This window comes from Chionomys nivalis, chromosome 3, assembly GCF_950005125.1.
Source record: "Chionomys nivalis chromosome 3, mChiNiv1.1, whole genome shotgun sequence".
Taxonomy (NCBI): domain Eukaryota; kingdom Metazoa; phylum Chordata; class Mammalia; order Rodentia; family Cricetidae; genus Chionomys; species Chionomys nivalis.
In genome coordinates this window covers 121020428-121591328 of record NC_080088.1, presented here as the reverse complement: position 1 = coordinate 121591328, position 570901 = coordinate 121020428, and the positions used below count along the sequence as shown (strand labels likewise).

The window sequence follows — 570901 nt, the reverse complement described above, 5'->3', positions numbered from 1 at the left end:
GTATTTTCTCATTTTCCTGCAAGTGTGAGTGGTTGGCTATCATACGGGAAAAGAATCCCATAAAGTCACGGTCCCTAGCCCAGTGTCGCCCCTTGACAGCAAAGGTTTGGAGCGGTGGCTCTCAACTGCAGGTGCCTTGCTCCCTCCTTCCCCCAAGCGACAGCCTGTGATATTTAGAGACATTTTGGTTGCAGCAGGCAGAAGAGTGGAGCTGGATTCTGGAGCACAGAGCCAGGAATGCTGTTAAACAGTCTACAGTGTGGAGGACTGTCCCACAAAGAAGTGTTCGGCCCCAAACATTGAGAAACCCTGGCCATTCAGATGTATGGAACCTTACTGGGTCTTACTGGAAAAGGAACTTTGAAGAAAAAAAGCACCAACTGTGCTTAAGCGTGGGGGTCTGCTATGCCTACTGTACAGACCAGAAAACAGAGGCTTCCAGTGTGGACAGGACTTGAGAACACATAGTTGCTCTATTTTGTGCAACAGAGGGTCACACAGCAGAGCTGACAGGATGCCTCAGCAAACAGAAGTGTTTGCACACAGGCCTGAGGACCCGAGTTCTATCCCCAGATCTCCAAGTTGGCAAGAGAGAACCGAGTTCCACCAATGCTCTGTGGCATGGATGAGCCTATACTTACATACAAGCAATATTAAAGAATTAATTTTAAAAGGAAGTGTTGCCAGGCATGGTGGTACATGACTTGAACCCTAGCACTTGGGAAGAAGACACAGGGTTTTTGTTGTTGTTGTTGTTGTTGTTGTTTTTTTTTTTTTTGGTTTTTCTTTTCTTTTTTTTTTTTTTTTTTTTGGTTTTTCGAGACAGGGTTTCTCTGTGGTTTTGGAGCCTGTCCTGGAACTAGCTCTTGTAGACCAGGCTGGTCTCGAACTCACAGAGATCCGCCTGCCTCTGCCTCCCAAGTGCTGGGATTAAAGGTGTGCGCCACCACCGCCCGGCTGTTGTTTTTTTTTTAAACAAAATCTCAATCATTTGATTTTACCAATAAAGACTTGGAGCCAGATGCTGTGGTGAAAACCAGCTAGCTCAGAGAGGCAGAGAAAGCACCGAGTCAACCTTCCTCTTCAGTGGACAGCCCAGAAAGAAAGCTTTCTCCTACACTGTCTCAAACAAAACTCAAGCTGAATGTCCCTCCCTCCTACTTCCTGTGAGTGTCTCTCCATCCTCCTGACTCCCTCTCGCTCTCTACTGTTTTTTTCCTGTCAACTGGTTGCTAGGTCCACTTCTTGACCTATGGTTGACTTTATTTAGTCCTTTTTACAATATTCAAGCAGAAAGCTCTTGTATTAAAGGTGTGTGCTAGGGCTGAGCCACACAAGGAAACAGATTTTCCTAGTAAATAGCATAACCTCAGGGTTCATCAGGTGATCAACTACCCTGCAACACAGGTAGATCTCTATGAGTTCAAGGTTAACCTGGACTACATCGAGAGGACCAAGTCAACTAGGGTTATGCAGTAAGGCTGGTTTAAAATGTGAAGCTGGACAGTAGTGGCTCATGCCCTTAATTCCAGCTCTTGGGAGGCAGAGGTAGGCAGATCTCTGAGTTCTAGGTCAGCCTGGTCTACAGAGAAAATTCCAGGACAGCCAGGACTACACAGAGAAAACTTGTCTTAAAAAACAAAAACAAAACATGAGTATGACAATTTCAGGACCAGGCTGGGCTACACAGGGAGATCTTATGTCAAAAAATTTGTATTTCTGATATTAGAGCCCAAATTCTTCCCCTCCCCAGGGCCCAGTTGCTGAGTTGATACTATACTGTTATTTCTGTGGAAACTTTTCAGCACAAATAAAAGGAAAGAGTCCAATGACCAAGCTCGCCATGGTCACTGCTGCTCAGCTGCTGGATGGCAGTGGGAACAGCAGCTGGGGTCACTGAGCAACAAGGTGATCATAATGGTTCTAGGCCCTCTGGAAATGTGGTTTGGAAAGCTCCCTGTTCTGTCAGGGCTTGCTTCTAGCCACACGCACCAAAGATTCAGATGTGAGATTATCTGTTTCCTATTCAAGTGAAGTGTCAGTTGGCTTTGCAAAAGGTGAGAAAATGGCTTTCCCCAAGAAAGCTGCTGTGGGAGCATACACACTTGGAATCATGTATTTTCTTGTCACCAACAGTGTTAGTATCAGGAAGGGATGACCTGCTTTCTCGTCCTGTCTACAAGTGCACACAAATTCCCTTAAAGGAAGTAGTCATATCTTTCCTTCACAAAATTGATCTCTAGTTTCCATCTATGCCAGGTTCTACTGAGCCCAACTCCACATTATAAATGACAAAGCAAATCAACAAAACCCAGCGGGCTGGCGTCTCTCACATACGCCAGGCTTTTCTCGTGCATTAGGAGATCCCTGGCCTTGCAACCCAGGCAGAGGTCCTACTGACTCCTACTCATGCTAGAAATGGTCTACAAGGGCTGGAAAGCTGCAGAAGGGCTAGTCATGGATGTGGGCTAGTCATGGATGTGGGCTAGTCATGGATGTGGGTTAGTCATGGATGTGGGCTAGTCATGGATGTGGGCTAGTCATGGATGTGGGTTAGTCATGGATGTGGGCTAGTCATGGATGTGGGTTAGTCATGGATGTGGCTTGGTGGAGTCAAGCAGGCTGCTCTGGCCTCAAAGTTCTAGCTCTCCCACAAATTGTCTGTGTGATTCTGGGCACACTGTGGGATTTCGATCCATTCAGTCAATGACTTTGGGGGCAGCAAGCCCTAGAGCATGGTCTTGTCTGCATACAACACAGTTTAAAAGCAGAGGGAAAGGGTGGCATGCTCTCTCTTGCTCTCGCGCTCTCTTGGATGGTCAGAGTGGAGCAGATGGCAGAGAGACAGCTTGTGGTTGGCACTCTTTACCCCCGGGCAGAGTGGCTGGACAGAGAAAGCTGGATCAGGGGCAGCATCTGATTTGTTCTGTATCTGTGAGTTTGTCTTTTCACTGCGCCCCTTAACAATTTGGTTATTAAACTTTTGTGGGTTCTCGCATCATCTGGCACCCCATGTTGGACACCATTTGTAACTGGAGGTTTCTCTCCCACCTGTCAATTCCAGAATAACCACTCTGCGGCTTAATATTAAACACAAACTGTTTGGCCTATTAGGTCAGGCTTATTATTAAGTAGCTTTTACAACTTAAATTAACCCATTTCTATTCTATGTCTTACCACGAGGCTCATGGCTTGTCACCTCACATCTTTCTTCCCCAGCAGCTGCTGGCCTTTCCCCAACTCCACCTTCTTTCTCCCTGTATTCAGCTTGACTTTCCCACCTACCTATATTCTGCCCTGCCATACACCAAAGCAGCTTCCTTATTAGTCAATGGCAATAAAACATAATCTCCAGCTTGGTGAGATGGGCTGGAGAGATGGCTCATCAGTTAAGAGCACTGCCTACTCTTCCAAAGGTCCTGAGTTGAATTCCCAACAACCACATGGTAACTCACAACCATCTGTAATGAGATCTGGTGTCCTCTTGAAGAAGAGACCTGGTCAGTCGTCCTCATCAACTTAGATCATGAAACCCAATAGGGACAAGTTCAACAGGACTGCTTTATATGGGCTGCCCATGCATGCTTCAGCATTGCCAGGGCATAAATTTTATTTTATTTTCATAATAAAACATATTCACGTAGCCAGGCAGTGGTGGCACATGCCTTTAATCCCAGCACTGTGATTTCAAGGCCAGCCTGGTCTACAGAATGAGTTCCAGAACAGAGTTAATAAAAATATCTACACAGAAAAACTCTGTTTCAATAAACAGACAACAACAAGACAAACAAAAAGCCCCACCATATTCACAGCACACAGAGGGCATCCCACATCATCATGTAGCAAGTTTGAGACTCTGCTATGAATCAGAATATTTGCTATTTTATTCTGAAATGTATATGCATAGTTCGTGTTGTAGAGGATCAAACCCAGGGTCTTATGTGAGCTAGGCAAATGTTCTGCCACTGAGCAGCACCCCCAATTCTGGCTATTGATTTTTTTTGTTTTTCTTTGTTTTTCAAGACAGAATTTCTCTGTGTAGTTCTGGCTGTACTAGAACTTGCTTTGTAGACCAGGCTGGCCCTGAACTCACAGAGATTTGCCTGTCTCTGCCTTCTGAGTGCGGGGATTAAAGGCGTGTGCCATCACCGCCTGGCTTTAGCTATTATTATTTATTTTTTTAAGATTTATTTATTTATTAAGCGTACAATATACTGCTGGCAAGAAAGGCACCAGGTCTCATTACATTACAGATGGTTGTGAGCCACCATGTGGTTGCTGGGAATTGAAAACTCGGGACCTCTGGAAGAGCAACTAGTGCCCTTAGCCTCTGAGCCATCTCTCCAGCCCTCTTTAGCTATTATTTTTATTTCTCTTTCAAATCCTGTAATTTTTCATTTGTTCTTTTCAATACTTCTGCTGAGGACATTATAGTAGATTACAAGAATGGTCATATATTCTTTTTTTGTTTTGTTCTGTTTTTTGTTTTTCAAGACAGGATTTCTTTGTAGTTTTGGAGTCTGTCCTGGAACAAGCTCTTGTAGATCAGGCTGGCCCTAAACTCACAGCGATCTGCCTACCTCTGCGTCTGCCTTCCGAGTGCTGGGATTAAAGGCTGGATGTTGACCTTTCTAAGAGCTTGTTCCATGAATGACAAAGTACTACGTTTGAGTGAAACCTATGCGAATAGCAAGAATACCCTGCAAGCTCTCTTCCCGAGCATGCCCCATGCTGCAGACCCTGCAGCCAGCGTTCTACACACCTGTCATCATAGAATACCGCAGAAGTAAAAGTCAACAGCTCTGGCTGAGAGTTCAGACTACATGCATGGGTATAAATCCTCACAGCCATTCACTCTCCAGTGACCCATCTTACCTACTGGTGCCTCACCATCCTCATCTGTAAATAGGGACATAATCCCACTTACTGCATGGGGTTCTCAGAGCTGTCTGGTAGATTTCAGGTATCCATAGAGATTTGGTGCAGGGGATCCCAGGTGCAGGATGATCTGAAGACTCTGACGGCTGCAGACACCCACATCCAGGAGCACGCTCACACATGCACACATGCAGCACACAATTAAAAGTAAAATAAAGTCATATAAAATCATAAGGGGCTGGAGAGATGGTTCAGCAGTTAGGAGAGTGGTCTGCTCTTCCAGAAGGGGTGAAATCGGTTATCAGAAGCCATGACAAGTGGCTCACAGCTGTGACCATAGTCCCAGGAGATCTAAAGCCTCTGGTCTCTTTAAGCACCTGCAGGAGAATCTCTGAGTCTGAGGGCAGCCTGGTCTACATAGCAAGATCCAGATCATCCAAGGCGATATAGTGAGACCGTACATAAATGAAATCCTTTAAAAAGAGAAAGAAACTGAAACAAGTCCCAGTTGTTGGTCCCCATCAGGAACGCTGTCGTGCACACGAGGGACCTGGGCCTGCAGGAGGAGGCTTCTTCAGACATTAGTTTTATTTCACCATGTCAGTGCTGAGGTGGAGTTCTAGACACTTCTGTAACAGACAGTCACAGCCTCGTCCCTTCTAGAAGTTCCCAGATAATCTTCCTCCCACCCGGGGAGATTCCTGCTCTGCAGTCAGATGAAGATGAGCTGTTTAAGGTCCCATGTACCCACGGGGATGGCAGCCTGTCTTGTTAGAAGTCAACACTCAGACCTCACAAAGCCACGTGGAAGACCCTTGCCAAGGCTGGGTGCCAATGATCCCTGGATACTCTCCCAACAAAGAAATAGTTGTCTGCACTGTGGGCCTCCTGCATGCTCAGCACTACCTGCATCAATTGCTTCTTTTATCTGCATGATGATCCAACAAAGTACCTTACAGTGGGCCTATTCTACAGATCAAGAAACTGAGGCTGAGTGGTGAAGGCATTTGATTCATATCGCACAGCTGGAATCAAAGATTGAGTCTGGCATAGCCTCACCAAGTTACCATTGGATTGTCTAGTAATAAATAATTGTATGGTAACTGGGCAAGTGTTAACATCACTCTAGGTGGGGTTCTAATGTATATATCTTACTTAAGATATATTAAACAAACACAGGCAGTGGTGGAACATGCCTTTAATCCCAGCACTCGGGAGGCAGACAGATCTCTGTGAGTTCAAGGCCAGCCAAGATTCCACAGAGAGACCGACTTGAAAAATATATGTATATATCTTAAACAGACAAAAATCACAATTACTGTTTCCTTTTAGAAGAGGAGGCTCAAAGAGGTCCAAAGACCTACCCAGGGACACACGTCTTGTAGGCTGTATGGCTGGAATTTGAATCTGGTTCCAACTGCAGCATCTGTGGGTGTTTTACTCCACCTGCTGCTTCTGTAAAAAAGTTAGACACCACTGTGATTTCTACTCCTCCAGTGTCTGAGAGCTGAATAAATATTCCTGGAACATCGGAGGCAGAGACTGCTGTTTCTTTCCTGCCTTCCCAGCCCCGAATAATCATACAGAAACTATACTAACTACATCATTGTTTGGCCGATGACTACGGCATATTTCTAGCTAACTCTTACATCCTGAATTAACCCGTTTATATTAATCTGTGTATTACGAGGCTACAGCCTACCAGTAAGATTCCGGTAGGTCTTTCTCCTTCAGCAGCTACGTGGTGTCTTCCTGACTCCACCTATTCTCTCAATATCTCTTCCAGCCTAGCTATATTCTGCCCTGCCATCAGTCAAAACAGCTTTATTCATTAACCAATAACAGCAACACATATACAGAAGGACATCTCGAATCAGAGCATACTGATGAAACACAATGAGGCCCTGTTTTATCTCTGAATGCCTGGGTCTGTTCATCACGTGGGGCAGTCTTCAGATAGGATAGGCGAAGAAGTGGAAGGCTATTTCCTCTCTGTCACGCTTATTCCAGTGGTGTGGCCACTGAGGAAGCCAGATGTTTTTGCTTACTCTGCTCTGGAGAACACAGAGAACAGCAGAATTAACTTATAACAGGCTGGGCTTGCTTGCTGCCCAGCATGGTCTATTAGATGGTTTAGCTGGGCACGGGTAACAAGCTGTGAACATCTTCTTGTGGACACACTCATAGCCACAAATCAAAACCCAATCTCTGAGAGGGAGCAGAGCAGAAAAGGCAAGTGGCTGTAGCTGTGGCGTCCAAACATACCCCGTGACACAGGAACTCCTTCCTGGCTGCAGATGTGACGTCCAAACATACCCCGTGACACAGGAACTCCTTCCTGGCTGTAGCTGTGACGTCCAAACATACCCCGTGACACAGGAACTCCTTCCTGGCTGTAGCTGTGACGTCCAAACATACCCCGTGACACAGGAACTCCTTCCTGGCTGTAGCTGTGGCGTCCAAACATACCCCGTGACACAGGAACTCCTTCCTGGCTGCAGATGTGACGTCCAAATACACCCCGTGACACAGGAACTCCTTCCTGGCTGCAGATGTGATGTCCAAGCACACCCTGTGACACAGGAACTCCTTCCTGGCTGCAGATGTGATGTCCAAGCACACCCTGTGAACAGGAACTCCTTCCTGGCTGCAGATGTGATGTCCAAGCACACCCGTGAACAGGAACTCCTTCCTGGCTGCAGATGTGATGTCCAAGCACACCCTGTGACACAGGAACTCCTATCAGAAAGCTATGCAAAGTCCCGTGACAAAACAGGAAGCAGCAATCTGGTGACTGAAGGGGGAAGACTATGGAATGCTGGGCCACATGGGCCACAAATCTTCAAGGCACTTCAGTCTTTGACCCATTATCTATTGTTGTAAAAGGTATCGCCGGAACCATCTAGGCAGAAAACAGCGTGCTGATGTTCCATTTCTGTGGCTGGGAATCCAAAGTATCTACTACACGGGTTTGGCTCTGGTAAGGTCTTTTTTTTTTTTTTTTTTGGAGTGCAAGGTTTATTGCGGCATGCAGGAGAGAAGGGGAAAAAGAGCCTGGTAAGGTCTTTCTTGAGGTTATCAGCTTGGTGGAGTCCATGACTTCTCCCACATGGCTCGCTCACCCAGGCTGACTGAGAGATGCAGAAGACCGAGGGAGATGGGCGTAATGACCTGACCTAAGGTCAGCACTGTCGTTCTGCCAGTTCTGTCCTGCACTCAGACCAGACTCAAGTCAACTTGGAAGGTGACACATGGGACCGTGTCTTAGCTGGAGCTGCTAATGGGACACTCCGGGAGGGTGGCTTGGACACTGAGCCCAGACGCCACCAGAGTCAATTCTTGCTGAGGGCATGCCCCTGCCTTACAGTTTTACCTTCCCACCGAATCCTCACACAGAAGAGTCAGAGAGTACTCTGGTCTCTCCATTTTCTTACAGGGACAGTAATCCCATCACAGGGCCTTAACCATCAGGACCCTGTCCAAACTACTTTGCAAAAGTCCCATCTAAGTCCATCACACTGGGCTGGGACTTTAACTCGTGGACTTCTGGGAGACACAACATTCAGTACATCACAGAAGTGAATGTTGGCAGGCATGGCCCACTGAGGTCAGAACTTTGAAAAGTAGGCTGTCATTTCTGAGACCATAGTCTAGAAAAGGTGACAGGCGGGGTGGGATGTGGTTCAACCTATTCAGCACACATGAAGCCTTGGGTTTGATTCCCAGTACCACAGAAACCAGGCATGGCAGTCAATCTCTGCCATCCTAGCACTCAGGAAGTAGAGGCAAGAGGATTAGAACCTCTAGGTCAGCCTTGGCTGCATAGGGAGTTCAAGGCTAGCCTGGGCTACTTGAAACCCTGTCTCAAAAACAAAACAAACACACAAAAAAGAAAAAGGAAAGAAAGGAGAGAACAGAAAAAGAACAGAGATGAGATGGCAGGAGTTCGTACTGTTTTAGGCAATATGATGTTCACAGTGGCTTTATTTACAATAGGAAGCATTAGGAGGTGTCTTAGGCAGGTCACTATTGCTGCAATGAAAACACCATGACGAAAAGCAAGTTGGTGAGGAAGGGGTTTATCTGGCTTATGCTTCCACATCACTGTTCATCAGGGAAAGATTCCAGGACAGGAACTCAAGCAGGGCAGGAGCCTGGAGGCCAGAGCTGATGCAGAGGCAGTGGAGGGTGCTGCTTACTGCCTTGTTCCCCATGGCTTGCTCAACCTGCTTTCTTATAGAACCCAGGACCACCAGCCCAGGGATGGCCCCACCCACTATGAGCTGCGCCCTTCCCCATCATTACCAAATAAGAAAATGCCCTGCAGGCTCCCCTGAAGCCTGATTTTATGGAGGCTGACACTCCCTCTTCTCTAATGACCCCAGCTTGTTCCAAGTCGACCTAAAACTAGCCAGCACAACAGAGGCCACTGTGAATCCGTCTTACATCCCTAGCTAAGCTAGTTCTACCACTCCACATAACAGAATAAGATTATTCAGCATGGAGATATCAAGAGGAAAAGAAAGGTGCTGTCTCTATGCTTTGGGCAATGGTGATTTCCTCAGATGGGTGTGTGTTGTGTAGTGAGTAGATTCTGAGCTTCCGGCCCAGAGTAGGCCCAAAGGAGAGACTGAGGATTGGGGAGCCCCAGGGCAGGTCCAAAGGAGAGACTGAGGATTGGGGAGCCCCAGGGCAGGTCCAAAGGAGAGACTGAGGATTGGGGAGCCCCAGGGCAAACCCAAAGGAGAGACTGAGGATGGGGAGCCCCAGGGCAGGCCCAAAGGAGAGACTGAGGATTGGGGAGCCCCAGGGCAGGTCCAAAGGAGAGACTGAGGATTGGGGAGCCCCAAGGCAAGCCCAAAGGAGAGACTGAGGATGGGGAGCTCCAGGGCAGGTCCAAACGAGAGACTGAGGATGGGGAGCCTGTCTTCCCACACTGCTTTCTCCTCAGCCTCCCACCCCCAAAGTTGGCTTCTGAGTGGCCTCCCATTTCTGAACCTGGCTGTCTTTTCTAACTGGAGGCTCAGCAGCCACCTGCTGGTTTGCCCCTGAACAGCTGACTGGCCATCTGGTTCTAGGGATGGTCTTTAATCCAGCTCTCTAATTCTCTCTGTCACCCACAGCCATGAGAACCCTGAACACCCAGGGCTGGGAAAGGCCAGGGGTCCTCCTTGACCCTGGGTTACTGGCAGACGGTCATCATCTGTTCCCATCCTTCCCCCAGGCCAGTGGGAGACACCAGCCACGTTCTTGACCCCTAACACATTAATTATCCAGGGACTGCAAAGAAAATGAGCTCTTTCTGGAAGAAATCTCCAGCCCCATCTGGTTCTATATTCCCTCAGGCAACCAGGCCTCAGAAAGCTTTTGTGGCTACAAACACAGGTTTCTTCCAGGAAAAACTGCTGCAACCTAACCAGCGTCATCACGTGAGAGAGTCAGCCGTGACCTAGCCCAGCCCACCCCGTCAGTCAGCAAGCTAAATGCGACATAGACAAAGGGCATGGTTTTCTGCTGTGGCTGTAGCCCTCATGGAGGCAGCTGTGGACGAGCCCAGCTGTGGTGCCAGAATGCATGTCTCTGGCAATGACGTGTCTTGGGAAAGCCATTTCACCTCTGTGGGTCCATTTCCTATCTTTGACAAAAACAGGGCCTGCCTCTCATTTGATGAGATAGCATTTAAATTCTAAGCCAAGTGTAGGGCACATTAAGAGCATTAAAAGCGACTGCTACAATTAGGTCACTGTGCTGTCGAAGGGAAGGGGCCGGGAAAACACAACTGCGGTAAATTCACGAATACCCACAGTTTCCCAAGTCCTTGCTCATCCTCAATAACTTATCCTCACTTGGTAATTTGGGGTGCTTCTTTAAAACTGTGTCATGTTTTGACAAGGAAGCAAAAAATATCAAATGGAAAAAGGAAAGCATATTTAACAAGTGGTGCTGGCATAACTGGATATCAACATGTAGAAGAATGAAAATAGAGCCATATCTATCACCATGCACAAAACTCAAGTCCAAATGGATCAAAGACCTAAACATAAAGCCAACCACACTGAACCTTATAGAAGAGAAAGTGGGAAGTACACTTGAACACACTGGCACAGGGAACCACTTCCTAAATATAACCCTAGCAGCACAAACAGTGAGACAAACAATTAATAAATGAGACCTCCTGAAACTGAAAAGCTTCTGTAAAGCAAATGACACGATCAACAAGACAAAACGACAGCCTACCGAATGGGAAAAGATCTTCACTAAACCCACATCAGACAGAGGTCTGATCTCCAAAATATACAAAGAACTCAAGAAATTGGACACCAAAAGAACACATAATCCAATTTAAAAAATGGAGTACAGACCTAAACAGAGAACTCTCAACAGAGGAATCTAAAATGGCTGAAAGACACTTAAGGAAATGTTCAACATCCTTAGTCATCAGAGAAACGCAAATCAAAACAACTCTGAGATTCCATCTTACACCTGTAAGAATGGCCAAAATCAAAAACACTGATGACAACTTATGCTGGAGAGGTTGTGGGGAAAAGGGAACACTTCTGCATTGCTGGTGGGAATGCAAGCTGGTACAACCCCTTTGGATGTCAGTGTGGCGATTTCTCAGAAAATTAGGAAACAACCTTCCTCAAGACCCAGTAATACCACTTTTGGGTATATATCCAAAGGATGCTCAATCGTGCCACAAGGACATGTGCTCAACTATGTTCATAGCAGCTTTGTTTGTCATAGCCAGAACCTGGAAACAACCTAAATGCCCCTCTACTGAAGAATGGATAAGGAAAATGTGGTACATTTACATAATGGAATAATACACAGCAGAAAAAAAAATGACAGCTTGAATTTTGCAGGAAAATGGATAGAGCTAGAAAACATTATTTTGAGTGAGGTAACCCAGACACAGAAAGACAATTATCACATGTAATCACTCATAGGTGGTTTTTAAACATAAAGCAAAGAAAGCCAGCCTAAAAACCACAATCTCTGAGAATTTAGACTACAATGAGGACAATAAGAGAGACTTACATAGATCTAATCTACATGGGAAGTAGAAAGTAGGAAAAGACAAGATCTCCTGAGTAAATTGGGAGCATGGGGATGTTGGGGAAGGGATGAAGGGGAAGGGGAGAGGCAGGGAAGGGAGCAGAGAAAAATGCAGAGCTCAATAAATACCAATAAAATGTAAAAAAAAATTATTTTAAATTGTGTCATGGCTTGTTTATAGAGAAAGGAGAAGTGTGGAAGACAGTCTGGGTCAGAGCCCACCGAAGGGTTCAGTACTCAGGGTAGCTGGCCCTTTGTCCTGGAAGAAGGTGCTGTGTCTGTGGGGAAACTGAGGCACTCTAAATATCAGTGTCTTCATCTCTACATCTCACAGCTGACGTTAAAAGAGTCAACTATGAGACTGGAACATGTTTTAAACACATAACAAATACTGTTTTACTCAGCTGTAGTACGTACACACACACACACACACACACAGACCAATACTGCCGGCTAACCTGTCAACAAATATTTTTCATCTCAAAGAAGAAAAAGGTGCAGACTTTTTTCCCTTTATCAGAATCTTCTCTTTCTAGTATCTTGGAGTCCCAGATCTGGATGCAGGGTCCTACCTGTACACTGCCCTGGGCTCTGACACTTAAGTACTGTCCTCCTGTCCCTTCCTTCTAGTCCCTTCTCTCTGTCCCTGTTCCCTTTCTTCTATTACTTGCCTGAATGAGCCAGCCTACCATGGGTTTAAAGATGGCCTTGCCTCAGCCTGAAATGACACTGAACTCTGTCCCTTGACATGAGAGGGCTGTGAGGTGAGAACCAATGAATGAACCGTGAGAACGAATGCAGTGTTCACAAAGACCCCAGAGCCGTGGTTTAAAGTCAAGTAAGGTCACTGTCTTAGTTTTTATTATTATTATTATTATTGCTTGAAAAGACACCATGACCACAACAACTCTTACAAAGAAAATATTTAATTGAGGTGATGGCTTACAGTTTCGGAAGTTAAGTCCATTATTATCATGACTAGGGAGCATGACAGCATGGAGGCAGACGTGATGCTTGGTTACATCTTGACCAGAAGGCAGCAAAAAGTCAACTAACAGTCACATGGAGTGAAGCAGGAGAAAAGAGACCTCAAAGCCCACCCCCACAGTGACACACTTCCTCCAACAAGTGCTGTGGGACAATGGTCTTCTATTGTTTTAATAAAGCACTGATTGGCCAGAAGCCAGGCAGGAAGTATAGGCGGAGCAACCAGAACAGGAGAATTCTGGGAAGAGGAAAGGCTGAGTCTGCAGTCGTCACCCAGACACAGAAGAAGCAAGATGTGATTGCCTCGCTGATAAAAGGTACCAAGCCATGTGGCTAATACAGACAAGAATTATGGGGTAATGTAAGTTATAAGAGTTAATAAGAAGCCTGAGCCACTAGGTCAACCAGTTTATAATTAATGTAGTCCTCTGTGTGTCTCTTTGGGACTGAAAGGCTGTGGGACAGGGTGGGACAGAAACCTCTGGTAATAAATGGTGCCAACATGGACAATTAAATCCACTTAAAACCTGAAATAGTTTGGGAAGTAATTATAGGCACACAAGAATAGAGTTAAGTACAGCTTCTTGGTAGCACCATCTTCTCGGGTGGGCTCTTTTTGCTAGAGGCAAGTGCATCTCATTTAAGAGAGGCTTCCTGACTCAGCTTTAGCTACAAAAACCTTGCAGCTCTTTTAAGAGGCCCCACCACAAAACACTTAAATGGTGTTGATGAACAGCCAACAACATGCTTTTTGGTGGTGACAGGGACCTTGAAATTCCATAGAGTTCTGATAATAAACATGGCTCCAGGGTGCTGGAGAGATGGCTCAGTGGCTAAGAGCATTGCCTGCCCTTCCAAAGGTCCTGAGTTCAATTCCCAGCAACCACACAGTGGCTCACAACCATCTGTAATGAGGTCTGGTGTCCTCTTCTGGCCTGCAAGCATACACACAGACAGACTATTGTATACATAATAAATAAATAAATATTTAAAAAAATAAATAAATAAACATGGCTCCAGCCAGTCCCTACGCCATGAAGCTAGACTCTCAGAAAGCCAAGGAATGAGGTGGATCCAGCCATCAAAATCATGGCTTTAATCCTAGCCAATATGGCTTAGCAAATTAAAGAATCGTGTGGTCAGAAAAAGAGAGATACATGGTAAAGATAGATTCAAATAAAAATAGCTCTAAATGGTTTATAATGTATTTAAAAATATATGTAGGCTTGGGATAGAAAAGAAAAAGGATAAAATACTTTAAAAAAAAGAAAAAAAGAAGTTGGGTGTGGTGACACACATCTTTAATCCTAGAACTTGGGAGGAAGAGGCAGACAGATCTCTGTGAATTCAAAGACCCTGTCTCAAAAAACCAAAAATTAAAAATAAAAGAAATAGAAATTAAAATAAGGCCACATAAAGTTAGAAAATATAGAGTGTGGATACTGTATGTTATTGTGTTGCCTTTGAATTGTCTGAGTGCTGAGGAAGGAGCAAAAGCTGCTAAAGGACACTTGATTACCAATGCTGCTGGATTAATCAAACATTTATATTTTGAAAATGCCTTGACTTCAAAATTTAAGTCAAAAGATATGTTACTTTGGAGAAGAGGTTCTGCTTTTGTTTCCACAGGAAATGAGAGGCTTTGGATTCATTCTGGGTTAAGAAAACTCAGGTTTGATCACGGAAGATCCCCTGAGAAATCTCCAATAGGAGCAGATGGCCCAGATGTCTGAGTTCTATGAACTCAGTTCCAGAACAGTTTCAAGACAGCTGGCTGAGATAATCAAGCCTCACAGAATACTCCAATCAGGACTTGATCATAATTCTAAATCTTCTTTAGGTCCCCATAAGATTATCAGTGCCCCCAATCAGCAGGAAGCAGCCTGGAAAACTATGCCCACATTCTGATAAAATGAAATATGGATACTTATGTTTGTTTATAGTGTTGGTTACAAATTGTTATGGATAATGATCTGGAAAAACAGCTGAACAAAGGACATTACATTCAGAGTTCTGGTTGTGAAAAAAAGGGGGAGATCGCTGTAGGACAATGGTCTTCTATTGTTTTAATAAAGCACTGATTGGCCAGTAGCCAGGCAGGAAGGCAGGGAACCCAGAACAGGAGACTTCTGGGAAAAGGAGAGGCTGAGTCTGCAGTCATCATCCAGACACAGAGGAAGCAAGATGAGAATGCCTCGCTGATAAAAGGTACCAAGCCCCATGGCTAACACAGATAAGAATCATGGGCTAAGGTAAGTTATAGAAGTTAATAAAAAGCCTGGGCTAATATGTTTCTTTGGGACTGAAAGGCTCGGGACCAGGCAGGACAGACACCCGAGTCAACATGACTTCTCCAGTTTGCCTCTGGAAGTGAGCTCACAGTCACCTCTTGTCTCCATCTTGCTATCTTTCTCACACACAGGTGATCAGTTGTCCATCCAGTGGTCTTTTGTTGGGCACTGACTGAGGGCCAGGCCTGGCCACCAGCAATCTCACCGGGTCACTGGAGCCCATCTGCACTGGCTTCCTTCTCTCTCCAAACCAAACCTTGAGTGCTGTCTCTAGCACGGTGTGACACTTTCTGTGTTGGTGCCAGTGTCCCATGTGTGTGCTGTCCTCTACAGCAGACACACGTGTAGCTGATGAGTTTCGGTGGCTGAGGAACTGAACTGGAGTTTACGTTTTGTGAAGTGTGACACACGGACCTGGGGGAACGTGCTGACCCCACAGAGTTTCGAGCCCCTCCATGCTCCAGTGCCCTAATGCTCAGGTCCAGTTCCGTGATAATGACCTGCAGCACTCAGCATGGGCTGGGCTCCTCCCATCTCCCGTCCTGGCCTCTGTCTGTTCCATTGGTTTGCTTAGAGTCTGTGGAAACCAGAACACCAGCTTCCTCCTCCACCCAGAACATTCTTCCCCACACAACCCCCACATTTTTATCTCACTGTCTGATTTCCAAAGCAGGGTTCCTTCTGGCTTCTGTGAGTGGAACTTAGATGTGTGTGGAAAGTTTGTGTCATTGTAAGGGGCTGCACCGCTGCCAGGCTATCCTTATTGGCTGCCCGTCCACCACAGATGTTCTGTAGAGATTCCTCATGGTAATGCAGAAAGGGGCTTTACAGGAAGAGGAATGGTGGGCAGCAGGAAGGGCGGGGCACGTGCCCATTTCCTTTAGCAATCAGCATTGCAAGGAAGGCCAGGGAAATGGTGAACAGCCTTTGATGAGACAACAGGTGCTGTCAGGGACAGAGAGGCAGCTGGTTAGGGGCATGCCCGTGTCCCCAGTTCTCATCCACTCAGATCCCCTGTGGATACAATGTAGCACCGGCACCTGGCAGGACTCTTGTAAGACAAACTAAACATGGTGCCCACGCTTTAATCTCCCCTCTCCACAGGAGGCAGAGGCAGGAGGATCTCTTCCATTTTCATGTTAGCCTGGGCTACAGAGTGGGCCCTTGTCTCAAAACACAAACCAAAAGAGAACCAGACACTGTGGCAGCAGAAGGAGCTGTGGCTCTATGATGGAGGAAGGTCTGTGTGGACCAAGTGAGTCTAAACCTCCTGACCAAGAAAGATCAGCTCCCGCGTTGATTCTCTAGCGTGTTCTGCATTTCGGCACTCAACAAGTACTTTTTTTTTTAAATTTATTTATTTATTTGTATTTTGTCTGAGCACTCTGCATGTACACTTACACACCAGCAGAGGGCATCATGGGGAGGATGGGGTGAATTTAGCCTACACTTCCACATTACAGTTCCTCAATGATAGAAGTCAGGGCAGGAACTCAAACAGGACAGGAACCTGGAGGCAGGAGCTGATGCAGAGGCCACAGAGGGGTGCTGTTGCTGGCTTGCTCAACCAGCTTCCTTCCTTCCTTCCTTCCTTCCTTCCTTCCTTCCTTCCTTCCTTCCTTCCTTCCTTCCTCCCTCCCTCCCTCCCTCCCTCCCTCTCTCTCTCTCTCCTCTCTCTTTCTGTCTTTTCTTTCCTTTCTTTCTTCCTTCCTTTCTTTTTCTATCTTTTTTTTGTGTGTGTGGGTTTCTTTGAGACAGGGTTTTCTTTGGTAACAACCCTGGATGTCTTGGAATTAGCTCGTATAGCCCAGGCTGGCCTTGAACACAGAGGGATCCACCTGCCTCTGCTTCCTGAGTGCTGGGATTAAAGGCATGAGCCACCACTGTCTAACCTGAGCCTGCTTTCTTATGGGACTCAGGACTCCCAGCCCAGAGACAGCACCATCCACAATGGGCTGGGCCCTCCCCCATCAATCACTAATTAAGAAAATGCCCTATAGCTGGATCTTATGGAGGTATTTTTCTCAATGGCAGTTCCCTCTTTTTTCCTTCTGTGTCAAGTTGACGTGAAACTAGCCAGTGCACACTTCACAGGCTTAGAGGATACACAGCGTAGGCACGAGATCCTCTAACCCAGAGAGACACAGAGCCCAACAGATGGCGTGGATTTGGTAAACAGAGGGTAGCTACCACCCCAACTCACCTATGGCTTCTCAGATGAGGTTCAGGATTCCTGAGGGTGCCACGAGGGACTTCTGGTACCTAGTAAAACAACAAAGGGATGGAGCAGGGGCATCCTGGACCATATGTAGCTCAGTGGCCCAGGCTGTAAATCCCAACGCAATGGGGAGGCTAAGGCTGGATGATTGTACCAGACAACAAAAGCAAAACAATCAGCAAAGGCATCCAGGGGTCTGGAGAGATGGTTCAACTGTTCAGATACAAGCTGCCCTTCCAGGGGCCCTGAGTGTGATGCCCAGCAGGCACATGGAGGCTCATGACTGTCTAACTCCAGCTCCAGGGGATCTGATGCTGGCTTCTGGCCTTTAAGGCATCTAGGTACACATAGACATACACACAGAACTCATACACATAATAATAGTAATAATAATAGCAATAAACAAAAACAAAGGTGGCCAGGCACGGTGGCACAGGACCTGCAACTTAGCACTGGGGAGGTGGAGGCAGGAGGATCACTTCAAGGTCATCCTCAACTACTAGCAGGATCTAGGCCAGCTTAGTTACAGGAGACCTCTCAAAACACAAAACCAAACCAAACTCAAAGGAGGCATTAAAGAAAAATAGCAAGTAAGTAAACATAAAAATCCCAAAACAAAACCAAAAATAGAAAACCGAGAATTCTTTAGGAAGCTTGCACAGGCTAGATATTCAGATAGTCTTGCCTCCCAGATAAGAGTGTGTACGTGTGTGTGTGTGTGTGTGTGTGTGTGTGTGTGTGCAGGGGAGATCGGGGAAGTTTCCCTAATCCCTGCCCAGATGCAGGCCTTGCTAGGTCTGGTGCCCAGCCCACCCAAGCCCTTACTTGGGCCAGAGCTCCAGAGCTGCGCTGCCAGGCGCCACCCCAGCCTTGTGTTGTGGCAGATGTTTTCAGATATACCATGGCAACCGCAGAACAGGATGTGCCTCTGCCTCTAGATTGCAGCAGGGACAAGCCCACACTCTCAGACTGCCCTGTTCTGGGAAAAACTGCCCAGGCCCTGGTGTTGGTTCTAGAGATCCTATACTTTGGATGGGGTCCATGGGGGAGGATGTGTGCATATCCCTGCTGAAGGTTGTTTCTCTAGTGATTCTTCATTTGTGCCCCTTCGCCCTTAAAGAGGTACCAATGAGGCAGGAAGCAGAGGCTCTGGTCAGTGAACGGGCCACCCAATGTCTTTGTGGACATTACTGTCCTTGAAGGATGACTTATGTCACAGCCTGGACCAACTTTATACAAGACCATAGTTCCAGAGGGTTTACTGTGTGCTCATTACACACACACACACACACACACACACACACACACACACACAAACACACATATATAGTTTTGAGACAGGGTTTTTCTGTGTAGCCCTGGTTGTCCTGGAACTATGTAGACCAGGCTGTCCTGGGACTCAGAGATCTCCCTGCCTCCCTAGTGCTAGAATTAAAGGACTATGCCACCACACAAGGCTAGTGATGTATTTTGTTTAAAATAGAATCTCCCTATGTGGCCCAGGCTGGTTTCAAACTCCTAATTCTCCTGCCTCAGCCCTCCCAGTTGCTGGATTACAGCTATGTGCCACTGTACTTGACTTCTCTAGTAATTTTTTGGAACTCCACGATAAGGTTATTTCTATTTTCCCTTTTTTGCTGTTGTTTGGTTGCTTTTGTTTTGTTTTTGAGACAGGGTCTTATGCAGCTCAGGCTGGCCTTAAATTCCCTTGAGCCTTTGCAGATTTGAGTACCTATGGAACAACTGTGTGCCCTCCCCTCCTATGACATGTCTGCTATGACAGCAGCCATGCAGCAGGAAGCGTGTGCCTGTGCAGAGATGTTTTACTTGCATCAGTAGTAGCGTCAGCAGACATGGGTGGCCCCACTGGTAGCACTGTCTTCCCTGCATTTATGCACACAGCTGTTCTGCTTTTGAAACAGGGTCTTAGTATGTAGACCAGGCTAGCTTTGAATTTGGGATCTTCCTATCAGTCTCCCCAGTGCCAGGTTGCATGTGTATGTGCCTATGCTGACCTCTGGTTCTACTTTGATATCCACTATCAGGAAGCATAGGGAGCCTGGCTCTGATTCTCTCTCCTTTTCTTCTCTGTTTTTAGAACAGCATCTATATGGCCTTAGTTGGCCTGGAACTCATTCTATAGCCCTGGCTGACCTCAAACTCATAGACATCCACTTGCTTCTGTCTCCTGAGTACTGGTGTCCACCACCAGAGTCTCATGTAGCCCAGGCTAGCCTGAAGCTATGGTTCCTGGTCTCCCAAGTTGGAGTAAAAGGTGTGCACCACCACTTTCTGGATGTCAAGTCTCTCCTGCCCTGAAGTCCCCAGTTGTCAGGCCCTGTCACTTGACCGTGAATCTCCTCATCACGCTCAATAGCTCTCAGGACTGAATTGTGCCACTGGCTTTCTGTCACCTCCAAGGTGGGCAGTGGAGCGGAGGGTTTCTTGGCCTTCGGGACAAGGCAAGAATGCTCTGGAAACATGACCTCTTGTAGCTCAGGCTAACCTTGAGCTCACTCTGTAGCCAATGGTGACCTTGAATTTCTGATCCTCTGCCTCCACCTCCTCAGTGCTAGGGTTACAAATATGAAACACCACATACAAGTTATTGTCTTTTTTCTTTCCTTTCTCTTTTCTTCTTTTTCTTTCTGGTGTTAGTATTGAAATTCAGCCTTGCACACATTCTAGGAAAATAGTCTACCCCTGAGCCACATCCCAACCTTGAGCATCAGCCTTTCAGTGTTAATTAGACGTGGGTACATCCTCCTCTGGTTTGGGAGCTAATAAATGAAACATTTTATTTGCTGGAACAGTTTATCAAAAAAGGAATTTCAGGCTGAAGCTGGGCTCTTACATGTTTGAAGGTGACTAGTATATGGAAGTCACCTCGTGGAGCCCAGCAGTATGGAGCATGAAATGGTACCGATTTCTACAGGGTTGTTAGACCTGAAGGGACATCGGGGCTGCAGAGCGGCTAAGAGCACTTGGCTGTTTTTCCAGCAGACCTGAGTTCTATCTAGTCCCAGCAAGTGCACAGCAGCTCACAGCCATCTGTAACTCTAGTTCCCGGAGACCTGACACCCCCTTCTGGCCTCCTTGGGCACCAAGCACAGACATACATGTGCACTCATATGCATGGGCAGAACACTCAAGACAGAAAAACGCAGCGTCCTTAGATTGGTGCGAACCCTTCTGAAATCCCAAGCCTTCTAGAGAGTCTGCCAATCTCTCACCACAAAAAGGCATCCTCAGCTTAAGTAAACACTGGTGCCTCCCTAGCAAAACCATTCACACTGAAGGTGTGATCTGGGATTGTACCCAACCTTGGCGCGGTTAGAGGGCCATGCTCCGAGGGCCTGCAGCTCACAGGTAGGTATCTGGGGTCTGAAGAACACCCAAGCTGTTGGGTGTGTATGGGGGGTGTTGTCTCAAAGTATGTATAAAATGTGGTTGTACCTAGCAAAGTGTAAGCCTACATCACATTCTTATTCCAGCGGTTTCTAAATATGGCTACCAGGATCTCTGGAGTATGATGGTAAACATGCACATTGCTGGGACCTGCCCCTAGACCAGTGAGTGGTTCTCCGCCTTCCTAACGCTGCCCTTTAACACAGTTCCTCATGGTACGGTGACCCCCCAACCATGGTTATTAATTATAATGTAAATATCTGATAAGCAGGATATATGCTAAGCAAGCCTGTGAAAGGATTGTTTAGACTGAGAACACTGCTCTAGACTGCCTTGTGGGCGGAGCCCAGAGAGGTGTGGGCCACACTTGTATCATAGCTGCATCTGTTTAAAAGACCTCTGAGCAGGAACTGAGGATGGCTCAGCAGTTTGGGGTTAGACTCCAGCACCCACATGGTGCCTCATTAATTTCAGTACCAGGAGATACAATGTCCTCTTCTGGTCTACGTAAACACCAGGCATGAATGAGCGTGGTGCACAAACATGTGAGCAAAGCACATAAACACACGACATAAAATCTAAAAATCTTCAACCAACCAACTGACCGCATTTTGCAGTGGGCAGTGTGCTACAACTTGACTTAGATTTGTCCTCTGACCACTCCCCCTTCTTTTTCTCCATCCACCTTCTTTCCGGTCGGGGGGAATTAAGGGCCCTGTATACGTGGAAGTCAGCACTCTGCCACTGAGTTCCATGCCTGGCCATAACGTTATCTTTCGGAGATGAGTTTCACATTGTAGTTCAGGGTGGCCTGAATCTCAGAATGTTCCTCCTTCCTCAGCCTCCCCAGTGCTGGTCCCACAAGGACTCACGAAGCCCAAGCTGGCTTCAAACTTACTAAGTAGCCAAGGATAACGTTCAACTTCTGGTCCTGGGGTTATAGGCAAGTACCACCATGCTGGACTAATCTTTTAATTTCACATTAGATTATTCCCAGGCAATTTTGACTCATGAGTTTATCTGGGGCTGTTAATCTGGCTGTTTTACTGCAGTGAGTTAACACACTTACACCTCGGTTTACTCTTCAGTCTCTTGAGCTGTGACAGCAAACTGAGATGAATTGGAACATACTTCAGCATCTGGGCAGAGTGGACTTACTGTCCCGTCCATGTACCTGCCAAATTCTGTATGACTGGCTTACCTAGCCATGGGGCTGGGAGAGCGGGACCAAAAATCTCCCTCTCCAGTAGGGTCGCAGTCAATATGGGGAACAGGAGTTACCTTGGCTCTTCCCAACTGCAGAGTTAGGACAGGCAGTTTTAAGACATGGCAGCCTGACTTCCTCGGTATCCAGGTGTTGTGTTTGGGACCTTAAACGTGTCCCAAAGGCCATTGCAGTTAAGGGTGTTGCTGCTGATGGAATTAGCTTGAGGTGAGGTCTAGGAGAACACTGGATCACTGGCGTTGCGCCCTTCAAGTGGATACTGGGGACCACTCCGGTCCCTTCCTGCATCAAGTTCCAGTAAGTAGCTTTACTTTGTGATATATTGCCTTGCCATGGGCCCCTAAAGTAAGGGACCCGCATAACCCAGGACAGAAACCTTTGCAACCATGAACTAAGGACTTGTTTTTTCCCTGCCCCTCAAGATGCTTTATAAAAATTTGGTTTGGCCAGGTGGTGGTGGCATACTTTTTGTTTTGTTTTTAGAGACAGTTTCTCTATAGCTTTGGAGCCTGTCCTAGACTTGCTCTGTAGACCAGGCTGGCCTTGAACTCACAAAGATCCACCTGTCTCTGCCTCCCAAGGGCTGGGATTAAAGGTGGATGGTGCACATCTTTCCAGCATTTGGGAGACACAGAGGCAGGCAGATCTCAGAGTTTGAAGCAAGTTTGATTTACAAAGTGAGTTCTAGGACAACCAGGGTTACACAGAGAAACTGTGTCTCAAAACAAAAACCCAAACATCTCAAGAAACTTTTTTTTTTCTTTTTTTTTGGTAGAGGATGTCACTCTGCAGCAGTCTGGCATGGAAGTCACTGTGTAGACCAGGCTGGCCTTGGACTCAGAAATCGTCTTGCTTCTGCTTTCCAAGTGCCAGGATTAAAGGTGTGTGTCACCAGGGTCTGGCTTGTACTCTAATGGCCCAACCCCAGCCACAGGTGACCCGACTGGGAGGGAGAGCTCTGGGGTAACGCTAGCGCGGCTCGTCTTTCAAGAAGAGACTTAGGAGGTGCAATAAATCTAAAAAAATAAAAGAATGCCAAGGATGACGGGGAAGAGCATAACGGAGGTCTTGGCAAGGGCTAGCGGCAGGGCCTCTGGCACACAGGGCACTTGCAAGACATTTATAAAGGAAGTGTTTATTTCATCACAAGAAGCACGCAGACTATATACAGTACACACCAACAGAAGTAAAAAAAAGTGCACTATGCTTCTACTGCAAATTCACAGTACAAAAGATACTGCCTCTTAAATATATAAAAACAATAGAAAAATCAAAGTTGTGATGTGACGCATGGGGCCGGTGGCAGCCTCTGACGGTGAAGGACGTGGTCTGGTGTGGCTCCTCTGGAGTGAGCTGCACCCACAATCTGCTGCAAGGAGCTGAGGATATGGACAGGAGAACAGGGGTGTGAAGGGGACTAGGGATTACAAACTTCTACAATCCAGAGCTCAACTGTGAGGGGTTAGGGGGAGGTACCAGGCTGTGGGTCAGGGATGCAGGGCCTGCACCACCTCCCAGATGCCTGGTAAACCAAATCACACCTTCATTGGCTACCATGGGCTGTGGTGTTTGCTGATGCCAACCTGGCCTGCAGGAGCTCAACAGTGCCGTTTCTGGCAGGCTCTGTAGTCACAAACCACAAATGTCAACTGCACAGCAGAATAAACATAACGGGGAGAGAAACTCAAGTCCTAATCTCAACCACCAGGACAAGACAGAGTACCCAGCCACAACAGATGAGAGCTGAACAGTTGCGCATAAATACACAGTATTTGTAAACGATTATTAAGGCACTCGATTGTAAAACAATAATTACAGTGTAGAGGAGGCAGCTATCTTCTCATAGCCAACAGCCAGGGCAGCAGAGGCTGCACAGTTAGGACTCCTGCCAAAGACAGGGACTGGAGGGACGGTGGTGTCTACTGTAAAAGGGAAAGACAAGGTGGTCACCCTTCTCCAGATGGCCCCTGATGGCATCACTGCAGGTGAGTCTAGGGTGACTTACTGCATAGCTAGAGGACACAGTATGTGATGAGAGAAATGCCACACACTGGGTTTGATCGGGTACACACACACACACACACACACAAACACACAACGAATATACAAGGTATACACACAAAAACTTATGTACATACATGCATGCAGAGTGGACTCTCACACCCAACAATAACAAAACAAGGGGCTTTGGACAGGGAAACATCAACGACCTTCATTGGTCTTTATCATCAGCAGGAACTCGGGATGGGAACCAGGTCAGGTGATTCTGTGCCATGCCACAGGTAATGTATTTACCCTGATGGGGTTGTATGTGCCAAACTTGGCTCCATCCTGCAGCACCCTCTGGGCTTCTATGGGACAGAAGGAAGGGCTTTAGATTAGCAGGGCTGGATATTCTGCTAGAGCAGCGCAGCTCTCCAGGTACCTGTGAGTACCTGCATGGCTGAGCCACAGGGACGTGCTGTGTGTGATTGGCAGGGGTCTCTATACTGAGGACAACAGGGTTGGGGATGCAGAGGACACCTTGCTCTTAGCTCATGTAATCAGGCACCTCGACTGCCCACCTCCTCTTCTATCTAGTATCCATCTCCCTTACACTTCAAGAAGCCTTCTGGGTTGAGGAAAGGCGAGGCCACCACAAGGTTCAAGCTGTTGGGAGGCTATGCAGGTGAGCAGAAACAAGGAGAGTAGCTGAGAACCTAGGGCATCCAGCTAGGGGGAAAGCTCTTCATTCAATGAAGACAATTCAATTCAGCAGTGGCTTACGCAGCACAAATCCCTCTGCTTGCCCCATGTGCCTTTTTTGTGTGTACATAATTTGCTAAGATTATACACAGAGCATTAGCCAGGCATGGATGAGTAGCTCACAAAGCAAACGTTTTTGGTCAGGGTCTATGTAGCCCTGGACTCAGTAATCCACCTGCCTCTGCAGAGGTTAAAGGTGTGTGCCACCAAGCCTGGCTGGAACAAACTTTTCATAAGACAAGTGCAGTTGTCACTGCTGAGGTGAGCCTGGTTTGGCAGGATAATTCCACAGAACCCTTTAGATTAGATGCCAAACCAACGTGACAACAGATAGCTCGGACCCTCCACCAAAGCAAAAGTCATCAAGCCAGGGTCTCATTCTGGTGACTTGGGGAGGAGGATGACACAGGGCGGCTGCGCCCTGCTGGCTGATATGCCTGTGCTTCTAAAAGAGATCGGTTTGCCTGAAGTCAAAGGCCCATTTGAGTTGATCATCCTCCTGTTCTCACTCTTTGAACAGAAAAGGACAAATTGTGGTTTTCCAAATCCTGCCACCCTTACAGACGGGGTTAGAGATCCGGTGGAAATCTATCGTTACCAAAGCTAAGGAATTACGCTGACATAAAAATTGATCCACCACGTGAAATTAAACTTTGGCGACATCTGTTAAAGTTGGTCTTTTTCAAAGTTTGCTTTTGTTGGCTGGAGGAGTGTGGAGAAGCCTACAGGGTCTCAGGAATAAGTAGTGGATAATCACTTTTTAAGGTGCTTACCATTGGCATTGGTAGGAAAACAAATACCTATAAAACAACATACATGCCTTTTTTTTTTTTTTAGATTCTGCCAGGGAGAATCTCTGAGATAGAGGTTCACGAAGACCCTGCACTGATGAGGAGAGGACTAGCCTGATGGGCGTTTTGGGAGCCGCACTAACTCCAATCCATCCACTTTCGGGGCATGGGCAGTCCTTGAAGGCTTTGTGGTCTTGCTTAGCTGGCTGGCTGAACCAACCAACTGTAGGACAGAGCTGTGGTCATGGCCACAGGGACTCCATCTGCACAAGTTGTAACGGGAAAGGCTGGCATAGTTTGGGGCATGAGGAGGAAGTATCTGGTCTGTGACATCCAAGAAGCAAAGGAAGCCTTCCAATATGTCTCCCCGCAGTACCACACGTAGTCCTGAGGAATCACATGACCAGCCAGCGAGCTGGAGGGCCTGAGGAGATGCCTGCGTCAGGTGATATCGTTCCTGTCGGAGCTACTATTTTTGAGGTAGGGTCACTTTGTGGTCCAGGTTGGCCTTTCACTCATGAAGGACCTGCCTCAGTCTCCTGATGCAAGATCACAAGTCCATGCCACTGCCACCAGCTTCATCTGTCTCTTGACAAACACTTCAAAATGTAAAAACCAAACCTGGGGAGGGATGGGATCAGACCTGTAATCTTGGCATTTTGGAGTCTGAGGCCAGTTTGGGTTGCACAATTGGATTCTACCAAAAAAAAAAAAAAAAAAAAAAAAAAAGATAAACTCGAGAGGCAGAGGCAGGAGAGCTTTGCTGAGTTTGAGACTTACAGTCTACATAGCAAGTTCCAAAGTGCCATGACAGCCAAATCTACATAGTAAAATCTTATCTGAAATTTAAAAAATTAAAAAAAAAAAAAAAAGCTAGCCAGGTGATGGTGGTGCGCGTCTTTAACCCTAGGAGGGGCACTCTGGGAGGCAGAGGTGGGTGGATCTCTGTAAGTTATAGGTGAACCTGGTCTGCAGAGTGAGTTCCAGGACACCGAGGGGTACGCAGAAAAAAAATCTCAAAAAACCCAAACCCCCAATAAACCATTTCCACAGCAGAAACAAATAAATCAGAGGAGAAGTCATGCTCAGCTCACAGGGCGGCACATCCTAGTCTGCCAATCACCAAACCAGGCCCCTCCTCCCTCCTGGCATTCTGCCGTCACTGTCTTCTTTACGGGCACCAGTTAAAGTGCCTGGTTTGAACCCAGAGCCCTGGTCTTGTGCTGCATTGAGCTATCCTGTGCTAACACCTGTGTTGTGGCACATATGGGAGAGCTGGAGAAGAGGGAGCAGTATTTTATGGACAGGAGGGAGTACTCGCCCTGCAGGAAGGGATGCGTGCAAACATCTGTGAGGCTTTGTCAACAGACCCACTACTCCAACATGGCTCCTGGAGAGGGCCCCCGAGGGTATCCCAATACTGACATGACCTTCCTCTCACCGGATGGAGAGACAGCACCTAACAAGCCTGGAGTGAGAGGGCGGGGGATGGTCACAGTGTCTCAGTAGAACGATCCACACCCCAAACCCCAGACCCACAACCTCATGGACATGAGCTCGTCCCAATCCCAAACATAACAATGTCTTGTTAGCAGCAGACGTGGCTCAGCGATGCCTGGAGTCCTTCCTCATGACAGAGTGATGGAAGCTCGATGCTAGAAGCTGACTGAGGGCCCCACATCCCCACCGTAGGTGCCAGGATGGAGGGTCACACAGACTACTGCCACTCGGTGCTTTCCTCTGATGATGTCACACAACTGTACCTGGAATGGTCAGGTTCAAAGTCTTGACACTTTGGGGGGACCTCACCCTCCAACCCCCCCACGATTCTCTTGTTAAAACCCTTTTCAGACACAGCACTGTTCCTCAGAACGAGCCTTGGTCATTACTATCTTAAAAACAAAACACACAGTGAGAACAGAGGTAGAACTTGTGTTGTTATCTGAGAATTCTCCCTCGAGGGCAGGAATGAGCTGGGGACATGGGCTGCAGCAACATTACCATGGCTCTTCTCTCACAGGCTGCACATTAAAATATTTTGTATGTACAGACTTATCTTCTCTCCACCAGGCTGGTCTAAAACTCACTACATAGCTGAGAATGACTTCAAACTTCCAAACGCCTCCAACTGCAGTAATGGGATTATAGGGGTGTCCTACCATGCCTGGTTTCATGGGGTGCTGGGGATGAAACCTAGGGCATGGTGCATGGTGGGCAAGACTCTAACAACCAAGACACAGCCCCAGCCTGTGTATCCATATCTTCCCACAGACAGGGCTTAAGGGTCAGTGCTGTCTCCTGGCTGAGTCTCCAGGTCGCCTAAGCCCGTTCTGGGTCTCCTTCATGTGTGCGATGTTACTTTGTCCCCTCTGCTCTTTGGCAAGAGTGAGGAAAGCCTGGATGCCTGAAGCTAACACAAATCAAGACGAGTGTGACGTGTGTGACCAGGACACCGTGAGAACCTCAGCCCGCATGGCGGAATGCTGCTCAGCTTCTCAAGTTTTCTGGGACGGATTTCCCTGATGGTTTACAGGCTGCAGTGGGGTCCCTCGGAGTGGCCTGCGGTTCGTGCAAGAAGGAAGAGTGACCGTACTTGGCATCCTGCGAGTCGGCGATGGTGGACGTGTCAGCCTCACTGGACAGGTCCTCCGTGGAGAAGTTGAGACTTCCCAGCTTGGCGAGGGAGTGGGAACGTTTCAGTGGGGATGACACAGTGAGACCCGCCAGCCGGAGTCGCGTCTCGATCTCCTGCGCCCGCTGCTTCACCAGGCCTGGCTTTCCTCGGATACTGTGGATGCTGTCGCTGCTGGAGCTCCGGGTCAGGTTGGAACTCATGGAGGAGGAGGTGGGGGTGTAGCACACGGTCTTCAGGAAGTCTTTTGAGAAGTTACTGGTGTGATCTAGGCGGAGGAGGGTAGGAGTCGGGCTCTTCACCAAGGCTCCTTCTGGAGGTTTCTCGTCAGCCCCCGCTTGGCTGCACAGGGCTAGGTGTCCAGGCTCCTGGCCCTCCTCAGGGATGCTAGCCTCCAGCCTGCTGGTGGCACTGTCCCTGCAGGTAGACGGTAGGTCTGAAGGCAGGCTCTTCAACCTCTCTAGTTCTTTGGTGTGCTTTCGAACCAGGCCCGCCTTCTGCAGCTGGATGATGGACTCCTGATGCTGCATCAGGTAACTATTGGTGCTCGGCTTCTCTGCCTCATTACTGAACAGAAGCCTCAGGTCCTTAGCTGGCTTCGTTTCTTTCTTAGTTGACAATTCTTCCTTCATTGCTTCCATGTAGGCGGTGTTCTTATCACAGTGAGAATTCTTCAACAGGAGGGACTTTGGAAGGACTTTTGAGGTTTCTCTGGAAGGCTCTAGAAGGCTTGCTGGTGGTTCTGGGGAAGCCCCAGTACCAGAGCCACTGATGTCTGGCTTCCTTGAGCCTGCTGGTAGTAGGAATGGAGGAGCATTGGCTGGACCAGAGGCCAGCCTCTCTGGAGCTTGGGACCTGCAGCTCGTGTGGGCCATCGGGGAAGATGCGCCATGGGGCAGGAAGGCTGGCTGGGTGCAGATGGCGGGAGCACTGGGGTCTTCGTGCCGTTCTGTGGAGGCCTCAGGAGCCCCGCCAGCAGGGTACATGCAGTCAGCACAGGATGTGTAGGAAGGCTTCACTTTACTGAGGATTCCAAACACAGCATCGTGCTGCAAGCAACAAGAGCACCATGAGCAAGCGTAATCCCGAGCCAGAGACCAAAAGGACAAAGTGGGCCACTGTGGCAGGGATGCATAGGGATGGCCGGCCCTGTGTGTATGTATGTGTATGTTGGGGGCAGGGTTAGTGCTTTCATTTGTTCAGGATTCAAGACTGTGTGGAACACACCAGTCATGAAGAACAGAGGTCCTATAGGCCTAAGGGATGTTGATCTTGACTTTCCACAAGTCAAAATGATGACCTGGGTGAACCTTAAGCCCCGGGGCTGGGACAGAGCCTAGGACCTCCCTTTTCAGTCTGTCTCTGCCATCAGCCAGGGGGACCGTTCCCTGGCCATGGTCTGTTCTGGAAAGCAGGGGGCACTGGAGAAGAGAGTGACAGGGCTGGAGAGCCGACTAATGCTCTTTCAGGGGACCCGAGTTCAGTCCCCAGCAGCCACGTCAGACAGCGCACAGCCTAACTCCAGGGCAAGGTAGCCAATGCCTCTGGCTCCCCAAAATGCTGGCATGCATGCATATAAACCCACACACCAACACATAATTTGGAACAAAATTTAAAAACCAAACAACTAGAATTTAAAAAGCAAACAACCGACAACAAAGCAGCATAGAAAGGAGGTTCTCTCTGGCAGAGGTGACTGCGCCCGGGCTGACTGCACCCTAAATACAGAGTCCTTCCTCGGGGACCATCAACCTGCCATGGTCATTATAATCTGGGGACTGGCAGAAACGGCTCTTGGACTGCCTCCAACTCAAACACATGTAACTACGCGTTACACCATCTCCCAAGGACATCCATCACTTGCCTTTCGGTCACTGGGGCCTCAGTGAATGGGACAAGGACTTCTCTTTGCCTTCCCTGCCAGGACAACCCTGTACCAGCTCAAAGGCCAGTCAATGATGATGAAGGTGAAAAGCATGAGGGTGGCTTTCCCAGCTGCCTGACTGGGAGAGCCGATAGATGGCAGAAAGAAGCCTTTCAGGTGACGGCTGTGGAGTCTCAATTCTACCACAATTCCAAGAGGTTAACACCATTCTCTGTCGCCAAGTCGTCTCAGGCCTACAGGCTCTGCTGCCACCTATACCTCTTCTGAAGGAGTCCCCTGTGCTTCCCTGTGTCACCAACGTGCCAGAGAGGCCTCAGCCGCTCCCGTCCGCATCTGTCACTGCTGCCGCACCACATGCAGCTCCTGCCCTGCACCACATGCAGCTCCTGCCCCTCACATACCGAATTCTCTACCCAGATCCTGCCTCAGTACAGCATTGCTTCTCAGCCTGGCCCTAGCAAGCTGCCCTCTTCCACCCCCCTCTGAGTCAAGCTCTGTTCTGCTGTGCCCTCAAGTGTGCCTTCCCTTCACCCCATACAAAACAGAAACTCATGCCAGCCCGGCACACCAGTTAACAAAAGGAGTCAGGCATTCAAATGGCTGTTTGTCTCCAGGTTCAGTCCTGGTGGGTCCTGGTGCTGAGTCCACTGAGCCTTTACCCTACCCTCCTGGGTCACCATCCAGTGACTCACAGTCAGGCTGCTGGGGCTAACCACAGCACCACTGGCCCAGACAAAAGCATTTTATATCATCTGTGCTCTCTAAGGGAAGTGGTGGGCAGTGGGGGAGGCATGTAGTTCCTTTCTGGTCTGGAACATATTTCATTACTTAGAGGCCAGCAAACAGATGAACCGCCCAGGGTGGTTAGGTGCTTTTTTTGTTTTGTTTTTGCTTAGCATTGGAGCTGAATGTTAATTACAAACTAACTTTCTACTTCAGTGTCTCCCTGAGAGTCTCCATTGCAGTCATGGCAAAGGGACAGAAAGTTCCTGGCCCCAAGCCTTTGGTGAATACTGGAGGGGCAGACATATCCCCCCGCCCCAGGTCATGACTGGATGCTGGAACAGGGAAGATATATAGGGTGTGGGACCAGACACTTTCTGAGCATCCTGAGGGTGGAGTGAAGGCTCCCCAGACATCATCTCCCAAGGCTGGCAGCTTTAAGGGACACAAGGAGCAAAGCACTAACGTGAGCTGAAGATGAACAGCACTGTTCTTCTGTCACATAACGGAGCATCAGGAAGGGAATGCTACCTCTGGGATTTGTTTCAAAGCCATCCAAGGAGAGAGAGCTGGGGGCTGTGGCAGGTGCAGAGATGAATCAGGGATGAACTGGGGTGATGAAACGAGTCGGAAGCCCCACCGTGGACGAGGGGGTATCACAAGATTTAGGTATCCCTTACACATGGCCTATCCACTAGCGAGGCACATGCTATACAGTCAGGTGGTAACAGTCTCCTCCTGAAATAAACCCTGTGGGATGAAGTGAGAGCTCTGTGGGGTGGGGTAGAAGTGGCATGGCATACTGCTACCACAATGATCCCCGCCTACCTCGAAGTCATCGGGGCAGCTCCTCTTGCTGTTGTTATTGTTTAGGTTTTCCTGGTCGAGCTGGGTGGAGGCCCGCCTCCACCTCCCAGCTCTCTGGTCACACTTCTTCTCCATCTCCCCCGCCTGTGGCAAGGAGCCACCACGGGCTTTGGGGCTCCCGAAGTCTAGCTTCCTCTTTACGTCCTTCTCACAGTGCCTGGCTCCTTCTTGGGAATGCTGGACCAGTTTGTGCACCTCCACCGGCTGAGCGGCGTCCTCCAGCAGAGCATCCCGCTCCAGATCCTCTAGGTGGACCAGGCTGCCCGCGGCATCGTGGTGAGGGAGGAGGAGGGGATCTGAGAGTCTTCGGAAACAACAAGGGAGAGAGGGTCCTCCTGGGGCCTGGCTTCCTGCAAGCCCGGGCTGGGTGGTGTCATCCAAGCACGGCAGCCGGGTGTCCAGGGCATCATCCAGGGTCTCTGGCAAGAGCTCGCTGGGCTCTGCTGCAGGGTCATCTGCAGGCTGCTGGCGCCACAGCTTGTTGTGCCGCTGCTTACTGTGGGGAGAAAGAGCAGGCAGTGAGCTGAGGGGACAACAGCAGCAGGTCCTAGCAGGAAGGCTAGGAGAACAAGTGCAGACAGCCTACATCAGACGGGTGCCGTAGGCAGAGCTCCCCTTCGTCCATTCTCCAGGGCGCACAGGGATGACAGCACCCTCAGTCACCATGGCCGACAGGAGAAGCTTTCGGTTTCCCCTTTGCTGTGTGGGGACAACGGTGGTAGATGCAGTGGGAGCTTGGCCTGGAGGTCCTTTGTCTGTCTTACCGTGGGAATCTGGTCAAGTCGCTGATGGTTCTCACTCGGTGTCTGTGACCCACGAGAGTAACCATCATGTGAGAAAACTCAGGGGTCACAGCAGAGACAGCGTCACGTTCTCTGCATACTAGTGAATTGAGGTGAACATGACCATACCGGGGGAGATTTCAGAAAACTTCTAAGTATTTGTTTCAGGCAGAAACTAGAGGCCCATTTTTAACAATTTCTTGTTCTTTCTTTCTTTCTTTCTTTCTTTCTTTCTTTCTTTCTTTCTCCTTTTTTTTTTTTGTTTAAGAATCAGGATCTATTTAGCTCAGGCTAGCTCCAAACTTATGATGTAGCCAAGGCTACCTAAGTTCTACCTCTTCCTTCTAATTGCTGGAACTATATCCTGGCTTGAAAGAATTCGTCTTATGTTTCTATTATTACTTTTCATATGGAGATGGGCGGATATGTAAGCACTTTATCACTGGGCTGCATACCTAGTCTATGGCATTAAAAAGACAGTTATTTTTTACAGAATTTTGAGAATTTCATACCATATATTTGATCATATTCGCCCCAGCTTCCACTGCCCCCAGACTGTCTTTGTGGTTTTTTGTTTTTGTTTTTTTTTTGATTTTTGATTTTTTGAGATGGAGTTTCTCTGTGTAGCCCTGGCTGTCCTAGAAATCACTTTGTAAACCTTGAACTCAGAGATCCACCTGCCTCTGCCTCCCAAGTGCTGGGATTAAAGGCGTGCGCCACCACCACCAAGCCTGGTGTGTATTTTTTTTTTTTAAAACAGGCTTCTAAGCCCATTTGTGTTGCCATTACTCATGGGTGTAGGGCATCTACGAGAACATGGGTGACCCAGGCGTCTACCCCAGAACAGTTGCTAAGTTAGGGGCAGGGGCTAGCACTGTTTTTATAACACATTTGATGGTACGAGCCAAGAATAAAAGAGAGAAAAAAACTTTGCAGTGACAGAGGTGATCAACTAAGGTCACCTCCACCTCCCAAGGACTTGGGAGTAAAATCTGCACTGCGGGGGTGCGAGGGTGAGCTGTGGGGGTGCGAGGGTGAGCAGCCACACCCACTGAAGAAGCTGCTCTTCGGTCACTGTCCCTTTCCCCGTGGGCTCCACACCGTGAAGTAGCGTGTACTGCTGTGGGCCCACAGGAGACCTCAGCGAGGCTGTGGCTGGGAAGGCGTCAGGTGACCCGAGAGGCCAAAGGAGAGCAGGCGTTTCTCTCCCTCTTTCTCCTCCGGTTGCCTAGGGACCTGACAGAGTCTCCGAATGACATCAAACAATCCAGAGGTGGCTGCGGTGGTTCTCCGAGCCTGTTCATCCCTGCTGGAGCAGTCCTTCCCTAAACCTGTCCCAGGAACTCAAGGATTCAGTCTCTGGATTCCCAGCACCAGTCAGAAATAATCTAAACAGACTGGATATGGAGCAGGGAGAAAGCGAGTCCTCAGATACTGGGATCTGCCCCAGCAGCCTGAGGTGCTGGGGAACCCTCACCGCCCTGACAGGGGCCCCAGCAACAACTGCTCTCTCCTGCGGTAGCCAAAACATGTAGGTGTAAATCTCTCTTGGCACCCAGAAGCCAACTGTGACAGGAGACAAGTTGCCCTTTCAGCGCTGGCCCCTTCTCACTTGTGAATGAGAAATCAAAACTTACTTAGAGGTGGGAGACAGATTCAGCAGCGACATTTATTGACTTGTCAAGGACCTGTGGTGACTGCTCGTGCAATCTCAGAGCCCTGCCACTTTGAAAACTGCACTAAGCTGTCCATCTTGACTTTTACACACTCACAACAGCACACTACGATCCGTCTCCATAACTGTTCACAGCACACAATAAGCACTACCGGCCATCACAGCTCAACTGTCACCTCTCCAGCCTTTGGTCACCGACACCACGTTCTCCATCTCTAGGGACCTCATATAAGCATGGGGCCACGGTTTTTCCTGATGGCCCCGAAATTTGTTCAGGGTGTACCACACATGTCAGAATTTCCCTTTCCTTCCTGATGGGGCGGGAAGGAGATGGGATCTTGATATGTGGCAGAGACTATTAGCTTTGAAGTTCTGGGGCAGGTAGTCTTCTAGCTTTAGCTCCCCGAGCAGTGTGGCCTACGAGCTTTTTCATCTGACTCTAACTGCCTTCCTTTGGTAGGCAGAGGGAAGATTCCTATACACACTCCCTGCTTGCTTATCCACCCATCCACCAAGAGACTCATGGACAGCCTTCCCCTTTGGGCCACTGTAAATTACACTGCCATCGACACAACTCTCTGAGTCCCCAGATTTCCAGGCTCCTGGATATATACAGCGAAGCGGAGTTTTTGGATCATGCAATGGTCTTCCTTTTAGGTTTCTGAGGGACCGCGAGCATCAGATACCTGGGTGTCAAATCCTTAATTCAGAAGAGGGGACTGGGCTTGGGGAGGGTTGCCAGGCTCGGCTGTGGTGAACCAGGCCTCTTCAGTCCCCGAGTTTGGCATAAAGCAGGTGCTGAGGAAAAAGATATGCTCAGGCCCACACCACACACCAGGATGTACCCTGGATGGGCATGTAGGTACCTTCTCTTGCCCACGCCACACACCAGGACATGCCCTGGATGGGCATGTAGGCACCTTCCCTTGCCCAGCAAGAGAGTTTCTACGAGTGCCAACAAAATCAAAACGGATCCCTCCTGGAAACCACTAATCACAACCCCAACAATAGCTGCTCTTTTTCCACGCCAGCTCCCGAGAGGCTGGTTTCCAGTTGTGGAAGCTCCTGCCAGGCTGACAGGAGAAGAGCGGAATGCCCAAGCTGGCCTGGCCAGCGTGGTGTGCCAGTCTGTCTCTAAGTACATACTCACCTTGCATCCAGGATGCCTTCATACTCAGACAGCTGCCTCATAAAGCCTGCGTTGGGCCGCGTGATGCTACGCTTCTCCTTCACATAGTTATACGCTTTCTCCAGGGGCCACCCAAATTCCTTCATCGCATAGGCTATGACCGTGGATGCAGACCGGCTAACGCCCATTTTGCAATGGACCAGGCACTTGGAATGATTTCTTCTGCAGGGATTTGGGGTGGGGGGTTAAGAGCAAGGATTAAGAGCTGTCCCTGACTTACCACTCGGGTTTTATTAACCAATTTCATCTTTAAAGTTATCACATAGTTCCAATCCTTCTCTGCCCTAATGTTTATGGAACAGATCTCACACACCCTCTAAAGGAAATAACTTTGCTGTGAAATCAATTAGCACACAATGGGAGAACAGATGAATCCGCATGGCCTGGCCCAACTTTACAGGGCCTGCTTCCAAACAGTCTCCCCCGTTGCTGGGATAAGTGAAGCCACCTACAGTAGCTTCCAGGGCCGCACCCGGACAGTCCAGCTGCTACAGCAGTTGGAGGCCCTGAATGAGCTACTGTAGAAAATGGGGTCGGCGAGGCAAAAACGCTGCACCCTGGGGAAAGACTGAGCTCCTGGAGGGAGTGCAAGGATGACAGCGACCTGGTCAGAGAAACACCGAGCCAGGGGAGGACGGAGCCAGTGATCCGGCTACTTGTAAGAAGGCAGTGCTGGCCTGGGCACAGCTGATTTACCAGATACACAAGGGACAATGGTGAAGACACACCAGGCTGGCAGAGGCTGCACCTGGGAAGCTGAGGTGGGGTGAGCAGGCTCCAGTTTCCTACACTAGGGTTTCAAACCCATCCCCACAACACTGCTCCTCCTGCCTTCTACATTCACAAGCAAGGAGTTTGGAGTCTGTGCCCTGGGAAAGCAAGAGAAGTGGCATTTGGTAAGGACACCTTGTAGCTCTGACTGGGAGGCTCCAACAGAAGAGGGTTCTTCTCCAGAGCACGGGCGGGGGCGGTAGGGGGAATCTTTGCTTTGGACTTCAATAGAACAGTTGCTCCAAAGGAGAATAAGAAGGGGGCTGGGCTCAAGGGTGTGGAGATGGTCTCATCTTAGGACTGCCCATGCCCATCTAGGTACACAGGAACATGGAACCCCCCCGTACTCTTTGGGGGAGCTGTCCAAGAGTTCTACGCCCAGCATGCACTAGCCCTTTCCAGGATGCCCCAGAGAGCTACCTAGTGGTACTTGGTATTGGACGTTGGCCTGGAATCAGAGTTAATTGGGCTCAACATCACAATCATGGGCCCTTGGGGGAGAATATGAAGGCACACTGTGGACAAGGCTAATCCTTGCCTGTTTGCTTTGGTGCCTGGTGTCCTGTTGCTAAAACCAAAGGCCCACCAGACAGCAAAGCCTCTCCCAGCATTGGGCATCTGTATCCACGACCACCTACCCCAAGAGCAGGGCTGCCTACTTCCACGTCATCTAGCCCGCCACTCGTTTCTGCCCACCTGTTCCTCCTAAGACCAATCTCCCAAACTTACTTCGCTTTGTTTATAAAATGATAGGCTTCGTTCCAGTGGGCGAGGAGGTCCGTGGTCTCCTCATCATAGACTCGGATGTTATGGTATGCAAATAAGCCAGGGAAAAAATTGTCTATTTCTCTAGTGACATTTAAAATGTAGTCAACCCTGCAGAGAAAAGAAGCAAAGAGCCTACAGAATCAGAATGGGGAGCAAGGAAAACAAGTCACGAAAAACTGGCAGAGAAAGTCAATTTCTATACACACACTACAGGGCGTATGTTCCTAATGAAACTGGTTTTAGTTAACAGTCATTTCCATGTGTTTCCTCCACATGACAAGAATGCATTATTTTTTTAAAATACCATACTAAAACCCCTTTACAAAAAAAAAAAAGCCTCCACTCTCTTTTGCTAAAAGGCAGAATACGGCCTTCTATTATTCATGCCCTAGATGAGAGCATCCACTAACTCAAACCCCACAGCCCCTCACCCTTAACCAGTACATTCATTTCGGCCCCTCACCCTTAACCAGTACAGTCATTTCTAGAACACCAAAACGATTTTGGTAACTGGAAACGTCTCAAATAGGTTTCACCATAAATGACAACAAATCACGATTTACTCCCAGTAAGATGGAACCATAAAGTCTAGCCTCTCACTGACGGCCGCTCTGCTGACTGGAGGGCCTAAGGATGTATTTTAAGCTCTGTTTAGTCTCGGTTTTCAGCTGTAGTAAGTTCCAGAAGGCCAGCAGGCACATCAGGTCGACCACAGAATGGTGATTTTGTGGCTGTCACTCCTGCTGCTGAGCATTGCTCAGAGACAGCGGGGAGTGTCAGTCACAAGATTCCATCAGGCACCAAGTATTGCCAGGAGTGCTCCAGTTTTCAGAGTTGCTGATGGACCAAAAGATCAACAGAGACATGTGTCCACACTCGGGTTCTAAGCAATTCTGCTGGGGAGTGAGGCTGTGGGAGCGAGCTCAGAGCCTGCCCAGGGCCAGGCTGTCCTCCAGTCCACAGTGTGATTAAGCTGCTCCTGGATCTCCCCCCGCCCAGTCACCTAAGACTCCAGGAAAAATCTAGAGCCCAGGGCTGAAGAGATGGCTCAGCGGTTAAGAGCACTGACTGCTCTTCCAGAGGACCAGGGTTCAATTCCCAGCACCCACATGGCAGCTCACAACTGTCTGAAAATGCAGTTCCACGAGATCTGACACTTTCACACCAATGCACATAAAATAAAGTTAAATAAATCATTAAAAAAAAATAAAAAATAATCTAGAGCCCATGGATCCCTCTGGGTAGCATTCTGAAGCACATGAGATGCTCCAGCCACTGCAGAGACCAGGTTGAGGCACTCAGGGTGGGCAGGCAGTGTCTGTAGCCTCCACAGAGTAGCGATGCCTAAGCTGCCTAGAGAGATGGGGAAGAGGGGAGTAGACTCACCCTGAGCCCTGCAGCTCTTCCAGATTGGATGCATTCCACTCGGAACCCTGGGGGACAGATCACACAAACCCCTGTGAGTGTCACAGAGATGCTTGTGGGATGCACAGGGGCTCTGACAGTGGAGCCTCAGCCTCAGAGCAGAAAGAAGGATCAGAAAGAAGCAGGAGAGGCAGGAGTCTAAGAGGAAGGTGGTCTTCTTCCCCCCATTTCATGTAGGCCTGCTTGACATCCCCCAGTCTTCTTAGGCAGCATGGGTACAGCCACCACATGCAGTGACCTGAAACCTCACCATCAGCTACAGGGGGTGGGGGTGGGGGACAGACCCCTCTCCCTTTCCTGGCAGGTATTTTGGTATTAATTTTAAAAGTCCCCACGCTCTGATCCTGAGGGGATGGCTGGGGCTCACACAGACTTAGGAACATGGGCATTTAGGGTTATTCACAGGAAAACAACAGGGACCCAAAGGTCTAATAGGATGGAACCAATAAGATAAATGGCAATAGATCCTTAGGAAGGGCATTTCAAAAGAAACCATGCCAGTTCCAAGTAGCAGAGGCAGGAGGATTGCCATGAATTTGAAACTGAAGGCCAATCAGGGATATACAGTGAGACCTTTTCTCAAAACAAAACAAGCCAGCGGATGGTAGTGAAGGCCTTTAATTCTAGCACTTGTGAGGCAGAGGCAGGTGGATCTCTAGGTTCGGGGCCAGGCTGGTCTACACAGTGAGTTCCAGTATAGCCGGGGCTACACAGAGAAACCCTGTTTCAAAAACCAAAAACCAATCCGGAAATAAAATAAATAAATCATCACGTTAGTGTAAGGAATAAGCCAAGAGGAACATGACCTATGAACCCGAGCACAAAGGGCACTGTCTCTCTTTCTACACAGGCATCAGAGAAACGCAGTGTTCAGGGCCTGGGTTCTAATTCTAATACCACAAGAAAACTGAAAAATGGAAAAATCAACACATCAAAATGCTACGAGTGACTGGCTCCCTCAGCGTGGGAGACTGGGAATAGCTTTACTCTTCCCAACAGTCTACAGAATGCATAACTGGATACTTATATACTTTTACAAACTGTATCATTAAAAACTCCTCTATTCCTGATCTTTCAAGGAACACAGAAGAGAAACATGAAGAAGCGATCGCTACTCTGGAAATGCAGAGGTCTGCAGTCCTGGCAAACATGGCCTGCTATCTCCATCTCCTGCCGACTTTGTCTCCTGGGAAGCTCAATAGATATCTCAATGGATAAAGCATGAAATTTGTTCATGCAGGAAGACTCAAATATAAACAAGAACATAAAGATGCATTCAACACTCAGGAGGCTGAAGCAGAAGATCACAAAGTCTGGGCTAGCCTGAGCTACATACGGAGCTAGCTCCTATCTCAAAAGCCCACATATACATATGTGTGTGCGTGTTTATGTGTTTATGGAGACCGAAGCTGTTTCCCTCAGTGGCCGAAGCCACTTCCTTCAGCTCCTGCCAAGAGACATTCCTTTAACCATAGTCTCTATCCGTACTCAAAACCAGGCCTACAGAAACTACACTTGTCACCTCCAGAATGTGTCTTATTTAACCATCACAATCACCCCATGAAGGGCAGTGACAAGATGACTCACCATGGGCCACAGGGCAGGTGAGGTGGAGGGGGACCTTGGCCTTGCTAGGTCTGACCTTCAATTGGACTTCATGATCTCCTGGCTAGTTTTAACAACCTGCTTGCCTTTGAAAACTAGTCAGTTGCCTTCTATAGATTTATGGCATGAAGACACTGAGCTGGAGGTGCACAGGTGACACCATGGGGTGGATCCTTTGGTGGGCTCTGGGAACATGGCTCAGAGGGGAACAGCTCAGCCACTTGTTTTTCAGATAGATGCCAAGTCTATCTTGGGGCTTCGTAAGCATGTATCTGTGAGCATGGTTTCCAAACCAGATGGACCAGGGGCAGTGACTCTTACAAGATAAAGATGGTCGAAGATAAGGGAAGGCTTGTCCATCTGGCCCAAGATGAGCAACATCTCATTATCGATGAACTCCTTGAATTCTTTCAGGTTGCAGTTCATTTGCTTCTCCAGCTCATTGCGGATCTGTGGGCGGGACAGAGCAGAGGTGATGCTGGGGCGGAACCTATTAAGAGTGATCTGTTCAAAGAACTGTGCACCTCTGTGCAGTGCTGGTTACAAAAAGGGTGAATGTGACTTCTTTCTTTTGTCCAGGATAATGTGTTCAGACACAGGATCACATCTGTGTGGTGGTGGGCACTGTGTCCTGGATGATGTGTTCAGACACAGGATCACATCTGTGTGGTGGCGGGCACTGTGTTCAGGATAATGTGTTCAGACACAGGATCACATCTGTGTGGTGGCGGGCACTGTGTCCTGGATGATGTGTTTGGACACAGGATCACATCTGTGTGGTGGCGGGCACTCACACTTCATCTCCAACCTAACCCAACAGGAGGAAGACCAGTATTTTCAACAAGGAAATCTTACTTTTTTCCTAAAATTTTTTCTACTGTGTTTAAAACTTTCACTCTCACAGGTACCAAAACTGCTGCAGTGAGAAGGTAAAGCCACTTTCCTGTTGAAGGTATCACACATGGCTGTTCAAAGTACTCATCAATTACAGATGAGGACTAATGTGAGGCGGGAAGACTGAGGTCAAGGCGCGCCTAGGGGATGCATGGTGAGTTCAGGCCAGCCAGACTCACAAACACCAAAATAATAAATAAATAAATAATAAATTACACTTTAAACTTCCTGTAATTTGTTGCAGTCTTCAAATAAAAACAAAGGACAGGACCATCAGGACGGCTCAGCAAGTAGAAGAGCCAGGAATGAAACCCAACTGCCTGAGTTCAAGCCCCAGGATCCACATAATGGAAGAACCCCAACTCCTGCAAGCTGTTTTTTCTCCCACACATGTGCTGTCCACCCCACTTCCACCATCCCCAATTAAATATATAAGTAAATACAACAGCTTAAAACATTTTAAAGATTTTTATTTCATGAGACAGGGTCTCACTATGTAGTCCTGGCTGGCCTGGAACTCATTATGTAGACCAGGCTGGCCTTGAAGTCACAGAGAATTTCTGTCTGAGTGCTAGGATTAATGGTGTGTTCCCCCGCCCCCAACAGCCTCTAGATTTGTTGGAGGGTTCTGCCTGTAGGTATGTCTGTGCACCGCCTGCATGCAGTACCTGTAGAGGCCAGCTGAGGGCGTCAGATCTCCTGGAGATGGAGTTACAGATGGCTGTGAGCTACCATAAGGGACAGCACTAATGCTCTTGACCAAGGAGCCATCTCTTTAATGCCCACAGCATCTCCCTCTCCCAAGCAAGGGACAAAAGAAAAACTGATCAAGGAGGGCTTAAAAGGTAGAGGGAGCAGTCTGAGGTGGCACAGGCCGGGGGTGGGGGGCACACAAAAGCAGGAAAGGGCATGGAAGGCTGAGGTTCCCTGGATGAACCCAGGACCTTCTACAACCCCTCCCAGGGCTCAGAGAGGGCCGACAGTCTGCTCATGATCTCTGGAGTCGGACTGAAGACTAACTCTAAGCCTGGGTCCTCCACAGCCCTAGTGCCACTACAGGGCAAAATGCAGGGATGCGTGCCAACACCGGAAGGTACCGGGCGGGCCTCTGCTGGGAACCTGGCAAGACAAACATGCGTAAGGGGCTTGGGCCTGCTATGGGCAGGGGGTGGGGGGTGTCTTACTTCCTTAGAAGTCACATTTTCAAGGTCCTGGCTCATCATGATGCTCCGGAGCTTGGCTTTAATGAGACGCTCAGTTCTTTCCCCTTCAGTTGGCCTAGGAAGAAAACGTACAGAAAGCTGCAGAACTCTGAGAAAGAAATCTCAGACGGACATCAGACCCTCACAGGTCTAACCTCGGCTATTGTGGGTGTGTGTACAGTGTTTGGAGAAGTACCCCACAAGAGCCCAGCATGGAAAGAGAGCAGGCCAGTGGGCAGAGGACTGGCTCCTCACACAGGCCACATGCTGTAACTGCCTACATCCCTACAACGTTGGGCCATCTCCACCTGCTATTCCTATCTGGGGCACTGCTGCATGAGTCATCACGTGAAATCCAAGTCTGTGAATCCTCACAACGTCTGCATGCCAGCCCTGTTAATTTACTCCTAGGGTCATGGGGACTGGGACAGTCCTCCCCCCAATGACTTCAAAAGTCTCAAACGGCCATCATTTCATCTCAAGAATTCTTGGTGGCGTCTGGCAGTCTGAGCAACTCTTCTCTTCAAACTAGTCTCCCAGCCGACACCTCCTTCCTGAGGGAGTGGGACCCTGACCCCTGAGAAGCCAGAGAATGTGGCCTTAGTCACTTTCTCTGTTGAGGAAGTTGTGAAGGCTCAAAAGAGCGGGCTGAATTTGCTACTACCAACCCGTGGGGTCACGTTCTGAGCACAGAGCACAAGCAGAAGGAGGGGCATCCAGGGTGGGGCATCTCTGTGGTGATCTGACTGAAACGCAAGATCACGCCTCACAAATGCACTCATCAAATCCACTGCTGTAAAGGGCGAATGTGCATGCGAGGGAGAGGAAACACGCATGAACCCTTCTTTTAGAGAAGCATTTCTCAACCTGTGGGGGTGGGGAGACCCCTTTAGGAGACCACTGGAAAACACAAACATTTGCATCATGATTCGTAACAGTGGCAAAACTACAGTTATGAAGTAGCAACGAAATAATGTTATGGTCGGGGTGACCACAACATGAGGAACTGTGTTAAGGTTGCAGTGTCAAGAAGGTTGAGAATCATAGGCTCAGGTAAGAAGTTCTACCTGAAAACCTGTTCTAAGAAGGGGCTGCGGGGAAGCACGACCTTGAGAGGGCCCGGTGTTGAGCGGTATGACCCTGAGAGGACCCGGTGTTGAGCAGTGTGACCCTGAGAGGACCACGTGTTGAGCGGTGTGACCCTGAGAGGACCGGTGTTGAGCAGTGTGACCCTGAGAGGACCCAGTGTTGAGCAGTGTGACCCTGAGAGGACCACGTGTTGGGCGGTGTGACCCTGAGAGGACATGGTGGTGAGCGGTGTAACACTGAGAGGACCCAGTATTGAGTGGTGTGACCCTGAGAGGACCCAGTGTTGAGCGGTGTGACCCTGAGAGGACCCAGTGTTGAGCAGTGGGGGAGGCAGCCCCGGTACATACTTGTCCACAAACAGGGCTGGGGAGTCGGGTCTCGTGGACTCCAGATCCTGCATGGCGTTCCACTCATTGATGCAGCTCTGCTCAGAGCCGATGCAGCTCTCATAGTAGGTGGCCCAGATGAGCGCCACCCCACCAGGGAAGTAGTTGTGCCTCCGTGCCACTTCACAGGCCTTGTGAAGCACTTGGAGGGCAGACCTGGGGGAGGAGAGAGACGCTCAGGACCAGGAACTTGGGTTCTGCAATTTGCAAAGGGTGCTCATTTCATGGCAGTGGGATGGGCACCCGGAAGGGACTCCCTGCCCACACGGCAGTCAGGCACAACTATTAGCTCCCAGAGGCTGTGTCAACTAAACTCACAGCGGACAGGATATCCCTCATCCTTTCCAAAGAAGTAAATAAACACCAGCAGCAGGCACACCGCAATCTCTAACTCTTCCAAGCTGGCTGGGTCACATTCCAGCAACCAACTCCAAGATGCCAGATCTGCTTCTGAAGTCACAGCAACCTGGAACCCAGGCAGGACTGCACTCCAGGCATCTACTGGTGGGGGGGAAAAGGTCTCTAAAGAACAACAGAAACTCCTGAGCCCATCTGTGGACATCCCCCCCACCCCAGTGTGTAATATCTCAGGGCCTCAGGGCATAAAAATGTGTGTTTTATTTAATCAGCATCTTTTGGGAAAAAAAACAGGCTGAAAATTTCTCAATGAAGAGGCTGCCAAGGGAGGGGAGTGTTGGCCACGGCAGAAGCAGCCCCTGAAGGGAGGGCATCACCAGGTGAGGGTTTCTATGATGGCGCATGCACACTGAAAGGAGCCTCATTTTTCATGATTTTATCCATCCTACCGTCTAGGCTGCTTGAGGGAATAAACTTGGAACCAATGTTTACTAAATTAAATAATGATAATGATGATGGTGACAACAATATCTTGGCTGGAGAGAAAAGAGGCAGCCAGCATTTACAAAATAACACTTGGGGCGTTTGCTGGCTTGTTCATCCTCTGAACACTGACTTTGTTGCCCTCATCTACCTCAGAGGACCCTGGACTGAGATGGAGGGGATGGACACAGCTCTAGGAGCGGCCCATGAGAGGGCGCCTTGGGAGTCTCCTGCGCTGGAAAAGCAGAGTCACTGGGAAATGCTATCGGCTGTTCCTCGAGCTCGTAGCTTTTCCTCATTTATCCCAACTATTCTGTTGCGCAGTTACAAGAACTGCTCAGCTCACACCAGTACCCAGCTTTTAGAAACTGCAGTGTGACACTGTCTGCTACAAACCTGCTGAGCCACACCCACAGTGAGCATGTGGCATAGTCACCTCCATTCAAGATGCTTTAAACCCCAAGAGGTGACTCCCGTTTACATTGTGACCCCCCCCACCCCCCCAGCTACTCGCTGCTCCAGCAGAGCAGAGCTCTTGTCCCTTTGCCGCACAGACAGAGCACCTACTGAGTGCCAGGGGAAGGAATAAGTAAGTGCATGCCAGGATGGTATGGTATTGACCAGGTCAACAGGTAAAGCTACATCTTCAACCTTAATACACTTTTTAAATGAGTAAAGAACTTAAATAGAACATTTCTCAACAAACACACACAAATATAAAATGCATACAAAAAAATTAGGAAACTTAACTCATGGGCCTGTCTCTGTCTCTCTCTCTCTCTCTCTCTCTCTCTCTCTCTCTCACACACACACACACACACAAAGGGTCTCCTGCACCCATGTCTCCAGTTCCCAACTCCAGGGGGTCCTACACCCTCTTCTGATCTCCATGCACTCCTGTATTCCCTCATGCGTGTACACACACACACACACACACACACACACCATTGAGAATAAAAACCACACACTGAGATACTATTTGACAGGTCACTAAGACGGCAATCGACAAATAAAACAGAATAATGTATTTTTTTATTTTTTAATTTTTATTTTTTGGTTTTTTGAGACAGGGTTTCTCTGTGGTTTTGGAGCCTGTCCTGGAACTAGCTCTTGTAGACCAGGCTGGTCTCGAACTCACAGAGATCTGTCTGCTTCTGCCTCCCAAGTGCTGGGATTAAAGGCGTGCGCCACCACCGCCCGGCAAAACAGAATAATGTAGACAGAACTCTGCAGAGACCAGAGCTTGGCTGGGGGACTTGGGTAGCTGCTGCAGACAACACGTGGTGGCTCTCCAGAAGGTTAACACAGAATTACCACAGGACTGGGGGATCTGATGGCACACACCTTGAATCCCAGAACTGGGAAGCGACGGTAGGTTGAGTTCTGTGAATTCGAGACTAGCCTGGTTTACACAGTGATTCCCAGGACAGCCTTGGACCAAGTCTCAAACAAAAAGAATTCTCCACAGGATCTAGCAATTTCCCTTGTAGAGGTAGAGACCCCAAAAGAACTGAAAGCAGAGCCTCGAACCAATTAAGCATCCAGGAATAGTCCGAGTGGCAGCATCTACAGTAACAACCAAAGGTAGAAACAAGCATGCAGGGACGGCAGGGTAGACACAAGGCTGGCAGGCGCTCTTCAGTTTTGTGAAGAGAGGAGACTGACTCATGCCACAACATGAACGAACATGAACACCCAATCAGGGGGAAGAGCGACACAGGGAAGGCAAGTAACCCAGTGTGTTCATGCAGATGTTCCAAGAACAGGGCAGTTCACAGCTACAGAACGTACAGAATCTTCTGGGGCCGGGGAGCTGAGGGGGAGGCTTCCTCTGGGACGATGAGTGTGTTCTGTTAGTGGATGGGGGTGTTGGCGCCCAACATGCACCAAATACCTCCAACAGCTACAGGGGTTATTTATGCTACAAATGATTTGCTTCAAAACACACAGACACATACACACAGATACAGAAACACACACACACAGAGACACACACATACACAGACACACACTCCCGACCAGAAGTGACTTTTCTATCCATGCTGTCGGGTTGGAACTATTTCTAAGGACTTCCAAGTCCCCCGAAGCACACTCACCACATGGCCTGGACAGACACGGGCTTGAAGACGTGCATCCTGCCGGCTGTGCTCACACTGAACCCGCTGAGGAGGGAAAACGGGAAAGAAGTGAGCATTCAGTCCAGTCACTTCCAGACTCTGGGTGCAGCCCCACCCCAGATCTGGGACCAGTGTGCCTCCTGCTGTCCGACAAGGGACGGCAGATATGCCACATTAGACAGGCAAAAGGAGAGAAGACTCCTGCTGATCGGGGCTTGTTTCCAAGCTGAGTGTGAGCAGGGTAGCTTCCAGCATTACTTAGCACCACACACTCACCTGTTTTTCTTTCACATAAAAATAAACTAATGAAAAAAACTTTTTTTTAAAGAGGTGCTGAGATCAAAAGTACCCTATCACTGAGCCGCACCCCGCTTAACAACACCCCACGATCCCAGCACTTCCACTGAGCAGATCTTTATTCGGCCAGAGTCCACTGCCAAGAGCAGCTTCGGTCTCACTTTTTTCCTCGTGCACTGCACTTCCCGGGAGTAAGTGCAGGTGGTACCCTGCGGCTCCCAACCTGCCCAGGCTGGGTGGCAATGCTTCCGCTGCAGCCACAGAGCGGCACCTGGAACTCTGCTGCATCTTTGGCACCCCAAATGTGAGTTACCCTGCAGTGTCTCGCTCACCTGTGCACTTCTGGGTCATAGCCCTGGGAGGGCCCAGAATGATTTACACAATACAGCAAACACACTCCACTGCAACAGACCTGGTGGGACGTGCCTGCAGAGGCATCTCCTGAGCTAAATCCCTACATCGACCCGAGGAGAATGCAACACCTCTGAGGTCATCAACGTAATGCACGAGGCTATCCACAGACCTGGTGGGACGCACCTGCAGAGGCATCTCCTGAGCTAAATCCCTACATCGACCCGAGGAGAATGCAACACCTCTGAGGTCATCAACGTAATGCACGAGGCTATCCACAGACCTGGTGGGACGCGCCTGCAGGGGTGTCTCCTGAGCTAAATCCCTACATCGACCTGAGGAGAATGGAACACCTCTGAGGTGATCACTTAATGCACAAGGCTATCCATAGACCACAGACCTGGGCTCTGCTGGTGCTTTGGTGTACAGGGAAATAACGAAGTTCACAAAATGTTTGTCTATGTGTGACTGCATACACACATGTCTGTGCTTCAAGTGCATGCCTGCTGCACACGGAGGCCCAAAGAGGGTCTAGGATCCCTCTGAAACTTAAGATACAGGTGGTTGTGAGATGCCACATGGGTGCTGGGAATCAAACCCAGGTCTTCTGTAAGCACAGCCAGTGCTCTGAAGCCCTGAGCCATCTCTCCAGCCCCCAGAAAAGTATCTTTTAAAGGTGTTTCCGTACCCATCCCCATCAAGGTGGATCTTGGTGTCGCTCCACAGCCGAAGAACCATCCCAATGGTGCAGCTTTTGCTACATGGAAAGAGAAGACATCGGAGTCAGTGTCTGCCCGTGGACATGCGGTTTTCCCTCAGTCTTTCTGCCGAGCAGCTCCAGGCTACAACTGCCTGGCACAGAGGGGTTCCCAGGCTGTGTCCACTCACGGATGGATTCTAGAAGACACAGGCCTAGAGCATCCCCTCTAGAGGGAGCGAGAAAGCACCTAAACTGTAGCCCCTCCCAGGCTTCTGTCCTGGGTGACAGGAGATGGGAGGTCCCCACACCGTGCTCATACTCAGGCTTCTGTTTGCCGGCCTTTTGTGTTGTTGCCACTTTACAAACTAGTTCAAGCCGGTTCTGTTTTGCCCATCCTAGCAGTGAAATGATACTCACCAACTTTAGAGACGGCGCCACTGATAAACAGAGGAGGGTTTATCAGGGGCTCCTCAGACTGTGATGAAAACTCTTCAGGCATTTAAAGAGCTGGCTTCCGAGAGACTGCTGCAGCCGTGCCAGGGCAGCCCCACGGGCCTCAGTAAATCCAAGAGTCTATCTATCTCTCCAGGGCTACGGCTCTGGGAGCGGGTGGTGGTGAGGGAAGAGTATGGGGTGGGATGTGGGGGTGGTGTTATTCCCTCCTGGGGCTCAGGGAGTCGACCCTTACTCCATAGCTCTGCCTACCTCGCGCCATCCTGCCTTTCAGTACCTGTGGGGAGGAAGTTTCAAGGCTTCCAGATTAAACTAGACTAAACATCCAGGTTGGCAAATTCCTGCTGTCCCTCTCGCAGTCCTGCCCATCCATCAGCACTGGGGGCTGCGAAATGAGACACGTGATGAGCCCCACAGGGCTCTGAAGATTACACAACTGTGTCAAGGCCAAGAGAGCATCCTTTAGATGCCCCAAAATGACAGAGACTGCTTGGGTACATACCCTGGGATGTGTTAGCAGATCTGGAACCTTCCAGGGGAAGAGAGGCTGAAACTGTCCATGAAACAGTTCCATCAATCAGAAGAAGCGGTGACTGGCCGGCACACCAGTGGACAGATGCCCCTGGAGGACTGGGGCCCAGCGCACTACGTGACTATGGCAATGACGGCAACGGTTCCATGCATTCAGGAACGTCGCCACGGCCGTCATTACCGTGACTCTCCGGCATTGCCGTGCAACTCCCGACAGAGCAGGGCAGTGACGGTGGCTCTGGCGTGACACGCACAGGAAGCGAGGCAGGGACTAGTTAGGGAAACTGCATCTTCACTACTGTCACAAGTGACAGACGGCCCTGAAGGAGGAAGTAGGTGGGAGCGACTGCGGGAGAAGGGAGCAGGTTGCAGGTCCCTGTGGGTCAAGAACAAAGCAGCTAGTTGGACCTGAGCCAGCCCAGAGGTGCAGGGAGGAGTCAGGCTTGAGCAGAGAGCCTGAAGCTCTCTACAGATGCAGGGGAAAGTGGACAGAGGGTGCCACACCAGCCCATGGTACTCAAAGGGTCCCTGAACTGGAAGCAGAAGTTGACTCAGTCCTGAGAAGGCCTAAGGAGGGGCCTGCAGCCACCACAGCTCCAACATAGCCTTTTTACACAGTTCTAGTAGGTTCTCTCACTGGAACTCATGAGAACGCACTCTCTCAGGGGTTCACACTTTCTGCACCCCCAAAAAACAAATCTCATGGCAAGAATTCAGGAAGAGAATCATTGTGCTGGTGGGGCAGGTTGCTGGGGAGGCCCAGGGAGACTAGAAGTCTGGTACACAGGGCTACAGAAGAAGCTGAGAAGGCCAGACCTGTCCTAACCCACCCCCTCCCTAATGATATACCCGGACACAGAGAACATGTGTCCCTGTTCCTCTGTCCCCTGTGCGGAAAAGGCTTCAGTTTCTTACTGGTCTCTTGACCCCTTTCTATTTTTCTTAATTATTTTAATTATTTACTTATCTTCCATGTATGGGTGTTTTGTCTGTATGCCAGTAGAGGGCATCAGATCTCATGGGACAATAGTTAAAGCAGTTGTGAGCAGTAATGTGGGTGCTGGGAACTGAACTCAGGACCTCTGGGAGAGCAACCAGTGCTCTTCACTCCAGATCTGTGGAGACCTCTAACTGCCCTGGGGTTGACCCTGTGCCCAGGCTGGAGCTCTAACTCAGGGTCTAGCTAGGGAGACACTGGACACACAGCACAGGCAAGACGACCACAGGGAGAGAGGGACTCATGAGAACCAAAGCTAGAATGCCGGGAGGTGGCAAGGAAGGACAGGCACACAGAATGGGCAGGAATGAGGGTAGGAGCCCCCAGACTGCAGCTGGAGGCTAACAACCTTCCATGACCCTGAACTGCACTCCCAGCACGTGAGAAGGGCTAACAAGTACACACCCGAATAAGTGAATGCACAAGGCATGCACTGGTTTCTGCAAACATCAGGAGAGACACGGTGCTGGACAGCGCTGTCCCCCCCCCCCCCCCCCCCCCCGCCGTCACAAGCTGCCACTCTCAGACTCTGCCCCTGTACTTCAGCAACCAGAATAGAACCCTGCAGTGGTAGCCAAGTCTTCAGCAACAGGAACTGTCTGGGGAGGACCAGGAGACTGGCACCGGGGATTCTTCCTGTCGTGCCCCTTCCACACATGAACTTGGGAGATGCCAGACTCTACAAAGAAGACGATGGCTGACTGAAAGCAGCCTACACGATGTAGAGTCCACAAGGTCACTATGCATGACGAGGGGGACTTTGAGGTGATGTACACATCCCCTCACCAGGGCTCTGTGGGAAAGCCCACTAAACTCACTGGTCTCGGCAAATTGGATTTTGGTGAAGTCACCCTTATGTCTGTCACTGGTGTCCGTCTGGGATGACTGGACATTCCTGTGCATCCCCTGAGGAAAAGTTAACGCAAATGGGGTATGCTGAGCCTGAGTCCTGTCCAGCTACATCCTGAGTGACCCTGGTGCATTCAACTCAGCTTCTCAGAGCCCTTGAAGCGTAAGGACCAGGCCCTTACCCACGGGGTGCACGGGATGAGCCAGGTGACAGCACCGTGCTCTGCTACAGGATCAGCAAAGATGACCAGGATAGTGGACTCCCGTGAGGCTTCCGTAATAAGGACCGAAATGGGGGTGTTGGGGATATCTGTATACTGCATGAAGGTGTATTGCTATGACTGGTGTAATAAAAAGCCAAATAGCCAACAGCTAGGCAGGAGGTATAGGGGGGCTTCGAGGTAGAGAGAGGATGGAATCTAAGCATGCCAGAGATGGGAGAAGACACGGAGGAAGCAGGATGGGCAGCACGTGACAGAAGCAGATTAATAAAACCACATTAATTTAAGTTACAAGAGCTAGCGAGACAAGACTAATCTAAAGCTGAGCTTTCATAATTAATAATAAGTCCCTGTGTTATTATTAGTGGGTTGGCTGTCTGACAAGAAACTACTGCTACATGGGGGTAGAGGCTACAGGAGACAGCCCCCCCCCCCCCCGTTCAGTACTGGAGGAGGTTACCAGCATGGAAAAATTACTGTCCCTGGAAGATTCCTACAGGGCTAGGACATCAACTGAAAAACCGTAACTTTGACACTGCCACACACTAATGCTCGAGTCTGGAAAGCTGAAGTAGGAGGATCACGAGTTCTCTCTCTCTCTCTCTCTCTCTCTCTCTCTCTCTCTCTCTCTCTCTCTCTCTCTCACACACACACACACACACACAGCTCCCACACTGCTCTCCCAATGACTAGCACACTGGCTGGTCTTCAGAGCATCCCTCAGCACGCGAGGCCACCGACGCAGCTCCTCCCTGCCTTGTGCTGCAGCAAACTCCCTCCCAGTGCTAGGAGGCATGGGAAGAAAAGCCATGAGACGCATTTATCCCCTCTTGTTTTCATTCACATGTAGTAAGCAGGGCAGTCTTGGTCACCAGCCTATGACACAGGGCTTAGCCACAAGACGACCCAACTATGGTCATATGACCCCTGGAACTCTTCTTGCTGCTGACCCAGCCTGAACAACAATTCGGGTCCACCTGCTGCTCTACACATCTGACCTCACCACACTGCCTACTGGACCCTAAATCCCACTTTGGCACCGGTCACCTACTTGGGCTCTCACAAAGCTGGCACCGTGTCATTGCTAAATCTCTTGCATTCCTGGTGGTGACATGGTCTTCTGTGCTAAGCTCAATGTGTGCTGTGATGTCTCGGCAGACCTGGGGCCCAGCCTGTGGCCTCCTACACAGGGTAGGACAAAAACCCATCCACTTAGCAATGAGCAGGGTAAGACCTAGGGTTTGCAATGCCCTCCTACACACGTGTTATTTCATGCCACGCTAGGGTCACAATGGAATTTACTTGGCCTCCAGTCCTGGGGAACCTCAAGCCTTAATGCTTTCACCCAAGGACCTGCCAAAAATAAACACTGATCTACGGCAGATCAGACAGGGCACTTCATACAAGGCCCACCGACACACCCCTATGCAGGCCGTCTGTCTGGGCGGCACCCCCGGCTGACTCCAGCTTGTCCTTTGATGTTCACTGCCGTTCTCACACCTTCAGGAAACATCCCTGTGTAGGACACCTCTCTACAAGTTTGGGGACTCCCCCCAAATATCTACCTCTGTAGAAATGGGGTCCCCAAATCTGCAGCACTGAGGAGACGGCACATTTGCGAGCTGAGACCTGGTGGAAATGGCACTTGGTTCCACCCTCAGAAGGGATTAATGCTGGCTTTGCCTATCTCCCCCTACAGCTGAGACCTGGTGGAAATGGCACTGGGTTCCACCCTCAGAAGGAATTAATGCTGGCTTTGCCTATCTCCCCCTACAGCTTCCTGTCTCGCCATCTGATCTCTTCTGCGCATGCTCCCACTACTGTGATGTCAACCCCATGGCCAAAGAGAGGCCTCCCATTAGACTTGCAGTCTCTGAAACGGCAAACCAGACAAACACCACCCAGGTAAATACAGAGTAACAGAGAGCAGTCCCACGCCTCCTCTCCTGCTGCTCTGAGCTGCGTGCATTCTCCAGAGGGACCATAGCGGCAGAGGAGTGAGAGCTAGAAAAGCACAGCCTGTTCCCAGAGTCTGGTGGCCCCAGTCTTGGTGGTCCCCCATCTTCCAGAGAGACTCATCCCAGCACACCAGGAAAGTCCTTTGCCAACAGGGACCCATCTCCTGCTCTAATGGGAAATGCTATCCTGAGACTCACCTCTCCTTACTGGAAAAGTCAACTCCCAGCAAAATGTTCTCCTCAGTGTCCTGGCGCCCGCTGGTGTACACCACAACCATGTAGCGGACACGGTCGGTCCAGACGCTCTCAAGGCGCACGGCCTGTGGACAAGGGGTCACCTCGATGGTTTGCTCCCTTCCTCTGTCCCCCAAACCAAGACCAAGGGCTTTAGTTCTTGGCCCCCACCCACAAATCAGGGAAGAAATGAAGACCAAGTGCTTGTGAGTAGGACCAGAGAGAGCGTGTGCCTGGCACAGGGAACAGCCAACTGCGTGCAGTGGGGACACAGTTGAAATGTACAAGTTACATTCATGTTTAGCATAGATCCATAGATGCCATGGACATCTGAAGTCTCTCCTGGCCCCTCTGGGGTGCTGGGCATAGAACCAGAGCATCACACACCCAGTGATGCCCCTATCACTGAATGGTACTCCAGCACCCTGGTTGTTGGGCAACAGTGTGAGAGAAAGAGGAACCACGATTGAGGGGGGCTCGAGCTGCATTTGAAGACCACCCTCAGCTCTTACCAGCTTGATTCTGTCTTCACAGCGTAGGAGGTTGATCATCACTTGAAGGTGCTGAGGCAGATCACCTGTGAGGCCAACAAGGACAGCTTTAAATGGGAGATCGATTCCAAGGGCTGGGACAACACAGTGGTCAACAGCATTTTCAACAAAGACTTTGGAAAACATACATGGACCCTCAGGAGAATGTTATCACATCCAGGCAAATATTCCCTAGCAAGGAGGCAGAAACCACAGCCATAGCTGCAGAGGCGTCTGCCCAGGGCTGAGCTGTAAGGAAAAAAACTGAGTGTCACGTGTCCTCTTCAAACTCTTGGGCATTTTTCACATAAGCCAGATGTTACTTCTGTACCTGGTGGACAGGGAGCATGCTGGGTGTCCAGAGAAATTATTTGAGGGAAAACAATCTATCATTCTCTTTTCATAAAAAAGAAATCATTAACGTGTTCTTTGTTCTTCATTGGTAAGAGAAGTAAAGAGACAGTCATCTAAAGCAGCAAATTTCCTGCCTCAGCCTCCCGGGATCTGGGACTGTGGGTACACACCACCATTTCCAGCCAGAGAAAATGGTTCTATCTTTTAAAGACTTTAAAAAAAAATGTGTACACGGAGTGGGATTATGTGTGTGTCTACATGCAGATGCCTGCAGAGTCCAAAAGAGGCCACTGGATCCTTTGGAACTAGAATTACAGGCGGCTGTGTGCTACCCAACAAGAATGCTGAACACTGAACTTGGGTCCTCTGCAAAGGCAACATGCGCCCTTAACCACCAAGCTCTCTCCCTTCCCAGACCTGCTCTATTCCCTTTTATTGGACAAAGTCTACATAGTCTAGTCTGGCCTCAAACTCACAATCCTCTTAGGGTGGGAAGTGAGCTTCAGTGGGCAGTACCCCGGGGTTGGGGTCTGGAGAGTGTGCAGGGCCAGGCAGCAAGCTCACTGAGGGATGGGTGGGTGTTCCAGGGGTGTGGCTGCTGGGGCGGGATGCAGCGTTGCTAAAGTAGATGTAGGATCCCTGTCCTGCCTTTCCTGGCCTTGACGCCTGGGTGCCCTCATCTGGATGAAGGTGAGAGAAATAACTCAGTAAAATCATCCTTTCCAATTGTGTGCAGAGCGCCAAAGAAACCCAATTACAGTTTTTGTTTGTTTTAATTCTACTCTAGGGAGCTGAGGGTACAGCTCCATGGCATAGCACTTGCCTAATATGTGCCCAGCACTGCAAAAACCAGAGACAAAGTGAAGCAGCAACACTGTGAAACACTCTCCACGCTGGGAACCCTGGAAGGACAGCACTGCTTATATAATAAGCAAAGGCCCCAGAAAGCCACGGCCACCATGCCTGCTGCAATAGTGTGCTGTCCTTTTAAGGATGGACGTGTGATGTCTAAACAGTACTTCCCCTCTGTGAGAAAACTAGAATTTTAGAAACCTGCCCCTCGGTCGGGAGGGCACAGCTCATGCTAAGTGTTCTTCCCACAATAAATAAGATCAGCAAAAGACAGAAAAAAAGCCACAATGCCTCCTATCTGATCCTCCCAGCAACAGGACTCAACAGCTGCTCTGAGATACCAGCTCACACTGGGCGTTCCCTGCTCTGCTTTCTCTAAGAGCTGACACAGCCACCAAGGGCTGGTTCTTTGCCTGGATCCGCCCACCATCCACCCCAAGTCACAGAGATGAAAGTAACCCACTCCCATGTCCGAGAAATGTCCAAATGAGAGAGGCATTTCACACATAATTAAACTGCTGACATCCCAGCCTGACATCACATACAGATCAGAGGGCAGAAGCCTGGAGTGTGAGACCCTACACCAACTGGCCGACTGAACTTGACCTAACCCCACAGAATTAACCCTTTGATTACTCTCCATGGTGGTCAGAGAGGCAACAGGGAGAGGGAACATAGCAAAGCCATTTGCTGGCCAACCCAGGCCAGCCAGTGGTTTGTCTTCCCAAGCTCACCACTCGGAGAAGACCCAATCAGACAGTGACTGTCTTCCTGCCTGCGGGCATTCAAGGGACACTCAGAGGAGCTTTCTCAGGGTCTGATACAAAATGGCTTTATCCTTCCTGTCCAAGCTCACTCACAGTAGGGACACATTCCACACTTGAACAAAGCCTGATCTTCGAGTTGCTGTATAACATGCCACAGATACCAGCAGACGTGGAAATGAGGGCTACTTGGAGCTTGCTCACAATTGCCACCCACTGGAAAAGTCGGTGCGTGCTGTGCACTACACATCTGTGTGTCCGTGGAGCCCAGAGGACATCTTGGCTCGCCAGGAGTTTTCTCACCTTCTGTACAAGCCAGGATCTGTCACCAGAACATCATCAGCCATGTTAGCCAGTCAATGGCCGGCGAGGGCTCAGGACCCACCTGTCTCCACCACTCATCTCTCCATCACCTGATTACAAACATACACCACCACACCCGGGTTCCTGGGATCTGAACCAGGTCCTACTCTTGAAGCAAGGGTTTTACCAGCTGTGCCATCTCCCCAGTGCCTTGAGAACGTTTTGTTCTTTTGGTTTGGGTTTGCTTTTTGAAGCAGGTTCTTGCTGTGTAGCTTAGGCTGTCCTTGAAGTCATAATTTTCCAGTCTAACTTCCTAGATTACAGGTGTGGGCCACTGGGTCTGGCCACCTGCATAATTAGTGACTTCCACATTATCCGAGGCATTGAATGCCTGTTAGGAAGATTAGAAAGCCGAAGCTCAGAAGTACACCCTGCCTGTTCAGGAAATCATAAAACAAGGTTTTACAGAAGCCAGGTCTGTCTGGCTCTAAAGCATGGTGGTTTGTGGTTTGTTTTTTTTTTTCTTTCGAGATAGGGTTTCTTTGTGTAGCCCTGGCTGTCCTGAAACTCGGTCTGTAGACCAAACTGGTCGTGAACTCAGGATTCTGCTTGCCTCTGTGTCCTGAGTGCTGGGATTAAAGGCCTGTTTGTTTGTCTATTTTTAACAGAATGGTTTCACTAAGTGACTTAGGTATCCTAAAATACACTATGTAGCCTAGGCTGGCCTTGAACTCATGATCCTCCTGCTTCTACTCTACCCTCTAGTGTTGGGCTCACAGGCTGACTGCCAGAATGCTCCAAATGAAACATCGTTCCCACACACCACACTGCCTCCTCGTACGGGACACTTATTTTCTTAAATGACAGCAGACCTAAATCTTGGTTGACAGGATCAGTATGTTAAAACACAGGCTGAGCTCCAGCATTTGACATAAGACGCTGGGTAAGTAGAGGCCAAGCAAACGAAGTGAACCCAGGGGTGAGGCAATGTCCAGCTGTCCAGTCTCATCCCAGCTCTCCTGAAAGACAGAGCGGCCTCCTACCATGTAAACACTCAGACCCTGGAAGCCTCCCTCAGAAGGACTCCAGACCAATGACTGTCACAAGGATCCCTTGTGTACATCTTGCATTCCACCTTCAGTTTGGCTTCATTTCTACAGTCACGTAGTCTAAGAAATCCAACCTTGGGCCTCGACAGGCATTTTTACTCATCTGTTTTTGGACCTACATTATCATTCAGTCTGTCCCCAACTCTATTACTTCTGTCCTTTCCAAAAGGCAGCTATTATAGGATAAAGGCACCCTGTCACATGAACATTCAAGGCAGTCAAAGGCTCTTACATGGCCTCCTCGAGGGATTTTCGAATGTTCGGGTGAGCTATGAAGAACCTCGGAGGCTGTCTTCAAGGGACAGCTTACAGCTGGGACGCGTGCTGGTCTGTTTGTCCAAGCCTCACTATTCGAGCTGAGATGTTAACTGACAGAGAACACCCAGGGAATCTTTGCATCCCAGCAACTAGGCTGGCCATTACAAACCCATGATGCTCTGCTTCCCTGGCTGCGAGGGAAGACAACTCCCCTCCCCGCTGTGGAAGGTTCTCCTGCGGCACAGAAAGGATCCCAATGTAAGAGCTTGAGTCACCTGCATGCTTGTGAGGATGCTGAAGACTCCGCTGGCCCTGAGCGCTGTTCCCCTGCTGCAGGAAGAGCGCCGCTCCTTTCACCATGAAAAAGCTCTCGCTCAAGCTAGAAGAACAAAGCAGGGCCCAGTTAGTGATCTTGAGAGAGACAGGCAAGATGCGCTACCGAGAGGACACTGAGGGTGGACAGGCTGCATGTGACACGCAATGGGATGACGGCAGCCACAGTTCTCAGGGGCAAATGATGCTTTGGTGGCGCACGCCTTTAATCCCAGCACTCGGAAGGCAGAGGCAGGTGGATCTCTGTGAGTCTGAGACCAATTTGGGCTACAGAGCAAGTTCCAGGACAGTTAGACTACACAGAGAAACCTGTCTGGGGGGCGGGGAGGAAATAAAACAACAAAAACATCAAAATGAGGGTCAGGCCTACGATTCCTACTGCTGAAAAGACCAGCCTGGGCAAATAGAAAGCTGGGGATTGATAGCTCAGTGATAGAGCACTTGTCTTACAAAAGACCCTAGGATTAATCCCTAGTGACACCCACACTCACACACCCCTCTCTGTCGCTCTCTGATACATACACACCCCTCACATATACACCTCTCTCACACATGCCTCACACACACACCTCACCACACACTTCACATACACACGCCTTACACACACTTGCCTCACACACACATACACCTCACACACACACACCTCACACACACGTCTCTCACACACACACCCCTCACGCAGTAAGACTAGGATGCACAAAAGGGCAGAGAAGAAACCAAACAACAAAACACATTCTTGCAACTTTCACTTATAATTCGGTTAATGATTTTCTTCTTTCAGAGCCTGGAGGTGGCTCAGTGGTTAAGAGCCCTGGCTGCTCTTCCAGAGGACCAGGGTTCAATTCCCAGCACCCAAATGGCAGCTCACAACTGTCTGCAACTCCAGTTCTAGAGAGTCTGACACCATTATACCAATGCACATAAAATAGTCAAATAAATTATTTAAAAGTCAGGAATGTGAATTCAAGCCAGTCTAGCTATCAAGACGCTACCTCAAAGCAAGCTAAATCTAGCATGCCATCCTAAATGCTAAGAAAACACCATTTAAACTTGCATACAGGCCAGCAGCTTCTGAGATAACTTGACCTCTATGACAGCAGATTCATAATAAAATCTGAACTTTTTCCCATTAAGTTCCCATGGTAAGGGGCTGGAGAGATGGCGCATTGGTTAAGAGCACTGGCCGCACTTCCAGAGGAGCAGGGTTCAATTCCCAACACCCATATAGCAGCTCACAACTGCCTGCAACTCCAGTTCTGGGGGATCCGACACTCTTACACATGCACACATGCAGTCAAAGCACCATGCACATTCTAACGTAAGTTAAAAAGAAGTCAGTCAAAACAGAAATCGAGAAAACATCTCACGGTAAAAAGAGACTGTTCAACTATGAATGAATGCAGCTCAGCTCGGCTCTCAAGTACAGACCTTTGAACCCTGACAACCTGGCGACAGGCCACGTGACACCCAGTGTCACAGACCCACACAGGAGGATCATCTTCACAATATTTGCACACGCACACACCTTCCTGTGCACAGCTGTTGCCTGCACCTAGGAAGGAGGAATACAGACAGACGTCTCTGCATTCTTACTCCCGGAAAGAAGGACGTTCTTAGCAGACACCCTGCAAGCACCCTGTGTCTCCTCCTGTCCGCTGCAGATTCCCATGTGCACATCTTTCCTACTCAGTTTTACAATGGAGTTTTCAGATATTCAGATCCCCATTACACCTGTCCAAGAATCACCAAGAGCTGAGCCCAGGAAACTTAAAACAATCGCCAGTTGATCAAAGCAGCTGCGGGAGTTGATTTTCAAAGCCAACATCAACTCTTTTTGTTCACTAATTTGAAAAACAAACAAACAAAAAACCCAACAAAACAAAAAACAATCAAAAAACCAACACCTCAGATTGAGCAGAAACCAGAGCAAGCTGGAAACAGCCAACCATGAACAGTGACCTTTGCCTTGGAAACCAAGAGCCAAAATTCCCCTTGGTTTCCCTTGTATTTCCTTTGGAAAAAAAAGGGGACAATGATAAAGAGCAGACTGCGCGCGCCCTGTGACCTACTCTGAAGTTAGCTGTTCCTCTGTTCTGATAAGAAGGGGCCTTCCCCTCCACCCATGGGGTTCATTAGGGCCCTGGCACCACCTCAGTTACCGTCAACAGCCAGCCTGAACGCTGCAGGGAGCCCCATTGCTTTGAGGGCTGCAAGGTCCCGTGTCCTGGAAATATACAGGAAATAGCAGAACGCCAGTGGCCAAGATGACCCTCAGGCTGAGTCCAGGATGCTGTGGAAAGGATGGGAGACCACAGACAAGATGAAGCTTCTAGGCTTCATAAAGCTCCACTGCCTGGCTTCTAGGCTGTGTACTGGGCCACTGCTGGCACAGAGTCTGGTGTTCAGAGTTGGCTGAAGAGCACTGCCCAAAACAGACAGCTGGCTCCTGGTTTTCTATGTTGAGTTCCTGATACCAAGAAGCTCAAGACCCTGTGACCTGTGACCCTGTGACCTGAGACCCCAGGGCCCCTCCAGGGAATCCTCTCAGACATCAATGTCAGTAACATCACACACTTTTCTGTGGGTACCCAGGGCAAGAAAGCATGCCATCCCAGATAGTAGACAAAATAAATAAATAAACACCCCCCAAAACCCCACCAAATCCTTCTTACAAGAGATTTTTGAGTCCCAAGAGACACAGACAGAGGCAGCGCCCTCTTCCTCCTCCACTGCCCTGGGAAGTCTCAAGCCTGTCCCACAGCCTTGCTCCAGGCTTTCGTCTCGGCAGCACAAGTCGGTCAGCAGACACTGCCTGCTACCCCGGGGAAGACTGTGCAGTGAGGAAAATATGACCTTCAATTCCCAAGTCCCGCCTCTCTCTCACACACAGACTGTCATCCGAAACAGCTCCCAGGGAGAACACGAGTCGGCTGCGGCTTACGTACTAATGCGGACTGGACACCTCTGAACGGCAGAGGTACTGGGTTGGCCGAAGGAAGACACAGAAGTCGGAAAGATAAAGTTCCATGGTAGCGGCATTCACGTCTGTAGTAATCCTGCTCAAACAGACGGTGCCTGAAGAGGCCCCGCTGTCCACAAGTACAGGCCAGCCCGGTAAGAGGCAGTGGGGCTTTCCAGGGCAACACTGGAGTTCTCCTTGGATGATGGTCCCACCCAAAGAGCAAGTGGCTCTTGTGGCCCTCGCCTTTTTCTGATATTTTGGCTTAAAAAGGCCCTTGTCCCAGCATTTCCTGATGAAAAGGGTCCATTCAGAAGAAGGGAAGCAGCTGAGGGTTCTGCAGTCATGACACGCCCACGGGCTTTACTGCAGGCCTTGGAACAAGCAATTGGTGAGCACTAGGAACCAGGAGGGAAAACAGCTGGCCACCAAGAACCAAAACCCAATGAAAGGACCCCATCCTGGGTCAAAACCACATATAGGAGGAGGTCGCAGGGCATAGCTTTCTTTCAAATCCCCACCCATCTCACCAGGCAGGGTTGTGGGCGGCTGCCACGGGTAGTTAACAAGGCATTTTCAAAAGCAGCTTAACATCCAAAAAAAAAAAAGCTTGACTCACATTTATGGCTACTTGAGGTGCCTGGTGACCCTCAGCTTGGGCCACTGCAGATGGAGGGACTCACATGTACTTATGTGAGCATCTGTGAGAGGTACAAGGTGTCCCAGCAGGCCAAGCTGCAAAGCCAAAGCAAATCTCTGACCCGGGAGGGCTGGAGATGCTGAAAGCCTTAATTTACAGGTTAAGGACAGGACCCTGGCAGGGTGTGACACAGGAAGAGCTGGAGACCCGGGTCAGTGTCCCTGAGGGAGGAAGCGCTGAGCAGGAGCCCCTGGAAGGGCTTGTCCGGAAGCTTCTCCCAGCTCCAGTGGTCACTTAGTCCTCACTGGAGGAGTGACTGAATCACACACTTCTTACTCAGTTCATCCAGGAACACACGTCTTTACCACTGGGACTCACTCCCATCCACGTGCCCCACACCGACTGTCTCAACTCAGTGGGGGTTTCCAGATGCTGGCACAGCTGCAGCCCCTGCACACACCTGCTCTGGGAGCCCACGCAGTATCACCAAGAAGCCAGGACACACATTGTGTCGCACTCCCTTCCAAGCGTCCAGATGCAGAAGGCACAGCAAAGACCAAGGAATGGCTTGCAGAGACACCTCCAGGCTAGGAAGGCTTGGCTACAGAGTGCTTCCATGTGCCCAGGGAGTCACATCATCTGCCCACTGCCACCACCACCAAGGCTGTGGGACAGGAGACATCATTCTGTCCTTCTTCACTGAGCAGGGATGGAGAGACACTGCGGGAGCAGCAAGGACAGGCTGATCAAGTGTTCAAGGTAGGCTTCTTGTGTTTCTGAGACCTTGACCACTAAGTAGACACATACACTCGAGCTCGAAAATGTGGAAGGCCTTGAAGCAAACTCCTGGTTTGCGGTGCAGTCATTAATCTGCTAGCATAAGAAGCTCTCGGCATCCCAGAGTGACCATGAAGGGTGCTTTACAGTCTAGAGAGCTCACACTCCATTGCTACACCTAATTCTTGCAATGCCATTCTGCTGACAAAAGATCCATGCTGGGAGAATGAACTGTTGGAGGTTGTAGAGCCAACAGCAGGAGGGGCTGGAGACGCCCCCAACATCTCAGTGCCCTACCTGCCCCATCCCCAGGACAGCGGTACTGCCTATCCTGAAGTTAAGGTGCACCTTAACATTTAGATGGATTCACAGCTCCAGAAGTTGAGGCTGTGAAGAAGGATGGAGACTATTGAGAGACAGATCAGGAAAAGGCTGCAGATGGGATGGAAAGTTCTTTCCAGCTTCTCCATGGCATCCTTCTGTGGCTCAGTGTCACAGAGAACCCTTGCTGCCCTAGACATCTATTCTCTGCCTTCAAGCACCTGGCCTGGTTCCAAACACCTTCAGAAGTACAAGAAAACACATATTCAACTCGTGCCCCAAATGGGTACCTGTGTGTAGGAGGCGGGACGACACTGGGGTTCTCTGGAGGACACGGTGGCTTGGAAAGGGGTTATGGAAGAAAAATGCTGGCAGGGCCAATTGCTAATGTCTTTGCTACTGGGCCATGCATTGTCTGGCTGGAGGCGTAGGCTTCCCCTCAGAGACAAGGAATGTCCAGAGGCATTGTAGACAGCCAGAGACATTTTCTGAGAGCCACATAGCCCTCCTTCATACCCAGCTGGCAGGAGCTGGCAGCTCAGACTATCAGAGAGCTCACAAGAGCAAGACTTTTGTTTCTGCTTAGGTAAGATACTCAGTGAGTCTGAACACAGCTCTGCAGACCTTAAGATGTCCATCCATGGCCCTCAAGAGCCCTCAGGCCTGAATACAGCGCCCCTGCTGTGTGTCTTTCCTCACTGGGCTTGCTGGGCCCTAAGCCTCCTTACCAAGGGCTGAGGTATAAAGGGGGCATTGTATGCAAACTTTATGGCAGCAGAAGTAACCCAGCCAGCCAGAATCAACAGGAATGTGAAGACAATATTTTTTAAACAACTCAGAAATTCCAAAATTGGGATGCTCTCAGTTGTCCCAGGTGCTCATGGCTTTCCGTGACGTGAAGCCCACCCGGCATTCATTGCTCGGTGTGGCACAATCTTTCCGGAAGCTCTACCTTCCTCGGTTTCCAGGACCATCTGCCTCAGGCCTTCTTTATCCCTGAGGGCAAATTGCTAGCATAAGAATCTACTGCACAATTCAAATACGGCCCGTGTGCCCAGTGAACTGAACTGGTATTTCATTAACACGCGGTATGTAGTGAGCCTTTAGTCCCAGCACTTGGGCGGCAAACAGGAGGGTCTCCTGAGTTTGAGGCCAGTCTGGTCTACACAATTCCAGTCCAGCAATGGCTACAAGGACAAAGAAAACTCGTAAGAGGAGACAGCGGTAGGATGCCTGTTGTACACTCTCGAGCCCGAGTGCAGCCCCCAGCACTCCACCCTCCGCGAGACTAGCTGCGGCAACATAGCAGAATAGCAGGGCGCGCTCTGCCCATCTCTGGCCGTCCGCCCAGCTGCACAGCTCCCAGTCGCTGTCGTCAACATTCCTCCTCAGTCCCAGAGCTTTCAGTCATGTGTCACCATCTAGAATTAAAACGTGTGCTAACAACCTGCCTGGAGTAGCCACAATTAGCCTGTACACATACCAACCAAGCACTCATCTGACTTTGGAGTCTAGCGAGCGCTCACTTACATCTCCCACATCCCACAGTGCATCCTCTGCCCTTCTCCCGTGGTCTTCAGAAGCCTGTCTACTCCAGGTCTCTGCGCAAGCCTACCCTCCCCCCCCCTACTTCCCCACGAGGCCAAGAGAGAAAGCAACCCACAGCTCTACTAGGTACCAATCCTTTATTCAAGGTCAAAGTCCAGGGCTTGTTTTCCACCTCCATCCGGGACCACTGGTTGTAAATCTGCCCTGCCAGTGTCTTTTAACTTGATGATTGGATGCAGTGGCCAAGAAACATCCACTTTCCCAGTCAGTAACATAGTTCCCAGATTTGAAACCACTGAATGAAACAGAAAACCCCAAGTACAGATATTTAACAAATACATTGCTACTTAAATGCTTTTTACTATTTTGTTACAATGTCTATGTTTCATTGCCTGTATGTGTGTGAGTGCATGTGAACACAGGGCACAACTTTCATGAAGCAGTCAGAGGACAACATGAAGGAGTTCTTATTGTCTACCATGTGGGTCCCAGGGATTGAACTCGGGTCAGTGAGCTCGACAGCAGGTGCCTTTACCCCTTGAACCATCTTTCTGGCCCTTAATGTGAGCAGGCTGCCCCATGCTCCTACTGCCACACAGCTGCCCACAGCTATGCCTTCTCCACCATGGCGGAACTGTTGGCCTCCAAACTGAGGTAAAATCAACCCTTCCCCCGTTGTGTTGCTCTGTCAAGTAATTTGTCTCATCAGCAAGGAGGGTAACTGATGCCCGTGCCGTCAGAACAGCACAGTGAGGACAAATGCTGCTTCAAGCCCACTGCCCACACCCAGGCTCCAAGTAAGCACAGGATTGCTTCTGCATGGTTTGCCCTGGTTACCCCATGAGGAGAGGGCTACATCATGTTTGATTTAGGTAGAACCTAGAATTGTGTCCTCCTTCCAAGACTTCTGCAGAGATGAAATGAGATACTGAATATAAAGTCAGCAGCAGGATGGAGTGTGACCTAAGCATCCCCTTCCACTGTGCCTTTCTCTTAGCGAGTGTGACACACCATTACTGGACTTGTTTATCTTCTTCCTTGTCTTGTCTCCCAATGCCTTTTGAGGCAGATCCATCTTGCCCATGGCTATAATCCCAGCTGCCAGAACAAAACCAGGCACACAGTAGTTGCTCAGGAGGTGTTTGTTAACAAGAAGATCCTAAGCAGACTGGCACAGAGTTATACAGAGATTGACCTACAGGTGCAGACTGGAACACAGGTGTACAGAGATTGATCTACAGGTGCAGACTGGGACACAGGTGTACGGAGATTGACCTACAGGTGCAGACTGGGACACAGGTGTACGGAGATTGACCTACAGGTGCAGACTGGGACACAGGTGTACAGAGATTGACCTACAGGTGCAGACTGGGACACAGGTGTACAGAGACTGACCTACAGGTGCAGACTGGGACACAGATGCAGACTGGGGCACAGGTGTACAGAGATTGACCTACAGGTGCAGACTGGGACACAGATGCAGACTGGGACACAGGTGTACAGAGACTGACTTACAGGTGCAGACTGGGACACAGGTGTACAGAGATTGACCTACAGGTGCAGACTGGGACACAGGTGTACAGAGATTGACCTACAGGTGCAGACTGGGACACAGGTGCAGACTGGGACACAGATGTACAGAGACTGACCTACAGGTGCAGACTGGGACACAGGTGTACAGAGATTGACCTACAGGTGCAGACTGGGACACAGGTGCAGATTGGGACACAGGTGTACAGAGACTGGGACACAGGTGTACAGAGACTGACAAACAGACTGTCACCAAACTGTAGAGGGAAATGTCAGAAGAAACTGTTGTTCCTGGGTAGCTCAAGATCATAGCTCATAAGACAGAAAGTCTGACCTGTAAGACTCCACAGGCCACCCAGAAGCACACCAGGCACTAAGGCTATGCACAGTCAGTCAGGAGAGGCCTTCAAGGATCTCCAACCCTGCTGAGCAAGGCTGATTTCTCACACAACCACAAACTGCTACCGCCAAGCAACAAACGTATAGTTCCCAGCGAGTCAGCTGTTAAGTCTCTAGCAAGCTGCTCCTCAGCAGCAGGTGACTGACACACTGCCCAAGCCATCTCCCTCACAGAGCACACAGGGGATATTCCACACTCAGAGGACTTCACCCGGCAGAGTGTCAACAGAGGCTGGAAAACCCTCTGAAACAAACCCTCGAACAAAGCGGAGGAGGACCAAAGTGTGGGCAGGCCACAAGCAGTGTTTTCAAATGGCAGCCAGCAAAACGGTCTGCAGAGCAGGACATGTTGGTCCAATCTGATACTGCAGGGCGGGGACAGAGAGCAGCCTCGCGCCCAGCAGCTCCAGAGTGGAGTCTCCTGGGGAACTCCAAGTCAAGGCCACCAGGTGACGGAGTGTGTGACAAGAGAGGAAAGCGGGATAAGGGAGCTTATGGATTACCTCCAAAACCAAAAGGAACCCAGATGGTCAAGCTTGCTGCTTTGACCCAGACATCCACGGGGCAGGTTGACAGGAACAAAAGAAAATGGACATGTCTGTGGCCCTGAAACACTAAAGAAGAGAGCCCACTTGTGATCCTCACTCACTTCCCCAGTGTCCCACCTGGCACACAACCATGGTGCCTCATGCCAGCCTGAGGGGCTCCCAGGACAGTGAGGGAGCCAGGAGACACTGTCAGCAGGGCCACATGCTCACTGACACCATGGTCTTAACCACACTGCTTCCAGAAGAGGCCAGCAGCCAGGTGCATATACAGAAGGCCAGGGGGTCACTACGGGGTTGGGGGACCACCACAAGGAACCATCTTCCTTGTCTCAATGCCTGATGACCTTCCAAAGGTACTCAGAGAAACTGCCAAAGTCAGACCCCAGATGCCCCAGCATCCCACAGGAAATGTAGCCAGGACACCTTGGCGACCTTCTCATACAGATCCACTCATTTTCCTGTGCCCGCAGTCACATCTGATAAAGATACTAAGGTTACACATAACCAACAAGCACACATCTGATCTCACATAGGAACTCTCCACCAGCTACTAACCAGCCCCAGGAAGCTGTTTTCCAGTCCACACGTGAGCCCCACAGAAGCAAAGGCCAGGACTTCTCAGGGTAAAGAGCTTGGTACAGTGGGGGGGCTGGGATCTACACAGACGCTCATCACCCACAACCCGCTACCTCACACGTTTATAATAACTACAGAGCCCAATCTTCATCCCCTTCAACTACGCAAAGACCATGTGTGGGAAGAGAACTCATCCATATCAGTAAGAAGGGCACTGGTGGCAAGAGATGTGACAAAAATCACAGAGAGCTGCAACAGGAGTGGTAGGGGGGCAGCGTCCATCACGGAGAGACAAGAGCTACCTGCTCTCTCTGGGACCAGGGAAGTCACATGTGAGATGCAGGAACTGAGAAATGTAACCTACTGTCAAAGACACAGCTTAGGGGATCAGCTCAGGGACCCAAAATACAGGATGTGGGCAGTGTGAGGAAAGAAAGGCAGAACACAGTGATGTGGGGGACTGGGAGAGAGAATGGCACTACCCAAGAGACATGGGAAGGAGGAGTCAGGGAGACCCAGAAGACTGACTGGGTTTCAGTAATGCAAATAGACAAGCCAATCTAATCTCTTACATGACCTTGAAGCGCACACCACCACAGCTGCCCCTCGTTATCTATAGGGATGGGGGAGTCCTCCCGTGAAAACAAAATGCAGGTGTGCACACTCTGTACCTATAGGATGGGGGGAGTCCTCCTGTGAAAACAAGCATGCAGGTGTGCACACTCTGTATCTATAGGGATGGGGGATTCCTCCTGTGAAAACATAAAGGAGTGCACACTCTGTACCTATAGGATGGGGGGAGTCCTCCTGTGAAAACAAGCATGCAGGTGTGCACACTGTATCTATAGGATGGAGGAAGTCCTCCTGTGAAAACAAGCATGCAGGTGTGCACACTCTGTACCTATAGGATGAGGGGAGTCCTCCTGTGAAAACAAGCATGCAGGTGTGCACACTGTATCTATAGGATGGGGGGATTCCTCCTGTGAAAACAAGCATGCAGGTGTGCACACTCTGGCAATCTGTACTACAATGTAAATAAGGGTAAACAGTTGCTACACTGGATTGCCTAGTGAATGAGTCAAATGAGTTTAAAAACAAAACAAAACAAAACTGCACCCTGGTAAGGCTTTAGGACTAAGTACATGCCAGCAACATTGTAACATTTAAACCTTCAATCCATTGTTATTGACACTGGTATACAGAACCCAAGGGTACAGAGGTCCAACTGTAACCAAAGACAGAAGAGAGCTAAGGGAGCACGCCCACCCTACATGGCAGGCTTCAGTCTTTCCCTGAACCTTGCACAGTGAATAATGGCTGTTTACCATTCTGGGCCAATACAAAGCAAAGAGAAATCTCTCCTCCACTCTTCTGCCTCAAACAAAACCACCTGGCCGCTCCACCATTCCACGTTTGTTTTGTTTTCTAGGAGACAGAGAGGAGATCTGAAACGGGAGTGAGCAGTGTCTGAAAGAACAGCTGTCAAAGGTCAAACCTAGACACAGAACTTCCTTGTTAGAAAGCAGGATGGTGTCCTTTGCCTGAAAAGTGGGGGTAAACTATCAAGGCGAGTCAAGAAGACGAAAAGGAAGGTTAAGGACACACCCCTCTCCTTCATGAAAACCCAGGACCTCACTCCAGTTTGAGGCTCTCCCTGGGGCCACAGTGGCTTTGGAATCCTGTTGTGCAAAGGGCCCAGCTCTGCCTGGATGGGCGACATTCCAGGAGCTGGAATGAAGCCAAGGGGAGTTCTGGGTTCTGGTTCTGGAGCTGCCTTGAGTTCTTCAGTCAGTTCCTTCACCTGTGGGTCCAAAAGAACTGGCTCATCTGGACAGCCAGAGGGCCTCGGGTGCCTGTGTGTGCGTGCACGCGTGCGTGTCTTTGTTTCTAAGCCGGTCTTGTGATGCAACCCTGGCTTCCCCTGAACTCTGCAGGCACCAGAGATCTTCCTGCCGCAGCCTCTAGAGAACTGGGGTGACAGGCTTGCACAGCCATGCCACAGACACCTGACTCTGCAGAATATTTCAAGCACAGAACTTGAGCTTGGGATCCATCACTTGGAATACAGAGATGTCACTGTCCACTAAGACACCAACTCCATCTCCTGTCAGGTTCCCGAAGGCTCCACGTCAAGCAGTTTCCCTTTTATTAGTAAGAAAGGACCACAGACGCAGCTTCTTATCACGGCTCTTTCTAAGTTCTTGGCTACAAACATCTTCAAGCACTATGCATTCTGTTAATTAAGGGCAATTAAAGACAAAGCTAGTTCAATGTTCTCTCTGGCTCAATGCCCAGAGAGGAAGGGATGGGTGGAGGGTAGAAGGAATTCTGACCCAAGGGAAGAGTTGCAGGAAGGCACAGGAAGCTGCAGAGGCTCTGGGGCCCCACCACCCTCAAGGAGCTCTCCTCCCAGTTCCGGGCCTGCACCCAACATCCAGATTCCACAGGCCCTCCTACACACAGATACTATGTAGCAAAAAGCAGCCCATTACTGCCCCCAGTAGTCAGCGTCTCCAGCCTTGGAAGTTTTAAAACCAAGGGTGGAAGAGTCAATTTGTCCTACATCCAGCACAGCATGGCCAACAAGGCTCTGGCAACTGCTGTAGCTATCGCGATGACTCCTGCAGAACAGGGTTCCCACATGTGTCACGCTCACAAATAACACAGGCCTGGTCAGAGGAGAAGACGTCCTCCCTTCACTCAAACTTAAGAAGACCAAAGACAGACGGGATGTACTTCTAGCGCTTCTGTAAGAGTGTAAGCAGAGCACCGGAGCACAGTACCCAACAGCACCGAGTACCATTTCAGACCCTTCCTTCCTTTACAATTACTGATCTTGATTCTCCCACAATAAAACAGACTTTTCTTTGAAAAGAATATCCCTGAGGGGCTGGCTCAGTCATTGAGAGCATCTGTTGCCCCTGAGGATGACCCCAGGTTCAGTTCCCAGCACCCACATAGTGGCTCACAACACAGGCATGAATGTGGTATATATACGTGCACACAAAACACTCATACACATAAAATAAAGAAATCTTTAAATTAATAAAAGTTTGTAAAAAAAAGAAAATACCTGAAAGTTTGTGTGCTGCATTTACATATTTATATTCAGCAATTGTTCAGACTTCAGGTGGACAAAGAGAAGGGACCCAGCAGTTCTGGCAAAGAAAAGTAAGGTGACTTTGGTGTCCCTGAGTGAATACAGTAACTGATGACTACATCTTAAGGGAATATTATTTATTTATTTGAGACATGGTTTCTCAGTAACTATGGAGCCAGTCCTGAACTTGCTCTGTAGATCAGGCTGACCTCGACCTCACAGAGATCTGCCTGCCTCTGCCTTCCGAGTGCGGGGATTAAAGATATGAGCCACCACCACCCAGTTAATTTTTTTTTAATGTATTATTATTTTATGTGTCTGGGAATTTTGCCTGCATGTATCCCTAAGCACCCATGCATGCCTGGTGCCCAAGGCCAGAGAGGGAGTCAGATCCCCTGGAACTGGAGTTACAAGTGGCTGTGAATGTCCACGTTGGTCCTGGGAACCAAACTCAGGTACTCTGCAAGAGCAACCAGTGCTCTTAACCGCTGAGCCTTCTCCAGTTCTCAGGAACACTCTAAGTGAGCACGGTTATAGGTGGGTCACAATCTCACAGAACAAGCCCACCTCACGTGAACTGACGGAGTAAGTTGAGCATCTACTTCCAAGAAACCATGCTGTGACTTCAAAAGTAGCAGCTTGTCGAAAGCAGGATGAAAAGCAGAGGGCATTGTGTAGTGATTATCAAACACAAACAGGAACTTCTGCAAGAAAATCTATCAGGGGCTGAAGGGGGCGGGGCAGCAAATGTGCTTGCTGCCAAGCCTGAGGGCCTGAATTCTAACCCTGGGACCCACAGGGAGGAGAAAACTGATTGTTGCAAGTTGTTCTCTCTCTCTTTCTTTCTCTCTCTCTCGCTCTCGCTCTCTCACACACACACACACTCACTCACACACACACACACACACACAAAACATCAACAACAAAAAGAAAATGAAGTAGAACACAGAAAAAGGAGCTATTTGCCTATTTGCCTTCTTTTCCAAAGGATAAGTTAAGCAGTTACGGGGCGGGAGCGTCGTTTAGCAGCAGAGAATTTGCTTAGCGTGCTTGGGGCCCTGTGTTTCATCACTAGCACTTCCTCCCACCTGAAGCAGTGAGCAGCTGAACACGTATGTTTTCTTACTTAACTTTTTCATTTATTGCAGTGCTGCGGATGGACCCACGGCCTTGTGAACAATAGGCGAGGGCTTTGTCGCTGAGCCACAGCCACAGCTTTTTATTTTTTTAAAGATAGGGGTCTTACTATGTAAGTCCAAGCTGCTTCCCTTCTTTCTTTCGTTTTTTTTTTTGTTTGTTTGTTTTTTCAGGCAAGTTCTCACTATGCAGCCCAAGCTGACCTTCAACCTGCAAACCTCCTGTTCATCAACTGCTGGAATTCGAGGTGTGCACTACAAGCAGTAACTCATATAGTAGTAGCTCACCTTGTAGCCTTGGCTAGCCTCGAACTCAGAGATGCACATCCCTCCCAAGGGGTGACATTACAAGCATGCAGCACCATTGCCCAGCACCGTTCCCGGCTTCCATTAGGACACTTTCACACAGGTAAAGCATCAGATTTTTCAAGCGCAGCAACACTGCTCCTTACCTGTCTGCGAGACCTAAGAACAAACACAAGTGGGCTCACCTGAGGTTCAACTTCCGTTCCTCATCACTGCCAGCCTCCAACTGCGGAGAGAAAGAGAATGTAACCCTACAGACGCTGCTATCAGCCCTGACAGCAGGCTCCCCCGGGTGCCGGGAAAAGATAAAGGCATCCAGGAAGGAGGCTGACGTGTTCGTCACACCCCTGCCCTCTCCTTGCCAACCTGATGTGTAGCTCGAGTCATTCCCACCACGTTTGCAGGTTCCTGAATGCTTAGCCCCATTCTCTGAATGCTTACCGCCATTCTCCGAATGCTTACCCCAATTCTTGTCACAGTCCCCTGACTGAATCTGAGGCTCTGCCACCCAACACATGCTTTCAGCCCTCAGCTCTCAGACACACTTGCCTCTGAGTCTTATTTTGGTTTTGCTCTTAAGGGAAACAGGGCAATGTTTTAAGGAAGTCTATTTCTCTGTCAAGCCAGAGTAAGTCCAGCTTAAAAATCCATTCCAAAGCGGGGCCACACACCTGTCATCCTAGCTACTAAACAGGCTGAGGCAGGGGCACTGCTTGAGCTGGGAATTTAAGAGCAGCTCAGACAACCTAGCAGTCAGGCCTGTCCAAAAAAGGCTATTCTACAGAAGGTGGCCAGGCACTGAACTCTAAATTCATCCCCTAACCCCATCACTACTTCTTTTTGGGAGAAAACATAAAACAGGAAGAAAACACAAGGCTGCCCCAGAGGGACTTGTGTTCGTCAGGAATCCACTGAGTGAAAAAGAACCTGGGAGCTAGTGATGGTCAGGACTGACAGAAGGCTGACCGCGGACGATCCAGCCGGCAGCCAAGGACAACAGGAATCGGGTCTAGAGCTAAGGTAGGAAGGAAAATGGGCATCCAGGATATACAGCAAGAGGCGGCAACTTCAACCAAGAATGAGTATATCATAAGGCCCCAGCATTTGCCTTATATGAAGATTCTGTGTATGACTTTACAGAGACACACACTGGGAATGGACCACATTCGCTCCTGGGCTGTAAGGGAGGAGAAGAAACGAGGGAAGGCTCACACACCACAGGGACAGAGGGAAGCAAATGAGCAGCAAACAGCACATATAAGCATTTGTTCATCAGGGGCCACCGAGGCATTTTTGGAGGGTGCTACTGGCATCTAGTGGGGGGAACACAGGATGCTGCGAAATGAGAAGGCTCTGGCCCTGAGTGTCAGTGTCAGCGTGGAGGCTGAGAAACTCTGGCCCAGCCCAAGAGTCTGGAGGCCTGCCTACGCCTGGGGGGGGAGAAAAGAGGAACCCTGCACATTTGTCAAAAGCACTCCAGGAAGGCTGCTGCAGCCATTCCTCGGCTCGGCTCGCCTTGTTCTCACAAAGGAGTTCAGATAAGGTTAACAGGGAAACTACAAGCGTGAGATAATTAAAGACCCAGAAGGAAGGAACAGTGGGGAAAGACAAAATGAGAGGACAGGATTGCTGTAAAGCCAAGGGCTGTGATTTCTCTTGGTTTCCCAGGCTTCACGGCTAGCCTTGCTGTGTCAGGAAACTATGTCCCTGACTCATAAGTGGCATTCTGATAAGTGGTGGCGATGGGGGGGGGGGGGGTAAGAGGATCCACAGCCATTTATTTCTCAGTTACCCTCTGAGGTTTTCCACTGGAAGGTGATATAAGGTCAGGAATGCCAGAGAAGAGCCGGCGAAGACCATGATCCTTAAGATGCAATCCAGGCCTCTCAGACGAGCTGACTGAGACAGAAGGAGCCAAGTGGAGGATGGGCAGGCCAGAAGCACAGCCAATCTGGACCCAGGTCTCCCAACTCACAGCTCACCTGCTACCTCCCTGCCTTGCTTCCAGCTTCTGCACATCTGGAAGGGAGCCTTGCCACCCAGGAACAACCCAGCCTCTTCTACATCACAGGAGACAAATGCATCACACACTAAAGTTAACAAAAAGCCGTCTGGGACTTTAGGGTTTGTTTGGATCATCTTGTGCTTGTATGTGTGTGTACTTGTGTGTGTGAGTGGTATGCATTCACGTGTGTGTGCGTGCAATGTATGTGTGTATACAGGTAGGTATGTGTACTGTGTGTAGATGCTGGAAACTATGTTGGTGTCTTCCATATTGAGTCAGGGTCTTCTCACTGAACGGATTCTTAATCTCACTAGCCTGGCCATGTAGCCTGTTCTGGGGGTTTCCTGTCTCTACCTTTCACATCCCTGGGGTGCGCTGGCTCTGGACATCTGGACTCTTTCTCACATTTTCAGCATTTGACATTCCCCAGCCCTTTGGCTGAGCTTTGTTAACTGGTCATCGGAACTTGGTTTTAAAAAGTTGCCCTATATAGTTGGGCAGTGGTAGCAGACAACTTTAATCCCAGCACTCGGGAGGCAGAGGCAGGTGGATCTCTGTGAGTTCGAGGCCAGCCTGGTCTACAGAGCTAGTTTCAGGACAGAGAGGCATACAAAGAGAAGCTCTGCAATAACTTAATTTGTAGGCTGAGACAGAGCTGCAAACAGCTCAGCAGTTAAAAGAGGACCTGCTCTTCTAGAGGACCTAAAATCAGATGCTAGCAGCCCCATCAATAACTGTAGATTGTAGTAGAGACTCTTCCTGGATGAGGGGCAAAGGCACCTACAGGTGGTGACCCAGGAGGGTGGGTGCTAACAGCTTCAGGACTTAAGAGGTAATGGGGCATGATCTTGTATCTACTAAAACAGAATTAGGTAATTACAGTTCACAAACCCCTGTAGCCCAAGCTCCACAGGATCCAAATACCTCTTCTGGTCTCTGTGGGCATCTGCACTCAGGTGCACATAAAGACAGACACAGACACACACACAATTTAAAATAAAACAATTTTTTTTTAAAACAAAACATAGTCTGAGGATGTAGTACAGCAGCTGGAACACACAATAATAATGTGCTAATAAATTTCCAGAAAAACTTTTCCCTTCGTGTAATGGATTGTTCACTCATGAAATGATATACGAACACATGACACAATCTGAATAAACCCTGAAACCACTGTGCTGAGAGAGAAAGGCCAGACAAAGGCAACACTCTATACACCAAACAGGCAAAGGTAGAGAAAGTAGATGAGGGAGGGGCTTCCTGGAGTGGGGGTGCTGACCCAGGAAGGTGGGGTGCTGATAGCTTCTGAACTTAGCGGTGATGGGGCATGGTCTGAGTCAACTAAACTGAATTTACTTCCCAAAAGTAAATTCATGATCTGCGAATTACATCTCAACTTAAAAAAAAAAAAAAAGATTTAAAATCTAAAAACGTGTCTATGGCAGTAACAGGAAATGATCAGGTGTTAAGTTACCAAAAACAATATGGAAGTTGGTCAGAAATCCAGGCTGAAAGCCAAGTGTGGAGGGCACATCTAAAATGCCAGCAGCTGGGCGGCAAAGGCAGGCGGCCAATGCCAAGTTTGGGTCCAGGTTTGTCTATATAGTACCAGGCCAACCAGAGCTCCGTGGTGAGACAGGAGGGAGAGAGAAAAAAAGAGAAATTTAGACTGCAAAGGCCTGTACAGTCCTCTGGAGCCACACTCTTCCCTATGTTCCTGAAGTTCTGTAGGAAGAACATGAGTACTCTGTAAACTGATGTAGGAGAACTGAGCTGTGTGGGAAGAGTCTCTACTACAATCTAACTTCTCAGTTGCCCTGCCTAATTGTGTGCAAAAAAAAAAAGAAAAGAAAGAAAGAAAAGAAAAGAGGCAACCAGAACCTTCAGCCTGTAGATAAAACTCAAGAGCCTCAGACAGAAGGGACCCGGGAGGCTTAACCTCACAGTCGCCCAGCAAATGTGCCTGCCAGTCCCGGCAAGACGAGACCAAACCGCAACACCACAGGGACACAGGGTTGTTGAGCCAGAGGTTCATGCAAGCACACACAACCAGGGGACAGGGCCCAGATTCCAGAGGCAACTTCCTGGGCCTGGATGGCTAGTCCAAGCACAGCGGGCCGTCCCTTGCAGCACTCTGGGTCTTCAGGGGCTTACTCAGAGGCCTTAGGCTCATGGCGGGGTGGAGGGAAAGGGCTGGGGCAGTGCACTCTAGGGCAGGCCGTCCTGGGGACCGGGGCGCGACGGTCTCCATCCACCCCGACTCTCAGCAGCATAGAACCCAGGCCTGGAGCCCACCTTGGGACCGCGAACCCAGAGCCCTTCCCGGTGCCTGGCGCGCTAGCAGCATCCGCCGCCCTCCCGCCCCCCGCGCGACCCCGACCGCGCGCATGCTCAGTCACCGGGATCCGAGACGCCCGCACCCCAAGGGCGGACGCGCCTCCGCTTCACACCTTGCGGGAGGGCGCGGCCGGACTCACCTCGCTGTTGCTGGCGGAGGACGATGCGGCGCTGGGCGTGGGAGAGCGCTGCAGGGTCACCAGGGCCATCGCGGCGCGGGCCCGGCCCCGGGCCTCCAGCAGCCGGCCGGGCAGCCGCGCCGGGCCCGCCCCTCCTCCAGCCTCCCTCCCGCGTCCGCCCCCGCCCCCGCGTCCGCCCGGCCCGCAGCACGCTGGCAGTGATGCGCATGCGCCGGTGGCCGGCCTGGGGCGGGCCCCTCCGCGCGGTCACGTCCGCCCGCGCGCGCCCCCGCGAAGGCTGCAGCAGTCCAGCCCTGGCCACACATCCGAGGCCCGGCTCGCCCACAACGTGGGGAAACTGAGGCCCGGGAGGCTCGCAGAACCAAGGCTTTGTAAAACCGCACCCGTTTATTCTTTCAGAAAAGTTATTCCGCTGCTACTAAGTGCGAGGCGTCGAGGATCCAGAAGCCAATTAGCGTGTCCTCCGGGACTGTTAAATCCGTTTGCAGACTTACTTTGCATGGGCTTGGGGTGTAGCCCAGTAGGAGGGTGCCCAGCTCACTCAAGGTCCCGGATTCCAGCCCCAGCAGCTCCAGGGGCTGATCTAATCTATGAATTCCTTCTGGTGTCTAGAAACCCAGCGAGCCGGTGGGGTGAGAAAAGGCTTCTCTCTATGAAGTAGTACTTGCTGGAAGGCAGGGATTAACCGAGGAAGATAGACGCCATCGGGCAGGAAACTGTGGCCCACCAGAGGCCCGTTCAGGAAGGGCACATTGAATTGGGTTTGGAAAGGTCGCCAGTGGACCTGTGGAACCATGAGATTAGAGAATGAGGGGTTGAAGGACTCCAGCAAGGTGGTACTGGGCGAATTGGTAGCAACTTCTCTTACATACAGCCTCCACCCCTATCCTGGACCTCTGGTGCCCAGACCTTACTGATCATAGGACTCCAATCCCACTCCTCCACCTGGGGTTTAATAGACAGGTCCACCTTCCTCCTCAATGCCCAAGCTGAAACCTGGGGGTATTAACAGTCCCGGACCTTTAAAAGGGCTGTCTTTCTTCTTAAATTTTTATTTATCATTATCATCATTTTGTGTGTGTGTGTGTGTGCTCACGCGCTATGCGTGTGAACAAGGGCATGCCACGGCTTTCTGTAAAAGTCAGAAGACAGCTCTGTGAAGCCAGTCACCTTTATTTGGGTTCCAGGAATCAAATTCAGGTAGTCAGCCTGGGTGAGCAGGCTCCTTTACTCCGCCCCCCACAACTGTCTAAGGAGCTCTCAGTGGACTGAAGTAGGGGTCACACTGCAGTGTAAGGAAGTCTCTCCAGTTGCTCACTCCTAAAAGTCACCTGTTATGTTTATAAAGACCCAAGAGTGGCCCCAGTGTCTACCTGCTCTGTCAACACCAAGTGTCCTCTGAGGTTTCAGAATGCAGCTATACCACAACAGAGGGCAGTGCATACTTTTTGCCTGGGAACTTGACCCACAGGTTTTTTTAGCATTAAGTGAAATAGGTTTTAATGGTAACACCTCTCAGCCGGGCTTGCCTGTTTGGAGCTGTGCTTTGACTGATGGCCATGCATGCTCTCGGAGGTGATCCAGTAAACAAGGGATATCTTCTCAGCCATGAGTGAGACTCAGCCACAGGCTCCTGAGACTACCCAGTGTCCACGCTTCTACATCTGCAGCGGGTATGCTTTCCTTACGATTATTCTGTGTTCTCAAAATTCAAATATTTGGGGATTCCCCAGAGAAGACAGAGCCTAGGCTGCCTTAGAGGTGGTGTGCTAGCTAGCTGGTTATGTCAACTTGACATGAACTAAAGTCATCTGAGCAGAGGGAACCTCAACTGAGAAAAATATGTCTCCGAAAGGTTTGACTGTACAAAAGCCAGTAGAGCATTTTCTTAAGCAGTGTTGGGTGTGGGAAAGCCCAGCCCATTGTGGGTGGTGCCATCCCCGGGCTATTGGTTCTGGGTTCCAAAAAAAAAAAAAAAAAAACACGCAGAGCAAGCTATGGGGAACAAGCCAGTAAGCAGCACCCTCCATGAACAGTGATGTGGAAGCGTAAGCTAATCCTCCCCAACTTGCTCTCGTTCATGGTGTTTCATCACAACAACAGAAACCTTGACAAAAAGGGGTATCTGGAATTTTTTCAGTCCCTTCCCAGGGCCAGTGCTGATGCTCTTTACCACTGTACATATACCACTGCCACTGGTCCCCACACCCATTCCCGTCTATGGGACTAAAATCCTTGTCCAGTTGCCCCAGTCTTGCTACCTCATCCTACCACAGAACCCCTCTCAAGTTCAACCCCACCCCTTCTCACTTCCTCCCTTCAGCTAAAAGGTTCCTGTCCCACAGTTAGGCACCACCTTCCCAGAGCCTGCCCTGCCCCCAGTGTCCTTTCCAGGATGACACAGCCCTGCTCCACCCCCACCCCTGCCTCTGCCCCAGCCGGCATTGCCATTACATCAGTATCCATCACCCTGTACCTCAGGCCACTGAACCAGCAACATCCATAAAAAGACCATAAAAAAGGTCTCTGGGAGGAAGCTGGAATTGGGCTGGAGGGCAGTGAGGGGCTACCAAATACTTAAGGACATATTCCCACAAATCCAGTGACAGTTACTATTGTGCTTTGTCGTTATTGTCATTGGCGTGTGTGTGTGTGTGTGTTTGCGCGCGTGTGTGTGTGTGTGCGCGTGCGCGCGCGCATGCATGTAGGTGCTCAGAAGAGGGCATCACATACTCTGGAGCTGGAGTTACAGGCAGTTGCTAGCTGCCCAGCTCTGGTCCTCTGCAAGAGCAGCAATCAGTCTTAATGGCTGAGCCATCTCCCCAGCCCTGAGATTGCATTCTAGGATAGCAACATTAATATATAGATCTGCAAGGAACAAAATAGCAAAACTTAAAAACACAGGATCAACACCAAGTTTGTGATTTTTTTTTCCACCCCAGGCTCCTCTATGCTCAGCAAGGCACTTTATTGATTTGATTCTGTTTTGAATTAAAAGTTTTAGTCTTGGGGCAAAGAAATGACTCAGTGGTTAAGAGCACTGGCAGCTCATGCAGAAGACCCGGGTTCAATTGCCAGCACCTACATGGCAGTTCTCAACCATCTATAACTCCAATTCCAGGGATCTGATGCCCTCTTCTGATCTCCTCAGGCATGAAGTGTTCATGTAGTATACATACAGATGCCCATGCAAACAAAACACCTATACACATAAAATAAAATGAAATAAAAAATATTTAATGATTGAATTTTTTTAGTGTGAACATAGGTTTATTAAGGAAAAGGAGAACGAACCCCCAGGAGTGGGAGAGGCTTCCAGGAGAAATACTCTAAACTCTAAAGGTTTGGTTCTCGTAACCTCTTCCATGGGCACAGCACGTGGCTTGGCTGAGATACCACAGCTTCCCCCAGCACGCTTCACAGCTCTGTCCGTGCAATTCCCAGGAACCCAGAGCACACCATGCAGCAGGAGCGACTCCAGGGGCTCCCTGTATCATGCAGATTTTCTTCCTGTAATTATTTTTTATATTAGAACTTGTTTAGTCATGTTTGACCTCAGCAAATTTCACTAAATGACCCAGTCTAGCCTTGAACTCATGATCTTACTGCTTCTACTACCAAAATTCTGGGATTACAGGCATGAGCCATCATGCCTAACAAGCTTTATGACTACTGAAAACAGTGCTGGGAGCTAGGGAGATAACTCAGTCTGTAATATGCCTACTGTGCAAGCATGAGAACCTGGGGTCTGTAACATGCTTAGTGTGTAAGCATGAGAACCTGGGGTCTGTAACATGCTTAGTGTGTAAGCATGAGGGCCTGGGGTCTGTAACATGCCTACTGTGTAAGCATGAGGACCTGGGGTCTGTAACATGCTTAGTGTGTAAGCATGAGGACCTGGGGTCTGTAACATGCTTAGTGTGTAAGCATGAGGACCTGGGGTCTGTAACATGCCTACCGTGTAAGCATGAGGACCTGGGGTCTGTAACATGCCTACTGTGTAAGCATGAGGACCTGGGGTCTGTAACATGCTTAGTGTGTAAGCATGAGGACCTGGGGTCTGTAACATGCTTAGTGTGTAAGCATGAGGACCTGGGGTCTGTAACATGCCTAGTGTAAGCATGAGAACCTGGGGTCTGTAACATGCTTAGTGTGTAAGCATGAGGGCCTGGGGTCTGTAACATGCCTACTGTGTAAGCATGAGGACCTGGGGTCTGTAACATGCTTAGTGTGTAAGCATGAGGACCTGGGGTCTGTAACATGCTTAGTGTGTAAGCATGAGGACCTGGGGTCTGTAACATGCCTACCGTGTAAGCATGAGGACCTGGGGTCTGTAACATGCCTACTGTGTAAGCATGAGGACCTGGGGTCTGTAACATGCTTAGTGTGTAAGCATGAGGACCTGGGGTCTGTAACATGCCTACTGTGTAAGCATGAGGACCTGGGGTCTGTAACATGCCTAGTGTAAGCATGAGAACCTGGGGTCTGTAACATGCTTAGTGTGTAAGCATGAGAACCTGGGGTCTGTAACATGCCTACTGTGTAAGCATGAGGACCTGGGGTCTGTAACATGCCTATCGTGTAAGCCTGAGGACCTGGGGTCTGTAACATGCCTAGTGTGTAAGCATGAGGACCTGGGGTCTGTAACATGCCTACTGTGTAAGCATGAGGACCTGGGGTCTGTAATATGCTTAGTGTGTAAGTATGAGGACCTGGGTTTGGATCCCAGCATCCACATAAAAACTTAGTGTAGAAACACGTGTCTGTAGCCCCAGACTCAGGGTTGAAGGCGTAGACAATAGAATCCATGGAGTTCATTAGTCTAACAGAACTCTGTGAGAGACCCTTTCTCAGAAAACAAAGTGGCAAGGGATCGAGGAAGACCTATGACCTCTGATCGCCACTATGTGCAGACATACCTGCACATGTGTGTGCCCCAACACAATGCTACTGAGGGGTGGGTGAGCTGTCACTCACCTAGGCCTTGCATAAAGCATTGCTTGGTTCATGTGTTAGAGATGCAGTTTGACAACAGGTAATTTCTTTCTTTCTTTCTTTCTTTCTTTTGATTTTTCAAGACAGGGTTTCTCTGTGTAACATCCCTGGCTGTCCTGGAACTAGCTCTTTTAGACCAGACTGGCCTCGAACTCACAAAGCACCGCCTGCCTCTGCCTCCCAAGTGCTGGGATTCAAGGTGTGCAACCACCACAGTCTGGCTAACAAGTAATTTCACCATTGCCACAGATCCCAGCTTCTGCCACCCCTTCCTCCAGGAGGCCTTTCGTGGCCTCTCTCTGGGTCTGGTGGCCATAGTGTTTGGGTCCTGCCCTGTGTATGCTCTGGTTCTTTGTTTTGTTTTGTGTTTTTGACACAGGGTCTCACTGTGTATCCCCGGCTGTCCCGGAACTCACTTTGTAGACCAGGCTGGCCTCAAACTCACAGACATCTGCCAGCCTCTGCCTCCCTAATGTTGGGACTAAAGTCCTACACCATCAGGTCTGGCAGGAGACATTGGTTCTTGTCACACTGCTGTGAAACTCATTTCATAAATGAGGAAGTAGCTATGCTGAGTAGTTAAGCTGCTTTCTAAAGGTCACAGTACCAGGAAGGGTTGAAGCCCTGGGACTCTGTTTCAGAATTCAAACAATGACCATTCCCTCAGGACAACTTAGGAAGGGAAAGGCATGAAAACTCTACTGATAGATATACATTTTAGTAGAAGATTGTTTGTCCACCTACAGTTAACCTCATAGAAGAGAAAGTGGGAAGTACACTTGAACACATTGGCACGGGAGACCACTTCCTAAATATAACCCCAGTAGCACAGACACTGAGAAAAACAATTAATAAATGGGACCCCCGGAAACTGAGAAGCTTCTGTAAAGCAAAGGACACAGTCAACAAGACAAAACGACAGCCTACAGAATGGGAAAAGATCTTCACCAACCACACATCAGACAGAGGTCTGATCTCCAAAATGTACAAAGAACTCAAGAAATTGGTCATCAAAACAACAAATAATCCAATAAAAAATGGAGTACAGACCTAAACAGAGAACTCTCAACAGAGGAATCTAAAATGGCTGAAAAACACTTAAGAAAATGTTCAATATCCTTGGCCATCAGAGAAATGCAAATCAAAACAACACTGAGATTCCATCTTACACCTGTAAGAATGGTCAAGATCAAAAACACTGATGACAACTTATGCTGGAGAGAATGTAGGGTAAAGGGGACACTCCTGCATTGCTGGTGGGAGTACATAGTTGGATATCAGTATGATGATTTCTTAGAAAAATAGGAAACAGCTGACCTCAAGATCCAGTAATACCACTTTTGGGTATATATCCAAAGGATGCTCAATCATATCACAAGGACATGTGCTCAACTATGTTCATATCAGCATTGTTTGTCATAGCCAGAACCTGGAAACAACCTAAATGTCCCTCGATCGAAGAATGGATAAGAAAAATGTGGTACATTTACACAATGGAGTACTACACAGTAGAAAAAAATAACGACAGCTCGAATTTTGCAGGAAAATGGATGGAGCTAGCAAACATCACATTAGTGAGGTAACCCAAACCTAGAAAGACAAATATCATATGTACTCACTCATAAGTGGCTTTTAGACATAAAGCAAAGAACCAGCCTACAATTCACAATCCCAGAGAACCTAGACAACAATGAGGACCCTAAAAGAGATATACATGGATCTACCTGCGAAGTAGAAAAGGTAAAGATCTCTTGAGTAAACTGGGAGCGTGGGGACCATGGGAGAGAGTAGAAAGCGAGGGGAGAAGAAAGGAGGGGAGAGAAGAAAAATACATAGCTCAATAAAAACAATTAAAAAAAGAAAATGGTTTGTAATTTCCCCTTTAACTATTTGCTTAGAAATAAAATTCCAAGTTAATCACAGTCCATAAAAATGTCCATATCCCAGCTGGGCAGTGGTGGCACACGCCTTTAATCCCAGCACTCGGGAGGCAGAGGCAGGCGGATCTCTGTGAGTTCGAGGCCAGCCTGGTCTACAAGAGCTAGTTCCAGGACAGACTTCCAAGCTACATTTTTTCTGTCTTAGGAAAGAAAAATGTCCTTATCCCAGTCCCCAGAACATGTCACCGTTTGGAGTCAGCAGCACACAGTGTGTTCAATGTTGAGTAAGTGTAGATGTGCCCATCTCACAGAGAAAGGGCACTGCCAAGGCAGTGGCGATAGGGGGTTTGGATGGGGTTTGAGAGGGCGGCCCCACAGCTCATTCTGTGATGTTCCCTAAATCTGTGAGGATAGGGGTGGGAAGTTTATAGAATAGTCTCCTTTAAGACTGAAGACTCAGTATTCTCTTAGTGATAATCTCTTATTCTCAGCACTTTGGCCAGGTAGGAGTCTCTACATTAAATGTTGGGAAATCACTAATCTATGGATATAAGCATAAATATTTGGAAGGTAGTTTGTCAGTAGTAGGTTCCTCCCTATGGCCTGCTGAGCCTTGGGCTTTGGACCAGGTTTACAGCACAAAGTCTGAAATCTTTCCCATGACAGGCTCAAATCCAATGTAAACGCAGTTGGTTACCCCAAAACCCCTGTACCACTATCACACAGTGAACACATGTCACCTGGCGGATCCGTAGTGTAGGGTGCAAAAATCTTTGCTGTCTTTTCTTGGCCCACAACCTGCATAGCACTTTCCGATACAATGAGAACTATCCACCTGGGAGGGAGTTTTCAGGTAAATTTCAATTTGATTGCTCCGTGTCCTACAACCAGAGTGTGCTGTATCTTTGCAACTGATTTTACCATCTAGTTCTGGTGGGGCAGCCAAGAGCAGTGGTAGCCTGTGTAGATTTGAAAGCATGAATAATAAAAATCCAGACACAGATATTGGGGTTCAACCCAAAAACCAGAAAAGCAAAGCAGCCAAGTCACTAGAGAAATCTTACCTCTACCAAGGCTGGGCGACCACAGACTATGTAGACTAAACAGACAGAGCCTCTCTCTCCTCCCATTTTATATTCCCTCTAGTGCTCACATTTTATATTCCCTCTAGTGCTGGGATTAAAGGTGTATGACTCCCTTGTACTGGGATTAAAGGTGTGAATAGTCACCACCTGGATTTGTTTCTGTATTGATCATGTGTAGCCCAGGGTGACCTTGAACTCACAGAGATCCACTTGCCTGTCTCCCAAATCCTGAGATTAAAGGTGTGTGTCATCACTGCCTGACCTCTAGTGGCTTAGCTTTGCTCTTCTGATCTTTAGGCAATCTTTATTCATTAAAACATAAATAAAATATCATTATATTTCCCCTTTTTGTCTAAAATAAAAAAGGACGCTATAACTAATATAATAAAATACAATAACTATATATAATATATACAGGCAATAAATACATCAACAATGTCTAGTCTATTTGCATTTGACAAATACAGAGAAAATACGTCATATCTATCCTATCTTGGTGAGTCCAAAGCCTTATACCTAATTTACTTTCTATCATAACTTCCTTTCTGTGTCTGGTAAACAAGAAAAACTATAACTGTCTAGTTTTCAACTCCCTCAGAGACCCAAGAAGGAAATAATATTATCTAAGTAAGCAGGAAATGTGAGCAAGCAACTTCCAAAAAAAAAAAAAATGTGAGAAATGACAGAAACAGTTGGTTACCTGAACAGTAACCCAAAGTTCCTCTGCAATGCTGGGGAATCCGTCTCCAGCCTACAAGCCTAGCATATCCAACAGACTTTTCTGTGAAGCAGGACATTCTGAAGGGCTGTCCCTTCTTGTGTTGACAATGTTTGACAGTCACTTTCTTTTGTGTCCTGCTTGTCCCATTAGGGCAGCATTCAAGTCAAGGGCATTTTCATGCCCAGTGGCTTACTTTTCTCACAAAGAAAATAAACTTCATGTGGAGTTTCTTTGATGCCCATTATCTTCTCTGAAGTAGATTAGTGCTGCCAGGAGTAGACATATCTCATTGTCAAAAAAAGAAGAACCTAGGTTTAACATCTTAAATGCCATATTCTGTTGGTCTTTCAAATATTTAAAGAGACCTGTCTATCTAAAATATATCTTTGTTTGACCTTGAAAACATATGACTACAAATTCGATTATAAGAGGTGATTAGTTACTAACCTGCATTTCCTTATAATCCTAAACAGTTGGCAATAATAATTTTCAAGGACTAGAAATCTGTATTATATTGTTAAATGAGTCACATAGGTACGATACTTTGAACAATAATAGAAATGTATGTATAGTATATTCTATTTTTTTATATTTATTTATTTATTATGTATACAATATTCTGTCTGTGTGTATGTATGCAGGCCAGAAGAGGGCACCAGACCTCATTACAGATGGTTGTGAGCCACCATGTGGTTGCTGGGAATTGAACTCAGGACCTTTGGAAGAGCGGGCAATGCTCTTAACCACTGAGCCATCTCTCCAGCCCTGTATAGTATATTCTAACAAAATTAATCTTAATTTACAAAATTTGTATACAATATACAAAAGTTCAATCCAATGTAAAATGTTTAAAACCAGTAGTTCCTTTTTAAAAGTAGACTTAATAATCTACCTTTTTATCTTATCATATTTTCATCCCCCCTTTTCTTTTCAAAACAAAAACCTTGAATCTAATTTCCTTTGCTTAGCTTTTTTTCCTGACCATTACCAATAACAACTTGTAACCTATCCCCCTAAACAATGACAAATATCATTTTTTGTCCAGTCTCTGCATAATGGGAAAGTGCAGGGCTTGTCTCAAGTCCTGGTCAGAGTAGTTTGTCAAGCTGGACCATCTCAGCGAGCCACCTCAAAATTATTCTGAGCAGTTTGTAGTACAAAGCCAATCCTTAGGTGGCGTTTTTCAGCCTAGTGGTGTTTTCATGGTTATGAAGATATCATCCTTGTGGGGGCCCCATCCTCCTTCTGAAGACTTTCAAAGGTCACTGTTAGGTGTGTTTATGGTTGACTGCTGAAATCTCAAACCTAAAATCATGTATAGGAAGGTAGATGAAATCTTTTTTTATAATTAGTACTCTATATGACCATTAATATCATGACAAAAAGTTTAATATATACATATATATATATAATTCTTACAAATTTTATGCTTTAAAGAAAAGTTGTCAAAGGACCAACATAAAACCAAAGGATTATGAGATTAGTAGCGATAAAATAGTCCTCAAATATTTGTTTTTCTTTTGTCCCATATCAGGTGGCTCTTCTGACATGAGACAGATTTGGGATTTCACTTTAATAAGCGTGCTTGGGGTTTAGAGAAGGAGAGAACCACACTCCAACTCCAAAACCAGCTTTAATCTTTAATTGGATGAGGACTACAAAAATACCGTTTGTATTATGTGTCTGTAGAGAACAGCAGAAAACAAACATTTGGGAAGATTGATGAAATTTTATCCTGTCGGAAATGTGATATACTAATAGGCCAATTTACTCTTTTTCTTGAGACGTTTTTTCTGGATGATTTGGCCCTTTTCTTCAGATGTCTCATTTGTCTGGTGGTCTTTAGAGTCCTTAGCTGGATACCTTTATTCTCCTGAAATGACAGAAACAAAACCCTTCCCCAACCATAATTTTAGGGAGATTCTCTTTTGGCAAGTTATATCAGATCAAATGAAAAGCATTTGTTAGTTTTATAGGTTAGTTCAGATTAAAGATCATGATGTTGATGAACTATCATCTCTTCTAATTAATAGGTGTCTCTAGTTTAAATAAAATCTTTATCAAGTTTGAGGGTCTCCATAGTTTTTCTTCTGTGGAAACAGAAGCAAAACCCATTTACCAATGTAAGTCATGTCCTGGTTTCCATTCTGAGGTCAGTACATCTTTAAAGTATATTGGCTGATTTAATTCTATATTTTTTTTCTACTATCCAATGTCTCTCCACAGTTGTTGTTCCTTTCTCATTAGCAGTTAGAAAATTCAAAGTTAATAAAGCATTATTCATTCTATCTGAGGGTACTCATCTCTTTCTGTTTATTTAACATATCCGTTAGAGTTCGATTTCATCTTCCTATAACTGTCTGCCCTGTAGGATTGTGTGGTATGGCTGTAATATATTTTATATTATAATAAACAAAAATCTGTTTCATTTTCTTACAGACATATGATGAAACATTGTCTGTCTTTATTGGTGCAGGTATACCCATGATGGCAATAATTTCTAGCAAATGTGTAATTACTGAATCAGCCTTTTCTGAACTCAAAGCAGTTGCCCATTGAAAACCTGAAAAGATATCAACGGTATGGTGTACATATTTTAGTTTTCCAAATTCTACAAAATGGAACACATCCATTTGCCAGATTTCACTCTTCTGAGTACCCTTTGGATTACTTCCTGCAGGTCATGGTGTTTAGTTGCATAAAGAACATATAGGACATCTCCTTGGCTTGTTGCCATGTAAGGAAAAGTCCTTTTTTAAACTTTTGCTATTGACGTGATGTTTTTGTGAAAGGCCTTCAGCACATTTCCAACCAATAATTGATCAATTTCTGCATTACCTTGTACTAGACGACCTGGCAGACTCATATGGGGTCAAATGTGTGTTATGTACATGGGATGATGAATATTCTTGATCATATCTTGTACCTGAATAAACAATAAAGTCAATTCTGTATTATCTGGTATAAATTCAGTGGTTTCAACATGCAAAACAGCCTTTTCTGCATATTGTGAATTGGTAACTATGTTGAGAGTTTCTTTAAAAATCCCTTAGTACCATGAGAATAGCATATAATTCTGATTTTTGGACAGAATCATAAGGGCTTTGTTCCACTTTACTTAAATTTTCTGGTTTGTAACCTGCCTTTCCTGATTTATTTGCATCAGGATAGAACACACAGGCTCCAGTAATTGGTGTGTCCCTACAGTGTGAGGAAGGATCCAGTTAGTTCTCCTTACAAGTCAAATTCTCTCGCTTTTGGGATAGTTGTTAATCTCCCATCCCCCAAATTGCTACAAGTTCTTTGCCAGGGTTAACTTTATTCCCATAATTTTTTAATTTCATCATTATTAAAAGGTACTATAATTTTTGCTGGGTCTATACCTGCTATTGACAAAGTCTTAATTTTCTTTTTAGAATTAATTGAGACCTTTTCCACATAAGTTTTTATTTATTTATTACTCAGTTTAAGTGGTAAATAGATCCATTCTAACAAAATAACTTCCCTCTGCATTAAAATTCCTGTAGGGGATGTTTGGAAAGTAATATAACCAGAGTGCAGTTAAGATTGGATCCATACAATCCACATGTGCCTCCTGTAATTTCTCTTTAATCAAAGTCAATTCTCTCTCAGCTTCAGCTGATAATTCCTTGGGACCATTTAAGCCTTTGTTTAAGTGAATCAGTCCATCAGGTTTTTATCACAATAGTGGACTATAGCTGAGAAAATGTCTCCTAGCAATCTTTGGAAGTCATTAAGAGTCTGCAATTGATCTCTCCTAATTTGCACCTTTGGGATCTAAGTTTTTGTAAACCTATTTTATAGCCTAAATAATTAACAGAGTCTCCTCTTTGTATTTTTTAGGAGCAATTTGTAATCCCCAACAAGGCAAAATTTTCTTTACTTCTTCAAACATTCTTTCTAAAGTATCTACATTTGAATCAGATAGTAAAACATCATTCATGTAATGGTAAATTATAGATTTAGGAAATTGCTTATGTATCATTTTCAATTGCTGACTTACAAAATATTGACAGAGGATGGGGACTATGTAACATTCCCTGTGGAAGAATCTTCCATTGATGTCTTTTAGCAGACTGTGGGCACTGTGAAGGCAAATTTTTCTCTGTTTTTTTTTCTTGTAAAGGTATAGTGAAGAAACAATTTTTTAAATCAATATCCACAGCAGTATGGTTCTCTATAATAGGCATTAGGTTCTTTAATTGCTCTGGGAAGGAGCTTCCTCTATGACGGCAGTAGACGACCCAGCCGGATTTGACACAGAGGCCTGCAAGAGGCCCCTCAAGGAGTTTCCCAACAGCAAAGGAGCAGCGTGAATATTCCTTGTTGACCTACATTCATTAGTTCAATGCCTGCCTTTGCTATACCTTCCACATAATTCTGAATGGATTATTCTTAGAAAAAACACTTTTTCTATGAACACCTGACTACAATCCCTTTTAAAGTGACCTTGTTTGCCGCAATTATAACATTTGACATTCTGGTTTTTCCTCAAACCTCTGGAAATCACCTCTCCTATCCATGCATCATCATGTTCATGAGATTCAATATTAATTGTATCTCAGATCCATTCCTTAAAAGGTTCTAACCTTGCCTTTAATGGCCTAATGATCCTTTTGCATAGAGAATAGGCATTTTCAAAAGCCAGAGATTCAATTATTTTTTGTCTTGTTTCTGAATTTGGTATCATCCCATTTACTGCTGAAGTCAATCTTTATGAGAAATACATAAAGGCTTCCTTTGGGTCCTATATAACTTTAGTAAATGACTCAATTTTTTTTCCTATTTCTCCAATTCTGTCCCAAGCATTCAAAGCTGCTGTGTGGCATAAACCCAGGGTGTGGTCATCACATACAGACTGCCTTTCTATAGAAGCATAGTCTCCTCCAAGAATTTGATCTTGGAGGGCTGGAGAGATGGCTCAGTGGTTAAGACCGTTGCCTGCTCTTCCAAAGGTCCTGAGTTCAATTCCCAGCAACCACATGGTGGCTCACAACCATCTGTAATGAGGTTGGATGCCCTCTTCTGGCCTGCAGGCATACACACAGACAGAATATTGTATGCATAATAAATAAATAAATATTTAAAAAAAGAATTTGATCTTGGGAGTTTTCTCTACCTCTCGCTTTACTCCATTGTTCAACAGTCTTAGCCCCTTCTCTGAACTGGATAACTCCATGGTAATTGTGGATCAGGCTCTAAAACAGATTTAACCAAATCAATCCAGTCTTTAGTAGGGATAATTCTATTACAAACTGGCAGAGTTTAACATTTGCTTCACAAAGGGTGAATGCATGCCACGAGACTAACTGCTTCCTTGAATCTCTTTAAGTCTAACAATGGCACAGGAGTCCAGTCAGCTGTAGCAGAGCCTCTGCCATATGCCTATTCTGTAAGGTCACTGGCTATATCAAGGTTGGTTGTCTGGAAACCTTAGGCTGTCCCCCTCTATTATAATGCAATGCTGAAATTGGCTCTTCACTAAACTCTTCTGTCTGGGTTTAAATCTCTCTGTGATCTGTCTTACTAGATAGTCTAATAACACCCAGGTTAATCAACTTGTTTAGTGAGAGGACAAAAATGATAATGCTGACAATGTTTACAATTGGCATCACATAAATCCCATCTACATTAGACATCCTCTCATTTTCTCACTCCATATTCAGACTGTCAGCATATTATCATACAGAGACCCAAATCCCTCCATTATTATGGTTTTCCCCTTTTTTTTAATGTGGGAAAAACTCTCTTTTTTTAACTAATTCCTTCCTTTAAGAATTCTTAATTGTGCCGGGCGTTGGTGGCGCACGCCTTTAATCCCAGCACTCGGGAGGCAGAGGCAGGCGAATCTCTGTGAGTTCAAGTCCAGCCTGGTCTACAAGAGCTAGTTCCAGGACAGGCTCCAAAACCACAGAGAAACCCTGTCTCAAAAAACCAAAAAAAAAAAAAAAAAAAAAAAAAAAAAAAAAAAAAAGAATTCTTAATTGTCTTAACAAATCTACCAAGGATGTTGATGAAGATATAAGACTGATTGCTGCTGCGCAGAACAGAAAGCTCCTGAGGAGATTTCAAGGCAGCTACCTAAATTGGAAACACCCCGAGAAGGGGCTTCAGGGAGAGCCTGCAACCCACAGTGGAGAGAGAGAGAAAAAAAAAAAAAGAAGAAAAAGAGAAGGACTAGCCGGGTGGGGCTGGAGTCCCACGTGCAGTCCCAACCTGTGTTGGTGGCTAAAAAGCCTCAGGCAAATGACTTTTTCATGACTTCATACCCCAAACATTGGGTGCCAAATGTACCATGAATAATAAAAACCCAGGGACAGATAATGGGGTTCAACCCGAAAACCAGAAAAGCAAAGCATCTAAGCCACCTATACCAAGACTGGGCGACCACAGACTAAGTAGACTAAACAGACAGAGCCTCTCTCTCCTCCCATTTTATATTCCCTCTAGTGCTGGGATTAAAGAGACACCACCATTTGAATTTGTTCCTGCATTGATCTTATGTAGCCCAAGGTGACCTTGAACTCACAGAGAGCCACCTGCCTCTTTCTCCCAGATCCTGGGATTAAAGGTATGTGCCACCACTGCCTGACCTCTAGTGGTTTAGTTTTGCTCTTATCTTTAGGCAAGCTTTATTTATTTAAACATAAATAAAATATCACCAGAAGAAGCTTTGACTGAAAACTCACTGAGATCTTCATATAATAACTCATGTCTTCGAGGGAAGCATAACCCATCCATTCAGGGTCCCTGTGCTCAAAGCCTGTCTATTAAAAAAGCTATAATAATAAGTTTTAAGAAAATCTATATAATGACATCGCACATAGAAGGACATTGCAGGGCGAGTTTCTCATAAGGAATTAACAGAATTTATAAAGAAAATAAGGCATATTAAACAAAATTATTTTGAGGACGGATCTCTCTATGAAGTCCAGGATAGCCCCAAATGCACAATCTTCCTTGTCTTAGTTTTCTAAGTGTTATGTTATAGGTCTAAGCTACTATGCCACCTTAAGTAGACTTAAGTAAAAGCATATAGCTATAAATATAGCTGTGAGGGTGGCACATGCCTATAATCTAGCATCTCAAGGCTGAGGTAGGAGAGTCAGGAGTTCAAGGCTATTCTCAGCTACATAGCAAGTTCAAGACCAGCTTGAGCTATGTAATGATATTTTCTCTCAAAACTAAAAGCAAATAGAATTTAAGTCTTTGATTGTTAAGTAACATTTACAATAAGAGATAACATCTATAAATATAGAAAGAGTGCCCTCAAGTCAACAAGAAAAATAATTGACATGCCTCATTATAAAAATGAAGGACAAAGAGGAGGCATGTAATTGCAAAGGCCAACACACATGAAACGGGCTGGGACGAGAATGGGGCCGAAGAGGACGGTGTAAAATCCAAGGAGGCTCCAACCGCCTGGGTGGGACGAGAACAGGTGGATTCTGAGGTGAATACCCCTCTACATTTGTAAATAGAGAGAGCTCTCCTGAAGGGCACAGCGGTCCATATTTCACATGTACAAAGTCTTCAGCACGGTGGCTGCATTTTTAGGAGTTTATCCTAGAGCAGTAATTAAACAAATATGCCAGAAAAGACACCCAGAACAACTCTCCAGATTCAGGAATAACAAAGGAAGCCAGGCGCTGGGGTTCACACCTGCAGTTCCAGCCCTCAGGAGGCTGAGGCAGGAGCATGGAGGGTTCCAGGCCTATCTGGACTAATCAGTGAGAGCTTGTCTCAAAACAAACAAAAGACAAACTAAACAATTAAAACAGAGATGTCCATGTGTTAGCATGGTTGCCTAGCCTGCAGGAAGCCCTGGGTTTGATCCCCAGCACTACCAACCAGCACAGACCAGCATACCTGTAATGCTGGCACTTGCTGGCACTTGGGAGGCAAAGGCAGGAGGGTCAGCTCTTTAGGGTCGTCCTTGGCCCAGCAGCAAGCTAAAGGCCAATCTGGGTGACGTGACTTGTTTTCTAACCTCGACTCCTCCTTCTCACCCTGGCTTCTGATTTGAGATTCTCTCGGGTTCTGCCCTGGCCTGGGTGTATTAGTGGATGACAAGGGAATAATGTTGTTCACCAACCAGGCATGGATAGAAGGATCCTTCCACTCCTGTAACTCTGGCCAAATAAACAAAAATTGCTTCCATAGCTCTGGGGCCTCTGATTTCAATGATTATCAGTTTAAGCCACTTCTGGGATACCTAGGGAGATAATTTTTCACTAAAAGAATGGAGGGGGAAACAGAGAGACAGAGAAACAGAGAGAGAGAGAGAGAGACAAAAAGAGAGCAGGAGGGAGGGAGAGTGAACTGTAATTTGTCTAATTTTTCGGTTTCTAGTTTGGGGCTAAGGGCATTCTCATACAAGCTTTTTGATTGGGTGCATCTTAATCTCCAGTGTGCATATGCCATAGAGTCGGGCCCTTGCTGGGTCTTCGGCAGACATGTACTTGACTTTCAAGGGTACTGGACCCCAGCTCTGATATGGGAGTAGTGAAGAACAGCATATACCTTAAAGGGCTGGACCAGCTGAAGGCGCAGAACTGGTCCTATCAGATCAGTCAGACGCAGAGCACTGGAGGATGGGAATAGGAAATGACCACAACACGATTCACTCCTGCAAACGTCCAAGTGCGGGGTGGTGAATCAGAGTCCCGAGGAACTTTGCTGGGGTAGCAAGGTATGAGAGACATGGGACTATTCCAAGATCGAGATAGGACGCTCAGTGAAAAGAGGGCTTTGCCGTGCGCTCTTATGAAAGAGCAGGCTGTGGCTATACAGAGGCAGGGTGCCTGACTGACGTGCATGTGGCCCTGGGATCCTGTCTGTGTCATTCCTGCTTCCTTCTCAGTGGATGTCACTGAGCTCGAGGCTGGGAGTAGAGGCTGGACCATCGCAGTTCCCCTCCCCTCTTGGGGCCAGATGAGTTTTTTTTCTCCCTCTCCAGGCTGGAGGTCTAGCCTTGGCAGAGGAAGGACTAGAGCCCGGCTGCTTTTGTCTCTGGGACATCCTCGCTGCCCAGACAGGCACCCCTTCTCAGTCTCATCTGTCCTGTGTCCCAGAACAGCAGTGAGCTAGTTGACTGACCTGGAAGTCCCTGTCTTCTGCCTTTGGTCCACAATGGCCCAGGGACCAATCCTCCCCTCCGCTGAGTGGCAGCAAGAGGGAGGGAAGAGGCTCATCTCCAGCTGGCCAGGGAGATAGGTCTTCTTGTGCCCACGAACCCCTCCTCCCCACGGGCCCGTCCACAGGGGCTTGGGATCAGTCAGAAAGTCAGGCAGCTCACTAGAGCCAGGGGACATGAAGTTCCTTTGCCAGACTAAGTTCTGTCCCCGGGAGCTGCACAGTGTCTAGCCCCACCCCTTGCTCTGTGCCCCCCCCCCCTCCACTGCCGGAGACTTTGACCTTGTGTTCCAGTCCTAGCTGATGGGCTGAGGGCTGAAGTCAACACACCCCAGAATCTGGAACATTCCTGCCGGAAACAGGAACCTGCAACCACACACCTTTTTCCTCCAGACACCTGGACGAGCGGTAAGTGGCAGATGAATGTATGAGCTGGGGCAGAGGACAGAGCAACATGGCGACTTCCCCGGGCCAACAGCTGTGCTTGGGATTGGTGACAAAAAAAGAAAGAAAGACAGTCAAGAAAACATCCTTCAGAGAGATGGCACCATGCCCCATGGAGTCAGATGGGAACAGCGGGTTAATAGCCTCAGTTTCCCTCACAGAATCTTTTGCTTTCTTGTTTGTTTTCTGAGGCAGGGTTTCTCTGTGTAGCCCTGGCTGGCCTTGAACTCAGAGATCCACCTACCTCTGCCTCCCTAGTCCTGGGATTAAAGGCATACACCACCATGCCCAACTCAGAACACAGAGTCTTTGATCAAATGTCTTTATTATATTATTGTTTAATTGATTTGGTATGGGGATGACTCACGCTTGCCACATTCTACATGGGGAGGCCAAAAGAAAACTTCTGGGACTAACTTCTCTCTTTCCATCGTGTGGGTCTCAGTGAAACACAGGCTGTCAGGTGTAGTGACAGGGACCTTCACCAGCCAGCCAAGCTGTCTTGAAGGCTCTGGGATGTGGGATCTTGACTCATCTTACAGGGTGAATTTGAGAATTAGAAGGCAGATGGATATAAAATGCCTAGTAAGTGATAAAAAGGGTCTTTACCATTCCACTGGGGAGGGGCCTGGTCCTCAGTCTCTTATAACTGTTGTCCCAATTTAAAGGTGAGCTGGAAATAACACCTGTACAAGATATAGTCACTTGGTGTAGCCTGGCTGAGCTGGCTTTTTAGTTTTACAAGTCCTTCATGTTCTATTAAGAGCACGTGACAAAGGCACACGATGCTTCCTCCGATTGCTTTCTAGGGGACAAAGGTTATAATCAGAGACACAAAAAGAAAAGTCGGGGTCAGCTGATCTCTGTCTCCGCTTAAATATTTCTAGAGTGCAGCGAGATTCACTCAGGCCGAACTAGATGAGATCTGAGTGTGTCCCACACAGGCGGTAGGTGGGACTGTCAGCTGGTCCTCTTCTCCTTCAGCTTCTGTCCCTGGTTTCGGATGACAATAAAGGACATTTCTCCTAGAGCACTTGACTGTAGGATGAAGGTGTTGGGCTGTCTGCATTGCGTCTTGTGCCGTTACTGATGGTGGGGTCCAAATAGGCTCTCCTGTGCCATGTTTATGTGGACTTTATTGTCTCTCTCGGGCTCTCTCTTTCTGATCAATGTAATAACTCCACTGGGTCATCTTTGAGGATACACCTTCCAAGCACCTGTGTTATAGCAACTGGCCATAAAACAGGAGCATCGCATCACTAGCGTAAAAAACGGCAGCAACCACAAGGAAACAGTTGACTTGATTCCAGAGCTAAGCATTTGCAGGCCCATTCATGACTGCATGCATGGATGATCTTACCTGGGGCTGGTCCACGGCTTCAGCAGTCTGGCTCCTGTTCCTAATTAGGACTGCACGCCTTCCCATTGCACTCCACGAAGAGCTACCCATGTTGGGTCAGATGTGATCATTGATAGCACACGCTCTCCTCTTCTGGGCAGGCTGGAAGCTGCTCTCCCTTACCAGTCAGGTCCAGTGACTTGGTCAGGCTCACACAATCAGTGCCTGTCAGAGCTAGGCTGAGCTGAGCATGTCTGACCTGCTAATCCCTCAGACTATAGTTTCTGTGTACTGCATGCTGTGTGCTGTGTACTGAGTACTGAGTACTGTGTGCTGTGTACTGAGTACTGTGTGCTGTGTACTGAGTACTGTGTGCTGTGTACTGAGTAATGTGTGCTGTGTACTGTGTGTTATGTACTGACTACTGTGTATTGTGTACTGCATGCTGTGTACTGAGTACTGCATGCTGAGTACTGTTTACTGTGTACTGCGTGCTGTGTACTGTGTACTGTGTGTTGTGTGCCGTGTACTGTGTGCTGAGTATTGTGTATTGTGTACTGTGTACTGCGTGCTGTGTACTGAATACTGTGTGCTGTGTACTGTGTGCTGTGTACTGAGTACTGCGTGCTGTGTACTGAGTACTGTGTGTTGTGTACTGCGTGCTGTGTACTGAGTACTGCGTGCTGTGTACTGAGTACTGTGTGCTGTGTACTGAGTAATGTGTGCTGTGTACTGAGTAATGTGTACTGTGTACTGAGTACTGTGTACTGTGTACTGCGTGCTGTGTACTGAGTACTGCGTACTGAGTACTGTGTGCTGAGTACTGTGTGCTGTGTACTGTGTATTGTGAGCTGTGTACTGAGTACTGTGTGCTGAGTACTGTGTACTGTGAGCTGTGTACTGAGTACTGTGTGCTGTGTACTGTGTGCTGCGTGCTGTGTATTGTGTGCTGTGTACTGTGTACTGTGTGCTGTGTACTGAGTATCGAGTACTGTGCTGTATATTGAGTACTGACTGTTGTATACTAAGTACTGCGTACCGAGTACTGTGTGCTGTGTACTGAGCACTTGTACTGGCTACTGGGTACTATGTACTGAAGGCCGACCAGGCACCATAACAGAAACCACTGCAGAGCCCGGCATTGATTCTTCAAGACAGCTGATGAGATTGGAGTTGCTCCTGTTTTACTGATGAAGTGGTCTTGTCCTGCGGGTGAGGGTGCAGAGGGAGAATAGGGGGCTCTGCTTCCTAAACCCCAACACCCAAGTGCAGACTTAAAGCTGCCACCCTCTGTTTGTGGGCTCAGTCCCCAGTTTGGCGTCGTAAACCCCAGCAGAGTCCAGCCTTCATGGCCTGCAGCCATTCCCCTTTGCAAAACTAGGCCATATTGAGAATGTTCCGCTGTTCAGGGCCTCAGGCTGGCGTTGCCAGGAGCCAGGGTCTGTGGGAGGCCAGCTGAGTGCAGAGGAGGAGAAGTTGAGCTTGGCTCTTCCGGACACACACAATCCCTTTGTTACGCCTCACAGGAGTTGGCTGGAAGGCCCAAGGTCAAAAGCTACTAGGCCTGAACATCCGAAGGTGCAGCCAGCTCAGCACCCCAAGCAGGCCTAGTCCTCTGCCAGAAGAGGCGGGTCCTGAGGGCAAACCATGCATGGGGGATGCTACCAGCAGCCTGGCGCATAGTAGGGGTACAGCAACTGTGCACTGCGTTTACTTGAATTCCAGTTAAATTCCAACACAACCATTTGGTGGCTGTGTGTGTGAGACACTCCACCCTCTGAGCCTCAGTTTCCTTATCTGTAGAGTGGGACTAAAAGCAGCAGCCTGACCTCAGAAGGACACAGGAGGCTTAGGTATGAGAATGAGTGAAGCTGTAGTTCACGGCACATGGTAGGTGGTCCCTGAGGGTGGGAGCCCCTCCTCCACACTGGAGCTGCTTTGCCTTTATTGTCTCCCCGTCCACCCCCCCCACTCCTCATCCCCCCCCTAACCCTCCCCCCCCCCCCCCCCCCCGGCCCCGCCCCAGGCTTGTCTTGCTAAATTGCAACTTAGTAGCTTGCCCAGGGTTGACAGCCCACGGGACTAACCTGCAATACCGGTGGCTGGGACCAACCACAATTATCAGATCATCATTGCTTTTGTTTTGTTTTGTTTTTCGTCTGTTTTGGTTTTTCGAGACAGGGTTTCTCTGTAGCTTTGAAGCAGATCACTATTTCTTACTGATTTATTCTTCTTTCCTTATTTATTTACTTTTATCAGGCACAGCCCAGGGTTTCTACTTGAAAACAGAATCTTGAGGATGGAAAGATGGCCAAGAGTTAAGAGCGTGCACTGCTCTTCCAGAGGCCTGAAGTTCAGGTCAGGGGTCTCACAACCCCCTGTAAGCCCGGCGCCAGGAGATCTGATACCCTCTTTGCCTCCTTGGTGTCTTGCACTCAGGTTACACATGCATACATGTGCACACACATGCACATATAGATACATAAAAAATAAGACAAACCTTTTTCAAAAATTGGGAGACTACCCCTTACATTCTAGAATTTTGGACTCGTGGTCATCACCAATGGAAGGGACTGGGCAGCGTGCTTGGTGCTTTCTAAGTCGTCAGGAGCCCACCCTGATGGCGGTGGTGACAGTGACCCTCAACCCACTCTCTCCTCTCGCAGGCTGGTGTGATGCGTGTGGTCGTGATTGGAGCGGGAGTCATTGGACTGTCCACAGCGCTCTGCATTCACGAGCGTTTCCACCCAGCGCAGCCACTGCACTTGAAGGTCTACGCAGACCGCTTCACACCGTTCACCACCAGCGACGTGGCTGCGGGCTTATGGCAGCCCTATCTCTCGGACTCCAGCAACCCACAGGAAGCGTGAGTAGAGGTCCCATGTGGCAGTACTGGGACTCAGAAAGCTGGGTCCACAGAGGAAGCCTTTCATCACAATTCTTATCACCAAGGACAAATCCCTTATGGAAGCTCCAGCCTGTGTCCCCGCGCTTGGGGGAAGAGGGGAATGGCCTATAAGCTTGAGGTCATCAAGGGCAGCACAACAAGACTTAGATTAAAGCATAAACAACCAGGTGACGCCGGGCGGTGGTGGCGCACGCCTTTAATCCCAGCACTCGGGAGGCAGAGGCAGGCGGATCTCTGTGAGTTCGAGACCAGCCTGGTCTACAAGAGCTAGTTCCAGGACAGGCTCCAAAACCACAGAGAAACCCTGTCTCAAAAAAAAAAAAAAAAAAAAAAAAAAAAAAAAAAAAAACAACCAGGTGACTGCACCTACCCATCATCCTGTAACTCAGGAAGCAGAGGAACGAACGTAGAGTCCCTGCAAGCTGGAGACCAGCCTGATCTAAAGTCCTGGGCTAGTCAAGAGTACACAGGGAGACTCTGTTTTTAAAAGAGTTAGTAAATAAGGAAAGAAGAATAAAGCAGTAGGAAATAATGATCTGCTCCAAAGCTACAGAGAAACCCTGTCTCGAAAAACCAAAACAAACAAACAAAAAACAAAACAAAATAAATGGTGATCTGGGACAGCAGATGCAGCTGTGGTCCCCGATTCTAGGAACGTCATCCTGGGCATTGTTGATCCCATCTAGTCAAAACTAAGACCACTACCACAGTTTCTGAGCCAAATCTAAAGCAAACATTTTTTTTTTCCCTCTGAGACAGAGTTTCTCTGTGTAACAGCCCAACTGTCCTGGAACTCACTCTGTAGACCAGGATGGCCTCGAACTCACAGATTCGCGTACCTCTGCCTCCCAAGTGCTGGGATTAAAGATGTGTGCCACCCCCCCACACACACCTGAAACAAGCATTATTAAATACTGGCCAGGATGATGGACACTGGCCAGGTCCATACCTGGGATTGCTAGGGAATGGCCTCAGATACCCGACGTACTTCCTGCCTATGTGTGACCCAGCACATCCTGTGCAGTTGGGACAACCAACCTTGTTTACAGAAGTGAAAAATGTGGGTTGTTAACTTACATGAACAACAAAAGTTGTCTGTCCTTGGGCAAGTGGAGCTAACAGGTTAGAGGCATTTCTGCATGCTAGGTATCTTAAGCACAATAATTTAAACTTAAAGTATAACTTCAGCTCTCAAAGCCATCACCACGGGCTTGTCTCTGAAACTGGAACAGAGTGGCGAGGGAGAGGCTCAGAATGTAACGCCTTTGCCACTCAAGTCTGACCACGTGGGTCAAGATCCCCAGAATCCACTTCGAAGCTGCATGTAGTTCCTCGCATTGGTAATCCCAGGCTATCCTTGTTAGGGCGACTTCAGGAGGACATCAGAGAATCGCCCAAAACTCACAGCCCAGCTAGCCCAGAGCGCACACAGCAAACAGCAAACAAACACAGTGGAGATGGGGGCAGCACCCAAAGCCATCCTCCGACCTTCCCATGAGGACCACAGCAGGTGCGTGTGTGAGTACACACACGGGAAATAAACAAATGTGGAGGCCCATCCTGTGAGGAGCTCCAAGCGCTGGGACCTTCGCAGCACTGGGTGGCTCGCAACTCCACAGCAATGATGCATGCATAGATTGCCAAAGCTAAGGTAGTTGACTGAAGAAGACACAAAATGCCATGATGTGTGTTTAGTAGCTGACAGGTGTCAACACGAACCCTCAGTGGGTGACATCACACAGACCCTAATGCTCACTCCTGTCAAGAATCTCGGAAACTGTGTTTCCGTCCTTGGTGTTGCTTCCATGTTGTGTCTTCATCCTCAAACACAGCTCCCAAGGTCACTTACAAGGTTGCTTCCAATCTTGCTTTTTTTTTTGAGCCAGAGTCTCACCATGTAGCTCTGGAAACCCACTACGTAGATCAGGCTGACCTCAAACTCATAGAGATCTGCCTGTCTCTGCCTCCTTCTAGGATTTTAAAGGTGTGTGGTCCTACATGTGACCTTGATGTTAGGTTCTTGAGGACAATGGACTAGGCACAGAGTCTTTAGCCAGCAAGCACTGGCCCACCCTGGCTAGAATGGAGCCAGCTCTGTGCCCAAGAAGAGGGACAAGCCAGTATCTGTGTGCTGTCCCCTGTACTCACAGTGGGGGTGCTCAGCTCCAGGCTGTATTGTGTGGTTCCCAGTTCTCAAAGCCTTCCCAGTGTGAGCCCAGACTCCAGGCATGTTCCTGGGGTGTACTATGGAATGTTTTTTTTCTTGGTTTCCATCTGGGAAGCTGGGTGTGGGAGAGCTGTTTGGATCACTGAAGGAGGGAGCCCTGTGGATGTCTGGGTTTTGCACTACACAGGCTGACCTGAACAGTTCTGCCTGGAGTGCTGAGTGACCAAGACCCTGATGCCAATTTGATTATGAATAAGTTTGGGGTCACAAAGAAAGAAAACAATATTCCAAGTGAAGTATCTGGACAAGGCAACTCTTATTTGATCAAGAGGGTGTGCCCAGAAGACCAAACACGCGAAGACAAGAAGTGTATTCAAGCTTTATTCCAACCCAAATGGTGGCTGTGTCCCTGTGTCCTTTCTCCATTGACTGGGGTTCAACCACTCATATTTTCTCTCTCTCTCTCTCTCTCTCTCTCTCTCTCTCTCTGTGTGTGTGTGTGTGTGTGTGTGTGTGTGTGTGAGTGTGGTTTTCCCTGAGACAGGGCTTCTCTGAGTAGCCCTTACTGTCCTGGAACTTGCTCTGTAGACCAGGCTGGCCTCAAACTCACAGAGATCCACCTGCCTCTGCCTCCCAAGTGCTGGAATCAGATTATTAGGTAGTCTAAAAAGAATTTGTGCATAGGAAAAAAAGGGGGGAGGGGAGAGGGACCTCAGCTCTAGGTTGTCAAATTCCTTAAGGTCTCACAAGGTAGGGACTAAAAAGATTTTCATTTCTTGACCTAAACTCAGGTTTTACAGTAACTAGCAGAAAAGACTCACATGTGATATTTCTTACGTTTCCAGGGAGTGGGGTCAGCAAACCTTCGACTACCTGCTGAGCCACATCCATTCTCAAGATGCTGAAAAAATGGGCTTGTCCCTAATCTCAGGCTACAATCTCTTCCAACACGAAGTTCCGGTGAGCCAAGAGTCCTTGACCGTGAGGGCAACACTCAAGGGTGCAGAGAAACTACAGAGCTAGACCACTCTGTGGGCAAAGCAAAAGGATTGGGAACCAAATTGCCAAAGTCATCTCTTGGGGTGTATCAGAGAGACAGAAAGAAGAGCAAAATGGGAGAAAAGCCAGCAGATTTTATGTCCGCGGGGTGTGGATCTGACTGATACAGGCTATAGAGTGGGAAATAGGTGTCCTTACCCAAGGTAGCTGACCTTTGAGGGAAGGAAGGTTAAAGGAGGTTCCAGGAGGATTAGGGGTGTTCCCTGTCCTGCTTTTCTGGTGAACACAAACCCAGAAACCCACCTTTATGTTTGTTTACCCAATAACAATCTGTTGTGGTAGAAGCTTCACCTCAGCCCCTGGCATCCATATACCCAAAGAATCTGGAATGTTTGGGTGGAAGCTCCAACCCAAGCCCCCTCCCCCATCTCTCTCCAAACCCTGCCACATCTCAGAAAGCCCACCAAATGATGACGCCTCCCCCAGAGATGCTCAAGACCACTCCCACGGGGTATTTAAATTGCTCCTCAGAAAACAGACATGTTTTCCAGTCTCTCTTTCCTGTCTCTTCTATGGGGAAAGTCATTCGGGAACATTTTACTCATTAAACCTGGGCTTTTTCTAATTCGGTTTGATTTAGTCTGATGTGGATTGCTGTGTTGACGGAGAGGCTTATCGGGCGCAGGAACTTTTCACAATTCATCTGCCTATCCCGCCAAAATTCTGTTTAGGACAACATCACCAGCATTGCCATTGGGGGGGGGGGATTTGGACCTAACAGGGCACAGATGGGGCTGGGGTTCTGAGCTGGGGGAGTACTCAGAGGTCACAGACTTGCATTCAAATTAGATTTATTTATTTGTTTGTTTATTTTTATTTTGGTGGAGGTGAGGATCAAGTGTCTTGTCCCTGAGCTACACCCCCAGCCTCAGGTATACTGGGATTCTCTGTCTCTCCCCACCACTTACTTGATGCTAAGCAGAGTGAGCATAGACTTGAGCCTAATTGTGTGAGTTCACATCTCAGCTCTACCTCTTCTCTGTGTGACTTCAGACAAGACTTGACCTCTCTAAGGTCATTTGGTCTGTCTGTAAGGATGCTCACTGCATCCACCCCAATGGCAGGTTGTGGAGACCCAACAACAGAGCCATATAAGTAAATGCTGCCTAATAGGCTTTCTGTAACCAGATAATAGGTTTCTTGACCGACGCAGTAAGCTAAATCAAGTCAAATTTTAAAAGCAAAGAAACAGGTATATTTGAGCAAAGCAACTCCCAGTGAGCCCTCTAGCCCCAGAGATTGGGCCAGAGAAGCTACATGGCTGAACTAAAGCATGGAACATATATGTATATATACCATGTAGACGAGGGTTGACGATGAATCCCCCACAAACTGAGTTTGTGCCCAAGAATGGCCAAAGATGACCATTTTAGTGGGGTCTTGGGTTATTGGCAGCTTCGGGGGAGGAGCTGCCACAGCCACCAAGAACGTAGAACTAGTCTTTTGGCACCTTTTTTTTGTTGGAGATTCCCTGAGAGGATGTGGTTTTGGGGAAAGAGGGATGGGGCTTTCTGGATGCAGCAGGAGTGAGCTGGAGGTCCAGCCGGACACTGCCGACTGTCCGTCATCCAGCAAGCATTCTGTGAGTTTCTGTTATCCTGATGATCAAGTCCACCTATCCCTGTGAGTCTGTCTCTGCTTTCTCCTCAGGACCCTTCCTGGAGAAACACAGTTCTGGGATTTCGGAGGCTGACCCCCAGAGAGATGGACATATTCCCTGAGTACAGGTAAGACCCTGTCACAGGCAAAGACACTGGGCATGACAATTCAGACAGAACTGTCTAGAAAGCAGCCAGAAACAGAAGCACCAACTTACCATCCCATCTCAATCCTAGAGGCCCTGGTACCCTCTACTTCTGAAGTCCAGCCCCTTCCTGGCTTTGGGCTGAAATGTCAATCAACTTTATATCCATATGATGAAATACTAGATACAACTTACCTTTGCAAAAAGGCTTGTTTTAGTTCATGAGGGTGCTTGTCAGAGCTGCTTGTATCCCAAGCTAGGAAGCAAAGACAGGGGATGATGAAGTCCCACAGTGGCCTTTGAAGGAAGCATCTGATGACTGCGGCTCCTTCCCTAGCCCTAACCTTCCAACCTCATCCCCTCTCAGTACTACCACCTCAGAGACCAATCCTGTGCACGGAACCTTTGAGGACATTCAGCATTGAAACCCTAGCACTCCACTTTGTCAAACCACTCTCTCAAATGAGGAAACAGAACCTCAGAAAGGCTAAAGGACTTCCCAGGGCCACACAGCCACGTGACCACACTCAGAATCTCGCCCAGCCTGTGTGCTTCCACACTCCTGGCCTCTGGTCCTCTCTTCACCTGACCCCATCCCCCAAAACATCCAGACTCTATTTACATTTCCCAGAATGCCATGGTTTGATGCATTAAGCTGAACCCCTACCTTCACCCCACAAGCGACACCTGGTGGTTCAGCTCTAGCCACTGGGGACTAGTAGAAGAATACAAAGCAACTCTCAAACCTCAGATTCTGACCTCTTTGCCCCCTCTGACTCTAGCTATGGCTGGTTCAACACAAGCCTGTCTTTGGAGGGGAAGAGGTACCTGCCGTGGCTGACTGAGAGGTAAGAGCGGAAGCATCCTCTGAGAAGGACAGGTGGCAGGGGCCAGGCTGTAGAAGAGTAGTCATGTTGCCAAACTCCAAGGCTGAGGAGAATCCCAGGGTGCCGTGTGGGAGCTGTCCCTGGTCCTGACCTTCATTCTCTGTGTGCGGAGGCGATGGTCCCCGCACCGACTTTCATTTGCTGTGCTTCTTAGCGATGTCACTCAAGCCCTCATGCTCATATATAGTGGTTTAAAATGGATTTAAATGTTTTTCTAGATATAGTTACATAGCTTGCATAAATTAGCTTTTAAAGCATTTTTCTCTCTTTCATTTTCTTCTCTAATTGCTCTTGCAAGTATCCCTAGGACGATGTTAAGTGTATAGTCAAGGGCAGATGCTCTGTCTTGCTACTCATGTTTTTACATGAATCATGTAGTGTTCTATGTTAGCAAACATTAGTTTGGGGGATCACATGCATTCATATTAAAGGAGACTTGATATATTTCCTATAATTTATTAAGATTTTGAAAAACTCTGAAATAAATGGAGACCTTTGTGATCTGGGAAGACCTTTTAAAATATGGATTTCAGGAGCCTACTCCACACCCACTGAGTTAGAGGCCCTGGGGCAATGGTTCAGAATTTTGGTTTTCATCTTTGTCCTTTAACCCATCAGGGTCTCACTATAGTGTAGCTCTGGCTGGCATGGTCTCTGTGTAGACCGGGTTGACCAGGAACTCGCAGAGATCTGCCTATTTCTACTTCCCAAGTGCTGGGATTAATGGAGAGTCTCATGCCTAGTAGTCCAGAATTTTTGTATATCAATAAGTTCCCTGGGTGAGTGTAGCTATCAGCCAAACTTGGGAACCATGTCATGTGAGCGTTTTCCTGAGAAGCCACAACACACACACACACACACGTGATTACTCACCCCAGATAGGGAACCCACAACAGACTAAAGTAATTATTACATCAAAGTCCAACTTGGTAAAACCAATGAGGGTATTGAGTTAGTAACAGGAATATGGGTGAGGGGTCACTTACAGGAGTAGAATGACTCAAAGACACCATGTCATCAGAAAGCACAGCCTAACACGGGTGAAAACTGTGACCCTGGTGATCTCTGCTCATCTCAGAGGCAGCTGCATGTCTGGGAGAATCTCCCCTGGGCTGCTCAGCTGGCCTGAGTCTCCTCCCTTAGCCAGTCATTGCTGGTGTGATCTTGGGGAGGGGCCTCATGAATCTTGGGTTTCATCTTCCCAGTCATGGGGAGTTCATTAACTTCATGTGTCTCAAGAGCCCCCCCCCCCTTCCAGGATGGGTGTTACAGATCTGAGGGAATTGCACCACAACAAACCACTGGGCTGGCAACACTACTCTTGTCCTTGGGACATTGTGACCCCTGACCAGACTCTTCCCAGGTGTCCATCATTAAGAAATTAGGTAGTTAGAATTCCTTCTGGGGAAACCCTTTGGATAGTTATGGTTTCTAACTCTTTTGATGGGTTTTCAGTGCCGAGTTCAAACCCAAGGCCTCGCATAGTCTGGGCAGACATGCCACCACTGAGCGCTTCTCTGGGACATTTAAAGAGAGAGAAGGGTGTCCCCAGGCCCACTGTCTCTGGTGTTATTCTCTAACAAAGGTGCATTTGACACTGGTCCAACTCTGCCTCTTCTCCCCCCACCCCTAAAGTTTGTCCCTTTTGATATAAAGCAATCTGATGACAGCAGAATGTAGTGAAAGAGAGGGTGGGGTGTGTGTTCCAATCTCAGTGTACAGCTCGTTCTGTGACTTTCATTGAGGGACAGGGCTTCCAAGAGGACCTTGTTTTCAGAAGGATGCTTTTCAGGCCACTGGTCCAGTTGGGTGCCCGTGAACTAAATGGCTACATTGGGACACATGGGGCTATGTCCACTAGAATGATCCCTGTGCTGCCCTCTAGGAGGGATGTGGCAGAGAAGAGAATTTGGGGCTGCTTTGATGTGTCTCTTCATTCCAGGTTGACGGAGAGGGGCGTGAAGCTCTTTCATCGGAAGGTGGAGTCTTTTGAAGAGGTGAGAGGCAGGGGTGTGAGGGAGGAAGGTAAGCTGTTTCCTGCTGCTGTATGGGAGACCCCTTCTTAGACTCCCGGGGCTCCTGCAGGCCTGACCCAGGCTCTAAGCCTGGTCTCAACCCCAGGAGGCCTTGGGCATTCTCGCTGTTGGTGGTAAGAAGGAAACAATGGAATCCCAGAGGCTGGAGGGACCGGGTCTGTTTTAGAGTCAGCTCTAGTCCACGGTGCAGTTCAGGCTCTCCCATGCTTCCCACTACCATCTGGGTTGACATTTCTGCAATGACCAGGCACTTGACTACGGCCACAGGTTCACCGTCAGCATTGACAGTGATGAGGTCAGGGCCACCACGTCTTATCAGCCCAGCTGTGTGTCTTCATTTAGTCCCAGAATGCAAAATAATGCTTGGCACAGGCAAAAGGTCAGCATGTCCAGCTGCTGGTGCTGAACTCATGGGAGTCAGGCCTGGCCCTGATCGACACGTGGGCTCTGCGGTTGACTCTATCACAGCTCCCTTCCCCATAGCTCTAAGACAGAACACACTTGACAGTTTATATGCCCATGATAGCTTTGTGAGGGAGTCACCAGGGATGGACTGGGAGCATAGGGTGCTTACTGTGTCTGAGTTGACAAGCGTTCTGGGCATAGGCAGAGCCGAAGCCAGCATCCTGGCAGAGAGAAGGCAAGAGGATGGGCTCCAAAGGGGTCTAATGGAGGTTGGAGTCATCTTGGCTTAATGTGAACATTCATTCATTCATTCATTCATTCATTCATTCGTTTGTTTTTTTTAAGACAGGGTTTCTCTCTGTAGCTTTGGAGCCTGTCCTGAGACTCACTCTGTAAACCAGGCTGGCCTCAAACTCACAGAGATCGCCTGCCTCTTCCTCTCCAGTGCTGGGATTAGAGGCGTGTGCCAACACCGCCCGCCCAGCCATGTGAAGTTTTCTTTAAGATTTTAAGAAAGATTCCCCTCCACAGTCCTCTCTGCCCAGCAGTCTCTCCTCAGGGTCTCACAGCGTCCTCACTGGCCTGAGGTGAGGCTGCGCAGAGAAACCCTGTCTCCAAAAACAAAACAACAAACAATAACAAAAGTGGCTGGAGGGACAGGGCCCAGAACAGTTCTCACTCCTTCCTGTCCCTTGACTGTTCCTGCTGCCAGGTGGCAAGAGGAGGTGCGGACGTGATCATCAACTGTACCGGGGTGTGGGCCGGGGCGCTGCAAACAGACACCTTGCTGCAGCCAGGCCGGGGCCAGATCATTCAGGTGAGGCTGTGGTCAATGGAAAGCTTGCTTACTTGCTCCCACCACTCCGAAGATGGTGGGCGGTCGTGTTGAGTGACTCCAGCCTTCGAGGAGGTGACTTACTGAAGAAACAAGGACCAGCCTACTCCCTGCACCCCAAAAGTTTTGTGTTGGAATTTCTTCCCCATAGCAAAGCGAGTGTGAAGATGTCTCTACCATGTGGGAGCCAAAGCACAGGCCCGAGTTATAAAGAAAATGGAGAGCCTTTTAAAGTGCTTCTCAAGTGCCCAATTCATGCCTAAGCACTGTGCTGAGTTGATCAGTTAATCCTTGTAGCAGTTAGTCCTTACCACAACCCTTTGAGAAGGTTTTGTCAACCAAACACAGCTGCTCTGGAGCACGGAGGTGTCAAGTAACACGTGCAGGACTAGAACCCAGGTTAACTGGTCTGTCATTGTCACCATTGTCCCATGCCTCTCATGATGTGTGGGGCATGTGTGTGCATGCTTGCCTGTTTGTGGACACACTGATGTGAATGTGCACATGTGCACTGACATGTGTGCAGAGTGTGTGTACGTTCCTTGTGTGGGTTGATAAATGTGTGTGCTTGCTCCTGTGGGCTAAGGTTTTTCCATAGACATGGGGTGAAGACACAGGATACTCCGGGGAGCAAGGAGAGCTGTCTGTCAGGTGACCCTCCTGCAGTTTTGGGTCAGAGGGTCATGAGGGGAGCAAACTATAGGGAAAACCACTGGCCTCGTTCTCTGACAAGCTGTGACTGACTGCCTTGAACCAACAGGTGGAGGCCCCGTGGATGAAGCACTTCATCCTCACCCACGACTCAAGCCTTGGCATCTACAACTCCCCGTACATCATCCCAGGGTAAATCTCTGGCTCATCTAAGGTCGCAGAGGGGGCGCTTTCATGGCCTCTTAACACTCCATCCACCTGTCTTACAAATGGGCATAGGCAATGAAATCCCTGGGATGGTGGGATTCAACACTGATTGGGCTTTATCCTGGTGGCAGTGGTGTAAAGCCAGGACAAAGACCATGATACACAGGCAGTGACTCCAAAGGTGGCCAGAAAGGCAGCAGGTGGAGTGAGGAGAGCAGCTGTGCTGACGGTGTTGATAATGTTGACCGTGGCGTCTGGGTGGCGGTGAGGGGATGGCAAGACTGGTGGTGATGAATGACAGTAGCATGGTCGTTGATGGGGAAAGACGGTGCTGATGGGGATGTTGACATCGTGACATAGTTAAGTGGCAACGTTAAGGAGATCACCATCATTGATGGTGGCGGAGTGGGAAAGACATTTGGTGTTGATGAAGATGAAGCGTGTTTCTAGCATGGCGGAGATGCTGATTTCAGGCAGCAATGGCACAGTGGTGTTAGCATGGCAGGGATGCTGATTCCAGGCAGGGATGGCACGGTGGTGCTGGCATCGCAGAGATGCTGATTCCAAGGCAGAGATGGCACAATGGTGTTGGCATGGCACAGATGCTGATTCCAGGCAGCAATAGCACAGTGGTGTTAGCATGGCAGAGATGCTGATTCCAGGCAGAGATGGAACAGTGGTGCTGTTGTGGCACAGATGCTGATTCCAGGCAGAGATGGCACGGTGGTGCTGGCTGGCCTGGTATAGTGACATGAGTGGTGTTGTAGTGTTAGATGTCTTGGGGGTGACTTTATTGGCATGATGGAGGTGGCAATATCATGATGGTGTTGCTTTGGTGGTATAAATGGTGACAGGGTTGGTGTTGATGACATTGCTGTTTGTGTGCTGCTGTGTCTGTCTTCTCATGACTTCCGGGCACCTGAACTCAGGTCCTCACTGCTGAGCTGCAAGCCCTTTATCCCCTGAGCCGCCTCCTCTGTTGATAGAGATGACAGTACTGTTGGCAATTGCGATGCTGGGGATGGGTGGCACAGTGGGTTGGTGGCGATCACAGCGGCAGTGGGATGTGTTTAGCAGGGATGGCTGATAGGGTTGGGTGACTCAGTGGAGAAAGAAGGAGTGGGGAGAGGTGCCTCCATCCGCCAGGCTTCATTTTCCTTAGCCCTCTGTATTTTGATCTAGGTCCAAGACGGTTACTCTCGGAGGTGTCTTCCAGCTGGGGAACTGGAATGAATTAAACAGTGTCCATGACCACAACAGCATTTGGAGAAGATGCTGTCAACTGGAGCCCACCCTGAAGGTCAGTGCCCTAGTCAAGGGCATCTGGGTCCTGATGGGAGGATGTCGCTAATGGGATAAGTGGGCAAGTTAACCCCAGACAGACTGGAGTACACAGCAGCATTTGACACCTAACTGGCCCTCCTGAGAAGGTACTTCATAGGGTGGCATCTTACTGTTTTCACAGAGAGCAGGTGTACTTGATGCCTGTAAGATCATGGCGAGGCTGACAAGATCAGTGGGAGGCAGTGCTGGGTTGGCGGCGACAACTGTCGTGGTGGGGATGGTGACATGGCGAGAATCATTGGTAACACCAGGACAATGGCTGCTGGCGATTGTGGTGATTGCTATAGATAAACAAATATGAGGTGGCAGATGGTAAAGGGGGTGGCTCAGGGATAAAAGATTGCAGCACAGTGGTGAGGACCTGATCCCCAGAACTCACGTAGATAAGATGGGGCAGCACACACCTGTAAGTCCAGCACTCCCGTGACAATGTCAATGGTGGAGACCAGGACTCCTCGGGCTTGTGAGCCAGCTAGCCTAGCACATGTAGCCGTGAACAGACCTTGTTTCAAACAAGGGGGAAGGTGAGGGCTGACACCTAAGGTTGTCCTCTGATTTCCACTGTGGCATGTATGTACCTGCACATCACACACACACACACACACACACCTCACACAGCAAGAGAGGGCCAGTAACTGACAACCTGTGATCAAACGGTGTGGGAAGTAATGATGAGGTTCTAAAAGCTCAATCACAGCTACCTAGAATGTCAGCAGAGGAAACCTGCCAGGGAAGTTACCAGCTTTTCTCTTCCCCAGAATGCAAGAATTGTTGGTGAACTCACTGGTTTTCGACCAGTCCGGCCTCAGGTTCGGCTAGAAAGAGAAAAGCTTCATTTTGGATCTTCAAGTGCAGAGGTGTGTTGGGTCAAGGGAAGTGACGTTTGCCCCATCTCCAACAACAACCCTGCTATTTCCTGGGAAACGTCACTAAGATCAGGTGGGGACACTCCACCCATAAGACTTGAGATGGGAAAGGACTGAGTAAAGAGAAATGGCACTTTATGCCCGGTGGCAGGAAAGATTCAGGACCTTCCCGGTCTCCCCTGGAGCTCTTCGAATGGGAACAGCTTTCTCTGTCCTAAGAGAAAACAGGACTGCCGTTGGTGATCTCACCTGCTTAAGTCAGACCACTGGTGACAGGCAGGGCTATGTGTGTAAACAGAACTTGACTGGAGATATTTCTAGGATGTTCACTTTGTGATGGTACTTTTATCTTTCTGGAGGGGCTCCTCTTGGGTCCCCTCACTGTGGGTGGGAGCTGAGAGCATCAAATCCCTTGGTCATTCTGTGCCAAAGAAATGAGCTGAGCAAGCACGCGCTGGAAGCAACCCCTGTACCAAGGTTAGGTTTCTCCTTTTAGACAGATAGGGGTGTGTGGAGGGTATGTATGTGAACATTGTACTCGTGGTGTAGACAGAGGGGCACACATGTAGGTGAGTGTGTACAGATGGTTGTGTGTGTATGGAGGAGCCGGGTGTGCCTCTGCAGAGCTGGGTATGTAGGTGAGTGTGTACAGATGATTGTGTATGTATGGAGGAGCCGGGTGTGCCTCTGCAGAGCTGGGTATGTAGGTGAGTGTGTACAGATGATTGTGTGGGTATGGAGGAGCCGTGCATGCCTCTGCAGAGCTGGGTGCGTGTGTGGAGACTCACCGGTAAGGGAACATTGCAGCAGATGTCTCTGACTTCAAGGTTTCATGGTTCTACATTTCCTGTGCTAGAGGATGAAGCAAGAGTCTAGATAGGGTACCACCCTATCCCTCCTCAGATAGCTTCCCCCAAGCTAGTCCCAGGCCTTGCCCACCCTCTGGCTGACACACTGATAGAGCTCGTGGCATCTGGTTTAACCAAGCTCTTTAGAAAGCTCCTGGTCTTCCACTGTAGCCCTCCTTGATGTCCCTTCTGCATCTGGCCACCATCTCTTTCCTCTCCCAGGTCATCCACAACTATGGTCATGGAGGCTACGGGGTCACAGTTCACTGGGGTTGTGCAATGGAGGCAGCCAACCTCTTTGGAAAAATTCTAGAAGAAAAGAAGTTGTCCAGGATGCCGCCATCCCACCTCTGACGACTCAAGTGACCATCACTTGCTCCATGAGGACACCCCAGCGCCTTATAGCCAATTAATTGATATTTTCTTTGGTGATCGTTTTCACTCCCACTCCCCAGCTTCCTTAGGCAAAGGTGTGAGATGGAGAAATCCTGGTCCTCCCCACGCATCCCATCTGGTAAAGCATCTGCAGGATGCTGGCTGGCCCTAAACCAGTTTGCGAGAGAGAGGCGGGGGAGAGGGGGGTCGAGATCATGGAGCAATGCCATTCTCACAACACAACGACTGAGTTCAGGCTGGGTGTACTGGGTGGCAGGGTCTGGGCTCATCGGCTAAGGAGTGGTCCAGACACCTTTGCTTAGACCTCAGGAATGGTTCACAGCACACTTGATGTCTACCACAGTAAGGAGAGGAGGGGGACTCCCGCCCTTGCTACTCTGCTGATCAACATTATTAAAACACTCTGTGGCTATCCAAACTTTCTTCAGGGTTGATCCTTGACATGCTTCCTATTTTCACCACATGAAGGCCACCTCTATGGTTTTGAGGAGACTTGATCGAGGTTGTACGTGTGTGTGTGTGTGTGTGTGTGTGTGTGTGTGTGTTAGGGCAGGGAAAAGAAGGGGAGGGCACAACTCAGGACCTTGAGTATGCAAGGTGAGTGCATCACCACTGAGCCGAACCCCATCCTCGAGACCTGAAATCAGAGAGAGAAGTGTACAACCTTGGGACACTGCATATCTCTATGTTTGTTAATCTATTGTGTCCATGTATGTGGGTGTGAGCAGCCACGGTCATGATGTGTTGGAGTCAGAGGACAGCCCGTAGCAGTCAGTTTTCTCCGTACACCAGGGTTCCAGGGATCGAATTCCTGGCATCAGGTGCGTACTTACGGAGTCATCTCACCAGCAGCACCTTTTGTCATTTTATGAAGTGATTTCTCATATGGAGAGAAACAGATGACATTCCCACTAACAAACAGGTTGACTAAAATTAGCTCCCAGCCTTCTGCTCAAGGTCTGGTGGGTTCTGAGGCACGGAGGCTTTGTGACAGGTCTCTGCCCTGCTCTGAATACTGATTTTTTTTTTAAAAAAAACAGTCTATTCCATTTATTTGGTGTGTTTGTCAGGGGGGAGAGGTCTTAAGTCAGGAGGTCTGCATAGCCAAGGCTGGACTCAAACTCACAATCTTCCTGCTTCTGTTTGTCAGGTATTAGTGTGTGGAATCATGCTGCCCAGGTAAAGCAGAATCAATCTCTCTCTGTGTCTCTGTGTGTGTGTGCGTGCATGTGTGAGTGTTTTGCTTTTGTGGGGGTCTCGTGAAGCTCAGACTGGTCTCAAGCTCACTAAGTGGCTGAGGATAACCTTGAACTTCGGACCCTCCAACTTCCCCCTCCCAAGTGTTGGGATTCCGGGTGTACTTCACATTAAACTTGAAGTCACTTCAAGGGTTAATTGTTGCTCTTTGGGTAGAAGCGACAACACTCTCCAGTGTAGCCCTGGAGAACTCCTGCTGCGACCCCAGCTTCCTCTCCACACGAGTTGGGTTATTTGAGGATGAAGAAGTGAAATCGACTAGCTGGGGGGAGGGGGGAGAGGGAGGGGAAAGGAGGCAAAGTAAAGACTGCTTGTTACTTAGGACAGCTGAGCTACCCAAAAATAACTACAAGAAATTAAAAAATTCAAGAAAATGTGACTGAGCTGGGCAATGGTGGTGCCCTAGGGAGTCTGAGACAGGAAGAAGTGGGCTAGCTTGGGCTACACTGGGAAAGTCTGTTTCAAATATCAATAACAATAATAATAAGTTAAAATGTGAATGCCAGCATGGGGTTAAGGGGATGGGCACCAACCTGTCCCCACAAAGGCCACTGTGTCTTTCTCCCATTAACAGTGCTGTCTCCACCAAACTTAGCTGGTGACAGCATCTCATAGGAGAGGAGACTGAGTCAAAGCTCTTCCCTGAATGGACCACGTCCGCCGCCTTCGGAGTGAACTGTCACCAGAACACCGTCCCCAACGACCAGACCGAGGCCCTGTAATGTCTGTCACCAACGTTTTAATAAGATGAATGCACAACGCACATTGACTGCTTCCTGTGTGCATCAGGCGGTAGGATGGTCTCCTCTGGCCTTTGGTGGGGCCTGCAAGCTTCCTTCCTCCGTGTGTTTCCTTCCTGAATCTCAGGGGAAGGCTCGTGGGTTCCGGAATCTGGGAGTACACACGGACTGCCGAGATCTACCTCTGGTCCTTCTATCCGAGGCCACGAAAATGGCTTCCCCTCCCCTCTGACAAGGACTTTTCTGAACCTTGTGCCAGGGTGTCCTCCCAGGGCCTACCTCTGTAGGACCAGGGCTGCTCTTGACAGAGGAGCCATGCGTGAATGCGGAGGCAGGCCCGGAAGGGGCAATGGGCTGCTGGTCCCAAGACAGAGTGGGCCTGCAGCGGGAGCTTCCCATGGAGATCCCTCAGTCTGTGCAGCCATCTGTACACAGCACAACCCTGAAGCCTGAGTAAACCAGGACTTGGCTGAGGAGGGAGCTGAGGAGGGCTGAGGAGGGCTGAGGAGGGCTGAGGAGGGAGCCAAAGCAGAGGGCTCAGAAAACCCTTCACTCTTTCAGCAGACTCTGGCTTTGGGCTTGAGTTTCCCCTCAGCTAGGCCTCAGTCTCCAGTTTCCAGGTCGGGGAATGGGGTAACAGCTTTCTGAGGTTATTGCCCGGTAGGCACCCAGTTCTTCTCCTCAGAGGCTTATCAGGACCCTCTGCAGCCGGGGACGGCAACTCCAGAGGGAGGGGGCCAGGTGGAGGCTGCTTGGCTCAAATTCAAATGCCCGTTCCTCTGCTAGCTTCCACCTGGAAGGCCCTGGAGAGACATCTAGAGGGGCCCAGGCAAGGAAGCAGAGGGCATCTCTGACTCCAGAAAAGCTGCATAAGCCAGACACTAGCTCACCTTAATTCCAAAGAAAGCCTGGGGCCAGGGTGCAGAAGATACCTACTGGACAAAATGGCAGGTGTCACAGGGGTCTGGGCCTGGACTGTATCTATGGAGATCTTTGGGTGGGCAGTGGCTCTCCAAGTGTGTGACTGGGTAACTATATGACATCTGCTCCGCTGGCCCTGAGCTTCCTGGGACCCTCCCACATTAGCACTTTCCCCATGCAGATCCTTCCCCAGGAGCGAATGCCACCCCGCCTTCCCGGGATGGGTGACCCTTGACGAACATGCCCAAACACAGTGAAGACGCAAAACCCTGTCGGTCCACATCACCCGCTTGGGTAAGTTCTTGATGTCGGCAGTGACCATAAGTGGCCCAGCTGGGCTCTGCCAGCTCCCTAACCTCAAGACCAGCTCAGCTCCCAGGGTTCTTATTCCTGAGAGCCAGAGTTCGACCTGGGGACGTCTGCATTGCTGGTCCCTCGACCAACCATCTCCTGGCCCCACTCCCGGTGGCTGGACTCCTGTAGTCCTCGGCCTTTGGTCTCGATGGGCAAAAAGCAGGAGGCCACAGCAGCTAGGAGGCAGCAGCCACTGTAGACGGCCAAGGTCAGGTACACAGAAGATTCCAGCATCACCTAGGGAGGGAGATGGAGATAGATTAGAACGTCTCAGAGATTCCATCTTACGCCTGTAGGAATGGCCAAGATCAAAAACACTGATGACAACTTATGCTGGAGAGGTTGTGGGGAAAAGGGAACTTTTCTGCATTGCTGGTGGGAGTGCAAGTTGGTACAACCCCTTTGGATATCAGTGTGGCGATTTCTCAGAAAATTAGGAAACAACCTTCCTCAAGACCCAGCAATACCACTTTTGGGTATATACCCAAAGGATGCTCAATCGTGCCACAAGGACACATGCTCAACTATGTTCACAGCAGCTTTGTTTTTCATAGCCAGAACCTGGAAACAACCTAAATACCCCTTGACTGAAGAATGGATAAGGAAAATGTGGTACATTTACACAGCAGAAAAAATAACATCTTGAAATTTGCAGGCAAATGGATGGATCTAGAAAACATCATTTTGAGTGCGGTAACCCAGACCCAGAAAGACAATTTTTTAAAGATTTATTTATTTATTATGTATACAACATTCCTTCCATGTTTGCTTGCATGCCAGAAGAGGGCACCAGATCTCATTACAGATGGTTGTGAGCCACCATGTGGTTGCTGGGAATTGAACTCAGGACCTCTGGAAGAGCAGCCAGTGCTCTTAACCTCTGAGCCATCTCTCCAGCCCCCACCAGAAAGACAATTATGACATGTACTCATAAGTGGTTTTTAAACATAAAGCAAAGAAAACCAGCCTACAATTCACAATCCCAGAGAACCTAGACAACAATGAGGACACTAAGAGAGGCTTACATAGATCTAATCTACATAGGAAGTAGAAAAAAACAAGGTCTCCTGAGTAAATTGGGAGCATAGGATCCTTGGGAGAGGGTTGAGGGGGACGGGAGAGGAAGGGAGGGGAGCAGAGAAAAATGTAGAGCTCAATAAAATTAAAAAAAAAAAAGACTGTCTCAGAGCCACAGTAAGGCAAGCTGAGTACTTCACCCCCATTTTACAGACAGGAGACAGATGCTCAAGTGCATAGCCAAGCCACCAAGTCATACAAGTCACCAAGTATGATGACAGACTTCTGATCCTAGCACTGAGAGGCTGGAGGAGGAGGATCACTTAAAGTCAAGGCCAGCCTGGGGTCAGAATAAGACATCTCTCAACAAACACACAGCCTAAGGAACATATTCAATCTTATATAATAGTGAGGATAAAGCTGAGATCTGAGGGCAAGTTTAAGATTCTCTCCACTGGCCTGGCAGTGATAATGCTTTAATCCCAGCACCCAGGAAGGCAGAGGCAAGAGAATCCGGAATCTAAGTTAGTGCAAGTCTGGGTGTAAGTCAGTGTAAGACTCTGGGTCAAAAGCCAAAACCAACCGAAAAGAATCAACACCCAGTCTGATGGCATATGTCAGACCGCAGACAGTGCGGAGATGAGTCCTCTGTCCTGAGGACATGGCATAGAGTTAAGACATCCTAAAGAGGCATGGCCCCTTCAGCTCTCGGACTACTTTGAGACAATGGTACCCCAGAATTGGGATTGCTCCAGGGGTCTAGTGCCGGAAGGGGGAGGAGCCTGGAGCCTGGTGCTGGTCAGAAGGAGCCTGTCTCCCAGGAAGAGCTCTCAGAGTTCTGAGGACTTGCTAGAATCCTGCAGGCTGGAGCAGAGACGACGACTGGCCAGTGATGGGGAGGACCACAGCGTGGCCAGCACCACTAACCACGCAAACCTCTGTTTGTCCTGTGCTAACCTTGAAGTTTCACATCAGGACCCTGACGATGGACTTGGTGGGGGCAGCTGAACCCCTTCATTGGTTCCTCTGGCTCCTCTTTCCAATGTGGCCACGGTGAATGACCCTCAGCTTTTCTTAACTTTCCATCTCTTCAGTTGGTGCATTGAGACTGCTAATTAGAAATCCCAGGATCCAGGGTTTGGCCTTGACAACACTGGTGGCATTAGAAGTGACGTATAAAGGGACAACAATGCTGAAATAGATGCCAGAACCCCAATTTCTGAACTACCCAGGGCAGGAAAATCTGCAGACAGGGAGCAGACAGATGTTCACTAGGGACTGGAGGTGACCCCTAACGGATACAGGGATTTGGAGGGGGGCAATGACAAAGTAGACAAAGTACGGGTACATGGCATTACAAATATACTAAAGCCACCACATTATTTGTTAGAATGTTACTGGGAAGACCTTTGGAGACCCAGCTCCACCCCTCTGCAGTTTCTTCCCGACTCCCACTTGGTTGGCTGCTGCTAAGAACTGACAGGCCACATTCAGCGGCTGCGGGAGCTACTCAGTCCCTGCAGGCTTCTAAGAGAGACCCCTCGCGGCTCTCAGAGACAGGCCAATCCTCACCTTCTCCTGGGAATCAGAGGCAACCTGACTGCGGGCACATAAAGCTCATATTAACTAATTACAGTCCAGAACTTTCTCTTCTCTTGGACCCAGATTCATCTGGTGAGACTGAAGCCTCTTGTTGCAGATGCTTGCTGGGCCACGCAGCCTGTCCGCTGGCAGAACTCTTACGGCTCCTGTCTGGAGGACATCTGACAAAATGGCCACTCTTTTGAGCCTACTCCATTCCCTTCTCCTTTCTCCAAAATCTAACATTGTTGCCCTGATATTTGTGTGTGTGCGCGCGCACACGCACACATGCGTACAGCACAAATACGAGCTCAGAGGACAACCTATAGATGCCGACTCTCCTTTTGCCTTGTAGGTCCTTGTAGGTCCCAGGTATTAAACTCAAGCCATCAGACTTGGTGATAAGCATCTCTACTGCTGAGCCATCGCATTGGCCCAATTTATCTTTAAAGTAATTAAATTTAATGATGTGACCTACTCCTTAAAATGGATGTTCAGACACGGACATCCATGTTTAGTGGCACCCTGAGTTGCCAAGTTTGGTAACTCACCCAAAGCAGCCAGTTCAGAAAGGAAGACAGACATCTGGAGCAAATAGTGTCTGTTGTTTGTTTCTTGGGTCAATATCCCACTGTTCCTTTGGTCCCGAATTCTGCTCTCAAGCCCTCCTCCCACTTCAGCCTCCCCAAAGTAGCTGGGACCACACCCAGTGTATCCAAATTATTCTGGGCCAAATCCTCTGGTATCCACAGGGACTTCTGCACTGGGAAAAGCTGAATTCTATCCCAGGCTTGTCTGAGTCCCTGTCCAATGGCCTTGGGTCCTTATTCCTTCTGAGGATCTTCCCCCCTGGGGTGGGTTGCTGGGAAATGCTGTCCACTCCATAGGGCACAGCCAGCCACTCCCTGGATCTGTATTTGGGGCAACACTTGCCTGAGCAATGAACGGAGTAATGAGGGCACCCACTCTCGCCATGCCGCTGCAGGTGCCCAGGCCCAGTGCCCTCGTCGCCGTGGGGTACACCTGGAATGCCAGCATGTCTGTCAGCAAACATCAGGAGGGATGCTGAAATCCCTTACCCCTCCCACTCAGGACAGATGGGACTAGCGCCCGTGGACAGGATGGGAATGGGCAAAGGAGGTAGGAGCTTCACCCAAGGCTGAGAGCACAAGGGTGGCTGTGGGCAGGATCCCACTTCCCTCATTGTTTTTCACTACCGGCAGGTATTCGGCAGTTGGGTTTTCTAGTTAGCAATGGTGAGCAGTGGGATGTATACAGAGTGCTTGCCTGTCATGGTGAGGACCTGGATTCTATCCCAGTACAGTGGAAAAAGCCATGGAGTTCAGTAGAAAGCACTGGACCATATATAATACACAACACACACACACATAATTACTGATTATATATAGGTGTCTAACAATGACTGTACTCAATATAAAATGAATATTACAGTTCTGTTTTTCTCTGCTGGACTCGGCAATGGCCACTGTCTTGTAGGTGCTGACCTGCACTTATTTTTAGCTACACCACATGCGCCTTCTGCTTCTCTCGAGCTAATGGATCACACCCTGAGACACTTCTGTGTGTTCTGTCTTGGATGGCTTCATTCTGTTTGGAAAAGCTGTTGGCTCTCCCACACCTGTGCCTGGTTTTCTATACTAATTTTGTTTGTTTTTTATTTTGTTGTCTAAGTGTGTGTTTGGATGGATGCAAGCCGTGCGTGTGTGTGTGTGTGTGTGTGTGTGTACCCCTAGAGGCCAGAAAAGGCCATCAGAACCCCTGCAGCTGGAGTTATAGGCAGTTGTGAGCTGCCCAATGTGGATGCTGGGAACCAAACCCACGTCCTCTGGAAGACCAGTTCGTGCTCTTAATCACTGAGCCACCTCTCCATCTCCCAGGCTGAGTTTTCAATACAGAAACCTATCGCTTGGCTAGGTCAAGGTCATCACCTATTCAATTAATTATTCACGGTCACCAATAGCCAACTGACTGAAGTTTAGCTAGGCTTAGAGAACTTGAAGAGTTTTTTTTTTTCTTTTCTTTTCTTTTTTTTGTACTGGGGTTCAAATCCAGGGCCTTGAGTAAGAAAGGCAAACACTTTAGTACTGAGCTGCATGCCCAGCTCACAAACACTGCAGAAGGTTGTCTTCAGGAAGGGGGAATGCGGGCCCTGTCCCATTCCCTTTGGCTCTACACACTTAGGAAACCTCTGGAGTTCTTACATTGAGCTTAAAAGTTGGACGAGCAGAAAAAAAAGAATGATTGTGAAGTAAGTGGAAGCGATGAAGCAGACCTAAGAATAATTGATATTCCGGTCAACAACACCCCCAGGTACCCACCCCGCTCTCAGGCACCTCTCCTACCTCAGGCGTGTAAACGTAGGCTGCTTGGAAGCCTCCGGAAATAAATGCTCTTGCAATGAAGAGTAAGAGGGTGAGCACATTTCTGGGGAGGAGAAGACAGCAGGTGAGGGCTTTTCCCGTCTCGTTCTCACTGCATGATCCACCTTCTCAGGAAGACTCGGCACTGAATTGGCAAAGGTCCCCCACCCAGCACCTCTGCATGCTGCGCTAAAGCTCGCTCTTATAGCACCCTGCTCTCCATCCAGCAACCCCGCTGGCGGATGGGGACGCCTGCGGTCCACAGCTGGGCATGAGAGTGGGAAAATGGTCTGAGTGGCTGAAATCCAGGACCAAGGCTCAGTGACAGAGCACTTGCCTAGCATTCGTGAGGCCTTGGGTTCTAGCAGGACTGTATCTGGCATTCTTACGGCATTTCTGCTCCCTAACTGTTGGCTCTGTGGTTCTCCTTGATGATCCAGACTACCAACCCATCAGAGTCTAAGCCCCACCTCTCCCCCATCCTGTGGGCCACTGGTTCCTTGTGGGGATTGGTCTGGGGCACGTCTATATTCAGGAGCTCTTAGGAGTTGGAAAACTAGAGAATGTATCTTCAGTAGGGCGTGTTTGAAACAAGGTCTATTTCCATCAAACCAATCACTTTAAAGCGTGCACAGCTTCTGTGGCCACACTGTACTTGTGTTTGGGATCATCATGGTGAGGGAGTTTGAACGAGAACAGCCCCCATAGGCTCATAGATTTGGATGCGTAGTCACCAGGGTGTGTGTGGCACTACTTGAGAAGGATTAGGAGGTGTGGCTGTGTTGGAAGAAGTATGTCCCTAGGGGTGGGCTGTGAGTTTTCAAAGCCCAAGTCAGGCCCAGCATCTCTTTCTCTTCCTGCTGTCTACAGAGCCAATATAAAACTCACAGCTGCTTCTCCAACACCATATCTATCTGCACGCCATCATGTTTCTTGCCATGATGATAATGAACTAAACCTCTGAACTAAACTGCAAGCCAGCCCCACTGAAATGTTTTCATTTATAAGAGTTGCTGTGGTCATGATGTCACTTCACTGCAATAGAACACTGACCAAGACACATGGGAGCTCTAAACTTGAAGTTCAGAGAAATAAAACTGAGATACATGGTCCCCTGCTGCACCACAGAGGCTTTGACCGTGAGCCCACCCATCTCTCCGTCATGAAGCACCATGAGCCTGAGTTCTGGTGAGGGGCTGGAGTTCCCCTGATACCCACCTTCCAATGCAGACGAACAGTAGGAGGCTGCAGAGGGAGAAGACGAGGAAACACAAGGCCATGGTCTTCTTGCGGCCCAGGCGGTCAATGACCCACAGAGTCACAAGGACACCTACCAGGAGAGCAGGGACATGGTAGGCAGCTTTTCAAGTGGTTCCTAATCACCCACCCTATGTCGTCTTCCACCCCTGGGAGTGGACCAGCCGAGCTGAACCCATGAACTCCAGTTCTGTCCCAGCCAAGAGTTTAGACAACACAGTAGACTCCAGACCAATGCCTGCTGCATCTGTGTTAGAGTCAGTGAAGCAGGGGACCTGGGAAGTCACAGCAACCAGGAGACAAGTGTGTTACTGTTTCAAGTCTCTAAGGAAAAGGGTGATGTGTTGCTAGAAGCAAAGAGGCAACTGATACAGGCATCGCGGGAGCCTGAATGATGGCATCTGCTGTCATCAGGCAGCAGAACGTCCAGGTTGAACGCACACCTAGTTGGGTTCAGAGGACTCTTGTTTACTCTAACCTGCCATATAACCAGGAGCCCATCTTCCCTGAGCCTCGGTTTCTTTATCTAGAAACGGGACTAGTACAATGATGTGCCAACCTTCATAGAGGCCGTATAGCATAGTGCTTGAGATTAGTGTATTATGTAATATTTATATAATCATATTTTGAGAAAGTACTTCCTTATCTATTAATCATTAAAATAATCTTCTAAAACAAATGCCAGTGGCTGCCTTTAATCAGAGCACTCAGGAGGCAGAGGCAGGATGATCCTTGTGACTTTGAGGCCAGCCTGGTCTACATAGTGAGTTCCAGGCTAGCCAGGACTATGAACCTGTCTCAAAAAGTAAAAAATAAATAAATAAAATAAATGCTATCATAAGTCTCATTTTTCATATTTATTTAATTATTGCTTATTGAGTATCAGGATCTATTCTAGGAGGGCAATATGTGTTAGGAACAAAACCAAACAAGAAGATTCTACATTTCAGAGTTGGGAGGTGATGGCAATCAATACTGGACTAAAGTTTCTAAGCTGGGACTCTCGTTTCCTAATGCAACTGGGGGGAGACGTTTTAGGAGAATGATAGAGTCTGGGTGGGGGGACTGGAGAGATGGCTTAGTGGTTAAGATCGCTGGCTGCTGTTCCAGAGGTTCTGAGTTCAATTCCCAGCAACCACATGGTGGCTCACAGCCATCTATAATGAGACCTGGTGCCCTCTTCTGGCTTGCAGGGATACAGGCAGAACACTGTATACATAATAAATCAATCAATCTTTAAAAAAAAAAGGAGTCAGGGTGGGGCACAGGTCTGAACTCTGCCAGCAATGGGACATTTATTTAGTGTCTTAAGCCAATTTCTTAAAAGGCCTCGGGACAAGGGTACAGGCTCAGGGTGTTGTGTGTGGAGCTGACCCGGGCAAGCACCAGTCAAAGATGGTATACGGAGGACTCTGCTTGGTCTTTGCTGAGCACAACACAATGGTGGCGGAAAATGGAAAGTTGTAGGAGCCAGAATGATCGTGGGCATCTTTAGTCCCTTTAAATAGCTGTTTAGCTTTGGCTCAGCACTGGATTTGACATTGTCGCTTTCAGACAGGGGGAGAAAGGGAGAGACGGACAGAAGGAAGGGAGCGGATCACCTTTGCACGGTGTTCAGGTTTGGAAGTTTGATGCCCCCACCACCAGGTCTTTTCCAGTGCATCCAGTAATGGGGGAGAAATCTCCAGGGCTCCCATCTCTGTGCAAGCCCTGACTGTCATTACAAGATTGTTTATACAATCAACAGCCTTAGAGGGTAAGGACACTGTCCGCTCTGGAGCAATGGCAGAAGCGTCTGGAGGCCACTTATAAAGTCCCATGCAGGGCTGGAGAGATGGCTCAGAGGTTAAGAGCATTGCCTGCTCTTCCAAAGGTCCTGAGTTCAATTCCCAGCAACCACATGGTGGCTCACAACCATCTATAGTGGGGTCTGGTGCCCTCTTCTGGCCTGCAGGCATACACACAGACAGAATATTGTATACATAATAAATAAATAAATATTAAATAAATAAATAAATAAATAAATAAATAAATAAATAAAATAAAGTCCCATGCATCCTGAGCTTGAGCTTCCTTGGCTGTGATTTGGACATGGTTTGAGTGTGTCCCCAGGAATCATGTGTTGGGAGCTTGGCCCTCAGTGCAGTGATGTCAAGAGGTAATGGAAGGTGGGTGTGGCCCTGTCTCTGCTTCTTGTCTCTCCTCTCATGGGCTCTCACTACAGGGCTCCTACCATTCCCTGGGAGGCTCTGTTTAAAGCTGAGCCAATGCTGGCACCCTGCCTGTTAGCTTCAGAACTTTGCGCTAAATACACTTTTTTTTTTTTTTGAGGCAGGGTTTCTCTGTAGCTTTGGAGCCTGTCCTGAAACTCGCTCTATAGATCATGCTGACCTTGAACTCACAGAGATTCTCCTGAGTGCTGAAATTAAAGGCATATGCCACCACCGTCCGGTCTAACTATACTTCTTTATAAAGGACATAACCTTAGGTATTTCATTATCATAACGGGGAAGAGATTCCCATATACCTGCGCTGCAGCTCCTCCGCCTGGGCCTTCTTTATCATGGGTGCAAACTGGGGCAGCAGGCCCTGCCATCAATGTTTGACCCTTGCTGCAGTGCAGAATTGCAGTAAGGTTCTTGTGACAGGGTGTGGCTGCTTGCTCCAGTAGCCCAGGAGCCTTGCCCTTTTAACAGGATGCTTGACGCTAGGCAACCTGACTTGTTAGCCTTCAGGTAGGGCCAGACTCTCAGTGTTTATAATGTGTAGCAAAGGCCTGGGAAAACACTCAAGGCCTGTTTTTCTTTTCTTTTTAAACCCTAAGCAGATGGTAGGCTTTCCTGCCCCGCCTCACCTGGGAACTCAGACAGGGTGGTCCACAGTAGGTCCATGTAATCCTCCTTGCTCAGGTACTCACAGGCCAAGCTGCACTTGGCTTCCACCGCCTTCTTCCGGCTGGAGACTAGGGTGGGGAAAGAGGAGCAGGGATAGTCACACAATCTTGTACCACAGCTTCCTGAACCCTAGCCCTTTGTTGTGGAAATGACTTTAACTGTGTAAAGACGCCTTGCATTTGTTTATGCTGTGGAATGTTACTTTTACTGTGTAAAGATGTGTTACTTTTGTTTATGCTGAATTTGTTTACGATGTAAAGATTGTTACATTTGTGTATGCTGTGGAATGTTACTTTAACTGTGCAAAGGTCTGTTACCTTTGTTTATGCTGCATTTGTTTAATTATGTAAAGATGTGTTGCATTTGTTTCTCCTTGCCTGCCTAAGGCACTTGATTGGTCTAATAAAAAGCTGAACAGCCAACAGCTAAGCAGAACCAGAATTAAGTGGGAGGAGAAATCTAAGGCAAGAGGAGAGCAAGAGAGAGAAGAGAGAATGAGGGAGAAAGTGAGGGAGACAGCTGGGGCCAGCCAGCAGATATGGAGTAGGACATGAAGAAAGAAAGGTAGAAATCCCCGAGTAGAAGGGTGGATGAAGAGAAACAGGTCAATTTAAGTTAGAGAAAAAGAAAAACTAGCCAGAAATAAGCATAAGCTAAGGCCCAGCATTCATAGCTAATAATAAGTTCTGTATCATGATTTGGGAGCTGGTTAGTGGTCCAAAAGAAAAAACTTGGTACATTCCTTCTTGCCTGTGAATATTGGACTGGGTAACTAACTGTAAAAGTTTATAGTCTTGCCAGATGGTGGTGGTGCATGCCTTTAATCTCATCACTTGGGAGCAGAGGCAGGGGGATCTCTATGAGTTCAAGGCCAGCCTGGTCTACAGAATGATTTCTGGGACAGTCAGAGCTACACAGAGAAACACTGTCTTTATGAAACAATAACAAAAACATTTTCAGTCTCCAGGGGTTGGGGTTTGCAGAGGTTTGGATCTGAGACAGCACAGAAAGAGCCGGGAGACAGGCTCAGGAGTGAACCCCTGTGCACCCTACTCCCGCACACTGGTGAATTTTTATGCATTTTCTCCTATTTTGGGGTAGGCTGTGGAAGCATGGGGGAGAGGTTGACTGCTTAGCCATTAACATGATCCCAGAGCGGCTGCATTACCTCAGACCCTGCCCAAGCAGGCAGCACCCTCTAAGGCGACTGCTGATTTCTGCCATGTGATAATGACCCCCTCCATGTACTTAGCCTCCCCAGATTGCCTGCTCTCACCACACCATGATGTGTGGGAAACCCCACAGAGATTAAGGCCTCTTCAGGGAAACCCCACAGGGATTACAGTTTCTTCAGGGAAGTCCTGGCCGGTCCTGGGATTCTCATCCTTTCTCCTCCTACACCTTAACTGCTAAATAACCTCCCACCCCAAAAAGTTGACGCATAAAATGAGCTATCTAAAAATCTCCCCCGTGTGAATACAGCCCTCTCTCTCTTGAGGACCTCACACTACCTTGGGCTACGTACCAGGATCCTTAACACACCCCAGCTCTCATATCACACCAAATCATCATGAAATACCGTGAGGCATGGACAAGATTCAGACGTCATCTGGCCCCTGAAAAGAACTCCCAGAATGCTACTCACCAAAGACCTAGCCACCGTGTCTCCTGCTGTCATTCACAACTGGATCTTTGCTGGTTTACCCCAGCAAAAAAAATATTTATACACACAAACACACACACACACACATGCACGCACATATATACACACATGCACGCGCACACACGCGCACATGCATGCACTTCTTGTGTCGGGCTTCTAGGTATGGCAGAATTGTGTAGCTCTGGAAGCTGGAAACATCTTCCGTGTAGCTTTTGCAGAAAAGGCCCCCAACCTCTACCTTCCCTCAGTGCTCATTGTCCACTGTCTGAGGGCTGTCCCCTCTGCTCAGTATCAACCCCCCACAACCAGATCTGAAGTTGGGATGCTTCTACAGAGCTTAGTTTCTCAATAACACCCCCAGTTAGCACAAGGCTCTACCATCTAAGACCTGTAATGAATGAATAATTTAATGAATTGTGCTGGGCATACTAACTCAGAACCTCAGGGCTTGCTGAGGGCACTGGGGTCCCGTCCCAGCACCCAGCGTATGAAACTGTCACCCATGGCCCCTTAGGTTTTACAAGCAAACCCTGAAGAAACTTCGTTCTTTTTCCAATGTCAGAATCCCAGCATTGCCTTCAGATAGAACCAACCGAAAGGCTGAGCACCTGCACGCGCATATTTATCTTTCTTTAATTTGTCTGGTGATTCCTGCTTCAAAATACAATTCCCTGGGGAGCTTTTAAACCTGACTAATGGGTGATCCTCACCCAGGCTGATTAAACTGGTCTGGAGAGGGTTTAAATGGTGCTGGCATCGTGTCAAAGTTCCCAGGGTGAGGGTAGGGAATCTGCTGGTGGATGCTTGTCTAGGATTCAGTGTTGCGGGAGGTCCTTCCGTTCCTCCAGCCAATAGCCACTGAGATACCAGCCCACTGGGGCGTGGTCTTTCTCCCTTTAAAAAAGCGACCACTTCCGTCCTCGCTCTCTCTTACTTCCTGCTCCGCTTCGGGCGACTAGACTCCCTTCCTGATTGTGCAGAGGGCTGTTGTCTGTGACGATGATCTGTAAGATTTTTTCCCTTTTAAATAAATAACCATTTTATTAATCATAATTCCAAATTGGTGTTTGTGACTTACGCCTTCGCCTTCATTTGGCACCCAACCAGGCTAATGGCTACTGTGCCAAACCGAAATACGGGCCCACAGTTTTAGGACCCCCTCTTTCCCCCACTTGGCTGCCTGCCATCAGTTCGGCCGTGGCCTGTGCCTTGCGGCCTGTGCCTTGTGCGTGGAGCCAGCAGTTTAACATAAATCATCACGCAGTGGCTTTTCTTGCTGCAGTTCTTTATATTTTCCCTTTAGACACCTCAGATTGACTTCAAGTCCCCACGCAGCCTATCGTTTGCCTCCCCACGTGGATTTAAACTCCACAGGCCCACGTAGTCTCTGCCCGCGTGGTTTGCTCTTTTCTGAGTCGTTTTTAAATCTCCCTTGCAAGCGTGGCGCTTGAGTGGCAGCGGTTGCCAGTTGCTGAAAGCTGCAACCCCTCAGGGTGACTCTGTCACGTGGAGGCATACACAGCTTCCCGGTTACTCTTCTCTACCCCTGGATTCTGGGTTTATGGTTCTGTGTACAGAATTGATTTAATTACATTTACTTTGTTGAGCAACTTGCATTTCCCAGTTTTTAATGAATACTAGATGGACACTGAAACAGGACCCCATTTTTGTCGCAACTTGGCAACAGCGCCACCTGCTGGATTATAAGCAATATGGCAGTTTTTGTTTCCAACACGAATTTTACTGTTTTGGTTACCAATACAATGGGTTATATCATGCAAGGTTTATATGACTATGGGGATAACTTAATTTACTGGTTACTAGGTTTCAGTATTCTTTTGCATATTCTATCATTTAGGAAGAATATGGCACTCTTAAGAACCATACAATCTTTACTAGAAACTCATGCAGGTCAGGAGATTCAGGATTCAAAAGCTTTGGAATCACAGGTGCAGAATGGGGACCAAAAAATTGATACCTCAGTGAAATCACTAGAAACACATGCAGGTCAGGAGATTCAGGATTTAAGAGAGACAATAATAAAAAGACTTGAAATGATTGAAGAAATTATTGGAGCTGGTGAACAGAGTAAGAAGGCACAAGGACAGGATACAATGCCACCACCAGCTATTAGGATGCCAATAGCAATGAATGATCTGAAAGAAATTAAGCAAGCTATTGTTAATTTTGGCTTGCACTCTGCATATGTAAAGGAAATGATAAGGACTTGGGCTTCTAATGCTAGAGCTACCCCCCATTATTTCCATCAGTTAGTGTCTGCAGTTTTAGATAATGGACCTTCCTTGATGTTTGGAATTTATTTCAGAGAAGAATCCAAACATATGGAACAGCAAGGAAGAGCAAAAGGTGTGGAGGTTTCCCAAGATCAAATTCTTGGTGCAGGAGAATATGCTGATCCACAGGTCCAAGCTCTTTATGATGATGAAGTACTGTGTCTATGTCACCAAGCAGCTTTAAATGCTGGGAATAGACTACAAGATCCAGAAAAAAGGGTTGAATCATATACCAGAATGAGGCAGGACAGAGAGAACCCTTTATTGACTTTTTGCAAAGATTAATTAAGGCTCTGGACATAGGGGTAACAGACCCAGAAGCTAGACGAATACTTCTTGAATCTCTAGCTTTTGAGAATGCAAACATAGAATGCAAAAAGATAATTGGGCCTTTAAAGTTTAGATCAGCACCTATGGATGAATGGATTCAGCATACAATGAATGTTGAGACGTTTAGCTATAATGATGAATCTTGGGTAGGAGAAGCGATTTCCAAAGCAATGAGGAGACATCAAAATGCCAGGTGTTTTAATTGTGGTAAATTAGGACATCTGAAAAGGGATTGCAGGCAAAGAATTTCTAGGAATAATATCTCTTCTGGGAATGACAAAAATAGGAGACCTCGGCCTTCAGGTATATGTAGGAGAGGTGGTAAAGGCCAACATTGGTCCAATGAATGCAGGTCAACAACAGACAGACAGGACAACCCGATATCATCGGGAAACTCCTTGAGGGGCCTCTCGCAGGCCCCCAAGCCAACAGTGGCCCAGTCATTCCCAGTCACAGTGGAGAACGTGCCTCACCAAGAAAATTAAAAGCTCCAATTTCTGCTGTAAAAAATATTACTGGTCTAAATGATGAATTACGCATGGAGGATGAGTCAAAAAACCCAGTAGGACAGAGTAAACATATATTTTGGCAGACTTCTATTAATGATCAAAGACCAAAACTAAGAGTCTGTATAAATGGCACTTTTATTGAAGGCTTATTAGACACAGGTGCGGATGTAAGTATCATTACTCCAGAATCTTGGCATCCGAATTGGCCTCTTCAAGAGGTAGATGTTCAGTTCCTGGGAATTGGAACCCTATCTCGTGTAAAACAAAACACAAGATGGGTTGAATGCATAGGACCTGAAGGGCAAATAGGAAGACTAAGGCCATATATTGCCAATATTGCAATAAATTTATGGGGCTGTGACCTGCTATAGCAATGGAATACCCAGATTAACATTCCTGTAGTTCCAGGAACTCATAATTCTGGGAAGGATATGATGAGGTATTATGGAAAAAGGTCACCAGCCATTCAGGCTGTACAAGAACATACAACAAATACCAAACCTTAAGAGGTACCAACAGCCCTACCTTTAAAATGGCTAACTGAGAAGCCAATATGGATCAAACAGTGGCCTCTAGCTGAAGATAAATTACAGGCATTGGAACAGCTGGTGCAAGAGCAACTAGATGCTCACCATATTGAAGAATCAACCAGCCCTTGGAATTCTCCTGTGTTTGTTGTAAAAAAGAAATCCGGTAAATGGAGAATGGTGACAGATTTAAGAGCTGTCAACAAGGTAATTCAACCTATGGGCCCACTACAATCTGGAATTCCTTTGCCTTCTCTATTACCAAAAGGATGGCCTCTTATAGTTATTGATTTGAAAGATTGTTTTTTCACTATACCGTTACAAGAAAAGGATAGAGAAAAATTTGCCTTCACAGTGCCTACTTATAATAATTATCAGCCTAATAGGAGATATCAATGGACTATCCTCCCACAGGGTATGCTCAATAGTCCTACATTGTGCCAATATTTTGTAAGTAAGCCATTGGAAATAATTTGTAAACAATTCCCCAAGTCCATAATTTATCATTACATGGATGACATCTTGTTATCTGATTCAAATAAAGATACTTTAGAAAGGATGTTTGAAGAAGTAAAGAAAGTCTTGCCTAGGTGGGGATTACAAATTGCCCCTGAAAAGATTCAAAGAGGAAATTCTATTAATTACCTAGGTTACAGAATAGGGTTAGAGAAAATTAAAATGCAAAAGGCACAAATTAAGAGAGACCAGTTAAAGACTCTTAATGACTTCCAAAGATTGTTAGGAGACATTTCCAGTCTACGACCAGCTGTTGGGATAACACCTGATCTAATAGTTCATTTAAACAAAACCTTAGATGGTGATAAAGATTTGAATAGTCCAAGAAAACTGACAGCTGAAGCAGAAAAGGAACTGACAATGATTGAGGAAAAATTGCAGGAGGCACATGTGGATAGGGTGAACCCAAATCTTAGCTGCATCCTAGTCATATTGCCTTCCAGAATTTCTCCTACAGGGATTCTAATGCAGAGGGAAGATATTATTTTAGAGTGGATATTTATACCTAATAAACCAAGTAAAAAATTAAAAACTTATGTGGAAAAAGTCTCTGAATTAATTATAAAAGGTAAACTGAGACTTCGTCAACTAGCAGGTATAGACCCAGCAGAAATTATAGTGCCTTTTACTACTGAAGAAATAAAAAAGTTATAGGAAGACAATGAACCATGGCAAAGAGCTTGTGCTAATTTTTTGGGAGAAATTAATAGCAACTATCCCAAAAGTGGTAGACTTAACCTCATAAAGAGAACTTCTTGGATTCTTCCTCGAATTGTATGTGATGGTCCAATAACTGGAGCCCGTACGTTCTATACTGATGCAAATAAATCAGGGAAAGCAGGTTATAAGTCAGATGAATTGAGTAAGGTGGAACAAAGCCCTTATAATTCTGTCCAGAAGGCAGAATTATATGCCATTCTTATAGTGCTAAGGGATTTTAAAGAACCTCTTAATATAGTTACAGATTCACAATATGCAGAAAGAGTTATCTTGCATATTGAAACTGCTGAATTTATACCAGATGACACAGAGTTGACTTCATTGTTTATCCAGGTACAAGACATAATCAGGAACAGGCTTTGTCCGATGTACATAACACACATCCGGTCCCATACAGGTCTGCCTGGTCCTCTAGCACAAGGCAATGCTGAGATTGATCAATTATTGATTGAAAGTGTGTTGCAGGCCTCAGAATTTCATAAGAAGCATCATGTCAATAGTAAAGGCCTAAAGAAAGAATTTTCCATTACATGGCAACAAGCTAAGGACATTATAAAGAGATGTCCTACTTGTTCTTTCTATAATCAAACACCGTTGCCTGCAGGGAGTAACCCAAAGGGTACTAAAAGAAATGAAATCTGGCAGATGGATGTATTCCACTTTATGGAATTTGGTAAATTAAAATATGTACACCACACCATAGACACGTATTCAGGTTTTCAATGGGCTACTGCTCTGAGCTCAGAAAAGGCTGATTCAGTAATCACACATTTATTGGAAGTTATGGTCATCATGGGTATACCTGCACAAATAAAGACAGATAACAGTCCAGCATATGTATCTAAGGAAATGATTATTGTAATATAAAACATTTTACAGGTATACCAAATAATCCTACATGTCAGGCAGTTATAGAAAGATCAAATCGCACTATAAAGGACATGCTGAACAAACAGAAAGGGACCGAAAATACCCCCAGAAATAGATTACATAATGCTTTATTAACCTTGAATTTTCTTAATGCTAATGAGAAAGGAACGACAGCAGCAGAAAGACATTGGATAATGGAAAAGTCTGCTGAATTAAATCAACCGGTTTATTTCAAGGATGTGCTGACCTCTCAATGGAAGCCAGGAGATGTGCTACGTTGGGGAAGGGGTTTTGCTCTTGTTTCCACAGGAGAAGAAAAATTGTGGATACCATCAAAATTAATAAAGGTTCGATTTGAAGAGGAGAAACCTCTTGGAAAGGAGAAATGACAGCTCATCCACAATGATGATATTCATACAGGTGGTAAGAAAAACATATAGAATGGGGGCAGGGTTCTTATCTCCACAGGAAAACACTCATCTTTGAAAAATTCAAGGGACCCTGGATGTTTGGATACTGACAGATGGAAAAATACCTGCCCAATAGGAACTATCAAGAAAACTGACCACACTGGAGCACCGGACTGAGCTCCCAAGGTCCTAATGAGGAGCAGAAGGAGGGAGAACATGTACAACGAAGTCAGGACCACGAGGGGTGCACCCACCCACTGAGACAGTGGGGCCGATCTATTGGGAGCTCACCAAGGCCAGCTGGACTGTGACTGAAAAAGCATGGGATAAAACCGGACTCTCTGAACATGGCGGACAATGAGAGCTGACAAGAGGCCAAGGACAATGGCACGGGGTTTTGATCCTACTTCAGGTTCTGGCTTTGTGGGAGCCTAGACAGTTTGGATGTTCACCTTCCTAGATCTGGATGGAGAGGGGAGGACCTTGGACTTTCCACAGGGCAGGGAACCCTGACTGCTCCTGGGACTGGAGAGGGAGGAGAAGAGGAGTGGGGGGAGGGGAGAGGGGCGGGAGGAGGGGGAGGGAAATGGGAGGCGGGGAGGAGGCTGAAATTTTTTTTTAATAAAAAAAAAAGAAAAAAGAAAACTGAATAGGTTATGTAAGTAAAATATATTAAACCATATTTCTAAATTTATAGAGCTGGTTTTGAAGTTGGACTCTGGCTCAGTCCCTCTCCAATTCCAAGCCTGTTGGTAAGAAAAAACCCAGAGTTTCTGGAGTTTCTGTCTCATGTCAAGAGCCATGATATGGGACAGAAAGAAATATGAGTTTAGAAAACATCTTTGCTTTTCTTCATATCTATCATACTTTTCATTAAATATATCTATCATGCCTTTCATTGAATATATATATGTCTATATGATTAATGTTTAAGTTTTTCACAATGAACAATGAGTTATTCCTGAAGTGACATTTGAAGTTTCCAGGAAGAAGATGGGGCCCCACAACAACAACTCCACCTGGTTGATATGACGTCATGATACTGACAGCACTACTACAAGACCTGTTTTGGGTACCAGCTGCACAAGACAGTTCCAACTTGGTTAGTTGAAACGGTGCACATCTTATACAACATTCTGGCCAGACCTGCACAAAATACTCAGAGACTATTTGCAATTTTAAAAGACATTGATCTTGAAATTTAACCATCATTTTACTTTCACAGGATCCCCCAGAAAGAACGTCGCCCCCATGACAGCTGGAAGTAACTCTAGAGGATGACGTCCCCTCTCCCAGTAAAGTTTGCCCTTGGGTTTAGGGACATCATTTAGGGGTTGATTATAATTGGTATACGGTTGAGGGTTGCAGAAGGAATTTTATAAGCTCAGGGATCATTTAAAAAAAAAGAGGGATAATGGGATGATGGGATAATAGATTGGTACTTGTTGGTACTTGTGAGTTATTGTTTTGAGACAAATATATTGGTATCAATTCTTATATATTGATACAAAGTGAAATTATATTGACTATTGTATGCATGCATGTTTCTACCTCTGTTTAAAACATTTTTATGTATTGACATATATTGTATTGATATATATTGTATATATTTACCATATTGCAGTGTACATTTCTACCTCTGATTAAGATATTTATATATTGTTTGTGTATTGATATATATTTACCATATTGCAATGTATATTTGTACATTGTTTATATTTGGAGGTCATTGTCCTCATTTGTTTCACAGTCGTTTATTGTCTTAGTCTTTAAGTTAGATAGGTATTGAGAATTATATAGATCAATAGTATTCTAAGTTTGTCATTTATAATTAGACTAATCAGGTTCTTTAGATACATAGAGATTATACTCAGTATAGATAGATAATCTTCAACCTCTTCAAAGAGCTGTAGAAAATGGCCTTTAATCTAACTCAGAGTTTTGTGGTAGTGAGACACAATTGCTCCTGGCAACACCGCTCTATTCCCAAGAGAATGTTGAGCACCAAAGACACTCCACCTGGAGCCTTTCTTCTTGGCTGAACTGGCCTTTGGGCAAAGAAATGCCCACACCTCAACCACTGACAGAAATACAGAGTATCCGTGAATGGAAAAAACAGGACTGTCATATCCTGCCAAGACAGGGTAAGATAGTTTTGACAAGTTTCTTGCCTTTGAAAATGGTATGTCAGTTATGTTAGTCCTTAGCCAAAATTGGTTGCTTCAACGTTGCAAACGTGACCTTGGGTGATTGCCCAGGTAGCTAGTTGTCTCTGTGATTTGTTGCATGTTTTGGAAGTTGTTTGATTGCACTTCCTAATTACTCAGGTAATATTATTTCCCGTCTCAGATCTTCGATGGGGTTGAAGACTATATAAATGTAGTTACTTTCCACTCGTGACTTGGCCAAGCTATTTATTATACAAGACCTAAGCTAGTTAGAATAGGATATTTGTACTTATTGTATATAATTTCATAGTAGGTTTAGAACTCTCTTACTTAAACAAAAGGGGGAGGTGTTGCGGGAGGTCCTTCCGTTCCTCCAGCCAATAGCCGCTGAGATACCAGCCCATTGGGGCGTGGTCTCTCTCCCTTTAAAAAAGCGACCACTTCCCTCCTCGCTCTCTCTTACTTCCTGCTCCGCTTCCGGCGACTAGACTCCCTTCCTGATTGCGCAGAGGGTTGTTGTCTGTGATGGTGATCTGTAAGTTTTTTCCCTTTTAAATAAATAACCATTTTATTAATCATAATTCCAAACTGGTGTTTGTGACTTACGCCTTCGCCTTCAATTCAGGAAGCCCTGGGTTCTATCCACGGTGGGAACTCCCCTTGTAGGGCAGGGATGGAGCTCTGTCCTTGTTCTCATGGGAGAAGGGCACATTGGCCACTACCCAGGATCACACACATAGGACTGCGAATTGGGTTTGGGCCCTTCGTGGGCGGGGATGGTTTGGAAAGACTGTTTTGGTTCTGTGCGGTCCTTGCCTTTAAAAGGCCCCTAGTGACAGAAGCTGCAGCTCTGGGAGGGTTCCAGGACACCCCAACCTACCATTGAGCTATCCAGCCTTTCCTTGTCACACTTGTGGGGCAACTGTTGCTCCTCAGAGAGCTCCATCTCCCCGTACCAAATGGAGCCCTAGTCTAAGGGACAGGATCTAACCCAGGGAGACTCATGGAAACACAATGCATTCGGTTTTGTAGAACGCAGTTTTCTCCAACTTCACAACAGCTTTTCCCCCTCTTTTTCTTTCTTTCTTAAAAAAAACAAAACAAAAAGCCTGGTGGTGGTGGTGGTGGTGGTGCACGTCTTTAATCCCAGCACTCAGGGAGGCAGAGGCAGGCGGAGTTTGAAGCCAGCCTGGTCTACGGAGTGAGTTCCAGGACAGCCAGAGATACACAGAGAAACCTTGTCTTGGGAAAAAAATGGATCTTTATGTTCATTTATTTAGTTAGTTATTTTGGTGGTGGGGAATGAACCCAGGATGCCACACGTGCTAAGTGGGCGCACCCCCTTAGCTCTTAGAATGTATTCTCCTCGGGTCTCTTGGCAGAGATGAACATTTCCGTGACACCCCTTCAGTGCAGACAGATTGCTCTTTCCTCAAGTGAGACTGACCAGTAACACCTCAGCTTATCAGCAAGTGCTGCCAGCTTCGGAGCTCGAGCCCTGACTTAGGCTGGGACTGGGCACGTGTCATCTCCGTCATCACAAAGTCGCCCAGAGTCTTGGGAACTTGGAATTCATGCCACAGTGATGATGGCAACACCTTGCAGGGGAGAGAATGTGGCTGTGTTCACGTGGGGTGGGAGACAGTAAAGGAAGGGATACTCACTGCTGCAGACATCTCCCGCCTGGAAGAGTTCCGTGGTGAGCAGAACCAAGCCGTAATAAGAAAAGGCATTGGAAAACCTGTGGGGGGAAAGCCAGGATGGAGACATCAGAGAGGCACAAGGCTCCTTCCAGCTCCGGGAGGCTAATCTTTCACCAGTCTTGGCAGGCTCTTGGAGCCATTTGGAGACCCTGAGCAGGGAGATGGCTGGCAGGAAGCATCGTGATGGGATAGAGGGACATGATTCTGTGTTCTTGGAAGGACCAAGATGGACTGTGTGACATCCCAAGATGGACAGCATGGCATTCCCGCTGGCATCGAAGGGGCTTCTGAGCTAACACGGAGGGGCTGAACTTGATTGTTAGAATTTCAGACTGCAGTGACAGTTCTTCCCTTCTGCATAGACCTGGGATCTGCAGTTAGAGTGTACAGAACTAGAATATTTGTAAAAACAGCCATGATGGAACTCACACAACCAGAGACTGAAGGTCTTGGATTTGAGAAGGGACAGTCATCACTCAGAAGATATGAGTTCCCTAGTGATCCACGACCCACATGGACTCTAACATTTGGGTTTGTGCTACGAGTTTACACAGTCACATACAGGATAAGTAAATGTGAAAAGAGTAACTTATTACATTGTAAATCTTCAAAAATAATTCAGTTTTTTTAAAATTTAGCAGTTAGCAGAGATATGATGCTTAACACTACTCTTTCTCCTGTGCTACAGGGTCTAGATATTCGAGAATACTAAACTGTCTTTCCCTTACTATCCAGAACAGAAAGCCAGCTTTGTGCTCATTCTTCCTACCTCAGGTAGAGCTGCTGATAAAACAGCCCCCTCCCCCACTTCCCAAGACAAAGATCAGGGGTTCACTTTTGCCTTCAGCAACCAAGTCTTTCTGCCATGGCCCTCTCTTCACTTTCAGGCTTATTACTCCTGCCTGGCTAACTATAGGGGTCTTCTTCCTGTTTGCCCAGACTCTAGCCCAGTGGTTCTGAACCTTCCTAATCTACGACCCTTCAGAACAGTTATGGTTGGGGTGGGAAGCAGCAACTTCTACGGTTCAGTCAGTCCGACTAAAGCAGAGCTGTTTTGATTGGTTAAAATGCCACTTCCTTCATCCTCTACTTCTCTTTAGAGCATTTTGTATACTTGACCACTGTAACTTCAAGCATAACATTCCTGTGTTATGTTACATGTAAGTGTCAGACATAGAAGATTGGGGGAGAGGTTCTCACATGGTTCGTGATGGCTACTGCTGTCATCCATCATACAACTGCTGCCCCGTCACCTGACAATCACCCTCTTGTCTCCTCAGTCTCATTTGTCAAATCTTAGGCATGAGTCTCCTAGTGCCCTGGGATGTAAATCAACACTCGGCCTCCACTTACACAAAACGTGACGCTGGGCCAACATGGGGAAATAGAAAATGAAGTTGCCAGGAACAAACAAAATGCCATGGTGAAGATTCTAGAAGGCTGAGAGAATGGTTATGGATGTTGAGCATTGCATGCTCCCAGAATTCCCTTGGGCTGTCTTTCTAGCCACGTATTGGTGATCTTCACCTGACCCAGCAGCCTTTACCTAGCAAGTAAAACTGTCAGAATGTGTTAACTTGGCAGACCACTCGCTTCCGCCAAATACATAAATAAACAAATGCTGAAGGAAAAAGGAAAAGAAAAACCAAAAATGTCATCAGGTTGCAGTAACCAAGACTGGCAAGTAGAGTCTTGGGCAAATGCTCTGCTTTGCACCTTTCCTCTCTCGGTGGTGGTAGTTCTTTATATAAAGACATGGGGACACATCATAATTGCTTCAAAATAAACTGTTCTCTTGGAGGTACGAACTGGGTTTGACATTGACAGGATTAAAATTAGCCTCTCACAAATTGCTTTTGAGATTCAAAATCAATCCAAGTGAATTACAGATTCTTTAAAAATTATTTAATTTTTTTCTTCTAGATTATAGATTCTTAAAGGTTGGTATTTTGATTCTGTCCAACTCCCCTTTCTAAAATCCTACGGGTGCCACTTTGAACTGGGCACACAGCGGGCATTTAATAAGTGCTTGATGAACTGATTCAGCTCTTAGGAACGCGGAGGCAGAACTCAAGCCTGGCTCCGTGCTACCAAGCCTTTCTTCCCTCTTCCCTGTAATCGACCATGCTGGGAATACCTCTCTCATAATCAATGCCTCTGTTCAAAGGTGAACAGGAAGGCTGGAACCAGGTTAAAAATAGAACTCAAATCCTCCAGCCACACAGAGCCTTGTGCCGGCGCTGCTGCAGGCCAGATCTGGAAAAGAGAAGAATGGTTGCAATTGCACTTGCTGCGAAGACGAAATAATTACTCTCTGCACTTGCCTCTTGACTGCAACTCAAGCAAAATTAAACCAGGCAGGAACGGAGGGGTCCCAGGAATGGTTGTGTTGACCACGTCTTAGTTTTCAAAGGATGAGCCGTGTACCACCAGTGGTAACTGAGGCGGCAGATGCAGAGAAGAGGCCTTGGCCGGTGTAAACAGTGGCTTCCTGTAGAAAGTTCCCTTGGAAGTTTTCTTTCTGTTCCTTTGGTTGCATCAGCCTCACCATGTGCTCCTGGCTCCTGAGCACCTGCCCTTACCACAGCCACCCTGTCTCTGGTACACAGATCAGTGCCTGGGCACACCAGCCACCCTGTCTCTGGTACATAGGATCAGTGCCTGGGCACACCAGCTACCCTGTCTCTGGTACACAGGCTCAGTACCGGGGCACACCAGCCACTCTGTCTCTGGTACATAGGATCAGTGCCTGGGCACACCGGTTACCCTGTCTCTGGTACACAGGCTCAGTACCTGGGCACACCCTCTCTCTAGTACACAGGCTTAGTTCCTTGGCACACCAGCCACACAGATACTTTACTGTATCTACCTTTGAGAGCATCATTAGGGATGGCTTGCAACTCAAGCATTTTCTAGAAGGGCAAAAATAGAAATGCCTCCCTTCAAAGCTACTTATCTGAGTAGCTCCACGTCCAGTTCAAAGTGTGAAGAAGTGAACAGCCCACCTGTCGTTAATGCAGATGGGGTCAGGAGTATGATGCTGACAGCAAACATGGTGGCCAGCCTATAATCCCAGCACTCCAGAAGCAGAGACCAGATCTCTATAGCAAGCCAACTAGCACCAAGTGAGAGACCCTGTCTTGATTTATAATGTTGAGAAAGACTGGGGCAGACACCTGATGTCACCTTTGGGTGACCCATACATACATATGCATATACGTATGTGCAAACATTCATAGATACACACTGCACACACATATTCAAAACAAATAAGTAAATCTCAAGTCCCAAGCAGTGTTCTGTGAGTGGGCAGTCAGCAGCTCTTACCATATAAACCACAGCAGGAGAGTTGTCCAGCGAAAGTGGGGTGTAAAAAGATCCCTCATTTTGCCTCTGTCTTCCTGTTTCAAGACAAGGATATGTGGATTATTGGCTAGCTCCCAGGGCACAGGGGCCTTGGCTGGAGGCCTGATATTCTCTCTCTCTCTCTCTCTCTCTCTCTCTCTCTCTCTCTCTCATACACACACACACACACACACACACAGAGATATACAGACACACACACTCACAGAGACACACAGATACACAGACACATAGACACAGACACACAGATACACACACACCCACATATACACGCACACACACACACACACACACACACACACACACACACACTGCTAATGGCACAGCCAGGGATAGAGGACACAAGCTTGGTAAGTCAAGACTCATCCCATTTCTTCCTGCTGAGATCCTAGCAAGCCAGGGCCTTGATTACCACAGGCCAGAACCATTCTGTGCTTCCAACATGGAGCAGGAGGCAGACCCCCAAGGTGGGCACCATCGGGCCCCTGGGTTTGTTTCAGTGCAAGGGGCATGAAATCATTCCACACATAGACAGCCAGTGCCTGGTCAGGGGCACCACGGTGTATCTGCTGAGAGCCAACTCAACAAAAGCCACACTGCCCAAAGACCGACTACTTAAATGATCTATTTGTCAATTCCACAAACATTTAAAGAATTTACTAGTATTATTTTTTTTCAAATCTTTGCTTAACAATTGTTCTTTTTAAAAATTGAGCTGGGAGCAAAACAGAAGCAGAAGCAGTTATAAACACATTGGCTGGCGGGACAGCTCCCTAATCACTGCCTACATTCTCCTGCAGGAGTTCAGAATTTGGCAGTCAAGCCGCCAGTTGGAATTGCCAAACTCCCTTTACTAGTTCCACACTAGATTTCCAGTTCATGTACACAGACATGCACAAACACAAATGCAGGCCATGCCAGGATCTGCACTGACCCACACATGTGCCCACACTTGCATGCCAGCCTCATGCAATCGATTCCTTGCATACACACACACACACACACACACACACACACACACACGTGCCCATACATGGCATGCCAGCCTCATGCAATCACCCCCTTGCACACATATATACATGTACCACACACGCATGCCAGCCTCATGCAATCACTTCCTTGCTTCTCTCTGTCTCTCTCTGTCTCTCTCTGTCTCTCTCTGTCTCTCTCCTTCTCTCTCCAGACACTGACCTGTCTGGAGATGATGAGCTTTCCCAGAGGCATGGGGGCTCCATTTTCCGTTGCTATCCGCTTTAAGGTGGCAATTGCCTTCTCCTGGTTTCCAGACAGCACGTCATATCTAGCACTCTCTGGCAGCCACTGAGGGGACAGGAGATCCAGGTGTGGCTGGTTAGTGGGGAGCAGCACTCTCTGCAGGCCACCCTCCCTCATCTGTGTGGGAGTCTCTGAGAGTTAGGTCTCTGAAGTTAGAGTCCTGGCTTTTAATGCTGGCTCCTCTGTGTGCTACACAAGATGTCTGTGTGTCCTGTGCCGTGAGGTCACTTCCCTGTGCCTGTTTCTTCCTTCACACCTTCAGGTGTTCAGAGGGTTAAATGGGATAACAGAAGCAGAGATCTTGGCGAAGGGTTGGCGTGGGTTCGTGTAACTGTCATCATTGTCCTGGTTGCTTCTAGAGTTGGGGGGTAGGGTAAATAATGACACCATCAAAAACCTCCCCTCAACTCTTGAGAGACTCTGCCTTCATGGGCTGATTAGCATCATCTTATAAACTAAGTCTGAGAGAGAAGTCGGGAGTTTTAAACCCGATGGAGCTCCAGCCCCAAGTGCAGAGGCAAGTGCACTCCAGTGAAGGGAGACAGCAGTTTGTCCACTGATGTCGTAGAAACTTGTGGGGCTGGGACCCAGCCAGTTCAAATAAGGTCTGATATTTGGAAAATCAGCCAGCCTCTGGAATTCAATTTTCTCATTAGTAAAATGAGGACATAGCAGAGTTTGAGGTCCACCAAAATGCATGTCATTGTGTAGAATTCTCCATAGACATGGCAGCCTAGCCACAGACTCCATTTCCCAGCTTCCCTTGCAACTAGGTGAGCCCACAAGACTAACAATCATCAAGGTAAGCAGACATTAAAGGAGCAATGGTGTGAGCCTCCACTTTGCTCCCCCCACCACCCCTGACTCCAAGTGTCCTAGGGGATGACTGAACCACAGGTTGCAAAAAACAAAACTACACAAAAAATATCAAAACTTGGGCTAAGATCCCCATGGGAACCAGAATACTCTCTCTAGACTGTTCAGTTGCAAAGAAGTAACCTCCTTCTGCATTGAGCTACTGAGTTGGTGGCTTGGTCACAAGAACAAATGTCAGAGCCGGGCGGTGGTGGCGCACACCTTTAATCCCAGCACTTGGGAGGCAGAGGCAGGCGGATCTCTGTGAGTTCGAGACCAGCCTGGTCTACAAGAGCTAGTTCCAGGACAGGCTCCAAAACCACAGAGAAACCCTGTCTCGAAAAACCAAAAAAAAAAAAAAAACAACAACAACAACAACAAAAAAAAAACAAATGTCACCCTAAGTAACAAGGGCTTCATCACAGCCCTTCCCCATGTGGTTATGAGGAGAAAGAAAAGTAAATGTGTGTGAGTAGCCTAGCACACAGGTTCCCTCACAGCCCCTCACCCTGCGTGTGTGTGTGTGTGCATGAAAGAGTGTGTGCACATGCTCTACAGACAATACACAAGATGTGAGGATGTGTCTCATTTCAGGGTAAGATAAGGAGACCATGTGAGCTCCTGGATACAGCCATGTCTGAAAGCCAGACATATAATGCTCTATCATGTGTCTGTTCCTATGTTTTGTTCAAGCCAGTATGAATTTTGTTTCTGTCACTTGAAGTTCAGAGTTCCAGTGGGTCCAAAGGAGTCACTTTAAGCCTTAGTCTTACAGAGAACATCTCAAAAGAGTTCGCGTGCAGGGAATCCACCCCAGGCCACCCCCCACCCACCCCCACTCATTGGTTTTTTGATACAGGGTTTCTCTGTATAAAAGCCCTGGCTGTCTTGGAACTTGTTCTGTAGACAAGACTGGCCTCATACACTGACAAAGATCTGCCTCCTCTGCTTCCCCATAGCAAGGCAGGACCACCATGCCAAGTCCACGAATAATAGTCTTGAGAGACAGGGCTTTGGTGTCTTCCACTCACTTCACTCTAAGGTATAGTGTTCCCCAGACCGGCAAGGAGATGGCTTTAAACATACGTACGAAGCACAGAACAGCAAAGAGGAGCAGCGGGGCAGCCGAGAGCATTAGCAGCCAGCGCCAGCCCAGGCTGGGCATCACGAACACCGCCAGGAGGACTTCAAACACCGTCCCGATGGCCCAGAAGACCTGGCACGGGAAAGTAAGAGTCAGTGGTGGGGTGCTGTGGCTAAGAGTGGAAAATCAGAGTGCCCCCTTTTCTCTTCATGTGGCACATCCTGCTGTGGTCCCTCCCACTGCGTAACACTTGGGTGGTGCTGGCCGGACTGCACACCACAGCAGAGGACGCGGAAAGGACCCGTGTTCTGTGACTCAGGTATGACACTGGGCATCAAGGGACTGTGGTTTTGTCCTATTTCCAAGGTTTTCATAGCCAGTGCGCCTGATATGGAACATGTCTGGCCTGTTCTGTGGCCATCAGGGCCATCTACCTCTGGAGCTCATTCTCTGAAAGAAACTGCCTCCATGGTAGTCACCCCTGCTCCCCGGCTCCCTCCACTCTGCCCCACCACCAGTCCCTGGGCATCTGTTTCTGTTTTTTACATTGTCATTTTTTAAAAAATCGGTTTGAGCAGGATCTGGCTATGTAACCCAGGCTGTGCCTCAGACTCTCTATGTAGTCCACCCTGGCTTTAAACTCAAGATCTCCTTTCCTTAACCTCCCGGTTATTTCAAGGATGTAGGTCCTGTCTACATGATCTTGACTACTCCAGCCACAGATGCAGCAGAATCACCTAACATTCATCCTTGGCTCACCAATGTTCTAGCATATGCCACGATTTCTTCCTTTTTCAAGTTTGATGCTACTCCATTGTGTGTGAATATACCACGTCTTCCTCACGGACACTTGATGGCTTCCGTCTCTCTGTGTGTGGTACATTGTCACACTGACATCTGCTTCCCTTGGCCCACAGGCTCCAGCACCCTCCTTGGGAATCCTCTCCCTTCTCCCCAAGTTGCCCAGCTCCCTACCTGTGGCTTCCCACTGTTTGCTGCTAATAGGGAGCCCAGGGAATGAGAGAAGAGCAGGGTAGAGACCAAGGTTGGTTTACTGTCCAGGCACCTCCCCTGCAGGGGGTCACAGGCTGGCTCAGCTGAAGATCTCTCCAGAAGATCCCTCATCCAACTGTTAGGGCTGCTCACTGCTCCCTCCTGGTCTTTCAAGGGAGACTTTACTGCTGTTATTATTTTTAAATCACAGCTATTTGCTAAGGGAGTGATGAATGGTTTTTGGAAATCAGTTCTCTCCTTATGTAGCTTGGGTCCTGGGTTTTGAACTCAGGTCCTCAGGCTTGGTAGCAGGTGACATTTCACAGGCCTTGTTATTATGGTTATTATCTTAAGTAGTAGAGATCAAAGCCTGAGGCCAGCGAGCACTCTACCAGCTGAGCTACAGCCCAGCCCTCTTTCTGCTTCTCATTTGGAGGCGTGGTCTCAATAAATTGTCTAGGCAGACTTTAAAGTTATGATGCTTGCATCAGTCTCCCCAGTAACTGGGATGATGAGCTTGATCCACTAGGCTCAGCAGGGACTTTCTAAGTCCTCTTCAGACTGATCTGTTCTTGTTCCTGGCTGGGCTGTCCAGCTGCAAGCACTACCCATGCTAAAGCCTGCCCCACTAAGTCCCCTGAGCCTTCCTAAATCCCCCTTTTCTTAAAGGAGCCACAAACCATTTCTGTTGACAAGCATCATGGGGGCCCATTAAAATGTCTCACGACAGGTATGTTAAGGATGCGGACCAGTCAGGATGCTCATGCTACTCAACAAGGGATGAACTCAAAACATTTTTTTTTTGAGGCAGGGTCTTTCTATGTGGTCTTGAGTGGCCTGGAACTTGCAGCAATCCTCCTGCCTCTGCTTACTGAATTTGGAGGTCACAGGTATGAGCCCCCATTCTCAGCTTTAGTTGTGGATCTTGGGAAGTCCGAAAGAGAACTGAGTATGACCAGGGTTAGTTAGCCAGATTTCAAGATCAGCTGGCCTACCCAGGCACATTCTGTTATTGAAACAACTGGTGGGGATGGTGGTAAATGCCTGTAACATTAACATGAGGGAGGCAGAGGCAGGAGGATTGCCCCAAATTCAAGGCCAGTCTGAGAACACATAGGGTTCCAGGCTATACAGCAAAAGTCTGTCTCAAGACAAGTACATCATCAGTTCAGTATTTACACAACTGATTACCCCGTCTGTGTCCAGCATCCGAGAGTCGGCCAGTCTGATGGACCAGAGGCAGGGTTGGGAGGTGTAACTCAGTGGGCACAGTGAGAGCGATGCTTGGTGTGATCACATGACTGGGGAGTCAGCCCTGAGAGCGCTGGTACATAGCAGAATCGGAAGTCTTTGCACCATCCCTGCAAGGCAGGGCCTGATAGCTGCAGAGTTCAAGGCCAGCCTGAGCAATTTAGCAAAACTCTTGTCTCAAAATTAATAAAAAGAACAAAGAGGGTTGGGGTACGTAGCTCAAAAGTGGAGCACTTGCCTAACACATGTGAGGTCCTACGTCAGCAGAGACCAGCCTTTGGGAGGTGACCACTTTGGGGGTCAAATGACCCTTTCACAGGAGTCACATACCAGATAATTATGTTATGATTTGTAACAGTAGCAAAATTACAGTAGCAATGAAAATAACTTCATGGTTGGGGTCTCCACAACATGAGGAACTGTATTAAAGGGCCGCAGCTTTAGGAAGGTTGGGAACCACTGACCTAGATCAACCTCCAGTTAAAGAAAGAAAGGCAGAACGAAGGGAAAAAACGAGAGGGAAGGAGGAAAAATATTTACACTCTATACCCGGGAACATATTTGTCTATTGCTAGTGTGTCTGTTATTTATTTATTTTGTTTTTTTGAGACAGGGTTTCTCTGTGTAACAGTCCTGGCTGTCCTGGAACTCACTCTACAGACCTGGCTGGTTTCAAACTCACAGAGATTCACCTGCCTCTGCCTCCCCAATGCTGGGATTAAGGGTGTGTGCCACTACCGCCTGGCTTGTTATGTTTTTCTTAAACTCCCCTTTGCAGTCTTGTGGCTCAGTACATTCCAGAATGAATTGCTAGTCAGTTAGTATTCCCTAGAGGCCATCACCCTCTCCTTACCTCTATCAGCAAAATGCACTTGGCTCTGGCTTTCATGGGAAGAAACTCAGCATACAGCGTCACCCTAGGCGAGCAAAGAGACAGGGGCTAAGAGAGTAGGAAGATGGCAGATTCTGAATTCCTCCAATAATGGTCTGTGGACTCCTGTCAGAATTTCCTGGGATGGTGGCTAAAGTCAGAAACAGACAAGTTCTTACTGCGGCTCCAAGCTGCCTGCCAACTCCCCATCTGCCTGCCTCCGCCTCCTGAGTACTGGGCTACCTGTGTGCACCTTGGCGTTCTGTCAGTGTGTGACTCTCTCCACCTTTGGAAGCAGATTCTTGAGCATGAGCCCCGGCTACTGCATTTTTAACCAACTTCCCGGAGGATCCTCAGATTCCATTGGGCTTCCTTTGATGTTGGCTGTAGCTGCAGAATCTAGGGAAAGTCTAGTTGTGGGTTTATGGTCAGCTGTGTTAGTAGTTGTTATCCCTGGGTCTTATATGGCCTTTTGTCCTGGGGGACCCTCATCCTGGGCCCCTGATGTCTGTGTGTCTCTGGGGTCAACCACAGGGAGAATGCCACGTTGCTCCCAGCAGTTGCATTGAGGGTGCTCGATGCCAGCCTGCTCCTCACGGGTGCATTAATCTTCATAGATGGGAATTGATGTCTGACAGATTTCTCTTACACTTGCAACTAGAATATATTCCAGATTTGCCAGTATCTTGTTCTCCACAAAACCTCTACCCACCAGCTGTAGCTACAGACCGGGCTGCACTGGTGACAATTTGTGCCTTTAATTTGTCTTTCTTTTTGCATTTATTAATCACATTCTAATATAAGAAAGAGCTCTTTTGGAGATGTCAAGAGGGGTCAGCAAATAAAAGGAACCTGCTGCCAAGTCCAGTGTCCCGTGTTTGATCCCTATAACTCCACACGGTAGAAAGAGTGTTGACCCCTACAAGGGGTTCTCTGACCTCCATTGTGTACTAGATCACCTGGAAGGTGTCCTGGCCCTGCATATTTCCCAGCTGTCACTTGACCTGAACGATGCTCTGTGGGTGCTCACAGCGCCAACTACTGGACATAAACCGCTACTGCTTCACTGTCACCATCCTCATTCTCGTGAAAGGATGCTTGCAGCTTTAGTTAGATTTTTGTTTTTTTGTTTTTTTTTCTATTTTATAGCCCAAAATGTCACTCGTAATGATAAAAAAGAGCACTATTTAACTCCCTTTTAAAAAGTAGAATCCAGGCCGGGTGGTGGTGACGCACGCCTTTAATCCCAGCACTCGGGAGGCAGAGGCAGGCGGATCTCTGTGAGTTCGAGACCAGCCTGGTCTACAAGAGCTAGTTCCAGGACAGGCTCCAAAACCACAGAGAAACCCTGTCTCGAAAAAACAAAAATAAATAAATAAATAAAAATAAAAAATAAATAAAAAGTAGAATCCAAATCTTGGGACTAAAGATCGCTTAGTGTTTAAGAGCTCTGAGGACTGGAATTAGATTCCAGCACTCATGTGGTGGTGTAACCACCTGCAACTCCAGTTCTACGGGACCAGAGCCCTCTTCTGACCTCTGCAGGTGTTTCACACACATGGTGCACACGTGCACGTGCACACACATGCACACATGCAGTCAAAATGCTACACATGTAAATAATTTTTTAATCCAGTTTTACCCCTTTGAAGCTGGAGATTGAGTTCCGGGCCATGTACAAGCAAGGCAAGGGCTTTACTAGTGGGCTATATCCTAAGCCACCAAATCAAACATTTTTAAAATTTGGTAAGGATTTTTTAAATTTTGTGTGCGTGTATGTGTGCGTGTATGTGTGTGTGTGTGTGTGTGTGTGTGTGCCTTGCACATGTGCAGTGCCCTCACAGGCCAGAAGAGGGCACTGGATCCTTTGGAGCTAGGGTTACAGTCATTATACACTATGGAACACAGGTGCTGGGAATTAAACTTGTCTCCCCTCCGAGAGCAGTAAGCATTCTCAACTGCTGAACCATCTCTCTGCCCCAACAGAACTCAAGGGAGATCACTCAGTACCTTACTGTGACTTCTCTTACTGTCTTAAAAAGGACAAAAGCCTGCCAGGAGAAATAGTCCTCCGCTCTGGCATCAACCTCCAAGAAGGGCAGGCCCGTGAGCCTGCTGTCAGGGGCTGCACGGCTCAGCCAGCAGTTATAAGCTGGGTTTGATTCCCAGCATCGCTAGCTGCAAACTTGGGCTGCAGGAGACTCTGTGGCTGTGGCTTCCTGTCTTAGATCCCAGGGGCTGTGTCTGGGTGGAGCCAGATGGAACCTTCTAGGTTTATCAGGTCATCTAATCCACCCCTTGACTGAAAATGTAAGCCAGCCTCGCAGACACAGTAGAACCACCCAACTGCAGGACTGAGTTAAGTAAATCCTTGTCTTAAACTGCAAGTGCTAAGTGATCCATGGCCAGCAATAGCTAAATCATCTCACCTAAAGAGCACACAACTTTGGCCAAGACTCCTGTGAGCTGGTTTTCTGATTAGTCAAATGGGGATAGGGTTTGACTAAACTTGGGAAGACAGTAGCACAGCTGTCCTGTGATATTCAGGTTCCGTCACCATCGGCAATGAATCCTCTGTACTATAGTTATGTCATGTGCATTGGCATTTTGACTGTACTGTGTGAGGGTGTCAGGTCCCCTGGAACTAGATTTACAGACAGTTGTGAGCTGCCACACGGGTGCGGAGAAATGACCCCGGGTCCTTTGGAAGAGCAGTCAGTGCTCTTAACTGCTGAGCCATCTCTCCAGGCCCTGTACTGTAGCTCCTTTTTTTTTCTCTTTTTTTTCGAGACAGGGTTTCTCTGTAGCTTTGGTGCCTGTCCTGGAACTAGCTCATGTAGACAGGTTGGCCTTGAATTTACAGAGATCTGCCTGCCTCTGCCTGCTGGGATTAAAGGTGTGCACCACCACCGCGAGCTGTACTGTAGCTCTTATCGCCAGGGTAAATGTGTTTGGGGAGGGGAGGAATGAGAGGCACAGAGGCAGGGAAGAGGGCCCCTTACAAGTGGCTTGTCAGCACATTGTTGTGATTTGGGTGTCTGTCACATATGCCTGGGCTTCCATATGTTGACACTTCCTCCTCAGTCTGCTAAACTTGATCCAGTTGTGCTGTCTGGGGGTGGAGACTCAAGGCTGGGGGAGATGACCAGGGTTAGACAACATCATTAGGGTCAGTCCCCAGATTGAATCCTGACCCTTTATGGAGGGTGGCAGTCTTGCTAACCTGGAACTCACTAGGCAGCTCAGATTGACCTCAAACCCATGGTAACCCTCCTTGGTTTTCCCCGGAACTCTGGGATCACAGGAAAGAGCCACCATGTTCACGTTGGATCTTGGAGGTTTGGAAAGGAGACCTGGGGACATGTGTGTGCCTCCTGTCTCTTGCCACGTTATGCCTGAGCCAGGTCAGTGGCTGCCAGCAAGGTGGCTGGTCACCAGCAGATGCAGCCCCAGCCTTCACCTGGGCTATGAACTGAGATAAACCTTTCTTTATAACCTACCCCACCTGTGGCATTGTGTTCTCATGACGGCACACCAGTTGTTACCATGACACCTGGCTGTTGATTTATTTTAAATTATAACCCAAGATGTCATTCTTGTGGTTTTCTGAGGAACTCTGGCTGGGCAAATTTACTCTAAAGGAATGGAAACTTTTACTACTACCTAACTACCTAAAAATATTGTCACCTAAATGTTTCCCCACAAAGCACTTAGGGAGTCATCTTTATAACTAGAGGAGAGTGCTGGCTGATTACAACATAATTAGGCTTATGTAAATGACTACATCTGAAGTGCTAAGGAGCCCCGAGCCTTCCTAACGCTTCTGTGATTTTGCTTGTGGTTTTATCTGTCTTCTAAACAGATAAAACAGCTGTTTAGTTGCATAGGTGAGCAAGCAAGTTGTAGGAAATCTCAGGTCAGTCATGAACTAGCTGTGGGACCTGTAGCACATCTCTCTCTCTCCTTCTCCTTCCTTCCTTTCTCTCTTTGGCATATGTGTGTAGAGCTTTGGTGGCTTTGCTGAGTCCTTTGGTGGCACAAGATCATTATAAACTAGGAAGGTTTTGGCAGATCTCAGTGACTCAGACCATCATATCATCATATAAAGAGTGTCAATAAATGAAAGAACAACCTACAAGATATTAAAAAAAAAAGGTAAAATAGAGAAGAAGGTCTGTCTGGATTACTTGAAAAAAAAAATGTGGCAGGGTTGGTGTTGAGCTGGAGTTCCTAAGAAGAAAATCGGCAGGAAGTCAAATCATGGGCTAAGGGGCTTCGGGAACGCGTTAAAGCCAGAGCAGCAGTTCGAGAAAGAGATTGGACAGAACAGTACAGGTGCAGACGATCAAGCGTGACCCGTGTGGGTAGTTATCACCCAGACTAAGGAGGGCACATTTCCCTCTAGAGAAAGGTTATACTGGGGTGGAGATGGCTATCCAGCCAGGAATTCTTTTTTTTTTTTTTGGTTTTTCGAGACAGGGTTTCTCTGTGGCTTTGGAGCCTGTCCTGGAACTAGCTCTTGTAGACCAGGCTGGCCTCGAACTCACGGAGATCCACCTGCCTCTGCCTCCCAAGTGCTGGGATTAAAGGCGTGCGCCACCACCGCCCGGCTTTCCAGCCAGGAATTCTAACAGCTGCCCGTGGTAACTGGAGAGGCAGTAGCTGCTGCCACATCCACAGTGCCAGTCCAGGGCACTACATCCTAGGAAGCCAGCAGGTGCGGCTGGGAGAGCATGGCCTTGTCCTCCCTTGTCTCTGGGTAGGTCTGAGCAAATTAAGCCAGGCACGTAGGGAGGCTCCGTGAAAGAACTCCAGGATATAGACATATAATGGCTCAGAGTGAATGCCTGAGGGCTACAGTGAGCTAATCAAGTTAGCACCTCCATGTATCCAACCTCGATCTGTAGAGGAAGCAACTGATACAGATGGATGGACCCTTCCCATGGTCTTCTAGACCATGAGTTTGTTTGACTTCGGTATCTTTGTAGATGTGAACTGAAATCACCTGACACTCCTGAGCACAGATGACCACAGACTTTTAGGGTATTTCACTGGGGTTACCTTTGTTACGGGATGGCGGTTTGGGTTGCTGCCTCGCCCTCCCTGCCTGTCCTTTGGAAAAGGCTGTGATATAGGTGACATGATGCTGACTTCTGAGTGTTGTGCAGATTTGGAAAACCATTGGACACAGCCAGGTACAATGGTACTTCTGCCCACCTTCAACCCTACTGGGGCTGGGTTAATTGAAACAAAATATAGTTGTTAAAATAATAACTACAAAGTTTAAGTCCAAAAGGTACCCTACATGGATGGAAAAGGACACTCCAAAATGTCATAAGGTTTTTGAATGACAACCTCATGGCTGGGGTGTGCTACCTCCCTGTGGGTTGTTAGCCAGGGAAGCCCATGAGGCCCCACAAACCATCAAGTCTATTGCTGCTGCTGTTGGTTGTATTCCAGAACTAGACGGTAAGAACCTCTTGCTGAAGACACTACAGGTAATGCTTTGACTGCGGACATGGAGAAATTAAGCTGGGACTGAACTGGAAACTCCCACCCACTGGCTGGCTTTCATAAGTGACAGAAGGGGCCATGCAGGCTACTGGTGGAGAAATGTCGCCAACATTCCTGCTTGGCTAAGGATCCTGTGTGTTAAAATACCATCATTCCAGGCAGGATGTTCCTTCCTGTGCAATCATGGCTGAACTATGGTGGGTAGAACCAACCGCCTTCCAGTTGCATTTGTTTGTTTGTTTTTTGTTTTTCAAGACAGTGTTTCCCAGTATCTATAGAGCCTGTCCTGGAACTCGTTCTGTAGACCAGGCTGGCCTCCAACTCACAGAGATCCGCCTGCCTCTGCCTCTTGAGTGCTGGGATAAAGGTGTACTCCATCACAGCCTGGATTTCCAGTTGCATTTAAGGCCCATTCCACAAGAGAGAGATCACATCTGATACTGTAATTCAGGACAAAATCCCATGGCTGGGGAAGGAAGGTCATAGGACCTGATGGGGAAGCGACTTCTATGGTTTTTCTGGATGGATGTGATGCGCCTGTCATACTGCCTTCTAAACGTGTGCATTTACACACACACACACACACACACACACACACACACACAGTTTGACACAACAGACCACAGTTGTTATCAGCCAACTCATACCGCTGGTGAAGTTCCTGAGAACAAGTGGCTGTTACTGAGGCATGGCGGCCTTGGCATGGCGGCCTTGGCATGGTGGCCTTGGTGTGGTGACCTTGGAGATTGAAACATTCCCTCCTTAAGCCTGAAGGAAAGCAACTGAAGCAGGTCAGGAAGTCCCTGAAACTGACCAGACTCCCTAGGCTCCTCCCAGTCACAGTGAGCAATCAAAACTGAGAGTCCTTCCCAGAGGAGTGGAGCTAAGCTGAGCCACAAAGAAGACTCCAGAGGAGACCGGCTGCCTCAAGGAAGTTTAGACCAACTGAGGCACCAGGAAGGACTGATGTGGGAGTGTCATGTAGCAATCTGTTGATTTCATTGGTTAATTAATAAAGAAACTGCTTGGCCTGATAGGTTAGAACATAGGTGGGTGGAGTAAACAGAACAGAATGCTGGGAAGAAGGGAAGTTAGGCAGACGCCATGCCTCTCCTCTCTGGTCAGACGCAATGAAGCAAGCCGCCAGGTCAGACATGCTGAATCTTTCCCGGTAAGACTGGTGCTACACAGATTACTAAATATGGGTTAGGCAAGATATGAGAGTTAGCCAAGAAGAGGCTAGATATAATGGGACCAGGCAGTGTTTAAATGAATACAGTTTGTGTGTTGTTATTTCGGGTGGGAGCCGGGCGGGACGAAAAGCAGGCCTGCCGCAGCTCCTCACTACAAAGGACCATGCTCCAAACTGATGCAGGCTGTGCAGTGTGCTCCAGGGTCCTAGGTTTTGTGAGCTGTCCCCTGTACTGGAGTGGGCCTTGGTGATCCAGCTGTGTATGAGTCATTTCTGCTCCTATAAGTAACCCCTCACCCTTAAGTAAGTAACCCCAATAAAACTCACTCGTTCACCCAGTTGGATTTGGGTGGTATCTGTACTTTGGTCTGTAGTGGGCCGCCTGTCTGGGTGTGTAGACATGTGTGCTCTGTCTTCCCAGGGAAAGTTTTGCCATTCAATGCCTGGTGCCCTCTTCCCCATCCCTGAGGACTCTGGGAATGACACTTCTCCCGGACTCTGGGAGCCCTTTTCATCATGTGGTCCTCTATTGTTCGTTTGGGGTGTAATCTTTCTTTTTTCTAATTGCTCTGCCTTGTAATTCCATGTACTCTTATGCTTCCAGAAGTTTCTCAAATTATCTGTTTGTTAGAGCACCCTTTCCTGCTTATGAGTTCATTAGAGTCCTATCACCTTTATGTCATTTCCAGGGGATGTTTGTAAGCAGAAGTTTAGGGTGCAGCATGGGCCGGGCGTGGTGGCGCACGCCTTTAATCCCAGCACTCGGGAGGCAGAGGCAGGCGGATCTCTGTGAGTTCGAGACCAGCCTGGTCTACAGAGCTAGTTCCAGGACAGGCTCCAAAACCACAGAGAAACCCTGTCTCGAAAAACCAAAAAAATAAAATAAAATAGGGTGCAGCACATCTCTTCTGCCATTCTAGCGTCCCTGAGCATCCCTGGAGAAGGAATTCACGTGAGCCAGGATAGTGGCTCCAGCCACCAGGGGGTGCCGCTGTGTGGACAGTGGCTCATGTGCAGGAATCTCTGGAGCTGAGCCACACTGGTTACTAGCGGCTGCCAGCCCAGATTGATGACCGTGTCTCTGTTAATGGTCTTTGCTTCGAGTGCCAGTGGTTTTTAATTCCTAACTAGTGTGAAATCATGGTTTTCCACTTCAGAAAAGCCTGCCGGAGGCCAGCTCTACAGGGCCTAGGAAGAAGCCTTCTGGAAGACCCGGGAAAGGACTGGACATGCCTCATTGACTTTCCACACGGCAGGAGGCTAAACATGGGTGTTAGGTTCATGTGGTCAATCTCCCCTTCACACGACACTCTGTCTGTCATCCACCCCCACACCACGTGACTTTCTTATCAGTGCTGTGGGAAACTGGATGCCAAGATCTGGCTTTATAGGAAAATGTTTGCTGGCTTGTTTGGAAACATGGTGTCAAGTATTCCAAGATGGCCTTGGAACTGTTACTTAACTGAGGATGACTTTGATTTTACAGTTCTCCTGCCTCGAACTCCCAGGTTCTCAGATTACGGGTATGAGAAACCACACTCGGTTTATGGTGCTGGGGATCCAACCAAGGGCATGCTAGGCAAACCTGGGGATGGTCGAGTCTCTCATATGAAGTGACATAGCACTTGACAGAGCCTAGGGGATGACCCAGGAGGATAGGTCGTAGGAAGGGAGTTCTCTCCCAGGCATTGTCCTGAGTACTTCATATGTGGTATCATAATGCTCTAAGGGACCCATCAAGAGGGCAGGTGCTGATAAAATTACCATTGTAGGAAGGATCAGTGACATGTCTAAGACCAAAGAGCTGAGTCGGGATTCACACCCGGGTCCTCTGGTTTGCAGAGACTGTGATTCAGCCACACTGATTCAGGATGAACCTCACCTTTCTAGAGATCAGGTCTCCAGATTGCCCCCAAAGAGGCCCATGGGCATATACGTCACATGCTGTGCCTCCCCTGGCACTGACAGCCTGAGCAATGGCGAGGCACCAGCTTGTACACGGAGCTCTTTAACAATGAAGCATGCACACATGCCTTTTAAACCAGCAGTCCTTAGGTGACGGCATTCCCATTAGAAAGAATAGATGGTTCTAGAAGTCAAGGCATTAAAGTGGCTTCCGAGTGATTTTTATTGCTATCATAGAGTCTACGGGGTGAATTTGTGTGGACCTAGCCTCAGCATCTTCCCGCGGTCTTAACTCTGAGAGAGAAAACTTTCATACCTGCACAGTTCAAGAATCCCAAAGATGGGCTGGAGCGATAGCTCAGAGGTTAAGAGCATTGCCTGTTCTTCCAAAAGTCCTGAGCTCAATTCCCAGCAACCACATGGTGGCTCACAACCATCTGTAATGGGGTCTGGTGACCTCTTCTGGACTTCAGGCATACACACAGACAGAATATTGTATACATAATAAATAAATAAATATTTTAAAAATCCCAAAGATATTTATTGTTGCTGTTGTTATTTGAGACTTTTTTTTTTTTGAGATAGGATCTCATTCTTTAGCCCTGCCAAACTTAATATGGACCAGGTTGGCTTCCTACTCAAACTCATAGAGCTCTCTCTGCCTCTGCCTCCTAAGTGCTGGCATGAAAGGCGTGTGTCATCACATCTGAAGTCCCACAAGACTGTAAGCAACAGCTGACACCTGGTGACTTTGGGTTCCAGATTTAAATGAGGAAGATGCAAACACAGGATCCATATTTGCCAGTGAGAGAAACCGACCCTAATAATTGGGAGCCAGTAAGGTCATCAGGGGGCGCCATGGATGTCTCTGAGCTCCCCAGTGAAGTGCAAGAACAAGCTCTATAGCCCTGGCCTGTAAAGGGCGTGGTGGCCAGGGATGGGACCCCTGTGCTGTGAGGTCTGGTCACCTACCTGACGGGCCAGCTACATCAGCAATCACTCATGCTGAAGACAGGGACTTTAGACCGGGTGGCAGAGGAGGAAGAGAATTGGCACCTAAGACAGACCCGAGACCAGCAGCAGTAGCAGGGCCTGTGGCCCATCCCTCCAGTCCTTGGAAAAGTCTGCAGGAGAGACTGCCCAAGTGCTGGAGGGACGGAGCGTCCTATGATGGGCACACATCGGGATGCATGGCCCTCTGAGGAGCCCAAGGGGCAGACTGCACTGGGTGTCACACTAAGCTGCTGGATTAGTTCAGGCACAACGACTGAACCAGGGGCTTGTTCCCTCATTCCCTCTGCACCAGCCGGGAGCATTGCCTGCAAGAGCTCACAGCTGGACCCGTACAGGCTTTGCTTCAGCCCAAGGGTTGTAGTGGGTTGTTTGGAATAAAGACTATCATCACCTTTTCTGAGTCTCAGTGTCCACCACTGAAAAACAGAGCTTGTGCGATCCATCGGCACACACACCCCTCCTAGCAGCCACGATATGGGGACATTAAATGTACTATCAGAGTGGCGTCTACTTTGTTATGACTTTGCTGTTAGGACCTTTGGACGCTGTGCTAATGCTGTTATCAGCTGAAGGATACTGATGCTAATGCTGTCTTTCCTACGGTGGCTCCAGGTTCTAGAAACCCAACACAGCTGTCCCCTTATCTCCAGGGCTACCCCCTCCTACAAAATGACGTAATATTTGACAGACACACACCCCTGTATGCTATAAACCTTTACTAGATGGCTGATAGCACATGCCGTAGGACAAACGTTAGCCTTGTGGCCAACGGTGTATATTCTCTAATGACTAATGACAAGGGCTGAGTCCCAACACGTTCACTTCTTCCCTGAGTATTTTTAAATCCACGGCAACTGAACCTATGCATACAGAGGTGTTTTTAGGCCAAAACTGGGTATTTACTTACGACTGGGGCACACCTCCGATCCCAAAGCCCACCAGGCCTCGGAGCACCAGGATCCAACTATACACAGGCGCAAAAGCACTGAGGACGCCGTAGTACAGGGTCCAGAGCACACTGATCTTCAGCCCCTGTGGAGACAAGACAAGGAGTCACAGGAGCTGTGGGACCTCCAGGATCTGAACCTTCTTCTGGCCTCCACGGGTACAGCAGGCACATGACACACAACCATACACACAGGTAAAACACCCATAGATATAAAATAAAAATAAATAAAATCTCAAAAGATTTTCAGTTATCAATAGTTCCACTTTATAAGCAACCCGCACAGGCAGGGACACGCCAGGTGTCAGGCAAACGGGGCCATCCTGGTTGTGCGTGGAGTACCATTCAGTGCCGGTTAGGGTCCAGGGGGCCAGCCATGAGGTACACAGATGGCTGTGCATCTCATGTCATCTCCAACATTCTCACCATAAACCCAGAAGAAGGCTTCTGATTCTTCCTAGACCGTGACTCTTCTCTGTTTCACAGGATGAAGGGACTCAGAACGGATGCACTTGGGCCAAAGCTAATGGTGATCCTTCCACAGATCAAAGATTCACAGACCGTGAGCCCAACAAACCTTTTATCTCTATCAGCTGGTTTGTCTTGGGTGCTTGTTTTATAGCAGACCATAGCCAACTAACAGTGTGATTAATATTGATTATGAGTTTTAAGTAAAAGGGACATGATGTTCATTGGGGTTGAGAATCAGACAGGGACATCATGACAAATATGGTACAAATTTTAGAAAGTGTTAATTACTCTTAGAGATGGAGAAACAAATTCAAGATAAATGTTATTTAAGGGATGCTGGCCGGATACTGAGAGACAGCATTCACTTGCTAATTTATCCACTGATTTATCAATGTGTACATGTGTTGAACACTTGCTATGTGCCTAGCATAACAATGCTGATATATACATATTTATGCATCTTTTTCTCAATATGCATATGTCAAACAGCTGCTGTGTACTTGGCCGCAGGACTGCTGGAACATACCATCTACCCATCCAACCACATGGCATGTATGTACTGAGTTTCTGCTGCTTGCTTGGCACTGAATGGCAGGAACAAACCCGACAGTTGAGTCTCTTGGTGCGGGAGAATTGTCAGTATTCTGTCAATCATGTTATAAATAAACACTGATTGGCCAGGCAGGAAGTATAGGCGGGAAAACCAGACAGAAAGTAGAAATGATGTAATGAGAACAGGAGAATTCTGGGAAGGAGGAAGTTGATTCCTCCCACTCCTGCCTAGACCACCAAAGCAGCAGGATGTGATCTGCCCCACTGAAAAAAGGTACTGAGCCACATGGCTAACATAGATCAGAAAAATGGGTTAATCAAGATGTGAGAGTTAGCCAATGAGAGGCTAGAGCTAATGGGCCAATCAGCTTATAATTTATGGAGACCTATGTGTGATTTTCTTTGCACAGTTGTGGGGTACCAGGCAGGACAGAAACCCCAACAACAAGCAGGCCCTCCTTCGTACTCTTATGTGGGTTCATTGTAGAACACCTGCAGGAAGGAGGTTTCCTTTTTTTTTTTTTTTTTTTTTTTTGGTTTTTCGAGACAGGGTTTCTCTGTGGTTTTGGAGCCTGTCCTGGAACTAGCTCTGTAGACCATGCTGGTCTCGAACTCACAGAGATCCGCCTGCCTCTGCCTCCCAAGTGCTGGGATTAAAGGTGTGCGCCACCACCACCCGGCAAGGAAGGAGGTTTCTCATCTCTGTTTTATGAATTGTCTCAGCAGAGTGGGAGAGTGATTCATACAAAATCAGCACATATCAGGGCCACACCCACAGCCAGAGATTCCAACGCCTGAGACTTGAGCTTCGAAGAAGCCATTTCCTTCCTCCAGGGCCTTTGGTAGCTCCCACCAATCTCCAGCAAACTGAACTCTTCAGGCAGGTGAGCTATGGCAGGGACAGCTGGGGACTGAGTCAATGAGTGGACTGGCCTCACTTTGTGGGCTTCTACTGAGTTCTGACAAAAAGTCACGATGAGAGATTGTGAGTCCCAGTCACTAGGTAACACAGGTTTCCAAAAAAACTATAAGCCACAATTTTTTGTTGTTTTTATGCTTTAAAATGTATCTTTTTAAGAATAGAGGCAACTCATTGAAAACCCCATAAAACCCAGTGAAGGATAAATAAAATGTGGGGTTGGGGTGTAGCTCGGGGCTAGGAGACACAATTTACATGCTGCAGGCCCTGGGATCAACCCCCAGCACTAAAAATCTAGAACACACTAGACGTGTCTGTCTCTGGGTTACCAGTTTGCAACCTATAACCCAGAAAGCCTGGAATGCATTCTTGGTTGGCTCTGACCGGGTGACCTGATTACACCACCCACACTCTGAACTGCAGTAATTACAACTAGAACATTCTAACACGCATTGGCAAACACTTATGCATATTACACATACTTCATTTTGTTTTTTGAGATAGTCTCGTGTAGCCCAAGCTAGTCTTGTACTCACTGTGTACCGGGGTGACTTTATTTTTTTATTTTTTTTATTAATTAATTTATTTAATTATTAAAGATTTCTGCCTCTTCCCCGCCACCACCTCCCATTCCCTCCCCCTCCCCCAATCAAGTCTTCCTTCCTCCTCAGCCCAAAGAGCAAGCAGGTTTCTCTGCCCTGTGGGAGGTCCAAGGACCACCCACCTCCATCCAGGTCTAGTAAGGTGAGCATCCAAACTACCTGGGCTCCCACAAAGCCATTACGTGCAATAAGATCAAGAACCCATTGCCATTGTTCTTCAGTTCTCAGTAGTCCTCATTGTCCATTATGTTCAGCGAGACCGGTTTTGTCCCATGCTTTTTCAGACCCCGGCCAGCTGGCCTTGGTGAGTTCCCGATAGAACATCCCCATTGCCTCAGTGTGTGGGTGCACCCCTCGCAGTCCTGAGTTCCTTGCTCGTGCTCACTCTCCTTCTGCTCCTCCTTTGGATCGTGAGACTTCAGTCCAGTGCTCCAATGTTGGTCTCTGTCTCTGTCTTCTTTCATCGCCTGATGAAGGTTAATATTCAGGGGGATGCTTATATGTTTTTCTTTGGGTTCACCTTCTTATTTAGCTTCTCTAGAATCACGAATTATAGTCTCAATGTCCTTTATTTATGGCTAGAAACCAAATATGAGTGAGTACATCCCATGTTCCTCTTTTTGGGTCTGGCTTACCTCACTCAGGATAGTGTTTTCTATTTCTGTCCATTTGTATGCAAAATTCAAGAAGTCATTGTTTTTTACTGCTGAGTAGTACTCTAATATGTATATATTCCATACTTTCTTCATCCATTCTTCCATTGAAGGACATCTAGGTTGTTTCCAGGTTCTGGCTATTACAAACAATGCTGCTATGAACATAGTTGAGCATATACTTTTGTTGTATGTTTGGGCATCTCTTGGGTATATTCCCAATAGTGGTATTGCTGGGTCGAGAGGTAGGTTGAACCCGACTTTCCTGAGAAACCGCCACACTGATTTCCAAAGTGGTTGCACAAGTTTGCATTCCCACCAGCAATGGATGAGAGTGCCCCTTTCTCCACAACCTCTCCAGCAGAGGCTATCATTGGTGTTTTTGATTTTAGCCATTCTGACCGGTGTAAGATGGTATCTTAATGTTGTCTTGATTTGCATTTCCCTGATTGCTAAGGAAGTTGAGCACGATCTTAAGTGTCTTTTGGCCATTTGAACTTCTTCTGTTGAAAAGTCTCTGTTCAGCTCAGTGCCCCATTTTATAATTGGATTGATTAACCTTTTACGGTCTAATTTCTTGAGTTCTTTGTATATTTTGGATATCAGACCTTTGTCAGTTGCGGGGTTGGTGAAGATCTTCTCCCAGTCAGTGGGTTGCCTTTCTGTCTTAGTGACAGTGTCCTTTGCTTTACAGAAGCTTCTCAGTCTCAGGAGGTCCCATTTATTCAATGATGTCCTTAGTGTTTGTGCTGCTGGGGTTATACGTAGGAAGTGTTCTCCTGTGGGGTGACTTTAAAATGCTGAATCGTCCACTCCCTTCCAAGCACTGGGGTTAGAGGCGGGCGTGTGCCAGCCACACCCAGTTTTATTTGGTACCGAGAGGGAGGGTGGCCTTGTGTGTGCTGGGCAAGCACTCGCCCATTGGACTGCACCCCAGTCCTACATATATTTTCCGGCTGGACCCCTCCCCCTTTGTTCTTTTTGTCCCCTTTGTTTGCATGCAGGGAAACTGAGGCTCAGAGAGGTGAAGCAACTTGCCTTTCTCCACGGGAGTGGAAGAACGGGTGGTGGGAGTGAGGATATAACCTCCTTGTCCCCACCTTTCTATGGCTGACATAAGCCCCCAGCCGTTAGGAAATTCCATCTGAACCAAAGCGCCTCACTGAGCCCCAATACAGATACTCAGATGGACATGAAGACCTATCACTTGGACCAAGACAGTAAGAAGCCCTTCTGTGTTTGATGCTGCTGGCAGGTAACCTGTTGCACCCAGGCCCCTGGAGGATCTCAGGGGAGGCTTAGTAATTACAGCCCGCTCCTTGCTTCCTGAATTTGCGCAGAAACTCCATCATGGGAGGAGAAGCCATTGGAGGACACTTCTCCCTTCTCTCCAGCTGCCTGTTGGGTGTGAAACTTAGCTAGCCTAGGAGCAGAGCCAGCAGAACACGTTATGGGCAACGCTTCATGCAGCCTCGTTTATTTGGGACTGATCTCTTTGGGGAGAACTCAGGTCTGCGAGCAACTGAGGTCAGGATGAAGGACCTGACTCTAGAGGCAGGTGCCAGTGTGTGAATGCTGCCTACTATGAATGGGGACAAGCTTGACATACAGCAAGAGTAGTAATAGACATTTATGAAATGACTTATCTCTGCCAAGAGCTCGCGTGCAAGGCTTTGGCGTGTTCGAGCCATACCACCTAGGCATGAGGACACGAGGCTCAGGAGTTGGTCAGGGAAGCAGCTGGGACCTGACCCCAAGCAGCTGGCTCAGGCTCATGCTTTCCACAGGGAGATGGTCCCTTTTTGTTTGCTAGAATGAACCAACCACATGGATATTGGATAAATCCTTATGGTCCCAGGTGATGGAATTAACTCTGGAAGTGACAGCAGTGTCGGAGGCAGGCACTTTCTCTCTGGACCAGGTCCCTCAGTGCCACTCACATGGGGGCTGGATGAGACTCCTGGCTTCTACCTATGAGATGCCATTGTCAACTCTTCCCTTAGCTGTCACAACCCAGTCTGTCCCACACATCATCAAATGTTCCCCTCCCCTGTATTGAGAAGCAATGTCCTGAAAGGTGCAAAAACAGAGTTATAATTTATAAGATTTAGTAACATCATTATTGAAAATCCACTTCTGAGTTTTTAAAATCCAAACTCTTGGGTCAGTGAGATGGCCCAGTGGGTAAAAATTTTCCGCCATCAATCCTGACCACAAGGGTTCCCTCCTTGCCGCCCACATGGTGCAAGGAGAGAACGGACTCCCCATAGTTATCTTCTGACCTCAACACATGTGCTGTGGGACAGGAGGCTGTACACACACACACACACACACCCCACACACAAATAAATAAATAAATGTAAAAAATAAAATTGAGACCCAAACTCATAACCTTCTCTCTATTCTTTTTGTTTTGTTTTGTTTTGTTTTGCGAGACAGGGTTTCTCTGAGGTTTTGGAGCCTGTCCTGGAACTAGCTCTTGTAGACCAGGCTGGTCTCGAACTCACAGAGATCCGCCTGCCTCTGCCTCCCGAGTGCTGGGATTAAAGGCGTGTGCCACTACCACCCGGCTCCTTCTCTCTATTCTTCAGGGATGCCTCTTGACTCACGGATGTGAATCACCGGTCCCGGTGGCAGAACACACACTTTTCTAAGAGAACCCCAACCCCTATTGTGAACTTTTAGGGAAGTAAAAAGCAGCTGTGTTCTGTGGAATCATACTTTTGTACACTGCGAAAATGTGTTGCTCTCATTGGCTAAATAAAGAGCTATCTGGCCAATAACTAGGCAGAAAGAGGTTAGGAGGGAGAGCCAGACTGAGAGTGATGGAGAAGGGTCATCTGTTTATTGGTTAATAAAGAAACTGCCTTGGCCCTTTAATAGGACAGAAAATTAGGTAGGTGGAGTAGACTGAACAGAATGCTGGGAGAAAGAAGCCGAGTCAGGCAGCCGCCATGATTCTCCCACTCCAGACAGACACAGGTAAGATCTTTCCTGGTAAGCCACCTTGTGGTGTTACACAGATTATTAGAAATGGGTTAAAGCAAGATGTGAGAGTTAGCCAGTAAGAGGCTAAAACTAATGGGCCAAGCAGTGTTTAAAAGAATACAGTTTCCATGTAATTATTTCGGGGCATAAGCTAGCCAGGTGGTTGGGAGCTGGGCAGAATGCAGCCTGCTGTTCATATTACATGAAAGAATCTTGGGAAGAAAAAGGGCAGAGTCGCCTGGATGCAAAATGCATTTGCTGTACTGAAAAAAGGTGCCACCAAGTAATAGAATGCAAATAAGAAATATGGGTGAATTTAAGATATAAGTGCTAATCAGTAACAAGCCTAAACCATCAGCTGAGTATTTATAATTAATAACAAGTCTCTGTGTGGTTACTTCAGAGCTGGCTGGCAGGACAGAAACTTCCGCCTACAGCTGTGGGCCAGCAAGATGGCTTAGTGGGTTAAGGGCTTACCTTGTGGGTGGTCTGAAGGAGAATGTCCCCTAAAGGCTCGTATATTTGAATGTCTGGTACTCAGTGGAACTGTTTGGGAAGGATTAGGAGGCACAGCCTTGGAGGAGGTGTGTCGCTGGGTGTATTTCTGCCTAGTGCCTGTGGATCAGATGTGTGTGCTCAGTTACCACTGCAGCACCGGGCCTGCCTGTCTGCCGCCATAATGGTCATGGACAGGAGACTTCTGTTCACTTACATGAATGAGGTCACACAGTCAGGAGTGACCCTGAGGTCACCTGACTCACGCCTTCATCATGCCACCCTGGCTCTGGGTGCTGCAGGCTGGTGTGAGGCGTCCAAGGAGGACTGAAAAAGCAGAGAGAAAGGGTGGGGAGCGTACCCCACGCCAGCTGTGTAGAGCTCCTTGCGCCCAAGTTGACAGACGGGAGGGGACTAACTTTGCCTACAGAGAATGTCAGTGACCCAAGAGCAGTCTAATAAAGTGAGAAAAGTGAGAGTAATACCCGATAAAGGGAAGCTCTCGTCAGAGTCTTGCAGGAACTGAGAGCTGTGGCAGGAGCCTGGTGGGATTCCAGCCACTTTCCCCTCCTTCCTGTTTATAAAGCCGTTTTACATCGTTAAAGCAGACCAGACATAAGCGGTCCAGCACAAATGGTGTTTTGTTTCACTTGAGACAGGGTCTCTCTAGCCCAGACTGACCTCAGGTTCCTCAATATCCCCCTGCCTGGGCCTTCCGAATGCTGGGATATCCACTGCCATGGCCACAACAAACATTTAAACCAGGCAGCGATCCCCGTCAGGACAGTGGATATGGAAGGCAGGCCAGGGAAGGCTCCTGCCTGGCAGACTGAGACAGGATGCATTCTTCTAGGACAAAAGAGCTGACGTCATCTACCATCCTTCACCCATCCTGGTGTCGGGACATATGTTGGCACCGAACATCCCCTGGCCTCTCAGATGCGCCTTCGTCGCCCGCGATACTGCAATCACATCCCGCCCCTGCTAAAGCGTCAGGCTGTATTGTGCTGCCCCATGTTGTCTGGACTGCCACAGAGGGTGAGCGTTTAGGGGAGGGGCCTTACTGTTTTCCTGCCGTACTGATCTGAGATGTTTCCCCAGAGCGTGGAACTGGACATCATGCCGATGAACACCACCTGTGGGCAGACAGACCACTTCTGTTAGCAGCATGGAGTGAAAGGAAACAGCAACTAGATCCTCTCTCTCTCTCTCTCTCTCTCTCTCTCTCTCTCTCTCTCTCTCTCTCTCTCTTTCTCTCTCTCTCTCTCTCTCTCATACACACACACAATCACACACACAGCACTGCAGAGCAGATAAACCTGTTGCTGAGACAGCTCCGTTTTCATTTTGGGACAGGGTCTGTCTGTGTAGTTCAGGCAGCCTTCAAATTCTCAATCCTCCTGCCTCAGCCTCCTGAGAGCTAGGATTACAGGTGGGTACCACCACCCTTAGGTAGGTCTCCCAACAATCACACTCCATCCCTGCTAAAGCCTTAACCACAAAAATGTGCCTGACTCTCACTGGGCTGTGATCTCACTGCTCAGATCAGTCATGTTTTGCCTTAGATAGCACCCCAAACAATCAGATAAAATCACCATAATGATCAAACTCATAATGCTCAAACCTGGGGTCCATCACTAACTAGTGACTGGAGTGAGCAGCTTAATCTATCTGCCTCTCTTCCCTTCACGACAGTCAAAGGGCATGACGGAAGATGTGTTGTGGTCATTAGTGTTCACTGCCAACTTGACAGGGTCTAGTGTTACCTAGGAGACGAGCTCGTGTGCATGATTGAGAAGGGGGGGTTCTTAATGGGGCAGATGGAGGTGGGAAGCCATTCTAATCACAGATGGCCCCATCCCATGAGCCAGACTGAATAAAAGGAGAGAGACATGGGTACCAGGAATCCTCTGTTTCCTGACTGGGAACAGAGCCCCACACTCCTCCTTCATGCCTTGCCCACCAGACACACTGTATCTCTTCAGACCACCTGCCAAGTCAACCCGGCTCCCTTAAGTTGTTCCTTGTCAGGGTTACAGTCAGCAGTGTGACTAGTAGCTAACACAGGTGTACACTGTATCCAACATGGCTCCCGCCCTTTGGACATAAAGCTCTCAGGGAGCCATCATGGTTGCTGTTCTCTCCCCTTTATCCCCTCCTCTGAATTCCCAGAGCAAAATGGAGGATTCGGCCTCACTCACCTTCAGAGCTTCTCTCCAGAGAACACAGCACTTACTGGAGTCTACTGCCTGTCAAGGGCAATGTTTCTAACCCTCACGTTACCCTCCTGGGAAGAAGGGTGACATCTCCTGTCTATAGTGGGGATGTGAGGCTCCTACGGTATACATGCACATTGTGGTAGGTTCCAGATTGTTTGAGGTTCCCAAGGAGCTAAAGCTCTGGAGGGGTAGAGCTGGTTGCTAACTTGCTGGGACGGGTCACAGGGGTAGGACACTGGGTGGGAGGAGCTAAGAGGAGCTGACATCAGCCTTTCCATCCAGGGTTAGTGTGCTGGCTAGTTTTATGTCAGCTTGACACAAGCTACAGTCATTCCAGAAGAGAGAAGCTCAGCTGAGGAAATTCCTCCACCAACTGGCCTGTGGGCAAGCCTGTGGTATATTCCCTTGATTGATGTTTAATGTCCTGATTAAGGTCATGGTTCGCTGTGGATGATCACTGCCAGGTGATCCGGGTGCTATAAAAGGTAAAACCCAGCAGTGAGGAGCAAGACAGTAGGCTGTCGTTCTCCACGGTGTCTACTTCAGCTCCTGCCTCCAGGCTCCACCTTGAGTCCCTGTACTGACTTCCCCCAGCAATGCACTCTGCAGTGGGACTATATGCGGAATGAACCCTTTCCTCTCTAGGACAGCTTGGCTCTTCTCTGCAGAGCCGTGGCAGCAGGAAATGGGCAGCGCCCCCACAGGACACCAGGGGAATCTGTGAACTGCTGGGCTGCCTACCGAAGTCAGCAGTGCCACCTGCCAGCTGGGGAGTCGCCACTCACAGTGCAGCTGAGGCGCCAGGATGCTCAAGATCATCATCTCCATGGCGTCGGCCATCTGTGGGAAGGAGGGAAACCGTGAGGCATCTGGCCAGACATCCATGGGAAAGCCTGTGGGACCGAACCAATGAGCTGCTACACAGGGACTCAGGCGACACCTGACATGCTTGTTGGGTTTCCTTACAGTGTCTGCTTGCTTTAAAAATTTATTTTTAAGCCTCATATTTATTTCTTTTATACAAATGGGTGTTTTGCCTTCATACAGGTCTGTGCATTATGTGCATGAAGTGCCCTTGAAGGCCAGAAGAGGGTGTTGGATCCCCCGGAGTTATAGGCAATTGTGACCTACCATGTGGGCACTGGGAATTGTGTCCTGCAGATGAGCAACCAGTGCTTTTAACCACTGAGCCATTTCTCCAGTCATTTTTTAAATTCACATTTATTTGTGTGTGTGTGTGTGTGTGTGTGTGTGTGTGTGTGTGTGTGCCATCACTGGCCCCTGTAGTGGTTTTTGTTTGTTTGTGAGACAGGGTCTTATTATGTAGTTCAGACTGATCCAAACCAGCAATCTTCCTGCCTTCATCTCCTGCACGCTGGGATTACTTACACATAGCACCATGGACAGCATCATTCCCCCTATCTTTAAAAACACAGGTTCTTGGGTCAAAACACAGCTGTAGCACGAATAATAAAAACCCAGAGACAGATATTGGGGTTCAACCTGAAGATCAGAAAAGCAAAGCAGCCAGCCACTGACAGAAAATGGACGAGATCCTGTTTCCATGAGTCCTGAAGATTCCACCCCACACTCCACTCAGTTCTTGGCTCCTCCCCCTTATATTCCTCTCTTCACCCAGCTTATCACTCCGGTCTCCACCTCCCTAGTGCTGGGATTAAAGGTGTGTGATCGCAAGTACTGGGATCACCTTTGTGTAAGCTCTGCTTCTCTTTTAGACAGATTCAATATCGTGTAGCCAGGGTGGCCTTGAACTCACAGAGATGCATCTGCCTCTGTCTCCCAAGTCCTGGGATTAAAGGTGTACCACCACTGCCTGGCCTGTATGGCTGACTAGTATGGCTGCTTTGCCCTCTGATCTTCAGTCAAGCTTAATTTATTAAAACATAGATGATAGTATACCACTATGGACAGCTTAATAATAAAAAACACTTGCTGTCAATCCTGAGGCCATGAATTTGGTCCCCAGCATCCACATGGTGAAAGGAACAGACCAACTCCTGTCCCTGCCATTGTCCTCTAACCACCACATACATGTTCACCATGGCACCCACACATGTGCACACACACACACACATACACACACGTACACACGTAATAAAAAACACAGGTGCTCCCCAGACGAAGCAAGAAAGTACCACGTGCCTAAAAGCTGAGCACACATTTTCACAGAGACAGAAAGACAGTGTGGTCTTTTTTCCTTTGGTGCAGTTTCTCCTTTGTCTTTTGTTGGTAGGTCATATGTTCATGAAGAATTCTCTGTGTATTTAATGAACATAGTGTTTGAATATATTAGCATATATTAAAAAACCCTAGTTACTAAATGTTTTGATACTACTTTATGACTAGACAGAATATTGGAAAATTAAAAACAGACCAACAAACAAGTAACAGGAGTGTGGGGCACAGTAAGGGCAGACCCACACACAGGCCACGGGAGTGTGGGGCACAGTAAGGGCAGACCCACACACAGGCCACAGGAGTGTGGGGACACAGTAAGGGCAGACCCACACACAGGCCACGCGAGTGTGGGGCACAGTAAGGGCAGATACACACACAGGCCAGGGGAATGTGGGGCACAGTAAGGGCAGACCCACACACAGGCCATGTGAGTGTGGGGCACAGTAAGGGCAGACCCACACGAAGGCCAGGGGAATGTGGGGGGCAGCAGAGAAACTGGTGGTCCGTTTTGAAACATGTGCTCAGGTCACAACTCACACCATGCTCAGAGAAGCATTGCAGCAAGATTAAAGATTCGGTGTTGTAGCTCTATAAGGGTTCCTTAGCTGGCATTTGTGGACACCTTGAATCAGAAGGCACTCTTTGCTTTATTTTATGTTTTGCAGTGCTAGGGGTAGAACCCAGCACCTGGCACATGGCTGGGCAAACATGCTGAACTATACTCCCAGCCCAGATGGCAACTTTCTTTCTTTCTGGGCGGGGATATGACCCAACACCACCACCTCACAGTAGCCCTAAGTCCCCAAGGGCAGAGATTCACTTTTGTAGCTGGATGCCTCCTGAGGGTGATGGCCAACTATGTCCACCTTCCTCCCAGCATGCACCTGGGCTATCACACTATATGAGTTTTGCTTATTGGCATTCAGGCAGGAACTCTGTGTGGGGTGAGCTGTGCTATTCCTGTTGCCATGGTACCCAGCTGAGCTTCAAGAGGATCCTTGGGGTGTCCATGAGATGCTATGCCCAGATACTTACCCAAGCCAAGCCAGTGAGAACAGAGAGTTTCCACTGAAATCTTCCAAACCCAATAGCTTCCACCGCATCTTCCACCATGAAAGTGTCTAGGAAGGCAAAAGGGGAGGAGAGAAGGGGGTCAATATCTATTGAATGGTGGTCCCCAGACAGGCTAATTAACCATAGCATGTGCTGCTGTAAGAACTAACATCATAGCTATTACCCTTATCATCATCACCCTCATCACCCTCATCACCACCACCAATCATGACCATCATCGACACCAATCATGACCATCACCATCATCACCACCACCACCAATCATGACCACTACCATCATCACCACCATCAATCATGGCCCTCACCATCATCATCATCACCACCACCAATCATTACCACCACCACCACCACCATAATCATCACCACCACCAATCATGACCATCACCACCATCATCATCACCACCAATCATTAGCATCACCATCATCATCACCATCAATCATGACCATCATGACCATCATCACCACTAATCATGACCATCATCATCATCACCACCACCAATCATTACCACCACCACCATCATCATCACCACCAATCATTACCACCACCACCATTATCATCACCACCAATCATGACCATCACCATCATCACCATCATCATCACCACCAATCATGACCATCACCATCATCACCATCATCATCACCACCAATCCTGACCATCACCATCATCACTACTGTGATGGTTTGAAAGAAAATGTCCCCCACAGACCCATAGGGAGTGACACTATTAGTGCCCTGTGGGAGGAAGTGTATTACCATGGGAACGGCCTTTGAGGTCTCATATGCTCAGGCTAACCCGATGTGGCACACAGTCTGCTCCTGCTGCCTGTGGACCAAGATGTAGAACTCTCAGCCCCTTCTCCAGCACCATGTCTGTCTGCATGCCACCCCAATTCAATGTTTGTTGTAAGAATTTAGCAGAATCACTGTATCTGGTGTAGACACTAGAATGAGTCATTTTCTAGAAGGACTTTGACTTTGAAGAATTATTGTGGAAATCGATTGTTTTCTGTGATTTGGAGAATTGTTTTCCTGGAGGGACATTACAGCCTTCACATGACTTTGGCCACAAGATGCCTCTGGTATACTTGAGGCTCTGAGATTATCATGTATTGCAAATAATACACAATAAAGAACTAAAGTCATGAAGGCATGTGATGCTTCCCTTTAGAGAGAACCTTGGCATGAGGAATAATTTACCTAAAAAACAGCTTTGTGTAACAATCAATAAATGTGCCTTTGTATGGCTGTTCGGGATTCAGTTCAGTTTGTCAGAGGCTACACAGGCCTCAAAATTTCATTTTGGAGTGACCTCTTTCATCATTCGACCCACACAACACAGAGCACTTGCAATGTTTTCCTTGATAAGAGTTGCAATGGTCATGGTGTCTCTTCAGAGCAAGAGAAACCCTGACTGAGACAAGCACCACCATCACCATCATTACTCCATCACCACAATGGCCATCATCATGGTTATCACCATCACTGCCGCCATCTTTTTTTTTTCTCTGTGTAACATCCCTAGCTGTCCTGGAACTCGCTCTGTAGACTAGACTGGCTTCAAACACACCGAGATCCACCTGCCTGTGCTTCCCAAGTACTGAGATTAAAGGTGTACACCACCACTGCCCAGCTCATTACCACCATCTTTACTGCCACCATCACCATTACCACCACCACCACCATCACCATAGTCACCATATCATAATCATCATCATTGTCATCACTACAACCATTTTCAACATCATCACCATCAGCACCACCCTCAGCACTATCAGTGGCAGCAGCGTTGTTGCTTCTCAGCCAAGTGCGCAACAATGCATCTAGCAGGGATTGTGAGGTAACCATGCCCTCCTGAAGTGGGCCTTGGAGTCCCAGCCTACCCTGCCAGTGCCACCCTTTGGTGCTCTGTGCCTTCCCAGCTGCCCCTTCACAAGAACTTCGTAAGACCACCACGGCAGGCAAACAGAGTGCCAGGCTAATGCCTGAGTCTCCGGGCTTTCTTACCATCAGTGGGATTGGCAAACTCCTTGGGCACAGCAGCCCCATCATCCAGCTCAACTGCTTCTAGGCCCACTCGGACCCCCTCGATCTGAACGTCATGCTCTCCGGAAGCCACGTCATCCTCTGACCTCGCGCTCTCTCCTGTGCGGCGGAATTTCACCACCCTAGAGAAGAAGGCAAATGTGATCAAGATGGCTGGAACTCCCTCTGGGCAGCCTTGCTGCCCAGCTTTCCCACCCACAACAGGTAAAGAGCATCTGCTCACCAACTGGAGGGCTGGGGGGGAGGAAACAAGGGTAGTGGTAACGTTGGGAGTTATTGATCTCTTGACAGTATTGGCGGCTGGTGTTCTCATGTGTGTGGCTGTGGCTTTGTGCTGGGCCCGAGTTCTGTTTTGACATAGCCTTGCACATTGCCTAAGAGTTCTCAGAAAGCGTGATTGGCTGTTTCCTAGCTATGGAACGTTATAGTGTGTGTTTACACAGACAGCAACGAGGTGACCTAGCCTCCTGAGTTCAATGTCACATGGCAAAGAGCATCACGAGCGTTGTGTGTGTGCAGTGTAGTGAAGTGTAGGGCTACTTGCTTGAGTAGACACATCTGTAACAGGTATGAAGAAAAGTTGCTCTGGCCGATGCTGCTTTGACTGACAGCAGGGTTTCCTCATGTGGTGACCCCAACCATAACATTACTTGTGTTGCTACTTCAGAAAGTCTTGCTACAGTTATGAATCATAATGTAAATATCTGATGTGCAGGATATCTGATGTCACAGGTTGAGAACTGCTGCTTTAGAGGGACTGCCCGAAACTTTAAATTGGGGGAAATTCCACATTAATAGCCCTACATTACATTCCTAGGTCTCTTGACCCTGACGGGAACTCAGTCGCCTTTTCCCTAAATGGCCTCCAGCCTTGAGGGCTGTGACCTCACCTCCATGCTCCTCTGCTTCTCCCCACTCCTCACTTTGCCCATTTGTCTGGCCCTGAAGATATTTGAATTTGAGTCTCCACAGACCTGCACACTGTGCCACTCGCTCTTCAACTACATATTCTTTCCTCATCCCTCCCTCTTTCCTTTCTTCCTCCACTCCTTTTTACAAAAATAAAGACAGGGTCTCCCTATAGCCCAGGCTGGCCTTGAACTCCAGATGCCCCCGCCTCAGCCTCCAGGGGCTTCATAGTTGCATGACACAATTCCTGGTCCAAACTAAGCTATTTCTCATCTCTCTGGGGGAGGCATGGCGTCTCTGAAAGACTTTTTCTGAGACTCAGGACAGAGTGAACAGTTTCCTTGTAACCTTTCCCTCTCAAGCACAAGACCCCTGCTGTCAGTCACCCAGGTCTGAAGTCACTGACAGTCAAATGCGCTCCCCAGCTCCAGGAGAGGGCACTGTCCAGTATGGAAGACTCATTTCCATGTGACTGAAAAATCACAGGCAGTAGAGGGGCCGTGTGAGCAACCGAGCAAAATGAACCCTTGGTTTAGAGGCAGAAGGGGTGGGCAAGCTCAGTACCAACCACTGCTATCATTATTATTGAGATGGAATTACGTAACCCAGGCTAGCCTGAATTCATTATACATCTGAGGGTGACTTTGAACTTCAGATCTCCCAACCTTTACCCCCTGAACGATGGGATGATTGACATGCTCGATCTGTGCTGAGACTCAAACCCAGGGTCTCATACACGCTAGGCCAGCGCGCTCCCAAATGACCCTCCTGCTGTGTGTAACTCTTGAATTATTCCATGGACCTGTGGAGACTCACCGTGCTCTGGCATAGAATGTGTTTGTTTCAGAAGCATAGGGAAGCCGCCCTGCTTGGGAAGCTTCTAGAATACACACATGCCCAGTCATGGGATGTAAGAACAGGTAGGATCTTCATCTTTAGCAACACTGTGCCTGGAAAGAGACCAGGTGCAGGGTGGGGGTGGCTGAGTGTGACGCCTATGGCTGACACTTCTGTCTCCAGCATTCTGTGGAATAGCATGGGGCCAATGCAGCATTCCGTGGAATGGCATGGGGCCAATGCAGCATTCCGTGGAATGGTATGGGGCCAATGCAGCGTTCCGTGGAATGGTATGGGGCCAATGCAGCGTTCCGAAGAATAGCATGGGGCCAATGCAGCGTTCCGTGGAATAGCATGGGGCCAATGTGCTTTGTGTGCCTTGCCTGGCACTTTCTGCATGCTTAGTCTGCAGAGCATCTCTGTGAGGCTGCTGTTATTGCCATTTTGTAGACAAGAGAAACTGTGGCCCTGGCATCATGTGACATGCCCAAGTCCCCGTCACACAACTCTAGAGGCATGGAACAAGGGTTCTATCCCAGCTCTGCCTGGCTCTAAGTATCCTGATCCAGGCACACTAGAACTGTCTCTCTCCAGATCTGCCATAGCTCCTGTGTACTCCAAACCTTTGTGGGGATGCTTTAGGCAGAGCTATTTCAAGTGTATAAAGTTGTACCAAAATCTCCTTTCTCTTTCCCCCTGACACTTCCCTCTGGCTGAGCCACAAGACACCACCACCTCTGGGGTGCCATTCAGTTGATGCCACAGATTTGTCCCCACACACGTGGCTCTCCCTCAGTCATACATGGCTTCTTATTCAATTTAACCCTCAAAACACCCTGAGAAGGGGCTGGCCGTCATTCCCTCTGGAGACTGGTTACATATTTACACACAGGCTGTGTTGTTCTCCAGAAGCACAGCCTAAAATGGCAGCTTCATTTCTTGTTCCTCCTTTTTCCTCTATTTTGTTATAAAATGCCCATAGCATAACCGTGGGCACCCTAACCATTTTAAGCGTCCTGTTCAGCAGGCTAAAGAAGGCTTGCAGCCATCACCACCCCCCCCCCATCTCTGGACCTGTTCCATCTTTACATCTCAAACTCTGTCCCCTTAAGCCCCAACTCCCCATTCCTTTCTGCACCCAGCACCCAGAAGTCGTCGACCTCTGTGAACTCAGCTGCCATGAGAGCTCATGTAAGTGAACCAGTGTTTTATTCCTGTTCCCTTTCAGTCCTGGGGTTGGATCTAGAGCCTGCGCATCAGAAGCAAGCACTGTGCCACCGAGATATGCCTGTTATCCTCGTCACTTTTAGAATGGTTTCACGAAGATATCGGGCTAGCCTTAAACTCGCTCTGTAGCCAAGACTAGCTAGTCTTGAACTTGTGATCCTTCTGCCTCAGCCTCCTGAATGGCTAAGGTTACTGGCCTGAATCATTACCAAACCCAGCTCCCCACTCCTTTATAAAGGCCGAGTGATATTCCTTGTATGGACATACCACAGTGTGTCCATTCAACACCCGGCAGGGCCTTAGGTTCTCCCATCTGTTGTTCATTGTAAAGGATGCTGTGACAAACAGGACTACAGATTTTGGTTTGAGTCCTCGATTTTACTTCTTTAGGGTATAAGCTGACCAATGTTTAAAATTCTGAGGGACTGCCAGGGTGTCTCACACACCACTTAATATTCCCACAGATTCCTGCTTCTGCTTGTACTTGCCAGTCATTGCTCGCTCGTTTGTCTGAACCTGGTGACCGCACTGCGGCAACTAGCTCACTGGGGCTCTCCTTCCCAGCTTTCTTTTTAAAATATATTTTCAAAATTTAAAATTGAATAAGTGTGCATGTGCACACCCCACAACACATGCCTGCAAGTCAGAAGACAAACACCAGTGGGCAGTTCTCTCCTTCTACCATGAAGGACACAGGCGCCAAACTCAGGTTGTCAGGACAGTAGCAGGAGCCTTTTGCGCCTAAGCTACCCTGCCAGCCCCTCATTATCATCTTTCTGACACTGAGCCTGCATGGGCTGTTGGGAAACAGACTTGGAAGCAATGTCTATTCAAGCGCTTTAAAATAAATATCTGGTTTTCAGATTTTCTCTCTGTTGTCCATTCTGCCCTCAAACTCACTATCCTCCTGCCTCAGCCTCTGAAGTGCCGGGATGAAAAGCCCATGTCCTGTCAGCACACCTCCTGACTTGTTCTTGCTCATCTGGGCAGCAGATCTTAACAATTATCTAATATGCAAATATTTTCCTGAGTCCATGCCCAGGCTCTTCTGTCTGAATGTGTCCTTAGACACAAGGAGAGTTTCTACATTGAGAAGGTCAAACATCTGGTTTTGCTTTTATTGCCTTTGTTATGTCCAGAACAGTCACCACGGGACGCAAGGTCATAAAGTGTTCTGTTTTCTCCTAACCATTTATGTGTATGTGAGCGCACGCACGCATACGTGTGCGCATACATGCATATCACCGCATACCTGCAGAGGGCGGAAGTCAACTTGCAGGGGTTTCTTTTCTCTTTCCACTATGTTGGTCCCTAAGGCAGCAAGCACCTTTACCCACTGAATCACCTTGCCAGTCCCTCTTGTAAAGGTTTATGGGTTTTGTCTTTGATGCAGTTGGAGCTGAGTTTTTTAGATGGTGTAAGTTTAGGGCTGACTTTATTCTGCTCTCCTTTCCCTGTTAGGCAGTTGTGTGCCCTTGCTGAGGTCAGTGCTTCTCCTGGCTTTGTATTCATTGAGCTATCTGTTGGGGCAAGTGACACACAGGTTTGACCTGCATAGCTTTGCAACAAGTATTTTTTCAAAATTAATTTTGAGCCAGGTAGTGTTGTGGGAGCTCCTTCCACTCCTTCAGCCAATAGCCGCTGAGATACCAGCCCATTGGGGCGTGGTCTCTCTCCCTTTGAAGAAGCGGCCACTTCCCTCCGCTCGCTCTCTGGCTTCAGGCTCCACTTCCAGCGACTAGGCTCCCGTCCTGATTGCACAGAGGGCTGTTGTCTGGGACGGCGATCTGTAGTTTTTCCCCCTTAAATAAATAACCATTCTATTAATCATAATTCCAAACTGGTGTGGGATTGTTTGTGACTTACGCCTTCAAGGTAGTGGTGGTGCATGTCTTTAATCCTAGCACTTGGGAAGCGGATCTCCATGAGTTTGAGGCTGGCCTGGTCTACAGAGTGAGTTCCAGGAAATCCAGGATTACACAGAGAAACCTTGTCTTGAAAAACACCAAATAAATAAACAAAAAAATGAATTTTGATATCAGGACCCACAAGACATCTGTGGCTTTTGCTTTCTAGTGTCCTCCAGCTGTCCATGTGACTTCTAAGATGGGTTTTCCTGTTTCTGAGAAGAATGCAAAGTGAATTTATGGGCCATTGATTTCCTGATAAAGTGCTCTTTGGAAAATGCCCACTGCTAACTGGGAGACTGGGAGACAGCAAGAGAAGCAAGACAAAGACACATCCCTAGGGAGTATGCAGCATGGACCATCCCCATTCAGAGCTGTGGGACCTACATACAGGCCAGTCTTTGGCTACACCACCTCTGGTTCAAAGGGTGTGACCTCCATGGCCACAAGGGTGGTTCTCTATGGGAATGACCCTCTGAGAGGCCAACCCTGGAAACAGCTCTGGGCAGGTGTCTGCCCAGGAAAGGGAGCTGTGTCCCCTGCAAATGAGCTGTCAATAGTGAGCCTGAGTCAACACACAGATGGTGTTTAATTAAAGCTTGCCAAAGCCAGGAGCTGTGTGAAGCCCTCACTGGTGTGTGTGTGGGTGTGGTACACATGCACACATGCTTGTACATACATATTGAGGCCAGAGGTCAACATCAGATGTCTTCCTGTATTGTTTTTCACATTATTGTTTTTAACGGGTTTTTTTTTTTTTGAGATTTTATTTATTTTTACTTTAGGTGGGTGATTTTCCTATGTGTATGTATTGTATCACATGAATGCAATACCTGTGGAGGCCAGAAGAGGGCATCAGATTCCCCTGGTACTGGAATTACAGTTGACTGAAAGCCATATGGGTACTAGGGACAGAAACCAGGTCTTCTGGAAGAGCAGCCAGTGCTCTGAGCCACTGAGCCATCTCTCCAGCCTCTCCACCTTCTTTCTGAGTGACAATCTCACTGAATCTGCAGCTCGGGCTGACCAGTGCTCCAACTCTCTGCCTATCTCTACTCCCCAGCATCAGGATCACAGGTTCACAGTCTGTGGGTACTGGGGACCAAACATGGGTCCTGATGCTTGCACAGCAAGGACTGTACACACGCGGCCATTCTCCCAGCTCAGACAACTCCTAGCTTTTAGAAAAGTCATCCCATTTCCCTGGCAACCAACCTAAGAGTTAGGCTCTAGTTCACATTGAACGAGGTGCTCAGGGATGTGGGGATGGCCCTGGGTCACACAGCTTGAAGGAGTTGAACCTCCAGCCTGGCTTTCTTTGCATTCGCAGCTCTGAGCTATAATCACCTGGCTCCTGGTCAGAGTCACCCTGAGCGTCTACAGGTGTGGAAATGGATGAGTGGCCGGAGCTAAGAAGGTTAGAAAGGACCAGCTATCCAGACACAGAGAATGGTGTGTTCTAGAGCCGCAATCCAAGTACACAGCCCAGGTCCAGCCTGCTGATCTCTGCAGACTGTCGCTATGATACAGGAATCGCCAGAACCCTCAACCTGCTTACAACACAGATAGGTGGGCCCCAAGGTCTGCCCTGGAAGGGGGGGGGCGAGATTTCATTTTGAAGTTCCTGGAAGCTGCTTGGAATCAGACAAGGGTGTCCATCACTCTTGGGACCCCTCACCATGAAGCAGGGCTAAGGGACCTCCATGTTCCCTGTGGGCTGGGCAGGTTGTCTGCAGCTCATCCTCCACCCAGGAGGATAAGGACACAGGACTTCGACCAGAGTCCCGTCAGTCTGGAGTGTCCCAGCTGGATGGCAGGTGTCCTCTACGGGGAAAGGAGAGGAGATGAACTGTCTTTGAGAGGACACCAGCTGGGCGGGGGGGAGGGGGAGGAGTGGTGCATGCACCTCTTGAGAAGCAACTATCCAGAAAGAACCAGATCTTGCTAAGAGCATGTGTTTATGGGACAACACTGGGGGCTGCTGATGGAGACCCCAAGAGGCCTTCAAGCTGAGGACCAGGCTGAGAACTGACTTTCATGCACCCCATTTTTTAGCACCAGCAGGCTAAATATTCCCATGATGGATGGCCAAGTTCAAGCCACCAGTGGGCAAATAATAGGATCTGAAAAGTCCTGAGTGTTTAAAGTGAGTGTGCCCTGAACAGCTGGCCTGAGCAGGCTCCACTGTGGCCCATCTGTGAACTAAGAAGGTCCTAGTCACCAGTACAGGCTATAGAACACACAAAAGCTTCACAATGAGTTAAAGCCAATCACAAGAGGCCTTGTAAGTCTGGTGCGCATATAGTGTGGCCAGAGCTAGGGTATCTGGAGAGGCAGAAGGGCAAGGTGCTGGTTGCCAGGAGCCAGGCAGTTGCCAAGCAACAGGGAGTGACTTCTAAGTGGGGACCAGGCTTCCCTCTGGGGTGAGAGTGATAACGCGTGTGAATACCTTAAATGCCACTGACTTGTAAAAACAGTTAAAGCAATAAGCTTAGTGTTACGTTTTTCTACCTGAAACAAACGAACACAGTCCACCCAGACTCTCAACTCTTACGTTGCATGAGTGCCCCTGGCATGGGTGCCCCTGGAGGGCATTTCTTCATTCGACAAACACTTGCCGACTGCACCAAGCTAAAGGGTACATCTGGCATTATAAAACTGAACGAGAAATGGGCAGACCTGTTCAGTCATAGCCACCCTGCCCTGAGAGGGGACCCACATCACAAAACCAGATAGTTGGCCTGGTGCAGGCATGCACCTGAGGTCCCAGGTACTCAGGAGGACAAGCAGGGCAACCTGAGCAAAACAGTGAGATCTCATTTCAAAAACCAAATCCACCCTACCGTGTGTGTGTGTGTGAGTGTGTATGTGAGAGTGAGTGTGTAAGTGTGTGTGTGAGTGTGTGTGAGAGAGTGTGAGAGTGAGTGTGTGTGTGAGTGTGTGTGTGAGAGTGTGAGTGTGTTGTGAGAGTGTGAGTGTGTGAGTGAGTGTGTGTGTGTGAGTGTGTGTGCGCACGCATTTTGTTCCCTACAGTTTTCACAAAAAATGAAAACGTAATTACTGGAGGGGGGTCTGGTTTCCATTTCTGTTGCTGTGATAACATATCCCATCACAGAGCAGCTCTGGGGGAAAGGGGGGTTTATTTCCGCTCACAGTTCTAGGTTCCAGCCCAGGATTTGGGGAACCTCAGACAGCTGGTGCACACCACACCCACAGAGAGAGATGAATGCCTGCATGCTCCAGCGCTCCTTCCCTACAAGTTCAGGACCGCATTCCCCTGCCTAGGGAATGGTGCCACCCACAGTGGGTTGGGTCTGCCTACAGGCATGAACAATCCCCCACAAACACGCCCACAGGCTAACCCAGTGTAGAGAGTCCCTCATTGGGACCCTTACACACAGCAAGTGGCTTCCCTAGCTTTGGTTCAGCCATCTTGAGAGTTTCCAATTCCAAACAAGTCTCTTCTGTGGTAGCATGCTGTTGCGATTTTGTTTATGCTTGTCTAAACTAGGAACTTTCTTTAGGAGGGGAGGGGCTTATCATTGATGTATGTGATGTTCATTTAAGAACGTGTATCACAACGCACAGTGTGCAGTCACACCAGTCAAAGGTGGGCACAACCCGAGTGTTTGTGGGTAAGTGGATGGATAAATTGTGGTACAGCCCTACAATGGAACACTATGTAGCCTTAGAAAGGAAGCAAATTCTGACCCCTTACAACCTAGGAAAATCTTAAAAGCATTACACTAGGAGAATGAGCCACACACAGAATGAACACTTTATGATTCTACTTTTATGAGGGGACCCAGAGATCAACACTAGAACCATGGTTCCTGGGGACTGGAAGGAGACAGAATGGAAAGTGGCTTTATTTGTTTTGCTGTTTCCTCTTTTGATTTTGGAGACCAAGTCTCATTAGGTAGCTCAGGCTGACTTTGAGCTCATCATGCCTCTGCCTCAGGCTCCTGTTGCCTGGGATTACAGGTGTATGCCCCATGTCTAGCTCAGGGATGAGTATGTGATGATTTCAGAGCATTAGAAGGGAGATGCAAGTCTTTGGGGAGGGATATGATGGTGGTGGCATGCTATCCAGTGTGTTTACTGCCACTGTGTCCTCCAAAAGAGCAGAATAGTTTGCTCATGTGTTTCTACAGTAGACATGCGTCTTGGCCAGGGTTTCTGTCACTATGAAGAGAAACCAGGCCACGGCAACTCTTATCAAGGAAAACATTTAATTGGGCTGGGCAGTGGTGGCGCATGCCTTTAATCCCAGCACTCGGGAGGCAGAGGCAGGAGGATCTCTGTGAGTTCGAGGCCAGCCTGGTCTACAAGAGCTAGTTCCAGGACAGGAACCAAAAGCTACGGAGAAACCCTGTCTCGAAAATCCAAAAACAAAAGAAAAAAAAACATTTAATTGGGATTGGCTTGCAGTTTCAGAGCTTTAGTCCGTTATTGTCTTGGACGGACATGGAGGCACACAGGCAGACATGGTGCTGGAGAAGGAGCTGAGAGTTCTACATCTGATCCACAGGCAACAGGAAGTGAACTGTCCCATTCTGGGCATAGTTTGAGCATATATGAGACCTCAAAGCCTGACCCCATAGTGACACATCTCCTCCCACAAGGCCACACTTCCTCCCACAAGGCCACACCTCCTCCCACAAGGCCACACCTCCTCCAACAATGCCACACCTCCTCCAACAAGGCCACACCTCCTAGTAGTGCCATTCCCTATAGGCCAAGCATTCAAACACATGAGTCCATGGGGGCCTGCCTATTTAAACCATAACGATATGTATCACATCATGCGCCACATGCCTTCACACAAGCTGATTGTACTGGGCAACAGGAACCCAGGGGATCCCCCTTGGTAGCTGTGAGAGAGCAGGGCTCTGAGACTTCAGCGTGGTCCTGATCCAGGCTTCTGCCTCCCTAAGGAGCTTGCAGATCCTAGGCTGAACTGTATCTCAGTGGTACAGTTCCCACCCTTAGCAGAACCTAGGCTGAAACTGTATCTCAGTGGTACAGTTCCTGCCTAGGGGTACCCAGGTCATGGGTTTAAGCCCCAACATCCCCTAAAACAAGAGTGTCCGGCCTTGGCCCCACCCTACTGCGTCAGCCTTTGAAGCCCTGCCCTGATGCGGAGGGCTGGAGGGATGGGGGCTCCTGAGGAGGACTGGAGGGGATGGGGGCTCCTGAGAGAGAAAAACATTTTCCGTTTCCTTTCCGACTCATCGACTTTTTAATTGATTTGTTTTGTTTTTTGGGTTTTTGTTTGTCTGTTTTTTGAGACAGGTTTTCTCTGTGTAGCTGAGTTCTGGCTGTCCTGGAACTCTCTCTGTATACCAGGCTGACCTCGAGCTCACAGAGATCCTCCTGCCCCCGCCTTCTGAGTGCTCAACTGCCTGGCAAGTTTGGGCATTTTTTAACTGGGATGTCAGATTGCTCTTGTTCCATGTGTTTCCTGAATATGAGTTCGTGCTGTGTGGGCTCACAGATGACCCTGTGAAATGGGGCGATGGGCTGGTGGGAGCAATATGAGGCTGAGCAGACCCTGCTGAGTGGGAATGACCCCATCTTGCAGGTTCTCTTGACGCTTCCTCCCTGATGACCTTCAAGAAGCAACTTTGATTGTTAGACTTGTCCTCAGACAGATGTGAAAGAGAGACCTTTGACTACATGAAATTAGACCCAACCAGGCAAGCCATATTTTGAATCTGTTGGGCTCCAAAACAAAATGTTTATCAACTGTATGAGCCAAGGTTTCCTAAGGGGGGATATGAAAGAGAAATCAGTGGCATATGCTGAATATATGGTGAGCGTAAGACAGGCCGGCTCCTGCTGCTTGGATTTCTTGGCATTTAAATACATATTATATATATATATATATATATATATATATATATATATATATATATATATATATATATAGTTTATAATTTACCAAAATAGCCAGAGACATTTGTTTTATCTAACTTTGCTACTTAAGGAAGGGAAGAGCTTGAGACAGCTACCCAGTGAGATCTGCCCTGTCAGAGACCCTAAGCAAGGGCCTGCAACTCCAGAGTGCTTATCAGAGTCTTTCTGTTCATCCGAGCCTCTGACCCTAATTCCTTGAGACCAGGCTGACAACTGAAGCTTGAACTGATCTGTGGTCATCACAGGGTAGCATTTGGGGTCCTGCAGACAGAGGGGTTACCTCAGAAGAGAGCTCACAGTGCCACCTCAGACTGTCTTGGCTTTGACTCTCCATATCCACACTGTTCAGGCGCTGTGTGACCCTGGAAAGGTCACTTCACCACTCTGAGTCAGTTTCATGGATTTTAAGTAGAGGTGCTAGTCCTTGTCTCACAGGGTTGCCATGGGAACCGAAGGTATCACTGTGGAGACAGTATCTTGAAAAAACTGGTGAAAAGTATTGATCCAGGGCTGGTGGTCGGCTCAATGCTGGCTACGGAATGGGACAGAGGTCATATGGTTCTCAGCATTGTCGTGGTGAGGTCACGGAGCACCTTCTCCCACAAGAGGATTGTGTTCCCACAGCATTGCGGGACACAGGGACACCTCAGAGGTAGCTGTCTGTGAAGTGCTTGCCTTACAAGTAGGAGGGAGGCCACATTTGAGCTCCTAAACCCAGTTTTTAAAAAGCCAGGTGTGGGGCACATGCTGGTAATTCCACATATGGGGAGCCAGAGCCAGGTGGGTCCCTGGGGCTCACCTGACATATACTCAGGCAACTTCCTGGTCAGTGAGAGACCCCGTCTCAAAGGAAAGGGAACCCGAGGAGCAACAGTCATGTTGTCTCAGGATCCCACACGCAGGCACAAACATGTGCGCACCACAGGCTGTGCTGTGACTTAGGACAGGCTAAGAGACCCTTTGAAAGGATGTGTTCTGCTTGCAACAGTGGGCACAGGGGTGGCAGGAGAGGGCAGGAGGATGTGCTCCATAGACTGAGAACCAGAGAAGGGAGGAGACTGGGGACAAGACCCCAGGACCCAATGCCAGCTGAGCTTTTGCTGTCTGAGGATGAGTCCACTCTAGAAAGGGTGTCATGGTGGCTTCAGTATGAGATACTGTCCCCGCCAGCTCCTGTCCCCTGCCAGCTCCTGCCCCCACCAGCTCCTGTCCCTCGTCAGCTCCTGTCCCTCGTCAGCTCCTGCCCCCACCAACTCCTGTCCCCCGTCAGCTCCTGTTCCCCCCAGCTCCTGTCCCCGCCAGCTCCTGTCCCCCCCAGCTTCTGTCTCCCACCAGCTCCTGTCCCCCGCCAGCTCCTGTTCCCCCCAGCTCCTGTTCCCCCCAGCTCCTGTCCCCCCCAGCTCCTGTCCCCCCCAGCTCCTGTTCCCCCCAGCTCCTGTCTCCCCCAGCTTCTGTCTCCCACCAGCTCCTGCCCCCCACCAGCTTCTGTCTGGAGTAGGGTTTGTTCCAGCTGCTGGTGCTTTTCTGAGAGGCTGAGGAACCTTCAGCATGAAGCATCTAGCAGGAGGAAGGACGTATCCTGTAGGTATGTCATCCTGGCTCCTTCCTGTCACGGTCTCTATTTCCTGGACTCTGTGCTGTTGACAGCATCTACAACATGCCTTTGTCATCATAAGCTGAGCTGTCCTCCCTCACCACGGTGGCTGAAGCCTCAGAGACTGTGAGACAAAAAGAAAAGATCTATTAAGATGTCATGTCGGGCGTTTGATCACGGCAAAGATACCTGAGACAGATCGACAGGGCTCTCAGACGGCAAAGAAGCTGGAATCCAGGAAGCCTACGTGTCTTACTGAAAGATACTGAGAGAAGACAGGAGACCAGGGCAGGGGGCTGTGTGTTGACTGTGGTGGGACCAGAGGGCTGTGGGGTAGAGGGTGAGAGCCTTCCTTCAGGACCGCTAGGTCTGCCTCTACATTTTCCCAGCCAGACAGGGAAATGTCCTCCTGGGGAGACATTTGTAAGGCTAAACAGGCCATTGGGTGACTGAGATCTCAGTCACAAAAAGCACCCCTCAACCTTGTCCTGGGTTCCCGTGCTGTTTGGCACTGGGGCCTCTGGAATCTGATAGCCATTGATGAGTGGGGCTACACATTGCAACTCAAGCAACAGGAACAGCCGAGTTCACTGACAAATGGCCCTCGCCTGGGATCCCGCAGAGCCAGTCTGAGGCCCTCTTTATTTTTATGATTTAGTTTTGTTTTATGTACATTGGTGTTCTGCAGCCAAGTATGTCTGTCTGAGGATGCCAGATCCTCTGGAGCTGGAGTTACAGAAAGTTGTGAGCTGCCATGCGGGTCCTGGGAATTGAAGCTGGGTCCTCCGGAAGAGCAGCCAGTGTTCTTAACCACTGAGCCATCTCTCCAGCCCCCTTGAAGGGGCTCTTAGATTGCTGTGGTTTGGTAAAAGGCTGCCCAGGGAGGGGGCCTCTCTTGTCAATATCTGAGGTTCTGATGTGTGGAAGGACACTGTCGTTCAATCTGGACCCAAAGAATGACTGCCGTAGAAGGAGATGGAGGACAGGTCTCAAGTCGGTGTAAGGAGCCCCTTCTCAGCCAGAAAAGCCCTGAGACTAAAAGGCTGTTTTAGGGGTGCTAGATACTTTCTAGGCAGGTGGGTGCCCACATGACTAGATCAAGAGTGATATTTAAATATGTAGGCATCACGGCAGTGGGCCAGAGGCAAGCCTTAAGGACTGTGTCCTAAGGAGTTCCAATTGATTGACAGGTAAAGTAAGGTTTAGAGAGAATACCATGACGATGGCACCAGGACCTCAGACACTGACGACCCTTAGAGAGTGCATAGGAGGCCTTGGATTCAGTATTCTAATCTCTGAAAAAAAATTTTTACAAAGATTTTACTTTCATTTGTGTGTGTGTGTGTATGCACGCGCACGTGCGAGTGCACAAATGTGCACATGCACACGCACACACAGAAGCCAGGAGAGAATGTTGGATCCCTTAGAGCTGTAGTTACAGTCATGCAACCTGGACACTGGCAACTTAACTTAGGCTTCTGCAGGAGCAACCGATACACTTAACCCCTAAGTTAACCCCTTAAACCCTCCAGCCCTGTGACTTTTTTACTTGATCTTAGTCAAAAGATTGTGTGTAGCATGAATAATAAAAACCCAGAGACAGGGCTGGAGAGATGGCTCAGTGGTTAAGAGCATTGCCTGCTCTTCCAAAGGTCCTGAATTCAATTCCCAGCAACCACATGGTGGCTCACAACCATCTGTAATGAGATCTGGTGCCCTCTTCTGGCCTGCAGGCATACACGCAGACAGAATATTGTATACATAATAAATAAATATTAAAAAAAAAAAAAACCCAAAGAAAGAAATTGGGGTTCAAGTTGAAAACCAGAAAAGCACAGCAGCCAAGCCACTAGAGAAGTCTTACCTTTACCAAGGTTGAACAACTGCAAACTAAGCAGACCAAGCCTCTCTCTCCTCCCATTTTATATCCCCTCTAGTGCTGGGATTAAAGGCGTGGGACTCCCAAATCCTGGGATTAAAGGTGTGTGCTACTGCTGCCTGACCTCTAAAGGCTTTGCCTCTGGTCTTCAGGCGAGATTTATTGATCAAAATACAAACAATATACCACTACAGTCGAAAAGTGATCCTGTGACTTTTTTAAAACACAGGCTAGGCCAGGCGGTGGTGCCACACGCCTTTAATCCCAGCACTTGGGAGGCAGAGGCAGGTGGATCTCTGTGAGTTTGAGGCCAGCCTGGTCTACAAGAGCTAGTTCCAGAAAAGGCCCCAAAGACACATAGAAACCCTGTTTTGAAAAACAAAACAAAACAAAACAAAAGACAGGCCGGCCTCAAAGTCATGATCTTCCTGCCTCAGCTCCCCAAATGCTGGCTTCCAGGTGTGCACAAACACGCTAGGCTCCAGCATGGGTGTTCCTAATCTATAGGCTGGTGTTTCCCTACAGAAGCCAAGAACACTTGGAGGGAGCTGTTTAACCACCCCAGGCCAGAGGCTCAGGGACTCCAAGCTCAGGAAGATACTGACAGAAGTTTGGAAACCTCACTCTTGAAGGTCCCTTTTACTCCTGAATTCTAAGTCTGTCGAGGATATAAATTCTAGTTTTCTGTGGATTTCATTTGTTTTCCTGTTGTTGATTGATGAGCAGTGAGCTTGAATCTGAGAAACAGATGTCTAAGTTGTGATCGTATTCATTATCTCCCTCACTGTGACCTGAGGAAAACCATCCAGAGGGGAAAGGTCTATTCTGGCTCGTGGGTTACGGGGTCACAGTCTGTGATAGCGGGAAAGGTGTTTGTCTGCAGGAGCTTTCCCACGACGGGGCAGACTAGGAAACAGATCCAAAGCAGGGTCAGGCTGTAACCTAAAGCCCACACCAGGTGACTCAGTTCCTCCTGCCAGGCCCTATCTCCTAAACACTCTCAGGTCTCCTAAAGCATCTCCAGGAACTGGAGACCGGAGGCTCACACACGAGCCTGGTCTTGCAGTGCACGCTCCCTTCGCCATTTTGGTCTTCCACAGTTACCAGCAGAATCTCCCATCAAGCTCTGCTCACTATTCTAAGGCTTCCCTAGCACAGAAGTCTTCCGCATTCCTGCCACAAACCAGTTCTGAAGCCCAGAAGCCTCTGGTCAGGCTGAACGTGGCGGTGGGTCACTTCCAGGACCTGGTTTCTTATGTTGGCACCATTTCCCATGACTGTGATGAAACAATGGATTTCTCTGGGTCCATGATCGGGGGCAGATTGCTGTGGCACAGCTGTGCTGGCCAGAGCTCACACATCTGGATGGATCAGGAAGGTTAAAGAAGGCCAGAACCAGGACCCAGCTGCCTATAAGCCTCAAGGCCAACTCCCCAATCTCCCACATCCTCCAGTTAAGCCCCATGTCCTGAAGGTGCCACAGACTCTCAAACCCAAGCCATCAACTGGAGACCAAATGTTCAAATGAGTAAGCTGGTGGGGACATTCCACATCCCAACCACAATAGTGATGTTCACAGACAGAGGGAGGGTGTCCATGAGGCCCACACCATGTTCTCTGCACCACTCATGTGTGCTCAGCTTCACAGATGGTGAAGTTGAGGCATGGGAGGAACACAACCTGCCCCACAGTCCTACAAAGTTAGCAGGCCTGGTTGAACCTTGATGGAGGTGGGTCTTGTATCTATCTGTTGATTTCATTGGTTAATTGATAAAGAAAACTGCTTGGCCTGATAGGGCAGAAAACTAGGTAGGCGGAGTAGACAGAAGAAAATGCTGGGAAGAAGGCAGTGAGACAGACGCCATGCCTCTCCTCTCCAGGCAGTGGCCATAGCTCTCCTCTCCAAGATGGATGCAGGTTAAGATCTTACTGGTAAGCCACCACCTCATGGTGCTACACAGATTATTATATATGGGTTAATCAAGATGTGAGAGTTAGCCAGTAAGAGGCCAGAGCTAATGGGCCAAGCAGTGTTTAAAAGAATACAGTTTTCGTGTAATTATTTCTGGTAGAGCTAGCCGGGTGGCAGGAAGTGGCCCGCTGCTCATATTACTACAGAACCTGATGCCCAGCAATGGCTCTCAGCTGGGTCACCAATGGAGCGGTAAGGAGGAGTCAGGGCTCAGGCTACAGCTTCCCGGTGGTTTGCCATGACCAGCTTTTATTTATTTCCTTTGATACAAGCTCTTACTTGTGTTGTCCTGGCTGACCTGGAACTCATCATATGGGCCAGACTGACCTTAACTTCCAGAGGTTCTCTTGTCTCTGCCTCCCAATTCCTAGGATCAAAGAGGTCACACCTAGCTGAAAGTTTTTATTCTTGCCACTACACAATGAGTGTGCAGCAAGGATCTTCGCATTGTAAGACTGAGTTCTTGCCCTGGTGGCTCTCAGAATCTCTTAAGCAAAGGCACACGGGGTGGGGTAGAGACCAGGGAAGATTCGGGTGTTACTGAGGAAGCAGGTATGAAGGATTCAATGTGATGGAATCAGAAGTGGGGTCCAGGGGAGATTGGAAAGTGTTCTGGAGGCCATGACTAGGTAAATGGCTTAGGTAGGGGTGTCCTCCCAGGGACATGGACAATGTTGGGAGACAGTTTCAATTCTCATAACTGAAGCTGAGAAGTAGAGGGGGTAGGTTGAGGCATTTGGCGGATAGGGACATAGCTAAATACCCAACAGTGACATCTGGTCTAAAATGTCAGTCATGGGGCTGGAGAGATGGCTCAGAGGTTAAGAGCACTGGCTGCTCTTCCAGAGGTTCTGAATTCAATTCCCAGTGACCACATGGTGGCTCACAACCGTCTGTGCTGAGATCTGGCGCCCTCCTCTGGCGTGTGGGCATACATCGAGGCAGAATGTTGTAGACATAATAAATAAATAAATCTTAAAAAAAAAAAATGTCAGTCATGTCAAGGAGAAAAGCTTGTCTTCCAGCTCGAACCTGGAGTGTCGCTGAATGGATTAAAGACGAAATAGACTCCAGTACTAAGACAAGAACAATCACTTAACCCAGAATGGCGCCCGGCACAACCAGCTAGAGAAGTCATGACCAGGGGTCAGCAAGATGGCTCAGCTAGGAAAAGGAGCTTGCTGCCAAGTCTGTTAAACTGAGTTCCATCCTTCAATTCCACAGGGAGAACTCACTGCCAAAAGTTGTTCTGGGACCTCCATATGTATCACACACACACACACGAAATAGAAATAATGTTTTAAAAGAAAACTGTGATAAATAATAAATAAATAAGCAAGAAATCTGAGTCTGATTTTCTGAGGTGGCTGGAGGTTGGAGCCCCTGCAGTGCTGTATAACCATGTTCATCCCAACTGGCAGGAAAAATAGTTCAGTCACTGCAGGGATTTTCTGTTGTTTTTACTCATCACAAAGCTTTCTTAACCCTTTGGCTGCATAAACTGATCTACACTTGGGCCCAATTGATCCAGCATAAACTGGTCTACACTAGAACCCAGTGATCCAGCCTGCGGTGGAATCTGCAGCCCTGCCCCCACACTTGGAATGCAGAATGATTCCTCTCCCTGCAAACCTTTTTCTACAGAGGAAACACACTGGCCGGTAAGGGCTGGGGTGTGGTTCGGGACACAGCATGCACCTAGCTTGGTCAAGCCCTTGGTTCAATTGTAACACCAAAATAAATGAGTTTTAGAAGGTGAGGGCTGGCAAGATGGCCCAGTGGGTAAAAGGGCTTGCTGTACAAGTCTCTGATGCACAGTCAATTCCTGGAACCCATGTGAAGGTGGACGGAGAGAACTGATTGCATACGTTGTCCTCTGATCTACATATGTACACTGTGGTGTGTGCACCTAAACACATTATGTATACACATAGTGATAGGTTTTCTGCACCCCCATAATAGGTTTCTCCATCAATTCAGTAAGCCAGATCAAGCCAAACTGAAAAAGTATAACAACAGGTATATTTGAGCAGAACAACTCCCAGGCATGTTCTCCGGTCCCAGAGATGGAAGCCAGAGAAGTCACACCCAAACTAAAGCAAGGAGACTTTATAGGTTGTAGGCGAGAGGCGATAGCACAAGCTGGTCACTTCTGCGGGGGACTTGGGCATTTGGTAGCAACAGGGGAGCAAGTTGCAATAGTTGCTAAAATGCGGAATGGGGCTTTTTGGTGCCTTTCCTTTGTTCAGAGCCTCTCTGAGAGGGCGGGATTTGGAGAAAATAGAGAGAGGAATGGGGCTTTCTGGATCGTGCAGGAGTGAGCTGGAGGTTCCAACCGAACACATAGTAATAATAAAGCTTTCAAATGATAGATGCTACAAAACGGAAAACATTAGCTTGATGTCATCCATGGAAAAATATATGCAATAAATTTCATCATTTTGCTGCTTGTGATAGCACACACCTGTAATTCCTGAACTCAAGACACAGAAGTAAGAGGGCTAGGAGTTCAAGGACAGCCTTGGCTACTTAGTAAAGTCAAGGCCAGCTTGGACTGTATGAGATTCTGTATCCAAAAAAGCAAAGAAAAGAATTCCTATTTTAACCATTTTCAGTTCTGTGGCACTGAGTGCAGTCACACGACACAGCTGCCGCCAGCATCCAACTACACATCCTTTCAAATCCCCAGGTCTATGCCAATCAGCTGCTACTTCCTGTTCACCCCTTTCCCATCCAACTCCCTGGAGACCACCATTCCTCTCTGTTTCTGGAAACATTCCTGCTCTGGGCACATGCAGTTCAAGCCACTGCATTGAGTACTCATGACTGGCCTGTTTCACTTTGCACCCTGACTTCAGGGTTCACTCCTGCTACCATGGTCCAGAATGTTTTTCCCTTTCAAGGCTGAACAGTATTCTAATTGACTAGATAGATATACCACACTTTATCTGTTAATGGATATAGGCTCTCTCCACGGTCTGGCTACTATTGATAACATAATGATGCACATGGGTACACAAAGAGACTTCAGGGCTCAGGGCAGCTTGGTACACACCTGCCAAGATAGACTCAATAGAGACCAACCAGAAAGTAGGCCTGAGTCTCAGTTTACCCTAAAGCAACACCTGACTCCAGAAAAGACCACAAACCGGGATCACCCAGACACCACCCAGCAATGGACCAATCAGCATCCAAAGGGGAAGTACCTGACATTCCAACTATTTGTAGATAGAATCACCTGACATCCCTTAGCCCAGCACACACCCATCCCCTTTCACCAGGACACCACTAGATAAATGTCAATCAGGGGTCCCTCACTCCCACCTCTGCTATGGCAAAAACCCTACCCCAACTGAACTTGAAGCTCCCGGATCATGCCAATGCATTGTAGATGTGAGGAGTCCAAGTTCAAACTTGAATAAAGACTTTTTTGCTTTTCCATACAGGATTTGGTCTCTATGGTGATATTTTGGGGGTCCCTGTGATCCGGGCATAACAAGGTCACATGTCCGTTTCTTTTGGATACACAGCCATCTCTCAGTAGCTATGGAAATTGATTCCAGAACCTTCCATGGAAATCATAGTCTTTGGGTACTCAATTAATATGAAATGGTATGGGATTTGCACATGACCTCCATACATCCTCCTGTATACATTAATGGACTTCTAAATTACTTACAGTCCCTGTCACAGGGTCCACACCATGGAAACAGACTGCAGATGCTCAGTGAGGAAGCAATGTTCTTCTCTGTTTGGAACTCACAACTGGTTGATGCTGTGGATACAGACCCCGACATGTAGAACCTGCTAGGGCAGGTAGATCCTAGTCTTGAGTTTCTGAGGCCCCACTGCCCTGTTCCACAGCAGCCAGACCAGTTCCCATTCCTACGGACAAGGCAAGGAACTGTGGCCTTTACCAGGGCTCATTGCCTGCATCTTCTGGTTTGAGTTTTGCTGGCTTAGGGCTTATGGTACCTAACAGAGAGAGAGCTCAGCTGTTCGAGGCAGTGTGAACAAGAGCCACAGGAAGCCTTTGAGCAGGTAACTGCATGGTCTGACATCTGACCAAGGCCCTCTTGAGACGGAGGGATTGCACAGCTGTTAGGAATACATGCTGCTCTTGCAGAGGACCTGAGATTGACGGCTCACGCCTATGACATCAGCTCCAGGAGACCCAATGACCCCTCTGTCCTCTGTGGGCACCCACACACATGTGCACATACTTACACAGAGACACACGCACACATAGAAAAAATTTAATTAAGTAAGCCTAAAGGGAAAACCTTCCGGTGGATGTGCTGAGAGCAGGCTCTTAGGAAGCAAGGCCGAGAATGGGGAGGCTAGCAAGGAGCTAAATCCTGCGGAGAAAAGATGGGACGTGCCTGTGGGATCTAGAGACTGAGAGAAGCAGGCTGAAATGTGGATGACACAGAGACCCAAGAGCAGCGAGCGAGATTTCCTAAAGATTGAAAGTGCTGGAGAAAGCCAAAGCTGAACTCAAGGGTTTGAAATGGAGGTGTGGACACCAGGGAATGGGGGTGTGGTCACCAGGGAATGGGGTGTGGCCACAGGGAATGGAGGTGTGGCCACCAGGGAATGGAGGTGTGGCCACCAGGGAACGGGGTGCGGTCACCAGGAAGTGGGAGGTGTGGTCACCAGGGAACGGGGTGTGGTCACCAGGGAATGGAGGTGTGGCCACCAGGGAATGGGGGTGTGGTCACCAGGGAAAGGGGTGTGGCCACCAGGGAATGGGCGTGTGGTCACCAGGGAAAGGGGTGTGGCCACCAGGGAATGGAGGTGTGGCCACCAGGGAATGGGGGTGTGGTCACCAGGGAATGGGGTGTGGCCACCAGGGAATGGAGGTGTGGCCACCAGGGAATGGAGGTGTGGCCACCAGGGAATGGGGTGTGGTCACCAGGGAATGGGGTGTGGTCACAAGGGAATGGAGGTGTGGCCACCAGGGAATGGGGGTGTGACCACCAGGGAATGGAGGTGTGTGGTCACCAGGGAATGGGGGTGTAGCCACCAAGGAGTGGAGATGTGGCCATCAGGGAATGGAGGTGTGGCCACCAGGGAATGGGCTGCTGAAAGAGGAGGGATTGTGAAGTCAAGTTGGGGGGCTGGAGCAGGTTTGATGGCTAAGGTCACTAACCCATCTTGCAGAGAATCAGGGCTGCTTCCCAGCACTATGTTGTGAGAGGGCCACAACCTCCTCCAGGAACTCAATTTCTGGAGCTCTGAAGTCCTTTTCTGGCCTCTGAGGACTCCTACGCACATAGTGCACATAAAACTCACTCAGGCACACACATTCACATACATTAAAAATCAATCTTTATTTTTATCATTTTTTAAAAGCATTCAAATTCAGACACATGTGGCCACACACTGCAGGCGTTCCTGCAAAGGCACTTACTTTATTTCATGAACAAAGTGAGGTCCAGGGGCCCAAGCCAAAGGAGAGGAGAACAAGAAATACCAGAAGCATTCCTTGGAGGGGCACCACCCAGCGTTTCCCCCTCTCCCAGATCAGGTTAACTATGTAGGGGCAAGCAGGCTCCCAGCTTCACAGATGAGCACCTAGCCTTGGTAGGATGAGGTTAAAGGTCAAAAATCACCTCAGTGGTAAGCATCAGAGGTAGGATTTGAACCCAGCACTGCCTGACTCCAATTTCCCCATTTTGTCTCAGTTACTGAGGCCAAAGAAATGAACAAAGGGCTCGTTTGAGGTGTCAGACACGTGCTCCACTGCGAAGACAGGAAATGTAAAAGAGAAATGGTGGATGGAGTACTCAGAAGCTGGAGACTAACTTCACAGCATCCCAGAAGGCCATGAGTGTCCTGTCTCTGTGCTTTTGGGGTCATCTCTAAAGATGTCCTATCAGCACACTCTACTGGATGACCCACGCTGGGCTTTTCCTCACCAAGTCCCCTCTTTCTGGAATGTTCCACACTGCTACTGTGTTTCTGAGAGGAACCATACATCGGGAAGGTCTCCTGGATCTCATTATCTAGAATCAGGATTCCTGCACAGCCCTTGGCTGGATGAGCATTTAAAACAGTTCTCATAGCTACGAGTGCAACTCCGTCAATGCTCACCTACTCTCCCAGGCCAGGCCTGCACAACAGGACCCGGGAGAGTGCTGCAAGCTGCACAGTTCCAGAAATGTCTGGACATCATGCACACCGTGGTAGCCCCTCGCCACAGGGAGCCAGTGAAATGAAGTGAGCATTTGAAGATGGGCAGGTTTTGTTTATTTATACTATATATTTGTCCTGGTCAGCTTGGACTATCAACTGGACATAGCTTGAAAGGGAGGCCAGGTTGGCCTGTGTATCCTCTGTGGGGAACTGTCTCGACTGTTACTTGACAGAGGAAGTTCCAGCCCACTGTGGGTGTCACCAGTCCCTGGGCAGGTGGTTCTGAGCTATGTAAGAAAGCCAGATGGGTACAAGCTGGTCAGTGAGTCAGCAAGCAGCGTCCTCCATGGTTCCTGCTGTACCTTGATTGTCAAGTGACCTCCCCTGTAGGAGGCAATGCTGCCTGCAACAGCAAGTCTGCTGCTTCAAGTTCCACTCTGGCTTCCCTGAGTGCTGGACCGTGATGAGGGACACAGGCCGGATATGCCCTTCCCTCCTCTGTGATGCAGGCTGTCTTAGCACAGCCACAGAAATGTAAGTAGAACAATATTATATTGCATAAATTATTTCACATGTAATAATTTATATTAACCACATGTGGCCAGTGGCTACCATACTGTGACTAAAGACTGCAACTCTTTCAAGGTATGGGCCATTTTCTCTTAACCAGCCATCCAGTGCTGTATCAAGGATGGTATGTATCAAAGTTAAACTATTGAGTGGCCAGGTATGGTGGCACACACTTTTAATCCCAGCACTCAGGAGGCAGAGGCAGGTAGGTCTCTGTGAGCTCTAGGACAGCCTGGTCCATATAGCGAATTCCAGGAGAAGACAGAGTCATCTGAGGGCTGGAGATGTAGATCAGTGACAGAGTTCTTTCTTAGCATGCATGAGGCCCTGGGCTCCAGCCCCATCACCTAAAAGAAGAATCACTATGCTGGAAAAGAGAACTCTCACGTGCACAGGTCATGATAAGGAAGAACAGTACACAAACTTTCAGCTGCTCGTTCCACACATGCTCCCAGAAGAAAGCAGAGAAACAACAAGGGCCCTTGGTGGTCTCCACTGGACCAGGCCAGGGCTGCGCAGCAGGGCTTCCAGGCGCACCAGACGTTCTTAGACACCCTTGCTCCCTCCCCTCCCCAACCCTGCAATCTGCTTAGAGGCTTAGGGCCTGTGAACACCCAACCTCCTGCAGGGCCCAGTCTGTTTCAGAGTCCACTTCTGCCAGCTCTCTGATTTTTTTTTTTAAACCATATTGCTCTCAGGAAATCTGTTGCCTGCAATCTGTGCATAATATATGCAGGGCATGGTTTGAGAAACAGCTAAGTCGTGATGTATAACCCACTCAGATTCACACGGCTGCCGGCTTCTTTCTCTTTTAGCTCCCGCATTCTTAGAAACGGGGGTCAGCCCGGTTACAGACTAATTATGATTCCATTCAAGTATATTTTGGGGCTTTTTCTTTCAAAAGATTTTGGCTTTTTGTTTTTATTTACCTGTACATGTGTCTGTTTGCCAAATGTGAGGACAGAAGAAGGCATCAGACATCCTAAAACTGGAGTTACAGGTATTTGTGAGAACATGGGTGCTGGGAACCAAACTCTGTGCCCTGGAAGAGCAGCAAGTGCTCCTAGCAGCCAGACAGGCTCACCAGTCCCTGGGGTTTTTGAGCAGCCATTTTTGGGAGTCCAGCAGCACCAATCTACACAATTACTTTTTTTTTTCAAGACAGGGTTTCTCTGTAGCTTTGGAGCCTGTCCTGGAACTAGCTCTTGTAGACCAGGCTGGCCTCGAGCTCACAGAGATCCACCTGCCTCTGCCTCCCAATTAAAGGTATGAAGCACCACCGCCCGGCATAACTACCTTTTATAAATGTTTCAGACGTAATGACAATAATAAATAGCCAATGTCCATCCCTTTGTGTAGTCAAGCACTTGACACACATCTCATTTGACCTCCATAATAAACATGAATCAAATATCATGATAGTCATTTCTTCAGGAATTGGACCTGGGTACTCGAGTATGCTACCCACACACCGTGCCGCTGCCCACTTGGCCTCAGCTAGAGAAACTGAGTCTTAAAAAGGCTAATTGATTTGAGATCAAGATTTGAACCCAAATCTGCCTGGTTAAGAGCCATTGTTCTCTGACAGTACACCATTTGATCTCTCCAATGGATACCACATATCCTGTCTATAGAATATTGAGATTGAGAATTTAAAAGCACCCCGAGGGCCAAGATGGACACTATCTGCAAACTGTAATCCCTGGGTCTACTTTGTGTGTATTGAATAGTTGTAATGTATTTAAATTTAAAATAAAACCAATTGTTATTATTAGTAATAGTAGTGTTGTATTTTTGAGACGGGATGGGGCTCGGGCTGGCCTAGAATGTGAACTGCCAAGCTTCGGTCCCTGCCTCAAGTGCTGGGATTCCAGAGCTGCGTCTCTAAACTGCACCTGAATTAACCCACATGTCAGTTCCCCTGTTCTCACCAGCTCCTTCTGTGTGTTAGTGCAGGGGCTGGGATCCATGCCTTGCGCGTGGTAGGAGAGCGCTCTGAACGAGCCATGCCACGGCTCCCTGCTTGCACTCTTCTACTTACGGAAAGAATCAGTAAGTAATGTCATATCTATATATTAGTAGATCGAAGGCACATATGACTTTTGCCAAATTCACGTGCTCTCTGAGAGTGCTTAGAAATTCATTCCACTAAAGCTGACATTCCAGTATATGTATTCTGTTTCAATTCATGGATTATTTTTTTTATTTGGAGTAATTTTTGGCTCTGTGAACATGATGTTTGAGCTCAGTGAGATGGATTCTTTGGTATGGATTCTTTGAGGAATCTGTACTCTGACATTTATGTTTTTGTGTATGGTACATGGACTTTGGGATATTAGAAGTGCGTACCCTTTAACATTGTAAAATAAAGCTGTCATTAGTTCAGGGGTTTTTGTGGATCTAGTAACAAAAGCTGAAAAGTACAATTTCAATTAATGAAAGCTGAATAATGATAATTAATTTTCAGTGAATTGGAAAGTAAATATGACAACCCCCGCAGGTGCTCAGAGTCTCAGAGAAGCCGGATCAGTCACTCGAAAAGTCACTGGGAGAATTCTTCAGTAGCTTGAGTTGGGGGAACCCACACCATTTTAAAAGTCAGTCAAGTACACACAGCCCAACAATAACCAATCCTTCCCAAGAGACACAAATGGAATTGACTTCCACCTCCTAGATGACTAGTGACTCTAAAAATTAAAACAGGAACCTCTGGAAATATTCTCTTTATTCTTAATTATCCCCACTCAGACTCTTGGAATTTGCTTGACAAATCAGTATTGCTTGTGGCAGGAAAAATACCTGCAACCCCTCCCCCAAGGCCTCCGTCCTTCCCACTGCCTGTGTTCCCCCAAGATTCTTAGAGTGAACTGTATCATCCTCCACCCCAATTCCCGACCTAGCGCTTCCAGCGCTGAGGCTTACTCCAGCCAGCTCTTCCCCAAACCCTTCATTCAGAAGGCGAGAGACTCCAGCCAGCCACTGCTCACAGCCCTCTCATTCACAGGCTCTACAAACAACGACTGCCCCAGCCTCTCGGCTAGGAACATCCCTGCTGTTAGGAAAGCAGTTTGCAACATCACATCAGTCCTTTCCAAAAGACCTTGTAGGGGAAAAAAAATCAGGAATTGCACAGCATGAGGGAAAGGCTGGTAAGGACAGATATCAGCCCACATTTCCAAACAACATCCAGCACGTTCTCATAGCATAGACCTCAAAACCCCTTCAGGGTTGAGAGCGATTTTCAAGGGAAAACTAAGGATTCTCACAAGGTCCTGACAGATACGGGGTGGGGTGGGGGGGTAGGTAATGAATCAGAAACAGAAGCTTGGCTAGGAAAATGGCTTTTCTCCTCCAGGCCCAATTCTTCCGTCTGTAATAGCGTTTTCCAATTCAAGAGGCCGTGCGGGGATGCACCCCTGCAGGCTTTGCTCTTCTAAAGGGCACCCGCCTGCCTCCCTTCGCCCCCGCGGTACTCACGGCAACTGCCTGAGCTGGAACAGGTCCTCCTCCATGTCCTCGCTGCGCCAGGGCGAGCCTGGGCATGGCCCTTACATGGTGGAGCCGCGCCGGCGTGCCGGCTTTCAGCACCGGGATGCTGGACAGCTCCACCGCTTCCTCCCCGGACAGCGGCTGGGGGAGGGAGCCCTACCCGGGAGACAAAGCCGCCGCCGCCAGGAGACCGACGGGAGTGGGCGGAGGACGAGGGGAGGGCTGCGCGGTAGAGGGGGCGGGGCGAGCCCTGCTGCTCCTAGGAGCCCACGGTTCGCTGATTGGGGGTGTCTGCGGGGGCACCCCAGCCTGCCAGATGATGCCTCTCTCTCTGAATGTTTGTAGGAATTTTTTTTAGTGCTGTCGGTATGATGTTCTGGAAGATTAAGCTCTGGGATGGAGTACAGGTTTTTGGAAATGTACTCCATGTATTTTTACTGAACACCTACTGGGTGCCAGTCACAGTAACAGGCTGTTGAGAGAACAGAGCTGAGGGCCTGATGAAATGACCTACGAAAGGAACATGTTGGGTACGGAAGGCCAGAAGGGGGAAAGGTAACTTGGCTTGTTCTTCACAGTCTGACTAGAAACTTCAACCCCTTCGATTTTCATGCGTATATCTCAGGTGACTAGAAGAGTGTGCCTGGCACACAGAACGTCCTTAGTAAACATCCAACCTGGCTGTGGTGGCACAAGAAAGGGTTAAACAGGAGGAAAGCCCCCTAGGTTACTAACAAGTTCAAGGACAGATGGGTACATATCAAAACTGTGTCTCAGAACTTAAGCCAGGCGTGGTGGTGTACAACCTCGATCCCAGCACTTGAAGGCAGAGGCTGGTGAATCTCTGTGAGTTCCAGGCCAGCTAGGGCTACAGAGTGAGATGCCAGAGAGAGAGGGGGGGGGGGGAGAGAGAGAGAGAGAATAGCAACAGTGAGCAATCCTCAATTCTACTGGGGTGGGCCTGGTGCCCGGATACTTAAAGAGCTCCTCAGAAGCCCAGAGTGGAAACTTCTGGTCCTTGTGTGAAGAAATGGAGAAAAGAATTCAGCTACCAAGATGACAGCTCCTATGCTTCCCATGTATGAGAGCCATGACTGGAATGAAGATCACAGGACAGAAGAAAGAGAGAAAAAAAATTTTTCTAATTTTTTACAGGTTACATGTATGCACGTGTGTCTGTGTGTGTGTGTGGGGTGGGTGCCTCTAGAAGTCGAAAGAGGGTATTTGATTTCGTGGAACTTGAGTTTCAGGCCCCCAACACAGACCCTCTGGAATCAATGCAAGTGTTCTTTGTTACTGAGCCAACTTTCCAGCCCCCACCACCTTTAAAAATACGTTTTTTTATTGTATGTGTATGGGTGTTTGCCTCTATGTATCTATGTGCACCATGTGCATGCAGTGCTTACAGAGGCCACAAGAGGGCATCAGATCCCTTGGAACTGGATATACAAATGGTTATCAGCTACCATGTGGGTGCTGGGAACCAAACCCAGGTCCACTGGAAGAGTAGCCAGAGCTCTCAACCATCTCTATAGTCCCCTCCCCTCAACAACTTTATTCTTTTTCTTTGTTTTTTTAAAACTTTATTGCTAACAAACTAGAAGTTGGTTCAGGGTACAAGGACACCAATCTGAGAGCTGGAAGTCATTGTTATTTAACACATCTTCAAGTCCAAGACAGATAGAGAGGCAGGCAGACAAACAGACAACACACACTCAAGAAGAACCCTGAGCCAGGTGTGGTGGTGCAGGCCTGTGATCCTCACCCTTGAGAGACTGACTTTGAGACCTGTCAGGTCAACAGAGTGAGACTTTGTCTCAAAACCATAAAAGTCAAGGGCTAGAGAGATTGCTCCATGGTTAGAGCACATGCTGCTCTTTCAGAGGACCTAAGTTCGGTCCCCAACACCCACTTCACATGGCTCACAACTGCCTGTAACTCCAGATCTAAGGATCTGATGCCTTCCATAGTTACCTGTACACAGATGTGTGTGTGTATGTACACACACATACACACATGCACACACACAATAAAAATTAAATGGAAACAACAAAAGCTAAAAACTAAACAATCAAACAAAAACCTTGAAAATCTGGAGCAGAGCGTTCCAAACACCCAGGGTGTTCTGTTTTTGTTTTTGTTTTTTGGGGCAGTTTTTCTCTGTATAGCCCTGGCTGACCCAGAACTCACTCTGCAGACCAGGTTGGCTGATCTACCTGCTGCCTTCTTCACCTAGGGTGTTTTGGTTTTGGTGGTTTTTGTTTTTTTAAGACAGGGTTTCTCTGTAGCTTTGGAGCCTTTCCTGGAACTCACTTTGTAGCCCAGGCTGGCCTCAAACTCACAGAGATCTGTCTGCTTCTGCCTCCCAATTGCTGGGATAAATCCCAGGGTGTTCTTAACCTCCATTGTTCCCAAGATTCTTCAAAAACGTTTCCATGAAACAGGTTATGGTCTGTCTCTGTGTCATGAGGAAACAGGTCTTAGAACCATAAAGAATTCACACAGACACTTGACCAGGTAGGGGTCGATCTGAACTTAAAGATCTGTTTCTAAGGACTGCATCCTCAAGTTCCAGGCTCTCTTGGAGATTCTCAAACAAAACCACCCTTTGTGGGGATAGGTGGAGGGATGAAAGGAGGGGAGGGAGTGGGAATTGGGATTGGTATGTAAAATTAAAAGAAAGATAATTTGTTTTCTTTTTAAAAAAAAATAAAATAAAGCCAGGTGGTGGTGGTGCACGCCTTTTATCCCAGCACTCAGGAGGCAGAGGCAGGTGGATCTTTGTGAGTTTGAGACCAGCCTGGGCTACAAAAGCTAGATCCAGGACAGGCTCCAAAGCTACAGAGAAACCCGTCTCAAAAAACCAAAAAAATAAAAAATAAAATAAATTTTTAAAAAGATTCTGAGTTACTAAAACACCAGATAATGATGGGGAAACCTGTCTGCCAGATATTCTTCAGGACATAGAAAAAAAGTGACTAAAAACTGCCATTCTAGGGGGAACTGTCTTTGAAATTTCCTGTTTCATGAAAAAGTCTGCTGGATACTATGGGCCTGTATGCTGAATATAGATGCCTCAACGGTACAGAAGAACTTTGGGTGACTTTCCAGGCAGCGAGAAATCTCTGTCAATTCTGGAGTTTTAGAAGTTGCTTACAATAATTTATTGTTTTCTTAGGAAATATTATATCCTTCTGGAGTCTTTGATGGAGTTAAAGAATAGTTATAGTTTTCCTTAGATATGATAAAAGATAAAGTAGATATAAATATTATAACTATAATTCTTGCTTGATACTTGTCTTGTTATATGTAATTTTACTATGTTAAAGTTAAAACAGAAAAGGGGAGGTGCTGTGGGATTTCCCTCTGTATGCTGTAATTACCATTGATTAATAAAGAAAACTGCTTTGGATCTATAGCAGGGCAGTACTTAGTTAGGTGTGGAAAGCTAGACTGAATTCTGGGATGAAAAAGGGTGGAGTTAGAGAAACCATTGAGCCACTGCTAGAGACAGATGTGCTAAAACTTTGCTGGTAGGCCACGACCTTGTGGTGATGCACTGATTAATGGAGACGAGTTAAATTAAGATGTAAGAGTTAGCCAATAAGAATATAATTTAAATAATATAGTTTCTGTGTGATTATTTTGGGGCTAAGTGGCTGGGAACGAACCAATGGCCGTCTTTGCAACAAGATAACTTGAATAAACTCAAAACTGAGAATCCAATTATAGTGTGATAGCTTGCATTAGTGTGACAAATTACGTGAGAAAAAGACTTTGAAAGTGTTTGGGGGGGGCTGGAGAGATGGCTCAGTGGTTAAGAGCACTGGTTGCTCTTCCAGAGGTCCTGAGTTCGATTCCCAGCAACCACATGGTGGCTGACAACCATCTGTAATGAGGTCTGGTGCCCTCTTCCGGCGTCCGTGCATACATCGAGGCAGAATGTTGTATACATAATAAATAATAAAAAAAAAGAAAGTGTGTGTGTAGTGTGTGTGTGTAGTGTGTGTGTATGTGTGTATGGGTAGTGTGTGTGTGCGCTCGTGCATGTGTGCTTGTATGTGGGGGGTAGTGTATATGTAGGTAGTGTGTATGTAGGTAGTGTGTGTGTGTGTTTATAATATGTTCAGAGATGTCAGTCCATCATTCAGCCTGGGATGAGAAGGCAATGCCATTGCAGAAGCCAGTGACAAAGGAAAGCCGCTTGCTTTAAGGCAGCCAGAAGGCAGAGGTCAAGGGCCTGGAGCCCAGATGCAACCTTCAAAGGCTGATACAGGGGCTGGAGAAAGCAGGATCCCAGTTCAGTTCTCAGCACCTTGTCTGGGAACTGAAAACAAAAAACACAAAGCCATAAAAGCCAGGGGATAGAGAGATGGCTGCATGGTTAAGAGCACTTGCTGCTCTTCAAGACGTCCTGAGTTTACTTCCCAGTGCCCACAGCAGGTGGCTCACAACTGTCTGTAACTCCAGTTCCATGGGAATCTGACGCCCTCTTCTGGCCTCCTTGAACACTGCACACACATTCACTTACACAATTTCAAACAATAAATACAAAAATGTAAAAAGCACATCCAAAAAGCTGGTCTCTCCCACAAGGTCCCAGCTCCTAGCATTTCCCCTGCTTTCCAAAGCCAGGAGCCTCTGGAACCCTTGCTTTGAGTACATGGCCTTGGGGACATCACACATCAACTAGCAGGGGGACTTTGAAAACCCATCAGTGTCTATGGACAGAGCAACGTTTGCGCCTAACAGCCTGCAGCCATCTCTGTTAACTCTCACATGTGTGCGTCTGTGATGCATGTATTTGTTTGTGTTCACACGTGTAGGGTTGCACATGTGTGTGAAGGTGCATGCACTTGTGTGTGCGCACAGGTGTGGAGGCACAAGGTTGGCATCCAGGGTCCACTTTGGATGTTCTCTCTGAGGACTTTCCTAGAGTCCAGAGCTAACTATTTCAGCCTGTCTGTCTGGTCAGTTTGCTCTTGGGCTTCCCTGTGTCCACCTCCTATTCCAGGACTTCCTGGAGACCTCCACTCCTACTGGGCACTTATGTGGGTCCTGGGGGTTCAAACCGCTGTCCTTACAACTGCACATCAAGTGCTTAACACGCTGAGCCATCTCCCTACCCCCTCTTGGCTACTTTTTACCTCTTGTTTGTTTATTGCAGTTTGTACCCCCCCCATACTCATTTATAGTCTACCCCACTGCTGCTCTATAGCACATCGGGTAACATGACCCCTAGCTTCAGCTGAGTGGTCTAGGAGGTTGATACTATCCTAAAGGTGTCCAGTGTAGGCCTGGAGATGTGACTGCTGGCAGAGGCTTGCCTGGCATACATGAAGATCTGGATTCCAACCCCAGCACGGAGTAAAACTGGATACAGTTGTGCAAGCCTATCATTCCAACACTCATGAAGACCAGGAACCTATCATTCCAACACTCATGAAGATCAGGAACCCAAGGTTGTCCTTGCCTACATACTGGGTTTAAGGCCCTGCCTCAAAATTTATATACATGGCTGTGTGTGTGCATGTCTGTTATGACATCATCTATATATGTATATGTATATATATATGCATATATATATATATATGACATTCTATGCAAACACTGGTCAGTAGCATCTGGTCTTCTCGATGATATATTTCTCAATGAGTCTATCGTCTTCTCAATGATAGACTCAAATGCTCTTGAGTTACAATGTAACCCCATGATAATTAGCTTTGTCAACTGAACACAACCTAGAGTAACCTGGGAAGTGAGTCTCAATGGGAGTGCTCTACATTAGTGTGCCCTATGTGTCTTTATTTTTATTTTATTTTCATTATTATTATTTTGTTTTTTTCAAGACAGAGTTTCTCTGTGTAGTCCTGGCTTACCTAGGACTCGCTCTGTAGACCAGGCTGGCCTCAGACCCAGAGATCCACCTGCCTCTGCCTCCTGAGTCCTGCGATTAAGGCATGTGTCACCACCACCTGGCTGTCATTCTGCTCTTGGCTACTGATGTTTTGTGATACACCACCTGAAGGTCCCACCACTGTGGCTTCCCCCAAACAGCAGCCTGTAACTTGGAACTGTGAGCTGAAAGAAACTCTTTGTGCCCTCAGATGCTTTTCATCAGGATAGTTATTCACTGCAAAAGAAGTAAAACTAAAACAGACCCGCCCTGGACTCCCGTCTCTATCCTCAATGTATTCCAAAAGCAGGAACTCGAACCTGTGCACCAATGTTTAAAAGCAACACCGTTCTCTGAAACTGAGAGGGGGGCCCGGGTTGTAGCTCAGTCTGGAGAGTGCTCAACTAACAACACATGGGTTCAATTCCCAACAGTGCACAAAAGTGGCCATGGTGGCACATACCTGCAATAGCAGTATTTGGGAGGGGGGGCAGGAAGAGCAGAATTTCAAGCTCATCAAACGTGTGTTCATCCACAAAGAATGAAGTCTGATAGAAGCTGCACTGCGGATGCACCTTGAAAACATTATGCTAAGTGAAAAAAAGCTGAGCATAAACGGCTCAGAGGTTACAAGCACTGACTGGTCTTTCAGAGAACCTGAGTTCCATTCCCAGCACTCACGGGTGGCTCACAACCATCCGCAATGAGATCTGGTGCCCTCTTCTGGCCTGCAGACACACATGGAGACAGAACACTGTATGCATAATATTTTTTTTTTTAAGGCCAGACGGTATTGAATTCACACAGCATGTAGAAATGACAAATCCATAAAGACAAAATGTAAAGTAGACGCTATGGAGAGACTGGGGAGCTAGAGTGTGTTCCTTGTTTCACGGAACTAGTGCACTTGTAAACTGGGCTGGCAAGATGGCTCAGCAGGTAAGGGTGGTTGCTACCAAGACTGGTTACCTGGGTTTGAACCCACATGGCGGAAGGAGAGAACAAAGTCCCTCAAGTTGTCCTTCAATGTGCCACATTATGACACATGCCTCCCCAGTAAATAAATATATATATATTTTTAAATTGGCTAAAGGTTGTAAAATGGCTCAGTCGCTATAAAAAACAATATAAACTGGTCTGAAAAATAATTACAATATAAATCTGTGATCTTGCTGCGCGGTGGTGGCTCACGTCTTTAATCCAAGCACTTGGGAGGCAGAGAAAGGTGGATCTCTGTGAGTTCAAAGCTAGCCTGGTCTACATATCGAGTTCCAGGACAAGCTCCAAATGGTACAGAAAAACTCTGTCTCAAAAAAAAATAAATAAATAAATAAATAAATAAATAAATAAATAAAAATAAATCTGGCCGGGCGGTGGTGGCGCACGCCTTTAATCCCAGCACTCGGGAGGTAGAGGCAGGCGGATCTCTGGGAGTTCGAGGCCAGCCTGGTCTACAAGAGCTAGTTCCGGGACAGGCACCAAAGCTACAGAGAAACCCTGTCTCGAAAACCGAAAAATAAATAAATAAATAAATAAATAAATAAATAAATAAATAAATAAATCTGTTATCTCATTACTTGGTACAGATCCAAAAGGACTGAAAACGAGACCATGTTTATTGCCAAGAAATGGAAACGACTTGAGTGTCCACTGAGAAGAAGACAGAGGAGAGGAGCTGGTACTTACAATGGAATGTTATTTTGCTATAAAAAAAAAAAGACTTTATACCAAGCAAACTAAGCCAATCACCAAGACTCTTCCCATGAGAGTACTGGAGACAGCCAACCTCATAGGATCAGAAATGGAAGGTACTTCCTAGGGTGAAGGAGGAGGGATAGGTCAAAACACACACAGTTTTCAGGAGAGAAACGCCACACATCAACGTGCTCGTGCAAGACAGGAATCATAAATGTATTTATTTATTATACCTTTGACAGCGATCCATCAGCTGAGAAATATCTGGTTTGTGTCCGTGTTTTGCTGCTTTTAAGAGTGATTCTAAGAACCGTTATGTAGGACTTTGTAGGGAGTATGAATCTAATAGAAACATTTTTTAAACACCGCATTTTAATTTATTGTGTGTGTGTGCACATGGATGTGTGTGCGTGTGTATGTGTTCCAGAACACATATGCATGTGTTTTTGTATGTGTATATCTGTGTGTGTGTGTGTGTGTGTGTGTGTGCGCGCGGGCGCGCGCGTGTGCACCAGAACACATTTAGGGAGATCAGGATAACTTTGGTTCTCTTTTACCACATGGTCCTAAGGACTGAACTCCGGTTGTGAGATCTGGGGGCAGGCGCCTTTAGGTGCAGAGCCATTTTGCCAGTCCACATTTTTTTTTTTAAATCAAAGATGGAAACATCTAATTTTTAAATCTCTCAGTTTAATAACAGCCTTTCCACAAAAAACATGACCCAAGCTCTGTCCTGAAGGCGGAGCGTCTGCGTTTTTTGAATGTAGCCTGAGCTTATTCTGAAGCAGTCCACAGCCCGGAAAGCCTCCCTTAGCAACGAATCAGGCCGCGGTTGCTAAGGGAAAAGGAATCGGTAAGAGCTTGTCCGTCCACTATTGCGGTCCGGCAACAGCAACTTCCGGTTCGTCGTCCTGCCTTCCCCCGCCGAGACGGGGTGGCTACCGTGGGTTCCGCCGCCTGGGGAACGTCGCGTACTAGGATCCTCATTACGCTGCTGCGGGCGGGGGGCGGCGGCTGTCGGTGGTGGTGGTGGCTGCGGCCGGGATGCTGAGTTCTCGGGCGCAGGCGGCAAGGACGGCGGCCGACAAGGCCCTCCAGCGCTTCCTGCGCACCGGGGCGGCCGTCAGGTGAGCGGGCGGAGGATGGCGGGCCCGGGGCCTCCAGGCCTGCGCCAACCGGGCCGAGACAGACACCGCGGCCCAGCGCCGCTTTCTCGTCCCTGCAATGGCCGCGGCCTGCGAGGTCCCGCATCCTTTTCGGTGACCCCAGACCCGGACCCCAGGCCCTCGTCTTCCCAGGTCTGCATGACTCCTCCAGTTTGTTGTATGTCAGTCTCCCACCTCTGCCCTGCTGGCAGTTCTCACTTCTGCGTCTCAAATGCGCCGGTCTCCAAGCTATCACAGCCCCTCAGCTGCTAAGCTGCTCAGTCTGTAACTACTTAAGGCTCTTCGTTCCTGCTAGGACCCCTACGTGCACCCAGCCTGTTTACCTCTATCTTCCCAAGGCCTGGGACCACACCCCCATATCTCACCCTGACTGCTGGGTCGGACCTGTTGCTTGGGTTGTCTTCCTGGGATACTGGGGCAGCTCTAACAGCGCCTTACCCTCCTTGGAAGCCGCCAGTGTCCAACCTGTCCTTAGCGATGAGAACTAAGCCTTGCATAGACCTTGCCTGTGGCCTAACTGCTGACCTGAGAGCAGGACTGGCCTCTGCTTGGGCTTCTCCCTCCCAGACTTTCCTACTCTCCCTATGATGCCATTCTGCAGAGGAACCAATCAATCCACACTCTGCTTCTTTTTTTTTTTTTTTCTAAAGCCAAGTTCTGTGTCATTCTATGGACTCATCCTGGAAGAACAAATATTGATGTGAAATTCACGATTAGCTGTGATGCCGGAGAATTCTGGTTATTGCCGAAGGTTACTAGTGCCCTAATGTTGTCCCTAGTGCCCTTTCTCAGTGAGTGCTTATTGAGCTGAGATACACATTCATGCAGTCGGGGTGGGGATATAGCTCAGTAGAGCACTCGTGTATCAGCTATGAGGCCCTAGATTCAGTGCCTGGTACTGAGGGGTAAAATCAACTTTATACAGTCCAAACATTAGGGTAAAAATGTATTACACACATGTCCACATGCAACATGTATGTGGATACATGTTGCACATAAGTGTGATTTGCCTTAAAATTGTGTTTTGGATAGTACTGCGGTTTCCTTATCTGTAGTAGAATCATGCTGGTGTTCAAGTCAAGCCTGAAATGAAGAACTCTTTAATCTTATGAATTTACAGAAGATCCCCCTTGTATTGTTCAATATTTCCACAGAGAAATCCATTTCTAAACCCAGGCATGATGCCACAACTCTGTCATTCTAATCGCTCAGGAGGCTAAGGTAGAAGGACTCTTGAGTTCAAAGCCAGCCTGGGCTACAGAGTGACTGAGCGAGACTCTATCTAAAAAACTAAGTAAGTAAGTAAATAGGGAGAGCCTGGGGAAATGGTTCAGGTGTTCAAGAGCTTACCGCCCAAGCAGCAAGTGTGAGGAGCGGAGTTCAGATCACCAGAAGCCATGTGAGCACCAGGTAACCTGGCATAACCTGCGCTTGGCCTGGGAGAAGCATGGGAATTTGAGCGGCTGTGCCAGTGAGCTCTGTGTTCAAATGAGAGGCTCAGCCTGAAGGGACTGATGATGAGGATGCCGGTGTCACCCCCTCCCCGACCCCCAGTTTGGTTCTTAGTGCTTAAGCATCCTGATTTTCAAGACACAACCTTCCTTCCTTCCTTCCTTCCTTCCTTCCTTCCTTCCTTCCTTCCTTCCTTCCTTCCTTCCTTCCCTCCCTCCCTCCCTCCCTCCCTCCCTCCCTCCCTCCCTCCCTCCCTCCTTCCTTCCTTCCTTTCTGTTTTTCAAGACATGGTTTCTTTATGTATCCCTGGCTGTCCTGGAACTCACTATACAGGACCAGGCTGGCTTTGAAGTCAGAGATCTGCCTGCCTCTGCCTCCCTATTGCTGGGATTAAAGACTTATGTGTCCGTGGCCTGCTTCAAGACAGTCTTATTGGTGTATATTACCCTAGGTTTAAAGCTTGCTGATTGGTGGGTTATTTTGACAAAGTCATTCTCCCTGCCAGCGTCTGTGTACCCACCTGCTTCTGTGAAACAAAATGACAGTAAATGTCTTTTCTTTTTTAGATATAAAGTCATGAAGAACTGGGGAGTGATAGGCGGAATTGCAGCTGCTCTTGCAGCAGGAATATATGTTATTTGGGGTCCCATTACAGAAAGGAAGAGGCGGAGGAAAGGTATTGGATTTGATTTGAGACCCTCTTGTCTGAAAGGGATTGGGTGGTTGGTCCTCTTGTGTTTGTTTTTTTTGTTTTGTTTTTGTTTTTTTTAAGATTCATTTATTTATTACATATTCAGTGTTCTGCTGGCATGCTTGCCTTCAGGCCAGAAGAGGGCACCAGATCTCATTACAGATGGTTGTGAGCCACCATGTGGGTGCTGGGAATTGAACTCAGTACTTCTGGAAGAGCAGCCATCTCTCTAGCTCCCTTGTCCTCTCATCTTTAAAGTGAGGACCGTGGTCTATGAGAGAGAACTCCCCACCCTGAAGTGAGAAGGCTCTGGTTTAGCACCTTTTTGCACTTGATTTTTTTTTTTGTTTGTTTGTTTTGTTTTGTTTGTTTTCTCGAGACAGGGTTTCTCTGTGGCTTTAGAGCCTGTCCTGGAACTAGCTCTTGTAGAACAGGCTGGTCTCGAACTCACAGAGATCCGCCTGCCTCTGCCTCCCGAGTGCTGGGATTAAAGGCGTGCGCCACCACCGCCCGGCTTTGCACTTAATTTTAAGAGATGTTTTGTGCTAGCCTGGTGGCTCATGCCTGTAATTCCAGCACTTAGCGCTGGAGCAGGCAGATGCCATGCCATGAGTTTGAATCCAGCCTGTGCTATACAGCAGTACTATGTAACAGCCAGGCAGTGTTACATAGGCAAGACCTGAGAAGAGTTGGGGGTGGGGTGAGGAGTGGGGAGGGCAAGGGGGCATGATTTGTAATTATGTTTCAAGCGGCTCAATTGTCTGAGGTTCTCATTAATGTGTAATTATATTTTCAGTCCTGCAGCTGACTGATTACATCAAAGGAGTGGTTTTCCTGAGAGAGAGGAGGGAAGGGGAGAAACGGGAGGGAGGGAAAGAGTGGGGAGGAGGAACCTAAGTATCACAAACTCTGATCCTTGTTAAATAAGAAGATGGTTGCAGAGAATTTCGTTTGTGTTTTCTTGGATGTTTGAGAATTTTCATATTAAAATGTTTCTTAACAAGACTTGGCAGCACACACTTAGAGTCAGAGCCCAGGAGACTGAGAGGCAGGAGGCTCTGAGATCGAGGCCAGCCTGGGTGCTTATGGACTGAGGGAGCGAGGGCATCCTGTCAGCTGTGCTGCTGTCTTTGCAGACAGACTGACCAGAATCAGCGTCTTTCTTGGTCACTGTGGCAAGAACAAAAGCATTGTCCCAGGAGGCAGTTGAGTTGCCCGCTGCTGTGGGGACACTGTTCTCTAACTAAAGGAGAACACGAGGGTAAGGAGGAAGGCGTGGCTACCGCCTTTGTCCATTTAATATCTGTGCCAGGCACCTGGAAGGATTTCAGAGAGAACATAGGACAGAGGCCTGTTGTGTGGTTCACAGTTCATAGCACAGAATGCCCAGTGCCCCCGGCTTGCTCAGGTCGTAATTCCAGCTGAGGGCTCCCTGCATATGCAGGGCCCCAGACGGGAGAGCAAAGGTCGGCCCAGCTGATGCACTGTCCTTTTCTACCCACGCTCTCCATTAGGGCTTGTGCCTGGACTTGTCAACTTAGGGAACACCTGCTTCATGAACTCGCTGCTACAGGGATTGTCTGCCTGTCCCGCCTTCGTCAAGTGGCTGGAAGAATTCACCACCCAGTACTCCAGGGACCAGCAGGGACCACACACACACCAGTGCCTGTCCTTGACACTGCTGAACCTCCTGAAAGGTACAGTGGGGACTTGAGGGGTACGCATCTTCAGTGAGGAGATGACAGAAGAAAGACTTAGTAGCCATTTTGCATGGTGAGGGGGGCATTCAAAACTAAGATTTTTAGATTAAATTAGATTAAAAGTTAAATTTTAGTTATGCTTTATTAGAATCAATTGCATTCAAATTAAATCAATCAGAATTTTTTTAAAAGTTGCGTTTATTGTATATGTGCATGCTTGTGCGCCATAGCACACATAACAGGGTAACTTTGGTTCTTTTCTGCTGTGTGTTCCTGGGGTCTGAACTCAGGTTGTGAGATTTGGTGGCAGGTGCCTTTTCTTACAGAGTTACCTCACCAACCCCACTTTTTTTTTTTTTAAAAAAAAAATAATAATAAATGAAGCCAACTATTTTAAAAATTGTCAGTTTAGCCAGTAGTAGTGGCTCACTCCTTAATCCCAGCTCTTGGGAGGCAGAGGCAGGTGGATGTCTATGAGTTTGAGGCCAGCCTGGCCTAAAGAGCGAGTTCCAGGACAGCCAGGGCTACACATAGAAACCCTGTCTCAGAAAACCAAAACAAATAAATAAATCCACTACCACACTTCAACTCTTAGAAGTTTGTTTAGAAAGTGAGTGTTTTGGCCCAGGAACTAAGATCATTCACAAAGTAAATACAAATAAAGGCTCTTAGGATTTGCTTCCTTTTGCCTGTCAGAAAAGATTAAAAAGCAAATTGCAGATGCCAGAGCCTGGCAGCTGTTAGCTGGGGTGTACACACACTGCGATGGGGGTGGAACTTGGTCTGACCTTTCTTGAATGTGCTTTAGAACAGCCCGGGAGCCCTTGCAACCTGGCCAGTGCTGTCTGGCCTGAAAATCTCACGGCTAAAAGTCTTCCTTGTGCCTGCTGTTAGTGTCTGCAGAAAGATGTGAAGACTTTTTATTTATGTGTACGTGTGGGTGCCTGTGAAGACCATGAGGGAGAGTCAGGTCTCCTGGAGCTGGAGTTACTGGCAGTCGTGAGCTGCCCCGCATGGTGCTGGGAACTGAACTTGAGTCCTCTGAAAGTGCAGCTAAACTCTTAACTGCTGAGCCATCCCTTCAGGCCGCCCGTTCAGCCTCATTATTGTAAATCTGTGTGCAAAAAGGTTGTTTATTTATTTGCTTACTTACTTGTGTGTGTTTAGGTACATACACATGGCATGGCCCATGTGTGGAGGTCAGAGGGCAACATGGGAGTCTGTTCTCCTTCTGCGCCTTGGGTTTCGGATTAAATCAGGTCATTAGACTTTGTAGCGAGCACCCTTACCTTCCAAGCCATCTCATCAATTCCAAACTCAGTTTTGAGCAAAAGTTCTGTTTTTGTTATTTTTAACTATTGAACTGTCCTTGATGGTACTTGTTTAAATCTGGATATTACATGGTATGTGCGCAAAGGTCTCCAGCATGTTCCTAAACACCCAGGGTTGTGGGTGCCTGACAGAAGGCCAAGGAGCCAGTGACACGCTGCCAAACAGGGCTGCTTTACCACGGTTTGATCTCTTTTAATTTGGGGGAGGTAATAATGTTAAGTTAAGAGGAACAGCATAGAAAATAGAATGTGACTTCATCTTAGTGGCATGGGAGCTTCACAGTTAATGGCTGCTTTCTAGGCAGGAGGTTAAAGTGGAGGTGATCCCGGTGCAGCACAGTTACTGATGTCTCAGCAAACATTCAGCTGTGCCACTGCCTGGCTACAGCATCACTTGGTCTGTGGGAAAGTGCTCCTGCTCAAGTGTGTAGACCAAGAGGCTCTGGGAGCACGTGCCGTAATCCCAACCATGCCTGGCAGAGACAGAGGATCCCCGCGGCCAGCCAGTCTAACCCAGCAATGAGTTCCAGTTTTAGCCAGCGTGTCGATCTTAAAAAATACGGTGGAGAGTAGTGGAGGAAGAGGCTTGGCGTTCAATTCTGGCCTCCATAGACACACACACCTACATATAACACATGAGGTGATATTTTTCTGGCATTGCCATCTCCCTGATGATGAGTGGTCACTGCAGCTCTCCTGCTTGTGGGCCATTGTCTAGAAAAGGCTGCTCAAGGCTCTGCCTGTGTTTGAGTTTGGGGTTTCTGTTGTTAGTTCTTAGTACTTTTTTATTAGAATTTTTTTCTTTTAAAAATTGATGTGTATGTGTGTGTGGCGGGGGGGCTCATGTATGTGGGTGTAGGAGGCCAGAAGAGGGCACTGGGTTCCCTGGAGCTGGACTTAGAAAGGTGAGCTGGGAGCTGAACTTGAGTCCTCTGGAGAACACAAGCACTCTTAGCTTCTGAGCAGCCTCTGCAGCCCTGGCACTTTGTGTATCCTACGTCTTAGCCCCTTTGCGGCTGTGTGGCCTGTAGCCCCCTTCTTCGTAGCTTAGCTTGTCTATGATCCCTGCTGTTCAGCCTTCCTTCCGGCTGCAGCAGCGGCTCTGCACATGGCCATTACACAGAAGCATGTGTCCTCGGGTATCGGGAGGAGCTCTACTGTTGGTGGCAGGTTATGAAACTGCCAGTGACCTTGCCAGATTGCCTCATTGCGTCCCAGACAGTCATTGACATTTTCCCAGGAGTGTGAGTCCTTTCTCAGCTCTGCCGCCTTTGTCCTGGAGGGTGAGGGGCTGGACCTAGTTGCTCACCTCCTGCTGCTCAGGTAGCTGCTTCCCATGCCCTGCCCCTGAGGCTCTGGCCATTGTCAAAGGGTGGGGCTGCCCTGGGGGCAGGAGGTCTGCAGTGTTGCCACCCTCTGGAGTCAGAGTCTGAAGTGTCAAAACCAAGGAGGAGAAAGTCTGCCCTGTGTTACGTGGATCACTGAACCAGATCCTGAGACTGCAGGGTCTCTCTTTACCTCCCACTTGAGCAACACTAGCCCTGTGCACTGCGTCTGGAGGCCTCTGGTCAGATTAGAGTCGGCACTCTGTGCCTGTGGCCAGTCTAGGGCCCCATCTTTTGTTGTTGTTGTATTAGTTTGTGTGCGTGAGGGGATTGGGGGTGGGGGGGAGAGGAGGATGCCACTATGTAGCCTTGGCTGTCCTGGAGTCCACTGTGTAGCCCAGGCTAGCCTCAAAGTCAAAGAGATCCAGCTGACTCTATCCCCTGAGTGCTGGGATTAAAGTCCTGCACCACCCCCACACCCAGCTTCAATGCATTTGTATTGTTTATGTGCCTGTGTGCATCTGTGTGGGTATCCTTAGCTGGAGTTAGAGGTGGAGAGCTGCCTGAGTTGGCGCTGGGCTCTGAACTCCAAACCTCATGATTGAGCAACAAGTTCCTTTAACCACTGCAGCGCCTCCAGTCCTGAAGCCTCTTAGTGTCCAGGCTGTATCTGTGCTTCATCTGTAGAGGCTGCTTCATCCGCAGAGGCTGCCTTCTGATCCTCGGTGTAGATAGAGCCATGAATACTTAGCAGACCCAACTCTATCTTTTTATAATTTATACTATTCTTTGTTATCATTATTTGGGATAGGACCTTGTTCTGCTAACAAGATTGGTTCCAAATTCCTGGGGTCAAGAAATCTTCCTACCTCAGCATCCCCAGCAGCCGGGACTATGGCCCATGCCCTGTGCCAGACAAACTTCTGTTTATAAAGCTGCCCCTTCAGCTGCTTTATGCATCCCAACACGCTTAGTGCCTGGTGGCCCGTACGAGCAACGGCTGAGAAGTCGTGGCAGAGCCCTGGAGAGAGGTGCTCCACGCTGGGTGTGGAGTTGACCTAGTACTGAGGGCTCCTCAACCTGGGAATTATGAGTTCACCATTGCTCCTTATCAGTCATGGTAATTTGTAGCTTCCTGAAATCTTAAGATTCATTCAACAAACATGCTGTGCCTGCTTGCTGATTCAGCAGTGTGTGAGCGTGAGGGAAGAGGGAGCTGCGGTGCCACCTGACACTGCTGTCGCCTCTGCTGCTGTGGTGTGCGACACATCTGGCCAGATCTGCTCTCGTTCACTTGTTGTCTTCCTTTCTTGTACCCAGCTTTGTCCTGCCAAGAAGTCACGGAGGATGAGGTCTTGGATGCGAGCTGCCTTCTGGATGTCTTGAGAATGTACAGGTGGCAGATCTCTTCCTTTGAAGAACAGGTGAGCACTCTAGAGAGCAGGCTGAGCTTGGAGAGTCCTTTTTCCTAGGGACTGTGTGTGTGTGTGTATCAAGCCCAGGCCTTGAATACGCTAGGCAAGTGCTCTCCCAGTGAGTTATATCCTCTGCTTTTCTGGGACATTTTGGGCAGCCTTAGTGTTGTGTGAGCAGAGCTCCAATGTCTCACTGCTGTCCTGATCAGAGAGGACACAAAACTCCATGACACTTAGGGATAGACACCTGGCATTGGGCGAAAACAGTGGTCACATGGGAGAACTTCCGGCTTCCACAGACTGCACTCCAATCGCGAGAGTCCCTCCAGCCCATACCCTTGTTCTAAAAGACCCATCTTCAGAGGTGACTTTAGCGCCCCCAGGCCTTGAGCAGGCATCTCTCACAGCCTCCAGGCTTTGTTCAAGATGTTCTCCCTCCCCTTTTACAACTTCATTGTGGTCTTTGGAATTTGGCATGCCGCCCTCCTGCCCACCATGACTCTGAGCCTGGGTCCCCAGAGTGACACACTCCAGCTTCCCCAGCACCCAGGCACATCTTCCCCAGCTGGGTCTCCAAGTGGCCTGGCAGGGAGCAGCTCCTCAGAGACTACCATACTGGGGCTGGATGGGAGGTGTGGAAACATGGGATGGGGTGAGTGGCCCATACCCCTTGGTCTTACAGATTATTTCTTGTTCCTCCCTGATCTGAAGCCCTGTGGGTGCTGAGTATCTTTGTGAAGGTTTCTCTTGCTGGCTGCACTTGTGCGCTGAGCTCTGCGTTTCCATCTCCATTTGGAACTGACCTCAGCTGCTGAACTGACTCAGCTGCCCTTCCCTGGGTCTCAGCTGGGAGAGTGACTCCCAGGTCAGTCTCCAAGGGCATTGTTCCTTTTTGTAAGTCCCACCCTTCTGTCAAGGACCTTCTTAAGCCAAGTCACCATTGGGACTATTTCCAAAAGTCCGTGCACAGCAGCTGATGGTCCAGTCATGATGCAGACAGTGTCTATGTTAGAACATCTCTTGCTCCTCGAAGCGGACAGAGTGTTGGTCTGCTGTTGGTCTTGCCGTCTAGTTGGTCCAGAGCCAGCTCACACTGACAGGCAGCCCATTCTGTGTCTAAACCAGGAGCTATAGCTGGTTTGTAGGAGATGCACTAGGCTCAATCCTGCTTGTGCTTTACCTAACTGCATCCCTGTGCAGCCCAGTAAGGAGTCAGGGTACAGATGGGAGCACAGGGTCACAGAGGCAAAGTGACTTGCCCAGTCTCCTGCTGTATCAGTGGCAGAGGCAGGGCTGAAGCTGTCACCCTCCACCCTCTGCTGGAGTATTGCCCCTTTGCTCACAGCCCAAGCAGCTTACAGACTGGCTGACACAGAGGCTGCATGAGCCTACAGAGAGAGCCAGCTGCCTGCTGGGTCTCCTTCCTGACAGGCCTGAGCTGTGCTTGTGCCATTGACTGATGGTGGGTGGCCTTCCACAGCTGCCTCTGGATAAGCACTTGCAGACCTGAGCTCAAGGTCACCCGTGCCCTGAGACGATTTCTCCACATAAAAAGGACTGGGCGTAGCTCAGTCAGATGCGGACTCACATGCCCAAGGTCCCGTCCCAGTACTGCAAATTACATTTAATTTAAAAAAAAAATTGTTGTTTTTGAGACAGGGTTTCTCTGTAGCTTTGGAGCCTGTCCTGGACTAGGCTGGCCTTGAACTTACAGAGATCCACCTGTTTCTGCCTCTCAAGTGCTGGGATTAAAGGCGTGCGCCACCACCGCCCAGCTAAATGGAAATGTAGAATGATGAAATAGTGCCCCAGTTTGCAGTGATTTCTGCTCATAGTGTCCTAGTTAGGGCCACTGTTGCTGTGGACACATGATGGCCAAAAGCATCGAGAAGAAAGGGTTTATTTGGCTTACACTTCCACATTGTAATCCATCTTGAGAGAAGTCAGGGCGGGAACTCAAGCAAGGGTCAGGAGCTGATGCAGAGGCCATGGAGGGGTGCTGTTTACTGGCTTGCTCACCATAGCTTGCTCAGCCTGCTTTCTTATAGAACCAGGACTACCAGCCCAGGGTTGGCTCTGCCCACCCACAGTGGGCTGGGCCCTCTTCCATCAATTGATAACTAAGAAAATGCCCCAAAGGCTTGCCTACAGTCCAATTTTTTTAAAGATTTATTTATTGTGTATACAGTGCTCTGTCGGCATATGTGCCTATATGCCAGAAGAGGGCACCAGATCTTGTTATAGATGGTTGTGAGCCACCATGTGGTTACTGGGAATTGAACTCTGGAAGGACAGCCAGTGCTCTTAACCTCTGAGCCATCTCTCCAGCCCAATCTTACAGAAGGCTTTTTCTCACTTGAGGTTCCCTCCTCTCTGCTGACTCTAGCTTGTGTGGGGAGACACAGAACTATCCTGCACAGCAGGGAGCATTGTCAGCAGAGGAAAGGTGGGGGCTGCTTCAGGGATCCAGCTTAGAATGGCATAGCTCCAGTGAGGCCGAGGCAGGGACTGGAGAAGTTTGGAGTTGGAGTGTGCTTAGGGGTTGGAGCCTCAAGCTTTATGCTGGTTTGGCCCAGTGGGTGGTGGGGAGGAGCATACAAGTGACTGGATTGTTTCAGGGTGTGCCTCAGCGCAGGGTAGGGATGGGTGGCCTGAAGGAAGAATAGGAAGAGGAGGGGGCAGCACTGAAGGTCAGGGAAGCCTGGAATTGGAATAAGCTGGGTATGCTGTGGGATCACAGAAGAAGCCAGGACTAAGCCTGTCACTGAGTGGAGGACTTCTCGGGAGCATGTGAGGCCCTCGTCTGCTCTAGAAGCCATTGTGTGCAGGTTGGGGGAGGCTTCTCTTTGGCGGAGCTGCCATCAGGCTGGATGGGGTCCTTTCAGAAACTGGGTAAGCTCAGTGTCCAGTGCCTGCTTGGAATGCACATGACCCTGGCTTCCATTGCCAGCGCTGCAAAGCCAGAAATAAATAAAAGCGGAAAGAACTGATTACTGTGACCTGACACTGAGCTCAAATATGGGATCTGCTCTACCAGCTTAAAACAATCACCCTGCACTTGTGTGCAGTGAGGCTCGGTGCAATCCACAGGCCTGGGGGCCCAGGGCCTGTGACGGGGAGAGAAGGAGCCCAGAGCAGCCTTGCAGGCTGTAACTTGGGGAGGAGGTCTTTCAGATTGCTCCTAAGAGACATTTCCTGTCATAGGAGCCAGTAATGCCACCTCTGCACTCATTCCAAGTATTGAAGCAGTCACGGGCGTCTGTGCATCTACATACTGAGCAGAGTCCACCACAGAAGTCAGCAGGCAGAGCACTGCAAGTGAAGAGTTCATATAATTAATCTTTATTAATAAGACATCGGGAGTCAGATAGCAGGGAAAGAACCTGAAAGATCAGAGAAGCAGGGAGCAGCCACCAGCACCTCCTATCTTTACCATTCACCATTTAAAAAGGCCGAGATCCTCTGTCCACCCCGTCTTCTTGTTTCTCTCTGTCTACAGTCCTCCAAACCTTTGTGGTTAATTTTGGTCAGCTAGTGGCTAGCTTCACCCTCTGACTCCAAACAAGCTTTATTTGTCAGAACACAATCAAAATATTACACAGCATGCAAGTGCCTGCCAGTGGGCAGAGAGATGAAGATAAAATCCTTCCCTTGGTCACTGAGCCTCAGGGCTTTGCCTGCCCAACCACAATGCTGCATCATCAGCCCCAACAACAAAAGCAATACTTTTTTAAATATTTATTTTTATTTTTTGTGTGTAGGTGTTTGTCTCGTGTGTTCCAAGAGGACAGAGGAGAGCCTCAGATCCTCTGAAATGGGTTACAGATGGTCATGAGCCACCATGAGGGCGCTGGGAACCAAACCCAGGTCCTCTGCAAGAACAGCCGGTATTCTCATCCACTGAACTATCTCTCCAGCCCCAAACAAAATTTATACAGTCAGCCCTTAAAGGAAGGGGATTTTGCTTCATGCTACATTGTGGATAAACCTTGAGGACATTGTGCTCAGGGAAATACATCTTCTGCTGTATACAGTGGCACAGAAGCAGGACAGTAGTGAGTCCGGTTCCATTCGTATGAGTTGTCAGATTTCTAAGGACAGAGGTAGGATGGTGGGTGTCAGAAGGGGGTAGTGCCTGATGGCTGTGGTGTCTCGGATGGAGATGAACAGTGGTGCTGGTGGCACAGCGATGTGAACGTGCTCGGTGCTGCTGCTGTGCCCCTGACAAGGTTGGGGTGTTGAGTTTTGTACTATGTACATCTCGCCTTGTTTTTAAAGGAAGCCCCTCCTGGAGTTGGGTGCAGGTGTCCTTCAGTGAGTGGGACCCTGAGAAAACAGAAAACACTCTGCCCTGGTAAGGGTCAGGTCTGCTGTGCTCTCTCAAGGATGCTCTGTCCTTTGACAGGATGCCCACGAGTTATTCCATGTCATCACCTCCTCACTGGAAGACGAGCGGGACCGCCAGCCTCGTGTCACTCATTTGTTCGATGTTCATTCCCTGGAGGTGAGGTCTTCATGGCAGCCCGTGCTTATGCAATGAGTCTTCGTAAGGCCTAGACGTGACCGTAAGATCCAGTAACCGGAGGTGTGAGGCTGGCAAACCTAAGACAGCATGCTTCTGTTGCTGTGTGTACTGAGGGCCAGCTTCTTTAAAATGACTCGCTGCTGCAGCTTGGGTTTTGTTGGAGGAGAGAATAAAGGCTTGTTTTCCCTGTTAGTAGAGGGGGGCGAGGGCCATGGGTTCCCTGAGTGAGTGCTTATCTCCCTGTAATGCTGTAAAGAGCTGACTGGCAAAGGGCAAGCATCCCAGAGAGAAGAAACATGTTTTGTGGCCACCATATAGGAACTCATGTAGAAATCAACCCGAAGGCCGACAGTGCCACCTTCAGAGCGTGGGCTGTGGACAGCGTTGCAGGTGGCTCAGAAACTTGTAAGATTGCTGGGGGGCGAGGGCTGTTAAAGGTTGCAACTGTGTTTTCAGTCTCTGTTTCCTTCCTACAGCAACAGTCAGACTTGACTCCCAGACAAGTCACCTGCCACACAAGAGGTAGTCATTTTCTACTGATTAAATGTGTATTTCTAAAGAAAGGAATGAAAGCAAACTGTGCACCTTTTAGATGGGCCAAGCGCTGCATGTGTTTCTCTTGCTGGCAGCATCCAGCTGCAGCTGTGCTGGACCTCCACGTCTGCCGAGGGCCTGGAGTGTTCTGGAAAAAGCTTTGAATGAGGTACTCCGAGTCCTCCATCCCAGCTTAGGCTCCTCTCACCACTTCCGCTTGCCCTAAGCAAGCTACCCTACCTCCCCTTGAATGTTAGTCCTGGGAAAGATCCAGTAAACAGAAATCTGTCCTTTAGCATTTCCACTGTGGCCAGCTTTCACTGCAGAGAACCCTTTGTATTCTCAAGAGTTGAATCAGCACAGCCTCTGGGTCGTAGTAGTTGGGCTGGCGGTCCGTCCCTGGCAGCACCAGGCTCCGCAACTCTCATCTGAGCTCCACAGTGGATCCAGAAAACAATGACCCATTTTCACCAAATGAAATTTACAGAAACCAAGGATAGGCTCATGTCCCACACTTGTGATGCTGAGGCAGGAGGATTTACTGTGTTTTTAAGGCCAGTTTGGGCTGTATAGTAAGTTTAGGTCAGCCTGGGTTAGAGTATAAGACCATATTTCTGTGTCTCAAAAATAAGGTTGGGGAGAGAGAAGAAATAATTTTCCAGGTCACAAGACTAATAAACAGACTCAAGACCTCACTCAGGACTGTCTGATTCTCGAGAGAGAGTTTCTCATGAGAGTTTTGTCCACTAACCCCATCCTCGTCAAAGAGCAGCCTATAGAAGTTGTTTATTCAGGTTGTTTCTGTGCTTCCCTTGCTTTATGGAAAGCCTGCGCCTCCTCCTGCCCTCTCCAACAGTCCCTGTGCACCTGTAGATCTCATGTGCATCCTTCTTGGTGTCTGCTCCATGGTACACAGCCTCACTCACGGGCCTTAAGCTTCTTCTGTGAGGATGAGACTGGAAGTCAGCAAGGACAACTCACTGTGCTTCATGGAACAGTTTCCTAAAGGAGGAAAATCTGCTGTGTGCTAAGGAGGGTGGGGTCTGGTTGGGTCTTGGGTGATGCGACATGTCAAAAGTGCTTTGCTTCCAGGGTCTCCTCACCCCACGTCCAATCACTGGAAGTCTCAACACCCTTTCCATGGAAGACTCACTAGTAACATGGTGTGCAAACACTGTGAGCACCAGGTAAGTGGCTGCCCCTTTATGACGCAGAGAGCACAGTCTGACTTCGGGGCAGCTTTGGCGATTGCCTGCCCTCTGTTCTCCCGGGTCAGTGCCAGTGTCATTTGATCCTCAGACGACGTCTGCCCCAAGAGCAGAGATGTGGTGTGCTGTGGACTGTAGCTCGGGTATTTGCTTGCTCATGATGCGCACAGTGGATCTGAGGAGTGGGAGTGGCTTTAGCTTTGCATTTGAGGGTTCAAACCTTTCTTTATGGAAAAACTTCAACACAATACAAAGAGAATTTTACAGCTGTTATATTAATCTTAGAACATTCTAACACCTTGCCCTACCCCTGCCAAAAAAAAAAAAAAAAATATGCCCCCAAACCTTACATATGAGCATTTTTTCTGAATGCCTCACAGCTGCTAATGTACCTTCTGTGTGCTGGGTACAAAGTCTAGTCTAGGCTTCCCCAAGCAGAGCCCTTTCATGGGCAGCCTCCTTCACTTAGCTTGTTTGCATGCAGACCTTCTCTTGTGGTACGTGCAGCAGCACGCCTTGCTGTGTGGAGCCTGGCACAGCTGTGTCACATGGCCCTGCCGTGTTCTTGTCCACTGTCAGCTGAATTTATATTGTTTCCACTTTGGGGTTTTGTGTACGGCTGCCACGTGTGAAGACCCTGACTCGAACCTTTGAGAGGCTGTGAGATGGCTCTCCAGGGCGGCTGCCCCATTCCACGTGGGTCCCAAGACCCAGTGTCCCAAGGCCTCGCCGGTGCTGTCCTACCTGACTCCTGGACACTGGCCTTCATTGCAGTCATGGAGTAGTTCCCAGTTGAGGAGTTCGTCTGCTTCCCTGGGCTTAACTGACAAGTAGATTTCACATAGATCTGGAGTGCTGAGTGATGTTTGGTACATTCTCTAAGTGATGAACACAGTCAAGTTAGCCCATCTGGAGTAATGACCTTAGTGTGTGGGTGGTGAGAATGCTCTCAAGACCCACATTGGCAAGTTCCAAGTGTGCTTTAACTGTAATCGCCAGGCTGTGTGCCAGATCCCTGAGGTCTGTGCCAGTATCTCCCCGTCTGCCTCCTACCTCAGCAGTCACCAGGCTGCTCGTCTCTGGAAGTTTGTCTTTAAGCAAAGTCATGTGGGAGTTGTTTTTGGGAGGGTTATGCCCCCAGGTTCATCTGTGTGGTCAGAAAGGATGGTATTGTCTTATTTTTCCTGGCAGAATAGTATCTGTCGTGTACAGGTGTGTGTGTTTAGCACATTTTCTTTTCCTACTCTGGTGGCTGCTGAGCTTGCTTCTGTGGCTTGGGTATCGTGCCGATGCTGCTGTAAGTGTGGATCCCAGGTGTCTTTAGGAAGTGCTGAACTCACCTCCTTCCAGTACATACCCCAGAGAGATTGACTCAATCATTCGTTGATTCTATTGGTTGGTTAGGTGATTGACTTGAGACAGGCTGTCACTGTGATGGCCTAGGCTGACCTGACACTCTGACACCTTCTGCTTCTTGCATCCCGAGGATGGGCTCACAGGCGGGCACCAGACTCTTCTGGCTGTAGCTTTCTGAAGGTTATCCCTTTGTTCTCCACGGGGGCTGCCCCAGTCTGGGTTCTTGCCACAGTGTAACAAGAGTTCCTGTCTCACCCTTTCGACAACATGTCTTGTCTTTGTGGGTGTCTGTGCCCATCTGAGTGGAGGCCACTGTGAGCCTTGTCACTTGTCAGAAACCATCTATCTACCTTGTTTCTTGAGACGTGACCTCTCACTGCTCTGGAATTCGCCAAGTCAGCGTGGCAGGCCAACCAGTGAGCCTCAGGAGTCTGCCTGTCTCCACCTTCCTGGATCTGGGACTTGTTGTTGTTTTGTTTTAATGTAGGTTCTGGGGATTAAACTAGGGTCCCTACGCTTGCAAGGTGTAGCGCTTGACCACTGAACCACCCCGGCAGTCGCCCCTCTTGGTTCTGTAGTAACCATTCAAGTAGAGATGCGTCCCTGGGGTTTGATCAGCGTTTCCCTGGCAACTGTAGTTCTCCATGTTGCTGTCTGCTATGTCTGGGTCTTGGAAAAAGTGTTTTATGGGGTCCATTGCCAATCTGCCTTTCTTCCTTCTGTCCTTCCTCCCCTTCTTCCTTCCTGCCTGCCATCCTGCCTGCCTTCCATTCATCCCTCCTACCTTCTTCTCTGTCTCTGTCTCTCTTAACCTTAAGTGTTTGAGTCTTATGTAGGTATGTGTACCACATGCACGACTGGTGCCTGCAGGGGGCTGTGGAAGTAGAGTTTCAGATGGTTGTGAGCCCCTCTATGGGTGCTGGGAACTAAACTTGGCTCCTCTGCAAGAGCAACAAGCGCTCTTAACCACAGTCATCCTTCAGCATCTTTTCTTTTCCTTCCTCCTGTTTTTCCTTCCCTCCCTTAACTCCCTTTCTCTTTTTCTTTTTTGTTGTTATTTGTGGAACAGGATCTTACGTAGCCCAGGCTAGCCTCTGAACTGATGCTCCTACCTCTGCCTCCCAAGTTTGAATATTACAAGCATTGCTACCATATCTGGCTTCTTGTTTTCAAAAATATTGCTTTTTTTTTCTTTTTTTGGTGGGGATGCTGCTGATTCATGAGTTCCTTGTATATTATGGCTCTCACACTCATCAAGTGTGTGATTTACAAATGTTTTCTCTTACTCGGTAGTGGCCTTTGGTGTTTCTTTGCTGTCTAGTTTTGATTGACATCACCTGTGACTGTTAATTTTTTTGAAAAGGTTCATATGTTATAATTCCTTGAGATGTCTTGCCCATTCATCTCTGAATTTTCCTTTCATTTATTTGTATTTTGAAGCTGTTACAAGTGGAATTAGGAATGTTTTATTTTTTGCTTGTCACCAGCATATAGGACTGCAGTTGTTTGTTGAGCCATTTTATGTCTTGAGATCTTACAAAATTTTATTTTTATTTTATTCTAGTTTTCACAGCACTCTGTCTGACACATGCATATCCTATACATAGGTGAAGTAGCAGGCCCCCCCCCACACACACACACGGTATAAAGTTTCCCTTTCCTTCTTTTCCAGTAAGTTTTCTACTCAGATTCTCTCTCAGCCATGTTGACTTTCCCTCTGCCCTGGAGGGTATTTATAACATCTCTGCAACTCTGGGTGCCAGCTTCACTCCCGGGAAGACGTCTTATTGGTTGCTGCTTCCTCTTCCCCTGTGTTGCTAGGTATTTTATTGCATATTTTGTACAGCGGAGACTCGGGTTCTGTTGTCCTGGAGGGAATGATCGTTGTAGGCAGAGTGTGCACATCTGTCATCCCAGCTGTGAAGAGGTGGAGCCTGGAGGGTTAGGAGTCCAAGCCAACTTCAGCTGCAGGGCCTGGGCCACACAAAACCCACAGAAACCCCTCTGAGTACATACACACACATACACACACAAAGAAAAAGAAAAAGGAAGAAAGGAAATGGATTTTGTTCTGACAGGTAGTTAACTTGGTTCAGATCTCAAACTCTGTCTCCTTCCTTAGACAGCAAATGCCCTATTCTGCATTTATTTCTGGATGTTATGTCTGCCAAGACCCTCAAGGTCCCCCTGCACTTGTGTGCTCTGTGGGCAGTCGTGGAACAGGCAGGCAGACATACACAGAATTCAGGGCTCCCCCCCGGGACAGCCTTGTCTGCCTGACAGCCTGGATTCTGTCTTCGGATGTCTCAGTCCTGAGCAAGGCTACTTTTCTCTAGCACTGTGTAAAGTAGGCAGGCAGACCTCACCTAGGAGTCCATTTCTGTCCGTCAATCACTGTCCAAAGGGTCCTGCTTTTAAAGTCTTTCTAGGGATTGCAGGTCTAAGCCATCCCATCGCCTCACACAGGGACGCTTCATAGCACAGTGTGGCCGTCTGTGTCTTCCACTGCGCTACTGTTAGCAGAGTCTCGCTCTGGACATCTGCAGTTCTCTGATGTCTTAGGCTTCAGCTACTCCTGTTTATGGTGCTGTCAGTAGCACTGATAGAAGTCCTGGCAGTTAATGCCAATTCCGTAGGAGATGTGTGAAAACGTGTATGTATATCCCAAGCTGCTGGGTCGGGTGCGCACCCAGAGCCGTCTTCACGCTGCAGGCTAATGCTGTTGTGCACTGGATGGTACTGTGATAGTTTAATATCTAAATACTAAGCGCTTCATCTGTCAACTCTAAGCTCTTTGGATTTTCTGCAATATTTGTTTCAGAGTCCTGTCCGATTTGACACCTTTGACAGTCTTTCCCTCAGTATTCCAGCTGCCACTTGGGTACGTATTGATCTACGGCTTATTTGGATCTGTTCTGGACACCATTCAGTCCCACAAGGGCTTTGAGGCATCTTATGTGGCCCAGGTACTAAGTGTCATTCAGGTGTGGCTGGCTCAGCCATTGCAGCCCTGATGGGAGGGTCTGATTGTGGGAGAGGGAAGGTGACTCTTCATCTCACTGAAGACATTGGCATTTCCATGCTTGTGTTTATGCACACATCTTAAACTCTAAGGTTGTAGATCTGTGTGCAGGTGCACAGTCCTTAAAGCTCCACCCCCAGACCTGTGCAGGTGCATGGTCCCTAAAGCTCTACCCCCCAGGCCTATGTAGGTGCACAGTCCCTAAAAGCCCTACTGCCACCCCAGGCCCGTTTAGGTGCACGATTCCCACAGCTCTGCCCCTCCTGAGTCTATCAGCAGTAGCAGCATAGGGGTTAAATGACACTGAGGTGTGTTGTGAAGCTTTATGCCTGTGTACTCCAAAAAACAGCCCTGGGAGGCTACCCGCCACCTGCTAATGGTTTCAGCATGACTCCTGTGAGCTGTTCTGACTGCCTGCTTCTGCTCTAGGGACACCCACTGACCCTGGACCACTGCCTTCATCACTTCATCTCCTCTGAGTCAGTGCGGGACGTCGTGTGTGACAACTGCACAAAGGTATGCTTCGCAGCCCCCCCTTCGCAGCCCCCCCCGCGACACTGTGCTTCTGTGGCGCCTCTCCTGCCACCCCACGGGCTTCCAGCTAGATATGCCCAGGGCACCTTTCAGCCTCTGCCATTTCCCCTGCCTTGGTTTGCAGAGTGGCTGCCTATGAATTTGTTTCCCAGGTGAGTTTTGTTTCTTCCACGGTGTTTACAGGGGAAATATTAAGCTTTGTGCATAGAGCTGAGACACACTCACTCCATTCTGTAGCTCTTCCATTCCCCTGTCTTGTGTCCACCTTTTCAGATGTGCCAGACTTCTGAACGCAGAGGAAATACAGACTTCAGACTTTGGGGCTGAATGGGTGATTCCACACATTAGCTGCATATCTCTCTCTCTCTCTCTCTCTCTCTCTCTCTCTCTCTCTCTCTCTCTCTCTCTCACACACACACACACACACACACACACACAGCAGCTGCATCTCTCTCTCTCTCTCACACACACACACAGCCCACTCCAGTATGGATAATAACTCTCGAAAGCTGCATTCCTGGAGCTTCCTGCTCAACCTTCAGGCAGCTTCCGTGAAGTCTCTTCTTTCCCAGCAATTGCTCTATTTATGAAATCTCCTGGGGTGGGTGTAGGGGCTTCTGAATCTTGGAAATTGCAGTGACCTTTCCAATCTTGCACGTCCTTGTGGATTTCTAGGGCCACCTGAGCTTCCCTGCACACTCCAGAAAAAGAAGCTTTAGTGGAACCTTGGGTGGTGCTGGTCAGCAACCAGGCAGGAAAGATGCTGCTCACGGGTGCCCTCTGGTGTCCATTGAGAGATCTGCTGCTGCTCCATCTCCGGGGTCTTCAGGGCAGGGCTTTGGGCAGGGCCACAGGTGCTCAAATCCATCCAGTTCACACCCCAGTCCCACTATCAGCAGAAACTGCCTGTGATTCTGAGGCTCTCTCAGGCAAGGATGTCCAAGGCATCTGTGATTGTCCCCAGAAGCCGCTCAAGTGATACTGCTGAGTGAAATGTCCAGGGCTGGGCATCACCCAGGCCTCCTAAGCCTCCTACTGTGACTGGGGCAGAGAGGGTGAGGGAGGAGGCGGTCTGGGGAACCCACACAAGACTGTTTCTTTAGAGTTATTTATTTTATGTATATGAGTGTTTTAGCCTGCATGTATGTCTGTACACCATATGAGTGCCAGGTGTCCACACAAGTCAGAAGAGGGTACAGGATCTGGAACTGGAGTTACAAATGGTTGTGAGCCACCATGTGGGTCTGGGAACCAAACCTGGGTCCTCTGAACTGCTGAGACAGATCTCTGTAGCCCTCTTTCCATAGTTTCTGAAAACAAGATTTAAGAAAATCACACTTTGGCGTTTGTTTTCCCCTTTCTCTTCCCTCCACGTCTCCTGTTTCATGGCTAAGAGGAATCTGTGAGGTTGACCTGCAGCTCCGCGGGTGTCTGCAGTCAATATGCTGCTATATGACCTGTTATATGTCTGACCCTGCAGACATATGCTGTTATATTCTTGCAGATCGAAGCAAAAGGAACGCTGAACGGGGAAAAGGTGGAACACCAGAGGACCACTTTTGTTAAACAGTTGAAGCTAGGCAAGGTGAGCCTACCTGTGCATGTGGTTGGCCATGCTTGGGGGGGGGGGGCGATTCTGTCAGCTGCTGAAGCACCTTACCACTGCACTTTCCTCTCTGCCCACAGCTGCCCCAGTGCCTCTGTATCCATCTCCAGAGGCTCAGCTGGTCCAGCCATGGCACGCCCTTGAAGCGGCACGAGCACGTGCAGTTTAACGAGTTCCTAATGATGGACTTCTACAAGTACCGCCTCCTGGGACACAAACCGAGTCAGCATGGCCCCAAAGCCAGTGAGAACCTAGGGTCTTCCCTGGAACTACAGGACACACAAGCAACCCCGAAGCCAGGTGTGTACTGTGGGACACTCTGCACAGAGAGGGCTTTGGGGGCCCCACTTTTGGCTCTTATGACATGCACACTAGCTGTGCAGTGGTTGGCTAACTTCATAATAGCAGGTTTGGGGGTTGAAGGGAAATGGCTTGGTGTTTCTTCGCAGCACTAGGGACAGAACCCAGCACCCCAGTTCTACTAGGCTAGCGCTCTCCCTGAGCTACGACTGTCAGAATTACCTACAGAGCTGAAATTACACAGTCATGAGACGTGGTTTAAACTGTCACCGGGCCAGCGAGCTGGCTTGAGTGAAGCAGTCTCAGTTGACTCCGTGGAACCCACACCAAGGCAGGGGAGCAGGTTCCACAGCCTGTTGTCTCCTCCACATGCTTGTAGTGTGTGTATATCAACAGTCACAGTACAGTTCAGAATGTGCAAATATAAACAACGGGCACCATTGGCGCACGCCGTTAATCCCAGCGCTTGAGAGCAGAGGCAGGTGGATCTCTGTGACCTAAAGGCCAGCGTGTTCTACAGAGTGAGTTCCAGGAAAGAAAGAAACAAACAAACAAAAGTTATCACAGATGGAAAGGTGCAGGGAGACAGTGTGGGGCTGCCATCTTGCTTTTGACCTTTGAATGAACTTCCAGCTGACAGTCTGTGAGCATCTCACTGGGTCAACAACCCTGCTTTACTTTAGAAAACCCACCTAACCTCTGCCTCCCTTCCTCATCTGAGGTTCTTCTTACTGTCTCCTGTGAGGGAAGGCAACTCTAATACCTCTGCTGGGAAGAAGTTCAGGTTCCACAGTGAAGTGGTTGGTCTGAGGAAGAGCAGTAAGTGGGGAAAATGGCCGAGAATGTGATGTTGGGATGGGTTCTGAAAGCATCTTTTGTGACCTGCAGGTTCTGTAGAGTTGTAAGTAGGGAAGACCCCTGGCTTGCAGGAGTCAGGCTGGCTTTGTACACTCCCATACTTTACTGGCTTAGAGACCGTGTGTGTGTGTGTGTGTGTGTGTGTCTGTCTGTCCATCTATCCGTCTGCCCATCTCTCTCTTTGCACAAGCCTGCCTGAATGTCTTTGCATTCTCATCCATGTGGAAGCCAGAGGATAGCTTCAAATGTCGTTCTTCAGGACCCATCTCTCATTGCCCTGGAACTTGTCAAGTAGGCTAGCCTGACTGGCCAGTGAGCCAAGTTTCTAGGTCTCTGCCTCCGCAGCTCTTAAGATTGCAAGGGCTTGTGCCTCCATGAATGGCTTAAAAAATATACAGGTCATAATGTAGACCAGGCTGGTCTCATGCTTACAAAGATCTGCTTGCCTCTGCCTCTCAAATGGTGGGATTAAAGTCATGTGTCAGGGGCACTAGGCACTCAGATGATACTCATACACACATGCAGGCAAAACACGAACACATGAAATAAACGTAAAAATTTAAAAAAAAATGTGACACTACATCCAGCTTCTGGCCTTTGTAAAACCTATAGGTTCTGAGACTCAAACTGGGGTGCACATGTTTGAAGATGAATAAGATGAATACCATACTCCTTCTCCCCCTCCTTCCCCTCCTCCCCCTCCTCCCCATCCTCCCCCTCACCTCCCTTCCTTCTCCCTCTCCTCCCCATCCTCCCCATCCTCCCCCCTCCCCCCTTCCCTCTCCCTCTCCTCCCCATCCTCCCCCCTCACCCCCTTCCATCTCCCTCTCCTTCCCATCCTCCCCCTTATCCCCCTTCCCTCTCCCTCTCCTCCCCATCCTCCCCCCTCACCCCCCTTCCCTCATTTCACGTCTCCTTGCTACCACTGCATTGGTTGGCAAGATGTCACTTCAGTGGGATTGTGATTCGCTCTCTTACTATCTATCTCTCTGGATGTGGTGCTTTGAAAGGAAATGGCCTTCAAAGGGAGTGGCCATGATGGAGTAGGTGTGGCTTTGTTGGATGAAGGTGTTGGGGGAAGCCCAAAGACTTCCTCAAAAGGTCTCATTTCTCAAACTTCATCAGTGTGACAGTAAACTTCCTGCTGCCTTCTGGTCAAGATGTAGCCAGCATCATGTCTGCCTGCATGATGCTACAATGCTCCCTGTCATGATGATAATGGACTGAACCTCTGAAACTGTAAGCCTCCACCTCAATTAAATGTTTTCTTTGTAAGAGTTGCTGTGGTCATAGTGTTGTCTTCACAGCAATAGAAACCCTAACCAGACACTGGGTGAACAGGGTGAACAGCTTAGACAGGGTGAACAGCCCTTGGCTCTTGTTTCAGTCTGAGAGCCTCTCCTGCTTTCTCTCCCAGGCTGCAGAGCAGTCCCTGATGTTCAGAGCATGGTGGATGTGAGCACAGAAGGTGACTGAGCTACTTAGTGTGTGAGCCCCACGTGTTCTCCTTAAGGGAAGGACATGTGTGACATCTGGAGCGCTGTGCATACTCAGACCAGGTGTCAGAAGCTGACAGAGCTAATGAGAAGGCTTGCCATGTTCTGAAGCGGTGTGGGGCATTTCTGGTGGTTGCTGCTCAGGAAGGGATGCTCCTGGCCTCAGGATCTGAGTTCCCTCCCAGCACAGTGCTGCCCACCTCACTGGTTTTTGTTTTTATTCTTTGATTGGGTTTTTCATGACAGGGTTTCTCTAGAACTTGCTCTGTAGACCAGGCTAGCTTCAGAGATCCGCCTGCCCCTGCCTCTCAAGTGTTGCTATTAAAGGTGTGTGCCAGCATGCCCACCTTCACCTCACTATTGATGGTGCACAATGAGAGTCTTGATTTGCATCAGAAACTAGGGCAGCTGCTGCTACATAGACTTGAACACAGGTGGGAGAATTCACACATCAGTCCCATGTGGGTACTGCAGTGGGGGATGCACCTTCGGGTTGATGGGATGCAGGTGGGGGCCGGCCATTGTGCTGCTTGCCCATGCCTGGCACCCATAGGCCAAGGTGGCATTTCAGAGCCAGCTTGGGGCACTGCATGACCCTGTCTGCAGTCAAACAGAAACCACAGCCAATTGTTTGCACAGATCAGCTGCCCATGTCCATGACTCAGGCTTTTCTGTTACAGGTCTGAGTCAGCCAGGAGCCAAGACACAGATTTTTATGAATGGCGCCTGCTCGCCATCCTTGTTGCCAGCCCTGCCTTCCCCGATGGCCTTCTCTCTGCCCGTGGTTCCTGACTACAGGTGAGGAGGACTGAGGCACCCACTGTCCGCTCACTGTGCTCTACTGTTCTCAGTGTCCGAAACAAGTGGACGTGTGGGGCGATTGCCTCTTTCGTTTAGGTGGAATCACATTGTTACTCCATTTAAAGGAAATTATGGAAGTGTATGAAATCTGGACGTGTGTGCACACATGAGTAGTGTAGAGAGATTCTAGCTAGGTGGCCAGTGCAGACTTCAGTGTTCATTGTAACACACTCAGTGTTCAGGCGTAGAGCTGTGTTTAGCAGTGTGCGTGTCGACCATTACACTCACCTCCTATAGTGTGACACACGCAAGGCCTGGTTCTCTCACCAACAACTGGCATTTTTCCACCCTTCAGCTCCTCCACATACCTGTTCCGCTTGATGGCAGTTGTCGTCCACCATGGAGACATGCACTCTGGACACTTTGTCACTTACAGACGGTCACCACCTTCAGCCAAGAACCCTCTCTCAACCAGCAACCAGTGGCTGTGGATTTCTGATGACACTGTCCGCAAGGCCAGCCTGCAGGAGGTCCTGTCTTCCAGCGCCTACCTGCTGTTCTATGAACGAGTTCTGTCTAGGGCGCAGCAGCAGGGGCGGGAGTACAGGGCTGAGGAGTGACAGGCCAGCCCAGAGCCAGGCCCATGGTGAGGGCCACATCCGTGTTAAAAGAAGGCATGCCACGTGTCCACGTGCGAGCCAGCCCCTGCAGAGCCCCTCAGCCTTCTTTGTATTCCGAGAGCAGGCTCCACATGGGAACCAGTCTTCGCAGCGCTGCCGGGGTGTACCAGAAAGTGTCTTCGTGAGGACAGCATCCATTGTGTCTAGAGCATCTTACTCATCTGACACAGGTCATTAAAGAAACCGACTCCAGGAGCCATCCTTCCTATACTGTAATATGCTAGGTGTTCTCAGAAGGCATTGCCTTTGTTTGATCCCCTGACATTTCAGCATAGATCTTTATTTTTAATAAGGAGGCCCGCAAATATCATTGGCAAAACTTAATGACATTATTAAAGGCAACAATTCAGAAGAACAAGTGCCTTTCCCTTCTGGTTGTTCTGAGAACAGGCATGACCTAAGATTCACAGGCACAATGTTGGGAAAGCCCTCGTCCTTCCAAGTTCCTAGGAGGTCAAAAGAACAGCATGGTGGCTCACGCCTGGAGTCCCAGCACTCAGATGCTGGGGCAGGAGGATCATTACAAGTTCCTGGCCAGCCTGAGCTACATAATAAAACCTTGTCTCCTCCCCAAAAGCCTCAAGAACACCTCCCTACCTTTGGGTCTGTCTTTTGTAGTCTTCAGTTCTTTATGTGTAGTCACGCCACTTGCCAGTCCACCCTGGGGGAGAGGTGGCTCTAAGCCTTTCCACAACGGTGGTGTCTGCACCGCTGCTCGTCGTCTCTGGAAGATGGTTAGCTTCTTGTTATCAGTTGCCTATAGTAGGGTTTACAGGCAAGAGTCTGGGCAGGGTGACCTGAGAGCTGAGCTGGGAGAGTGCACTGGCCCAGGGCCACAGTCTCTCTGAACCTTGCCTTTTCAGTAAGGGCCCACAGTGAGGAGGAAAGCAGTGTGGTGTTTGAACAGAACTGCAGCCAACACATCCTGCCGTTACATTCTAGGAGCGTATTCTAGTGTGTCTTCAGTGACCTTGTTAAGCAAAGGGTACTCTGGGCATTTTCTTCCGTTTTCAGATAAGTTTCATGAGTAGCCCAGGGATGGAGGAATGTTGATGGCACAGTAGTACTTATGTGTTAGCCAAGTTAGTAATTTAAAAAAAAAAATACCAAACCAAATTCAGACTGACTCTTCCGATGTAAGATTTGGAACCAGACCTATCCCAAGGTAACTGAGGTAAGGCCAAGGATGTGTTTTCTCTGCAGGGGTAAGCTGCAGACATTCCAGATGTGCCTAAGCATCAGCTTTGAGATCAGATCTCACTGTGCAGACTCCGAGACTGCTGTGCTGGCCTCCAGCCACAGTTCCCACAGAAGCGGCTGAACCATTTGTTCTGGCCCAGGTGACCCTGTGGACAAGTGCTCAGTCCCTTGGTCACTTGTAATCTCAGAGCACGTCAGCTAGGGAAGAGAGACGACCAGAAGGACAACTGTGGGCGCTGTCCCAGCCCAGGGTTTGAGCCAAGGCTGTAAACGTGTGAACCTGGCCGAGTGCTAATGTACTTCCTCATTTTGTAAATTATTAGACATTAGGTAGCAACCAAGGATGATTTCTAGTTTTAAGTTATTCACAGTAGGTAGCTTCTTCCTGGAAAAACCTAAGTTAAGCTCGTACTTAGGCTATAGGCCGCTGAGTGTGGATCTGCTAAAGGCACTTTTGTATCTGCTGTGTACTAAGCAATAAAGATGGTTTGTTAGGAAACACTCGAGTGGTGGGCTTTAGTCCTTTTAAACGGGTTGTGTACAACAGGCTGCCCGTAAACTTTCAAAGATCTGCCTAGGCCCCGGCCTTCTGAGTGCCGGCGTTAAATATGCAGCGCACGCCAGACCTGCGTGGTATTTTATTGTGGATGTGACGTAGCGTCCTCCTCCTGCACTGGGTGCTGTGTAATGGGTAATGAGAATAAATCCTCTCTTCAAGCAAAAAGAGAAAATACAAGGTATTGATTATTAGAAATAGATTTTAGGGGCTGGACAGATATCTCAGCAGGTAGGAGCACTTGCTGCCCTTCCAGACTTAAGCTCAGGTACCGAGTTTGGTTCCCAGCACCTGTGTCAAGCAGCTCACAACCACCTGTAACTCCAGCACCAGGTGATCGCACACCTCCTTCTGGCATCCCTGGCACCTGCACACATGCGGCATGCACACATACAAATAAAAATAATAAATAGAAAATGTTTTATTTCTTAGTAGGTAAAATTTTCCGGAAAGTCAAGTTGACCCGAGGAGCCAGGACCTTCTTGCGGATGGGGAGACTGTGGTACCAGTGGGTATTGGTGGGGTGGTTCATCATCAGTAGGCTTCCATGGGCCAGCTGCAGCTTGACTACCTCCACCGTCTGCCGGGGTCTCTTCCCTCGAGAGTCTTTGTGCCGGAAGAGGAAGTCTCTGCAGGCCCCAAAGGAGACCGATGCGATGGGACTCCCAGGAGCCAGTTCTCTTTCATCATCTCTGTGTTCCCCAATGTGGTCACAACCATCTTTGTACCTGTAGTGGGAAAACAACCACAGTGCTGAAGAAACCCTCTCCATCACCTGCTGATGCTGCCGGTGCCTCATCCTAGCCCGAAGCAGCAGCGTGCTGTTTCCGTACACCCCTAGCCTGCCAGACCAGAGAGCCCAGTCTGAATGTCTTTGCCAAGCAAGGTGTTTGAATGAGAAAGGCTCCCAGTTGGTGGAACTTTAGAGCCAATCAGGAGTAGGTGTGTCATTGTGGTTGGGCTTTGAAGTTTCAAAAGCTCACTCCAAGCCCAGTGTCTGTCTCTGCCCGCTGCCTGCAGATGAGGAGGTGAAGCTCTCGGTCCCTGCTCCAGGGCTATGTGTCTGATTCCCACCATAATGGCCACGGACTAACTCTCTAAAACAGAAAGCTTCCTTTCTAAGAGTTGCTTTGCTTATGGTGTCTCCTCACAGCAAAAGAACACTGACTAGGACACTTAGCTACATCTTGTCATGCTTGCAGACCTCACACATGAGATCAAACAGCCATGCCTTCCAGTCGCCAGGTTCATGTAGGGAAAACCTGCACTACTCCGCCCGCACACACAACAACCATACCCTGTGCAGTCTGGCCCTGCCCTTCATACTCTTCTCCCTGGTTCCTGATTTCCACTCCAGGGACACCATGCATTCCTCGGTTCTATTCCAGATGTTAGTATCGCCAGCTCTCTAGCTAGTTCCGTGTCAAATGCCACTGCCTTGAGGGGCCCTCCCTCTAACCACCTCATGCCAGATGACTTCCCCTTGAGCCCAGGCCTGGAGCCTGGCCGTTCTGTTCCTAGAACACACTATTGGTTGCTGCGGTGGAAGCAGGGCCCTACTGGCGCTTTCAGGGTGGAGGCTAGGGATGTGCTGACTTCACCAGTGACCTCACCTAATCCCTGCCTTCTCTCGGGTCCCAGAAAGTCCTGAGCCCGCTTTAGTACGGAAGGGCTGTCCCCAGTGAACAGAGCATGTGGAGTCCTGAGCCCTTTCCCGGGGAGCAAACATTACCTGTTAATGAGCACAAAGTTGAAGGTCTGCCCTGTCACCCTGAAGATCTGATCTCGAACACGCTCTAGAACTGGAATCCAGGGCTTTGGTGTCAGTGTAAGACCAGAGAAGGTGTATGTCAGTCCAGCGTCTCCGTAAGTTGCCTGCTTCCTGGGAACGCTGTGCCACTTTCCAAATACTTGGACCTTGGCCAGTGCACCTGGGCAGATGAAATGGCAGCTCTGACCTCAAGGGATATAGACAGATGAGTCCTGTGCATCTTCTGGGTACTCACAAGGGAGGGGACTAGAAACGGCATTTCCTCTGCTCGTCGTGTTATAGAATGCCCTTTTGGGGATCTCTTCCCCAAAGGCACTGTGGCTTACTCTCATTCTCATGAAGGGGTATGGTGGCATACCCCTATAATCTCATAACTCGGGCACTGATGTAGGCAGGGCACAAGTTCCAGGCAAGTGTGCCTCAAAAAAACCCAAAGGGTTGGAGAGGTGGCTCAGCTGGTAAAGTGCCTGCCACAAGGTGCCTGGAACTGCAAGAAAAATGGGGGGGGGGGGTGCCTAGCTGGGAATCGTACAACATGAGGGGCAGAGGGAATGCAGGGCTCTGGCTTTGTTGTGTGCACATACAAAACATGCGCACACACTAGCATTAAAATCAGTGGGCCGCAAAACCAAAGGCATAAAAGCACAACAGAGGCTTCAGACGGACGGCTCTGCAGGAGTAGGGGTCAGAGAATGAGCAGTGTGTGAAAATAACCAAAATGCATCATACACATACATGAAATTGTTGAAGAACTAAAAAAATAAAAAATCACAGATGACTTGGTCTATAAGCAGCTGAGGCCATCTTTCTCCTCTTTTTCTTTTTTTTAATAAACTGTGGTGCACACCTTTAATCCCAGTAGAGAGGCAGGTGGATCTCTGAGTTCAAGGCCATCCCGGTCTACAGAGTGAGTTTCTGGACAGCCAGGGCTATACAGTGAGATCCTGTCTCAAAAAAACAAAACACAATAGTTTTATGTTTGCCTGCATATCTGTACAACCTGTATGTGTCTGGTCCCTCGAAGGCTGGAAGAGGGTATCTGAGTGCCTAGGACTGGAGTTACAGAGGGCTGTGAGCTGCATGTGGGTGCTGGGAATCAAACCTGGGTCCTCTGGGAGAACAGCTACTGATCTTCTGAGTCGTCTTTCAACTCCTCACCTATTTATTTATGGGCTTTAAAGACAGGGAGGGTCTCATGCAACCCAGGCTAGCTTTGAACTCTCCATTTAGCTGAGGATGACCTTGAACTCTGGACCCTCCTACCTCCACCTCCCAAGTTCTGAAGTTGCAGGTGCACATCAGCATATCGTGGCTTCAGGTTTTAAAACTTTCATTCATTGCCTTAACTAAAGTCAGAACATAGACAGCTCTGAACATAATGAAGTCGAGTCGTGGATGGAAGGTTTTGTCAGCTGTGTGCTCATTACAGCTTCTCAATATGTAGTCTCCAGGCAACAGCATCAACACCACCTTCAAACTCTTCAGACACTGAACTGCAAGGGTCAGGAAGCCAGCAGAGTCCTGAGGGCGGCAGGCGTCCGGCTAAACCACACAGCCTTCGTGAGAAACTACCTGGCTATCCGCGGTCTCGCCTACTAGACAAGCACAATTTGGGTGCATATGAGTGTCTGTTCGTTTGACCATGCTGAGGTCTAACCTGGGGTTTTGTGAATAGAGAAGCGCTCTACCACTGGCCCGGAAGACTGGTAAAAACGCTGATGCCTAGGCTGCACCTTCGGCTATTCTGATTCAGTATCACAAAGAACCTAGAAAGTTCTGGAGTTTATTTGTTGTTGTTGTTTTTTAACTTCCCAGGTAATTTCGCTCTAGACCCTGTCACTGCCTGAGTTCACGCTTCTCCTAACAGGCATATTCTTTCATCACCTAAGCCTAACACCTAAAACCCTCCTCTTACCAGTAAAATACTCCACTTCTTGCTCCAGCTCTCGGAAGATCTCGTCTGCCTCGGCTTTGCCAAACAGGATGGTGTAATCACAATTCAGACCTTGCGCGCGAAGGTGCCGCCAGCTGGGGCTCGACTGGCCGCCCGAGGCTCCTCCCGACGGGACTGGCTCCTCCCCTTCCCCTCGGAGGTCGCCCGAGTCGGGCCTCACTAGGAACCTGTCCATCCCGCCGCCCCTGCACAGCCGTGGAGGTGAGTGGCCACGCTAAGGGGGTCCCCAGGCTCAGTGCCCCACCTGCGTGCCACAGACACGTCTACAAAGGAAACAGAGGACATTAAAACTGGGAACTGCCTGGCGGTCCCTATCCAGGTGGTGAGCTTGCAAACCCCACAGGCCTGCTCTCTTGTTTACGTTTTCGTAGCACAAGCTGACCTCCGCAGTACAATCCTCCTGCCTCTGTAGCCAACTGCCGGGATCGCAGGCACGCAGTCCCAGGCCCCGCCCCCTTCGGAATTCGCCTGCTCCGGCTGCAAACGCTACGTTTGGGAAGAGGTGCCGAGCACGGGGTTCGCCCAGAGTCACCCAGAATAACAGGGTGTCTCTGGCCTGCGCCCAGGGGAAGGGACTGACACAGAAGAGTAGCTCCACTGGAGAGACCCAGGGTATGAGGCCCCACGCGAAGGCTCTGCACAGACAGACAAACGGAGCTCTGCAACGCCAGACGCCCACATCCGCCTTTCCAGGCTGTGCGGGACTTCCGGCACAGCGCCACCTACCGGCCCCTCTGCGCACCGCAGGATGCTGCTTTTCCAGCAATCTGCAATGTTGAGGCCTGGGGTCACCCTTGTGTCGTACAGGATACTGCCTCGTTGGTGTGTGTGTGTGGAAACAATGGATAAACCTGAACATCTGACAAAGCCACTGCATTGTCTCCCCACCACAGTCAAGATGGGGAGCAATTACACCATCCCATAAAATCCTCCCCAGGCACCAACTTAATGGTCTTGTCTATATAACCCCAACCTGCTCTGTCGCCTGTTCCTGTTGCTTTTCCCAGAATTCCAAATAAATGGAATTATATGCTGTAACAGCCTTTTCTATTTGACTTCTGTTTGTAAGCTTTTAGATAAAGCTATGCTGCTTTTTGTCTCTAGCATCAAGTACGGACATTATGTGTATCTATTATGTAAACAAACACAGATGCCGTTTGTACCAGTGTCCTCCTTTCATTGCTGGGTTAGTGTTCTGGTGTATGGATGAAGCACAATATAAAGACCGTGTGGCGGTCATTTCTGGCTCTAGGTGACACAGCAAAATCACTCTTCAGGCTCAGACTTTTGTTTGTTTGTTGTTTTTTTTTTTTTGGTTTTTTGAGACAGGGTTTCTCTGTGGTTTTGGAGCCTGTCCTGGAACTAGCTCTTGTAGACCAGGCTGGTCTCGAACTCACAGAGATCCGCCTGCCTCCGCCTCCCGAGTGCTGGGATTAAAGGCGTGCGCCACCATCGCCCAGCAAAGCTCAGACTTTTTCTGTGAGTGATTTTACTTCACTTGAGAAAACGCCTAGGAGGGTGGTTGTGGGGTTGCACGGCCAGAGGAAAAGTGTATCTATGGTCTGCAGCCTGTTGGAGCACATGGGCTCCGTGATGGCGGCTCACTTCCTAAAAAGCACTTCCTGTCCCTAAAAGCACTTCCTGTCCTGAACTCTGGCACCCTCCAGCAAAACCCAGGTCCTGTCTCACACACTCTGTATTTTGGAGATGGAAACAGGAAAAGGGCAATGTGAGAAATAAGGTTACTTTGTACAGTAGGGAAGTTATGAGCAGGGTGACAGGCTGGGGGGTTGGGCGGAAGACCTCACAGGGGAGGGTCCTAAGCCAGGGCTGAAGCTTTGCTTTCGAGGGACGAGGGACGAGGACAAAGCGCATCGGGTGTGAAGATCTCAGAGGCACCGCTGGGGAGCAGCCTGGAGAACTGCTAGGGTGTCGGGAGTTAAGATTTGGAAGCTGTAACCCAGGCTGGCCTCTAACAAACCAAGATAGGCGTTAAGATTCTGATCCTCCTGCCTCCACCTTTCAAATGCTGGGGTTACTGGGTGTACAGCCACTCAGCGGCACAGGAGGTTTTTCCTGGGCAGTAGTCAAGGTTTAATATACACCTCAAAAGATCACTCAGTAGAAAAGAACAGCTGGGATTGTTCAAGTCTAGATTTGGGGATAACTTAAAGATGTTTATGGTCTGAATGGGAGCCAGGGGGTGTGTAGCTCGGTGGTCAAGTGGCTGTTCAGCATGCACGAAGGCCCAGAGTTCAAACCCAAGACTGAAAGGGAGTCTTAGTGGTGTACCGAGGACGGAGAAACAACCTGCAGTCTTCCCCGTGAGCAGTGACATCAGTGAGACCCGAGAGGGACCTGTGCAGGAGGAGGCTGGGCCTCGCAAGCCCCACCTCGCCAGGGGCGGTGCCGCAGCCCCTCCCACACATGCGCGCTGGGCCCCACCGCCCCAGTCCTGCCAGCTTCCCCGCCCCCGGCTCGAACTGGCGCCGTCGGCGGAGCGCCAACCGTGAGCACTGCTCCAAGTGTCCCGGAGCTCGGTCCCCGGTGCAGGCATGATCGGCCAGAAAACCCTCTACTCCTTCTTCTCCCCGACCCCCACCGGGAAGCGGAGCACGCGCAGCCCCGAGCCCACCCCGAAGGGAGACGTGGCTGCCGAGGACAGCGGCGATGCGGTGAGGCGTGCGGGGCAGTGCGGGTCTGGGGGTGATGCGGCGGGGTTCCGGTCAGGAGCACCGTGCACGCCGCTGCTCGACCAGACCCGGCCTCCTTACCGGTTCAAAACAGCCGCGCGCGTCGGCGGCCGCCATGCCGAGACGCCAACCAATGGGGATGGGGCTCGGCCTCCACCGAGCCAATCGGCGTGCAGGATTCCCTCCCCTCCCTTCATGGGGTCCAATCACAGGCGGCAGGGGGCGGGCGCGGTTTTGCCGCGAAAAGGCCGCGTGGGCCTTAGGCGCGTAGGCGGGCGGGGCGCGGCGGCTCAGCCCGCGTCTCCTCGGCCCAGGTCGGCTCTGCCATGGGCATCTTCGGGCGGCGACCTTTGGGGTTGGCGCGGGGGCTGCGCGCGCCGCGGGGGGCCAGGGCGCGGAGTCTTACTTCCGACCCCGACTCCTGGCAGGCCAGCCCCGCCAAGAAGGCCCGGGTCGGGCAGGACGAGCCGGCCACGCCGCCCTCGTCGCCGCTCAGCGAGGAGCAGCTCGTCCGCATCCAGAGGAACAAGGCCGCGGCCCTGCTCAGGCTCGCCGCTCGCAATGTGCCCGCCGGCTTCGGCGAGAGCTGGAAGCAGCACCTGAGCGGAGAGTTCGGGAAGCCGTACTTCATTAAGGTCGGTCGACGCGCGGGTGCAGCCTGCGTTTGCGGGCGGCTGTCTTTCGGCCTCCTAGTATTTGGGTTAAAGCAAGGACTGGAAGGTGGTTTTCTGGCTTGGTATTCCTATGGGGATGAGGGCTGTGCAGGACAATTTGGGGAGTCTCCTTTTCACGTGCATCTGGGATTGAACTCCGGTTGGCGCGCTTGGCGCCAGCTGCCCTCGTGGCCTCATGTAAGCCACTTGGTTGGCGCGCCAGGAAACCCTGGCGTAGTAAACCCTCAACCAGACTGAGTGAAATGACCTTTAGCCTTTTTTTAAAACAGGGAAAGAAGGTTTAAGGCCTCGGACTATAATCCCAACTCGAGAGCTGTAGCCTAGAGAGGGTCAGAAGCTGCCAACGGGGGTGAGGGGGGCAGACTCTGGACTCCAAAAGACATTGTTTTAAGGGGGGGGGGGGCAGAGAGGCGGGGTCACTGAAATGAAAGTAGCTTGGTGAATCAACCTTAATCCAACCCAGGGTAAAAAAAGTTGGGGTTTAGCCGGGCGGTGGTGGCGCACGCCTTTAATCCCAGCACTCGGTAGGCAGAGGCAGGTGGATCTCTGTGAGTTCGAGACCAGCCTGGTCTACAGAGCTAGTTCCAGGACAGGCTCCAAAACCACAGAGAAACCCTGTCTCGAAAAAACCAAAAAAAAAAAAAAAAAAAAAAAAAAAAGTTGGGGTTTAAATCATACAAAGAACCAAACGAGGCTTCAAACACGTTTTATAAAAAGGTTTTTAAGCCTAATTTTTATGGTTTCCTGTGAGAATCTGCTTTTAAGTCTTGTTTATCTTTGAAATCAGCTAATGGGCTTTGTTGCTGAAGAGAGAAAACATCACAAGGTCTATCCACCTCCGGAGCAGGTGTTCACGTGGACCCAGATGTGTGACATCCGAGATGTAAGTGAGACTGGGGTCTGGGTAGGGAAGCATCAAATAGTGTTTCCTAATTTCAGGCCGTGATTTGGGACTAAGTGACCCTGAAATGTGAGGTTCGGTTGTGTTGCCGGTGCAGAGCTGTGCTGAGCCATGGCACTCAACGCCTGGACGGAGCTCCAGCTGTTTATTCTTTTAACCATATTCTATTTCCAAAACAACAGGAAAAGTATATGTACACATTTGCTTGCATGCTCACTTTTTTCTCTTAAATTCTTTATTACATGTTACCCCCAAGGTTATTTTCGTCTCTTGGTCATAGGCAGTGGGAACGGAGAAGTGAGGGTCTTTCCGTTCGTAGTATGTGCGATGTGGGGGAAATGCAAAGAAGTTAGCACATATTCATAATCTCAGCACTTGGGGTCGGAGGCCAGCCTGGGCTGCTCGAGACTCTGACTCAACAAAGTAAAAGGCAGAAGCAGGTGCTGTTAAATCTGTACCGAGGTAGGAAGAATAGCCTGGGGTGCCTGTTTCAGGTAGCACGCCTGCTTTACTCTGAATGGCCGTCCCATTGGATGGCTCCTGGTAACTCCACTCTCCTGGCTTCCTCAGCCAGCCTTTCTCAGGCTGGTAAGGAGTAGAGCAAGTGAGCAGATACTCACGAGTCCTGAGTGTCCTCAGCCTTGCTCAGGTGCAGACCGCTGTTGAGTGTGGCCCCTGAAGCCACAGTTTGCTTGAGCTGAGCACTTGGGTATGTGGATTTGTGTAGAGACTGCTTTGCCTCCTGCTTAGAGGGTCATACCCCCCGGAACTCTAGCATTGCCTGTCATAGCCTTTGCTGCTGGCTGTGCTGGGGACTGAACCAGGATTTCTCAAGGCTGTGCAACTGGACCCATTTCATTCTGACGGTGATCTGAGTTACTCAAACTGGCTTTGAACATACTCAGGCCAACCTTCAATTAATTGTGTATATAACATTCTGTTTGCATGTGTTTTCTGGTTCAGAAGAGGGCACCAGATCTTACTACAGATGGTAGTTAGCCATCATGTGGTTGCTAGGAATTGAACTCAGAACCTCTGGAAGAACAGTCATTGCTCTTAACCTCTGAGTCATCTCTCCAGACCACCCAGCCTTAAATTTTGATGCACTGCCTTAGCCTCTCAAATAGCCAGAATTATAGCCTGAATACTTGGTTCTTCTCAGCATTTTGAAGGTTGATTCATTTTCTTGGACTGTCTAGAGCTTTGGTGTACGGCATCCTTCCTTTCTCTTTTTTAAATGCTTCTTGTTTTATGTGCATTGGTGTTTCCCTGCCTGTGTATCTGTGTGAGTGTCAGATCCCTGGAACTGGAGTTGTAGTCAGGTCTGAGCCGTCACGTGGGTGCTGGGATAGAGCCCGGGTCCTCTACAGCCCCTCCTTTCTCTTCCAGAGGGTAACTTAAGGGGTCTTGTTCCCTCCACCATTAGGTTCTGATTGAACTCGGGACATTGGGCTTGTAGCACTGAAGCATTTCAGCCCCGTATTTTTTATTTTTGATGAACACGTGTGATAGTGTGTGCTTTGCAGGTGTGGTGACATCGCACAGCTGTCGCCCCGGACATTCATCTTTACTTGTTTTCCTTTTTTCTAATAAAGACTTTTAATTTTTTTGTACACTTGCCTGAATGTGTGTGTCTGCAGCACATGTATGCAGACCCTTTGGGAGGTCAGACGAGGGCCATGTGGATGCTGGGAAACGAACCTAGGTCTTCTGCAAGAGCAGCCAGTGCTCTTTACTGCAGGACCATCTCCAGCCCTTTGCTCTGTTTTGGAAACATTCCAGTTCTTGCTCCTATTTAATTGTTGTCGACTGAGGTTACTACAGTGTGCTGTAGATCATTAGAAGTTGCTTCTCCTTGCTGGGTGGTGATGGTGCACACCTTTAATTTCTGCACTTGGAGGCAAAGGTGGTCAGTGAGTTTGAGAACTGCCTGAACAGAGTGAGTTCCAGGACTGTCGGCTGCATAGGGAAAGAAACCCGCCTGGAAAAAACAAAAGGACGCCGGCCCCACCCCATCCCTCCCAGCTTCCGCTAGTCATTGTTCTCCAGGAAAGTGAACTTCCTCTGTTGGGGTTGGTGTGAAGGCCTGGGTGGCACACGGAGAATCTTCACTGATTGCCTGCCTTTACCATGTCTTCCGTGTCACTTGAGTGTGTGCTGTGGCTGCATGACTGCTCCCCAGCCTTGGCCTCTGCCTGTCACTGGTTTTAGGGTTAGTAAATGCCTTGCCCCAGGAGCTGTAAAGTAGATGGTGAGGCCATTGGGCTGCAGCCGTGCATGACCCTCAGGAAGACTCCTGGGTCCTCTCAGCCTCTGCTGGGGACTTCTGTGGGGAACACACAGGCTCAGGGAAACCAGGTACTCTGTCCACAGTTGTCCTTGCCCCATCCCCGGAGTCCTAAAACAGGAAAATTCTGTGTGCCCAGATTCTTTATGGAGGACGCTGACTGTCTGGCACTGAGGCAGGCACAGAGCTCCTCAGTGGGAATCAATGCCTGCAGCTGAATTCTAAGAGAACAGAGGTGTTAGCCATGGAGGAAATGCTGGAAGAACAGGGAAACAGAAGACAAGACGGGGTCTGTGTCCACACCTGAGAAAGGCACCAGCCTTCATGGTTAGCCAGCTACTCCAGCGCTTGTTACCTGGCCTTGTTCTCAGCGTGTTGCCCATTCAGTCCTGCGGGCATCGGCTGTTGGGAGGGATCTGGGTGCTGGTCTGTGAAGCTCAGGTTGGCTTTTTTTTTTTTTTTTCTCCTTGCTTTTTCGAGACAGGGTTTCTCTGTGGTTTTTGGAGCCTGTCCTGGAACTTGTAGACCAGGCTGGACTCAAACTCACGGAGATCCGCCTGCCTCTGCCTCCCAAGTGCTGGGATTAAAGGCTTGCGCCACCACCGTCCGGCAGGTTGGCTCTTTTTTGGTCCAGCCCAGCAGTGTTTTCCCGTAAGGAGAGCAGGCTGACTGCCTGGGAAAGCCAGCACAGTAGGTGGTAGCAGGCCAGGAGTGTCTGACCTTTTAACATTGTCATCCACAAAGGTGTGCTACAGGGACTTCCATGGGTACTGAGAAGTGCTTAGCTTGCAGTGACCACCTCCCCCTACCCCCATGCGGTGCTAACGTGTGATGGGCTAGGATGGTCCTCCTCCATATGTTTTCTGAGTGGTTCCATGTGTTACCAAGTTTTGTCGTGTGAGAAGTGAAGAGAAACCTAAGTGGGCCATTACATCGAGGCCACTGAGTGAAGGGTGGGGTGTTAATGGGGCTGCAAGCAAGCATGTGGTGGGCTGTTCCTTTTGGGGTCCTCAGTTGGTCCTTTAGTGGGCTCCACTGTTCATTGTGGTATGCTGTGTTGCTCTTAACTGGACCTGCTGTTGTCTGATACTTGCGTTTACAGGTGAAGGTTGTCATTCTGGGACAGGATCCTTATCACGGCCCTAATCAAGCTCACGGGCTCTGCTTCAGTGTGCAAAGACCAGTTCCACCTCCACCCAGGTACATCATGGTGCAGCTGGCATCAGTCAGGTCATAGACGGTATGGTTGGGCTGGCTGGGTCATTAAGGATTGGCACTGCTGGTGGAGGGTGCATATACTAAGAACTAGAAGGTGGGTTGTGACTGCCCTACTCAGTTCTTCCACAGTGGAGGTCTGTAGTGGGTGCTAGTCAGGGTTGTGGGTATCTGTCTCTTCCCATGCCGTCCTGGCTTTTTGTTTTTAACCTTTTTGTGCCCGCTGTGGAGACTTGTATTTACAAACTGTTGGGGATTCTGGTTGATTGTGCTTTTCTCTGCCTTGGTTTCAGTTTGGAAAACATTTTTAAAGAGCTGTCTACAGACATCGATGGTTTTGTTCATCCTGGCCATGGGGATTTGTCGGGGTGGGCCAGACAAGGTAACCAAGCCTAACTAGGCTTATTTGGGACCGATGCCAGTAGCCTGCTCTTGTGCTTCTTGTCCATACCCCTGTCCCTGTATGCCTGGGTGTGTAGGTGTGTGTGTTTGAGTGCTAATGTTGGTGGAAGGCAAAGGCACTGTGTTCCCTGGAGCTGGAGTTAGAGGCAGTTGTAAGCTGCCCAACATGGGGTTAAATTCAGGTCCTCTGTGAGGGTTGGTATGCTCTTAACTGCTAAGTTGTCTCTGTTCCCATTGCTGTATTTTCAAAAGTTGGCCATCCTGTAATAAGGACTCTGATAAGATCCTGGAGCCTTTTTACCCCTGTGTTGTCCTTAGCTACTCTTTTTCTTCTTCTTTTTCGATGTGCATTGGTGTTTTGCCATGGATGTCAGGTTCCTTGGAACTAGAATTAACAGACAGTTGTGAGCTGCCATGTGGATGCTGGGACTTGAACCCTGGTCCTCTGGAAGAGCAGCCATTGCTCTTAACCACTGAGCCGTCTCTGCAGCCCCTCCGCAGCCACTATTAACCATTGTAGTTTTAGTTCCAACACACTTGCTCCTGGCAGTTCTTGGCTCCTAACAGTTTGATTTTGTTGCCATCAACTATTTTGGGCCCTTTTTTTTTGGTTCTTTAATATTACTTAGCATATGAATTTCTGAACACTTTGTTTTTTGTTTACTACCCAAAACTGGGAGGTGCTAAGGGGCAGATATGAAACAGAGTCCTGAATCTGGCTCAGAGGTCACTGCTGGTCATGTTGTAACTTTCTTTATGGCCCAATTTCACTTCTTCCCTGGGTCTGTTGTGAGTGGGTTGGTCGGTGCAGCCTCTGTAGAGCTCCTTTGTGCTGCCTCCTAATCCTCTCCACCTGTTCACAGGTGTCCTCCTCCTCAACGCTGTCCTCACTGTCCGCGCCCACCAGGCCAATTCCCATAAGGAGAGAGGCTGGGAGCAGTTCACTGATGCGGTTGTGTCCTGGCTAAACCAGAACCTGACTGGCCTTGTCTTCCTGCTCTGGGGCTCCTATGCTCAGAAGAAGGGCAGTGCCATCGATAGGGTATGTGTCTTCTAACCGTTTCACAGAGAGCCAGGGAGCCTCGGATCCCTGCTTGAGTGCACAGCCGTGAGACACTGTGTGTAAAATCCATTATAATTAGAATCAGGTTCCCACTGACAGTTAGGGATGTAATATAATAGAAACATTAACCTGCCCTGTGATAAGGACACCATGGTCCCTGGCACTCTGTTTACATGTGGTGCAGTACTTGATGAATAAGGCAAGTGTCCTGCTTCCGAGAAACTTGGGGCCGTACAGAAAACAGGCCTTCACTGAATCAGACAGATGTACTTGCAAATGCCCTGGGCGCACTTGAGCCGGGGCGCTGCTTGTGAGTGCCCAGCAGCACAGAGCGCTTGCATCTTCTCCCTGTCACCAAGACACGGAGACAAGAACCTGAGGCAGCGTCTTCCTTGAGCCCTCTTACCCATCTTACCAGTGAATCCTGTCTTACCAGTGAGTCTAGTCACCTGTGTCCCTAAAATGTCCCAATACTGCTTTGCATTGCCTCCTGGGCTGGATGCCACTATTTCTGTAGTCATGGCTGCAGGTGGATGTAGACAGTGGGGCAGAGGTGGGGAGAGGGGATCGGAGGAAGCTTACTAGGGCCTCTGGGAGCAGCTGCGTCCAAACCGCAGTGAGACTGAACCTGGTATGTGTCAAATCTCAGAATGACTTTGAGGGTGGGGACACAGTCACTCCTTGTTAAGGAGCTAGACAGTCTCAAATGGAGAGAAACCTCAGCACTTAATCAAACTTAACTACTCTTATAGAGGATCAAGGCTCTGTTTCCAGCACTAAAGCAACTCAGCTGCCTGAGGAGCAGGGGTGGGTGAACTTAGAATCGCTGCTGCTTCATAGCAAATGTCACCTGACCGTGGTCAGAGCAGAAATAACTGGGTAGTAAGTGTGGCCACTACTGTCGTTGCAGACGTTGCCCTATGCCTCTGAGCCCAGCAAAGCTGAGCCTCGAGTTTGTGAGTGCTAGGGCTGAACACACTGCAGAAGGTGGGCGAGGCAGAGCGTGCACAGTCTAGAGGGACAATGTGTCTGCTGCTACACTCAACTCTGTTCTTTTTCAGAAGCGTCACCATGTCCTGCAGACAGCCCATCCCTCCCCACTGTCAGTGTACAGGGGATTCTTTGGATGTAGGCATTTTTCTAAAGCCAATGAACTGCTCCAGAAGTCTGGCAAGAGGCCCATCAACTGGAAGGAGCTGTGATCTGCAGTGCGGGCCACCTGTCTCCAATAGTGGCTCTGGGATGCTGCCACTGAAGCATTGGCCAGTTTAGAAGTCACTGAAAATGTCCCTGTTGTTAAGTTTCTGTGTGTGAGGACAATGGAAAGATCTCTGTAAAGCAGTCACATGCCAGCCAGGCTGCAGAAACCACAACTTTAGCAACCAGACCTCGACTGGCACTAGGTTGGAACTCTGTGGGCTAGTCAGGCTGGCTTCTCATGGTCCAGTCACATACTCGGCCCTCTGGGCTATATTGGCTTGCGGGAGAGAGTTGTACCTTTTGATCAGCTAAAAGTTTGGCACCTACTCCTGTTTATTTACTTTTGCCTTTAGACTAGAGCTTACAAGGTGTTCTGGCTATGTTCTAAAGGCCCTTATGTCTCTAAAGGGTGTGATCTTAAGAAATGAGGCTAGAAATTGAGACTGTTCCGATTACAAAGGGCGAGTGTGTTTTTCCTGGGCTCAGGAGTGGTTGCTGCCCACCCTGCTGCTTGTCTAGATTCTTGCCCTAAGCAAGTGGTAAGTTGAGCAAAGCAGAGGACAGGTTTGTTTTTGTTTTAAATGGGGAGGGTTCTTCTCCTGCCTCTGGAGTTGGGGTTCCCCACAGCAGATGGCCGGATGCTGGTTTATGTATAGAACTGGGGATCCAGCCCCAGGGTCCTGGTTTTTATGGACTGAATTCACGCAGATTATGTTTTTCTGCGACACTGCAGGATATTGTCTTTTATAAGATGGGCAAGTACATCTATTTTTTTTTTAGTTCTTTTTTGAGAGACAATCTACTAAGTTTATATCTCAACCTGGATTCAGTAGATCCAGCTGGTTAGAGAAGTGACCCTGCATGGGCAGGATAATAAAGACTGTTGAGTTTGGATTTGTGCTGACTGTTCCTTAGCATTTATTTGCAGGTACCCTGTGTTGCTTTTGTCGCCATAGCAACCACTGATTGCAGGAAGAGCAGCCCTTTGTCCTTGTGGCCTATGTGTAGTTCTCCACAGGGCCACCCACTGCCAGCCTGGAGCAGTATACTGCTGCTATGGGCAGGTTGGCCAGGGTAGAGGTCTGCTGGGACCTCAAAGAAACAGTTTTCAGCGGGGAAGCAAGCCTTTGGGGATCCTGGCTGAGTTCTGATCTGTTCTTGGGAATATGAGGTTCAGGTGTGACTGACCCCATTGGCCCAAGCGGCTGTCAGGCAGGCCTTCTAAATGAAGGTGGGATTCACTGGTGTTGAGGAAGGAAGCAAAATGAATCAAGGAACAGGGTGCGGCTTGGTTCCCATGGGTGCACACAGCCAGCCCCAAGTTGCAGAGTGGCTATGGGCCTAGTTTAGAAACGGTGCTTCCTTCCTGGCCTCGTCTACAGAAGGTGGCGTGTAGGATTCTGTGTTTGGGGTCAACAAATGGGCTCCTTGAGGAGGAAGATGCCTGAGTGTGCCTACTGGGGTCTTCAGGGACACCCCAAAGCTACTTCCTTAGACTGAGGTAGGAAGATCTAGAGTTTGATACCAGCCTGGACTTCATAGCAGGGCTGTCTCAACAGTAAAAGATGAATAATGGCAAATACATGTGGAAATGTAATAGAACATTCTGGAAGGTGAAGTGATAGAGTTTGCTCTATAGCCCACACTGGCCTTGAACCCATGGCAGTCCTCTTGCCTCAGCTTTCCAAGTTCAGGAATATAGGTGTGGGCCACCACGCCTGAGCATCTTCAAGGATGTATGGCCCTCCCAACTCTGCCCCCTGGAAAGACACAAGTTAATCGTATACAACAAGTAGTTTTGGGGGATTCCACATTGCAGGTGTGTTCTTCCGTACTGTACAAAAATGAACAGAATAGGGTGGGCAGGATAGGTTTAAATGTTTACCCTCGGAACAACGAGGGTCTTGAGAGAAACAGCCAAGGACACGGTATGTAAGGGCGCGGGGGAGGCTGCATAGATGGTGGTGTCAATTTTATCTGGCTTTCAGGTGTCCATCCAGTAGCTTCCCCTCAACATGTTAGTGTAGACACTGCCTGCCTGGCACAGCTCGCTGACCCTCGTATGGGGATGAAAAGCCCAGGAAAACGATCCCCTAATGCTGGTCCAGCTGGGGATAGAAGGAAGATTCCCTGGCCAGTCAGGAAGAAGAATTTTATGCATGTAAATCAGTCTACACAGCCAGGTAGCAGAAGCCCCTCTGTGCGGCACAGTGTAGGAGGCCTGAGAAGACCTGCCTAAAAACATGGTTACTGTCATCTCCCTCTGGGGCTAGGAAGTCAGTTATGCAAATGTCATTCTGGGAACCCCAAGTTATAAACTAATCGTGTGAAAGTTCATTCCCTGGTTTTGCCCCGAGCCCAGCAGGACAGAGTTGACGGGGTTGTCGGTAAGTTCTCCGTGAGTTCTCCGCTCTGAATGCCAGGCCCTCTTCAGTCCTCTCCTGGAATAGTCTCAGGCTTCAGTGGAGAAGCAGAGTTTGGGTATGTATGTGATACTAGCAGCTTTTCAGCCTTCCAAAACTTTTATGATGGATGGGGGTAACCGAGAGACACTTGAGTTGGCCCGAGTCAACTTGAGGACACCCACCCCACCCCCTTCCAGGTCAAGCTGAGCAAAGACTGGAAGGTTTGCTGGAGATGGCTCTGTAGATTGAACTCACTCACGTAAGCCTGGTAACAAAGCTGGATAATCTTGTCAGTCAACCCCTGCCTAGATCATAATTGCCAGGTCACTGGGAGAGAAGGGAAGAGTGGCTTGGGAGAGCACCTGGGCCCTTGGAAACCACTCAGCAAGAGCTGTGTTGCTGAGTCCTCAGCCAGAAAAGGAATGTATTTGGTGGGCTTGTCCGAAATGCCTTAAGTCACTCGGCTCTCCAGGAGATGCACTTTCCAGGGAACCTCTTTGGGGATCATGTGAGCTCTGCTAACAGTTTGGGAATGAGGCTAGGCTAACGTGCTAGCCCTGGGCTTCCCTCTCCATTCCCAGCTGTGTGCTTGAGTGCAGGTCTACACTGCAGCTCAATAGGACAAGAGTTAAAGTTTGCTTCCTGTCCCAAAGCCCGTTGGAGAACCCCCACCCCCAGAAACCCAGTGTATGTTGACTTTTCCTAACTGGAAAATAAGCCCATAAGTGAAGTAGCCCAGGCAGGGTAGCAGGTGACCCAGGAGTGGCCAGAACCCCCTGTACCGACTCCGTGCTCCTCATTGGCTTCACAGCATACCACAGCCATGGGGACAGAATTCGAAACCCTATACTACTGTCCCCCTTCATCTGAGCACAGTGCTGCCATGTGGCTTCTGCTTACTTGTCTGCTGCCAGTTCCAGTTGGGACCTGGAGGTGACCTTTGGCCCACATGTCTCAGAACACCCTGTGACTGCAGCATGGGCTGGCTTCCTCTGTTCTGCTCAGCCCTCTCCCGAACCAGCCAATTCTGAATAAGGCAGCCTTGTTTTTTAATCCTCATGTCCCAAGAAAAATTAGAAATATTTTATGAGCAGGACACGATTGCAGAGGGTCCCCTAAAACCGTGTTGGGGAGGGCTGCCAGACCATCTCTGGGTGTCTTTCCCTCGCTCGCTCACCTCGCTCACCGCTCACCCTGTGTGGACTCACTTCTGTCACAGGCCAGAGTCACCTCCCCCTTTGCTTCTGACGCTTTGGGCTTTAGCTGGCTCTTGTTTAAGTCCCTAGGAATTTGGAAGTAAAGTGAGCTGTGGGGTTGAGGGGTGGACCAGTTCCCAGGGAGTGCAGCTCCAGGCATGGCTGCAGTTTCGTTTTCCTGCCTGCATGGGTCAGCCTGGCCATTCAGGGCCTTGAAGGTTAAATGCTCTGGGGGATATTTTTAAACAGTAGGGGCTGGTTAATCTAAAAGTGACATTTACAGACACAGCGGTGAGTTGCCAGCAGCTTAGATCCCGGTCTCAGCCAACAAGGAGCTTGAAAAAATGTCACCGCGAATTCACAGCTGGGAAGCTATGGGGAAAGCAAGGCCAAGGTGGTCACGCAGTAAGTGAGCCCTCCCCTTCCCCAGGGTCACGGACCTCAAAGCCAGTCAGCCTCCAAGGGATGGTGTGTGTGGTATGCGTGTGCACAGTATAGTGTTGGCCTCAGACAAAAGCAGCCACTTGGGGTTTTAGGGGACACTGAGGGAGCTGGTGAACAGTTTGTTATAAGGGTTCTGTACTCTCATGTAGTACATGCCTCTTCCCCATGCTATGGCGTTACAGTTATTTTACAATATAAATGGCCTTACATGTAGGTGGGTGGTCGTCTCAACTGCTCCAGGACAGGGTGATTCCTGAGACTCAGCATTGTCTTTTGTTGTGTCTTTTGGTTGGTGTTTGTTTTTCCAGGACGTCCTGGAACTTGCTGAGTCATCCAGACTGGCCTGGAACTCACTGCAGCCCCCCTGCTTCTCCAGTCTTCAGTGGAGTTCTAAGTGCAGGCCCGGCACCTGCTTTGTCCGTGACTTCCACCAGAAGCCCTGGGAAGGCGTTGTGGGTGTGTTTGTCCCTATATAGGAGCTGCCCAAACCACCTCATGTTTTTATCGCGTTTCCATCCAATGCAGAAGTGACAACAGCATTAGACAGTTTTTAGGTCGTGCAGGGATATGGGCATGTTAGTATTTTGAGATGGAGGCGGTCTCCAGATCTTTCTCTAATAGAATATTGGCTATCTTTTGTTCTAACACCGTCTCTGAATTATGAGTCAGGAATTTCACTTCCAAGTTGGGCCCATGTGTCCCTAGTGGAGAGTGGGAGCAGCAGCCAGGAAGGGCATGCATTCCGCGTTCTGTTGTCTTCAGCTGTTGCACTGACTGACTTACTGTGGCAGGAGTGGGGTGAGGTGGGGAGATGGCTCCCGGTGGCCAGCTTGTGCACCTGGATTCTAGGAACCCAGGGCTGCTGTCAGGGAACCCAGCAGAACACTCCAGGAAGCTGAGGGACTGATCACTGTGGCAGAATGGGCAGGGTGCTCAGGGGAAGCCATGGGGTGTGATTTATTCCAGTCCCCAGGCCTGAATGCCAAGCCATGATGGCTCAGGTCATTCGAGTGGTAGATGATAAAGGTCTCACCCAGGTTCCCCTGCTTCTGCCCTGCTCTGTAGCCTCTTAGCCACTCATGCCTGTGCCTGGTCTGTGGGAGCAGCCATTCTTTAGGAAAGGCCGCTTTAGTTTGCTCAAGGGTGGTATCAATCGTTTTTCTCTTCCTTGAATATTGTTTTACATTTATGTATTTGCGCAGATGTAGAGCGTATGGAGGTCAGTTGGTTCTCCCCACCACTGATGACGTGGGGTCATTGGGTTTGGCAGCAGCAAGTGCCGTTCTTTACCTGCTGAGCAATCCCATTGGCCATCACTCAATCTTGTAAAGTGAAAATAATTCCCGATTAAGAGTGGTACTGAAGGTATAATTCTGAGCTCTTCTCTGTAAACTTCAGTACTTAGGATTGTCCAATGTAGGAATTGTCATCACCTGACTGGAAGTTCTTCCTTACTCTTGTGAGGGAAGATTGGTCTCATGTTTACCCTTTCATCAGGGTGGGGCAGTGGGTGAGCAAGGTGGAGCCAGGCTGTGGACCAGTCTGGGACCCACATTGTCCCTAGGAGCACAGAGCCTTGGAGGCAGGACCGCAGAGTCCTGTCACTGTGGGGCACCCTCAGGGACCCTGCATGGCGCAGCTTAGCAGAGGTGAGGACACTCTGCAGGTCCTAGGAGATGGGTGAGGCATGGGTGGGAGCTGGGGCCTTGACGGCAGGCTGTGCTGTTGTGCTCACCTAGCTCAGTCCCCGCTCTCCTACCTCCTGGGGACATTGCTACCCATGCAGATCCATGATCTGATACCGTAGTTCCTCTGTATTCTAAAAGAAATTAGAAAGCAGAAACCAATAAAGGAAATGGTATATTTACCATTTGGCAGACTAGCAAGAGAAAGCAGCCATTTTCCAGTGAGCACGTGCCAGCCTTGCAGCTGGCAGAAGTTAGAAGGATTCATTGATTTTGCTGTGATGCTGCAGCCTGTTCTTCCCTGGGGGCTGGGGGAGGGCGCCTGGGCCTCATCCCATGTCCTTGAGCAGACCAGGACAGTCAGAGTTTCTGTGGCTGTTAAGGGGGATAAGCAGCTAGTGAAGTCGCAGTCAGCACTCCGTGCCACCGGCAGGCCTTAGTCACATCTTGAGTATCTGCTCCGTCCCTCGGAGTTCACTGGATTTGACACCTGCAAAAGGATTTATTTTCAAAGTTGCATTTCAAGTATCTTGGTGGAAAGGGACTGGGCAGAGGCCATCAGCCAGGAGTTCTATAGTGAAGAAGCATGCCCAGGTTTGAGCCTTGTCTGGTCTCACAGAGCTTACCTTCCAGTCCAGGAGATACATATACCCAGAACGGTGGCCCACAGCACTGCCACCTGGGACCAGGCAGGCAGGCCTGACAGCCTGATCTTCATCCCAGAAGTCCCAGTGAGAGGAGAGAAGTGACTCCTGAAGGTGGCCTGAGCTTCTCATGCGTGCCACACACACACATGCGCGTGTCACACACAGAAATGGTTTTGAAAGTCTATTTTCAGAATAATGGGTCCTGGGGAACCATCTGCACTTTGTTTTGCATGACGCTGTGACGTCCTGATCTCTGGAAGGATGGGATGTGTTTTAACCCTCTGCTGGCATGGAAAGCTCTAGAGCCTCCTTGGTTTTACTCAGAACAAGATTTAGCTTTATCATGTACATTTCTTCCAAGTAGGGGAAGGTCTTATTATCTTAGGTACTGGCATACCTGTGAATTTCTTCTGAGGTTGCTTGTGTTTGAGACTGTGTAATTCAGGCTGCTCTCTTGGAATTTCCTCCTTCTTCCTCTGGAGTGTTTGTGATTACTACCACACCCACCCAGTTGTCTGTGACTCTCCTTCTTCCTCTGGAGTGTTTGTGATTACTACCACACCCACCCAGTTGTCTGTGACTCTCTCTTTTTTTTTTTTTTTTTGGTTTTTCGAGACAGGGTTTCTCTGTGGTTTTGGAGCCTGTCCTGGAACTAGCTCTGTAGACCAGGCTGGTCTCGAACTCACAGAGATCCGCCTGCCTCTGCCTCCCAAGTGCTGGGATTAAAGGCGTGCGCCACCACCGCCCAGCTTGTCTGTGACTCTCTTATGAGATGTTTTTGGCTCCTCTGTGCACAATGGACCAGACTGGAAACAGGGAGATGGGCTACAGGCTTGTGCAATGGCCCTAGGGCTCATGGCTGCTTGAACTTGATCTTAGATTATATGCTTAGCCTGGTGTCTGGAACTCTGGTGAGCGCAGTTAGTGTCAGCCAGCTTTCCTGCCATGGGCCTTCCTCGTGTACACGAGAAAAGCAAGGCTTAGGAGCTTGGCGTGAGCTCAGGGTTGCGCAGGAATATAGAGAAACGCTTGAGCCTTTCAGGCCATGAGCCTCCAGGCGCACCGTGCAATGTGTCGTCCGGGGGGCTCTTGGGGTGTTTGTTTGTTTGTTTTAGTTTTATTTATTGATTGATTTGAGACACTCTGGGTGGCCCAGGCTGGACTCAGGCTTGTCTGTAGCCAAGGCTGGCACTGGGCTCCTGTTCCTGCCTCCTCTACATGCAATGGCTGGGATTATAGGCATGCGCACCATGCCTGCCGGGTTCTTTTTTTTTTTTTTTTTTTATGCTTTCATTAAACAAATTAGGGAGGCACCCACGCCACAGTATGTGCGCGTGTAGGTCAGAAGACGACCCGGGAAAGCTAGTTCTCTCCTTACACCATGAGGGTTCCAAGGATGGAACTCGGGTCTGTCAGGCGTGGCAATCCCTACTTTTATCTGCTAAACCATTTCATCAGTCCCGGTTTTTGTGTTTTTGACACAGACCCTGCTCCCTCAGTGAGGTCACCCTGCTCCCACTTGGTGAGGTAGAAGAGAGGTTCCAGCTGGACTTCCGGGGCCTGGACCCCACTTTGTACCTGTACCTGGAATTTCCACATCACTGATCTTGCCAAGCTGAAGTGGCCTTAGGAGCTGCTCTCAATGCGCTTGGACCCACACCACCTCCCAACCCTCCCCAGCCCCATTGCCATCCTCACAACAGCTAGGTCAGCGCAGTAAGGCCGCAGCATGAGTGTGCAATAGATAGTCAGTGTTGAATCTGCCTGGCCGGCAGTGGCGCAGAGCTCTGACCCCAGGAGGCGGATCAAGAGCGGCTTTCGGTTTTGCATCCAGAAATGGCAAGCTGGGGGACACACTGTTCCTTCCCAGGGAGGCCGTTCGCGTGGGCCTCAGTTCCCACCAACACTGCCACCTCAGTTTCTGAGGTTAGTGGGAAAGCCCCCTCTGGTGTCTGGAGGTTACTCCACTAAACCAGGCCATGTGTTGTAATAGTCCAGCCCCAGGAGCTGCTTGGGGGAGGCCTCAGCTGGCACACTTGGTAGAAGAGATGTTCCAGCTGATACCAGGTGAAGCAAAGGGTGAGATTTCCCAGGGGCAGCCAGCATTACTTGAGGAGCAGTGTGAACGAGCAAAGTGCGGCTCTCATGGCTGTCACCGTGGTCATGAAGTCAGGCTAAGCAGTTCACCTTGGTGAGCTCCATCACCCAGCAGGCTGGTGGGGTTGCTCCTGTCATTGTCCCTGTTTTGCAGATGGGGAAGTTAAGGCTCCCATTAACTCTCTTACAGCTCTAAGTTCGGATGGGCTGTCTTGGCACTAACTGGGCACCTGTCGTGTGCTGGGCACTGTGCTTGTGCCTTTCTAAGCCAGAACTCCCAGAGTGCCCTGTCGTGTAATCACCTGAGATGTTTATATTGAGACGCACCGGCTTTTCTCAGGTGTGTTTTCCACTCTGAAGTTCCGATACCTCCAACGCTGTGCATGCCCCATGCCCCAGCACCTAGTGGACTTGGCACCAGTCATGTACCTGCCAATTACCTGCTTGTCCTCGGCCTGGCAGCTGGGCTTCTCTGGAGACCCATTCTCTGGCATGTGATAAGTTTGGGAACTACTAACTGATTGATGGGGCCTCGCCTCCTGGCTACTTCTTTTTCTGCTGCTTGTGGATTGTTTCCCTTTGAGGACATGGACAAGGCCCCCACCCTAAAGCCCAAGCTGGCCTCAAGCATGCTGCAATCTTCGTGGCTCTGCCACACCTGAAGTATCATCCTCAGCTTCTCCTTAGCCAGCTGAGTGACTGAATAATCCACAGCCTGTTCCCTCCTCATGTTAAGTCGTCCATGTACCTCGGAGCTGTGTGACTACATGTAACACCCGATTCTGTGTTACACCCTTGGTACAGTTCGCGCGCCACTGTACCTTATTCGAGTCAGGTAAGGGCCTGGAGATTGAACACACAAAGAGACCAGGGTCATTCGAAAGGAGATCAGCTGAATGCCGTTTATTCAGACTTGGGGAAGTCCTTAAGTATCTAACTGCTGCACAAGGATCCCTGCCCAGGCAGGTGGGAAATTACCGTATTAACAATGGAGTCAAAGTCCTGCAGCTAATCACCAGGCGGGGCAGGGAGAGCACAGAAACAAACAGGATGCTTAGCTGACCAGAAACTGTCCCCGCAAATGCACCCCAGGAACAAGGGCAGACCCGGGCCCTACAGATCTCCCTTTTATATAAAATATATGACTAGGCCTGTCTTGGGTGGCATTGGACATCAGGCAATATCTCTTACCCGTCATGGGAAAGCATCCAGGTCAAAACATATTTTCTGTCTTAGGTTGGGGCAGCCCCCCAAAAACCTTTTCCGTCATTGGCTCACTAGTCATCCATCACTGAGTTTAGCCAGATTTGTGTTGAAAGATTCTCTGGGGCAATAGCTAAGAGGACTTGTCACGTGGCAACATTGACCTGAGCTTGCCTTTGGCTCTGGCACCATGAAACCATGAAGATGATGCTCCAGCACATATAAGCATTCCTTAAGGAGACTGCCTGCACAATCCTTAATAAGTTTGCCCAAATTGGAGCCCTTTAAGTAAGGTCTCAGTGCTGGTGAAAGGAACCCTGGTATAGCTAACTAGAATAATCTCAAGAGCCAATTTGTAAATTGTATATTCCAGGGTCCGTGAATATTACTCTAATATCTAGCAGTGGTCTTTAACCATAACCAAGAGCAAAATTAACTGTAATATTTATTTGTAAATTTAGCTCAATTTGAATGGCCAAGGCATTTGTAACCTGCCCTGAGAAGGTATCCTTTGTGTTAGCAGGAAGCAACTGACTGACTAATGAAAAATCCAGCAGCTCTAGCCACTCTGGCAGCAACAGCTATGGCTGCCAATATCATGGGATGGGTAGATGGGTAGAGGAACAATCCTTGGCCCTCGGACCACCACAGCCAGCTCCTCAGGAATCCCACAACTCTTCAGTAGACAAGCCAGAATCTCCTTGATTTCTTGGCGCTGTTCGGTCTTCAGGCTTCTGGACAGGAAAATCCACAGCACGCACCAGCTGCTCAGGTACCCATATTGGATTGTTAGCATCCTGCGGGAAAACACAAACAGCCCCTCTACCCCACACCAGTACAGGATCTGGACCATACCAGGTGCCGTCTGCTAGATTCTTCCATTTGACATGAGGCATCCCGGAAGAATCTGGCCGCCAATGCCGGTTAGCAGCAGTATGAGATTGAGCATCAACAGTCAAAAAATTTAAAATGTATAAAATAAAAGACAAATGATCTCTGGGGGTGGAACCATATTCCCCCTTTTTTGTTTTATGTAAATAGGCTTTGAGTGTACGATGTGCTCGCTCCACTATAGCTTGTCCTTGAGGATTATAAGGTATTCCTGTTTTATGAGAAATAGAGAACTCAGAGCAAAATTTAGCAGAGTCAGTAGTGGTGTAGGCTGGCCCATTATCAGTTTTTACAGTTTTAGGAACTCCCATGTAGGCAAAAGCCTGGAGACAATGACTTTTAACATCCTGTAATCTTTCTCCTGTATGAGCTGAGGCAAAAATGAGATGAGAATATGTATCCACGGTTACGTGAACATATTGCATGCACCCAAAAGAAGAAACATGGGTGACATCCATTTGCCATAAATGATTAGGAGCAAGCCCACGAGGATTAACTCCCAAATGGGGAACAGTTAAAAGTTCTGTACACAGAGAGCACTTTTTTTTTTATTTTTTTTTTATTTTTATTTTTCGAGACAGGGTTTCTCTGTGGTTTTGGAGCCTGTCCTGGAACTAGCTCTTGTAGACCAGGCTGGTCTCAAACTCACAGAGATCTGCCTGCCTCTGCCTCCCGAGTGCTGGGATTAAAGGCGTGCGCCACCACCGCCCAGCGCCACTGATATTGTTAAAAAGTGCTCTCTGGCCGGGCGGTGGTGGTGCACGCCTTTAATCCCAGCACTTGGGAGGCAGAGGCAGGCGGATCTCTGTGAGTTCGAGACCAGCCTGGTCTACAAGAGCTAGTTCCAGGACAGGCTCCAAAACCACAGAGAAACCCTGTCTCGAAAAACTTAAAAAAAAAACAAAAAAACAAAAAACAAAAAAACAATATCAGTGGCTTGCTCTCGAGATATCTTAAAATGAAATTGTAAAGATCCAGCATTGAGATGAAAACGATTATGAGCTTTTTCTGCAGCTTCATAAGATTCCTGACTCACTGCACAAATTTGACTAGTAAGCTGATCAGCCAATGCATTCCCTTCGCTCAAAGGACCAGGGAGGTCAGTATGAGCCCGCAAATGCCCTACGTAAATGGGAACAGATCGGGCCCAAAGCAAAGTTTGAATAGCCGATAACTGCATCTGGACTCGAGATACAGAGGCAATATAAGCTGCAGTTTTTAAAGGTGCAAGAATTTTGCTTATATACTGACTGTCAGTAAAAAGGTTAAATGGAATATTAGCCTATTTCTCTAGGGCCATCTGGACAGCAACCAATTCAGCCACCTGAGCAGAGTTAGTATTAACAGACTGAATATCAAAATCAGGAGGGGAGGCTACCACAGCTCTCCCCGTGGAAGATCCATCAGTAAACAAATTTCGTGCCCCTGTCAGAGGCTGCAAAGAAATAACTTTATGGAAACATACCGGATGGTTTTTTAAAAAGTTGACTAGCTTATCAGAAAGATAATGATTGTCAAACTTGCAGGGATTAGTGCATAAAAACAAGGTCCAATCTTTAGCAAAATTTTGCAACCAAGTTATTTCTGCCTGGGTATATGGTGTAATAACCTTATCAGGTAACATTCCAAAAGTTTGCAAACTAAGCTTATACCCTTTCTGAATAACACGTAGCACAGCTGATGGATATGAGATAACAATTTTTTTTTTTTTTCGGTTTTTCGAGACAGGGTTTCTCTGTGGCTTTGGAGCCTGTCCTGGAACTAGCTCTGTAGACCAGGCTGGTCTCGAACTCACAGAGATCCGCCTGCCTCTGCCTCCCGAGTGCTGGGATTAAAGGCGTGTGCCACCATCGCCCGGCAATTTTTACAGGTGACACATGTTCATGTACCCACAGGATGGGTCCTTGCTGCCAAAAAACTCCAGTAGGGCTATGCTGGGAGGGGAAAATTATCAACAGCAGTGGCTGACTATAGTCAATATAATGAATATGAGCAAAGGCAAGCTGCGGTTAGCAGGGGCTTTCAGGGGCCCCAGGAGACAGCTCAACATCCGCTGCTCTTTAGAGGAGTTTGGTCCCAGCGCCCCACATCAGGCAGCAGGCAGCTCCCTGGAACTTCAGCTCCAGGAGCCTGATGTCCTCTTCTGGTCTTCACAGGCAAAGGCATTCATGTGCGTAAACTCATGCATAGCCAGACATACACAGAACAAAAATAAATTATCTCCAAAAAAAACCAACCCACCCCAGCTTTTTGAGCTAGGTGTGATGGTGCATGCCTGTAATCTCAGTGCGTGGGAGGCCGGGGAAGGAGCCTGGCTGCCTTCAAAGCTAGCCTGGCCATACTACCAGGCACTGTCCCCCACCCTCCAAAAGAAATAAAACTAAAACCAGGAAAGTCCACACACGGTAGCTCATACTTTTAATTCTAGTACACAGCAGCAGAGATAGGCAGATCTCTGTGAGTTCAAAACTAGCCTGTTGTATATACCAAGTTCTGGGCTCCATAATGAAATACTATCTCCAAAAAAAAAAAAAAAAAGCTTTTCTTTATTTGAACAGAACACTCCTGTCTCCCTAAAGCCCTTTCTAGGAAAGCCTGAACTGTGGGACTCTGATCTGTGTCTGTCCCTGAGGTAAGAGAACAGATGAAAGTAACCCACAGCTCTGGGAAGTCACAGTACGCCCCACAGGACTTCCTTCTGAAATGAGACGGCTTATTTCTTAACTGCATCTGTTTAGTTTTTTGTATATGTGTATACGTGTGGTCTGATGGCCACATGCCATTTCATGGGTGTGGTGGTCCCCACAACAGCTTGCGACCGTTGTTTCTCTTCTTTTGAAGTGTGGGTCTTCAGGTTTGGCAGCATGCACCTCCGCAGGCCGGGCCACCTTTCCAGCCTTGAGACGTAGGTAGCTTTGCTGTGTAGCCCAGGCTGCCCTCTTCCCTTTCTTGCTAGGGCCCCGAGATTGCAGCCAACAGCACACCTGATCAGACAGTACTTCCTGCTCTCATGACCTGGGCCTTCTTTAGGGTTCAGGAGGAGAGCACCCCACCTGTGAATCAGAATGAGGGCTGGGTACTCAGACTCTCGAGTGAGGCCACCAGGTACCAGAGGGATTGGCCAAGCCTCGGTTTTCTCTTCCATAGAAGGGAACCAGGAAGTGGTGGCTTTCGTGGAGCAGAGGCACAAGAGATGAGGCCATGAGGGAAGCCCCAGCCTGTGGCTGTCCTCCCTGCCCAGTGGCCTTAGAGATGCAAGTTAACTCTGTGCCACACTGGGAATTGCTGCTCCCTACCACACTCCCTGGCATTCCCAGTTTCATTGTTCCCGTGGATTGTGTTTCTGACCCTTCTCTCTCCCAGTGACCTGAAAAGTGGTCTGGATCTCAGCAGCCCCTACCCCTGGGCCAGGGAGCAGATGGAATGTTGGTGCAATTTAGGGCCCAGAACCTTACTTTGGAAAAAAGCACTCAGGTTGTGTTGCCCCCAGCAGCTCATTGCTGGCAGCTCAGACATCTCAAGAGTCCTGGGGTGCCTGATGTGGGGGTCTTCCTGTCTGGGCTGGCCCACCTCTTATGAGTGGCCTTCTGCCTGAGTAGAATAGGTAGGTGCCTGTGAACCCACCTTAAGCCCGTTTCTTTCCGTTCGTGGAGTGGGGTGCTCACAGTCAAAGCTGTCAGCCTTGTTCTGTCTGGGAGAGCCACTGGGATCAACACAAAATGATTAAACAGGCTTCGTCGGTTCTCACAGCAATCCTAGAGGTGACTTTTCTAGATGCGGGACACTGGTTCAGAATAAGGTCAAAATCTGGCCAGGATGATGCCCTCTGAGTGCCAGAGCGTCATACTCTGCCCCAGGCTCTCTGAGTGCAGATGACATGCGGCCCATGCGTGACATTGGGCTTCTGTTTACTCGGGTACAAGGCAAACTGGACACCATGTCATCTTACATCAGGTTGCAGATGGGATAGACTTTGGAGAAATACTGTGGCCTGTGATACCCTTGTCCCCACAGGCAGGGGTAGAGATCAACCATCCCCAGGGGCAGTGTTTCGTATCCTGGTAACTACAGTTGGCTTTATGCCATTCTCCTGGCAGCTGGGAAGTCCTTGGCCACCCACTTTCTGTCCTGAGACGTTTTCCACAGTGTCCAGTGTGGCCCATCACAAGAAAATGCTGAGCCTCCCCCTCCTCTCCAGGCAGGTGTCGGAGGGCTGAGGACAAGGCTGCACTCTGTATTCTCACCCACTGGCACCACCTGTCCTGGCTGTGGAAGCATTTAAAATAGACTCTAGAGAACCAGGCCGAGAACCAGGCTTAGGCAAAGAGAAAGATTGCATGAACGCAAAGTAGGCTTAAGTACAGGAGCGTGGCAAGCCAAGGGGGGGTGGTCCTCTGTGCTGGCAAGCCCAGGTTACGGAGAGAGGCAGGTGAGGACCGCGCCAGGCCAGGGACAGAGCTGTGGTGACAGGTAAGGGTGTGCTGTTATGCTGCAGGGACTTCCAACCCCACTCTGCCCTGGGGTGCGGGCCAAGTCCCTCCCCTGTGGCCTGATACAGCACACCACAGCCTCCTACTGAAAGGTGATACTTTGGAGGCTGGGTTCCCTTAGTCACCCTGTGGGCGCTTGTGAGACCAGATGAGAATGGAGCTGGTGGCCGTGTCCCCAGTGTCGGTAAGTGGCCCTGACCACTCAGGAGCTAAACTGGGTGGGAGGAAAAGTCCAAGTATAGACGGGGGCTGCGGGACACTGACATGCTGTCCCTCCAAGGCCATGCAGAGACCGGGTGAATGTGTTGGGTTTTTTTCTTTTTGGGGGTGGTGGTGGTGGAAAGCCAGCATACCCTCCACCTACTACACTGTGGTGCTGGCTGCAGGCCAGCACTTGCTGGAGCCCAGCAGCTTCCTGCATCCGTCATGGGAGGCTTGTGGCTCAGGCACCAGACTGCTGTTACTTAGGTTTGAATTACAAGAAATAAAAATAAGCTTAGGGGTGTGGCTTAGAGGTTGAGCATTTGTCTCACTCAGGTGAGGTCCTGGGTTCTAGTCTAGCCCTGGGGAGAAAAGAAACTAAATAAAACCTTTGACAAGCATCCAGTTTGGGGGTCAACAGTGTCAGTTCACGGGAAGGCAACAACTTGGGGACAGATGCCTACTCGGGGCCCTCCTTCCGTCCCTATTGTCCACTTTAGACCCTGAGCTTTGAAAACTCAGACCACTTCCCACTGGCAACCGTTAGCTGAGACTTTGGTCTGCCATCCCTTCTTAAAGGCACACGACCAGCACAACTTGGAGTGTCCTGGGACGTATGGTAATTATTTGTATCTGTGTGTTGAGAGGGGGACGTGTGGGTGACGGGCCAGAGTTTGAGATCGGTTGAGAGACTGAGCTGCTCTGAGCCTCAGGTGTCCAAACTCTAGAGTGGAAGTCGGGTAAGGGCAGGCTCATGCAAACGCAGTGCCCTGGGAATGGAGGGGTCGGCAGAGGAGCCTGAAGGCCCTCGGCAGGCACACGTGTGTGTAAACTGAGTGTGTGCGGACACGCCGTTCTGAGAGCAACTCCCGAGCAAGGGGGAAGCTCTGTGTTTTGTAGGGGGAGAGGGACAGACCCAGAGGGCGTCTTGGCAGCTTTATAGAACAGTTCCCCACTTCCACTCACTCCTGTTCCTGTGACCTCTGGGCCCTATGCTGTGATAAACAAACAAACAAGGAAGGAAGGAAGGAAGATGGGAAGTGCATACTTTTAATCCTAGCATTTGGGAGGCAAAGGCAGATGGATCTCTATGAGTTTGAGATCATCCTGGTCTACATGGTGTGAGTTCCAGGACAGCCAGGGCTATATAGTAAGACTATGTCTTTAAATAAATACATAAGGAAAAAACCCTGAAGGTTTCCGCATGGTAACTTTGGCCAAGCTTGGTGTTAGAATCACGGTTTCCCGTTAGAATAGGACTGGCATGGAGTGAGAGGAGGCAGTCCCAGGAAGCGCTGCCTTCTCTTCCTTCATCAGAGTTTCCAGGTCTGAGTGTGGTCCACTTGCTGTGCACTCAGCAAGACTGTCACCAGCCACCGCTGTGTCCACCTGCCTGAGTTTGGTTTCCACGGTAACAAAGTTCCTGATGCTTGATACTATTTAAAAAAAAAAAAGTTTATTTAACTCAAAGTTCTGGAGGTCTAAGAGCATGCTTAGCTTCTGTTTGGATATGATTACGGCCTTCTAGTGACTTCCCAGTGTGGCACATGGCATCCTGATGGGACACATGAATATGGTGAGGCCGGAGAGCCGAGGGATTTTTATGGCATCTCATCCCCACAAAGCCCTAAGGCACCTGGAGGCCAGCACCAGTCCTTTCTGTAGTCTGTGTCTCCATGATGGATTAGCTTGCCCTGGCTGCACCTCTTAAAGGTCCTGTCCTCACCAACATCGTTTCCAGCTGTGGACAAGCTCCCCAGCACATGACCCTTTGGGGGCACAGCATAGCCATAGTCCCAGGCCACTGTCTGTTGCACGTTGGAAATGCAACAAGCATTTCCTAAGCAGGTTCCATGGAGTTTGCATTGCACAAGGCATACGCCGTGTCCCAGGCTTCCCAGTGAGAGTGAGCATAGAGTGTGTCATCAGATCACCAGAGGTCACTCCATCCGGGTGTTTTTCTTTCCATCATGCTATTCCCTCAACAACAATTGAAATGCTTTTCACACACCTGCTGTTTCTAACGACACTATTTCATATGTCCACGTGTGAAACTTGCCTGTGTCAGGGTCTCTCCCTGGCTCCCCCCTCCCTCTGCCACGTGCTGTGGTGGTGACATCAGCTTGTGTTCTTTGCTCATTTTCTTTGCTGCAGGTGCACTTGCAGGAACCAGACCTCTAAAGCGCAGAAGTCCGGCTCAGTTCATGCCATTGCTTGGCGCTCAGTATGTGCATGGGTTTACTTATTCAGTGCCATTATTAAACTCCAACTACATGCTTAGTACTGTGCCAGCCATAATGATCCACAAGCAAATGTCCCTACAGGCCACCTTGTTGTCAAAAAAGGTGAAGATACCTTTCATCTTAATCTGTGCCTACAGGTCTTGGCGAAGGTGGACTAAGCCCTGAGGGAAAAGGACCAGGGAGAGAGCTCGGCTGTGTGGTTGTGAGGGTACTTGAGTGTACAGGCAGCAGGGTGTGTGAGATGGGAGTGGCCTCTCTGCAGAAGCCAGGGGTGGAAGGACCTTTGACCCCGTCACACCCCCCTGCCTGAGGAACCTGTTGGGCCTCTGAGGGTGCCAGGGTTGCTTCTGCAACCTTTTGGAAAGCTATCTGTCAGTGAACAGAGAGGACTTGTAAGAACGCTTTCAGGATAGTGACCTTCCTTGCTGCTGTTTTATTGCCCTCTTGTGACAATTTATGAAGGGCAAGAAAGACAGTGTTAGAAGCAACCCCCAGCCAGGCCTAGGGTCACACACCTTTAATCCCAGCACTCCAAGGCGGAGCTCTGTGAGTTCAAGGCCAGCTTGGTCTCCACAGTGAGTTCCAGGACAGTCAGGGCTATGTAGAGAGACACCCCCCCCCAGACACACACACACACACACACACACACACACACACACACACACACACACAGAGGAAGCGTGGCCTCAGAAGTTTCTCACTCAGCATCCAGAAGCAAAAGGGAGCTATATGGGGTGGGGCATAAGCTTTAGAAAGACTGGTACTCACCCCAGGGCAGAGTTTTGACTCTCATGATACATTTCTTAGTTTCTGGAAGCATTTAAAATTTTTTTGTTTTGTTTTTGGGTTTTTTGTTTTTGTTTTTCGAGACAGGGTTTCTCTGTGGTTTTGGAGCCTGTCCTGGAACTAGCTCTTGTAGACCAGGCTGGTCTCGAACTCACAGAGATCCGCCTGCCTCTGCCTCCCAAGTGCTGGGATTAAAGGCGTGCGCCACCACCGCCCAGCGCATTTAAAAATTTTTAAATTACATTTATGGATTTGTGTGTTTACGTATGTAGGCAAGTGCATGCCACAGCATTTGTGTGGAGGTCAGAGGACAACTTGTGGAAATCAGTTCTCTCCTTCTATTATGTGGGCCCTGGGGATTGAACCCTGGTCGTCTCAGATTTGGCAGCAGTCGCCTTTAGCTGTGGATCCATCTTACTGGCCCTGGAGACATTGGTTGTCCCAGCGGAGGGAGCTGATGCTACTGCTGGCTGGCCACAGGATGGCCTCAGGGAACCTGCCTCGAATGTCAATGGGCACGAGGCTTCAGAGTCCCAGGGAGTGGGGAGGAGGGCGGACTCCGGCATCAGGAAGGAACCTGGAGTGCCCATAGGGTCTCTCTATGTAGTCCTAGGTGTCCTGGACCAGGTTGGCCTCGAACTCACAGATTCACCAGCTTCTGCCCATGTCACCAATCTCGGCTTTGCACACCATTCTTTTTATGGACCCACTCCATACTGTCTTCCTCAGCATTTGCTCTGTTAGTTAACTTCCCAGCAGCAGCGGGCACTGCCCCTCCCCCACACTTGTTGTTTTGCCCCATTGCTATAAGGAACCGACGGAGCCAAGTGTCAAGAAGCGGTTGGTTTGGGCTCAACATATTGGAGATTCCAGCCCAACATTGAGTGTCCCACATGCTTTGTCGGCATATTGAAGGTTCTGGTCCGACTTCGAGTGTCCCTGTTGTTGCAGGCCTTACTTTGGTTTATTCTCCGGCTATACAGCTTAACTTGACCTTGAACTCACAGTCCTTGAGGCAGAGTGGGGTAAAGTATTTGTCACGTCAGCACCCATTGCCATGGTACCTGCCTTACCTCCAGCAGGTGGGAGCATGGGTGGGATTTGTAGGGCAAGCTGGTTGGCTAGAAGCTCTAGGTTCTCTATACAAGGTGGAGTGTATAGGCTCAGTATATAAGGTGGAGTGTATAGGTTCAGTATACAAGGTGGAATGTATAGGTTCAGTATATAAGGTGGAGTGTATAGGTTCAGTATACAAGGTGGAGTGTATAGGTTCTAATACAAGGTGGAGTGTATAGGTTCAGTATATAAGGTGGAGTGGATAGGCTCAGTATATAAGGTGGAGTGTATAGGTTCAGTATATAAGGTGGAGTGTATAGGTTCTATATACAAGGTGGAGTGTATAGGCTCAGTATATAAGGTGGAGTGTATAGGTTCAGTATATAAGGTGGAGTGTATAGGTTCAGTATACAAGGTGCAGTGTATAGGTTCAGTATACAAGGTGGAGTATATAGGTTCAGTATACAGGTGGAGTATATAGGTTCAGTATACAAGGTGGAGTGTATAGGTTCTAATACAAGGTGGAGCGTATAGGTTCAGTATACAAGGTGGAGTGTATAGGTTCTCTATACAAGGTGGAGTGTATAGGTTCAGTATATAAGGTGGAGTGTATAGGCTCAGTATATAAGGCAGAGTGTATAGGTTTTCTATACAAGGTGGAGTGTATAGGTTCTCTATACAAGGTGGAGTGTATAGGTTCAGTATATAAGGTGGAGTGTATAGGTTCAGTATATAAGGTGGAGTGTATAGGTTCTCTATACAAGGTGGAGTGTATAGGCTCAGTATATAAGGTGGAGTGTATAGGTTCAGTATATAAGGTGGAGCGTATAGGTTCTAATACAAGGTGGAGTGTATAGGCTCAGTATATAAGGTTGAGTGTATAGGTTCTATATACAAGGTGGAGCGTACAGGTTCTCTATACAAGGTGGAGTGTATAGGCTCAGTATATAAGGTGGAGTGTATAGGCTCAGTATATAAGGTGGAGTGTATAGGTTCAGTATACAAGGTGGAGTGTATAGGCTCGGTATATAAGATGGAGTGTATAGGTTCAGTATATAAGGTGGAGTGTATAGGCTCAGTATATAAGGTGGAATGTATAGGTTCAGTATACAAGGTGGAGTGTATAGGTTCAGTATATAAGGTGGAATGTATAGGTTCAGTGTATAAGGTGGAGTGTATAGGTTCAGTATACAAGGTGGAGTGTATAGGTTCTAATACAAGGTGGAGTGTATAGGCTCAGTATATAAGGTGGAGTGTATAGGTTCTCTATACAAGGTGGAGTGTATAGGTTCTCTATACAAGGTGGAGTGTATAGGTTCAGTATACAAGGTGGAGTGTATAGGTTCTCTATACAAGGTGGAGTGTATAGGTTCTCTATACAAGGTGGAGTGTATAGGTTCAGTATACAAGGTGGAGTGTATAGGTTCAGTATATAAGGTGGAGTGTATAGGTTCAGTATATAAGGTGGAGTGTATAGGTTCAGTATATAAGGTGGAGTGTATAGGTTCAGTATATAAGGTGGAGTGTATAGGTTCAGTATACAAGGTGGAGTGTATAGGTTCTAATACAAGGTGGAGTGTATAGGCTCAGTATATAAGGTGGAGTGTATAGGTTCAGTATACAAGGTGGAGTGTATAGGTTCTCTATACAAGGTGGAGTGTATAGGTTCTATATACAAGGTGGAGTGTATAGGTTCAGTATACAAGGTGGAGTGTATAGGTTCTCTATACAAGGTGGAGTGTATAGGTTCTCTATACAAGGTGGAGTGTATAGGTTCAGTATATAAGGTGGAGTGTATAGGTTCAGTATATAAGGTGGAGTGTATAGGTTCTATATACAAGGTGGAGTGTATAGGTTCAGTATATAAGGTGGAGTGTATAGGCTCAGTATATAAGGTGGAATGTATAGGTTCAGTATACAATGTGGAGTAGATAGGTTCAGTATACAAGGTGGAGTGTATAGGCTCAGTATATAAGGTGGAGTGTATAGGTTCAGTATATAAGGTGGAGTGTATAGGTTCAGTATACAAGGTGGAGTGTATAGGTTCTAATACAAGGTGGAGTGTATAGGCTCAGTATATAAGGTGGAGTGTATAGGTTCTCTATACAAGGTGGAGTGTATAGGTTCTCTATACAAGGTGGAGTGTATAGGTTCAGTATACAAGGTGGAGTGTATAGGTTCTCTATACAAGGTGGAGTGTATAGGTTCTCTATACAAGGTGGAGTGTATAGGTTCAGTATACAAGGTGGAGTGTATAGGTTCAGTATATAAGGTGGAGTGTATAGGTTCAGTATATAAGGTGGAGTGTATAGGTTCAGTATATAAGGTGGAGTGTATAGGTTCAGTATATAAGGTGGAGTGTATAGGTTCAGTATACAAGGTGGAGTGTATAGGTTCTAATACAAGGTGGAGTGTATAGGCTCAGTATATAAGGTGGAGTGTATAGGTTCAGTATACAAGGTGGAGTGTATAGGTTCTCTATACAAGGTGGAGTGTATAGGTTCTATATACAAGGTGGAGTGTATAGGTTCAGTATACAAGGTGGAGTGTATAGGTTCTCTATACAAGGTGGAGTGTATAGGTTCTCTATACAAGGTGGAGTGTATAGGTTCAGTATATAATGTGGAGTGTATAGGTTCAGTATATAAGGTGGAGTGTATAGGTTCAGTATATAATGTGGAGTGTATAGGTTCAGTATATAAGGTGGAGTGTATAGGTTCAGTATATAAGGTGGAGTGTATAGGTTCAGTATATAATGTGGAGTGTATAGGTTCAGTATATAAGGTGGAGTGTATAGGTTCAGTATATAAGGTGGAGTGTATAGGTTCTATATACAAGGTGGAGTGTATAGGCTCAGCATATAAGGTGGAGTGTATAGGTTCAGTATATAAGGTGGAGTGTATAGGTTCAGTATATAAGGTGGAGTGTATAGGTTCTATATACAAGGTGGAGAGTATAGGCTCAGTATATAAGGTGGAGAGCTATGTGTGTCAGCCTCGGGGCTCCACAAATATGTGCATATGAATACACGTGTACCCAAGCACACATCACCACATGCACACACACGTGCCAAAATCAGTCCTTTGCTTTTAGCCTCCCCCGCATTGCAGGCATCTGGGTGTTTTAGAATTACATTTGTTTACCTGCGAGTGTGTGTGTACACACATGGAGGTCAGAGGAAGTCGGTAGATGGCGTCTGTTTTCTCCTTCCACCGTGTGGGTTTGGGGACTTGAACTCACCTTATCAGACTTGACGGTGAGCAACTTTTCTTGATGAGCTGTCTTGCCAGCCCAAATTTAAAGAAAAAAAATTGATGAAGTCAAGTTTACCAATTTTTAATGTTGCTCACACCTTTGAGCCATATCTAAGGATCCATCATCAGATCTGCCTCATGAAGGCTTGTGAATTTTCTAGATTTCCTAGGTTAAGACTTTGGCCCACTGAGTTGATTCTGATGCTACACGAAACAGGGGTCCAGCCTCATCCATCTGCATGTGATGGACAGATTGTTCCAGCAGCAGGCTGCTGTGACTCCTCTTGGTTGCCTGGTCACAGGCATGGCCCTGTCTGAATCTCACCTCTCTGCCCTGTATCCCCACATCAGCACCACAGTTGACCACAGCTCCAGTCATGTTTTGTTGGTCCCGGGATCAAACCCGGGGCTTCATGCTGCTGAACTGTCTCCCCGACCCTGGAGGAAGTTTAGAAATTGGGAATTGTTTTTTTGAGACAGGGTTTCTCTGTGGCTTTGGAGCCTGTCCTGAAACTAGCTCTTGTAGACCAGGCTGGTCTCGAACTCACAGAGATTCACCTGTCTCTGCCTCCCAAGTGCTGGGATTAAAGGTGTGCGCCACCACCACCCGGCGGGAATTGTTTTTGATTTGGAGAAAAAGAAGATTTGAGGCGGGGTTTCATAGAGTCCAAGCTGGAATCAAAGTCTCCATGTGGCCAGTGACTTCTGAACTTCTGATCCTCGCTCCTCCACCTTCCACTTGCTACCATTCCAGACCTGTATTGCCTTATGCAATTATATGCAGTCCCCGGACCTTTGGGACTTCTGTCTGTGTGGGGCCAAACCCTCTGCAGATAGCCTGTGTTTCTGCTCTCCTTGTGTAGGTGCTTGCTCGGCTAGAACTGGACAGGTGTCTTTCCCAGTCTCATCTCTGGTCTTTGGGGGTGCATCATTGTTATTTTAAGGCCCCTTCCTATTTCTGGTTCCCTAAATGTTTTTTTTTTTTCAGTCAGGGAAAGGTGTGGGATTTATCAGTTTCTGTGTCAGTTGAGGCAACCATGACGTTGACTTGATTCACTCCTGACTCGCTTTTCTTTAAAAAAGAAACTTGACGACCTTAAAAGAAAATAAAACCCGAGTTTATTCCTTACCCAGAACTCCTTGCCAATGGCACAGAGATCCAACTGCCAAGTGGTCATGAGGTCCACGCATGGACCCACATTTCCAGGAAAACCTAAGAACATTTTCCATTTCCCTAAAGAATGTTGTGTGGAAATCACAAAAGAAGACGCTGTTTAGACGCCACAGGCCTGAGCTGTGCATTCTGATTTTGTAGTGTTTCTGATATAACTGTGACAGCATTGGTCAGTCTAGTTCTTTTTTGGGGGAGTTTGGGTACCCCAAGGCTGCATGCCTGTTGGGCAAGCACCCGCTTGCTCCTCAGCTACAGCCTTAGCCAGGCCAGCAGACTGGCTTCAGAGATGTTGAGGCATGTCCAAACCATGATTTTAGGAGATTTCTCTGTGTGAGCATGACTTGCCTGCCTGTAGAGGTCAGAAGATAACTTTCCTGGGAGTTGGATTTTGTTGTTGTTGTTGGAGACAGGGTTTCTCGCACAGAGATCCACCTGACTCTGCCTCCTGAGTGCTGGGATGAAAGGCGTGCGCCGCCACCGCCCAGCCCCACCTGTTGTTCTTTGAGGCAGTGTCTCTCTGATTTTTTTCCATTGTGCTGCCGGACCGCATGTTTCTGAATGACTTTCCTGTTTCCCCTCCCATCTCGCCACATGAGCACTGGGATTACAGATGTGCCACCATAGCCAGTTTTTCTCGTGGCCTCCGGGGTTTGAACGCAGATCTTCCGGCTTACATAGCTACCGCTTTTAGTTGCCAATCTCCCTGGCCCCAAATCCCACATTTAAAAAAAAATTTATTTATTTGTTTATTATGTATACAATGTTCTGTCTGTGTGTATGTCTGCAGGCCAGAAGAGGACACCAGACCTCATTACAGATGGTTTTGAGCCACCATGTGGTTGCTGGGAATTGAACTCAGGACCTTTGGAAGAACAGGCAATGCTCTTAACCACTGAGCTATCTCTCCAGCCCCAATCCCACATTTTTTAAGGATATTTCCTTCGACAGTAATTATCTGCTTATCAGAGGGCAGAGCTGTGAGAGGAAGAACTGGGGTTAGAATCAGAATCCTAATTCAGTCACCCCACCCATGCTTGCTCAATCCGCAGCACAGACGACTGTACTCCAGACCCCAGGGTCGGCCTTCTGTGGTTTTGTTGAATGTCTATTCTAGTTGTGAGTGCTGGGTCAGGATGCTTGCCCTGGGTCAGGATGTCCTCCAGGGCATGAGGACAGCATGACACTGAGGAAGCAGAGGAAGCTAGCCACAGCAGTAACACTGACCCCTACCTCCACAGATACCAAAATCCCTCATACAATGGTGTGTTTACCTGATGCCTACACGCAGTCCCTCCATGCTCCAATCTCTGGGTTACTTATAACCCCACACGATATAAATGCTACAGAGAGCCATTAGACAGCATTGTTTAGAGAACAGTGGCAGAAAAGTCAGTGTGCAATACAGATCCAGTTTCTTCCCAATGTTTTCAGCATCGTCAGTTAAGTCTGTAGAGGACTGCAGAAGGCTAGCAATGTGGCTAAAGTCATTTACAGAGCACAGAAGTCATCTACATAGCATACAGGGTATTTACAGAGCACACAAGTCATCCACATAGCACACAAGGTATTTACAGAGCACACAAGTCATCTACATAGTGTACAAGGTATTTACAGAGCATAGAAGTAATTTACATAATGCACAAGTAGTTTACATAGCACACAAGGTATTTACAGAGCACACAAGTCATCCACATAGCACACAAGGTATTTACATAGCATACAAGTCATCTACATAGCATATAAGGTATTTACAGAGCATGGAAGTAATTTACATAATGTACAAGTAATTTAAAGAGCATATAAGTCACTTGCATAACATACAAGTCATTTATGTAGCATACAAGTCATTTATATGACATATATTCTGTTGTAGGAAGCTGCTTGTTTGTTCCTGGCTGCTCAGCTCCAAAATAACCACACAGAAACTGTTAATTAAATCACTGCTTGGCCCATTAGCTCTAGCTTCTTATTGGCTAGCTCTTACATCTTAATTTAACCCATTTCTATTAATCTGTGTATCACCATGTGGCTGTGGCCTACCTGCAAGGTTCTGTCCGGCATCTGTCTCTGGTGGGGCTACATGGCTTCTCACTGACTCTGCCTACTCTCTCTATATGTATCTTTTCCAGCCTGGCTATCTTCTGTTAAGCCACTGGCCAAAAGCAGTTTCTTTATTCATTAACCAATAAAAGAGGCACATAAACAGAAGGACTTCCTACACCAATAAACCACTTATTTAAAGAACAAATTCACAAGACTGGAAAGATGACTCAGTTGCTAAGAGCACTGACTGCTCTTGCAAAGAACCCAGATTCAGTTCCCTTCACCCACATGGTGGCTCACAGCCATCCCTAACTCCAGGAGACCTGACCTGATGCCTGATGCTCTTTTTGTTTTGTTTTGTTTTGTTTTTTGAGACAGGGTTTCTCTGTAGCTTTGGAGCCTGTCCTGGTACTAGCTCTTGTAGAGCAGGCTGGTCTCGAACTCACAGAGATCCGCCTGCCTCTGCCTCCCGAGTGCTGGGATTAAAGGCGTGCGCCACCACCGCCCGGCTCCTGATGCTCTTTTTTAACCTCTAAGAGCACCAGGTACATACATGATGTACATACATACATGCTTGCAAAACACTCCTATACATAAAATAAATACATCCTAGAATACTAGAACATGCCAGCGCTGTCAGTGTGTTCAGAGTACTTGTGGTCACAGTAAGCCTTAGATTCCATCCCCCGAACATCGTTCCCATCCCAGTGTCCCTCAGTAACCACGAATCTTCCTGTCTGGGGTTGGCCTGGTCTGGACGTTTTGAAGATACAGAATTATAATCTGTAGCCAGGCGGTGGTGGCGCACGCCTTTAATCCCAGCACTTGGGAGGCAGAGGCAGGCGGATCTCTGTGAGTTCGAGACCAGCCTGGTCTAAAGAGCTAGTTCCAGGACAGGCTCCAAAACCACAGAGAAACCCTGTCTCGAAAAACCAAAAAAAAAAAAAGAATTATAATCTGTGTTTTCTCATGATTGGTGCAAGGTTTTCAAATTCAGCCATGTTGCAGTGTGAATCACGGACGGCTTCATTCCGGTTTACAGCCAAGTAATACTCCATTGTGTAGATGTGCCTCATTCTGTTTATTCCTCAGTTAAAAGATAACTGACTTTTATCTTTGTCTTTTTATCTTTTATCTTTTTATTTTGAAATGGTCTCAGTATGTATCCCAAACTGGTTTGGGATGCAACAGGGATCCACTTGCCTCTGCCTCCTGAGTACTGGGATTGAAGGTGTGCTCCACCATGCTGGGCCTTAAAGAATATTTGAATTTTTTCCATGTTTTTGATGTAATAATAATGCTTCTAGAACCGAGTCCTTTGTGGTGTATTACGTTCTTTAGTTCTTTCTCGTGGGTGGCTTATACAAATGTTAGTTGTGATCTTAAAGTATCTGAGACTGTATTGATAAAGAACAGATGAATCCTTTTAAAGATTTATTTATCCTTTTAAAGAAAGATTTGTTTCTTATTTTGTCAGTATTTTTGAGATTATAATATAATTATAGTATTTCCCCTTCCCTTTCCTCCCTCCAAACCCTCGCATAGACTCCTTTTTGCTGTCTTTCCAATTCATGGTCTTTTTATTATTATTGTTACATGCACATATGTATATGCATATCTATCCCTAAATGTATATAGTACAACCTACTCAGACCATATAATGTTACTTGCATGTTTTCAGGGTTGACCATTTTGTATTGGATAACCAGTTGGTGTGCTCTTCCCTGGGGGAGACTGTTTCTCCTGCTCCCAGAATTTGTTAGTTGCCTATAGTTCTTGTGCCTGGCATATGTATATATCCACATGTGTGTCTGGTGCCTTCTGTGGTCATAGGATCCCCTGAAACTGGAATTATAGATAGTTGTGAACTGCTAGGTGGGTGCTGCGAATTGAACCCAGATCCTCTGTAGGAGCAGCCAGTGCTTTTAGCTGCTGAGCCGTCTGTCCAACCTAGAAAACCTCTTTAGTTCCTGGTTTGAGGCTGGAAGGCCAAGGTTGAAAAGCCCGTGTTTCATAAGAATCTTCTTGTACCTCACCCCTGGTAGAAGCAGATGGGCAAGAGAGCAAGAGACCCACCCTTGACCCTCTCTGCCTGCCGTGTTCTTTCTCACTGCCTCCCGCACTGTTTAATTGGGGATCACACATGAACTTTGGGGGGACATATTCAAGTCACAGAATAGACCCACATCCAGGAGGTTAGCAGCATGCCTTGGGTCACAGGAGCATGGTAGGACCAGAGGTCAGAGGAGAACCCCATTTCTCTTCTCACTGTCCCTCCAGTATAGGACCCCCAATACGCTTGCCCCACTTGCTGCATTAGGAGAGAAATCTGTTGGTTGTAACTGTAAGCTCTCTCTTCTCTTGACAGTTGTCTGAATGGTCTTGCTTCTCTTTTTAACCTGCCTGGTTTTCTCCTGCCTGACATTTTCCTGGTTAAAACTCTGGGGGACAATGACAGACTTCAAGCCTCTCACCAGTAGTAAGGTGGAAGCGAGCCTTCTTTCAAGCGAGGAATCAGACAGGTCATCGGAGCCCCTGCAAAAACATGGCGACTGCAGCAATTTGGACACTCTGGACCAGGAGAAGCCAGCCTCCCACAGAGGCCCCAGAGATGCCAGTTGTCAGAACTCCCCGCCCCCCTCACACCAGAAGCCTCCGAGGAATCCACTGTCTTCCAATGACACCTGGCCCTCCCCAGAACGCCAAACCTACGGGACAGCAGCCCAAGGCCCAGAAGTCCCAGGTACCAATGGTTTATCCTCTCCTGCCAGGCCTCCAGGCCAGCAAGCCAAACCCCTCTCCAAAGAGGACAAGAAACAGGCACACATCAAGAGACAGCTGATGACCAACTTCATCCTGGGCTCCTTCGATGACAACTCCTCTGATGAGGACCCCAGCACTGGCTCCTTCAGGGATTCTCCCCGGAAGGGCAGCAGGCCCAGCCTGGGCACCCTGTCTCTGGAGACTGTGCCAAACTCAAGTGACCCCGAGTCCCACACACCCACTATGAGGTAACGTACCTTCTCTTCATACTGGGAGTTGGGAGAGAACTTAGAGTGACTTTCGTATCCTTGATTCTCAGTGGGATTTGCATCCTTCCCCAGCACCTAAGCCAATACCTGAGGGTAGCTATGTGAAGAGCAGAAAGCAAGGCCTGACTTCTTTGCTTCCTGTTCCTTCCTTTCAGAATCACTAATTGTGCACTTTCCCTGTGCTCCTACTCTGTGCACCCACTGTGTGCATCTGCTGTTTGCACCTTCTCTGTGCTCCTGCTGTGTGCACCCGCTGTGTGCATCTGCTGTGTGTACCTTCTCTGTGCTCCTGCTGTGTGCATCTGCTGTGTGCACCTTCTCTGTGCTCCTGCTGTATGAACCCACTGCTTGCACCCGCTGCATGCACCCACTGTGTGCACCCACTGTGTATATCTGCTGCATGGTTCTGCTGTGTGCACCCACTGTGTGCACCTGCTGCGTGCACCCGCTGTGTGTATCTGCTGCATGCTTCTGCTGTGTGCACCCGCTGTGTGCACCTGCTGTGTGCACCTGCTGCGTGCACCCGCTGTGTATATCTGCTGCATGCTTCTGCTGTGTGCACCCACTGTGTGCACCCGCTGTGTGCACCTGCTGTGTGCACCTGCTGCATGCACCCGCTGTGTGTATCTGCTGCATGCTTCTGCTGTGTGCACCCACTGTGTGCACCTGCTGCGTGCACCCGCTGTGTGTATCTGCTGCATGCTTCTGCTGTGTGCACCCACTGTGTGCACCTGCTGCGTGCACCTGCTGTGGGCCCAGGGCCCCATGCCAGCAAAGTGGCTTTCTAGAGCTCTCTGCCCAGCTGGGAAAGAGGAGCCTGTGGGTAACTAGTTACCAGTTAAAGAACCACAGGTGAAAGCTGGGTAGTGGTGGCGCATGCCTTTAATCCCAGCACTTAGAGGCAGAGGCAGGTGGATTTTTCTAAGAGTTTGAGGCCAGCCTGGTCTACAGTGAGTTCCAGGACAGCCGAGGCTACACAGAGAAAGCCTGTCTTAGACAACGGGTGGGGGGGGTGGAGAAAGGAGAAGAGAGAGAGAGAGAGAGAGAGAGAGAGAGAGAGAGAGAGAGAGAGAGAGAGAGAGAGAGAAGAGAGAGAGCGCTCATTGGTTCCGAGAAGTCCAGGAGGAGCAGGGCCTGCCACCTGGTGGGGGCCTTGCCTAGCATCCTAATATGGCAGAGGTATCACATGAGGAGACAGGCTAAAATGCCAGCTCAGGTCCCACTTCCTCTTCTTATAAAGCCATTAACGCCATCATGGGGTGGGGGTCACATCCTCATGACCTCATCTTAATTCCCCAAGGCCCTATCTCCAGATATGAATTCAGCATATGAATTTGGAGCTTAAATCTTCAACGTGATGACTTTTCAGGGGAATATCCTCACATCTCAGCAGCTGCTAGCTGGGTCTCCTAAAATCTTGGGATACCCAGTTTCTGTAGAAGGATACCCAGACTAGAGGATTAGCTGATTGGCTTGGCTTCTTCCCATTGCCAACACAGCTAGTGAAGACCTGGGAGAAGCCTGGGTGTCTGCCCTTCTGTGAGAACCATGGCAGAAATGAAATGTCTGTGGCCTCTTGTGGCTTCTGCTCAAGCCCTCCGCTCCAGCTCCACTGCAGGTGCCAATTTCTAGACGGGCTTCTTCTGGCCAGGCCGCAGTGGCAGGCGGAAGCTCCTTCCCTTCCTACCTCGTCCTCACCTTCCTAGAGCCCTCCTCCTTGGCTCTTTCTCTTTCTACACTAAAGGCTCCTTTGTTCCCACCAGCAGGGATTTGCTCTCTTCTGTCTTTTGTTTTTTAAAACAGGGTTTCTTTGTGTAGCTCTGACTGTCCTGGAAATTGCTCTATAGACCAGGCTGGCCTTGAACTCGCAGAGACCCACCTGCCCCTGCTTCTGAGTCCTGGGATTAAGGCCTGTGGTGACCGCACGGTTTGGGACTTGCACTTCAGTGGCTGTCACTATCCTAGAATTCCTGGTGACACTGAGGACAGACTGGCCTCTTCCTTTTCATCTTTGTAAGGACCTGCTACCCAGCGCTGCCTGTCCCTGACCCGCCTTTAGTTTCTGTAGTCTAGCTCCTAGTTTCTTCAGAGCCCACTCTGTTTGCTGTGTTCACAGCCTCAGCTGTGCCCGCTATGTCTTTATCTGCTTGTGTGTGTGGCCTCTCTCCTGTGCTGGGGAGCAAGTCCCTGAGTAACGGGATCTGCCTTTGCTCACCGCCCAGCCCAGCACTGGCTAACGGTAGCCTCTGAATATTTGCCAAACGCATGAGCAAAATAAATGATGTGTGCTCTCTACAGACATTCTGGGGCATGCAAAAATACAAATGTGGAAACTGATGATGGATGTTTGGTGTGTTGGGTCCAGGGGTTCGTGCAAAGATGGGGACAGTCCACCAAAGTCTAATAAACCAGAAGCAAACTTTATTCCAGAAACCAGATTCCAGGAAAACCAGAAGCAAACTTAAAACAAACAAACAAACAAACAACAACAACAACAAAAAACCCAAACAATACCACGGGGCACAGAAGCTTATCGGCTAGCTGAGACCACAGCTAGAGATGGTGTTTATTAGGCTGTGGCCAAAGGCCGGTTTCTAAGTAGGGGCACCAAGCATTAGGTCTGAACAAAGGGATTTTTATGATCTTGTCCCGACTAGTGGGCCAGTCAACGGAGATCCTAAGGGAGGGGAGTGGGTTCTAACGTCAATGGGTAACTAGGCAGCAATCATGAAATATGTTTCAGAAGAGATTACAGTGAAAGTCACTAATTGCAAGAAAACAGATGTCTTTAGCAATTAGTTAGAAAAAGGGACTGCTTGCTAGTAATATCAGAGGGTTAATAAATTAGAATAATTGGTTCTTAGGCTGGGAACTTAGAAGATAGAAGAAAGTTCTTTTTGTTGTTGTTTTTTTGTTTTCAAGACAGGGTTTCTCTGTAGCTTTGGAGCCTGTCCTGGAACTAGCTCTTGTAGACCAGGCTGGCCTCGAACCCAGCTAGAAGAAAGTTCTTCACACTATCTCAAGGTAAAACTCAGATACTGACTGCCTGCCACACTTTACAACCTCCTTTATCAGAGCTCATTAGTCAAACCGGTGTTTCTGCCTTGTCCACTGTCTCCTGGTACCTCCAGGCAGTGTATACTGAAGCCTTGTGCCTCCCCTTTAATGGTGCCAGTTTCCCATAACAGAGACAGTGCCTATCCCAGAGGTCACGTATCTCTGTCTCCTAAAGATTAACTCAGTTCATACCTGTTGTTTATCAAGGATGGCCAGAACACTACTCTCAGTTTGCAGAGAGAAGCTCCGGTCTTGTAAATAGAGCTATGGGTTGTAAAGTGAAATAGCCCACTGTTAATAGTTAATCCTCAAGCTGCTGAGAGAGCTGCTGAGAGTCTGTTCTCGTTCTCCCAGGCTTACAACTTTATATTTCTTTATTTCTACATTTCTCTCTTTGGAATCTTCATTTTTATATTCTTTTTCTTGGACTCTTCAGGTGGATCAGTGGATAGATAGGTAGACGGATGGATGAACTGGATGGACGGAAGGCTGAATGGGTGCTTAGAAGGATAGCTGGATGGATGGATATATGTAGGTTGATAGTTGAATCGATGGATGGGTGCTGACCACATAGAAGAATGGGTGGATGAAGGGATGGATGCGAGGCTGACTAGAGGGACAGAACTGATGGAAAAATATGTTGATGGGTACTGATACTCTTTGGTCCTTTTCTGGACTTGGTTGGTCGTCAAGGGTTCAAATTCTCCCATAACTCATAGAAACAGAGCCAATAAGCACATCGTGTGCTGTGTCAAAGCAGTTGCTCACAGTCTCTGGGGTTCAGGTCACAAACCCCGGATGCAGTGTAACCCTTCCTGCCAACTACGTGCCCGTAGGTTTGGAGTACAGTGGACCTGGTGTAAGACACCTGGGTTCAAAACTGCCACTGTCCCCTGTCCTAACAGGGACACACTGTGGCACTGACTGCATGCTGTGGGTGGATTAGGCAGGATAGGAGGGGGTTCAGGGTTCGGACACTGCACTGCTGAGGATAAAGCTATGAAAGCAGACTCTCTCCACAGTGCTGAGCTATCTTATCTGCAGCCTTCCCTCCCTGTGCTGAATTATCAGTGTGATAACACGGAGAACACAATTTAGCCTTTCTAAAAAATACATTCCAAATCCCAACGTACGTGAGCCCTGGGAGTTTCAAAGGGAGGACTGTGCGCTGTGTGCCGTGTGCTAGAACAAGCCCTCAGCATACGGTCAACAATGTCTGCATCTTAGGGTTGTACTTGTGTGGTTGTGTGTGTAGTGTGTATGTTTTAGCCCGTGTGGTATGTGTTAGTGTGTGTAGTATAAGTGTGTGGTCAGATGTGTAGTTGTGGTTGTATGTGTAGTGTTTACATATGGGTATGTTGTGTGTGGTATGTGTGGCATCTGTGTGGTTTTGTTGCATGTTTGTGGTATGTGCAGTATGCGTGTGGTTGTGTTGCATGTGTGTACACATGTGCCATGGAGCATGTGGAGGTCAGAGAACAACTTTCTGGAATTAGTTCTTCTACTTTGTGAGTTCTGAGGGTTGTTCAAGGGTGACCTTGACCACCTGATCACCCTGTTCCCCTCCCCACTCTCCGGTGCTGGGATCACAGGCACATACATGTGTGAGCCTGGGCTTGCTGTGTGCGGGCAAACACACGACCAGCTGAGCTAGAGCTGTCCTACTCCTGAGTTTTCTTTAGGTGAAAGCAAATTAATTATGCGGTGGTTTTATAGATCAGAAAGTGCAGAGAAGAGGTTCAGTCAAGGTCACATTGGAGGGTGGGGCAGCCAAGTTTGTCAGAACACAGTTTTCCACCCACAGCCAGCCTCTTGCAATCAGATTCTTGTTGAGCGTGTGTCTTGCAACTGACCAAGACTTTCCCTCTGCAATACCCAAAAGTTAAATTTAGCTGCTGATAGCGCAAGAGAAAGGCTTAAAAACGAGGTGGAGCCACGGTCGGTCCCATTTGAGCAATTTCATTCAACAGCGCAGCCGTTGGGGGAGGAGAGCTCATGTGTGTAAACCCAGCACCAGGGAGGCTGAGGCAAGAAGGTCGGGAGTTCAAGGCCAGCTATGTGAGACCCTGTCTCAATTAAGAAGAAAAACAGGAGCCGGGCGGTGGTGGCACACGCCTTTAATCCCAGCACTTGGGAGGCAGAGGCAGGTGGATCTCTGTGAGTTCAAGACCAGCCTGGTCTACAAGAGCTAGTTCCAGGACAGGCTCCAAAACCACAGAGAAACCCTGTCTCGAAAAACCAAAAAAAAAAAAAAAAAAAAAAAAAAGAAGAAGAAGAAGAAAAACGGGGAAAAGGGGGGATAGAAAAGTAAAAAGAGAAAAGCACATGTTGGTTTGTACGCAGGCAGAGTGGCACACCAGGGTGTGTAGCGATCCGTCTTTTTCATCTTTATTCCTTAATGTATGCAGGCGGAAGGAAATCAGCCGGGGTGTGGTGGTGCCACCTGGAGTGTGGCCTCCTAGGATGGCTGAGGCAGGAGGATGGCTTCAAACCTTTGGAAGCCAGCCTGGGCAGCAGAAGAAACACCAAAATAGAATTTGACCTGCACGGTTCGAATGACCTTGGTGGTCTGGCAAAGTACAGCCCACCTGTACCTGGTCACTTCTCAGCACTAGGGGAGAGTTCTGGGGCTCAGGGGAGCAGAGCACAGAGGTAGAGGTCCACTCTCACTAGCTCTACCGAGTCCATGCCGTCAGCATGTCAGTCAAGTCAGTGCTGAGATCAGATCTCTGCTGGACCACGACTTCCCCTCTCCTGTCAAAAAAGAATTCAGACAAACCCATGTCAAGCTTGCAGCTGATTCTCTTACTGGGGAGCTGGTCTTCACATGGTGCCGTTCACACTGTTGGCCTGAAGTTAGGAGAACATCCACAGAACACTGAGGGAGCTTTGGGAGTTTGGCGATAAAAAGCTAGCTGGCTGTCAGGAAGCTGCAGAGCCAGACTTTTCTGCAGGATCCTGAGCTGGAATGCAGGCTGTTTGGGTGTCTTTGTTACTTTAGCCAGTGGGAGGATGGTTACTGCCGTGAAACTTACAAGAAGAAAACCAAATCAACCTATCGTGGGTTTCCTCCCTCCTTCCCTTCCTCCCTGTCTCTCTCTTCCTTCCTTCCTCCTCTTCCTCCTCTTCTTTTTTTGAGGAGGTGAAGTTAAAACCCATGGTTGGGGTGGGGAGACCTAGAAAATATAAACTGAGAATTTTGCCCACCCTTTTTTTGTTTTTCTTCAATTGTCTAATGAAGGCCTCCCAGAATCTCCGACTCTTGTATAACTGGGGTAAGGGTTCCTGTTCACATGGCTGTGGGGTGCTTATTGGCCCTCTAGAGGGAGATCCTGGGCATACAGCCCAGGGAACAGGTGCCATCAGGGGTTACCACTAAGCTACGCCCTCAGTAACCCCGCCTCCCCCGAGTTCATTGCAGGATTTTTATGCAGTGCTTCAGAACGTACTTATGTATAGTCCTGTCCCTGTGAGGGCCTTCTCTTCTCCGGTCCACGCCTTCCTCATCTGTGAAGCCAAGGTGTGGTGGGGATGAGCCCAGGGAGCCTCCTGGACTTTTCCCGATTTTGTTGATGCTTAATAGGGTCCTCGGTGGCTCCAATGAGTAAAAAAGCCTGGTAACCCAAGCAATCCCCAGGACCCACGTGGTGGAAGGCGAGAACCGACTCCCACAAATTGTTCCCTGATATCCACACTTGCTGAGGGAGGTCCACCTATAAAAATAATAAACGTATCTTAAAACATCTTTAAACTGAACGTGGGAAACTCACCGAGCCCCCCCCCCCCCACCCCCGTAACCAGCACAAGAGTGACTGCCTTTTTGAGCTTCAGCATTTTCATCGGATCCCTACCGTGCATGTCAAACTTATGGAGTGCAGTGTAGAGGGCTGTGAAACATCTCCGGGGTTGCTGGGAGGAAGAGGACAGTCTCCCTGAGTTCACCAGAGGTCTGGAGCAGGAGCAGAGGTGGCTTGGGGAAAGGGGGAGGCGGGGCCCGGGCGGGACAGCTCTCTGGGGGCGTGGCCGTGTCGGAATTGGGAGTTGGCTGGAGGCGAGGCCCTGGGGCGTGGCCGAGCCGTAGGGGCGTGGGTGAAGCCACATAGCCTGGTGGGAGGTTAGGGGACCGGCAGGAGGTCGGTCATTCTAGCAGGGCGTGGCCAGGCGGGGCTTTGCTTCGGCTTCCAAGAGTAGAGAGCAGTTCGGGATGGCCTGCGAGGCGCATTGCCCCGCTTGTTGCAGCTGTCGCAAGCTGCGGTCAGAGGCCCTCCGGGAGAACGCTTCCGACTCTGGTGGCGACCTGGCGACCGTGCTGTGCCTTGGGAACGGGGCTTGCTCCCTGGGATTAGGGGTTGCAAACTGCGCATCCCCATGGGAGCCGGCTAGGATTGGCCGGTGGGCCTGGCAACATGAGCCCCGCTAAATGCAAGGTCTGTTTCCCTGAGCTCACAGGAAAGTAAGTAAGCCCGCGATCTTAGAGTAACTGCTTTTGCAAACTCGTGTGCCCCTTCCAGTCCAGATCCGCTGTCCGCCCCTGAACACCCTATCTTTCCCCACCTTCCTCCCAAAGAGATTCGAGTTTAGCTTGGGCCGCTATAGGGGATGGAGCCCACCTTGCAAACTAGCGTCCTAGGTGGGCACTCAGTGATGTTTGGAGAAAACATTGCCCAGCACACAAGCGCCTCTAGATTGATTCCTGGGTCGCGGCACCCTTCCGATCTCCTCTCCTCTTGCCTCTTTGGCCTTGAGAAAGTGGCGCTTGTGGGAGGCAACACTTTTTGAAGCTGAAGCCCTTGGAGAGCTCAGGTACCCTGAGCAAGTTTTTTATTAAAGGTCATTTTCTGGGCATGCTAATTGGGCAGAGCTTCTAGCCCCACCTACTCGACTGTTAATTTCCTTTCCCCTTTCATTTATCGCACTATGAAAACAGTCACCAAAGGGATGTTGCATTCGTTGCTGAGAATTCAGCCCTTTAGCCCGTAGTGTAGTGCACATTTGTAATCCTGGCACTGCCGAGGCAGGAGGATTGAGTTTGAGGCCAACTTGGGCTGTATAAGAAAGCCAACACACATAAAGCCTTAAACAAACAAATGCACAAACTTTGAAAATTATGAATAAACAAAAAGAGAAGTAAAGATATAATTCCACGTGGATCAACAGTAGATACTAACAAGCCTTGTTTCCAGTGCACATGATTAATTTATAAAATTGAACCATACAGAATTTATTGTATTGTAACTCACTTTTAGTCTTTTTTCAAGTGGGCTCTGCAAATGATGAGTTTATCTGTGTTTTTCTGGCCTGAGAGCAATAGTTGCTATGGGGTTAAACAGTTGAAAGCAATCAAGAGAAGAACACCATTTGTGTGAAAACTATGAGAAATTCAAAGGTCAGAGTGCACAAATAAAGTTTTATTGGCACATAGCTCCACTCACTGGTTTCTAGAAAGCCCGTGCCACCACTTGTGGGCTTTGCTAGATGACCTGAGTATTCGGACAGAGGCTAGGTTATAACACTTGAGGTATCAACTAGCTGGGACTTGACTTGCCAACCTTGCTCTGTGTGCCAGGCTTTTCCTGGGTCCAGCGTGTTCCTGTAAATGATGCACTTTAACACGTGCAAGCAGTCACTGTGTGCAGTGGATAGTCCAGCTTTATCTCCTCTGTGATGTAGATACAGCACAGCAAGCCACAGCCTGGAGCTGAGGCACTGCCTTCTCCTTAGCTACTTTCTTGTAGCAGATTACCTGGTCCATCAGGATCCGCTATGCACGTCCCATGTGTGTAAAGTTTGCCTCTGCAAACAAGAAGGGGTATAGCTGTGTTTGGCAAGAACTACTTGTATCTTCCAGAAACTCCCAGTCAAGTGGTAGCAAATGTCTGGTCAGTTCAATAGTCTTACCTTCTTTATGGTTTTACCTTCTATCAAATATGGTCTGAAAATATTGAGTTAAAAATTCCAGACATAGTTCGTATATTTTATGTCGTTGATGGCCCTGAGGGATGTGATGAAATCTTTTGAGAGCCCATCCCCCACACAAAGTATTCTTTTGTACAGTGTATCCATTCTTTGTATGCTATCTGCACCTTAGTATTTAGTGCGTTCCTGGTCACCACATGGCCATTATGTTACCATGCTACTTCTGCTCAAGTAACTCTTATTTCCTTAACAATTGCCTAAAAGCAGAAGGGGAGAGATTCTGGAGATTTTATTATGGTACTTGTTACAATGAATCTATTTATTAATATTATTGGAAATCTCTTTTGTTGTTGTTTTGTTTTTGAGACAAGATTTCTCTGTGTAGCCTTGTCAGTCCTAGAAGTAGCTCTGTAGACCAGGCGGGCCTCAAACTCACTGCGATCTGCCTGCCTCTGCTTCTGGAGTGTTGGGATTAAAGGCATGCGCCATCACCGCCGGCCCTGTTATTGTGAATCTCTTACCATGACTAATTTATAAGATAGACTTTATCATTGGTATGTACATGTAGGAAAACAAGCCAGCCATCCAGTATCGATGGGCTCAGGACTAACCATAGTCCTAGGCTTGCGCCCCAGGTCTAGAACAGGTTCTCTAAAGATCTCCTGTAACTCTAATTCAAGGTCTGGGCTCTCCAGGTGATCAGGGTGGATAGAACAAATATGTATTACAAGGAGACTTATTAGATTAGCTTGCACAGTCATTATACCTGCTATCATTGTGGGACGCTTTTCCCATGTTAGTATGAGTTCTTTGTAGGTGTCATGCCAACTTCTCATGCGGTAACCTCAAATTTTTCTTTTCCTTCCTTTTTCTTTTTTTCTTTCTGTTTTTTAAGACAGGGTTTCTCTGTGTAGCTCTGGCTATCCTGGAACTCACTCTATAGACCAGGCTGACTTCAAACTCAGAGATCCACCTGCCTCTGCTTCCCGAGTGCCGATCAAAGGCGAGCGCCAACACTGCCCTGCCTCCGTTGCCTTGAGCATGAGTTGAGCAGGGATTCGACTGACCCCAGGCTGTTGCCCACCGGGTTCATTCTACCAGCTCTGGATTCTATCTGCTATGTTAAAAGCTTGACCTGCTTAACTAACAAAGCCTTTAGGGACCCTTTGTGAAGTCCTTTAGCTGGCCATGTCTAAGCAGAGGGCCAAGAAAAGGACCTAGGGCTAGGGTCCGCCACATCTTCATGGGTACAAGTGGTTCATGGAGCATGGAGATCATATCCCTCCACCTTCACCTTTCAGGAGCCTGCCACCCAGCTCCCAAATTAATCACACATGGAGTGATGTGGGATTCCCCTCTCTATGCTCTGAATATGTTTTATTACCATTGGATAATAAAGAAGCTGCTTTGGCCTATGGCAGAGCAGAATAGAGCTAGGTGGGAAAACTAAACTGAATGCTGGGAGAAAGAAGGCAGACTCAGGCAGAAGCCCAAGAAGCAAGATGTGAGGTAACAAACGAGCCTCGTGGTAAAATATAAAATAATAGAAATGGGTTAATTTCAGATGTAAGAGTTAGATAATAAAAAACCTGAGCTAATAGGCCAAAGAGTATGTAATTAATATTAAGCTTCAGAGTGGCTCTTTCTTTCTTTTTTCTTTTTTTCTTTTTTTTTTGTTATTTGAGACAGGGTTTCTTAGTAGCTATGGAGCCTGTCCTGGAACTTGCTGTGTAGACCAGGCTGGCCTTGAACTCACAGAGATCCACCTGCCTCTGTCTCCCGAGTGCTAGGATTAAAGGCGTGTGTCACCACTGCTTGGCAGAGTGGTTATTTCATAAACAGCTTCAGGCTGGTGGAGAAAAACTGGTCCAGGGGGACCAGCAGGACAGAGAATTTTTGTAGCTACAATGGAGGTTCATTTCTGATAAATGCCTGGTCTTAGCTTGGCTTGTTTCTTGCCAATTTTTATTTCTTATTTGTTTGTTTATATTAAAAAATGTGTATGAGTGTTTGGCCTGAATATATGTATACATGTATGACACATGTGTCCTGCACCAGAAGAAGTCAGAAGAGAGCATTGGATCCCCTAAAACTGGAATTACAAATGTAATTTGTAAGAGTTACCATGTGGATACTGGGAATCGAACTCAGGTCCTCTGGAATAGCTGTCAGTGCTCTTAACCATTAAGCCATCTTTTCAGGCCCTTGCCAGCTTTTCTTAAATTATCCCATCTACCTTTTGCCTCTGAACTTTTACCGTTCTCTACTCCTGTATATTTCCTTCCCTTCTTACTCAGTGTCTAGCTGTATGGCTGGCCCCTGGAACTCTCCTCTCCTCCTTTTCTTGTTCCTTGATCTCTTTTCTCTCTTTTTCTTCTTCTATTTATCCACTCTGCATGCTAGCCCCACCTATCCTTTCTCCTGCCTTGCTTGCTATTGGCCATTCGGCTCTTTATTAGACCAACCAGATGTTTTAGGCAGGCAAACTAACACAGCTCCACAGAGTTAAACAAATGCAACATAAAAGAATGCAACACATCTTTGCATCATTAAAGAAATGTTCCACAGTATAAACAAATGTAACACATCTTAAACTAATATTCCATAACAGGGCCCTTGTAACATACCTAAGATAATCTTCCCCAGCAGGCCCTCCTCTGTCTGGGTCAAAGGATGTGCTGTCACGAGGATTCTGCCATTGCTTACATGAGAGATCTTGCCATGGTCCACCTACCCTCACCTCCTAGAGATGGGGTTCATCTTATTCCTCAGCACCCACCCCTTCCCTCTCCTTTTGATATTTTTAGACATGATTTCACATAGCCCAGGCTGACTCTGAACTCCCAAGGATAACTTTAACTCTGATCCTCCTGTGTCTACTTTCTGAGAGTTGGGATTACAGGTGCGTATTCAGGAATCAATACAAAAGTCCCCATGTCGGTCTACCTCAGGGTTGGTGTGCTATTCCTCTAAAAGGCCAAATAGTAAATACTTTCTGCTTTGTGACCATATAGTTTCTCACAGCGACTCACTTCGCCTTTCATAGTGGTAGTGACTACACAATTAAATGGGCCTGGCTGTGTCCCATTAGAGGACTCTAAAGCAGGACGTTCGTGTAATTGTTATGTGGCACAATAGAAATCTTTGGATGTGGTAAAGTCATTCATGGCAGATTGAATTTGTTCAGGGACCACCTCTGCTCACCCTTGACCTGGTATCATTCTAGAAGGCATCAAAAGGGTGTGTGTTCCTGAGAAATTCCCAAGGGTCAGGCTGTCAAGACAACTCAGCAGGCAAAGGTGCCAGCCATTAACCTTGACCTAAGTTTAATTCCTGGAGTCTATATGATAAATGAAAGAACTGACTCCCAAAAGCTGCCCTCTGACCTCTCCATACACACGGTAGTTTATGCAGACCCCTCCAAATAAATTAATAAATCAATTTAATTAAGTGCTTTTAATAGAAATCTCCAAAGGTCTATTATCTGGTTTCCTACTTATCTGTAAGATTAGTTTTTATTTCTGTGTTTTGGTGTGTGTGTGTGTGTCTGTCTATCTGTATATGCTGTATGCCTGTGTGTCTGTCTGTATGAGTGTGTGTGTGTATGCTGTGTCTCTCTGTGTATCTGTCTGTATGTGCCGTATGTGTGTGTGAGTTTATGTGTGTGTGTGTATGTGTGTGCACCCTCAGAGGCCAGAAGAGGGTATCAGATCCCCTGAAACTGGAGTTTGAGGTAGCTGTGAACCACCCGTGTGGGTCCTTTGGAGGAACGACAAGCTCTCTGAACTGCTGAACCATCTCTGTGGCTCCCAGGAACCTAGTTTTGAGTTGTCTGTAGGAAAGTGGCTTTAGCAGCTCCACTGGCTTCATGCCTTCTTCCTATGCCCCGTTACCAACTGCAGACATGCTTTGTGTAGACGTTGCCTCCCTCCCACCATGTGGTGGTCAGGGTGCTGGTTCCTGCCCATCCCCTAGTGACAAGAGAGGGTGAGGGATTTAAGTGTTGGGGGACACTGGGGCCCTGAACAGCTCTGTTTGTTCTCTGACCCTGGGATGGTACCCAGGGTCTACCACAGGCAAGAGTACTACTGTTGAGCGGCACCCCACCTCCCTAGATGCTGTATGTTTGTTTAATTTATCAAAAAATTATTGGGGAGAGGGTGACATCTGTGGCAGTCAGATCAGTTTGCATTAGTTGGTTCCTTTCCTCCATCTTGGGGGTTGAAAGGCTCAGAGTCAAGTCATCAGGCTTGGGGGCCCAGCCTGCATTTGCTTGTTGAGACGGAGACTTCCCATGTGACTCAGGCTGACCTTGAATTCACAATCCTGTCTCCACCTCCCTGGTGTTTTGATTCCAGGGTGCATCACCACTCCCCATTTCAGGTCTGACCAAGGGGAGGAGCAGAATACTGGCAGGGTGTCACAGGTTCTGGAGCAGAAGATCAGGAGGGTGACCCTCGGCCAGCCAGGTTTGCCCACTGCAGCTCTGTCGGAGCTCAGGGCCACCCTGTGCATTGTATGGGGCTGAGCAACATCTCTGATCTTGACCCATTAGGTACAGACTCCCTGAGTTGGTATTGTCACACATCCTTCTGAGGAGCAGAAGTGCCCTGCTTGAGGACCCCCATGCCCTCTCTCTTATTTCCAGAGGCCATATTGCAGGGTTTGTCTTTGCACCTACTCAGTCTTTTCTATCCTGGTTAAATTCTGAGGTTAGATAGGGTTAAATCACCCGCCCAGCTCTGTTGCTTATCAACTTTGTAATTGAGGTAAGTGGTCCTCCCTGTCTCATTACTGAGAACAGATGGCAGCTTCTCCTACACAGAGCGGTAGGAAGTCAGCGAGAAAGTCCAGGCCATTGTATGCCCTTGACAGCATTGATTTCCTCCCAGAACAGCCTGGTCTTGTGCCCCAGCAGCTGACTGGGATTGGTGTTTGGCTGGCACCTCTGTTGTTGGTTGATGCTTGAAGCCATTTCCCGAGCCACCGTGGCACATTTCAGCCCTCACCCTTGTCCTCCTGTGTAAGGTCAGGGCTTAGTGTTCTTAGGTTCTCCTTCAGTCGGCTCCAGTGCCAGGGGAAGGTCGTCTGTCTGGAGCCAACACTGGCTGGCTTCCAGCATTGTCAAAAAGAATCACAACAGCCCTGTGCCTGGACTGGAGATGGGCCAGGAACAAGGCTACCCCTTGCCTTGCATCCTTCTTTGATGGTCTTCAGGGAAGGGCTCGAGGCCTGCCTGAAAAAGGGATTCCATCACCAGCCAAAAATCAAAGTGACGCCACAGATGGTTCTAAGCCTCAGAATGAGTTTTTCTTAACTGTGCATATTTCCATCAAGTCCCAGGAGCTGGAAGGTTTGTGTGTCCGAGAGTGGAGGGGTCAGACTTTCTGGTGCAGGGTGATATCAGCCTGTGAGGGAAGATCACTGACAGGCGAGGATAGAGTTCAGATGGGGGCTTTGTGGAATAGGCTCAGCGAGTGGCTTGTTGCTCCTCTTGGTTAAGGAGCAGGTAGACCCTGACTCTCCTGGTGTGGTCATTGATTCACTGAGCACCACATGTCACCCTGGGCCCCTTTCTACTGAGGGTCTGGACGCCTCACTTAATCATAAGTAAACATGCAGCCCTACCGAATGAGCTGTGTGTTATTGTCCCCATATCCCAGCTAGGAAAACTGGGTGCTCCAGGGGACGGTGGAATAACCATGGCTTTGGAAACAATAGACACCATTCAGGAGAGGGACGCTTGAAACGGGAACACTACTCTCCTTACTAGGGTCAGCAGGCCATCAGGTGTCAAGGAATAGGATGCTCTAAGGAGGAGACATTGGGTTGGGGACATGGCTCAGTCAGTATTGCAAGTTGGGGGAACTGAGTTCGATTCCCACCAACCCATTAGAAAATAAGTGTCCGGATGTGTAGAATTTGCAGGTAGCTGTTGCAGCATAACGGGTGAGCTCCAGGTCGGTGGGAGACTGTCCCAAAGGAGGTGGATGGTGTGTGGAGGATGGCGCCCAAGGTTGTCTGTCCACTGGCCTCCACATACGTGTGCACACACCCCATGCACACACATAGCATCATGAATACACATGTTCTATGAAAACCTGAAGGGAGCTGGGCGGTAGTGGCTCACGCCTTTAATCCCAACACTCAGGAGGCAGAGGCAGACGGATCTCTGTGAGTTTGAGGCCAGCTTGGTCTACAAGAGCTAGTTCCAGGACAGGCTCCAAAGCTACAGAGAAACCCTATTTCGGGGGAAAAACAAAAAAAAAACCAAAAGGGAAAATTTACATACCCCCAAACCAACCCTGGGACATTGAAAATGTAAGGGCCAAAATGAAGAATTTTGCTGCATGGATGGTTAGGAGAGAAGGCTGAGGGACTTCTCCAGAAGATAGAAGAAAAGAGGAGAGAAGAAAATGCTCTAATGGGCTAACTTCAGAATTTCAACAAAATATATAATGTAGTAGGCTAACCTCTGACTTCAACAGCCAAGCTTCAGGATATGATAGGGAGGAATAAGAGGTAAGGAGATATTCGGAGACAGAGTCCCAGTGTATCAACTTTCAATTTAGAGAAGGCGGGGCTTGGGATAGATCTCAGAATCCTTCCATCCATAGCCTGTGAGCCTCGGGCTCCATTCCCAGCACCATGAAGACCTAGGACACCAGACCGAGAGGGCCTGGCAAATCCACAGCCTCGCTGACAGAAACAGACATGTTTGTGCACACATGACACCGTCAAATACAGGGGACAGAAGAACATGTAACCTTCCAAATATGGAAAAACCAGGCCACTGACAAAAGATCAAAGATTAAAGCCCACCAACCAAAAAACAAACAAAAATCCTCCAGCCAAACAACAAAAAGAAACAAACAATAAAAACCCCAAACACCTGGGGACTCCGACACCACGACGCTGGCTTCAAAACTCTGAAGGAAGTTTGCCTTCCTTCAGCTCAGCACAGAGTGAACAACGGGTCTGTACCCAAGAGCAGAAGGATAACAGTTGCCAGACATGCAAGGCAGTCATGTTTTCTGTCCCCTCCATAGCTTTCTCAGAAGGCTACGTGAGGGTTTCTGCCATGGAAACCATAGGGGACACCAGGAAAGAGCAGCAGTGTCTACAGCAGAGCAGCCAGCATGTGGTCAGGATGCTGGTGGTGGGGACCTGGGGCAGGGTCGAGGACATCATCGTAACGCACACTGCGGTTACACACATTGTCTTGTTAACCGTGTGACACTACCAACAGATCTCTGCCAGCAAAACAAGGGAGTATCCAGAGAGAGATGGGGCCCGCCAGCCACCCCGGGTTAGAATCCTACTGTGAGGAAAGGCAGAAGGAAGGACAGACATCTGTGGTGCCTGTCGGGTGTATGAGATGGAAGCCACCCCTAGGGATGGCCCCTGTGGGAGGGTGACGACCCGGAGGAGTTAGCCTCCTATGCTAGCGTCTGTGACCAACAAAGAACATCAAGTAAAAGGTGAAAATCACCTTCTCCAGAAGAAAATAGAGAACAAAGGGCCATGGTGGCTCACCACCCTCATCTGTGAAAGCAAGCAGGCCAAACAGAGCCCGCTCTGCAGGAGCCTGGGGAGGCGCCTGGACAGAGCAGCTGTGGAACAGCTAGGCCTCCTCTCTGGATGGCACGGCCACAGGCGGCATCTCTGGCAGATGGCTCAGGAGAGTGCGATGTGTGCCCAGTGATGCTGCTTCAGTCACCAAACAGCCACATATGTGAGGATCAGTTGGTGTTTCTAGCCCAGTGCTGTGTAGAATGGCCAAGGCTGTATGTCCCTGCTACTTATGAGGCCGATCCAGGAGGATCTCAGTTCTAGGCTATCTTGGGTTACACAGACACTGTTTCAAAAAAGAGATTCTAGACTTATCATGTGGCTTTCCTAAGCTGGGTGAGTGCGTGCTAGGATGTCCCTACAGTGTAACCTAACGCACTTCACTCAGGAAGCATCTCTGCCCTTCAGCTGGGTCTGTCTGTGTCCTGGGGGTGTGGAAGCTTGCAGATGTGAAATGCCGGAGTCAACAGGGGTTTCCTTTCGGAGGTTACAGAGGAGTGAGGCAGGGGCCTTCCTTGTATTGTGATGTAGTTTGTGTTTTTATTATATTTATTTGGGGTGTATGCATGTGTGTGTGTGTGTGTGCACGCGCATGCATGCATGCATGCATGTGTGCATCAGAGGACAACTTTTAGGAGTTGCTTCATTCCTTCCACTACATGGGTCCTGGGGATTGAACTCAGATAGTCAGACTTGGCAGCAAGCACCTTTGCCCGCTGAGCCATCTTGTCATGTGTTTTTCCTTTTGTTTTCAAGCCTTTAAGTTTCCTGAACGCTCAGTGAGTTTTTATCCACACTGACTGTATACAGAGGACTTTTGTTTCTTTTAAGATTCTACTTGTTTTTAGTTTATGTGTATCAGTGTTTACCTGCATGTATGTCTGTGCATGTATCATGTGGAGGGCCCACAAAGGCCAGAAGTCAGGGTTAGATCCCTGGAGTTTGAGTTACAGGGAGTTGAGAGTCACCGTGAGGTACTCAGGAGCAGCCAGTGCTCCTTGTGACCAGGTGACAGGGACTCCGGTCACCACAGTACAGAGGGTTTGGTGACTGCTCGTCCTCCTTGCATTTCCTGTACAAATGCACAAGAACCGACACGGACGGTTGCATCTTCCTTGGGCCCAGAGGCTTCGTTGAGTCTGCCATCAGCGTGCGTATTCGGAGTCCCGTCTCATTCATGTTCTTCCCCGGTTTCTTTGAGTGTGTGTGTGTGAGGGACACTTCCTGAACCCCTCTGTGATTGTGCCTGTGTGTTGACACCTGATCTGGGGTCACTGCTCACTGGTGATAGATTGACCCTTCCTCTTCTTCTCTTCCGGTGGCAGCTGTTCTTCCAGGCCCAGGGTGGGAAGGAAGGGGAGGGAAAGCGAGTCGGAAGCACAACTTCTTTTTTTTTTTTTTTTTTTTTTTTTAGTTTTTCGAGACAGGGTTTCTCTGTGGTTTTGGAGCCTGTCCTGGAACTATCTCTTGTAGACCAGGCTGGTCTCGAACTCACAGAGATCCACCTGCCTCTGCCTCCCAAGTGCCGGAAGCACAACTTCTATACTATGTTTTCCAAAACTTTTTTCAGCTTTTAATAATAATAAAAAGTCTATACAGAAAAGTTCATGAAAGTTCCATGTACTAAATTTGTCAAATGTTGGAATGAAGAGTCATAGTGTGTATAGATCTCCTTCCTGCTTATAGTGTGCCCATGGTTGCTGTAAGTTCCCAGATAGGGGACGTGCCAAGCAAAGGCTGAATTATAGCAGGCATGGACCTCCTGAGATAGCCTTGAGTCTCTTTGTGCTTCTGTGTTTTTTTTTTGTGTGTGTGCATGTGTGTGCGTGTGTGTGTGTGTGTAGGGTGTGTGTGGCGTGTGCATGTGTAGGGTGTGCTTGTATGTGGTGTGTGTGCATGTGTAGGGTGTGTGTGGTCTGTGCATGTGTAGGGTGTGTGAGCACACACACTCTCCCTGGCCACTGGTTTTTCCCTCCGACTCTGCCCTGGAGGCCCCAGGCTTCCTCCCTTATGGCTCCCATCTTCCCTCTCCGCAGACCCAGCATGTCCGGACTCCACCTGGTGAAGAGAGGCCGTGAACATAAGAAACTGGACCTGCACAGAGATTTCACTGTAGCGTCCCCAGCTGAGTTTGTCACCCGCTTTGGGGGCAACAGGGTCATCGAGAAGGTACAGATGAGTCCTGCATGCTGATGGGGGTGGGCTCCTTTTCTTGGTTGGATACTTCAGAGGGAAAGAAGCCGCCACTTGGGACACTTGCTTGGGTGCTGGGTGCTTGACTTCGGGGACTTTTCACCCTTTCCCCCCGCATGGGTGTATTACCTCATTCCTCGGAAGGGGAGACAGGCTCTGGGCTTGATCAGGAGCTCCTGGGTGCTCTGCTGGAGTGTGGCTGCTTCCTGGGCTGGTGGTAGGAATGTGTAGAACCCTCGCCCCTGCCACCACTCCCTGAGCTAGGCTTCCTAGAGGACAGGAGACCACACTATGACGTCACGGATGGGCTGCAGCCGAGCAAATGTTGCCATGTGTGAGGGTCCACCTGGTTTCACCTGGTTCCTACTCCTCACAAAGCAGGTCCATACTCTGTGGTTATTCCTACTGTGTTCATAGCAAACTGTGACCCCGAGGCTGACAAGACCCTCAGATTTAGAGTCCTTAGGAAAATCCAGAAATTGCTTTTTTTTTTTTCTTAGATAGGGTTTGTGTATTCCAGGTTGGCCTCAAACTCCAAGGATAAACTTGACCTTTTGATCATCCTGCCTCCACCCCGCAAGTGTGTGCCATGTTCCTCAGTCTATGCAGTACTGGCCCTGAAGCCAGGCTCTGGGCATGCTCAGTCGGCAGTGGGCCCTATTCCCATTGATTTCTACTCTTCCGTCCCTCATTTCTAGATACTGCATTTTGGACCCACTGGGAGACACTGGCTCTCACAGCCTTTTTGTCTGCTCTCCCAAGATGTGTCCTGAACTTTAGATGTAGGGGTTGAACTGCAGATGTCGCAGCTGGCATTGGGCCCCACACAGACATTTATCATCCACACACTGACCAATTGGGATCTCTGTAGCAGTCTCTGCCTGCTGCCAAAGAGTCGTCTTTGTTGAGGGGTGAGACTACACTTACCTGGCCAGGCTGGCGCACGGGCTCCCATATTTACATATAATTTATTTATTGAGATCTCACTGTGTAGCCTTGACCAGCCTGGAATTTGTCTGTAGACCAGGTTAGCCTTGAACTAACAGAGATCCTCCTGTCTCTGCCTCCTGAGTGCTGGGATGATTATTTTTAAAAACCAAATCTGAGCCTTACAGTTTGCGAGATCTGGGTTTGAGCCTGAGCTCAGACACTCTGGCTGTGTGACCCTGAGAAAGTGTCTTAACTCCTCTGAGCTTCAGTGTGTTTTTAGTCAGATAGGACAATGGTAGAAGTTCCTTCAGGGGGTTGTTGTGAGGGTGGAGTGCAGAGAGCAAACACGGCACTGGAGTCTGGTGTGTACAGAACACAGCGATGTCAGAGGGAATGACAGCAGTGCCACCCAAGCCCCTCATCCACTCCCCTGACATCCCTGCATATGCTGTGTGGGACCATGTTCTGGCCTGGGTGCTCTCGGGTCCCCGTGCAGGTGGCACTATGGCCCCAGCTCTTCCTGGTGTCTCCCTCAGGTACTCATTGCCAACAACGGCATTGCTGCGGTCAAGTGTATGCGTTCCATCCGCCGCTGGGCCTACGAGATGTTCCGGAATGAACGTGCCATCCGGTTTGTGGTCATGGTGACCCCCGAGGACCTTAAGGCCAATGCAGGTACCCGAACTTGCCATCTCAACTCCTGTTGTGGCCGTTCCTGTCTGCCCTCCCCTCCTCTATCCTGCTCAGTCAGGACCCAGAACTGTAGGGTCTCCTTCACTAGCTCATAGGTTTTTGGGTTTTGTTTTTGTTTTGGAGACAGGGTTACTCTGTGTAGCCCTGGCTGTCCTGGAACTCACCCTGTAGACCAGGCTGGCCTCGAACTCACTGAAATCTACTTGCCTCTGTCTCCTGAATACTGGGATAAAGGTGTGTGCCCCCACTGCCTGGCTCACTATCTCATGTTTATGTGTTCTTTTACATGTTTGTGTGTGCATGTGTGTGCATGAGTGTGTGTTTCAGGAGTCAACCTTGGGTCTGTACCGTAGGAATCACCTGCCCCTTGTTTTTTGTGTTTTGATCACCATACACCACATTAAACTTCATTATGGCGCCTTCAACAAAAGTAGTTTTTGTTGGTTCTCTTTCCCCACTTCTCTCTCATCCCCACAAGCCACGCCCTTCCGCCCATATCTGTTACTCCACACGGTTTTCTACAGCCCTGTGTGTTGTTTGTTAGTTTCTATTGTCTGTTTAGCTTCGGTCCTGTTGAAATAGACCATACTCTAAAGTCACCGTCAGCAATTGGCTTTTTTTTTTTTTTTTTTTTTTTTTTCGAGACAGGGTTTCTCTGTAGCTTTGGTGCCTGTCCTGGAACTAGCTCTTGTAGACCAGGCTGGCCTCGAATTCCCAGAGATCCACCTACCTCTGCCTCCCGAGTGCTGGGATTAAAGGCATGCACCACCACCGCCCGGGTAGCAATTGTCTTTTTAACTTTTTTTTTTTTTTTACATTTTTTTTATTCTTTTTTAATTAAAATTTCCAACTGCTCCCCGTTTCCCATTTCCCTCCCCCTCCTCCCACATATTGCCCCCTCCCCCCACTCCCCTCCCCCATCCCCACTCCTCTTCTCCTCCCCCCAGTCCATTCCCCCTCCCTCTCGATACTGAAGAGCAGTCCAAATTCCCCGCCCTACAGGAAGACCAAGGTCCTCCCACTTCCATCCAGGCCCAGGAAGGTGAGCATCCAAACAGGCTAAGCTCCCACAAAGCCAGTTCATGTATTAGGATCGAAACCTAGTGCCATTGTCCTTGGCTTCTCATCAGCCTTCATTGTCCGCCATGTTCAGAGAGTCCGGTTTCAACCCATGCTTATTCAGTCCCAGTCCAGCTGGCCTTGGAGAGCTCCCAATAGATCAGTTCCACTGTCACAGTGGGTGGGTGCATGCCTCGTGGTCCTGATTTCCTTGCTCATGTTCTCCCTCCTTCTGCTCCTCATTTGGACCTTAAGAGCTCAGACCATTGCTCCAAATTGGGTCTCTGTCTCTCTCTCGATCTATCGCCAGATGAAAGTTCCTGTGCCATTCTCCTTGGCCTCTCGTCAGTTCTCATTGTCCGCCACATTCAGAGAGTCCGGTTTTATCCCATGTTTTTTCAGTAGCAGTCCAGCTGGCCTTGGTGAGCTCCCAATAGATCGGCCCCACTGTCTCAGTGGTTGGGTGCACCCCTCATGGTCCTGACTTCCTTGTTCATGTTCTCTCTCCTTCTGCTCCTCATTATAACCTTGCGAGCTCAGTCCGGTGCTCCAGTGTGGGTCTCTGGCTCTATCTCCATCCATCGCTAGATGAAGGTTCTATGGCGATATGCAAGATATTCATCAGTATGATTATAGGATAGGTTCATTTCAGGTTCCCTATCCTCAGGTGCCCCAATGAACTAACTGGGGACATTGCCCTGGGCATCTGGTAGCCATTCCAAGTTCAAGTCTCTTGCCAACCCTTAGGTGGCTCCCTTACCTAAGGTATGAGTTTCCCTGCTCCCCTATCCAACCTTCCTTTATCCCCAATCACCCCGATTCCCCCAGTTCCCCTCATCTTCTCCTTCACACTTTTCTCTCCCCATCACCCCTCATCCCCATCCCACCCCACCCCCAAGATTCCAATTTTTTGCCCATCAATCATGTCTATTTCCCATAGCTGGGAGGATATCTATATGTTTTTCCTTGGGTTTACCCTCTTGTTTAGCTTCTTTAGGATCACAAATTATAGACTCAGTGGCCCCTATCCATGGCTAGAAACCAATTATGAGTGAGTACATCCCATGTTCTTCTTTTTGGGTCTGGGTTACCTCACTCAGGATCGTATTTTCTATTTCCATCCATTTGCATGCAAAATTCGAGAAGTCATTGTTTTTTACCGCAGAGTAGTACTCTAATGTGTATATATTCCACACTTTCTTCATCCATTCTTCCATTGAAGGGCATCTAGGTTGCTTCCAGGTTCTGGCTATTACAAATAATGCTGCTATGAACATAGTTGGACAAATGCTTTTGTCATATGATAGGGCATCTCTTGGGTATATTCCCAAGAGTGGTATTGCTGGGTCCAGGGGTAGGTTGATCCCAATTTTTCTGAGAAACCGCCACACTGATTTCCAAAGTGGTTGCACAAGTTTGCAGTCCCACCAGCAATGGATGAGGATACCCCTTTCTCCACAACCTCTCCAGCAAAGGCTATCCTTGGTGTTTTTGATTTTAGCCATTCTGACAGGTGTAAGATGATATCTCAAAGTTGTTTTGATTTGCATTTCTCTGATCGCTAAGGAGGTTGAGCATGACCTTAAGTATCTTTTGGCCATTTTAACTTCTTCTGTTGAGAATTCTCTGTTCAGTTCAGTGCCCCATTTTTTAATTGGGTTAATTATCCTTTTAAAGTCTAGTTTCTTGAGTTCTTTATATATTTTGGAGATCAGACCTTTGTCTGTTGCGGGGTTGGTGAAGATCTTCTCCCAGTCAGTAGGCTGCCTTTTTGTCTTAATGACAGTGTCCTTTGCTTTACAGAAGCTTCTCAGTTTCAGGAGGTCCCATTTATTCAATGTTGCCCTTAATGTCTGTGCTGCTGGGGTTATACATAGGAAGCGATCTCCTGTGCCCATATGTTGTAGGGTACTTCCCATTTTCTCTTCTATCAGGTTCAGTGTGTTCAGATTGATATTGAGGTCTTTGATCCATTTGGACTTGAGTTTTGTGCATGGTGATAGATATGGGTCTATTTTCATTCTTCTACAGGTTGACATCCAATTGTGCCAGCACCATTTGTTGAAGATGCTTTCTTTCTTCCATTGTATACTTTTAGCTCCTTTATCGAAAATCAGTTGTTCATAGGTTTGTGGGTTAAAATCCGGGTCTTCTATACGATTCCATTGGTCGACTTCTCTGTTTTTATGCCAGTACCACGCTGTTTTCATTACTGTAGCTCTGTAATAGAGTTTGAAGTCAGGGATGGTAATGCCTCCAGAAGTTCCTTTATTGTATAAGATTGTTTTGGCTATCCTGGGTTTTTTGTTTCTCCATATAAAGTTGATTATTGTCCTTTCAAGATCTGTGAAGAATTTTGATGGGATTTTAATGGGGATTGCATTGAATCTATAAATTGCCCTTGGTAGAATTGCCATTTTTACTATGTTGATTCTCCCAATCCAAGAGCAAGGGAGATCCTTCCATTTTCTGGTATCCTCTTCAATTTCTGTCTTCAATGCCTTAAAGTTTTTGTCAAATAGATCTTTCACTTCCTTGGTTAGAGTTACCCCAAGATATTTTATGCTGTTTGTGGCTATCGTGAAAGGTGATGATTCTCTTATTTCTCTCTCTGCTTCCATATCCTTTGTGTATAGGAGGGCGACTGATTTTTTGGAGTTGATCTTGTATCCTGCCACATTACTAAAGGCGTTTATCAGCTGTAGGAGTTCTTTGGAGGAGTTTTTGGGGTCGCTCATGTACACTATCATATCATCTGCAAATAATGCAAGTTTAACTTCTTCCTTTCCAATCTGAATCCCCTTTATCCCCTTATGTTGTCTTATTGCTATTGCTAAAACTTCGAGAACTATATTGAAGAGGTATGGAGAGAGTGGACAGCCTTGGCGTGTTCCTGATTTTAGTGGGATGGCTTTAAGTTTCTCTCCATTTAATTTGATATTAGCTGTCGGCTTGCTGTATATAGCTTTAATTATATTTAGGTATGACCCTTGTATCCCTAATCTCTCCAAGACTTTTATCATAAAGGGATGTTGAATTTTGTCAAATGCTTTTTCAGCATCTAATGAAACGATCATATGGTTTTTTTCTTTCAGTTTATTTATATGATGGATTACATTGATAGATTTGCGTATGTTAAACCAGCCCTGCATCTCTGGTATGAAGCCTACTTGATCATAATGGATAATTTTTCTAATGTGTTCTTGGATTCGGTTTGCCAGAATTTTGTTGAGGATTTTTGCATCGATGTTCATGAGTGAGATTGACCTGTAATTCTCTTTCTTGGTTGGGTCTTTGTGTGGTTTTGGTATCAGAGTTACTGTAGCTTCATAAAAGGAATTTGGCAATGACTCTTCTGTTTCTATATTGTGAAATACATTAAGGAGAATAGGTATTAGGTCTTCTTGGAAGTTCTGGTAGAATTCCGCATTGAAACCATCTGGTCCTGGACTTTTTTTGGAAGGGAGGTTTTTGATAACAGCTTCTAATTCTTCACGACTAACAGGTCTATTTAGGTTGTTCACCTGGTCCTGGTTTAACTTTGGTATATGGTATTTATCTAAAAAAGCGTCCATTTCTTTTACATTTTCCAGTTTTGTGGCATACAGGCTTTTGTAGTAAGATCTAATGATTCTCTGAATTTCCTCTGTGTCTGTGGTTATGTCCCCCTTTTCATTTCTGATCTTATTAATTTGCAAATTCTCTCTCTGCCGTTTGATTAGTTTGGATAGGGGTTTATCAATCTTGTTGATTTTCTCCAGGAACCAGCTTTTTGATTCATTGATTCTTTCAATTGTTTTCTGTGTTTCTATTTTGTTGATTTCAGCCCTCAGTTTGATTATTTCCAGTCTTCTACCCCTTCTAGGTGAGTCTGCTTCTTTTTTTTCTAGAGCTTTCAGGTGGGCTGTTAAGTCTCCAATGTGTGCTTTCTCTGTTTTCTTTAAGTGGGCAGTTAGTGCTATGAACTTTCCTCTCAGGACTGCTTTCATAGTGTCCCATAGGTTTGAGTATGTTGTTTCTTTATTTTCATTGTCTTCAAGGAAGAGTTTAATTTCTTTCTTTATTTCTTCCTTAATCCAGGTATGGTTCAGTAGTTGACTATTCAGTTTCCATGAGGTTGTAGGCTTTCTGGGGGTAGCATTGTTGCTGAATTCTAGCTTTAATCCATGGTGATCTGATAAGATACAGGTGGTTATTAATATTTTTTTGTAACTGTGGATGTTTGCTTTGTTACCGAGTATGTGGTCGATTTTTGAGGAGGTTCCATGAGCTGCAGAGAAGAAGGTATATTCTTTCCTATTTGGGTGGAATATTCTATAGATGTCTGTTAAGTCCATTTGATTCATTACCTCCATTAATTCTCTTATTTCTCTGTTAGGTTTCTGTCTAATTGACCTGCCCATTGGTGAGAGAGGAGTATTAAAGTCTCCTACTATTAATGTGTGCAGTTTGATGGCTGCCTTGAGTTTTAACAATGTTTCTTTTACGTACGTGGGTGCTTTTATATTAGCGGCATAGATATTCAGGATTGAGACTTCATCCTGATGAATTGTTCCTGTTATGAGTAGAAAATGTCCCTCTCCATCTCTCCTGATTGATTTAAGTTTGAAGTCAACTTTGTTAGAAATTAGTATGGCCACCCCTGCTTGTTTCTTAGGTCCATTTACTTGATAAGCCTTATCCCAACCCTTTACTCTGAGTAGGTGCCTGTCTTTGTGGTTGAGGTGTGTTTCTTGTAAACAGCAGAATGTTGGATCCTGTTTTCGTATCCAATCTCTTAGTCTGTGCCTTTTTATAGGAGAGTTGAGTCCATTGACATTAAGTGATATTAATGACCAGTGGTTGTTAACTCCGGTCATTTTTTTAGTTGTAAATTTTGTGTGTTCCCCTTCTTTGTGTTGCGCTGGTGAAGGGTCTCTAGTTGTCTGAGATATTGTGGTCATTGTTGGACTCCTTGGTTAGTGATTTTCCTTCTATTACTTTCTGTAAGGCTGGATTTGTGGCTACGTATTGTTTAAATTTGTTTTTATCCTGGAAAATTTTGTTTTCTCCATTTATAGTGAACGAAAGCTTGGCTGGGTATAGTAGTCTGGGCTTGCATCCATGGTCTCTTAGTTTCTGCAGTACATCTATCCAGGACCTTCTGGCTTTCATGGTTTCCATAGAGAAGTCAGGTGTAAGTCTGATAGGTTTACCTTTATAAGTAACTTGGCCTTTTTCCTTTGCTGCTCTTAGTATTCTTTCTTTATTCTGTATGCTTTGTGTTTTGATTATTATATGGCGAGAGGATGTTTTTTTTTTTGATCCAGCCTATTCGGTGTTCTGTATGCTTCTTGAACCTTCATAGGTATATCTTTCTTTAGGTTGGGAAAGTTTTCTTCTATAATTTTATTAAATATATTTTCTGGACCGTTGAGCTGCGCTTCTTCTCCTTCTTCTATTCCTATTATTCTTAGGTTTGGTCTTTTTATTGTGTCCCATATTTCCTGAATGTTTTGTGATGAGAATTTGTTGGCCTTGCTGTTTTCTTTGATCAGCGTGTTTATTTTCTCTATGGTATCTTCAGAATCTGAGATTCTTTCTTCTATCTCTTGTATTCTGTTGGTTATGCTTGCTTCTGTAGTCTCTGTTCGTTTACCTAGATTTTCCCTGTCCAGCTGGCCTTCTGTTTGTGTTTTCTTCTTTGCCTCCATTTCAGTTTTTAAGTCTTGAACTGTTTCCATTATCTGTTTGATTGTTTTTCCTTGGTTTCCTAGGGTATCATTCACTGATTTACTCAATTCTTCAAACTTTCTGTTATACTTCTCATCCATTTCTATAAGGGCATTTTTTACATGCTGTTTAAGGGCGTCAATCACTTTCATAAAGTCAATTTTATCTACTTCTTCATGATTAAGGTGTTCATGTCCTCCTGTTGGGAGGTTGCTGGGTTCTGGTGGTTTCATATAGTTTTTCAGATTGTTGGGTGAATTCTTGCATTGGCGCCTGCCCATCTCTTTCTCCGAATGCTCCCCTATGGATCTTCTTTTACCTGATCAGGTCTCCTTGCCTACTGATGTACCTTCCCAGTGATGGCTCTCTGCAGTGATAGCTCTCCTGGTGCTCCAGTGATGTCTCTCCTTGCTTGTAGCAGGCAGGCCAGTGAAACAAAGGAAGTCTCCTCTGCCTACTTGCCCTGAGGATTTGCCCCCAGCGCCAGACAGACTGAGCTGGATGGTGTTATGTGCCCAAAGAGGAAAGGGGGCAGAAGAAAGAAGGGTTCTGGATGCAAGCTGGGTGGGACAAGAAGAGAGAGGCAGTATGCGGGGTGTAGAGCCCCTGCAGGGAGCCCAGGGAGTATAGGGTGGGGGATGAGGAACTTCAGAGTTCCTTGCCCAGGGCTGCTTCCGCCGCCGCCGGTCACAAACTCACCCCACTGCTGTCTCTCCTGGTGCCGAGATCAGATCTCCGTGCAGGTTGGGTAGTTCGTAAACAAAGCGCCTACCTTGGTTGGTGCAGGCAGGCCAGTGAAACAAAGGAAGTCTCGCCTGCCTACTTGCCCTGAGGATTTGCCCCCAGCGCCAGACAGACTGAGCTGGATGGTGTTATGTGCCCAAAGAGGAAAGGGGGCAGAAGGAAGAAGGGTTCTGGATGCAAGCTGGGTGGGACAAGAAGAGAGAGGCAGTATGGGGGGGTAGAGCCCCTGCAGGGAGCCCAGGGAGTATAGGGTGGGGGATGAGGAACTTCAGAGTTCCCTGTCCAGGGCTGCTTCCGCCGCCGCAGGTCACAAACTCACCCCACTGCTGTCTCTCCTGGTGCCGAGATCATATCTCCGTGCAGGTTGGGTAGTTAGTAAACAAAGCGCCTACCTTGGTTGGTGCAGGCAGGCCAGTGAAACAAAGGAAGTCTCGCCTGCCTACTTGCCCTGAGGATTTGCCCCCAGCGCCAGACAGACTGAGCTGGATGGTGTTATGTGCCCAAAGAGGAAAGGGGGCAGAAGGAAGAAGGGTTCTGGATGCAAGCTGGGTGGGACAAGAAGAGAGAGGCAGTATGCAGGGTGTAGAGCCCCTGCAGGGAGCCCAGGGAGTATAGGGAGGGGGATGATCTTTTTTTTGGTTTTTCGAGACAGGGTTTCTCTGTGGTTTTGGAGCCTGTCCTGGAACTAGCTCTTGTAGACCAAGCTGGTCTCGAACTCACAGAGATCCGCCTGCCTCTGCCTCCCAAGTGCTGGGATTAAAGGCATGCACCACCACCGTCCGGGTAGCAATTGGCTTTTTAACTTTTTAATAGGCTCTTCTCTACTCAGCATCCTAAGTGACCTTTGAAAGCAAGAGTCCATAGTGCTCTTCCTGAGGCCAGCAACCTCAGCATTGTCCCCAGTCCCTCTGGAACATAGGTCCTGGGCTCAGCTCTGCACAGACATGGCCTGGCTTGTTCCTTGGTCCCATTTAACAGACAGAACAGTAGAGGCCCAGGGATGTAAGTGCATCACTGCATGTCCTCCCATAGCCAGCATTCTCTGGCGGTGCCTCCTGTCAGGTCACACCGACATTCTCCACGTGGTTTAGTCTGTTGGTGCCTGGGTCCCTGTCCTGGGTCCCCGGGCACTCATACTTTCCTCTCTCAGCAGGATTATTCTATGGTGTTGTCCCTCAACACATTTTCGGTGCCCCCACCCCAATTCTCCCAGGCTTCCCTGGGAGAACCCAGTTTAGTTCCTTCCGGCAGAGCTCAGTCTGTAACTGTGTTTATGTTCTCTGACATTAAAGAGGAACTCGGAGACCAGGTGACTTTTGTAAGGCTGCCCCCTGCTTCACGGAAACCTTCCCAGTGGCTGATGCTCCTGGCTTGACAGACACTGGAAGCAGCAGTGGGGAGGGAACAGGCGTACCTGGGAATTCCACAGCAGACGTTTTCAGGATCTTGGGGAATTCCAGTGTGATACACCAACCCTCGTCTTTAGATTAGGTCTGCATTTATGGTCCAGATACAGCTGGATGACCGTCCTTCCACACCATTCTTTGCTCATTGTCATGAGTGGGTTTTAAGGAAAGAAATTTGTTCACACCTGTAGTCTGGACCCTGGAAGACTGAGTCAGGAGGACCAAGCCCTCCAGGGTAATTCGGATACACAAACATGGTTTCAAAACCAAAGGCAAACAAAACAGAACAGATAATCGGGGTCTGATTCCCCGACAGAGCTCGTTATGGGGTAAAAATCCATAGAGGTTGGAATGAGCTTCCGAGCCTACAAGACTGAAACTTGGGGGAACCAATCGTGACCATGAAGTTTGTGATTTCAAGGTTTAGGCTATTGGGCTGTCCCCAGGAGCTGGCATGGATTCACCGCTAGCCTGTGGGTAAGGTCCTAAATTCTGTTTGTGTACTTTTTTTTTTTTTTTTTTGAGACAGGGTTTCTCTGTGTGGCTCTGACTGTCCTGAAACTCACTCTGTAGACCAGGCTGGCCTCAAATGCAGAGATCCACCTGCCTCTGCCTCCTGAGTGCGGGATTAAAGGTATGCGCCACCACTGCACAGCTATGTTTATGAACTTTTACACACTTAAAAAAAAACATTGTGAAGGGTGGTGGCAGTGTACACCTTTAATCCCAGCACTCAGGAGGCAGAGGCAGGTGGATCTCTGTGAGTTCGAGACCATCCTGGTCTACAAGAGCTAGTTCCAGGATAGGCTCCAAAACTATTGTGTCTCTACTGGAGTACTTGCCTGGCAGGCATACAGCCTGGGCCTGGTGGCTTAGTCCTGTGCTTGGGAGGTGGAGGCAGGAAGCTCAGAAGTTCAAGTTCATTCTCAGCTTCGTAGAGTTTGAGGCTAGCCTGGGCTGCAAGAGACCCAGTCTTCAAACTAACAAAGACTGCATTTAACGGGAGACCACTTAGACAAAGCTTAAGTAGGGTGCCGCGCATCCCGACCGCTTCCCCTTTGTTCTGTGGCAGAGCTCTTGTCTCCCCACTCAAGTTCTAGATTTCTCCTGCTTTCGCGCCATTCCCCATCACAGCCGCGTGGTCTTCACAGTCGTGCTCCTCGTGGGTAGAATGTGTTGTGTGTGTGACACGTCTGTCCCTGGTTTCCCTCTTTCTCTGGTTGAATCGCAGAGTACATCAAAATGGCGGATCAGTATGTTCCTGTCCCGGGAGGACCCAACAACAACAACTATGCCAACGTGGAGCTGATCATAGACATTGCTAAGAGAATCCCCGTGCAGGTGCTGGTCCGCAGCTCCCGAGGGTGGCCGTGGGGGGAGGGGATGGAGCTGATCATAGACATTGCTAAGAGAATCCCTGTGCAGATGCAGTCCGATCCGCAGCTCCCGAGGGTGCCCGCCGGGGGGTGGTGGTGATGCCCCATCCTACAGGCTATGATGTCCCAGTGGGGCACAGCAGAGTGTTGGGTGCAGGGGTAGGTAGGGTCTTAGAGGACCTTTGATCACCCCTCTCTGTGTTTGCAGGCCGTGTGGGCTGGCTGGGGCCATGCTTCGGAAAACCCCAAACTTCCAGAGCTGCTGCGCAAGCACGAGATTGCTTTCCTAGGTAGAGTGTGCGCTCGGTCAGATGCGCGGGTTGGATGTTGCCAGGTCAGGGTCTCTTTCTTGTGCTGTCCTTCATAGTGGAGGTCACTTTGCCTCCTCGTGAAGGGCAGGGGTGGGAGGTGGAGAGTGAGTGGACCAGGCTAGGGCAACAGGAACCGCTGCTTTGGTTATTGCAGTGGAGCGATACTGTGGCCAGTGATGTCCTCTGCTAGGGTTTCCAGTGGTGTTAGGGTACCAGCCACGCTGGTCCAGGGCTTACATTTCTGAGAGGGCCGTATCTTTGGGCTGCTTTTTGCAGGATAAAAGCCCCTCCCGTTTTGTTAGGTAACATGATTGTCTGATGGCATCAGTGGGTTTCAGGATTTTTATTTGTGGACATGTTGGTCAGCTCTGCATGCACACAAGCAGTTCATATATCCTCAGGATTTGGGTTCCAGAAGCACCCCCAGACATCGACGCCTCCTCTATGAAGAGGCGTGGCCTTTGCACATGCTCCTTGTGTTGGAGTTATGTCTAGGCTCTGTCTAACCTGGTTCAGTGACCATGCCGGGTTCCATAGTATTAATTTGTTAATCAAGATCAGGAAAGAAGTCTGTGCAAGTTTGGCCCAGGTGCAATTAAAAATCTTCCAGTCTGTTCTCATTGAATACCCCATGCTGGATTCAGAGTGGAACAGAGCTGAGTGTCCCACCAAAGATAAAGAACTTCGTGAGGGATGCTGGCTGCACGAGACCGTGCGCTCTCCTGTCTGTCACAGGGAATGCTCACTATGCCATGGTCTGGCTCTTTGGAGCCCTGTGTTTGCCTTCTTCCTACAGGGTTTTGTTCCTCCCAAAGTGAGTCTTGTGTCTGCCACAGCTCAGTTTCACTGGGATCAGGCCACTGGATGCTGGAAGCTGACCTGCACAGGGCGGACTTACGGCCCCCGAGTGAGGGGGAGCAGACCTGAGGACTTCCTCATCTCCTTGCTCTCCCTGACCCTGCTACCGTGCACTGGGTTGGCACTGGCTCTGTCAGTGGCTGATTCCGTTTCGCTCTCCTTTGCTGACCCTGCAGGTCCCCCCAGTGAGGCCATGTGGGCCCTGGGAGATAAGATCGCCTCCACCATCGTAGCCCAGACATTGCAGATCCCAACCCTGCCCTGGAGCGGAAGTGGTAAGGAATCCAGACCTTTGGGGTGGAGGGAATGTGTCTTAAAAAAATCCTTTTGCTGAAAAATTTTAGGCAGGTAAGAATGTAACTTTGTCATGAACTCAGAAAGCGTGAAAGACATGAGAATAAGAAGTGGTTGGTGGCTCTTGTCCGTGATCCAGCGCTCAGAAGGGCGGGGCCACAGTTTCAGGTCAGTTTAGGCTCTAGTGTGAGACCCTGGCTCAAAAACACCACCATCACCACACATACACACACGCTAACACACATACACACGTACACATACACTAACACATATATATATACATACACACACTAACACACATACGTACACACACCAACACACATACATACGTACACATACACTAACACATACATATGTACACACACTAACACACATACATATGCACACACACTAGCACACATACATACGTACACATACACTAACACATACATACGTACACACACTAATACACATACATATGTACACACTAACACATACATACGTACATATACACTAACACATACGTATGTACACACACTAACACACATACATACGTACACATACACTAATACATATGTACACACACTAACACACATACATATGCACACACACTAGCACACATACATACGTACACATACACTAACACATACATACGTACACACACTAATACACATACATATGTACACACACTAACACATACAAACGTACATATACACTAACACATACGTATGTACACACACTAACACACATACATACGTACTAACGCACATATACACACACTAACACACATACATATGTACACACACTAACACAATACATACGTACACACACTAACACATATACATACGTACACACACTAACACACATACATACGTACACACACCAACACACATACATACATACACATACACTAACACACATACACACGTACACACACTAGCACACATACGTACACATACACTAACACATACATACGTACACACACTAATACACATACATATGTACACACACTAACACACATACATACGTACTAACGGACATATACACACACTAACACACATACATATGTACACACTAACACACATACATACGTACACATACACTAACACACATACATACATACTAACACACATGTACACACACTAACGTATACATACACACATACACTAACACACATACATACACATACACTAACACACATACATATACACATACCCTAACATACACACTAACACAATACATATATACATACACTAATGTCCATACACTAACACATATATATGTGCACACACACTAACACACATATACGTACACACATACACACACACATACACACACATGAAGAGAGTCCTGCATGAGCCACTGTTGAGCATGGACTGGCACTACGGATATCTTTCTCAGCTGTTTCCTAGGCTTCTGAAAACCATATCTGGGCTGGTGAGACTCCGCCAGTGAAAGTGCCTGCTCCCCAGTCCTGTCACCTGAGTGAGTTCGATCCCAGAAGCTGCGGGAAACAGGATGTAGTGGTGCACATCTGTAATCCCGTTGAGATGGGAAGTGGAGGCAGAATTGTCTGGAAGGTGTACACAACACCGTGACAGAAACAGGGTGAGGGAGCCTGTCTCAAGAAGGACCAAGAGAGAAATTGACTCCTGAGTTGTTCCCTGACCTTTACAGGCAGTCTGTACACACACGCACGTTACATATAGACACACACACACACAGACATGCACACACACACACACACACATATTCACCACTCAGACACAGACATGCACATACACACATACAGAGATGCACACATATATCACATACAGACAGACACAAGACACATGTCACATACACACAGACACACACACACCACTAGTAAATAAAATTAAAAATAAAAAACAGATGTTAACTACTTTGTAATTTCTCTTGCACTAATGGCCATCTCTCGGTCCTGGGAAATAGACTTCATGCCATCAAGACGCCGTGTGCTGTTACTCTTGTTCTATTTGTGGTCCTGGATGGAACCCAGGGCCTTGCACATGTATAACACACCCTGTCCTGAGCTTCTTCCTGACCCTGTATGTCTGGTTTCTCAGGCTGTCCTAGAATTCCTCATCTTGTTTCAGCCTCCCGAGTAGCGGGGTCACAGGTGCCGGACTTTGTCATGTGGTTGTACTGTGATTTGCTTCATTTGCTGCTGTCTTACATCTTAGGCCGTTTCCTAATGTTTTTGTAACTTAAAAACAGTCAAAGGTAAATGGAGCTTTGGCATTCCTATAGCTAAATATCCATGATTTTAGTCATGTTTGGATAAGACCCCAAAGTAGAACTTGTAGGGCAGATTAAAAAACAAGAGGAGAAAAATGTCAAGGCTTTGCTATTTAATGTAATTTTGTTTCCTTTAAAGACTGAAAATTTTCCAGTTTGGAAAATTTGTTTGTTCTGTCTTTGCATGGTTTTGAAAGCAGAGACTCCCTGAATAGAGGACAGGGAAGCATAGACATTTGTCCCCAGCATAGACAGGGGATGTGTCCTAGGTTCAGGTTCATATAGCTCTGTGTGTTTCTTCTTAACAATCTTAAAAATTTGTATGTGCATGCACACATGCGTGTGTGCCTTTGGAGCCAGAAGAGGCTGTCAGACCCTTTGGAGCTGGAGTTCACGGCTGCTGTGAGCTGCCTGACTGGGGTGCTGGGAACGGAACTGGGGTTTTCTGGAGGCGCAGCAAGCACTGGTGACCACTAAACACTCCCCAGCCCTGTATTGTTGCTTAAGCTTTGACTCCCATCCAGGGTCCTGAGATACACGCGTGGTTGTTGAGCTGTGCTCCTCTTTGTCCCCTTCAGGTCTGACAGTGGAGTGGACAGAGGACAGCAGGCAGCAGGGCAAATGCATCAGTGTCCCAGAAGATGTCTACGAACGAGGCTGTGTGAAGGATGTGGATGAAGGCTTGGAGGTAGCTGCAGAGTGGGCACGGCCAGCGCGGTGACTGCAGCCAGCATGTCACAACCTTCTCTACACCCTGGTGTTGGACTTGTCCCACCTTAAACGGGTCTGTTTGTCCTTTTCCTTCAGGCAGCCGAAAAGGTTGGATTTCCATTGATGATCAAAGCCTCTGAAGGCGGCGGAGGGAAAGGCATTCGCAAGGCTGAGCGAGCAGAGGACTTCCCCATGCTCTTCAGACAGGTGCGCGCTCTTGCCTGTACCTTCCCTGCCTCGGCCTCCAGCAGTGCCTTCTTAAGTCGAGATGAAGTTGCAGGAGCCGGGTCTAGAGAGTTTGTTTCTGTTGTTGTTTAGTTTGTTTGTTTTCTGTGTGTGTGTGTGTGTGTGTGTGTGTGAGTGTGTGTGTGTGAACATGTGAGTGTCAGGGTTGAAGAAGGTTAGAGGACACCCTCAGCTGTCAGTTCTCCACATTTGAGACAGGTTCTCTTACTGTGTTTTTGCTGCTACACAGGCTAGGCTAGTTGGCCCATGGCATTCCTTCCAGGGCATTCCTCTCAGCACCTCCTGTCTCTGTAGGGTGCTGGGATTACAGACACATGACAATTCTCCGTGCCACTGAGCCATCTCCCCAGGGCACGTGCTCACTCCCCACCCCTGTGGTGGGAACCCAAGGGCTCACCCCGTCTAGGAAAGCTCTCTGCCACTGAGCCACACACCCACCTTGTGTTGTGTTTGAAGCAGATGTGCACATCGTCACTCAGAAGCCCACGGCTCCTGCTGGCCTTTGTGGCATTTCTTCTGATGGGCGGAGTCTTGGCTTAGGGTGTCTCTGAAATGGTCACCTGTTTGCATGGGGTATTTTATAGATCTTACAGTTTGGGGTTTCTGGCTTTAAGTGTCTGGATATTCGGTTTCCGTGTGGGCGTGGCTTCTGTGTTTGTAGCTAGCTTTGCTCTGTTGATACCGCCTTTCATCGTGGCGCATTCAAGCCTTATACTCCCAGGCTACAGGCATGTAGCAAATGTGTGTGTGTGTGTGTGTGTGTGTATTGATCATCCTTCTTTGGGGGTGAGGGATGCAGGAGACTCAACCCAGGGTTTGTGCATGCTAGGGAGCACTCTACCAGTGAGCCTTATTTCAAGCTTTGGCTTCCCATCCCCACCCCCACTTTTATGGTAGGGTTTTATGTTGCTTACGATAACCTCAGCTCTCTAACCCTCCATCTCATTTGTTTTTAATTTTCTGAGTATGGGTGTTTTGCCCACATGTATGTCTGTGTACCACATGCATGCCATGCCCACAAAGGCCAGAAGAGGGCGTCAGATGTCCTAGAACTGGAGTTAGTGTATAAGTGCTGGGACTCAAACCCGAGCCTTCTGCAGGCACAACTGGGCCATCTCCTAACCGTGGAGCCTTAACTATGGTGCCATCTCTCCAGCCCAGCCTCAGTTCTTTATGCAGTTCTGCTGTAGGAAGTCTTACAGCTTGTGGTTACCCACCTACTGGGGTGTGGCCTCTTCTGATTTGTGAGTTTACCCCTAAATAAATAACCATCTATTTCTCAATTCTGAGCTAGTGTGGGATTTCTTTTAATCATGTATTCCACACCATTTCTGCTTCTCCTGCTTCCTCCTCACAAACGCTAGGATTACTGGCATGAGCCCACCTCATCTTCTTGTCTGTAAACCTTTCCTAAAACATCTAGATTTTTCTCTAGACTTCATGTGTATTTTAGAGAAGTATACTCATTCTTTGCATCAAAAGAATCGTGAGGTTTTTGTTATGTTTTGAACAACAGTGTTCAGTCTTCATGATTATTTTTGATGACCATGCGTTATTCCACATTTGGCTGTAGCCTTCTTATGAAAGCCTTTCTTTCCGCCATGTGTGTAGCTTGTTTCCTCGCTCACGACCATGTCTGATGCTCTTTCGCTGTAGCACTGTACCAGCGCCGCTAGACCACGCCCTTGTCTGCTTTTGGCATCACAGAGCAGGACTGTGGAGAAAAGAGGTTGGTTTTAGCTCGTAGCCTTGGTCCCAGATGGAGGACTTGTGTCTGACAATGGTCCTCTTCCTTTTTACAGATGTAGAAGCTAACTCGATTTGGGAAATAACCAGGCTAGTTAAAAGATAAACAATTCTATTTTTATTTATTATAAGGGGAAAACTCACAAAACCGGAACAAGAAGTCCAAGCTCAGCTGTGCCTGCCGCAAGGGAACCACAGAGAGAGTACCTGGGCCATGCGCCCATTTTTCTATGGATTCCAGAAAGCCACACCCTAACTTGGTCCCACCTCTTAAAGATAATTGATTAACAAGGCTTCCCCATCATATAGACAAGGTCTCACTATGCAGACCAGGCTGGCCTCAAACAGAGATTCGCCTGCCTCTGCCTCCCTAGTGCTGGGGCTAAAGGCGTGTACCACCATACCTAGCAACAACACCCTTCTTGTTGGCAGAGTACCAGGGTGGCTCAGGCACCACATGAGCATGCGTGGCATATGTGGTGTGTGTGTGTGTGTCTTCTGGACTCTCCTACAAAGCCACCAGGACTCAACTGTAGGCTCTAGTTTAGTGACCTTACACACGTCTAGTCACCCCCCAAAGGCCTGACCTCTAGACACCACAAATGTATCAGATTTCCTTTCTACCTTTTCATTCCCCCACGTGGGAGGAAAACCACATTCTGACATAGCAAGCATCACAGAGGATCACTCACGGTAGAGCATTTGCCTAGCAAGCGCGAGTCTCCTGGCTCCACCCCCAGCCCTACTCACTCATACACCCACCCACACATTCCCACACTCATCCACCTCCACCCATCACACACACTCACCCACCCACAGTCACCCACAGTCATATGCACACTCACACACACACACACACACTCACTCACCCATAGTCACCTACAGTCATACACACACACACTCGCCTACCCACCCACAGTCACTCACAGTCATATATACACATTCACCATACACACTACCCACACATTCTCACACTCATACACACCCACTCACACACCCACACACCCACACATTCCCACACTCATACACACACTCACCACTCACAGTCACCCACAGTCACCCACACTCATACAAACACACTCACATACATACACTCACCCACCCATAGTCACCCACACTCATACACACTCACACACATACACTCACCCACCCACAGTCACCCACAGTCACCCACACTCACACACACTCACACACACTCACACACACTCACACACACACTCACTCACCCACAGTCACCCCACACACTCACACACTCACCCATAGTCACCCACACTCATACACACACACTCACCTACTCACGTCACCCACACTCACACACACACACTCACCCACCCACAGTCACCCCACACACACACTCACCCATAGTCACCCACACTCATACACACACTCACCCACCCACGTCACACACACACTCACACACACACACTCACCCACCCACAGTCACCCACACTCACACACACTCACCCACCCACAGTCACCCACACACACACACCCATAGTCACCCACACTCATACACACCCACCCAGTCACACACACACACACTCACATATACACACTCACCCACCCACAGTCACCCACACACACACACAGAGTTACACACACACACACTCACCCACCCACAGTCACCCACACTCATACACACACACATACATACACTCACCCACCCACAGTTACACACACACACACACACACACACACACACCATGGATGGCATTTGATATAAACATTACCTTGCATTCCTTCCTCTGAACTGTTTCTTAAGCAGAGCCAGTGTGGTGGTGCAGACCTTCAGTGAGGAGGCAGAGGCAGACGCAGGTCTAGTCTGGTCTTCGCAGTGAGTCCAAGGCTAGACAAAGGTACAGTGGGACCGTCTCATACAGCCACCAAAGACCGCTGGAGAGGGACTCCGTTAAGCCGGTATATTTCACATGCCCTGACAAATACACTTGGAGAACTTGCTAGAAGGGTTCCCTGTGGTCATGCTCTCGCGGCCATGTTGTGTCTGCTGGGTGAGCAGCCTCAGGAAGAGCTTCTAGGAACTTGGAGCAGCAGCGGGGGTGGCTCCCATCTGCTCTGCACCCAGGTTCCGCACAGCCCAGAGGTGGTGTGGGGTGTTTGTCTAAAGAAGTGTTCTGTGTGTCATTGCATGGGCAGAAGAGAAGCAGCTTGCAGCCCCGCTCCCACCCCTCAAGGGTCGCATAGGTTCAAACTGTGCATGTGGGGTTTAGTCCCGTGCATATTTGCTGGATGATTCTGGCTGTCAAGTTAGCTAAAGGACCCAGCACCTCCATGCTCATGTGTGTTTGGGAAGAATGACCGAGACTTCTTTGAGTGAATTTCAAGTGTACAACACGTTAATTATCTACACCATGCTGTCTGCTACCCTCCCCGCAAGAAAACTGAACTCAGTGAATGAATTTTTGTTATTTTTGTTGTGTGTTTTGCTGTATAACCTAGCCTTGCCTTGAAATTTCTGTGTAGCTGAGGCTAGCTAGTCTTGAATTTCACATGTAGCCCAGGCTAGCCCTAAACTTTTGATAGTCTTAATGTTTCATCCTCTTGAGTGTTGAGATTACAGGCACAAACCACCATGTCCCACTTAGTGTGTTGTCCTTAGGATGTAGGATTGTTGGGGAAATGTTACCCTTTTAACAGCGTTTGACTTAAAAACAATGAGAAAGTGTGTCTGTTGGAGAAAAAATGAAAGTCAGGAATGAGTAGAGGCTGGGAAGAACCCTTAACCCCTACCATTGCTATTAATAGTCCCTTCTGAGAACTTCCAGAAACATCCAGAGCTGGACTATTGGGGGATCAGCCATCGCCTGCGCTTCCCCACAGGTGCAGAGTGAGACCCCGGGCTCGCCTATCTTTCTCATGAAGCTGGCCCAGAATGCACGGCACCTGGAGGTGCAGGTCTTAGCAGATCAGTACGGAAATGCTGTGTCACTGTTTGGACGTGACTGCTCCATCCAGAGGAGGCACCAGAAGATTATCGAGGAGGCGCCAGCAACCATAGCCGCTCCAGCGGTGTTTGAGTTCATGGAACAGGTGCCTCTGGCAGAGCTGGGCTTGGGGCCGCTCAGCAGAAACTGGCTGTAGTCGTGGTAGCTGGAAAGTGTGGATGTGGCAGAGAGCCCAGCCTAGGGTGGGGGTGATTTCAGTATCGCACAGGTGTGTTGCTCACTGGTCATGGGAGGGGGGGGGCTCCCGTGTGGCAGCTCCTCAGGGTGCACCGGGGAGGGTATGGTGCTGCCATTGGAAGCCCTTGACTTCTGTCTGTCTCTGCAGTGTGCTGTCCTCCTGGCCAAGACTGTGGGCTACGTTAGTGCCGGGACGGTGGAATACCTGTACAGCCAGGACGGCAGCTTCCACTTCTTGGAGCTAAACCCGCGCTTGCAGGTGGAGCATCCGTGCACTGAAATGATTGCAGATGTCAACCTGCCCGCTGCGCAGTTGCAGGTATGGACCTGAGGATGGGGCCCCAAGCCCTGGGCTCCCCCAGCTCTGCTTTTTCTACCTGCCTAGAGTCACACTGTTTCATAGGAAGAATGATCCATGAGTCATGCTTTGGGCTTTGAAGGGGTTTCTTAAGTATACCGCAGATGGGAGGAGGATAAACAGCGACAGCAGGACCACAGGAGAGTGTTAGATCCAACATCTGGGCTGTCACGAGGGCACCCTGGGGAAGCCTAGGGCCCAAACAGTCTGTAAGAAAGTTTGGCTAAGAGTGTCCTGGGAAGAACATCTCTCCCAGTTGAAATAGCTGTTCCCACCCCAGGGAACAGTGTGAACACTAGCCTGCTACAGTGTGAACAGTAGCCCAGACCTTCCTGTAGTGCAATGTGAACAGTAGCCAGGCCTTCCTGGAGTCCAGTGTGAACAGTAGCCAGGCCTTCCTGTAGTGCAGTGTGAACAGTAGCCAGGCCTTCCTGGAGTGCAGTGTGAACAGTAGCCCAGACCTTCCTGTAGTGCAATGTGAACAGTAGCCAGGCCTTCCTGGAGTACAGTGTGAACAGTGTCCAGGCCTTCCTGTAGTGCAGTGTGAACAGTAGTCAGGCCTTCTTGTAGTGCAGTGTGAACAGTGCCCAGGCCTTCCTGTAGTGCAGTGTGAACAGTAGCCAGGCCTTCCTGGAGTGCAGTGTGAACAGTAGCCCAGACCTTCCTGTAGTGCAATGTGAACAGTAGCCAGGCCTTCCTGGAGTGCAGTGTGAACAGTGTCCAGGCCTTCCTGTAGTGCAGTGTGAACAGTAGTCAGGCCTTCTTGTAGTGCAGTGTGAACAGTGCCCAGGCCTTCCTGTAGTCCAGTGTGAACAGTAGTCAGGCCTTCCTGTAGTCCAGTGTGAACAGTAGCCCAGGCCTTCCTGTAGTGCAGTGTGAACAGTAGCCAGGCCTTCCTGGAGTGCAGTGTGAACAAAGCCCAGGCCTTCCTGTAGTGCAGTGTGAACAGTAGTCAGGCCTTCCTATAGTGCAGTATGAACAGTAGCCCAGGCTTTCCTGTAGTGCAGTGTGAACAGTAGCCAGGCCTTCCTGGAGTGCAGTGTGAACAAAGCCCAGGCCTTCCTGTAGTGCAGTGTGAACAGTAGCCCAGGCTTTCCTGTAGTGTAGTGTGAACAGTAGCCCAGGCTTTCCTGTAGTGCAGTATGAACAGTAGCCCAGGCTTTCCTGTAGTGCAGTGTGAACAGTAGCCCAGGCTTTCCTGTAGTGTAGTGTGAACAGTAGCCCAGGCTTTCCTGTAGTGTAGTATGAACAGTAGCCCAGGCTTTCCTGTAGTGCAGTGTGAACAATAGCCAGGCCTTCCTAGTGTTGGGAATTAAGGCATGTGATCCCAAGTACTTGAATCAAAGGTGTGCACCACCACTACCTGGCCTCTATGGTTAACTAGGTCCTAGCTCCACACTCTGATTTCCAGGCAAGCTTTATTTGTTAGAACACGAGCAAACATTCTCACAGGTGTATATCAAATTGTTGACGGAGCCTCTTCCTTCATCCCATTCCCTTTGCCCTCCTTGTTTTAGGGCCAGGGTCCTAGCAGACTGACCTATGGGATGGGTTTTTCCATTTAGATCGCCATGGGTGTGCCCTTGCACCGGCTGAAGGACATACGGCTTCTGTATGGAGAATCTCCCTGGGGAGTGACCCCCATTTCTTTTGAGAGCCCTCTGAGCCCTCCCATTCCCCGAGGTCACGTCATTGCAGCCAGGATCACCAGTGAAAACCCGGATGAGGCAAGTGTGGGGCCCTAGTGTTTCCATCACTGCAGACTCCCAGGGAAGGGTGGGCCCCTGTGTTTTCATCAGCTGCGTGTTGTAAGAAGGGCCACTTGCTGGTTCCCAAATACCTGGCTATCTTAGACCCGAAATAATCACATAGAAACTATATTGATTAAATCACTGCTTGGTCCATTAGCTCTAGCTTCTTATTACTTTATTGGCTAACTCTTACATATTAATTTAACCCATTTCTATTAATCTGTGTATCGCCACATGGCTAAAGTTCCCAGTGTCTATCTCCGTGGCTTCATGACTTCTCTCTGACTCCACCTCCTTTCTCCCAGAATTCAGTTCCATCTTCCCTGCCTACCTAAGTTCTGCCTTGCTGTAGGTCCAAAACAGTTTCTTTATTCATTAATGGTAATCGCAGCACAGAGAGGGAAATCCCATAATCACCTCCCCATTTTTGTTTAAATAAAAAAGGAAGGTATTAACTTTAATATAGTAAAATTACATGTAACAAAACAGGTATCAAGTAATAATTACAGTTACAACATTTATATCTACTTTATCTTTTATTATAACTAAGGAAGATTATAACTATAAATTCTTCAACTCCATTAAAGACTCCAGAAGGATATAATATTACCCAAGTAAACAGGAAGTACATTGTAAGCAACTTCAAAACTCTAGAATTGACAGGGACATTTAGTTGCCTGGACAGTCACCCAAAGTTCTTCTGTACCATTGGGGCATCCATCTTTAGCCCACAGGCCCATAGTATCCATCAGACTTTTCCATGATGCAGGAAATTTCAAAGACAGTTCCACCTATACAGGCAGTTTGTCCATCACATTTTTCTGTGTCCTGCAGAATGTCTAACAGACTCTTTCATGAAGCAGGAACCCCGAAGGATCATCTCACCTTTAGGCAAATTCAGCAGTCATATCTCTGTGGGTCCTGTATGTCCAGTTAAGCAGTCCAGGCAAGAGCAGTTTCTTGCCCAAGTGGTAATAAACTCCATAAGGGGCCTCTTCAATGCCCATTTTCCTCTTGAAGTAATTATTGCTGCCAGGAGCAGACATGTCTCACTGTCATGAAAAGTCCTCAGTTCTTAAAACATTTTAAATGCCATATTCTGTAGTCTTTGAAAGGTTTGAAGAATACCTACCTATCTGAAATACATCTCTGTACGTCTGGAGACTCTAACGAACATGACTATAAGCTTGACTATTATAGATGACTCTCTATTTACCTATATTTCTTAATTATATATTACATTTTTAAATGAACTGCACAAATGCAATACCTTAATTAAGAGCAGAAATTTACATATTAACAAAATTGACCTAAAACTTGTATCAATAAACCAAGATCTATACCAATGCAAATCTCTATAGCATATCCCCCTTTAAATGTAAACGAACATTCATAGACAACATTTGGGAATATGTGTATAGTTTTGTCCATACTGCTTCCTGCTGATGGGGGCAGTGTTAATCAGGTCTTTTATGGTGTATCCTGTGTGCTAGATTCATCCCAGTCAGCAGTTGGGCAAAGTAATTTTTTGAGGGTGTTCATGGCGACCTTTCAGGGGATCTTATTCCATCAAACCACACCAGTCTGGAAGCAATCCACAGGTTCTCATCCTCTGTGGAAACAAGAGAAGAACCTCTTTTCCAAAGCAACATATCCGTAGACTCAAATTTGGGAGTCATTGTTGGGTCCGTAGAGGACAGGCCTTTGCACCCCCACTTGATCTGTTTTGCACTCTTCTTGGGACTTGCTTGACCTGTTCCTTGTAGGGTGGCGGTACTGCTTTCTAATGGCCCCTTCTTAGGCCAGAATTCTAAGGACAGGATGGAGACGTCAGCTCCAGAGTCTAAAATCCCATCAATAATCAATTCCAATCATGGCCTTTCTTTCATATGAGCTACCCAAAAGGCTGCAGGGCCAGATGACCGAAAACCCTTAACACCCTGACTGGACCTGGCTGCGGGGTTGGAGGTGTTAACTAGGTGTACCTAGACCAATTGGGCAATACGATCCCTCTGAGGAATTACTGTAACTCCTTGAGTAACCGATGTCATAATTTCTATTTCTCCTTCCTTCCAGCATTCAGCCTAGCTTTCCCTGCCTACCTAAGTTCTGCCTTGCTATAGGTCCAAAGCAGTTTCTTTATTCACTAATGGTAATCACAGCACACAGAGGGGACTCCCACATGAGCTGCAGACTGCCGGGGAAGGGGGGGCCCTTGGAGGTGACACCAGCACCCAGGCTTCCCAGTTGTACCCCAGAAACTGAGTGTGGAAGCTGTGTGTCCTGGCTGTGTGCTTGCTGGATGCATGGTATGTGCCAGGCTTCAGGAAAACCTCACACAGCTCCTCACCCACATGACCTCAGTGCTGGCAGTCACGGTGCAGCCTGTGGGGTCAGCTAAGCCCACCCACTCCTGACTCACCATGCGCATTTCTTCCTTGGTGAGGCAGCCAGTTTGGAGCCCAGGTTCCTAGTTCTGGCTTTGTACTTTTTGCTTTGGTCCAGTCTCTTAGGAGCCCTGGGCAGTCCCCTGTGACTTGTTCTTATTTGGGTCTTGAAAGCAAAACTGACTGGAATCATTCTACTTGTCTGCTGCTGGAATCATTCTACTTGTCTGCTGCTCACTTGTTCTAGGACTCCCTAGTCTGCTTTTTTCCTTTTTTTTTTTTTGGTTTTTCGAGACAGGGTTTCTCTGTAGCTTTGGAGCCTGTTCTGGAACTAGCTCTTGTAGACCAGGCTGCCCTCAAACTCACAGAGATCCGCCTGCCTCTGCCTCCCGAGTGCTGGGATTAAAGGTGTGTGCCACCACTGCCTGACCCTTACTTTATCTTTTAATCAAAGATTTTGTGTTTTTGTTTGAGACAGGGTTTTTCTCTAACAGTCATGGCTGTCCTGGAACTCGCTATGTGGCCCAGGCTGGCCTCAAACTCAAAGAGGTCTGCCTGATTCTGCCTGCTGAGTGTTGGGATTGAAGGATGTGCCGCTATGCCCAGCTTCAAAGGTGTTTTTAACTGGGCACACTAGTGGGCATCATGTGAAATTCTGTTTATGTAGACGACATCACTGTGTAATGTTTAAATCATACTGTGTTGGAGGAACTTGGGGTGAGCCCCCATTTTTCTTGGTTGAATCTTTGGCTTCAAACCAAACACCAGCTGCAGTAAACAGCAGGGTGGGGGCATTTAGCCACATCCACAGCACCACATCTTCACTTTAAAAAATCTTTTTAATATTTATTTATTGTTTGTATGTGTGGGAACCACAGTGAGCATGTGGAGAGCACAGGGCAGCTTGTGAACGGCAGTGCTGTCCTTCTGCCTTGCGGGGTCCACTTGGAGTAACATCTCTTCTTTTCTGTCTGGCGCCAGGGTTTTAAGCCAAGCTCCGGGACAGTCCAGGAGCTGAACTTCCGCAGCAACAAGAACGTGTGGGGCTACTTCAGCGTGGCAGCTGCCGGAGGCTTGCATGAGTTCGCCGATTCCCAGTTTGGGCACTGCTTCTCCTGGGGCGAGAACCGTGAAGAGGCCATTTCGTCAGTATTTCCTGCTTACCACTCTTCCTTCCTGCCCCCTTCCCTCCTGTCCCCCCCCCCATCCCTGCCTCCTTCTCTTTAGAAGCAAACACTCTGAAGTAGTTGTGTACGGGTCTGATCACCTGAGTTTGACCTTAGATCTCACAAGGCAGCTGAAGTTCAAGAGCAAAGTCTCTTTGCTGGAGTTTGGAGAAGAGCAGAGGGCTCTCCAAGGCTGCTGGGTCTTGAGCCTGCAAGAGGTCTGACTTCAAGGAGACACAAAACTATTCAAAGGTGTCTAAGGGTGCCGAGTACTAGGCTCAGAGGAGGACGGCAGCACCTTAATGTCAACCTCATAAATAGTTCTGTCTTCACGCTGAGACACCTTTCTTCTGGGGGTGTCCTGCTGCTCCCACGTCTCCACCCCAAGCCTGTGACAGTGGCCTGTGCTCCCTGCTTAGTCAAATCCCACCACAGACTGAGAAACTCACGCTAACCGAGGACTTCTCTGCCTCTCCTTTTAAATCTCCCTGCCTTGACAGGGGCCCAGGAAGGTAAAATCAGTTTGTGTTGTAATTAAACATCTGGTGCATCTAGGTACTTCTTTTGCCTTCAGGGATGTTTCATTTAAGAAATATTAGACTAGGGGGCTGGAGAGACGGTTCAGTGGTTGAGAGCACTGACTGCTTTTCTAGAGGACCCAGGTTCAATTCCCAGCACCCGCATGGCAGCTCATGGCTGTCTGTAACTCCAGTTCCAGGGGACCTGACACCCTCACCGACATGTAGGCAAACACCAGTGCACATAAAAGGCATTCGACTGGCTTGGCTGTTTAGCTGCCAGTGTAGCTCAGTGTGGCGGTTTTGGTGGTGGCCCTCCTCTGTCAGCTTAGACTGGTTCATTTTAATCACGTTCTGTGGCAAAGTGAGGCCTTTGGAGAGTGTAGAGGGAGATTCGCAGCAAACCAGACATAATGAACTGGAGGAGCTGGGCCCAGCATGCTCCAAGTGAAATCCTCCAGGGGAATCTCGAACTGAGGCGCTGTCTGCAGCTGTCACAGACTTGGGAGGGAAACTCCAGCTTTCCCTGCTGTTAGAGTCTAGCAGAGGGAAGCGCTTGTCTCGGCTTCTGTGATTGGCTCTCCCATGGCAGTGCAGAAGTCAAGCCACCTGGGACGAGTTGGTCACCATACAAATCCAGGCCCTAACACTGCACCTGTGACCTGTTGACCTCTTCATTTGACCTCATGTATCTTTATTTCCTCATGGCTACGACCTAGACAGTATTGCTTTCCCGCCTTAGCTACTCATGGCTCGTGGGGACACGCACTGGCTGGAACCTTCTCTCTAAGAATATGCTCATCCTACTGCCTGTCCTCAGAAACGTTCACAGCGGGCCTGCAGCCTTGCAGCTTGCTTTGCTGCTGAGCCAGGGGCAACAGACACTCCTGGACAGAGCAGCCGGGGGACAGTCAGAAGTGACTCTTCTGAGCCAGAGCCAGAGAGACTGAGCCCTCTTCATGGATATTATGTATCAGGACAGTTAGTGATTGGACCCTGGGGCCTAATCACACAGCAGCTGACATGTGACCGGAACTGCTTTGTGTGTAATGTCTCCTTGCAAACCTCATACTGCAACTGTCAGGGTTATCACCCCATTTTTTCAGATGAGGTAACTGATGCCCCGGGGTGGTTAAGTTTCCCAAGTGAGATTACTCAGCCCATGTGGAGTGGAGACCGAGAGCTTGGTCGTCCCATCCAGACGCTGCGACAAACACATCCCCGACATCCCCAGGAACCATGGGCAAGTGTGCAAACCAACCATGTATCTGTCTCTCCTCTCCAGCAACATGGTAGTGGCTTTAAAGGAGCTGTCCATTCGGGGTGACTTCCGGACCACTGTGGAATATCTCGTGAACCTTCTGGAGACCGAGAGCTTCCAGAACAATGATATCGACACGGGGTGGCTGGACCATCTCATCGCTCAGCGGGTGCAGGTAGGAAGCTGCTTTGCCTTCTTGGGGGTGGCGGAGACCCATGTTTCCTGCAGGTACCGAGACATTGGAGTCTTTCGTAGGCAGAGAAGCCGGACATCATGCTCGGGGTGGTGTGTGGGGCCTTGAACGTGGCGGACGCGATGTTCAGAACCTGCATGACGGATTTCTTGCACTCCCTGGAAAGGTAGGGCAGACAGTTCTCTCGTTCCCCTCCCGTGAAAGGCAGGATGGGCTTTTTGTTGTGTTTGGAGATAGAATCTTATTAAGTAGGCTATGATGGTATCAAAGTTGGATCCTCCTGCCTCAGCCTCCTGAGCACTGGGGTCATACTTACATCCCAGCATGCCACCCTCAAGTGCTTTGAGGGTGGCTCACCAGGGAGTTAGGTGCCTCTCCTTTGGGCTTACCTTCAACACTCCATGGATAAACCTGTACTGCCTGGAAGAGGTCGGGGGTGAATGCAGACAGGTTTGTGGGTGTGGAGGGGCCATAGGGTGCGGTGAAGCCTTCAGGGCAACTTCCACCTGGATTATCATTTGAGGGGACGGTCCTGTGTGCTGTGACTCCTGTCTGCTAGAGGCCAAGGGAGGCCCATTCCCTGCGTGTCCCACAATAGGAAGGAAGTGCCCGCTCTTGAGAAGTACCATGACAAAGAATGACGTGCCCACAAAAAGTGTAAAAGAATAAACAGTGCTTGCACACCGCCTCTGAGTGACAGTGTATTCACAGCCCACATGCTAGAGGGTGGAGCCCCCCATTTTTCCCCGTTTATATTTCTGTGAAACTGTTTGTTTATGTATCCCAGGCTAGCTTATTCTCCTGCCTAACCCTCTCCAGTGCCAGGTTAATAGGCACCTGCCACCACACCTGACTTCCATGTGGGGCTTTCTCCCAGAAGAGCCCACCATTAAGGTTTTGAAACCATTTTAAGATGCCCCATTCTTCAGTGGGTGCCAGTTCCTCTGGGATCCGTGTCCCACACCTTTGATCAGTCTTAACTCTGGTTTGCCGCTGCCTATGACGGGTAAACATCCAGATGACCGACTGCTTGATGATGCTGGGGTGGGGCCCAGGGCTTCACACATAGGGGTGCCCGTTCTGCCTCTGAGTTTCACTCCAGCTTTCTGGGGGCCTTGAAGGATGTTGCAGAGCCCAAGAGGTGCTCTAGGGACCCCCGTTCCCTCCTGGACTGATGCCGTATCTGTCTTCTCCAGGGGTCAGGTCCTCCCGGCTGATTCTCTGCTGAACATTGTGGATGTTGAGTTGATTTACGGAGGCATTAAATACATTCTCAAGGTAAGGGCACCTTCTCTGCAGGCTCAGCAGTTCCCACTGATGTCTGTGAGCCTGGAGTGGGGTCTTCACATGGGGGTCTGAGCCGTGTGTCCCTCAGGGTTCTCTGTAGTCAATGACCTTGAATCCTAAACACTCTGAGTTGAGGAGAGGAAGGCCGAATGATACCCAAAGACGCTGAAATGTATTTTTCACTATCTTTTATCCTGAAACATTTGTCTGTGTGTAATGTAACCTGAGTATGCATGTCGTGAAGGTATGATGGATAAGGACCAGGTTCAGGCTGGTATTTCTTTGTAACAGACGTGCAGAGTCTGGGCCAGAGCTCACTGTGCACTCCTCCCTCCAGGGTCCTAGATCTCTGGTAAGCCATAGTCTGTATTCAGGTGTCTCTGTCCATTCAGGTTTCTATAGCAGAATCTATAGATCAAGGGCTTGTGAACAACAGAAGGCATTGCTCACAGCTCTGGAGGCCAAGACATCCAGGGTCAAGACACGAGCCAATTCCGTATCTCCTGAGGACCCATTTCCTGGTTTCTAGTGGGTTCCTTTCCTTTCTGTGTGCCTTTATGTGGTAGAAGAGGGCAAGGGAGCTCTTTGGAGTTCCTTTAATAATTTTTAAATTGAATTTGTTTATTCATTCGTGTGTGTACATATGTGTGTATGAGAGTACAACAGTGTGTACATGTGTGTGAGTGTGTGTGAGAGTGCAACAGTGTGTGTGAGTGTGTATGAGAGTGCAACAGTCTGTGTGTATATGTGAGTGTGTGTATGTGTGTGTCTATGTGTGTGAGTGTGTGAATGTGTGTGTATATGTGAGTGTGAGTGTATGTGTGAGTGTGTATGAGTGCAACAGTCTCTCTGTGTGTATGTGTCTATGTGTGTGAGTGTGTGAATGTGAGTGTGTATGTGTGTGAGAATGTGTGAGTATGAGAATGTGTGAGTGTGCATATGTGTGTGAGTGTGTGTGTGTGTGTGTGTGTAAGTCAAAGGTAGTTTTCAGGAGTTGATTCTCTTCCTACCATGTGGATCCCAGACATCAAGCTTAACTTGTCAGGCTTGATGGCAAGCACCTTTACCTCCTGAGTCATCTCATGACCCCAGATCCCTTTTATAAAGGGGTGCTAAGAAAGCTCTGCCCTCATGATGTATGTACTTGAACCAGGGGTCCCCCTTCCTCCTAAGATCTCCTTTGAGGCTTGGTTTCATCACAGAACTTTGGGAGGCAATACAGTTAGTGCACTCATTCCTGCTGAAGCCTCCAAGCTGCCTCCCCAGAGCCCAAGCCTCAGTCCCTGCAGTCGGGAGCAATGGGGGTTCTGATGTCCCCACAGGTGGCCCGGCAGTCCCTGACTGTCTTCGTTCTCATCATGAACGACTGCCACATCGAGATTGATGCCCACCGGCTGAACGACGGGGGGCTGCTCCTGTCCTACAACGGCAGCAGTTACACCACATACATGAAGGAAGAGGTGGACAGGTGCGTGCATGGAAGATGTGTGGCTTTTTCTGTGGGAGCTGAAATGCAGAGCTGGCGCTACAGACCTGAGGTTATAGAGAAAGCCTGCTTTTGTTCATTCTGGGAATTCAGAGAGAGTCTCCATCCCGGCTGGAACCTAACAGGGTTTGAGGGTGGAGGTTCTGGGGCAGTTCCCATTTCCAGTCACCAGAGGATTCAGGGTCAAACAGATCGTGACAAGCAGCTCCAGTGTCTGCAGGGTAAGAGAGGAGGCGCCGTCTCCCTGGGTCTGAGCTACAGGCCCACAGCCCTGGGGACAGCGTAGACAAGATACACCATCTGGCAGTTGACCGCCCGGCTACTGTGGGCAGTGTGCTCAGCTAGGGATGAGGCTGGTGCCACTGATGTCATCACTCCTGGGCTTCCAGCCTATGACAGGAGATGACACAGTGAGCAGGCAGTGGCTCTGTGTCCTGATGGGAGGAAGGATGCTGGAAGCTCTAGACATGGTGCACAGTGGGTCCAGATGCTTCTGGCTCCCGTTTCCCTGACCATGCTGAGGTCACAGTGGTACGTGGAGGACCCAGGCAGAGGAGGCCACTCAGACCCTGGCCATGGATAAGAAAGTGTGGAGTGTGTGCATGGGTTAGAGCCCATTCCTGGAAGACAGGTCGGTAAGGGGACTCCTTTCTTAGTTCCCAAAACATTCAAGATTCTTGTATGCACAGCCTAAAACCTGACTTTCCTAGATCAGTTAAAGGAAGGATTTAGGATTGGTTAAGAGTTATTGAATAGTATTGATTGATTGATTTCTGGGGAATTATGTCAGAAACAGAAACTAGTTTCAGCCACAAGAAGTAAAGACCCTAATGCCTCACTGAGGGCTATGGAGTACCTGCCCTAGGAAAGGGGAAATTCCCCTAAAGTCTGGCTCCCTTGCTGGGCCTCATTTGTCTCCCACTCTCCCTGCCCTCTAGTTACCGGATCACTATTGGCAATAAGACATGTGTGTTTGAAAAGGAGAACGACCCCACAGTCTTGAGATGCCCCTCGGCTGGGAAGCTGACACAGTACACAGTGGAGGATGGAGATCACGTTGAAGCTGGGAGCAGCTACGCTGAGATGGAGGTGACCAAAGAGCCAGCCCCGGGGCTGTCCCTGCCCTTCAGCCATCAGGCCTTGCCTGTCTTTGGCCTAAACTTGTGATATTCAAAGAATACTTTTTAAAAAGAGCGCTCAGGTCGCCCACATCTCCTGGAAGGAGTAAGAACTGCCTAGTAATGGTGGTGACAATGATTAAAACCACAAGCCAGAGCTGACCGGGCACTGGCCATCCAGTGGGTGTTGATCTAAGTGCCTTCACCTATTTGTATTATTATTATTTTTTTACTGTGCTGAGGATGGACCCTAAGACCTAAAGCATGCTAGGCAAGCATTCTACCTCTCGGTTACACCCCAACTGTGTCTTCTTTTATAACCTGAGCAAGCTCATGAGGGGGGCACACACGTGATTCCCGTTGTGTGCATGCAGAGATCAGACCCAGGAAGGTGAGCTCAGGACATCTCTTGAGAGCACACAGAGCCTTGCTGCAAACAAGAGAAGCAAGTGGCCCTTCAGGAGAGCCGCCCTCCTGCACAGGCTGGCTTGTCTGTCTCGGTTATTCTCAGTGGACTAGCTCCCAGTTTTCTGATGGAGACATCAGGATCAGAGACAGGAAGGCGAGATTTGGAATTCACAGAGGTGGTGGATGAGGCAGACAACTGAGCAGAAAGCAGCATGGTGCCGTGACCCGCAGTTGGTGCCGTGGTCACAGATCTCATGTCTTCTGCATCTTTAGATACAGGGTTAGGCAAGTGAGTTGCAGGCTTGTTTTCAAGCAGGTGCTTCATTTTACAGAGCGCTCTCCAGAGGGCGCCCTCCGCCACGGGCCTGACTTTAAATGCCTGCTTTAGACAGCTGTGGATGTGGAAGGAGGCCGAGAGCCAGGGGGTGTTCAGCAATGGGATGTGTGTTCCTGGACAACTTCTTCACATTGTGGACATTGTAGAGTGTATTTGCACAAACCTGGAAGGTGTCATTTCGTCACTTGAAGCGTTGATATGACCTCTAAGCATGAGACGCTTGCAAGGGGCTGCAGCCGCCAACAGCGAGTGTCTCAGCGTTAAGTGTGAGTGCCACACTTTACCAGACGGGTCATGCGGCAGTTCATTCACACTTGTGTCACCACAGTTTGGACGTGTATGTGTCTTGTGGCACAGCCATCATCTGTGTACTGCCATTGGCCAACAGTGTCACTCTGGTGCACTCGATTCTATACTGACTGCTGGAGGCAATGAGATTTAGCAGTGTTTCTGGTAGAGAGGGTTTCTTTTGAAAATAGTTAAGGGGGCCTGGAGGTGTTAGTCCAGCATGCGTGAAGCCCTGGGTACCATCACTAGCTCCACAAATCTAAAGGAAGCAGTTTCCTGCTCTGAAATGGGCGGTACACACCCCCGCCTCTCTGGCTGCCCTTGTAGATGGAGACCATTCTGGATGGTGCTCGTGCCTGATGCACAGCAAGGTGGAAAAAAATGACTGTTTTTTTTTTGTCCTGTGCTTGAGTGGTGCCCAGAGATTGGCTATCACCATAACACACCTCCTGATCCAGTCACTGGAGGAGCGACTCTGGGTGCCAGCACCAGGGAACTCTGACCTCGTCTTCTTTCTACAAAACAGGTGATGAAGATGATCATGACCCTGAATGTGCAGGACAGTGGCAGGGTGAGGTACGTCAAGCGCCCAGGGGTCGTACTGGAGGCCGGCTGTGTGGTGGCGAGGCTGGAACTCGATGACCCTTCAAAAGTGCATGCGGTATGTAACACGTGGTCCCGCAGCTCTGGGCCATGTGGTTTGTAACACATGGTCCCTGCAGCTCTGGACCATGCGGTTTGTAACACATGGTCCCTGCAGCTCTGGACCATGCAGTTTGTAACACGTGGTCCCCACAGCTCTGGGCCATGTGGTTTGTAACACATGGTCCCTGCAGCTCTGGACCATGCGGTTTGTAACATGTGGTCCCTGAAGCTCTGGACTGTGCGGTTTGTAACACGTGGTCCCTGCAGCTCTGGACCACGTGGTTTGTAACACATGTTCCCTGCAGCTCTGTGCCATGTGGTTTGTAACATGTGGTCCCTGCAGCTCTGTGCCATGCGGTTTGTAACACGTGGTCCCTGCATCTCTGGCTGGCCCAGAAGCTCCTACTGTATCACCTGTTGAGGGAGAGCAGACTAGAGTCTCTCTGTTCCTGGGCCTGTCTGTGTCATTTGTAGGCACACTCAGCCCTGGTGACAATGTAATTGGAAGCCCCTGGCAGCCATGCCCCTGTCTTCTCCAATCCCTTTATAGCTCTTCATCCTGCTTGGAGCAAAGCCCAGGTTCTTCCCAGGACCCAAGAGCCAGAGAGCTGCTCCCAGTGACTTTAGGGCTTTCCTTCTATCCTTGGCATCTTCAGGAGTCCACACAGGCCTCCCTCCTGGAGCCCGTTCCCTCCACCTGGAAGGACCTGCCCCAGGAGTGCCTCGGCTCACTCCCACCCTAACCTGATGGGTCTGGCTTCTCATCCAAGCCTGTGAAGCTGATTTTTTTTTCTTTCATTGCTGGGGTTGACCCCACAGTCTTGACCCTGCTTGGCAAGCTCTCCAGCACTGAGCTGCATCCTCAGCCTTGGATTTAAAAAAAAAATTTTTATTAATTGCTGTTATTATTATCAGTAGTAGTAATAGTGTGTGCTTTTGTGCCATTGTGTGGGAGGAGAGGTCAAAGGACAGCTTTGGGGGGTCGGTTCTCCCCTACTTGCATGGCAAGCGTTTACCTGCTGAGCTATCTCACAATATATATGTTGACAAGGTCCTGCTATGTAGCTCAGGCTGACCTGGGCTCACTATGTAGCCCAGTCTGAGTTTGAATTTAAGGTCTTTTTGTCTCCACATTCCAAACTGACTGTAGGTGTATCCCATCATGCCTGGCTACCTTTAAAATATGATTTTGTTCATTTAATGTCTGCTATATAACCAGATTTTTTTTGAGACAGGGATTCTCTGTAGCTTTGGAGCCTGTCCTGGAACTAGCTCTTGTAGACCAGGCTGGCCCCGAACTCACAGAGATCCACTTGCCTCTGCCTCCCAAGTGTTGGGATTAAAGGTGTGCGCCACCACTGCCCGGCATAAACCAGAGTTTATATCTCATACAGCTTTAGATTTGCAGGGTTACAGTTCCTACAAAGAGTTTTCATATTTTATGCACCCAGTTTCCCTATTATTAATTCAGCGATAGTTATTACTAATTACTGTTCATGTAATTTCTATTGTGATCATAAGCTCCATTAATCACAATGGACCACTGCTGATGTGTTATTAACTAACATACATACTTTACTCAGATTTTAAGATTGTGGTTATTCTGTGTACCTTGCTATCCTCACCCCTCTCTGTGTATCCACGTGCTAGGGACAGAGCACAGGGCTTCCCGCATGCTAGGCGTCATCTGCCACCCAGCTCCTGCACCAGCCCTGCCTCTGCCATTTTGAAATGGGCTATTCAGAGTGTCAGGCCTACATTGTTGAGCACCCATCACCACTGCTCAGAACTCTTTCTTTCTTATAAAACTAAAACCATGCCTACTAGATACCAACTTTTTATTCCCTTCTTGCCCAGCCCCTGGCAACCTCTAGCCTGCATTTCCCCCCAGGATCTGACTGCTTTAGCTTGGATGGCGGGGATCACACAGTTCCTGCCAGTTTGTCACTGGCTGATTTCACTTAGTAGATAGCTCAGGGGGAGTGTGTGCATATTATGTCCAAGGCCCTAAGTTCAAGTCCCAGCGCTACATAAAAAAAAAAAAAAAAAATGGGGCTGGAAAGATGAGTCAGAGATTAAGAACACTTGCTGCTCTTGTAGAGGACCTGGGTTTGATTTCCAGCACTCACTTTGGGCGGCTCACAACCGGTGCTTCTGGCCTCCGTGAGCACCTGCACACAAATGCACACACCCAGCCCCACATACACACAACTAAAATAAATCTTATATTGAGAATAAAATAAAAAAAATAAATCTCATTAAATAAGTCAGACATGGTGGCACAGGCCTGCAATCCCAGCACTCAGAAGGCTGAGGCATGAGAAATGTGAGTTCAAGGCTGACCTGTGCTATGTGGTGAGGCCCTGCTTCAAAACCAAACAGGGAAGGAACCTGCAAAGAAAACCAAAAGAAGAATCAGGAGATAATCTTTATCAAAAGGAAAATCAGAATAAAAATAGAACCCCTCTAAAATTGTTTGCAAATGTAAGTTGTCAAATGTGTGCCATTCGCAAAGGGGATGTTGTGAAAAGCCTGGACCCAAACTTGAACTTAGTAAGGATGATGTGTCTCTTGTTCTTTCTCAGGCTTCAGATGAGTAAGTCGGGTTTTGGGGTCAGTCTTTTGCCTTGGTCTGTTGTGACCCATCCTCATGTCTCACCAGGCGCAGCCATTCACAGGGACGCTGCCTGCCCAGCAGACCCTGCCCATCCTCGGGGAGAAGCTGCACCAGGTGTTCCACAGCGTCTTAGAAAATCTGACCAACGTCATGAGTGGCTACTGCCTGCCCGAGCCTTTCTTCAGCACAAAGGTGAGGACCAGCAAGATCCTGGTGTGCACGGGGCCCTGTACTCAGCCGGGAGGGTTTCCTGTCTGCGTAGTCAGTCGCTTTGGGTGGCTTAAGCGACTCTCTTCATTTCCACTGTGAATGGGGTAATCATTCTGCCTGCTTGCTGTGGCTGTCTCTTAAAAAAAAGAAAAGTAGCTAAAGAGGGAGAAGAGGTTGCTCAGTGGCCCCGGGGTTGAGAGCATGTATTAATTGCTCTTCCAGAGGAACCAAGCTCGGTGGGTTCCCAGAACCCATGTGGGGCAGCTCATAAGTGCCTGTAACTGCAGCTCCAGGGATCGAATGCCCTCTGCTGACCGCTGAGGGTACAGCATTCACGTGCACACCCCCCACACAGACACAAACACATGAACATAACCTTAAAGTAATAAAAATAAACTAAAAGAGAATATAGGTGAAGAACAATCTTTGGATTCTACCTGGTGCCAATCAAGTGCCTTTTTTCTCCCGTACCACACTGGCTGTCTAGTGACCCAGAGAGGGACACGGGGGCTTCTGTGTGTGGAGACTTGAGCAGTCCACTCCAGACTGCTCCAGAGGCTGCTGGGCTTCTGCATTGGAAGGCGTGGCCTGGGTGGGTTGAGTCAGGTAGGGTGCCCCTGGCAGATGGAGGTGCCCACACGTTTGTATGGTGGTGGCTGATGTCATTGTCCCTCTGCAGCTGAAGGAGTGGGTCCAAAAGCTCATGATGACGCTCCGGCACCCATCCCTACCTCTCCTGGAGCTGCAGGAGATCATGACCAGCGTGGCAGGCCGCATCCCAGCACCTGTGGAGAAGGCCGTCCGCAGGGTGATGGCCCAGTACGCCAGCAACATCACTTCAGTGTTGTGCCAGTTCCCCAGCCAACAGGTGCGTGCCCCAGCCGGCTCCGGCCAGCCACACCTATGCTCACTCCCTCGAATGGCCTCTTTTAAGATGGGCCAGCATCAAATGTTGTGGGCCCGTGATGTCTTTCTAACTTCTGTAGGACTCCGGCATATTCTCCCAAGGGTCAGGCCTCACTGCAGCGGCTCAGGTTCAGGGGGGTATCACAGCTGCAAATCAGTCTAGATCAAATCATTAGCTACAGAATCTTGTTCCTGGGTCACAGGTTTTGGAAGTCCATAGCTGTAGGTCTCATGTGCCTTGGGACTAGAAAACATCAGCATATACGCCCCATTCAGATAAAACCTCACCATCCTTTCTGGGCTGTCTAGTTTATTTTCGGCTGATGAGCAAGTCAAGGTCACTTTCTCTTCCGCCTTCACCATTCCTTCCTGCTGTCCTCACCCGTCATCCCCCCCACACACACACACCTTCGCTGTCAGAGAAGCTAAGTCAGGCCGTTCCCAAAGGCCAACAGCTCTAAAGGTTGAAACTTTTGTTTTGTTTTTTGCAGTGCTGGGCCTCAGGCATGCTAGGCAAGCACTCTACCACTGAGCTACACCCCGAGCTCCTGAAGGTCGGAATATTGTTCAGCCACATAAGAGGGATGGCATTGTGATTCACGCTCTCACACGGATGAGCCTTAGGCTAAGGGAAAGGAGCCGGTCAGATACATTGTCCAGAACGGGCAGTCAGTGTAGAAAGGAAGTCAATTAGAGGCCTTCAGGAGAGGGATGGGGGAGGCGAGGAGAGGAGAGCGGCACAGCTGAGTGGCTGTCTTCCCCCTGAGCCTGCACATGACAGCTGGAGGAGGAACCAGTTCTGTCCCGACCAGAACTGACGAGGCCCCATGGAGAGAAGGGTGCATTTGGGACATTTCTGAAATTTCTCATTAAGGCAATTTTTAGTTTTCGTTTTCATTAAAAATGCCTTTTGGGGGCCTGTGAGATGGCTCAGCAGGTGGAGACACTTTCCAAACAAGCATGGCGCCCTGAGTCAGATCCTCAGAACCCACATAAGGGTGGAAGGAGAGAACCAACATCACAGTACCCCCCGACCTCCGTATGCGCTGTGGTGCAAAAAACCCCCGCACACGCCAGGTACACACACCACAGCAATCACATGAGTTTTCATATAAAGACAGGACCCTTCCCCCTCGTGCGCCCACACTTTTGCTGAGTCCTCTCAGCAGGGAAGGGAGAAAACATTTCCTTCACTCGTCTCTTTGTGTGAATGTTGTCATTCTGAGCTCCTGGGTCCCCAGGGAGACACTAAAGGGGTGGGCAGGGCTGTTATGGAGAAGCCAGGTGGCTTGGGTCTTCGAGCACAACCAGGCTGGGTCCTCCCTGGGAGCCTGAGGCTGGCAGTGGCCTGACCTGTTTTGTGTTCTTATCTAGATAGCCACCATCTTGGACTGCCACGCCGCCACGCTGCAGCGTAAGGCAGAGCGCGAGGTCTTCTTCATAAACACACAGAGCATCGTGCAGCTGGTCCAGAGGCAAGTGCATCCTGGGCCTTCCAGAAGCCGGAGTAGCTGTGTGAAGCCCTGGCTCATCCGCCAGCACAGGGAGGGAGAGGCGGAGAGGAAATCGGTCCCCTGTGATAGAAGAGGAGAAGCACAGAGGAATACCACATTGCATTTTGTTTCAAAAAGGAAGGGAAATTTACAAAAAGTATTGGCAAACATCTTCAAGTTTGACTTCTTAGAAAACATCTTTGTATGTTACATAGGTCATTGGAAATTTTTGTTTTGTGATTAAAATATACTAAAATCAGCTTTCCTCTCTTTAGGAGCTCGACTCTTTAAGATTTTTCCCTTCTTTCTGGCCTTGTCTGGAGGCTTAGTCTGGAGACTGGGACAATCTGGTTTCTGGTTTGATGAACAAGTCATAGTTCTGCTGACATGCCTAGCTAGAACTAAGTCTGCTCCATTGTTCTCCGGGCCTGAGGAGTTGGAGTGTACTCCCCTTCCTCCTCCTCCCCTTCCTCCTCCTCCCCTTCCTCCTCCTCCCCTTCCTCCCCCTCCCCTTCCTCCTGCCCTCCCTCTTTCCCTTTCCCTTCTCCTTATTTCCCTCCTTCCTCCTTCCTATCTTCTCGCTTCTCCTCTTGCAGTGCGGATTGCAGCCAAGGCTTTGCACACTCTACCACTGAGCTACGTCCCTGCTCTTGCTTTTCTGAGACAGGGTCTCCCTGTATAGTGCCACCCTCAAACTCGAAGTCCTTGTAGGAAGAGTGCTCTTGCAGGCGTGGGCCACTATGCCTGTGCTTCCCTTCTTAAAGCTGCCACAGCACTAGCTGAGCTATTTCAAGGGTTGAGGAGGTGGTGGGCATGGTGACAGGGTGGCTTTTGGTCCCCTAGGTACCGCAGCGGGACCCGTGGCTACATGAAGACCGTGGTGCTGGACCTCCTGCGGAAGTATCTGGATGTGGAGCATCATTTCCAGCAAGGCAAGAGATGCTACCCACCACTGGTGACAGCCACAAACTCTGGGCAGGGCAAGGGGGACGTGCCAGCCTCACCCTTCTGGGTCTCTTGTCTCCCTCACAGCCCACTATGACAAGTGTGTCATCAACCTAAGGGAGCAGTTCAAGCCGGACATGACCCAGGTGCTGGAGTGCATCTTCTCACACGCGCAGGTGGCCAAGAAGAACCAGCTGGTGATCATGCTGATAGTAAGATGGGGACCAGCACCCCGGGTTGGGGTGGGGCAGGGGCTTTTCTCCCTCTTCCCTCTTCTCCTCCTCTCCCTCCTCTTCCTTCCCCCCTTTTCAGTTCTGGCGTGGAACCCAGGTCCTAATCCTGCTAGGCAATCCTCTGTCACAAAGCCACACCCCCAGCCTAGTCCCAATCATTTCTGGGTTTGGTTGACCTAGCTATTTGATGTTGCCATTGCTTACAGTCTGACTGCACAATAAAGCTTTATCTGTAACAGTAGGGAGTGACACAAGGGACCTGCTCTGTACCAAGCCCTCTTTGTTGCTTTAAACATTTACTAATTAGTTTAAAAGGTTGTATACTAAATTCATTTGATTATTTTTATTATTGTTGTTTTTGCTAATTTTGACATCGGGCCTCCCTATATGGCTCAGGTTGATCTTGAACTCCTAGCTAGCGAGCTCCATCTGCTTAAGGTTCCTAAGCAGTTGGGACTATAGAAGTGTACCACCCTAAGCCATTGTTGCTAGGTTCTCTCCAACTCCAAGGGATGTGGACTGTTGGCACCGTCCTTTGGCAGAGCGCAGAGAGTTGGAGTTTCAGCTTACTGCTGTGGGTGCCAGGAACCTAACTCGGGTCCTCTCTGAGAACATTAAACGTTCTTCTCGACCAAACCATCTCTCCAGCCCGTACGAAGTGCTCTTTGAATGCTGGCTGGGCCTCTTGGAAAGCCCAGTTGCTGGACAGCAGCCACAGGGAGGGGAGAGAGGAGCAATGCTACAGCTGACTGATCCTATTGGGACTTGAGAGGGGAGACAGCGACAGGCTGTTCTTGGGATTCCACAGGAGCGAGGGCTTGCTGTGATTGGGACAAATCATGCATCTAGGTGAGAGGTGACTCAGCCTATAGGTAGCAATGTGTCTTACAGGACAGTATGGGCTGATACGGGTAGTGGAGGTCAGCGGCTTAGCAAACCTGCTTCCTCCCATCACAGACCTCTCTCCAGTGGCTGTCTAGAGACCCCCTCTTATGGTCCCCCAAGCCCTTCTTACAGCGAAGACACACGAGGAAACAGGCCATGTGCACACAGTATCGTCTGCAGAAAAAAAGGCCTCCCTTGGCAGAAGGAAGGCATGCATGGCCAGGGAGATGGCTTGTTTAGCGGATAGAACATGTGTTGTACATGTGTGGGGACCAGGGTTTGGACTCCCCGGCATCCACAAAAAAGCTAGTGGATGTGGTGGCCCACTTGTAATCCCAGTGGAGGTGGAGATAAGGGATTCCCTAAGGCAAGCTGCCTAGGGTACTAGCCAAATCAGTGAGTTCTGAGTTCCAGGTTCAGGAGAGACCCTGACTCAGAAAATACAGTGGAGAGCAATGGAGAAGATATATGAGGTGGTCTGGTCTTGTTCCCACATGCATGTGTGCACGTGTGCATGCTCACATACACATATAGTGCCCCCGCCCCATACATGGTAAAGAGGCCTGCTGTATTTCCCTTCCCATCAGATGTGAGGGTCCATGAGTCAGGAAATGAATGTGTGGTGTGAGTGAATGAGAGGCCATACCCATGTGACAAGAGGCAAGGGTTTTTTAAAAGCTGGCTGGCTATGTCCAGAGAGCTGAGATTAGACCTCCACCCCTGACCAGCCAAGTGCTGGCCAGATCCCCAGCAAAGCCAACCTGGGTTCTCTTGTTGTCCCTGAAGGATGAACTCTGTGGCCCAGACCCCACCCTGTCAGACGAGCTGACCTCCATCCTCAATGAGCTCACGCAGCTGAGCAGGAGCGAGCACTGCAAGGTGGCCCTCAGAGCCAGGCAGGTTGGTCTCAAAGTGTGTTGCTATGTGTGTGCATGCATGTGCGTGTGTTGCTGTGCGTGCATGCGTGTGTGTGCATGTGTTACTTTGTGTGTGTGCATGCATGAGTATGTGTTACTATGTGTGCGCATGCGTGTGTGTGTACATGCATTGCTTGTGTGTGCATGTGTGTTGCTGTGTGTGCACACGCGTGTGCATGCATGCATGTGGCCCTGCCCCCTCCCAACTTCTCTCCTCTCTCTTCCCTCCTCTTCCCTCCAGGTCCTGATTGCCTCCCACCTCCCCTCCTACGAGCTGCGACACAACCAGGTAGAATCCATCTTCCTGTCTGCCATCGACATGTATGGCCACCAGTTCTGCCCAGAAAACCTCAAAGTGAGTCTTTGGGACCATGGTTTTCCTTCCCCTCAAGGTGCCCCCAGGTTAGTGACTTGGAGTCCAGAGTGGCTGGGATGGCCCCAGGGACATCTGCAGGCTCTGGGAGTTGCAGGTGTGGAAGTCTGTTCACAGGATGCACAGGGCAACAGGCTTGAGGATTTCCTGGACAGTACAGGCTTTAAATTAGGGCGTTCTGGAACATGCCAGGAGGCACGAGCCCTTTGTGTGGTGGTGGGATGGGGGCTCCTTTTTCCTGGCTCTTGCCAGGGTCCTGGCTTATTGTAAACTTCTAGACACCAATCAACATTTAAAGCTGGGGCCTTGTCCTGACCACAGTCACCCCACAAGCCCTTCATTGCCCCATCTCCCAAGGCTGTGTGCAAAGGAGTTCCCTGCTTTGGAAGGACCTGATTGCAACAGAGCCTTCTTGTGCCTTCTGCTCCTGCCCAGCCTGTGGTCAGTCTGCTCATGCTCTGTTTGCTTTTGTCTCCTTCTGTTCCCCATAGAAATTGATACTTTCTGAAACAACGATATTCGACGTCCTGCCAACTTTCTTCTACCACGCTAACAAGGTCGTCTGTATGGCGTCACTGGAGGTAAGCGGTAGCAAGTCATCTAGAGCATACGCCCGCCCGCCTGCACGGCTGGACCGTGAGCTGTGCACCTGGCACATATGACCTTTTCTCTTCAGGGAAGGGGTTGCTATTGCCATCTCACAGAGAGAGAAACTGAGCTGAGTGGGAAGGTGACTTTCTCAAGGCCACATAGCCAGAGACAATCAAGATTCACACTTTATTGGTCTTGCAAAGTCCATGCCAGGAATACTGCCGTGCCCTGTGGCATCACAGGCTCCTGCAGACAGGGCACAGCTTGATGCCACTCCCCAGTGCCATGTCAGACGCACCTTGCCCAAACTGTTTACTCATGAGTGTTTGGTATCTCGGACAGACTTCCCTGCCTGGCGCAGAAAATGCAGGCGACCTGCCTTGGGACAGGGAAGAGCTTTCCCAGTGGAACAGCCGCTGGGTTCCCTGAGCACAAGAGCCCACAGTGGTCAGGTCCTCTCAGGAATGCCTCTCACAAATAGGAGGCGGAGACTCCCGTCCTCAGGACCTCCCTTAAACCTGGACTGAGTAGTGACTGATGACTTTATCTCACCCTTTACCCTCACGCTCAGTCTCCCCTCCTTGTGAGCCCCCCTTTTCCTGCACCTTTTAGACCCTGTGGATCACCCACTCCATGCCAGGTTTACCTAGGGCTTCAAGGTGGTGGTTTGGGTCTTTGAGTACATAACAGCTGCAGGGGCCCTGGGCTGACAGCCGTCACTCTATAAGGGGTCCTGAGGCCTCACCTCAAGGCCAGTACACCCACCAGGCGCGCTGACAGTGTTAATCCCTGTGTGTCTGTGAGGGCTTTCTCTAGGATGTACCATCTAAAAACTTTTAGTTAATAAATTCATTTGTGTGTGAGAGAGACAGAGAAAGAGTTTAAGAGTGTGCACGTACCACGGAGACACACGGAGGTTAAAGTTCATCTGTCTGGGTGAGGCTCTTCCTTTCCAGCTTGACTTTTTGAGGCAGGGTTTCTCATTTCTGCGTCCAGGCTGTATACTGGACTCGGAGCTTCCGGTTTGTTCTCTGGCCTCCCACACCGGGAACACAGATGCACGCCAGCACATCTGGCTTTTTACATAGGATCTGGAAATCAAATTCAGACTGCCAGGCCTGCACAGATGTTGCTTTCACCCACTGAGCTGTCTGTGGCTCCAGGATGGACTTTCATATGTTCCAGTTCTGTATCAGGCGCATTGGCCAAATGGGGTTCAACGTTTTCCTGGTGACTCAGGAGCCCCGGGAATGGACAGTCTAGGCCCAGTCTCATGGAAGACAGAGAAAGACAGATTTTATTTTTATTTTTAATTAATTAATTTATTTTTTGTTATCATTGGACATTTATTTGAAGTTTCAGAATAATATAAACTAGATGTGAGTACATAATGATTTAAAAATTTGGTGACATGAAAATTTTTTAGGAAAGTTATAAATATGTTATAACTTTATGTATATATTATATATGATTTTGAGCAATGTTCTCAAAATGAATGCTTCCCAAAAATCTGCAATGCTGTGTTTTTTTTCTTTTTAAAATTCAATTGTATCTTTTTATGTAATGTTTTATTTATTTATTTATTTTTATTCTTTTTTAATTAAAATTTCCACCTGCTCCCTGTTTCCCATTTCCCTCCCCCTCCTCCCACATATTGCCCCCTCTCCCCACTCCCCAAAGGGTTAGGGTCCCCAAGCACACTCCAGGTTAGTGATTTACACAGGTCTTGATCACATCTGTCATGGATTATGCAGAGTGGAAGGCAGACAACAAAGAGACAGGCACTTGGGTGATGCTAAGGGGACCAGGGTGGGGATCCTGGGGAGTTCTCTGAGGGGAATCACAGTGAGTGAGCTCCTCTGACACCTGGGAAGCTCATGGGACTCCAGGTGTTTTTAGCATCAGCATCGGGAGTTTTTAGTGAGGACTGGGCTCAGTAGCCCTCTGCCCGGTGTGTAGTGATGTCAGAACTATGAGACCAAAAGCACATGTCCATCACACAGCATCAAGACAGTTAGGCCCCAGGAAGTTTATCAGAGAAAAGAGGGAATGTGTCCCAAATCCAGCTCCTCCAGCAGCCTCTCTGCTGCTGAGGCCTGCAGCGCCGACCCCACGGCTCTCTCTAGGACTCTGTAGGCCAGCCTGGCTAGTGAGCACCTATACAAAGATACACACACTCACTTTTTCAGGGTGGCTTCCACGCTGCAGCAGAAACAGTGTCTCCCACTGTCTTGAGAAATCCACTTTCATGCCGCTTAGGGAGCCCTAGGAGGTCCTGTGCACAACCCTTCACCCCATCAGAATCGGCTGGCCTCTGAACGCCACTGTCCTTCTGCTCTGGCAGGTTTACGTGCGGAGAGGCTACATCGCCTATGAGTTAAACAGCCTACAGCACCGGGAGCTCCCAGATGGCACCTGCTTTGTGGAGTTCCAATTCATGCTGCCGTCTTCCCACCCCAACCGGTACGGAATGCTTCTCCTTGTTTCTTTCCTTACTCTCTTGTCGCTGGAAAGATCCAGCAAGTATGTCTGGCTTCCGGGGAGTCGCAGAGGAGACCTTTTCCCACCTGCAGGGCTCTGCGGCCTTGCACGCTCATCTGTAGGATGGAGATAATCATCCACGCCCATCTCTGTCTCGTGTCTAGGGATCCATGTGCTGCCTTAAAAGACGGTGAATGGACATGAAATGACAATGCAGCTCCCCAGTCCCACAGTGCTTGGCATGGCCCTCCGAGATGGTAGCACAGCAGGGCACACTCCCAAGTCCCAGTTCCCATCACCAGCCGAGGGCCACTGTGCAATGGCCCTCCTTCCCAGGGAGGGCAGGGCAGCTCTGGCCTTTGGGCACAGTCTTTTCACACCTTATGGCTCACCCCTCCCACACCTGATTCCGGAGTCCTCACGTGACCAGACTGCATTGGTTCCTGGGAGCGGTGGCCCTCTAAATCCTTAGCAGCTACTGACCTTATCCCAAGGGAGATTGAGTGGAAGAAATGAAGAGAGTGGAGGCCTGGAATGATCCCAGGACCAAGCTTGCCTCCTTACCAGCTGCCTAGAGCGGGGGCTCTCCAGGGGAAACTGAGGCTGGGAGCTTACAATCTCTATGTTCACCTATTTGGATTTACCCTGGAACTATGTTGGGACTGAACTTTAGCTGCATCATTCACTCATTCATTCATTCACTCATTCATTCACTCACTCACTGCCTGGGCTCCTTGTCTACTCCATGTCCAAGGAATCTGATGTGCTCCTTCAGCGCCTGCCCCTAACTGCAGTCTCCTGTAGGCCCCGTCTCAGTGAAGGCTCTTATTCTGTCCTGCTCCGGAATCCCAAAGCATCCTAGCAAAAACTCCCAGGGCTGCGGCGGTGGCATCAGCTGCCCCAACCTCTCTCTCGTCCCCCTGCAGGATGGCCATGCCTATCACCGTCTCTAACCCTGACCTGCTCAGACACAGCACGGAACTCTTCATGGACAGTGGCTTCTCCCCACTGTGCCAGCGCATGGGGGCCATGGTCGCCTTCAGGAAATTTGAAGAGTTCACCAGGTATGGAGCAGGAGCTGTGTGACTTCCCCAACCCCCAGCCATTCATTCACTAACACTCGGGCTCAGGGAAACCCAGACACAGGCACAGCAGTTAAGAATTATAGACTCCTTGGCCGGGCGGTGGTGGCGCACGCCTTTAATCTCAGCACTCAGGAGGCAGAGGCAGGCGGATCTCTGTGAGTTCGAGACCAGCCTGGTCTACAAGAGCTAGTTCCAGGACAGGCTCCAAAACCACAGAGAAACCTTGTCTCGAAAAACCAAAATAAATAAATAAATAAATAAATAAAATAGAATTATAGACTCCTAGCCGGGTGGTGGTGCCGCACACCTTTAATCCCCACACTAAGAGGCAGAGGCAGGAGGATCTCTGTGAGTTCAAGGCCAGCCTGGTCTACAAGAGCTAGTTTCAGGCTCTAAAGCTACACAGAGAAACCCTGTCTTGAACAACCAAAACCAAAGCAAAACAAAACACCAAAAAATAACAACAACAAAAACAACTCATCTTAGTTTTTTTTTTTTTTTTTAAAAAAAAAAAGGAATTACAGACTCCTTAGGGAGTGATGGGAAAGGTTGGTCCATGGTGCTAAGGGATGTAACTAGGTAGGAACCCAAAGTTCTGGCATGCTGTTGCACCGCAAGGACGGACCACATCCTTTTGAGGCAGGACCCTCAGTTTTCCTCTGTCCCACACCCCAGGAACTTTGATGACGTCATCTCCTGCTTTGCCAACGTGCCTAAAGACACTCCCCTCTTCAGGAAGGCCTGCACCTCCCTGTATGAAGATGATGGCAAGGTAAGCCCAGTGGATAATGTGCAGCTCTGGGGAGGGGCAGGCTGTGGTCCTGCCTCTGCCCCCAGCCCTTGTTTTTCTGTTGCAGAGCCTTCGAGAGGAGCCCATCCACATCCTGAACGTGGCCATCCAGTGCGCTGAGCATCTGGAGGACGACGCGCTGGTGCCAATTCTCCGCACCTTTGTGCAGTCCAAGGTATTCCCAGAGGACAAGCTGTTGTCCCCTGCTCTGTGTCTCTGTCACAGGATGTCTGTGGTTGGGAATAGAGTAAAACCTTTATGGGAGATTAGAGAGATGGCTCAGCAGTTATGAGCTCTTATTGCTCTTGCAGAGGACTTGGGTTCAATTCCCTGTACCCACACAACTGCTACTACACAGATACACAAAGAAGCATAACACTCAGATACATAAAATACATCGATTTTTAAGAAAGTTTATGCAGCCCACAGTTCTGGAGGTTGCACCAGCAACTATGCTGGCTCTCGCCATAGCCCCTGCAGTCTCACAGCATGTGGATGGTGTTCCATCTCAGGATGCATGCAGGAGAGGGAGGGTTCGCACTTGCTTTGGGTATAACCCTCCCTCACTGAACTGACCCTTGCTGTGAGACCCTCTCCACGGGTCTTGTCTCCAGGACCCAATGACATCACTCAGAGGTGACACCTCCTCAAAGCCATTCACATTGCAAGGGACTAAGCCTGTCAGTTTCCATGGTAACCATAGGCACAGGGTTCCATGGGAACCATGGAGGTAACAGGTTCCTTCAGAGGAAGCCTGGCCTGGGTAGGGTGCTGAGCACCTGAGATGGCCTGGGGGAGTTTGAGAGGCCCAGACCTGGTATTCTGCCCTAATTCTGCTAGTCCTTGAAGCCAGGGTTCTTGTGAGAGAGGACATGGCGGACCTCAGCATCTTCAGCAGTGATGCGGGAAGAGAGAGTCTCTCCCAGGCTGATTCACTGAGGAAATGACCAATGTCACACACGTGTGCCTGGTTAGAAGCAGAGGTCAGAAGTATTGGAGGAAAGGAAACTTGTAAAGTGGCCACAGGAATGTGCAGACCTGTGGCGGCTGACCCTTGCAGATGTCCTCATGCCAGGCCAGCTGTTGTGTCTGTTTCAGACTTCCAGCGGCAGACAGGTGAGCAGAGTGGTGGGTATGGCACTGCTAGGCCGGCGGGGTTCGTCACCGTGTGATTTTCCCCTTTGAACCTCAGTTTCTCTATTTGTGAAGAGGGATGCTGAGATTCCGCCAGCCAGGCTGTCTGAACGTCAGTCCTTGGTCCTCCTGATTTGGTCGAACCTCATGTGGGGAACTCCGGCTGTTGACTTTCTGTCTGTCTGTATGCATGTCTCTGTAGGAGGGACCTCTTCTCTCCACCTGGCTTGGGGCCCTGAAAAAGATGCTTTCTGGTCCAGGGAAGGAATGGCAGGTTCTGAGTTCTGTTAACTGGGGACATTATTTCTGTGAATGTCTTTAGCCTTTATCTCTATAGTCAGTAGTTCAGGTTGTTCACTGAAGAAAACCTTTTTTTTTTTTTCTTTCTTCGAGATTTTTCAAGACAGGGTTTCTCTGTAGCTTTGGAGCCTGTCCTGGAACTAGCTCTTGTAGACCAGGCTGGTCTCGAACTCACAGAGATCCGCCTGCCTCTGCCTCCCGAATGCTGGGATTAAAGGCGTGCGCCACCACCGCCCGGCTGAAGAAGACACATCTGAAAGTAGATTTTATTTATTTATCTGCATTTCTTTATGTGTTTGTGGAGGCCAGGAGACAACTTGTGTGAGTTGATTCTCTCTTCCACCATATGAACCATGGGGATCAAACCTAGATTGTCAGGTCTGGACACAAGTGTCTTTACCTTCTGAGTTCTGGAAAATAGTTTAAAAACAAAACCCACAGCCCCATCTTCCAGGCAGGGATGAGAGGAATTCATCTCCACTCCTCTGCTCCACTAATTTTTTTCCTGTCCCAGCTGATAGTGCTTTCAGTTGCTGCCCCACTGTGTGACGGAACTTCTGAATAGCTGCTGCCTTACTATGTGAAGGAACCCTCTGACCAGCAGCTGCCCCACTGTGTGACGGGACCCCTGAGCAGCAGCTGCCCCACTGTGTGACAGGACCCTCTGAATAGCTGGTGCCCCACTGTGTGACGGGACCCCTGAGCAGCAGCTGCCCTACTGTGTGACGGAACCCCTGAGCAGCAGCTGCCCTACTATGTGACGGAACCCCTGAGCAGCAGCTGCCCCACTGTGTGATAGGACCCTCTGACCAGCAGCTGCCCCACTGTGTGAAGGACCCTCTGACCAGCTGCTGCCCCACTGTGTGACAGGACCCTCTGACCAGCTGCTGCCCCATTGTGTGATGGGACCCTCTGACGAGCTGCTGCCCCACTGTGTGACGGGACCCCTGAGCAGCTGCTGCCCCACTGTGTGATGGGACTCCTGAGCAGCTGCAGCCCCACTGTGTGACAGGACCCTCTGGATAGCTGCCACCCCATTGTGTGACGGGACCCTCTGAATAGCTGCTGCCCTACTGTGTGACGGGACCCCTGAGCAGCAGCTGCCCCACTGTGTGACGGGACCCCTGAGCAGCAGCTGCCCCACTATGTGACATAACCCCTGAGTAGCAGCTGCCCCACTGTGTGATAGGACCCTCTGACCAGCTGCTGCCCCACTGTGTGACGGGACCCCTGAGCAGCTACTGCCCCACTGTGTGATGGAACCCCTGAGCAGCTGCGGCCCCACTGTCTGACGGGACCCTCTGGATAGCTGCCACCCCATTGTGTGATGGGACCCTCTGAATAGCTGCTACCCTACTGTGTGATGGGACCCCTGAGCAGCAGCTGCCCCACTGTGTGACAGAACCCCTGAGCAGCAGCTGCCCCACTGTGTGACGGAACCCCTGAGCAGCAGCTGCCCCACTGTGTGAAGGACCCTCTGACCAGCTGCTGCCCCACTGTTTGATGGGAGCCCTGAGCAGCTGCTGCCCCACTGTGTGACGGGACCCTCTGAATAGCTGCTGCCCCACTGTGTGATGGGACCCCTGAGCAGCTGCTGCCCGCTGTGTGAAGGACCCTCTGACCAGCTGCTGCCCCACTGTTTGATGGGAGCCCTGAGCAGCTGCTGCCCCACTGTGTGACGGGACCCTCTGAATAGCTGCTGCCCCACTGTGTGATGGGACCCCTGAGCAGCTGCTGCCCCGCTGTGTGAAGGAACCTCTGAAATGGGGCTGCTTTGCCTGATCCCTAGCCACATCAAATGCAGCTTAACAATTCCTGGGGTTCTTATGTAGGGAGGGTGGTGGGGAGAGGTATGAGGCTCAGCCCTGCAAGGATGAGCAGTGAGGAATCCTGCAGAGTATCATGGGTGCCACATAGTTATGGAGAGGAGCCACTCCAGGGGGATAGCTGCGATAGGTGAGGGATTATGTGTTATGTTTGTTGCACTGAAGAAAGGCATGCTAGAAGGGTATGTGCCTAAGGGGTGGGCATGTGTACAGTTTTATTATTGGTATTTTGTATTAAACATGTTGGTTGGTACACATTTGCATACAGCTCATGCAAGCACATATACATATGCATTCACTCATGTGCACACATCCACACGCATTCACTAATGGGCACACATCCACGTGCATTTACCCATGCACTCTCATCTACGAGCATTCAACCATGTGCTCACATCCATGTGCATTCACTCATGCACACACATCCACGTGCACTCACGCACGTGCACACATCCATGTGCACTCATTCATGAGCACACATCCACGTGCATTCTGCACACATCCTCGGGCATTCACTCATGCGCACACATCCACACACATTCACTCATGTGCACACATCCACTTGCATCCACTCATGCGCACACATCCATGTGCATTCACTCATGCGCACACATCCATGTGCATTCACTCATGTGCACACATCCACGTGCACTCACTCATGCACACACATCCATGTACATTCACTAATGCACATACGTCCATGTGCATTCACTCACGCACAACTTCTTTAGCAGAGAACTCATGATCCAACTACTCACCCACTGTGGTGTCTTTGTTGTTTTAATTTTTTTAACTTAAAATGTTCTGTGGGTGTTTTGCCTGCATGTAGGTCTATGCCCCATGTGTGTGCAGTGCCTTTGGAGGCCAAAACAGGGAGTCACATCCCCTGGAAATGGAGTTAAGAGTTGTGCACAGCTATGTGGGTGCTGGGACCCGAACCTGGGCCTCTGGGAGAGCAGCCAGTGCTTCAACCACTGCGCCATCTCTGCCCCTTGTGCCTGTGCTTGCTGTTATTTTCCTCAAATGTCTTTGGTGCACTTGCGTTTCTTTAGCTTGTTTTTGTTTTGCTGGGGGTATTATCATTTTGTTTTTTGAGATAAGATCTCATGCTGTAGTCCTGGCTAGCCTGGAACATTCTGTGTAGCCCAGGCTGGCCTTGAATAATCCTCCTGCCTCTGCAAGTGCTGCCCTCCCAGCTTTCCTTGTTGGACAGGCAGAGACTGTTTCCCTTGTTACTTTCCTTACCAGGCCGTTAAACAACGACCTTATTTTCTTGTTCTGTAGGTTTGTCTTTCTTCATAAACCTATATATTGTCTTGTGTGTTCCATTTGGGGAGCAGCTGGGAGCAATTCTTTTATGTAATGTTTTAGTTAGCTCTAAGGTCATGTGTAGATATAGCTGAATTTTCACTCTGGTGGTCAGCATTCAGACCAGAAGGGGGTGCCCCGGTCCCCCAGAAGAATGTGGCTGTGTCCTGACTGAATGCCATCTGCTCCGGGGGTCTTCTGTACACAGTTCACACTTGCACACACATCTTGTCATCTGCTCCGGGGTCTTCTGTACAGAGCTTCGCAGTTCACACTCTCGCACACATCTCAGAACTTGTGTGCACACAGCGTTTTGCTATATTGAGCTGTAAGTCACCTAGTGTATAACACAGCCACTGAAAGTGTATAATAATTCAGAGTGGGGATGTAGCTCAATGCTTGCCTGAAATACTAAAAGTCCTATGTTCAAATCCCATTACTCCAAAAAAAAAAATCAAAAAGTATACAGTTTGACGCTTTTTAAATATGTTCACAGAGGTGCATGGCCTTCATCCCTACTGTCAGTTTTACAACATTGCCTCCCGGAAAACCCAAACCTAAATCCTTCCCCCAGCCTCCTCCCCAGCCCAGCCTATGCAGCCACTGTCCCACCGCCTGGCTCTGTAGACTTGCTAATTCTGAATGTTTCCTGCATGTCTCCTGCTGGGCAGTATTTTGACTGGCTTCTTGCATTTATTACACTTGTAGGGTTCATCCACATGCATGCGTCAGGACACCGGGCCTTTACTAACCAAATAATATTCCACTGTCTGTGGCTTTTAATGCAGAAACACATCCTCGTGGGCTATGGACTCCGAAGGATCACATTCCTTATCGCCCAAGAGGTTAGTCCCAATCCTTAGTTCATTGTCTTCTGTGTTCTCCAAGCCTCTGGACCAGGTATTTGATATTTATTCTCAAGGGTGGGGTAGAAGAAATGAGTTTCTAGAACAGTCTTTCTGGAGAACTCGTTCTGAAAATAGACCGAGTCATCTTTAATAAACACAAAATAGGCAGAGGAAGGGGTCAGAGTCTTGCTTGACTTAATCGCCTCTTGCTTGGATTTCTTTCTGCAGAGAGAATTTCCCAAGTTCTTCACGTTCAGAGCGAGAGACGAGGTATGGGTGAAAGTGTGGACACTGTGCTCTGTGGGTGCCTTCCACCCCAGCCTTGCAGGCATGCTCAGAGCCTGAGGTGTGGGCCCTCACATTTCCCTGGAACTGCACTGCCAGAAGGACTCCGTGTTTCCTGCAGCAAGCTCAGACACGTGGGGTTCCTACCCACTTGCTAAGTTCTGTGTTTGATGCTGTGTTCAAGCTGACTTCCAGCTGCCTGCTTCATAGATAAATATTGGAGCTCAGTTAAAGCCATGTCATTAGATATGACCCATGGTTTTCACAGTTACCAAATCCATGTGGTTCATCACCCTAAAACACGTAGAGCCCCGCCCCTTCTGACTCCTAGAGCAGGTGGCCTCGCTCCCAGCACGGACCCAGGAGCCCAACAAAACTCAGCGTTTTGATTGGCTCAGGGTCTGCTTTACTCAGCTAAACACCATCCTTCTGGGGGTCGGGGGAGACTTCTTATTTTTTCTCTGGTTCAGTTTCCCGAACTGCCAGCTGATTCCTTTGGCGGTCTTCTCTCTATAAAGAAGGGTTCAGAAGTTGAAGACAGACAGCAGCCTTGTGGCTCTGGCATGTCCCGGGGGAAGCGGGGTGCATACAGAAGTTGGTGTCACAGTGTCTGTGACCTCCAAAACTCTTGAATCCCATGGTGAGGTTGCACAACGAATGGGTCATTTCTGAATGCCCAGGGTTTGGCAGCATGGAGCCTGGACTGCTCAGGCATGTCCTCACAGAGTCAAGCGAGCTTCTCTCTCTCTCTGATTGGCCTACAGTTTGCAGAAGACCGGATTTATCGCCACTTGGAGCCCGCCCTGGCTTTCCAGCTGGAGCTGAGCCGGATGCGCAACTTTGACCTGACCGCTGTGCCCTGTGCCAACCATAAGATGCATCTTTATCTGGGTGCCGCCAAGGTGAGGGAAGGGCTGGAGGTCACCGACCACAGGTTCTTCATCCGCGCCATCATCCGGCACTCGGACTTGATCACCAAGGTAAGGTGGCATGGGGTGCCTCCATCCGGCCTGAGCTCCTTCCGCATGCTTGGGCCTTCTCTTCCCCAAGTCCCCACCTGGGATGCTTGCTGGGGATCAGGAGCTGTGCTCAGCACACAGGACCCTGCTCTTGTAGGCATCCCAGCCAGTGGCGCCTCAGCCAGAGTCTTGTATTTTGTGATGTTTTCTGTGTGAGAAGAGAGCTGGATAGATGGAAAGATACTGATTTGTTCGGGAAATTTCTTGGGTTTGCTGATTGACCACTGACTGGCGTTCACATTATGAAAATTCAGATCCAGTTACAAACCATTTTAAAGTCAAATGAGGAGTAGGGAGATGACTCAGTAGGTGAAGCAGTCGCCACACAAGCCTGAGGAACAGGGTTCAGAGCCCAGAACCTGTATAAAAACCTAGGCAGTTGTGTCGGCTCCCAGTGATCCCAGCAGAGACGGGGAATTCCCAGGGCAAGTAGGCTAGAGCAGCCAAATCAGTGGGAGATCATCTGTCGAGAAATAGAGTGGAAGACTAGAGACACAGCTCACACCTGCTTGTGACTCCAGCCCCTGGAGTCCATGGGTACCTGCACTCAACACACATAACCCCACACAGACACACACGTACACATGATTTTAAAAAATAAAACCAAAGAAGGCAGACGGCGATGGAAGAAGACAATCAATGTAAGCTTCAGGCCTCAGTACACATGTGCTCCATACATTCCTGAGCAGTGAGACACACACACACACACACACGCACGCACACACACACAAATATACACAGACACACAACATACCACCACACACACACGCCCAGACACACAGCATACCGCCACACACACACATGCACATACATGCACATGCACACACACACACAAATACACACAGCATACCGCCACACATACACAAAACACCTTTAAAAGATCACGTGAAAGCACCAAGAACTCTTCTGTGGAGGGGCCAGTCCACCGGTGACCTTTCTAGAGAGGAGTCCATCCCAAATGGAAGGTGTACTGCTGACGGCCAGAGCCAGTGGGGGCCAGCATCAGGACGTTTTACTTGTGGATCCTGCCCTTGTGAACAAAGACCCATTCATGATGCCTTCCATTTCGTTACACGTCCATGACATACTGCGTGCGTGTGTGTGTGTGTGTGTGTGTGTGTGTATGGGGGGGATGATTAAAAAAGTCAAATCTGCCGCTGATGGATTTTAAAAAATTACATTTATACATGTGTTTATTGGGGACGGGAGCACCACCACGCATGTTTAGAGGTCAGAGACAACTTGTGGGAGTCAGTTCTCTCCTACCATGGAGAGACTGAACTCAGGCCATCGGGCTTGGCAGCAAGCATCTTTCGCTGCTGAGCCATCTCCCAAGCATTCCGATGTGGCAGCCCCAGATGTCAGAGCACCAGGGAGTGGAAGACAGAGGCTGAATATGACACACAGTCTCGGTTTCTTCTTCCCTCACCTGGGCTCTGCATCTCAGCAGACACCCCAGGAGGGGGTACATGGGCTCCCCACCAGCTATGTGCAGGCCCTGTGGCTGAGGCCGGCCTTCCTCCTTTGGCAGGAAGCCTCCTTTGAGTACCTGCAGAATGAAGGGGAACGGCTGCTCCTGGAAGCCATGGATGAGCTGGAGGTGGCGTTCAACAACACCAGCGTGCGCACCGACTGCAACCACATCTTTCTCAACTTTGTGCCCACTGTCATCATGGACCCGCTCAAGGTTGTACCGCTGGCGCTCTCCTGGGCTCTAGGTGCCTTTCCCGTGGTTCTTCACGCCACACTGCTTTGGGGTTGCGTCTTTTGGCCCTCCAGCCCTGAGTTTCAGGATGAGCCTGTGGTTAGCTGAATCAAAAGAGAACAAACCTGCCAGTCCATCCAGATGTCTGAGCTCGGACAACAGGAGCACCTAGAATTCCCAGCAGAGCTCATATCCCCTCCAGGCTCTGCTGGATGAGAGCCTAAGGTCTGAGACTGGGGCATTGTGCACAGGCCGGTTCTGCAGTAGGTAGACCTCAGCGATGCCAATTAAAGGACCAGAGAAGACTCCAGTATCTGTAGGGTCACAGAACCCAGAAGGACCCATGGTAATGCCCTGGCCTGACTAGTTCCCACAGTCTAGAAGAAAACTACATGGGCCTGAGAGGCACGGAAGATTGGGTGACACATGAAGATGAGTTCCGTGACTCGCCACCCTGTCACTGGGGATGTAGCTCAGTGGTAGAGCATCTGCGTGGAATACACAAGGCTCTGGGTTCCATCCTCATTGGTTGTTAGCAGCTAACAGTTTGTGTTGGGTGCCAGGCCTCCTGCATGCCTTGCTGTCCCCTTGCTGTTAGCACTGCCTTGGTATGTGGAGTAGGCTCTGATGGTGTGCGTTTCTCGGCAGATCGAGGAGTCGGTGCGAGCCATGGTCATGCGCTACGGCAGCCGGCTGTGGAAGCTCCGTGTGCTGCAAGCAGAGGTCAAGATCAACATCCGCCAGACGACCACAGGCAGTGCTATCCCCATCCGCCTGTTCATCACCAACGAGTCTGGCTACTACCTGGACATCAGCGTCTACAAAGAAGTGACTGACTCCAGATCCGGAAACGTAAGGGTGGCCACCACGGTGTCACAAGTCAAAGGAGATGCAGCTATCTGGGCATCAAGATGTGGGTTGAAGCCACCGTCATGGCCCTCATCTTGCTTTGTCTTGGACCTTGGCAGCCTCCGGTAGATAGCTTCAGGGTGTGATGGGCATCGTAGTTTCCTGTCTGTTCACCCTCCAAGGCAGGGCATGCAGCCCTATGGCAGACTCCATCCTGTAGCCATGCTGTAGGTGGGAAGACGGATATGTGGCAATTACCATACAGAACACACACTGGTCTACCTAGAGATACACGCTTCCCCCAACCACCTTGCAGAAAGAGTTTTTATTTTATTTTAAATTTTATTTATTATGTATACAATACAGTGTGCTTCCTCCGTGTATGACTGCAGGCCAGAAGAGGGCACCAGATCTCATTGTGGATGGTTGTGAGCCACCATGTGGTGGCTGGGTATTGAACTCAGGACCTCTGGAAGAACAGCCAGCATCACTTAACCTCTGAGCCATCTCTCCAGTCCCCATAAAAAAGAGTTTTTTAAATGAACCCAAAACTATTTTACATGTATATGTGTGTGTCTGCATGTATGTGCATATATGTACCTTTTATTTTACATGCATACATGTGTATATCTGCATATATGTGCATATATGTACTTTTTATTTCACATGTATACATGTATATATCTGCATATATGTGTATATATGTACTTTTTATTTTACATGTATACATGTATATATCTGCATATATGTGTATATGTGTACTTTTTATTTTACATGTATACATGTGTATATCTGCATATATGTGTATATATGTACTTTTTATTTTACATGCATACATGTGTATATCTGCATATGTGTGTATAGACGTACTTTTTATTTTGAAATGATGAGACTCAAAGCTCTCAAGTTTCAAAAAATAGTACAGAACAAAATAGTGACTGGGCTGTACCTCTCACCCCGCTTCTCACAAGGACACATTACAGTTGACTATAGTACGGTGCCCAAACTCTAAGTGGCACAGGAACAGTGCTGATGGCCTGATTCCCCATGGTTCTTATCTGCACACCTTGGGGTTGGGCTTTGCCACCATCATCATACTGGAGCTCTGTCTCCTGCTCCCGCACGCCCTTCCTGCTCTGGTTGCCACATGGCAAAGCGCATACGTTCTGCGGAGCTGCCTCTCACTGAGCTTTTGTCGCGGACTCAGGTCGGGGTGGGACTCAAACCCAGGTCACTGGAAGAGCAGCCAGCGCCCTTGACCTCCCAGCCCCTCTCCAGCCGTTTTCTTTGTTTCCATCCAGATCATGTTTCACTCCTTCGGCAATAAGCAAGGAAGCCTGCATGGCATGCTCATCAACACAGCCTACGTCACCAAAGATCTGCTCCAGGCCAAGCGATTCCAGGCGCAGTCCCTGGGGACCACCTATGTGTATGACTTCCCGGAGATGTTCAGGCAGGCAAGTCCTGTGGGCTCAGGTGGCACCACCCTCCAGGGTCTCTTTCCCCTCCTTCCACCAGAATTCATCCCTTGACCTAAGCTATGCTTCTGAGATTCCTTCTAGATGAGGTCTTCCTGGAAAAAAATTAGTTAATGCAGGAGTGACTTCATGGTACTTTCCCCAAAATAAGCCTAACTCCGTCCTGCTGACTGGTGACATGCTGTAAATCTTTAGAAAATGAAGAGGAGCCGGGCGGTGGTGGTGCACGCCTTTAATCCCAGCACTCGGGAGGCAGAGGCAGGCGGATCTCTGTGAGTTCAAGGCTAGTCTGATCTACCAGAGCTAGTTCCAGGACAGACAGGACAGACTCCAAAGCTACAGAGAAAACCTGTCCCGAAAAACCAAAAAAACAAACAAACAAAAAACAAAAACAAAAAAGGGAAGAAAACAAGGGGGATTGGGGGAAAAGAGAAAGTAACTCAAAGTTTATGGCCTGAGACAAATTGCTCAATGTTTTAATATTTGCTTCTGGTTTGTTCATGTATTTTGCATGTGTTTGTGTGTGTGTATGTGTTGGTACATGTACACATGTGTGCATGTGTGTAGAGCCCAGAGGTCAGTTCTGGTATCTTCTTTATTTGCTCTCGTCCCATTTTTTGAGGGGGGCTCTCTCAGTTAACCCGGAGGTTGCTAATTTGGCCAGAGTGGCCCGCTAGCAAGCCCTCAGAATCTTCTTCTTTCCATCCTCCCAACTCTGGTTTTTCTTTGGATAGTAATTGAACTCTGGTCCTCGTGTGTGTGAGGACCCTGCTTTCCTGACTGAGCCATCGCCTCCAGCCCCTGCTTCTCGTCTGTTTGCTCATTTATAAGTTAGCTGCTGCTTGCCAGGCCCCATTCTGAGGCTAAATGGGCCATGGAGAGGAGGTGGTACCTGTGTACATGTGTATATGTGCATATGTGTATACAATGTACATTTTGTTTTAAAGTAATTGGTCTCCCGATAATCAAGAAGTCATAAAAACAGTGCCAAAAAAAAGGAATTGAACTGAACAATCCCCTTGGGCTGTTTCCTCAGTGACAACAGTGTTCCTGTGCTCCATTCCCCAGCGATGCATTCTGGTTCGTCACGGTGTGTTACCAAGACAGGAAATTGATCCTGGTGCGGCTGATACTGGCTTTGAGCAATCCTCACCCTCATTCTTTGACAGTTTCTGGGGAGCTGGGTTCAGTGGCACCTGTTTGGGAGGCTGAGGCAGGGGCATCACTTGAGTGTAGCAGTGGGAGGCTGGCCTGGATCGCACAGCGAGATTCTGTCTCGGAATGAAGGGAGGGAAGTAGAGTGTTGTTAGGTTCTCCTGAGGGGTATCTGTGACTCCCCGACCAGCTCCAGGGGGTCAGCGCACACACAGGCACAGCACTGGAAACAACTGGGAGTTCTCTGTCCATTCTTCGTTGTGTGCTTGCGTACATCCAGGGTTTACTTGCCCACGGTACATGTGTTCGGGTGCCTACTGAAGCCAGAGGGAGTTGGAGCCCCCTGAAACTGGAGTTCTGGGTAGTTGTGAGCTGCGCAGTGTGGGTTCTGGGTCCTCTGCGAGAGCAGTAAAGCCTTAGCACCGAGCTGACCTGGCTGGGGAAGTGGCTCAGTGGGAAAAGGGCTTGTCACGCAGGCGAGAGGCCCACATTCAGACCCCAGAACCCACTTTAATAAACCATGTGTAAACACGTCATCCTGAGCACTTGAAGTCAGAGGCAGGGCAATCCCCGGAACTTCCTGGCAACCAATCTAGATAATCAGTGAGATCTGGGTTCAGTGAGAGACGCTGTCCCAAAAAAGAGGTGGAAAGTGATTGAAGACAACACCCAACATCAACCTGTGGTCTACATACACCACACACACACACCACACACACCACACACACACCACACCACACACACACCACACACACCACACCACACCACACACACCACACACACCACACACACCATACATACCACTCACACACCACACATACATCACACCTACACACACACCATACACACACCACACATACATCACACCTACGCACACCTACACACACACCACACACACACCACACCTACACACACACCACACACACACCACACACACCACACACACCATACCTACACACCAAACCACACACACCACACACACATACACACACTACACACACATATACCACAACACACATATACACACACCACACACACCACACTACCCAATACACACCACATGGCACACACACACCACACACCATACACACTACACACACACCACACACACTATACACACACCATGCACACACACACACACACCACATCCATACACCACACACACACATTGGTACATGTACCTACCTACACAGGTGTGCCTGTGCACACATGTACAAATATAAGTGTAGTAAGAATTACTTTCACCAAAACTGAACTCGAGTGGTTTAAAAAGAATGTCTTTTCCCTCCTCCTCCTCCTCCTCCTCCTCCTCCTCCTCCTCCTCCTCCTCCTCCTTCTCATCATCATCATTATGTGGAGTATGCCTGTATATGTATGTGAGTGTGTGTGAATATGTGTGTGTTCATGATTTAAAAAGAGGGTGAGAACAGGCAAGGAAGAGACCTGGTCAGTCGTCCTCATCAATTAAGACCATGACACCCAATAGGGACAAGTTCAACAGATCCGCCATACGTGGGCTGCCCATGCATGCGTCAGCATTGCCAGGGCATAAATTTCATTTTCATTTTTGAGAACAGGACCGTTTTACCCAGTGTTATCTCCAACTGGGAAGGGCAGTACTTCTCTCCCCATGACACCAAGCTTTTCCTCTTCTCCAGGCTCTCTTTAAACTGTGGGGCTCCCCAGAAAAGTACCCCAAAGATATCCTGACGTACACAGAGCTTGTGTTGGACTCCCAGGGACAGCTGGTGGAGATGAACCGGCTTCCTGGTGGGAATGAGGTAGGAGTTGGGCACTAGGTGGGCGGGAGGTGGGCACGGGGTGGGAGGTAGGTGGGGGGTGGGCACGGGGTGGGAGGTGGGCGGGAGGGGCACGAGGTGGGCTGGAGGTGGGCACGGGGTGGGAGGTGGGCAGGAGGTGGGCACGAGGGGTATGAGGTAGGCACGAGGTGGGCATGAAGTAGGACCTGGGCAGAACCCAGCTTGGGTCAGCTTGCTTCGGATGTCACCTGGAAGAACCAAAGTCATTTTGCTTAGCACGCATCTCTTTCCCAGGTGGGGATGGTGGCCTTCAAGATGAGGTTTAAGACCCCAGAGTATCCAGACGGGCGGGACGTCATCGTCATCAGCAATGACATCACCTTCCAAATCGGCTCTTTCGGCATAGAGGAGGACTTCCTGTATCTGCGGGCATCTGAGATGGCCCGGGCAGAGGGCATCCCCAAAATCTACTTGGCTGCCAACAGTGGGGCCCGTATGGGTCTGGCTGAGGAGATCAAGCAGATATTCCAAGTGGCTTGGGTGGACCCGGAGGACCCCCACAAAGTACGTCATGAAGGGGGGTACTAACATGATGGAGCTTACCTAGAAGAGATGCAGCACCCCTTATCCAAAGTCCCACATCAGAAATGCTTCCAGACCCAAAGCTTAAGATGATGTCCTACATGGCAGGTCCGCCCCGCTCTCCCTCACTGAGTGACAGTCACAGCGCAGGGGCCTGAAGAAGCTGAGTGTGAGGTGTCTGTGATATAGATTAACGCTGTGTTTAGAACTGGTGCCCACTCCCAAGAGATGTCATTTTTATATGCAAATATGCCAGCCTGAAAAAAAATTCAAAATCTAACTTGTTTGTAGCCCGATGCATTTCAGGTAAGAGACACAGCCTGCACTGCATTGGCGGGGTGTTGATGGCGCCTGCAGAACGGTGGGAAGGAGCGCCACGTGCAGTGCACAGCGTCTCAGTACAGTTCCCACTTGCTGAGCCAGCACGGTGCCACGTACCTGCCCTCCACTCGGGAGGCTCAGGCAGAAGGAGAGTTCAGGATCTGCCTGGCCTATGTGGGGAGACCTTGTCTCAGAAAAAGGAAAAGAAACATAAATGCTTTGGGGCATAGTGATTAGCAGAAATGGCCAAAAACACCCCTTAGGGGCATGATAAATGGGACATATAGACATGTAGGTAACATGTGCCAGGTTCTAAATCCATATGTACCCAGAATGCAAAGTGAATAATATCCCACACCCAGGCCTTAGATTGTGTGTGCGTGTGTGTGTGTGTGTGTGTGTGTGTGTGTGTACATGCCTGTAGAGGTGAGGACAGCCTCAGGCTGTCCTTTTTGAGACAGGTTCTCTCATTGACTTGCAATCCATCAGGTCTTCTGGGCTAGCTGGCAAGGAAGCTTCCAGGGACCCACCTACCTACACCTCTCATCTCCCCAAGGCTGGGGTTGTAGGTACACACCACTAATGGAAGACAGTGGGGCGATTGCTTTCTATGGAATGTGTTCTCCAGAGAGTGATGCCGTTTCCCTAAAGGAGACAAAAACCACTCTGGGGATCAAAAATTTTTCTGTTATTTTTTACTACATCTTTAGCCCACCCATACTCCAAACATCTAAAATTCAAAATGGTCTGGAATCTGAAACCCTTTGGTCACTAACCTCATTTCTAAAGTAACAAATTCTCTCCATGACTCAGCTCACGGAATGGGTCACAGTGACACCAAATCATGACATTATGTTATAGGGTCACCTTTAGCCCAGAGGTGCCTAAAAGCATGAATGGGTCTCACATCTAGATGTGGGTTCTATTCCTAAGGTGTCTCATTGGGTAGAAGCAGATATTCCAAAGCTCAGACATATCGAAACACTTCTGGTACCTGCTATTTGGGCTGTTCGACCTGCACACACGAACACACATGTGCACACATGAGTGCACACACATTTCTCCACAGTGTGTAACCAGGCAGAGCCCGAGGCTGTGAGGAAGAGAGATGAGCTCAGGGCGGTCACACAGTTTGCAGGTGTGAGCCTGAGGTGTGCAGCTGATGCTTTCAACAACCATCCTGGGCGGCACTGGCACCTTAAAACATCTGGTGGCTGCTGAGTCCACGGAACTGGATTCCCTGTCTCACTGAGTGTGTTTTTAAGGGATTTAGATACCTGTACCTGACGCCCCAAGACTACACCCAGATCAGCGCCCAGAACTCCGTGCACTGCAAGCACATTGAGGATGAGGGTGAATCCAGGTAAACGCAGCACGGGCTGGCAAGCGCTAGTGCAGCCGCAGTTCAGCCAGCTGCCTGTAAGGGGCGCACCTCTAGGCTTGTGGGTGGTGGACCCCGAGCTTCCATGTCGGGTGCTGATGACTTAACCATTTGGGACAATATCCGGGTGACTCTTCCTATTTATCTCCAAATGACTCACTCCTCCCTCCCTTCCTCTTTCCCTCTGATCCTCTGTCCCTCCGCCCCCTCCCTCCTCTTTCTTTTTCTCTGCTGAGCCTCTCACGTGGTAGGCAGGTGCTCTGCCTTGTGTCATACTTTCGGTGTTTTGTCCTTTACTTGAGATAGCAGAGTTCAGGCAGGGAACAGTAAACTAAGTTCTCATGAAGCCTCAGGGACGAAAGTTCACAGTTTGTGACCCAGTCATCCCAAAGATTCAGTGGCCATCTGGGTGCCTGAGACTGTCAGAGGTTCCCAGCTGTGCCATCAAACAAGCCAGCAGTCTCTAGGAGACTTTCAGGAGTGTGAATTTCGCGAGAAACATTTTTTAAAGCTTTATTTACTTATTGTGTCTGCAGTGTTCTGTATCCCTGAAGGCCAAAAGAGGGCACCAGATCTCATTACAGATGGCTGTGAGCCACCATGTGATTGCTGGAAATTGAACTCAGGATCTCTGGAAGAACAGCCGGTGCTCTTAACCTCTGAGCCATATATCCAGCCCTGAGAAACATTTTTTTTTTTTTAAATTACGCAATGAAATAAGCATTACTCAGTTAACTGTACCCATCAGAAAATGTTCCTACGAGCCTGCTGGTGTCTCACCTTTTCGGGTCATGAATCATGACTAAGTGTCTTTCCCTCATAGTCCCTGGTGTCCCCACAGACCAGAGGCTAAGCTAGTTTTCTGTGGGATGTGGGGTAAGGTGGCACCTCACTAAGAGCCTCAACCTTGATCTTTTAGAAGATTAGTGTCCCAGGGTCCTAAGCCCCTGTCTTTGCTTTGCCTCTGATTGCTCTGTGTCCCAGCAAACGCTTTGTCTTTGCTCATCTCTCCTGCCCCACATCTGTGGGAAATGAGTACTTCCATTTTTGTTTTTGGAGCCTTGACTTTATCGTGTTTGGTCCTTGCAGATACGTCATCGTGGATGTCATAGGGAAGAGTGCCAACCTAGGCGTGGAGAACCTGAGGGGCTCAGGCATGATTGCAGGAGAGGCCTCCCTGGCTTACGAAGAAATTGTCACCATCAGCATGGTGCGTTCCCTTCTGGTCTCTTCCTTCTCATTTTCTTCCCTGTTTTTGTGTGTTCCTCTGTGCGTGTGCGTGTGTGTATGTGTGTATACACGTGAGTTCACGTACACAAAGAGGTCAGAGGTCAACATCAGGCACCTTCTCCAATTACTTTTCATATTTTGGGGAACAGAGAGTCTCACTGAACCTGAAGCTGGCTGATTTGGCTGTGACTGGCCAATTTGACTTTGGCTGGCACGCCCCAGGGACCCTCTTGCCTCTGCTTCCCCAGCGCTGAGAGTATGGGCGCACACGGCCACGCCTGAGTTTTCATGGGTGCTAGGAGTCTGAACTCACGTCCTTATGGTTGTTTGGTAAGCACTTTGCTGACTGAGCCCTCCCCTCTCTTTCCTGAGACTTGATCTTACTGACTAGCCCATGATGGCCTCAACTTGAAGTCCTTGGTGTCTAAGCTTCTTGAGTGCTGACACCTGGCCTTCCCTGCTCTGTGTGTGTGACTACAGTTTGTCAGTACAGCAGCTCCTGGAGCTCGTTAACGTCACAGAGCCCAGTCTGGTCTTAGCTTTAACAGCCAATTCAGACTCTTTCTCTGAATCCCTGAAATCTTAGCACTCAGGAGGCCGAGGCTGGAAAATCACTCTGAGTTCAAGTCAGTCTGGTCTATGCAGCAAGTTCTGGGCTAGCCAAGGCTACGTGATGGGACCTTGTCTCAGAACCAGACAAACACAAAATTAAATTAAAAATAGGGAGAAGGCTCGGGGCAAAGGTGGTCGTCACCCCATTTGACTACGTGGTTCAGTCTGCGAAATCACATGACAGCAGGAGAGAACTAAGTCACTCTCGCTGTCCTCTGACCGCCACATGCGTGCTGTGACAAGCACACTCACAAATATATACATATGCACACAAAATAAATAAATGCAAATTTTTAAATAAAAAATAAAGGTGTTATGTGTTCGACAGTTTTATATGACGAATCACCCCATCCCCATGACCTTTCCAATCCTGTGCTGTTTCAGGCAGTGACAGAGCTCTTTAGTGAGAACCTGTGGCTCAGGGCCTGTCTTCACGTGCTGCCTCAGGATCTAGTCATAGCTCATAAACACAGCAGGAAGGGGAGGGGAGGTGGCCATGCACCCCTGCAATCCCAGCACTTGGGAGGCTGAGGGAGGGGAACCTGGAGTTTGAGGCCAGCCTGGGCTATGTAACAAAAGCCTGTTTCAGAGACCCTGGAAATCGTGGCCCGTGGTATTGACTCGGTGCAGATTTTCCTCAGGGGTCAGCAGTTCCTACACATTCTTGAGGCCTTTGCAGATGGGCTCAGCACCAGCAAGGCCAGTGTGTGCCGCTGGCCTTCCCGATGTCCTTCTGGTTGACCTCCTTCCTTTCATATAAAAGTCACGTGGTTTACTTGGCTTCTAAAGAGAAAGGGTTGGGCTGGAAAGATGGTTCAGCTGTTAAAGGCTAGGCTCACAACCAAAAATATAAGAGAAAAGGTTAATTTGGAGTCGGAGTTTCAGAGGTCCACATGATCTCTTGGCCCTGGTGCTTTGAACCTCTTGTGGGAATGCATGGCAGAGATTGGTTGCTTGGCAGAGCAGATAGAGGAAGCTGCCGCCGGGTCTTATGGGTCTCATAGTGACAAGCCTCCAATCTCCTAGGGACCCCTACAGGGCTCCCTCTTAGAGTTTCTACCACCTTTAGCTGGGCCTCTGAGCAGTGTTTAAGGTGCAGATAAGACCAGAAGCCAAGCTTGGACAGGTGCTGGAGAAGACCAGGCTCCAACCAGCTGTGGCACACACCTGTAATCCCAGTACCAGGGAGGCAGAGGCAGGCGGATCATCTTTTAGAGAGTTCTAGGCTGGCTGTGGCTATACAGGGAGAAACCACTCTCCATGGGGGGTGACCCACCAGCCTCTGGTCTTGTCTCCGCAGGTGACCTGCCGCGCCCTCGGAATTGGGGCCTACTTGGTGAGGCTTGGCCAGAGGGTGATCCAGGTAGAAAACTCCCACATCATCCTCACTGGAGCCAGTGCTCTCAACAAGGTAACCATAGGCGAGGCCTGGGGAGGGGTGATGTGGGGACCCAGTCAGACATCGCGTGGCCCGCTGTCTTCGCCAGCTATTATTGCTGACTTTTGCTGTGAAGAGACACCATGACCATGGCAACTTTTATAAAGGAAAACATTTATTTTTTATATTTTTTTAAAGATTTTATTTATTATGTATACAATATTCTGTCTCCATGTATGCCTGCACACCAGAGGAGAGCACCAGATCTCAGTACAGATGGTTGTGAGCCACCATGTGGTTGCTGGGAATTGAACTCAGGACCTCTGGAAGAGCAGCCAGTGCTCTTAACCACTGAGCCATCTCTCCAGCCCAAAGGAAAACATTTAAGTGGCCTACACTGCAAAGGTTTAGTCCATTATCACAGTGGTAGATTCGGTGCCAGAAAGGGGGCTGAGAGTTCTGCATCTGGACCAGCAGGCAGCAGGGACAGACACCGGGTCTAGTTTAAGCATCTGAAACCTCAAAGCAAACCCTCCCCCTCGTGGCAGGCTTCCTCCAAAAAGGTAAACACCTCCTGCTGTCACTCCCTGTGAGTCTATGGGGAGCATTTTCATTCACACCGCCACACCAGCTACAAACCACTTTCTGACCTTTGATCCTAGCTCTCGGGAGGCAGAGGCAGGCGGATCTCTGTGAGTTTGAGGCCAGCCTGGTCTACAGAGAGAGCTCCGAGATAGCCAGGACTGTTTGTTACACAGAGAAACCCTGTCTTGAAAAGACAACAACAGAAACCCAGCTCCCTTCCTGAAGCAAGTGATGTATTTTTTCCAGTTTGCAGTTCTCCCATCCCCTTGTGATCCCTGCTCCTGGAACTAGCTCTCCAGTTTACGTTAGAAATATTATTAAAGATATGCCATACTTTGCAGGATACTAAGAAAGGCCCCGTTCACAATTTTGCTTCTTCTATGTTTTGGGAGAACTGTTACATTTCGGCTTGCCTGTGGTTAAGTCTGACCCATGAGTGTGAAAACCAGGAGCCTGCCTGTTTTAGTGTCCTGCAGGATTTCCCACGTGGCCCTGGAGTCTCCATGTCCACTCAGAGCCCACTGCGGAGTTCCGTGTGTGGCTTTGCAATCAGCAGCATCCGGGTGGACATTTGACCCCTAGGCCCAACAGCAGACCTGCTGCTGAAGCAGGAACCCTTTATGTCCACACGGGCATTGGTGATTCCCAAATTGGGCTGCATATTAGAGTTTCCCGGAAATCTTAAGGACACAGGGACCACCAGTGCCTGAAGGGATCGGTCTGGGTACAGCCTGGGTGGCTGGTGTCTCAGAAGCTCCCAGGTCATTCTGACAGGCAGCCAGAGCAGAGGACCCAGCAAGATGGAGTGTCCTTGCTAACTGTGCTGTGTCAACTCAGGTCCTGGGAAGAGAGGTCTACACGTCCAACAACCAGCTGGGAGGTGTGCAGATCATGCACAACAACGGGGTCACCCACGTCACTGTGCCAGATGACTTCGAGGGAGTCTGTACCATTCTGGAGTGGCTGTCGTATATACCGAAGGTGCGCTATTCCCTGGCAGCCTGGGAGCCTGTGGGATTAGGTTCCTGGTGGTAGGGAGGGTAGGGAAAAGAGCAGCACATGTGGGACCAGGCTTGCTTGGCCTCCCACTCCCCTCTCGGATACCCAGCCCTGTCCTTTGCTTTTGGGGAGGCTCTGATGTGCTGTAGGATGAAGGGACGCTGTCTACTGATCCTTTAGAAAAGGGTGACATTGAACCACAGCGGGCCTCATACCTCATGGTCAGCCTGGATCCATTCCTGGCTTCCTCTTCAGGAGCACTGTAATCCTGGACCAGCCTCCCAGTCCTTCTGACCTTCCTCTTTCTCCTTTCTGGAACTGTGTTTCCATGGCGATGAGGGGGACTGATGCCCATGGCTCAGCTCTCTGCAGATCCTCCCTAGGGCTTCCCTGGACTGGACTGATTAGCTATTGGTTGTACCCACAGGACAGCTCTAACTAGATCTCGACTAGCAGATATTTGCACCTCGGTTTTTTCAATCGCCCAGCTGAGAGAATGCTGGTCCTGAGTGGCTCCCAGACTCTTGTCTGAGCTCTAAAAGGTCTCAGGAGAATGCAGACAGAAGTTGCCAATTATTTTACAGGTGGAGCCATGGCTTGAGGGCATGCCGCACAGCTAGGCATGCGCACAGTCGGAGGGGAGAACACTCAGACGTGTAGTGGTCCTCACTGCCATGCCCCAGGGACTGAATGAAATGGCTTTGGTGTTTTTTTTTTTTTTTTTTCTAGGACAATCTCAGCCCAGTCCCCATCATCACTCCTACTGACTCCATTGACAGGGAAATTGAGTTCATCCCATCCAAAGCGCCCTATGACCCCAGGTGGATGCTTGCAGGGAGGCCTCACCCAAGTAAGTTGTAAAGTGTTTTTTGGAGACTCCAGATTTGTCTACTGTAAAGGGCCATTTTGGTGAAAACATTTATGTCTGTCCATATTTACCAAGGGGGGGGGGGGTTGCATGTGAGCTCAAAGGAGGGGACCAACAAGGGATGGAATCAGCTCCAGTTTCTGGACCAGGGGCTAGGGTTCAGCACTGGCCAGGGCCTCCCTCCTGCCTCTCTTTCCCTCTGGCTAGACCCTCACAGAGGAGACTGGCTTCTACACACACACACACACACACACACACACACACACACACACGAGCACACTCATGCACCCATGCTTTCTCCTTCTCCGAGGAACGCCTCTGGCTAAGCAGTCCCATCAACCCAAAGCCAACCCACGTCTCGACTTTTGTGTGTCATGCCAGAGGCAAGGGTTCCAGTGGCTTCTTGGGTTTTATAGACCCTTACCCTCCAGCAGCAGCTCCATTAGAAGGCACCCGGTTTCTTACGCACTGTATGCTCTATCCTGTGGATAGCCCGGAGCCCTGAGGCAGAGGCTGAAGCAGGAGGTTTATTCCCTGGCATCCAGCCACTGCCAGGTCTTCTACCTCTTGTCAGAGTGACAACCATTTTCATCACCTGCCCAACACCGTCCCCACCCGCACCCATCAGTGGTTACGTTGCTGCTGTCACAGTGTGTCTCTCTGGGACATGGGTGAGCTGTTTCCTCTCAGGGACACTGAGCTATAGCCAGTGGGCCAGAATAAGGTTCTCCAGCAGAAAGGGCACAGGACTATGTGGTCAAAGCCAGCTGCTGCAGTGTGCCCACCAGGCAGACCCTGGGCCTCTCCAGCCCTCAGTCAGGACTGCCATCCTTCTGCCCACAGCTCTGAAGAGTTCCTGGCAGAGCGGATTCTTCGACCATGGCAGTTTCATGGAAATCATGGCACCCTGGGCTCAGACCGTGGTGACCGGACGAGCAAGGTGACACAAGATGGGGGTGGGCTCTACAGCTGCCCACCAGGCTCGGGACTCTCAAGCACTAGGCTGGGACTGCCCGGCTCTTGGTCTCTGACTTTTCTGAATGCAAAAGGCAAATTTAGGGAGTAGGGAGATGGCTAAGGCAATGTAAGCCTAAGGGCCCAAGTTCGGGTCCCTGGCACCCACATGACAAGCTTGGCACAGCTGTGCAGGGGATCCCAGCACTATGGTTACAGAGCCAGAGCCTAGCAGCTTGCTGGTAAACTCCAGGTTATGACAGAAGATGAAATAGAGAAACCTGACAGTGAACTCTGCATGCAGGTACACACACACATGCACACGCGCACACACCCACACCTACCCCCACACACAATGTATGCTTATATACCACACGGACTCCAAAAGTAAAAAATAAAACGTGTGAGCTGAACAAGGATGACACACATAAACATGCCAAGCAGGTCAGGGAAAACCCCACACAGAGAGAACTGCAGGCAGCGGAGGAAGCTGTCCAGTGCCAAGTGGTCAGCCCTGCAAATGTACATACAAGTTGGCATTAGATGGACCCAACAGGTTGTGTGTGTGTGTGTGTGTGTGTGTGTAAGGGGAACTCCTCCGTAGCTGTAGCTGGCTCCAGAGTGTCCCAGTAGCCTTAATCTGCCTTTTGTCTTCAGCACCCTCTGTTTAGCATATGGTAATCCTACAGGAGAGTTTCCCAAAGGTGCAGAGCCTACACAAAACTTGGTTGGGAAAAACCAGGGAAACCCGTGGTATACCTGATGGAGAATTTGCATTTGGCATTGTCCCTTTGGAGGCTTAATTAAGATGTTTTGGGGATGTGGAGCTTGTTAAAGTGTAAACCAGAGGATAATAAAGAAGCTCCAGTCACCAGAGAGCGTGGTCAAAGCTGTCCTCTTGGGATTCCCAGCATGACATCACAGCTACAGACCCAGATCACCCGGTCCCCCAAAAACCAACCAGGAGACCGAGTCCTGTATGTAAAAGCAAAGAGTCTTTATTCTTACACAAGTTTGCAAACTTGGTCTCTCCATGTGTCCAACATATTGGAGTGATCGGAGAGCCCCGAGCTCAATTAGAGTTGGATTTTTATAGTAGCAAGAGTGTGGGTGAGGGATTTCTAAGGTTTAGGACCCCTGATTGGCTGACATTTGTCTAGGGGTGTCCTGGTGAAAAGTGATGGGTGTGTGCTGGCAGGTGATCCTATCTACAATGGTTGGACCATTAGGAATTTCCTTTGGATGGTCTGTGTAAAATTTTTGCAGTCCAACAAACCTCTCTGCCTAGGCAATAATCCAAATCAGACCAAATCAAACCGAATTAGAAAAAGCCCAGGTTTAATGGATGCCAGCACTCCCGGGTAGCCCTTCAGGCCCCTCTCCCCCCAGGGGAAAGGAGACCTAGAAAGACCGTGTGTTTGGTGTCTGGGGGTGGGCAGTTTAAATAGCCTGTGGGAGAGGTCTTTACCCTCTCTGGGGAGGGGTTTGGTGGGCTTTCTCAGAGCTGGAGTCTGGACTGTGGCAACTCCCAAGGGAGGGGGCTTGGGATGGATGCAAGGGAGTGGGGTGATGCTTCCAACCAAACATCTCAGACTCCTTGCATATAGGGGTGTTTTTATGATTTTTCAAAAATGCTGCAAGATCCCTGGCAGCAGTAGGCAGGTAGCGGGCTCTGGGAGCAGCCAGTCCCAGGCAGAGACGGCTGCTGGTCCCCAAGCGGTGGCTGGTCTCAGTCAGGGAGACACATGGCGGGCGGGCTGGTCCCAGCTAGCCTGGCCTGTGAGCAGGCGGTGGGTAGGAGACAGGTGGACAGACACATTGTACAGAATAGAATTGGATATTTATTACTTAGCGGAGCGGGGAGAAGAAGAGGACAGAGAGAGAGAAAAAAGGGGGTAGAAGTGGGGAGAGAGGCAGAAGCGAAGAAGCTGCCTCTCCGAGAGGAAGAGGAAGATGGAAAGAGAGCAAGCTCAGGCCAGAAGCTGAAGATCAGCCTGCCTCAGTGGATGGGGGAGGGAGTGGGTGTGGCTTGTCTCTTAAAGAGATGAAAATCATAACAGGTGTCAGGGACTGGGGTGTCACGTCCAACCAAACAGTCTGTTTCTGGGTGGTGCCTGGGTAGTCTCAGTTGGTGGTCTTTATCAGAACCAGGTATTGCCTCAGGGTAAACTGCTAAGACTCGGGCCTCTATTGAGCTTGTCTTGTCTGGGTCCTGTATTAGGATGAACCCAGCTCCAAGCTTCCCATCTCCGGGCTTCCAGAGCCTTGTCTGTTAAATGGAGATAATAATTGAGCCCAAAGGATTAGCGTGACAACCATCGGTGTGATCAGTGCCATGCTGAGCTCTTCATATCTATCATATGTTCTTTAAGTGCGCACAGGGCTTTTCTTTACCTCAGTTGTAAGCACAGGACCCCGGTGAGATGGCTCAGCAGGTCACAGTCTCACCCTGCGGTTTGTTCCCCAGAACCTGCATAAAGGTAATGAGAGCAGACACTCCAAAGGCCCATTCACTCCACACCTGCACCATAGCATATGCACACACACATTCATGCATGCATGCACACACATACATACACATGCATGCACAGAGTTAAAGCTGTAAAAATTGTGTGTCATTAGCCTTTAGTTATAGTCTCCTATTTATTTTACAAACCCTTTTGTACAATCCTGGAATGACCTGGAGCTCTCCCTGTGGAGACTGCCCTACCCCACTTCCCTAGTAAGAGTTGTTGCGGGGATAAAGGACAGCCCAGAGTGACAGGTAGTGATGTCATGGTCTCATCTGAGCCAAACTCTTTGGCACTTGGTGCTGCTCACCACCTCCTCAGTTTTGAGTACTGGAGATGGAACCCAAGGCCCCATGCATGCCAGGCAAAAAGCTGTACCATGAGCCATATCCCAGCTCTTTGGTTTTTATTTCAAGTCAGTATCTTGTGTAGCCCAGGCTGGCCTTGGCTTCCTAGGTAGCTGGGTAACAGACCTATGCCACCAATCCTGGCTTGCTTCAAACTTTGCCCTGAGTAACTTAGTTCAGCACCCAAGCTCCGCAGTGTGCAGCTGCTGGCCACGCGGGATAATTGACGTCACCATTTAGAGCTGGGGTGTAGCTAGGTTGCAAAACACCTGCCTGGCACATGCAGAGTCCCGAATTCCATCCTAGTACCACAGAGGGGAATCTGGGAACCGTGTGTGCTTCACACTTGACCTCTTAGATGCCTCGCCTGAGGCACAGACCGCTCCATGGGTTCAGTGCCCTGACTGTTCTCACCCTAGCAGGGCACCTAGAGCTCTGCCCACCTCTGCCTTGCAGCCAGCTCCCCAGTGTACCCCCAGTTCCGCCTGGAAGTGCCTGCAGCAGGCTGGGTAGACGCTGGGGCCCTGAGATCTGCTCAGGGCAGCCCAGTGCTGAACTCATGTGTGCTCACCTTGCAGGTTGGGGGGCATCCCCGTGGGGGTGATTGCCGTGGAGACTCGGACTGTGGAGGTGGCTGTCCCTGCTGACCCTGCCAACCTGGATTCTGAAGCCAAGGTGAGCCAGGAGCCATGACCACTATGACCACTGCTGACAGGAGTAGATCCTTTGACCCAGCCCAGAGAAGCTTCCGCTTCCACGGTCCTGAGAGTCAGGGAGCAGAGGCCTCCAGCAGGGATTGGCCTGGGGGCTCTGCCCCTTGCCCCTCCACACCTCTGTGGGACACATAATATTCTATTCCAGGCTTCTTGCCCGGGTGGTAAAGGTTCTTTGTGTACGCCATCCCCACTTCCACTCTACTGCCGCTGGGACCTGCAGTCCAGCCTAAACCAGTGTGGTGATAGACTGTGTATGAGAATAGGGGGAGCTGTTGAGGTCCAGAGAGTATCAGTTTGGGGTTCCTGGGGAGCCTTGGCTCTGGAGCATGTATAAGGGTACATGTTCTGGTAAGGGTTACTGTGGTAATGAGACACCATAACCGAAACAGCCTGGAGAGGAAAGGGTTAATTCAGCTTACTCTTCCACATCATTGTTCATCACTGAAGGACAGGAACTCAGGACAGGAACTCAGACAGGGCAGGAGCCTGGAGTCAGGAGCTGATGCAGAGGCCATGGAGGGTGATGCTTACTGGTTTATTCCTCATGGCTTGCTCAGTCTGCTTTCTTATAGAACCCAGGATCACCAGCCCAGGGGTGGCCCCACCCACAATGGTCTGGGCCCCCCTCCAACAATACTGATTAAGGAAATACCCTACAGCTGGATCTTATGAGGCATTTTTCTCAGCTGAGAAATGTTTCTCTGTGTCAAGTTGACGTAAACAGTAGAGGACAGTAGAGGCTGTGACCACTGGCCCTGCTGTCCCTGTGTCCAGGGTTACTGTCTGACTTCAGTGACTCTGTGTCCCAGATCATCCAGCAGGCGGGCCAGGTGTGGTTCCCAGACTCTGCCTACAAGACAGCCCAGGCCATCAGAGATTTCAACCACGAGCACCTGCCCCTCATCATCTTTGCCAACTGGAGAGGCTTCTCGGGTGGCATGAAGGGTGAGTGCAGCCCCTCCGCATCCCTTTCCTGGTCTCTCAACAGTCGGGCGAGGACGCAGGTCAAGTAACCACCTGGTTTATAGATGAGGAACTGAGCATGAGAGGCAGGTGACTTCCTGAGGTCGTGTGAAGGGCAGGGCAGGGAGGTCTGCTCTGCCAGCGCCCTGGTGACCTGGGTAGTTGTCTTTCTGAGTGGTAAGGTGAGGAAGGCATCCAGTACCTTATGGTCGCGAGCCCCTCTAAGTCACCCAGAATGCCCAGAGATTTAGTGGTTCCCACTGGCTGCTGAGGAAGCAGCTGAGGAGGAAGAGAGGCGCATGTGTATCCTTGAGAGCTGGGTGACTTCTCTGAGTCCCCAACCCCTTTGTTTGTGAATGGGGACCCTGCAGTGAGGGTCCCATGCTCTGGTTCCACACACACGGCACTGATGCTGGCCAGCATTGCAGTGTCACCATGTAGGGTATGGGGACTTGGAGGGATCTCCCGGTGATGCAAAGCAGGGACCTATGCTATGGGGGTTGTATGTACAGGATACAGGGGTGGGCTGGGGCATCTCACTCAGAGTTGGAGGGGATTAGAAAACAGCAGATCAGGCGCTGGCGGAGGCTCACAGATGAGGACACACCCAGGCAGGAGGGCAACCTGCCCAAGGTCACACGGCCCCTGAAGGAAGGAGCCAGCCCCAGCCCAGCCCCAAACTCTCCCTCAGCAGCCTGGGGCAGAGAAGGCTGTAGGCTTTGTGGACGGGTCACTGGGGCCTGTCCTAAGCAGGCCTCGCTTTGCAGACATGTATGAGCAGATGCTGAAGTTTGGAGCCTACATCGTGGACGGCCTCCGGCAGTACAAGCAGCCAATTCTCACCTACATCCCGCCTTATGCCGAGCTCCGTGGGGGCTCATGGGTTGTCCTGGACTCCACCATCAACCCCCTATGCATCGAGATGTACGCAGACAAAGAGAGCAGGTGGGTGTGTCACTCAGGGCCTACTCCGCAGAGCTAGTTAGACCCTCAGAGGGCTCCGTCCAGGGAAGGGCAAGAAGCTGGGGCAGTGTGCACGTGTAACCTTGACTCCCAGGGTGGTGGGCGGAGATAGGGAGGCCCTGGGGCTTGATGAGTAGTCAGCCTGGCCAAATCAGTGAGCTCCAGTTCTGTGAGAGACCCTGTCTCAAAAGGTACGGTGGAGGGCAAGGGAAGACAGCTGACATTGACCTATGACTTTCACAGGCTTACACACACACACACACACACACACACACACACACACACAGTCATAATACTTGCCAAGAAATAAGAAAAAGGAGTTGGGGGCAGGAGAGCAGGGAGACCCCCCATACCTCTCTCCTCTTCTCTGTTCAGGGGTGGTGTTCTAGAGCCGGAGGGCACTGTGGAGATTAAGTTCCGGAAGAAAGATCTGGTAAAGACCATGAGAAGGATAGACCCAGTGTGCAAGAAGCTCATGGCACAGCTGGGTAAGTGGGTCACGCGGGCTGGCAAAGGCGCCAGAAAGCAGAATGAGATGAGTCACACACAGCCATCAAACCGATCCAGCCCCTTCCAGACATGTCCACAGTGAGATGTCTCAGCAAAGAGGCCAGGAAAAAACATGAAATTACCTTTCAGAGCTTCTGTGTTCAGAGCACAGCCCTGTCTCTGGAGCCAGGGTGGAGCATTCCACATGGTGCCCTATCCGCACGCACTCACGAGCTTTGGGGTGTTCACCCCGTGATCCTACAGGTTCTCTGTTCCACACGAATAGGGTGAGATAGCTGAAACATTTGGGGCCCACGGAGAACAGCTGAACTTGAATAATTATAATGTCTCTTTAGAGGACATTATGTCCTCCCTGGGCAGAGATAAACAATTTTTATCCATTGTATTTGCTTCATTCTTGATCTTTGGTGCCACTCTCCCCAGATGTCCATGTGGTGGCCATGTAACTGTGCAGCTCACATGTCTGTTACAGCGTGCACTTCCTTTGGGTTCACCTCTGTGATTTGAGTCTACACTTCATGAGTGGGTTTGTGTGGGACTGGCATTATATCTTGAAATAGCTCTTATCTTTTTTTAAGATTTGTTATATTTATTATGCATACACTGTTCTGAGCATGTTTGCCTGCAGCCAGAAGAGGGCATCAGATCTATTACAGATGGTTGTGAGCCACCATATGGTTGCTGGGAATTGAACTCAGGATAGTCAGTATTCTTAACCTCTGAGCCATCTCTCCAGCCTGGTTTCTTTCCCTTTTATTACATTTATTTTGTGTGTTTGTGCATGCCCGTGCCACAGCACACGTGTGGAGGTCAGAGGACAGCTTGTGGAAACTGGTTCTCTGCTTCCACCACATGGGTCCCAGGAATCAAACTCGGATCATCAGACTTGGCACCAAGCCCTGTTCTCCAGAGTCAGCTCGCTGGCCCCTTTGTTATACAGTGTTGTCTTCATTCCTTACTACCCGTTTCCCCCAACAGAGCTGTGTTGGTTTCTGTGTTTCCAGAATCTGTCCCACGGGTCTGCTACCATGGAATTAATATGTCCCCACTGTTTGTATTATATATCTGCAGACTGGATAGGCCTGGGGTCCCCCCAGGGGCTGTCTTGGGGCTTTGAGTGCATTTCTTAGGCTACAGAACTTGACTTAGAAGCAGTGTTGGCACGGCAGACCGGACTATCACAGGGCAAGGCCTCTTGTTCGGTTTTGTGGCTTTTCAAAACAAGCAAGCAAACAAACAAACAAACAAACACAGCCCAACCCCACATGGCCATCTCTCACAGCCTCTGAAGTCCTGACCTGATGTCTGTTCACCTGCAGGGACAGCCCAGCTCCCTGACAAGGACCGCAAGGAGCTGGAGGGCCAGCTGAAGGCCCGAGAGGACCTGCTGTTCCCCATCTACCACCAGGTGGCAGTGCAGTTCGCTGACCTGCACGACACGCCCGGCCACATGCTGGAGAAGGGAATCATCTCGGCAAGTCCCCAGCGGCCAACGGGGACCCAGACACAGAGGAATGCATAGGGGTTTGGGATGGAGCCAAGCTGGGGCTCGGAGGGCCCTCAGGACCATTCAGTCTGAGTGTGTCAGCAGGAGCCTGCAGCCTCTCACCCCGAGGAGGCTCAGGTTTTGAACACGCTGGAGTAACTTGAGTGTGTTCAGATGGCTTAGTCTGCAGCTTCTGTGAGGCTTGAAGCCTTGTTTGTGCTGACACTGGCCTGTGATGGCTCCTAAGAGGACAACCTCGTCCACTGGCCCATGTCCATAGCTGGCTGGCCAGTTTTCTTTGGGGAACCAACCTGCGATCGAATTCTGTGTCAGCAGAGGTCGACACCAGTTTGATTCAGAGGCCATGCCAGGCACTGAGGGTCCTGCAGAGCCCTGCTCTGTGTCTCCCTCAGGAGGAGCTCGGTGCCCTATGCACGATATCCCCGCTTCTAGGATGGGGTGGGCACAAGTCAGGTAGCCAGCCTGGGGCCCAGTGCTGAGCAGTTCCTACCCCCTCCCCTTCGTGGGTGCTCAGCTGAACCTGTCCACAGGACGTGCTGGAATGGAAGACTGCACGCACCTTCTTATACTGGAGGCTGCGCCGGCTGCTGCTGGAGGCTCAGGTGAAGCAGGAGATTCTCCACGCCAGCCCTGAGCTGAGCCATGAGCACACACAGTCCATGCTGCGACGCTGGTTTGTGGAGACTGAGGGCCCTGTCAAGGTGGGCCTGAGCAGGGAGAAGGGAGCGGTTGCATGCAGGCGCGGGGCTTAAGGACTGCCAGCTCTGTCCCTCAGCAGCATTCCCACCTGAGGTAGACTCTACCCATTGACACCCCCCCCCCAGGCCTACCAGTGGGACAGCAACCAGGTGGTGGTCCAGTGGCTGGAACAGCACTGGTCAGCCAGGGACGGCCTGCGCTCCACCATCCGTGAGAACATCAATTACCTGAAGCGAGACACTGTCCTTAAGACTATCCAGAGGTGAGCAGCATGCCTGTGGCCAGCTTCTGCCCCACTGGCCTGCCACAGTGTCAGAATCAGGCCCAGCCGCAGCCCAGGGCGATCCCCCCCCACACACACACACACCAGAACTGTGGTCCATGACTTCTTGCCTCATAGCTAGTACCTTGTTGATTAGAAGGACCCCCATTGCAAACCCCAGGGCTGAGGATGCAGGTTCCCTCCCTGTCAGTATTTCCGTAGTCTCCAAGGAGGTGGATCATAGGATTCCTGGTCCTGTTTCAGGTGTGAAGCTGCGTGGGGCTCAGGTGTGTCACACCTCGGGTCACATCACACAACCAGTGACTGGATAGGGCTATGCCACCCTGAGGCCTTCTGCTCCCTACATCAGAATCCCCCCCAGTACAGGACTATTCCTCCCCTCCCCCCACCCCACCCCATTCTCTGAGTGAACACAGCTGGAGAAAGTTAGAACCCTGGGCTCTGGCCCACCCAAGAGAAACATGTCTAGACAAGGACACTGCCACCTAGAGACCACTGAGCCAACTGGTGAGTGACCCACCTGTCTCTTCCCTTCCCTGTAGTCTGGTTCAGGAAAACCCAGAGGTGACCATGGACTGTGTGGCGTACCTGAGCCAGCACCTCAGCCCGGCTGAGCGGATACAGGTGGCTCAGCTGTTGTCTACCACGGAGAGCCCGGCTTCCCCCTGAGGTACTCTGGACCACGGGAATGGCCATGCGGCAGGCCTTCGCAGGACCCTGGGGCTTGGTTTAGGAAAATCCACAAAGCCATCCTGAGCATTCTACAAATGCGGCTGCTATTCCTGACCAGCATCTTCCTGGACAAAAGGCCCCTGTGGATCTGCCGGGCAGGCGCAGCCTCCCCTTCCCTGGGAACCCGAGGGTTTGTCCCAGTGGATAACTCCGCTACATCTCTGAGTAAACTGACCCGGGCACCCCGAGTTCTTGTGCTTTGCCTGGAATGGGGGTCCAGTGTCTCAGCTCACTATCTCATCTCGAGGCGCTTGCACACTGGTTCACGCTCAGCAGCTCTTGTCCTTCAGCAGAATAAATGTGCTAAAGAAAACACACCAGAGAAGACCGAAGGAAACCTCTTTCTGTGACAAGGCTTATCAAGATACTTAGTCACCCAAGCAAGGGCAAAAATGATTTCCTTTGTTCAATTAAGAGAATAAAATGGCATTTTGTTCTCCAAGTGGCCCTCCTGAGACAGGAAGACCGTCCTATGGACAGTGGCCCTCCTGAGACAGGAAGACCGTCTTATGGACAGTGGCCCTCCTGAGACAGGAAGACCGTCCTATGGACGAGCTGGTTCCAAAGACGAAGAGAACAGTGGGTAGGATACTTGGTGTCCGGCAGAGCTGGAGGACTCCTCGTGCCTCAGCTCCCAGACTGTTAGCCTTCTCTTCCCAAGTGGAGCAAGGACTGGACCCCATGCCTCCTACAGATTGGCCACCCTTTGGGTACCAAGTACCCTCCTGCCTGAGCACAGAGAGGCTGTCCCTAAACACAGCTAGTGTTGCCACTTCGCCCCTCCACTTCCTCACCGTGTGCCTTGATACCGCGGCGGGAGCCACTGGCTCTGGGGCTGTGCTGCAGGCACCCCGGATTTGCTCGTGAAGACTGCCAGCACCCGCAGGTCCCACAGCAGCAGGGTCTGAGAGAGATATTCTGTGCCAGTGACAGAGGCCGGGCCGTCAGCCACCACCTACTGTCCTTCTGTGCAGTGTCTGACGGCATGGAGCATCACCCCGGGCTGAGGCCACAGTCACCCAGGGAACCGGCTACAAGCCAGGCTACTTGAGGTTCCCCAGGTTAAAACAGAAAGGCCCAGCCACCAGCCAGTGACAGCCCTGGCAGCTGAGGGTGGCTGGGAGGAGTGGAGATTCTGGGGGATGAAGGGCTCTTCTGGGCAAGATCCTCTTGGTGTTGGAGGAGAGCCCAGACTGTGAGTAGCTGCTGCCCTGACTTGAACTGAAGAGGCTGCCGGGAGATCGATAAAATAAACTATTTTTTTGAAGGAAGCCCTTTGACCTTGACTTATTCTGTGGACCAGAAAACCCTGACAGGTAGAGGGGATGGAAGGTTCTCCACTGTTCTCAAAGTCTCCCTCTTTCAAACATCAGAGAGCTTTTTGTACGAGTGCTAAGTGATGTAGGTCCAGGCTTTTGCCCCCTTTCCATGCCTTCCCATCAGATGAGGGGGCATGGCAAAGCTCAGAGAGGTCAAGACATTCACCCATGGTCACACAGGGCAGACTGGGAGGTGTGTCTAGTCTGACTGCCCTTCCTTCTGTGACACAGGGCTGTGGTGTGTCCAGGCGCCTGCACTGCACTTGGGGACTGATTGTCCCTGCGGTTTCACCCTACATAAGAACCTTGAGCCTCCCGCAGCACTGATCCGCTCCTAGGGACCCTCAACAACTATAACTTTTATTCCGGTCCATTCAGCGTCTTTCTGAGGGGTGGGTGAACCAGAGTTCTCCAGTGCCACTGGGGAGAGAGAACCTGTCACACACAGAGGGCGAGGGAGAGGCCCAGGCCTGTTGGTAATTTTTGGATCTCTGAATCAAGCCATGCTTGAAGCCAGAGGGCCGTTGGAAACTTAATCGTTTTTGTGTTTTGTTTTAAAAAATGCTTTCCGGCCGGGCGGTGGTGGCGCACGCCTTTAATCCCAGCACTTGGGAGGCAGAGGCAGGCGGATCTCTGTGAGTTCGAGACCAGCCTGGTCTACAAGAGCTAGTTCCAGGACAGGTTCCAAAGCCACAGAGAAACCCTGTCTCGAAAAACCAAAACAAACAAACAAACAAACAAATAAATAAATAAATATGCTTTCCCTAGTTCAGAGAGGACCAGCAGCCCCATCCTCAGACGGCTCAGCCCAGAGGCAGCAGTTAGTGTTTCCTAATGCCATTCTGTTTCAGCAGATACCTAGGAAGGGAAGTAAGCCGACCCAGGCTTTGGAAAGTGGGGAGGGGAGGGGCAGGAAGGGGGAGATGGTTAGGCAGACTTCCCATTGGGTCCCAGACACACCTAATTGCTGTCACTGTAAAGATGCTGACATTTAGCCTATGGGCAGTCAGTTGTTGTCCCTGACAAGGCCAGTGCTTCAATTTTCCCCTCAGGGGACTTAGCCACTAACCCCAGGGGAAGGAAGGAAGGCCCAGCTACCACTATGTGGAGAGAGACCTTGTTGCCCAGTTCAGGCCCATACAAAGGTGGTCACTGGCTGATGCCAGGCCTGGTCTTGTCCTGTGTAGTCCATGGATGAACTTGGGAGATGGAGGTTTCTCAATAAAATCCAGGCTCAGATGGTTGGTGAGTTAGCTCAGCGGTTGGGGAGTTAGCTCTGCAGTAGAGCTGAGCATGCCAAAGCCACTTATTCTCCGGGCTTTGACAAGCTGTGAGTCTCTCAGCTGCTGCCCACTGCAAAAAGAAGCCTCTCTGATGAGGGCCGGGAGCTGTGCTCACACCATGGATGCATAGATAGCTGTGTCCATTTAGAAAGAAGATAGAAGTACGTTCTCTCCCGGGTCCTATCAGCTTCCCATGGTGCGTGACCCAGTTAACGGTTCCAGGCGTTTCCCTTCCCGTTCCTTTGGATTAGCCCTGAGGAGCACACCTTAAATCTGATGAGAAAGGAGCTGGTGACACCCATGACATTTATGTTGTAGCTCACAGGGGTTCAAACTTTAGTTGATTAGTTTTCTTGCCCAGAGTCCTCATGACGCCTTCCTGGCACTGCCAAAACTAGCCAGCACAGAGAACACTTCCAGGTCAGCGCCAGCTCAGAAATAAGGTCTTGCTATCAAGTTCTGGTGAGCACCCAAGAAAAAGCAATTGCCTGTATTATTTGGTTTGGGGTGTCTCTGGGACCTCACAAGCCAACTAGTCAGAGGTTGGTAACCCAAACCTGACACTTTCATAAAAGCACTTTTTACGTCTTGCAAAATGAAAACTCTGTACCTATTGCAATGAATTCCTATTTCCTGACTCCCAGCCCCTCCCCACCGTATTTTCTGTCTCTGGACTTTGGAATCTTATCACTGAACTCATACTGCCTTATCTCGCTTAACACAGTGTTCTCAAGCTTGCTCCATATTATGACATGTGTCATGATTTCCATTTTTTAAAAATATTTTATTTATTATTATGTATACAATATTCTGTCTGTGTGTCTGCCTGCAGGCCAGAAGAGGGCCCCAGATCTCATTACAGATGGTTGTGAGCCACCATGTGGTTGCTGGGAATTGAACTCAGGACCTTTGGAAGAGCAGGCAATGCTCTTAACCACTGAGCCATCTCTCCAGCCCTGATTTCCGTTTTTAAGGCTGAACAGTGTTCCATCATGTAGCTAGAACACATTAGTTTATGCACTGCTGTGGGAGGCTGCAGGTTGCTTCTGCCTTGTGGCTGTTGTGGATAACGCTAGAAGGGAGCAGAGACCATCTCTTCAGTCGGCTTTCCCATCCTGTTCCTTTAGAACGGCCTGAAGTAGGTCGCTGCTAGCTCGTACGGTAATTCTCTGCTGTCTTTCAGAGGAACCTCCGGGGTTTTCAGTACCCAGTGCTGAGGTTCCAGAGTTCCGCCTTCACATCTTTGCAGCCCTGCACATGTTTTCTGAAAGATTCCCATTTTTGTCTTGATTCAGATTGTGTGTTGATAGCCATCCAAAGAGATGGGAAGTGATTTCAACTCAACAGTCACTGGTGGGGCTGGAGAGATGGCTCAGCAGGCAAGAGCACTGGCGGCTCTTCAGAGAGGACTCAGGTTTGGTGGCCAGCACCCGCTCGGTGCCTCACAACTGTATATAAGTCTAGTTCCAGGGGATCTGACACCCTCTTCTGGCCTCTGCAGCTTCTATACAGATGTGGTACACACACATACAGGCAAAATACCAAGACACATACACTTTTTAAAAAATTGCTTCTAAATAGTTGGACCTTTTAACCTTCTGTGTCTGTTGTGACACTGTGACCACAATATCTCACAGAAACAGCTGCAAACAGGATCTGCTTTGACTTGTGATGTCAGCCCATGATAGTTGGCAAGGCAGAGCCGTGGGAAGTGTGGCCAAGGATGTTCACTTCTCCCTAGAGCAGGAACCAGGAACCTTCCATATCCCGGCTCTTATGACCTTCTGCCAGCCAGGCCCCAACTCAAACCAGTTTCATAGCCTCCCATCACACTGCCAGCAGCTGGGAGACAAGTTCTCAAGACATGTCCACTCGAGGTTCACACATGACAGAGGCCAGCAGCCTGTGTCCAGACCCCTGATGCTCAGGGCTTCGCCTCCACTCCCTGCCCACCCCACCTCCCACACTTCTCTCCCATCTCGCTCAATTCCAGGTCAATAATGCTACTCCCAAGGCAGACCCAGCCTGGGAGAGACAGACCTTCCCAGAGGCAGCCAGCTCACCCTCAGCTTGGAGGAGAATGGTCTGTCCATCCTCTTTCCTGGCTTCCTCTGAGGCTGCTCTGGGAGCTGCCTCACTGTGCCAGCAATGCCCCTCGCTGTGCTAGCAATGCCCCTCGTGACTTCTTGTGCTCTTTGCCTTTGCTCCACTCCCTTCCTTTGGTTTGTTCTTAAATTTAGCAGAGTGCTTGCTAAAAACTCAGATTGGCCGAGCATAATGGTATGTACCTGTCATCTCAACACTGGAGAGCCTGAGATGGATTGTGAGTTCTAGGATAGCCTGGGCTACATAGCAAGCCCCTGCGCCAAACAAAACATAAATTGTTCTTGGTCTACTTCCCCATTCATGGTCTAGAGAGTTATTCCTTTTTAAAAAAAATTATTTATTTTTATGTGCATTGATGTTTTTGCCTGCATAAATAAAACATAAATTGTTCTTGGTCTATTTCCCCATTCATGGTCTAGAGAGTTATTCCTTTTTTAAAAAAATTATTTATTTTTATGTGCATTGATGTTTTTGCCTGCATGTATGTCTGTGTGAGGGTGTAGGGTCTTGGAACTGGAGTTACAGACAGCTGTGAGCTGCTATGTGGGTGCTGGGAATCAAACCCTGGTCCTCCAGAAGAGCAGTCAGTGCTCTTAATTGCTGAGCCATGTCTCCAGCCCTGAGAGTTGTATCTTGCCCAGAATGCTAAGGGCCAGGAATTATTAGTCATCTATGAGCTTGGCAAGCTGTACTGGCTAACTGTTGTTTCCCTTCAGTTTGATACAGGCTACTGTCATCCGGAAAGAGGGAACATCAATCAAGAAACTGCCTCCAACCAAATGCCTCATAAATAAGTCTGGGGGGGTGGGCATTTTCTTGATTAATGATTGATGTGGGGAGCTCAGCCCACTGGATGGTTAGGTGGTGCTGCATGGGTGGTCCTGGTTCTATAAGAAAGCAGGCTGAGCAGCCAGTAAGCAGCATCCTCCAGGATCCTGCCCTGCTTGAGTTCCTGTCCTGACTTCCTCAGTGATGGACAGTGACCTGTAAGTCAAACAAATCTTTCTCTCCTCCAGTTGCTTTTGCCCATGGTCTTTATCACAGTGACAGAAAGCAAGGCTTCTATGTTTACTCAGAGAAGCTGGCCAGTTCCAGAAGGTGGGCGCATCAAGAGAGAGGCCACTGATGATGCCAGTGAGGGCCAAACACCCCTCAAGGACAGGGAAAGCAGGAAATCAGTGCCCAGAACTAAGCTGATGGCTCCTGATATTGCTGCTGCCTGGGCGCACTGCTGGCTGAGTAGAGGGGTATGCCGAAGGACAGGTAGGCACAGCTCAGGGGACAAGGTGCCATGAGGGTATGATGGGCAGGTAGCCACTGAGTTGCCCTATGTCACGTGGGCTACTCATTTGGTCTCTCTCTTGTCCTTGAACTCAGAGGCTTGGAGACATGAGCCCTGGCATCACACCACAGGACTGTCTGGAAAGGTCTTTTGACCCCACCAGCCCATTTCCAAGTGTTAGCAGGTCGCTAGCCCTTCTTTAACTCCCAGCAACTGTTGCTGGGCGAAGGGGCAGGTGTCAAAAGACCCGGAGTCAGTCCTGGGACAGAAGGGACCTCGGCCCACTTAGCTTCTCCCAGCCCCGTGAACACCAGTAACACCAGTATGACTGCTTTTCTGTGGCTCAGTAACACAGTAGTTTAAAAGTGGTAGGTTAATCCACTTACTGAAGACCACAAGTCCAGGGGTCTCACTGGGCTGGGATCATGGTATCAGCAGGGCAGAGGGATCATCAGCTAGTCACAAGAGTGCCCGGGGACATGATGTCTCTATTGGTCGAGCCTGTGTCTCAGGGTATGGTTGATTGATAAGCCAGTGTGGGGGCCGAGGTGCTGGTTATTTGGGCTTGTCCAAGCCACCGTTTCTTCACCAGCAAAATGGGGTACAAAGTTCTAAGCCACGACCTCCCCAAGGGCTGCATTAGTTCATCCCTGGCCTAGCACGTCACGGATGATGAAAAGGCGCGAGTCTTTCTGCTTCACTGTCCCCAGCTTGCGGCAGCTCCACTTGAGCCTGAAGCTGGCCCATGACGACCCAGCCCCCCCTCCCAAACTCTCCGAGCCACTGCTTTGGGAGTAGTTGACAATGATCTAAACTCATTCCCAAGATGCTCCCTGTCAGGTGTTCATTCTGAGGGACAGTAAATGCAGCCATGTGAATTTCATTGACTACCTCAGCCCTCGGGCTCAGATTCAGTGGGAACGCGGTGCCAGAGGACCAGCTTCCCGTGCTGTGCACCCTTGTTTTCCTTCCCCTGCAGTCTACATGAGCCACACAGCTGCTGTTCCGCCTTTATTAACAGTAGACAGTAACTCGAAACTACACCTACAGAGTCTTGGCACTGCCCAGAGATGGGGTCTTAGCACTTAAACAGCCTGACTTATGGAGGGCACTGGCACACAGCACCTGAGCAAGGCTGGCCAGGGGCTGGGCTGCAGCGTCCAGGGATGGGAATGCACGCACGGTGTGCTGGGTAAAGGAAGGCCTGAAAGATGGCCCTTGAACACAGTGCCTTACCCTGCCCCTCCAGACAGCTGACCCACTGGCTGGTTCTTCTGAACCCTAAATGTGGGGTCAGACATTAAGGTGGGAAAGAGCAGGGAGAGGGGGCCCCCAGCCTCCACCCCTTCCCTATAGAACCCTCACTTGTAAAAGGCAAGAAAAGGCAGCCAGGGCCAGTAATATTCCACACGGTACTGCTGCACAGGGTGAAGGATGTGGATGCGCAGGGCTGGAGGTTCATGTCTTCCTGTCACCAGTGCCCCACACCTGGCAGACAGGTTTCTGCCTTTTCCTCCTCAGCCCCTCAGGCCTTAGAGAGATCCTCTCCAAACTCGGTGTCTCCAGGAGTAGATGTGAGCCATGATTGAACGCTGAGAAAAAGATCTGGTCCAGCAGGAAAAAGGCCCAGTGCTTCCCAGAAGCAAAAGTGCTTGTTCATTCTCTGAATCGCAGGACTGCGGGAGCCTGCCGGGGTCTGCCTGAATCGCAGGGCTGCGGGAGCCTGCCGGGGTCTGCCTGAATCGCAGGGCTGCGGGAGCCTGCCAGAACTGCCTGAGCAGGCTGAAAATGTGATTCATGGTTACCAGGAAGTTAGGATTGCTGAGTGGTGGGGATCTGCCAAGAGTCTCATTCCAGGGACCTCACCCGGGGTCACAATAAATATAAATAAATTTACACATGGTCCCAGTGGTCAGTATGGTCCTGGAAACTCCAGGAGTAGTGGGCAGGAGCCCATGGAAGGGGTCAACCGTCTCACCTCCAAGGCAGGCCCAAGGCTGACCAGGCCCTTCTCCAGCCTTGGGCCGTGCTCTGAGGCACCAGAAGAGGTTCCTTTCCTGGGAGAACGTGTGTGATCAGAGCGTTCCCTCCTGAGTCTCTGTGACACACCACTATATCCCAAGGCCTGCCAGCACTCGGCTAAAGAGAGCCAGAATTCAACATGGCGAGGCAGGCCCTTTCTCAGAACCTCCAGCAGAAGGGGAAGTGGGGTGCTTGCCACTCCCCCACCTTCTGACTTGGGTGCCCCGAAAGTGTCCTGTGGTAGCATGGGGGGAGCAGGAAGAAATAACCATTGTCACTTCCTTGTCAACCAGCAACTGGGGATACTGTTGAGGCCGCAGTGCCTTTCTCCAGGCCGGAGGTTCACAGCAGAGCTATGGGTTTATTCCCTGGAGTGCCCAGGTACTGAGCAGAGGTGGCCACCGCCGGTGCCACGCTGTCTGGGGTGGAGTATGCAGCATAGAGACCGGTCACCTGTACATCGGGGAAGGACTGGTCGCCGCTGCCAGAGACAGGAGTCAGGCTTGGGGCCCCCAGGTCACAGCCAAGTGGGGAGTCTCCGAAGGCCCCCAGAGTCTCCAGGCTAAAGCTGTCTTCCTTCACCTCTTCCCAAAGGTTACCTTGCAAAGACAAAAAAAAAAAAAAAAAATCATTTGGGTAAACTGGCTTAGGGCCAAACAGCCCTGAGTTCAAATTCCCTTAGGGAAAGAGGCAAAGATGAGTGTGCGGTTTTGAGGCCTTGCTTTGTTACAAAGAGGGGAGAGGAAGCAGAGTTCCAACACTGGTCTTCCTCCTACTGCTGTGTGTCCCTGGGAAAGCCACTTTAGTCTCTGAACTGTGACATAAGGTAGAGATGACCCAAACGCCCACCTCTGAGGTGAGACCAGAGATCATGAGTGGAAAGGATTGGGTTCTTATTGGGCGGCATCACCAAGATCAAAGCCAGGAGGATAACGCCACTTCCCCTTCCAGTTTGACTCTCTCTGGTCCAGGGAGAGAGGAGCAGGGAGGTGGCACGTGCCATGCGACTGTGACAGATCTCCCGGCTGATTCTCCCTACTGGGGGACAGGACATGAGCCAGGCATGCCTGTTAGAGGTCAGGTGAGTTGGGTGCCTTCGCTGAAGCACACAGTACCCTGGTTGGTTCTTGGATGAGTCTGTCAACTACCAAAGGGGGCACTGTGCCATAGTGTAACCTTCCCCTGCCAACTTAGCATGCGTAACTCAGAAGCAATTACCGAAAAAAGTTTGAATAGTAAGCTCAAACTCTAGATCTGCAGTGAGTGGCCAGGGGTCTCAGGCTGCTGATAACTCGACTTCTCTTTGCTTCAGTGGCCTCATCAGAACAAGGACATGAGATGGCAGGGCCTTGGGACTATAGCAGATCATGCCTCAGAAGTCCTTGGCTGGTATACAGCAGGAGCTTAGTAAGTGTTTAATATGTGGGGTGCAGGCAGACTGCTGCTGGGCTCCCATCTCTGGCTCCAACCCCATCCCACCCCCATCTCTTGCATCTCACCCTGGAGAGCGAAGTCCATGATGCTGGGGTCCAGAGCGTCCACCTCCATGTTCATGTCGGTGCTGATGTTGAGGAAGTCTCCAGGAGGCCTACCCATGGCTGGCTGGGGGAGAGGCCCTGGGCTGGGCAGGGCATGAAGAGGGGGGGACTGGGCTGGTGCCGGCGAGTCTGGGGCCAGGTGTGCCTGTGCCTGGAGCTGGTGGTGGAAGGGGACTGACTGCAGGGACAGGGTCATCAGTGGCTTTGGTGGGAGTTGGGAGATGGTCAGGCAGCTGTGGGCCATGGCCACGGTGGTGGCGTGAGTCAGCATGGGGGCCTCGGGTTCCCCGGGTTTGCCAGGACGCCGGCAGCCTTCTGGCCGGTCTGAGATAAGCTTGTCCAACTCCTCTGCAGACAAGTAAGAAATGTCACTCAGAAGGCCCTGATGCCACCAGGCCCTAAGTCCCTGTGCCACCACCCTGTGAATTGAGCAACCGTCTTATGACTGTCTCCTCTTCTATGAGATGGCTATGGGGATGCAATGCCGTCTCAAGTCATTAAAGGCAGGAGTGAGAGTTGCCATGAGATCCTAACAGCCCCTCCCCTCCAGATAGGCCCTAACAGCACAGATCTGTGGCCCAGAGACTTGAACTGAACTCTCGCCAGCCCCTTGGGAGGGATGAAGGCCCCAGGAGACAGCCAGCTTATGGAGATCATCACTCTATGTACAGAAACAACACTGACAATCATTGCTGTGGGCTAAGAGCTGGATCCCTTTCTGTGGGAACAGACAGAAGCAAAGGGCAGACATCACCCTTTTCTAAACAATGTGTGTGCACCACAGAGCACACGCCAAGGTCAGAATACAGTCTTAGGCGTGGGGCTTTGCCTTCTGTCTTCCTTGAGACAGGCTATCCCGTGGCTGGCTCACCCTTCTCCACCACCCATCTTGCCAAAAGGAGCTCTAGGATTACTGATACGTGCTACCACACCTGCCTTTACCTGGATCCTGGGGATTCGAACTCGGGTCCTTGCATTGAAGTATGTGTTTTTCCCACTCAGTCATGGCCCCAGCCCCAGAAATCACTCCTGTTTGGCTGTTGCCTTTGTCTCCTTGGATGCAGCACAATGCTGATACTGGACCATAAGGGGCCTAAGATCTAGCCAGACCACTTGAGAGATGAGACTCTAGAAGGCCCAGGATCCCACAGCAAGCTGAGACCAAGGCCCAGGAGCCCTGGAATGAGTACTGGGCTGGGCCTCCTGCCCTTTCTGCCAAAGCCCTTCTCCCTCTTACTCAGTGGGGCACTGCTGCCCCGCCCCAGCCCTCTCACTCGGACCTGAAGTCACCACAGGCTAGATTGTCTGACCAGGGAGCCCCAGGGAGCCTCCCATCTCTCTCCCCAGACAGGGCTCACAGACACATGGTGCCACGCCCAACTTTTATATAAGATATTCTCTTCCTCCCTCCATCCCTCCCTCTCTTCCTCTCTTCCCTTTCCTCTCTCTCTCTCTCTCTCTCTCTCTCTCTCTCTCTCTCTCTCTCTCTCTCTCTCTCTCTCTCCCTCTCTCTCTCCCACATGTGTATGGGTCCCAGCAGAGGCCAGAAAAAAAAAATGCCAGTATCCTTTATCTGGAGCTACAGACCGTTGTGAACGGCCTGGTGTGGGTGCTAAGAACCCAACTTTCATCCTTTGTAAAACCGAGAACTGCTCTTAGCCACCGGCCGTTCTCCAGCCCTCTGATTATTTCAAACATTCATTCCGATGCCATCCTAGAACTGTGGAGTGAGAAACTAGGGATGGCAGATTCAACAGATTTCACGGTTCTCAGCTTTTGGATGGAGCAGGGAGTCCTGGGAGGCTGTGAGTGGTGGGCGGGGCTCACCCATGTTAGCCCATGCTACCCTAGGAGGCTGGGGAGGTGGGCGGGGCTCACCCAGATTGGCCATGTTACCCTGGGAGGCTGGGGCTCACCCAGATTGGCCATGTTACCCTGGGAGGCTGGGGCTCACCTGTGTTGGCCATGTTACCCTGGGAGCCTGGGGCTCACCTGTGTTGGCCATGTTACCCTGGGAGGCTGTGAGCGGTGGGCGGGGCTCACCCGGGTTAGCCCATGCTACCCTAGGAGGCTGGGGAGATGGGCGGGGCTCACTCGGGTTGGCCATGCTACCCTGGGAGGCTGGGGAGGTGGGCGGGGCTCACCCGGGTTGGCCATGCTGCGGTGGATGGCTGCAAGGTCCTTCCTCTTCCACTTGTGCATCTCCTCCTCCATCTTGTCGATGCGCGCCAGGTTCAGGGCCCACAGGCAGCCCTTGCGTGACGAGCCACTGGATTTGGTTTCCACCTTCTCGAAGCATTTGTTCAGTGACAGGTTGTGCCTTACTGAATTCTTCCAGCCATCAGGTGCCGTCTGTGGGGACACATGGGTACGCGGTAGGCCTGAGGAGTCCCTCCTATCAGGCATGACAGAGCTGTAGGGCTCAGAGTGTGGTTGAGTTCAGTGCAGAGGCCCAGAGGGGGAGACAGGCGGCTCCAGCCCTACCCAACCCTGGTCAGAGCCCTCACCTTGAAGTAGGGGAAGTGCTCCTTCATGAAGCTGTAGATCTCGCTCACTGGCAGGCTGCCCGTCTTGCTGCTCTTCAAGGCCATGGCAATCAGACAGCTGGGACCAGAGACGGGGCCACAAACAGGCCTCAGGTGACAGCCTAGGGTCCCTCTGCTGGTGCCAACCCCTCGCACTCCTGGGTCTGCACCCGTTCCTTCCTGACCCTTCTCCCAACTCAGTCACTGCAGTGAGCTGAGAAATTACTCTTGCCTTTTGACCTCACTCCCATAGACGTCACCCAAGATGCTTCCTCCCCCACCCCACCTCCGAAGCCCAAGATACACACGCCCATTTCTGTGAATGACTTTTTTGAAACAGGCTCGGAGAGGTCAAGCCATACAGCGGGTGAGGATGGAGAACCAGAGATTCTGATGCGGGGTCAGCTGGCCACATGGCAGGCCCTCCCAAGAGTGGGGTCCCGCCTGGGAGTTCCCTTGGGAGTCAGGTCACCTTTCCTATCTGCCTAAGATGCCCCAATGGCAGCCGCTGTGCCCTCCCTCTAGGTAGTCAGACCTCACCTGTAGGAGTAGATGGGTTTGGGGTAGTGTTTGGGGTGAGGCTCCTGAGATGAATGTACTGCCATGTGGGCTTGTGGGTAGGAAGATCGCGCCGCGAATGGAGAGCCGAAGAGGCCTGCAGGCCGGCACTTCACCGTAAGGGGCGGGGCCAAGCAGCAGAGAGAAAACATGGGGAGACAATACAGAGTGGAGTCACCAACCCCAGCCCAGTTTCTAACATTAGGGTTTAAACACAGAAGATGCCCCTTTGTCCCCAGCAAGGCATGAATGGCGCAACAGCCTAGGCATGGAGGGAGCCTTATCCGTGGAAGCCCAAGGTGTAAGCGGAGGTTCAGAGAGTGAGTCTTGTCTCTGAGCCTGTGGTACCTGCTGGGACCCCAGGGGCAGAGGGAACTGGAGTTGGGTGGCAGGAGAATACAGGTGTGGCACTTCCTGTAGGCCCGACGACGGCCGGCCTCCTATGGGGAACTGGTTCATCTGCTCAGCCTGGAGAGGACACAGAAGATCAGGGAGCGACAGTCACCCCTCTCTTTCCCAGCCATGTGGTGATACTTACGCTAGCTCTGTGGCCGCCTATGGGGCCCAAACCCAGCATCCCTCTGGGGGCCATGGCAGCTTGGCCGCGGAGCTGGGGACGTGGGGTTGCACCCACATTCAGGTCTGCTGCCCCAGCCAAGGCACCTGTAGGAGGAAGGTACAGAGAAACTGGAAATGGTGGCCACAGTGGGGGATAGGGGCCACCCTCCACCCCATTACCGGGCACACAGCAAGTGCTTCCAAATCACTTTTCTGGAATGTGGTGGTTAGTAGTGGGGTTCCTATACCCTGTGTAATCTGGCCAGCCTCAATGTCCCCATTTCTACTGACCCCGTATCTGTTTACCAAGTTGTATGGTTAAGTGAGATGCTGCCTACCAAGCGCTTAGCACGTGATTAGGCACATGATAAAATCCTGATTAACATAAGCCAATAGTGACAATGATGATAGACTGACTACATTGGTTCCTGTCCTTTGTGAGCTAAAACACCAAGTTATTGTTCATCTCCTCAAAAGCTTCATGCTCCTTGAGAACTCTAGATTTAGATATAAATACTTTTGTCTCCCTCTTCTTCCCTGAAGCCCTGCTAGTCTGTCAAAGATTAGGCCAAGAATAACAGATGTGCATCTGCTTCCAGTGCTGGGCCTGTGGCAGACATTACTAATCCATCACAGATTCTCATTGCACTGGCTCTAATCAAGTAAAAGTGACCTGTAAGAGGCTGCTAGGTTCTGGCTTATTTTACCATGTACCAAACCCCAACAGCTTTAAGATGTCTCCTTACAGGACCATTGGCTCCTGAAGAATAGTTTTGTTCACGTTCCCTGAAGATGAGGAAACTGATCGGAGGGGCAGGCACATCCCAGTGTTGCATAGCTGTCTTCTGGAGTTCTATATTAGAGCTAGAAAACTGACTAGCAGGCTGAACCTGGCCCATAGCCTGATTTGTCTATAAAGTTTTATTAGCACACACCCATTTGTTTACATATAGTCTGTGGCTGGGGCGACATTTAGTGCTGTCGACATCAGTACTGAATAGCTTTGACTTATACGTTAGGAATTAAAAAGTCTAAAGTAATCTATTTCCAGCAAAGGTACAGCAGAGCATGCCTATAATTCCAGCACTCGGGAATTTGAGGAGGAGGATCTGGAGTTCATAGCCAGCCTGGGGTATTAGGGAGACCTTGTCTCAAAAGTAAATATTTCCTGGTCCTTATGGGAAGACATAACATTAGCTGCATACATTGTTCAAGAAAAATGTGCTTGAGGAGCTGTCCTGCCGGACACTGATGGCCACCTCTGCCCTTCCTCATGAGGAGCCGTCCTCCCGGACACTGATGGCCACCTCTGCCATGTTCTCATGAGGAGCTGGCCTGCCGGACACTGATTGCCACTTCTGCCCTGTTCTTAGGAGACAGTGGCTTCTCTGACACCGTTCTCATCAATGCTGTCTTCTATCCACTTCCTTTGATTACAACTTCCTGTCATTTTCGGAGCCCCACTAGGTGCCAAGATTCTCTCAGAATCTTCTACAACAGAAGACAGTAGACTCGTTTTCTAAAGGTCAGACAGCAAAGGCCTTGCCAGCCACCTGGCCTGTCGTCTTCATTTTCTTACAACCTTCAGAAAATCTAACCCCCACTTTAACACCTGCCAGGACAGGCGTTGGCTTGCGCTTGGCCCACCCCGAGTTTGCTGGCAGTGTGAAGGGTCTGAGATGTCCCATGTGTCTTCTTCTCTGGGGTTTGGCATATCACTAAGGACGTGTGGACCTGCTCCCATGTTACAGATATAAGCAGAGAGATCAGAGCGCCAGGGGCCTCTAGCCCTCAGCGGGCTGGTGGCCAGGGCCACCTACCCTGTTTGAGCCTACCTGGGTGTGGATGTGGCGCACCAGGGCTGCCCAGGTCTACCCGTCCGCTTGCCATCTGCTGCAGTCGAGGTACGTCCACGGCTGTGAGCCAGGACAGCGACTGAAGGTCCCCAGGGAGGCCATCATCACTCATGGGAGGCAGGAGCCTGTTCCAAAAACCAAAACCTCAAATCCAGAACTTACTGAGCACCTCCATGATGCCACAGTGGAAAACTCTACAACCTGGCTCATTTGAGGGGTCACCGTCCAAATGTGGGTACAATGAAAACAGTGAATATAAATTCCCTCATGCCGGCCATGTGAGACACACAGACACCTGGGAATTCCATCTTCAGTCTCTGGCCCCTCTGCAAAGATGGCTCACTCACTGTGTATACCTCAACACTCCCCAAACCGCCAAATTGAAATTTAAACACTTCTGGTTCCAAACGCTTGCATAAGGTATATGCATACTGTGTCCCCTTTTCCATATGGAAAACCGAGGTTCAGTACAACGCATCACTTGGTCAAGGCCACTCAGCATGGCACAGCCTGCAGCCAGGGCTCTTTCCTAAGCAGGCTGACAAATACATCCATGAGGTGCAGATATTCTCTGCGAAAGACGCTGTGCTGGGTAGGAATCCAACAAGGGGAGGACTCTGGGATCCCTGAAGTCCCAGGTGCCGTGTGGCCAACAGTTTTGTGGTGGTACCTTGAGTACTCTGTCCTGGGATGCCCACATCTCATCAGTGCCAAGAGCTGTCTGCTCTATCGCCAAGAGACTACAGCCTCCAGCCCACACTCGAGTTCAGACCAGAGTGAGACAGGGGCTCGGGAAGAGCGGAGTGAGAGGGGACTTGTGTCCTGGAACCACAGCCTCTAAGTTCCTCCTGCACCTGTGGGGGTCCCTACCGGCCTCTCCCTCTCTTCCCATCTCTGCTCTCTTGTGTTTTAGAGCCACGGTTAGTGTTGCCATAGCTGCCACTGCTCAGTTGTCTTAGGCCTGGGCCATCAGCCCACGAAGCCACTATCAGGTGACTATCGGCTACCTCGGCCATTGGCTGCCTCATATAAAAATAGGGCCTAGAAATCATTTGAAAAGTAGCTGGTCCATGTCAGCGGCAACAGTTGGCCCGGCTGCCGTCCCCTGGTGGCCCATTGTGCCACAAACGACTGTTGCCCTGCGGCACGTGGCCCCCATTGTTCTGGGTCTCAGTGCTATTGTTTCTGTGGTTTCTGCCTGCCACCACTTCGGCCTGTTCATAATTCATCTATCTGACTGGCAGTCCCGGCCCTGGCCTGGGCCATGCCATCTGTCCCCTAGGCCCTCAGAGACTATGGCGTGAAGGGGAGGGGTTGACCCCACTCTTGTCCTCACCCCACAGCCAGCCAGCTTCCCCGGAAGGCTGTGGGAGCCCCATTCCTTCCCGATTGCCTGTGCTGCTCTGTTTAGGACAGGGGGATGGAGAGGTGCCCTGTTGTCTGCTCTCACAAGGTGGGAAACCCTGCCAGAATCCAGGAACCTGCCAGGAACGAATCCAGGAAGCGGTGTGCACAGTGGCAGAGGCTCAAGCTCAGGATTCTAATCCTGGTTTCCTTTAAATCACTCTCTTTAACCTCTCTGAGTCTTGGCTTTTTAATCCGTAAATCACAGACAACCGTCCCCTGTCAAGCCTGTCTGACACTGGTTCCCAACAGGAGCCTGGTTTCTCTAGGGGCCATTAACACCAACATCAGCATCACAATTAAGAATAGCCCTGCTCAGAGCCAGCAAACACACAACCCGACCAATGCCACTAACCTCTTCCACTTACTGAGACGCCCTTAAAGGTGGACCCCGTGCTGTCCCCATTTTACATATGGAGAAACTGAGTCCCTGGGCTGTCTGTCCTTGGGTCCTGAGCTGTCTCCCACGGAGCAAAGACTGACAGAGACAATCCTCATAGGTGCCTCACCGCAGCAGAACAGGTGATGGGCAGGGTTGGTGCTGTCCCAGAGGTGGTCCCAAGTTCCCTGTATTCTTTTGTCCACAGTGTGCCCAGCTGCCACCCAAATAGCCTGGACTCTGCTTTTCTGCCTTTGCTGTTCTCTGAAGGCCTGGCTCTTGCTTTTCCTCAGTTCTGGAGACTATCCTACCATCCTAACTGCCTTCTGGGTATTTCACCTGAATGTCACACACAGGCCCCTCACTGAGCTCTAAAACGGTCCAGGAAGGGACAGCCACACCGTGGTCACAGTCTCAGCCAGGCCTGGGCAGGATCATTAGGGCTCCGGGCTCCTCTTGGATGCCTCTTCCTCTTTCTGCAGTCACCCCATCCATGCCTCAGCTCTGTTGCCATCTGCCCTGGGTGTTCCCCACTGGTCCTCAGCTGTCTACCCCAGCCCTCCTGGAGCTCACTAAGGACCAGGACCCTGTGTGCAGTCAATGCAGGCTTTATGTACCCACAGGCTGAGCCCAGGTCACTGACCCCAAGAGTCACAAGAGTGACAATAGAATGTGGCTCTGCTAGAGGTGCCCTCTGCCCCCATGAATTCCTTGTCTCTGAGTACCAGGAGGGCCACAGATAGAAGAACACCTTACTGTACAAACGGGGAAACTGAGGCTAGCACAGTAAAAGTCTCTTTGCATGCAACTGAGGCGACAAGGACTTAAGTCTGGTTTCTGCTGTGCTTTTCATCTTCACCAAATGAGACAGTATGCAGCCACTTTTCGGCACAAGCTGGCCTTGTTCTCCATTCTTGGGGGTCTGCTATTCATTTTAGGGGCCTGGGACACCCCTGTTGCCTCAGGCATGTAAAAGGCCATCTGTTCCCTCCTTCCCCCAACCCCCAGCCAGAATGTCTAAGTGTGTCAGCGCTGGTCGGTCGGCCTGGCCAACCCTGCCGCAGTCCCTTGAAGGGGAGCACTGTGGCAGGAGTCTGCTAGTTCCAAGCCCTGTCCCCTCCTCTCTTCAGCACACAGGGACCAGGAACTGATTGATGCACGGGAGCACAAAGGAATGGACTGTCCTCAGTGTCCAGTGGAGGAACGCGTCGGGAGACCCCTCTTCACATGCACGGAGTCCCCAAACTTCTTCCTCACCAACTCCATCTCCCCATCCAGAAGGCACCCATGCCCAGCCTCGCTTCCTCCTGGTGCTTCATAGAGTGTAAACATGGGTTCAGGACTCCTGGCTTTGGGAACTACCTCTGGCTTCCTGCCACCAGCCCTCAGGAGAACACTTATTCCTTAACCGTGGTTTTCTGAACTGTAAAGGGGTGTGGATGAGAACTTTGACACCTCAGACCCACAGAGCTAGTTTGGAAGGATGGCGGAGAGGCGGTTTGGGATCTCTCCTGAGAGTGCATTCAGACTGAGAGCAAGCAGCTATGACCTCGCTCCATGTAACTTTTCCCTCTGCCGGACAAAGATGGCAGTGAAAACCTGGCCTGGCCGTGGGGCCTTGCAAGTCTGATTCTCAGTGAGGAAAAACCCTGGGGTCACCTTGTCCCTGATGCCCACACGCCTCCCAGCTCCAGGGGCGCAGAGAAGAAAACACCCAAGACCAGCTCTTCCCACCGGTGCGCCTCCCCCACTCTCCTCTTTAGAGTCTGTCACTGTGATTGACAGGCTCTGGATGAAGTCCTGGCCTCACCCTTCTTGTTGGGTGAAGTCATGTGCTTCTGAACTTTCTAAGCCTTAGTTTGCACATCTGAATAATGGGGATGACCGCCTTGGAGGCTAAGGGTCCTTTCTCATCCTCCCAGCCCTCTGGTGGGGCAGCCAGGGTCTCTGCATCCCACGGACACATCTTGTTCCCACATGCTCACCATCCCCCACCTGACTACTGTGTCCCTGCTGCACAGCAGCAGGATGTCCGGGGTTGGGACTCGGGCACCTGCAGTTAATGCTCACCCCATGTTTCCTCTTACACACAGGTGACTCCCAAACACCTTGTCCTGGGGAGCTGAGTCACCCTCTGGCTGACTGGGTGACCTCATTCTTACCCAGGAGTAGTGTGTGATGGGCGCCGAGGGACACTATGGGTCCCTGGGTGGGGTGGATGTCACTGTCGCCTCCAACGACTGCTGTGTTTTCTTTGGGGCCCTGCCTTTTGCTCACTCATAGGGTGTGCCTCTCCTTGCTGTCTCCGTGTGACCTGACCTCCCTGTCAGCACCCATGTCTCTGAACCCCAATGAGTTAGTCCCATAGTTGTCTACAAACCTCTGTTCTCTTGAGCCTTGCTGGGTCCCCAGCTGAGGCAGGCACCACACAGGTTTCTGGGGACCCTGAGGGTCTAGAGGACTGGGAAGGCTAAGACAGGAGCTGAACTTCCTACTGGGTGCAAGTAGCCCCAGAAGCCCCCACTACTGCAGCAAGAGACTTTGTCTTCTCTATAGGAAGAGTCACAGAGCCCAGGAGAGGTCTCTGCACACAGTAGACACTCAACGTAAATGCACCCCTCTTTCCAGACATTCAGCTCCTACTCTCTTAGAGCCAAGCAGGGTGACAGACCCAGGTATCCCCATGGCAACAGTTCATCTTGATCTTACAGCCTGGCCCCCACCCTCCTGGGCATGGCTGGTGAGAAACTGTTACACAAACTGTTCTTGTCTCCAGGATTAAGCTTCTGAGGACTGTGTTTACCCAGCTTACATATCCTTTGTAATAGCTTTCAGACGGTTTACAGAAAAAAAAAATTAAATGCTATTTAGCATGCTCAGAAATTCCCTGAAAGACAGGAGTGGGCAGACTGTGGTATCATGTGATCTGAGGAGAGAGGCGGGTGTTGTGCCCCTCTAGAACAATAGCTGACTTGAGACATGTGCATGTGTGTGTATACATGCACATGTATATGCATTTTGGAGGGTAGCATGACTGGGTCCCAGCAAGGCTACTTTTCTCCCTTGTCTATACAGTAGCTGGGCTGCATGTAAAGATGATGAGATGCTAGTGCCCCTGCAAGTCTACCCAGAGGTTACGGCTGGTGGGTGGTTCAGTGCTCCACCCGCACACACACTGAACACACAGGGGACACACAGCGCACACACAGGGGACACACAGCGCATACACAGGGCATACACAGCACACACACAAAGCATGCACAGCGCACACACAGGGGACACACAGTGCACACAGAGGGCATACACAGGGGACACACAGTGCACACAGCGCACACAGGGGACACACAGGGGACACAGAGTGCACACAACACACAGGGGACACACAGCACACACACAGGGCATACACAGCGCACACACAGGGGACACAGCACACACACAGAGCATACACAATGTACACACAGCACACACAGCACACACACAGGGCACGCACAGGGGACACACAATGTACACACACAGAGCATACACAGCACACACACGGGGGACACACAACACATACACAGCACACACAGGGCATGCACAGCGCACACACAGGGGACACACAGCACACACAGGGCACACACATCACACACAGGGGACACATAGCACACACACAGGGCACACACATCACACACACAGGGCATGCACAGCACACACACAGGGGACACACAGCACACACAGCACACACACAGGGGACACACAGCGCACACACACAGGACACACACAGCACACACACAGGGCATACACAGTGCACACACACAGTGTACACACAGGGGACACACAGTGCACACACACAGGGCATACACAGCGCACACACAGGGGACACACAGCACACTCACACAGCGCACACACTGGGCATACACAGCACACACACAGGGAACACACAGCACACACACAGCGCACAAACAGGGGACATATCACACACACAGCGCACACACAGGGCATGCACAGCGCGCACACGGGACACACAGCGCACACACAGGGGACACACAGGGCATGCAAAGCACACACACAGGGCATGCACAGCGCACACACAGGGGACACACAGCACACACAGGGCACACACAGCACACACACAGGGCATACACAGTGCACACACACAGCGTACACACAGGGGACACACAGCGCACACACAGGGCATACACAGCGCACACACAGGGGACACATAGCACACACAGCGCACACACAGGGGACACGCAGTGCACATGCAGGGCATACAAAGCACACACATAGGGCACACACAGGACACACACAGCACACACACAGGGGACACAGCACACACACAGGGGACACACAGGGCATACACAGCGCACACACAGGGGACACACAGCGCACACACAGGGCATACAGAACACACACAGGGGACACACAGCGCACACACAGCACACGCACAGCGCACACACAGGGGACACACAACGCACACACAGCGCACAAGGGGCTCTTGAACAGTGGCTCATCACTATGCTGTATTTGTCTGCTCACCCATCCATCCAGTCAACTCTGAACTAGCCATCCTCTCTCCACTGAAGAAAACCACGGTGTGTGCGTGTGTGTGTGTGTGTGTGTGTGTGTGTGTGTAGGGGCACTTCCCTTCCTAGATCACTTCCTTTTTTAGGGCAGACCCTGACATTTTGGGAAATCAATGATCAGGGTAAGGACTCTCCTTGGGGTACCACGAGTGGGTGTGAGCCTAGAATACACCAATACATCTTCCTTGTTCATCTCCGACTTTGTGGAGGGAAAGTCTGGGTTCTCTGAGCTAAGTTCCAAAAGTGAGGCAACTGCTCAGGATTTTTTCCCTTCTTCCTCTCCCCAAATATAAGCCTGTGGGCAAGGGCTGCCACCCGTTTTCTTGTCTGTAGTTGGTGGTGGAACCAGGATCATCCCTGCAAGGATAACGTGAGGAGTGTATTTGCTGGGACTGAGAAAGCACCTAGCACCTAGTACCCAGGAGGTACTTAAGAATTCAGCACTCTGGGAGTGGACACCCCCACCCCCACCCCCAGCTAGTGATGCTCAAGGCTGCTCAGAGACAGCTGCACTCTGGCTGCTCTGGTGTCAGCTACTAGGAATAGGAACTAGAGACTGCTGGCTTCCAGGCCTCCGCCACAGACCCCTGACAGCTGGCCCAGAAGTGGGCCTTTGGCTGCAGCCAGCAACGCCCTCCACCCTCGCCCTCCGCCCTCCGGGAATGTGGCCATTGATAGTTAACTAACGGCTAAACTAGCCCCAGGGGGATGAAGAACCAGGCAGTTGCTTGTGGCCTGCACAGGGCCCCAGAGGTGAGTGGATTCACAGCCTTGAGATCCAATCCTCAGAGCAGTCCCTGGAGATGTAGGAGTGCAAATGAGAAGCCCACAGACTTCTCCTGCGCTGTTATTCAGAAAGAAAAATGGGAGCTGTTGGAAGCAGACACCCTGTGCAGAGTAACACAAATCCCATGCCAGGAGGAAGTCCTATTCCAGGCTGGCTCACCGCCCCCTTGCCAGCCTGCAACATGCACCCACACACACCCAGAAGCCTGCTGATTGGTTCTCAGAGGTTCTATTTAACAAAGAGGATCAGAGAGGGTAGTGATAAAGTGTCTGGAAGGGGGGGGAGGTCACACAGCAGTGAGGTAATGTATTCTTTACCAGGGAGTGTGGGACTAGGGAAACAAATGATCGTGGGGTATGTGGCAACTTCAGGCTTGAGTCCCCACTAGGCCTGCCACTTTCACGTCATCTTGCTAAAGCATTTACCCTGCCTAATCCCTGGATTCATTCCCTTACTAGGCTGGCATAGGAATGCTACCCTCACAGGATGATTTGGGGACAGCTGGTCACCACGTATGCTGTGGATCTGCTGCAGAAGAGGTGATGGCCCGAGGCAGAGGCCTCCACAGTTGCAGTGAAGGTTGAGTGTTCTGCTGTCTGGATGTCTTAGCGTCCAATGCAAGGGTGTGCGTGTCTGCAGGTGGGAAGGGTGTGTGTGTCTGCAGGTGGGAAGGGTGTGTGTGTCTGCAGGTGGGAGGGGTGTGCGTGGCTACAGGTGGGAAGGGTGTGAGTGGCTGCAGGTGGGAAGGGTGTGCGTGGCTGCAGGTGGGAAGGGTGTGCAAGGCTACAGGTGGGAGGGTGTGCGTGGCTGCAGGTGGGAAGGGTGTGCGTGGCTGCAGGTGGGAGGGTGTGCGTGGCTGCAGGTGGGAAGGGTGTGCGTGGCTGCAGGTGGGAAGGCTGCGCTAGGCTGGGCCCAGGAACCTCTGGATTCAGAGCTGACAGAACCTCACCTGCTTCTAGTCCCTGCTGCCAGCTGGTCAGTGAGCAGGCCACACCTGCCAGCCCCTCCGTGGGAGCTCTCTGTCTTCTCCTGGCTTTAGAACAGGCCAGTGCACAGGGCTGTAGGCAGTTTTTGGGTTGCACTGGCCTGGACGTGTAGCCCGAGCCTCAGGGGAGCCTCTGTTAGGTGACACGTGTTGTGTCCCAATTCAGAGATTCCATCTCCACACTCCCCACAGGCCCTCTGTGGTTCTGACGCCCACACAGTCCAGTGTGGCCATGTCGGAAGCAGCAGTAACAACTAGTTAAACAGCCCAGCTCTGCAAGCTTTGTCGTTAATCCTTGTGGCAACCTAATTTTAATTTTTTTATTATTTGGAGGAACACTCATATCAGAGCATGTGCGTGGGGATCGGAGGACCATTCTGTGGAGTCAGCTCTCTCTTCCCGCCTTTTCCGTGGCTTCCGTGGAACTTGGTTCACTAGCTTGTTCCACGAGCACCTTTATCTACTGAGCCTTCTTACTGACACCCAGTCCTGCTCACTTTAAAGGCAAGGATCTAAGACATGGGCTTCAGCAGCAGCAGGCCCAGGGACTGGCATGTGCCTCACTAACAGTCTCTGTCCTACCCCCTTTCCTGACCCTTCTGGGACTCTATGCAGCGGGAATCAGAGTCCATGCCTTTGAGCTCTTCAATTCAGCCCTGGGGAGAACTAGGCTCACAGGTTTTCCCCCTTGGAGGGCAGTGGTGGGCCTGTCCGAGTATGTGCCAGGCCTGCCGGGTGTCTGTTAACTTTATATTGTATTAAGCCAATGAGGGCCCAAAGGTGATGTGACCCAAAAACATCATACCACTGGCAAGTGGCCAAGCCAGAGATGACTGGTCGGTTGCTATAGCAACCCCGTGCTGTGGGTGCCATTTATTGTCATTTTACAGAAGAAGAAACTGAGGTTTAGAAAGTGCCAGAGAAGCTGGATTTACCCAAGCCAGAGATGCTCACACATCCCCCACCCATGATTACTTACCTCTAATAGCAAGTAGGAAGCCAGTGACATAGGCTGTGTGATGCTGGCCTCACTTTCCTCACCTGAGTGGAGGGCTCAGCAGAGGCTGGGAATGGTGCGTACAGGAACTGCCTTTGCACCTGGACCAGGTGCTACACACACACACACACACACACACACACACGCATACACACATACACCACAAAGATAAATGCACCCGTTTGAATCTTTGGCCTCTTTTGTGTCCAGAAGTAGCCTTCTAATTGGAGGCTGCTTGCTGCCTCAACAGGCCTGCTGGTGCCACAGTGACCCCAGGGCCACACAGCCCCTGGGTAAACAGGGTTGATCTGAGGTGACAGCCCGTACTCCCAGGACAGCCCTCATCCTGGCCCCACTCCTCCACCAAGGCACCCTGGGAACCAGGTCAGGCTACTCCATCTCAGGGAAGAGAGGCTCACAGAGGACCTTGGCCATTCCTTCCCCTCCCTCCCTCCCTCCCTCCCTCCCTCCCTCCCTCCCTCCCTCCCTCCCTCCCTCCCTCCCTCCCAACGGCTGTGCACACTTACTGAGCTCCTCTCTGGGCCTCAGTTCTCTCATCGGTAAAGGAGGTTTTGTTTTGTTTTGGTTTTTGACTGAACCTCCGATGCCTTTCCCACAAAGGGACAAGGCCCATTAGGCTCCCCCACCCTCACCTGAACTTTGGTTCTGTTTTGAAAACCTTACTCGGGCTTCACATCCCATCTAGTTGATCCAGAGCTCAAAAGAGATCCTGTGCTCATCTAACTCAACAGCGCCGTTTCTTTACAGGAGGAGAAAACAGAGGGGGCACTGGGCTTGCTAAAGGTCACACAGGCTGGTTAAGAACTCATGAGTTCTGACCTACAACCTCCTAACACCCACGGAGGGTGGAAGCCAGTTTTCCCAGGACACTTTTGAGGGTACATTTCCTAGACGCCCTGCTGGGGTCACTGGGTGGGAAGCTGCTGCTGTCACCAGGCTGCCCACGGTCTAGCCCAGGCGAGACTTCCCCTTAGAGGGGACCCACAACTGCAGAGAGGCTCTCTGAAGTGAATGAAGACTTCCTAGCATCCAGGCAGCAGGCGCCTCAGCAACCACACAGATGCCGCAGCTCACCTGTATTCCTGCGGAGAGCGGTGGTGACTGAGCCCGGAGCTTCTGATCATTCCTGACGTTTTGGGAGGAATGTCACTCTCTATCATCTCCTTAGAGGGGGAAAACACACACACACACAACACACAAAGTTCCCATTAGCGCTGATGTAGGCAGGCTGAGACCCCAGTTCCCCAGAGTCAGAAGCAACTCACAAATCCCAGGAAAATCTTATAGGAGTTTAAAAACCAAGTGAGGAGAATGGGTGAAATTCCAACTTCTTTCACATTCGAGGGGGAGGGAGAGTCCCTAAATGGAAACGTCAAGCTTTGGAAAGCCCTGGCAAAATCGAAACCCAAACTCCGTTTGCTTCTGAACCCCATCTCCACCGCTATTGAGCTATGATCAGCTTAAAATGCACGCTCATCAGCAAAGTGGGACTTGATGGGTCCGGAGAACCATCCGTGGGGCTCCAGTCTTGGAGGAGACTCCAGACACGCGTGCTGGGAAACCAGTCCACTCACCACACCATGCACCACGTTATCCACCCGGCCACCCACAAACACTGCATTCAGTAAGATTCCCGGGGTACCCCTTAGTCCTCCAAGCCAGGCCTGAACGAAGCAGGCGTGGGAAGCTTCCAGTCCTGCTGGGGCCCCCATGGATCAGACGGGGCGCGCAGCACGGGCTGCACCGTGGTACCTGGAGCGGGTCCTGGGCGTGCTGGGGGCGGCGCTGCGACAGGGTGGGGGACTCCCTTGCTTTCGCCCCTGGCTGTCCGCAATTTGGCTGCCGTCGCAGCTCTAACCGTTTTTAAATTTCCCTCTCTGGAGCTGTCCAACTCTGAGCATGCGCGGTAGCGTGCCGGGGGTGGGGTGGGGTTGGGGGGTCAGTTACAGGGCAGGGTCAAGGGGATCTCAGCTGGCGAGTCCCAGCAGCTTAGCCTCGTGCGCCCCGGGGCTCCCGGGCCTCCTGGGGTGGGGCGGTTACGGCAGGGGTGGGGGCGGGGGCGGGACACACACACACACACACACACACACACACACACACACACACACACCCCTCTTTAACTTTGCGAGCATGCGTGCGGGATGATGGGCAGGGCTGAGATGCAGATGCTGCGAACAGGGGACCTGGCGGGCGGAGGAGGAGAGAGAGGCGCGCACTGAACTTGTTCCCCCCCCACACACACACTCTCGGGAATGTTCTGGGGCCACCTATGGCTCGGAGAAAGTTGAGCCCATGCCAAGCAGGGAACCGCTACAGAGCCCAGGCCGTTGGGGACAGTGGCCCGCCGGGGCTCCCGCGTTGCTCTGGGCTCCACCCCACTCCCGTCGCGGGAAAGGTGGCGCCAGCGGCAGTGCAGACGGTCTCCGGACAGGGCTCCCGCAGCTCCACACCCCTGTGGAGTGTCGGTCGGGAAGTCAAAGGCTACAGGGCTCTCTCCGTCTGGGGATGCCCTCTTCGCCGTGCCCCCTTGCATGGGCTCAGGTGTCACCTGGTACCCACGGGACAGCCATTCCCTGCGCCCCCTCTCCCGCCAGCCCTGACTGTCCCATGCTGGGTGTTCTGCACTGTAACCCAGGAGCCCTTAAATCCCATCTTCTAGGGCTGAGTGTCGGGGTTTCGGTCCTATCCTGTCCATGCCCCTACCCACTGACACCCTGGTGGTTATGTCCTTAACATCCTGGTCACAGCTTTCTTGTGGCACTTGAGTGCCCTCGATTCTTCCTTCCCTGCCCAGAAAATACGTTGACTTGGACTTGTGTTCACCGAGTTTCCAGATGTGGATCCAGGCTGTGATTGGGAAACTTGTGTTTTTTTTCTCTTTCCGACTGGCCTGTGTTTAAAATCTGGACTTGGGCTGGTTACAAAGGCGGCCAGAACCATATACATGGTCTGTGTTGCTTTGAACTTCCCCAGAGGGCCCACTACTAATTCACCTGTTTGCCTGTCTGCATCCCAAGCGTTTGTGGGTACCTTAACTTCCCTCTGGGCTAATCCTGCTTTCCATTAAGGTGGGATATGGCTCCTTAGAGCGGCTGGGAAAAAAGTTCCGTGTTCTGAGGGTTAGTGTGGCCATTAACAACATTGCTGTGGAAAAGAAGGCCAGGATGGAAAGAAAAGGGGGAGGGAGGGGGGAGAGGGAGACAAAGGGGAGGAGGAAGAGAGGGGAGGGGAGGAGGGAGAAAGAACACTGTCTTTGAAGCTCTGGCTTCTCTGCTTAAGTTTTGACTGGGAACTGTCATCATTTTAAACTAAAAAATAGAAACTTTGAGTTCTTTGCTTGGGGATCAGTTGGTAAAACAGTGCCACCCAGATGCCACTGCTAGGATGATCCAGAAAACGCTTTTATTAAACGAACGTATTTCCTCCCTTTATGGCATCTCTCCACTCTCAGTCACCTGGTGGCACTGGCACCTTGGAAGGATGAGCTGGGGACAATTATTCTTTAATGTGTCAGGGCCCATTCTGAAATCTAGGGTACTTAGACTGGGGTGGGGGCGTCTTGAGCCAAGGGTGACCAGCCCTAGTCTGCCTTTCTTGGTTAAATGAAAAAGGATGCAGTTTACCTGGGTGGGGGGGAACCCCAGCCTCAGACTAAGTCTGATTTTGCTGGGACACTTAAGATTGCTCAATAGCAAGAGCCCCATAAGACCTCACAGAAACCCGAGTCAGCAGACATCTCCCTAGAGAAGGAAGTCTTGAAGCAGGGAGGAGCAGGGTTTGTTCAAATCTGGGGCTGTGTGTCTTCTGTTTTGGTGGTCAGCTCTGAGGAGACTGAGGGTGCTTGTGGTCAGAAGAAAGCATTTGCTCTGCTGTTGCTGCTGTTGACAGAGCTGCTCACAGTCAGGTCAGCGGTAGCTGGGAACATTCATTTATCCTAAGAAATGGGTTTAGGCAGGGTTCTCACTGCACAACTGACAATGCTAACTCACTGGCAAGAGCTAAGCAGGCTTTCTTTAAGAGGCTCAGTTTCTTCACAGGTCGTGAGCAGCTCTCCTTTCCCCATAAATCTTGGCTTTCCCGTTGCTAAGCGTTGTGATCTTTGGCGAGAAGGACACAGTGACAGCAAGGACCACTTCTCTCTTTTCCCACCCAGGAGCCGCCCACGCTGTTCAACCTAGTGAATTGCCGGGTGTGTCTCTGAGGGGAATTACTAAACCCTTTCTTCATCCAGAACTGCCCAGGGTTATAGCCCCTAACTGTGTCATGCACAGGGTGGCACTTGAGAGCCAGGAGTATATATATTTTTTTCTGACTTTGTCCACTGTTAGAAACAAAAACTACATAAGTGACATGAGAAATATCTCAGTGGAAACAAACTCTTCAGCAGCCTCTTCAATGCACAATCATGATGTGGTTTCTGAGTCCAGCACAGCCTCAGAGGAGTCTGGGGAGACCACGGCCAGTGTCTGGAAACAGTCCTCAAGTGCTGAAGCGTGGGTTCTTCTTGTGGGAGACATGGAGGGCATTGATGTCTCTTGTTCCCACCTGTGTGTCGGAGTCCCCTTGGGGCACGGCCGTAGAGGACTTGCTGCTACCTTGGTCCTTATTTCATCGGTATGAAATCCTGGACCCAGCTTGGCGGCTGTCACGTTTCCGTCTCATGAAATGCAACAATTATAACATCAGTTATATAAAATTGGTCCTTTTAAGGAATGTGGGACAAATTGCAGGAGTTTCTGCTTTGTTTTGAAGAATTTTCCTTCCTTCTCAGTTTAGAATAAACCTCATTGGGTTTTATTGTTATCTTCAATATGTCCAAGGATTCTTATATTACATTGGTCTTGTTTTCTTTTGGGTGTATTTCTTTAGAGATTTTTTCTTTAGAATATAAAAAAAAGGGGGGGTCTTTTTCCTTGGGACTGGAAAAACATATTAGGACCGCTGAGTTGAGTGGGGAGTCTTTTGGTTGGTACAAAAATTCCTGGGTGCTGCACCACCAGCACAGCCTGGATGCCTAGACTGGCGGGGGTGGGGGGGGTGGGAGGGGCGGTGTGTGCTGGGATTGAGACATGGACGCTTCTTTTCGGGTGGAAGAACAACACCTTTATTTTGTCCTGAGCTAAAGCCTTTTATACCTCTAGTGCTTCTGTGGAAAAGCACCGGCCAGAAGGAACACAAACATTCTTGTCAATTACAGACCACAAGGAAGTTCCGCTGTCGGTCAGGGGGAGTGAGGGCAGCTGGATCACAACACTGGGCTTCTGGAAACCCCTGGGCTGTGTGACTGCCCTGGCTTGCACTGTGACACAGCAACCAAGGAATTCACAGGTTCAAAACAGGTCTGATCAGACCTTCTGTGATAGACTGAAACAGGTCTTGAAGTTCAGCGCCAAATACATGCACATTCCGGAGTTCAGAGCAAATGCTTTGGGGATGAACTTCATGTTGTTATTTCAGTGAATATGGTCTTGGTTGTGATAATGCCTAAAGTACTGAGCAGTTAGCCTATTTGGCTTGACCTTTTTAAAGGCAAAGTAAATTAGCACTGAAACTATAATGAGTGTCTAGAACTAAATCAACTTTATCTTGGCTATCTCTTGGTGGCTGTTACTCAACACGCATCTCATTATTAGACTGTTAAGTGGCAGTCATTAGGTCCTGAAAACTTCTGAGACACCTTCCAAATCTCTACAGTCATGATGGGTTGTGTGGCCTAATCTTAGCTGGAAGCACTTTGGGGGAGTGGAAAACGTGTCTCAGCATCTCCCGCCAAGCGGCTTTGGGCTATTTGGCCTTGCCTTCTTAGCTTTTCCTGAAGGAGTGACAGCCCTCAGCTTGCAGGACTGAAGCTGAGCATGTACTAAAGACAAGAGCAAATGTGTGTGTGTGTGTGTGCACACTTCTGTTCCTGCTGTCACACTAAAACCTGTGAAAAGCCCACTGAATGCTAATACAAGCCCTTTAAAATTCCTTTATCATGCCCTAGGATGATGGCACACACCTTTTATCCCTGCACTTGGGGGGCAGAGGCAGGCGGGTCTCTGTGAGTTCAAGGCCAGCCTGGTCTACAGAGCGAGTTCCAGGACAGCCAGGGATACACAGAGAAGCCCTTTCTTGAAAACAAAAACGTTTGTTTAGCATCTGTTTGCTTTAGTTGTGTGTCTGTGGTGGGGGTGTGTTGTGTGGAGGTCAGAGGACAACTCGCAGGACTCTGTTCTGTTCTTCCTCCACGGGGGTCTTGGTAAACAAACTCATAGCACCGGACTTGGCAGCATGGCGCTTTTATTCACTGAGCCATCTTACCACCCGCCCCTGGCTCAGGCTCTGTCTCCGTCTCTCTTTCTGTCCCGTGGTGTCCTGAGTACTCCGTGCTCTTTCCTGATCTTCCTGAGAAAGAGGAAGAGGACTCTGGGTTTGAAGCTCTGTGGACTTTGCTATGTCAAGTTTTTCTTGTTGGCAGCATCTAGGGATGGTGAAGGAGTGCCATGTCACACACCTCCCTCCTGCCTCTCTGCACCGGGTGGCTTCTGGCACACAGGAAAGCGTCAGCCTTGTTCTTTCGGTGCCTGCTCAGGCTTCGACAGGTCAGCTGCTGAAGGAACAGCTGTTTTCAGGGGGTCACTGCTCCCGGCCCCCTCTCTGTAGAGGGAGCACGTGTCACCCACCAGCTGCAGGGAAGTCACTGCTCCCGGCCCCCCTCTCTGTAGAGGGAGCCTGCGTCACCCATTAGCTGGGGTGTAACTTTCAAAAATGAACTTAAGCCGGGCGGTGGTGGCGCACGCCTTTAATCCCAGCACTCGGGAGGCAGAGGCAGGCGGATCTCTGTGAGTTCGAGACCAGCCTGGTCTACAAAAGCTAGTTCCAGGACAGGCTCCAAACCCTGTCTCGAAAAACCAAAAAAAAAAAAAAAAAAAAAAAAAAACCAAAAAAAAACAAAAAAAAAAATGAACTTAAGAAGACTGGGTGCTCAAACTACAATGCTGTCACTTGGCTGCATTGAACCCACCATAGACAGTTGAGGCAAATAACATTTCTATGTACAGGCCACTACAATAGAAAGTGGGAACCAAAGAGAGCGCCCAGAAACACCCTCGACCGGCATTCTGGCTCGACTTATATCTGAAATACATAGATTAGTGGTTCTCAACCTGTGAGTCATGACTCGTTTTGGGGTCAAATAACAGATAATCTTGCATGTCAGACATTTATATTATGATTCATAACAGTAGCAAAATTAGTTATGAAGTAGCAATGGAATAATTTCATGGTTGGGAGTTACCACGACGTGAGGAACTGTATTAAAGGCTCGCTGCGAGAGAACCACTGACATAATGTTGTAACCGCTGGGCCAGCTGAGGCAGGTGCATCTTACAAAAAGAAAATCGATCTTCCTGCTGGGATCCTGCTCTCTTTAATATCACAGACTGATTTGGGGGTTCCCCCTTGGTCCATAAAAGTCCTTTAATAGTTCACTGCTCAACAGGCCATCTGAACGGGTTCTCTCGCTGTGAGCAGTGGGATTCCTCAAGCTCCACACAACCTTTAGCAGAGTCTGAAAAACCACATAGAACTTTCTCAAGCCTCAGAGTTCTCTCTTGGTCTGACAGTGCTCCCTGTCACAGGGTCCCCTCTGACAGTGCTCCCCCGTCACAGAGTCCCCTCTGACAATGCTCCCCCGTCACAGAGTCCCCTCTGACAGTGCTCCCCCGTCACAGAGTCCCCTCTGACAGTGCTCCCCCGTCACAGAGTCCCCTCTGACAGTGCTCCCCTGTCCCAGAGTCCCCTCTGACAGTGCTCCCCCATCACAGAGTCCCCTCTGACACTGCTCCCCTGTCCCAGAATCCCCTCTGACAATGCTCCCCTGTGACAGAGTCCCCTCACTAACAACCTGTTCCCAAGGTTCTAGACTGGGCTGTTTTCATCCTTTTCCATTTGTTTCAAAGTGAAGGTAAACAGTAGCATGGGAACGGTTTGGATGTAGCACTTGGCAGCCTCCTCTTTATTGCAAAGTAGCATTTCCCCGGCTGTTTGTTTTAGAAGTGGTAATGTCTCATTGTAACAAATTATACTTAAAAATCATTTGGTGTGAAATTGCAGATTAATCCCACAGTCCCCCGACGCTTTGGAGCACACAGATGGTGAGTCTGGAGTTTACAATGGGAACAATCACTGATTACATGCATGGGTGTAACGGACTAAAAAGACCTCCCATCTCAGCTGGAAGACATGGTGGAGGTCCTAGTGCCTGGCTGGTTCAGGACAGCCCAGTGCCTAGAATGTCAGCTTCATCTCCTACTTGGGGTATGCTTCTGCAGCCATCCTGTGTGCTCTGAAATCTCTCGAGTAAGTGCACAGAAAGTGCTGTTCTCTGGGTTTGCTTTGCTTTACCTCTGCAGAGTGCATGGGAATATTTAAGCACAGAGCCAGGGAGAAGCCTGTCCTAAGAAAGTGGTAGATATATCAGTTGAGAGTCTCTTGTGGGAACAGATACCTGCTGCTCACTAACAGGAAGAGTCCCTCGTGCATTCTGTAGATGCCGTGGGGTTGTCATTGCCGCAGAGATGAGTCACTGTCTCATCTAAAAAGACCCTTGAGTGTAACGGCGTGATTTTGAGACTGCCAACCAGCTAAGCTCCCAGCAGGAAAGTACTGATGTCGAGAATGAGTGTGACATGCTTGGACACGGTCTTGATCAAACATAGATCATCTTATAGTCAGCTGGAATGTCAATAAATCACAGATGATCGTAGGCAGTTGGGGTTCAATCCCCATCACCCATCCATAACTCTAGTCCCAGGAGAATGGACGCTGTCTTCTGACCTCAGGCGCCACACACACAGGGTACAGACATGCGCCGGCAAAACACCCATATGCGTAAAATAATTTACCGAAATGTGGGACCAGGAGCTGGATGCTCATTCTCGGAAAGGACAAAGAAGGTGCTCTGCCTGGACTCTTTCAACTGGGAACTTCAGATGATGAATGAAGACTTTGTGTTCAAGCATGTCACACTCATTTTCAACATTAGGAATGCCAAGGGATTTTCAGTTGCATCTGGGTCCTCCAGATAAGCAACCAGGGCTCTTAACTACTTAGTTATCCCTCTAGCCCCAGGAAGCATTTTTATTCCAAGGGTTGGAAACAGTACCCTCAGTTGGAAATGGGCTACTCCTTACCTGTTCTCAAGGATACAAAGTTTCAACCCTTTGGCTGCTTGCTGTTTTCCCCTCTCTCTTCACCAGGTCAGGGGATCAGCTTGACACAGGAGAGAGAGTTTCAGAGGGCAGTTGATGTAAACATGCTGGAGTCTGAGGAGATTGGGAGGCCCTCTTCGTCCCCAGAGTCCACTTTGAACATGGTTAAACAGCCTGTGACAGTTTGTCAATGCAACATTATTATTGCTTATCCTTGAAGCCAGGGATTTGGGAGTGTTGGGCCAGCTTGGGAATAATGGCAGTGTCCTGTCCCCTGGACCAATTAATTACCTCCCGAGAAGGGGCTTACAGCTCTGTCTTGAAGGGACGCCTATAAACTCTCAGGCTAATGCCAGTGGTGCCTGCAAAAGGTGCTTGTCAACTGTCCCTGGCAATGGGCTGGATAATATCTCATTCAGAGTAGTCAGCAAAACCTTTGCCTCAGAAACTAATGACACAGCAATCTTGATTATGGTAAGGCCCATTCCTTGGAAAGTCTTTTTTTTTTTTCTAAAAAGAAAATGATTTTGTAAGTATGTGGGTGCCATAGCACATGTGTGGACGTCAGAGGGTTTCCGTTCTCTCACACACCATATTTGGTCCTGGGACTGAACTCAGATTGCTGGCTTGGTTGCAAGCATTTTACCTCCTGAGCCATCTTGCCTGCCCCAGAAAATCTATTTCTATCCAGTTTTAAATATGCATTAAAGTGTCTAGTGCAAAATTTATAATCTGTTGATGAACTGTTTAAAGCCGAAAGAGATAACCAGAGGTGATCAAGCTTGAGTTATGCCCCAAAGTATTAAGTAAATATCCACAGGTCTTTTGAGGGGTGAGGACACAGGTCAAAGAATCCCAGGCTGACTCCAAAATATTCCAGTTATATTTTCTTTATTATAAGGGGCAAACTCACGAAGCAGGAACGAGAAGTCCAACCTCAGCTGTGTAGTGCAGGAACCACAGAGAGAGCAAACCCTGGGTGGGCTGGTGTTAACCTGGTCCAACCTCTTAAAGATCATTGGCTGACAGAGGTTCCCCATCACCTTCCACTTTTGTCTAAATAAGAGAGTTCCAAACCCAATACAAACTATATACACTAGGAACAGATATCAAGTATAAGATTAGGATTACAACCAACATAAACAATATTAAGCAAGGAACACATGCTAACTGTTTTAATAAACATTCTATCCTAAAGAGTCTAAATCTTGCACTGGAAATGACTTGGCTAAATCCTAAGAGGAAAGTAACTATGATTATCTAATCTTCAACCCCACTGAAGGCCTGAGATGGGAGATAATATAACTTGAGTAGGCAGGAAGTACAATCAAGCAGCTTCCAAAATGTGCAGTATATGACAGAGACAATTGGCTACCTGAACAATCAATCACTCAGAGTCTCATTTGCAATGCTGAAGCAACCAACTTTGTTTAAGGCCTAGAGTAACTGACAGACCATTTTCAGAGGCAGGAAAAATTTCAGAACTGTCTTACCCTGTCTTGGCAAGGCTTGGCAGTCTTTCTCCTTATGTTCTGCTTATACACCATGTACTTTGTCAGTGGTCGAGGCATGGGGAGGTCCTTGCCCAAAGGCCAATTGTGCCAAGAAGAAAACAATCTCCAAGTGGAGTGTCTTCAGTATTCAACATTATCTCAGGAATAGATTGGTGCTGTCAGGAGCAATCATGTCTCACATCAATAGAACCTTAAGTTATTTAAATGTCATTTTCTATAGATCCTTGAAGTGGTTGAAGATTACCTATCTAGGCAGAATACAGTATCTATGTATCTAAAGAACCTAATTAATCTGATTATATGTATAACAAACAGGAGTGATTATTGACCTATAATACTTAATAGTTGTATAACTTAAAGACTAATGCGGCGCGCAACTCTGCCAGCAGAGAAGACGACCACAACAGGATTCTTCTTGGAACGTACTTTATTGGAGCGCAGAAGACTGAAGATAAGATGGAGGCGAAAAGACCCCGAGCCCAACTGCGCGGGGAATATATACAGTGCCTGGTCCGCCTATGATGTGTCATTGCTTGATTGGCTCGGCCCACACTGATGCAATTGCGTGAGCAAGACGTGTGAGCAATTGATAGGTGGATTCAAACCACTCTTGGGCCGGTAGTGAGCGTGCGCAGAAGTTGTTTACTACTAGGGACACTAGCAAATGGCGGCAACGGGCTTAGTGCTAGACCCTGTGAACATGACAGCTGACAGCGCCGAGGTGCGCAAAGCGCCTAGCGCTCAGAGCGCCGTGGCGCGCTACATCAGAACATGACAGCTGACAGCGCCATGGTGCGCAGAGCGCCTTGGCGCGCTACAGACTAAGACTTTATATCAGAATATTAAACAATCTTTAAACAACTGTGCAGTAAAGGAGGACAATGACCTCAAAATGTAAGCAATGTGTAAGTATCTTGAGCAGAGGCAGAAATATATATTGCAATATGATAAATATATGCTAAAATTGTATCAATATACAAAATGTCTTAAGCAGAGGTAGAAATATGCATGTATACAATATGACAAAATAACTTTGTATAGGTGTACAAATATTGTAAACAGAAATAACAAATATAATTTGAACTTGTATCAATATACAAGAAACTATACCACTGTAAATTGTCCATAAATAATAGCTCACAGGTATTCACTTTATTACTCACTATTATTATTATTGGTGTAAGTAAGTTCACACTAAATTACCTATTATCCCATTCAATCTTCTCCTTTTTTATTAAAAGGAGATCTCTGGGCCTACTTAATCTCCACCCCAACCCTCTACCCTATACAAGTAATAATCAACCCCTAAATGGTGTCCCCAACCCTGAGGACAAACTTTGTTGCTTCCAGCTATCATGGGGTGATGTTCTTTCTATGGAATCCTGTAAAAGCAAAGCGAAGGTTAAGTTTCAAGATTACTGTCTAGTACAATTTCAAATGATTTCGGAGCAGTCAATAGAGTTTTTCTAAAATTTTTGTTTGGAGTTCTGACCAGAACATCATGAGAAGGTGCACTAGTTCAGCAGCTGGTATCCAAAAACCAGTCTTAAAGTAGTGCTATCAGCATCAAGATGCCATCTCAACCAAGTGGAATTGTTGCTGTGAGGGCCCCATCTTCCTCCTGGAAACTTCAAAGATTACTGCAGGAAAAGGATCTGTAGGAAAATCTACTGTTCATTGTGGAAAACTTAAACATTATTCATACAGACGTACATTCAATGAAAAATGCGATATAGACAAAATAGGCATGGAGAAAGTAAAATTTTTCCTAAATTCTTTCTTCTTTCCGTCCCATACCAGATGGCTCCTGACATGAGACAGAAACTCTGAATTTTTCTTTAAACAACATGTTTGGATTTAAAGAAGGATAGCATCATCCAACTCCAAAACCAGCGCTCTCTCTCTCTCTCTCTCTCTCTCTATATATATATATATATATATATGTATGTATATGTGTGTGTATGTATATACAACCTGTCCTCTTAAGTCATATTCCTCTTTGTTTAAGGATCCTTTATGGATAGTTATTTTCTCTTTCAGCATCCAAACGTCCAGGATCTCTTGACTTTTTGAAGATGTGTATTTTCTTGTAAAGACAAGAACAGAACCCTGCTCCAACCCTATATGGTTTCCTTACCACCTGTATGGTTGTCACCTCTGTGGATGAGCTGTCATTTCTCTTCTCGAGATCCCCAACCCCGGCCTGCTCCTGAGAAAGACCTCAGCATACCAACCACAGAGTTCTTGTCCTTCAACACTCGGGCCATGGAGAACAGATGAGCAATGACCCCACCCCAGAGGGCATGGGGCAGCTGTCAACTATGAGCAACATGGTCCCTGGATCTTGCAGTAGGAAGAAGATATTGGTGAGGAATAGCGAAGCTTAAATAAATGTGCCTGTATACCCAGCACTTGGGAGGCAGAGGCAGGAGGATGCTGCAAGCTTGAGGCCAGTGTGGGCTACATAGTGGGACCCTGTCTCAAAATCTTAAAAGCCAAAATAGGACGTGCCAACATTCGCTTCTTAGTTGAGCAAAACACATGATGTATTGTCAAATGGGTGGGCGGGGATCTATGGAAACTCAATGCTAGCCTTGCAGCTAGCTGTATTCCAAAGTTACTGCAAAGCACGGTTAATTGAGAAATCAAAGAATTGACCCAGTGCAAGCCCAAAGGCTCAGAGAGCAGGAACAGGAGCAGACACCTATCCGTGCATACAGCGACATCACAGCAGCCCAGAGGTGGAGGGGACCTAGGTGTCTATGGTCAGATGACTGAACAAACGAGATTTGGCATGGAGTGTGGGCCATGGAAAGAGATCTTTGTTATATGTGGCGACGGGGATAACCCGTGAGGACACTATGTTCACTGCAGTAAGACAGCCACAGAAATAATCATAACAAACTGTCAGTGCCACGGAGACAGGAAACAGAACGGTGACTTGTGTGACTTCGGAAGGTTGTAGGAGGGACAAGAGGGATTTCACTGTGAGCTAGAATGATGTTTCAGACTTACAGGCTGAGCTCACTCCGCTGCTCCATTGGACACGTGTGTAAGATTTCTGAAAATGATGGTGTTGCGAGGTGGGCATGGCAGAGCTGGCCTATGGCCCTCGCACTCTGGAGGCTGAGGCAGGAGCGTGACAAGTTCAAAGCCAGCCTATGCTATATCATATCTCATTTTTAAAGATGGTCAATTTGGGTTTATTTCCCAGTACAGTTTTTTTTTTTTTCAAGACAGGGTTTCTCTGTGTAGCCCTGGCTGTTCTAGAGCTCTCTGTGTAGTCCAGGCTGGCCTTGAACTCAGAGATCCGCCTGCCTCTGCCTCCCAAGTGCTAGGATTAAAAGCGTGCGCCACCACCATTCGGCTTGCTTTTTTTTTTTTTTTTTTAGTAAATGATATAACAATTGTAGTGTTTGCTCACCAGGAAAAGGTGCTGGGGGCTCAGGCTCAGAGTTGGTACTGGGATGCTACAGAGGAGCCCAGAGCCTCACACGAGCCAGGCTCACACCTTCCCTGTGCACTCCGACTCAGTCTCTGGGAGTCCTTAACTGACATTACTAAGCGTGCGTATTGATAGCGCAGGCCCTGGCACACAGCCCATGTGCAGTGAACAGAGCGGCCATCGGCGTCTCCACCTCCCTAACCTAGTCAGAGCTTTAGATGACATTCCCGTTATTTAGAAGTCTTCGTGGTTCAGATGCCATCTGGCTGTATGCTTCTGGGTGCAGCAGGGTGCCGGAGACCGAGGGGTACATGCCTTGTGGGGTGACTCCAGGGTTCTGCGAGCCAGAGGGCTTCCTATTTCCCTGTTTAATAACTGGAGTCATCAGGGCTTGTGAAGCGTGACTGACCCACACTTTGTTGTTGGGCCTCCCCCAGTGACCCCTACCAAGATCCCTGTCCCAGTTCGTCTGTCAGAGGCAAACGAAGGGACTTCAGGAGCCATGGCCCTCATTCCTCTAATTGGGTCTGGTGGCTGGAGCCAGGCCTCGTTATTTTTAATTGGGCCCATCGTTCTGGAAGGAAACAGCATGCAGATCATGCCTGGGTATTTGCTGCTTGCGAGCTCAAAGTGAAATTGCAGTGGGGACTTCCGAGAACTCTGCTCCTTCGTCACGATAGCCCTTGGTGGGACTGGCCCATGTCTGTGTCCAGAGACGTGGGCTTCCAGGCACAGTTTCAGCCACTGTTTAAGAACTCAGGAATATCACAATACTGGGCAGTAGGACAGATTGCTCAATTAAGTATCATTTAGATGTGGCTGTGGGCGTGGCATCGTGGGCTGAATCAAACTTCGTTGTTGACAGGAACCCATTTTCAGCGCTAATTAGCTTCAAAACAAGTGACTTTCCCAGCACCACAGACTCCTTCTGATGGCACAGCCAGCAGAACCAGTAAATCCAGTTCAGAGAAGCCACAGCCATTTGTTTATTTGTTTGCCCAGAGACGGGGTCTCTGTGTAGTCCAGGCTGCTCCAGTCCCCCACCTCCGCCTCTACAGTGTGGCACCGCAAGTGTGCCACCTTGCTGGACTTTCCCACTACTAAGAGCTTTGAATTTTCCCAGCACCATTACCCTACTAGTTAAAATATTTATTTGTTTCAATATTTATTTAAAATACTTAATGAAGCTAAATGTTAATATTCTGTAATTAAAACATCTAAATCATTGAAGAGAGCAAATAATTTTATGATTAAATATATAAAAGCATTATTAAATATATGATCTAATTTCTCTTAGTAATTTTTTTCTTTATTTAAAAATAATTATTTTAGCATGGCAGTGATGGTACATGCCTCGAATCCCACCACTCGGGAGGCAGAGGCAGGCGGATCTCTGTGAGTTCGAGCTCAGCCTGGTCTACAGAGCAAGATCCAGGATAGGTTCCAAAACTACAGAGAAACTCTGTCTTAAAAAAAACAAAAAAAATTATTTTATATGTTTGGGTATTTTGCCTACTTTTATGTCTGTGTACCACATGTATGCAGTGCCCACAGAGGCCAGAAGAGGGCGTGAGATTCCTAACACATGGGATTCTAGTTGGGCTGCCATGTGGTACCGGGAATTGAACCCAGGTCCTCTGCGAGAGCAGCTGGTGCTCTGAACCACTGAACTGTCTCTAGCCCCATTTGTTGCTTCTTTTGAGTTTTCATGCAAGCATGCATTATATCTTGGACGCATCTCCCACACCCTTTTTGTCCCCCTACCCATTAATCCCCTTTGTTCCCTGGACATTTCATGTGCTTTCATATCAAACACATAATGTGATTTTGTGTGTTTTCTCCCCATCTGTGGACCTATATAAAATGTAGATGAGAGAAAACACATACATCTGAGACCGCCCTAATTTGCATAATACAATTCTCTCCACTTGTACCTAAGCCCCGTTTTCAAAAGACAGCTGTGCCCGCAAAGAGCAGGGTGATAGGAAAGGAGCCCCATTTTGACTACGTGATGTGTGTCTTCAAACTAACCCTTCTTGTTTGTAAGCCCTCTGTCCCCACACAGACGCCGGACCTTCTCTGACCATTGTGGGACTGCTGTCCACTCAAGGTGAGAGTTTTGAGTTTGGCCATGAGTGTGGGCATGTGAGGAAGACCCCAAGATCCCCACATACTTTGCCAAACACTCAGACACAACGTCTGAACCTCCTTGGCGACAAGGGCCCCTGTTAGAGAGACCGCACCGACGAAGAGACTCAAGAAAGGCTTTTGGTCACTTTGCTTCCTCAGGGCAAATGTCATGGCTGGCTTTGTTGTGTGTGTTCTTCCTGCTCTGACGTGGGATGGTGGCGAATCCCTCACACGCACGCTCAGCCTCATGGCGTTGGAGATCTTATCCCCCATGCATATGGCAGGTTTGGTGGCATTCCATGGCATGTGTGTGTGTATAAGTGACATGTGTTTTGTTTGTGTGATCATGGTATGTGTGTACCACAATAAGTGTGTGGATGCCAGAGGACAACCTTGGGTGTTCTGTCCTTGTGTGTTGTTAATTGCCACGTGCACCAGGTTAGCTGGCCGATGCGCTACAGCGGCTCTTCTGTCTGTGCCTCCCATCTTGCTGAAGGAACACAGACATACAGACATACAGTACCACACCCAACTTTACAGTGTCTGGGGATTTGAACTCAGTTCCTCATGCTTGCATGCAACCCTTTATCCACTGAGCCATCTGCCCAGCTCCTGGTGATAATTCCTTAAATGACAAGTTATTGTACAGAGTTTAGACATCACTCCCTTACTGCAGTTTTCTCTCCTTTGGTTTCAGTTACCCATAGTCAACCTCTGTTGGAAAATATCAAATGGAAAATTCCAGAAATAAGCAATTTGTCAGTTTAAAGTATTTATCATAGTATTATGTTAGTGGCTCCTAGTGACGTTTTTCCTTCCATGTGTGCTGGATGTGGTTGCTAAAAATTAGCCCTGTGTGTCTCGTGACCTGAAATTTTCCCTGTGGTGGTTTGAATAACAATGGCCCCCACAGACTCATAGATTAGAATGTTTAGTCCTCAGGGTGTAGCGCTACTTGACAGAGATTAGGAGGTGTGTCTTTATTGGAGGAAGCATGTCACGGGGGTGGGCTTTGGGTTTTAAATGCTCAAGCCCAACCCAGAGTCTCTCTCTCTGTCCCTCCTGCCTGCTGTAGAACTCTCCGCTACTTCTCCAGCACCATGTCTGCCTGCGTGCTGCCATGTGCCCTGCCATGAAGATCATGGACTATATCTCTGGAATAAACAAGCCTGAATTAAATGCTTTCTTTTATGAGTTGCCGAGGTCATGGCATCTCTTCACAGCAACAGAAGAGTGGCTGAGACATCCCCTTTGCACTTGGTCTCCTCCAGACTTAGGTACTGAGAACAGCATCAAGCCCAGCAGGCATCTCCAACCCCAACCTCCCCTACACCCCCTCCAAAGTACCACTGGCCATGAGGCTGCTGGTCAATTCCTCCTTCATCCTCCCAGTGATCCTAAGCAGGGCAGGATGTGAGGCACCTCATCCTGGGGTCAGGCCCATGCACAAGCCTCATGTGCAAGGCCAGTGTGTACACCTCAACCTGTGGCCAACAGAGCAAGCGCTGTCATATAGGAATCTGGCCCTTGCCCTCCGGGCTGGCAGAAGGAGAGCTCCCTGCCCTTACAGTCTGGATCACCCACACATTGCCCTCCTGTTGAGGTTACCCATCACCCACTACACTGGACTCCAGCTCAGATCTTAATGCATATATTTATATGCAAATTTCCTTCAGGGCCTGATTTAGCCGTAGATGTCACTGCAGGTCACCATAATCTGTATTTTCTGCTGGTTCAAGAAATGCTTGACTTGGTTGAGCAAAGGAAAATGTTTTGTGGGGGAGGTGTTCAGGTGACATCTGGAAGCCTTTGCACCCCCATTCTGTATGTACTTCCCTAACAGCTCATGCAGCTGCATGCTTATTCATCCTTTTTCTGTTTTAAAAGGTTTGTTTCTTTGTTTTTTATTTGTGACACACACACACGCACAGGCACGCTTGCAACATGAGTTTATGTGCATTGTATGCAGTACCCATGGAGGCCATGAGGGGGCGCCAGATCCCCCAGAGCCGCAGCTTTCAGACGCTTTACTGCCCTTTAAAACTGCTATGTAATCACAGTATCTTGGAGGTACAGTGAAGCATTTTACTACCGAGTGCCTTGTGTGATGATGCCATGAGGGCAATTGGCATATTTGTCACCTCAAACTTTTTTTTTTCATTTCTTCCTGATGAAAACACTCAAAATTCCTCCTATTCCCTACTTTCCAAAGCACACCATGTGAGTCTTAAGGTGTTGTGGGGACCCCAGAGCTACCCCTCCTGTCTAACACCCTGAGCCCATTGTCTCCACCCACTCCCTGCACCTTTTCAAACCTCTGCTCCTGTGAGATCAACTCTTGCAGAATATTATTTTAACTGGGCAGAGATCTATTGCTTTATGTTGCAGAATATTACTTTAACTATGTAAAGGTGTATCACATTTATTTGTGCTGTATTTGTTTAACAATATAAGGATGTGTGTTTAATCATGTAAAGATGCATTGCATCTGTTTCTCCTTGCCTGCCTAAGGCACCTGATTGGTCTAATAAAAAGCTGACTGGCCAATAGCTAGGCAGAGAAAGGATAGGTGGGGCTGACGGGCAGAGAATAAATAGGAGGAGAAGTCTAGTCTTGACGGAAGAGGGGAAAGAAAAATGAGAGAAGGGGAAGGAGAGACTGAGAAAGACACCCAGGGCCAGAAGCCAGGCAGCTACCAGCCAACCAGACACAAGAAGCAGTGAAAAGATACACAGAAGGAAAGAGAAGTAAAAACCCCGAGGCAAGGGTAGATAAAGAGCAAAAGGTTAGTTTAAGTTGAAAGAACCGGAAATGAGCCTAAGATAGGCCAAACATTCAAAGCTAGCAAGTCTCTGTGTCATGATTTGGGAACTGTTTGGTGACCTGAAAGAAAAAGCCTGGTACAATCAAATCTTTTATTATTATTATTATTATTATTATTATTATTATTATTATTGATTTTTATTGAGCTCTACATTTTTCTCTGCTCCTCTTCCTGACTCTCCGCTCCCTTTCAACCCTCTTCCAAGGTCCCCATGCTTCCAATTTACTCAGGAGATCTTGTCTTTTTCTACTTCCCATGTAGATTAGATCCACCTATGTCTCTCTTGGGGTCCTCATTGTTGTCTAAGTTCTCTGGGATTGTGATTTGTAGGCTGGTTTTCTTTGTTTTATGTTTAAAAACCACTTATGAGTGAGTACATATGATAATTATCTTTCTGGGTCTGGGTTACCTCACTCAAATGATGTTTTCTGGTTCCATCCATTTGCTTGCAAATTTCAAGATGTCGTTATTTTTTTCTGCTGTGTAGTACTCCATTATGTCAATGTACCACATTTTTCCTTATCCATTCTTCAGTCAATGGGCATTTAGGTTGTTTCCAGTTTCTGGCTATGACAAACAATGCTGCTATGAACATGGTTGAGCACATGTCCTTGTGGCATAGCTGAGCATCCTTTGGGTATATACCCAAAAGTGGTATTGCTGGGTCTTAAGGAAGGTTGTTTCCTAATTTTCTGAGAATTCGTCACACTGACATCCAAAGGGGTTGTACCAGTTGGCACTCCCACCAGCAATGGAGGAGTGTTCCCTTTTCCCCACAACCTCTCTAGCATAAGTTGTCATCAGTGTTTTTGATCTTGGCCATTCTTACATTTGTAAGATGGAATCTCAGAGTTGTTTTGATTTGCATTTCTCTGATGACTAAGGATGTTGAGCATTTCCTTAAGTGTCTTTCAGCCATTTTAGATTCCTCTGAGAGTTCTCTGTTTAGGTCTGTACCCCATTTTTTTTATTGGATTATGTGTACTTTTAATGACCAATTTCTTTCTTGAGTTCAAACTTTGTATATTTTGGAGATCAGACCTCTGTCTGATGTGAGGTTAATGAAGATATTTTCCTGTTCTGTAGGCTGTCGTTTTGTCTTGTTGATTGTGTCCTTTGCTTTACAGAAGCTTTTCAGTTTCAGGAGGTCCCATTTATTAACTGTTTTTCTCAGTGTCTATGCTACTGGGGTTATATTTACGAAATGATCTCCTATGCCAATGCGTTCAAGTGTACTTCCCACTTTCTCTTCTATGACGTTTAGTGTGGCTGGCTTTATGTTGAGGTCTTTGATCCATTTGGACTTGAGTTTTGTGATAGATATGGACCTATTTTTGTTCTTCTACATGTTGATATCCAGTTATTCCAGCACCATTTGTTAAATATGCTTTCTTTTTCCATTTGATATTTTTTGCTTCTTTGTCAAAAATAAGATGTTCGAAAGTGTGTGGATTAATATCCGGATCTTCGATTTGGTTCCATTGTTCCTCCTCTCTGTTTTTATGTCAATACCAGGCTGTTTTCAGTACTGTAGCTTTGTAGTAGAGTTTGAAGTCAGGGATTGTGATGGCTCCAGAAATTCTTTTATTGTACAGGATTGCTTTGACTATCCTGGGGTTTTATATGAAGTTGAGTACTGTTCTTTTGAGGTCTGTGAAGAATTTTGCTGGGATTTTGACTTCTCTTTTGATTTGTATCCCCTTGATCTCTTTTTATTGTCTTATTGCTCTAACTAGGACCTCAGGAACTATATTGAAAATAGATATGGAAAGAGTGGACAACTTTTTCTTGTTCCTGATTTCAGTGGGATCACTATGACCTTCTCTCCATTTAGTTTGATGTTGGCTGTTGGCTTGCTGTATATTGCCTTTATTATGTTGAGGTATGTTCCTTGCATCCCTGCTCTCTCCAAGACCTTTATCATGAAGGGATGTTGTATTTTGTCAAAAGCTTTTTCAGCATCTAATGAGATGATCGTGTGGTTTTTGTTTTTCAGTTTGTTTATATGGTGGATTACATTGACAGATTTTCGTATTTTGAACCGTCTCTGCATCTCTGGAATGAAGCTGACTTGATCATGGTGGGTGATGGTTCTGATGTGTTCTTGGATTTGATTTGCCAGTGGTACAATCAACTCTTTAGTGTCCTTTAAAAATGTCATCTTTGAAATACCCACAGCATGGACACAGGTGTAGAGTGGAGGGCTTCTCTGAGGAGACACAGGGTAAGGTGTTCCTGTGATTCAGAGCCTTGTTTGTTTTAAGCAAGGAGAAGCATCACCCCTAATGCTCCCCCTAATGCTCCCAGCAGCCTTTGCTGACTGATACCAACCAGAAACCAGAGATGAGGACTGGAGGCTGCTTCTAGTACCCAGAGAGCTGATTAACTCTTGATTGTTCTAGGAAGTAATGTGGATTCGCGTATCTAAAGTAATTTATGCCTGTGTACACATGGGTGTAGAACCTAGGCCTTTCTCATTTGGCAAGCATTCTACCACTGAGCCAAGGCCCCAGCCCAGTCTTTTTTTTAAAACAAAAAATCTTATATCTATAGAGTGGTTTTGCTTTTGCTTTTGTTTTTTATGTGTGCAAGTGTATAGGAAGTTAAGGTCTACCAGGCCAAAAGGAGCAAACCTGGAGTCTACCTGGCGATGTCACAGGTCCTGATAATGCCTAGCCAATGAGGGACAACCAATAATATTTCCTGAGTGTCTAGCAACAGGCGCTGTCAGAGGTCCTGGTCATGCCTACCAATGAGGGGCAATCAGGCAATGGCAGCTGTCAATGGATCAGAACGCCTGGGTGCTGGGAGGGTTAAATACATGAGTGTTCTGTATGTCTTCTACCTGACTCCCAGTGTCTGAGATATTGCACTGCGCCTTCTCACCCCCTCCCCCGAGGAAGACATTAGGGGCCAGCAACATCTGGCACCCAGAACAGGGACTTCTAACACAGGTTTTGAGCTCATCTGATTAGAGTTCTTTTGCTGTTGTTGTTGTGGCTGTAATTTTTGTGTTTTGCCCGAAACAGGTTCTAGTGATCTTCCTTTCCTCACTTACAGTGCTGAGCAGTGTCCCCAAGGCAGTGTATTTTCGGTGACAACGCCCCTTGGTCCCTTTGGCAGGTAAGCGCTGGGACCGCCATCCTTTCCTTCTTTTGTGTTGTCTGTTATGTTTGTCTGCCCATTCAGTTAGGAAGGCACATCTTTTTTGTTTCGGTTTGCCTGATATCTCCATATAAGGGCTGACCCAAGTCTTGGCTCCTGAACACCATCCCTTGTCCGGAGACATAAAAGTCCAATACAGTTTCCCACCCCTGTTGACTGTTGCTTTCCTGCTGTGCCCCTCAGAGGGTGCTGACACACAGGGCAGAGTGACCTGTCATCTGTGGGAATGCAGCATTGGCCTCAGCAGGGAGAAAGGAGCTGCCTGGCAGCATGGGAGATGAGGGCCGGGAGGCCGGCTGGCCAGACCAGAGGTGTATGAGCTGTGATTGGTGCAAGCTTCCTGCTTGACTGAAGCCTCAGGGCACTGCCTGAGCCTCTGGTGTTGGTGACACTCTGAGGTGTTGGCTTGGAGGTAGTAGGCTTCCCTAGCCTGGTGTGCCACTTGGAGACCTTCTGGTGCCTGGCTCCCCTCATGTGATGCATAGGCATCCGCTCCAGTGTAGGACACAGCACACAGAATGCAGCAAAGGCTCTGGCCCCTGCTTGGACCTCTGCTAGGCTGTGTGCCTGCCATTTGAGCGGTCTGCTTCTTCCGGCACTTCTGGCCTTCCAGGTGCTCCTGATAGATCTGTGGCCCTGTGATGTGGGATTCCCCTCTGTATGCTGTGAATATGTTTTATTACCATTGGTTAATAAAGAAAGCTGCTTTGGGCCTATGGCAGGGCAGAATATAGCCAGGTGGGAAATCTGAACAGACATATAGAGAAAGAGTAGGCGGAGTCAGGGAGATGCCATGTAGCCGATGAAGGAGACAGACGCCGGATCCTTAACAGTAAGCCACAGCCTCATGACAATACACAGATTAATAGAAATGGGCTAATTTAAGATGTAAGAGTTAGTTAATAAGAAGCCTGAGCTAATAGTCCAAGCAGTGTTTTAATTGAGATAGTTTCTGTGTGATTATCTGTGGCTGGGCCGCTGGAAAAGAGCAAGTAGTCTCCATGCTATAGCCCTACACAACAGACTCTGAAGACTGCAGCAGTGCATAGAGGGGGCCTGGGGCTCACCTTGGGCTTTGGCAGCACATCACTGGTAAAGCGGGGGTCCCAGGGTCCAAAGCCTGAGCCACCCCAGGAGTCTGAACCAACTGGAGCCATCAAGGATGCTTGCTGCTTCTGCCTGGGCCTTCTAGGATTTCAGAGGGTGGTCCGAGCAGAGAAAGATTGGGCCTGGCTGGCAGAAAGAGGCTGCACCTGGCTGCTCTGGTGTGTCCCCTCAGCTCCTGGTCTACTTTGATTCTCAGCAGCTGGTGGGTGGATGTAGCAGTGGTCACAGCTTTGTGTTGCTGCTGCCGGTGTGTGCCCTCAGCTACCTGGAGCTGATCTTCAGCCGGGTGCTGCTGGAGCCTGGCCTCAAGGTCAGATACCCGTGCTGTGTGCTGGCACTGTTGGAGGACAAGGAGTGAGCCTAGGGTAGCAGGCACCCTGCCCACCCAGGTTCATTGTCCAGACACTGAAAGGGTGACACCGGTAAATGAGACGGTAAAGCACCTGTGGCCCTTTATTTGTCAGTCCATAGAGAAGCTCTTTTGGTAAACCATAGAACCAGCTGTGCTGGGAGCAAATGCCCACCTCAGCACCTTCAGCTTCACACAAGTGAACGCAGGTCATCAGCCTCTTAGAGTCAGTGGCGTTAAGTTTTATACTGAAAGCGTAGACAAAAGAGAAATTATTCTGGACATTCAGATTAGTTTTGCAGAAAATTGTGAGATTGATTTGGAGATCAAGCGATATTTTTGTGGAGCTGGCGTGAAAAGTATTCAGATTCATGGGACAATATGGGTGATCCTGGAGCCCTTGGTTGGAGACACGCCTTTAATTGGATGGAGCATTGCCCATCTTCTTCCTTAGGAAACAACTTTTAGGGATTAACTGGATAGGACTGACTAATCTCCTGGATAACCCTGGACTGAATGGTTTGTCAGATACTATCATTTTGGATATAATGTCAAACTGATATTAGCCAAAAAAAAAAAAAAAAAACCCAAAAAACAAACAAACCAAGATCCTAGCAGGGCTCCCTACACTTTGAGTAGATACCTCCCCATGCAGTCCCCTTCTCCACTCCTGTTCCTCATGCCACGCTGGCCTTTTCAGATTCCAAGAAAAACTCAGAGGACTGGGCCCTGGCACCTGTCACATATTAGAACATGTATATCTCTCTACTTCTCAGAAGGTTGTAGTCCCAACTCAATTACAAATCAAAACTGGCTTTGGAGTTGGAGCACGGCTCTCTCCTTCTCTAAATCCAAGCATGTTGTTAGAAGAAAAATTCAGAGTTTCTGTCTCATATCAGGAGAGCCACCTGGTGTTGGACAGAAAACCAAAAATCTAGGGAGCATTGTTGTCAAAACTCTGTTATTTCCCCCAAAATGCTATTTCTCTCCTTACTTATTTTTGACTCTTTAGTACCTTTCTTAGACTAAACAACTTAAGTGTATATTGACAGACTGATAGGTAAATAGATAGATAGATAGATAGATAGATAGATAGATAGATAGATAGATGATAGATAGATAGATAGATAGATAGATAGATAGATAGATAGATCATAGATGTGACATATATATTCGGTAGAATATTATTACATTTATAATATGTCTATGTGTCTGCATGTATGGCCCTGCCTATGCTTCTCAACAATTCAGTGACTTTCTGGGGTCCTGGAAGACTTCCCATACCACTGGCATCCCCTATAACCCACAGGGAGACGCCATTGTGGAGTGGGCTAACAGAGTTCTTAAGGAGCTGTTGGCCAGGACTAACTCACCAGAGGATGGGAGAGATCCTCATCTGGCCTTAACAGAGGTCCTTTTCCATCTGAGCTTCCTCAGTTTTGATGACAAAGGCTCAGCTCAGCTTATAAATACTGGGCATCTCTGCCAGGGAACACATCCCTGCCCTAGTGAGATGGAGAGATCCCTTTCCCCTCCTATGGCAGCCCCCAGCCCCTGTTAACCAGTGGGAGAGGGTATGCTTGTGTTTTTCCTTAGACTGCCACCACACCAATATGGGTCCTGGTACAAGATGTACGCCCAGCCATGGATCAGCCTGCTCCCACCAAGCAGGGAATATCCCAGAATGAGTATATCTGTATATACCCCCTTTTCTTGCTCTCATTGTTTCCCCAAACAAATTGACTTATTAAGGGCAGAGGTTATGGCCTTTGACTCCTCTTTTTTTTGTTTTGTTTTGTTTTGTTTTTTGAGACAGGGTTTCTCTGTAGCTTTGGAGCCTGTCTTGGAACTAGCTCTTGTAGATCAGGCTGGCCTAGAACTCACAGAGATCCGCCTGCCTCTGCCTCCCAAGTGCTGGGATTAAAGGCGTGCGCCACCACTGCCCGGCTTGACTCCTCTTTTTAAAAAAAAACTTTGGATAATATAAAAAGACTATCAGATCCCCCTGGATGCTCACATCTGCATTAATTGACAGGGTGGTATTGTTAACCCTTATTCTCTTTAAATGTCTCCTGAAGCAGATCCAACATCAGCGGACAGCAACTAAAGCGACTATTCAGGTGTTATTGGCTCTCAGGCATCCTTCTCACAGTCCTCCACAGGAGGTTATGCATGCCTTGCTATCTGCAATTCAAAAGCCTACTGCCTAGTCCCCCAACCTTGGCAGCTCTCCAGGAATGAATGCTCTTCAGGGGATGATAGTCAATGACGGGTAAGAGCTTATTTGGTAGGTCAGCCTAAGACAGGCACAGTCCAGATGCTGAACCCCCCTGAGGTGGGGTCCACAAGGCCTGAGCAAAGAACTCTGGCTCCCACTGAGCACCCATGTAATAAATAAAAAAGTGTGGATATGTAGGAAATTATGGCCTACCAAGCCAAAAGGAGCAAACCTGGAGTCTGCCTGGTGATGTCAGAGGTCCTGATAATGCCTAGCCAATGAGGGACGACCAAATGATGTTTCCTGAGTGGCCAGCTCCAGGTGCTGTCAAAGATCCTGATCATGCAGAGCCAATGAGGGATGACCAAATGATGTCAACTGTCAACAGATCAGAACGCCTGGGTGCTGGGAGGGTTTATAATTTTCCCCCATTGTTAAATAAACGAGCCTGCTGTACACCTTCTACCTGACTCCCAATGTCTGAGACTTTGGCACTGTGCCTTCTCACCCCCTCCCCCAAGGAAGACGCTAGTGCCCAGCAACACAAGTGCACGTGTGCGCAGAGACTAGCGGACATTGTTGTCATTCTTCAGACGCCCTTCACCTGGTGCTCTGAGGCAGGCTCTCTTCTTGGCCTGGAACTTACTCTAGGCTGGGTGGCCAGCAAGCTCAGGGATCTAACTGCCTCTGTCTCCTGAGGGCTGAGCCAACAAGCAAGATCTACCATTCCCAGCTTTTGTAAAAGTGTGGATTCTGGGGGTTGAATGCAGGTTCTCACACATGCAGGGTAAGCCATTGCCTGACTGAGCCCCAGACCCAGCTGGGGAGTCATTCTATAAAGGCCCACACTACGTTTACTTATTTGTAAGTAACAAGTTCTTACACCTGAGGTTGGGTGGTTTCCAGCCCACACTGCAGGTGGGTACAAGCAAGGCAGGGGGTGGAAAAGAGAAAGGAGTTGGCTGGAGACCACTGGTGACAACAGGGATGGCCTGTTCTATTTCTAAATCCATGCACTCCATCTGCCAGGTGCTCACTGTCAAGTTCCATCTGAGATGAGATGTTGATCTATCTGAAGTTTGCTGTTAATCAGTTTATCAGAGGTTTGCAATCTGGCTTACAAAACTGAAAATGCCAGAGAGGGGAGGGGCTTCGGGCACAATTCGATGTAGCGTTTTCATGGGGGCATCAGGTCCCTGACTTGATTTCTATGTAGTTGCATTCATTTCTGCTCCCCTTAAAGCCTTCATTCTTAGACTGTGCCAGATTTCCTTGTCAGCTTGACACAAGCCTATGTACACCTGGACGAGGGCTGGTCAGTGGACGAGCTGACCTCCATCAGATGGGCCTGTGAGCATGTCTGTGAGCCATTTCCTTGGTTGCTAAATGATTAAGGAGGACCCAGCTCACTGTGAGTGGTGCCACCCCGACAAAGGCAGCTGGGGAACCAGGAACTTGATGCTCCCTCTGTGATCTCTGCCTCAGTTCTTGCCTCCAGGCTCCTGACTGAACTCCTACCCCGGTTTCCATTGATGATGGACGCAATCCATAACCTGTAGACTGAAATAAACCCTTTCCTCCCCAAGCTGACTGAGTCCCATGTTTCTCAGAGTGACAGAGGAGCAGACTGGGGCAGGCTGCTTTGCTCTGGCAGTACTAATGGCCCTGAGGCTCGCATGCTCTAGACTACCGACCAAGGGGATGAAGGACTTACAGCTGGGCCCTTCCTTTCCTGGATATTTCTAAGGAAGCATCCTTGTTTCCCATTATCCCAGTTAACCTTGTGCTCTGGGAGAGTCAGCTGCTGGACCAAGCACAACAGGAGGAGGTAGAGTCACGCCCCACGGACACGTGACCGAGGCACTTTGAGGACAGGGAAAGGGGACGTTGGCATCACTACCTTCACCATCAGAAGGCCATCAAGCCAGTTATCCAGTCACGACAGAAAGCCTGCCTTGTGTTTGTTGGATAGTAGAGGATGGTACCCAGAGCTCTAAGTCCCCCTTCCAACATAAGCATCCTTACTAACTGCAGCCGATGTCTGAGGGCATAGATGGAGAATTCCTGCAGGTGTCTGTGGAGCAGGAATAGGTGTCAGCGCAGCTCAGTGAGGGCCCTCGCTGGTCTCAGCAGTCATCTGAGGGCTGGCAGTGGTTGCAATGTGATCTGGTGGGAGTCCGGTTTCCAGTTGTCTTCAGGTGGGCAGCCTCAGGTGCACTCCCTGCCTCCCCCTGTGAATTATTCACTGGCTTCTACTTGGCCATCTAGAATCTCCGTGGACCTTGATGCTGAGTGTCACATGTCACAGGATCGCCAGCTGCTGCAAGGCAAGTTCTGCACGGCTCAAGCAGAGCAGCGCTAACAACGGCTCTGCCTCCCAGCACCATGGAATCCAAGGTAATGGGCTCGAAGGTGGCCTTGCTGGGGACCGCTCTTCTGCCAGGTCTAAGTGACAGTTCCCTTGGGCTTCCAGCAGGCAGGAAAGACCTGGGCTAGCATATGAAATTCTGCCTTTGTTTGGTGAAAGGTTTGGTCTGAGGTCATCAAGTAGATGTGTCTTGGCCATCGCCCAGGGGACGTGTGGTCTTTTAGAACCAAAGCGGGTGAAGCAGAACTGAGTTTCTTGTGTGCTTCAAACTGGAGACAGCATAACTTTCTGTCATGTCAGAGTGGTCACTGTCATCCTGTCCAGTGCGGGAACTATGAACCAAGGGTGACTTCTGAGACCTTGAAATGCGGCTCGTGTGTCTGGGGGTGAAAGAGCCACATAGGCGGCGCGTGGTTGTTGTGTTAGTCTAGACGGAGCATTGAAAAGAACCATAGCGACTGTTGCCTCCTCATCTAGGAGTGTCTGTAATTTCTTTACTCCAGAGACACTACTGAATTTAAATACAGCATCTTCAAACTGCCTGAGTCTGTGGTAGGAAAGACCTAAAGAAACAACCAAGGGCAGAGACAGCCTAGTGTAAACCCGTTACTTTTTCCTACATGTATGTTTTCTTCCCCAAAGAATGACCTCAGCACGTCTGTTTAGAGAACTCATGGACTTTCTCTTCCTAGGTGACCAAAGGGATCACAGAAGTGGTCACACATGTAGTCAGAATAGTTTAGTAGCCACACACAGGAGCCTCTTGCACCAGGAACACTAGCTACGGTCTGTCATGGATCCAGCCATTATCCATTTCTATAGCACCAAATACTGTTGCCTTGGCAACCAGCACCTACAACAGTCTTGGTCTTGAGGTGTGTGTAGGGGGATGGCTTTCTGTGCCACTGCCATGAAGCATCTGAGTGTTGACTGACGAAGGCCGCTTGGTAGAGGGGCGAGTTCACAGATGTGCAAGAGGTAGCATTAATGTCATTACTGTGTGTGTGTGCATGTGTTATGAGTACATGTGGAGGTCAGAGGACAACCTGGGGTGTCAGCCTTCACCTTTCACCTCATTTCTCACAGGATCTTTCTTCTTGTTTCCATCCGCATGCGCTATGCCAGCTGGGCTGTGAGTTTCTGGGTTTGTTCTTTCTGCTTCCCCATTTGCTGTCAGAGCGCAGGGCTTACAGATGAGTGCTTCCTGCCTCACCTGGCTGTATTTGAGTTCTGGGGATTTGAACTCAGATCCTCAAGTTTGTATCCATGAGCCAGGTCGGCATCCTGAAATACATCTTCCAGCAAGCATATGGACTGGGCTCCCTGCAATTGCGTGGTTTTAAATAAAATTCTCCTTTTTTGTGACTTCCCAGCTTGCCTTTGAAAGCATCAGGTTGCTGCTGAAGCCACTTGAGGACCTATGGCTTCGGGAAGCAGCAGCTGCCCTGCCTATCCCCAACACAACAAGCTATGTTGATTCTTTTAGGAGAAACATCCCCCAACTCCCTCCCATAACAAGGTTGGAAATGAGCCTTTGTCACCAGAAACCACGCTTAGGGCAGCAGTGGAGACCCAAATAGACCAAGTCTGGAGTAACCCTGTCCCCAGCAAGCTTCTTCCCAGTGTGTTTCTCATCCCAAGAATTGCTTCCCTCAGCCCCAAACCCTTTTGTCTGGCATTCCTTGACAGATAATGCCATTCGCTGTCTAAAACAGATAAAGGCACCAATGTCTTTGGTTGGGGGTGGGCGTGTGTGTGATGTGTGTGCAGGGGCACACATGGAGGTCACAGCACAGCCTCTCTGTAAGGCAGGGCCTCTTGCTCACTGGCATGTATAGTGAGGCTGCGGCTGACGGATGAAATCAGGGGAGGAAGAGATTTGCCGAGGTGCTGGCAGCTACCAAGTGCTTGTTCTACACCCTGTGGTGGTGTGTGTCTCATTCAAAATTCATTTTTTTTTTCAAAATTCAATTTTTAAGACAAATAGTCAGGGTGGTTAATTTTTCTCTCCCAGTGAATTAGTAAGAAGTTGGAAGGCTGTGTCAGTCACTGACGGGAGACCCAGGGCTTGTCCAGGGAGCCACTGTGTTCCCAGCCCACGCCTTGTGCCTTGCTGTGGATCGAGCATCTTTTATGACTTCATGACATGGCAGGACAAAGGCAATAGATTTTAACATTTTATTAAAAATAATTATGAGCCAGGCGGTGGTGGCGCATGCCTTTAATCCCAGCACTTGGGAGGCAGAGACAGGCGGATCTCTTTGAGTTCGAGGCCGGCCTGGTCTACAAGAGCTAGTTCCATGACAGGAACCAAAAGCTACGGAGAAACCCTGTCTCGAAAAAATCAAAAAAAAAAAATAATAATAATTATGAACTCCCATAAGCTGTGAAAACAGAAGGTAAAAGTCCCTACACTCTGGCCCTGTAGGTTACTTTAACCTAATTGTGCCTCAGTTTCTGAGCGAAGTTAAGACCATTGGCACGGTGTGTGCTCTGGCTAGCGGTTGCTTCTGTGACTTGTGGGACAAGCCAACAGTGGAGAGGAGATGTTTCTGCCCTCAGTCCGTGGCTGCTAACTCCTGTCCCTTGTCTACAGGGTCCCCTCGAAGGCAGTGAAGGGTGTGTAACACGTTGGGCTCAGTAAATAACGGGGATCAGATAAGCCTCACGGGTATCGGTGCAGGTCTCACCTTTCATTTTGCAATCGATTTTGGGGCACCTAATTTGGTGGTATGTATTTTTGTTTTGTATTTTGAGACAGGTTTTCTCTGTGTAACAGTCCTGTCCTGTCCTGTCCTGGAACTCACTCAAGACCAGGCTGGCCTCGAACTCCCAGAGATCCGCCTGCCTCTGCCTCCTGAGTGCTGGGGTTAAAGGCGTGCATCACTACTGCCCAGTTAATATGCATTTTTACACCTTCTATGATGTTTATGTGTGTATGCACGTGTGTGTGTGCACACACGTTTGTGCAAACATGAGTGTGCACGCCACAGCAAATGTGTGGGAGGCAGAGAACGCCATCTAGGAGTCGGTTCTCCCCTTCCATGAGGGTCCCGGGAATCTAACTCAGGTCAGGCTGTGGACAAGTGCCTTTTCTCCTGAACCATCTTCCTGGCCCACATGTCTAATAGCTTAGTATTAAAGAATTGTAGGAGGTTTAAAAAACGGTCATTCAAGATTCTGCACCTCAGAAACGACTATTCAGCTACGTCCGGGGGCCGTAGTCCTTCTTAGGAATAGCTGTGGACAGAAAGTCACATATTTTTAAGATTTGGATGAGCTATTCCTAATATTTGATTTTACTTGAAAGAAATAATTGATATAAAACAGAATTGCTATGCCTCAAGCAAAGGGCCTTCATGAGATATCACTTTATTAACATACCCTCAAAGTAAAACATTACTTTTCCAAAAATTTTATTTATTTATGGGAGGGGACATCTAGAGTGTGTGTGCCCAGTGTGCACGTGGAAGTTAGAAGTCACAGCAGTTGGTTCTTTCCTCTCACCAAGTGGACCCCAGGGTGGAATTTGGGACAGCAGCTTCGAGGCAAGCTCCCCCTCCCCCCCTAGCCATCCCATTGGCCCAGTGTTATGTGTAAAGACCCTGAGTTACCTGCACCAAAGAGTTCAACTTGAGGCCGAGCTCTGAACATGAAAACAGAGGCTGTGCCCCCATTCTGATCTTTAAAAAAAAAAAAAAAGCATTTTCCATTGTCAAGACCCCAGTACATTCTGTTCTGCTGCTGCTTGAAGTCCGACTTCCGTAACTCCGAACCAGCGCTGTCTAAAGCGGGCCCGCGTGTTTTCACAGAGCTGCTATGAAAAAAGTCCCCAATGATGCTTTCTGTGAGGTCTGTCTCTTTGTCTCTCTGCCTCTCTGTCTCCATCTCCTTCCCCTCCCTCTTATTTCCTGATAAACTACAAAAATCCCAGCCTCTAAGGCCCAAGACTACTACTGTCCTGGAATGGGAACCCGAGAAGCTGCCCACCGGGGAACGAGCATCCTACCAAGAACGTCCAGTTTCTAGCTAGAGCTTTGCGTTGTTTAAACTTTCAGGACCAAGCAGCGTGTGTGGCTGCAGGAACAGGAAGGAGTCTGAGTGCCAATGACATCCTCTGGGGTCAATGTGTGTCCAGTATCTTCTCCGGTGCATCTGGAATGAGACTTTGGGCCATCTCTGCAGGAAGAATGGGTGCCAGCTGTGCTGGGCAAGCTCATTGCCACAGAGGTGACCGTGCACGGCTGGTGTCTGAGACGGAGAAGAGGGGTTGGGTGTTTCTAGGTGTAGGAGGAGAAAGGAATTCATCTCTCATTTCCGTATGCACCAAGTCCTGAGCTCCTTGTAGTTGGAGCCTGCAGGACTCTTGGATCTTGGCCACCTCTTCCCCCTTTCTGAGCCTCTCTCTCTCCCAGCCCTGGCAACTGGCATAACTACATTCCTACTATCTCAGGGAGTGAGAATTTCCCTTATAATTGATCTCTATTTTCACGTTGAATTTTTCCCTAGGTGACTGGCCTGAGTCTTGCAGTGAATGAACACAGGGAAATGGGGAGTTCTGTGGAGAAGTAGAATGTGGTTCAGGGGCAGGGCTGAGGTGACAGGGTGGGGTGGGGATCACGGGGGTGGGGCTGTGCGTGGTTCAGGGGCAGGGCTGAGGTGACGCGGTGGGGTGGGGATCACGGGGGTGGGGCTGTGCGTGTCCCAGCTGCTCTCACTTCAGGGACTATGCACATGCTGGAGAATGAGTGGACTCCCGGATTGACCATTTGCTTTTCTCTTGAAACTTCTCCAGTAATTCTGCTATGTGCTAAAAGTCTAAGAACTAAAAGTTGCGCGTTCCTAATCTGGAAGCCTGTGACTTTTCAGGGATAGAGTGATTTTCTCTAAAGTAAAGTTCCACACTTTCCCCATGGGAGAAGTTTCTGATAAGGTAGATGGGCTGAACATAGTGGCCAGTAGCTCTTCAGGAAAGTATCAGATGTGGGGTGTGCATGAGACAGACAAATTCCGAGATCAGACCCGGCTAGCATCCCTACGGTCCAGGATGCAGGTTTACACATTCCAAAGTCTGAAAAAATTCCTAACCTGAATGCTCTCTGCTCTCAGCATTTAGCTAAGGCCACTCACCTGAACATTCTAGATGTGGACAATGTCTGTGTGTGCCACAAGTCACAGCCATTTTCACCCAAGTACCATTTGAGCAACCTCTAGGGAATTGGTGGGTAACTTCGAGTCAAGAGCAAAGGCTGTGAAGTCCAAAGCTGGGGAGATGCTCAGTGGGTAGAGAGCCTACCACGCAAGCGCTGTGCGGCAGCACACGCCTGCAATCCCAGGACTGAAAAGGCAGGTACAGAGGATTTGTGGAGCTCACTGACCCTCTGTCCCAGCAGAATCTGTGAGGTCCAGGTTCAGTGAAAAATACTGCCTCTGGGATGGTGATGAGGGTGTTGATGATGATGAGGGTGTTGATGATGATGAGGGTGTTGATGGTGATGGTGATGAGGGTGTTGATGGTGATGGTGATGAGGGTGGTGATGGTGATGGTGATGAGGGTGGTGATGGTGATGAGGGTGTTGGTGGTGATGGTGGTGAGGGTGTTGATGGTGATGAGGGTGGTGATGGTGGTGATGGTGGTGATGGTGATAAGGGTGGCGATGGTGATGAGGGGTGTTGGTGGTGATGAGGGTGTTGGTGGTGATGAGGGTGATGATGGTGATGAGGGTGTTGATAGTGATGGTGGTGATGATGATGAGGGTGTTGATGGTGATGGTGGTGAGGGTGATGAGGGTGTTGGTGGTGATGGTGTTGGTGGTGATGGTGATGAGGGTGTTGATGGTGATGGTGATGAGGGTGTTGATGGTGATGATGGTGATGGTGATGAGGGTGTTGATGGTGATGGTGGTGATGATGATGAGGGTGTTGATGGTGATGAGGGTGTTGATGGTGATGGTGATGAGGGTGTTGATGGTGATGATGATGTGGACATAGACTGAGGAGGATACCCTGACTCTGACCTCCAGTTTCTACATACATGTGAACCCTCTCACACACACATATGCACATATAAATACACACCTGCAAACACAATTTTTAAACATTGTGAAGTCGTAATTTTCCTCTTAACCCAAAGACTGAGGTGAGGAGGAACCAGGATTGGCAGGAGCGGGGGACACCAACAGGGAAAATGTTCATGGTGCCAGTCCACGTAGGTACACACATGCCCCACTGCTAGTTTCTGCCATGGGCTCCCAAACCACGGAGACTCTTCTGTTCTTGGAGAAGGCAGCTGAGGAGCCAGGAACATGCTCCCGGGAGAGCCTCCAGGAACACACAGCCAGAAGAGCCTCCAGGAACACACACCTGGAAGTGCCTCTTTCACAAGTTCATATGCAAACCACGCGGCCAACATAGAGCTTCTGTGACCTCAGGGAGGGTTATGTGTGGCTTTGCTGAAGGTGTCTGTAAACTTCACAGATGTTTTTGAAAAGGCTTATTTTTATTGTTTTGGAATGATGTATGGGTACCCACAGAGTCCAAAAGAGGGTGTCGAGTCCCCTGCAGGTAGACTTACAGGCAGTTGTGAGCTACCACGTGGGTCCTGGGAACCCAATGCACATCTTCTGCAGGAGCAGCAAACACTCTCCACCCTGCACCAACTCTCCAGCCTCCCGAAGTGCTCATCTGGCTTATTTTAGGAAACTCGAGTCTTGCTTTCTACACCTTCACCCAGGACTTAAGCTGAGAAGTGTGGCCATAGGCTTGCAACTTGTCCCTCCACCCGCGACTCCCACGAGCCAGTTAAGATGCCCTAACTGCCTCTACCAGCAGCCCAGCTAATCCTCGAGGTAATTTAGAGGCATCATTCTGTTTGCTGATATTTGTAATTACACTCATCGGTGATTAAGAGGCATCTGGATAGTAAAATGCTAACTGTCTGCTGGTCGTTAGATCAGAAGATAATCCTCCATTTCAACCACCGGGCTGCCGGCCTCAAATCCATCCTTGAACAGACTTTGTCTTCAGTTTTAGCAGCCTTGTATTCAGAAGTGGGGAGAGCACTGTCCAAGAGGCTTCCTGAGAGCCTGGCCTATCTGTCTGCATCTGTGATGTAGCCCAGGCTGTCCCTGAATTCTTCATCCTCCCATCTCAGGACTAGGAACAGTCAGGCTCTGCCAAGCCTGGCCAAGATTTTGCTTAGATGCATCACAACTCTAGGGCGTAGAGCAAACCATCGGACTGCTTAGACGTGGCTGCATCTGCGGTCTCACTTTGTTCTGCTAGCACTGTGACTTTAAGCACCACAGATTCAAGGACTTGGTTCCCAAGGGAACTTCGCTAAACTAGACAGGAAGTCTGTTCCACGCATTGACTGCAAGGCCCCAGAGAGACTTGAAAGTCCTGGGAGACCTGTTGCCTCTGTAGCAGCCATGCAGCTCCACAATGAGACAATAGCACATACGCATGCACAGAGTCACACACAAACACACACCACACAGAGACAGAGGCAGTCAGACACACCACTGTTGTGGAGACACACACAGAAAGACAGAAACACACAGACATAGACACACACAGAAACAGAATACAGACACACACAGAGAGACAGAAATGCACAAATACACCACATACAGACACACACAGAGACATACATACATGTCGCAGAGACAGACATAGAAACAGAGACTTAGACACACACACAGAGGCAGAAATGCAGACACACCACATACAGACATACACAGAGACATACATGTCACAGAGACACACACAATCACACAATCAACTCATAGGCACAGAGAGACAGAAACACACAGATACACCACACTGAGACACATAGAGACATACACCACACAGACACACATACCATATGTATACACACAAAGACAGACAAACATGTACATATCACACACAAGACAGACATAGACATGCCACACAGAGATATACACACCACATACATTCACACACACCATCTGTACACACAGAGAGATAGATAGAAACATTCATGTGTATATATCACACACAGAGATCCATAGACACATACACACACTCTGCACACAGGAACAGGACTGGCGTGCCCCACTGAAACTCACACAGGACATGGAAGCGAGATGCGAATGGGCTTTTCTGTGTTTCATTTCCTCCCGTTATTTTCAGCGTGAGCGTTCCTGGCTTCACGGACAGGCAGTGTCTGGACTAGGCTTTCCGGCCAGTTTTCTGATCCCTGCCTAGAATATGGTGCATATTTTTTGTCTAGAAACTCACTAGCCTGGCTGAGTGCCAATAGCTTCATTAGGAATTTCATTCCTCGCTCAGCACGCACACTCTAGCTAATGTATCTTAGCTTGCCACTGGCAAGCCACAGGCAGGATCTGTTTATTAAATGCCTAGAATATTTATTTGTGTGTGTGCACAGGCCAGAGGACAACTTGCAGGATTCTATTCTCTCCGTAGGACCCGGCATCAGGCTTGGCAGCCAGCATCTTTACCCACTGAACCATCTTGCCAGCCCCCAGAGACAGTAGTTGACGGCACAGAGTGACAACAAGAAGCACGGGAAGCGCATGAGGATGGCTGCGGCAGTAACAACCACAGTGCAGGCGTATGCAAGCTAGTGCCCGCCAGCGCCTGAGAGCTAGCTTCCTCCCCGCTCCCCATCAATAGTGTTGTTGGTATTGTTACTGAGACAAAGTCTCACCCTCTGGCCCAGGCTGGCCTTGAACTCATAGTCCTCGTGCCTCAGCCTTCTGAGACCTTACAGGTGTGAGCCACCGTGTATGACCCCCCACTGATTTCTTCTGCATCACTGAGAGCCTGTGGCCTGCAGTGTCAGCACAGGAAGCATGTTAGAAGCCCTTTGCACCTGAATGTGTGTGCACGCATGTTTGCTCGGTCCCCAGTCAGATGCCCTGACAGGGTTAAGGGTTACTCTTTTTGGCAAGGGTCATGATTACCCTGATGAGATCTTGTGTATGTGTGTGCGTGTGTGTGTGTTTTAAAGTCTTTAAGAATTTTCCAGCCTCTCCTATAGGCAGGTCTCTGGCTTTGGATACAATTTTTGCTTTGTTAGCCAATGTTTGGAACTGCAGACAGAAAAGGCATATGCACCTAGCTCTTCATTGGGCTGGCGTGCTATCTCTTGCCTTGAGAACAAACTCTGGCTACCGCTGTTATTAAGGATGGTTTGCGGTCTCCCTGCCCAGGAGGGGCATTCTATGCAGGGTACAAGAAGTGAGTGCCAAGCTGTCTCACCCTCTAACTAACCTAGCTCAGAGCGGGCTGTCTGGCCTCAACCCAGACATTTTGAGTGCTCACAGGGAACCTGACAGGCAATTGTGTTATGGAAGTTGACACGCTGAATGGCCGCTTTTCTCATATTCTTCACCTGTCTCTTTGTGTTAAAGGGGGAGCTGGCAAAGAAGCAGGGAGGGAGTGGACGAGGCAGGGAGGGGGGAGGCAGGTGGGTGAAGTGTCGGGCGGGTTCCATGTGCACTCTGATGTAGGCGGCAGGCAGGAAAGGGCTGCGTGGAACAAAACCCTATTGTTTGCTGTCATCTTGAAATGAGTGTCAAAGTAGGCGGGGGTGCTTTGACCGTTAACCGCACAATTTAGCCGGCCTGTTGTGTCCTGCGGGCCCCACCTCCTTGGAGTCTCTCAGATTAGAAAAGAAGGCTCTAGCCGTTCTAAATGGGCCATCTCTCGTCCTTTGTGCCCAGACTGCCCAGTGTGAAATCGACAGTGACGTTAAATGTTTTCTAATGAATCATTACTGAAAGGAAATGGAGGGCTATCTGTGTAATGGATTGTAGCGCATTAAAATGTTTTATTTTACACACAAAAATGTTGTCCTTCACAAGCACCATGATTGTCGCAGAAAGGCCTTTGTGCTGGGACCGTTTCAATGGATTATCGGCCAGCGTTTCCATCCCAGATGGGAATCAAAGGGCGCCTTTGGCTAACTAATGTTTTTCAAGATGGCAGCCATGAAACACATTTAGTATTTAAAGCTGTGGTTGTAAAGGAATGCTTGAACTCAGGCGATTTTCTCACTTACTTCCCCCCCTTCGGGTTTGGGAAAGAGAAGCAACTCCCCGACCTCTGTCCATTCCATAGGGGACACGCAGCCGCTTCTCAGCCACCAGCCCCAGACCCCAGGCCTGGGGGCTCCCGCCTTCCCTTCACTACATTTGGTCTGTGGTCCCCCCTTCCTTTCTTTCTGTTTATTTGATGTCTTTCTAGGACAGAGTCTGGTGCTCGTGTCTGAGTGGTGGAAGCTTCTGGAGCTTCCTGAGTTGGCGCAATGTGAACATCAGTTTCAGGGCTGTTTTGTCGCTAATTCGACAACTGACGTGCAGGGTCTAGCCTGCCCTCCTCCCTCTCCCTCTTCCTCAACTCCACTAATGCTGGGGAGCGGTGGATTGGCTGCCGCAGCTTCCTGGTGCTCCAGGCTGACATCATGCCATGTGTACCTGTGCTTGACATTCTTTGAGGACGCGTGAACCGGAACCCTCAGCCTTGCAAAAACTTTCGTAAGTGGGGCATTTTTATTTCTAGGAACTTCAGTTCACAAACCCCAAATGTCTTCCACCTTGCTTCCCCTCTCTCTGAAGGAAGAAAGCACACTGAAATCGTATACAGAGAATGGCTCTCTCGTCTGTGCAGTAAGGCCATGGACAGACATGTCATGGGTCTTGGTTGTGAAATGGAGCCTGAATGCCTTGCTCTGTGAAGGTTTGGAGGAGACAACCTCAGGACTGTGTAGAAAACTTAAACAAAAAAACCTTTTTGAAGGCAGGAAGGAAGCACGCTGACGTGCTAGCTCGCCCCAGGAGTGTAATTCTCCAGAGGAAATGAGGGTTCCCACTCTCTTGGCCTCTGAGTACAATTACACATAGAGAACATGAAAGATGGCAGTCCAGAGACGATGATCTCATCGTCTTCCCTCTGAGCATTAGAACTGGGTTGTGATGGCTTTTTCAGCCCCTTTATTGTGGGTGTCACCTGCATACGGGAAGTATGTAAGAAATGTGGAACCTGCTGGACTATTATAAACCATATGCTGTCTAAGCATCTGGGTCTAGATAGGATGTGGAGCCTCTCACTGCAGGAGGCCGGAGTTTGATCCCCAGGATCACAAATGACGGTGATTCTGTCTTCCATTTGTTGTTGGGTTAGGGGAGGAAAAAGGACCAACTAGTCCACAGGCATCCCAAGGTTCAAATTACCAGACTAAAGAAAAAGCTCACATCCATAAAGGATACCAGCACTTCCTCTCCACACTCTAAGTATATGCTCAGTTTTTCTTCTGTTTGTTTATTTTTGAGGTAGGAGCGCAGCACTAGCCCAGGCTGGCCTTGAACTCGTGGCTTCCCCTCCCTCCTCCTCCCACGAGCTGAGCTTACTTGCAGATGTCATCAGACACATCCAAGACTGTGGTCTTAAATGGAGCACACATTTCCATGACTGGGTGCTGGAGAGAGGACTCAGTGGCTCAGAGCACTTGGTGCTCTTGCAAAGGACCTGAGTTCAGTTCCCAGCACCCACATCAGGCGGCTCACCACGGCCTGTCACCCCAACTCCGGGGGATCTGATGCCTTCTTCTAGCCCCCAAAGGCACTTTCACACACATAGCATTCAATCACACAAATGTACACACACAAAATTTAAATTTAATTTTAAAAAAACAAACGGTATGTCAGTGTGCTCTAACATTTCTTCAGAGTGAAGATGAGTGGACTTATCTTCAACTTTATTTTTCTTCTGTTTTTTCAGACAGGGTTTCTCTGTGGCTTTGGAGCCTGTCCTGGAACTAGCTCTTGTAGACCAGGTTGGCCTCGAACTCACAGATATTCGCCTGCCTCTGCCTCCCAAGTGCTGGGATTAAAGGCGTGCACCACCACCGTCCGACTAAAATCTGATTTTAATAAGATGCCTCTGAGGTCAGTTATCAAATAATAAATGCTGTGTGGTTGAGATCAGCTCTGTCCTCCAACATTCTCTCTTTTTCCCGAGTCTTCCTCCATCTCTCTCCCCCTTCTACCCACCCTCCCACCTGGCTCTCATTATGTAGCTCAGGCTGGCCTCAGACTCCTTCATCCTGCTGTCTGGGTCTCCAGAGGGCTAGAGTTTTAGGTGGGTGCCATCATATCGACTCTAGCTAAAGGACCTCTTTTGTTGTTCTAGGGTTTTCTGATGTTGAAGCCCTAGTCCTGTTGGATCCCCTATTCTTCTACTGAGCTCAGCTTGTCCAGTGAGTGCACTGAGGAATTCGCTGTCATTCCTTGGTGGGGTTGGTGTCGTTTCTGTCCTTCCTTCCTTCCTTCCTTCCTTCCTTCCTTCCTTCCTTCCTTCCTTCCTTCCTTCCTTCCTTCCTCCCTCTCTTCCTCCTTCCCTCCGTCCCTTCTTTTCCTCCTTACTTCCTCCCTCCCTTTCTTCCTTCTTTCTTTCCTTCCTATTTTTTGAGACAGAATTTCTCTACCTAGCCCTGGCTGTCTTGGAACTCACTCTGTAGCCCAGGCTGGCCTCCAACTCAGAGCTCCTTCTGCCTCTGCCTCCCGAGTGCTAGGGTTAAAGCCATGCTCTACCTGGGAAGTCGTCTCTTGGAACTGTCGCATGTCACCATGGTATCCCTGCTTGCTTCTTCTACACTGGCCACAACTGGAGTGGCTCCCTGGTCACAGGCCCTCCTGAATTGTTTCCCTCAGAAGTGGGTAAGATTCCCATTTCCCCCACCAGGCTCAACCTTCCAGCAGGTAAGGCTTTCTCGGGCTCATCCGGATCAGTCTGTCCTTTTTAGCAGGGCTGGATTATTGTCCATTGGTGTGCTGTCTACGTGCTGAATTTTCCAACCAGGATGGCAGGAGTCAGTTGTGTGAAGCTCTGATGGTCTATCAAGATCTGGGGCCCTATTAGACCTGTTTAAAAACAATAGCTTTCTGGAAGCTGAGGCGGCGGCTCCACAGTTAAGAGCACTCATTCTTGTGGAGGACATTGGCTTGGTTCTCAGCGTCCACGCTGTGGCTCACAGACACCTGTAACTTCTATTCCAGAGGATCCAATGCCCTCTTCTGATCTCTGTATCCACCCAGACAAACATATAGAAAATAAAGTAAAATAAATGAATAACATTTTAAATCTACATTTGAAAACAATAGCTTTAAAAATAAGACAATGAATAGTTTTACAAAGACCTCGTTCACTCACACGTATGCAATTCATGTTTCCTTCCCATACTGTGGCTTTAGTCCCCTGGGTCACGCGAACCTCACCACGACATGACCAGGTTGTCACCGCTCCTGGGAGCCTGCCAAAGAATGGACCCGTGGGGTCACAGGGTGACCTGGAGCAGCTGGCAGACTGGTGGAGGGTCTTAGCTGTCTCAGCGGGCATTTGTCATTGCTGCCATCTCTCCTTGTGTTTTCAATGTGTGTCTTCATCTCTTACAGGCTCCCTAGTGGAGTCATTGTCCATGCATTTGGGGCGACTGTGTGCACTATGAACTGGAAGGTAGATCTAGTGCAGGGTAGCTCAGCAGATAAAAATTCATAGTGTGCAAGCCGACACCCCGAGTTCAATCCCAGGAACCCAGCGTGGAAGGAGAGACTTCACTCCAGAGAAGCTGTCTGTTGACCTCCACATGCCGTGACATGTTCTCCCTCACCGCTGGTGGTGATAGTGGTGGTGATGAAGGCAGACCTGTCCTTAAATGTGCATTTAGTGGACTCTCCAGCCATCGAGATCAATTGTCTCCAGGGAAATTAAAACACAGAACTGCGTTCTCCTGATGAGGTATGTCTGGAGAACTGAGAACTCATTAAAATCCACAGTGTGGGTCCTGGAGAGATGGCTCAGCGTTAAGAGCACTGCCAGCTCTTGCAGAGACCTGGTTTCAATTCTTAGCACCCACATGACAACTCACAGCCAACCGTGACTTCAGTTCCAGTGGATTCAATGCCTTCTTCTGATCTCTGTGGGGACCAGGCACACACATGGTACCCGGGCATGCATACAGACAAATTACTCGTACATATAAAATAGCAATTTTTAAATCTCACAAAATCCAAACTGTTCCTGCACAGTGGTGCATGTATGGGATCCTAAGCCTTCAGGAGGCTGAGGCAGGGGGGCTACAAGTGTAGGATCACCTTTAGTTATACTTTGAGACCCTGTCTCAAAAAAAAAAAAGCTTCAGGGGGGTTTATAAAAATAGGATGTGAAGGTAAAAAGAGGCATAGGGGAGTTGGAGCAGTATGATCATGATACATCGTGTTTGTGTGTGAGGTCAAAGAATTAACTTTAAATGTCCCTTGAGAAACCCAAGTGTTCAGTAATTGCATTGGTACTATTTGCACACGACTGTTGTGTATTTAGCATGAGACAAAGCCAATGAAAATCTGAAACATCTTGATTATTTCTCCTCCTCCTCTTCCTTCCTTCCTTCTTTTCTTCTTATTTTCTGTATGATGAGCATTTTGCCTTCATGTATGTCTATGCTTCACGTGTGGGCCTGGAAGTCAGAAGAGGGCATCATGCCCCACAGAACTGAGCTTAAGGGTGATTGTGGACCATGATGTGGGTGCTGGGAACTGGGCCTGGGTCCTCTATAAGAACAGAGAGTACTCTTTACCACCGAGCCATCTCTAACAGCCCCATCTTGGCTCCTTGGCAAGCAGAGAAGCGGCTGAAGGAAAATAAGCCGCCTCCAAGGGTTCCAGGATGCACTTAGCAGATTCCCAAGAGTAAAAATGGTGCCACCCAGGCCGGGCGGTGGTGGCGCACGCCTTTAATCCCAGCACTTGGGAGGCAGAGGCAGGCGGATCTCTGTGAGTTCGAGACCAGCCTGGTCTACAAGAGCTAGTTCCAGGACAGGAACCAAAGCCACAGAGAAACCCTGTCTCGAAAAACCAAAAAAATAAAAAACCATAAAAAAAATGGTGCCACCCTGAGCATCAGTGAGGAAAGTGATATTAGTGAAGCACATACATCAAATGCCCATAAACCTGTAATAAGCTCATTGCCGACTCCAGATTGCCATGATATGGGCTCACTGTGCAGGTGCCTGGCTACCTTCCTTTTACTGCACTGTGTGGATACTGATAAGGGACGGTTTTCTTCCCTGGAAGTGTCCAGCTAGGGCTGGAGGGATGGCTTCACTGTTGAGTGCACTTGCTGATCTTCTAGAGGACATGAGTTCAGTTCCCAGTACCCATCCAGTCTTGTTTGGGTCCTGATTTCAGTCAATAAGACAGGGAAGGTAGATTTGGTTTTTCTGGGTCCAGTTTTTCTGGGCTAGTGTAGGGAGACACCTGCTGGTCATTGTTTTAAAAGCTTTTTTGCTCTAGAAAAGTTTTAAAAGGGTATGTAAAGCAAATAGGATAGCGTACTGCCCCAGCCCGTCTAGCCACTATATTTTCGTATGGACCTCCACCTCTCTCTATCCAACTCCATCATTTTTGTGGTTCTGTCTGGTAAGAGTTGATCAAGCACACCCAGGCTGAACGCCACACACGCTAGCGATGTGTCTGCGGCTAGCTGACTCACAGCTCTATCAAGTCAGAAAGTTTCCATCACTGCGCAAATGTCCTTCCCCCAGCAGCCCCCACCGGGCGACAATTGTTCCGAGTGTCCACTGTAGATTAGCTCTGCTCGCCCCAGACAGTCACACAAATGCCATCTCATGGTGCATGCCCTTTTGCATCTGGATTCTTTCACAATGTCCGGGAGGGTCTTCCACGCTCTCTCGAACCCTTTACTTTGCTTTTATTGCTACGTTCAGTCTTCAGTGCAGATGGGCCACATCCATTCTCCGGTTGATGGGTCTTTGGACTGTGTCCAGTTCCAGGCCATTCTGAATGAAGCCGTGCATGGGCTGAACTTGGTGTTCCAGTCTTTTGTGGGCCTGGGTTTACATCGCTCTTGTGTAAATACTTAGGGGGAAGTGCTGATCAAAGGCTACAGCTGTGGCTGACTTCATCAGAAACTGCCAGACTCCCTTCCCTGCCAGCAACGGACATGGAGCTCAGTCACATTTGGTGGTGTCAGTCACCTGATCTCTTCTAGTGAAATCTCCATATTTTTTTTATTCCATTTCCCTGATAACCAATTGTCTTGAGCACTGTGTTCAGTGATCATTTATCTATTTTCCTTTGTAATAAGGTCCAGTTAAATCTTTTGACCAATTTTTAATGTTTTTTCTTATTACTGAATTCTCTCTCTCTCTCTCTCTCTCTCTCTCTCTCTCTCTCTCGTGTGTGTGTGTGTGTGTGTGTGTGTGTGTGAACCAAGGAGCAGCTTGTAGGGTTTGCTTCTACCACGTGGAGCCCAGGGATCAAACTCAGATCATCAGGCTTGGCAACAGGTTTGAACTGGAAAGGCCTTTCCTCAGTGTGCATATCCCTTTAAATAATGCATCTGACTTAATTATACGCATGCCCAAATGTGCATATGAAGTCAATAGGGGATTCTCCCTGATGTTCACTCAGAGGACACAGTTTGCCTCACTGCACGTGCACCCAAGCCACTGCAGGAGGGATCGGTGTCTCCTGCTCTCACCTCAGACACAACTGCAGTGAGATGAATGGAATCCACCACTGTATGGCTGTTGGGAGAGATGCATCCCATTGTTCAGGGTGTGTGCCCGCAGTCCGGTGTTTGGGGTGCAGGTCGGAGTTCCTAGTTTGCTAAGAGGTGGTTGGTGCATTATTCAGAGATAGGTGTGTGTGCACAGTGTGTGCAGATCAGGGCCCCAGGCTGTCAAATGCATCATTAGAAGGCAGAGTGTTTGTAGCCCGAACCAAGCAGAGTTCTGGGTTGCCATTCTGTTCCGTATGCTTGCTGCCTCACCTTGAGGCAGGGTTTCTTGATGATCCAGAAGCCAGCCATTTCAGCTGTGCTGACTTGCTAGTGAGCTCCCAGGCACCTGCCTGTCTCTGCCCTTGATTGCTGGGGTTATGGGCACAGGCAGCTGTGCCTGAGTTTTTAGCTGGGTGGCCTTGTGACCACGCAGGCTCTGAAGTGAAGAAGCTGGTTCCTGGGTGCAGAGGCTTTGGAGCTGTAGTTTTGGTTTTCCTTCCTTCTGAGAAGCTTCATCGCTGGAGTCTAACCTCCATCTTTCTCTCCAATGTTATCTCTCTGCATCTTGTCTGAGAACACTCTCTAACGTTCTCTGGTTGGAAAATACTCTTACTTGTTTTTAATAGTTTTATTAATAAATTTTACACTTATATGTAGATCTAAGAGCACCTCAATTTACAGACTACATGTTTGGCAGCACACTACATCTCTGTGTGCACACATAGTAAGACTGCAAGTTTAGCCACACACTACGTCGCTGTGTGTGGACATAGTAGGACTGCAAGTTTGGCCACACACTACATTGCTGTGTGTGCACATAGTAGGACTGCAAGTTTGGCCACACACTACATTGCTGTGTGTGCACATAGTAGGACTGCAAGTTTGGCCACACACTACATTGCTGTGTGTGCACATACATAGTAGGACCACATGTTTGGCAGGACACCATATCTCTGTGTGTACATACAGTAGGACCGCATGTTTGGCTACACACTACATCTCTGTGTGTGCACATGGTATAAGGGGAGGGCTAAGCTGAAGAGCTGGACTTGTGGGAAGCTAATAATTACTGCTCCATCTCTTGAAATGATTTTTTACTTCTTCCATGAAGTGGTTTTGGTACAAAAACAAAACAAAACAAAAATAAAACCCCACCAAACTTTTTAAAAATTAATTTAAATTGTGCTCCTGTGCCCCTGTGTGTGAGGTGCCTGTGGAGGTCAAGAGGCGGTAGTGAGCCGCATGCCATGGATGCTGGGAACTGAATTCAGTCGTTCTGTAAGAGCAGTGGGCACTGCTAACTGTTGAGCTGTGTCCAGCCTTTGGACAGTGACCACCACTTCAGGGTAACCGTGTGAGTCCTCTACCTTTGTTTTTCTTCATAAAATTCTTTTTGGTGTTTGAGGACCTTGGCCTGTCTCTTCCAGTTGTGCCTTTACTACCTCCCAGATCCAGGTTTGCCCTCCCACCCGCTCTGCTCCCCCATGAAGTTAATACATGTTAACCTTGTTACCACTAGGGGGTGATGGAGGCACACTGCAGTGCCCAGGAGCATCTCTTCCTTGTTCCTTGTTGATTGAGTCCTGGGTTGTCTTTGATTTCTGACCATATGGTGGTACCCGAGTAAGATGTGCTCTGACTGTGACATAATTACTTGTGGAGCATGGTGTCACATCTTTTGATACATAGTTCACATGCCGAGCCTGGAGCCTGCGGGGGTACCCAGGCCCAGTGCACCTAGCCCCCACACTCTGTGTCTGGGTCCTCCAGAGGTGATTCAGCTGCCTTCCCTGTGATGCTTTGGGTCGCTTTGCCTGTGTCATCCCAGTGAAGTTCCTTTTAGTGATGTCTGAAGCCCAGCACTGGGGAGAGACACTCCAAGTTTGTCCCTGACAAGTGTGCCCTCTGATGATGGTGACTCATCTTGGTTGTCAGCTTGACACCTGAGAAGAGGGAACCTCAGCTGAGGGTCTGCCTCCATTGGGTTGGCTGTAGGACTAATCTGCTGAGCAGTTTTTGATTTATGTTAACTGGGGCAGGGGGACCAGCCCACGGTAGACAGTGCCATTCATTGGCATGTGGGTCTGTCTGGGCTGCTTCCGGACCTGAGCAAGCTAGTGAGGAGTGTTCCTCCTTGTCTCTGCTTCAGTTCCAGCCTCTAGGTTCCTGCCTTGACTTCCCTCAGTGATTATAGCCTGTAAACCAAGTCAAACCTTTCGTCCCCCAACTTACTTTTGGTCTCAGCAACAGAAAGCAGATTAAGAAACTGACCCATCTCTCTTCTGGGGATTCCAAGGTGAATTCAGACAGTTAACTCTCGTCAAGAACAGAGCCAGGAAGCAAGGGCTAGGTCGGGCTGTGTTCGTTTCAATTTTTATTTTGTGTGTGTATGTCCATGTGTGAGTGTGGGGGGGTGGGTATGCACATGTGTGTGCATGCATGTGAAAGCCAGGAAACAACCCGTGTTCTTCTGCAGGAGTCATACACTCTGGACTGTCTGTTTATCAGGATAAACTCTCCTGACAGTTGTCCATTAGCAATCTCTGAAACGGAATTTCTCACGGCCTGGTATGCAAGGGTCAGGCTGTCAGATCTGCCTATCACTGTGTCCCACGTGCGGGACTTGATGTATGTGCCGTCATGCCCGGCTTTTCCACATGAGTCCTGGGCCTCACGCAGGTCTTCATGGTTGCACGGAGACATCTCAGCTCCTAGGCTGCTCTCAAGCCTGGCTCTGCCTTTTAGCAGACCTTGGCTGGGCTTTGTAACATCTCCCAGTTTCCTCACCAACCTCAGCAGAATAACAAACTCAGAATTAATACGAGATGAGACACTGCAAGCCAAGTCTTTAGAATGGTATCACACACAATAGGTGCTGGGTTTCTGCCAGATGCCACTGCTGTTTACACACACACACACACACACACACACACACACACACACACCGTGTGCTTCTTAATGGTGACTATGTTCTGAGAATTAGTCAATTTTAGTCAGAATTAGTCAGTTTTGTTACAATAAAAGCTTTATAGACTGGTCCATGGTAACCCACTGCAGGTCTGGTCTACATGGCATAGCCTATGAGCCCCATATGCATGCACATATGTGCACACACATTGGCTCCACACCCACATACGGTGTTACCTTACCGAATGCTGTGGTCAGTTTCGACACAACGGTGAGTATTTGTGAATCCAAGCATCCCTAAGCATGGAAAAGCATGCTAAAGACACGGTGGAAACATGTGCTTGGAATATGTTAGCGCTACCATCACCTCAGCCCGTTACTGTTCCAGGGTTTGGCATCTGCTTCGTTGCAGACACTAGACTCGCGGTAGACGGTTCTAGATAAGTGACCTGCAGAGGAATGTTCTGTTCCCACAGAAAGAAGAAGTGAGGAAGCGACACATCCGTCTGCACATGGAAGGGACGCTCACCGCCAGGGACAAGGTCGGAGTGCAGGACTTTGTGCTACTGGACGCCTACACCAGCGAATCCGCCTTCCTGGAGAATCTTCGCAAGCGGTTCAGAGAGAACCTTATCTATGTACCGTAACCATTCCCATTCCTCCCTGGATGACCTTGAATGACCTCACCACAAAGGGCACGTAGGGGATGCTCTCCACCCAGCCGGGTAGAGACAGGAGTAACTTAAACCACCCTACGCCACAAGAGCTACTCCCTCAGTCCACCTAACTTGAGAATCTAGGAGCAGTCTAGGGTTTCAGGCAGCCACTGCTCTGCTCTGCCTTTCTTCCTGATGCAGTTTCTCTTGGCTTAACAACAGGATAGCAGCCAGTCCCCGAGTGGGCGTCTGGGCATTAGCTTCACAGACATCTCCCTGAGCACTGGTTGAACATGCAGGGCGAGCTTGCTTCCCTGCGCTCCAAAGCCCCGCGTTAGCCTCCCATTGCCAGCGCTTCTCCAGACTTCAGCTGTTGACTCTGCTCAGATTCACACTGTGTTCATGTTTGTGATCTAACCCCTACCAAAGACCCCTTGGAAGGCAGTCACAAACAAGCAAGGCACTTAATGTCTTAATGCAGAAAAAAAAAATATTTGGGTCCCTTTGAAAGTAAGTGGGGCGCTTTCAGATTCTGAGTTTGCTGTCTCACAGCACAGAGGGGCAGATGTCTACATTAAACACTCAAATCATTGCTGACAAGGTTTTTAATCACTCGGACAAAAATCAACTGTGGGGCTGGAGAGAGAAGAGCATTCTGATAAAAAATTCTCCGCTACTTTAATCAATGTAACCAGAGCCTTGAGGGTGGGAAGTTGTGCCTGGTCTTAGGGTCAGTCCTGATGACCCTGTTACCTCATGTCATTTACACTCTGCTTATACAGAAAGTTTGTTTCCATTTTATAATTAAGGGTGATGATTCTGAAGGTCAGGATAAAACATACAATTTAAGAAATATTTTTTTCTAGTAACCTTGGTTTCAACACACTGAATTATAACATATAATACAGTATATACTACATATATATAGTATATACACACACCATATAGTATAATACACATAAATATATAGTATATACACACACTTTATAGTATGTATACACATGCACACTCACTATAAGAGAAATATTTTTGTTTATGTTGAGATCCTGTCCCCTCCTCAATGGAACCTTCCAGAAGCCCTGTAGCTAATTTGCCTTCCCACGCATTGCCTTCTGCACACCTCTGAACATGACACTATTATACGTACACAGAATTCCTCATGTGTGGTGTGGTCCCTTCCTTCAGACATACATCGGGACCCTGCTTGTGTCCGTGAATCCGTACCAGGAGCTGGGGATCTACACTGCGAGCCAGATGGAGCTTTATCAAGGGGTTAACTTCTTTGAACTACCACCACACGTGTAAGCAGCTGCTCCAGGGTCGTGGCCTAAACCCACATGCCTTTTTCCCCCCCCACTGTATATTTTTCCCTCTCTCTTCCTTCTTCATATCTGTCTGTCCATCCGTCCGTCCATCAGTCCATCCTCCGCCTCCGTGAAGGATGCTCCTTAGGTCCTCAGAAATGTGAGTGGCTAGGGAGTCATCTTCTCTAGGATGTGGCACTGTGGCGCCACCTGCTGGTGTCTTGGAGTCACTGCAGCTAAGGACCCCTTTTCTTGCCTGGTTGGCACACTGGGCTTTACTCAGTCTCCTGCTTCCCTCTGCTGCTAACTTCTAGGCTAGTTCTCCCCTTAGGTGTCTTGGAGGCGAAGCCTCCTCTTAAAACAGCTACAGATTTCCCCTCAGCACCACCAGTGGTTCCACCACTGAGCCCTGAGCTTGCCAGCTCTCAGGAGAGCTTAGGTCTCGCTTCTGATCTCAGGAATAAAATGCTCGTGGTAGACTCACCTCACGGGCTGACAGTATTGGAGTTTTTAATCTTTGCTTTCCCCTGCACTTCAGGTGTTGAGGAAAGAGAAAACAGTATTTTATCGTATTTATAATGCTATTTAATACTTAGACAAGATGTTTCTACCTACGGTTAGTAGAATGTCTCACAGGGGTGTGATTTAGGCTTATTCTCAAAAGAAATGTAAATAGATTTTTTTTAAAAAAAGGAAATTCGGTGGAGCTCGATGTGCATTTGATGGTAGACAGTGTGTTTGATTCACAATCTCTAGAATCAGATCGATTAGGCTGTCTCAGTCCCTTACTGTTGCTGGGATGAGCTATCACGGCAAAGGCAACTCAGGGAACAAAGGGTCAATTCTGCCTCACCGGTGAAGGCTAAGGAGGCAGGAGTGGGAATCAGCTGGTCAAGCACATCCGCAATCGCAATCGGGAAGCAGAGATACTGTATCCTCACTACTGTTCAGTCTTCCGTCCCTAGTTACACAGTCCAAGATCCCAGGCACGGCATCAGTGGCGGGCAGTCTCCTCAGACCAGCCCACATCCCAAGTGATCCTAGGTTCTGCCATGTTTGCATTTACCACCAACGGGTAGATTCCGACAAGGTGCCCCTTGCCTTTGACTCTGTCACAGAAGTTTGTCATCAGTGTTCTCTGTGGCAGGCCACTCAGACGATCCCGGCAGAGGGGTTTTTCTGAGGTGCTACAGTCTCTCTGGGGCCTCCCAGAGAGGGGCATCTGGTCTTTCTGCCCAGTCGCATTAGCGCCAGGGCAAGTGAGCAGCATTAAGAAGCAGTGTGCTTCCGCCCACTCTTCCCCTAGCTATGCCATCGCCGACAATGCCTACCGCATGATGTGCTCAGAGCTAAACAACCACTTCATCCTCATCTCTGGAGAGAGCGGGGCTGGGAAGACAGAGGCCTCCAAGAAGATCCTCCAGTACTTCGCAGTGACCTGCCCGATGACGCAGTCACTCCAAATAGCCCGAGACAGACTGCTGCTGTCCATCCCAATTCTGGAGGTGAGTGGCCTTAAGGACCCCTGTGGGAACTTCCAGGAGGCCCCAAGGAAAAGAAGCCCTTTTCCTATGCGCCCAGTAAAAATAGGCAAGTGAGTGCTGAGAAAGAGGGGTTTGACAGGTGCTGTCACAGAGAAGGACATGACCTTGAAGTGAGGCGCGCAGGTTCGGATACAATCCCCAGCAGCCTCAGCAAAGCCCTCTGGCCCAGAGCCAGTCTTCCCAGCTGAGGAAATTGTCTGCTCAGGATGCTGGAGTCTCCTGAGGCCTTGGGCCAGGGGCATGAATGACAATGGCACACGAGATTAGTATCTCCCGCTAACTGAAATCATCTGGATTGTCACTGCTACCATGACAATGCACCAACCTGCGCCCTGCGTGCCTGCCCTGTCTGTAGGAGATGCTCAGCTATCCCGGTTTGCAGCTGGCCCTTGGGTGTGGGGCGGGTGTAGCGGTAGCTGCCAGTCGCGCACACTGAAGCCACACACTGTCCTGGGTGATTTCTAATAGCTCTCCTCTGAGATTCTAGGGGGACCCCCACCCCCCCGCTTTTCCTGTGTCCAAATACAGCGTTAGAGTTGGCTCCTCTGTGGCTAGGGACCATTTTTAGAAGATAAGTGCGGTTTCCCTCTTTAGCCCCTCCCACCGCCCTCCATTTTCACGACGAGCATGTTGTTTGGGGGCGGGGACTTGCCAGGCTTGGTGAGCCGGAGCGACACGGTGTGACGTTTGTATTCAAAGGCTTTCGGAAATGCCAAAACACTCCGGAACGACAACTCCAGCAGGTTTGGAAAATACATGGACATACAGTTTGACTTTCAGGTATGTCGTGGTCCCGTGCAGGCTCTTGGGGTCCCTTTACCTAGGTAACTTTTGGGAAAGAGGCATCATTGACCCAAGCGGTGGGAAAATCCAGGATCTGGATCATTTTTAAAAGTCTGCGTGTGGGTGTGTGTATAGGCATGCGTGCTGCAGGTGCGTTCCTGAGCACATGACACCCATATGGAGGTCAGAGGACTTTTCAGTCCTCACCTTCTGCCTTGTTCGAGACAAGGTCTCCTGTTCCACCGCTCCGCAGGTCAGGCTAGCTAGCCTGTGAGCTTCCTGGGGAACTCTGCTTCCCATCTTACTGTGAGAGCGCTGGGACTGTGGACATGCGCGGAGGATCCCAGGCAGCTTTATCTGCACCATCTCCCCAGGTCCCACCTCATCTTCCACCCCACCCCCTTCTATGTCTTCATGGCCAGTGCTGGGTGTGGGCAGACACACGGATGTCTAGGAAGCCACACACACAGCTGCTGGAGTTCATAGGTGAACCTATTAGAAGATGATAGATTGCATCAGAGTACAGCCAACTGTTGTGGCACATAATCCCAGCACACAGGGGGGCTGAGGCAGGTGGGTAGCCATGGATTTGAGGTCAGCCTGGGCTACAGTGTGATACGGGCGGTGTTCCACTTGCAGAGGTTTCCCACGGATGCATAAACATGTCCACAACAGTCCTGCTCACAGCATCAGACTAGGTACAGCATCCAGCACAGACAGGGCTCCTTGTCCACCCACAGAATGGCTACGGCGGGGTGTGTTTACACAGTGAGGTGACACAGATATACCACAGCTTGACGTCACACAGGTGGGCCCTGGCGATGGACAGGTTGCCATTTTTCACAGAGCTTGAAAACAACCCATTGTGTAGGTGCGTGACCTTTCTCAGACAGGGCAGGGTAGGGAATACCTTCCACTCTGTGAGCCGGACAGCCTGGATCCAAATACCACCTGTTGTAGTATGAAGGCAGTCATGAGCAGCATGTGAAGGAATGAAGGAATGAATGAATGAGGCGGTGCTACATACGGAATTTAACACATCTGTTGCATGTCAGTACATATGTTCTTACAGACACATATATATTCCAAGTGGCAGGCTGGGGTGTGGCGGGTATCTGGGGTTGTAGAGCAGCAGCTAACTCTGGCTGGCTCAGGGCCTCCCAGAAGCTGGTCTATGAGCTGCTTGTGGCATGTTTATAGACCCTGAAAGACATTTCCTGGTTCTGCGTGGATTCAGGCTTCTTTTGTAATCAAATTTAACACATACACTGGAAATGTCAGCTCAGTGCATTTTGCATATATGTCTGTCCATGGGGCCGGGGGTTACCACTCAAAGCAACATGTAGAAATTCCCAGCAGCCAGAAGTAGCCCCAACAAGAGTTGCCATTCCAAGGGTTGCCATGGTACTAGTCCCTCAATCACAGTTGTGTGGAGCTGATTCTCACAACAGGGTCACATAGGTCAAATAGGTTTCTCAAATGTATCATGTTGACTGAGGAAAGCCAGGCATAAAACATATAATGCAGAGTAGAATGCCCCACACTGTAGCCCCTAGAACTTACTACAAAGCCCAGGCTTGCCTCAACTCTATGGCTACCCCCTGCCTCAGTCCCTTGAGGACTGAGGTTATATGCCACAACACTTGGCTATACACGGGATTGCATGGCAACAGTCTCACTGCATAGAACCCTGTCATTGCTGTGATCCGCCATTTTCTAATGGGTTCACGCGTGAACTCCAGCAGCCACGTATGTGGGTTCCTAGACACCCATGTCCCCACCCGCACCCAGCACTGTCAGATGTGATTCTTGTCCATCAAGAACTAGAACTGTGGTGATAAACTCAAAATCAGTAAGGGAGTGAGGTGGGGCCAGGGGGTTGGCTCAGAGGGTAAAGTCACCAAGCCTGGCAGCCTGAGTTCAGTCCCAGGGCCCTCGTGGTAGGAGGGAAGAACTAACCCCTGAAAGTGAGGGTCCTCTGACCTCCGCACCCAAACTGAGGTGCATGTGTCCTCGCCCCCTCACCACACACACAAATATAGAAAAGTGATGACATATGTAATTTTAAAAAATCTGTTTGTGTATATAAGCACGTGGTATGTGTGTGCGGGTGCCCAGAAGCTGGAGTTACAGGAGGTTGTGAGCTGTTTGGCAGAGTGCTGGGATTTGAACTCCTTTCTGGAAGAGCAGGACATGTGCTGTCTCTCCAGCCATGCTTTAGAAAAAAAATCCTTTTCAAAATCACCACCAGAGTCAGTAGAGATGAGGTCATCTTTCCAATGAATGAGGAACTGGAGAGAGGGCTCAGAGGTTGAGAGCACTGGCTGCTCTTCCAGAGGTCCTGAGTTCAATTTCCCGCAACCACATGGTAGTTCACAAGCATACATAAATAAAAATAAAACAAACTCATTCAATCCAATGACACCAAGTGTTAATGGTGATTTTAGAAGACCTTTACCTCACACCATACACAAAAATTAAATTGTGTGAGTTAGCAAGACAGTTTGGTGTGCGCAAGCACTTGCTCCACAAAGGTGATGGCCAAGGTTTGGTCCCCAGAACCCACATGGTGGAAGGATGGAACATCGAAATCCTGAAAGTCATTCTCTGACGTCCACATAGGTGCTGTGGGACATGTGCATGCCTGCTTGCACACACCTACACATACTAATACATACACATTTTAAGTTATTTTAAAATTAGCACGAGAGACTATAGTCCAAAACATTAAATGGTAAGACAGGCTGAGAAAGTACCTTCCTGACCTTGGAATGGGCAAAAAATAGCCTAGAAACATCAATCATCGACCCTGAGAGACTGTTCAATTAATTCAAATCTGTGGGAGATGAGGCAGGAAGAGCGCGAGCTCAGGGCTAGCCTGGACTACACAGTAAAGCTGAAGTCAGTCTGCTACTGAGACTCCCCCCAAAACCACCCTAAGCTAGACCTCTGCGGTTGGTCAGGCCCACAGCAGGGAGGGGGGCTTGTCAGAGCTATCCCCCTGCATTTTTTTGTTTCACAGGGCATCCCCGTAGGTGGGCATATCATCAGTTACTTGATCGAAAAATCCCGCGTTGTCTACCAAAACCACGGGGAGCGGAATTTCCACATCTTCTACCAGCTGCTAGCGGGTGGTGAAGTGGAGCGCCTCACCTCCCTGGGGCTTGAGCAAGACCCCCAGCTCTACAAGTACCTCTCACAGGTTGGAAGGAGCAGAGCCCCACTTTGGTGGCCCTCGGGAGGAGGGAGCTGGGTGTTTGCTGTTCTGGTTGGACCTTCCTGCATGATACAAGCAAGCTAGCACATCTTCTCTGCTGACGGGCAGCCTTCTCACCTTGGTAAAGCAACCCAATGTCTAATTCCCGGTAAAAATTAGATTCGGTTGAACAATCTCAGAAACAGAGGGAACACCACCAGGGGCAGGACACTGGCCTGTGCGAGGCCCTGGGTTTGAAACCCAGCACCAACTAAAATGAACAAACATGTTGGAGCCAACCCTCAGATATGTAGATGTGGTCCTTCCAGAGTGGGATGGGGATGCCAGAGCTGGTATAGGAATGCAGCTCAGTGGTCCAGCACCGGCTGGGGATGCACAGGGTCCTGGTTTTCAGTGTCACGCAACACTCCCCTTAGGTTTGTCACACAGTCAAGGTAGAGTTGCTGGTGCAGGTCTGACAGGTATTGCTGTCCCTCTCTGCCCCATCCACCAATCTGGAAAGAACTCTCCCCAGCTCCCCGCCTTCCACTGTGAGGTGGAAAGAGCTCAGCCGTCCCTGTGAGTGGGCCTGGGAGTTAGCGCTGTCAGAGGGACATTCAAAGATTAACTCCGAAGCATTCATTTCTCTGCAGCCTGTGCCAGGATTCTACAGTACCCAGGCTGTGTGAAGCATTTGGTCCCATTAGCACCTTTCTTTGCCCAGAGCTGCCCCCACCCCACTTTCCATCTCACTGGGCCTGGCCATTCGCACTGAGGTGGCCAGGTAGAATGCAGGGGAGAGAGAGCAAAGGTTACAGGAAAGTGAGGACCAGCGTGGCACAGAACCCTTGGGAGGAAAGCAGGAATGATTTTAAAGAGCCAAGTCGAATGGAGAGGAGTGAAGAATCTCCTCAGACAATCCTATATCTGAGAAGCCCAGAGCTGGCTTTCAAAGCCAGGCTGAGGTGGGTTTGCTTTACGTTTCTTTTTAAGGACCTGTTCTTCCAGTGTAAGCACGTGTCTGTCATCTTTGATGCCTGATCTGGGACTGAAACAGAGTGAAGTGACAGAAACCTCAGTCACTTCTCCAAACATCTCGTGTTCCCTTTGAGAACCACATCTCTCTCTTGGAGACACACAGACACAGACAGAGACACAGACAGAGACAGACACACAGACACAGACAGACACAGATACGACACAGACAGACACACAGACTCAGACAGACACACAGACTCAGAGACACAGACACACAGACACAGACAGACACAGATACGACACAGACAGACACACAGACACAGACAGACACACAGACGCAGAGACATCGACACACAGACACAGACAGAAACACGGACACACAGACAGAGACATGGACACGGACACAGACAGAGACACAAAAACAGACACACAGACAGAGACACAGACACAGAGACAACACAGAGACACAGACACACAGACAGACACAGAGACGACACAGACACACAGACGCCGAGAGAGACACAGAAACACAAGCAGACACAGAGACAGAGACATGGACACAGACACAGAGACACAAACACAGACACACAGACAGAGACACAGACACACAGACAGACACAGAGACGACAAAGACACAGACACACAGAGACAAAGACACAGACACACAGACACATAGACAGAGACACCGACACACAGACAGACACACAGACAGACACAGACACACAGACGCAGACAGAGACACAGACACACAGACAGACACACAGACAGAGACAGAGACACAGACACAAACATAGACACACGGACAGAGACACAGACACACAGACAGACACAGAGACGACACTGACACACAGACAGACACAGAGATGACACAGACAGAGACACAGACACGGACAGAGACAGAGACACAGACACACAGACAGAGACACCGAGACACAGGCAGACACACAGACACAGACAGACACAGAGACGCAGACACACAGACAGAGACAAACACACACACCTTTATTTTTATAGGTTTTTCCCCCTGACCCAACTGCTTTAACCGGACCCATATGCCCCACTGGCTTTGCCAATGTGTGTTTGTTTTGTTTTGTTTTTAGCCCATTTCCTGATGCCCCACAGTGTCGGGGAAATGTCCAGCAGTTTGCACTGCTCTAAACCAACTGTGTGTCTCAGAGAGACAGATGTGCACACACTTTGCCTGCAGGGGGCAGGAAAAGATGTGGGAAGGGACAGCTGCTCGGATTCCATGGAGATCCATTCTAGGACCCGCCATAGATGCTCAGCTCAAGTCTTATATAAAATACCAAAGGGTTTGCATATGACCTATGCATCCTCCTGTATATGATAAGTTGTCTTCAGGTCCTTTGCATGACCAAATACAATACAAATGCTGCTTTAGGAAGTTACGGGGGGCTATGGAGATGGCTCAGTCACTAAAGTGCTTGCCCCCGAAGCATGACGACCTGAGTCTGAATCCCTGTCATCCACATCAAAAGTGAGGAGGCAGAGACAAGAGAGAGGGCCCTTGAGGCTCAAATCCAGCCAGTCTAACTGAAGAGGACTCCCACATAGTTGGGGTTTCTTCCCAGACCCCAGATTAGTCACAAACCACCCCCAAACACCTGTTTTCACAGAGAGACGCCTTGTTAGCGGGAAAGAAAAGCTGAAGTGGCTGCTTCCCGGCTCGGTCCTTGCCAGCGTCATTTTTAAGAAGAGAAAGAGGGAATATCTGGGTTGGGACGGGCTACGATGAGGTGGTAGGGGAGACAGAGGGCAAGGGAGAAGAGGGAAGGAACAAGGGAAAGGAGGTAGGGATATCTGTCCCAGAGGGGTTGGGGGACAAAGTACTGCCTCTGGATAGAGAGAAGATAGATATGACCCATAGGAAAATGGCAGTTTAGAAAGGTAAAGGGGAAACCCATGTTAGGATGAAGTGTTTAATTTTAATTGGGCATATTAATTAGGTGAGCCAAAGGGGCCTTTTTTGGTTTTTGGTTTCTTTTTGTTGTTGTTGTTGTTGTTGTTGTTGTTGTTTTTCAAGACAGGGTTTCTCTTTAGCTTTGGGGCCTGTCCTGGAACTAGCTCTTTTAGACCAGGCTGGCCCCAAACTCACAGAGATCTGCCTGCTTCTGCCTCCTGAGTGCTGGGATTAAAGGTGTACGCCACCACCAGGCTCAAAGTGGGTTTCTGATTGCTAGATTTCAATACTTTGATATCTGGACCTTGGTGGTAGACCTCAGGAGGAGGAAGTAGCCAAATAAGAGAACAGACCTTGGTGGCTAGCTTTAGAAATGTAATCTAACAGTTTTTAGCAAGGCAGAGGGACTGGGGAGAAGGCTAAGGCGAGTGTCCCCTCACCAACCAAGTCAGTGATCCCCAGGATCAGTGAGAGACCCCAACTCAAAAAATAGGGTTGAGGGTGATCGACTTCTGACCTCTACGCACAGACTCATGGGCACAGTAGTTAAACACTGTTATACTGTACTGTTTAGGGAATAATAACAGAAGTCTGCACATGCTCAGTGCATTGTAACTTACCTGAGTATTTTTGGTTGAATGTGAGAATACAGAATTCACAGACATGGAACTTGATTTTCTAAAACAGGGAATTTTATTCTGACTGATTCTCAGTGAACACTGTCTACAATACAGACACATTTTAATACGATAGATCTTTAGGTAGCCAACAAACTGGGAACACCTTATATTCCAAATGCAAAATAACTTTTATTTATTTATTTATTTATTTATTTATTTATTTATTTGGTTTTTCGAGACAGGGTTTCTCTGTGGCTTTGGAGCCTGTCCTGGAACTAGCTCTTGTAGACCAGCAAAATAACTTTTAAAATGTCTAAGCTGTTTCCTCTTTAAGTTGCGACGTTGTAGGCCCAGCAACATGGCTTAAGGGATAAATCCACTTGTATCAAAGTCTGATGATGTAAGTTCTATCCCTGGCTGGCACATGATTAATAAAAACCCAGAGACAGTGAAATGCCAGTACACCTGGCTTCACATAGAGGAGGAGAGAACAGACTCCTGCAGGTTGTATCTCGTCTCCACATATCCTGGCGTGCATATGCCCACACATATATACATACACATAATAAATAAATACATGCAATAAAATTGGGACATTAGTGGATCTGTTATTTAAAAGGCAGCACTCAAAATTAATTGAAAGTCTGATCCCGTCTCTGCTGCCGATCAGTGCGTACTGCCTGTCAGTCAGTCAAGTGCGCATCCTCCCCTCCTCCATGGGGCTGCCTCCAGTCTAGCCCTGCAGTGAGGGATTTTTATTGTTTTGTTATTTGCTGCATATACCCAAGCGCATCAGGGCCGTCATCCAAATTTAAGGGCTGCTATTTCTTTGCATGTTTCAGCTGATCCCGTTTAGACAAACGCCTTCCAGTTATTTAGCAAAATGAAAGAGGAAATGTGGTTTGAAACAGGTGCTGAAAATACAGATCACTAGCTTTGAAAGTTTCTCATGACAGGGATTTTTAAAGATGAAATACCAAATAAGATTGAAAACAAGAAGTCGCCAGCAAATGATCTCTGCTGGGTGGTTTAAAAGCGTGTCTACAGTTTGGGACGTTACAGGAGTGGGTTCTGAATGATCAGAGAGCCACTCCGAGTTAGGAACAGGTGTGTGCATGTTCAACTGTCGTTAAAATGCCACAAACTGATCCAATTGTGTCATAGGGTCACTGTGCCAGAGAGTCGCCTATCAACGACAAAAACGACTGGAAAACTGTGTTCAATGCCTTTTTTGTCATTGATTTCACAGAAGCTGACCTTGAGGTAAAGGCCCTGGGGTTCTGTCTGGATGGGAACTACCCTGTTTTCCTGGGGTTTTGGTCACTGTAGGACCACTGAATTTAGCAAATAAAAACACTTGTCAAGGCTGGAGGATAAGCAGTTAATATCCCAGATATGGCTACGGCATCAAGCAGTCGACAGAGACCCGGGACATGGCAGTGGGATGGTGCAGTCGGTAGAGGTCTTGATCCCCAGAACCTGTGTTGACAGCGGGTGTAGGAGCTGAAGAGATAGCTAAGTAGTTAAGAACACTTGTAGCTCTTGCAGACAATTCGTTTGGTTCCCATTACCCATGTCAAGTGGCTGGGAACCACTTATAACTCCAATTCCAGTGGACTCAATGTTAGATAATATTTTTTTAAATAGACTTATTTTATGTGTATGAATGTATGTATGTATGTTGGTACACCCCATATGTGCCTGATGCCCACATAGGCCAAAAGAGGGCGCCAGATCCCCTGGATCTGGAGTTACAGATGCCTGTGAGCCCATCATGTGGATGCTGGGGAAAGAACCTAGGTCCTCCGTAAGAGCAACACATGCCCATGGCCACGGAGCCATCTCTCCAGCCCCCTAAGAAAAAGAAAGCCAGGTGTTATTGTGCACACTTGTGATCTCAGCAATGAAGAGGCAGAGGAAAGGGGCCTTGGGCTCGCATGGTAAGTTCCAGGCCAGCAAGAGAACTGGTAAACACAAATAAGCACGATGCCTGTGAGCTGACACCTGAGTTGTCCTCGGTTCCGCACACTCAAATGCAAACACATGCATGCACATGCATATGGACGTGCACATGTGACCATGCATAGGGTGAAATATAGGATATGTTGTAATGCAAGCACTTGGAGATAAATAACGAAGAATACTGAGTGTAAATCTGCCTCATGTGTTGTATGGAAACAATTATAAAAGATCAGTCAGCCTAATCAAATAGAAAATGGGCACTTTGCTCTTTGTTCAGCTTGTTTCTGCAGTGTGCACAGAGGGAGGTGACATGGTCCCTGCCCAGGTCACATCCAGTCCCGATTTGACCCATTGGGCTTGCACATATACTCTTTGTTTACTCTTCAATTTTGAAACAACTTGCATCATGGGTAAACATTGAATAGAATTTTGGTTTTTGATTTTCCATTCTGATTATAAATCTGTTTATCTTTCAAGAACTAAATGTCGTCTTATAAAATGAGAATATTTGAGACTATTTGAAAACTGAATGGATTACCTGTGGGGATGGTTTGTTTGTTTTGAGACATGGTCTTGCTATGTAGCCTGTGCTGGCCTGGAACGCTAGTGATCCCCCTGCCTCAGCCTCCCAAGTGTAGAGTTACAGGCATACATTATCCCTGCTAGCTGGGAATTTGTTTTATAAACTGTTTTTTAATAAGAATGTTTTGTTTTGTTTTTTGGAGAAAGGGTTTCTCGGTGTAACAGTCCTGTCTATCCTGGAACTCACTTTGTAGACCAGGCTGGCTTCACAGAGATCAGCCTGCCTATGCCTCCCCAGTGCTGGGATTAGAGGTGCGTGCCGCCGGGCTTATAAACTGATTTTATAAAATGGATCTCTGTAAGTTCGAAGCCAGCCTGGTCTACAGAACTAGTAACAGGGCAGCTAGGGCTATTACACAGAGAAACCCTGTCTCAAAAAACAAAAAAATAAATAAATAATAAAATGCTTATGTACTTATATTTTGTGCTGGGGAATGAGAGTGGCTCCCATCCAGTCTCTACTCCTCATTGAGATCATTAGTACCGGAAGTGACAAGGGCCCATTTCTAGCGAGGAGGCAGCTGGCTCTGTGAACTGGGCTGGGGTTTGGGGGAGGAGACATCTCAATGCCATTTGTCATAGAGGTGCTGCTGACTCCCCTGCCTCTGCACCCTGCTTGCCTACATCTCTAGAACCTCTTTGGGATCATTGCCAGCGTCCTACACCTGGGCAACATTTGTTTCAAGGAGGACAAACAAGGTTGTGCCAGCGTTCCGGACACACACGAAATCAAGTGGATTGCCAAGGTGACCTTCCTTTTCTGAAGAGCAGGGGGGTGGGGAGCCTGGTCCCCAGTGCCCACAGCAGCCCAGATGGCCAGTACTACGAGCTTTTGCTGATGCCAGTTAGGAAGATTATGGGGAGCTACGACCACCGAACTTGCTTCTGTCTTTTGTTTCTGAGATAAGATCTCTCTACACAGCCTAAGCTGGGCCTGGCCTGGATCATCCTGTCTCTGCCCCCTGAGTGCTGAGATTACAGGAGTGAACCACCAGAGCTGGTTCAGTGAGGCCCTTTTCTCCCTAAAGTGACGAGGGTGGGGGACCCTGGACCTGGAGAGGACACAGGTTCTCTACAGTCACTGAGTGAGAGCCGAATTCCTTCACGCAGCTCCTGGGGCTCTGCCCGGCGGTTCTCCTGGAAGCTCTCACCCACAGAAAGATTGAAGCCAAAACAGAGGAGGTGAAAAGGGAGAGATATGTGTCCCCCACCCATGACTGCCTGGCTCAGATGGTAGCTCTCTGGTGTCCTCTGTGGGTAACAAACCTCCAAACCCAGCCCACCAGGCCCTGAGCGGTCCAGCTCTTGCTGGGATCTCAGCCTTGTCTTCCGACACCCACACCCCTATTCCTCCACCCTCTGTTTCTCCATCCTCCATTAATCATCCCACCTCCCACCCCTCGTCTCCTTCCCCGTCTCTTTCCCTCCCCCTCCCCCCAGCTCATGCCTTGGACTTGCTGCCTCCTCTTGTGCATGCTGCTCCCTCTGCTGGAATGCCTTCTCCTGTTCTTCATGCTTTAGCCCCGAGAGCCCTCAATCAAGGCCCTTTCCCTGATCACCTGCCTCGACCTCACCTTTCTCCTCATGGCACCTGTCACTGCACCACGGCCTTTCTCTGTGTGGTTCTTTGTGTGTTTGTCAACACTCCCACCTCTGCACCAAGCTCAGTCCGCAAACACCAGGACACCAGTCTGGGTCCTGGTCTCCGAATTTGTATTCTTTGCTCAGTCCCCATCAAAGACTAATGTGAAAACTGAGGGGCGGGGCCCATTATGTCAGTAAATGATGCACCTTACCCTTCCTTTCAGGTGATATGCCCACTGACAGTAGAGCTCTCTGTCTATGCTAGAGATGCCATGGCAAAGGCCATATACGGACGGACATTTACTTGGCTGGTCAATAAAATCAATTCCTCCCTAGTCAACCAGGTGGGTTAGCATGTGTTGCACGTCTCGTTTTCCCTGAAGTGGTGATGTCTTAAAATCATCATAGTAAAGAGGCTGTGAAGGATGGACTGTACGTGCCTCGTGGACAGGGGTTCTGTCTTATCGGGTCTTCCAATGCCTTGCACACAGTAGGTGTGCACCTCAGATGACTTGGCAGTACTTCCTGAAGTCTGGTGCCCACAGCACCTGTGGTATACCAGATGGCTCTGGGTGCACACAGCAGCTTTCTACAGCCATAGAATTTTAATAATGCCTAAGAACATGCAGCTGACCTCCGAGTGCCTGCTTTTAAGTGGGTCATTTCTCCTTTTTAAGTGGAATCAGATAAGATGGGAGTTTATTTAAAGCCAGAATTAAGGCATGACTGTAGGCCTAAGAGCAGAATACAGACTGGGGGAAGTAGCATCTCCGTTCATTCCGACAGAAGAGCCTGCTGTGTCCTGTTAAAAACAGTAAGTGGCCCTGGACAGTTCAGCAGTTAAGAATGCTATTGTTTTCGCAGAGGACGCAAGTTCAGTTCCCAGCATCTGCAAAGGGTGGCTCACAGCCACCTATAATTCCAGTTCTAGGGGACCCAGATGACCTTTTTTGGCTTCTGTGCATACTGGAACACATGTGGTATATGTGCATACACACACACATAATTATAAATCTTTAAGTCAGTAATAATAAGCATATTTTCTATGGCTCCAACTGAGCTCCACAAGTTGGGTGATGGAAAAGTGTAGAAGTTTACTTAGCTTAGGGTTCTGGAGGCTGGGGAGTTAAGAGCACCATGCTGTATGTAATGGAGTCTCCTCCAGCACCCTGACATAGAAGAGGATGGCCCACTGTAAGGTAGGGTGTGCTGGTGAGTGCCCCTCACCGTCTCAGTGCCCCCTCCTTGGGACCTTGTCTTCCAAATATCAATATTAATGATCTGAAGGTATTTCTGACATGTGGTCTTTGGGGAGACACGCTGAAACCACAGCCTCGTTGGGAGGTGCCCACCTTCGCTGGTATAAAGTGGAATTCATGCCACTGCCTCCTCTCACCTGGGCACACACTTCCTGGGCAGTTTGTAGGTCACTTTTCATTGCTGGTTTTTGGATCAATGCAAACCTCGGAGACTGGAGAGACATGAAATCATAATGAGAAGCAGAAGGCAAGGTGTTACTGGCCTAGACAAGCCACAGGCGGGTCCAGCCGGGGGGCTGGCAGGAGGAGCATCCTGACAGGCCCCAGCAGTTGCCCTGTGAGCCACTGCAAAAGAAGGCAGGAACCATGAGCTTTAGAGTCTCAACCTTGGGGACAACAACAGGGCTCTGAATACCGCAAAATGACAAAACCAGCTGGATCAGTCCATTTTCCCCTACCATGGTGATGATGAGAGGGATGAGCATCACCCGGCAAGAGAGGAGATGCTCTGTGCATCGGCTCTGGGCTCTCTCTTCACAGGAATTCAGCAGCAGTGTGTGACAGGCGCTCCGCTCGGATGTTCTTACCTAGCTGATGACCCGCCCCAGAGGCCCTACTTCCAAACTCCACGGTCAAGTTTAGCTTCCTCTTAAAGCCTCGCGGTGGGGATTAAGTTTCTAGCTTTGAGTAAAAGCTAGAAAGATGGCGCAGGGGTTAAAAGCACTTGCTGCTCTTGGAGAGGACCCAAGTTTGGTCCCCAGCATCTGCGTCAGGCAGCTCACAGCTGCTGTAACACCAGCTCCGGGATTCAACACCCTCTTCTGGTCACTGCGGGTAACTACAAGCAGGTGGCAGACACACACACTAAAATATAAATACTTTAAAAAATGAAGTTTTGGAAGCTACACAGACGGCCCAAGCCACAGCACAGCGGCTAATGGCATGCATCCCTCCCCCGCCCCCGCTAGGATTTCACCCAGAAGACCGTGATTGGGTTGCTGGACATTTATGGCTTCGAAGTGTTCGACAAGAACGGGTGAGTGGTCACTGCTGCCTGCTGTGCTTGCCTCTGTGGTTTCAGTGAGAGTCTACGCCATGGTTAAGGAGCTGGAATTGGTTTTCCTGTCCCTTGACCTACAGGTCCCCGCAGACCTCAATTCACACACTGTTCTAGGCAAGTGCTCTGCCCATAGGCTGCCTCCCCAGCCACTCAAACACTGACCCGTTTCCATGTGGTCCTTCCCGCCACTCTAACACTGACCCGTTTCCACATGGTCCTTCCCGCCACTCAAACACTGACCCATTTCCACATGGTCCTTCCCGCTTACTAGCGGACTGATCTATAGAGAAGAACTGTGCACTCACCAAAAAGTGGTTTGGTGGTTCCTGGCCTATCTATATGATTTGCATGACCGAAATTCCCCGCATCTTTAGTTTTGAACAGTTCTGCATAAATTATTGCAACGAGAAACTGCAGCAGCTGCTGATAGAGAGGACGCTGAAGGCCGAGCAGGCTGAGTATGAATCTGAAGGCATCGAGGTGAGCAATGGACCTGTCTCCGCATTTGAGGGAGTGAACGTGTGTATCTGGGAAGAGAGGGGAGCAGGGAGGGAGGAGGAGGGCCTTTGGACACACTGGTGAAGGGCTCTATCCCCCAGCTCCACCCCGGCCCTCCTCATTCATCTGGGAAAGTTCCTGGATTGAGGATTTTAGTTCTTCCCTTGGAAAATACTAGGGATATTTAGAAAGCGTCATTTAAGGATTTAAAATTTTCGGTATTATGTGTGTGTGTCTACATGGTGTGTTCATGGAGTTGATTCTTTCCTCCGCCTTTACATGGGTTCCGGGGATCGAACTCTGGATATCAGGCTTAAGTGACAAACACCTTTACCTACTGAGCCATCTTGCCAGCCCCAAAAGCAGAATTTTTAAAGATTTTAAGTTGGTGTATGTGTGCGTTGTGTGTGGATGGGCACCTCAGTGCAGGTGCCCCTGGAGGCCAGAAGAGGGGTCAGGTTTCCCTGGAGCCAGAGTTCCAGGCAGTTGTAAGCCACATGCTGTGTGTGCTGGGAACTGAACTTGATTCCTCTGTGAGAACATGAATTGTTCTTAACTGCCTACCCATCTCTCCAGCCCACAAAAGTGGAATTTTTTTTTTACCAAGTGAATCAAATTTATGTAAATGCTACTGATTAAGATCAGAGCAAAAACATTTGCCAGATCCAAGCAAGCTTTGGAAATCACATCCAACATGGACAGCCTATCATAGCAGTATCATAGTTTACCTCCCTGCCCAGCAATCAGTAATTCTGGAACATTCCTTCAGAAGTTAAAACTGGAAATGTTTATTAAAAATTCCAAAAGTAAAATTTGGATATGAAAATCAGATTTTGAAGACTGGAGAGATGGCTCGGAGGTTAAGAGCACTAACTGCTCTTCCAGAGGTCCTCAGTTCAATTTCCAGCAACCACGTGGTGCCTCCCAGGTACCTAGAATGAGATCTGGTGCCCTCTTCTGGCATACAGGCATACATGCAGGCAGAACACTGTACACATACTAAATTTAAAAAAAAAATCAGATTTTGAGAAACTATTTGGAGAATCCCTGTCAAACCAATGTGCTTGGTGCCTCTGTGCATTCTGGGACAACTCTTTCCTCTTCTTCTAGTGGGAGCCTGTTCAGTACTTCAACAACAAGATCATCTGTGATTTGGTAGAAGAGAGACACAGAGGGATCATGTCTATTCTGGTGAGAAAACAATGACCTGGTTCCTTCACTGGGTGTCTGCCACAGTGGATGAATGTTGCCAGGGTTTGAAAGAGGAAGTCCTGTGTAACCCCAGCAGCTCAGGCGGATTGCCGTGGGTTTGAGGTCAGTCTGGACTATATACTAAGTTTCAAGACAGTCTAGACTACAGAATGGGATGCTTCAAAATGTGTGTGTGCATGCAGTGTGTGTGCATGTGTGCATGCATGTGTGCATGCATGTGTGCATGCATGTGTGCATGCAGGTGTGTGTGCAGGCGAGTGTTTACAATGGCCAGTGAAGTACCATCATTGTTGAGGAAATAAGCACACAGCGATTAAGAAATGTGCTAGCTCAGGCTTAGCTGCTTTAGCAGCTTTCTTTCCAAGAAGCCTCTGCACTGTGCGTACAGCTGTTTCTGACCCTTGGTGACCAGTTAAGAGTGTTCAAATAAGCTGCCATGGAATCCAGGGGTGTCTTTGAGAAGTCCATAAATTTGGCCAGAGCAAGGCATGGTGGGAACTGCCTGTTATCCCATCATTCAGGAATCATGAGCTTGAGGCTGGCCTGAGCTACATATCAAGACACTAAGTAGGGGACCAGAGAGGAAGGAAAGAAAGAAAAATGGGTTAGACTGGGCTGTGATGGTATATGCCTGCTATTCCATCATTCAAGAGGCAGAGGCAGGAGGATTATGAGTTTGAGACCATTTGAAACTACACAGCAAGACCCTAACTAAAGGCAAGGGAGAAGAAAAAGAAAGACAGGAAGGGGAAGAGGAAAGGGGGAAAGAAAGAAGGAAGAAAGGGAGGGAGGGAGGGAGGGAGGGAGGGAGGGAGGGAGGGAGGGAGGGAGGGACATGTTGGAGTCTGTACTGGTGGAGTGCATATAATCTCTGCACTGTAAAGGCTAAGGCAGGACTTGGAGGAAACCTGGATACCGGCAAAGCCTGCCTCAAAAGGAAAGGATAGGAGGGAGATGGGAAAGGACATAGGACAGCAGTGGTCAGATGCAGGGAGAGTCACTATGTGGCATCTCCAGTCTCTCTGGGGTCAGCCCCAGTGTCCAAGCACATGTGCTGGGTACCCTTTTGTCCCAGGGGTGCACCTGGTCTCATGCGAGGCGACAGGAATTCCATCTAGAACATCCAACGATGGCTGGAGAAAGCACTTAGATCCGAGCCAACCAGTGTATGCCATGGTGTGGGGTTGATCTGAACCAGTGTACACTGTGGTGTGCCGTTGAACTGTCTTTTCATTTGAAAGGATGAAGAATGCATCCGTCCAGGTCCCGCCACAGACTTGAGTTTCCTGGAGAAGCTGGAAGAGAAAGTGGGCAAGCACGCACACTTCCAAACGTGTGTACTTCATCTGGGGGGCTGTCTTGTGTGGAGAATGCTATGTCTTCTTTCTTGGACTCGTGTTCAAGTCCAGTACTCTGGGGCTGGAGAGACGGCTCAGTGGGTAAGAGCACTTGCTGTGCAAGCATGAGTCCCTGAGTTCGAATCCCAGCACCCACATAAAAGCTGGGTGTGGCTGGACACATCCAGGGCTGTGGAGGTTGAGAGAGGACAATCGCTGGAGCTGGCTGCTGCCAGCTGACCTAAAAGGATAAAGCAGTGGGTGACAGAAAAGGATGCCAGTGTCCATCCTTCTCAGGTCTCTGTGTGCCAACCATGTACATATGTTCATATATACCACACAATGCATACACACAGTACAGTGACTTCATATACAAAAATAGCATCCTGGAAACCGGCTCACATGCCAGCATGCCTGTTAGAAGAAATTGGACTGACAGGAATTCCAAGTAGAGTATCTTGCTTTGTTTGATGGTGGTTACATTTCACGTGTGGTGCAGGCATGAGATGGTCCTTCTGAATAATTTAGGCACAGTAGCAACAGCCAGACACAGGCCTGCCATCCCAGGGCTCGACAGGCTGAGACAGGGAGTCGGGACTTCAGGCCAGCCTATGCCACACTGAAAGACAAAGAGATTAAAACGAAGGAGAAAATGAGAAAAACTTGGGGTGCATGGGCTGGAGAGATGGCTCAGCCGTTAAGAGCACTGACTGCTCTTCCAGAGGACCCGGGTTCAATTCCCAGCACCCATATGGGAACTCACAACTGTCTGTAACTCCAAGATCTGACACCCTCACACAGACATAAATGCAGGCAAAACACCAATGTACACAAACATAAGAACAAATAATAAGTGTGAAGTGCAGCAGGGAATGTATTTATGTGTGTACACGTGTGTGTGTTTGTGTGTGTGAGGGCGGGTGGCCATAGAGGCCAGCTGTCAGATTCCCTGGAGCTGAAGCTACAGGCAGCTGTGAGCCATCCTATGTGGGTGCTGGGAACTGAGCCTAGGTGGCCTGCAAGAGCAGCAAGTGTTCTGAACCACTGAGCCATCTCTACAGACCCTGAATGTTTGATTTATGTGCAACCCCCAAACCAATCAAAAGCATTCACAACGTTCCAGAAAGAAAATTCAAACTTTAACTTAGTCTTTGAGACAAATAAGAGAAAAACGTAAACGTTCTGTAGACCAAGGGGTAGGCATTCCCTTAAACCCACACTCAGGAGGTAGATGATCCCTATATTCGAGGCTAGCTTGATCTATGTAACAAATTCCTGGTCAGCCAGACACCTGGATTCAGTCCCAGTACCAACAAACAAAACAAAACCTGGCTTTGAATCATAGTCCCAGTGTGGCCACTTACTGAGTGGGCAGAGCTGATGAGACCCCTCTGCATTGAGCCCCACTTTCCGCACGGTAGGGTACTACCGCAGCTGCTCAGTAGCTTTCTGAGTGTCCACGGACACTGCCATTGATAACACCCCTGTCAGACCTGAGAGACATACGGATGAAGCTATATATGCAAATGAGGTCAGCACGGACAGTGAACTGTGCAGAGTCACAAATGGTCTCTCGTTGGGACTTAGGGTCTGTCCATTAGGCTAGGTGTGCTGACCTGTAGAGACCAGCCTGTCTCCAACTCCCCAGGGCTGGCATTACTGGCCCACACAGCCACGCCTGACTTTTTTTTTTTTTTTTTAAGCTGGGTTCTGAAAATCAAACTCAGGTCTCATGCTTGTACGACAAGCATTTTGCCAAATGATCTATTTCACCAAATCTTTAAAGAAAGCATATGGCGCCGGGCGGTGGTGGCTCACGCCTTTAATCCCAGCACTTGGGAGGCAGAGGCAGGCGGATCTCTGCGAGTTCGAGACCAGCCTGGTCTACAAGAGCTAGTTCCAGGACAGATTCCAAAACCACAGAGAAACCCTGTCTCGAAAAAACAAACAAACAAACAAACAAACAAATAAATAAATAAATAAGCATATGTTAATATCTGTGTGTGAGGAGAGCATGCCCATGAACAAATGTACCACACTGTGTAGAGGTCAATTCTCTCCTTCTGCTAGGTAGGTCCCCGGGATCAAACTCGGGCCATCAGACTTGGTGGCAAGCACCTTTGCCTGTGGAGCCGTCTCACTGGACCTCCTCCTTCTCCTTCCCTTTTCTCTTCCTGTCTTTCTTCTACTTTTTTGAAACAGGGTTTCACTATGTAGCCTTTGCTGACCTGAAGCTTCCTATGTAGACCAGGGTGACCTCAAACTCACCAAGATCCTCCTGCCTGAGTACTGGGATTAAAGTTGTGCATGACCACACCCAACCTTTTTTTATTATTATTAAAAAAAAAATGGGGCTGAAAAGGTTAAGAGTACTTGTTGCTCTTCCAGGGGACCCAAATTGGTTCCCAGCACTCACATGGAGATTCACATCTGTCTCTAATTTCAGTTCAGGGCATCCAGCACCGTCGTCTGCCCTCAGGAGGCATCAGCTACTACTGTAGTGTACAGACACACATCAGGCAAAACATCCAGACACACAGGATTAAAAAACAAACAGGGGTGTGTTGGGGGAAGGTGGAAGAAGCTGGAGGAAGGGAGGGAGTGGGAACAGGGATAGCTATGTAAAGTGAGAAAAGATTGTATTAAAAAATTCTTAATAAAAAACTAAAACAAACAAGCAAAAACCACCCTGTAATGTTGTCGAGGGAACCCAAGGCTTTCTGCTTGCCACACGAGAGTCATGCCCCCAGTGCCAGGTGACTTTATTAAAAACAAAGCCTGAATATTTCTCCCAGGCAGATGGCTTCCTTCCTCACTAGCTTAGGTGGAGGGCAGCTCTAAGTGTGAGAGCTGACACACAGCCAGACATAGGGTGCAAGGCTCACTGGGTGCCTCCTTCAGGTTGATGGCAATGTCGCTGAGCGGCTGGCCCAGGACTTTCTCTGTCATTCTTGCTGCCATGCAGGAGAAGGGTCCAGCGACAGGTGTCTGTCTTGCAGAAGGAAGCTGGCTGGTCCGAAGGGCTGGAAGAGGATTGGCTGGCTGGAGTTCCGCCTCCTGCACTATGCGGGAGAGGTCACCTACAGCACCAAGGGTAAGTGACAGAGGTTGTAGGTCACAGTCTGTGGGTCACAGCTGAGCGGGTGCCTGTGTGCGCATGCTGGTCACGAAGTCGTCCAAGGAGGTGCCATCTGCGGTCACCCCAAAGCTCCTGCACTCGAGCATGCCACCTGAAGGCTCTTTCGTGTTTTACTTATTACTTCAGATAGAACCACCAGTTTTTCAAAACTAAATAAATAAAAGTGTTCACACACTGCATAGCTCATCCACTAACATGTGCAACTTGAGGGTTTTGGTGTGTTCAGAGCTGTGCAACTGTACACTCAATTTCATTTTAGACAAGTGCTCCTTTCCATTCTCTGCCCCTCCCCACAGCAATAGAGATGAAGAAATTTTTCTTCCTTCCTTCCTTCCTTCTTTCCTTCCTTCCTTCCTTCCTTCCTTCCTCCCTCCCTCCCTCCCTCCCTCCCTCCCTCCCTCCCTCCCTTCCTCCCTCCCTTCCTTCCGTCCTTCCTTTCTGTTTGGTTTTCAAGACAGGGTTTCTCTGTGTGGCCTTGGCTGTCCTGGAACTTGCTCTGTAGACCAGGCTGGCCTCGAACTCACAGAGATCCTCCTGCCTCTGCCTCCTGAGTGCTGGGATTAAAGGTGTGCACCACCACTTAATTCTGGCTGAGAATTAAGTAATACACATCCTAACTCCACAGCCTTCCTGTCATGGACTGGAGAATCTTTGGGGGTTTAGCACAATGTTTCAAAGTTCCTCCACGCTGTCATTCATTTTCACTGCTGAGTAATAGTCCTCCCTCTGGAGAAGCTTGTCTGTGCTCATATTCTTAAGTGTTCGGGGGGCTTATCCTCTCAGCCGTGTGGAGAATGACATTGGGACCATACCTGTATGCCCCCCACCTCCCCCAGCAGTTCCAGAGATTGAGTCTGGGTCCCATGCACGTTAGGGGGGTGCCCTGTCACTGAGGTCCCTTCAGTCCTCCATACCTGTATGCCCCCACACCTCCCCAGCAGTTCCAGAGATTGAGTCGGGGTCCCATGCACATTAAGGGGGTGCCCTGTCACTGAGGTCCCCTCAGTCCTTTTCTGGTAGTTTTAGAATTTCGAGACAGTCTCACTCAGTTGCCCAGGCTGACCTTGAACTTGGCATCTTCCTACCCCAGTTCCTGGAGTAGCTAGGATGGCCTGGCTTACTTTTGTTTTCCTGAGTAGATAGTGAGGAGATGAGTGCCTGGATCCCATGGAAGCACCCTACTTAGTGTTTTGAGGACCCTCCTGGCCGCCACGGTCCTGGTTTCTCCACATCCTCCCCAGCACCCACAATGCTCTGCCAGCAGCCCTCTGGGCAGGCATGAAGGTCTGCCCTGTGGTTCTTCTAGTGGCTGCTGAAGCCAAGCACTCTTCATGTCCTTGCCAGTCATTTGTGCATCCTTGAAGAAATGCCTGCTTCGATATTTTGCCTGTTAAAAAGCATTGTTAAATCACGAGAGTTCTTCATATATCCTGGACACTGGACCTTTTGTCAACTCCAGGATTTGCTGGTGTTTTCCCCAATTCTGAGAACTGTCCTTTCTCTTTATTGAGAGTATCTTTCTTCCTTTTAAGATTTATTTATTTATCATATAGACAATGTTCTGCCTGCATGTATGCCTGCAGGCCAGAAGAGGGCACCAGAGCTCATTACAGATGGTTGTGAGCCACCATGTGGTTGCTGGGAATTGAACTCAGGACCTCTTGAAGAGCAGCCAGTGCTCTTTACCGCTGAGTCATCTCTCCAGCACCCCAAATCTTTAAAGTAACAGAGCACATTTTAAGTTTCCTTTCTTTAAATGCAAAGCAGTATAGAGAGCATGTTTTAGAACAGCCCAGCTCTCTGGGATGACTTGTGGCTTTGTGTACAGAATTAAGTGACACTCGGGTGAGGCTGGAAGCCGGCTGCCATGAGGGAGCACAGAGGAAGGGAAGTCCCAGCCTCTCCTAAGGCGACCTCCAGATCCACACTTCCTGTCAGTGCTTTGAGGGGATGTTTTAATGTCTGCCTACAAAAGCTGGAGCGTGTTCACTTGCACGTGTGCTTCATCTTCCATGTGATGAACACCGGAGTCTTGGCCCCACTCATACCCACGGGGCAGGCATGGTCCCAGGTTTGTCCCCTCTGAGCTCACAGCATTTCAATGCATCTCCTGGGGTCGCAGAGTCAGGAGCTGGTGGAGGGGGCTGAGAGCCCAACCTCTGGCTTTCATAAGCAGCATCCTTGCTCAGGGAAGCACAGGCTGAGCTGTTTTTCTCTGGAAAGTTGACAGCAGCCGTCCCCAGGATGCTTGCTCTCACCTGTCTCCTGGAAACATCACTGCAATGGGCTTCTCGGTTCTACCTGAGTTACAGGTTCTACTGAAAGCTAGCTTGGACCATTTCTGGGTGTAGATGCAATTGTCCACCCGTATGTGGGGCAGCATTCTTCATCATAGTCAGGGGCTTGAAGCCACAGGGATAGACAAGTAGCAAACTTACATGCTGGATATGCAATGGAGCCTGGCTCAGCCCTGGACAGGAAGGAGAAGATGCAGAGGGGATGAAGCATTCCTCTGCAGTGTCAATCAACTCCCTCCACAGAGACACAACGGGGCTGGGGAGCCGCTAGTTCGAGTACAGGTTTGGGCTTGGGACGTTTACAAAGTCCCAGGTGGTGATGGTTACACGTGGATGGCCTTGAAGCTGCTGTACTTACAGTTACCATGGTAACTTACATTTATCATGGTAAATCTTTCCATGTATATGTTCATGTGTGGGCGTGTGCACGTGTGGAGGCCGGAGGAGGTCATCAGGGGTCCTCGGTCACCCTCTACCTCTTTTTTTAAGACAGGCTCTCACTGAATCTGGAGCTCACTGCCCATTTAGTCCTAGGATTACAGGCTTGAGCCACCACACCTGGTTTTACATGGGCACTGGGGATCCAAACTCGGATCACCTTGAGTCATTGCCCACTGAGTCCCACAATATGGTAAATTGTGTATTTTGACAGAATAAAAAGACCCATTTTGAGACCTCATGATCACCACCTTATTAGGCATTTTCTATGTGGCTTTTTTGATGCATAGCTTTTGTTGCTGGTTTTACTTATGTCGTTCAATTCCTGGGTTAGTTACAAGCCAACAAGGGTTTTTGTTTGTTTGTTTTTGAGATATAATCTAACAAAACAATCCTAGCTAGTCTGGGACTTGTAGGGATTTGCCTGTCTCTGCCTGGGGAGTGCTGGAATCAAAGGCATGTGTCACGACTCCAGACTCTAACTGTACCACGTTAAGGCCAGTTTTCGTCAGGCTGGAGATGTGGCTCAGTGGTAGAGTACCGGCCTAGCATGTGTTAAAGCCCTGGCTTCAGTCTGTAGCACTGCGTACACCAGGCATGCTGGCAGATGCCTATAATCTCAGTGCTTGTTGGGTAAAGGGAGGAAGAGCAGCTGTATAGTGAGCTGGATGCCCACCTGAGCATGAAGAGACTCAAGGGAGAAAAGCCTGACATTGAGACTTCAATCCTTGCACTCCAGAGGCAGAGGCAGGCAGATCTGTGTAAGTCATAAGTTCGAGACCAGCCTGGTCTATGTAGCGAGTTTAAGGATAGCCAGAGCTGCATAGCAGGACCCTGACTCAACAAACAAACCAATCCAAAAGAAAAAAAAAATTAGGGCATGGAAAAGGTCTCCACTGGAGTTTGTCTTTCTCAGTGGGGTCGATTTTCCCAAGTCACATGGTGTCTACTGGCCACCTAGGGCTCAGTGTCCTCCGCTGTCTTTGTGGGTTATTAGTCATTGCTACTGGATCACTTAAGACTCAAGGCATGAGTCTGCTGTAAATTCCCTCTGAGGACCTGACTCTCAGCCTGTGAAATCAGCCCCTACAGTATCTGGTACTCTAGAATTATATAGGGAGGGTGTCTCCCTAGGATACGGGGCTCTGTCTCGGGGTATAAAGGAAGAGTATCTCCCATGATGTCTGGCTCTGTCTGGGGGCATGTCCCCCATGGTTTCTGACTCTGTCTGGGGGCATGGGGGTGTCCCCCATGATGCCTGGCTCTGTCTGGGATGGGGGTGTCCTCAGGATATCTGGATCTGTCTGGGAGTATGCAGGGGGCAGGCGTCCCTCATGCTGTCTGGCTCTGTATGATGTAAATTGTTGCAGCTAGGGGGCGTACTCCTAGCGTCGGTTGAGGCCTGGGTATTGCTCCATGCTTAGCATAGCACATTCCACAGCTTACTGCTGGGATCTAGCCCCGTCTCAGTATCGTGAAGGCAGAAACCCCATGCAACCTCAGACGTCATCAGGATGTGTCTTAGCAATCAGTGTGGAATCTCATCGATTGGGACTTTTTTTTTTTAAAACCAGGATTTTTGGAGAAAAACAATGACCTGCTTTACAGACACCTGAAGGAGGTAAGTTTGAATCTTCACCCCACATGTTTTTAACGGTGAGGTCATGGCCTATGACAGAGATCAATGGTGGCTCTGGAAGTTCTGGAACTTTCTTGCCCATGCATTGTGTCCTAAACTGGAACTATGGCAGTCTCTCATCCTCCCTAGCACTTAGGACCAGGGGTTTGAAGTCATCCTCAGCCACACAGGGAGTTCTCGGCCCGCCAGGATGACCCCAGACCCTGTCTAAGAAAACCAACCGGATTTCCTGCTAGATAAATAGAAGCACATTTTGTATGGTCTTAATTTTATTAAATTAAGGACTTCTTCCAGACGTGGTGGCACACACCAGCACCCGACGGGGGATGGGAAGATCTTGGGTTTAGGGCCAGCCTGGGCTATCTAGTGAAACTGTCTAAAAGAAAAAAAAAAAGTCCAAGATGAGAAGAGGAGGAAATGACGAACAATGAGAGGCTTGGACTTAGAGTGTGCAAGGTGCCCAGCATGATTTGTAACAGGAATAAAAAGGCCTGCATCTTTCTCATAACAGATTACTTTTTGAAGCAAGGCCAGATAATGCAAAGCCTAGAGTGTTTGGCTTCATGCCACCATGTCTGTCTCCTACAAGCCAACATCTGCCGGTTTCCGAGTTCTCCTCCAGAACTGGAGGCCAGGCTGTGTGTCCCCGTCCTTCCCTGCACAGAAGTGCACTGCCCCTTGCACGACCACTTACTCCCAACTCTCATGATTGATTGTGCATAGGTTGGTTTATTCCCCGGCACTAAGCGGGGCTGGGGAAAGTCTCATGTCATCGTGTTAGAGAAAACTAGATGCCCCCACAAGCGCACAAGGCTGGGGCTGCTGCATTTAGACGCCTCCTCCCAGTGTGCTCTTTAGCAGTGTTGAGCGTGGAAGCCAGGCTCTCAGCCAAGTCCTTCTGGGGAACTATTTGTGCGGCTTCCCACTTTACTGAAGGGAGGAATGTCTTTAAGTGCCCACGGAGTGGGTGGCTCTGTTGTCTCCTGGCCTCTTCGCACAGGTGCTGTGTGGGTCCCAGAACAGCATTCTGAGGGAGTGTTTCCTGGTGGCAGAGCTGGAAAACCGGAGGCGGCCACCAACGGTGAGCGAGTCAGCAGTGAGAATCTGGTTTGATTTAGCAAGGGAGCAAAAGTCACTGGGGACAGTGACTATTCGATACCTGCCCCTCTGAAGCCACCTCTCTCCCCTTTTCTCTAACAGATAAGCACAAAATATGTGTGTACGCTTTGTATCAATTCATTCTGTTGCAGACCATCACCGACACCTCCTGTGCAGGCAACTGTCCTGGGCTGGGGGTTCCCTGTCCTGGGGGGGGGCTTACAGTCTGGGAGGGAGAGAATTAGGAAACTCAGGGGAGACAGAGGGGGCTGGACCCAGTGGCGACCTGGCTCCCTGAGGTGCTCTGCGTGTGTGACAAAGCCCTAAAGGAAGATAACTTAAAAGTTGACTTGGTTCCTGACTTTAGATTGCACCCCAAGGCCTCTTGTCGTGGGTGGCAGGACATGCCCTGGCAGAGAAGGTGTGGAGCCTGCACAAGGGATTGGGGGAAATGTATTCTTCAAAGCACAGCTTCAGTAACTTACTTCCTGACTAGGTCATGCCTTTTAAAGAACCACACCCTTCCTAAAGACCACCACCACCGCTATACACAAAGACCATGGGCTCTGAATCTATCACTGATTCCTCTGCCAGTGAGGTCAGGGACCTCTGGTCACTGTAAAAGCTGCTGCACAGGGATTTATGATTCCAGTACATGGGCCTTCGAGGGACATCTCAGATCCCAGCTGTGATATCACGACTGCTTCCCCCTGGGTGAAGCTAAGAGCCTGGGTGGATGTCTTCCTGAGCAAGGAACCTAGCACCCCAGGCACAGCCCCCTCTCTGTCAACAGGCCCAGTCATTGCTCAAGATAGGAAAATCTCGATGTGCCTTAGAAGCCGGCGGCTCTTGCCTGGCAAGCCCCAAAGCAATGGGAACTCATCATCCCAGAACAGGGCATCTGCAGCCTCCAGTCAGTGGGCAGAACGCTAACAGGCAGAGGTCAGGCCTCGGGGGATGGAGCCTTAGCTGGGTGTGCGCTCAGTGTGTTTTCACCACACAGGTTGGGACTCAGTTTAAGAACAGCCTGAGTAGCCTCCTGGAACTTCTCACCTCCAAGGAGCCTTCGTACATCCGCTGCATCAAGCCTAACGAGAGAAAGGAGCCCAGTGAGTCACCCACCAGAGACCTTGGAACTGGGGGTGGGGGAGGGGAGGTGGGAGCACAGCAGGGTGCTGGGTTTAACCTCAAAGCCACCACAGCCGCGCCCTTGAACATGAACTCTAACAATAGAAGGAGGCTGGGATGTGGCTCAGTGGGTGAAGCACTTGCCTTACAAGTGTGAAGATCTGAGTTCAAATTCCCAGCACCCACATAAAGCCAGACACGGCAATCTGTGTCTGTAAAGGCAGCGCTCCTATGGAGGGACGGGAGGCTGAGACTGAGTCCCTGGAAGCTCACGGGCTAACCTGGTGTCCCAATGCGCATCGCAAACAGCAGGATGGATCCTGTCTGCAACAAGACAGGAAGGGCAGACTAACACACTGAGGCTGCCCTCTTACCACAACACATGTGCGTGTGAGCACACACACACACACACACAGAGAGACAGAGAGAGAGAGAGAGAGAGAGAGAGAGAGAGAGAGAGAGAGAGACTGAAACATAAAAGAAGGGGCTGGAGAGATGGCGCCAAAATGAAAAGCAGGTACTGTCCTTACAGAGGAGCCAAGTTTAATTCCCAGCATCAATAAAAGGCACCTCACAACTGCCTGTAGTATTGGCTCTGTGGGATCCAATGTCCTCTTCTAGAGTCTGAGAACACCTGCACACACACACACACACACACGCACACGCACACACACGCGCATGCACACACACACGCACACACATGTGTATGCACACACATAGGCACACAGTGCACACAAGCATATGCATGCATGAACACACATGCACACATGTGCACACATATGTACGCACACGCACACATATGTACACACATGTGTGTGCATGCACACATAGGCACACATGCGCACACACATTTTAAAAGTAAAATTAACTTTAGAAAAGGGCTGGGCATTGTAGCACACCTTTAATCCCAGCACCCCAGGAGGCAGAGGCAAGCAAGGGGAAAAAAGAAAAGAAATAAGAACAACAGATGATAGACATATTGAGAAGGGCTTCTTTGATGGTCCGGACAGAGCCTGGTGATGCCAGACAGGTGTCCAAGGTGACAGGAATCAGACTGACAGATGACAGGAGAATTCTCTGCAGCAGTGAACAATCTTCCAGAACAGCCTGCAACTCGGGGGCATGTTCTTGTTCTAAGCTCTCTGAGCAGAGCCCCGGCAGGTGACAGGGCCTGAAGTGTGTTCTCCCTAGAGAGGTGACAACAGGAAGAAGCCCTTCAGACCGTTGCTGCCCGTGAGATTCCGAGCTGCCTTAGTGGACTTCGGGGTTGTCAGTAGAAACGAGAACACTCCCAACACAGCTGAGGCCTAATAGCCGGTCTCTGTGGCTGGACCCAGCCTGGAGCAGCAGCCTGGAAGCTTGGCTTAGGTGGAACTAAGGGAGCCTTTCCAGTCACTCTCTCTTCTATTTCTCCAAAGGCAAGTTTGACGACTTCCTCATCAGCCACCAGATCAAGTACCTGGGACTGATGGAGCACCTGCGTGTGCGCCGGGCAGGCTTCGCCTACAGGCGCAAGTATGAGCACTTCCTGCAAAGGTGAGGCCGATCCACTACAAGGCAGTCTGGGAGAGGGCACTGTAGGGTGTCCCGATGGCTTCTATATGTCCTTCTTCATTCCTGGCAGGTACAAGTCTTTGTGCCCAGATACCTGGCCACACTGGCACGGCCCCCCAGGAGAGGGTGTTGAGAGGCTGATCAAGTATATCGGCTACCAACCTCAGGACTACAAGTTAGGAAAGTAAGTGGCCGGGAAGCCCCCAAACTGTCTCTCCCCTGTGCTGATCCGCATGGAGCAGGCACATGCAGCCTCTGATGTGGAGGTACAGTGCTGCCGTCAACAAAGTTCTCACTGCAAATTGCTCAATTGAAATGAAAAAAAATCTTTAAAATTCTTATTCACCGGTGTCCATGGCTGCACGGAGCCCAAGAGCTGGACATGCCTGGAATTGCCTTGTGTTTTTTTTTGGGAAACTCTGTTTGAAAGCCAGTTCTGCTACTTGGTTTAAATGCAGCTGAGTGGTCATAGTGAGAATCGGTGGATGCAAAGAAGTCAGGTGTCGCAGGCTTGGCCAAACTGCTGGGTGGGAGGGGGCAGGATAGGGCCCTGCCTGCCAGAATGGTATTCTAGAACCTCGGGTACCACTGTAGGGATCCAGTATCTGGAGCAGAGATCTTTCCCATGTGTTGACCACTTTTGGGCACTCACTCAGATTAGCAAGGATGACTTGGGTCTGTACTGTTAGTCATTCTGGCCAGGGCTAGTGTGGCTGTAAAGAACTGTGTTCAAGTCTCAAGAGGACCAGTTCTTACACAACAGGGCCTGACTGTTTCAGGAATGTCTGCCTGCTTCAGAGATGCCTGCCCCTGGCTCTACCAATGATCAGTCTGCCAGCTCTGGCCCAGCTGGTATCTCTGTCTCAGCTTCATTAATCCATCTACATCCCTGAGAGGGCCACACAAATCCATACACATTCTATAACCCTGGAACTGGCATCACAGGGCATGGCATGCTGCCACCCCACTCAGTAGCTGCTCTGGGAAAGTTTCCAGCACAAGGCACTGTGTAGTTGGTGCCCCTTAGCATCCCTCCTGAAAGCCCAGAGGCATAACTGTGAGCAACTTCAGGTAGCATGGTAGATTCACTCTCTAGGGCTACATGAAAACTCACCAGAGCAGAAATGCATCCTCACAGCGCAGGGTCCAAGATGAAGGCGTGGGCAGGCTAGGCTCCATCTGGAAGATCTTCACCATCTCTGGGAGCTCTGGCAGGCTCCGAGCCTTCCCTTGATGGACAAAGGTCATTGGCTAATAAAGAAACTGCCTTGGCCCATTTGATTGGCCAGCCTTTAGGTGGGTGGAGTAAACAGAACAGAATGCTGGGAGGAAGAGGAAGTGAGCTCAGATGTAGGGCAGCTCTCCTCTCTGGGGCAGATGCGATGAAGCTCCGGCCCAGGATGGACGTAGGCTAGAATCTTCCCGGTAAGTGCACCTTGGGGTGCTACACACATTATTAGAAATGGGCTAGTCCAGGTGCGAGAGTTAGCCGAGAAGAGGCTAGATATAATGGGCCAAGCAGTGTTTAAAAGAATACAGTTTGTGTGTTGTTATTTCGGGGCATAAGCTAGTCAGGCGGCCGGAGTGGGGCGGCAGGAACACAGCCCGCAGCTCCCACTACAGATGGCGCCCAGACATGGGGCACTGAATCTACAGAAAGCCTGAGAAAGCTTGGGAAAGAATAGAGTAAAGCATGTTTTCTTGGTAGCAGCAATTTCTCGGGTCTGCTCTGTTTGCTAGAGGCAAGCAAGTGCTCTCATCTAAGAGAGGCTTCCTGACTCAGCTTTAGCTGCAAAACCCTGCAGCTTATTAAGAGGTCCCGCCACGAAACACTTAAATGGTATTGATAAAAGCTGACTGCATGCTTGTTTGTTTTCAGCCGTAGCAGGAAAAAAGTTGTGCTGTTTTAAAATGCCGGCTTTGTGGGCCGTCCTGCCAGGGCAAATTCTGACTCTTTGAGGCAGGAGGTCAGCTACAGAGAGAGCATTTGAGTGTTGTAGCTTGTTTGCTGGCAAGGACCTTGAAATGCCATAGACTTGTGGCAATAAACATGGCTACAGCCGGTATCTCTGCCATGAGGCTGAAAGCTAAGGAATGGGCTGGATCTAGCCGGCAAAGCCACAGCTTTAATCCTACCCATATTGCTCAGTAATTAAAGACTCATGTGGTCAGAAAAAGAGAGATATACAGTAAAGAGAGATTCAAAGACAAAGAAAATTTCTAAATGGTTTACAGTGTGTTAAAAATATATGCAGGCTAAAAGTTAAAGTTCTTAAAGTAAAAAAAAAAGGAAGAAAGAGAGTAGTTGGGTGTGGTAGTACACACCTTTAATCCCAACACTTGGGAGGCAGAGGGAGATTGACCTCTGTGACTTCAAGGTGTGGTAGCACACGCCTTTAATCCCAATGCCTGGGAGGCAGAGACAGAAGGACCTCTGAGAGTTCAAGGACAGTCTGGTCTACAGAGTTATTCCAGGACAAAGATATATAAAATAAAAGTAAAAATAAACGAAATAGAGGTTAAAATAAAGCTGCACAAAGATGGAAAATAAATAGAGAATTTTGATACTGTATGCTATTATGCTCTGTTTGAATTGTTTGAATGCTGAGAAAGGAGCAACAGATGCTAAAAGATATTTGTTTATAAATGCTCCTGAACTAATCCAACATAGATATTTTGAAAATACCTTGACTTCAGAATTTGGATCTAAGGATATGATACTTTGGAAAAGAGATTCTTCTTTTGTTTTCACAGATGATGACACCCTGCAGATTGCTTCCATCCCAATATGGTATGATAGACCACGTCCTCCTGAAAGGTTGCTGTGAACACCCTCAAAAAATTACTTTGCTCAACTGCCAACTGAGATGAACCTAGCAGACAGGTTATCCCATAAAAGACCCGAATAACAGCGCCCCCATTCAGCAGGAAGCAGTTTGGAGAGAAATAACTGCGCCCATATTCCCAAATACTGTTTATAAATGTTCTTTTACATTTAAAGGGGGATATGATATAGGTATGAATAATTTGCATTGATATGGATTTTGCTTTAGTGATTTAAATTTAAGGTCAATTTTGTTATATGTATATGTATTTCTGATATTGATTAAGGTATTGTGATTGTGCAGCTCATGTAAAAATGTTATGTATATAAGTTGTTAATGAATAGTTATCTATAATAGTCAAGTTTGTAGTCATGTTAGATTTTCTAGATGTACATAGATATATTTTAGATAGACATTCTTCATATCTTTCAAAGACTACGGAATATGCTATTTAATGTTTAAATAACTTAGGACTTTTCATGACAATGAGACACTCTGCTCCTGGCAGCACCAATCTACTTCAAGAGGAAGATGGGCATTGAAGAGGATCCTTATGGAGTTTGATAGTCATTTGGGCAAGAAACTGCTCTTGCCTGGACTATTGTATAAACTGGACACAGAGAACCGCAGAAAGAGGACTGCTGAACTTGCCTAAAGGTGAGTTTCGGGGTTCCTGATTCATGAAGGAGTCTGCGAGACATTCTTCAGGACACAGCAGATAGTGACTGAACTGCCTTTGAAATTTCCTGCTTCATGGAAATGTCTGCTGGAAACTATGGAACTGTAGGCCGAAGATGGATGCCCCAACAGTACAGAGAAACTTTGGGTGACTGTCCAGGCAGCGAGATGTCTCTGTGATTTCTAGAGTTTGGAAGTTGCTTATTTCTTGTTTGCTTAGGTAATATTGTATCTTTCTGGAGTCTTTGATGGAGTTGAAGAATAGTTATAGTTTTCCTTTGTTATGATAAAAGATAAAGTAGATGTAAATATTGTAACTGTAATTCTTGCTTGATAACTGTTTTGTTATATGTAATTTTACTATGTTAAAGTTAAAGCCTTCCTTTTTTTTTTGTTTAAACAGAAAAAGGGGAAATGATGGAGGAAGGTCATTGGCTAATAAAGAAACTGCCTTGGCCCATTTGATTGGCCAGCCTTTAGGTGGGTGGAGTAAACAGAACAAAATGCTGGGAGGAAGAGGAAGTAAGCTCAGATGCAGGGCAGCTCTCCTCTCTGGGGCAGATGCGATGAAGCTCCGACCCAGGATGGACATAGGTTAGAATCTTCCCGGTAAGCGCACCTTGGGGTGCTACACACATGAATAGAAATGGGCCAAGCAGTGTTTGAATGAATAGAGTTTGTGTGTTGTTATTTTGGGGCATAAGCTAGCCAGGCAGCCAGGAGCTGGGGCAGCAGGAACACAGCCTGCAGCTCCCAGGCCGGCCCACAGCTCCGTCTACATTTCCTCACTGACAGGACTGCTCTTGCCTGTTTGGTTACAAGTCCTTTCTAGTTCTGATAAAGGACACTCCTTCAGGACCTGCTCCAACCTACTGTCTCCCCTCTGTCCCTACTGTAATCACATCTGCAAAGAGAGCCACACCCCACAAAGGTCACATTCTAAAGTTCCGATTGGATGTGCCTTGGGGGTGGGACACTGCCCACCCATCGTGGGTGGCAACTGACTGGCCAATAATTACATGTTTCTTTTTGCTTTTGCTAGAACCAAAATATTCATCCGCTTTCCCAGAACCCTGTTTGCTACTGAAGATGCCTTTGAATTTAGTAAACATCAATTAGGTATGATCTTTTTATTCCACTTTCAAGAGAAATGAAAAAGTTTAACCAGGGAGTGAGGGAAGAAAAACCTCAAACATGGGTGTCTATATGTTCAAAGACCTCACTGAAGAACCAGGGATAAGGTGGTGGGGCTATTGGGTTATGATGGACCCCTCTGGACTGATGGGCTCCGAGGGCAGGAGGAGACAATGCTCTATGTCCAGGCTGTGGCGTCCTAGGACCCTTGTGCACACCGAAGTGTAGTTATGGGAGACCCGCCCCCTCAGTCCAGCCTTCACCAGTATCTTTACATATGTGGTGATGGCAACAAGTTTGCCCCAAAGCCCACGCCAGGGTGTTTCTGTGAATGGCAAGTGACAGGAGCTGAATGGGGGACCAGGGACTTCCTGTTTCTGCACACTGAGCAGCCGAGGTCCTTGCTCTGTGTCATGTGCATCAAGTCCTTGACCAAGTCATATTCCCAGACCAGGCCTGTGAGTAGGCCTACTTCCCCCACTTCACATTCATGGGAACGGAGGCACAGAGATGCTAGGAAGCTGCCGAATATCACACAGCTGGTTTGCGGCAGAGCCAGGCTTGAACTTGGGCCAGTCTGGTTTCAAGGTTTGATGGTTGCACATGCTAGGCCAGCTCTCTACCACCGAGCCACTCCTCCAGCAGCAGGTACCCATGGCCACCCACCAGTGAGATGCAGGCACTGGCTTAGCCAGGCTTCAGGGGTTTGCGTCAGCACCTCTTCCTAGAGGCTGGTGTATGAGGCCCTCTGTGGGCTTGGCCTCTGGTAGGACCTTGCACTGTGTGGAGGGGGTGATGGGGGTCAGAGCTGACGGGTGTCCTGGTGCTCACACTGCTCAGCTGGTGTCCTCCTAAGGCCACTAGTCGTCTCTGACCAAGCCTGCATGCTCCCCTTGGAGATGCACCCATGTCCTTCCCACCTTGTGGGTGAGTTGTGAGGATGATGTCTGAAGTGGGCACTGTTACCTGCACCTCTTCCTCTACCCGTGGAAGTTGAGAACCATAGTGTGCCTGGGAGCCAGGCCTAATGGAGTCAGCTGCTCCTGTCTAATACTTAGCACCCTAAGAATGGCTACACTGCAGGCTCTGGAGCCCCACTCTGGGGTGGGGTGGGTCTGTCCTTCCTGCTTCTGGGAATCATAAAGACACAGAAGCCAATTCACCAAAACTTTTGTTTTAAGTTTCAAGAATCCAAGCTACATACAAAGGCTGCCTGCGGAGGAGAGACTACGTGAGGAAGAGACAAGCAGGTGAGGTCGGGCAGGAAAGGGTGTGATGAGCCCTTCCCCGTCTACCCCATCCTCACACCCTTGTCTGTTCTGTAATCGTGGCATGGTGGCCTACACTTGTTCCATGCACAGACTTTACGTGTAGATCCTGTGTCAGGCACTTGTGTTCATGTGTGCTTGTTGAAGCTAGAGGTCACGGTTGAGCATCTTCCGTCTCTTTTCACCATATTTTTTTGAGACAAGGTCTCACTGACTGATTTGACCGGAAAGTCTAATGAGTCCCAGGGATCTTCTGCCTCCACCATCCCTTAGCACTGGGAGCAGACATGTGCTGCTATGTCCAGCTTTTTGTATGAGTACTGGGGATTTGAACTCGGGTCCTCCAGCTTGCAGAGTGAAGCACTTCACTACTGCATCGTCTCCCAATCCCCTAAGAGTAATTTCCTTTAAACTTTTGCACATCACTAAAACTCATCTGGAATGACATTTTCAAGGGATATTCCCATCCGTTTCTTAGACTTTCTGTTGAATTTTATGGTTCTTACTCCTCCATTTTTCTTTTTTATATTTTTATCATCTATGGACGTCCCAAAATATCACAACTTGACAGGTGTTGGTATTTTATGGCTGGATTTTTATTCTCTGAATTGTTTCTGAAATTCAACCAGGAGATGCATTACTTCTTTTCAAAGCTGTATACTATTCCTTTGTGACAGAGATCAGCAAGACAGGAATATTCTCCATCGTGGGTCATACAGTCTCCAGTGACTCAACTGTGCTGTTGCTGCCTCAGAACTGCTTTAGGCAGTATGTAAATGAGCAGATTTAACTGTATTGCAATAAAACCTTATATAAATGGGCAGCTGGTCATCAGACTGTGGTCCACCAGCCCCATGGGCTCTGAGTACTGCAATGTGTTATCTCCAATAGAAACACTGATGACACGGGGAAGAAAAGAGAGAGAGAGAGAGAGAGAGAGAGAGAGAGAGAGAGAGAGAGAGATTAAACATGGAGGCAGGCCAAGCCCGAATTTTTCACGTCTCTGTGAATCTCCATCTTTGAATGTGGCAACTGGAAGGTGGCACTGGGTGCTAGAAACTAAGTACAGGCTAAGACGAGGCTGTGGTCTCAAGGGTGGTCCCTCCTGGAACCTTCAGCTTCCACAAAGATTCTCTCAGCCCCTGCTGCTACCCTGCTCTGAGCAGCAGGTATGAGATGTCAGGATCTCTGGGATCAGCAGGGCCCACAGGTGGGCAGTCACATGACTGGGCCCTTCTGGAAAAGCCAGCGGTATTTCTGCATGACTGTCCTACCTTCTAATGTGGCAGCGGTTTCTTTTCAGCCACAAAATTAGAAGCCTATTGGCGCGGAGCCCTGGCTCGGAGGGAGATCAAGAGGAGAAGGTGGGCTGTGCAGATCATCCGGAGGTAAGGTGTCAGCGCCCAGGGGCCAGCGCGCTGCAGTGCTCATGGGATTGCTGGGGTTTCTGTGGCTCTTTGGTGTTTTCGGAGACAGGGTTTCTGTTTCTGGTTGGAACTCTGTAGACCAGGCTGGGTTCAAACTCAGAGATCCTCCTGCCTTTGACTCAGACCTGGAATTAAAGGGGTGTGCTGCAGGCCGCCTGGCTCTCTGTGACTGTTTGAAGGACAGAGGTGTGAGTGTGAGGCAGGAGAGGGCCCTGGCTCTCTGGAGCTGGAGCAGAGGTATTTGTGAGCTGCCTGCTGTGGGTGCTGGGTTTGAACTTCAGCCTTCATGACTGAGTAGCATCTTAGCCATCTCTCCAGCTGCGGTTTTGGTGTTTGTACAGAGATCAGCCCTCAGAGCATGCTGGGAATCCAGCTGTCTGTGCTCCAAATCCTGACTGCCACAGCTCAGTTGAGTGTTGTGATATCCCTTAGTTAGATGGCTTCCAGAGTGAGGCAGGCAAAGGGAGCAAGTCTCACAAATGGGGATGGACACGGTGCCGTGGGGACTGCAGCCAATCAGGAGGCCATCTGTCATCGTTGTGCCCAGTGCACATGCACCGGCCAACGTGGCCAGCCTTCCACTTTAGGGAAAACTGACGTCTGACTTTTATATCATGCTCCTCATTTTCTAACTGGCAACTACCTCAAGCTAGTTAGAACAGAGCGGTGCGGGTGGACACAACAGGCAGCTGGGGCAGGTGTGTGTGTGTGGGGGGGGGTTCCTGGCCGTGTGGCTGTGTAAACCACCGTTGTCACTTTCCTCTTGAGGTTCATCAAGGGTTTCATCAATCGTGACAAACCCCTCTGCCCTGACAATGAGGAGTTTGTAGTGCTCGTGAGAAAGAATTACATCTTGAATCTTCGCTACCATGTACCAAAGACTGTGCTGGACCAGAGCTGGCTGAGGCCTCCAGGCATCCTGGAAAATGTAAATCTACAGTGGGCTGCTACTGTTGTAGATGGTGGGGTGCTAAGAGCTTACCTTCTGGGTGTCCCGTTTCCCTTTGGTTCAACAGGGCTGCTTTTCAAAGCTCTCAGAAGAAATGGAATGCCTCAGAATTCATCAGTGGGGTTGTAAAACCAACAGACACGTTTAGACAGAGCCTTTTAAATACACAGGGGCTTACTATATAGCCCAGGCTGGCTTTGAACCTGTAACCTTCCTGCCTCAGCCTCCCATGCCCTGAAATTACAGGCATGTGGCAGAGCACTCTGAATGGTTTCCAACCATGCTGTAGCAGTCTTGAAGCTAAGTGACTGTCACGGGTTCCACAAAGAACGTTCTAGAACAGTGGTTCTCAATCTTCCTAATGCTGTAATCCTTGAATACAATTCCTCATGTAATGACTCCCAACCACAAAATTATGTTCATTGCTACTTCATATCTGTAATTTTGCTTGTTATGAATCATAATGTAAACATCTGATATGCAGGATCTCTGATATGTAACCTCTGTGAAAAGGTCATTCAACCCCCCCAAAGGGGTCACGACCTATAGGTTGAGAACTGCGGTTCCAAAGCAGAGTGGCAGCTCCTCTTAGGATCCCTGGACTCCACCGCAGTCCCACCCTGTGAGATTCTTCGTCTCATTTCCACAGCCTCCCCTTTAGAAGTTCTGATCAAGTTGGCAAGAACTAGTTCAGGGGTGCTGACCGAGTGTAGGATACTGATGTCTTACTTCGATCACAGCACCACGCCCTTAAGCTGCCACGTGGGTCACCACAGCCCACGGAAGGAGTGAGGCAGGTGGGAAAGAGGTGTGTTCTCCACACAGGCTTCGAATCTGCTCAGGAAGATGTGTGTGAGGAACCTTGTTCGGAAGTACTGCCGGGGAGTCTCAGCCGAGAGGAAAGCCATGGTAAGGCAGAAGATGTGGTATCTGCATGGTAGTGGGGACATCTTGCACATCAGAGTCTTAGTACTAAAGCCGACGTTTACCGTCTACCTACGAGCCAAGGGTCACACTATTCCCATGGACTTATAGAGGAGGTGAGAAATAGCAGCAGCTACAATTAGCATCCCTGTGTTGTTACCATGGGAACAGAATCAAGGAGGCCCCACGAGGCAGAACTGCCTGTGCTAGGGGACTCTTACCCCTGTAGTCTTTTCTGTGAAGGGCTGCGGAGTCAATCTTTGAGGCTTTCTGGCCCAAATGCCCTGTTGTTCCTTTGCTTTCTTGCTATAGCAGGAAGCAGTCACAGACATGTATATACAAACACCATAGCTATGTCCCAATAAAGCTTTACTTACAAATACAAGCAGCGGGTCACAAGCTACCTCTGGGCTGGAGTTGCAGAGACGCTTTAGGAGAGAGAGATGCTCCCTGTCTTCGGGTTTCTGTGAAGAGACACCTTGGCCATGGCAACTCTTACGAAAGAAGAACATTTAATTGGGGATGGCTAGCATTTTCAGAGGTTTAGTCCATTATCACCATGGTGTGCTGTGCAGGCAGATGCTCTGGAACCGAGAGTCCTACATCTTGATAGGCAGGCAACAGGAAGTGGTCTGTCTCACTGCGCTTGGCTTGAGAACATGAGACCTCTAATACTCCTCGGCAGTGACACACTTCCTCCAGCAGGGCCTCATCTCCCAGCAGTTTCACACCCTTTGGGGGAGCCATTTTTTTTTTTCAAACCACCACCCACAAACCAGTGTAAGGGTACCCACAAAAGTACCAGCCCAGTCTCCACCAGGGTGAGCTGTAGGGCAGTTGTGACAAGGCTCCTGTCGGGAAGCAGCCCAGGGCCGCCTCGTCTACGCTCTGAACTGTCTGTTACCAGATGCAGCAAAAGGTGGTCACGAGCGAAATCTTCAGGGGGAAGAAGGACGGCTACACAGACAGCTTAAACCAGCCCTTCGCACGCAGCCGGCTGGGTGAGCAAGCGTTTGGATCAGTCATGGGAGGGCTCGGCACACAGACTCGGCAGGCGGCAGGTCTTCACTACAGGGTGGTGACCCTGCTATTCTGGCTCCTTCCCCCAGATGAAGGCGACATAAATCCCAAAGTGCTCCAGCTGCTTGGCAGTGAGAAGATCCAGGTATACCCTCGTGTGCGGCCTCCGCCAAGACCCTTACTATGTCTGAGGCTAGAAATGCTAAAACACAGGGGTGCAGTTGGGTTCACTGGGGCTTCCCACAGCCGCTCTGGGCACTATAAATACTAGGTGGCATTTGCCAACGAAAGCCTACTACCATTCCTGCCTTCAGCCATCCCCCAAACCATCTTGGTTTGCTTTTCTATGAAACAAGAGATGTAGCCAGGACCTGTATCATGAGAGACACCATAATGGTGAGGGGCAGTAGATTGGTGTCCCCAGTACTGTCACTCCTCTCTACACAGCTGCCAGTCATGTGTGACTTTGGGGGGTGACTGAGGGGTGATGAGTGAGGCCCTGGTTTGGTGGCTGCTCTCACCTGCTTGGTTCTGGAGAAAAGTAGGAGGAATGGAGACTCCCCCTGACTGTGAAAACCCAGGAGTCATGAGTGCTCTCCTCTCTGCTGGCCTATCAGAGCAGACCCAGGAGGCTGGATCCGCAGCCTCAGTTTCCTCAGAGGGCTGAGTAGTAAGGTAGAACTCAGAATCAAAACCTTCTAGAACCAGGACAGCAAAGCAAAAGTGTTAATACAAAAGCTGGGTCAGTCCGAGGCAGCCCTCCTCCGGCTGACACTAACCACCTTATAGTATGGCGTCCCAGTCATCAAGTATGACAGGAAAGGCTTCAAGACACGGCAGAGGCAACTCCTCCTCACTACCAGGGCGGTGTATGTGGTGGAACTTTCCAAAATCAAGCAGAAGATCGAGTACTCAGCCCTGAGAGGTAGGCGAGCGGTCTCAAGTGGGTGTCTGATGCCTCTCATGTTTTGGGATGGGGCTACTCACTGAGCTTTGGGGCTCAGTGGATGCACCTATCTCCCCTCCACCCCACGGGAGGGGTACAGATGCCCTTGAATGTCTCACTTTTATGTGGGTGCTGGGTATCCGAACTCAGGTCCTCAAGCTTGGCCATCTCCCCAGGCCCCATCTTCTTCATTAATTCTGAATTCTGGATCTATCCTCAGGTGTCTCCACTAGCAGTCTGAGCGATGGAATCCTGGTCATTCATGTTTCACCAGGGGACAAACAGCAAAAGGTACCTGTGCCCTCCGGCCTCTGCTGGTGTGGAAGCTGCTGTGGCTGAAACTAAGTTGAACTCTGCAGAGCCTCCACATTCAAACCACTCATCCTGAATCCTCTCTGTCACCGTCTCCACAGGGGGACGCCATCCTGCAGTGTGACTACATATTTGAGGTAGCCACTAAACTGGCCATGCTGATTAAGAAGGAACATGTCATCCGCGTTGTTCAAGGAAGGTAGGGGCTTAGTCACAGTTACAGGGCTGCCAGCATGAGTCCCATCTGCTTCCTTCTGCAAAAAGATGGAAGGGGGTATCCTCCAATGGGGATTAGGGGGAGACTCCCCTTGCCTCTGTAGCAAAGAGCATTCCTTTCTCCATCTGATCTTGGGCTCAGGGTACACAAAGGAGTATCACTGACCTCAGGAAGTCATCTTCTTCAGTTTTCAAAGAGGGTGCTGATGTTCCTGGGACCGCTATCACTGACCCAGTGTGCCCAAAGGGTGCAGGCCCACCTCTGCTGCAGTGGGGTGCCTGTGGACTGACTGGCCATCAGAAGGGCTGGCACCGAGGGACTGAGAACTGGTCGGTTCTCTCAGGAGCAGTGGAGCAGCCCCTTAGCTGTTCAGTCCCCCAGCAAGGCCGGCTGAGGTTGGGCTACCCAGCATGCCTGAGGCCCAAGGCTGGCAGTCAGACTGTGGACTGAAGGTCACAGCCGACTCCTGTGCGCAGCCCAAGTGTCCACAGCAACCTGCGGCTGTGCTCGCAGCCCCTTCCAGCCGGATGCTCCCGGTAGAGGCTGCGCTCTGCCCCCAGCTTTTACAACTTAAGGGGTGAATTTGTAGGTAGAGTGTGAGCGCGCACTCTGTCCTGACGGACCTCGGAGGAATCCTCGAGCAGCTGTGGTCGGCAGAGTAAACCACGTAGGCATCATTTAGGTACCAGATAGCCCTTTAAAGAGCCGAAGTGTGGGACTGGCTTGAGAAGGACTGCAGGAGCACGCAGGACATTTGTGAGAATGTCCTTCTGACTGGCCACATACGTAACGAACAGTATAATAAAGCAGGGATTCAAACGCCAGCGAGGGGAGCTTCCCAAAGGAGTTTCTTTCGTAGACTCAAAGGCATGTCAGTAACTCGCCCCTCGCTGTGTTTTAAGTCTGCAGTTTTACATCAGTCCTGGGAAAGAAGGCACAATACTTTTTGAGACTGGAGTGGAAGACCAAGTCTATAAGGATAAAAGCGGACAGCTAACTGTGGTGAGTGGCTGTGTGGGAAGAGGTGGCTGCGTGGGAGGACGCACTACATGATATGTAAAAGCATGTAACCAAATTGGTTCATTTCCCCCTCCGGTCGCAACTGATTTACTCTGGAAGAAAGGAACAGAATGCCTCTTGAAATAGTAACTTAGTAGTGAGAGAGACAGGGAGGCCAGGTGTCAGTGGACCAGAGGGTCACATGACCCAATTATCATTCACAAGTATTAAAGCCCAGCTGTTCACTGGCTCACAAAGGCTCTCCCGTGTGCTCAGGTACCACCCTGAGATGCAGAAGATCCTAGGTCTAAGGAGATTCAGAGATCTGAAACCACTGCCTCAAGAAAACTGGAGGCTGAGTTCTCACTCACTGGTGACAAGGTCCCCAGAGTCCTCTCTGGGTCGCAGCAACCTAAGGACGGTTTTTGGTGGTGTGGTGCAAGGAAGCAACATGCTGAAAGCAGCTGTGGGTGGGATCTCTGAAATGCATTTTCTACATAATTTAGGCTTACATGTAAAACTGGTTGTTTACAAGTGCTTTCCACAGCAGAGTGGCCGCCATCCCCGGCCAGGGACAAGTGAAAGGGTCACTTTGAATGCAAAGTGGGCAGTCTTTTAGTGACGTGAGATGTTGCCAGGACTCTGTGGTCACAGCCCATCTTCCTCCATGCCTACACAAAGGTGAAGGTGGTGCACTGACAGGTCTCTGTGCATTGCTTTCTAAGCTGGCTGTCCCTGAGGAGGTAGAAGGTTCCCAATGGTAGCTTCCTCCTCCTCAGGTGTCAACAGGGAAGAAGACCTGACAGAGAATGACCTTTGCCCTCTAAAGTCACTATTTCTGTTCCAACTGAGCAAGCATGGACTTCATCCAGATAGCCACGCCTTCAAGGAAAGTGCCAGCTGCTCCTGGAGAATGTACTGTAGCCGTAGAAGCTGGGCTATGTAAAGCCAGCCCTCGGCTTCCTGGGTGCCAGGTGGTAATGCACCCAAATGTTTGCTGGGAGTCAACCTTGAGTCATCCACTCGTCCCCAGGAGATCCCAATTCAGGCACACCAAGAAGTGGGTGGCAGACTTTGCACCTCTGTCAAGCTGCTGAGACACGGGAGTAATGGGAATTTAATTGTGATGCACAACTTGAATTCTGCTGTAAATGACACTTCCATGCTGCTAGGGACTGGGCCAGGTTCCCACAGGCGCTTCAGCTCCTGGAGGGTGTGACACCCCACTAAACAATGACTCGAGACAGTGCCCTTGCTCTTTGCTGTACATTGCAGCCCCGAAGACAGGCAATCCCCAAAAGACCAGAAGGCAGATGCGAGCAGAAGCACAGTTTAACGTTTATTTTACATGTGTCCACAGACGCTTGCACAAGAGTGAGCATGTCTAAAACTCCCAGCATTGTTTCCACAGCGCAGACAGGAAGGTTAGGGGTATGCTAAGGTGACCAGTGACTTTGGGTGGCGCCCTCTAGCCTGCACACACCCTGGGGAGGGCTGAGTACCAGCAGTGAGCAGCAGGGAGGGAAGGCTGCACCTACATGGGACCATGACTTAGAGAGGTAAACAGCCCATCTTCCCCAGGAAGGCGACAGAAGGCTGTGCCTGCTAGGGGTGTGGGCCCCAGTTGCCACAAACACTGAACTTGGTTATGATGGTCAGCTATTCCAATCTATTTTAATTGTGAGCCATTAGTGTGCAATAAAACTTCACTCTTTACACCAAATCCGAGGCCAGTGTTTCACTGAACGGCTCTGAACTGCACTGCTGACGACTGCCCTTCGTGCTAGAAGCAGAGCTTTGGAAGGCCTGACTCTGGATCAGGCCCTGGCAGACACAGCTGTCGGCGTTTCTGGCACCTTGGAATGTTTGCCAGGCCTGTTCCTATCCCTGGGTGTGGAGGTGCAAAGTTGCAGGCACAAGGTTTGAGGAAAGAGTAGAGAGAGCTGCCAAAAGAGTAACGTAAGGCGCAGAGGCCAAGGCAAGTCACCTACGCCACCAACTCACTCTGCACACACACATTTAAACAGTGCAGACAGTGACTTTCCTGTTCCTACAGAACACACCAGGACTGACACTCTTTACTTCCCACGAAAGTTGAACCCACAGGGCGGGGCTGACGTTTAAAACAAACAGTATAAAAAACTCATGAAACATGATCTGTAAGCTCCCTTTCTTGGCTCTGAATACAAAAGTTTTGCCACACCATGGTGTAAAAAGCATCTACACGGTTCCTCGATCCAGTCAGGATTGTTTACTTATTGTTGCCTTTTCTGCCAGATGCAAGGAAAGGTACACGACTGTCACGCACAAAGTGAGCTGTAAAAACCGTCACAAAATAGAAACTTTGAAAAACGTTTCAGAGATTACCCACTATCATACCTTTGGTCTAAAATATAATTCAGGCGGTGGTGGCGCACGCCTTTAATCCCAGCATTCGGGAGGCAGAGGCAGGTGGATCTCTGTGAGTTAGAGGCCAGCCTGGTCTACAAAAGCTAATTCCAGGACAGACCCCAAAGCTAAAGAGAAACCCTGCCTCAAAAAAAAAAAAAAAAAAAAAAAAAAAAGTAACAATTCCTTCATCAAGTACTCACCTTAACCTTTTAACTAGTCTACTCACAACCACCCATGCCAATCATGACTCATCTACACAGGAGCAGAGGGGACTAGAGGTAACTGGCATGTCCTCCTCACAAGCATCTGTGCCCCACAGTCACACGTCCCCACCAGCAGTCACACACGTCCTCGAACACAAACAAGACTCAAAGGTATCTGCACGCCCACTCTATTCTGCAGGAAATAAAAACTGAAGGGAGCTATACGAGATAGCAGGGAAATGCCCTGAGTCAGCCTGCGAGCTCCTAGGGGTGTCCCTACCTGATGCCACCATGTCGGGGGCCACACAGTTCCTAACCAAGAGCAAGATGCCTACTTAAGGAAAGGAGGCCTCACAGGGAGCAGATCCTTAAGGCAGTGGTCAGGAGCAATGGCTGCAGGTATTCAGATGACCTTCTGGGATGGGAGGAGCACAGAAGACAACAGAACCTACTGGCAGGAAACGATCTGCTCCTTGCCAGACAGTTGAGCTGCCACACTGAGGGACCACAGAGAGGCTGGAAGCACACTCGGTCCCCTGTCCACTACTACAAGCTGAAACTATTGGCCAATGAGCTCCAGTCACAAAACCGTACACAGAGCAGACCCCCAGCCTGGTCAGAACACACAGGGCCAGGCTGCTGCCAGTTGCCACCTACACAGCCCCTCAGAACTGTCAAATGAGCCCTTAAAGGAGTGTCACTTAGGAAGCCCTGATAGGTAGTCAACACCTATAAAAATAAATACTGCAACAAAGGCTCTCACATACATGCCAAACTCATTCATACTTTTCCTCCAAGAGCCAAGAAAGGCCGGCTCCAGGCTCTCACGAGAAGTGGAGTCCTTAGACACAGCTTGTTCAGAAGGGTGCACACCTGGGTCAACACAGAGGCAATCCACTTTGTCGAGAAATATCAAAATAATCATCTGGCTTGTTACAAAAGTGTCTCCAGACTCCAGGGGGAAGTGGGAGGTACCCTGAAGCCTGCACAGGGTCTGAGGGGCAGGGGCAAAGGGAGGGTGGAGGGCAGCTTGCGCTTGCCCGCTCACTGGTGGAGGTGGGCCCTGTCATCGGGACGCTTGATGTGGATCCTCCGCACTCGTTCAATCCTCTCCCGTTCTCGTTCCTCGTCCTCGTCCAGGTGATGGGAGCGTCCAGCTGCCCCACCTGTGGCCTCGAGGAGTGCATTGTCAGGTCCTCGGCCATCCTGGGCCTCGTACAGCAAAATGTTCAGGGTCTCCTCATAAATGCGGGCTTCGGGGAACTCAACCTGTGCCCCAAATACAAAGCGGGTACATTAGAAGGCTACATATGGCCACTGCCTTGAGCTGTACTTCTCAGCAGGGTCATAGGGCTAACAGGCTCCTAGGCTGACAATGAAGACAGTCACGGGGAGCCAACAGTGTCGGACTTGGGAGGGGGGGACGCCCCTTTGTCTGCTGTTTTCTTATACTGGAGCCTCTAACAGACTCATGGCTGCAACCAGAGCCTTCAGCTGCTCAGGTGATGCCTTCCTTTCTGGGGGAGGGCGAATCAACACCTGCTGCTTTTTCTCAGCCTCGAGCCAGGCAGCCTCAGACATGGGCCTAGGCACGGAAGATGCAAAGCCCTAGCTTTTGAGCCACCGAAAGGAGTAAGCCCAGGACAATGAAGGTCCTGGGGCTGTGAAGAGGAAGCCCCAGAAACTATGAACACCTAAACTCCCCACAGTGGCAGGAACTGCTTCTCCACATACAAAGAGCAGTGGGACACAGCCACCTAGACACACAGGCGTGAGAGACTGAGGCTGGGAAATCAAATTGATACTACAACTCTAATCACAGGACTGGTTTGAACTTGTGGCCTGAATCCCACAGTGGCAATTGCCAGCAAAACCAAAACAATATATATTGGGACCAGTGAGATAGCTCGGTGGGTAAAGGTGCCAGGCCTAACAAACTGAGTTCAATTCCCAGACCCACATGGGGTAGAAGAGAACCAGCTCCCACAAAGTGCTCTCTGACCTTCATCAATATGCCAAGGTTGTGGGGGGAGGACAGAGAGAGAATATTAAAAACAGGAACAACAACAATAAAACCACAGCTCCCTAGGAACGGGACAAGACCTAGTGTCCTACACTGATACTCAAACAGCTAGGACATGGCTGTAAACTACTTGGGATTGTGAAGAAACAAGAAAATCTCAGCCTGTGGGAAAGCTCACTCAGCAGATGCCAGCGCCACAAGGACACAGCATACTAGAATCACCCAACAAACGCCCAAAAGCAGCTGTTACAACAAAACGGCAGCAGCAGCAAGAAGTGAAGACAGGGATGCAAATGCATGCTGCAGAGCTGAAAACCACAACGACCCAGAGACAGGCTCAGCCATGGTGCTGACCACAGGAAGAGTCTGCAGAAGCCACAACTGAACAGTGACGCCAAGGGCAGACACAAGGAAGGGCACAGCGCTGCTGGAATAGGGGCCGGACTAAAGGTTGCGCAGGGCTGAGCGACGAGAAGAGCAGCCGTGACGCACCCGGAATGCCGTCATCCAGTCACCACCAGGCAAACAGAACAGGCAGCTTAGACCACGGCTCAAGTGTGGAACCACACAGCTCAGCGCGTGGGGAGGAGCAGGAAGAACTGTCATCATCTAGGACCAGTCCTGCCACCACCAGTTACCCGGAAAACCACGGCCTTGGGCTCCCCTGAGGGACACAGTCATCACCAAAGGAGCCAGGGAGAAGAGAAGGGCCCTGACCCTCCCAGCCAGGCTCTGCAACCAACAAGGCTAACAAGCAAGCTCGGGCTTTCTCCTGGAGACTTCTGTTCGTCTAAGATCATTTGGGCTCCAAGGGTGTGTTTGTTCCCCAGTAAGCTCTAAAATGAGAACTGGGAACACTGAAGAACTTAACGAGAGCATGAAGCAGCTTGCACAGTGAGCAGGCGGCTCTGGCCCGCAGCCATGTTTGAAACAAAGAGCCTCAGCACTCTCCCCTTGGCTATCTCAGAAGCAACCCCTACCTGTCAGGATAGAGTCTGAATACCTGTGCTTAGCATGGGCTTAGCATAGCAGTCAACCCTATGCAGGGGAGGAGCAGGAGTGCATGGGGAACCACCCTCCCAAGGTGGCCGTGACGCTCGGTGATGTGCAGCACTTGGCATGACACTTATCAGCTCCTGTGGCTTCAATTTTCATCATCAGTCAAGGTTCTGGCTTCTCTCTGTGGTCTGGTTTTGTATCACCAGTGTTTTGCTAGCTTTGGGACCCACAGAATTCCATCTCCCACAGCTGCAGAGGTGACAGTAACTTGATCCAGTGACAGACTGCACACAGGGACTACAACCGTGGCAATCTGCTTTTGGTAGAATCAAAATGTCACAGGTAATCCAATTTCTCTCAGTTTGAGCAGGAGACAACAGGATGCAGAGCAAGCAGAGGGGAGAATGGGGTGGAGGGAGGCCACCCTTTCCCCGAGTGGGCAAGCAGGCCGAGAGAGTGCAGCTGACAGCCAGCTGGGCTCTAGCAGCACCCTGCTATATGATCCAGCTTTGTAGCACAGCTGAGCAGGAGTGACAGACACTACTGGCTTGAGAGAATGATGCAAAGATAAACCCAATACCCAGCTCAGTGAGAGAGTCGGGTGGCTTGGAAAGGTGACAGGTGGGAGGCTGAAGGGATGGCTGTGGGGTTAAGAGCATTCATTGGTTGCTCTTATAGAAGACCTGAGTTTGGTTGCCAGGAACCAGCTCCAGGGAATCCAATGCATGCAGATAATCAATAATTTAAGAAGGAAGGGTGTGTGGGGCCTACGACAGTGGAAGACAGATCTAGATCAGCAGACAAGAGAAGGACAGAGGGTAGACAGTCAAGGGGCAGCTTGGAAGGCAGCAGTGCCATCTGAGTCTCTGCAGGGCTGTGCTGGTAGGAAGACTCCTGCACAGGGAGGACAACTCGGCACAGATGGGCCGTCAGAAGGGCCAGCAATGCCAGATGGAGAAGGCACTGGCAGCCAGGCATACACGGGTGCAGGAACAAACCTGATTCTGCCTGGACTGGCCAGAATGAGCGGAGAGCATGGCCACCTCTGCTTGCCCAGTGTCAGCAGGAACCACACTTGTTTCCCTGAGGCCTAGATACAGACCTGCCCCTAGCCCAACGAGGCAGGCAGGGAAGGCATACGTGTCAGTACGCACTCAGGGCCCCCCAACAGCTCTTACTTTGGTCTGCTTCTTCTCCGTGGCATAGACGATGGAGGTGCAACAGACTTCCGCAATTTTTCGGCCCTGGCCGTAAAATGACCAGCAGCAGATTTCGTCCCCGATGACGTCCTTTATGAACAGGACCCTCCCATTAAAGCGCAGGGAAAGTTTATCAAAGAGCTCGATGTTCTTCAACATATTGTCATCAGAATTGCTGCAAAGAGCATTCAGGGAGGTGAGCACAGGCTGCAGCCACTGCAGATGTCCACCCAGTACGTCACACGGCTTCCCCAGCTCCTTTTCTTCCCGTGTTTCTACTTAGTGACCCTTTGAGAGAGAGGCACTGTAGTATCTGCCGCCCAAGGAAGAACATAGAAGCTCAAAGACAACAGTTCACTGTCCAAGTCCACAAATGTATAAATGGCAGAGCGGGGTCTCAAAAGACAGCTGCGGCCTGAAGGCTGTGCTCATAACCCACGATGCACACCTGCCCTACGCAGGCCTAAGTACATTACTGAATGCAGGGCCTCTGGGCACAAGCTACTGAGCCTGCCCCATGAGATACATAACAGCAAAGCCCAAGGAAGACTTTTGTTTTTTCGAGACAGGGTTTCTCTGTCTATCCCTGGCTATCCTGGAACTCACACTATAGACCAGGCTGGCCTCAAACTCACAGAGATCCGCTTGCCTCTGCCTCCTGAGTGCTGGGATTAAAGGCGTGCGCCACCATCGCTCCTCAAGGAAGACTTTTCATCCTTGGTCAGTCCGTGGGTCTTTAATGAACCCATTAAATCCTTACAGCTCTCAAGTTGCTCATTTACAGAGCATGTTCCTGAGATTCAAAGGGCACTTGCTGGTGGCATTGTTCAAACAGTGCAGTCCCCACGAACTGAACAATCACAGAAGACCAGCAGCCCACTCCTAGTGTCTAGAAGAAAGGAGTACCTAAGTCCACAAAGCACGTGAACTTGAATTCCTAGCAGAATCAGTCATAACAGTCACAAGCCTCAACAACCCAAATGCCCATGCTGATGGCAAATGAAATGTGGAGGTCCGTACGATAAAACAGCCAGAGAGGAGAGACGCACTGATGGCACTCCAGTGCATGAACCCTGAAAACATTACACTAAGTGAAGGGACTGGTCACACAACCACGGGACATGTTTGAAACAGGCACAATACAGACACAGAAATGTAAACTAACAGCTGCTGGAGACCAGGGAAGATGGGGAGACTGCCAGTGGGGTGGGGAATGTCCTGAAGTAGAGGTGGCTGCACACTGTGGCTGTGTCTAAACCACTCGATGGTACAACACCAAGGGTGGGTTGCACAGCATGGGGATTCCACCGACATTCCCTCTACCCACCCACCTATCTACGCAGCTAAAGTGCAGAGGCCCTCCGCTGTGACATGGACAAGGCAGAGCCTGGCCCGACTGCTGTCTGGCGCTTACCTGGTGTAAGAGTATTTGTTGTTACTTCTATTGTAGAGCAATTTCACGGCTGGCTGTGGGTGGGTTAAAGGAGAGGAGTTACTAGGTATACAGGTTCAGCGCACACTAGCTTCCCAGAGGTTGTAGGCACAGGCTTGCAGAGCTTACAGGAGGAGGAGGAGGAGGGTTGCTGCACGCTCCAGGAGCAGAGGTAACACAGATGGGGCTTCCTATTCAGAATCCAGTCTTTATCTCAAAACACAGGCACTGCCACCCTACCCCAAACACCCCCCCACACACACACACAGAGAAAGAAAGAGAGAGAGAGAGAGAATCCCCACACTCACAGACACATTCACAAAGACAGACACACACACACATACACACACACACTCACACCCCATTCCCAAGCCCCTACACACCTTATTTGAAGTCGCTATAAGCCTCTGTTCTTCCTTGGAGGAGGTGACAACAGGAACCTTGCAGAAGGGTTCATAAGTATCTTTGTTCTGCTGGAACAAAAAAATGCTTTCAGCCCAAGGCTCTGCCTAGCGCACCGCTGCTTAAGTTGGTCAGCCAGCAAGCCAGGCCCTGATGAGACACAGGACAGTCCCTGTTATTAGGAAGGGTTAAGACTAGGGGAGGAGTCTGCTGTGTTTAGGGCTGTGGTAAAAGAGAAGATGACACAGCTCTCTCTGCCCAGGAAACCCTCAGTATGGCAGGTGATGGCATCAAAAGCTCCTACAACCCACTATAATGAGAGCAGCAGAATGAAGAAAGAGAATGCAAGAAGAGAAGTCAGAAGACAGAGGGGTCAAAGGTTGAGCTGGCAAGCAGACACCAGCTGAGAGACATGGAGAGAGCCAGAAGCAAAGCCCATGCGAGGGAGGAAAGAAGCCTGACAGGTTAGGGCCAGGGCGAGGGCAGAGCCATGGCAGGCAGTGGAGAAAGGTCCACATTCCTGCAGTGATGGCAGAGCAGTGGACAGAGATGTGTTGCTACTCTCAACTATGTGTAAGTCCCCAAGCCTGCCAGCCCCAGATGACATTCATTCATGCTTACATTCTACAGACAGAAAAGAGTACAAGGCTTCTTTGGTTTTTAATGAGAGGGTTGCTACGTAGGCTGGGCTGGCCTCAAGCTTGTGATCCTCTGCCTCTGCCTTCTGAATGCCCGAATTTCAGGCACTACACACCTGGCAGCAGAGGGCTCCTTACAGGGCAACACCTTCTCCCCAAGAGGCTCCCATTGAAAAAAGCCAGCCATATTGTAGCTTTTCCTCAGGCCTCAAGAGAAGCCAAGGGCCATCCAATTACGTATGGAAAGCTTCTCAAACACGACACTGGAACCAACACAGCGAAAATGCAAGGGAGAGAAAGTCACTGACGGAGCAGACAGGCAAGGACAGATACGGCACCTTGTGAAACAAGGGCAACACAGCACGAAGACAATTTTCAGACGGGAAAGGGAACGGACAAGGAGGCAAGTCCTAGAGGCTGACCCTCGAATCTGAAGCCAGAGAAGCCAGAGGACATGTCCCAACACGGAGATGACACAGAGGATCCTGGTGTTATCTGGACAGTCCAGCATGAGACTGCCCTACCTGTGAACTTGGGGCTCAAGTAGGGATAGATATACAATTAGAAATCAAGTAAACAAAATGCCCCGGGGAACAATAAGATTGACAATGACAGGGTGAACTCAGGACACTGTCTCACTCAAAGCTGTGATTAAACTCTTCTGCGAGAAGGAACACGTATGCTTGATGGAGGGGAGGGAACTCACGAGGTGAGGTCTAATTTTCTCTAAATCCGATAGGTCATGTCTAAAGCTGGGAACAGACAGCAGCAGAAAGCCTACTTCAGGAAGGGGTACGGAAAGTGAGGAGGGCCATGGTGGCACAAGCCATCAATTACCGAATGCTGCTGTAGTTCCTAAAAGATGTACCTGCATAATGTCCATACGTACAAGAACGAGTGTTCGTGAAATTTATAACATTTACAAGGGCTCACAGGCAAGAGATGTGTGTACAAGGCCAGTACCGTGAACTCAGGACCACGAATACTGTTCCAGTGAGGGCCAGACAGAGCTCCAAGGCTCAGGGAAGGCGCAATCACAACCCTATGGCAGCACATGTGTTTTGTGCACTTGGCTCTCGCTGCCCTGCTTCAGTCCACAGCAAGAGTGAAGGGAGTGTATCTGGAGGTTTCTCCCAACAGTGACGACTGTGGAAGCCAGTATCCCGGTGGGGCCATGCAGCCGCCCAGGCCCTGAGATAAAGGTCTGAGCACAGACAGCGTTTCTGAAGTGCCATCCAATATCCCTTAGTCATCAGCATCCCAGATGGGATGAACAAACAACCAGATTGTAACGGCAGGGGAATGGTTCCCCGAGGGGCGTGTTCAAACTCTTCGGAAGCAGGCAAAGCTCTGCTTCAGCAGGTCCCAGGCTTACTCTGCAAAACGCCTCCCAATGTCTCAGTGAGGCAGAGCCCATTTGCAGGGAGGAAAGGAAGGTGACAGATAGACCTGGAATCCCTCATGTGGGCAGACAGACAGAGGGGTGCCTACTTGTAAGGCCGCCTGGCACTCTTCTAGCAGGCCCTGCACCAGGTAGTACTTGGCCTCGGCTAGCAGCTCCTCGATCTCCCGGCGGCTCTCAGGCAAGGGCACAGCCCCGTCTCGAAGGTAGTTGAGTATTGTCCCGAAGTGCTTCCCACAGCGGTCAATGAGGATCCAGCCTGCAGTGAGGTGATAGGGTACTTCTCAGGGGAGATGAGCACCATGGCTGGGCACAATCTCCCCAGACTCCTGTGGTCATCAGCCCCATGAGACCCCAGGGCAGCTAAAGCCTGAAAATGCACTCTCAAAGACCTGGCAAGGGGCTGGAGAGATGGCTCAGCGGTTAAGAGCATTGCCTGCTCTTCCAAAGGTCCTGAGTTCAATTCCCAGCAACCACATGGTGGCTCACAACCATCTGTAATGAGGTCTGGTGCCCTCTTCTGGCCTGCAGACATACACACAGACAGAATATTGTATACATAACAAATAAATAAATAAATATCTTTAAAAAAAAAAAAAAGACCTGGCAAACCCGAGACACCAAAACCCCAACTCCAGCAACAGAGCCGATCCACCAGACGTCCCTGACTGTGACCTCCGGTCAGCAGGGACCTAGTCATGACTTCACACAGCAAGCACTCCAGGGTTAGTGACAGCAACAGAACAACAGACTCTGCCATCAAAGGGTTCAGTCAACAAGAGGCGGTGAGCGAGCTCTCACTGGATACAGAAGAATGTCCCCTGCTGGCCAGCACCAGGCGTGAGGGGAATGGTCAAGTATAACCTTTGCTAACCAATTGTCACTAGCTTACTTCTCCTCCACCTGGGCCCACTGGCTTTCAAAATCTTCTCTTGAAATGTGACCTCTTTGGAAGGTGTTCAGGAGGTCAGGCCTGGAGCCTGGTGACAAAGAAGCAACAAAAAGAGGTGGAAAGGGGCAAAGACCCGAGACCTCTCATGGGAGCATGGGCAACACTCAAAAGCAGGCAGCGTGTGGGGATGGGGTAAGAGGGTGGAGGGGAAGGAGTGGGGGTGGTTAGGGAATGGGGACTAGGTTGGAGAGATGGCTCAGCAGTTAAGAGCACTGACTATTCATCTCAAGGACCAGGGTTCAATTCCCAGCACCCATATGGAGGTTCACAACCACCTGTCACTCCTGTCTCAGAGCATCAAGATCCTTTTCTGACCTCTGTGGGCACAGGACACTCACGTGGTACACAGATTTATGTGCAGGTAAACTGTTCATACAAAAATAAATAAATCTCAAAAATTTTTAAAGCAGTCAGATGGGTAAAAGTCACATCACACAGTGACTGCAGGCAAGGGAGCACACCCTTTCCCCAAGTGTGGCCTCAACCGATTCAGCCAAAAATGACAAAAAGGGAAAAGTGGGCCCAGGGCTTCTTCAACTCTAGCATTCCAAGCAAGTCAGAGATTCTGATTTTTCTGTCAATCTCCTCATTTTTGAAAGATGGTAAATTCATTTAAACAGCTCTCAACCCATCAAAAGGTAAATAAAACATGTGTATGTATGCAAGTTCAATTCAGCCTGCATGCATCCGGCCCTAGCCCCCAAGATCCTCAGACCAAATGAGGACACAGTATGGAATGACAGTGTTACCTCCCCAACTGCTCTTCTAGGAAAGGCTTATTCTCTGCGTTTCTACAGATGCAGAGTCCCCAAGATGCTTGGTGCCATTCCAGTGTGGGGTGGGGGATCAGGATTCAGCCACTGGGAATAAGGACCCTCAAGCTTCAGGAGAAAGAGCAGTCAATGACAAACTCGGCTGACAGGAAAGGGCCTGCTTGTGTTTTGCCTTCCATGCGTGATCAGCTCAAGCTGTTGGGGAAATGCCAAGAGGCCCCAATTCCATTACCCAAGTGACAGCCCAGAGTTTCCATAAACGAACAGGCAGGCTGCGACACTGGGCTCTGGCTCAAGAACGTCAGGAAATGCTTGTGGGGAAGGCATACTTTGAACAAATAAGGGCAAAGGAGCCAGGCACATTCTCCATGAGGTTTCAATTAGCATTTGGACTTGAAATATTTTGGTTACTCTCAAAGCAGGAACCTATAGCTCATAGCTCAACCGCCTACATGGAGAACAGCAACCAGTCATCAAGCAGTTCCTTGCTCCTTGGAGCACAGAGAATTTAGGACAGCTTCCAAGGCCATCAGGACGTAGGATGGGCGATGCAGCCCAGAGGCCCTGACTGTGCTCCAGATGCTCCATACCTACACAGTGGTGATAAGCCGGGGCCCCTGCCAAACCCCATAGGTCACCTGCCTGCTCCACACCTCAGTATCCCCTTAAGCTCTGTCTTACAGTCTCTTCCACAGACGGAATGTAATGCTGGCATGCAGGTATGACAGAGAAGAGACAGAAAGCACACAGCACAACACCAGCCTGTCGGCAGCACTCAAAGTCACAGGTCGGTGACAATGAACGCACCACATCATCGGTGCTGGGGAGGACAGCTGTAGGACTGCAGGAAGCGGCAAGTTCCAGAACCCAGGAGGGAGGGAGCCAGTGTGGCTTCCAGGGTACCAAGGAAGAAGGCTGCTGCGGGAGGGGGTTGCAGGGCATGGGCTCACCTCATGCAAACACACTGTTGTTTCCTCTCTGGGGAAGCCTGAGATCTCCTTCTGCTTCCCTTCCTTCTCTAGGAATACTGTCCCCACCGCGCTCAGGTATTTACAACTCCAAGCCGGCCTAGTCTCCACAGTCACTCTGTTACAAACTCAAATTACCTGTTATAAAGATAGCTTTTACAAACGCAAATTCCCAGCACTGGCTCTACTGATCAAGTCGATAAGATTTGTGAGATGGCGCCTCTGAGGCACTGAGCAGCATTCCGGGCACCCAGGTTGTGAACCAAAAGCATCTCTAGACATTGCTAAATATCCCTAAGGTCACAAACAACAACAGTTCTTGTCTGAGAATCACTGAGCCAGCTCAGGACCCGTCAAGTGCAGACAGAGTTCTGCCTAGCAAGTGTGGTCCCCAGGCTCTATTCCCAGAACTGGGAAGGAGAGGGAAAGGGAAAGGGAAAGAGGAAGAAGGAGAGAGGAAGGAGAAAGAGAGCTGACTGTAAAAGCAAGTGTAAATGCAGAGGCACTGAAGAAAGTTGAGGTAAGTCAGAATGGGAGAAGATGTCTACAAACAGAATCACAAGGAAGCAGGGTCCAGGACACGTACTTTACAGAGCAGCAAGATTTAAAGGGGGGGATTGTAAATTAGATGCATGCTGTGAACTATTTAACTACGTAAAGGTGTGTTCATTTGTGTATGCTGTATTTGTTTAACTATGTAAAGATGTGTTACATTTGTTTATGCTGCATTTGTTTAATTATGTAAAGATGTGTTGCTGTTCACCTTGCCTGCATAAGGCACCTGATTGGTCTAAAAAAAGCTGAATGGCCAATAGCTAGGCAGAAAAGGGTAGGCGGGGCTGGTGAGCAGAGAGAATAAACAGGACAGAGAACAAGGAGGGGAGAACAAGGGAGTAAGAGAGACAGACGTCCAGGGTCAGTCAGGCAGTGACCAGCTAGCAGGCACAGAGTAGGGCATACAGAAAGAAAAGATAAAAAGCCCTGGGGCAAAATGTAGAGGAAGAGAAACAGGTTAAGTCCTAAGAGCTAGCAAGAAACAAGCATAAGTTAAGGCCGAGCATTCAGGAAGTCTCTGGGTCACGATTTGGGAGCTGGCTGGCGGCTCAAAAGAGAAAGCTTGGTACAGATGCAGTCAAACCAACTCCAATAAAAGAGATGCACAACACACTAGAAATTAGAAGTGCAAAGTCAAGCAGGCGCTGGGTCAGAAGAGCAGCTTGGCAGTAGTTCCGGGTTCAGCAGTGCCCAGTGCTAGCACAAGGGCAGACCACTGTAAGGCCTATGTACTGACTCTGACAGTACCCGATGCAGTGGGAGACACTGTCCCCACCTGCTTCTGGAAACAAACTAGAGAGGGACAACAGCTAAGAGCTGAATGCTGCAGAGGCTGAGGTTGGGAGGCAGGAGAGGAAAAGTCCCAGCCCTTGCCCCACAGCCCCACAGAAAAGTCAACACCCCGAATACCGGGAACTGGAAGCAATTTGTTGGGCCAACAACCAGACATGTTCCATCGGCAGCAGTGAGTGTCTAGAAGGGATTGCCACAGGGAAATACCTGAGAAGGGGCTATTTATTCATGATGTCGTAAGTATAATGATGAATGAACAAGAGCAAAAAAGAACAGCAAGTACTGTCTGAAGCCACACTAACAGAACATTGTTTAGTGACCTCCACAGCGGTGGTAAATGCAACACAGTTCCCGATCCTGGATCCACCTGGAGATCTACTGCGCCAGCATCGGTCTAACACCTGTTTGCCTGGGCCTGGAGTCCCTGGGTGAGAAGACTGCCACTCAAAAGGAGAGAGGCAGACAGAGAAGGTACCGAGGCCAGACTGTATAGACTATGTGGCTTTCTGAGAGGATGTGCAGGACGACTCTGCTCAGCCTGTGTCTACTCCTAATTCAGAATGCGTTCAGTCAGAGATCTGAAACCCTGGGCGGGGGTGGGGAGCAGTATTAAGTACCAAGAAACAATGCACTGCAAGCCAATGCTAAAGAGAAATGGGGGAGAAATGGGGGGGGGGGGCGGACAGGGTCTTACCATTCCAGGCTGGCCTTGAACCCCTGACCCCCCTGCCTCCACTTCCTGAATGCCAGAACTACAGGCACATGCTATGCCCAGAATTTTATCTGCTGTGGACTGAACCTGGCTTCAAGCAGGATCTAATTCTTCCTGCAGGAGCTGCTGCATACGCCCACTGGGCCACTGACGATGTCGAGGAGAGCTCATGGGAAAATTCCAGCATGGCCAGAACTCAACTTTTCAGAGAAGTCAGGGAAAAGTCTGCTCACTGCCACTGTGTCAGAAAAGGCACCCTGAAGGTGCAATGGCAAAATGCAGCACATCCACTCCTGTCCCCTGCATGGCTCTTCCATCTCTCCCCCTTCCAGTTTGCCAAGGCATTCAGCACCGAGACCCGCCAGCGTTCTCCAGTGTCCTCGCGCACTCTCCTCACTCTGCTGACATCATGAGAAGAGGTCCAGAGAAAGCCGCTCACTCTGTCACAACTGCAGTCAATGGCCAGCAAGGCCAAACTGGCACCATGCCTGACATCAGGAAGGGCTCCATAAATGCCAGTGGTGACTTTGCGATGTGGTAAGGGATAGGCAGGACTCAGTCGAGGTGCTCCGCACACCCACGCTCTTCTTTACTCAGGAAGAGTGTGCACACGGTGCAGTGCTCAGGCAGTGGCAGTGCGAGAGGCGGACATAGGGCCTTGCCTCCAGCCACTCTCTCAGTCATGCTCCAAAGGGCACATAAACCACTGGGACTCCGAAACCCTCCCTCCTCATGAGAAGCCCTACTGTGGGGTCCCCTGCTCAGCTGCCGCTTTTGACATTTGCTTTTTTTTTTTTTTTTTTTTTTGGTTTTTCGAGACAGGGTTTCTCTGTGGTTTTGGAGCCTGTCCTGGAACTAGCTCTGTAGACCAGGCTGGTCTCGAACTCACAGAGATCCTCCTGCCTCTGCCTCCCGAGTGCTGGGATTAAAGGCGTGCGCCACCACCGCCCGGCCTTGACATTTGCTTTTTAAAGCCAGAGTCTGTGTGCCCATATGGCCACAGAAGGCCTCAGATACCAGGCAGCAGGCAGCCATGAGCTGCCTGACGTGCGTGCTGGAAACCAACCTCAGTCCTCTGCAAAAGCTGAACCACGTGTCCAGCCCTGGCATTTCTGTTTGTAGCACACCTGAGAGCAGCTGGCAGTGATGGGGTCCCCAAATCAGGGTGAATCCTTAAGATGCAGAAAGTCTATTCCTATTGTGCTAAGAATGTTCCTAGTGGCTGACGTAGTGATCTGGTTAAAGTGATGGGACCATGCCCAACCACAGAGAGTAAGAATCAGAATCTCCAGGTTGGTGGTGGCTTAGCCCCATAGCGCTAGAAAAAGCATTTAACTGATTCCACAGGAAAGGCCTACACTGAGGACTAACAGAAACAATAGCTGTGAACTGCTAGACCAAGAGTTCTCCTACGGAACAGGAGGTCTGGTGTCTGGTGGTTACACGTGACATGTGTCTGGCACACTGGTGACAACACTGTTTCCCCAGACAGCATGGACAAAGGCTGCCCTTGGCATGCAGCTCCAACAGGAGCAGGGCCTGCTGGTCCGGCGAGCAACAAGGGCGTGAACCCTGTCTCATTTGCAATATGGCCTTATGCCACCCAGAGGAGGGTCTTCTTCAAGAAGCTTCCCTCAGCCTTCACAGCTTCTCAGCTGCCCTTCCAGAACGCTGCCAGGTCTGCAAAAGGGAGGACCAAAACTCACAACAATCCTGGGTTCTCAGATAACATCTGCTTCCTCCTGCAGCTGCGGTGCCATTGTCTTGATTTCCACAAACACTCTGCAGTATGGGATGTGCCACAGCAAAAGGGCACCTCCCACCCAGAAAACACAGTTCTGAGTGTGAGCACAGCAGCAACTGGGGCGCTGACCCCACCTAGCTGGAAAAGCACTGGTAAGGGGAGTCGCCCTGGACCCCGTTTTACAGAAGCAAGCTGAGGCCTGGAGCAGAATCTTGCTCAAAGTCACACAGCAGGCCAGCGAGGTCACGACTAGAAGTCCTTGTCTACACAAGTAACTCCTGCTCAGTCTGGTCTCAGCTCCAGTGCCACTTCCCCAGGAAGCCCTCCCTGACCAAGTCTAGCCTCCCCAAGTCTCTCAGGGCTTCCTGCACACAACCATGTGTACAACTACTCCGGAACACTGGACTCCAAACAGGCAGACGTCCTCCAGCACTAGCGTGGCTGTGGCACTCAGCTCAATGTCAAACCAGCAACCAGCAGCGGGAGGCTGGCAGGTGCACTCACCTTCACTGTCGGTGAGGACTTCCATGCGGCCACTGAACATGGCCTTCAGCATGGTGTCCTGCTTAGTGAGCGTCTGCATGGTGGTGTAGTAGAGGGCTCCCCCGACGTTCAGCTTCACATACTTGGAGCTGGGACTCGCGCCCTTGAAGGAAGTGGTGCGGGTAGCAGCTGCTGGCACCGCTGAGCTCACCACACTTTCTCCTGACATCTCTTCCTGCCAGTGAGAAGACAGGGTCAGACACCAGGCTTCCCTCCTCCCTTCTGCTCCAGGCTAAATTCCCACAGAATTCACCCCAGATACTGTTTGGTTTGGTTCATGTATACACTGCATTTAAAACTTTCAATGCTGAAAACCTAAGAGCTCAAAGGAGAAAAAACAAAAACAAAAAACCCCTGATTTCTGGTTTCTCTTAAAATCAGACACCAAGTGGACCAGGTGGGCAATGGTGGCTGCTGGGGACTGGCTTCCCCCAAGGAGAGGACTGCATCCCTCAGTTCACTCACAGGCTGGCCTTGCCACTGACCCTGCTGGCACGAGTCCCCTCTAAATCTATCTGTATCAACAACACCTGGACGGCACGTTGAGGCGGCCAAAGCCATGCCTGGGCTGTTCTCCCTTTCCTTACAGCAGCCACACACGAGCAGCTGAAAGGAGCCCCTTTAGACGGCCTTCAGATTAACATGCTTTTGTGAGCTAGGCAGGTCCCCTACTCTCGCTCCTACAACTTCCTATGGGGGAAGTGATCCGAGCATGGCAACAGTGGATGAGAAGGCAAATGCAGAAAAAGGAGCAATTTCCTGTCCTAGTGTCACTAGACAGCAAGATCCTACAGCACCTAGACAGCACCTGCAGGTACGGGGACTCAAACCAGGGCTAGCACTTGGCCCTCACTACTGCAGGAAACTGATTTCTTAAATATGAATCTATCAAATTCTAGAGCTTGAGCTGCCTAGGGGTGGGCTGGATCTGCTCCCTGGAGCAGGAACTGAGAAAGAGAAAAGCAGACTCCACAGACAGCGTGGGCTGCCAGCACTGCAAGGCCCTGGAAATGTCACAGAACTTCACCATTACATGAAAGCCAAGACCATTCCACCCTCGCACCTGAACACACAAAGGACTTGGGCCTTATCTGGAATACCAGCATGACCCCATACAGCCTCTCCTGCTGGCTGCTACCCTGCTGGTCCTGGTGCCCTAAGCGCCCTATCTTCAGGATGGAGTGAGCCGCCTGCTGACAGTGTCTCACACATATCCAGGCCACTTCTCTGACACTGCTGCTCTTCCTCTTCCTGCGGTACCTTCCTCTCTCAGTGCAACCTGGATGTAACCCAGCCACACTGGGCACAGGGAAGCTCCTTCTTTCTTTTGGCTAGAGGGCACTGGCAGAATTAAAACTACAAGCTACCTGAAAATGATGGTTTTCTTATTTTTTACCAGAAAGATTTTTCCATAATAAATGTTTACTATATTATAAATGACAAAACATCCCTCTTTCTATTAGGTGGGGGACAAACAGACGCAATCTGTTACAGCAGACAGTGAGCAAGTGACAGGAAATACGGTTTAAGGCTACCAATTCTCTTCAGGCATTTCTTCTTTTGTCCCCCTCTCCCCGCCTCAACGGTGGGTGGAAATCCCAGCTGGGGAACTTGTGTCAGAGCCCTACCGGCTTTAAGTGCATGTGCGCGCGCACCAAAAGCTCAGGTGGGGCTCTCCTGGGGTCTAAGGCGTGATGCCAGGAGGAAAGCAGGACCCTGCACTTCCCCCAGCCCCCAGAGCTGCTCGATTAACAGTCATGGCCAAACACGGCCTCCAGAAACAATGCCACCTGGGGCAGGAGATTCTAGGAATCAAGCATTTTCCAACTTTGATGACCCGGAGGGCAAAAGAAAGGCTTACAGGTGCTGGGGGTCGGGTCAGAGGAGGGAGTAAGAGGAAATTTGCCCCTAATTGGAGATACTTTTCTACATCCTTTCAGACATAAACTCGTAACACACACACAGACAAAATATACAGTCTGCGGCCGCAGTGTAGCACCTTGCAAGGCCCCTGACGTAAAACCCACAGACCAGGACATGCACACACCTGTGCACTTCCGTGTGGACACCGCATGTGCTGCATCACACCGTGTGCACGGACGGCTGGGCTTTAGAGAATGTGCATCTGTGCAGCCCCACTCTGAGAAGTCAAAGAACACTGACACACTCCAGACTTATGGCCTTGACCACTTGACTGACAGACACAACCTGAGAGGTAGGGATTGCCATCTCCATTCCATGGCTCATAGAGAGTCAGTCACTTCTCAGAGCCATGAGGTCAGGGACAAGCAAGCAAAGGACGTGGACAAGGTCTGGCTGGCTCTATGTTATTCACGATGCTCGGGATATTTAGAGCTACGATATGTTAAGTCAAGAAAGGAAGAAAATATGGATCTTTGACTCTTCTGAAGAGAGGCCACAAAAGAAAGCTGGAGCCATCAATTGCGTCCAAGCCTGTGGAAAAGGTTGAGGACTGCTGGGAGCTCCAGATTATCCCAGAGTTACTGGCACATGGGCGCAAAAAATTATTGGATCTGCTGAATGAAGGCTCAGTTCGGGATCTGCGCAGCCTGCATCTCATTGGCCAGAAGAAGGCCCAACTCATCATGGGCTGGAGGGAGCTCCATGGCCCCTTCAGCAAGGTAGAGGACTTGGAACAGGTAGAAGGCATCTCTGGAAAGCAGGTGGAGTCTTTCCTGAAGGCGAACCTCTTGGGCTTGGCTGCAGGCCAGAACTGTGACACCTCCTGACTACCAGCTCTTCACACTCCCTTTTCCTTTTAAAATCCTTGTATAATGATGTTTTTATTGTAAATAACAGTTTTTATTCCAAAAAAAAAAAAAAAAGAAAGGAAGAAAAACGCAAAAAGACAAGCAACACGTAGTTAAGGACTCAGTTGAGAGACCCATGTTCAAGGCCCCAACTCTGTCAGTTAGTAGTGGCAGGAATATGGGCAATCACCTGAATGTCCCAGCTATTAAACAGACACTGGCTTTCTCCCCACTGCAGGAGGCCAGCGAACAGAAAGCACTCAGCACAGCTCCAGGCTGGCTGAACACTCCAATTATGACTACTGAAGCCTCAAGTCACTGTCTCCTCTTCCGAGACTGTCTCCAGCTATGAATTACTAAGGGACAAAGGCATTAAATATCACAACGGAGCCTGTGACACCAGGTCCGAAGTAGAAAAACCTAGAAACTTCCCATCACCCCCTCACCCCAAGTCAACTAATTAGCCTAATGCCAGGAGAGACCCTTGGGGAACAGATTCTGGCTGCATCCATGTCCCCTGAGCTCAGTGACGGTGACCTGCGGGCAGGAAGCAGGGCTGCCACAGCAGACTTCCCTGCCTTCCTCAGCAGTAAGTGCTGCTGTTTGCCCTATTACATGCTGACCTCATGAGTGAGGGATGAGCGGAGCACAGACGTGGCTACTGCGGGGGGGGGGGGGGACCGGGACACCTCGTGATCTATGGATTTGTTTGTCTGAAACATGTCCCAGTGCTATGAGTGAATCTAGGCTTCTCTCCTCACCAACTCTGAATGGTGGCTCTACCTGGACCCCAGGGGAGCGTTAAAAGGACAGAACGTTTGGGTCCTCTTCACATAAATTCTGATGTTATCATTCTTCTGGGTGTGACCCAGGAACAACTTTTTTTTTTTTTTTTTTTTAATTCCCCAGCTGGTCCTAATGTGAGGAGGCCAAGATGTCAAGCCTCTGTTGTAAAAGGTTCTGTACCCCTTAATTCAGGTATAATTAGCTCTGTGGTCTTGATGAAGCTCTCTAACTTCTTACTCTGCTGGCCCAGTGAATTCCTGACCCACACATAAAAACCTACCAAAGTGTCATAAATGAAAGTCTCACTGCAAGGCTTCAGAGCTCAGGGCAGGAAGCAGCCATCTGCATGCTTGAGAAGAGTTAAAAAAATAAAAATCCACAGAAAGGTGAGAACTATTGGTTTTGAGGGGAAAACCAGACAAATAAGACAGGAAAAATAAATAAATAAATAAATAAATAAATAAATAAAGCGCAGAGAATACCAGATCCCTGCAGCCCATCTCATGAGCAGAGGGAAACAAGCCTGAGGACCTAGCAACCCTGGTCTGCAACTCTTAGGCCATCTTTCTGTATGATGTTCACAAGAGCGATTGAACCTAAGACTCAGTTTCCCAACTTGCGAAACAGACTTTAAAGCTATATATAATCTTCCAAATACTGTTCCCTCCCTCAAAGATAAAGCAAGGGCCATCTAACCCTTCTATTTATAGGTTTCTCTTCTACCCCTAAAGTTCCTTAAGACGAGGTGTTAAGCTACTAGAGTGATCTGTGCTTTCAAAACACCGGTGCCTGCCTGGATTAGACCCCGACCAGCTAGCTAACCAGAAGGCTGGCAAGCAGCGGGTGATGCTGCTAGTAATTTGGGCTTAAAAGGTTCTTTCAGGTGGTTTGGATGTTAAGTAGCCTCAGGATACGAGAATTGATCCCCCAGAGAAACTGAGGCACTACTCACTCACTCATGGTGGCTAAACCATAACACGTTCCTAAACTGAGGTCTCTGTTGCAATGCAGAAAAGGCTGCAGCTTCATTTGAAGGCAATTCTCTCTCTCTCTCTCTCTCTCTCTCTCTCTCTCTCTCTCTCTCTCTCTCTCTCTCTCTCTCTCTCTCAGTTGTTTGATACAGGGTTTCTCTGTGTAGCCTTAGTAGTCCTGGAACTTGCTCTGTAGACCACGCTGGCCTCAAACTCAGCTCACCTGCATTTACCTCCCAGGTGCTGGGATTAAAGGTGTACGCCATCCACTGCTCGGCTCTGCTAATTTTTAACAAGCTTCTCAACTGTCTAGTGAGGATATTGTCAATCCTGCTTTACTAGGGAAGGAAGCTAAGACTTAGAACTGTGCCAGGGCTGACACCAATTGCCTCCATCTCACAGCAGAGTTTGTAAAAATAAGTCGACGCGCCCTGTGCCCAGATTGTCTGTGCTTAGGGCTGAAAACCGGGCAGCTCTGAACAAGTCTCAGGTTATGCTGCTGGCCCAGGGACTGGCTGAAGAGCTACTGGTGCTACTGGCCTTCTTTTGCCGAAGTGTTTCTTGTTTTACACAAACTGGAGCCGATCAAAGCCAGATATATATTTGTCTTCGGTTTGGGACTGATCTTCAAGGGAGTGAGTGGTAAAAAGGACCTGGATTGATCTCTCCCCATCGCCACCCAAGGACAAAGAACCATTCAAGAAACAGACCCTTGAGAATCCCAGGTAAACAGAAACCATTCCACAGCCCAGACACAACAGGAGACATCCTGGGATCCCGAGGTGTGGTCACTGAAGGCCTCAACGGAAGTGACTATAGGTACCCTGATGCCACTTGAGGCTAGACTCTGTGGTCAAGATACCCTGACCTCAGATACCTGGCATCCCTCCCTAGAATTGTAAGCATTGACTCTACAGTCGTTTCGCTCCAGACTGTAGGCTTAGAGGAACATGGACGCCCTTTTCTGTCTTGCCCGAAACCCAACTACTCAAGACACAACTTCCAAGAGTCCCACGCGCCCCTCTCCACACGCCCTCGAGTCTCCATTTCCAACCCCGAGCGTCGGTTTCGGTGCCGTCTCTTTGTTCTAACAATCTTCCAAATCCCATCTCCAATCAACGCTCGAGACTCAGAGCACGTCCGCTCACTGCCCTGCACATCTCCGCAAGTCCAAATGCACCTTCGCAGACCCCCCAGTTCCACATCCAAGGCCCGTCCCCCGCCCGACCTCGCCCGCACGCACTACCCAGCACCCTCCGCTATCGCGCCCATCGCCCACCGCGCCTAGTCCAGCGGGTCCCTCCCCTTCGGCCTCGCCGCCGCCCGCCGCCCTCGCTGGCCCGTAGCCCCCCGACAGCGGCCACCGCCCTCACCATGAAAAGTCGGAGGACGCCGGAGTCTACAAATCCGGACTGAAAGGCAGGAAACACCCAGCTCACTCAAGGCAGGGGCGGAGGCGGGGCCGGGGCGGGCACTTCCGTTGTCCACACCCCACTTCCGCCCCGCAGAGGGACCCTTCTTAAAGTGTCCCCTGGAGCCCGACATGAGCACTCTTTTTGCCATTCAACCACTCCCTCTCTGGTGGGTTCCACTTCCCCATGGCTGAGTCAGGTATTTATCCTACTTCTGGATGTTTCTTGTTTTTGGCTGCCAAAGAAGAGGATAGGATGAAGAGAGGTTTTCTTTCCCGGGCAAAGAAACTGTACGGAACCATTGTTTCCCGGAACTGTATAATTGCTTCTAGGCGGAGTTTGGAGCACAACACCCGGGGCAAGATGGCGGCCGGGGTTCGGCCGCTGCCCCGGGTCTGGCCGGACTCTGGGGTATCGGGCTGAGGCGGCGGCAGCTGCGGGCCGGACCCCGAGCGTGGGGGCCTCGAACGGATAAAGATCTCCGGCCTGCGGGTAGCAAGTGGAAGCAGGATGGTCGATTCTCTGGGTGGCGGGACCGAGGACTGAGGGAGGTTGTCTGGGGGCCGAGTCTTGGCTTAGTGAAGTCGAACGGGGAGGTTCTGGGGGCTGACTTTCTGGCTCCAGGGATCTCTCCGTGGCCCCTTTCCATCGATTTTCTTGTTGGAGGCAACTGGCCTTAATAGCCAACTATCTATGGACGAGACTTACTTGTTATTGTCGTTGTTGATGTTGGGCCTTAGGAGGCACCCGAAGTGGAGTTGAGTTCTGTGCGCTGGCTGTGTGACCTTGGGTGAATCCAGTCACGTCTCTGACCCCGAGTTTTCTCCTTTTTAAATGGAGTATTTAGATTGCTTTATAATACATTTTAGAGTGGTTCCTGTTAGTTCTTTTTTTGTTTGGTTGGTTTTTTTTTGTTTGTTTGTTTTTGTTTTTCGAGACAGGGTTTCTCTGTGGTTTTGTAGCCTGTCCTGGAACTAGCTCTTGTAGACCAGGCTAGGCTGGTCTCGAACTCACAGAGATCCGCCTGCCTCTGCCTCCCAAGTACTGGGATTAAAGGCGTGCGCCACCACCGCCCGGCTCTGATAGTTCTTAATACAGAAAAACTTGACCCTATTTTTGACCGAATGCCTAGCTACAAAGGAGCCTGGCATTCTCAACTTCTCTTCATGGTGCCATTCTGTAAGTGGGGGAATCCTGAATCTTGTTTGACTTGCCAGTAAGTAATTCCTTTGGGGTTCAAATTCAGGAACCCGGAGGACACAGTCAAGTTTTGTGCCCTCTCTGCATTTCGCTGTAGATTTCTACGAGCCATTCCTTGGATTATTTGAGACCTATTGCTTATTCTTAAACTAATGGTTTCATTAAGACCCATTGCCTATTCTTGAGCTTTTAAAATTGGGGTATTGTAACCTAATAGGATAGGGCCGATGTAAAGGAAGAGCAAGTTAAACATCCGTACAGTTTCTGTTTTGTGACCTGCCCTTAAAAGGTGGCCATTAAGCCTGGCGACCTAGCTTTTTCTATCAGAAAGGAAAATCCTTTCAGCAGTATGTATTCATTTTACTACACAGTCAGGACCCTTGTGCGGTTTTGCGGCTCTCTTTGAAGTTAGTCCCATCCAGAGTAGCTGGGTTTTAAGCAGGTTGCCTAGGAATATAGAGGTAACGCAGAGTCTGAATCTTGTCTGTTAGCATTGAAAGCTTGGCTCTGACACTTATTAATTGTATAACCCAGACTAAGTCTTGGGGGTGGGGTGGCAAGAATTGATCTTCTCACAGTGTTGCCGTCCTTGTTAGGTGAGACACTTAGAGGACTTATTTTCCCTTCCAGATGCTCTGAATCCTTACCAACTTACTGTTTTCTAAACTCCCTTCCTGTACACCTCTTATTTATTTCCCTAACCAAATTCTAGGCTTTGTAAGGACAATGTAGTAAGGTTTCCTTAGATATGATCAACTTCCAATTGCCAGTTATTAATATTTTCCCATTCATTCCTAATCTCAACAGCGCAGTGATTAAATTACGGTTAAGAAGGGCAAATGTCCCATGCCCTCCTTTAGCAACCCTGAGATTGAGTATTGTCATTATCCTCAGGAAACAAGGGCCTAGAGTACTTAAGGGACTGTAGAATAAGAAGTAGGATCAGGACTAGAAAGGTCTGAGGGTCATTTGCTCAGATCTGAGGCCTCTCTGTTACAGTCTTTGCTGTGTTTCTCTGTGACTTTTGGGGAATGAGAACGCACTACTCAGTTGTGAGTCTTGATTCCTGAATTGTGCAAGTGAGGAGGTATAGGAGAGAATGAAGAAAACCGTACACTTAGACTATTGTGCAGTGTAAAAAGAAGCCATGTATAAGATTTTTTTCATGGGAATAATCCCAAGAAAGGGATCAGAGCCTGGGAGGTCCTGGGGAGAGGCGAGCACTCTCAGGTACAGTCTGCTGTGTGCAGCCATTTGTTTTTCCGCTGGGAGGGCGCTCCTGCGCTCCCCTGTCCTGCCTGCTACTAGGGATCTCGTTATTCTTTTTTTAAAGATTTTTTAAAATTTTATTTTAAGTGTATGAGTGTTTTGCTTGCATGTATATATGTGCATGCCCATGACCAGGAGAGGGCATTGGATCTTCTAGAACTGAGTCCTGGTTCTCTGCAAGAAGAGCCGGCACTCACAGCCCTGAGCCAGCTCTGCAGCCACTAGTAGGACCATCTTGAGGAGAGGACTTGGTGTTGTAGTCGAGCCTTGAGCCCTGCTCACACCTCTCAGAAGCTTGACAGTTCATCATTTCAACAATAGGCCCAGGGGTTCGTGGTCCCATGTGCTGGGTCTGACAAACCTTAGTTCATCTGGGATAGGGAAACAGCTTAATGCTGCAGATGGGACGATTATAAAAAAATAATAAATGGGTTGGGGAGAGATCAGTGTTTGAGAGCACTCGCTGCTCTTGAAGAGGACTCAAGTTCTAGTCCCACATCACATGGCTCATCTCCAGGGGATCTGACACTCTCTTTGGGCCCTCCTGGGCACTGGACTCACATCCTCACAGACAGACACACAATTGAAAATAATGTCTGTAAAAGCAACACATCTGCTGGGCTCTGTTAGCAGCTCCATAGAACCATGGTACACACTTGTCTGTTCTCATGACAAGCATCAAACCTGATTATCAAAGGCAGAAAACTCTGGGACCCCCTGCGAGTAGGGTTGACAGAGCCAGAAGGGGTAGGCTGGTGCCCGCTGTGTGTGAGACTCAGACCCATGTACTTCTTGGGGGGGGGGGCTCCTCATAATCCCACGACACAAAATGGCCAGTTTCTTTTGTTTTTGACCCTTCTTTTACCACGCTAGAGATCAGACCTGAGGCCTCAACTCTGTTTCACTGCTGTGTGGTCTCCAAGTGTGCACATTCGCTTGCCTTTCCACTGAGAAGTGCAAGCCTGTGCTCTCACAGGCAGCCGTCCTTGCACTTCTGAGGCATAAACATTTTTCCAGAGCATTGAAAATGTGAAGGGTGATTGTCTTTTAACACTGTACCACCTCTTGCAGTTACTTTTGAAGTAGTGTCACATTTAGAGGGGACTTTAGTAGATTGAGAGGGCTTGTTTTAATGATTTAGTTTTATGTGCATTGGTGTTGTAACTGCATGTGTGTCTGTAGAGGGTGTTAGATCCGTATAAGTGTTGGGAATTGAACCCAGGTCCTCTGGAAGAGCACCCAAATGCTTTTAACTGCTGAGCTATCTCTCTGGTCCCTAAACAGTTTTTTAAAATCAATCACACTATATTACTTGCACTTAGTAACATTGGGATGCCACACCTACAAAACAGTACTAATTCTGATTTTTTTCTTATGCCAGAAAACCAACTCCTCTGAAACCAGAGGCTTGCGAGGTCACTGATGGTCACCTAGCATCTCCGCTGTACAGGCAGGTTCTCAGGTGAGCTTCCGGGCCTGGCAGAAGAGGGAACAGTTGGGGCTTTCTGCCTGTCTAGTTCTAGCTCTTTCCCTATGGTTAGCAGACTATGCTGGTCTGTTTCAGTAGTTGCTGATGGCACTGGCTGGTAGTAGAACTTTGTGGTAGTGTGTCTGACTAGCCTGCACAAAACAATGTTTCCTTGAGTGTTGCCGGTGATAGACAGCCCAGCATGCTGGCAAATCCCTGGTGTCATTTGACAGGCGCGAGTCAGGCGAGGAAAGGGCTAGAGGTCCCTGGATCTATGTTCATGTGACAGGAGTCCAGTTCCACTTTTTGTTCTATATGTGTTTCAGAGTGGCTGCTACTTTGGGTGGATTAACCTGATGAAAGATGCTTTTCCAAAACTCTGGGTTTACATTAGTCAGCTGGGCTGATGAAGCCATGTTTGGGGATCGCCAAAGAAGTCACCCAGTTGTGAGGCTCCGTGGGTCAATGCTGTCAGTCAAAGCCACCCGCTTGGGGCAGAAAACAATTACTAGTGATCCTGTACTGTTTGGTGTTCTGCCCTGCACAGCACCTGTTAGTGAAGAGAATAGTTCCCCTGTGTGGCCTGGCTGCATAGTGTGTGACATGTAATGTCCCCTATCCAGATTAAATGGGTTGTCATGGCTGCTGGAAATACGCTTGGTGGAAAAAGCCCTTGCCATGCAAACATGATGTTTAGAATTCAGGTTCCCAGAATCCACCTGTGCTGGGCAAGTGTGGCACTTAACTGTAATCCCAGCACTTCAGAGGCAGAAATGGTGTCCCTGAGGGCAATTCAAAATAGGTAGATCATGTGATTTGTGAGCAGTGGGCTCAAGTGAGAAACCCTACATTAAAAAATAAAATGGAGAGTAATAGAGGAAGACATAAGTGTCAGTCCTCTATGTACATGTGCACACACATGTGTCAATTCATATGGAACATGCAACAAATACAAGAATAAAAATGACCTTGGAGGCCTGCAAGATGGTTCAGTGGGTACAAAGGCATCTGTGGACCAGCCTGACATTTGAGTGGGATCCCTGGAATCTACATGGTGGAAGGAGACTACTGACTCCTGCATGTGTCCTCTAACCTACACACCTTCCATCTGTGCACATACTCACATACACTCATGTGCATACACATACAAAATATGAATGTCATTTTTAAATGTATTTTTAAAAAAGATTTATCAATCTATGTATCTGAGTGTCTTGCTTGAATGTGTGGATGTGTATCTTGAGTGTGCAACACCTGCACGGCCAGAAGAAGGCATCAGATCTCTGTAACTAGAGTTACAGGTGGTTGTGAGCTACTTTGTAGCTTCTGGAAACTAAACCTGGGTCTTTGCAAGAGCAGCAAGTGCTCTTAATCCATGAGACAGCTCTTCAGCCTCAATAAATGTAATTTGTAAAGAAAAACCTTGGGATGCTGAGCTGCCTCAGGTAGAGGAGCAGAAGGACCAGGGGGTAGAGTTCAGCTGGCTCAGGGGTAGCGTTGCGGCTGATTGGGGTTTGGGGTACAGGTGGCTCAGGGGTAGAGGTAATTGCAGATCTGGCAGCCTGATTTCAAACTCCAAAATCCATGTAAAGAAAAATCAACCCTCTGATTGTTTTCTGATCACTACACATGCACACTGACATGCTTGCCCACACAAACACCACACACACATATATACAATGATAACTTTTTTAAATTGCCAGCTAATTGGCACAGCAGTGAGGGCCTGCTGCCCAGCCTGGCAGCCTGACCCCCACCTGCAGGACTCACGTGGTAGAATGAGAGAACTGGGTCATACCTTGTCCTCTGATCTTCCCACAGGCATGGGGGTGTGCACTGCGGCTCCGGTATGTGTCTATACAGATACACACTTGCTCATTCATTCTTGCTCAGATAAAACATAATTAAACACTTTTAAATAATAATCTTTTGTTTTGTTTTATTTGCTTGTTTTTGTTTTTGATTTTTCAATACAGGGTTTCTCTGTAGTCTTGGAGCCTGTCCTGGAACTCACTTGGCAGACCAGGCTGACCTCGAACTCAGGAGATCCGCCTGCCTGCCTCCCAAGTGCTGGGATTAAAGGCATGCACCACCACCACCTGCAATAATTTTTTTTTAACTTTTTTTCCCCATGTTTTGCTGGGCATAGCATAGGCATCAGTAAAACATTTGTTGTGTGAATGGGTGACCAAAGTGATGACAACATAGATTTCTTCCTTCAAGCCTTCCTTGCCACGATGGAAGGTGGCTGTGTTATTGCCTTCTAAGTATGGGGAACATAGTGGAGAAAGCAAATGTCTAGGAACCTTTTGGCACATGGAGTTAATTGGCGCTCTCTGGATAGGGAAGATTCTCTGCTCTCCACCAAGCTCTGCGATTTCCCCTAAGAAAATGTGAATTTTCCCCTAAGCCACGGAATCTCTGTTCTCTGTGGGTGTTGTGACAGGAGCTGGCAGGAAGTTGAGACTTGAATCAGGAGAGCCATGAGCTCTGTGGGGGATGGAGGCTGCTCAGCACCTCTGCTGCTGCCCAGGTACCACCTGCCCTTTGCATCCAAGCCCCACCCGTGTGTGCACAGGTGCCCTACACTAGCTCCTCTTGTCCTTGCAGGGTTCCTGCCGGTTTGCAAACATGTTCACTGTGTCTCAGACCTCCAGAGCGTGGTTCATTGACAGAGCGCGGCAGGCACGAGAAGAAAGGCTGGAGCAGAAGGAGCGGGAGCGCTCAGCGGTGATCATTCAGGCCATCGTCCGTGGTTTCCTCTGCCGGAGGCGACTGCACAGAGACCTCAGGTGGGAGCAACTCCACCACACGCTTTCTGCCCACTGCTGATGGACAGAAAGTGAATCAATTTTACCTCATAGTGCTTGAAAAGCGGTCCTGTTGCTTAGTGCTCCTGATTAAGGATGTCTTTTTATTTTATTTTATTTTGACCCTTCCCTATCTAGGAGAGAGACTGATGAGTTTTTTAACACAGATGACTCTGGGTCCAATAAAAGAAGTGCACTTTGTATTTTTAAGATTGCCAGGAAACTGCTGTTCATATACAAAACTAAAGAGGACAATGAGGTAAGCCCTGTGTTAGTCAGGGTTTCTGTTGCTATGATGAGACACCATGGCCACCACAGTTCTCACAAAGAAAACATTTAACTGGGCTGGCTCACTTACACTTTCAAAGGTTCAGCCCATTGTCATGATGATGGGGAGCATGGCGGCCTGCAGGCAGACATGGTGCTGGAGCAGAAGCCAGCAGAAAGTCAACTGACTGTCACACTGAGGGAAACGAGCAAATGAGACCTCAAAGCACCCCCCCCCCACACACACACAGTGGCACACTTCCCCAACATGGCCACACGTCCTATGAGAGTGGGATCAGTTACATTCAAACTAGCACACTCTTTTGTAATTTTAAAAACAGCACAAGAGAGTGAGGCCATGCAGCAGAGTTCATGTGGAGGGGTTTTTATTAGGGGAAAGGGAACATAAGAAGAGGGGAGGGCAGGGAGGAGACCAGCCTCTGGGAACAGGAGCAGCAGAAGAGAAGAGAAAGGCAGAGAGAGATGAGGAAGAGAGACAGGCAGAGTGGGAGAGAGGGAGAGAGATGGGAGGTGGGCAGGCCCATTTTAAAAGGGAACATAGTGAGTGTGCAGAGGAGGTGCTCTTAGCGGCTGCAGCTGAGGATGCATCCTGTCAGGATCCCAGAGCTAGGCCAGTACAGATGCCTGAAGGCTAACATTCCTCCATTTTTATCACAAAGAGGTTAGGAGTTAGAAAGGGGTAGCAGGTGAGGCAGAGATGAGGACGCCATGTTCTCAAGACTACTTCTTCCTGACCTGGGGGCATTGTTCATCTTTGGGGGGACCTGGGAAAGCTGGGGTGCTGGCCACGTCCTGGAGTATCTGGCTGTTTCGCTTCACTGTCCAGGCTCTGTGGAACCATCAGGTGCTGCTTGGACCTGGCAAAATGCTGTTTGAGGTGGAGCCAAGTCGACTCCCTAGGGCTTAGAGCCCCTGATCCTTTCCTGGACGTATCTGATGGTCTTGGGCCCCCAGCTCTATGGCCAACAGCTGGTAGTCCTGCAACAATAGCTGGTTAGGAATAGCCAGTGGGTCTCCAAAATCATCCCAGTGGGGCAAGGAGGCATAAACAATGATCCAGTTCCCAGGAATGAGGCAGAGAAGATCCAAGGGTCTGCAATTCCTGGCATCCCAGGAATTCAGAGAGGGTCAGTGTCGAGACAGCACAGGCTGGCCAGTGGGTTGCCATGCAGAGGGCAGGGGCCAAGGGCTCTGAGTTCAAAAGAGATACAGTTACCTGGTACCAGGACTTTGAGAAAAGCCAGAAGGCGAGGAGAGGACTGTGTGCAAGAAATGAAGCCTCACATCCAGGGGACTGGTCAGAGGCTATATAGAGAAACCATCTTGAAAAACAGAAAAATAAAAACACATTTCTAGGACCCATGAGTTCTGTAAGCCACCAGTTTAAAACCTGCCTATAATTTGTATCTGTAGTGTCAATGTCTCTAAGAGGGTACTGAGTATGATCGTGCACATATGAACCACCTGACATGTTGCCTGCATGTTTCAGGTGCCCACCAAACGTGTAGTCCCCTCTTTCTCATGTTTCGATTAGTTTGGAGAATTCATAACCAGCTTTTCTGCCCCTGCAGAGATTGGAGAAGTTGTGCCGTAGCATCCTGAGCAGCATGGACGCAGAAAATGAGCCAAAGGTGAGTAGACCAAGCTGAGAGTCTCTCACGAGTTCTAGAATTGCTTACATGGTTTGAAAGGTCCTGCTTAGGGGATCACACAGATAAACAGTTGAGGATTGGGTGGATGAATGATGCTGTGGTCCTCATCTACAAAGCCGTGCTTTGTTCCTGCCTTTTATTCAACATAGTGACTGCCTTTTCTGGACTCTGATCTCGGGGGTTAGTGTTAAAAGTACATGCTGCTTTCCACTTACTCATGCAGACAGCCCTACCTCATCACTGCCCACACTCCTGCTCTTCTTGTGTCCTGTAGGTATGGTACGTGTCCCTGGCTCTTTCCAAGGACCTCACTCTGCTGTGGATTAAGCAGATCAAGAACATCCTGTGGTACTGCTGCGAGCTTCTTGAACAACTCAAGGTAAACCAAGCCCCCAGACTCAACCCAGCAAGTCTGTGCACACCTGGTACCTCAGTGCCATCATTTGCTCTTTATGCCTTCAGCAGTCTAGCAGAGAATTGAATTGAAATGGATGTCTGGGATGAGCAGGATAGATGCTCTGGTTACTGTGACCCCGTCTTGGGAGCACGTATTGAACACTGATTACATTTGCCACAGTCTCCCACACCAAAGAACCCTCTTCAGGGACAGGGAAGTGACTGAGTGAGTAAGAGTGTTGTGTAAGCAAGAGGACCTGAATTTGAATCCTCAACACATGAACTTTGGCCATGGCCATGAGAGCCTATAAGCCCAGCAATGGGGAACAGAGACAGATAGATCCCAGGAACTAGCTGGCCAGCCAGCCTAGCTCAAATGCTGATCTTTGGGTTCAGTGAGAGACCCTGTCTCAAAAAATATGATGGAACAATAGAGGAAGACACTGAATATCCAACCTGCCTCTACACACATGCACAGAGCATATACCAGCACACCACATGTACACCACACCACACATGCATAACCTCCACCTCCCTCCAAAACACAAACTAACTCAACAGTCAGGAAGCTGTCCTCCTTCCCGTTCTGGTGTGATGAATTCTTGTCTCTTGCGCTACTAAAGAAGCCCCTTGTTAGTAGCCTAAAGAGACACATTAGTACACCTGCGTGTGACAAGCTGAGCCAGAGCCATTTTAGAATGCATTCTAAAGCATGGTAGCTGTCCCTTCCTCTTCCTGTCATCGCATAGCCAGCAGTTCTGACCTCAAACTCTGACCCTGTCCTGTCTTGACCACAGAGAAAAGGAGGCCACCTTTCCTAGCTGGGAAATTCCTGAGGACTTCTAAAGTCCCAGGAAGATCCCGAGCTCAACCCTGAATCCTTCTTAGAGACACAGCCTGGTCCTGTGGCCACTCTCAGGTTGTACACAGAGGAGGGCAGGATGTGAGTAGACAATGAGCTGCCATCTCCCTGGGGAGCCAGAGCTTGCAGGTGATCAGTGCATTGAGTGTCCCCAAAGCCCCCAGTGATCCTGTTGAGGGACGGATGGATGACTCTTGCCACAGCCCTGCCAAGGCAACAAGCCAGTAGCAAGCTGCACCCTTCACAGCTGATCAGTGAGGCATCGAGGTACAGAGCAGGGATCTTCACACTTTATACCCCATCCTTAGAACTCCAAGATTCCCACCAGAGTGCCTCAGGCCCGCGCAGGCAGGTTAGTCGTGTGCATGCGCATGCGTGTTCACACTGCATTCCACTGTAGATCTCTGCCACAAGACCCTTCTCCTTTGAAAACCTAAGAACAAGCTGCAGAGATGACTCAGCAGTGGAGCGTGCTGGCGGCTCTTCAGAGGACCTGCGTTCCATCTCCAGCACCCCATCGGGCAGCTCTATGCTATACTGCGTACTGCAGGTCTCTGAGCCTAGAGAGCAGTCGCACATTTGCCTGGTTTACTCTTGCAAAACAGGAAAAGCATCACAGTTACAAGAAGCGGCAGTAGAACCTGGGCTGAGCTATGAGCCAGGCACTGTTGTCAGTTTCTGTGTGCAGTAAGCCATTATTCCTCACAAAGCCCCAGGAAGAAAGCATTCCTGTCCCAGGTCAACAGCTAAGGAAAGCAAGGCACAGAAACTTCTCTAAGATCACACAGCTAGTAAATAGCAATGCCGAAGGCTGTCGCCCAAGGCCCATTAGTCTGTGTTGCAGCTGTCCTCTGCTACAGCTGTGAGCACAGAGTGAGGCAGCCTGGGACCTTGTCTCCCAGGAATGCTCAGTTCTCTGTTCTCGGCAGCCTTTGGGCCGGGGAATTCTAGAATGTATTGTGTGGACTCCGGTGTGAGTCAGCTGCACAGTGTAGGATGTACACGCTTCGTGGAGTGGGGTCACGGGCATGAGTTAATCTTACTCCATTGTTTGCAGCCGGAAATCTTGCAAGACTCCAGGCTCATCACACTGCACCTCACCATGCTTGTCACCTTCACAGACACATCAACATGGAAGATTCTCCGGGGAAAAGGTGTGTGGGCCCGCTTCAGAAATCTTTCCCGACCAGCATTTCCACAGAGGGAGACGCCTCCTACTCATGAGAAGCACTTTGGCCACACAAGCTCAGGGAGGCTTCCTGCCAGGCTCCTTCATAGTACCCAGTGTTTGTTAGCATGTGCCTGCCTTTAAACTTTCTGTGTAAGGAAGTCTGTTCCCTGCTCTTGTTTCTAACTCCTCCAATACCCTGTGTGAATGGTGGACTCCACTGAGGCCTTCTTGTGTTACATGTTTTTTTAAAAAATTAAAGAAAAAAATTAGTAAGGGGCTGGAATGGAATAAGGGGCCCAATCATTAGGAACAGTGACTGCTCCTCCAGAGGACTCCTGGTTGGATTCTCAGCATCCAAATGGTGGCTCACAACTATCCCTGACTCCAGTTCCAGGGGATCCAGGCAGACGTGTTACACATGCATACATGCAGGAAGAGTGCTCATACACATTAAATAAAAATAAATCTAAAAATTTTTAAATAATAATACTATTTTGCCCATAAAATCTCAGTGAAGAGTTTCCTCCTTCCCAGTGTTGGACACAGTCACTCAGCATGTAGCCTCATACATGCCAAGCCCTGTGGTGTCACTGGAGATAGAGTGGTGGGCAGTGCTTGAGAGCTGGAGTCTGCTGAGTTGATAGCTACCAAGCAGAAGCAGCATCCACAGCCTGGGAGTCACCAGCTGCAGACTGGACATACATGGAAGAACTTGCCCCTGTAGGAATGCATAGGTTCTCAGTGTGTTGCAGCCTCTCTCCAAAGCAGTTATGTTGTACCAGGTGCTGGAAGTTGTCAGCTGGTGATCTAAAATTCATGGAAAATTCTGTTCCATGCAAATCCTACACCTTGAGCAAGCAAGAAGTGTTGGTTTTATGCATTTTTTTCTGGACTCAGGAAGGGTCCCAAAGCTATTAAATTCTGAGCCCTGCTGGGCATACAGGTCCTGGTAGGCAGAGGAGGCAGGACCAGCAGTGTTTCTGGCTAGGGGTCAGATGATCGACCCATTAAGTAACACACTTGAGCCAAACCTGTGAGAATGGGCCTCCCAGGGCTCTAAGGGACGAAGAGCATAGGCAGAATGTCTCTTCCCTTGGGGTCTTGACTCCGGACTTTGTGTCAGATGCTTGTCTGTAGCTCTGCTAAAACACATGATAAAAGCACTTTAGAGAAGAAAGGGGTTCCCTTTTGCCTGACTGTTGGGGCGGGGAAAAGGTGGGCAGCAGGAGCTAGAGATGTCAGTGGGGAACCAGAGTGGGCTCATCTTGTACCAGGAAGCAGGGACAGAGAGCAGGGCAAGGCTATGAAATCTCAAAGCCGTACCCACACACACACCCTGTGACGCGCTTCCTCCAGCAAATTCCTACTTCACAGCTTTCCAGTCAGCATCACCTGCTGAGGACAGTGTCCAGTTGCTGGGGCATTTCTCATTCAGCCCCTCCTCTGTCCTGCATAAATTGCTCACATTGTGGCAAGAGATTGCCTTCTCACGCTGTTTCCTTCATTTAGGTGAGAGCTTTCGACCAGCCCTGAACCACATTTGTGCAAATATAATGGGCCATCTCAACCAGCGTGGATTTTACTCTGTGTTACAGGTCTGTGACCCCATCCCCAATGTGTCCCTGCAGTGCCTGAACTTGAGTTTCCTGTGGGTTCACATGTGCCTTGTGTCCTCCCTTGCAGGGAGAGTTGAGTACACAGTGTCCTTTTCATCCCTCACTCAGGTCACTGTGGTTTTGTAGGGAGGACAGTGGCACTCAGCCCCAAGAATGTTGTAGCAAATGGATTCGAGGGCAGCCCAGAGTCTTGACTGACAGTGAGGCCGTGGTAGGAGGCCCCTCCTTGGTGGAGGGGGCCATGCGTTTCTAACTCAGCATCCTCAGATGGCATCTGTCAGTTCCGTACGCGATGCCAGTTCTCAGGCCGGAGAGTGGGCAGAGTAGGTTGCTCCTGAGATGCTGTGGACTTTCCAGGCTTTAGAAGGAATGTTGATGCGACCCTTCCTTCTTCCTGATGCTGGGATGGTCCGTCTCCCAGTTCAGTTGCACATCTCCACAGCATGGTGGTAGCGAGTCTGCAGAACGTGTCATGGTGACTGTTATCCTTGACTGCAACGAGGAGGAGTTAAGCTTAAGTCACATTTCACGTGGCTTTTTTAAAACTCACTGTTTGAGGATTACTGTGCTGCCCAAGCCAACCTCAACCCCCAAGACGTGAGTGCCTCAGCCTCCTGGGAAGCCAAGACTGCGGGGGGCACTGCACCCCACCCGCAGACACTCATTTCCTTAGCTGTTATTAGCTGTTCCTTAGCTTAGGTGCATGGAGAGGACATTACAGTATTATGCTGAAGCATAGTAGTGATGAGCGGAAGGGCCCTCCACACTCAGCAGCTCCCTTCTTTGTGAGCGGTTTATCTCAAGTGTTCCTGTTACCTTTCCACTTCCTCTTTGTTTTGTTTGAGGTGGGGTCTGCTGTGTAACCTGTTGTGTAGACCAGGCTGGCCTCAACCTCAGAGATCTTCCTGCCTCTGCCTCCGAGTGCTGGGATTAAAGCATGCGCTACCACCGCCAAGCCCCTCTTCTGAGTGGACAAACGGCTATGCTCGCTGCTCAGGCTGACAGCTTGAACGTTCTTTTCAGGTACTGCTGACCCGCGGCCTGGCCAGACCCCGGCCCTGTCTGTCCACGGGCACTTTAACAGCGACCTTCTCTCTGGCATTACGGTAAGACGCCAGCTGTGAGACTGGTGCCCCTTGCTCACCCACCTTGTCAGAATCTGTAAGTGTTCATCCTCGTCAGAGTGCCATTTCTGCAACAATTGATGCTGTCCCTCAACCTTCAACAATGGATCTTTTGCCATGTTATATTAGGGCAGTGATTTGCAGTGAATTAGGTAACTGTATGGAGTTATTCTTCCTTTTGAGTCCCTAAGAGTAAAAGAAGGAGGCCCAGCCTAGGGCAGGGGGAAGGTCCTGAGAGAACAGGGTTGGAAACACAGACGGGAGATGCTGGCCTTGGAGCAGCAGAGAGTGTGTGAGCGTGTGGTGTGTGCATGTGGTATTCACCCGCACTTTGTTGATATAGTGTGTAAATGTATAGACATGAGGTGTCCTTAGAGAACTGCCCAGTGGGAAAAGCTGCATTCCTAACTGCTCTAGAGTATTCACAGTTTGTTGAGAGATCACATACATACATGGAGAGAGGTTGGTAACTGGCCCTGAAGGAAAGAGCCCCACTGTCGAGTTAGCTCAGGATGCGCAGCCTCCGCCTCTGCCAATGGATGCTTGGCACAGCCCCCAGTGCTGAGCACTCTGAGGCCTGTGGGTCTCACAAAGCCCCTTCCATTTCCTTGGTCAGATGTCTGGGCATAGAGTCCCCTACCCTGTGTTTGCATGGCGGGTGTGTCTATTCTTATCCTGGGTGTCGTGTCCTATGGAGCCTCTTTGCATGGTGACTCTGCCAAGCCTGTGTTGGTGATCATCTGTAAAGGGCCGAAAAGTAAACAGTCCCAGCTCCGTGGACCATTCGGCCTCTGTCACAACTCCTGTTCCTGCAGTGGGAGGATGAGCTCAGCGAAGACGACAGGTAGTCTAGGCTCAAGAGTTTTCCATCGCTACCATCAGCCCAGTTGGCTGGGCTGGAAGACCCTGGGTTTGATCCCCAGGACCACAGACATCGGTACTGTGGTGCTTGCCTGTAAGGAGGCAGAGGCAAAAGATTAGAAGTTGAAAGTCACCCATGACTACACGGAGGCCAGCCTGGGATACCTTAGCCCCTGCCTCAGAAAACAGCACGAAACAAATGTAAACTCTGTGGAGCATTCTACTGACTTCTCCTTAAGGCCAGCCTTCTCCACAGCCTTTTCTCCCTCTGAGTCTGCAGATAATTGAGCAGCATCAGGGTTGGCAAGATAGCTCCAAGGGAAAGGCGCACACCTGGGTGAGCCTAATCCTCATAAAGGTGGATGGAAGAAGACACCACAAAATTGTCCTCTGACCCCAGCCCTCAGCTGGCACCCCCACACATGTGTGTGTACACATGCACTGTAATAGTAAATAAAATAAAAAAGACATCACCATTGTCAGGAATATAGTAGCAATCCAGGAAGATATGTTGTACTTGAACATGACCGCTAAATCCTTTGTGCACATAGCTGGAAATCACAAACCATGCATTCTTCTGGGTTTCTTAGACTCACTCATGGATTCTTCACATCTTCTCTTATCTCCATTTTATAGGAAAGGAAGCTAAAGCCCTGAGAGGTCAGAACATTCAGTGTCACAGCGGGGAGAGGTCAGGCCAGGCATTAAGCCCACTCAGACTCTGGAGCCCACACTTGGAACTTTATTCTCCGTGTCTGCTTGCACAGTGGACACACTTGGATCCTAAGAGCAATACACATTTGAGGAAATGGCACAGGGGACCCTCCCAACCTTGTGCTGTTCCCTGAGGCTCTCCTGGCGCACGTGTGTAGCTATGTGCTCAGTAGTTGCGGTTCCTGTGTTGCCTGTCACCATCCCCAACCTGGTTGCGTTGTGAATTCTTTGCCATGTCTACCCTTTTTTATTCTGTCCTATTTAACTTTTATTCATTTTTTTAAAGCAAGGAATTTACTTTATTGATATTGATAAAATAAATTTTGTTGAGTCCATGTCCTTGTGGCACGATTGAGCATCCTTTGGATATATACCCAAAAGTGGTATTACTGGGTCTTGAGGAAGGTTGTTTCCTAATTTTCTGAGAAATCGCCACACTGACATCCAAAGGGGATGTACCAGCTCACATTCCCACGAGCAATGCAGGAGTGTTCCCTTTTCCCACAACCTCTCCAGCATAAGTTGTCATCATTTGATCTTGGCCATTCTTACAGGTGTAAGATGGAAGCCCAGAGTTGTTTTGATTTGCATTTCTCTGATGACTAAGTATGCTAAACATTTTCCTTCAGTGTCTTTCAGCCATTTTAGATTCCTCTGTTGAGAGTTCTCTGTTTAGATCTGTACTCCTTTTTTTTTTTTTTTTATTGGATTATGTGATCTTTTGGTGTCCAATTTTTTGAGTTCTTTGTATATTTTGGAAATCAGACCTCTGTCTGATTTGGGGTTAGTCAAGATCTTTTCCCATTCTGTAAGCTGTCGTTTTGTCTTGTTGACCGTGTCCTTTGTTTTACAGAAGCTTTTCAGTTTCAGGAGGTCCCATCTATTAATTGTTTTTCTCAGTGTTTGTGCTTCTGGGGCTATATTTAGGAAGTGATCTCTTGTGCCAATGCGTTCAAGTGTACTTCCCACTTTCTCTTCTATGGGGTTCAATGTATTTGGTTTTATGTTGAGGTCTTTGGTTCATTTGGGCTTGAGTTTTGTGCATGGCGATAGATATGAATCTATTTTCATTCTTCTACATGTATGTATCCAGTTATGCCAACTCCATCTGTTGAATATGCTTTATTTTTTCCATTTGATATTTTTTTGCTTCTTTGTCAAAAATCAGGTGTTCATAGGTATGTGGATTAACAGGTCTTCAGTTCAGTTCCATTGTTCTCCTGTCTGTTTTTATGCTAATACCAGGCTGTTTTCAGTACTGTAGCTCTGTAGTAGAGTTTGAAGTCAGGGATTGTGATGCCTCCAGAAGTTCTTTTATTGTGCAGGATTGTTTTGGCTATCATGGATTTTTTGCTTCCCCATATGAAGTTGAGTGTTGTTCTTTTGAGGTCTGTGAAGATTTTTGCTGGGATTTTGATGGGCATTGCATTGAATCTGTAGATTGCTTTTGGTAAGATTGCCATTTTTACTATGTTAATTCTGCCTACTCAAGAGCATGGGAGATCTTTCCACTTTCTGGTGTCTTCTTCAATTTCTTTCTTCAAAGATTTAAAGTTCTTGTCACACAGGTCTTCCACTTGTTTGGTTAGAGTTACTCCTAGATATTTTATGTTATTTGTGGCTATTGTGAAGGTTGATGTTTCTCTGATTTCTTTCTCAGCCCATGTATCATCTGTGTAAAGGAGGGCTACTGATTTTTCTTGAGTTAATCTTGTATCCTACATTACTGAAAGTGTTTATGAGTTGTAAAAGTTCCTTGGTAGAATTTTTGGGGTAACTTATGTAAACTATCATCTTATCAGCCAATAGTGAGAGTTTGACTTTTTCTTTTCCGATTTGTATCCCCTTGATCTCTTTTTGGTGTCTTATTGCTCTAGCTAGGACCTCAAGAACTATATTGAATAGATATGGAAAGAGTGGACAACCTTGTCTTGTTCCTGATTTCTGTGGGATCACTGGGAGTTTCTCTTCAGTTTGATGTTGGCTGTTGGCTTGCTGTATATTGTCTTTATTATGTTTAGGTATGTTCCTTGTATCTCTGTTCTCTCTAAGACCTTTATCATGAAGGGGTGATGTATTTTGTCACAGGCTTTTTCAGCATCTAATGAGATGGTTGTCTAGCCTTCTTCACTACACAGGAAACACCACATTTATGTGGACAGCCAACTCATTACCTGAGGTCTGAGAGCAAGGAAGCCAGAGAAAGGCTCTGCTGACTGTCATCTCACTGGCAGATGGGAAGCGCACATATATGTAGGGCTGTCCTCTGTGCCCGTGTGTGGCATTCTACCTGACTTTACTGACCTAGGTCCGGCTGAGTCCTGGGAAGCATATCCCAGGCTGAAATCTCCAGGTGCCCGCAGAAAGTGTCCATGGTTTCACCGCCACTCTCTTGTGCCTTTGCTGTTGAGGGAGCTGTGCCATGCTGTTTTAAGCCCCCTTCTAAACTGTAGAACTGGATTTCTTTTCTTTCACTCAACTGAAACCAATGATATTAGCTTGGGTGGCCAAATGATTAGCATAAAATTTCAGTCTTAAAATTTTTTCTTATCCCCATAATGGCCCTCTTCAGAGTACATTACCACATAGACTCCAGTATTGTGCTAGGGTAAGCTGGGAGGAGTCATCATTTGCTTTTGTTTTTTGTTTTTCTTTTGTTTGTTTGTTTTGTTTTTCAAGACAGGGTTTCTCTTTGTAGCCCTGACTGTCCTGGAACTCACCCTGTAGATCAGGCTGGTCTTGAACTCACAGAGATCTTCCTCCTCTCTCCTGAGTGCTGAGACTAAAGGCGTGCGCCACTGCCACCTGACTAGTCACTTGCTTCTTGTCAGTGTCATTCTTTTCCATTGTTGCCTGCATGGCTTCTGTGCTGGTTAGTCTTCACCGTCAACCTGACCCCACTGAGTCACCTGGCAAGAGAGTCTTAATGGGGCTGGACTCACTTTCTGTTGCTGGGGTAAGATGACCTTGCAGATCCGGGAGAAGACTGTGTCACCAGCACGTCAGGGAAGCTGGAGCGGGAAGCTGGGAACTCATATCTTTAACTCAAGCACACACACAAAAAGATAATGAATTTGTCAGTGATGAAATGGCTTCTGAAACCTCAAACCTCCCCCCACACTGTGATGTTCTTCCTCCAGCAAGGCCACACATCCTTAACCTACCGTAACAGTGCCACCCACTGGGGACCAATATCCAAATACCCAAGACTAGAGACACCATGCAAGGAATTCTCTAGACCAGATTAGCCAGGGGGCATATGGGTGGGGGTGTCTTGATTGCTAACTGATGTAGGAAGACCCTGAGTATTGAAGGCACTGTTTCAGTGTCTGAGAAGCTTGTCTGAACAGGTGTGCACGCGTGTGAGTGCCTTCCCCAGAACAATGGACTGTGACCTGGAACCGAAGCCGAGTCAGCCCTGGCCTGCATTGCTCTCTGCTGGGCTGTAGTCACAGCACCAGAAGTGACCCACTTGCAGCTTCTGGTGTTTGGTCTGTTTCCTGGCCCTGGGAATTGAACCCCATGTATGTTAGGCAAGTATGCTACCACTGAGCTATGTCCCTAGCCCCAAATCCTACTTACTAAGGTGTAGTTCACATGTGTGCCTCACCCATTTTTGAAGTGTCAGTTCCATGGTGGCAGTTGGTGTATCCATAGAGCAGTGCCGTGATCGGGAGTGTTCAATTCTGGAGTGCTTTCCTTGCCCTAGAAGGAACCTGCCCGCTAGCAGTTGCCCTCATTTGTTCTCTCCCGAGTCCTGCAGAACAGTTCATCTCCTTTGAGTTGGCCTGTTCTGGACAGCGCGCCTGAGTGGGGTCAGACACCATGTGTTCTGTTGTTAGTAGTGTATTTTATTTGCACAGTGTTTTCAGCTCATCTCTTCAGTGATCCAGCACCTGTTTATGGCCCAACACTACTGTGCGAACAAACTGGATGGGATGTTGTGTGCCACAATCACTTCTGTATGAGTTTGTGTGTAGGATGTGTTTCCAGTTCTCTAGGAGTGAAATAACATGGTCATGGACACTTAACATTGGCGAGAAACCACCCTGCTGTTTTCCAGAGCATTCATTCCCACTAGCAGCTGGTGGGGATGCAGGCGCCAGGTTCTCCCCAGCCTTACCAGCTGCTTCGTGAGTATGAAGTGCAGTCTCACGGCCTCACGGTCATTGGCATTAGTAGTCCCTGGAAGCTGGTGACAGCCATGTTTTCAAGTGTTTATTAACCATTCATGTCTCTTTCAGAGAGATGTCAGTTGAGTTCTTTTGGCTATCTCCCTGCCCTGGTTTTGTTCTTTGGTTTGAACATAGTGTTAAACAATGTAGCCTGGGCTAGCCCCAAACCCTTGCTCTTCCTTTCCCTGCCTTCCTCGGTGGGACTACAGGCATGCACTACCTATATGGCTGTTCAGCCATCTTCAGATTGGGTTGTCTACTACTGAGTTAGTTCTTTCTGCTCTCCAGATGCAAGCTTTCTTCCTGGTAGTTGACGAGGTCTACAGACTCTTCCACTTGGTGCTCACCTCTCTGCCTTCTGGGTAGGGTGTGTGATCACACACCGTACTGGCTTCGATGTTGTACAATTAGTTACTTTTCTTTGTACTTACACTCTTAGTGCCATATCTGAGAAATCTTTATCTAACTCCAGGGCCCAAAGATGTCTGGTTTTTTTTTCTACAAATATGATGATTTTAGTTATAAAATTATTCTGAGTTAACTTTTGTAGATGCTGTGAGATATAAGTGTCACTATCTTTTTGGTGCTTTTGTTTTGTTTTCTGTGCTTGAGCCATGGTGTGCTGGACGAGTGCCCTGCCACTGGGCTACACCCTTGCCCTCAGTGTTTTGAGACTGGGCCTCATATATAGCCCTGGTTAGCCTTGAGTGTGATTCTTCTGCCTCAGTCTCCCTGTGCTGGAGCTACTTGTATGGCTGCCATGCCCACCCTGGGTCGTTCTTACGGGATAATGCATGCTTATTGTAAATCCCAGATAGCACAGGAAACAGAAGGAAGGGGCCGTTCCCCATGTTCACGTTGCCCAGAAAAGCATGTTGTTCACCTTCTTCCTCTGTTTTTCAGGTTATTTTGTACTTTTATATTTTATATCTTATGTGTATACTTTAAATGTTACTATCAGGCTGTGGTAAACTCTGCATAAAGTGTGTCTGTCCATGTATCCCCCCGTCACCCCGTCGTTTGTACTCACCCACTTATCTGCCCTTTCTGCCTAGCCCTGTAGTTGCTGCGCAGTTCTCAGACAATCTGATGCGACCGTTTGTCATCCACATCATGTCGGTACCTGCTCTCATGACTCATCTCAGCACAGTGACCCCTGAGGTGAGCCTGCCACTTCTGTCTCTGGTTTGTTTGCTAGACTCAAAAGCAAGACTGTTCCTCTGCTGATTCCCACTCCTTCCCCCAGTTTTTCCAGTCGCTGGTGTAGACATGTTTCTGTTAGTAGCCAGAAAAATCAGATTCCTGCTGTCACCCTCCATCTCCCTAACACTTGAAAGCAGTGTTCTGCCTGAGTGAGGAGTAGTGAGCGGTGCCAGGCCCACGCTTTTCAGGAGTGCCTGCCCGACCCCATGTTAACTATCTGCCATGACTTTCAGCGTCTCAGTGTTTTAGAATCCCACGACATGCTTCGCAAATTCATCGTCTTTCTAAGAGACAGTGACCGGTGCCGCGATGCTTGTGAAAGTCTAGAAGGCTGCCGTACTCTGTGTCTGATGGGTGAGTCTAGGAGGTGGGGTTTGGGTTGGTTATGGCCATGGGGGAAGCCTACATGTTTTGTTAAGTATATAAAACCAGGCTCATCTCCGTAGTGCAGATGATGAACAGATAGAATCTCATGTAGAATGGTACTCAGTGGACGCTGTATGGTTAGTTGGCTGCAGAGTTCTTCCCTGAAAGGGAGGGGCTCAGATCAGAGTGGTGTCTCTGTTACAGTGTCTTTGGTACATTGTGGGTGGATCAATTTTTTCTCTGATAGAGCTGTTCTTAGAGATTGGCACTCCTAAGACCAGTCAAACTCAAGATAGCCTTAGTTATAGCTCTTGTGTCTAGGACTGGACCCCAAGGGGAGAGTACTTCGGTAAATACTGAATACAGCCATCTCCCAGGACATATAGCTAATGCTACATCTTAATGTTCCTCCTGGTTTTTAAGTGTTACTGACGCATTAAAATGCCATGCTGAGTGTCCCTCTGTGTGCCTGGCAGTCCAATCTCCCCTATAGTAGCTGTAGAGAGCGTGGGCATCGCTACTCCTGCCTTACAGCCAAGGATGTGATTTCAGGCTGGATTGAGAGCTGTGTCGCTCATCTGTGACCACGCTGGGATTTCAAGTCAAGTCAGCTTGGTTCCTTCAGCCCCTGGCGCTGGCTGAAATCATTCGCATACATTCTCCTTGCTGAGTAACAGCCACCTGAGCCTCGGGCAGAGAGCAGGGCTGCGAGACCCCGCACATCTGTCTGGCATCGCGTTCAGCCTTCTCTCTTCATAGGCAACATCCTCCACTTGGGCTCCCTCAACCCCAAGGTGTTAGAGGAAGAAACAGATGGGTTTGTGAGCTTGCTCACGCAGATGCTGTGCTACTGCCAGAAGTACGTGTCCCAGAAGAAGTCTAACCTCACCCACTGGCATCCTGTGCTTGGCTGGTTTTCCCAGTCTGTGGACTATGGGTATGTTTGGAGAAAGCTTTTCGCTCGTCCTCCCTCCCTCCCTCCCTCCCTCCCTCCCTCCCTCCCTCCCTCCCTCCCTCCTGTTCTCGCCTTCCAGCTTTCGTGGTTTTGTTTTGCTATAGAAGTAATAGGCACTTATTATATAATATAGATACATTATCTCACTGGTGGAGGGCTTGCCTAGCAGGTACAAGGCTCTGGGCTCAATCCCCAGAGCCAAGAGAACATTAAACCACCCAAAATCCTCTTATGCAAATAATCTGGGCAATTGGCCTTTCATCCTTTCCCTTCATTGATAGTTTTAATGTGTAGAGATGACATCATGGTTTTTCACTTTTTTTTAAATTAGTAAATGATGAACCGTGTCCATCTTCTCCAGTATCACTTTCATTGATTACGAGGCAGCCATGCCTCAGAGACACTGAGACAGGGCAAATGATTCAAAGGGGTAACAGTCCCGCTGGCCTTTCCACACAGTGGAATATGAGCGTCTTATAGACTCAGAATCATTAGAACCGCAAGAGTGGAAGAGCAGAGGCGAAGGCAGGCAGCCACCTGACAGAAGTGTGTGCCCTAGGATGGCACCAGGCTGAGGCATCTCCGATATCCCACTGGTCTCTGTCGGGTACCCGAGGAACATCCTTGAGACCCATCCAGACATTAAAAGACATTGCCCCAGGAAGACACTTCTTGTGACACCTCACCTGGGGAGCAAGGGCCCGTGCACTAGGCACACCTTGCCTTCTTTACTGAAGCTCTTCTCTGCTCCTCACCCATTTCCTCATCTGAAATGTAAGGTGATGGCCCCACGTCTCCGAGAGCACTCTGGGTCCTGATGGGGTTGTCTTCATGTCTTGATGCTGCACACCACGGCCTGGCTTGTGCCCAGTGGGTTGTGGCTGTCCCCACAAGATGGTAGGAGCCAGCTTAGGGTCTTGATGGATTCTAGGAGTTGGGATGGTCTGGGAATGCAGCCTGAGTGGAGAGGTGCCCCTAAGGCAAGGAGACCCTGGAGTCTGGTGCTTTCTTAGGCGTTGGACTGGCTGAGTGCAAGAGAAGTGCAGTTGCTGATGGCAGCGTAGGAGACAGCGTGGGAGGCGGCTGGAGTGACAGGCAGATGCAGGCGGGATGCCTGTACAGACCCAGCCCCTCAGTGGCAGTTTCTTCTTCCCTGTTTGTCTGTTGGTTTTTAGACAGAAGCTCATTATGCAACTCAAATTAGTGTCTAACTTTCAACATTCCAGTCTCCTGAGTGCTGGGATTGCAGGCGAGTGACTTGCCAGCTCTGTCCGTATTTACTTTGTCTCCTGTATGGAAGCCACCTGGGACGAGAGTGGGCTCTCCCTGGCGGACAGTGGGTGGCACTGACACTCCCGTCTCCTGCTCTGTCCTAGCCTCAATGAGTCCATGTACCTGATCACCAAACAGCTGCAGTTCCTATGGGGAGTGCCTCTCATCCGCATTTTCTTCTCTGACATCCTCAGCAAGAAGCTGCTGGAGCACCCGGAGCCAGCTCCTGCGCAGCCATCATCCCCACAGAATGTGCTTCCAGTGAAGAGTGAGTGGCTATGCTCAGCCAGAAGGCAGCTCCTGCTCCTTACTGTGTGAATGCCTCACCGCCTGTGGGTCACTCACCCCTCCCACTACCATCTGCAGGCTGCTTAAGTCAGTGACAGGTCATAGGTTAGAAATAAGAGCCTGTGAGATAGAGTGAGGCAGAGCATGCTCAGGGGGTCGCTCTGCTGTCTCTGAGCTTCAGCTTGTCTACAACCTTCCCGATAGCCAAAGGTAAAAGGGTTTTGTGGACCCTTTTTTTCTGTCAGGGAGGAGCAGAAAGTCCGTTTTGTAGGGGACTTTAAGGGTTTTTAGTTTAGTTATAAATCTCCACACAAGGAGCCACTGAGGCATAGGCCAGGCTGGCACCTCAGGAGCACTCCAGGGTAGAGGTGGGCACTGAAGAAAGAAAGCTTTCTCATTCTGCTGTGAGCACAGGTAAGGAAATGTGACCAGCATGTGACCTGGGATTTCTGCCTGCCCCGCTATGTCCCCAAATAAATTCACAGAGCCAGGTTACATAAGGGTTTTTAATAATATTCAAACTCGAGTTTGGACCACACCTCCACCACCCAATGCAGTGGGTGAGGGAAGGGGCAATCTTTTAAAGGGGAAATGCCGTAATCAGGGTAGTTCAAGTCCTGTCGTCTTGGGATTGGGTGAGGGGCACATAGGATAATGTAATTTCTGAACCCAATGGTCAGTTTTTGGGCATGAAAACCTAACAAAGAGATGGCTCAGTGGTTAAGAGCACCGCCTGCTCTTCCAAAGGTCCTGAGTTCAATTCCCGGCAACCACATGGTGGCTCACAATCATCTGTATTGAGGTCTGGTGCCCTCTTCTGGCTTGCAGGCAGAGTACTGAGAATACTGTATACATAATAAATAAATAAATCTTAAAAAAAAAAAAAAGAAAGAAAGAAAACCTAACAAAGAGCTATAATTACTGACAAGGGATCTTCAAGAACAGGATGCCTCCCAAGAACATCTGGGCCTCGTGAAATTTTATGGCCCTGCTCCCTATCTTCTTAATTGGCCATTTTTAGGTTATCTGTTCCAATTCTGCTATGGCAGCACATTTCTGGAGCTGAGATCACCCACCCCCCAGCTCATTATATGACTTAAGATGAAGCCCCTTCTTTAAAATGGAGTTTGCAAAGTCAGGTCCTCAGAGGATAAATGACGGTTCTGCTGCTGGTAGGTGGTGGTGAGTGTGGGCTCCACGCACATCACTTCTTCTGCCTATGGACAGGAAAGCCGAAGGCAGAAGCAGAATGCCATTCAGCCAGGACATGAGGCCTCCAGAACACATACACAGCGCCTGGGCCCGGCCCCTGCTCCCTCCTCCTCTAATATCGTCCTCAACATTCCCCCATGTCTTCATAAAGTTCTGTGACACAGTCAGAGAATGCCACGAGAGCTGAACCTGGCTGCCTTGTGCTGACCAGCACTGTGGTGATCTGAATGGGTCTCCGGGCTTCACCAAAAGCCCAGTGCTAGCTTTTCCCCAGTTCATCCCAAAGGAACACATTGGACTGTGCTACAGCCCTGCCACCCCTGCCGTGACTAGGGTTCTTGCCATGCTTTTCCTCGACAGGTGGGAGCTGGCAGCTGGCTGAATTTCTGCTGAGCGTCTTCTTCCCTCCGTGCCAGGTCTCCTCAAGCGTGCGTTTCAGAAGTCGGCTTCGGTTCGGAACATTCTCAGGCCTGTCGGGGGCCGGCGCGTCGACTCCGCCGAGGTGCAGAAGGTCTGCAGCATCTGTGTGCTCTACCAGACCTCGTTGGCGACTCTCACGCAGATCCGCCTGCAGATCCTCACAGGTCAGACCCGCTTCCGTAGTGGACAGGCAGTTTTCCGAGGGTTAGAGATTGGTGAGCCTCTAACGGCTCACGCCAGCTCATCGTGACACTGCCATCTTGTTCCCCTTGCGAGCTCTTTAATTACAAAGACCAACTTTTTTAAGTTCCTTTCTGAGTAGAACACAATGATAAGAGACAGGAAGAAGACTGTAAACAGCCTTACACCATCACCTCCCAGTGATGCCCACCTGTGCCCGGTGTGCTCACACGCAGTATAGGTGTGCTCAGACAGACACATCTCATCCTACCCTTTTCTGCTCATCACCCATAAGCATTTATCATGTCAGTTCTTCAGAAACCTCATTTTTATTGGCTACATGATGCTCATCATGTGGATATGCCCCACATTTTCTTTTAGCTGAGCAAGAAAATCTCTTCTGTAAGGACAGAATTGGGGGTCAGGAGCTCTTAAGGGGCAGCCCAGGCATTGTTGGTATGAACTGATTTTCTGAGTATAAGTGGACATCTCTAACTGGGAAGCCGTTTGCTTCAGGAAAGGCTAAAGGCAGCTGCGTATATGTGTTTTTAAATCTTTGACTGCTACTGGCTCTGTGTTTACTCCTGTGTGTTCACTCCAGGTAGTCGGCATCTTGTCTGTGCGGGGCACTGAGGATGCCAGGGTCTCTGTCCCAGGCCTATAGTCCAGAGTCAGGGAGACAGCAGTTCACAGCAGCAGCTGTTGAGGACCACACAGTTCTTTGTGGAAGGTAGTCTGGTGTCATCGATGCCACCCCGACTGAGACTTGCTCTTTGTGGCAGAGTAATGCCAGGTCGTCCCCACTGGTAGCACAAGAGATGAAGAAGAAGCAGGTGGCTCCGTGTGCATTTGAAAGGTGCATCTGTAGTTCTCACGGGCACATGGTATTGGGGCATGAGGACTAGGGTGACACCGCCTGTGTGGCCTGAGCCCCTCTGCGGCCTCACCGCTGAGCCGGAAGCAAGGTTGGCCTTGGGCGGCTCCCCAGAAGAAACTAGTGGGAGGAAAACAGGGCAGGAGCTGCCTGGCATTTACAGCCCCCAGGACCTGAGGGACCTGAGAGGTTCTTGCGGGAGAGGATTTTGAGGTTACCACCTGTCTCTTTAAGGTGAACTCACAACAAAACTCATTCTTCTGTGCGGAAGCTGAAAATGAGTCTCTTGGCTCACACCTTTGTGATAAAAGTGCTATGGAGTTCGTTCTTTCGCTGTAATCTTAAGACAGTTGCAGAGCTGGCCTGATCAACAGCAGTGCGACCGTACTGCACCCTTGTATGCCCACAGCACGTAGCCCTGCGACCACCTGTGGGCCTTTTGTCCCCTGTGTGTGTCACACGGGCAGTTGCTTTCTTCTTGTATTCAGTAAGATATTTTATCTTTGCCCAGTGCAGTGTAGGATTACTCTGTTTCTTTATGTGTTTTTAAATTGTAAGGCTTTGAATTCTTCAGTGTATATGATTTGCATACACATGAGCCCCTGTGTAGCCAGCATGCTGGACAGGAAGCAAGCGGCATCCACCTTAGAGTCTCTTTGCCTCCTCACGGGTCATCAGTTCACCTGTCAGCATCCTTAAGTAGCACTGAGGGAGTCTCCCAGAGTCCCCCCGCAGGCAGCACGTCTTACCCAGACAGGCTTCACTTGAGACTAATTCTGAGAGTGCCTTCCCCACTGAGAGGAATCAGGTCCAGTGCAGACCTGCTGCTCTCTGGGACATCTTAGCTATCACTCTGGAGCCTTGACCCAGGCTTTCCTGATCTCTGCCACAGCATTGGCCAGAGGTATGCCAGTCTATAGCCTGTGTGTCCAGGCCCTGTAATCCCTGGGAAGCAGATTAGAAGGTTCCCATTGCACCTGTTGCTTGCTCCAAGGGTTCATTTTGGGGTGTCTCTGCTGCAGCCGTTCACTGCTTTCCTGGTTTCAGTGTAGCAGCAGGTAGGAGGGAGCTCATCCAAATGCAGGTGAGCCTGTGAGATTGCTCAAGGCAGGGGTCTGCCCGTAGACCAAGCCAGCCTGTCACCGTCACAGATACTCTTCTGTTGGAACACAGCCAAATCCATTCAATTCCTTCATTCCTGTGTCTGCTCTGAGTGTAGTAACAGTGTCCAGGTAAACCTGGCCTGTTCTTACTTACAATGAAGACCAAGAAAACAGCTGACCTGTGTGAATTCTTCCATGACAAGTAATTGAGTCAGAGCCATGGCAGCAAGCCTCAGGTACTCAACGCAGCCAGCTGACCAGACTAGTTCAATAAAGGAAGTGCCAGGCTGGGATGCACACTGCCTGCTGGCCTGGAAGCTGCACTCTGAGTGCTGCCAGTGTGCAGTCATTCTTCGCTCAGTTAAACCCTGATCAATTGACTTGTCTCAAGCTTTTAACAACAGATGCCTGACCTTAGCTGCTTTCTGTAACTGGGGTGTCTGTCCCACCCACCAGTTCCCGAATAACCACTCTGAGGCTTAATATTAAAAACTATTTGGCCTATTAGCTCAGGCTTAGTATTAACTAGTTCTCTTTTTTTTGTTTTGTTTTGTTTTTTTTGTTTTGTTTTTCGAGACAGGGTTTCTCTGTGGTTTTGGAGCCTGTCCTGGAACTAGCTCTTGTAGACCAGGCTGGTCTCGAACTCACAGAGATCCGCCTGCCTCTGCCTCCCGAGTGCTGGGATTAAAGGCGTGCGCCACCACCGCCCGGCTTATTAACTAGTTCTTACAACTTAAATTAACCCATTTCTATTAGTTTGTATTTTACTGCAGGGCTTGTGACTTGTTACCTCACACCTTGCTTCTCCGGCAGCTGCTGTCATCTTCCTGACTCTGCCCTTTTTCTCCCTGAATCTGTTTAAATTTCCCACCTGACTCTTGTCTGCCTGGCTATTGGCCAAATCAGCTTCTTTATTAACCAATGGTAATAAGATATATTCACAGCATGCAGAAACACATCCCACAGCAGGTTTCCTGACTTAAAACATGGCTACTGTGTCAGACAGACCCTGGTTCTCTCTGAGCCTCGCTACGCTTCAACTCCTCTTATAAGGCAGAGCTGCGCTGGGCTTTGTGGGCGGGTGTGCTCAGGAGCTTTGCACTGTGGAGTCTCGCTTGTGGGCATCCTTACCCAGGGTCAGCTGCCCCTGCTGCTGTGACCCTTAGGGTGGAAAGGCTTTTCCTGTTGGCCCGTCTCTCACACACTGCTTTAAGTGTTGTGCTTTTCCAATGGAAAGAAAGAAATAGCAGACCAGCTGAAGTCTCCACCTGAAGCTTGGGTTTCTCTCCTTTTCCAGGCCTTACGTACCTTGATGACCTGCTGCCCAAGCTGTGGGCATTTATCTGTGAGCTGGGGCCCCATGGAGGGTTAAAGCTCTTCTTGGAATGCCTGAACAATGACACTGGAGAGTCCAAGCAGCTCCTGGCCATGCTGATGCTGTTCTGTGATTGTTCCCGGCATCTCATCACGTATGTTGATGGGGGCTGAATGCTCTGACTAGGACTCAGTGGGGCCATCAACAATGTGGGGAAGTGAGTAACCACACCCATGTGGCAGGCCATTCTAAGAACTGGCCAAGAACTGGGCGTGTTGATGCACGCCTGTAATGGCAGCTACTTAGGAGAAATCTCTTGAGTGCAAAAATTCCAGGCCAGCCTGGTCAACATGGCAAGAACCCATAGCCCTTTGCATCTCCCACCACAAAAAACAGACCGTATTCACAAAGCAGGTGGCATGTGCCAGGTATTCAGCAGTTGCTAGGTACTTCCAGAGCAGCAGCTGTGCCTCTGCGATCTCTGAAGATGTGTTCAAACCATATCTCAGCCATTTATTCACTCTAGGTAATTACAGGAAAACTCCAGACTCAGAGTTTACTGAGACACCAGTTTCCTCATCTATAGATGAAGTAACTCCAGCACCCAGCTCTGAGGCTTGCGTAGGGACGCCTTAGGGATTACAGGAGATAATCGGTGCTTACCGCCCAGTCCTCAAGCTGACTCTAGACAAGTCGAGTTGACCTCGCTGAGCCACTCTTTCCTCATTGGTGGGATGGAGGCAACGTCACTTACCACACAGAGTAACTAAGAGAAGGCATTGTTTAGAACGCGGTCAGGCAGCCTGGGACATTTGCAAGAATCCTCGTGTTCCCTTCTGCATTTGCTGCTGTCTTCCACTCTCTCCAAAGATCTAGACCGGACCTCAGGCAGCGCCTTATAGACTAGAAGATCTTATATCAAGAGGGTTCAGGACATGTAGCTAGCTGACTAGGTGCCCTAAAGGAAGGGGTCTACTGACCAGGATAAGTACACTAATGGATGAGACAAGGCTAACCCAGGACTGAGCTGTATTCTAAAGCACGTGGAGAGAGTCCCGTACATTTTCAGTTGAGCTGTGTCATGTCCATCCATCCATGCATCCATCCATGCATCCATCCATCCATCTATCCACTCATACATTCTTTCAAACATTCACTTGCTCACTGTTGTCACTAGTGACTAGTGGTCTCTCTCCGAGACATGGGATCTGGTTTCACAGTGCTGCGACCGACTCAAGACTCCTTTATGGTCAGGCACGGATGAGGTATGGTGGAGAATGTGTCAGGCTTCCACGGAAAAGGCTCTGAGTAGAACTTACTGTTCTGTCTGTCATCCTACTCTGAACAATTTCAAGTATAAACAGAAGGTAGAGAAGATTAGCAGGCCCTCAAGAGCTATCCTTAGCTCATGGCCAACTTGCTTCACTTAAACAGCCAGTAGTGTCGTCCCCCGTCTCCCCGCCCCGCTTTCTCTGAGGCCGATCTTAGACATCATGCCATTTTGTCTGCAAGCCGTGCAGGACGTGCCTTGAAAAGCCAGTGCTCTCTTCACCTTGTTTGTTTTGTCTAGAAGACAGCTAAGTCTCATTTGTTTCCGTTTTTCAATGGAAAATTCTGAACAGTTTTCTGCCCCGTGTAGCATCCTCGATGACATTGAAGTGTATGAAGAACAAATCTCATTCAAGCTGGAAGAACTAGTCACCATCTCCTCTTTTCTCAATTCCTTCGTGTTTAAGATGATCTGGGACGGAATCGTAGGTAAGGCGAAGGTCACCCCCGTTCTTTGGTGCTACTCAGGCAGCCAGTCTGTACCCTTAGCTGCAGGTGTCTCGGCTTTAAAGGTGGTAGAGAATGCCTGTCTTCACATGGCTGGGTGCACTCATGAGATAGCGTGGTTGCAGAGGTCTCTCTGCTGGCTCCTTCAGGCTGTGCACTTGGGGTTTTTACTAGTGATGAGCTCTGCACTGAAATGCCCTTTACATCTACACTTTGGTTTCCATGGGGATGGAGCTTGTACCAGTTCCTGCTGTTCAGTCCAAAGCTCCTTAGAGAAAAGGGCCTTTGGATGGTGCATTCTTGGAATGCAACATGGGTGACTTCCCTGAAAGATACCTAGGGGCGTTTAGAACGCTCCTGAGAGCCTGTGGTCCCACTGAAGCGAGTGCCAGAGCTCAGGCCTGCCATGCTGAGCACTGCCCACCAACTCTGACCCCTCCTGTCTGCTATACAGAGAACGCCAAGGGTGAGACCTTGGAGCTGTTCCAGTCCGTCCACGGGTGGCTGATGGTGCTGTATGAGCGAGACTGCAGAAGGCGCTTTGCTCCTGAGGACCACTGGCTGCGAAAGTGAGCACGGGGTAGGGCAGGGCTGGGAAGCCTGGGTCCTCAGTCATGCCTGCAGCCTAGGTGCCCAGCTGCTCGGCATTTGTACTTAGGGTGAGAAGCTGCCTCTTCTCTTGCACCCTGTCCATTTGTCTGTGAAGCACCTGTCTGGGTGTGTCACGTAGCAGTCCCTTCTCTTCCTCCAGTGTCACTCCAGTCAGTTGATGGTGATAAAGCCAGGTCACTCTCAGCAGCTGTCTCATCTCCCAGCTGATCTGATAGTTACATTATCAACAGAATTACCTGAGTAAAAACTGCTTCCAGGTTTGGGAAGGTGGGCTGGGGAGCCCTGAGACAGAAACTAAACTCAAGAGCATATCTGCATTTCTGTCAGTGACCTGTGGAATCTCAGGAAATGGTTGTAGTTCTGACAACAGAGCAGGGCCTCGCAAACTCTGCCGCGCAGGGCTCTGTGGGCCAGACAGCCTCGGCCCTAGCCGCTCCCTCCGCTGTGGTGCCACCAAGACAGCCACAGACCATGCACATAAGCTTCAACAGGTGTGGCTGTATTCCCATAAGATTTCCAAAAGTAGGTGACAGCCACACTTGGCCACATGCCCTGCATTGCCAGCCCTGCACTAGAAAGACTTTTCTGGTTTTGGTAATCACATCTGTCTGTCTCCTGAAGGGATCTCAAGCCTTGGGTGCTCTTCCAGGAACTTGACAAGGACCGCAGGAGGGCTCAGCTGATCCTGCAGCACATCCCCCATGTCGTTCCTCACAAGAACGTGAGTTGACTCGGTACCTTCTGTCCCCGTGTTGTTTGTGGCTCCTCGCCACTGTGATTGGAAATGTCTGTGGGTGTCATTCATCCCTCACATGCAGTGGTGGGCTGTCTTACTCGGGCAGCTTGTGCTAAGACAGCGTAGGTGGTTTGAAGTCAGGTAATGCGAGCTGTGTGCAATGGAACCCTCAGGGGTCAAGAGATGGCTCTACACACGGTGGAAGGAAAGCATTAACCTTAACAGATTACCCTCTGACCTCCACACAGCAACAAGGCAGGTACCCACACAAGCACATGTAATTAGTTGATTTTCTTAAAGTGAGAAATAATTTTAATTAAAAAACAAATTGTCAACAATCTCCCGTTGATGCATTTTCTCATTACTTGGATTTCAGTTTAGGTTTTACATAAGATCATTATATGAAGTTTTAGATTCACTGCGTGAGATTTAAAGTAACTTTCAAACTTAGATTTCACCTACATCTAATCAGTAAGTATTTTCTAATGAAGTAGGGTATTTTGTTTGCTCTAACTCAGAAACAATACAAATGATATATATTCAGCTCACAGGGAAGTGAGGGGCAGAACTTCAAGGCCTGGGACGAGAGAAAATATGAAGGATGGAGTTGGAAATGAAGCTAGAGCCTTGTAAAGCCTGTGGCTAGTCCAGAATAGAGGCCCTGCTCAGAGCTCTGGCCATCGTGTGGGGACCGACTAGAAGCAAGAACGTTAAAACAGGCTGGCCAGAGCGGTCGAGCCAGAGGAGGACAATGACAGAGGCCAGAAGTTACACTCACCATCAAGAAGGCTAGAGGGGAAGCCAGGTCTCGGCCTGGGAAAGCCACCCCCAGCTTAGGGAGACAGACAAAGGCAGGTCTGTAAGCAGCTACCCCTGGGTAACAGGGATCTGCCCGGCAGGGCACCAAGGCAGAAGGGGAGGAGCCCAGGGATTTTTCAGAGAACACTAGGAAGAGAGCATGCAAAAGCCTTGGGAAGAGCCAGACACTATGATAGGAGCTTCCGGGATATGCTGGACACTGGGACAGTTTCGTGTCCCTCGAGCCCCCTTCAGAAAAGGCCCCTTTTCTATCCTCCCCCAGCAGATACATATTTAGAAAAGAGCAAAGATGAAGTGTTTGTAATTCTTGCTCTTTGGAGATACTGAGTCCTCACTGCTCTCTGGCTTTACTGTAATACTTTGTACGCAGTGGTGTGCCAGTAATGTGGCTGCTTCATGGACGGGCCTTAGGAATGGGGGAATCTCCTGGAGATTACTTAGGCACGTGTGTCCTCCCTGAGAGACCACACACAGTCTCTCTTATGCACACAGAGGGGCACATACACCTCTCCTAGAAATTCCACAGCTTGGTGAAGCCAGCCATCCTGTGCTGTGTTCTCTAAGGGATGGTGCACCCCTCCTCACCTTTAACTTCCTACTGCTTGGTGATGTCTGCTCTCTGCCTTTGAACAGCCCCCAAAGTTAGCGTCTCTAATCCAGGGTTGAATCTCCTAAGATTTGCAATGCCTATTATCCATCTTGTGAATCTTCCATCTTCTGTGGGGCAGGATGGCCTGAGGTAGGATAAGGCAGCTGTGAAGTGGGGGCTTGACCTTTGTCCCACTGTCCTGGAGAGAGTTGTCTTCACTCAGGTGTCTGCTGTGGTCACTAAAGCTTCCCAGTCTCTTAAACGTTGCATAAGGTTGCCTTGACCCTCTTTCCATCCTCCATGGAAATCTAGAGCCCAGTCAGGCTGCCTGTGATTCTGAGAGACTGATAGTACTCCCATAATCCCCTGTATCTCCAGCTCCACTTCTGGGAACAGTCGCTACCCACACGTCACAGATGACCCTGCTAGAGAGTTGGGGTCTGTAGAAGGAGCTGTGGCCTGCTTTCCTGCCGCCAGCTCCCAGCCACATGGCTAGCTTTGCCCCAAAATAACAACACACAAAGTGTATTCATATAAACACTGCTTGGCCCATTTCTATTAATGTGTGTAGCACCACAAGGTGGTGACTTATCTTACCTAACCCATATTTAGTAATCTGTGCAGCACCAGTCTTACCGGGAAAGATTCAGCATGTCTGACCTGGCGGCTTGCTTCATCACGTCTGCCCTGGAGAGAAGAGGCATGGCGTCTGAGCTCACTTCCTCTTCCTCCCAGCATTCTGTTCTGTTTACTCCACCCACCTATGTTCTAACCTATCAGGCCAAGCAGTTTCTTTATTAATTAACCAATGACCTTCCTCCATCAGGGGTTGTCATCCCACGTAACTTAAATATTGTTTCTTAAGCTGCTGAGAAAGGGGGAGGTGGGAGTGGGTCACTGGGTCCTCTCTGCTCCCTCCCTCACAATCTTGGAACCCTCAGAACTTCTGATGAGATGTGGAGCGTGGTCCTTTTTATTAATTCCAGGTACCTTATGGAAGGACAGTCCTTCCACTGAGTACCCACATTGTCTTGGAAGCCACTGGCAATTGCTTTTTTCTTAAAAACTGTTTTACCTTGATGGAGGTGCTATAAGGATTAAATGAAATGGAGTGTCATTATTACCTGTTTTACTTTGTTTTCTTCTTTGCCATTTTCCCCTCCCTACCTCCACACCTCCCCCTTCCTCTTCCCCACCCTGCCCTTCTGCTTTTGTATCATACATATATGATATGTATTTAAATCCAGTCTCCACGTGTGGAAGAAAACACCTTTGTCACATCTGGCAGAGTTCCCCTAGCATGATGGTCCCCGCGCCTACCCATTTTCCTGCCAGTGATGTGACCGCAGTCTTTACCGCTAGATAGAATTGCATGTGTTGCTTGGACATCCATCTAGGCTGGTTCCATGTGGGTGTTGAGAACCAGACTCTTCTCTGCAGCCCCCAGCTCCCTTTTGGTAAGCACAGTTGTGGCTGGTTACTCCCTGGGATGCTATGGTCCCTGCCCCTGTGGTCATGCTAGGCTCGGTGAATGTGCAGGTACTCCCAGCCACTTGAGACCAGGAGATAGAGGCCAGCCCGAGTCTCTTGCTAAGATGCAGGTGCTTGTCAGAGCCCTAGGGCTGAGAAAACAGGTTCACTCTGAACGGTGACTGAGAACCTGCTGTGTGGCAAGTCTGAGGACACAGGAAGCAGGCAGGAAAGCCAGGCATCTTTATACTGCAGGTTTGTTTTTTATATCTGACAGTCAGAACATTTGTCTTCAAATGGTTTTTGTGTCTGAAATCATAATATTGATTTCCTCTAGACCAGACACATCTGTCAAAAGCAGCCTGTGTGACTGGCGGTGCCCCTGGGCTTCTGAGATGGCTATTGACCATATGAGAGTGGTTTCGATGGCACTGGTTCTTGCTGGACTCCAGTTGTGGCCAGGCACCTCTCTCTGAAAGGCATCTGTCTTGGTGCCAGTTTAGCTGATTCCCAGAGGTGTTTTGGGGAGTGTGCACTGTTCTCACAGGACACCTCTGAACCATAGCACACAGGGTGTCCTGTTCTCATCCCGTCTCAGCTGACTTGAGTTTTGGCCATTTTGTATAAGGGATTTTGTTTTGTTTCGGTTTTGACATCAGTTGTTGACCCTGTTTCTGGTCCCACCTTTGCTCACTTTCAGAGAGTCCTCCTGTTCCGAAATATGGTTACCAAGGAGAAAGAGAAGCTGGGACTTGTGGAAACGAGCTCTGCTTCCCCTCACGTCACACACATCACTATCCGCAGGTCCCGGATGTTGGAGGTGAGTGACCACTCACGGCGAAGAGCGCTCTGTGGGGTGGATCTAGTGGGTGGCCGCTGCTTCCAGACCCTCTTGTCACTCTGTGGTATAAAAACTCAGAGCGAAGCTCTTAGAGCAGGAAGGGTTGTTTAGCCAATCAGCTGGGCAGGGTAGCCGCTCAGTCTAGCATGTCCTCAGTGCTGGGGGCTTCAGTGTCTTCCTGGACCCTGTGAGGGACCTAGGTGTAGCGCCTGCACTATGGGACAGTACACAAACCTAAGCTGGAGACTTAAAAACACACGCACACAGACAGACGGGGACACGGGTCATCCTTGATACAAGAGTGCCAAGTTTATTGTGCTCCAGGGAAGCTTATATAGGGATCCTTAACTGATAGCTACACCCCAGCTCTCGGGATCTTTCAGGTGCAGGCCTCCCCAGAACTCACTCCCCTGTCATCAGGGTCTTGTGCTCAGAGCAGCAGCAGGCACAGGTAAACAAGTTGTTTTTGCTCCGTTCACTTTAGCAGGCAAAGGGTCTGAGGCAGGCAAAGAAAGTCAAGGGGCCAGGGGCCTGCAGCCCCCAACAGCTCCCCCTTTTTCTATATAATTAGACCAGGCCTGTCTTGGGTTGCAGAAGCACATATTCACATCTTACCGGTCATAAAGAACACTTGCCTCAGCACGCAAGGCCTCTGTCTTAGGTTGACTGTGACAGGCTTCTGTCTTACCCGTCTCTGGCTCACTGGTCTTTCCATAGCCTGCTAACCCATACTGCTCTTGGAGGAAGCTCACTCTCTTGGGCAAATAGTGATATTACATCACTGCTGCTGACGCCTGTTGTAGAGGCAGAGCAACAGAAGCCCTCTGGCTACAGGAGTTCCTAACTGCTCAGCAAGCCTAGACCATATGGGAGTGGCTGGACTGGCATGGAGGTGGCACAGATATAATGAAAGGAAAGGGAGCAGCCAACCGCATGCTCCGACTGTTCTTATGAAAGGAGGGCTATAGCTCAAACTGAAAAATGCCTTGGTGAAAATTATATCGGGAATTCTGGACCTCCAAAGCAGTGGCAACCTGTCTGGCTAGGGGATCAACAGTGCTAACCACAGCAGTCGTCTGACTGGTAGCAATTTTGGTTGTCTCAGAGGCCACAGTGGTGACAATAGCAGCCACCACAGCCTTGGCTGTTCTGTAGCCCAATCAGTGGAAAGGAACTACGGCCACACGGGACTATCAGCACCAGCAGATTCCTGACCAGGGCCCATCGTACCTGTTGCCCGTGGCTGATGGTCAGGAGAACCGTCCATAGGATGCACAAGTCGTTCAGGAACCCAAATGGGGCTTTCAGTACCCTGCAGAAACACACATGCACTTCCACGCCCCCAAGTGAGGACTGGATCAGGCCGCTTCCATGCTCCGGTCAACACATCCTTCCACTGTGACATCAGATGAATAGAGCCACGGGGCTGCCAGTGCCGCTGAGCAGCCGATGTTTGAGTATGTGATTCAAACGTTAGAAAATTTAATATGTATAGAACATTAGAAAGGATATCCCGGGGAGTACTATACTCCCCCTTGATTGTTTTGTGAATATAGTCTTTGAGAGTTTGCTGAGCCCATTCTACAATAGCCTGTCCCTGGGGATTGTAAGGAATTCCTGTCTTATGAAGGATGTCATAATTGAAAGCCTTTACTGAAATAAGCTGGTCCATTGTCCATTTTAATCAATTTTGGGGCCCCATATAGGCAAAAGCTTGGAGCCAATGGCTTTTTACATCCTTCACCTTTGCCCCTGAGTGCGAGGAGGCAAAGAGCATGCCTGGATAAGTATCCACAGAAACATGTACAAATCCCAATTTGCCAAAAGATGTCACATGAGTAACGTCTATCTGCCAGATATGATTGGGCAAAAGGCCCTGAGAATTAACTCCTAGATGAGGAACAGGAGCAAGTTCTGCTCACAAAGGACTTGCTTTGACAATCGTAAAAGCTTGCTCCTTAGAAATTTTATATGTGAGCCTCAAAGAAGTAACATTAAGATGGAATTTATCATGAGCCCACTGGGCAGAGGCCAAGGAAACCTGGGGCAGAGAGATTAAGAGAGCATGGGTCACTTGAACAACCTAAGAGGACCAGGTAAGCCAGAATGTGCCCGAAGGTGGCCAATATAAATCTTGAGATCTTTTCTACAAAAGTAATTGAATGTTAGTCAACAATTCATGAACTGCAGAGGTACTGGCTATGTTTCCTGCTGTTTCCAAGGGGGAAGAACCTTAGCAACATATATCCTACTGATAGGCTAACGTATGCTGCACAGATTCAGCGGTCAGAACTCCCCCCATAGTTTGCAAAATATCTCTTCCCCACGAATTGAGGGGAAGGTGTTCCAGGACAAATGGTCTAAAATGCCCTTATAACCTTCCTATTGGGTACTAATGCTGTAGAAGCCAGGCCATGGGCCAATGTTTTTTAATGATCTCAGAAGAATCAGTCCCTGTATCCCAAAGACCTTTGAACTTTTTCCCATTAATTGTTAATGTAAGTGTGGGACGGTTTTCTAAACCAGAAACCCAAAAAGTTCCAGAGAGTCCTGTGGAGCCAGACCCCTTCCTTCCCTCGTTCTTGTTTTAGGAATGGATTAGTAGAAGGAAACATGGGCAAAATATTAGTTGAGCTATTCTCGTTCCTTGAGGGATGATGAGGACTCCCACCCCAGCTTCAATCATGATTTTAATTTTTCTAGTATAATCATAGTCTATAATTCCTGGTAAAATTTTAATCCCTTTAAGTGCTGAACTACTTTTTCCCAGTACTATTTCTATCGACCCCTCTGGAATAGGTCCAAATACTCCAGTCCCCAACACCTACACACCCATTTGTGGGGTCAATACTGCCCGGGCAGAGACACAGGTCCAGTCCGGCACTTCCTAGGGTGCCTCGGACAAGGTCATGGACAGTGAGGTGTTTCTTTGAGGAATGAATCTGATAGGAGTAGCTGGTCCACTTAATGCCCTGTATACTTGCATTTTGGGGGTCCAGGGCAGGCCCCTCCTCCTGTTTCCCTACACGGGAAGGAGATTTCCTTGAATGTCAGTTCTAACATGGCACTCATTAGCCCAATGAGCCCCCCTCTGACATTTCGGTCAAATATCTGGATTTCTCCTGGGCTGACTACCCACCCCTCTACCTGCAGGGCAATTCCTTCTAAAATGTCCTGGTTGCCCTCATTGAAAACAAGGCTTTGGTCTAGCTCCACCTAGGCTCCCCCTAAGAGCAATCAAAAATATTTCCATGGGAAATTCTTCTGGCCCTCGCTCTTTCAAAGCTTTTTGAAGGTCAGCTTTTACCTGCTCCCCATCAGTAATATTAACCCCCCTGCCTGTGAAAACAAGGGACTAAGTTCTAAAACCGTCAGTTTTAACAGCAGTGCCCTGCTTCTCTAAAAGAACCACCAATTGACCAATGAATACCTGAACAGAATTACTGGCACCCATCTTCAATCCACCCTCACCATCAATCTCTTACAGGCTTGCTGGCCAACCTTCCAAGGGCCATCTCCCAACGTCTCCCTAATTCCCCATCTTGCTGGGGGTCTCCACCTGTAGCGCCTGCACTATGGGATGGTACACGAGCTGAGAACTAGGCTGGAGATTTAAAAACATACAGACACAGACAGACAGAGACATGGGGACGCGGGTCATCTTTGATACAAGAATGCCAAGTTTATTGTGCTTTAGGGAAGCTTATATAAGGATCTTTCGGCTGCAGGCCTCACCAGAACCCACTCTCCTGCCATCAGGGTCTTGTGCTCAGAGCAGCTGCAGGCACAGGGAAACAAGTTGTTTTGTTCAGTTCGCTCCAGCAAACAAAAGGTCTGAGGCAGGCAGAGAAAGTCAAGGGGCCAGGGGTCTGCAGCCCCCAACACCTAGGGAAACACAGACTCCTAATACCTCTATGAGACAAGGACACAAACAAGCTCATGCAGTGACTGCCCTGCCTCTCCCAGGTGTGTGCTGTCGCCATGGTTCTGGCCAGCATGTCCACAGACTCACTTTTGAGGATGTGATGCATTCAGTGCAGGCTGTACCCTGTCTGAACCATGCAGATACTCATCGCAGAGCTCAAGGGCCTCTGTAGATACAACAGGAGATTCAAGTAAGCCACCCTGTCCGGGTTACCACTCTGTGGCCTCACAAGTTAGAAGTAGGTGCCCTGTCCTTAAGCACTTTGTCTCTGTCACATTTTCATGGTATCTTGATGTGTTTTGAGGTGAGCAAAAAGGTATGTGGAAGTGTACTGTGAAGACATGTCCTCTGGGAAGCAGAAACTAGATCTCACCCTGGCTGTATCATGAGGTCCTTGCTGAGGGCCTAGGATGTGTGTGCTGTCTGTTGTGTGCCACACATCCCCATAGGCTAATTATCCACAGCCTTGCTGTGTCTGCCAACAGTGCTGGTGACAAGCCACAGTCTTCCTTCTCCTTCTTCTTCTTCTTTTTTTTTTTTTTTTTTGGTTGTTATTTTGTTTTTGTTTTTTCGAGACAGGGTGTCCTCTGTAACAACCCTGACTGTCCTGGAACTTGCCCTGTAGATCAGGCTGGTCTCTAACCCTTGGAGATTCACCTGCCTCTGCCTCCCGCCTGGCCAGGTCTTCATTTTTCATAGAGTTTAACTCGACTTACTTGTCACGTTGTTCCTCAGACCTTTCGTCATGCTCTGTCCACACTGTCATTTGTGTGTCCTGCCTGTGCATGGCGGCCACGTCACCAGCCACCTGCGTGTGCTGTGACACAGTAGCCCCTCTCGGTCAGCATGTGTCTGCCATTGCTTGCTGGATAGCTTATTTAGCTCCCAGTACTTTTGGTTTTCAGGAGCAGTTTAAAAAGTAGCAAGTACAACACTTAATATCTTTGCCTTCTTGAAGGTAAGGATGCAGAGGCTGTGACTTAGTGGTAGAGCACCCGCCTGGCATTTGCAAGGCCCTAAGTAGCATCCCTGGCACTGACCAAAAATGGAAATAAGGTCAGGTACAAGCAGGGTTGGCTGGGTGTGCCTCCTCAGTGAATGTTTGAACAAGGAGAAGTCCCTCCATCACTCCCACTGCTCCAGCCCAGTGCTCGAGGATGTGGCCGTCTGTCAACCTTCACTAGGCAGTGGGCAGCTGTTCACTGATGTTAGCTAACATCAGGCTTTGGTGTTGGGTGAGCAAGAGGGTGGCTATCAGTCACTCCAAAGATACACATATGCTCCGTGTCTCCCGACTTGCCATGTGGACTTGGGAGTTGTTTTTTATTGTTTTTTTTTCTAATCTCAGTCGTTGGCTTTACCAGTACACACTCAGGAGCCAGATGCTGGATAAAAGCCAACTAGCTCAGAGGCAGGGGAAGCACCCAGCTGACCTTCCTCCTCATCTAGCATCCCTGAAAAACTTCCTTTCTCCTTTCCATCTCAAACAAACAAAAAACAACTCAAAATAAATGTCCCTCCCTTCTGCTTCCTGTGTGTGTCTCTCTCTGTCCTCCTGACTCCCTCTTGCTCTCCATGGCTTTTTCTTATTTACTTCCTGCCATCTGGTTGCTCGCTCTGCCTCTTGACCTATGGTTGCCTTTATTTAATTCTGTTTATAATAAACAGAAAGCTCTGAGATTAAAGGTGTGTGCTAGGGCTGAGCCACGCCACAACTAGAAACAGATTTTTCCAGTAAATAATGTAATCTCCAGGTTCACTGTGTGATCAAATATCCTGCAACACTGAGTTCCAGAGGGCTTAGGATTTTTAAGAGAAGATCCCCAAATTCAGGGCTTTAATGTAAAGCTTCAGATCTGTTACGTTGTGAACTAATTAAGTTTTGTCAGGTGCCTTAGGGCCACGCTGTGGCCACCAGTAGCCTCTGCTTTGACTCCTGTGTTAAAAGTGTCTAGCACTTTCCTCATCAGAACTGGGTATAGCTGCTCGGTCTCTGGAATCGCAGTCCTCCCACATCAGGTATGACCAGCACCCACCTTCTGGAAAAACTGGGAGATGTGGACTGTGGTGTGTGTTGGGAATGGGGCTCCTTGGCTCCTCCCTCAAGTACCACTGCTGAAGGGACGGTCACCTAGCACCAACTCTGCAGGGATAAATCACCCCTCGGGGGTGTCACAGGAAACAGTCTCTAACTTAGGCAAAGCCCGTGTTCCTCTTTGTGTTCCATGAAAGCATACTGTGTTGTGAACCTGAATTACAATGTGAGAGGGTCCTTTATTCCAGGATCCCAGTTCTCACGAGGCTGGGCTTTGAGTGCCTAATCCTTGGCTTGCTATGGACACAGGGGACATCAAGAGCTGATGTCTGACACCTCCCTAGCTTGGATGTGAGGCCACACTTGTAGTGGGTTTCATCATCCTGCACAAGTACTCCTTCAGGTGAATTAGTCTTTTGTTGAGTTATTCAGGACTGGGAGAAGCTCAGACACGCCCTTGCCCCTCATCATTTGTCCTGAGACCACATGAATCTAGCATGCTCTGGTAGCCAGACCTGCTCACCCTCCTCCACTTCAGTGTGTTGGGAAGCCTGGGAGGATGCTGACTCTGTCCTGGGGAACATATGTGTGAATCTCACATAATTACAGCAGGGCCCACGGGGAAGGGGTGTGCACCCACAGGGCAAGGGTGTGTCTGAGGAGGCTGGGGTGGCTAGGATCAAGCAGGGATGAGTCTGCGTCTAGCAGGTTGTTCTTGAACCCCGCCACATGCAGGCTAAGAACATCGTATGTGCCGTTGCATTAAATCCCCACAATGCCACATGCCTGCTGCCAGGGCAAACCAGAGAAGTTCTCAGATCCCAGGAGCATGCTAGAGCCTCCACCCGTCCTCTGGGTCGGTCATGCCCAGGTGCCGGTTTGTGGTGCTTTTAGTGCCGCTGCAGCTGTGGAACAACTCGTTCTCCTGTTTCATCTTAGCTGTTCTCGGGATGGGTGGTTTTGTTTTTTTTTTTTTTTTTTTGGTTTTTCGAGACAGGGTTTCTCTGTGGTTTTTGGAGCCTTCCTGGAACTAGCTCTTGTAGACCAGGCTGGTCTCGAACTCACAGAGATCCACCTGCCTCTGCCTCCCAAGTGCTGGGATTAAAGGCGTGCGCCACCACCGCCCGGCAGGCAGGATGGGTGGTTTTGTTTGCTTTCCAGGAGGGTCTCTGTAACTCAGTCTGGTCTCGGATTCACAGTGATTCTGCCTCAACCTCCTGAGTGCTTGCTTGTGCTTACCTGTCACGTGTGCTTGCCCGCAGCTGGCTTCCTGTTTCCACAGGTGGCCTGGGGATAATGAAGGTCATTCTTCCTTGGCTCGCCAACCTAAGAATGCCTCTGACAAGATACAGAGACACCATAGGAGGGACTTGTGCATCACTAAGCATGACAGAAAGGTAGCAAGTTTACCCCAAAATAGGGCTCATGTGCCACCAGGGTGTTCCTTGGCTTTGTGTCAAAGGCAGCCAGGACAGTCCGTGAATGGATGAGTAGTTGCCATGGATGTGGTCTGTCATGTCAGCTGAGTGTGGCTGTACTGCTCCAGGATAAGAACCTCAGCACCCAGACACTAGGACTCTTAGTGACAGTCAGGTGCGAGGAAAACCTCTGCAGATGAGAACCCAGAGGCGTCTGCCTTGGTTAGGTCACTGTTGCTGTGATCAAACCATGACCAAAAGCAACTTGAAGAGGAAGGGCTTTATTTGGCTGACATATCCTGAGTCACAGTCCCTTAAGGAAAGGCAGGGCAGGAACTGAACTTGGGCAGGAACCTGGAGGCAGCAGCGGTTGCAGAGGCTGCAGGAGGAGAGCTGCTTACTGCCCACGTCCTGCTCAGCCTGCTGTCTTAGAGCTCCTAGAGCCGCCAGCCCAAGAATGGCACCACCCAACACGAGCTAAGGAAATACCCTATGGGCTTGCCTACAGCAGCCCTTATGGACATAATTTCTTGGGTGAGTTCCCTCCTCAGATGACGATAGCTTTTATCAGGGTGACAGAAAACTAGGTAGCACATGTGTTTGAGTAGACTGGGAGCGTGTGTGTGGCGCTCTGGATAGGAGATGCCCTCGTTGTCTGTTCTTAGCCTTGAGCCCAGCCGTGGCTCACACCCAGGGCCTGGCGTGTGCTAAGTTCTCCCTGCGCTGTCCCCACTGTTCCTACTCTCGTACAGACCAGTGTCACTGCTGCACGGGGCTTTGGGTCCCGCCTTGTCTACCGTCACCGTATTTCTGCTGCCCAGGGGGGCTCTCTGGTACAAAGAGCCGGCCCAATTGCTCTGACTTATCCAGCCCCCTCCCCACAGTTGCCTTCAGCACCAGGACCTGAGTTTTCGTTTTACTCTGTCTTTAAGCCTGACTCTTACATGAGCTAAAAGATACTCTGACCATTAAAGAAGGGAGAGAGCTCCATCTTGTTCCAGATTCCTCCACCTTTGGTGGCCAGCCTAGCACAACTCTTTGTAATTTACCCCATCTGACTCTCTGCCTCCGGGGGGCAGTCTCCTCGTGCCAAGGAGTGAGAAGCCATATCCATCAAATGAGTCCTCCTGTGGGCCGGTGTCCTGACTTGCATGATTAGACTCCTGGGTTTGTGGACGCGGCGCTCCTCACAGTTGAAATTATGTCTTGGAAGGATGGCTACGAGCAGCTCCGACAGCTTTCCCAGCATGCCATGAAGGGTGTGATCCGAGTGAAGTTTGTCAATGACCTTGGGGTGGATGAAGCTGGCATCGACCAGGACGGAGTCTTTAAGGAGTTTTTGGAGGAGATCATCAAGAGGGTATTTGATCCAGCACTCAATCTGTTCAAGGTGGGCAAGGGGCACCCGTGGGACTGGCTGCAGTCAGACACAGAGAACCCATGTGGAGTAAGGTGGCCCCTTAACTCCCACCTCTCCTGTCCTTTCTCCTGACAGACAACTAGTGGAGATGAGAGGCTGTACCCCTCACCCACATCCTACATCCACGAGAATTACCTGCAGCTCTTCGAGTTTGTGGGGAAGATGCTGGGAAAGGCTGTGTATGAGGTAGGCCCTCAGAGGGGCATGCGACAAATTGAAGTGATGCCCAGGAACTGGACATGGTGGCGCACCCTGTAATCCCAGCACTCGGGAAGCAGAGGCTGGAATCTCTGTGTTCAAGGCCAGCCTGGTCTATAGAGCGAGTTCCAGGACAGCCAGGGCTACACAAAGAGACCCTGTCTGGAAAGCCACGAAGTGACATGTGAGAGAGGGCATGCAAGTCGTCTGTTTTGTGGGTGGAGCCAAAGCGCCACATGCTTGCTCAGCAGTTTCTGCCGCTGACACCCCAGCCCAGTGCTGAAATCTGGCATCTGAGTGGCAACTTCAGAACAAAACGGAGGTTCCTGGGAGTCAGCAAATGAGAGCAGAAAGATAGGTGTAGCCAGCAATGCAGTGGGCACCTTCCTCCTATGAGCCTGTTACTTCTTTGGTAAAGTGGACATAGGAAAAGCTGCGTGATTGAGTTGTCATCCTGGTGAGGGCCATACCTGGTACTAGGTCCACATCTCAGGTCTGTTGTGGCTTCTGCTCCTTCAGCTCGCGGGGTCAAGGTAGTTGGGGCTTCCTTGGGCATCAGGGGAGTCCCTCACAACTCCTGGTATCCATCCATGGACACTCAGGTTATATGAACTGCTGAGCTGAGGCCTCAACCCTGCACTACATGGATCCAGGGTCTGTGCCCAAGACCGTTGCTCTCCAGATCCCTAGGTCGTTTCTTAGATGGCGGGAGGTACAGCTCCAGACTGATGTATAGGCACCACTGGTGGCCTCAGGTTGCACCTACAGCCCAAGCTGCCTGGCCGATAGCTGAGTCCCGCTCTCCTGGTTTTTCTAGGGGATCGTGGTGGACGTACCCTTTGCCTCTTTCTTCCTGAGCCAGATGCTCGGGCACCACCACAGCATCTTCTACAGTTCTGTGGACGAGCTCCCATCGCTGGACTCAGAGTTCTATAAAAACCTCACATCCATCAAGGTCAGTGCTGAGAATCACAGCCAACAACACCAGCTAGGGTCCACCCTTCCAGTCACTGAGACCTAGAGCGTGCCCACCCCTCCCCTCTGGTCCCTCTCCCAGCTAAGGCTCACAGCCTCCTCCATCCTCATGACAAGGGACCTCTGCTGGAGGCGGGGCCCGCAGCTGTCCGTGGCCTCTCAAGGAGGGAAGACCTCCACCTCTACCCATACAAGCTCCAGTGCTTTCTCTCTGTTCCTCAGCGCTATGATGGGGACATCGCTGACCTTGGGCTGACACTGTCTTACGATGAAGATGTCATGGGTCAGGTATGTGGGCTGATCTGGCAGACTTCTTCCAGTCTTTAGACCTGCCAATTTATGTGCTTTCCCTCAGCAGTCTGCCCCTGATGATCTGTCTGTCGCCTGGCCAGGAGGGAGCCTTTCCTGTTTCTTCTTTGCCAGCCTGGCCTTTTGCATACCGACCTCAACCAGCTCCTACAGAACCTGTGCTTTGCCTGTGTCACATCTTGGTCCACCCAGCCTTCCTGTTCTAGTGTGTGACAAGCTGTGAGCCTCAGTTTGGAAATCCTTGCTGAGGACTGGCCATATAAATGGCGGTTTCTGACTTGATGTGGAGGGACAGCACCTGAGAAGAAGTTCCTCTAGGGACGTCACATCCTTGTTACAGTGTCATCAGGAGTAGAGGAGAAAAGGCTCTGGAGTCAGGCAGGCACGACTCTCCATGTCCTCTGCCCCCTCCTCGTAGGTCCCTGCAGGAGGCTCTCTGTCCATGTAGCCTGAGGTCTGCTCTGGAGAAACCCTGAGCATGTTGGTGCAGTGGCTGCTCAAACTCAGCCTGCATCACCTCAAAGGTTATCCAATGAATAGAGCACCTGCAGCGCCTGGTCTGTAGTGTATTGTTGTAATGTGTGCCCTGTGTCTTTCAGATTTTCCCATAGGCATACGCACCTGTGTATGCACGTGTACATGAGTGTGTGTGCACGTGTGTGTTGCAGAGATGATACTATGTCTCTTGCAATATAATCTTGTCCCCCAGTAAGTCCTTGCTCTGATGGAATTTTTAGGTAGCCATTGTCCAGGTTCTTAGTTCCCAGTGAGTGTTGACTTCCACTGCTGCCCTCAGCACCAGCATTTCCCTCTGTGGCATCCAGCAGCCTTAGTGCACATGTTTGGACAAGGATTAGATGAGAAACCTTTCCTGCTTGTTGATGTTTTGGCCGTGAGGTTTTATTTAAAAAAATGATCATTCTCCAACACATAGCATCCTAATTCCGTCATTGTTGTGGTCAGCCTCTCTGTTAGAACTCTGCAGTGATTACTCCTGTCTTCTCCCCCAGCTTGTCTGCCATGAGCTGGTTCCTGGAGGGAAGACCATTCCTGTTACCAATGAAAATAAGTGAGTATAGAAGCCGGCACTTAAGGTCAGCACTTGAAAAGACTTACTTCATTCTGGTTCTCCGGAATTAGGCTAGGAATTTATTAAGATAGATTGAGGTGGAAAGAGACCATAAATACCATAATGGGATTTCCTGGTTATAGTTCATAGGCTAGAATTGTATTAAGCTCAATTTGCAAAATAAGAGTGGATGGTTTTACTGTTTGCAGAATCACTTGGAAGGTCAGAGGCACTGGCCACTGTCCCTAGGAGTGTAGTGACAGCCCCACTGGGACATGAGGGCAGGCGGGCAGGAACACTGGAGGATGACTGTGTGCTCAGGAAGCAGTGTCAATGCAGATGTGGCAGATGTGCACTTACGGTTGGGGGCTGCCAAGGCGCAGCAGCTCTGTCACAGATAATCACAGAACTTGGCAGAAGGGGGCGTTGGGCCTCTTGTCAGTTTTCTGCCACCCCTACTTGGGATTTGAACTGTTTGTCTGAGCGTTCATCTGGACAAGGACAAGTGAGTCGTCTGGTCCCAGTGCAGCGCTCCTGCACCCTGTTCCTCTGGTCAGCTAGTCTGGTAGCCAGTGTGCTTCGGGAGCTTTGTGTTTTAACTTTAGCAGTCAGACGAACAGACAGTGCTCAGCAGAGTTCAGACATGTCAGTGCTGCCCTGTAGCCACATGGCATTGGTCTGAAAACTTAGAACAAAGCACGGCCCACAGAGAAGAGATGGCTGGGGTTTGGGTCTTGATGCAGTGCTAAGTCCTGGTTCTACATGTGTGTGACGTGTGACTGTCCTCACAGGCAGTGTGTGACGTGTGACTGTTCCTCACGGGCAGTGTGTGACGTGTGACTGTCCTCACGGGCAGTGTGTGACGTGTGACTGTCCTCACGGGCAGTGTGTGACGTATGACTGTTCCTCACGGGCAGTGTGTGATGTGTGACTGCTCCTCACGGACAATGTGTGTGACTGTCCTCACAGGCAGTGTGTGACGTGTGACTGTCCTCACGGGCAGTGTGTGACTGTTCCTCACAGGCAGTGTGTGAAATAATGTATAGAACAGTTTCTGAGACATCTAGCTGAAAGGGGTCATAAAACTTTTGACAGCAGATATGGTACATGTCCTGTAGATCCTGCTCACCTCCCAGGGACGCCACCTCTTTTATGGGAGCTGTGGCAAAGGGTGATGGTATACAAGCATGTGTGCATGAGAGAGAGAGGAGGGGGGTGTTAGAAAACGTGTGTTCACACAGGCTGAAAGGCCAGGGGATCAATCTACGCAGACTGAAGGACCAGGGAGGTGAGTTCATGGATGCTGAAGGGTCAGAGGAGGTGATACTATGCAGGCTAAAGGACCAGGGATGTGAGACTATGCAGGATTTGCTGGAACAAGATTCTTTCTTATCCTGACATGAAGACTTAATAGAAACTCATGTCATAACTCTGGCCTATGGTGAAACCTCAGAATATGGCAAGGATACCTGGTTCTGTCCTTGACCCAGGCTCCCAGCAGTTCCTTTTTACCCCTTGGAATAATCCAGCTGCATTTTCGGAGAATGTGGGCCCACCTAGCACCCTAGGCTCTAGTGAACTTTGACTGTGAAGTTGTTGGAGCTCTAAGCTGTGTCCTTGTGAGTGATCAAGTGGGACTCACCTGTGCAGGTGACTCCAGCTCCTGAGAACATGGGGGATCATCACAGGGTGTTACATTGGGGGCTGTGAGGACAAGTGAACAAGGTCATGCCTTGGACACTTGATGCTGTCATGGTGACGCACAGTGTGTGACTTGGGAGTCACCATCGTGGGTATCACCATCGTTGTTCTGGTAGATGCTGGAGTGTGGGTTTTTTTTTGTTGTTTTGGAAAATGGTTCAAAAGTGTTAGGCTTATATCTCTTAGCCCATTTGGCAGCAGCCTGTCCTGGACTGTTAGTTCCATTGTTCCTCTTTCTTGTTAACAGAATTAGCTACATCCATCTGATGGCACATTTTCGGATGCACACGCAGATCAAAAACCAGACAGCTGCTCTCATTAGTGGCTTCCGTTCCATTATTAAGCCCGAGTGGATCCGAATGTTCTCTACCCCTGAGCTTCAACGTCTCATCTCTGGGGACAACGCGGAGATCGATCTGGAAGATTTAAAGTAAGGGGCAGTGAGAAGGGAAGGGTGATGTGCTCAGCTAGAAGGACAGCTGTTCCCCTTGCTAGGCTTCTAATGCAGAGTTATTCTGGGAGCCCCTGCACAGTTAGCATCCTGAGGATGAGACCATGCCATGTGAACTTGTACTGCCTGTACCCATGAGTGTTAGCGTACGCTGAGCCCCTCCCCCTCCCTTGGATTGCTTTCAGGAAGCACACTGTGTACTACGGAGGTTTTCATGGCAGTCACAGAGTCATCATCTGGCTCTGGGATATTCTGGCTTCCGACTTCACGCCTGATGAAAGAGCCATGTTCCTGAAGGTATCTCGTTCACAACCTCTGTGTGTTCCTGAGCATGTGCAGTCCTCAGCCGCTCTGTAATTCACACTGAACACAGTAGGGTTATCAGAGGGCCACACAGTGTCAGTGTAGCCTCGCTCCTGTGTCAAAAGCTGAGGAACCAGAGAGGGGCTGGAGAGACAGAGCCTGCTCCTCATGTGGAGCAGGGCCCCGTGTGCCACTGTGCTCCACCCTTGCCATCTTCAGTACTGCCTCATTACTTTAAGAAAACAGTGGCGCACACCTTTAATCCCAGCACTTGGGAGGCAGAGATAGGCAGAGCTCTGAGTTTGAGGCCAACATGGTCTACATAATGAGTTCCAGGACAACCTGGGCTACACAGAGAAACCCTGTCTCAAAAGAAGGAAAGAGGGAGGGAGAGAGGGAGGGAGGGAGGGAGGGAGGGAGGGAGGGAGGGAGGGAGGGAGGGAGGGAGGGCGGGAGGGCGGGCGGGCGGGCAGACAACCCTAAATATCCCTCCACTGTAGAGCTCTACCCCCAGTAGTGCCACACCCACTTGCACAGCCACACAGCGTCCCGAGGAAACACAGTTGTCTAGGCTGATGACACTATGGATGCTTTGAGGGAGTACAGGTGTTGAGTCAGGTTCTCTCTGTGTGGCCCAGGCAGGACTTCATAGCCTAGCCTACTTCAGACTTAGGGTAGTCCTCCTGCCTCAGCATCTTTAGTACTGGAATTCCAGGTGTGGCCTTTATGCCTGCCTTATTTGTACTTTCTCAAATATAGCATCTTTGTTAACTGTTTCCTGCCCTAGTGTCAGTGATGTTCCTGGGTGTCACTGGTTTTGATGAATGATCTCCACAGAGTGTAGGCATTCGTAGGACACTGAGGCACACACATGCCTGTCTCTGTTATGTGTGGGTAGATTGTCATTAAAATGCATCATCATTGTGCCGCCTGCTCTCTCTCTGAAAAGACATAGTCCAGGAGTACATTTAGCACCTTGGAATCTCTTCCCTAAGGCCTCCTGGCTGGCTTTCTCTATCTCCCTCCCTCCCTCCCTGCCTCCCTCCCTCCCTGCCTCCCTCCCTCCCTCCCTCCCTTCCTCTCTCCAGGCAGGGTCTCATGTATCCCAACATGCTCTCAGATTTGCCCTGTAACCTGTAGCCAAGAATGACCTTGAAGTCCTGATCCTCCCCTGTCCACCTCTGAGAGCTGGTGTTACAAATGCAGCCATCACGCCTAGCTTATACTCTTGTTCTGTGTGACCACTTTTGTGAAGACCAACAGCTGGTCTTCTTCCTTGCTGGCCAATCTGAATTCAATTCCCTTCTGCTAAGGAAGCCTTCACCTATTCCAGTCCAACCAGTGTATACACAGGCTCCACTCTCATGGGTCTCCAGGGGTGCAGGGGCATTTGTTGCAACAAGTGGTTCTGGGAGCATCAGCTGGTTTTCCCAACAGTGTACCACCTGGGCAAAGCAGGCTGCTGCTTGTGAGGTTGCATGCCCTGCTTCCTAGAGAGCAGTGCAAATGGCTCACACTTGAACAGTCACCTGCCCGTGTAACAAATGAGTCTGAGCCTTAGGTCATCTGTCACCAGACCTGCATTTGTTACACACCTGCCTTCTCTGACTGCACAGGCTCCAGTCCAGCTGAAAACGTGTAAATTCTTGCATGAGAGGATATGACCATGTTGCTTTTAAACGTTGAGAGCTAATGTTCCCCGCTCCCTCTGGTCAGCCCCAGTTTGCAAAGTTAAACGTGTTAGAGCAGCAACATAGTAACTTTTTAATATATTTATTTTATTTTTACTGGTGTATATATGTCTGTGTAAGTATATGCTGTGTGTGTCAGTGCCCTCAGTGGCCCATTAAGTTACAGGAAGTTGTGAGCTTCCTGACATGGGTCTGGGAATCAAACTCGGGTCCTCAGGAAGAGCAGCCAGTGCTCCTATAACCACTGACCCGTCTGTCCAGTCCCAGGAATATAGTGACTTATTAAAAACCTTTTGAAACATGGTACATAAAGCCATCTAGCCATTATAACATCATTTAAGTGGTCATCTTATGACCCACACTACATTAGCTACCAAATTTCGGAGCCAGGCTTAGAATTCTGTCTCTTAGAAAAACAAAAAAACAGCATGTGTTTGGTTACTGCCGAGTTAAAGCAGGGATTTCCCGGGTCTTCCCTTTGAGGCTGACCTGTGAGTTTCTGGTGTGGTCAGATACCCATGTCTGGAGCAAGCACATCTGAAACATAAGGCAGGGGCTGTGTTTGCAGAGTGCCAGGAGTGCATTTGCACGCTGATGAGAAGCGTGGCTGGTGCCTACAGGCTCCACATCCAGTGTCCCACACCTTGGTCCCTACAGCCTGACTGGCTTGAAACCTGGCTTTTCTCAGCATGCTGATTGCTGCCGAGTCTCCTGCAGACCCAGCCCACAGGATGCTCTGCATGTGTGTAAGACAGCAAGCAGTGCCAGTGCATGAGTCATGGGTTCAAGCTGCACTGGACTCACTGACTCCAGGCCTTGGCTCATGAGTGCCTCTAGTGTCTGCTCACCCAAGCCCCCTCGGATGTCGCCAGTGCTGTCCTCCCTGAGGACAGATGCCGCTAATCTGTTCCTGCTGCTGCTTACTAGGTGACCGCGCAGTGAGACCCACTCTGAACTCTGGTCCTGCACAACGGGAGCTGAAGGGCATCTTCAGCTGCAGTTGAAGTAGAAAGCCAGTGTGGCTGGAGGAGCGTCTGTGTCAGACAGTAGTGTAAACAGGAGATCTGTCTCATGGAATGTCATCCCCAGCTGCCCTACAAGCCATCAGTCTTGTACAAGGGGCCACATTTTTCCAGAGAGTGGCACCCTTGAGACACGTGGTGTGTTCTGGGCATGTGTTGGGAAAGTACTCCCTGTCAGCCCTAGTTCTAGTGAAAGATCAGTGAACAGCACATGGAGGGAGAAGAGCCCAGCATGGCTGCAGTAGCAAAACCCCTACTGCCCACTGACCCCACTTTGTATTGCAGTTTGTGACCAGCTGCTCCCGGCCCCCACTCCTAGGATTTGCCTACCTCAAGCCTCCGTTCTCCATCCGCTGTGTGGAAGTGTCGGATGACCAGGTAACTAAAGCCGCGTCCTTTCCTTCTTTCCCTTCTGCCTAGTTCTCTGTGTGCCCATCCTATACCCCACACCCCTGCCTACATGGTTCTCAGGGCATGAAAGTCGCCCACAGCCGGCACAGCAGACCCGGGTCAGTGTGGGCTCTCGGCACTCTTACCTGTGAGTTCCCTCCTTGAGGAAGGCCGGGGAGTGGGTGTGTATTTAGGATGCTGATCTGTCAAGGTTCAAAATCCGAGAGTAAGGGTCAGCGAGGGTGCCGCTCAGGATAAGGGCAAATCCAGGTCGGCTTCCCAGATCCTCCCCTGGTGGCCATGCACACCTGGCAAGCTGCCTGTGGTCTGCAAGTTAAAGGAGAATTTCCTAGGATTCTTGTGTCCAGTGTGTTACGAGCCTGCCCTGTGCCGGCCTGCTGGTCTCTGTGTCCCTGCCTCACCACCTCTTTTCTGACTGCACTCCCTTAGTCAAACACTAGGTGGCCCTCCACCTCCAGACTTCAGGAAGAGTTGAGCCATGGGCCATGGTACTTGCAGTCAGAGAAGGGGTGTTAGGCGGCCTTAGGGAACTGGTAAGTGTCCGTTAGCCAGGAGGCCCTCGTCTGAGGTTTCCTAACACAGGACTCCCATGTGAGTGCTCAGAACACCGAGTGTCCCCCCTCAGCTTCTCAGGCCACTGTCCCTGCTGGGCTTCACTTGTGTGCACCTACATTGGCACCTTCTGAGCCACAGCTGTGGTGTGTGCTTGCAGGACACTGGGGATACCCTGGGCAGTGTCCTCAGGGGCTTCTTCACCATCCGCAAGCGGGAGCCAGGTGGACGGCTGCCCACCTCTTCCACCTGCTTCAACCTGCTCAAGCTGCCCAACTACAGCAAGAAAAGCGTCCTCCGAGAGAAACTACGCTACGCCATCAGCATGAACACAGGCTTCGAGCTCTCCTAGCCCAGCCCGTCTCACCCACCTGTCCTCGAGAGCGCCCAGACTACAGAGCCCTTCAGCCCCTGGAGCAGCTGCTCCCAGGAGTGTGGCCAGCTTACTTGAGTCCTCAGACCCCTAATAGCCATGAGATGCCCAAGCTTGGGGATGCTGCACAGCACACAGTGTGCTGGAGAGTGCCGTGAAAAATAAGCTCCTGCCCCTCCCACGTGCCCTCTTTCTGCCTTCTGGGGCCTAAAACCTGGGCCTAGCGATCGCAGAGAAGCTCCTGGTAGTTCTGTGAGGCTCTCTTCCTTTGCCCTCTGAGTACACAAAGCCTGTGCCTGCGAGCTCCTCCTTCCATTCTGAAAACTCAGGTAAGGCCTTGCCAAGCCTCTATGCACAGCAGAGTCCCTGCCTCTACCCTGCCCACAGCAGCCTCTTCCCAGGCAATCAAACCCAGCTCCTGCCAGGGAGGCTGCTGAGCTCAGTCAGGTCTCTCTTACAGGGAACAGATGTTCCACACCATAGCCCTCCCTCCCAAGTCCTCAGCAGGCCATGCTGTCAGGAAACCCTTGCTGTCAGTACCTGGCCTGTGCATGGTGTCCTAGCTTGGGAGAGAATCTTGTCACCCCTGTAGAGCTGCCTCGTTTCTGGGGTGCCCAGAACTTACTGGATCTGCGTATCTGCCCGCCTTGTTACCTTATCGAGAACACAAGAACCTGCAATGCCCAGCATCTGGGCAGTGCTTTGCTCCGGGAACTGCAAAGCCCATCCCTTGGCAAGGGACCCCTTTGCACTGACTGGCCCAGGAGGCTGCGGGTGTATCCCCCACACCTCCGCACCACCTCTGTTGGCTCTGCTCCTTTTTAGGTTTGGACTTCATCCTGTTTTCCCACCCATTGTGCTCCTGGCCCTCTTTTCCTCTTTATCCTAAGAACTTTCTCCAGGTTCTGGATGCCGAGGCAGAAGCTCTGGGCTCAGTGATCTGGTGACAGCCATGTGCCTCTTGTCTCATCAAATTCTTGCATCCCTCCTCCACTCTGTGGAGCCAGCTTAGGGCTATAGCGCTCAAAGAAAGGAGACACCTTCCATCAGGAACCTGCACACTGTGGGAAAGTGAGCACGCTCTGTTCCCACTTCAGCAAGAAACTGTGGCTGGAAGCCTGGGAAAGGCCCCAGGCTTCTGTAGATCACTTGGCTGGAAGGATGGCAAGGTCCCTGGAAGACGCCTGGCAGCCGTGTGTGCTCAGCGTGCCCACAGACTCCTGTGCCCCGTGCACAGCCTACCTACATGAATAACATGGAGCCTGGGAATTCCAGCGGGACATGGGGAGAGAGTGGTTAAGAACACCAGTATCGACTTGACCCGTTCGGTTTTACCTAGGGTTGTCTGTAGTTCGCTTCGAGCCTGTTTTCCAGCAGTTGTGACATCACACTAGCCAAGCACCAAGTCTGTGTCATAGCCGGTGTTCACTGGCACCCCATCTACTCTTGGTGGCTCCAAAAAAGGAGTGGGGTTTTTGTTATTGTCGGTAACTTATGGACTAAGACTTGTCAGGGCCTTATTAAATTTGTACTTGAGCATATGGTGGCTCTGCCCTGATTTGTACTCAGGCCTATGTCTGGATGACTCAGGTCACATCAGGCACCCACAGTACCAGAAAGACACAGGGTGTTTTGACAGACATCCTGGCTTCAGCAGTGAGTCAGGAGAGCTGGGTAGTTGTCACACATGCCCAGGTTTGTTTTCAGAAGGGGCATTTCAGAGACACATCCCTAGAGCCCGTCTCCTTCTGCCTCCTTCCTACAGGTAGCACCAGGATTGCATACATGGCTTTGAAGTTTATGACTTACATTGTACCTACAAAAGCCAGCTTGCTTGATGGGGAAAGACAAGATATGTCTCTTGCTTGGGATATCTCTTAACACCCCAGGGTCCCCACTAACATAAAAATGCTGCAAAGCCCCAAAGACACACCGTCTGCCTGCTATGTGTATACACCCAACTGAAACTAAAGCCTGGCTCTGGTACAGGTTTTAGAACTGAGGCTGGTGTAAAAGGCTAGCTTGAGTAAGGGAAGCAAGCAGGATTGTTGGCTAGGCTGGCAGGGCCTGTGTGAAGTCTGTTGCTGGCAGTGGCGAAGCCGTCAGCTTTGTTCTTCAGCTGTACTGCTACAAGTGGAGGTCGGGCAGGTACCGGGCTCCCCTAAGTTTGGCCAGGGTCTGGATCCAGTGCACCCTAGTTTGTGTGGGTACCATATCTCCGCTGCTTGAATGCTAGGGCCACAGGTTTGAGTCACACCTCAGTGGACTTGCTCAGACTGACGGCAAGACTGGAAAGTAGTTCGTCACATGGGCTGCAGGGTCAGACTCCTGACCCTGAGTCCCGGGAGCCCAGTTCACACCCGTTTCTTTCGAGGAGACTTTGGTGCTATGTGCTGAGAAGCAGTGTGGCGAGAGCATGAGCTGTCCTGGACCTGGCTCAGGATTTGCTTCTAGCTGGCAGTCTCCTGTTTTCCTCACCTGTCACTTTGGGGAGTCAGGCTAAGTCGGGCAGAGTGGCACACGTCTATAATCCCAGACCCTGAGAGCCAGCCCGGGATAAACAGCAGAAGTGGACGCGAGCCACAAGAACCAAACAAACCCAAGAAGCCAGGGCTACCACAGGCCTGAGTGGCTTCTGTCCCTCACAGAGTGGACCTGCCATTTCATACAATTTACACAGGCTGGGGACTCATCTGTGTGGGACAGTGCCTCAGCAAAAGATGCTTCAGCTAGCGCAGAACTGACCCGAGGTGTTTGCACGCCTGTGCGTCTCCAGGAGCTGGGCTTTGCTTCCACACCAGTGTGAGACCAATGTTGGAGAAGCTGCATCAGGACCTAGGACAGGCCAGCAGTCCCCAGCCCTTGGCACCTGGGTCCTGATGAAATAATTTCCTCATTGTTGTCTTGACAGTCAACGCTAGTGACAAGCGTATGTGTAACAGATGGAGTAGATCGGGGGCCTGGGCTGAGGGCTTAGCCATCCATCCATGCCACAGGGCTCGTGTCCCAACTCTGCCGCCCACCAACTGGGAGCTCGGGCCAAGTTCCCTTGCTTCTTGGAGCTGAAGTTTCCCCTCCCAGGCAGCAGAGAAAGACCTGAGAGGCCCTGATCACCTGTGGGCAGCCGGTGATTCCTGGTGGCTGGAGAGAGTTGATATTTTCTCTAGAGTTTCTTTGTTCTTTAAACTCCTGGGTAGGAGAAATTGCTATCAGCAGACATCCCAGAGATTGCTGCTGGGCCAAACAGTGCTACTGCCCCTGAGCCAGAGCCCTCGCTGCACCCCATACCTCCACCACACTCACCAGACAATGCCTC

General features: G+C 49.2%; 11 protein-coding genes across 25 annotated transcripts; 6 read left to right on the top strand and 5 right to left on the bottom strand.

Annotated features, from left to right (window-relative positions):
* Nucleotides 1-23200: 23200 nt before the first annotated feature.
* Nucleotides 23201-76012, bottom strand: Ssh1 (slingshot protein phosphatase 1). The gene is made up of 15 exons (XM_057764386.1): nt 75869-76012; nt 71572-71612; nt 57489-57592; nt 53556-53620; nt 53008-53129; nt 47789-47857; nt 46432-46497; nt 43457-43651; nt 42003-42096; nt 40246-40374; nt 38281-38327; nt 36856-37002; nt 35317-35517; nt 31671-32205; nt 23201-29283 (listed from the first exon to the last, which is right to left on the bottom strand). Exons 1-15 carry the CDS (start codon nt 75935-75937, stop codon nt 28090-28092), a joined length of 3078 nt encoding a protein of 1025 aa, XP_057620369.1. The 5' UTR covers nt 75938-76012; the 3' UTR covers nt 23201-28089.
* Nucleotides 76013-93998: 17986 nt separating this feature from the next.
* Dao (D-amino acid oxidase) lies at nt 93999-112243 on the top strand. Of its 4 annotated transcripts, none has more exons than XM_057765225.1 (13): nt 97312-97341; nt 97748-97846; nt 98155-98354; nt 101409-101523; nt 103273-103349; nt 104149-104214; nt 106196-106250; nt 107407-107511; nt 108290-108372; nt 109570-109687; nt 109853-109972; nt 110490-110588; nt 111668-112243. In XM_057765225.1, the coding sequence occupies exons 3-13, from the start codon at nt 98164-98166 to the stop codon at nt 111797-111799; spliced, it is 1161 nt and encodes a 386-aa protein (XP_057621208.1). In that variant the 5' UTR covers nt 97312-97341; nt 97748-97846; nt 98155-98163; the 3' UTR covers nt 111800-112243. The 4 variants fall into 4 exon arrangements, with proteins under 4 accessions (XP_057621207.1, XP_057621208.1, XP_057621206.1 ...); XM_057765223.1 differs by having other exon boundaries at nt 109853-110005; XM_057765224.1 differs by lacking the exons at nt 97312-97341; nt 97748-97846 and adding an exon at nt 93999-94113 and having other exon boundaries at nt 109853-110005.
* Nucleotides 112244-113820: 1577 nt separating this feature from the next.
* On the bottom strand, nt 113821-197078 carry Svop (SV2 related protein). The gene is made up of 16 exons (XM_057765721.1): nt 196861-197078; nt 170393-170553; nt 168350-168435; nt 165857-165955; nt 163961-164032; nt 156178-156302; nt 145628-145691; nt 142537-142662; nt 140508-140636; nt 139281-139354; nt 135915-135991; nt 124204-124311; nt 121311-121422; nt 120075-120156; nt 118645-118734; nt 113821-115350 (listed from the first exon to the last, which is right to left on the bottom strand). Exons 1-16 carry the CDS (start codon nt 196893-196895, stop codon nt 115144-115146), a joined length of 1647 nt encoding a protein of 548 aa, XP_057621704.1. The 5' UTR covers nt 196896-197078; the 3' UTR covers nt 113821-115143.
* An 8333-nt stretch (nt 197079-205411) lies between these two features.
* Nucleotides 205412-232401, top strand: Usp30 (ubiquitin specific peptidase 30). Of its 2 annotated transcripts, XM_057764770.1 has the most exons (13): nt 205412-205590; nt 207648-207757; nt 209287-209469; nt 213449-213552; nt 217949-218047; nt 218545-218590; nt 219695-219789; nt 223988-224047; nt 224618-224704; nt 226227-226307; nt 226409-226628; nt 229663-229780; nt 230139-232400. In XM_057764770.1, exons 1-13 carry the CDS (start codon nt 205508-205510, stop codon nt 230401-230403), a joined length of 1551 nt encoding a protein of 516 aa, XP_057620753.1. In that variant the 5' UTR covers nt 205412-205507; the 3' UTR covers nt 230404-232400. The 2 variants fall into 2 exon arrangements, with proteins under 2 accessions (XP_057620753.1, XP_057620754.1); XM_057764771.1 differs by lacking the exon at nt 207648-207757 and having other exon boundaries at nt 230139-232401.
* Nucleotides 232402-232620: 219 nt separating this feature from the next.
* Alkbh2 (alkB homolog 2, alpha-ketoglutarate dependent dioxygenase) lies at nt 232621-236859 on the bottom strand. Of its 2 annotated transcripts, XM_057765254.1 has the most exons (4): nt 236327-236859; nt 235906-236207; nt 233952-234150; nt 232621-232947 (listed from the first exon to the last, which is right to left on the bottom strand). In XM_057765254.1, exons 2-4 carry the CDS (start codon nt 236117-236119, stop codon nt 232641-232643), a joined length of 720 nt encoding a protein of 239 aa, XP_057621237.1. In that variant the 5' UTR covers nt 236120-236207; nt 236327-236859; the 3' UTR covers nt 232621-232640. The 2 variants fall into 2 exon arrangements, with proteins under 2 accessions (XP_057621237.1, XP_057621236.1); XM_057765253.1 differs by having other exon boundaries at nt 235906-236859.
* Nucleotides 236860-238427: 1568 nt separating this feature from the next.
* On the top strand, nt 238428-247260 carry Ung (uracil DNA glycosylase). Its single transcript, XM_057765148.1, has 7 exons — nt 238428-238619; nt 239066-239272; nt 240099-240194; nt 243602-243699; nt 244008-244096; nt 244980-245158; nt 246241-247260. Exons 1-7 carry the CDS (start codon nt 238500-238502, stop codon nt 246379-246381), a joined length of 930 nt encoding a protein of 309 aa, XP_057621131.1. The 5' UTR covers nt 238428-238499; the 3' UTR covers nt 246382-247260.
* Nucleotides 247261-250195: 2935 nt separating this feature from the next.
* On the top strand, nt 250196-375202 carry Acacb (acetyl-CoA carboxylase beta). The gene is made up of 53 exons (XM_057764110.1): nt 250196-250385; nt 274563-275205; nt 293808-293940; nt 295431-295569; nt 305740-305849; nt 306093-306174; nt 307230-307328; nt 310164-310273; nt 310393-310503; nt 315127-315336; nt 315577-315747; nt 317352-317513; nt 320906-321069; nt 322894-323044; nt 323125-323228; nt 324259-324340; nt 325672-325817; nt 326774-326924; nt 328513-328647; nt 331294-331440; nt 332138-332326; nt 333739-333839; nt 334701-334789; nt 334890-335014; nt 336707-336820; nt 337079-337192; nt 337702-337791; nt 340146-340264; nt 341209-341346; nt 342043-342139; nt 342225-342332; nt 347514-347570; nt 347802-347843; nt 348623-348838; nt 350409-350564; nt 351231-351434; nt 352733-352888; nt 355723-355845; nt 356119-356388; nt 357993-358090; nt 359198-359318; nt 361251-361361; nt 362751-362894; nt 363642-363762; nt 364624-364720; nt 368170-368266; nt 369117-369252; nt 370038-370215; nt 370609-370721; nt 372063-372217; nt 372781-372951; nt 373075-373211; nt 373775-375202. The coding sequence occupies exons 2-53, from the start codon at nt 274571-274573 to the stop codon at nt 373899-373901; spliced, it is 7356 nt and encodes a 2451-aa protein (XP_057620093.1). The 5' UTR covers nt 250196-250385; nt 274563-274570; the 3' UTR covers nt 373902-375202.
* Nucleotides 375203-382318: 7116 nt separating this feature from the next.
* Nucleotides 382319-400050, bottom strand: Foxn4 (forkhead box N4). Of its 2 annotated transcripts, XM_057765960.1 has the most exons (10): nt 399902-400050; nt 399224-399312; nt 388991-389136; nt 387136-387260; nt 386946-387065; nt 386580-386707; nt 386022-386118; nt 385659-385866; nt 383476-383862; nt 382319-382575 (listed from the first exon to the last, which is right to left on the bottom strand). In XM_057765960.1, exons 2-10 carry the CDS (start codon nt 399307-399309, stop codon nt 382319-382321), a joined length of 1554 nt encoding a protein of 517 aa, XP_057621943.1. In that variant the 5' UTR covers nt 399310-399312; nt 399902-400050. The 2 variants fall into 2 exon arrangements, with proteins under 2 accessions (XP_057621943.1, XP_057621944.1); XM_057765961.1 differs by lacking the exon at nt 399902-400050 and having other exon boundaries at nt 386946-387056; nt 399224-399309.
* Nucleotides 400051-450087: 50037 nt separating this feature from the next.
* Myo1h (myosin IH) lies at nt 450088-491718 on the top strand. Of its 5 annotated transcripts, XM_057765609.1 has the most exons (28): nt 450088-450223; nt 453249-453428; nt 458106-458204; nt 460118-460231; nt 460596-460667; nt 461294-461413; nt 463297-463364; nt 463763-463868; nt 464997-465077; nt 466340-466431; nt 469435-469529; nt 473884-473930; nt 474949-475029; nt 476050-476155; nt 477593-477710; nt 477799-477912; nt 482274-482350; nt 483547-483615; nt 484937-485021; nt 485829-485988; nt 486835-486918; nt 487841-487934; nt 488043-488098; nt 488743-488878; nt 489120-489190; nt 489313-489410; nt 490331-490430; nt 491207-491718. In XM_057765609.1, exons 1-28 carry the CDS (start codon nt 450200-450202, stop codon nt 491228-491230), a joined length of 2571 nt encoding a protein of 856 aa, XP_057621592.1. In that variant the 5' UTR covers nt 450088-450199; the 3' UTR covers nt 491231-491718. The 5 variants fall into 5 exon arrangements, with proteins under 5 accessions (XP_057621592.1, XP_057621591.1, XP_057621593.1 ...); XM_057765608.1 differs by lacking the exon at nt 491207-491718 and having other exon boundaries at nt 490331-490681; XM_057765610.1 differs by lacking the exons at nt 490331-490430; nt 491207-491718 and adding an exon at nt 489616-489650.
* A 35-nt stretch (nt 491719-491753) lies between these two features.
* Nucleotides 491754-514133, bottom strand: Kctd10 (potassium channel tetramerization domain containing 10). Of its 2 annotated transcripts, none has more exons than XM_057765613.1 (7): nt 514057-514133; nt 508117-508330; nt 501206-501375; nt 499058-499147; nt 498657-498709; nt 497222-497417; nt 491754-494290 (listed from the first exon to the last, which is right to left on the bottom strand). In XM_057765613.1, exons 1-7 carry the CDS (start codon nt 514057-514059, stop codon nt 494066-494068), a joined length of 951 nt encoding a protein of 316 aa, XP_057621596.1. In that variant the 5' UTR covers nt 514060-514133; the 3' UTR covers nt 491754-494065. The 2 variants fall into 2 exon arrangements, with proteins under 2 accessions (XP_057621596.1, XP_057621597.1); XM_057765614.1 differs by having other exon boundaries at nt 491756-494290; nt 499058-499144.
* A 107-nt stretch (nt 514134-514240) lies between these two features.
* On the top strand, nt 514241-569124 carry Ube3b (ubiquitin protein ligase E3B). 4 transcript variants are annotated; one of them, XM_057764251.1, is made up of 28 exons: nt 514241-514294; nt 517946-518026; nt 520643-520824; nt 520981-521101; nt 522702-522761; nt 523057-523161; nt 525098-525194; nt 526721-526806; nt 527851-527933; nt 534757-534862; nt 535138-535258; nt 536030-536207; nt 537602-537765; nt 539414-539581; nt 542872-543043; nt 544529-544647; nt 545120-545234; nt 545899-545998; nt 549592-549711; nt 558324-558500; nt 558606-558716; nt 559546-559683; nt 559926-559991; nt 561023-561081; nt 563030-563212; nt 563419-563530; nt 566535-566627; nt 567373-569124. In XM_057764251.1, the coding sequence occupies exons 3-28, from the start codon at nt 520664-520666 to the stop codon at nt 567562-567564; spliced, it is 3207 nt and encodes a 1068-aa protein (XP_057620234.1). In that variant the 5' UTR covers nt 514241-514294; nt 517946-518026; nt 520643-520663; the 3' UTR covers nt 567565-569124. The 4 variants fall into 4 exon arrangements, with proteins under 4 accessions (XP_057620234.1, XP_057620232.1, XP_057620235.1 ...); XM_057764249.1 differs by lacking the exon at nt 514241-514294 and adding an exon at nt 514448-514587; XM_057764252.1 differs by lacking the exon at nt 514241-514294 and adding an exon at nt 514626-516525.
* Nucleotides 569125-570901: the final 1777 nt, after the last annotated feature.

Bases quoted from the DNA above. Each gene is read 5' to 3' on its own strand.
- Ssh1 (XM_057764386.1), bottom strand. From the start codon at position 75,937: ATGGCCCTGGTGACCCTGCAGCGCTCTCCCACGCCCAGCGCCGCATCG. The intron at 43,652-46,431 runs GTGAGTGTGCTT...CTCCTCCCCCAG, and splicing joins GTGTCTGTCCAGGCCATGTG to GTCTGCCCTCCAAGTGCTTC. The intron at 38,328-40,245 runs GTAAGAGTCACT...TCTGTCCCCCAG, and splicing joins TCTTCGACCATCTTTATCTT to GGTTCCGAGTGGAATGCATC.
- Dao (XM_057765224.1), top strand. From the start codon at position 98,164: ATGCGTGTGGTCGTGATTGGAGCGGGAGTCATTGGACTGTCCACAGCG. The intron at 101,524-103,272 runs GTGAGCCAAGAG...CTTTCTCCTCAG, and splicing joins TCTTCCAACACGAAGTTCCG to GACCCTTCCTGGAGAAACAC. The intron at 110,589-111,667 runs GTGTGTTGGGTC...TTCCTCTCCCAG, and splicing joins TTGGATCTTCAAGTGCAGAG to GTCATCCACAACTATGGTCA.
- Svop (XM_057765721.1), bottom strand. From the start codon at position 196,895: ATGGAGGAGGACCTGTTCCAGCTCAGGCAGTTGCC. The intron at 164,033-165,856 runs GTAGGCAGCCCA...GTCTGCCCACAG, and splicing joins AGGTGGCACTGCTGACTTCG to GTGGTGTTCATCGGCATGAT. The intron at 156,303-163,960 runs GTAAGGCCCCTC...TTGTCTCCACAG, and splicing joins ATCAGTACGGCAGGAAAACA to GGGCTGAAGATCAGTGTGCT.
- Usp30 (XM_057764770.1), top strand. From the start codon at position 205,508: ATGCTGAGTTCTCGGGCGCAGGCGGCAAGGACGGCGGCCGACAAGGCC. The intron at 205,591-207,647 runs GTGAGCGGGCGG...TTTCTTTTTTAG, and splicing joins CGCACCGGGGCGGCCGTCAG to ATATAAAGTCATGAAGAACT. The intron at 224,048-224,617 runs GTACGTATTGAT...CTTCTGCTCTAG, and splicing joins GTATTCCAGCTGCCACTTGG to GGACACCCACTGACCCTGGA.
- Alkbh2 (XM_057765253.1), bottom strand. From the start codon at position 236,119: ATGGACAGGTTCCTAGTGAGGCCCGACTCGGGCGACCTCCGAGGGGAA. The intron at 234,151-235,905 runs GTAAGAGGAGGG...TCATCTGCCCAG, and splicing joins AGAAGTGGAGTATTTTACTG to GTGCACTGGCCAAGGTCCAA. The intron at 232,948-233,951 runs GTAATGTTTGCT...TTCCCACTACAG, and splicing joins AACTTTGTGCTCATTAACAG to GTACAAAGATGGTTGTGACC.
- Ung (XM_057765148.1), top strand. From the start codon at position 238,500: ATGATCGGCCAGAAAACCCTCTACTCCTTCTTCTCCCCGACCCCCACC. The intron at 240,195-243,601 runs GTAAGTGAGACT...TTGCGTTTACAG, and splicing joins AGATGTGTGACATCCGAGAT to GTGAAGGTTGTCATTCTGGG. The intron at 244,097-244,979 runs GTAACCAAGCCT...ACCTGTTCACAG, and splicing joins GTCGGGGTGGGCCAGACAAG to GTGTCCTCCTCCTCAACGCT.
- Acacb (XM_057764110.1), top strand. From the start codon at position 274,571: ATGGTCTTGCTTCTCTTTTTAACCTGCCTGGTTTTCTCCTGCCTGACA. The intron at 306,175-307,229 runs GTAGAGTGTGCG...CTGACCCTGCAG, and splicing joins GCACGAGATTGCTTTCCTAG to GTCCCCCCAGTGAGGCCATG. The intron at 364,721-368,169 runs GTGACACAAGAT...CTCACCTTGCAG, and splicing joins GTGGTGACCGGACGAGCAAG to GTTGGGGGGCATCCCCGTGG.
- Foxn4 (XM_057765960.1), bottom strand. From the start codon at position 399,309: ATGATAGAGAGTGACATTCCTCCCAAAACGTCAGGAATGATCAGAAGC. The intron at 386,708-386,945 runs GTACCACAGGCT...CTTACGGTGAAG, and splicing joins TGCCCCTGGGGTCCCAGCAG to TGCCGGCCTGCAGGCCTCTT. The intron at 383,863-385,658 runs GTGAGCCCCGCC...ACTTGTCTGCAG, and splicing joins CCGCAGCATGGCCAACCCGG to AGGAGTTGGACAAGCTTATC.
- Myo1h (XM_057765608.1), top strand. From the start codon at position 450,200: ATGGACATACAGTTTGACTTTCAG. The intron at 477,913-482,273 runs GTAAGTGGCCGG...TGCTTTTGCTAG, and splicing joins CAGGACTACAAGTTAGGAAA to AACCAAAATATTCATCCGCT. The intron at 486,919-487,840 runs GTAAGGCAGAAG...GTCTGTTACCAG, and splicing joins CAGCCGAGAGGAAAGCCATG to ATGCAGCAAAAGGTGGTCAC.
- Kctd10 (XM_057765613.1), bottom strand. The intron at 499,148-501,205 runs GTAGGCACCCCT...TTTTTGTTCCAG, and splicing joins AGTGCCAGGCGGCCTTACAA to CAGAACAAAGATACTTATGA. The intron at 498,710-499,057 runs GTGTGTAGGGGC...ACCCACCCACAG, and splicing joins TTATAGCGACTTCAAATAAG to CCAGCCGTGAAATTGCTCTA.
- Ube3b (XM_057764251.1), top strand. From the start codon at position 520,664: ATGTTCACTGTGTCTCAGACCTCCAGAGCGTGGTTCATTGACAGAGCG. The intron at 543,044-544,528 runs GTATGTTGATGG...TGCCCCGTGTAG, and splicing joins TGTTCCCGGCATCTCATCAC to CATCCTCGATGACATTGAAG. The intron at 549,712-558,323 runs GTGAGTGACCAC...ATGTCTTGGAAG, and splicing joins GCAGGTCCCGGATGTTGGAG to GATGGCTACGAGCAGCTCCG.